Here is a 436,975-nt window from a genome sequence, read left to right on the forward strand (position 1 = left end):
GCAAAGGGTTTCTGCAGGGCTGCTCGGGTCTTGGTTCAGGTTTTTCTCTTTCCTCCACTTGCCTCACTGGAAAGGACAAAGTTCACATTAGGTTTGTTTGCGTTTTCTAGCTAGCGTGAAGGCCTGTGTATTCGCTTTGCCTGTTGATCACCTAGCAGGTATTGCAGTCTCCATAAAACATCAACGTCACATAAAATAGTTAATTATACATAGAATTGCATGTGATCCTTGCCAGAAGGAAAGCAGTTCAATCCGGCACTTTAAGGGAAGCTTTCCCACCTGAAAACACAACACAGCACGGCTCACGTCACCAGCTCCATTAGCAAAACCCATTGCCCAGGGGGGTGGCAGCCCCCCAGCCGCAGCACCAGCCGCTTAAGCCAAGTGCTCCTACTGCCCCTTTGGTGCCGCAGCACAGCCCTGCCCCACCCCAAGAGCCCACAGCTACCACCGAGCTGCCATGACTTAAAAACAGCCCCAAGTCTGGAGCACGTGATGCCGCTTCTTTTGTGAAAGAAAGCTTCCTTTCAAGTCTGACGCCTTCCTAAATTGCACGGGCGATGGATGCATCCTGTATTGCAAACAAGGCTTGCAGCTGGAGAGCCGGGGGTGGGGGGGAGCGGGGAGGAGGAAATGAGATGCAGAAACAGTAAATAGAAAATGCTTAGTCAGCAACCGATCCTGCAACGTTAAAGGTGAAATGCAAATAGGCACCGTGCCAAGATTGAGATGAATCCGATAACACCGTCAGCATCATCACCATCACCATCATCATCTCCCGGCGTGTGTGTGACTGTGTGTGTACAGCAGCACACCCGGCGCGGCCATCCGCGGCTCTGCCATCATGGAGACCTTTAAATGGGCACACAGGGCACGCGCACACTGCCTGAGCTCTGCGAACACCACCACTCGCTACTCGAGGACTATTAATATCAATTGAATTTATTACAATTTACTAAGCTCCAAGGCACATTACAGTGTTCTGTTAACTACAGAAATGTATAAAGGACAAACAGAGCATGTTTTCATGTACAGCATTTTGCTCTACTGTTCAAAAGCATCCGTGCATCAATAAAAGCAAAAACGAAAAACACATGAAAGATTAAAAACGTTCAGATCAATAGAAACAAACTGAAACATTTTCCTTACAAACTTGCAACAAAAATACGCCCTCCCCCCAGAGCCACCCCACCGGCTGCAAACAGAAAACAGAACCAGAGAAAGTAAAGTGAAGGACCAACACTCAGGGCTCGTAAAACAGAAGCTGTCACCATTTTTTTTTTTCGTAGCAATTTTTTTTTTAGGCATCAACACTGGCCTTGGCAAAAAAAAAAAAGAAAAAAAAAAAAAAGAATTAAAATTAAAATAAAAAAATTTTTTTGTTTTTTTTTGTGGTTTTTTTGTTGTTTTTTTCTTCTTTCCGTCAGAGAAGTGCATACATTTACAAAAATACACACCAGCAGCAGGTAATCGCTAAGGGCTATTAACTTGGTACCTAGCCAACACACTGCCAAAGAAATGAGAACAGGTATTATGTAGTAACCAAACAATATTATATTCTGTTTAACAAAAACCAGCTCTATCCTTCAAATGAAGAAGAGTACATACCTTTGTTTCAAAATATAGAAACATACGACGAAAATAATGTCTATACATAAGACTAACTTTTGCAGTTCGTTATATTCACAATTCTACATCTTCAGGAGCCTGAAGGGATCGGATTTCCTACTCAAGGGTCTCTCTCCTTTTTCACTTTAACGTCCCCGGCTAGGATGGTAGCGATCTCGCCCTGCATAAACGCCCAAGGCACATTGGAACCTACGAGGGGACATTTCTCTCCGCTGGGGCAGTAGACCTCGCCGGTCGCCCCCTGGGCCTTGATGCTCTCTCTGGAACAGGGGAAGCAGAACTTGTGGCTGGGCACCGAAGGGCACTGAACAAAGTGGGTGTCCTCCAAGCGTTCGTGGCAAATGGTGCAGCACAGGGGCCCGCTGTTGGCCATGGGGGAGTCCGGAATGTTTTGGGGGTGCACTTGGTCCATGGCGGGGTGGGCGCTGGGGGGAGGAGGGGCCACTTGCAGGTTCATGTCCCCGTTGCGGGAGGCCAGGCGGCGCTGGCCCGGCACGGAGGCCGGCGACACGGGGCTGCTGCTGTTCCTGCGTGTAGAAGTGGTGGAGTGCACCGAGCTGCCGTCCTTGGGCGAGTGGGCATTGCCCAGCGTGTCGGCCACCGACATGAGCGCGGCCATGGGGGACTGTCCGTTCTGGGGGGCGGACTCGGGCGGCGTGGTCCTGTTGGAGTGGGGCCCGAGGGGCGGCGGTGGCGGCGGCGGGGGGCCCCCGCCGTGCACCGCCCCGAAGCCCCCGGCCGACATGGTGAGCTTGAGGGCTTCGCTCTGACTGGCCATCCACTGCTGCCGCTGCTGCTCGTCGCTCAGCTTCAGGGCCCCCTCGGCCGAGTCCGAGGGCTCGGGGGACGCCTTCCTCTTGCGCATGGCCCCGCTCCCGCCGCCGCCGCCGCCGCCCGGGCCCCGGGAGGCTGCGGCCGCGCCCTGAGTCCCGCCGGCGCCGGCCCCCGGCCGCGGGAGGCTCACCAGCGCCGTGGGCAGCATGGGGCAGCTGGCGTCCAGGTACGGCTGCGGCAGCATGTCGGCGCCCACCAGCTCCTTGAAAAAGCGCACGGACTCGGGCAGCAGGTCCCCCAGCAACCGCCAGTCGCCGGAGCCGTGCTTCTTCTCGTACTCCAGGTACTTGAAGCCCGAGGAGAGGCCGCGGCCGAAGTCCTTCATGCAGTCCTGGTACATCTGCTTGGCCACGCCGGAGGCGCTGGAAAAGACCGTGCCGGAGCCGCTGGGGTACTCGATGAAGAGCTTCAGCTCATAGTCCATGCCCGGTTTGGAGACGGCGTCGAAGGCGAAAACGCGGCCGAGCAGGGCGTGATCCTTCTTGAAGCGCACCTCGTAGGGCGTGCAGCCGGCCAGCGTCAGCAGCGTGTCCCGCACGATCTTGGGCTTGCTGGCCCACTCCTCGGCCCGGTTCCGCAGGCTTTCGCTCAGCTCGGCCAGCGCCTCGGCGTTGCGCTGCTTCTCCTTCAGCTCGCGCTCCTGGTCGCTGCTGGACACCGAGCCCGGCCGCTTGCCGCAGCCCTCCGGGGCCGGGCCGCCGCCTCCCCCGGCGCCGCCGCCGCCGCCGCACGCACCCGCCTGGGAGGAGGCGGAGGGCGCCTGGGGGCCGCCGCCGCCGCGGCCGCTCAGGCCCCCGTGCGGCGGAGGCAGCGCCACGCCGGAGGCGGCGGGCCCGTTGAGCAGGGTCTGCGGCAGCAGGTTGGGGGGAACGTTGAGCTGCGCGCCCGCCGCCCCCGGGGGCAGGCCGGACACCAGCCCGCCGTGCGCGCCGCGGCGGGAGGAGGACGACGACGACGACGAGTTGGGGCTCTGGCGGTTGAGCTCCGGCGGGCCGTCCTCGGGCGCCTTGGGGAAGCCGTTGGGCCCCCCGAGCCCGTTGGGCAGGCGGGCGCCGTGGCCGCCGCCCAGGCTGCCCGGAGGAGGCGGGTACTCGAAGCGGCCGCGCTGCTCGGCCGCCGCCGCGCTCAGCCCGTAGCGTTCCAGGCCCGACTGGGAGAGCCCCGAAGCCGCCTTGGAGGACGCGTCCACATGGTTGAGCTGCTGCTGGGCCGCCGCGGCCGCCGCCGCCGCCTCCTTGGCCGAGAGCGGCACCGCTTTGACGCCGACGGGCGGCGGGGGGCCCGGGGAACGGCCGTCCTGGAAGCAGCCGTGCGCCCGCTTCAGCTGCCGCGCCGTCTCTATAACGAACTCGATACGGTCGGCTCCCTCGTAGTTGACGCAGCCGCGGCAGACGGGCTCCGTGAAGTCCCAAATCATGGCCCAGGGCATGCGGGGCAGGTCGCACAGGTAGCACGACTGCCGCCGGGACGACGACACCTGCGCGGCGGACATGGTGCCGCTGGCCGGGGAGTCGACGCCGCCGCTGTCGGGGCCGCCTCGCTCTTCCCCCGCGGGCCGGAGCTGGAAAGAGCGTCCGTACCCGCTCCGGGCGCCGCTCGCGGCCGAGGCTCGCCCGCTGTTAGCCGGGGACGGCCGCCGCCGCCCGCTCCCGGCGCTGCTGCCCCGGCGGGGAGGGGATCGGCGTCTGCCGCTGCCGCGGGGGGCTGGGCGGGGGTCGCCTTCTCGCCGCGTCTGTTTCCCGGCGCTCTCTGCCTCTCCGGCGCTGCTCCTCCTCCGGGAGGAGGCGGAGGTGCTCGGAGGAAGACGGGAGGGAGGGAGGGAGGGAGAAGGGGGGGGGGGAGGGGGTCACCTTCCACCCGCCGCGGCCGCCCGCCGAGCTCGCGCTCCGTTCCCTACGCGCCGATCCGAGCCGAACCGATCCGATCCGTGCCGCCGACGAGAGGCACCCGGGCGGAGCGCCGCGACTTCCTCGAGCGGCGGCGGAGCGGCAGCAGCGTGGCGAGCGGCGCCGCCTGCTCCTCACTCACATCCTCGCCGCCGTCTCGCAGTCCGAGCGCGCTACCGCGCGCCGCCGCCGTGCCCGCGCGCCCCCTCCTCCGCGCCGCGCCGCGCTCCCCCCGCGCCGCCCCTCCTCCGCGCGCCCGGCTCCGCTCAGCATGGCTCAGCCCAGCATGGCTCAGCCCTGCCCGGCTCGGCGCGGGGCGGGGCGGCTCGCCCGGGCGGGGCCCCGCGTCACGACCCGGCTCCGCGCCCCGCTCCCCCGCCGCCTTCCTCCGCCCGCGCCGCGCATCCACTTGTTGCGCGTAGCACGCATGCCCGGCGCCCTGCCCGGCCGCGGGGCACGGCGGCGGGGAGCGCCTCTCCGCGCCGCGGCCGCGTGCGTGCGCGCCGCTCCGGGGCCGCGCCTTCTCGGTTCACTCGTTTGCCGGGCGTGAGGCCGCCGGCGCCCGGCGCTCTGCCGGAGGGGTCCCGCGTGCCCCGGCGGCGCCGGGTGTGCGACCCCGCGGTGCCGTGTAAGGCGGGGCGGCGGGCGAGGGACCGCCGAGATGCTCACGCGGGGAGGACGAGGATTGCCCCCGCGCCGTCGAAACGCGCGGCCGTTTGCCCCTTTAACCGGCCGCCGATGCTCGCGTAACGCCGCCACCGGGCAGAGCGCTCGCATCGACTCCGCTCCACGCGAAGAAGCGGAACGTTAACGGCGGGGGGAAAGCGAAACACAAACGGGGCCGGCCCTTCCCCGCCGAGCTCCGTGGGCGGAGCGGCGCGGCGGACGCCGGAGTCGCGCGGAGCGGCGCCGCTCGTGCCGGGAGCGCGGTTGCGTCACGGGCGCGGCCCGCGGCTCGCGAGGGGCACGGCGCCCCCGCCGCGTCAGCGCGACCCGGGAGCCTCCGCCGCGCCGGGCGGCCGCGGAGCTGCCCCCGAACCGCGCTGCGCTGCGGGATTTGTGGGGCTGCGCCGGGGCCGGACAGCGATGCGTGCGAGCGCACGCTCCCGTACGCGCGGCCGCTGACTGGCGCCTGAGACCCGAGCACAAAGCTGCCTCGTGCCCGGCTAATAACGTTCCACGGCTCACGTGACGAAAAGTTGTTCCTTTAAATAATTCCCTTCGTATCGCCACTGCGTCTCATTTCCATTTTTAGTTATCTAAAGCGGTTTATATGCGTCCGGTTATAATATACAAAGCTGGCAAACGAATTTGAAACGTGTGTGAGGGGAGCTGTGTTAAAGGAGAAGCTTCACGAGACGCGCACACGGGGCTGGCGGCGCGGATCCGGCTCCCCGAGGAGCTGAGCTGTAACGCGTTGATCCACACGGAGCTGTGAGCCCGCAGCCCGCAGCCCCCGCACACGGGCAGGACGCGCTCCCGGCAGCCGCCGGGCTGAGCTCCCGCACGCCTCCCCCTGACCGAGCGGGTCACCTCCGCTCGCCGCAGCTCACGCGAGGTCGGCCCCCCGTCCTGCCCTCGTCCCGCCCCGTGCCGATCTTCGCACGAGAAGCGGAGCGGAGCTGCGGGAACAGCTCGGGCCCGCTGAGAACGCGGAGGTGGCCGGAGCGGCGCCGTTTTCCCTCGCCGCGCGGAGCTGGGGCCGGGCACCTCGTAGGGCCTCGCCGGCACCGGGGCCCCGCCGCCCCGAACCCTGCGAAAGGGCCCTTATTTGGCGGCGCCCACCTCCGAGGAGCGGCCCGCCCTCCCCGCTGTCTTTATGGGGGTGTAAATAATAATCGCCTTAGATATAATCTGGCCTCAGAAAACCATTTGCAGGTGCTGTCGACTCCCTCTATAGTTCGTGAACAGAAAAAGAGCGGAGATTAGCATCTGTGACCCGAGCGAACCGCCTTTACTTTTACTTGCGGGATACGAGGTCCTGGAAATATGTTTGTTTTTCCGTAATGATTAAACCCTGATTTAAACTTTGGTCACGGGCACACACCGTACCATTACGCAAGTGGCACTTAAAGATGAAGTGTCGGCGCAGCAACAATATGGCCAGCAGCGGTGGCCATCTCTGAAAGCTGATTGATGAAGAGAGCCGCAATGTGAATGCAAATAAATGGCACACAGTGACACCTTCACGGGGAACGAATTGTCTGGATCGATCTCATCTGTTAGCGGAGAATAGACTGAGCAGTGTCAATGTCACAGAGCTGCAGTGCGTGGCAGCACCATCCTGGCGAGGGCTGCACTGCGCCGCTCACCTGGTGCCCTCCACACCCTGCAGCGCTGGCGGTGGGGCCGGGGCAGCCACATGGGCCTGGCAGGATTTGTGCTGAACGTGGCTGGTGTTTGTTTAGCTCTGAAATAATCCAGGAATTAAAACTGCATTTGGAGGAGGAAAAGAGGAAGCCCAGACAATGAAGCCATTCAGGTGCTCGGTGTGCCTAAATGAAAAAAAGACGCAAGCAAACAAAAAATAGCGTAAGGGGGAAAAGGACAGTGGTGTTTAATAAAAGGGAGGGGAGCACCAGGACGGACTGAGCGGCAGTTGTGAACAACCGCTCTGCAGAAATGCAAGTCAGCACTTTGGGTGCAGTGCTGGGACTCTGCACATTGCCCATTGCTCCCGGCACATCAGCAGTCCCTGTGGACAGCAACGCTGTTGTCACTGCCAGAAGTACCATCTAACTCCTTCCTTTCAGGTTCAGATAAACGCTGCCATCCAAGGAGCCTTTTCCCTTCATTCCCCTTACCTGCTGTATTCCATACTGCACACGCAAGCACATCTGCGTAATGCCAAAACAGCAAGTGAGCCTTGGATCTGAATGAAGGAATCAAAATGATCGCTAGAAACACGAGGTGTGCAGACTGGACAACACCTTTCTTAAGGAGGCTGCTGGGAAGTAGAAGGTGCACTGCACCGTGAAGGAATAAGGGACATTCCATTTGCCCGCCTGAGCCCCAGGCCTGCCGGGCTCTGCTGCCGTGCCACCAAAGCACTGGGATCGCTATTGATTTTGGCACTGAAATATTGCTGATTATTGATCAGCAATCCAATGTTAATTATGCGGAATATAGGACAGCCCCAGCGTTTGCAAGCAGCAATAATTAGGAGCCCATGATCTCGGCAGTCTGGGAAAGAATGCTCTAAATGCTCCCAGCCTGGGAACACGCTTAACTCTTTGCTGCTCGCGGTGCAGAGCTGTGGCACTGAGTGCTGTGGCAGTTGCAGCAGCTGCTGGGGATGGAAGCGCTCAGCCGCAGAAAGGGCTCTTCCCTCCATGGTCAGAGCAGCGGCTACAGCTGGAAAAAATACAGGGACCAGAAGGAAGGAGTGCTCCCGAGAGTGTGATTTACATGGATTTACCTTCATACGGCAAATAAAATAAAATCCATCACAATCAAATTACCAGCTTCAAAACAGCATAGAGATTAGCGATGAACAGAGTGCTTGGAGGTAAAGGGAACGCGCTCAGCAAAGCAAAACACAAACACTTCAGGTAGAAGTTGCAGAATTTTGTCAAATTCCAAGTTGAACATTGTCTTCTACTAGAAGCTGCCACAAAGTGTCAAAACATCTGGTTACAAAGAACAGGGGTGTAATTACATGTTTCTGTTTATCATTTCAGTTCTCATTATAATTCTGTATTTTCCTGCCATCCTTCAGGTAGCAAGCCTTGTTGACATACACAGAGCCTCCCGCTTCCCTTCTCCCTCCCTTTTTCCCTCCCTCCTTCCTTTCATCCTTCCTGTTTTCTTCTTTCTCCCCAGCCTGCAGCGCTCAAACGTGTCCTAACAGCCGCTGCCCAAAGTGCTGCCCAGTTTGGTGCTATGTTTCCACATTTCTGCTCCCCGTGCTGCTCACACCACCCGCAGCTGCCCTGCTCTGTGCCAGCCCCTGACGCCACCTACACCCAGGCAGCTTTGCGGCCCCACGCCACCCAAATGTCCCATTTTTGCCCTGGAAAGTGGTTACAGTGCGAGACCCAGCCCAAATGGATTTTCATATGGCCGATTTTATGGTTTTTAAACCCATCTGCGAGCCCAGATTTCCATACATTAACTAACCTTTGCCAAATCTTACAGTGCAAAATAAGACACCTATAATGAATTCTGCTAACTCTGCAAGGGACTCAGCACCGGGTAGCGCATTTTATGCTTGGATACGTAGAAACTGGGTCCTCTCCACTGTTGTTATTTTTGCTTTATCTCTGGACCGTTTTCATCTTACATCCTGTGGACGTAGTAAACAATCAACAATAATGAATCAACTGAATCGGTGCATTTTTTTCAAGCTATTCCCACTGAGAGCCACTTGCACTTTCGTGACAGCTAAGAATCTGCCAAACATTAGCTTAGTTACCAGCAAGACAGCCCCCCTCCCTTCACCCCATACACAGATTGTTTATCAAAACGTTCTGCCAAGAAAAATATCCCTGCTTTTGGCCTCCGCCAGTGATTAATAACACTTGAGAACTGAACAAAACTTCACTGTGTTTTCCAAAAATGGGGGAGGTGGGAAGAAGAGAGGCAAATTAAAAAAGAAAAGAAGGGGGGGGGGGGGGGGGAGGGAGGAGGGGAGAAAGAAAAAGAAAAAGGAAGAAGGAAGAAAGTGAGAGAAAAAGAAAAAGGAAAAAAAAAAAAGGAAGAGGGAAAAAATGAAAAAAGAAGAAATAAGGAAAAGGAATTGAGGAACAGGAAGGAAGGAAGAAAGGAAGGAGAAGAAACCAGACACTCTTCAGTTATGTTACATGGCACAAGCTGCTTTTCCTCTGTAACCGTATGAAGAGACCTGAACCACTTTTTCTCTAAGACCATGTTGTAAATGCCAATTAACGCTGTTATTGAAAGAGAGATGTTGCGGGCACAGGATGAGGGTGAGAATAGAGGGGGAAGGCAGTTTCCTTTATTAGGACTTATCAAGATGAGCTTTGGGGGGAAAGGGAGGGAAAAAAAGATCATTTACTTTCTTTTCAAAGCCTGTTGGTAAAATTCCTAAGGGAGACCAAGTGCCAAAATTAACTGTCTTGGTGTATTACTTTTAGACGCTGCTGCCCGGGTGAATTAAGTCAAGACTTCAAGCAGCAGCCAAAGATAGCTGCAAGCTGAAAGGAGGCGATGCATTTCCTTGTTTTGTGGTGAAACTCACAAATTTGTGGAGATTGTCTTTGCTCCAGGGGTTTTTCTTCTCTGTCTCTCTCCCCTTCTGGGCTATTTTTACTGTTTTATATTTGGCGTTATAAATGTGCTTTGCAATGAGGAGGTAAGGTAAAAAACAAGTCTTTGTTAAGAAAAGCAAGAAGAGGTTAAAAAAATGTGTGTGCTTCCATGTGTACCATGTCTGTAGGTACGTACACACACAGGTCAGAGCACCCAGACATTCGTGTCCTGTAAGATATTTTTCACTACCTTGTACTCCAAAAGGCATTATTTAGTAAAAGATAATAAACAGCACTCGAACAGTGGGATATAGACTAGTGAAAACAGTTTACTGAAATTAATGATGCTGGATTGAACCAAACCTTCCCTTTGGAATGAGTGCCAGACATAGTTTTCCTGAACCCTGTCCAACTGCCTGAGCGACAGACAATTTTCATTCTATTTGTGCTAAAGGCTTATGACTAGTGCTGGAAAATGAAGCCCTTGCCCTTGATCTTGGTGCAGATTTAAAAAAAAAAAAAAAAAAAAAAAAAAAAAAAAAAAAAAAAAGAAAGAAAAAGGGAGAACTGTGCCAATTTGTTTCCTCTGCCAACAGAAGCCCTTGTGCTTCGGGTAATGCGAAACAATAAAAAGTTCACATGCAAACTCTCCATTGAAAGGAAACCCACCAAGAGCCATCTACTTCTGCTACATTCATCAGCCAGTTTCCGAGATTCTCACAATGTCAGCAAAATGCAGAGGCTGAGGGCAGAAAATATTTACCAGCCAGCAACACCGCCTTCTTTTTCTATTCCGTGCCTCATTGCTATGCAGCTGATGACGAGCTGCACAAAATACCCCACTGTAAATAAGCGCACTCCTCCTCCTGCTCCCGCTGATTGTGCCCAGCACTCAGGTACTGCACGCAAATCTGTTGTCGCAGCTAATTCTGTTCCTGAAGGATGAAATACACATTTGACACACGCATGGAGTTCTACACAGTGGCTATACTGTACTGCTGTCAGCCAGCTAATAGCCAATCACTTTTTCCTAGATTATTAATAAAATCAGAACCTGAAGCAGAAGGCGTTTGCTTTCATTGTACAGTCTGCACTTGTGACACAGTACATGTGGAAAATTTTGAGTGCGCTGCAGTGAATGGTCTGGGGGTTAGTTTTAGCTTCCGCTAAGTACCTGGCAGGCTGCCACAGCTGAAGGATTCTGGGAACAGAAAGGCTCCCAAGTACAAACTGCCAGCATTAAGCAGTCCTGACAGCTCTGCTCCTTCCACACTTGGCAGCAGTTCAAAGTGCTCTTTCATTTGAAAGGCTGGAAGGCTGCCATGTGCATTTGTGCATTGCAGATTTGCTGTGCCTGCTCTCATAAGGAACTGATAAATGCCGTTGCTGTTGCCATGGGGACAGGAGGCTATCAGAATGGCCTTGTGATCTGCAGCCTCTCAGCTCTGCCTCTGCAGGGCTTTTTTTTCTTTTTTTTTTTTCTTCCTTTCTTTCTTTTTTTCTTTTCTCTCTTTTTTTTTTTTTCTTTTTTTTTTTTTCTTTTTCCCCTGAGATGGCGAAATAAATGTTCTAGAAAAGGTTAACTCTTGAAGGACAGGAAGCGCTGCTTTGAAAGGACAGGGTGAGCCTCCTCCAAGGTGCTGGGAACAAGATGAACACATACCTGCCAACTGCCCCTGTGTGGGAAGCGCTGCCCTTGGGGATGTGTAAGGCTGGGAGGGAGGAGGAGGAGGGGGAGGAGGAAGAGGAGGAGGAGAAGGAGGAGAAGAGCCCTTCTCCCCACTCAGTCTCTTCAGAATTCCCTCTAGTTCAGGATCTCCCAGCATAATTAAAGGGCCGTCCCCTTTCTTCCCCTCGGCATCACCACATACAGTTCTCAGATGTTCATGGAAATGAATTAATTCACCACTGAACTTGTAACATGCCTGGTGCCTTTAGTGCTCATTACCATCACAGGACAGCTAGCGGGATTAGACCCATTATGCGGACTCCATGTGTGGTTAATGTGAGTAAAAAGAATGAGCAGTGTGATATAAAACTGCATGTTTAAAAGATCTTAGTGACAATGCATGTCCTGGGAGTGAGTCTTGGCTCGTTCTAGTTCCCAAGATTAAAATAAACACACCCTTGAGCTATGCACAGCCTGATCGTGCATAGAAATGAGTGTGCATATCTTCTTCTAAACAAGTACAGATAAAAACAGAGCTGGCAAATATTTCAGCGAGAATTTATACCCCCTTTTCCCCCGTCTCCTTCGTTACACGTTATTTCTTTCTGTCTCTGCCCAGTGATAAATGTGGGTTCCCTGAAGCCCCCTGCTGCGGTTGAGTAAACTGCGTTGTGTTTAAGCAGAGCGAAGCCTGCGCGTGACATCACAGCGGGAACAATGGGCACAGCACTGCATTGCTGCACCGCGGCCACGCAGCGTGCTCCAGGGCAGCCTCTAACGAGATCAAGATGGGCACGCAGCTGTGTTCCCAGAGAAGGCAGAGAACGGCATGGAGCAGTCAGACAGAGAGTGGCACAAATCGGGACGAATGGAGCATTTGGGGGATTCTGTGCATGTACCGGAATGTGACCGGTTCTGGGGGCCTTGGTTAAAACTGGGAAAAAAAAATCAACAGCCCTACAGACGAATGCATTGCTCCCCTTCCTTCTCTAAACGAGGATCTCCGCCTTTCAAAATTGCATGCTTTTATCTCTATATGTGACTGGCATTATGTGAAATGACACAGTACAACCGAACAAACCGAAGGAAGTGAGTCTCCACCCCACACGCTTTCAGCTCACATTGCACTGATAATCTGCTTCACCAGCCGATGGTAAAAGCCCAGGGCTTTTTGAAACGAGCACCAGAATCCTTTAAGTTTCACTCCAGTTCCACTTCTTTTTCAGTGGGTACATTGTTTGGAAGGCCTTTGGTTGTGAATGTGTTAAGCCGAGGTGAAAGAAAGCAGTTACTTGCAGAACATGACTGGGAGATTGTGTCCAAAGCAGCACAAACAGGCAGGCAGACGTGTACGCGCATGCACGCACGCACTCTTCACCTTCTCTGAATTGTCTGTTAGTTCTCGTTCTCCAACAAATTAAGGCATCTGTGATTCTGAGTTTTCTGTCTGACATCAAATCCTGCCGGCTAAGACAATCTGCATATGCAAATCTAGATCAAAGCGACCTGCACACATGCACAAAGCAACGTCAGGGCCGCACACAAGGCTGCGTTTCAGAAAGCCTCCTCAGCAGACCGAGCCAGGCCAAAGGAAAGATTTCTTCCTGGCTGCCTGGGCTTTTTCAAATAAATAAATATACACACACGAAGCTCAGTGAAATTCTACTGTAATTTCTTTACCTGATTCTCTCTGGGTTCTTGCCTATGGTTGTCATGGTAATTTGATAATTCTGGCTTGCTCGCCACACATTCTGTTTGTCTCACTGGATTTCCTGATTATTCAGGAAACTCTTCTAAAAACCCTTCCCGTCTCTCCCCCCTGCCCCCGTTCTTGGCTCAGTCCTGCTTTTTTTTTTTCATCCCCCCTGTACAGAGGAATGTGCATTATTTTGCTACAAATCCACCGAGGTGAAACCGTTCACTCCACACACCTGAAAATGGAGCCGATGAGATAAGCGCACATAGCAGAGAGCTGCTGGTATTTTCTTTCATGGTCTGTGACAGGGGAGAGAGAGGAAATGTGGAAAGATAACTACATATAGATTTCTTGTGAGGTTTCTTGGATCTTAATCCTATAGATATTATTTAGGCTTTAACTGCTGCATTTCTGACAGCAGAAACATGTATTTAACTGTTACCATTTCAAACATGACAGACACGTTTGTACCTGGAGTGAGAGAGTGAGAATCTATTCTCTCCATATGACAGGGAAGAAGCAATATTTTTATCCAGGGGTTCAGGTGACAGTTTATGCCAGAAGCAGCAAACTGATCGTGCTTGGGATGCTGCAGTGAAACCTAAAGGAAAACACATGCTGCTAAATAGTGCTTATCTTGGGTGGGTGGTTACAAAGGGTTTGTGTCATCGACACGTGCATTTGAACAGTACTCAGATCAGGTGTTTCAACTGTACACACATATACAAATATACATTATGTATGTATAGATAGATCAGAGAACATAAACCTGCTTTTATTGCGTTTGGGCTTTTTGTTGCTCCTCACCCAGACACGGTTCTTGTGATGGCAGAACACAGCTACCCTGCATATGGTTACCTTAAAAAAATGGCTGGAGTATTCAATTTCACATCATTGCCTTTGTGCAGTCCTTGTACATGTGGCCTCTATGCTCTTCAACGAAGGGTATGTACTTTACTGTGCTGGTCAGTGCCTCGTACAGCTACACCCTGACATCATTAGGATCTCAAAAGATTCTTTCAAAGCAAGCTCGTAATGTAACTGGTTTTTTTCCCCCCCAACTTAGTACAATTCAGACCTAGTAACTTCCACTATATACTGCCATGACAGAAGTATCCGTGGAATCTATAAATTTTACCATCTCTCCTTTGGTTTCTATTGCTTTCTTCTTTCTCATTCTGTTAATGGAAAGCACACTGGGGGCTTTTCTAAGTCGCATTTTGATGCAGTCGGTCATGCTGTGGAATCTGCTAAGCGCAGTGAGCTCTCGAGCTGTGACAGCCTGCAGCGCCCCAATGCCCTCCACAGCCCGGGAGATCTGTGACATCATCTGAGACAACACCCTGCGTGCTCCCCGGCCAGGAAGGCTGCTCCTCCTCCTCATGGGGATTTAGGAGGTGTCACTGGCATTATGTGGCACGTGGCTGCGATGCTCATGCTTGATTTTAACCGTGAAATTTCTGTTAAATTACGTGGAATAAAGGACCCGTACATTGGTTTAGAAATTTTTCAGCATTACAAATCTCACTTTCTTCCTACTTTGGTTTTCAAAATTTCATCTTCAGTAAGATAAAATGGACAGATTTTATCCCATTCGTAGGTAGTGCAATGAATCAGCAATGAACGCATTGTCCCTTGTGTGCGAAAACCCTCCTATCTCCCACCACCACTCAACAGAAGAAAAGGCTTCAGTAAATCACACATAGGACATCTAATGTTCAAATGGTCTTAAACTGATTCTAAACTATTTTTCATGTATTTTTACAATGCAGACACTGCATCAGCAGACCGTATGTTTCATAACTAGCAGAGAAATGGTAGCCTCTCTCCTCTCAAAAGAAAGCTGAGCAGTGGAACACTTGATTTTACATTCCGCGAGCCTCTAATTATTTTTACAAAATATATCCAGTAGCATTTATTACTTGAGTGATCATAAATATTTACAAAGAAATTACAGTCTTGAAAGCGACCTCCACAACGGATGCTTTTTTCTTTTCTTCGAACGTTGTTTACATACCTGCTAATTGGCACAGCTCACTACTCTGCACCGATCTAGCTGCTAGCAATGCACATTAGCAAAGTCTTGCCACGCAAATTACCGAGACTTTGCAACGCAAATAGAATAGGCTCAGCAATTTCTTTTAAAAGTCAGTGTGCTCTAGTCCATTTTTTTATTACTGTTATCTTTAGTTCTGTGAAGCTTTGGAACATTTCCCAGTCTGGATCTATAGAATGTTTCCTGGGAAAATGTATAAAGAGCCTGTGTTCTGCTTTACTCTGTGCTGGCACTGCCTGCCTGCGTTTGGTGAGCTGGCTCTTTGAAGACCCAGCCCATGTATGGAGTCCAGTCAGGCTGAAAAATGTAGCAGTTAAGACACTTTACAATCCCAAATCTCTTTTAAACAAAGGTGTGGTTTAGCAGGACTGGCTGCTTCTGACCTCTTTCAGCCTCTTATTATTGCAGCTGCTATGATGTAAGGCTGAGTGAGTATGGTAGAACTGAAGTAGCCGAAGCTCAGGGAGAAATGCTGAGAACAGCTGTTTTACTGTAAACATGAACAAGGGACTGACTTCATTTGCAAGCTGGAAGCATTCACAGTTTTTGCACAAATAATACTTGGAATTTAATCTAGATGTTCACAGCACAAAGCAAAATAATAATAATAATAATAAAAAATTCCTTCAGTGCATTACTGCAGCTTTGAATGAAGCAGATTCTCTGCACAGACATGCATCCCACCAAAATCAACAGGGAATTTTCCACATTAATACGCAGCTTCACACAGATGATACAAACACACACACATGAAAAGAAGGAGCAATATTCATCTGCCTTAGCAATTTCTAAAGCTGGTATCATGTTGGTATCTAAGTGCCAATTAGATACCAAAAATACTCAATTGCAGCAGACACTGCAGACCTACAAATGGAATTGCATCCAGGAGGGCACAGCGGGATTTGAATGCTTTCCCTCCAGCTTGGTGCTGCAGTTCATGGATGTCAGGAATCAGACCTCAGACTTCATTTTCCTCACTATACTCTGCAGATTTCTTTGTTCTGAAGCAAGTGAAAAGTCTCAGTCAAAGTGATCTTTGTGGCAACTGGAGACATTCATTGATATCACAAACATCTGCACATACACACACAGTCATTTGGGCCAGGCTCTCCAGACGCAACGTTCTGGGTTGTTTATTCTTGCCACATGATCAGTGCAATGCAGTCTGCAAGGCAATTCAGCCAGGTACCTGCAGATCAACCAGCGCAGATACAAAAAAGCCTCATCTAGTTGCAGTCACTGTAAGGACTTCAACAGCTCTTGATTTCTCATGACCAGTGAGAGACATATGGCTTGGAAGTGCTTAAAAGGAACCTATTTCTCACGGATCGCCAGCTACCAGCCTAGTTTCTTGGGTCCCCTAGTAGCCTGCACAACGTACAGTAGCACTGACAGACAGTGTTAGAGCTCACACTAGGGACTGTGCTGGCAGGGAGACAGCCCTGGGATGATGCAAGGGCCGCTTAAAGCTGCACTTTCACCACCCTCTTTGAGGCCTGCCAAGAACTGCTTGGCCAAAGCTTGGGGTCTGGGCAGCAGGCCCTACTTACAGACTCTTTCCAGAAACTCCCCATATTAAATATAAAGCTATATAGATCCTGACTATCTTCCCCATTTGTTATTATTATGGTTCAAAGGCTAAGTAGCATGAACTCTGGTCAGCTCCTTGATAAAAGACCAAGTAAAACTTGGGGTACAGATAGGCTTGTTAAGATGCATCACTTCCAATGAAAATCTTAAAGCTGGGCCTGTGCTGTTGCATGTGGACCCATACGAATGAGAAATAAACACAACCATTTGGATATCTGACCTTCTTAGAGTTCCCACAGCATTTCCCACAAATACAGATGTATTATAATTCCGTATCCTTTTAAAGTTCAAAGCAGGTTAATTGTATATTACATTGAGACAGTCAAAGAGTAAAATTATGATGTTAAATTTTAGGAAAGCTAAATTCCAGCTCTTCAGGGAGTTAGTCAACAAAACACCCTGGGAAACTGTCCTCATAGGCAAGGGTGCAGAGCAGAGCTGGCAGATCCTTAAGGAAGCTTTCCTCAGGGCACAAAAACTCTCCATCCTCAGGTATAGCAAGTGAGGAAAGGAAGGTAAGAGCTTGGCTGAACTGGGACCTACTGGTCAAACTGAAGAGCAAGAAGAAAATGCACAGGAAGTGGATGGACAGATACCATGGGAAGAATATTAGGAAGCCACTAGGCTATGCGGGAATGGGGTCAGGAAAGCCAAGGCCCAACCTGAACTAAACTTGGTAGGGGTGCCAAGAAGAATAAGAAAGGCTTCTACAGGTACCTCAACCAGTCAACAGTTCCATGTCTGGATGGAGATCAGTGATGAGTGATGTCCCACAGGGGTCAGCATTGGGACCGATACACTTCAATATCTTCATCACTGACATCAACAGTGGGGGTTGAGTGCACCCTCAGCAAGTCTGCTGATGACACCACGCTGTGGGGTTCAGTCAATGCATCAGAGGGACTGCCCATGCCTATAATTTCTTCTCAAGCTGAATGCTGACCAGGGTTACAGCCAACATACTGCTACATTTGGAACCGCATCTCATCCAGGAAAATGATACAAATGAACCTGGGAAATAAGCTGCAGATTGAGAAAGCAATAAAGCATGTTACGGTGCTCCTATGTAACTGGAGATGGAGGAGCTGCTTCCAGAACAGCAACTGGAAAGAACATACTGGCACCTGTGCAATTTCTGAGCTGCTGCAGTCAAATTCTTTCCTCTCTTCCTGGAAAGACTGGAGACCAGATGAGAAGCTGTAGGCTGGCAAAAAGAGATCCTACTTTGTGCCTTACAGAAAATTCCAACAGTGCTCCCTGAGACATCAGCCCCAGCCATGGTCGCCACCAGCAGAACCATTCAGTCCAACAGTGGCATCAGGTACCTCACAGCAATGTGTGAGCAAAGAGCAGCTCAGGCTGGCAGGACACATTTAGGCAGCCATATCAAGCATGGTATTTCTGAAAGGCAACAAATGCTTACCCTCAAGCTCTCTGAGAAAATCAGGAACACTGAATTAAGTTTGGATTTTGTACTGGAATTCACCATTAAGCATCCCTGTTTGATGACAGAAAAACAAATTCAGTTTAGCTTGTTCACATTATCTGAAAGTAAGTTCAGTCAAGCTTCTGTAGTGGGAAAATGGCTGTATTCTCTAGCAAGTAAAATACTGACTAAAAATAATAATAATATTTTTTTTAAAAATAGTTAAAGTCAGACCTGATTTTTGCAGCACTTAATTTTAATGGTACATGGAAGAGCTGAAGGAATAATGGGACATTTATAAGAAGGGATACAAAAAAAATTCTATGCCAAATACGGTGGGAGGGAAATGTGGTGGAGAATGTACATCTCTAAAATAGGTGACATCATAAGAGTCAGGTCCAAAGAGGGGCTAAGTAACCCAGAACTCACCTCACAGAGACAAAGTGAAAGGTATTGGGTTCCTAGGAGGAAATTCAGAACCTCTCGTCCTGTTTCTAGATTTCTTATATAGAACATGGGAAAAAAATAAGCACCTCTGAATATGGTATCCAAAACATCTGTTTCTGTATTTTATCAAGTGACTATTTATATGAAATATTTAAGAAACAGTCATGAAAGCTGGGAAGGGAATCTAAGAATCTCTCTGCCAGATGGATGCCTTAACTAGTACAGTCATGCTTTCTCTTACGTTGTCTCTGCTCTCTGTGTCTCCCATTCTCTCTTTTTGGCCCAATGAGCTTAAATTATTTTCTGCAACATGGCACGGTTTCAATAGGAAGGGTGGGGAATGCCTGCCTTCAAAACAGCCTGTGGTCTGGTGGTCAAGCCTCCCTCTTGGGATGTGTGAGTTGGAGTCTCCTCACGCACAAAACATTCTTGTCCTCACAGACAGGAAACAGTGAGGGCGCACTTGAGAACTCACCTTGTTTTTTCTAATCTCCAGCTTCTGTTATATAGATAATAAAAGGAAATATTTAACAATAACCAAGAGAATTACTGACACTTATAGACACCTTTAATCTTTGAGATTCCAAGGCAAACAACAGGATATGCTGAAGCAAGTTTGCCCTTTGGACCTAGCAGAAGCACTCAAGCATGCAGAGGTTGGTCCTGCCATACTCCTTAAAATGTTGCAATATGTGCTTGTTTGCGTGCCAGACCCATAGGCTGAATTAGAAGAAAATTCTGCTTGCACAGTATCCTTTTGTATCCACTTTTTGTACAGAGAGTAACACTGTTTCAGCTTCAACCTCATTCACCTCCTCCTGCCTTCCCAGAGTAGAAGCACAGCAGTTGTATTTACGCCCTGAGCAGGAGCTCAGGGCTGTAAGTCCTACCCACAGGTATGCACATTTGACTCACACTGCTTGCTATCAGTTTATCATCTCCCGGGGCATCTCACAAGCAACACTGCACAAGCTGATGTTAGGAGATGAATAAAACTACATGCTATTGAAAGTGCAGAGAAGAGCTTCAAGGAGGTAGAAAATAATAAAGTACGCTGGATTTTGGCCAAGACAGTAAGAATTAATAACTTGCCTTCGAACAGATACCCTGGGATCTGCTGAAACTACTGCTATTGCCAGTTGTTTGCCAGGATGTGGGTTTCACTTCCATTTCACAATTCTGCAGGTTGGTCCCTTTTGAATCTACTTTAATTCTTCCTGTATTTAAACAAAAGCAAAAGGGGAGGAATTTCTGAGTCTGCACAGCTCCTGCTGGCAAAGCTACACAGGGCTCACAGAACAGCAGGGAGGGAACTTTCCAGAATATGGATGTCTGTTTTTTCAGCCAAACCAACACTTTCTGCTCAGACTATCATGGCCAGTCACCCTCAGGCTGCCCCTGTGCTGCAGACATCCAGGAGCCCCAGCAGAGCAGATTCTGCTTCCAGGGTTACTCCATCACCCGCCTACTTGCTGCACTCATATCTCAAGTGGTTACAATGGCCCCATAGTGTACCTCCATTTGACGGCCAGTTGCTCTCTGCATTCTCAGACCTTGTATGCCGAAGGAACATGAGCCAAACCGGTCATAGTTTCTAGGCTTGTATCTTTTTTTTTTTTTTTTTTTTTTTTTTTTTTTTTTTAAATAGAGAATTTTATCCAATACAGGAAGTCATGGTTTCCCTTTATCAGCACAAAGCCTCTTGCACAGACCAGGGGAGAAAAAGAAATGCCACCTATTCCATCTCAGCCAAGATTACACTCTGCAGCCTTAGAACATGTTCTTCCTTTTGCTAAATCCACATGAATTATTATTGCTATATCCTAGTATGAAATCAATAAATTTGAGTAATTAGACGATGAATATGCCTCAGTTTGTGTCTCAAGCAAACACACAAAGTTGCACATATGCAGTAATACATTCCCATCACTTGTTATTATTGTCTTTATCTTAACATTTTCCACCTTGAAAAGGGTACAGCACACAGAGGCTACATTAACTTAGAATCTGTCATTCTCTGCTTCCATTGCCAATGACTACACTGAGAAAAATGTATTCTAATTAAATCTTTGGTAGGACTGTCAGAATGTATTTTAACCAGTTCATACAACGTGGGCCAGGTACACTAACAAACCCTGAGCACTGCTGAGCAGTCAGGCTGTGCCCGTTCTCCCTGAGCACATACTGCCTGAGCAGGTGAGAACAGCAGACCAAGAGCTTGCCTGCATCTCTTTCTCCCCAGTAACACAAAACCTTGCAGCATGCATTCCACTTTGACTCCTTGGCCTCAGAGAGCCTGTGGCGATACGAGCAGGGCTTTGGAGAGATGCTGTCCATCAGCCTCTGCTTTGCAACTTTGTCACAGAAACGTAGCTCCTCTTGCTGTGATTTCTGCTGCTGCTGCTTCTATTGTCTTGGAACATGATCAGACTTTGAAGAACTAATTTGGACACAATGGGATTGGAACAAAATGGTCCTCAATGACCAGGACAGAATTTCAGATAGCCAGCTTCTCCTTTATGCTAGATAAAGTGAGACTATTTTGTTTAGAACTGTGACTATTACAATTTTGCCAGTCATCACCCATGATTACTACTACAGCAGTCTATGAAATAGAGATCCTTCTCAGCAAATGTAGGGAGAGGGAGGGAGATGAGCATACATCAAGAGAGCTGCTTCATGTTCTGCAAAGGGGGGACAGACAGTGGTTCTATCCCTTTAGTATAAGGAGTTCCTCCTTGCAAAAAAAAAAAAAAAAATAAATGGAGCCTGCCCAATAGCATAACAATTCCTGTATTTTCTGGAATAGGGTGCTCTCTTCATCATGCTGTCCTACCAGAAGGGGAGGCATAGAGTTACTTCATCAAGCATTAAACTCTTGATGGATAGAGGATGAATCACAGAACCACCGAGCATCCTGAGTTGGAAGGGACCCATAAGGAGAACTGAGTTCAACTCCTGCCTCCACACACAACCACCCAAAAATCAGACTATATGGTTGAGATCATTGCACAGATGCTTCTTCAACTCCAAAGTTCAATGCTGTGACCACTTCCCTAGGAAGCCAGTTCCAGTGCCCAACTACCCTCATTCCCCAGCATTTCCATGGACATCGGTTTCTAAAAGGAAGCCAAAATCTAGCTAGCGTGATTTTCCAGTCATGGGGTCATATGCCTTTAGTAGGAGTTCTTCTCTACTCTGCCAGGAAAGCCATCTCTTCTCCCATGAAGTCCTGCTTCTCTCTGTCAACCAACAAAACACCAAATTTACTGGGAATATCTGGACTGGCATGGCTGGAAAGCATGTTGGGATACCCTCTGGGACAGGCAGAGTGATTAGAAAGCTAGCTATGGCACAGACTGAATTTGTACTGTGTGACTGAAGCAAGGCCTTCCTGCCCTAAAACTTCTTCAGTTTGCCCTTTTAATAAAACCTAGGCACAAATCAAGATGGTATTCTGCAAAGACAGCTGAGGAATGGGGACACCAATGTGAAACAGCTGCATGGGACAGATACACACAGAGCAGAGCAGGGCAGCTCTGTGCAGTTTTAGCACAGGTCAGGTAAACCACGATGTTACTTGAATCACGCAAACTATAAGGAAAGGTCTCGGTTTAAGCCCAGTACTCAAAAATATTTAGAAATGTCCAAATTTGCCTTTTTAGACTGAATTAACATTAATTGGCAGATGATCAGTTTCAGACTGAAGTAGTATAGAGATAATACAACCAGAAATCAAGTATCATAATCCTAATATTAGTGGGAACGTGGGCTAACTGCATACAGTTAGAACTTTGGTTCTAAGATAGAACAAAACAAGTTAGTTCTTCTGGTAAAAAAAAAAAAATGAGAACATTTAAAAATCCCACCTAATATGGGTAATAATACTGGGCACTGTAACAGTGACTCCAAACAGCTGTTTACAGAAAAAAGGGCTGAGAATATATCTATTTTTAAAATTCAGATGTTAGCATGTCCTCAAATACACTGATAATAAATGATTTGAAGATCAACGGCCCTACACAAATGCTACTAAATGACAGAAGACAGACACTGATGGAAATTGCGAGATAAAATCGCTCAATTTTATATTTGGCCTCTGTGGTTTTGCTTCCAGCCAACAACCCAAATAAGTGAATTGTTTTGTTATGGCACTATGCTTCATACCAAGGGCTTCATAACTCTCACAGTTCATACTGACTAAAAATGCTGAATGGAGATGATCAGTATATTTTTTCTGCGTGCTTTGAATCTCCCTTCCTAACAAAATCTATGATACTGAATGCAAAAGCCCATTAAAATGCTATTTTTCAACAACTAGACAGTTTTGTTTGTTTACCAATTTCCCTAAATGTTGGCGGTTAAACAAATCTGACCTGTCTGGGGGTTATTTCTAATCAGCTGCTCGTTCTGAGTCCCATGTATCTACATGTACTTCCCCTACTACAGTTTCAGATCCCACTGGCAAAGTTTTACATTCCTCAAGAGCTATTACAAGAGAGTTAAACAGCCCTCTCCCTTAGAACGCTTTGCTTTAGGTACTTGTAACTGCCAAACTTTACTCATTTGACTTGAAGTTCTCTGTGCTGTCTGCCTGAGGCTGATACTTTGTACAATGTCATCATAAAGGTCTCTGTCTTTTCTGATGATAAACTTACAGAAAAGAACACTATTTTGCAAATGACAGAAAATCCTTACATGATATTTTCAGAAGGTTCAGTACCCTAATGCTTCAGAACCACAGCAGACAGAACACCAGGGCAGCCCTGGCTGCAGAGAGAAACTTGGTTTTTTGTTCCATACATAATTCATGCTGGTAAGGAGGAAAACAACCTGAAATTACCAAGCCTACAATGGCTAGCTTGTACACTCAGGTCATATAAGAGGCTAGTAGATAAATTTGTTTATTATTTCATCCATACTGAGCACATCCTACAACAGGCTGAGCTGAGCTCACAGGGAGTTTTTTTCTTTCTATAAATATAGAAGGAGATAGACTAAAACAAGTAAGAGCAAAATATCTTCAGTCATTACTGCATGAACAGTACCAGGACAGAGCTTCCTGAGCCCCCTCATTCCTGTTGTCAGCATATAGCCATGAAATCCCCTCACAAAGTGTTTGTCTCATTTTGCCTTCAGAGGCTGGTTCACATAAAGGATAGCAGCCTGTTGTTCAGGTCTCCTAGCTCAAATGGTACAGGTTTGTACAAGCATATCAAAGTTCCAGCTCTACTAATGATCCACGTGAGAGTTAATGTGGTTTCACATGATGGAATTAACACAGAAAAATACACATAAAGAGATTACATTAAAAAAAATACTATGATCGCAAAGTCAAACATTCCAAAATTTTAAATACCAGCATTTACATTACCCTGAAATCTGAGTTCATTCTTTTCTTTACATGTGGCACACAAGATGAGCAAGATGGTTCAAACTGTAGGAGTGAAGAGATCCCAGGAGATCAGTTGCATTGCCCTTTGCTTAGCAAACAGCACATACCTGCTGCACAGAAGAAAACCCTACAGACTAAAATGAGGACAATGACATTAATATTTTATTAATTATATTTTATCTATTTGCCACTTAGATACCATGTAAATATGTGGAAAAATAAGCCTAGTTTCCAGAGCGATGCAAATCTTCTCCTCACCAAAGGTGCTTCATGTTGCGAGAGGTGAGGCCTCTTTCTTATCTGCGTCTATCTCAAAGAGATAGAAAACAAGTTTATTTGCCTAGGTGTGGTTCATCTCATCAAAGTTAGTAATGAGTTATACATAACTCTTGCATTATGTAAATAAACAGTTCCCTCCCCAGCTAGAATGACTGTGAAATACTCTATAAACTTGCAATGGAAAACAATGCAGACTCTGGGTTATAAATACGAGCATCTTAATCCCAGGGAACCCCAGCTCCAACATGCAGTGAGCTGGGTTTCATTTCAAGCATTCTTGGTGTCAGATCTCCTTGATGGAATTATAGTTTTCAATTACAGAAATGACAATGATTTTACATAAGCCCATATGCAAATAATTAAATTGATAATATTGGATTGTATATGACTAATGAGTGGAAAGCCCTGCACCTCCGGAACTTTGGATACTTTCTGTTAGTGCCATTACCATCGATCCTTAATTGGTAGTTTGAAATTGTACTCCTTCATTTCTTCAATGTTCTTTTCATCTAACTCCATTGAAAAGAACTAGTGGTTCACTGAATATCCCTGTTAATTTTCAAAAATAAAAACCCTGGGTTCTGCTTCTGATCTGAAATAAACCACAGTCTGCTGATAAAAAATGTAGGTGCTGTAACAACTCACTTTAGCTGCCTGACCCCACAGAATATTAGGCACATTGCCTTCTATGCCATGTCACAAGAAAATGAGATTCTCCAATCAAACAATTGAAGCGGATGAGTGGTGAGCTGTGCAAAGATGCATAAAGGGAGAAAAATATGAAATACTGTTGAATCCCATCTTCATGGTGAGAACTCTTGAGTACCAGGCTGGCAAGTCATGCCCCTTCTTGTCTGCTGTTCTTCCGGAACCATAAATCTTGTGCTCCTTTCAGCACAGAGGCACAGAACCAACAGGAAGAAAAATGCTGCCCCTACCTCAACCTTTGCTAACTGTTAAGACAGCCTCCTAGGGAGGAAGAAGATGGCATAATGAACCTCCTCAATCAAACTAAACTTAGGAGCACAGAATCTTCCTTGATAAGTGCTCTCAGCACTGGTTTAGAGAGTAAGGCAAGAGCTCTAACAGAAGGTAAGGCAAAAAAATGATTTCCATATGCTCATTTTAAGAAAAAAAAAAGAAGTGTATGCTTCCATACACTATTTTTTCCCCCTTGAACTACTGTGTAGTATAACAATCCATGGCTAACTAGTTGCTACATTCCTACACAGACGTGGTGGTATTTTAGCTATTTACCCATGGATAAGCAGCCAGTCGGGATATACGTAATTAGAAAAAGGGAGAGGATCTGATTATCTATGTAACTTCAGTCCTTCAGGATGAATGACAACAAAGATAGTATTTTTTTTCTGATAGTTTTATGCCTTGCTAAAAGAAAACAGATAAATCACGATATCCTACACTTCAACGTCTTCCCTGTCCTTTCCCCTGAAAGCCAGTGCACACATTTACAATGGACATATCTTTACAGTCTTGATAGGGAGTCACATGCCTAAGCAGAAAGCAAGATTAGTAGCACAGTGGATTTGCACTTGATGCTGTGATGCTTTTCATGTAAAAGTCATACGTTTTCCCTTAAAAGAGACCAGAAATAATAAATTCAACAGGTAATTAGTATTTGAGGCTTGGCTTTTTTCCTTGTAATCATCTTTTAGAGATATTTGCTTTTAAATTTACTGATAAAATGTCTGGCTGCTAACACAGACACAGTTACATTATGTTGGCTGATGCTTCTGGATACCGTATACCAATCCTTTATTTTAAATTTGAAGAGTCTGTAAAATTTTTTTTTCTTTTTCCTTTCACTTTCTTCGGTTTCCCCTGCACACCCTCTTCCTTCAGCCATAATAATCAGAGTGGATTGAGAGCTGTCGCATAGAGACAGTCTCCCTCAGTACCTGCTCTGCATAGTAATGAAGTACTTCCAGTCTGCAGGCTGGGACATGGATTCAGTCTTTCAAGTCAGCCCGAAGCTGAAAATGAAAAGCTATAAACCTCACTCAGCAGAATGCAAAACACAGGGTTGCTGGGATATTGTATTGTGCAAGTTACATTCATGAATGTGGTTAAAAGGACTAATAGAATTTGCTGTGATAGGAAATGCAACACATCAGAGGGACTTCATCGGGTATGGATTTGTATTCCAGACACTTAGTTGCTTTCATGTCATCTGCAAAATTTGTCATTTCATTGTTGACCCAATTTTTTTAGATAACTGCTCAATATATTACACTCAATAGCAGAAGATAGTAGTGGACCTTGTGGCACCCCACAATTAACCTTCTATCATGTGGAAAATCTGACAGCTCTGCCTTTTAATCAATGTCTAATTCATATGAGTATTACCACATAACTGTGACTTTGGCAAATTTAATAGCTTTTTTCTGAAGCTTTCCTTGTGAGACTAGTGATTTAGTGAAGGTGCATCTCCTTTTCCCTGTAGTACTCCTCAGTGCTTTGAGCAAACAGGGCTGATGGGAAGACTGACAACATGAAGCAACTAGGGATTTCCTGAGAGATTTCTGTACAAAGAAGCTCAGACACGGCTGCTGAAAGACGAGGATGAAGGTTCAGATGAGCAGGGTAAGAATGCAGCCATGCAGAGGTAAGGCACTACCCTCAAATCCTGTTATCTACAAGCAAGTTTGTTTCATTGTTTAGAACCTCAGAAAGTGGTGATAGGTCTCGGTTGTTTGGTCTTGAAGAATAAGCTCAACCTGCTCTGATTTGCAAGCAGAAGTTGTTTGGGATTCAGAGATTCTCTTGAAGAAAAAGTCGATTTTTATTTATTTTTTTTTTTCTTTTAGTAAGGAATGTAAAAGCTATTAATGGGAATATTTACCTCAGATCCAGAAGAAATAAATCTCTTTTGTTGACAAACCAGAGCTAGGGAAAGAACCCTCCTGCCACCTCTCCTGGAAAAGATGCTGTGGACCTCACAACTTCTAGGGGTTCTTCTTAGGGCAAATCCAGCAAGTGGACTCCATTAGAACCATGGAACCCTTCTGGACAAGCTTATTCTGATGATGCTTGACTCCTAATGGACAGGATTGGATGCACCACAAATTGTCTTCTTTAAAGATAAAAACTCCTTGTGAAAATGAGCACCTTTTACTTCGAAACTGATGCTGCAAAGAAGCCATGACTGGTACACAAAAGAGCATTACAGCATGGCTGCCAGAAAAGAGAACTGGTAAAAGTAAATGGTGGGTTATATTGAACCGACTGCAAAACAGTCTCTATGTTCACATTTGTCTCCAAAGAATGGCTCTGTTATTTGAAATGGAGGCTCCTCACCAATCCTGATTTTTGGAGCAGTCTAAGAGGGCACGTCAGCTGAAGTATATTTGGTTGATATTGGATCGAGTCTTTCATTTGATAATGGAAAATGCACCCAGTCCAAACTCCAAATGCTTATTTTATACTTTGAAGATAACAACCTGAAAAGCAGTGATCACAGCCCACCAAGAACATGATGCACTTTTCTGTCTTACTGAGATCTAGATGGAAATAATTCAAAGGCCTAGAGACTTAAATCCATCCCAAACATTGAAAAGATTGATTATTGTCTCCAAGCAAAGCATGCAGAATTTCCTTTTCCTGAAGTGCTTGTGCAAACTGCCATACCAGAAACCACTAAGTAGTGAAACTGAGCCTCTTCCTCCTGATAATATCTACTATCATTTACACTTTCCTATGGCCAAGTAATACTTTTCAATAGTTTTTTCATGAGCAAGATACCTGGAATAGAAGGGCACATGACTTAGAGATTTTGGTTATGTTTCTAGTCAAAATCACCACCATTTTGAACCCTATGATCCAAAGAAAAGGCAAGATAAAGAGTTATCATAAGGAGAGAAAGAAAGACATCTCCACTCTGTCTTTATACCTCTCAGTCAAATTAATGACTGATATCTAGATTCAACTTCAGATTTAACTTTGGATTTCAGGCGCAATTTTTATTTCCTCTTGAAGAAATTATTGAGGCAATAACGGCTCAATAATTTGGGTTTATTTTTGAAGGAGAAGGACATGTTTTTTGCCTTCTCTTTTGATTAAGACTGTCAGATTTTTCTGGTGTTGCAAGTAGCCAATTCTTAAAAAAGGATTGCTATGGGTGTCAAAGAGTTCTTGCGAGAACAGAGTTTTATTCCAGCCCTAAAAACTGCCATTGAACTCTGTGGCTTTCAGCTCTTCCAAAACCTTGTCTGCCTTGAGCTGATGAAACCTCAAAGAGTCCAGTTTCTCAGATGACCAGAAAAGGAATTCTAACCTCTCTATTTGAGTTTCTATATGAGTCCGGCCTCTGAGATATGAGTCAAGAATTTCTCCTCGGGGAAACCATCATGCCTAAAGACCGTCAGCAGAACAAAATATCAAAGAAACCTTGAGGAAATGTTTGGACACCTCCTTAGCCTTCCTTGAACAGTTCCAGATACTTCTGAACCCAAAAGCCAGCCATGAACAACACAGCATCTGCGTCTGGCCATAACTGCTCAATAATTGGCAGCCACAAGTATTGAGAGAGCCAAAGAATAAACCTTTCCTCCAAACATATTCAATTGTTTGGACACTGTCTCTAGGGGCTGATGACACTTCTCTCAGTTTTAGACTTGTAATCTTGCAGCCAAAACCACAACAAGTCAGGGTAGGATGCAGGAAATAAATCAGATGCCACCCTTTTCTGGAAATTATTTTTCTGCAGCTATTCAGCAGCATTCTTAGGTTTGTAGACCGGAAGATTGTCCGACTGAACAACTCAAGAAACAGAGAAAGGAACAAGTTTCATCATAAAAGTTGCTCTGCCTTCCTGCCCCACTTCTCCCACTCAGTTTAACATCTATTGTCTGTCCTTTAGGCTTATTTTATTGCCTCCGAAAAACTTACACAAGTGGTTGGGTGGGGAGACAGCACTGCATGATATCTGTACAACTACATTTAGTTGAATCTTTAACATCTGGAATATGAACTTAGGATTCCTATTATTTTCTCCCCCAAAGTAGTAGTGTTCTTACTTTTCCAGGAAATTATTTTCTGGTCTTCTCTATATTTCTTCTGTTTGTTTGCTGTGTTTTGGGTTGATGCAGGCTCCAAAAGTAATGCATTCTGTTCCATTATATTAGCCCATGACATAGAGGTTGAATCTTCCCACCAATATTCTGTTACTTGTTGCCATGTGACAGATGGCAGCCATGGTGTCTGACATGGAAGTGAATATGAAGCAAAGGTGTATCATTGAATTCTTCCAAGCAGAAAAATAAAAATTGTACCCATTGATATTTACTGACACTTGCTGAACTTTTATTGAGATCAAACAGGGGACACGAGCACTGTGAGGCAGTGAGTGGTGCCTTTCAGCATGACAGCGACAGTGTGTCACTTCTGTAGGTGAAGATTTTTATGAGCATGGCAAGCAGGCTGTTATTCATGGCTGGCAAAAATGCACAGCTTTTGGTGGTGATTATGATGCAAAATAGAGTTTTGTAGCTGAGAATTTGCTCCACCAAATAGTGTTTGTTGTTATGCTCTTTGTATCAGTTGTAGTTTCCATGGAAATAAATAGGAAGCATTACTTTCAGTGCAGCCTCCACATAAAGGAAATCAGGGAATAAACCAACCCAGTACTGGCATCCTACCATCAGCTTATGCCACCTAACTAATTCTCTCTACTCCTATTTTTGTTGCTTTTTTGTTCTGTTTGGACCCTCAGTACCACCATCCTGTGCCACAAAATGCCTGGAAGAAAATTCAAGACAGAGGGAAAACTCTAGAGCTACCTAAACTATCATCGAGGGATTCCAAGGGGTTCCCTTGCTTAAACATGACTTTTATAAACTGTTATTTCAAAAGAATAATGTGCAAACATATTCTAGATACAGAGAGGTTCATAACAGCAAGATGGGATCCTTAGATTTCACATATCTAGTGATATAAGGTTGTCTCCAGACCTTGGCTCCTCTTCCACTCATTTAAGCTATTTTCCTGAACTGTTGCTTAACCCAGAAATAAAAAGTCTCCTGAAGATGTTGTCTGTGGGAGTACAAAAAGGACTGTACAGAGCAGCAGCTGTGGAGCAAGATAAACAGCATGAGAACCAAGGACATGTCTAGAAGAAGAAAGAATGGCTCGTGGCTCTGATCGGATAAGCGCTCACATGAACAGTTTAAGAGTGTTTATGGAATGCTCTGTTGACATGTAAAGGTGGATGGGAAAGTTGTAGGGGTGAATGGGAAAGCTGGAAAAATAAAACTTGTGAAGGTACATAAGTGATGTGAGAACTGGTAATAAATGATTTGGATTGTTCACATCTGAGTCCGTGCATCAGATGCTGCAATTGTTGGCATTAATAACTGTTTGAATATTTGACATCCTCCTCATAAGCATCTCCAGAAATGCTGACTGACAGTATCGTGGCCAGGCAAACTTAACCAGCATGTTGCCACAGGTGAATGATCCCAATGGTCTAGATGCAAGGAGCTTTAATCTCTGAGAGAGAATCCAAGAGTGTTATAAACCCATTTGCTGTTTGATCACCTTCTCTTCCTTTCTTTGCTAATATTACAGGGGTTGCTTTCCCTCATTCATCTGACAAACATTTTCCCAGTGAAACTCACTCAGCAGTTCTGTGTCAGGGATAACACACATAAACTCCTTCCTGGTTCAATCTGTATTTAAATTCTCCCTCTGTGTCAAAACAGGAAAGTAGCTCTCAAATGCTGCTTGAACTAACAGCTGTGACTTGGTACACTGTTAGGAAGAAGAAAGGAAAGCTCTCTTCTTCATAGAGAAGGCTATAAAATAAGAAAGCAGAGGCACAGAAGAGGGAGTGTACTCCTTGCCATGGAAAGGAGAAAGATATTTAAAAAAACAACAGCCTATAAACTGAGGTGGCTACCAATTTCCCCACAGCTTCCTCTGTTCTAGCTTTATGTGAGAGTTTCCCCCTTAGAAGATCAAATGAAAAGAAGCTGTACTTAGTCACACCCAAGAGGATCTTTAAGGATGTGGTGTAGCTCTTTAGGTTTCAGTGGAAAAGTCTGAAAGTCTTAAGATCTCAGGCTGAGAACAGTGTCCCTTTTAGGACCCCATAGGGAAACGCTTTCAACACTGTATTGCATAAGCAGCTTCTCAGCAGCGATCTTTGCATCCTGGAACAACAAACACTGGGAACAAAACTGCCACCTTGGGCAAGGTACAAGGAGCCTACACATTTTCCAAATCTGCTACATATAATCTCTTTAAAATACATCACAATAGTTTAATAACAATGTAAGATGATAAATATTAATGTTGCAGCACAGTGTGTCTCAGAAATGGTTTTCTGTGATACAGCATGATGATGATTATAGATTTTAACTGCCCCATAATTTAAATGCATCTAAACCCTCAAACACACAAAAGAACTCAGCGGTACTATAGAACAGGTCAGAAAGTGATGAAGGACATCCAGCCCAGTTCAAACTTCAGAAGGAATACAGTCAGCCAGCTGGAAACTAATTACAAAGCTACAGTTAACACCTCAATTTTTAGGAAGAATGATATGGACTTGAATAAAATCAAACAGCAAAAAACTCATGTTTATGCTTCATCAATAAAGCAGGGAGCTAAATCATAATTCTAGCATCAGGATCATGCATCAGTTCAGTCCTGGATCTAAGAAGGACACTACAAGCAACAGGGTCCACAAGAACTTTCACACTTTCCTACTTTTGGAAGTCCCTCCCCACCACCTTTCAGCAATACCAAGGTACTTCATCACTCAAATCCTTGGGTTTTACAGAAAGATATCAAGGAAGTCTGTAATGCTTTGAACTCCCATAATGCCAAGGGATTTGTTAGGTGATATGAACTTAATCCTAAAATGGATCACTCTACAAGCTATGGGGAAAGGCACCCTTCCTTATCCCCATCCTCCTCAATAGATAATCCTTGCAGATTTGACCAGAAAAAATATTTCCTTTCTGAGCTGAAGTCAGAGTAATAAACCTGAAATCCCAACAGAGCTGTGGCCAATCTCATCAGTGAAAGATGGCAGGGTGAAAAACAGCACAAAAGAGAAACTATGCTGCCAAAAGGGAGAGAACAAGTAAAAACTTCTTCTCTACCCATCTTCCAAGTTTATGGCGACTCTGAGGGATGTGATACATGAAGTGAATGTGATACATTAAGTTAAATGCAACAATTACTACTCAGAGCTCATGACCCAGTAAAGGATGAAGAATCTAAACCAAGCCAGGATTGGCCAGCCCGTCTTCTCTCTGCACTTATCAGTCACAAAATCCCTCGGACACCGCACCAAAACATGTCCTTGAATGATGTGTTCTTTCGGGGGCATACCTAATAATAACAGGACAGAAACCAAGACAGTACGTCACACAGTCTTTTCCTGTATCTGTGTCATTATATCATGTTACCAGCTTTTCTGGCTTCATTGTTTTCACTTTCTAGTATTACAGCAAGCAAAACATGGCACTTGCTGATGCCGTGACACACGGAGCACAAATCTCCTTTTAGTGCTCTTCTAAGAATGGCAATATGCCACATGCCCAAAGCAAGCCTCACTCACAACCTCTACCATCCAGCTTCACAATAAGCCTTAGCCACCAACATGTCAAGCTGTAAGTCACTGACATTCCTTGCACCCACTGCTCTGTCTAGAGCTAAAAAGATCTCTAGAAGTTCTTTTATTTTTTCTTTTTTGATGGTTAGAGAATTTTACTTTCTGTCTAAATATTTTGATTAATTCATATCCATTTGACCTTATCTTTTAACTTTAATTATTCTTCTTTCTCCTTGCAATTTATGCCCAAATGTATTTCTAGAAAGCATTCATATCCTCCCTGAATCTTCATCTTGGTTAGCCATATGAATCCACATTCTTTTAATCCCCATTTGAAAGAATTTTTTACCAATCCTGTAATGACTTTTCAAGACATCTGCATTTGTTCCAGTTTAAACACATAATCTTTCCTGTGTGAGTGGTCAGACTGATATCAGTAAATCAAATGAAATCTTAAAAGTGCTTTGTCCTAATAATATCAACATTTTCCAGTATCTACAGGAAATGCATTTTTGAATAGAAAGTGATCTTCATAACTGAAACATGCTATGAGTGCATTTAGTTTAACAAACACTGAGGTCTAAATTCCTGCATCACTGCGCATCCAGCTCACAGCAGTTCTTGCCATTAGTCCCTAATTGAACGGCACTGCAGAAAAGTTTGTTTTCTTATTCGACACCTCCTGCAAACACAGGCATCTTGTTCAAGCCATCCAACGGGCAGGTTCTCCTCAATATTAGTTACACCTCCCAACTCAGTGTTATCAGTAACTTTCATAAGGATAAACAAGTCATCATCCCTATTTCCATCTAATTTTACAAATCATGAAATCCATGCTTCTTCCTTAAAAATCTCTCTGCATACATAAAAGCAATATATAAACAGAAGAATGTACAGATTCACTGTTTTGCTACATTTGCTACTTACTATTCTATATCGCTTGCTGTTTACTATTTGTAGTCCATGAGAAGAACATTCAAGTTAAGCTTAAGGTGGCATATGGAAGAAAAAGCAATCCCTATGCTATTATATGCAGTTGAGAGCAAGAAACACTAAAATTAAGTTCTTGTTTTCTTTTTTATTCAGTTAGAACATTTTTTCTATCTGCCTTCTCAGCATGCAGATATGTGAAATAAATCAGTTCTCACAGTTCTTCTGTCATAGATTTCAATGAACCATACACAAGATTTACAGAAATGATGGATCTTCGCTTTCATTCTGGCATCTCCAGACTTCCATCAAGCTCTGCTCAGCCAACATACCATGCTTGGACAAACATGGTAAGTAATCAATCTGGTAACTAGTTAAATTTCAGATTTGTCCCAGATTATCCATAGCAGCAAAAATTAAGATAAGATTTGGAAGCAAGTAATTATTTGGAAATAAGAATTACCTGTAACAGAGGTATTTTTCTTTCACAATGCATTTAAAGCACTCAGTAGCTTTCTTAGAGAGATCTGACTTCAGAATTTCCTTTTCCTATTGGAGTCTTTCTCATTCCTGTTCAATCCCACTGCTCTCATTAAAGGATCACATTAAAGGTCATTAAACACCTCATTAAAGATGTTGCAGAGACAAGTATTCACAAGCTGGTAAACACCGGCAATAGCTTTTTTGTGCATATTCATTAGAATAAGTTTAAAATCTCATGATCACATAGTATTTCCATGGTGCTAATACACTTCTGTAGCAAGATGATGATTTTTATTTGGCACCTTATCCATTTTCTACACAACCTCCAACATCTAATAACATGTAATTGAACCACATTATAATGCATGGATAAAATAGTTTGAGTCCAGTTTGGCCAGGAAAACTACATTGTATTATTCCCCTTCTTGAATTCATGACTTATGTCATGTTAAGATGTTAAAGAATTAAAAGAATGTTAAAATTCTTTTAAGATATTTTGATATGTAAATGAGCTTTTCCATAAATTCAGTAGGTCAGGAAAGGCTTTTAAATCTTTAGCAGGACATCTGGCATATAGCAGTCTATTAAATTCCACTCTATATTAAGGCTGCTAACTAATTTTTTACTACAGTATATCCAAAAAAGCCGCCTTGTTTTGATTTGAAGGTTATTCATATTTCTTCAGAGAAATTTTCAAGCCTTCATCTTGGCCAGTGAAGAATCTCCATCTTCCTCTGTAGTTTATTCCCTCTCTGTTAAAAAAACTGAGTTTTGATTCTGAAGTGAACTTATCTGGACTTACGTTCCAGCATAAAACAGAGCTGTGCTGATCTTCCCTAAAATGAACGGCCTTTTGCCATGTGTTATTTTCTCCCCATGGAAGTATTTATATATTGTAATCAAATTACCTCTGAATTATTTCTTTTATTTTTGATGAATTAAGCAGAATAGGCCCTTCAGTTTTCAACCTACGAAACACTTCTCCGTGATTATGTCTGTGACTGTATCCACTCAAAGTGCTCGTTGTTCTTTTTAAAATACAAGCCCTAGAAACATTTTCAAGATACCAGTGCCAATTTCATACCCAACATTCAAATTGCCATTTAAGTAGTCTATTTCTCACTCAAATGACACATTTTTACCAAGTCATTATGCTGGGAACTCATGTTGAATCGTTTGGCCACTGTGACCTTGAAATCTTTTCAGAACCATGGTTTTCCAGGAAACAATTCCTTTTCCAACCGAGCAACTGACAATATCTTGTTTGTCCATAAATATATGAACTTGCTGTTGGTAGTGTTAAAACTTGCTTTGAATAGGCACCTTTTAATCAAATAGTCCACAAGATGCTATAAGAATCGCAAACAAAATCACTGTTCATAATGGTGAACGGTAACAAAGGCTAGAGGGTAGAGGTAAGGAATATGCACTTTGCTACTGCATTTCAAGTATATTTTATGAGAGCAAAAGTACGATGAAACTCAGGTGTCATTCCCCTGGGGAAATAACCCCTCCTAGCAATAGGAAGACGTTTCAAGGTATAAGGAAAAAGATCTTACCAATACAGTCTCTGCTGCCATAGCACTCCAGAAGAACAATGCCTAGAAAAATCTCAGTTCATCCTGGAGTCTGCTCAGAGAGTTTTTGGAAACGCACTGTCCTTACTCCATTTAGGGAGGAGATCCATACAGGGGAAAGAAGATCAGCCAAGATGCTGATCTCTTCTAAGAATGCTGCCCAACTCTGACAAGCCGTTCCAGCATATTTTGAAATAGGATTTTCTGAGATTAACAGTTCAAATTGATCTGAATTTCCACAGAGGTATAGTAGGTGAGGGGTCTGGAGCACAGGCCTTATGAGGAGCAGCTGAGGGAGCTAGGATTGTTCAGCCTGCGGAAGAGGAGGCTCGCGGGAGACCTTATAGCTCTCTATAACTTCCTGAAGGGAGGTTGTAGTGAGCTGGGGGTCGGCCTTTTCTTTCATGTAGACAGTAATAGAACTAGAGGGAATGGTTCCAAGCTGCGGCAGGGGAGATTCAGGCTGGACATTAGGAAATTTTACTTCTCGTAAAGGGTGGTCAGGCACTGGAATGCACTGCCCAGGGAGGTGGTGGAGTCATCGACCATGGAGGTGTTCAAGAAACGTTTGGATGTTGTGTTGAGGGATATGATTTAACTGGGAAGTATTGGTGATGGTTGGACTGGATGATCTTCTAGGTATTTTCCAACCTTGATAGTTCTGTGATTCAGTGATAGCTGTGCTGAACAGAACTGCACATACTTCGTAAAACTGACATCTTACCAATTTTAAATATCTCTCTGCTACCATTCTGCTCCCAAATTTTACTACTCTGACAAACTGTGACATAACTTCCTCTCAAATTTGTCACACAGAAAACCTATAGGTGTTGAAAGAGGGAAGAAAAATAAGGGAAAAGTAAGCTTAGAGCCTACTTGCCAAGTTTCTGATACTTTTCCTTAATTTATAACAAAATCTATCATCTGTATTAATACCAGTGACGTAGGCTAAGTCACATTTCTAACAACAAAAAAAGTGTATTAAACAAGAACACTTTTCCCCTGTGTGATTATAGTTTATAATTAGAAAAGTCACTTTGTCACTGTGCCTGTAACTGTAAACTTGTATGTTTATAAACTTTCCATCCCTGAAAAATGCCTTGTGATAGCTTTGGTAAATACAAAAAGTGTACAGCAAAAGCAGTAAAGTTGTATTATGATCAGGGTTCTACTGCTTGGATGCTGTAAAACGGATTGGATTTTCAGGTGTGTTTAGATCACTTTACGCAACTAAAATCAGGAAACAAATTTCCCACCAAGTTCCTCTGAATGCTGTTGGGAAGACGGAATATCAGTTCTCTCCTTTCAATATGAGATCGATGGTTGCAGGAGAACATGTGAACTGCAGAAATGTGCCGTATAGCTGTGTTCAGTGTGATGGAATTTCTCAATTACATTTTTGAAGTATATCGAACATTCGCCACACATAAGTCTAAAGTGACTTTTAATGTAAATAGGTCCAATCTCTGTATTTCCGTAATTGTAACAAAGGAAAAGAATTGTTTCATGCTTTTCTTTCAAACCAGAGGACAATATCTAATCCAACCTGGACACAATATTCTTTGTTTTTCTTTTCAGACATAAAATCGATCGCGTTCCATAGGAACTCATTTTTCTCTATGGATACTTGTATCCATTATTGGATCATTTCTCATGTGCAACAAACCATATGCTTTAATGTCAAAGTTGATTCTTTTAGTTGTTCCTTTAATTTTTTTCTTCTGCCTCTTCACTTGCAGTATCTAATTTGAAACCACAAATTTAAATCTGTCTGAATTTGGGGCAAAGGTCTTCAATCACTTTTAAATTGCTCATTTTGTGCTACACTGAGGGTGTGATGTTTTAAGAAGAAAAGAAGGTTGCAACCTTCTATCAAGTTCAAGCCTATGCCTTCGTTTCTTTATTTTCTTCCCTTTTTCTTAAGGTGCAGTTGCCAATTGATCTGTCATATGGTGGTTTTCAAAGATGAACTGAGAATGCTCTGAAAGGAGCGTGCTGTTGAAGAGCTGCTGGAAGACCTGGAGTAGGGACTTACATTTTCACTGTGGCTAACTTCAGTGACATTGAAGATGTCTCACACAGAAGATCATCAAACCCATGTTTTCTCTTCCTCTTCAGCAGACAAAGCTCCATTCATTTGATGTGGAGAAGATGAAGAAACTAATTTTCTTCTTGAAATAAGTGTGAATTCTTTTTATCTAGTGATTTAACAACTCCTGACAATGCTTACATTTCACTTCAGAAAAATTAGCTGTTATCCTAACTTCAGTCTTTCACTAAGTCTTTTAGTATTCCCTTTCTCAACCCAGGCTGATATAGAAGGAAGTTATGTAATAGCTTCTTCAAAACAACCTATTAGTTGCATTAATTAAAAAAACAACTTTCACATTTACTGTGATTAGCATTAAAAATAAACCAAATTTCTTGAATCTAACACCGCAAAGAATGACAATAAGATGTGCCGATGGTGGTCTCCAATGCTTTATCTTCCATTTATTTCTAGCAGATCAAATCCATCCCCAATTATGCGATTCTCTTATGTGTTCTCTCCTTCACGACACCTATCATTTTAGTTCCATTTCTGCTCTGCCATGACTGAGAACATTCCCTTTAGTGCTTCCAGTCCTGTAACCATGAAAATGCTTAGTACAAAGAAAAAGCATTTTGTTCTTTTTAAATATATATATTTATAAAACACTGTATGCACACACACACACACACACACACACACACAAAGAGATGGGGATAAAAGTGAAAGGAGACTTGACTTCTGGAAGAGTATCTTATTTGCACATTTCTTTGCTAGAAAAGAAACTTGTATTTTTTCAAGTCACTGGAGCTCTGGAACTAGTCTGTATTAAACAGACCAATATTAGTTGTGTTGTGACTTAGCATCATGCTACAGGGCCATAGGAATAATGAATGACAGAATCACACAGAATTACAGAGGATAGAAGGGACCTCAAGAGATCATCGAGTCCAACCCCCAAAGCTCTGAGTTTTCCATTTTTCAGTAGAGCATTACTAAGGCCTTGTGATCTCTTTCAGTGAGAAGATGCTTTACAGTGAACTTGCAATTTCTCCACAGACTACTGATGTGATTTTCAGAAGTTTATTAGAGTGGAGCTGAGAATTTCTTACTGAATTAGAAGTCAATGTAAAGCTCTCTGTGAAGTATTTGTTAAAAGTTTGTGAAGGAAAGACATGAGGGAAAGGGAAAATGAAGATGGATTATAGATAACGGTGACTTTTACAGTGAAGATACGGAGACTGCTTCTGGTCTAAACACCCACAACTTGTAAGTCTAACAGCTTCTGCCCCCAGCTGCAGACACACAGAAAGTCCCCCTAGCATTTGCTTTATACAAATCAAAATTCCTGTTTCCTTCCTCAATTTTATTGAAGTGTGTATTGGTGAGAAGTGATTGTTTTCACTGCTGCCTGAAGCATTTGCTGCATCCACAACAATGGGGCAGCCGATGTTGGAGAAGGGCACAATTCAGGCACAGACTGACGTAAGATGCCACTGAAAAAGATGTCAAAAGCTCAACTCATTTACCCACTGTCCTATTGCAGTTCATAAATACCAAGAATCTGAGCATAAGTCATCTGAACATAAGGAATTCCAGTGATAGAGAAATGACATCACCTCCTGGCAACACCTTTCTGTGCTTCATTATTCCTACTTTTAGAAAACTCTACACCTGAATTTATCTTTCTGCATTTTAAAACTCTTTTCTTGTTCTATTCATGCTAACATGGAGGGAAAAAATTGATCTTTTTCTTTCTGAGGCAGCCCAGAAGACAAACCTGAAGACATGTTTCTTCTCAGACTTTTTTCTCATAGACTAAACAACACCAGTTTTTCAGACTTTTCTCAAAAATCATGTTTTCGGCCCTGATCACTCTCACTGTTCTCCTTCGGACTTGCTGGAGTTAACCCACTTCCTTTGTAAATTATAATGCTAAATGCTAACTACTGTAACCTAGGTGAGACCTTAATGATGCTTAGACCTTTTATTTCCCAAGTTTTACAAACTACATTTCTGATTTAGCATTGAAAGGTGTCCTACTCTATCTCCCTAACCCTCTTCTAAGGGACTAGCCATTTATTTCCTATTCCAAGCTGCTAAAGCTGCCTATTCCCACCTTGAAATTTCACCTTTCTCCATTTGGAATCTCTTCCAATTGTCCAGATTGCTTCTCCAACTGGCCAAGACCATTTTGAATTTGAATTCCATACTCCAACTTGTTGTTACCAGCCTACTGCCATCCGCAGATAGAATAAACATATTCCGCATTCCATCCTCAACTCATGACTCTTGTTTGTCTTAATTGTAAATTCTTCTGCTCCTTGGCTGGTTCTGATTTCTGACCCCATATACCTACGCATTCCCTTATACTAATCCTAGTAATCTCATATAATTTTCATTTCCTGTGTGACTCTTCTATATGCTTGAGGTCAGCCTATATGATTTAGCCAGATGACTTCTTTCTACACTTGCTGTTCTTTCCTTGCTTTTGGATCATTACATTTTAAGTACCTTGTTTTTTGTCAGGAAATGCTTTATCCCCTGCTCAAGCAGGGATACCCAGAGCAGGATGCCCAGCACCCCATCCAGGTGGCTTTTGAGACTCAACCAGTTTTCTGGGCAGCCTGTGCCAGTGCTCAGCCACACACACAGGAAAAATGTCCAGGTGGAACCTGCATTTCCAGTTTGCACCCACTGCCTCTTGTCCTAGCGCCAGATGCCACTGAAAATAGCATGGCTCCATCTTCATTGCATCGCACATCAAGACACTCTAGACACTCTGTGACCTGGTATATTTTTTTCCAGATCAAGTCTTTGTATATTTTTCTGTCTGTTGTTTGTTTTTTGTTTTTGTTTTTTTGAAGTTGTGCTTTCAAGAGAAAACTCACAACAGATATAGTATCCTCTTTCTGAACAAGCTACCATGTGTGCCTGTATACTCATATTTTATTCATATAATCCATTCTAACAAGCTGTTAATAAACTACTTGATTTGGACTTTCGTATTAAGAATTTCTGATTGTTATCATATATTTGATCTCTGTATTTGAAGAGACTTCCTACATATGGAAGGACACTTGGGCTTTTGAATGTCTGCTTAACTCACCCAGAAATTACCACATATTCTCATAGAACTGCATTTCTTCATATTCTCCAATTCAAAAAACCAGAGCTTTTCCTGATGTGCTTTCATCACTATGTTTCTTCTGGTGACCCTGTCTGAGCAGTGGTTGTTGCTGCTACATACCATGAGATGAAAGAATAGCACCTACAGTTCAAAATGAGTAACATTTGCTATACAGGGAAGATAAATGGGAGGAACAGATGAACTTCAAACTGGAATTATTGTCTCCGCTCTTCTACCTATGTGGGTATTTACAAAGAGGAGCATGTACTTTCCATGTGCATTATATAAATATGGCTATAATCCTAGAGAGCTAAAGCACGAGTCTGAATTAACAGGTTGAACTATACTCTGAGATTAAAACCTTCTTTTCTAGTCATGACAATACTCTGGTAATGTGAGCTTTGGCTATTTGTTACTCTACCCTTTAGTTTTTAGTTCACCAGCTGTAAAATGACTATGATAACAGATACCTACTTCATAAATGGAATGTTCATCTTAAAGAATATTTATAAAGCCATTAAGACCCTTGTATGATAAGCATTATGGAAAGCAAAGGAGTATTAGTAATAGTGTCCACTCAGAATGGCGCTGGTATCACGGTGATAACTTTATCCCTGAAATCACCAGAAGAAGACTTAACAGCTTACAGAAAATGCTGAAATGAGGCAAATTTTCACTCATCTCTGTAAAGCATCTTGCTGCACTGAGAGCTCCAGCACACATCTGTCATCTGGAGGCCAAGCAGGCCTTCCACAATTCCAGGAAATCAATTCCAAAGACTGTAGATTGTCAGTTGCTTGTACACTGGAGGCCATCCAGGCAGCAGATTAAATTGTATGAGAAAATTGTAGCAGGCTCTAGGCTGCACGTAATGGAGACCTCCGGTGACCCTTCCGAAGACTTGGGAAATATGCATTGAAATTACCAACAGGCCCTTTTGTAACACCAAAACTGCGTGCTGAACTTCTCTTACGTATCACACAGGGTCATTCACAACTGAGCTATTTCTGAAGAAGAAAAACAAACCAGAAAAACTAATCACAATCCTTTCTTCTTGTAGAAAATGTGCAGGGATACCAGAGCTGTATTATTTGAAGGACAAAAAGAAAGGAAAAAGAAAAAGAAGTTGGTACTTGGGAAAGCCTCAGTCTTTAGCAGTGTTTAATGGGACTACTGCTCCTGAATCTTTTACCCCTGAGAGATTTCAGCCAAATACCCAAAATTCTGGCTGCAATGAATACTGATGTAGAAGGCTAATTTAGAAATGTAGCTGTTCCAGTTTTGTTGTTTCTCTCCAACACTGTTGATTACCCTCTGGTTTTTGGTTTCATTGTTTCTAGAGTACCCTTGACACTGCCAGAGTTCAAACTGTTAATGTGACCCTTTCACTGCTGCTCACTTGGGGGTTCAGGCTGTAGTGTGTAACTCTCCTCAACAGGAACAGGAATGCTGCACGCACACAAAGAACCTAATCCCTTTTGAAAATAAAGCTTTGCTACGCCAGTGAATAATGAGCTTCATAAAATTCTGTTTATTACTTCTGATCAGTCTCAGGTTTCAAAAACTGGGAGGTTGGTGACACTGAATTCTACTTTCCAATTCATCAGTACTTAGGTAGGTCCCTTCATCCCACCCCTTAATAGTACTACTACTCTTTAGAAAAACTGCATAGCTCAACATGTATGTGTGAGCTTGTTTGCTTGTTTTAAATAGATTAGAAAAGATTTACAGAGCATTTTAAGCAGATGGAATGAGTACACAGTGGAATTGGGGGGGGGGGGTTCTGAAACATTCTCCATGACAGAAAAACTGTGTTTTTTCCTTTGATCGTACAGAATCATATCCCAGGCTTCCCACAGCTTCAGACCTTTGCCTATAGCTCCAAAGCAGCTTTTAGGGCATACCGTTAAGCAAGTCGTTAGCCTTCAGCAAGGCTCTACAACCTCTACACGGCTCGTGATTGGAGAGGGTGACCAGGAACTGCCCTTTTCTTCCTCACACTTTTTTTTTTTAACAACCTCACTGACTTTCTATGTGACCTTGACCAAGTTTTTCAATCTATTTTCTAATTCCCCACATGCTATTTTGAGTTTAATAATTCTTTATGTCAGAATTGAGTATAAATTAATTGCTAGAGGTTTTTATGCTAAGATTTGGAGTAATACGGTCTCTCAAAGAAAATCTCCTTTCTTCTAAAGCGGCAATTGCTCTATTGATTATAAACGAACCTTGTTTTCATTTTCATCTTTCTGTTTTATCAGAGATATGTCCACAGTATGTACCTTTTGCATTTGTTTATACAGCAGGAATTTTATTGCACCTATATTTGATACTTTTACACACGTTTTGATCAGCTATAGGTTACTATTTTGGGTGATAAGCATTGAAAAATCAGACCTCCTGTGTTCTGGGAGGAAAGACGGAAAGAAAGGTAGAAAAGAAAGGAAGAAGCAGCAATCCTCACCACACACAGAAAGAATATCTCTGGGCTGAATGAAGGATGGAATGAAAGGCGTATGAATATGAAGAGGCGACTTGCAAAGACTGTTTTAGCCACAGGCCTTTTCATGTCAAGAATCTGGTACATCCAAGCCGTAAAAAGCAAAGAAGGAATTTCTAGGATCAGTTTCACCCCTTTGACTCATCCCCTTCCTTTTTGCTCTCACAAGACAAGTCCAGAGTGTGCAACAGGAAACCAAGCAAAAACAATACAAGAAAAACACATTTTAATTTTAGCCACACAGCTGCCTCTGGGTTCTTTAAATACACTCCCCTCTAAGTGCTTCCATACACCAAGCCATCCAAGTGCTCTAGACAGGCTGAGTCTCAACTGCAAGCTCATTCCACAACTAATCTCTGTCTGGCACTGTAACAGCAATCAAACCAAGCTGGTCAAATGCCCAACTGGGGTAAACTGGGTCTTTATCCAAGTGCCCTCTACCAGCCTCTGTTTTGTGGCTTTAAGTGACAAACTACAGTCTCCATATTCTTTGGGAAGGACAGATTTTCAGTCAGGGTTTATAAACAACCTCTTTCCTCCTTATCCTCTCCCCCTTCACACTAATACAGAGAGTAAGCATCTAAAAATATCTTCTGAAGTCGTGCCTGAGAGTGACACTGTGCCCTAGTACGACGCGATAGGTGACCTGTTCTCCTTGTGCCAGAAAGCCTGTAGCCTTGCTGTCTGGAAAACCATCTGGGGGATTTAAGGACTACCAACAGAAAATAAGAAATCTAAAAGCCCAGTCACATACTCAGTTCTTCATCTAGGGTTGTTTTTCCCTTTGGGTTTTGAAAGTGAAACATAAGGCACCTCTGAATTCTGGAGGTATTTTACTGCCATCGTGTGGAGAACTTGCTGCAAAAATGAAAAGCCATCTTCCCTGATTGGAGATCATTTTCTCTGCCCTTGGCAAACTGAACAATCTAATTCAATCTTACATCTATAAAGCGCTAGCCCTGGAGCCACGAATGCCCAAATGCCATAAGCATCTGCAAAATGTTCTACTGTCCTTAGTACCCTTTGCTCTTGCCCTGCTGAAGCAAAGTATGTGTTGGCACAGCACAGCTGGTCATGTGTGACAGCCTGGCTATGTTTGCCATTTCACGTATTTCATTGCAGGTTTCTCTCTATGGTCTGCAGGAACATACAAACATTTAGTTTCAGTGCTATTTCATTCCACGAAGCAATGAAACAAATGAAAACATTACAGAAGGGCAAATCAAATAAAATCACACAAATTATCTTAGAATCAGAGATTTGTGTTTTTCACTCATTACCACACCCACTCCGCAAGGCTCCACACACAAATAAATGGCCTCATTTTTAAAGGTGGACATTCCCCTACAGCACCTCCCGAGTTCAGCACAACAGCACAAATCAGCCTTGCACATGACTTAGAAATTGAATTGCTATCTCCTGCCCATTCTGCTAACTCACTTGAAATCAGAACTGTTTCTTATTTTCTTGCTCCCTAAACAGAAGCTGGCAAAGATACTCATTAGGATCAGTTAGGTTCAGAAATGATTCCAAACTAAAAGCACGTTCCAGTTGATACAGACCTCCTGTGAGGTACAGGGCCTCTTCAGAGGAGCTGCTACACTTGATTACTACTGAAAGCTGGCCTGAAGATCTGTGAAGTACTGCAATCAAGGCACTACCTTCTTCTAGTCTCATAAAAATTCATTCAGATTTGGCTATACTATTGATATGGCGTTGGAAAAAACAGCACTCAGCAGTTTTAGCTTCATCTGCTCTTACAGATTTGCTTTCCGTAGTCTCGGACACAAACGGTTCAGTGTTTCACTTTGGCAGTCCTGTGCAGTACAGATTTTTAAGCTAAAGGTAAAATGGATTCCCGACCACAAGGAAACATATTTTACCCTGGGAATCAGGAGCCAGTTCTACATTCGTCTTTTAAATGTCTATAGTAAATTCACACACTTTACAAGCAGTCACAGCATTACTAAACAAACCCATGCATAACAACTGCATTCAGTCATCTAACATAAAGGCTCTACAGGGAGCTGAGTCACAAAAGGCACAAAGCTGAGCTCCTTGGGAAGCACATGTCCAGTCTATATCTTTGGTTCATCTACCTGCACTATGAGGCACAACACATGGCTACATCAGTGTTACTGCATCGCATGGTCTCGTTGCTGACTAGATGAAGCTTCAGAGCATCTAATTCTTCTATGTGCAAAAAATCTTCCCTTACTCTGCAGTGGCAAACACCATTATATACTGGATGATCATGTTCAAAATTCTCATCTGCATGAGGAACATTTGTTTTCCTTGCACATAAAATAATGAGTTCTTGCCTTTTCATTTGCTTTTAAAGATGACAGGAAGTAACAGGCCAAAATCCTTATCAAAATAATATTCTCAAATATAGTTACATGCTCTTCTCATCCATTATGAAATTACAGATTTGATGTAGCACTAATTCTGCTACATTACATTTACATTACCAGATTATCTTTAATTTCCTAGTGACATCTTAGGCTTTTTTCCACCAATGCCATTCATTGGACAGGGTAAAAGGTATTGGGAATAAATCAAAGCCAAGTCGAGAATTAGGCTGCTGTATTTGTTGTCCTTGCTGTATAAACACTGTTTTAAAGTAAGATTTAGAAATATTGACTGTTATTCTATGTCAATTAAGAAAGCTCTTTTCATCCTGAAGAAAATAATAAGTCCACACTCCTTGAATGGACGGAGTTTGACCTTTCCTGTCTACTGGAATCCAGAGACCCACGACACCCAGTGGTTACTAGAAATAATGCAGCAATGCAGAAAGCCATTAAGAATGTGAAGATGCTTAGCACCGTTCTCTGGTTCGCAACATTAAGATGCAGCTGGAAAAATGAAGACATTGAACTATTTACAGTCCGAGTTGAAGAGTCAGTAAAGATGAGCTCAACAGGATCTACGTTAGTGAACACTCACACCACAACAACCCAACCCAAAGCAACATCACCACTCAAAACTCAATAACTTTTATTGGCAGGCAATTATGGCAGCCACCCTTCCATGGAGTAGCAGTACTTCTTTTATGGCAATAGTGCAAATCCCGTATATTCTTTCCTCAGAAGATAACAATATAATGAGGAAATCTCACTGCTTGCAATGTAAAACTGACAAAAACTTACATGCAGCATTTCGACAATATTCTTCATTTAATCTGTTAAAATTAAAGAAACTAACAGTAAAAGCAACCAAGATATCTGCATCAAATACTGAAGTTAGCTTTGGTTCAATCGAATAGACGTATTGAGCTATTTATTTGCAAGCTATTTTAATGCAATGCCTATTGAAGTGTATTTTGCCAGTGACAGCAAAATAAATCAGTGAGCGTATAAAGAAAAAAACCTGAGTATCTGTTGCTTTCAAACAAACACCTCCTGGCCTCTCCAGTTCACACAATGCATTACAAAACCATGTTCCTCCTCCGACCTGGCTATGCTTCACTTTCAGAGTCTGCCAACCATTTCTTTCTACCGTGTTAGGACAAAAGATTATTCCTTACGTAAGCATATATGAAGTCCACATATCACCACCTATAACTGCTCAGCAACCACACAAGACCTATTAATTGCTTCATTGGATAAATACTTGCTTTAGTCATCAAAGACTAATTCTACATCTTTTCCTGGAAAAAGAGATTAAAATTAAATGCTGAAATACCTAAACTGAGCAAACACGCAGTCATACTTTACCCATACTCTTTCCACTCTTTTCCTGTTGCATGACCAAACTAAACAAGGTAGTGAATGAAAAGCTAACACTCACTTGCCAACATGTTCACCTTGAGAAGAAACAAACAAACCACAGTGCAGCATAATGGAAAAGGAAAACATCCTGTTGTCGCTGACAGTGATCACTGAAAGCACCCAGCAAATGAGACTTTGGATCAATGAAAGACCAGGAGATAAGAAAGGGAAAATTCTATAAATTATTAAAAACACACAGATTAAATAGAATACAGAGAATTCAGGTGATAATGCTCAACTTATATCTAAGGTATAATTCAACTGAATGCAGGGAAAATCCAAGTGATGAGATATAATTCATTCAAAACAGAGGTTTACATTGACTATGCAATAAAACTTCTCTATGAACAGGACAGTAGTTCAGTTCTCCTACCTGTTGTTTCTTGGATGAAGGACTGGTGTCAGACAGTACAAATGTTCTGAATCAGGGCAACTGAAGGGCAGGTTTCTCCCCCACATACAGGTCTGTTGCTCTCTGATGAGCTGCTTTCAGAGACAACCCATGGACAATCCACACTCTGAAAAATCTGGTTTGTGCGGAGATCAGGAGGGCTGTTCCTGGGAATACGGCAATCAGCACCATGCCTAAGCAAATATCATGATGTAACAGCATTCTTAGCATGCTTTTCTTCAGAATCCAAAATGGTAAGGGATCCAAATCCACAGCCCAGACATCACACATCTCACAGTACTGTTTAGATGTACTCAGAGACTGATCTGGCATTTAAATACTCAAAAACGCATTCTAGCAGTATGTGTAACTACAGTTCTTTCACAGCACTCTGAATTGGTGGGAATGAAATCCCATTCTGTGTCAGGTTTTCAGCATGACAGTGTCATTTCACACAGCCCCAGACATTCTGACTTGCTTTGTACGTGACAGGTTATTTGCAAGAGAGGGGTGAGATTAAAGATTCCTTTATTTTCCATTCAGGAACTTATTAGATCACGTTGATCTTTTTAATAACTGTGTATCAGGTTCAAGACCACCATTGCAATGGAAGAATTTCTTTTACGTACTACTATGCAGGGAAATCATGGTCATTGCTCAGTCCTTCCATATATCTTTTTTGTTTTCTCTCATGAAATTGATTTCATCTCCAAACGCAAAATGTCCTCATAGAGTTCTGTGTGCTGGCAGCATTTACGGAGTTCTTAAAGAAAGAACCTCTATTCTTGCTGTAGTCACTGATGTAGAAGACCCACCTCCTCCTCCTCATTTGCTCTCGGTTCTCTGCAGTTCATGGAAAGCAAATCCACACGTTCCTTTCCACATTTTCCCTCTCTGAGACTCCACTTTCAGCCCTCCGGTGCTGCCTTGTTTGCTGTGCGGCTGTGCATACACTACCTCTCTTCCTCAGAGCACAACAGGCACTAGAAAAGCCTGAATTTAAGTGAATTAATGAATTATACTGTTCACAGCACTTGGGAACTTCAGCAGCACTCCAGATTCCTGCCTGACCACCTCAAGCACCCAGGCCAGGCAGCTTCTCCTACTCACACACCTGCTGTGTGAAGCAAAAGTACTCATGCTTTATTTAGTGAAGATTTTCTCCTCCAGCATTTCCCTCATAGCAGCAGGGTGTGTTTTTTTCCCTGGCAAGCCCCATGTTTACTCACAACTGCTCACCTACAGCCCCTTACCCCCCACACCCCAACCTGTGCTTGACGGCCCGTGACCGTCACTCCTCAGTCACAGCACGAAGCACCCGCCGCTTTTCCCGCCCAAAAGGCCGAGCATGCGCACTGAACCCGCCCCACCGGCAGGGGGCGCAATCAGCCGGCCGTGCGCATGCGCACCGAGCAGCCGGGTCACTTTCCCTTTCCGGGGCGGGCCCAGCTGTGCCGGCGGGGAGCGTCGTGCTTCGAGGCGGTGGTACCGCGCATGCGCGGAGCGGGTGGCGCCGGGGCTGCGGGCAGCCAGGTGAGCGCGGTTACGGCCCGGTGTCAGCGCTGTGCTCGGGGCGGCCCCATCTCGGCTACGAACGGCCCCGCCTGGCCCTGCCCGCGGGAGGCAGGCGGCAGGGAGAGCACGGCGGGGCGAGGAGCCCCGGGAGCCGGCGGGACCTGAGGGAACGGCCTGGAGCTGCGTCTAGCGGGGGGACAGGGATTGGATACCAGAAAAAGGTTCTGCCCCGGAGAGTGGTCGGGCGTGGGGTGGGCTCCGTGTAATGGACACGGCTACGGGCGCCTGGAGTTGGAGTGTTGGGGCGGCGCTGTCAGTGCAGGGTTTGGATTTTGGATGGTGTTGTGAGCAGCCAGGAGCTGGGCTGTGTGAGCCTTGTGGGTCCCTTCCATCTCAGGGGGCCTGGCTGACAGAAGGGATGCTTGTGTTTCTCATGTTTCTGGCTCTCCTTCTGTGTCCAGTTCTGATTTCTGGAGACTAGCATCTATACACAATGCTTTCTTAACTAATGTCTGCTTTGGAGAAGGATGAGTAACAGAAGCTTGGATTCAGTTCCTTCATTTAAGATTTGTCTGTGCCATGAACAGTTGTGCTGTTCTGTTAAGTGACAGTGAAGCAGGGTTGTATTCATAGCTTTTAATCCAGTTAACATTCGTAGAGATTGCAATTTGTATACTGATAACTAATTTAAAACACCAGTAATTACTGGATTTCCTGACTGTGATTCCTCAATAAGACCTACCAGATGATTCTAGGAGTGAGACACAGAGCAGGGGTAGCACCTAGGTTGCTGTTCCATAGTTCTGACAGCAGGTCAGTGGGTGTGACTGAAGGCAGAAGTAGAAAAGAGGCAGAGACAAAAGTCTGACAAAGTTTTCTTCTGTTGAGCATTTTTCCTACCTGTGCAGGCAACCACTCTGCTATCTCAGCACTGTTATTTAATGCACAGTTTTAGCTAAGTTTGTTGTGTGGGCTTCACCAAGCATGGCTGATTTATTTGCAGTCCAGCTTCTAGAACAGCTGTTTGGGAGACAGATGTCGCCTGAGAAACTTTAATTCTTGAGGGGGGAAAAAAACTTATGAATAGCTTTTAGCTTGTTTTGCCTTTGTAGGTAGAGAAGTGGCTCTGATATGTTCGTTGTCTGTTTTCATTTCATTCTTTGAGTCATTTGAGCTGCTTCTGAAAGTCTCCAATTAATTTACTGGCAGTGCTGAAAGAGATAAGCGACTTCCATTTCACTTGGAGGAGCCTCGATTTAATTACAGATAACAACTGTATGCTATATGTCTGCTTTTTATCTTGGTTAACCATGGTGCTGATCTTCAGAGCCATCCAGTAGAGCTGGGCTCTTTTGCCAGTTCAAGAAATTACATTCATCTATAGGGATGTGGCTTGGTGGGCATGGTGCTGATATCAGGATGGTGGAACTAGATAGGGACTAGACAGTATTAGTGACTTTTTCCAGCCTTAATGATTCTATTATGATATTTACTAATACAGTAATGTGTTATTGCCTCATCTATCAGAATTCTTAGCAAAGTTAGAAATATGTTCTGTGCTCTCAAAATGAATCTACCATGTACCAGTGGTTTTAAGTATGGAATGATTCTACTTCAGGTCATACAGTAAGTCTGGCAGACCTGTGCTCTTTGATAACAAGATTTCTGTGAGGACATGCATAGCTGCTTTTGACTCACACTGTTAGATGTTTTGTTAGACTCAAAAGAAGTCTCTGTTCTTTTCTTAATGGTTTTTGCAGTTCCTCAATGGAAAAGGTGTTGAAGACGGCCACCAGCACTGTGGAAGCATGGAGACAGAATAGACGTGTATTGACACCCTTAAGAATATATTGGGCAAACTGAGGGAAATGAAGAGCTTGAACCATCACTTCAGCATGGCAGCAACTGAATCCGACAAGGACTCCGGATACTCAGGTTTACAAAAAGACTGTGCTACTTTCATGTTTTTTCTTCTTCCTGTTTTCAGACTGCTGGTGATGTTACATAAAGCTGACTCCAGCCCCTTGCAGTTTTTCTGGTTGTTACATGGTAGGGTCTTTATATCTAAGGCAGGCTGAAAAGTTATCCTAGAATGAAAATTTTTGGAGTGGAGTGTTCTGTAGCTTATCCATGTGAATTTTAGTGCCATGGGAACATAGAAATGTGCCTAACAAAGAACTGAATGGAGAAATCCTTTATTCTTCACAGTCTAGAAATGGGAATGGGAAGATTGTTCTTTGCAGCGAACAATGAACTATTGGACATGTATGTCATGTAATGCCTTGCAGTTTGACTGGATTGTCATTAGAACCTGATAAAACAGTAATTCTCGTGACAGCAGCAAAATTTAGACAGGATGTTCTGTTTTAATAATCAACAACACCATATAAAGTTTGCCTTTAAAGTTACCATTGTTTTTATGGGAGCTACTGTGCATACCTGGTTTGTAGAGGGAAGATTTAAAAATGCACAAGACTGCAGCAGGGACCTGAATCTGGTAGTTCTTTTGTGTAACAGTCTTCAGAGCTGACTCTGTGGTAGCCTGTCATCCCTTGGAAACTAAATACAGACAAACAGATATAAAGAGATATTTGTGGAGCCGGTGTCTGCATGAGGACTATCCTGAAATACAAAGTCTTGTAATAAATAGAGGTCATTTGATAGCTGTCACAAAAGATCTAATTTAATTGGTATTCTAGAATTAAACTATTATCCACTATGACTTGATTAAAAGGGAACAGAATAGTAGAACAGGAAGGAAACAACAAGCGTTCTACATGTGAAACAATTAACAGCTGAATTCTACATTTGGCAGATGGCAGTTCAGAGTGCCTAAGTGCTATGGAGCATACTGACTCTGAGGATGTCCTGAATGCATTGTGTTGGAATGCAGAAGATGGGCCTTGGTCATGCCCCGTGACCACGAGCAGCTCTTTTCCTGCACTTTCTCCTATGGTTGTAATGAAAAATGTTCTAGTAAAGCAGGTAAGGAAAAAATAATATATTGGAAAATACTGCAATTTTTTTTTTTTTAATATATACATTTTCCTTTCAAAACGGATTGTATGAAGTTGTTGCAGTCCAGAAAGTAAGCAGGAATTTGTAAAGTTTTGTTAGTAACAATCCCTTCTTTTGAGGGACATCTAAAACCACTAGGGGGAAAACAATGAAATACAGAAGCTGTGTCGCATCTGCTCTTTGTCTCAAAGGGATCTACAAAAATAGATCTTTATAATGTTACTCAAATGACACCAAAGATCAAACCTAAATAAATATTTTTCCATTCAAATGCTGATAATTTCTTTTTTGTTCAATTTAGACAGAGGAGTAGGATGATTGCTTTTGCTTTCCACTTCTTAGATTCTAGAAGTGCTTTATATGCAATGTGTGTTTCATCTAGAAAATTATAAATGAACAGATTAAATCTGAATCTAAAATTAGTTTCACTATATTTATTTGAGCAGCTTTTTTCTTAATTACATAACATGTCTCACATTTCAACAATTATATTCCATGTTTGTGTCTTCCAATATCATATTATGTGTTATTCCTCTAGCACTTCTGTGTGACACTGAAAAATTCTGTATTGTGATAGAAGGTGCAAGAGCTAGAAGTTTGAAGTATTGCTATGCTGTTAGGCTTCTTCTGCTTGTGTTCTTAAACAAGGCATAAGTACTTCAGCCTTTCTTATTATTAGAATATTTACGAGCATACAGTGAGAGTGAAGAAAAAAGAATGTAGAACTTGATTCTTTTATACTGAATCTGCTTTGAATAGGAGCAAAATCTGTTAAATACTGTGTGTCAGAGCTAGCATAGGGGTGGGCTTTTGCTAATACTTCATAGAATCGTTAAGGTTGGAAAAGATCTCCAAGACCTTCTAGTCCAGCTGTCCATCCATCACCACCGTGCCCACTAAACTGTGTCCCTAAGTGCCACATTTGCATCTTTCTGAAACACCTCTGGGGACAATAACTCCAACAGTTCCTTGGGTATCCTGTTCCATTAATTTGGCAGGTTATGTATTTGTAGGGGGATGTGGTTCTCATGTGAGCATTGTGCTTTATCTTGACAAGAAGCACCTATATATATATATTTTATAGCCATGTTCTTAGATGTGCGGACAAAACGCATGTGATGCAGAACACAAACAAATGTCCAGGTTTTCTTGTAGCAGGGAAGAGTCAAGCTGGGAGCTGTTGGTCTGAGGCTCAAAAATTAAGCATGTTAGACTCTAGATTTTGTTACAAATAGGTAGGATAAGTAGCCATGTAATACACATAACTTGAATGTTGATAGTATAGCAAAAGGAAAACAAAAGCAAGGAGGAAGACGTAGATGAAATTACCAGACTCTGTTAACTTAAGCTGTTCATAACATTTAAATCTAATTATTTATGGCTAAGGACATTCATGTTAAATTGAAAATTGTTCATTTAAATAAGTAAAAGCATCCAGCAAGGTCAGAATGATGGAGTGTCTTTCTAGCTCTTCCACAGGGTATGGTTACCTCAGGGTAGTCATGCTGGACATCTTATTAATGTGCTCTTTTCATCACAGTTCTCAGTTAGGCTCCCTGGACCAAAACAAACCATAAAAAAAATGCAGCGTTCCCAGTTACCACAGTTTATCTGTTTCAGTCTCAGTCAGCATCAACCCTCTGTCTTAGAACCTCTGTGTTCCTGCTTAGTGATGTTTACCTGCTGACCTCATTTCAGGGTATAAACAGCTAACAATGTTACTAAAAAAAACAAAGCAGGAATTAATTATCCAGAATACAGTAGTGCTGAGGTAAAGTTTGTAGAAGTTCATAATGAGTGGGAAGCTTTTTAGGTAACACTGGTATCTGCAGAAGGTTATCTTTCATTAAAAATTGACTGCGGAATGTGTAAAATTAAATGTCTTCTTCTCTAATAAAAATTAGATTTTTAGGGTATGAGAATAAGAGCAGAACACAATCTGAGTGGAAAGGTCAAGGGAGTGAATAGTGGAGATGTGAGTAGGGGATAAAAACAAGAGCATGGTAGACTATTATCACAGTTCTTTAGGCCTCAATGAATTTGGGGCTCCAGTGTGCTAGGTACTGTACAAGCATACAGTAAATTGCAATCTCTGATTCCAAAGCCTTGCTCTTTAAGGTTTCATGTTCTGTCTAATGTTTATATTGCCATGGTATTTATATACTTCCCCACTCTTAATTTCTCTGGGTACCTTTTTTATGAATATGTTATTTTGTCTGTGAAATAGGGAAATAATGTCAACTACTACAGGGCATCTTGCCCACTGAACTCAGTGTCAGAGTTTGTAACTGAATCTCATTGCTGAGTCTCAATATCTGAATCAGTGGATGATGCCCACCTTTGTCAAGTCCTCTGCTGACAGGAGTGGACTTAAGCAAAACATGTTAGCATTTGCCTGTTTAAGTGTTCTGAGACTGGAGAGAAGAGGTTGGATTTCAGATGAGTCAGGGTGGCACAAAAAAGGATGAAATCCTGTAGTGCTACTAAAACCAGTGCCCCCTCAGCAGGCCTGCAGTAGCATTCCAAATAGCTGACCATAGAAATTGAAAAAACAGCTGAGAGTACGTTGTATTAGAAGAAGTGAAGGTTTTTTTGGCTTTTGTTTTTTGCCTGAAAGAAATACTACTTTTTACTAGACCATTTGATATGTCAAGAGAAAGCAGGTGTGCTTTCTGAACAGGAGATCTCATGAAGTTCCTTCTTAGTGTATTTGTGAAAGAAGAGGTGATGTCTTGTAGAAATCGATGTATTACCCTATCTATACTGCAGAATGCAACTTGTGGAAAGATGTAAAAACTTGAATGCTTTTCTTGAAATATAATGCTTTTAAGGCATATCAGTACACAGAATTTCATCAAAGATGTGAAAATAAACGCTCTGGGGCTTAGAACAGGCAGTTTTCCTTGACTTGATTGATAGTCATTATTTTTTCTTCTTTTCCAACTTCATGGTTTTAAATTTATTGCAGCCATACATTGTACTTATGATTGCAAGACTTACTGAGCAGCTATGTTAAATAATGTCTGTGTTAAATAACCATTTCAAAAGCTTGCTATAAGAATAGAAATGACAGGATTAGAGTTGCTGCATTACAACAGAGTGGGAGTCTAAATTGCTCCTGAAATGTCTGTGCTGTCTTTGACTCTTCCGGAATATTTCATAATCAGAGTTTTTCAAGTATGTTTTTCAAGTTTTCTGTATATGTTTATATATGTTTATATATGTTCTGTATATGTTTAGCCTCAAGTGCAGTAATAATTTTACACTAGCACTGTATGATGTGTAATTTTACAGCATGCACTGTAATTCTTATTAGGGAAGGTGTGTATAAATTGAATTTTTTTAAAATGTATTCTCTATATGTGGTTTTCAGCTTTGATTCTAGTGTGTGGTTCTGTTGTCAGAGAAGAGAACAATGAGTTTGATAATAAGCTGTTCACAATGTGTTATATTGTGTAGCATGCATCAGTTATGAAGAAATGATGTAATCCACCTGTTTTGCTTAAGATTTTTTTAATCCTTATCAATAGCACTGCTGTAAGAATTGTGTTTTTCCCCATTTATGCTTCTCAGGGGAGTTCATCCCAGCTCCAGTCTTGGACTGTCCAGCCATCCTTTGAAGTGATTCCAGCTCAGCCACAGCTGGTATTTCTTCACCCATCAATCCCACCTCCCATTAACCCTCACCCTGCTGGGAAAAAGAGAAACGATTCCACTAACTACTTGCCCATCCTGAACTCTTACCCCAAAATAGCACCACAGCCCTGCAAAAGAGATCACTCCTTCGATCTAGAGGAACGTCAGGAAACCAGTTGCCGTAAACGACTCTGCACAGAAGCATCTAAAATGGATACTTCTCCTGTATCAAGGAGCACAGGTTTGTCTACTAGTCCTTTTTCCCACCTACCAGTAAGCTTTAAGGCTCCTCAGGATTCTAACCAGCAAAGTTCTTCAAGTTTGATGACAACTGGAAAATTATCAACTCTTCCTGGTTTCCACTGTGTTTCTGCTGACACTCCAAAAGTTCCAGGCTTGGCTTCTCTGTTGCCTTTTGGAACTCTACAGACGGCAAAGTGCACTCCTCATGAGAATGAGAGTGAAGCACAAACTACAATGCAGTCTGCGGTGTGGAGCCTGCCATTGATACCAGAAGAGACTTGCACTACCCCTGAGCTGCTTTTGCAACAGCAAAGTAAGTGCAGACGTTTTCAGAATACACTCGTTGTGCTACGCAGGTCAGGATTGCTGGAGATCACTTTAAAAACCAAGGAGCTCATTCATCAGAACCAGGTGACTCAAGCTGAGCTGGACAGGCTGAAGCACCAAACACAACTTTTCATAGAGGCAATAAAGAACAATGCTCCACAGTCATGGGCAGAGCTAGAAGCATCTCTAACAGGTTCAGATAAAGCTAATAGCAACCTTGAAGATTCCACTTATCCAAACATGTAGTAAAATGGTACATAGCTGTTAAGTTATTCCTGTGCCTCCTATTTCCTTTGTCAAGCTTTTATTTGAACGTTCTGAGTCCAAGATGTGTAAGGTGGCATGACATTTACAACTTGTCTTTACAGCCAGTCATGGGACTGGGACAGCACAGTGGGATTTTGACAAGATGAATACTCACTACTCCAGTGTGACCTTGAACTTCATACTAACTCTATACTTTCTTGAACTTCAGAAGCTTGGATGTGCTCTGCTGGCATGTTCCCATTCTTGCTGTGAGAAGACAGTCATTTGCAGAATTATGCAAGCAAGTTTCTTCCTATTTCCATCTTCAGATAGTCAGTTCTGAGAGTGGCATAGCAAAACAGTCCTCAGTATTGGGCTATCACCAGTTGCAAGTAGATGATAAAGAGAGTAGGTGTGAGGAGAAGAAGCTTAGCTTGGTGGGGTGATATCAGACTGCTGACTGTTGACAGAAGTCTTGCTTTTGGGGTTACAGTTGTTCTGAATTAGTGGAGATCTGCTTGTGGTGAAGCAGCATTCTGTATTTATTGCAATCTTTGACCAAAGTGATGAGTCTTAGGAGCCCAGTGACTTGATTTTTGATGAGCATACGTTGGATTGTGATCTGTAAAGATGAGTGAATGAGAATTGCAAGGCTTGCACTGCAAGTGTTTGTTTCAAAGCTGTATTTATTTGCACTACCCATTAGTGACTAAAAAGTGTACAGGGAAAGTGGCTTTGGATTTTCTTGGTAGAATGCAGAGGTGTTTTTTAACATGGTGCAAGGAAGATACTTGTTTACCAGGGTTAATTTGGCAAGACTAGTTAAAGGTTATTTTATGTGTAAATCTTTTGTTTGTAAGGCTGAACTCCTCCTTTTTTTTTTTTCTTTTTTTTTTTTTTTTTGCTGTGAAATTGTTCCGATCTTGTTCAGTATCTTCATCAGTGATGCTGATGAGGGGATAACGTCCACGCTCTGCAAGTTTGCTGACGATACGAAGCTAGGAGGAATGGCTGATACACCAGAAGGTTGTGCCAGCGAGACCTGAACAGGCTGAAGAGTTTGGCAGAGAGGAACCAGGTTAGGTTTAACAAGAGCAAGTGATGAGTCTTGCACCTAGGGAGGAATAACTGCATGTACCAGTACAGGTTGAGGGTGACCTGCTGGAAAGGAGATCTGCAGAGAGGGACCTGGGTGTCCTGCTGTACAGCTGGTTGTCCATGAGCCAGCAGTGTGCCCTGGTGGCCAAGAATGCCAATGGCATTCTCAGATGCCTTAAAAAGAGCATGGCCAGCAGGTCAAGGGTGATGATCTTCCCCCTCTACTCTGCCCTGGTGAGTCCTCACCTGGAGTACTGTGTCCAGTTCTGGGCTCCCCAGTACAGAAAAGACAGGGATCTTCTGGAAAGAGTCCAGTAGAGGGCCACAAAGATGACAAAGGGCCTGGAGCACCCCTCTTTTGAGGAAACGCTGAGCGACCTATTCCTGTTCAGCCTTGAAAAAAGAAGACTGAGAGGGGATTTGATCAGTGTTCATGAACATCTAAGGTGCAGGAGGCAAAGGGATGAGGCCAGACTCTTTTCAGCAGTGGTAACAGGACAAGGGGGAATGGCCACAAACTGAAGCATAGGAAGTTTTGCTTCATGTGCTTCATGCACATTTGCAAATGTGCATAGAGATTTCTTCATGGTAACAGTGACAGAGCACTGGAATGGGCTGCTCAGAGAGATGTGAAGACACCTTCTCTGGAGTTAAGACCCACATGGATGCCTACCTGTGTAACCTGGTCTAGTTAGCCTACTTTGGCAGGGAGTTGGACTAGATGATCCTTAGAGGTCACTTCCAGCCCTTACAATTCTGTGAATCTGTGAGATCAATTGCTAAGAATGGAAAAAAAGGAGAGAAGTGAGAGGAAAAGGGGCATATTGGCTCACGGTAAAACAAGTCCTACCATCTCCCTTCCCTCCTTTTTGAGGGAAATTTAGTAAATGTGTGTACTTAAAAATAACTATATAAAAAGATGTCAACTTGGAAAATCTTACTATAAGTTTTATCTGCTTGAATTTGAAATTAAAATTATTTTCTTCCACATAAATGTATCTCATCCCTAACCTGCTTGACATGAAATGTAGTTAAGGCCTAACATCTTATTCAGTGTTATTAGCAGACATCTGCAGTAGTCAGTTGCAAAAGCTATTCTACAGATGTCAGTTTATCTGGACACTTGTGTCAGTCCCTTCAATAAAAAGGGTTTGTATGTTTTTTACCAGAGGCAGTCTATGTAAAAGAACTAAGAGTGTCTCTCCCTATGAAGGCTAAGAAATATAGATTGCTTATAGTGTGTTCATTTCCACTTTAAAATGCTTTCCAAAAATTGGTGCCATGTAGATCACTCGGTATTTTGATGCTCTGATCACTTCACTTCAGATTCTTAAAAAAGGTACTTGAAATTATAATAGAACTCTTGCTAGTTTGTGGTTACACCCCTTCATTTTCTGACGCCTTTGGGAATCAAGATTAGAGAATGCTGTGGAGAATGCTGTTGTAGACTTCCTAAAATACACCTGGTAGAAAAGGTGCAAGGGATTTCCCTCTAGCAAGAAGTTTCCCCCTTTTTAGGGGAACAATTGATGAAAAGAAATGCCGTGGATATCTCATGCGGAGGAGAAAGGGAAGTCACGTTTTTCCCTAGCCAGAAGCCTAGAGGTAAGTTTTGTGGCAGGATTCCCCATTATGCCCTTTATGATCTGTAACAAACAAATAGCAATGCATTTCATAATATCCTGCCCTCCTGTTGAACTGCTACTCCTGTAGCAGTACATGGCAATATATTAAGAGAGAAATTTTTGAAGACTGTGTTGTATTTTCAATATAATTGTGCATAATAGGATATCTCCCAACCTGCAGCACAGCAGTATCAAAATTCAACCAGAGAAACCAGAAGGCAGAAAGGCGGCATAATACAATGTAATAATGCAGGACATAACTAGCTCTTCTAGAACTACATGTGGTATGTGCATTAAATGACAATTGTTGGGTGGATAGATATGGTGGGACCTCGTGCCATTTGTGTAAGAATCCCAGAAGAGCTTCTGAGAGGAAGGAGTAGGAGGCGGTTCCATTGATCTGATACCTTGAATAGGCTTAGAGGTGTGGGAAAGTGCATAGGATATCTTTTCGATTTTTCTTAGCATTCTTATTCTATCTATCAATTATAGAGGGGAATAGAGAGGAAGCACTTGGCAACATAAATAGGAAGTTCGGAATGCGTTAATAGGAAGTGATTGTTATCCTAGAAAACACAATGGTGGATTTAGGCTTTTTCTAGAGATGAAAGGAGGTAAGAAAAAAGAAGTTGAATTCTAGCTGTTTATGATGAATGAGTACACCAATGACTTCTTAAGCAATTCTGTGTTATTACTCTGAAGGGACCTTCAGAGGTCGTAGAGTCAAACTGCCTAACTGCTTGAGGGCTAAGTGAAAGCTAAAGCATGTTGATGAGGGTGTTATCCAAATACCTTTTTTAGTATTCCAAGCATGGTGCATCAGCCCCGTCGTAGAGATTTTCTCTGGAGAACCTGTTCCACTGTTTGACCAACCTTACAGTAAAGAATTTATTTTTTTACTGTTTTATCTCCATCATATTTCTACTGCTCTGTTGGAGTAAAGGGAATGGAAAAACTGGCCTCACAGAACACTTTGACTTAGGGAACCTCGAGCTGCTAGAACTCTCTCATAGTCCTTCCAGCACCATGTATGTCTTTTCCTGACAACACCAAGAATGAGCCGAAGTGTGTACGCTTACTGCTGATGGGCATTTCAAATGGTTGATTTGAATAAATATATATTTGATAAATCTGGGAATAATGTCCAGCAGCTGGTTAGGAATCTACTGGGTGTCAGTCCAGATTTAAACAGTTTTTGCTGAACTAGAAAAATCACTCCAGAACTCTTAAGATAGGTAAGGCCCCATAGGAACTGTATCACTGACAAATTTTGCTTCAAGGTTTGTGGTTATGAGAAAGGATTTTGAAGGCCCCTAATGACAGATACATTGTCAACTATCTTTCTGTTCAGTTTCTCTTAGCTGCCTTTATTCCTAGATGTTATAGTAAAGCTTTAAACAATAAGGACTTGCCTTTCTTGGCTGCAATTTAATAAAACAGTGTAGCTCTGGTGCTCTTTTGAGGAAAATCAGTTGACCGTGTTAGGACCAGAAAGATGTTGATTCTGGGCAGGGGTCTGGAAGTGGTCCAGTGGAGCAGAAACATTAGCCTCTTTAATTGGAAACAAGTAACAGTGAACTTAGAGGGTTCTTTCACTTTAAAAGTGGCAAGACAAGTCAGGCTAAAGACACCTGGCACAGCTTAAGAAGTCAACTAGATGGTCTGTTGGGACCTAGTTGCTGCAGACAATTAGCGAGCAGGGTATCTTCGTGGCTCAGACAGACTGCTATTTTTCTATTGAGGTTAAATAAACATCATTATTTTTTGACTACTCTTGCTACATATTTTTGAAGTTCTGCTGCTCTAGTTGGAATGTAAACCTTTTCTGTACCTTTCAAGTTTATTGTCAGCTTTGAATACAGTAGCCTAAGAGCCCTGTTATAAAACATGACCTTTTTATTAAATCTTAACACAAACAGACTGTGAAATATGAATCAAATAAAGTATATAGCTGAAAAGTATATGGCTTGGTCTAATGCTGTTGAACTGCCAAGTCCTTGATTCCAAATCATGCTTTGCTTATTTCCACTAGGCCATGTTCTCCATGTGGGAAAGTGCAGATCCAGAAGTGATACTATGATTTCTTACTAAAGAGTGATACATGAGCTTTAACAGTATATATGAATTAAAGGATTTCTGGGAGGAGCCTGACACAGAGTGACCTGTGCAGGACTCTAAAAATATATTGCAGTGTGTGACCATTGCCATAGATCTGTCATAAAAACTTGGAAGAATTTTTCAGTTTCTTAACTGTTACTTCTATGTGATGACTGTACATTATGCTCACCGTCTGTGCAGGGTGAACTCCTACACTTGCTTAATCTGCCAGCCAGATATGCGTAAGGTCTGAATTGTGAAGGGTATGGATAGTTTGTTACCGAAAGGATTACTTGAGTGAAAAAATCTAGTCCCTCTCTTGGAGGTGAATGCTCATCAACTAAATCTGTATTGCAGATTTTCAATAAAACATGTTTTTTTTCAAAATGTGGTTGTCTTTTCTTCAAAGGTCAAACTTATAGCGAGAGCTGGGCAGTCATTCCCAAAACACCCAGCAGTGTCATGGCTTGGGGTGCTGTCACAAAGTAAGGTACTGGAGATTCTGTTTCAGGTTTTCTCTTTGAACTGGGCAGAACAATGGCTTGAACTGTATTGCTTTACATCCAAAGGGGAGTGCCATCAATGGAGGTCTTTTTATTCCCTGAGAGTGCAAACTCACTGTTTGCAACCCATGTTCTCGTAATGGGTGTAGATGCAACTAAAGCGGTACATTTTTCCACCAACACTGTGTTTCTGTCTCTTCTGGCTCAATTTTTTACTTACACTGTGAAGTCTATCTACAGGATATCAGGCTTGCGCATCTTTGTTTCACTGAGGACAAAAAGGTGAATTGCTTCTTTATCTTTCTGATAACACAAAAGTCTGAAAGGAGCAGAGTCCCCAGCAGACCTGAGCTGAGGATTCTCAAAATGTAAAATTCCTGGCATGCGATAGGCTTTAGCTCGCTGTTACTGCTTGCTTTCTCTCCATTCTTGGGACAGAAATAGGGGCTCCTGCCTACATGGTTTTACACTTTCTTTATCTGTGTGTTAATTCCTTGCAGGCAGCTGTACAGTGTAGCCATACAGTTCCCAACTGTATCATGTGTTCCAAAGTGTCCAAAATGCATGAGGCTTCTGTCTGTGAGACAAATTTAACTGCTCGAGTGTAAATTCCTCTAGTCTGACTCAGAAGACAGACGAAGACAGTGTTTTGGCCTCCTCCATTGTGGAGTGCAGTTTCCAAGACTTCCTCAAATTCTTGTTTAAACTAAAGTGTATCTTTAGAAGAAGCAACCAGCCCTCATTTGAAAGCTCCAAGCAATGAAGAATCCACCCAAGTTGTTCACAAGGTAATTACTTAGTGTTAAAAATGTGCCTTTTATCTTGAATGTCATCTTTCAGTATCCAGCTGTCAGAACTTTTACCTTTTGTCTGCTAAACTGAAATGCATGCTGTGATATTGCTCTTTTCACTATAGGTATTTATAAACCGAACAAGTCATTCCTCCGCTTGCATTGTTAAAGTAACTGATTAAGCTCTCAATTTTTTCCCATCCTTTGTTCATCTCTGGTGCTCTTCTTCATATCCCTTAAAATTACTCAAATGCATTTTTAAGTGGAGCACTTAAAGCATAACAGGATTGCAAAGAGTTCTGCCATATCAATTTTCCCTGCTGCTACTCTCTCTCATTTTAGTAGCAACGATGGTCTGAAGTCTAAATCTTCTTTGGACCTGCTAAGGTTAGTGATCTCCTGTCCTTTAAGTGTATTTCCTCAGTCCTCTGAATTCACTTTGCATCCAGAAAGCAGGTCAAACTGATTTTGGTAAGTCACCAGCCTCTTAACATTACTAACTTCTCCTTTCCTCCTAAACTTTTTCATCTTTAGTTATAAATAATTCTAATGTTGCATTCAAATTTAAAATAATATTAAATAATGTAGACAGGAACAGATTTTAGGCTGTTTTTATTTCAGTGGAATAAGGCAGTGTTGGACAAGTTGCTATATACAATTAAGGGACCATACTTTACTACATTTCACACCATCTAGTTCATTTTATATAATTCTGACATCAGAGTGTGTCACATGGCACATTTCAATTACCCATCAGAATTATAAATTTATCCTTGATTTTTGTCCTCCCATCAATCTTCAATTCCATTTAATCAAAGTAAGCTCTCAATTTTCTGTTTCTTTTAAGGTTCCTTAATATCGGTTATTTTTGCTTTATACTTGCTTAATCAAAAATTGCAGGTTATTCTGAGGTTTTTTCCATGTTCTGCAGCCTATGTTCATTCAAATCCGTTTTTCTATCTTCTGAAAAGCTGAAGCTATGTTAGATTTTTCCTCCTCTCAGTCCACTGAAATCTTGCCTAGCAGTCGGAAATTCACTGAAATCGCATTGATGGTCCGTAGAGCTTTTTGGTTAATTTCTGTTAAATTTTCAATCCTGATTTCTTCAAACCTGCTGACTGAAAAATATTTAGCAATTGTTGTTTAAAGTACTCATTAATTTACTTTGTAAAGTTTAAGTCAAGCTGTTGTCATGATATGAGAAGAATACATCTGGCCTTTTTCTAATCACTCATTTCCTGAGATGTTTCTGAAATGCTTTTGCTATTCTGCACTTCAGCAATGATTTCCATCTTGAAATGCAGCAGTGCCAGCTTAAAGATTCCTCCTACTTTTTGTATGTTTCAAGAAATGGAGGAAGTAGCGCTTTTCAGGGCTTAAAGGGGAGTTTCATCAAATTCTTCACTGTTTTCTTCTTATTGTGATCAAATTAATTGGATTAGTTTAATGGAACTGGAATGCTTCCTATTATGCCCACTTAGGCAATTTCACTTTTTTTCTGTAACAGTAGTAATAGGATTTTTTTAGGCCTCCCAGGACTAAGAAATCCAATAACAGACAGAAAACCAATGCTTATTGTTTCTTAATATATTATTTCTTAATAGATGCTTGAAAAATTCATGTGCTTTGAGTGGAAAACTCACATGTTTTTATTGGAAATGAAAATGCATTTTGTCTGGAAGCTCAGTGTATTGCAGCATTGGTCTTAGCGTTCATTTTACAGCGAATCTTAAGCAGTGTGGAAATGCTCTGGGCAGTGTGGGTGGGCAAAGATATTATTTCCCTTTACCTTCATCGCCTTTTGAATTGTTATGGGTTTCCTGTACAGGAAATGGGACCCTAGCTTTGAAGAATTGTTCCATCACCTCGTGCTGAAGAAGCAGAATCTCCTGTAGCAGATCTCCTGAGTAGGTGAGGATAAAACTGCACCACCTGAAGAAATTCTTAGCTCAGTAAATACAAATACCATTTTTTCTGCTATGCCCCTAATATGTCTAATTTTAAAAAATGAAAATAAAGTAAAGGGTTTTATTGAGAACAAAACACTGCCATATCAGATAGACCTTGTGCAATATTTCACAGAGGCGGAATTTAATGCAATGAGAATTTTGTGAGTTTTTCTGCTTAGTGTGTAGTGTGAATTATGAGTAAATACTCGGATTTTTTCTTTAACCAGAATAAATGTTGATAATGCTTATTATGTTGTGCTACAATTGCTTCCCACCCAGAAGTTATCAGCAATATCATGAGCAGCGCTTCAAAAAGTGAGTCTTGTGTGCTACGAAATATAATGTCAAATCTGTTTTGATGTGGTCAGAGTATCCTCAAGGCTGGTGATGTTTTGTCAGGGCAGCAGCATCTCAACTGGAAGGGGGGCTGTTTAGGTCATGACACGCGAAAACAGCCCACAAGAATTATTGTATTTCTTGTCACTGAGAAGATGGTTATGACTGTCCTAGGGTACCCAGGCAGCAGTCAGACTGATACCAGTAGGCTATCAGCATTACCTGCTGGACGTGCATGTAATAACACATGAAATACTACAAAGTTATAAAATCTCAGTTTTATCCAAGGTACCCAGTAGCATCCCAGTTCTTAGAAGTATGTGATCCTTTGAAACCATGTGTTTTTGCCGAAAGTTGTCTCCCATGCAAATGCTAGTGCTATGCAGCATGTCCAAACATGCTCAGAGTTCAGCAGAGGATAGCTTTCGTCACACTGAGCTTGGCTTTCCCATCTCATTATTCAGTATTCTACCCCTGACCACGCTTGCAACAGTTCTTGCACAATAATGCTTTCTGAGTTCACTCTGAAGTGGGTGGCTGTCATCAGTTGCATGAGAAAGGGCCAAGATGAATTCCCAAACATTTGTTTCTACGCTAGTTGCACAAGAAAGGCAAGTCTGAACTTGAAGATAATCATCTGAATACTAAAAAGCCTCCAAATGGATCATGGGAGCTGCAGACAGTCCAAACTGGAAGAAAAACAGAGCAATGACTGTGCTTGAGGCTTTGTTGCTGCAGCATTTGTGGTCTGCAATGGTGGCAGGCTGCTGTTGTTAGAGAAGCGATGCTGTTCAGCATGACGGGTTGGTGTGTGGTTGCACCAATGGCTCTGACAAGCTTATAGCAGTTAAAAATGATGCTGAGCATTCAGGAGATGCCCCTTCTGGCCACAGCCATGTGGTCTACTTCTATGAAAATCTGTGAGATGTGAACATGAGGCTTGCCTGCACGTGAAAAATGCTTCCCCGCTCATTTTCTTCTGCTGCCAAACTTAAAGCGGTGATATCAGGCAAAGCAGAATGATGCACTGCTTCTGTCTGATCCTGGAGCCAGCAAAGTTACAGGAATCATCTCTGCAGTTTCTAAGGCTTTCTTCTTTCAAATTCCATTGCTTCTTCAGCACAGTAACACCTTCCAACCAGAGATACTGCAGCCATCTGATGTAAAAGTGGTGAGTTTATTGGTGTGCTTGGCTGGGTGACTGGGAGCAGATGAATCCCAATAAAATAAAGACCTTGAATTCCCAGGAGCGAGATTACTCCTTGATAGCACTTTTCCTGTTCTGTGTCATTATAACAATGGTTCATGCATGGATGAGCACCTCGGGAAGTATCTGTGTGATGAGTTCATCTAGCCATAGTGGCAGTTAGTTCAAGCACTCAGCGGTCCTGTGAAGGATCACTATTACCTCTTAAAAAATAATGACAATAACAGCAATAGGCCACTGCCTGCGTCTTGTATTAGTATGGAGAAGGGAGGAAAACAGTTTGTTGTTCCCCAAAGTCTAACTTAACTTTGGGGAGCATTTCCATAATGCCATTATTGCTCCTTGTTGTGATGTGAGATCAGTTCTTGGCACTTCATTTTTCAGTAAATGGGATAAAGCATTTAAAATATAAATGTGACTCAAAAGAAGTCTCTGTTTGCCTGGAATTGTTTCTGCTTGGAATGAAACCAAATATAGCAGCACTCAATTCTTGAACTCCTTCATGCATTTCCATGGCACTCAAGCTGTGGGTCAGAACTGCTTTAACCCAAGCATTCATAGCATTCATAACAACATGAAATTGATACCAGCAATTATGTGCATACTTACTGTCCAACAGTTTGCACCATTAGCACTGACATATCTGATGTATACTGTTGAGGTTTTTACTTTTTTGAGATTTCCCTGATCTCTATCTCAAAGAAGATCTTGGTGCAGAGGTGATATTTATGATGTGTAATATCAGCTCTCAATCTTGTTTTAATGATTGAAATAATGATGCTCTCGATGCACAGTAATTTTCCATTTCTTTTTCCATAGTCTAAAAAATCACATCAGGTAGAAGATAAAGTAAGAGAACTGGTCGCCATATGGCTGACGCCCAGAATCTCAGCAATTTGAGGGGTTGGAAGTGGAAAAAGATGAAGTAAATTCTACAGAATTTGTACCATAAGTAGGTGGCAGCTGCTAGAAAAGCAAAACAAAAGCAGAAAGGAAAAAAACACCGATAAGCAATATTATGAGGATGCATGAGAACAGATCTTAAGGTAACCATCAACACACAGCATCCTCATCTTTTTACCAGATTTCTTATTAAAAAATCGGGTCTCTGTATTTTTAACTGTGAAGATTACTTTTTTTCCCGTTTGATCTGAATTTTAGTGGAAATGAACTCACTTGCTGCCATTGCTGGCTGCTAGTTGTTCTCCCCTCCTCTTTTCTCTGGCCAAAGAGAATGCTGTAGGCTTTGGTTCATGGCTTAATACTTTTGATTCACACCCAGCTCTAAAACACCTGGCACTGCCACCACTACTGCTGCATGAAATAATTTAAACAATAATATATGATTGGAATTGAGATGGTCTGAGGCTCTGTTCTTTTTATCACCATGGACAAAGCACTTGGATCTTCTCAACTATAACGTAAGTATATAACTAAAAAAAGCAATACTTACTGCTTATTATAAAACCTTTGAACTTCTCTTGTAAGAAATACAATATTGGTATTTTCTCCAAGTCTTGTCTGTGGGCTGCTATGGTTCTGCTGCTGGATTTTCTAGAGGTTGAACATCTATGTAGTTATACTAACCTATAATTGGTTTCATTTTAGTAAACTAAACTATATGGCCACTGGGTTAATTCCCCCTGATGTGATTCCACCAGTGAGTATAGAAACTTACTCCTTATGCTTTGGAAATCTGAATTGAAGTAATATGGAGACAAACATCTCTTTTTGTATGCCTTACAAGGGGAAAAAAAATATCTCCAGGTTGACAAGGCTATGGGTGCAAAGAGAACAATGGCTGGCTGTGTTGCATACAAACCCTCTCCAGCTTTTGTGGTGTGAGCAGACATCTATCTTGCCCACACACATATATTAATTTATGCCTACTCATGTTTTTTTTCCTCCCCAGTGTGTATACTTCTTCAATAAACTGTAGTAATGCAACATGTGAAATGGGAGTCAAAAGCCTGGAAGCTTATCAGATGTTACATTATCTTATCTTAAAAAGTTACAATATTTTAAATCAGAGAAACATGTTGATCTCAGTCCTGGAAGACACTGGGTTCTGCAGCCTTAACAAAGGAACTTAGAAACAAATGAAATTAAAGATGTAAATAGTTCAGCTGTAGTTGTGGGACTATGACTGTGTTTGAAATTAAGCATTTAAATCTTTTTTCCTACACTGTGTTGCTCTACAGCTGGTAGGACAGAGAGTATTTTCATTATTGTCTTTTCATCTGACAACCTTCTGCCCTAATTGTTTATGCCTGTTGATACTGTCAGTACAGTTTAGTTGGAGAGGCACTGAGAAAAAGATCAGGGCATAGGGTTTATTTTTATAAGGATCTGAATTGTGAGACAGTTAAAATATTTCTAATTCAGATTATGCTGTAATGTAGTGATACACTAATGAAGGGAAGTTCTGTATGCTTTGAAGGAACATTAGAGACACAGTCTTGCTATTTGTACAACTACATTGCCCAAGTTATGGAGCATTTCTCCCCAAAATTCACATTTATTAAAAAACTTGACATTTGGATAGTTAACTGTGAAATAGTTGTGCTTTTGGTTTTGATTTATTTTTTTCTCTGTAGTAGTACTGGAGACTTCTGACTACCAGAGTAACACATCTAATGCCTCAGGGTCTTCCAACAGAGCCTCTTTGATTTCAGTGTAAACCTTTCTGGGGGGATGAAATATAAATTATGTATTGGCTACATTTCCACTGAGGTTTTATTGAGCAAATTTTATCAGATGAGCATAAAAGGTCATCCTAGTGGCTTCACAAATAGTAATACCTGAGATAATGAAACGTCTGCTTTCTCCTCTTTGATATTTCTCAAACACTGTTTTGATCTCCCAATTCTTCTATGCAAGTCATTTCCAATGAGCTGCTATGTTTTATCAAAAATATTTTCCTGTATTAGAGGGAAGGTAAAGAAAGAAAGAAAAGAAAGAACATCCTAAAATGATGTTAAAATTCAACAATGATCTTAAATCTGTTATGACATCACACCTTTCATGTATTTATGTAGCTGCTCTGTTTAAGGATCATGTTATTTCCTGTGGTTCTTAACTGGCAAAGTTTCTTACCTGAAAGCTGCATTATAGGAAATTAACATACCTAACACCTCATTTCATAATTTAAAAAAATGAAATAGAAATGTAGTAATGTTTGTTTCATTTCATACAGATTGAGAGTTACTGCTCTGTTGGGGCTTGGAAAGTATGAAGGATTAAAAACAAGCAATTTGGGTTTTTCTTAGTCCTGTTGAAATGCTGAGGAGGATCATCATTACTTGTCATTGCACAGAGAACTACTATAGGGATAAAACTGGGAACTTCTCTGCTGTCTGTCAATATTGCAGTAACATTTACAAGTAGAAGCCACGTGTGCTCTAATCTCATGCTTATGAGAAGGCAACCAAAACCCTGTTTTGTGCCTCTTTCAACACACACCACTTATATGTGTTTATTTTATTTGCACAACTGTTTGCATTTCCTGTAACTTCTGTTATGTTGAATAAAACATTATGATACTAAAACTTTTTTTAATTGAGATGTCAGGAAGTGCCACCCAGAGTAGAAAAGGGTCATAATAAAATCAACAAATCCGAGGTGCCTATAATCAGTATCTAATCTCTCTCAACTTAAGCTTGAAGTAGTGAACTACACTTTAGGTAAAAAGTGGAAGTTTCTCTAGTTCACTTTTCTCCACTGTTTTCCGGTAACGAGTTGTTCCCTATTTGCTATGCCTTATAAAACCCCTTTCAGTATTGTAGCCTCCTAGATGTGAAGACTCCAGCTTCTCCAACAGAAGCTTCCTCTAATGGTTGACAGTGGAAAAACTGTCTTTTGGAATTGCTTCCTGAAATTTTAATGTCACTTCCTCTTATTAAGTTGGACTCTGTTTTTAGACATTGCTTATTCATCCCACCAGAATTATTTATCCAACCCTTCAGTATGTATGGATGGCTGCCACATTTTCTTCACCTCCACTTTGGCCTCACTTACCCAAGGCCAGGTAAATACAATCATTTTTTCCACATGCAAATCCATTTCTCAGTTTCTTAATCTTTTATGGCTTTCTTTGAACTCCGTATTGTTTGAATAATGAGGGCAGAGCTGAATACAATATCTCACATCTTTATTGCATCAGAGTGTGATGGAAAAGGTTCGCTGTATTTTTTTTATTTTTTTTTTTTGTTGTTGTTGTTTTTTCAAGCTAATTTGCATTCTGAAATGCTTTCATCTTATTCTGCAGGCTCATACTTTGTCCATCATACTGTAATTTGTAGTCTGGATTGGCATACTCCTTCGTGTATTTCACACTTTCCTACTCTTTCTGTCAACATAATACATACCCCAATGAGCACCCATCCCTCCCCCAAATGTATCATTTCCCAGAGGACGCTAATAGCTGACTGGTTTTGACAGTTTTCACCAAATTAGTTCAACAGGAGTGGTCAGTACACAGAGCCAAAGACAGACTGTCATGGGAAGGGATGTGTTTGCCTCCAGCCTGATTACAGAAGTTCTTGTATCCCAGACCCACACCTGGCAGAAGGCTTCCCTGATACATGGAAGATTTTTATCTGAGCTAAAGGGTTTTTCTGTGCGTCTGAGGCGGTAGAATTTCTGAGCTGATGGTATCTCTTGCTGCAGGCCATCAGCTCTGCCCAGCTGACAGTGCCTGCCAGCTGCAATGATTGTGTGGGCAAATTTCTGAAACCCCCTACAGACTGCATGACTTCCCTGAAGCAATGGGGTGATATGAGGTGGTGTTTGGTTGAATTCATACACACTGAATGTGCTCCAGTTCTGGGAACCAGAAACTGAGTCATCTTATTTGCTTTGAAGTTCCAGATCTCCTTCTGGCATTAGAAACACATGAGCTTTTATTGTTTGTTTTTATTTAGAAGTTAATGGAGATCTGTTTCCAGAAGCTCTAAAAGATATTTTAGATCTCCTTAAACAATATATCTAATAGTTAAGTGGAGTTTCATTACCACCTTTTGCTTCCTGCAGTCAGCCACTTTATTTCCATATCCACAGAGAACATCTAAGAGTCTAAAATATCAGCCTCTACATGGAAAGTAATAAGCTGACACTTGAAAGCTGTTGGTAGGAGGGACTGTTTTCTCAAGACTGGAAGGAACTTCCATTGCTCAAAACATTGATCATAGCACTGAGTACTTGGTAGTCTTTATCTACTGAAACACTTTCTCCTTTAGGTAGTGCTATTTTGAGTTTTCTGTAAATGAAATGCAGTTTTCTTGCATCTGGAGTCAGGACCTGCTTGATTTTGGCAGCTCATATTTAGACCTACAAGGACTGATTATGTTGTACTCATCAACAGTTTCCTCCCAGCAATCATAAGCCACTGGGAGTCCTGACTGATGATGCTGGACCTGTCCCTTGTTTTTGTGTCCTAAGGCTCACCTGCGGTCTCCAGCAGTCATAGAGGATAACATCCTTCCCTGAAAACAGCCTCTGTGACAAGGCTGCATCCAGCAGTTGCTTGTTATCTCTCAGGACATTCTCAATTGGGTCCAGTGTGTAAGCTCCTTTGCTATTGCAGGTGTAAGATTTTTAAGGGTACAGTGTTGGAAAACCCTATTTATTGCATTTTCAGCAATCTTATGTCACATAAATACAAGTCTTCAATTCTTCTTATCTAATATAAGCAGCTGAGAGACCGACCTGACGTCTAATGGGATCCTTCCAGTCAGGCATGATAAAAACCTGAATCTGGGAATGATTGGTGACAAAAACAGGTGGAGAAGAACAACTGAAAAACATACCAGAGACTAGACATCCCCTTAAGCCTGAGGATATATAGCAATAGTAGGAAATTCAAGTTGCTAACTATTCAAGATCAAGATAGATTAACAGCAGTGCAGGAGGCCAGAAGCACTAACTAGTCCATATTTGCTGACATTTGGTGTAAGCTCCAAGAGCAGTTTATTTCCCAGGCTTTCTGGAAAAGAACTGGAAAAGCAGAGAACCAATATTTGGACACATTGTTATTAGAGACCACCTTACTGTTTGTTAGTGTATGTTGCTTGATGTTATGTTTCTATCAATGCAAACATCAAGAAGAGCAGAGTCCTCTTAGATTCTTTAAATTTTCTTCTTCATTTATTTATTCATTTTGAACAAGTTCGTTGCTTTATTCCAATCAGGATGGCTTTGGCTGGTCTCTAAGTAACTTGAAGAGAACTGTTTCATAGATTCTGCTCTTGCAACTTAGGCCTTCTACTCATTGGGCACCTGCTTGTAGCATTATTTGTTATTCAGCTGAGAAAAGCCCTTTCAGTTCTGCTGAAGGGTTTTGATGGGTTTTGTGCAGAAAATTATCAAAAATGTGTTTTCTCAGGCTGGGCTTTCTCCATGTCTCTTCAGTCAACAATCAAGAAAGATAACTTGAATTGTGCTGTCACACCTCCTACCGCCTGCTGGATGTTGGTGCATCATCCCTACCAACACAAAAACCACTTCTGCTCTTACTGGGGATGCTTTCTCTGATTGCTCTCCACTGACTGTTATAAAGATAGCTGCCCTCATCCCTGACCTTGGCTTTTCTTTTCCTCACTACAGGACTGCCTGTCCTCCTCCAGCTATCTTCTTGCAGCTAATGAGTCCACTCATTCATTTGTTCTGTCTCCTTGCAAGTATTTTTAGACTGCGATCATCTCCCTTGAGTTGGTTGTTTCTTAAAGAAGATAAATGCTATTTCACATCATCTTCTCTCATAACTTCCCCGTGCCTTATTACTTCAGACTCTTCATGTTTCAACTCTGTATCCTTTGAATATATCCAGTGAAGACCTTTTGCACGCAGACCTGAATGATCACCCTATAGAGTAATATGAAAACAAACACCACCCACTTCTTATTTGTATAAGAATTTCACTAGCTGTAAGAACAGACCTCTACTGATTTACTTCACATTTACATTCCTCAGTTTGTTTTCCGTTATCACTGCAAAGGCTTCTGAGGCCTTAGAGATGGCACTGTTTTTTTCAGGAAGCCATACTGAAAATAGACAAGTCACTCAGCAAAAGCCTGTGGTTTCTGTGGCAAGGAGTTGGGCATCAGGGAGCTTTTCCCCTCAGCCATTATTACCAGAGAAGAAATTATGGTCATCTGATTTTCCAAAGCCCAGAGAAGCCCTAAATATTTTATATCTTAAATTGTGAGAAATACTTAGACATTGTCACAAGAAATCATGTTCTGAAATGTTTTTGCTATTGTGGCTGCTACTTAATAAAATGCAAATGGTAAGCAATGGCTCTCTAAGCACAGAAATTGGGAAGTTTTATCATTTACCCCTATAAAACATTAGAGCCATCAAACAGATTTAGCTGAGAATTTGTGACGTTACCATTGAGCTAAGCCCTCATTTACTAGTTCATAGCTAAGAGTAAAGGCTCTATTCAGAGCTGTTGAGCGCTGTTACATTTTCTGCCCAAGTATTTCTACAAGTGAATGCACAGGTATGACTGGGACAGCTGGATAATCAAAGTGCTGCTTTCAGCTGTTCCTGCAGAACTACTGCTCTGCTCCAAATAGGGCAGTCCACGCAACTGGGAATGAGGAGAGAAATAAGCCAATACATGGGGTCACTGTAATGTTACATTTTTATAGCTCTTTTCATCCCATAGGATCATAACTGAAAAGACTGCATACATCTGAGAGTCCCACCACTTCTGCTGACCTCCAGCTGTTTTCTGCAGGGGAAGCATTTAGCTGAACAAAATGACGACACGGTGGTTTGCAGTCAGAACACAGGTGTCTAAGTAAGTCACAGGGAAGAACAATTGGGTGAAGGATAATTGTGCGGAGCCATGCTCTGGTTGCTCAAATTGAGATCCTCCTGGACTGCAACATGGAGTGAGACCTTGCAGCAAGGGCAGACAGCTCTGACTCTGGTAAAGGGCTGGCATGGCCCAGCACCAGTGTGCAGAGGTAGCAAGCTCTGGGGGTAATTAACACCACTGCCTGCACAGGACTGTCCCTTACAGGTGGCCCACCCAAGCTGTGAGCTGTCTGTGCCCTTTTCACCATGCCACCCCCAAAAAGCTCATGGCCTGGCAGCTGGCCCTGAATGCCACGAGCTACACAAACCACAGCATCCAAGTGCCAGCAGCAGAGGGCAAGAACATAATTTCTGCTTCTGTAAAACCTTGGGAGCCCTTTGCCTGTAGAGATATCTGAAAAAGAAGTTGTTGCATCAACTGATTGGTGGAACAAGAATAATGTTGGAGCCTGTCCAAGATGAGGTGTGTGGCTCCAAGTGCTGCCTCAGCTTCTGGCGACAAGGTGACTGTCTGCTCACCTTGGTGCCACCTGACCAGTGGGGAGTAATTTACTTTGAAATGTCGTTTGTGGGCAATGATAACACTTTCCTGTAGCTTTCCACTGAGGTTTGTAGTGTAATTCATAAATTGTGATTAGAAAGTGTCTCCAAGTTGCCTGCTAGATGCATTTTTAGATTGTTCATTACATTAAAGTAGAAAGGGTGAGAAGTCTTATCCAAAATGTTACATTCAATTACTGACAAACCAATGGACACATCCTGACTTTATCCATCAGGTTGTCTGTATGCATGAGGTAACAAACAACACTTCTGTCACATACAAAAACAGCTAATGAACTGTTAGAAAGCACAATGCAGCCACCATAAAAAGTCAAAACACTTTTTATTGTTCACTGTTAGTGCAAATACAGATTATTACACATTGCAACAGTGGTGCATTCATGCGTATACACGCAGTGTGGAAGGGTTTGTATGCTACAAGTTTTAATTATCCGGTTAGGGTTTTTTCAGTATATTTTCATGGTTGCTCTGCTCATCACAATAGACTTTATTATTGATCCAAACGTGTGTACAGCTGTGGGGGATGGCTACCTACAGGACTGCATGCCTCTGCTTTGGCTCATGAGGAATGCAAGGATGCGAGCACATGTGCTTCTCTGCCTGGGATGCATAGAAAGCATTTCTGAGGAAGGAAAGCACACTTTTCACAGCTTGTCAGCATACTGTCCAGCTTACTAAAGAGAAGCAATGGATTTCTACCCAGCCCACATAAGCTGATGTAGTTTGCCAAAACAACAGCTTCTTGTTGCAGATGCTGAGAAGCCCAGCACTGTAATCCTGGTCAGCACTGCTCATTCTTTCTTAAGGCACCTATTAGCATAGCATCTCAGCACTGATCTCAAGGGCTGTTGCTGCAGCTGAAAAACAACTGACACGTTAGGCTGATTAATCCCTGTAGTAATTCCATTAACCTCCTTAATGGAGTTATAACATGGATGAATGTACCCCTCTGCAGCAACTCGAGAAGGAATTGCCCTGGAGAACCTATAAACACGGTGTGGCAGGGATGTCTGAGGTAAACATCTTGGTTTTAGTGCAAAGTGAAGTGTCCTGATCCACTGGAACTGCTCCTGTTCCTCGGATTCAGAGCCCCTCACAGCACCAACAGCATCTGTGCCCTCTGCAAAGTGTGGTGCAGGGGGATGTGGACGCATCCTTGGACGTGCTCTTTCCCCTCTCTCTCACCCAGACTGACAGTACATTTCCTTGGACACAGCTTTTCATTCACCTCTGCATTGTCTCTGCCTGTGCTCTGCCTGGTGCTGATTTATCTGCTTGCTGCAGCATTGCCTGTGCTGCATTCCTGGGCAAAAGGCTGCTGAAAGCAAGTGGCAAAGCTGCAGTGTTGGCATGTCATTGCTCTCCATTGCAAATGGAGAAATACTGAATTTCTCTTTGTATCCTTCCTGGCTTTTCTAGCCTTTTGAGAGCAGATTTATCTGCTGCCATAGCCATGTTCACAGCCTGCTCCTATGGAGGTTTGATTGCACTGCAGGTCTGCCAGGGAGGGCTTCTCAGTGCTGTGAAGTTGCCTCTAGAACAAAAGGGCCAAAGGCACCTTGGAGGCTCCCGATGAGCAGATATCAGTTTTGCAGCCTACCACAACAACCCAAGCTGTCAGGGAGCTCCTGCTGTAGTTTGTTTGGGGACATACAGGTGGCCAAGGGCAGGGAGCTGAGATCAGACTAATCCTGCTGCTAGTTCAAAGCCTGTTGCCATGTATGCAGGTGCAGTGATGCGACTACTAAGCTGCAGTATCTCTTCCTCTACATGGTTTGTGATCTCTGCTTTAACAAACTAAATTGATTCTCTTGGATAGCCAGTCCCATCCTCCTGCAGAGGCTGCAGTCTCAAGGGATGGAGTGGCCCAGCTCCTCACGGTCCAGGAGCTGGGGAGTGCTGCCTGCAATGGATGCACACGCAGGGGTTTTATTTCACTTTCTGCCTGCGGCAGTCACTTCCCACATTCAGCATAGGGATGAGAAGCCCCAGCAGCCATCTCTTGCCGAAGACCTCACGCAGATTCTCCCTCCAGGGACGGGCTCTCACCACTATCCCCTTCCGCACCTGGTACCGTGTCTGCCCACGCAGGATCAGCAGCATCTGGTGGCAGCAGAACCCCGCACAGGCCAGCCCGATCCCAAGCCAGAGGTAGAGCATGAGGATGACAAACATCTCAGAGCTGAGCAGAGCCCCTGCACAATGACAGTCAGGGGAGGGGAACAGCAAAAGAAAGAGTTTAGGCACCTCTCATGTGTCAGCATCACATGTTGCCCTGAGGGCCTGGCTGGCCACACTGAGCAGCCATACAAGGGGTGAGTGAAGGGAAAGGCTGGGTGGTGACTAAGGACATAAAATTGCCTTCCTTGTAGTGCCCCAGGCAGTGCATCCCACTGGGGAGGTGCTAAAATGGCAACAGTCTCTGCAGAGTTTTCCCTTTGCTGTTAATGTGAGGACCTGGATTTCAGGGGCAGCCTCAGCCAGAAGTGAAAGGCATTTGTAACACCGCAGCTCTATTTTGAAGTGTGGGAGCACAAGCTTGGCACAGGCCCATACCATGCGCTCAGGCCTAGGCTCTGCCTGCAGGCCACTCTGAGAACTATTGGTGAGGGTGCTGCTTGCAGCTCTGAACTGTTGGATCATCCTGCTAGGAAAGTGCACCAGAGTTGTTCATCTTTCTCTTTAAATGCAGCATCGTCTTTCCTTTCTCATTAGATCCCAGTGGGCTTCATATGCCATGCAGAAAAGGGAGAACAGCATCTAGGATGGTAACAAACCCTCAGACCAGCTCTATCAGAATAACCTAAGAGACCAAATGGGAAGTGCAGAACCAAAACAGGTTTCTTTGCTCTTCTTCTACTGGACCCGTGTGACAGATGTGTGTTCCCTTCCATAGCTGATTTCACATGGGAAAGTGAAAGAGGGGAGGAAAGTGACTTTCTTCTGAGCCTTGGGAAGACAGCTGTAAGCTTTACTTCTATGAGCTACTGAAATTCAGCATCAGATAAGTAATTATTATACTTGTTTCCCTTTGCATTTATTCAGCATCTCTCAGCCATATTTTCCAGATGTGTGCATTTTTTAACCTTATTTTCAGGCTGCCCACAAAAAGCATTTTCTGTCCTTCCTTTCCTGATCTGGCCTGACCTATATTTACAGAAGTGCTCTTCTTTTGCCCCTCATCACTGCAGTCTCGGGTTCATTTTGCTCTGACTGACCTGACGTGGTCTCAAGCTTGTTTCCATACATTTCCCATGCCAGAAAAACTGAATCACAGCCTGAAATTCCAGGCTCTGGGTCAGACTCTAATGCACATGTCTGGGCAAAACAAGCCAAACAAAAATTTTCCCAGCATGGAAGCAGGAAACACTGAGTTGACCCAAGATCAGCAGATTCAATTTCTGTCCTCTCCCTCCTCCCCAGTGCCAAGGGCATGCTGGAGATGAAGGGTAAAGTTGTTGGTTTTTTTCCTGTTACAGCCATGCTCTATTCAGATCCCACCTAGGATAGCTGCACAGGAACATTGGGTGGACAATCCTTCTAGTAGCTATTCCAGGTCATGTTTCTCTTTCCTGCACCGGAGGTAAATGTTACTGATGGAAGCTCTGAAGGCCCTTCTTCCTGAGCAACTGAAGCACTTGCAAGTTACTGTGTGCTGCCAACCTAGCTAAGGCAGAAATCCCATGGGATCATATTTCTATGATTCTGTTGGCTCCTGAAGGTGCCCAAGCCCCCAGCCCTGCTCCAACCCCCTTCACATCCCATTCACACACTGCTGCATGCCCACTTTGACACTGTGGGTGCTGACACCAGGACTGAGGCTCTCCAGCATCTCTCTTCAAACATGTTCCTGGACCCAGCTTGGTGCAGATGAGCCCACAGAATCAGGGAGAAAACTAATTCCTGGGTAATCTTTTCCCACAGCCCTACTTTCCCTTCCAGGCTGATGTGCTGAGCAGAGCTTAAGCACCAGGGAAAATCATGCCAAGTGTTTTTAATGCTAGTGAAGCTTGTGCAACACTATTTACAAAAATTCTTCTACATGGAAAAATGACTCCATAAAAATGTCATGGCAGGATTTCATGTTTATAGTCTCTCAGTGATTACCATGACGAATCTGTTCATTTGCCAAGTAGAGATATTTGTTTGTTTTCAGATGGCAACCCTGCAAACCCAGCCTGGAATCCGAAAGCAATCTGGGGCCTTTCTGGCTCTTGTATCATCAGCAATGGAGATCCCCCAATTAGATAATGATCAACAATTCTGGTGATAGTGCATGAGCCAAAACGGACTCCAGGCCCTTCTCACTGAGCTCAGCTGAACCTTCAAAGCTAAAATATGTGGAATACCTATTTTAGTCCGATGAAAACTGATCTAAATGTGCTCAGCATGAGCTGCATGTAGGGAAAATGGCATTTTTCTGCTGTCACTTTCAGAGCAGACTCTGCTGTTCACAGAGTAACTTGTCCCAGATCAGGTTTTATCTAGCTCTCAGGTTTGGACAGAGAAAGGAAGGAGCTTGGAGAGCTTGAGAGCATAGTGAAAGATGAAGAGACAGGGCTGGCAGAGCAGAGGAAAAGGCACAGCAACAGAATGAATGGGAGGAAGGGAGAAATCCTGGGGACATATACAGGAGGATGGGAAGGGAAAGGAAGTCAGGATAAGCAGATGGACAAATAAGGGATGGTGAAAGGAAGATAGAGAGGTTTGCTTTGGGTGCAGAGCTCTTCCAGAGGGCAAGAGTGGATAATTTGTCCTGGCTTTATGTGGAGCTGCAACCCAGACCATACTCCAGAGAGAGGTGTTTGATCACATTATATTAACAAACTCCTTGCTTGATTTCTGAAACATGAACCCAAATTCTCCTGTGCTATAATCAGGAAGTTTGCTCTGCCAGGAGGCAGGAGGTGGAGTGGGTACATGACCTGAATGGTCACATCTCTGGGAGACTCCCCACATTTGCATGTAAGACTCCCCTTGCCTGTAGTACAATGAACAAAATCTCCCACCTCTGTCTTAATGCCTCACGCACAACTGTAGCCCTAGTCCATCTCTGGCAATCTGGTTACAGTGCTTTCCAGAGTATAACACATTATGAATAGGGCTATAGCTGTAACCTGGAGAAGGTCCCAGTCCCTGAAGCCTTTGCCCTTAAAGGGGGCTTTACCAAATACAGACAATTCTCCCCATGCCCGCATCCACCTTCCACCCATCCTCACACACAGCCAAACAGCAAAGAGCACGGCCACAATCCCAGAGCCCTGGAGGAAGAATGGACTCCTCATGGCCAAGGAAGGATCCTTACCTGAGAAGAACTGGCTGATAGAGTGAGGCAGAAGTGTGAGGAAGGCGAGTGGGTTTGCAAAGGACATGGAGAGTGAAGCAGAAATGTAAGCCATGCCTGCCACCAGGGAGTCGAGGCAAGCCAAGGAGGTGTAGAGGCAGAACATGATGAAGTTCCGCATGTTCCTGCTCCCAATGCAGTTCCCTGTGAAGAAACAGTGGTGGTCATGCCTCTGGGTGACTCTGGCACACAGTCTACAGTAGTGAGTGCTGGGCAAGGCTGAGCCAGGGGACCTGCTTCCATCCAGCCAGTCCGCCACCATTTCAGCTCCTTCGCCCAAGTTTAAGCCCTTGCCCAGTTCCTCAGGGGAGTTCTGGATCACGAGGATGTAGTTGCCCAGGGCATTAGCTGAGAGGAAGAGGAAGAGGGCCCCATGCAGCAGAGCAGGAGAGAAAAGTGAGGTGGTGGAGGGGTCTCTGAACATGCTGGGGATGAAGAGAAAGATCTGGAGGACGAAGGTCACTAGGGAGATGCACAAGAAGTAGGCTGGAGCAACAACATTGAGCAACCTGAGAACTAGCATTGCGGATTACGTTCCTGCAGGGGAGAGCAAGGAGAGGACGAACATCACCGCTCCGGCTGCACACTTCATCCTTCCATTTCCTGCCGGGTCCCCGGCCCCGCTCTGCTCCTTGAGTGCCCCGAGGCGGGGAAGCTCTCTTTCGCCGCCGCCCCACGGCCCCGGCGGGGTTCGGCAAAGGGGAGCCCACGGGCAGCGCCCGCTCCCCGGCGCCCGGAGGAGGCAGCCCGGCCCCGGCGTCTGCCTCCGGGGAATTCGCAGCGGCGGTGCCCCGGAGGGGCTGCGGAGGCTGAAGGGGAAGAGCTGGCTCCCGCGGTGTGCCGGCGGTATAGGCACCGCTCCGCTCTCCTAGCAGAGTCCCTCTGCTAGGCAGGGTCAGTTTTGGTACTGCATGAGTGGAAAAAAGGTGGTGCTGGAGGAGGGGGGAGTGAATTGGAAGGGAAGGGGGGAGGAGAAGGGGAGGGGGGAGAGGTTGCTCTAATCCACTGCAATACGGATCAAATCCAATGCTCTAATTTATCCTTTAAAGCCACGGATCTACAGATTACCTCTCTGACCGCTGCCCTGCTCTGCACGAAATTAGAAAATGCACAAAACAGCTGGTCAAGTGCTGTCCGGATGCAACCTGCGGCGCTGGTCTACCAAGCCGGGCGGCCTCGCAGACGCAGACGCGGCTCTGGCCGATCACAGCGCATCGGCACCGGCCGGGCGGGCTCCCCCGGCTCTCTTTGTGCCTCCCTCGGCCTCGGGGCTCAGCCCGTACCGGGGGGACGCGGGGAGCCCGGAGGATCGAAGGCAGCTTGGAGCCCGCCCGGTCGCGGCGTGGCCGCCCCGGCACCCCGAGCACCCCTCGCCGGCAGCTCCAGAGAGCTCCCCAGAGCCTGCAGAGCCCCGGCGGCTGTGGGGGTTCTGCCCAATGCACGCCGCCGCCCTGCAGCCACCTTGTCCCTGCTGCCCTGGAACCGTCTGTCTGGCACCTCGGAGCCGCCGTTACCGCCTCCAGTCAATCCCAGACCCCCGCGGCTGTCGCTTCGTAGAGCAGTTCGACCCCGTGCTCCTTGCCTCCCTCTGTCTCCTTTTCCGTCTTTCCCTCCCATTCTGTTCTGTTGTCCCACGGTGTTCGGCCCTGTTCCCTTTCTCTGTCTGCGACCCTGCCCTGTCTCTGCCCTTGTCCTGCCTTGTTGCTCTTTCTGTCTTTCTCCCCAACCCGTCTCTGTTTCAGTTTTTGTCCTGTTTTTCTTCTTCCTCTTCCCTTCCCCTGTACGGTTCTCTCCCTCCCCCGATTCCACACCCGTCTCCCCGTCCCCTCCCTATCCCCCACCGTCGCTCGGACACGGAGCTGTCCGTTCAGCACCACCGCAGGTCCGCCACCTCCCTCCGCCCCCTCCCAGAGGCTGTGAGGGGAGACAAGCTGTGCTCGGGGCCTTGAGGCGCCGCCGTCCCACGAGACACGTCCTGCTCGAACCAGCATCTGAAGCAAGGGGAAACCGGGGAACAGCCTCTGCCAGGGTGCTTAGTACCGCCCTGTACAACAGCAGGTGTATAGGAGAGGGTTTGGTACGAGCAGCGGTTCTTGGGCAGCATGGCAGGCTGGTAGAAACTGTGCTGACATGTACTCCCCTCCGACAGCTGCACGACCTCAGCCCCACTGCCCACCTACACAGCCCTCACACTGTCTGCACAGGCGCTGTGCACAGCCTCTCATTCTCCCACACACCTACATGCTGCACCCACTCAGCTCTGATGAGAAGCATCCCTTCTCCCTCCACAGACAAACCACCCATGGCAGAGAAAGGGGAAAGAAGAGGACTGCTGGGCTGTAGGCAGCTTTCCTGGGTCAGGATTCACAGAAAGATGACTTTAGCCTAATCACAGGTCCAAGGCTTAGTAGCCCACCTCAGCACACCCATACAGATTGCCTCTCCCTTTGTCTGAATACACAGATCAAGATTAAAATGTGTTTCATGTCTTCTAGGGAGAGAGATCTGGAGCAGAATGTGGCTGTTCTTATCTCTTACACTTGCACTAGCATGGAGGTTAGTGACAGCAAACAAGTTCAAGGGTTCTTTATCAGAAATGTTTTTTTTTTCTACCAGATAACTTTCATGATTCAACATTTCTGAGAAAAATGGAGGCAATGATACTTGTAAAAGAAAGTGCAAATTAAGCCTGTAGGCACTGGGTCTGCTGTGACAAACAACTAAGAGACACCTTCGGCAGAACGGGAAGGAGAGCTGCTCAGAACCAATCTAGCTTTCACTCTCACCTCCCTCATTCTCCTGTCATGACTACTGAGAATAAAAATCTTCCAATATTCCCTCAACTCATCAATTTAAAGTAGACTGAGCCTTGCCATAAAGATACACGACCTAGGGAGAATTTTATCTTTAAATAATCAGTTTTCTCCATATTTTAACAGCTTACATCAAAACAATAAAAATTAAAAAAAAAAAAACAAAAAAAAACAAAAAAAAAAAAACCACAAAAAAACACCAAAAATTCTTTTCATGTAATAAGATACTCTTAGATTGAAGGGACCGTATCTCATGAAAGCTATTAATTCTGCCTGTACAGGGAATGTAATAAGCTGCAGCCAAAGTGGAGGAAAGGGAAGTAGAGAAGAAAGGAGAAGAGGAGAAGAAGAGGAGAGGAAGAGAAGAGGAAAGAAAGAGAAGAGGAGAGGAGAGGAGAGGAGAGGAGAGGAGAGGAGAGGAGAGGAGAGGAGAGGAGAGGAGAGGAGAGGAGAGGAGAGGAGAGGAGAGGAGAGGAGAGGAGAGGAGAGGAGAGGAGAGGAGAGGAGAGGAGAGGAGAGGAGAAATGGTAGGGCAGTTTATCCCACACATTCTCATTAAAATGTTCCTGCAAATTGCTGCTTATGATTTGTCACTGTCAAAATACTGGCTTCATATTTTAGAATATAGTAAAAAAAAATCTGCTTTCAATGCCATTGTGTCGATGTGATGAGATGTTGACAGGATGAGGAAGCAGTTATCTATGGATGAATTTGCCTATTCATGTGCATGTGTATGCATAAGAGAGAGGTCAGTAAATAAGGAAATTAACACAACGAGTAAGTGAATAGTGAGAGCAGCAGCTAATCTGGAGCAAGTGGCAAGATTTGCTTCAGGAATTTGAGTTTTTTCATTGTAAGATCATCAACATGAGAGAACTTGAATGTGTGGCATAACCTTACTCCTCTGATGAGATAGTTTCCCTGCTTGAGACCCAGGAGATGGATCAGTTCTCCATCCTGCTTTCAATTGTAGATAAATTATTTAATCCATGTATTAGAATTTTCCTGTCTTTCGAATAGGGCAGGTTTCAAGCTACATGTCTGTCTCTGGAAAACCTTGACAAGTGAACACGAGGAACACCAGCGGGAGCGATTTATTGTTGTTATTACCTACCGTGTAGATTTTTCCAGAAATGAGCATAGCACATTGAAATAATACTCTCACCCCACCATTAACATATCCGAGTCTCATCATGTCACTTTCCCCTGCTCCCTGTGTGTATGTGAGGGGGGCACAGTGTGTGTGAGGGAGAACATTTCCCAATATTTCCCAAGCAAAGGGGGTGGCATAAACTACACAGCTGTCAGCCAGCTGGCGTTTTCATTTTCTAGCTCAATAACATAGGCTACACTTGGTCACAATGACTGGCAGACAAACATCTTGGTAGCTCGTTCCCTGGATCCCTTTGTTCCCTACGCTCAGCCATTTTAAGCAAAATAAAATGCAGTTCTAGTCAATTCCATGCTCTGATACACCCTGCTCAACCTCTTTCAAGATCTTGCTTTAAATTGCATCACAAATTATGTATCATTTCTTCCAGCTCAAAATGTGCATTACTTCATTCAGAGCCATTAGTTTAGCATTCAAGATACATCCTGATGGTGATTTTTTTTCTGAAATGAGTGAGTTAATATCTGCTGTTTACTGTGATAGCTTGGGAGAAATGAATGCTCTCTGTGGTAAACAGAGCTGCTTGTCTTAAATCATCATTGAAGTACAAACGTTATGAAGTTTTTGTGAGATTTTTTTCTTTTTCCAGCTAGTTAAATTTCAAAATGAGAACACCCACAATGTGGGTTAACCTGTTTGGTTTGGTGAAGTTGAACAGAGCAGGTGAGACCCAATGTCTTCAATTTAGCAACAAAAATTATATAGCATGGCTGGCACTAGAGCTGCAGGCTTTTATGCTGTCCAGCTTCAGATCTGCATAGGTGGAGAGTTGAACACTGAGGGGAAAAGAGAGCTCAGTCCCTTTCTTACATTTGGCTGTTATCAAGGGACAGATCTGAACATCCCGAAATAGGATACTAATACAAAGTTCCTACTCAAACTGATAGATGATCTTCAGAGGCCAACTCAACCACCTTTCCCAGTGCCTCTATCTCCTTGACCCAGAAATTTCCACGTTTTGCAGAAGGGGGTCCAACTAGGTCCTGAATATCTCTGGCAATGGACATTCTCCACTACCCCAAGGCAATTCATCCAGTTCTTTTTTACCTTTTCAGGTTTTCCTCCAATCTAACTTGAAATTCTTTTGCAGCAATTAGTCCTTAGTCCTTATTTCATGTCCAGTTACAGAAAAATTAAATCCTTATCTCTTGTGTATTTGAAAATGGTTACCGTGTCTTCTCCAGATGAAGTCACCCCATTCTCTCAGTCTTGTGTTATGTTTTGGAAACCTCTGATGAAAAGCCTGAAGGACCTGGAGTACCTGAGTGGAGGGACTGAGCACTGAGCTCAGGCAGTTGTCACTGTAGATTTCCATAGCCAGGTTTTAATCATTTTGATTTAGATTGCCCATTGTGCTGTGTCAGTCATGCCAGGGGTTTCAGTGAGGAGGACACTTATTAACAAAGTAAGAGGTGGGAACTAAACAGCTGAAAGGTAGTCATGACTTTAACACACTGTCAAGTATCTGAAATTATGACTTAAGCATTTCTATGTCTTTTTCAGCTCCCATTTGGTCAGTCTTCACCTGCTCTCACTTTCTCCTTCCTTCAAGGACAATTTTGGGAAAGGGTTTTTCCTTTCTGTCTCAGCATGATGAATTTTCTGAAGGTTAATTTGGCTGCTGTTTTCTCACTGCAAACCTCCCAGCTTATCACTCAGTGTAAGAATAAGGTAGGAGATAATTTGAATTGTGCAATGTATTTAGACGGGGACATGTTATGATTCAGATAGTGTCATACACTGAAAAGTAATCCCGACAGCTCTAAAATAAATGAGTAAATAATCTGCCGCCTAAAACATATCCATGGCTTGCTGTGTCTTTGTGTTTGAAAGAGACATTTTTGGGTCAATAATCCGCATAAATGAAGAGGAGAAATGGAAATGAATAAAAAATGTACCTAGAACTCGACTCAAAAGCGCTTGATCTCTGGCTTCCCCTGTGACAGCATCCCATAGCAAATGGGTTTCCAGCACAGGAAGACAGAGGAGCTGTTTACTGACAAAGGGTCAATTGCCTCCAAGGATGAGCTACTGAATAGACTTCAACAGATGTTTTGTGTCTTTTGAGCAAAACCCACCATCAGAACATCTGAACAGCATCCCACTGCACATTTGCTGTCACTTGTGCCACAGAGTCCATGACTCAGGCAGCCCAAGCAGTGTAAGTACCAAGGATATATTTAGACAAGGAAAAAAAATGGCTGCTTTCTAAGATGTGTCAGCTGGTGTCTTCTAACCCGCAAGATTTAAAGCAAGACATGGTGCCTTAAGTACAAGGGCAAGGCATTCTTCAAAACATTAGCTGATTTGCTTTGTTAATGCTCTGCATAGATTGGTGCTGGCTACCTGAGACTGTTTGTCCTCCCAGCCAAGGAACTGCCAGGATGGCCATATTCCTCCAATATCAGATGTGATGACAGGGAGTCCTGTGAGTGCAGGATACAGGCTGCCTACAGGCACTTAGCAAGGAATACAGAGCTCTTTCCCCAAAACATCAGGGCAGTCACTAACACTGCCTTCTCCTGTATGAAACTCCTTACAATTCTTCCTGTCTTTCCAAGATTATCTCCCTCATTCCTGGAGTCACATCAGTATATAAACATCTTTTTGGGGAAGTAGGGGAAGAATAATGTACAGCCAGCGATGTTCCTGCAAAGGTTTGAGCACCTTCTGAATGTGCCCGGGTGCTCTCCAATCCCCATTATCCTTAGCACTCTTCAGTACCTGACATTGTACTCTGACAACATGGTGTCACCCTGGGCCTCCACGGGAATCCTTTTCTTGCTTTCCTTTCTAGCAGGCTAACAGGAGAAGTGCACAGTAATGTCTCCTGCTTAAGCTGACTGACTTGAAGCTCCTGAGCAATAAAGCCCAAGTCGAGCCATAGACTCCCTCACCCCCAGGTGAATACCACAGCAAGTAAAGGCAGTTAGACCAGCTGTGCCATGCTGGGTCATTCCCAGACAGTGCACTGGAGGAGCACATCTTTTAAGGAATAGAGAATTCAAATAATAAATGTAAATTGAGGGAATTCAAACCCAAATTCACTGACACAAGTTTGGTGGCAATCTGCTGTCAGCAGGAGCAGTTGCTGCTCCAGAAGAGGGGCTGTTTCCCTTTTTACAGGGGCAGCATCCTTCTCCCCAGCCCTGAGCCAGCTGCCTGGGCTTCCTCTGCTTCCTCTGGGTCAAATCTGCACACCTAGGGAATCCTATAAATAATAACAACATCGCATGCACATATTCATAACCAAGTCACTGTTTACATAGTGAATATTCAGCACCCACCAGATGGCTCTTCTTTCACTACCTCCAAAATGGAAATGACCAGTTACTAAAGATAAAATATTCCTTCCCTGTTGCTGCTTCCCTAGGGCTCCTACTTGTTGTTCTCTTGCAGAACTGCTGTTCCCCAGAGAAGCAAGCCTTTCAGCCTTGGAAACAGTGAAATCAGATCTGAAATATGAAATGCTTCAGCAAGAGCTGCAGATAAATGAACACAGTGTTAAATCAATTCCAGAAAATAGACTTGGATTAATTCTGCTGCCTGCTGCAGTAGTGTTCTGGGAGGAGAGATCTTGCTCCCTGCTGTCACATGGCTGCTGTCCTGCCATGAAGATGCTCCTCTGATGCATCTGTGAGAGCAAACCCTAAATTACTTAGGCTCTGCAAAAATGCTATCAACTGGGGCACTACATGCACTGTACATAACTGCAGTCATATTTCTAAGAACTACCCCAGATACAGCGCAGGTGGTGATGATTTTAAATGAACGCTTCTTTGCTACATGGAAGGCCAGAATTTTCTCTGCTTAATTTCTACCAGCTCCAGTGTGTGCCTTTTCCTTTTGGGATTCATTATGTAGAATGTTCTAACAAGCACTGGAAGCAGAGACCAGCCCTCCAGCCACATACCTACCAGGTCAAATGCTGTCTTGCTTATTGCAGTGCTCTGTCCCCACGTGCCTCAGTGCACAACCACCTGAGCCCAGTGAAGGGCCTATTTCACCCCAGGCCATTGGTGCTTTTGCATGAAATACAAGCCTCTGGCAGGTTCAGGAGAAGCTGAATCCCAGGCATTTGGCCTTCTGCATGAATTGGTGCTGGCTACCTGGGAAGTTTGCTGTAGAAGAAATGATAGAGTGATTCAAATTGGAAAAGACCACTGCAGTCATCCAGTCCAACCATCCGCCCACCACCATCTTTGCTCATGTTCCTCTGTACCACATCTACACATTTCTTAAACACCTCTAGGGATGGTGACTCCACCACTTCCCTGGGCAGCCTGTTCCAGTGCCCAAAGAAGAAGGGCCACTACCCTGTCATTTTGGTGCCCACTCAGAAGGGGTTCCTACAGCAACCCCTGAGTAGGTGGAGGTATTCCACTGCTCATTCCCATCACCAGACAAGGCTCCCTTTGTGCACCTCTGCAGCTATAACTGATGAACAGCATATTTTCCTGGAGTAGATCTGGCTTGATACGAGGAGCCACTTGATACACCTGGTATCAGATGAAGCCCTTGGTGCTGCTTTGACAAAGCCCAAGGTCAAGCTGACGGTGGCACACCAAGGGCAGCCACACACCAGGCTGCCTGAAGCAAGGGCAGGCTCCTGCCAGCTGAAGTCTGCCCTGTCAGGAAGCAGTCCCTGCTGCAGCGGCACTTGTGCTTTCTCCAGGCGTTTCCACCTTCCTCCCTCCGGCTCCTGCCTGGTGTGGTTGGAGTATGGCCGCGGCCCCAGATGCCCCCATTGGGCCTCCCAGCTCCCCGAGGCGCACCGGTGCGGGGCCGCCAGTAGGTGGCGCTTGGGGCCCGCCGAGCCCTCTTAAGCCCCGGGAGCTGCTAATAGGGTTTGTTACATCACATGTATCTCCCGTACCGGCTCTCCTGGCTCGGGCTGTCAGCTCACATCTGTCCCCCACTATCTGCTGACATTATCATTAAAACTACTATCACTTTTCCCTGCTGTCTGTGCAATCAATCTCTCATTGCTTGAAGCATCATCACGAATGCCATTTCCTGATTCAGAAGGTCAAGGACTCAAGACTGGATCTTCTTATCCACCGGGAATTACTGCTTGCAGCTCTCAGTGCAGGGGATGTTTCCCTTAAATTTGTAGGAAAGATCTGGCTCTGATCGACAAATTACAGCATCATTAAAGCTGTAGTACAGCCACCACCCCATCCCCGCCATCAACACCAGAACGTGTCCATAAGTGCCACATCTACACTTTTCTTGAATGACCTCCATTTCAGGGAATCTCTCACCTCTCTGTGAGCTGCGTGTAACCAAGTGTTTAATCTGTTTCTCTCTCAGATACTTGTGCCTAAGAGAGGAAGATGGATTGGTGAGTGGCTGGATGCTGGACAGGAACTGCACAAGCTGCTTGTAGGGACAGAGGAGCAGGTGGGACCCCCCAGTGGCACTGCTGGAGGCAGGGATGGCTGCAAGCAGAGTGGCATTCATTAGGAGGAGCAGTGGTGCTGGGACCATAGCAGTGGTTTGGACAGCTTGAGCCACCCATGCTGCTGTGCTGCCTGTTGGTGTGGGGCTGTGGTGGTGGGGCAGCACCTCACTGCTGAGGGCAGCTGAAAAAAGGAGGTTGATGGCTGGGGAGAAATGCCACACTTGTAAGCACTGAGGCACACTGTCCCATCAGACCAGCACCAACTGAGAAGAGCCAATTAGCATATTTTAATGTAACTGATTAGTGTCTGGTCACACAGCCCAGTCAGTGGGTGATGCTTGAAGCAAATCTGAAATTACAAGCATGCACATAGCAACCCGCGAGGGAGCTGGTGGTAGGAGAGATGATTTCTCGTCCTACCAGCTGTGGTCCCCATTTCTCTGTTATTACCCATGGAAAGCTGCCTTCAGAGAGCCCTGCCACGGTCCGGGGTGAGCACTTGAAAATTAAGAAATTAACTTTCTTAATTAACCCAGAGGAGGTGGCTGGTGTGACCGCCGGGAGGTACAAGTGTGGGCTGCTGTGCTGTGTTCAGGCTTTGGGATCAGCACGGGGCAGACACAGGCTCTGTGCAGCTGTGTGTGGGGCTGGCACTGCCATGGCCTTGGGTGCACATCTCGGCTCCCTGGAAGCCCTCGAGGCTGCAGTGCTGGTACCCAATGAAAGAAGCCGTTGCCTGCAGGAGCCCTGTTTCCTTAGCTACCGCAGCTGGGAGGTGTTTCTGGAAGGTGACAGGCAGCACTAGGAAGGGGAAAGGCTGGAGAGAATCAGGGAGTAGCCTCCTGCCTCCATCCAAGGGGCTGCCTCAGGTGGGATTCAACAGCCCCTGCCTTGTGTGGTTAATGAACTGTCGGGGCAACATTTGTTGGGTGTCTGCTCAGAGTCCTGGAGCCCAGCTTGAAATGCTGAGCACTCGTGGCTGTGATGAGAGTGAGTGCTGCAGGGCTGTGTAATGTCAGCCTCAGAAGAGGACCACCCAGCAGTGAGTGATCACACAGTTAATTCCCTCAGGTGTGAGCTTCCTTCTTTATCTGGGGAATAACCTCCTCTTGGTCACCATGGTACAAATAAACTCACTTCTGTTTATAAAGGACATCATGTAATGAGAAGAAATCCCTCCAGGAACAGGTAACTCTGTCCTTGAAACAGTTTGCAGGCAAGGAAGCATGGGGCTGCACCCAGGGCCGTGCAAAGGATGCTCTAACCTAGCACTGTGTGCACAGCTTCTCTGTCTGAACCATGGTATGGTGAGACTGCACTGCAGTTCACCCATGCAGGGTGCTTCACAGGGGATGTCTACCTCTTTCCCTGCTCTAATTTCCTTGGGCTCCAAATTTAACTCTGCTTTCTCTCCTTCCACCATCTGCCTCCAGGCAAGGCCCCGTCAACCCTGCTGGGCCAACCTGGCAGGGAACAGCCAGCACAGGGATGTCCCAGTCCTTGCAAGATCATACCTGTAGCACTTCATGGGCCAGGGTCAAGGAGGTCAGCTCTGCTCAGGAGTCAGTGCTACACCATGACATTTGCCAATTTAAATGATGGAGCATCTTGTTTTCCAGCTCAATGGGTCAGAGAAGCCTTGGCTTATGAATAATATAGTCTGTACTCCCTGAGAAATGGGAATCTTGCACTGGTGAACCAGAAGCAATCCACTGTCACGAATAGTTTCAGAAAACTCCATAAATTTGTCTTTCTCACAGCCGCTGTAGCTCAGTGGTTGCAGCCTGCAGAATCCTGACAGCCCATGTCACCTGCCGTGAGGAGCCATCACAGCCTCAGAGCCTGAGTGATGCTGTAGGACTGGTACTGGCTTGCTGGGAGTAAGTGGGCAGCTGAGCAACTTCTCCACATCACAGCTGCTGCTGGGGCTGAGGGAGATGGAGAGAGAGGGATGGAAGTCCTTGTCTGTTCCAGTGCTCCCTGATGTTAGTCATGTTGCTTTAGCTATGGGAGCTTCTCAAAGCCACTGGCTGGGGACAATTGTTTCATTAACAGTAACATTTTATCAATGGATATCCAGTTGTACCCCACTTCGCCCTGCACCATCAGCAGTGCTATGCTAGGGCCACAGCCATAAGGAGGTTAAAGGAAGGGCACTGTGGGAGACAACGGGTTCTTTCTCTTTCCTTGGATCCTCACGGCCCAGGAGCAGTGCTGTCTATTCCCAGCACAAAGGGAGGCTCCTGGCTGCCGGCTTATTGTGTTCTTTCTTTCCCTCGCGTAGCGTACCTTCATGGCTGTGCCCCCCTAACGGGCAAGGGCTCTGCACTGGGCTGTACTTTCCCAGCCCGGAAGAGACCCAATGAGCCTAAACGATCTTTCAGAGGTTGTCTCAGGTGCTGTTTATTCAGCAATGCAGCCACGTGTGTGAGACCGGGACACCCCCATGGGATGGCAGCAACGAAGCTCTCTGAACGTCAGTGGGACCTCCCCGGGGTCACCCTTTGGTGGCTGCTCCCCGTTTGCTCCCGACTACCAGCTGGGATGGAGACTGGGGAGGCCAGGAGCACTCCGCAACCTACCGCACTGCTGCACCTTCGCCTTTTATTGCACGGTCAGAAAGAGCGTGGTGGGTGCTTGGTGGATAACGGGCTCTCGAAGCCCCTTTTAGCCCCGGAGATTCAGGCCCTCCTGCCACCCTGCGGCCGCTCGGCAGCCGGTAGGATCCCCGCCAAGTCTCTCAGCTGCCACGCAACCGGGCGACGCCGCATCCGCAGCTGAGATTCAGCGAACGCCGCTGCGCTCCGCAACGCGCCCCCCGCGCATCGCCGTGCCGTGCAGTGCCGTGCCGCAGAGGCCGCTCCGCGCAGCCCGGCCCGCAGCCCTCCCCCGAGCCGGAGCACGTTGGAGAGCAGACGGCCCCGGCAGCGCAGGCCCCGGCTTCGAGCAGCGCTCAGGCGGGGAGGGGGTGCGCCGCAGCGGGGCGGGCGGCGGGGCGGGGCGGCCCCGGCCCCCTCCTCTTCCCGTACCCGTGCCGGGGCCGGGCACCCCGCGGCCGGGCGGCGGGCCTCGAACGGAGCGAGCTGCGGTCAGGTCGGTGTCGGGCGCGGGGCTGCGGCTCGGGGGAGGCCGGCGCGACTGCGGGAGGGGCTGCGCTGCTGCGCTGGGCCCTTGGGAGGAGAGGGGAGGGTGCCCCGCCGGTGTTCGGCTCGCAGCGGACCCGCCCGTAGGATCCGTCGGGAATGCCGGCGGCGGGCGGCAGAGGGATGCCGGAGGGGGCTGTGTGGGTCGGGGATGCGGGGATGGGGCCGGTTTGCTGCCGGAGGAGGTTTCTGGGTACTTCTTGCAGGTGAGGTGCCGTTTGCCCGTCCTCGTGCTGCGGCGCGTATCGGTGCGGCTCTACGTAGCTCTCGTCTGCACCTGGCGGGTGGGCGGCGGGGCCCAGCGAGCGGGGCTGCCTTGGGCTTCTGGAGCCGCTCGGAGCAACGGGCAGGAAGGGAGGGAGCCCCAGGGCCGGGCTCTCTGGGTGCCTGTGCTGCTGCCTCTGTGCCAGCCGAAATGTCATAGCGCCGCTGTGTCATGCCACAGCTGTGCTCGGTCCCCACGTCATCCCGGCCGCACAGCCTGCCCGGGGACCACATCTGGAGGGGTGCCGGAGGTGCCTCCCCTCCCTTCTTGCCCCAGCTTCGGGCAGTGATGACTGCAGCAGAAGGGTTTGTAGGGTCGAGGTTGTGTCACTGTCTCAGCTGCTCTCCCCCACTGTGCTTCACTCGGGTCTGTGTGCAGACCTGGGGCCATGCTGTCCCCACTCCGCACTTCATGTCCTCCCGCGTGGTAGCGGTGCTGCATAGGGGTGTGCAATGCAGAGATCTCTCTGACACAGAGCGTGCGATCCAGCAGAAAGAGGCACCTTTGTTTGGCTGAGGTTTATGGTGTTGGATTATTGTGTGTGTGATTCTGTGTGTGGGTCTTGGTTTGGGGTTTTTTATTGTTGTTTTTTTAAATGAACACACACACGCACGTATATATTCCTTTAACTGCTTTTCTGTCATCTTCAACACCGATCTGTGCTCCTGCTTTCTTCCCTTTGTGAGAATTCAGTGGGGAGACGGATGTGGAGGCAGGAGGGGAGGGGAAGGCTGGGTGGGCAGGTGGGTGGGAGCAATCACCTTGCTCCATGGAACCCTGCCTTGTGTTGCACCGGGCTTTACAATGCTGGTGCAGGGCAGGCCTGTCTGAGCAGAGGAGGAGGCAGGATGTACTGCTGGGTATGGAGGGGGCACGCTGTGCTGTTTAAAGGGGAGCTTGGGGAAGGTGTGGGAGAAGCAGGAGGGAGCAGGACCAGGTGCTTCAGGGGCAGGGCTGAGCCTATTGTGCTGGCCCCGCTGCCTTCAAAGCGGTGCTGGAGCTGAGCAGATGGAGAGGGAAGCAGGGGCAGCTCTGTCAGGAAGGATTTGTCTTCAGTAGGCTGGCAAACAGCCCTCTGCAAACAAATGAGTAATAAATAAAGGGATGGAGGCTGCCTGACCCCTGCAGCCTCTGACTCCATAGCACATATGGGCTTTTCCGGCTTCCCTGTAAGCCTAAACCTCTGCCTGCTTGCCATGGCAGCATGTTAGCTCTGCTCTCCTTGTAGCTGTGTCTCAGTGCATTTTGGTGCTTTTTTATTTTCTTTTTTTATTATTTTCTTTTTCTTTTTTTCTTTTTGTGACATCTTCCCACTCCCTCTGTCCCTGCTCTCCAAAACACTCCATGAATTGGCAGGCTCACACCTCAGCTACTGTAGCCTGTAGGAAGCATGAGGCCTGCTGCTGGGCCACAGCCCCGCTGCCATTCAAGGCTGTGGCCCCAGGCACAGGAATTGGGGTTCAGCACAGCTCCAGAGCCAGAATTTGTGGAGCTGCAGAAAGAGGAGTGTCTGCTTTAAGTATTCCTCGCAGGAAATACCCCTGTCTTCACAGCCTGCGATCACGTCACCAAAGTGGCAGTGAGAAGGAGAAATGTTTCTGACACCCACCAGTGAATTCAGTTGTTATTAAACTAATCAATCACCTAAACTCGTACGAAAACATCGCTGTGCTTGCTGTGCAAGTGCTGACTCCTCCATGAGTCCTGCGAACACCAAAGCCTTTTGCAGTCATCACTCCTGTGCCTGGTGAAACAGCCATTCTTACCTACATAGCTTAATTGCTGTAAATATATTTAGCGTACTTAGCCAAAAGTTTGAAGAAAACATTGCATTGCTTGTGTACTGAGCTCAGATCAAAAGCTGTTTGTGTGAGATCATTTCTGGAGAAGCAGTGGAGTGCATTTGTCCTCTCTGGTTGGTTTCTGTGCAGCAGCTCCAGACCCAGTTTGCCTCAGCTGTGGCCTGATTGCGCTCAGCCCCTACGCAGCTGTGAGACCTCCAACAATGAGATGCCCTGGTGCTTTGGATGACCACTCTGGTATCTACCTTTAAGGTGTCTGAATGTCTTTTTAAAAGTGCCTTAAGTTACTGCTTCAAATGCAGCTCAGCCTGGTAATTTGATTGCTATCACTCCTGTTATTAGGTGATAACAATAGCATGAGTTTACTCACACCATTATGACAACAATGCGATGAACTGGGGCCAGGTAGCTGTGCACAGTTCTTTCCACACCCAGGACATGATTGTTGGTGCTTAATGGATGAAACAGGGCCAGGCAGATCACACAGGATGCCTCCACACTGGTGGCAGGAGGTGGGATAGAGAGGCCTCATTCGTGGGTTCCTCTCTCTCATCCCTCTGCCCCTATTTTGCCTTCCCCTCTCTGGCACTTCCTGCACCTCCTTGTTGGGTTTAGTTTTTGTGGCTGTCTGGTGGTTACAGAAGCTTCAGCACGGTCCCGCTCTGCCTGCCCCGTATGGTGTTCTCGGTGGATGGCTGTACAGGCTTAAGTGCTGTATCCATGCTGAGGGCTGCAGAGCAAGCCTCTTTGGCTGGGAAATCACATTCCTAATTGAAATTACTGTAATGTTGCTCAGTCTCCAGGGAGTTTAAATGCCACTGTACGGAAGCATTTCAGCACCAGGATCATTTGTGCAGCTCCCAGTGCTGTCTCCCTGAGTCCTGCTTTGGCCAAGGAGGGGCTTCTAGAGCTGTTGTAGTTTGATCTCAAGTGATGGTATTTTTAAATTGAAGAACCAGAGAGGATATGTTGGCTTTAGCTGACCTGATTCCTCAGCATTCATGTCTTGGGTCTTGCTATCTACAGTTATCTACAGGTTGGGCAAGCCATGGGGAAGGCTGAGTCGGAATGAGCCAAGCTCCTCTACACTCCCAAGTGCTAAAAAGTAGGGTGTGAGAGGTGGGAAAAACATCTTCAGGTAATTCTGAGTTCTTCCTAAGAGAGAGTAGAAAGGGCTCTGCCAGGGGCTGCTTCATTCTGTGCTAGAAGGTGGTGGTAGGAGACTGAAGGTGCTGAGAGGTTGCATGGAGGCTGGCAAGCTGGGGGACTTGGAATTGGCTGGCCAAAGATCACAGGGTATCAGTGCAGCTGGGATCCCAACTCCCAGTGACCCTGGGCTTTAGAACTGCTGGGCTGGAGGATCTGGCTGCAGCAGGCCAGTGTGAGCTCAACATAGTTCTGGGTTAGAGCTGGGTCTCTGTCATTAGACACATTCAGAGCTTTTTGGACATGGCCCTGAGCAACCTCCTGTAGGTCATCTGCCTTGAGCAGGGAGGTTGAGCAGGATGGTCTCCAGAGGTGCCTTCCAGCCTCAGCATTTCTGTGATTGTTTTTCACATCTTCCGAGAAATCTGGTTGCCATGGTGCGATCCCCAAAGTGTCAGAGAAACAACCAGAAATGGGGTGGTTATCTGCTTCCCTTGAGCCTGCAAGCAGCAGTCTCTACATCAGTAAGAGATTTCCAGGGCTTACAGGTTCTGGGCTGGAAACATACACAGTTCCTTGTGTTTCCAGGCTGCTTTCCTCAAGGAGAAGACACAACTGGCAGAATTACATAGAAGTGGCAAAAAAAGGCAGAAGAATGAGCCGTGCTTCTTAGACTCAAGAGTAAGTTTATTCCTGCCTTGTTCGCTTGGCTCTCAGCCTGCTGCTGAATAGGATGGAGGGGTCAAAGTCACGATTTAAATGAATGATCAGAAAACGATGGTGTAATTGCCTATCTGTAATCTTGCTGTGTTTATGGATTGCTGCTGTTTCCTAAGGACAAGCTGATTCTTGGTGATGAGTATAAGCTGTGGTACTTCTGACTGAGCAGGGTGCTGTGCTGTGCTTAAGTGAGTGAGGTTATAGTGTGACAGTTCCTAGTTAGCTGAATGAAACTGCTTAAATTCTGTGTCCATTAGAAAAAACTATCATGAAAGCATTGTTTGTAAATACAGGGAATTTAACTATAGCATGTAGGTTGTTCTGACTTCAAGTTTTAAATTGGTTTTCGGTTTGGGCAACGTTTGATTACTTTTTTTCTTTTTTTTTGTCAGATATGTGTTTCAGAAAGTCATAATTCTTTTATTTGTTCTGCTTCCAAGTCCTCTTTATTGCTTTTTTCCTTTCATATTGTGCTGCTATTAATCTGATCGGGCACTTTCATTGGATTTTTCTGTCGGGAGCTTTTCATAAAGTTTTTAATTCTTTCATCCAAGTTTTTAATTTCTTCTGTTTGCTTTCGTGACATTTCATCAAATTCTTCCTTTTTCAGAAGAAAAACAAAGTGAATTACACTGATAGAAGCTCAGCTGCTTGTGCCACCTCCTGAGAATGTCATATTTTAAGGACTTGCAGGTTAGCTTTGTTGTGGCAGGGAGGTCAGGGCTTATGTGTGTCTGTGCAGAGTTAAACCAAGATGTACAAAAGCCCAGTAATGGGACTTATAAAGGAAACTGCTGAATGTTGCCATGCCATAATTACCATGCCATAATTGCCATGCCATCTCTAGTGTGTGTACCGTTATTGCCAACAACTGTCCTAGTGTTCCAGGGTAATAGTTAGGTTTCAGGGTTAGCTCATCCCAGCAGCTACGTGTGAGAGGAGTTCCTCTAACTCCCGATTTATTTAGACAGCTCCTGTAGCTGAATTTCCATGGTTTATTTCCATCTAAAGCAACAAGTTAAATTTATGGCCCTGGTGAAAGGAGAATTGCTACTGGTTTCAGCAGGGAGAGGATTTCACCCTGTGTGTGGTGGGGCTTAGTGTTTTTTGTCTCTGTTTGGCCTGACCAGAGAACACCCCAGTGACAGGGGACATTTCCACATGTCCATCAACTTCATCTCCCTGGTCCCACGTAGCCTTTTTCCAAGGGTGAACTGTGCTCAAAGCATCACCGATCCTGGCTTTGTGCTGCCTCTGTTGGCCCACCCTTTCTCTTCCTCCCCATGCCTTGTCCTTTCCCTAGCCTTTGTACAGGTCCAGATGTGACACTTCCTTCTTTGCCATAAGGGAAATGAGCCATTTCTTGTGTTTTTGTCTGTCACATGCAACCTCTGTGCTGGCTGTGTGGCACTGCTGGGTGGTGGACATGGCTGGAGCAGGCATCTCATCCCCCTCCCAGTGCCTGGGGTTTATTTCTGATGTTCTGGGGCTGCTCAGCTCCCCATGTCCACTCTGGGAGGAGGTGGGGCCAGTGAATCAGGCTGGGGAGGTGAAGGGCTGCCTGCCCTGCCATACCCTGCAGGGGGTACGTGGCTATGGAAGGGAGACGTGGCAAGGATGAACTATCTCACCATTGCAGCCATCACAGCAGGAGGAGGCTGGAACAGTGTGTGCCTTGCAGAGCCTGCAGCTTGCCTGGGGAGCTGCCTCCCTCCACAGAAGCTGCTTCCCGCTTCTCCCTCTGCGGGCTGCGTGGGCTGCACAAGACTGGGGGATGAGGCCGGGAGCCTGGCTCAGCATCCACTCTCTTCCCATTCAAGGACCAGATTTGCTTGCATGCTGGGGAGGGGTGTGGGGGGTGGCTGTGTGGTGGGTCCCCACAGGGTTGAGGAGCTTTGGGGAGTACTTTCTGTCCCTGTCCTCCTTTCCTAGGCTGCTGTGCTCACAACCAGAGGCTTCTCCTTCCCTTTGCTATGTGCTGACCCAAGGCTGTAGGCTGAGGCTGGGCCACAGCCTTGTTATGTAACCCTCTGGGTGAAGCCTCCGCAGTGCTGCCAGCTCCCACATGCCGGGTGGTGTGATTCATCCCGGTCATCTGGTGTTACCCAGTGCTGCTGGAAGCCTGGCAGAGGTGGGAGGAGAGCTGTGTTGGGGCCACATTTGGTAAGTGGTGTGTGTCTGTGGGCTCCCACTGCAGCCCGATCCTCGCTCTGTGTTCCTGGCGCTGAGCTCAGGCGATGGAAAGTGTTCTAGCTCTGCAAATGCTCTAAAATTACATCTTGTGTGTGTGTATATATAGTGTTATAACCTACTGCTTGCAGGAAGAATCTTTTGTGCTAACCAAGAGGTGAGGTGGGCAGGGCAGGAGGATTCCTTTGCTCCAGGAGCTGAGCCAGATGCAGGGGTACTGTGGATGCTTGAGCCTCAGGGGCAAAGCAAAGGGAGATGTCCAGAAGAAGCTGAGGGAAAGACTCAGAGGGCAGGAGTAAGGTGGGAGGCTGAGGAGAAGGGGCTGCACGTGGTGGCAGCAGGGCCTGGAAACTGGAGGGAAGCCCCAGCCCAGTGGCTGATGCTCAGCTGCAGCATGGTGGGATTTGGGCATTTGGGTCCAGACTGGGGTGGCTCCCCAGCTCCTGGCTTGCAGGACTGGGCACAAGCACAACTCTGGCCTGATCCCTCCCATAGGGAGGCTGGGTTGGGCAGAGCTGTGCCGTGCTGCAGATAGAGAGGAACTTCTACAGCAGGTGGCTTTAGGAAAGACAGCACACCAAACTCCTACTCTCCTTGCCACCTCCCACTGCTCCTGAGTAGTGAGAGGGACCTGGGGAGGGAGGAGCTGCTCTCTTACCTTCCCTTTTCCTCATTTCTGGAGCCCACAGTGTTTCTGGCACCTTCTGCTGGTATGAACAGCAGCTGTGACCTGCAGTAGGCTCGTGCAGAAACTGCAAGCAGCCATGCCCATGTTTCCAAGAGGTAGGAGTTATACCAGAGGAGGCAGTGCTTTTCTCTGTGTTAGTATGACACCCTGCTCTGTGTAGACATGGTCACCCCACAGGGGAAGCAGCCATCTGCCCCCAGGTGCTTTCCTCAGCCTCTGATGCCAAACAGGAGAAGCACTTGTCAGCCTTGCAAGTGTTGGTGGGTGTTGGAGATGAGGTGATGCCTGTTGGTGGGACAGCTGGTTAGCAGTGGTTGAGGAGGGGACCACCACTGCAGGGATGTACAGGGACAAGGGACATCAGCTGCTGGGTCCTTGCCACCTCTCTGTGTAGTCATGTCTTGTTTGGTGATGACAAAATGAGTCTCTGAGCAAGTGGTAATACTGATAGGAGTCATCAGCTGCTGCCAGGTAGTGCTTTGTCTCAGATTTCAGTGACTCCAGGGTCTGATCAGCAGGGCAGGTTGCTGTTCCTGGCATGTTTTGCTCTGTTTGCAGGGTGCCTTTTTTCTGGCAAGTTAATGGGATGGGGCTGGTACATGTTCTCTGACCCAGCATCTGTCTCGCTGGTGATTGGACAGGGGCTTTCCGCTGGGGATTTGCCTGTACCATGGCCATAGCAGAGCAAAATGCTTTGGGCTTGGCATAAGTAACACCTCCTTCAATTGCACTGCTGAGAGCTGTGTCCTGGGGGCAGTGCCCTTGGTTTAGCGTCCTCAGTATCATGCCCCATTCAGGGCTGGATGTGGCATGCAGCACGGCTGTTCTGTTGTACACCAAACTGTGAGGAGAGAGAGGTCACCGTGCCCTTTGGTGCTGCTACTGACTTGGCCAGGCCGTGCTGAGCTCAGTGCGGGGCTTGGATCAGACAGACTTCCCAGCCCCAGCTTTGTGCTGTGTTGAGTCATTGGCAATGGCTTTTGGTTCCTACACTGCCCCATTCACTGCTGGCCAAGGCCAAGTGCTGGAGGTGCATGGCTGGGGACACAGAAGGGCATGGACCTGAATTTTCTGTTACATTGGTCCTCATTTTCCCCTCCTGCAGCATGGGCTTGGCTCCTTGTGAAGGAAGAAAGGCACTCGTAGCAGGGTGACAGGTTTCCAGGAGACATTAGGGAAGCAAAAATCTGGCTTTATAGTTTGGCTTCTCTGCTGGCCAGAAGCAAGTCCTTTACAATTCCATGCCACAGCTACTCACCTGCCAGAAAAACTGATGACCTCATCCTGCTCAAGCAGCACTGAATGAGCACTGGCACTTGGAGAAGCCCAGCTTAGTTATCTGAGCTCTCCCAAAGCTTTGGTGTGGTGTTTTGCTACTCCAGCTTTCCCTGAATGCCTGAACAAATGAATGTCTGTCAGAATGTTTAAAGGGAAAGACAAATTGTATAAAATTGTTTTTGTGTAAAATAAATGCTTGATTTTTAATTGGAAATCTGATTTTCTGGATTAGTGCCCACCCAACCAGAGAGGAGAAGCAGATGCTGGTGTATAAACAAAGCAATCAGGGCACTGATTATTTAAGGCAAACCTCACACACTGCAAATGGTTCATAGAAATCATCCAATAAATCATTTTGAACAGCCAGTCTGATAAATGTGCTGCCCATTAACAGCCATTGCAAGAGGAGGAGCGAGGATTGCTTTTCTGTCTCTCTGCACATTTCCTAACCCTGTATTAGCATATCTCCTGTAAGCCCTTGATGGGCTGGGGCATGTATGGTGATTCCTGCTTGTCTGTTACTGCTTAATTTTCCCAGCTGCAGCCCTGCCTGCTCTGCATTTCCTCACGTGGCTGGCACTGTCACTGCTGGGGACCATGCCTGCCTAGAGGGATGCCTGGCTGTGACTGACACTGGCCACGCACTGCTAACAGAGAGCTCTTGCAACATCCCTGGATGTGAATGCACCCACCTGGCTCTGTTGTTCACAACAGCATTTCCTCTGCTGCCCCATAAAGGTCAGGAAAAACACAATGGCAGGAAGCTTCCCTGCAGTGGTATGGCAGCAGATAGGAACTGCTCTGCTGATTCTGTGCACTTGGTTGGACTTCTCTGTGCCATTACCAGAGTATTGCAAAATACTGCATTATCTCATAAACTGATGTGAAAATGTGAGGTCTTTTGGCAGCAACTGTCTGTCTGACTTAATGTGCCCATGCAACTTCTTGCTATGGGGACCTCTGCTCTGAAGGGAAGTTGCCCATGTCCTTACAGAACTGGGCTCAGGCTGTGCACAGGAGCAGAAATCTTCTCTTGCTGTTTGCTGCATGTGCTTTTCCTATGTGATTTACTTATCTGGTTGTTTCCAGCAGTTTTTGTAATGGCAGTGCTGCTGCTATGCAATTTGCAGAAATTCTCCTAAGAGCAGCACCATAAGAGCTGGGATTAACTGGAAAAAGTGGGCCAAAAAGGCATTGGTTTGGAAAGCAGAGGCTGAGGGAACTGGTGAAAAGGCAGGAAAATGAGCTTGAGATCATCTTCAGAGATGTGATTTACTACAAGCACTGTGTTACAGGACTGAGCACGATAGGATGGCTTCTTTGGAGCAGAAGGTACTCAAGAGAGGGTGAACAGAGCTGCCCAGGTGGCTTTACTCCTCTCCTGCTCCTTAATTGTCTCTGTGCAGGAAGACTGGCATTGATAAAGTACTGCTCGGTGGAGAGACAGGGACTGGCAGTACTGGGTAGGTGAAGGCTTGCATTTGGGAAGCCTGCAGACAGGAAAGCTTGGAGTGGCAGCAAATACAGCTTGCTCTTAGTGAAAGAGGGCAGCAAGAAGGACTTGACAGGGGAAGCCAACCCACGCTGATCCTCTCTCCAGTCCTCTCACCCTGTCATCTTGCAGCAGTGTGTTCCTCCTACGGACGTGAGCACAGAGCCTAGAAACAAACTGCAGTGTGGTGGGAGAAGGGACTCAGAGGTTGCTAAGAGTCTCCTTGATTATTTGCTGAAGGTCCAACAGCTCCCTCGGCCAGAGACAATCTCTCTGTGTTAACAAAAAGGCAATGAATTATTTAGCAGCTGAAAATGCCAGATGGTGATGGCTCTGCTGTTTACATGGGAAGGGGAGGGAGGAAGACGTGCACATGGAAAGAACAGATTGAGAACATCTCTGTAGGAAAGGGCTGACCCCAGACATAGGCCCTGGTGGTCTCACAGTGAGCAGGAGGCAGCCAGGCTGGAACAAATGGCTGCTGCTTGTTTGTCCCCTCACGCCCCCAGCTGGGGCTGAGGTGTCTCCAGATGCCATGGACTGGGACTGGCCAGGTCAGTGCATGTATGGTCAGTACCTCCAAGGAGAGCTAAAGCTGACTGGTCTAAGAGGGAGGGACTGAGGCTACAGCAGTGCACATAGATGCACATGCTGCTGTAGTCTCCCATCTGTCACTCTGACACATCTGACATAAATGTTTCCCAACAAAAGTAAATCCTTGTAGAGCTCAGGAAGATCCCCTTTCTAAGCTGAGGTATTTTGTGTGCGCTTTCTGTGATCCCCGAGGACCTCTCAATCAGATTTCCTTTGATGTTGAAGCAGACTTTGTCCTGTTTGGTTTTGATGGGAAAAAAATGCTATAAACACTTTGTATACCCAGGTCCCTTGAGGTCCTGGCTGTCTTTACATTCTTTGACACTGCTTAATCAGTTTGTGGCTCCTGCTCTTCATCTGTCCTGTCCGTGTGGGTGAGGAGCATCCTGCAGCAGTGATCAGCTGGGGCTGAGTGGCTGCAGGGGCTGCAACAGGGATCTCTGTCTGCAATGTAGGCAAAAATACAAAGCTCACAGAGTCCATGTTAGTGGGTGCAGTGAGGTTTTACACGGCCTCACAGACTGTGGTCACTCTGCTCAGTGTGTCTGCAGGACAAGGAACTCATTTAACTCCTTAGAAATTCCAGGCAGGCCAGAAGGTCACTTTGTCAGGAGCATAAGTCCCCAAGAGTAGAGATGCAAAATGGGCTGAGGTTGGAAGGGACCCCTTGGACACCATCTGATAAGAGCAACTGCCCCCCCCAGGGCAGGATCAACTTCAGAATTACTTTTGGTTGCTCAAGGCCTCCAAATACAATGTTTTGTCTGTCTGTTCCCCCTCATGTCAGTAACCCGTCTGTCCCTAAAGATGGTTTTCGACCCTTTCCGCCTGTGCTTCATCAGCCATTTGGCACCATCCTGGTGCACAGGTCTGTGGCATCCCTGTTAATAATGATCATGCTATTTTATGCTGGCTTCTGTAGAGTGTTTGTTCACAGGGTTCTCAAATGCTGAGGGTTTGAAGAGGATCCTCTCCTCCAAAGTGTGGTAGTAGAGAAGGTTTGGAAGTAAGACACAATCCTGACTGTTAATGGCCTTTAAGCCTTTCTTACTGGCAGTGACTGTAGCCTGCACCATCAGCTCCCAGAGGAAGTGGAGAAAGTTTTGGAAGGAGTAATCCTGCTCTGTTGGGAAGATGGAAGGGAAGATGGAAGGGTGGTCCCTTGGCACTCAAATCATGCAGACCTTAATGCTGGAGAAGGGAGGCCTGGACAATGTCCCGCAGGCAGTAGCTTTGGCTGACAGGAGTTAATGAAGGGCAGCCCCCTTGCTAACATTGTCATTTCTCTTTCTCAGAAACTCAAGCAAATGCTTTGAGTCCTCGTTTTTACCTGCTGACTGCAACAGGGTGGCCATGGCAGAACTCAGCTTCCAAGACTGAGTGGAGAGGTGGTGAGAGACCTGTCTCAGGTATGATGGAGGCAACCAAATAGCACGGGCTTTAATGTGGGTAAGGAAAGAATATGAGGTAGATGTGAGACATCCTCAACCCCCCTCTGCCCTGTCTGTCACAGTCCTTCCCTGGTAGCTAGTAGGTCTGGGGAAACAGCTCTCCCTGGAGGTGTTCAAGAACTGTGGAGATGTGGCATTGAGTTACATGGTTTAGTGGTCATGCTAGTAAAGGTTGGAGTAGATAATCTTTTCCAGTCTTAATGATTCTATGAAATTATGAGATCAGCACCTATCTTCATCCCCTCCCTGCCCTTAGCAAGCTCCCAGCCCCTGTGAAGGACCCAGGGGAGCCATGACCCTTTTTCAAGCAGAAGCTGCTTTATTCTCACCTTGGCCCTGTGTTGCAGGGTGAGGCCTCGTGACAGCACCAATGGAGAGTGTGTACTCAGTGGAACCAGCTCTGGACGGGGCTGGCCCCACCTCGCTGGACATACTCAGCTTCCTGGACACCCTGGTGAACAGCACGGAGGAGCAATGCTTCAGTGCCCACTCACGCAGTAGCGTCCTGCAAGGGCTGCCATTTGGTGGTGTGCCCACTGTGCTTGCCATCAACTTCATCCTCTGGCTGGTGAGCAGGCCAGGAGGGTGCTGTGTCCACGGACCTCTTGAGAGAAAATGGGGTTCAGGGCTGGAAGTTTAGTTTGCTGTGTCCCAGCCTCTGAAAGGATGCCCCCCTGGGAGACCAGGAATAGCTGTATCCTAAAAGAAGCCCTCTTGACATGTCTCTCCCATGCTGAAGACAATCTCCTTGAGAAAGGAGGTCAACCAGAAGGTGTTTGGGTCTCTGTAGTGCCCTGTTACTGTGAGGGCCAAGTAGCTGTGAGGTCCTTCTAGCCATTTCCTCTGATTCTGTGGGACAGTGCTTGCTGTGTTGGTATTTGGATAACCAAAGGTACATCTGGTAAATGTCCTCCCATGGTGCTGCAGGTTGATGCTTTGCAAACGTGGTGGGAATGGGGCTAGGGCTGAAACCCTGTGGACATGAGTATGATTTCTGCCTGTCCAACTTAAGATGCTCAGGCAATGACCACAGTGAGCTTCACCTGGGGCTATAAGGAAGGCTGTGGATGTGGTGTCAGAGGGTGGCTGTGAGCATGGGTGTGTGTTACAGGTGTGGTGACAGCCATATGTGTGTGTAAGTGTGTGCTGGTGCACCCTGCTGCTCTGGTCATGTAGTGCTGGTGGCCAAGAGCCTTGCCCACTTTGTGGTAGGTAGCAGATGATGCTTGAGCAGATGCAGAAGTGGTGGTCACCAGCACCTTGGGGACTGCTGCCACAGTGGGAAATGATCCAGATTCAGAAGTCCCTTGTGGTGCAGGTACGCTCAAGATATGTGAGGCTTCAGGGGCCACTTGTGCAGTGTCAGTGTCCACACTGTTACCTGCAGCAGCAGTGGTGAGGCCATAGAGCAAGAGCACTCTGGCTTGAGGAGAGTTTCATGTTAGCCCATCAGCAAGAAAACAGGAAGGAGGGAGATGGTAAGATCCTGTGGCAAAACCCTTCACTGTCCCTTCCTTCCTTCTCCAGCTCCTTCTCCTGATATTCTCCTGCCTTCGGAAAGCAGCTTGGGACTATGGGCGCCTGGCACTGCTGATGGACAATGATAGGTGAGCAGGCCACAAAGCTATTGCATGTGTTTGGCTCCAGCCTCTCTAATGGGGCAGTGGTGCAGCCCACAGAGGAGTCCTGAGAGTGCAGCTGTTTCATCCAGGCCAAAGCTGATGGCCTGGCTACCTGTACCCATCAAGGCGAGCATTCCTGGACAGGGGGAACTGCAGTGAAAGTGACATGGGGCATGTGGTGACATGGCTCTTGGTGCTATTTGGGCATGATGTGCTGCCTGAACAGTTCATCAGCTGGGCTGCTGAGGAAAATCTGTGTGGTTTCCCTGTGATGCTCTCCCTCTCCTTTCTGCTGCCTCTCCCATACCTCACTCACTTCTTTCTTTTGTTCCCTCTGAAGTTTGACGTCACTTTTCTACGGGGAGCAGAGTGAGAAGGAAAAGTCCCCATCAGAGAGCAGCCCTCTGGATGTTGACAATAAGGATGTGGTAAGTATACAGCGGTTATGGCAGAGACAGCCTGCAGCTATTCTTGGCATTCTCAGAAGAGCTATTTTGAGGTGCCCAGGGCATTCACTGCCAGTGATACCATGAGGGCACCCAGAGCTACCCCAGTGCTGCCAAATGTGCCTTTTTCTCCTCTTGGTGGCACAAAACAGGCTACACTAGAAAAAAGGACCCTTCCATCAGGGTCTTACATGTTTTGCTGTCTCTTTCTCTCTTTTGATAACAAAAGCTCAAAAATCAGTTACTGTTGTAGCTATTAAAAAAGGTAAAAAGACAGAACTTATTTAAAAAAATAAGTAGGCAGGGAAAGGAAAGGAGCAAAGTAATTGCAGGTGGTAGGATAACTATTTAAAGTCATCATACTGGATATTGCGTGCAGGCGTATATTATTCCTGAAAAATAACAGAAAAAAAACAAAGGGAAGGCAGGCCAGCATGGCTAAAAACCAGATTAAGGGAGATTTATCATAGAATCATAGAATTACCCAGGTTGGAAAAGACCTCGAATTCATCAAGTCCAACCGCAGAGGGAGATGACCCTTTGGTTATCCAAGGTCCGTTCCATATTGGGGCTTGGGGTGTGGTGGGCCTTACCTCATCTTGTCTCTCTCCCCTTCCAGGGATTCTGCTCCTGGCTCCTTTCTATCTACCAGATGAAGTAAGTGTGTACTGACAGTGTTGTGGCCATGCCGTAGGGAGCTGGTCCCTGTGGGTGGTGGTCCAAGAGTTAGACCCTTGGAGGAAAGCTCTGCTGAAGTGTCCCCCAGGGGAGTGTGGAGGGGTTCCCCTCTTTCTGTCCTCCACTGCTGTGCTGACCCCAGGCTTCTGCCCCAAAGGATGGGGCTTCAGTGTCTCCCAGCAGGAGCCAGTTTTATAATGGGATGTCAGCCTGATGGCCCATTGCCTCTGTGCCCAAATCCCACATACTGCAAGTGGAATGCTGTGAGTTTTCAAGAACTCTGTGGGGCTAGAGCAGCTCCACTGTGGGCCCTAGTGTCCCCAGTTTGGGAGGCAGTGACAGTGTGGTGGTGGTGTCACCCTCAGTGCTCACCCCCACTGCTCTCTCCCAGGGATGAGGAAATTCAGAGCAAGTGTGGGATCGACGCCACCACCTACCTCTCCTTCCAGCGGCACCTCCTGGTCCTGCTGATGCTGGTCTGTGTGCTCTCTGTGGCTGTCATCTTGCCTGTCAACTTCTCGGGGGACCTCCTAGGTAGGTGCATCCCAGCTTCAGGGTGTCACAAGCACTGCACTGGGGGCTGGAGGATGAAAGGACCCTTCCATCAGTTATAGTTCCTCAGGGAGGTGGGGGCTTGCTGGGGACCTGGGAGATGGGAGGATAGGAGCAAAGAGGGCCCACAGGTATCATTTGCCCTGCAAGTATGAAGAAGCGCTCTGCACCAGATTCTCATAAACTCCTGCTTGTCCTCTTCTCCTGCAGGACACAACCCCACTCACTTTGGCCGGACCACCATCGCCAACATCCCAACACAGTACGTAGCACTGGCATTGGGCAGCTGCATGTGCAGCTGCAGTGCTGCAAGCACCCAGATGTGGTGCTTGCATCAGTGCATTGTGCTGGGGCCTAGCCTATGTGAGCAGCACAGCACATGTGGGAGGCTGTGTCTGTCTGCACCACATGTGTCCTTGGCTTAGGTCTCCAGCACTGGCAGCAGGCTCAGAGGGTTCTGCTGATTGGCTGGGGTGGCTATGGCAAGGACCTAAACACCAGGCTGGTCCCTGTGCTGCAACGTGAGCTGATGCAGTTCTCTCCTTCTCCAGAGATCGTCTCCTGTGGCTGCACAGCATCTTTGCCCTCATCTATTTCATCCTCACCATCCTCTGCATGGCTCACCACTCCATCCACCTGGAATACAGAGAGAATGAGAAGGTGAGCTGTGTCCTCCCCACAACCACCATCCCTGCCTTTCTCTGCTCACATGGACAGCTCTGTATGTGCTCTGCTGTACGTAAAGGGAGCTTTAGAAGCAGCTCAGACCTGGGTAGATATGGAAAGACAAGGTCATTTTTCTCCTGCTTCTGGACAATGTCTGGCAGCCTGGAGACAAATGTTCTGCTGCCTTGTCACCAAGACTGGAGCTCAGCTGTGTCTGGCTGTCACAAGGTGGCTGTCCAGCTGTACCCAGAAGCTGAGGCCCTGGGGCTGGGCAACAGGAGGCCAGCAAGGGAGGAAGGCCATGGGTTTTGCACCTCGCTGTCCTCCCACCTTAGTGCACAATGATGTCTGAGCCCTTTCCGCTAGTGCACATCCTTTCCCCTTCTTCTACTGCAGAAGATATGGCCACAAACTGCAATCTGGGCTGAACAGGATAGCAAATGAATGGTCCACAGGCTCCAGCCCCATCCTCTGCCTCTTCTCCTTCCCTAGGTTGCCCGGACACTGATGGTTACTCACATTCCCATGGAGATCACAGACCCTTCACTTATCATTAAGCACTTCCAGTGAGTAACCTCATCTCAACAGGATGTCCCCATCCTACCTGGGCTTCCCTGGGGAGGAGGGGGAAGGTTGTCTCAATCCCTGTCACTATACCCTGGTGCCACCATGTCCATGTACCCACAGCGAGGCCTATCCCAGCTGCACTGTCACCAACATACAGTTCTGCTTCGACGTGCGCAAGCTGATGAAGCTGGATGCAGAGAGGTGAGTACGTGGGGATCCTGTACCTGTCTGTCGAATGGAGGCAGAAGAACCGTCCTCTCTGTTTCCTGGCAGGCGTAAGGCAATGAAAGGCCGGCTTTACTTCACCACTAAGGCACAGAAGGAAGGAAAGATCATGATCAAAACCCACCCTTGTGCCCGGATCTTCTGCTGCCGCTTCTGTGGCTTTGAGCAGGTAGGAAGCTGAGGGTAAGGCTTCAGGCAACGTGGTCCCAGTGCAGGCAGGACTGCAGGTAGCATGGTGGCTTGCCCATGCCCCAGCTGTGGCTGTTCCCACAGGTGGACGCTGAGCAGTACTATGGGGAACTGGAGGAGAAGCTCACAGATGAGTTCAACGCTGAACGCAACCGCATCACGCTGAAGCGGCTCGACATGGCCTTTGTCACCTTCCAGGATGAGCGTATGACAGCAGTGTGAGTGTCCCTTGCGCCTGCTCGTGCGAGCATGGTCCATAGCCTGGTGGTGGTATGGGATGGGGCCACCACTTCTGGGGATGGCAGGGGGCACTTTGACTGCTCCTCCAGCCAAATCCAGGCAACCAGACTGTCTCTGTCTGCCTGAAACTACGGGGAGGGTCTCATGAAAAGCAGGGGGGATCCTGAGCCCTTGGTTCAGACCTGACCCTGGGCTTCCTCCTGCAGGATTTTGAAGGATTACAGCCACATTCACTGCCGGAAGCACCCCCAGCAGTCCTCCGTGACCACTGTGGTCAAGTCGCACCAGTGGGGCGTGCGCTACGCTCCAGCACCCAGTGATATCATCTGGTGAGCCCCTATGGCAGGAGGAATGGAGAGAGGAAAGGCCAGCAGTTGGGAAGGGGAAACCATATCCAGAGATATAGAGCACCTTCCCAGGGTGAAAGGGGCTGAAGAACCTTTCTGTGGTCGTAGCTGAAGTTACCAATGGTAACTAGAACAATCACTCCTTAGGTCACAGGATCAGACAGGATTTGGTCTGATTGCCAGGCTGTGACTTCTCTAGCCTTACTCCAAGGCATCCTTGTAGTACAGTACCCGCTGTGGTCATACTAAGGTCCTGGGAGCTCTGTAGCTGTGTTTTAGCAGCATAGGAGGGAAAGCGACAGTTAGCTTAGAGTAAGGGCTATGGAATGGTTGGTGTGGGGAGCAGGCCCGAAGCACTGGAGGACTGAGACAGAAGACTCAAGACACACAGTGTTTCCTCTGCACAGCATCTAAGTTATATTTTCCTCTCACAGGGAGAACTTGTCAGTCCGTGGCACATCCTGGTGGGTGCGGTTCATTCTCCTTAATATTTGCCTCTTCATCCTCCTCTTCTTCCTCACCACGCCAGCCATCATCGTCAACACAATGGACATGTTCAATGTCACACGACCTGTGGAGAGCCTCAAGGTAGTCCCTGGAATACAGTCCTAGGCCCTGAGCATGCCTGAGCTTTTGTACCTGTGTCCATGGGGAAGGGCAAGCTGGTGTCCATGCAGGAGAAAAAGGGTGGGAGAAGTTCCAGGAGATACCAGAAGCTGCTGGCAGCACATTGTCTTCCTGCTTATTGACCTGGGAGCTGTTGGGAGGACACTTGAACTTAGCATATTTTCATGGTGCTTTTGGCTGTCCTTAAGCTCTTGCCTCCTAGAACATGTCCCCGCCCACGGAAGGGTTGCTCCATGTACACCTGCCCAGGGAGCTGCCTGTACACCATGTACACCTTCCTGGAGCTGTCAGAGTCCTAAGAGGGTGTCCACCATCTCTCCTCCTGCAGAACCCAATTGTTACCCAGTTCTTCCCCACACTGCTTCTCTGGGCCTTCTCTGTCTTCCTACCCTTCCTCGTCTACTACTCAGCATTCTTTGAGTCACACTGGACAAGGTAAGGAATCCCCATGCTCCTCTAGGGCCATTAGGGGCCATGCTGAGTAGGAGTGCAACATTTTTTTTTTTTCCCCTTTCCCCAGGTCAAGTGAGAATCAGCTCACCATGCACAAGTGTTTCTTCTTCCTGGTGTTCATGGTCATCATCCTGCCCTCTCTGGGGCTAACCAGGTACAGACCAACTTGCAGTCTGGGCATCATACAGGGGCTGACTTCTCCCTGCAAGTGAGCCTGAGAGGGCTGAGGGACAGGAGATGCTTCCGTCACAGATGACACATGCCTGTCTCTGGGAAGGAAAAGGCTCATGCATTAGTGATGCCAAGTTGCTCCTAGACAGGTACAGACTGAAAATACCCCATAGATTAGGTGGGGATCTGTCCCAGGCTGCCAAAGCTAGCCTGAGGTGCTGTTGGTGCCTGGCTTGTGGTGTGCCCGTTCGCAGATCCCAGAAGGACCAGGTCAGATATTTGCATAGTCTTGGCTCCAGTGAGTGTGATCTGAGCCCAAGGAAGGGAAAGACACATGCAGGCTGTATGTCCCCCACATTGCTCTGTGTCCCCCTCCTGAGCTGCCCCTTTGTTTCACCCAGCTTGGACCTCTTCTTCCGCTGGCTCTTTGACACCCACTTCCTGGACCAGGCTGACATCAAGTTCCAGTGAGTAAAGGCCTTCTCCCCAAAATCTGGGAACCTACAGGGCAGAGCCCAGCACCAACTCCACTGCCTTCTCACCCTTCCTGTCCATGGGGCAGGTGTGTTTTCCTCCCAGACAATGGCGCTTTCTTTGTCAACTACGTTGTCACCTCCAGCCTGATTGGGACAGCCATGGAGCTGCTGCGCATCCCTGGCCTCCTTGTCTATACTGCCCGGCTCTGCCTTGCCAAGTCAGAGCCTGAGCGGCTCCACATCAAGCGGGTACATGACCCCAGCTTGTTCTGAATACACAGGTGACCCTGTGCACCTGGGAAGGCAAAGGCAATAACAGTGTTGTTGGTTGTGTCTCAGAGCCAAGCTTACCAGTTCCAGTTTGGGTTAGAGTACGCGTGGACTTGCTGCATCTTCTCTGTCGTCATGACCTACAGCATCACCTGCCCCATCATTGTCCCCTTTGGTGAGTATGGCCATGCTGTGTCCCCCTCCATGCTGAGAGCAGCTTATCCTAGCTACCAGGAGCAGTGTGGAGGCTTCCCATGAAATATGGAAGGAACAGCCACTAAAGATCTCCTGTCTTCCCAACAGGTTTGCTCTACATGCTGCTCAAGCACATGGTGGACCGATACAACATCTACTATGTGTACATCCCCACCAAGCTGAACCAACGGCTCCATGTTGCTGCCATCAGCCAGGTCGTGGTGGCCCCCATCCTCTGCATGTTCTGGCTGCTCTTCTTCTCCGTCTTACGCCTTGGTAGGGACAGCTTGGGACTGCCCCTTGCCACTGCTTGGGGTCACCAGTCTGAAGTTCTGGGGGATGAGCTACATCCTTGAGGGTCGATGGTGTCACCCTTGAGTTAGACAGTGTAAGAGGTGGGAGGGGGATGGTAAGACTTGATGAAGATCTGAAAGATGCAGGGATGTCAGTTAGTGTTTGGAAGAGGGGAGTGAGGGCTCAGAGCACCCCCAGCACACCCCAGCCTGAGGTTCAGCTAAGTGTGCAGAAGGTCCTTGGAGGCTCACGTGTTGACCCTGTGTCTCTGCCCTAGGTCCCACCCGCCCAGTCACCCTCTTTACCTTTGTGATCCTCCTGTCCTGCATTGTCTTCTCCTTCTTTGGCCTCTGCCTGAAGAAGCTACAGCCACGGAAACCATCCAGCTATCAGGTGAGTGTGGGCAGCTGCTTCCCATCTCCCACTTTGTGCCTTGCTTGGGTGCATTTGCAGTGCAGCCAGAGGGTTTGGCTTCACCTGGATCAGAACAGGGGCAGTGACTGGTCCTGTCCCCAGCAATCAGCTCTGTTGGTACTCATGCAGGAGCTCCCCATCTCCAACATTAGCACTGTGCTGCTGTGTTTAGAAGGGTCATAGCCAGCTTTTCTAGCCCCCTTGGGTGAACCCTATTTTGGCTGGGATTTGGACCAAGCCCCCAGTGGGGGATGTTGCTCTGGATGGAGCATTCCAAAGCTTTTCCCTTTGCCCCTGTGTGACTTCCTCCTGTTTCCTCTCCACAGATGTCTGATCAGTCTGAGGGTACCTTCACTGACGCTGAGCGGAGCAGCGTCTCCTCCACACCCAACTCCAATGTAAGTACCTCTCCCTAGACCTGCTGTAGGCCCCCATCTCACTCCCAGCCTGGGGCAACATCCCCTTGCACCCAGCCTCTGATCCCTGACCTCACTGCCCCTGGGGCAGCTCTTTGTGGCCACAGTGTTGCAGGAGCCCGAGCTGAGCCTGACACCGGCAGCTTCCCCGGCACACCAGTCTTATGGCACCATGGGCAACCACCTGGAGCTGGCAGAGGATGGGGAGGACTGTGGTCTGCAAAACTTTGAGACAGAGCTGGAGACAGTGGAAGGCGAGTACAGGACCGGCCCTGTGATGGAGAGCCAGCCCCGCTACCAGTGAGTGTCCTTGCTCCCAGGGTGAGAGCCAGCACCAGTGGGTGCCCACTTCACTGATGGACCCACACACAGGTGATTTTGGGGCAGGGGGACATCAGGACTGATGTGAGGGAGGGACCTAAGCCCATGCAAGCCAGCGTGGCCCTACCACTGCAGACAAGCTTGGCCACCCTGCACCCCCACATCCCCATCTGCCTCCTCCTGTCTGGGATGAGAAAGAGAGGTTGCAGGGGTTTGGGTTGAGGTCACCCTGAAACACTGTACTGCAAGGGGAGGAGGAAGGTTCTGCCTATGGCCACATGTCCCCTCAGCCATGCCAAAACTTTGCTTGCCCACCCGCTGCTGCAGTCATCCTGCTGTCCCCAGCCCATGCAGTGCTGAGAGCATTGTCCTGGCAGGGCTCACCCTTCTTGTGCCCTCCCTCTGCTGCTGCAGTGTACTTTGTGCCCTCGGTTCTTCAGGGACAAGTGTACTTTGTGGCCGTGACAGCAGCTGCCTTTCACTGGTGGTTCCCATTCTCCCACTCCTGCTGCCCATGCTCTGCTTGGGGCTGCCTCTGGGGACCCACACAGCTCCATCCCATTGCAATAGCAGCAGGGGGCTGGCAGCACTCCCTGACTTGTTCAGGAGCCTCTGGAGCACAAATCCTGCTGCACTGGATGTGTGCACACCTGCTCCTGCACCGGCAGCATCTCTGGGCTTTTTGGACCCTGGATGCAGAAGCAGGTACTGTGCCCCCAGCCCTGCTTCTACAGGATGAGCACACACAGCTCTGCTGTGCCTGGGTGGTTTCCTGCTGGGGTAAATCCACAGCAGGCAGCTGATAGCAGAATGGTGGTGGTGCCAATGGGGGCTCAGGCTGCTGCCTCCTGGAAATGCAGAGGTGGGGCTCTTGAAATCCTGCTTCTTCCCGTGGCTCAGTCATCCTCCCATATTGCCAGCTGCCCAGGAATGGGGCAGGGCTCAGGCACTTTCTCCTTGCTCTGGTGCAGTGCTGCAGAGGTAGGGCTTGAACTGGTGCCTGCCCATGGGTGGTGCCTAAGATCTTATGTGGGAGTTGAGAGAGCTGATCTGGGTCTTTCCCCTGCTGGGGGAATCACATTTGCGTTGCACTTCTGGGAGGGTGCCCTTCTCCAATCATTGCTATCCCCAGGGGTGGTGGAGGGGTCTGACCCCAGGGAACAGCATTGCAGGGGTGCCCTGTGCCACTTCCTCTGCCCAGCATTACTGAAGCTGTTGGGAGTGGGAACACAGTGTGTAAATCCAGAAGTGAGCTGGAGGTCTAAGCTCTCAAGGCTGGCAGCCCTGTTGCCCCCTGGCTTCTACATGCCCAAGTGGTGGCTGTGGCTTCCAGAAGGGACCTTGGAGGGCTCCCAACTCCCTGCACTGGTGTCCTGCAGCTGCTTATCTTGGGGCTGGAAAGATGCTGGTGGCCCCATCCAATGACCTGATGCTCTCTTTCTGAGGGGGATGCAAGTGCCTGTGAGTGGCACTGAGTCCGGGGGAGCTCAGGCTTGGATTGCCCTTGGCTGCCACACTGTAGGAATGTGCCAGAGGTCTGTACCTTCTTGTTATTTATCGCTATGACCGTGCCTTGAATAAAATGACTTCACCCACCTGCTGCCTGCAGTCATCACCTCTGCGCGCTACTCCAGCCCAGTGCTGACAGCCATTGTCACCTTTTGTCTAGCTACAGACCCTCTCTAAAGGCAAGAGCTGGCTGTCCCCTTTATGTCCAGCCCATGGCATTGTGGCAGCAGCACAACAGGTCCAGAAAAGGCAGAAACTGAAAGAGCTATCTGGGCTGGAAGCACTTTGGGGGTAAAGGGCAAGGTGCAGGAGCAAGAGGAGCACCCAGTGGTGTTAACTGAGCAAGGCTGGTACAGGGCAGATTAGGTGAAAAACTGGAAAATTTAAGTCTACCCCAGCAAACCCTTCTGCCATCCTTTGTTAAGTTTGCTTAGGCCTCTCAAAATAAACAGGCAGCTGAAAGGGCAGAGACTCTCAATTGTTCTTTATTAAACAGCACAGATGGGTATAAGAGAGGCACACAGACAATTTGTTTCCCCCAGGAATCACACAAAGTATGGCACAAAAGAAGAAGGAAAGCTAAAGGACAAGGGGACCATTTCTTGCAGTAGCACACACTCCATCTCTCACACACCCATCTACCTGCCACGTAGGTTCAGAGTGTTCCTGCCCATGGTGCTGATGCTACAGATCAGGGCTGCAACAGGAGCTGCCCCATTTCCCTCCCCTCCTGCCCTGTACTAGACTGCAGGAGCACAGCCTGCTATCATGGGGAGGACAGCATGCGTGGCACATATGGCTCTGCCCTGACACCAGTCCCCTCACAATCAGGGTCCTTGCTTTGTGCTCAGCACCCCCACCAGCACCACAGGGCAGGGGACAGGGAGGTAGTGACATGTCTCGTGGAGTGCCCTCCTGCCCAGAGGGAGGATAGGTCAGCACAGGAGGGATGTGTCACAAGAGGGACAATCACAACCCCAAACACTGGGCTCCTCCTGCCCTGAAGGAGCAGTGAAAAAGGGCACTGGCTGTAGATGAGCACTTGCTCCTTGTCCTTACCCTGTGATGACTTCCCCATAGACATCAAGTTCAGCTCCCTTGGAGTATGCAGGTGCTGCTTCCCAGCCATGTCCTCAGATGCTTTCTGGCAGGTGCCCTAACATGGCCCTGCTGCTCTGTGCTAACCGTGTGCCTTCTCCCCTCCTTGGTGGCTGTGTCTCAGGTATGGTGGAGTTATTTCTGCAGGGTGAAGAAGCTCTGCAGATGGGCACTGTGTGCAGATGGGAAGCACTCCAGGTCCTGCCAGCATGAGCAGAGAAATTCCAGCCATGCTTCCCCTGGCCAAGAGCCAGAATCATTTCTAGAAGCTGTTGCCATGACATGATTGCAACCTTCACTGTTATTTTAAGACATCATTTCTTGTATTTGCCTTATTCTTCTTAATACAAAACATTAAATAAGCACTGCTGCTGGTGCACTTCAGCCAGCTCTCTCAATAAAATTGACTGGCCAAGTCAACAGGAACCCTTCTGGGCAGCAGCCTATATCACTGAAAGCAGCCTTACCTTGGCATTAATGCCATCTCCCACCACTGGAAATGCTCTCAGGGAACACACTACACTGCAACCAGCCTCACACAGGAAAAGGCTCTCAACAGGGCAGAGGAGCACAAGATCACTGCCCAGGGTGATGCCAGGTAAGTAGTAGAGCAGGATGAGAGCTCGCTGTGGGGCTTGAGAGGTCATCACCAGTGGTCATCTTATGGGGATGGGCAGCAAAAGGAGGGCAGGGAGCCAGCAGAAGGCCAAAGCACAGCTACAGATGCTGGCCCACAGGAACCTGACACTGGGTGGTGGTGCTGTGCTGGACACTCTGGGCTACAGGGAAATACCCTGTGGCCACCAGGAACAGCAGGGACATGGCAGCGTCAAAGCAAGGTGAGATCACAAAGAGAACCTGGCACATGTGGCTGGAGGAGGTGGGCTGGTGTGCAGAGACAGAATGAGATGGAGAGAGGCAGAGAGGACTAGAGCTCACCCTGTGCAGGGTCAGGTCTGGGGCTAGTCTCCCTCTGGGAGGACCTCCCAGCCACCCTGCATGGCTTTCACCACTGCACTGTAGAGTTTGATCCAGGCCTCCTTCACATCCGGGCTGAAGGCAGCACCCAGGCACTTCTCCAGCATGTACAGCAAAGACTCGCCAACTGTCTGCAATCCAAACAGGGAATAGTCAACTCAGTGCTGGGGGACAACAGGCAGACTCCTTCCCTCATTCCTGCACCACTTGGGGTGAGAGACAGCAGCACACCAAGCCATCACCCTCTCCAGATGGGAAATCATAGAATCACAGAATCATTAAGGTTAGAAAAGACCACTAAGATCACCTAGTCCAGCCATCAATACCACCATAACCCTAAGTGTGACACCTACATGCTTCTTGAACACTGCCAGGGACAGTGACTCCACCACTGCCCACCTGCAGTGGGCCCATTCCAGTGCCCAACCAATTGTGCCTCCCCTGGCACAATATGAGGCCAGTCCCTCTTATCCTATCACTGTAACCTGGCAGATGAGGTTGACCTCTGCCTTGCCACAACCCCCATTTCAGGGAGCTGTAGAGAGCAATAAGAGCCTCCTCTTCCACAGACCAAATAGCCTCAGAAACACTTTGCTCCCCTCTGCCCTCACCCTCCAGGCAGGAACAAGGGGAGCACAGGGGCTTCCCTGACCAAGCCAACATCACCAGCAGCTCAGGGCTGTGCTGAGCCATCAGCCTTCTCCCCAGCCAGCTGCACCCAGTACCGGGCATGGGAGGATTGGGACCATCAAGGGTTGCACAAAAAGCCACAGTGGGATGGGAGAATACACCTCACCGAGAAGGACTCAACCTTCACACCGACTGCCTGATGCTTCTTGCCGAGGTTGCAGAGATATTCTTCCAGGCAGGACAAGTCCTCCAGGTGGCTGACAGCTGCATCGATCACCAGCATCACCTGGGGGAGCACAGCAGCTGCACTGCATTAGTACAAGGCCAGCACCTCTGCTCCACCCTGCCCAGCCCAGCAGCCACCACCACCTCCCAGCACAGGAGAGGAGCTGCTGCAAGCAGTGCTGTTGGCCTCCCATCCTGGAGGAGAGAGTGGAACCTCTGGAAGTTGCCAGGATGGTGCAACAGTGTAGGAACCAATTCTAAGGTAGGCCAAAGTATTTTGATGGGGGAGGGGGAGATAGCCCAGCCAGGAGATGTGGTCTGGCAATGCACAAATGGCAGTGGGCTCCCAGAGGGATGAAGAGTCACGTGGAAGCAAGACAGAGTTAATGAAGGATGAAGGGAGCAGACAGAGCAAGTTAGGAGAGCTTAAAGCCAAGGCACAGTTAGCCCAGCAAAGGCAAGAGGTGATAGAATTGTACTCCGTAATTTCAAGAGGGAAATTATCTCCAATTAGAGCAAAGAGCGATTTCAGCTTAAGGCAGTAAGAGCAGAAATAAAGATGGACATTGCTTGTCCAATAATCAGTGGCAGGGAAACAGCAGAAAGCCTGCAGCAATCAGAGGAAATGAGCCTCTCACAAGGAACGAGGCCAGGCTAGCAGGCGTTCCACTGCTTTAAAGATGGAGGCTATAAAGGCTGGTTTGAAGATGGAGGTTATGGGGTTACGAAGGCAGCAGAGGTTGCGCTCTGACCCAGCAGGGCTGCTCCTCCGGGCTCACCAAAGGGCTGTGCCGAGTTGTTCCCAGTTCTTCCTGTGCGTGAGCTCCTGCGAGGCAGCCTCAGTACCGCTTTCTCCCCATCCCGGGGGCATAACAGCCTTCCCGTGCACTGCCCCCAACACCCTGCAGTCCCGAACACACTCGCGGATCGCCCCGACCCCTCTCACCTTCCGGATGTGATCCAGGAACTCGGGAGCGGCCAGGCACTCCTGGGGGCTGGCGAACCGCTTGCAGTTGTACTGGAAAAGGGGCAACAGGTCAGGGTCCAGATCGAACAACCTGCAACGGCGGGAGAGAGGCCTCATCTTCTCTCTTCGTCGGCTCCATCCGGAGTCCCGCTCACCCGCCGTGCCGCGTCACAGCCCGTAGGGAAGACGTTGAGATGCGCTCGGCAGAGTTCGGCGCGGCTCCGCGAGCTCCCGCCCGGCCGCAACGCGGGGCACCGAGCGGGGCAGCCCCGCAGCGCTCGCCATCCCGGGGCTCCGCTGAACGCCCCGGGTGCGGAGCCGCGCTGCTCACCGAGCCCCCGCTCACCTGGAGAAGAGGACGACGCCGTTCTGCACAGGGCTGCAGCTCACCCGCCGCCAGCTCTCCCGGATCAGCGCCTGCTGCGTGCGAGACAGCATCCCGCTTTCCATGGCGGGGCGGGGAAGAGCCCTCCCGGGGAACCTGCCCCTGTCCCCGCCGCCCAAGGTCCGCTCCGCACGCAGCGGGGTCGGCAACGAAGCGAAGCCCGAAACGGAGTGGAGCCGCCCGCCCTCCGCCCCCCGCACCCCCCCGGCCGGGCGGTACCGCGCCGAGCTGCCCCTCGGCTACCGCTGTCCCCGTGGGCAGATGCCTGCCCAGCGCCGCTAAGAGTCTCCGTCATTTCAGGGTAATTAACTGCTGGACACGGCGAAGGTGTTGGTACGCGTAGCGGAAAGCAGCCTCGTCAGCCACGTTCAGGACTCCCAACTTCTCTTTGGAGAAGACAAAGATCTTCTCCGGGAAGACCTGAGAGCAGCCTATCAGCAGCTGAAGGGGGCTATAAGAAAGAGAGGGACAGACTGTTCAGAAGGGTCTGTGGTGATAGGACAAGGGGAAATGGTTTCAAACTAAAAGGGGACATTTAGTTTGGGTATAAGGAAAAAGTTTTTTACAGTAATGGTAGAGAAGGATACAGAACAGGTTGCCCAAAGATGTGATTGGTGCTGCATCTCTGGAGACAGTCAAGGAGAGGCTGGATGAGACTCTGAGCAAACTGGTCAGCCATAGGTATCCCTGTTCAATGCAGAGTTGTGCTAGATGGCCTTTTAGAATCTCCTCCAACTCAAATGTTTCCATGATGCAATGAACGTCTCTTTACTTCTCAGATAAAGGTAAACAGTGCATTTAATTTAGCACAAGTTAGCAAAAAGGAAACTTATAAGAGTATAAGCAAGTAAGGGCTCAAGGAGCATGGCAGAACCCAGGAAAGCAGAGCAGCCCCATGGACAGGAGTTGCAGAAGGATGCAAGCACCACAGAAGCACCAGTGTCACTGTCACACCTTGCTCTGCTCTGGAATAACTGTGCCAATCTCATCCCATACCCTACTGCTGATTTCTTCTAATAGGTAGTGCAGATAGAGGCCTGAACCCCAACCCAGATTCACCCTGACTCAATGTGAGTAGATTGGAGACTTTCTGCTTCAGAACATCACCATCCATCCTTGGCAGGAGGTGCAGCACCTTGCCTCAGCTCAGCTGCAACCCCCAGGCCTCTTTCTATCCATGAGGCTGCCTACCAGTGTGGCCACAGGAGGCAGCTCTGGCAGCACCCAAACCCCTGCCCTGCTCACATGAGCTCCTGGAGCCCTGCAGCCTTGAGGATGCAGTGCTGGGAATGGAAAGCTCTACTCTGGATCCATACTCTTGAGTCCAGCAAACTCACAAGGGAACTGAACTTCTTGAGGAGGCTCCAGCTCTCTGTCTGAGAAGCCAGAAGAAAGGACCTCAATTCTGCTTCGAAGGTCACTGCTGGTATAGCAATTAGGCAGGCCAATACAATGGCAAAAGCATTGCAACAGTGGTGTGATGATGGAAGGACCAGCACAACAGAAAGGTGCTATACAGGAAGAGAAGAAGATTCCTCACCTGTATCAGAAGATTCCAGGTTCACAGAGGAAAACTACACCAAGGAAGGATCTCCAGAAAAAGATCCTTCCCCAATGAGGATAAGCCCTGAAATGCAGTCTAGGAGAGATGCAGCCAGGCTCCACCCCTTCTACACAGCTGAATTGCCTTCACCTGTGCTCCCAGGGCTGACTGGGTCCTTTCCCCAGGTGTTCAATCAGTGGTTCAGGCCAGGACTCAGCAGTTCCCACACAGAAGGGAAGCACCAAAGGCAGCCTGATGGAGTTGAGGGATGAGCCAATGAGTGTGAGTGAGAAAGGCACAGGGAGTACAAGGCAGGAGATGAGCATGGTGAAATAGGGAGACAGCACGGGGCTGCTGCATCAGGTTTGGCTGGGACATAGGACACCTTTCCCTGGGTCCATGAAGGCTCTGTACAGCTCACACCCCAGGGTGATAGTTCCTAGTGGAAGGGATATCTCCTGTGGCAGCACTAAATGTATGACCACAATGACAATGGGAAATGGCAGCTCACTCTCCCTCCCTGCCACAGATGGTGGCCACTTGCTGCTGGCACAGAGCAGACTCTTGTGGCAGCAGCCCCTGCCCAGTGTGCCCAGCCCACTCCCCTGGGGAGGGAGGTGCCCCAGGAGGTAGTGAGTTGGTGGGGCTATAATATCCCATGCAGGTATTGCTCAGTGAGGGCTAAGAATGAAAAGGAACTAACTAATTCCATATCTCTCAGTACTGGCTCCTTTAGGATGGTGTGGGGGCACATTCAGGAGCTGTTCCCTGCCCTCCACCCAGCAAAACCAATTCCCCAACACTCACTGTCCCTGTTGAGGGGTCTTATGAAGTACTTTTCCTCTACCAGCACACAAACTCCAGCACAGGAGCAGGGAGCTGTCAGGAGGGGTGTGAGGTGGGAGACAGGGGAGACTTCAAGGCTCAGAAACATCCAAACACCATTAGCATGATTTAAAGTGCAGTTCTGGGGCTGTCAGAGGCATTGCTGAAGCTGCTGTGGCACCACAGGCTGAGTCCTGGAGGATCCAAAGAATAGAGGCTGAGCACTATAAACACTGCCATGGTCTGTGGGTTTCCTGCTGTGGTCACAGCTCCCTGGGCTCTGTGCAACCAGCCCAGAGCTCAGCTCTTTCCTGAAGTGCTCTTCAATTCCTGCAAGACCTCCCCTGAAGCTGCAATGAGTGAAGAAGAACCAGTTCAACAGCACAGGCTGCTCCAGTCACCATCAGGGTACCTGCAAAACAGTGAGACAGATGGCTGATAAAGTGCTTTGGCCTTCAATAGAGCTTTGTTGTGCTTTGGAATAATGCTTGTTTAAATCTTTTTTAAAATTTGCAATGGGTCTCTATCTAATTTACAGCCCCTCCAAAGTACAGTGCCATCACTTGCCTTGCCAAGTGTCGTTTCCTCAGTTTACCCACAGGGCTGCTGTGACATGACTGAGATTTGCCCCCTGTTGCTGTTCTAACACCTCCCTCCCCCCTTTTAGGTTCCTGCTCATTTCCAATTCCTCATCCGTGGCGTCCTCATGAATAATGCTGCTCTGATCTCACTGCTCTGGGCTCCCTGCTCACCTTGCAGACAGATTCTTGGGCCTGATTAATCCCGTATGCTATTCCTCTCTCCCATCTCAGGACCACAGAGTCCATTGCCTCCTCCTCACCCAACCCTCAGGTGGGAGCAGGAGGCATGCAATGTTTCCAGCCATCTTAAACCACCCCTCAGGCCATGCATCTCTGTAGCAAAGCAAACCACAAAACACAGTTGCATAACAAGAAGCAAAAAAAGACACAGGAGAGAATAATCTTCCCTATAAAATGATTAAGGCAACAGCTGCAGAGCTGGCAGGCAGTGCTATGCCTGCAGGGAGAACAGGGCCACGCCACTGGCCTTGGAGATTTGGGGTAAAGGGAAAGGCAGAGGGGAAGAACAATGTGTGGGAGAGAATTCTAGAGCAGAACAAAACAAAATCATGCTTCCTGATGTTCTTTTGATACTGGGCATCCTCAGGTTCACCCCAGATTTCCCACGGCCTGGCTGAGAAGAATAGTATGCAGATAGGTGAAACCAGGCTGGAATCTCACCGGAAACAAGCCTGGGGACCTCACAAGCACAAAAGTGCCAGCAGCCACCTGGCTCCTGTCCACCAAGGGACAGCCACACGGGCTTGGGCCTCCCCCAGCACCCTCCCACCTGCTCTGGAACACCTTTCATTTGCTGACACATTATGGCTCAAGCTCGGTGCAGTGAGCTGTTCTCCCTTCCAAACCCCCTGCTGGGCTCACCTCCTCTCAGAAGTGCTGTTGGTGTCAATACCTGAAACATTTGTTGATCGTCTCCAATCTCTGTTCTCAGTTCTTTCTTCTTGCATCTCACATGGACACCACTGAACGGGGCATCTCCTGCCCCCCTCAGTCCCACAGCAGTCTTCCCTGAGCACAGCGCTTTTTGCTCTGATTTATTGAAGCAGACGTTGTGCATTAATTGCATCCTGCCTTCAAGCAGGCCTGTGTGAGCATCACCACCTTTCAGATCTGTGCTCAGCCATCTGCTTTCAACACAAACCCCATGTGTTGAGGCTTCTGTGTGTGCCACCAATCTCCTGCTGAGCCTTGGGGCCTTTCCTTCCCAACCTACCTCAGCCATTCCAATTTTAGTCCCTGTCACAAATACTCTCTCATTCAGTGAGAAACTTTGCACCTGCAAACCTCAGAGTCAAAATGTTCAAGTACTGATGCAATACTTTGGTTCTGTCGTTAATGGAACGATGTACTTGTGCCACATCATGAAGCACTTTCCAACCCACTGGGAACTAAGTTGGATATTGAACGGCCACCATTAGCAATCCAGACTCGAGCCCAGCTTTAGGTGAAATCTGGGGCTAAGACAACAGCTGCAGGAATGGTAAACATGGAAAAAACAATTTCCAGCGATCATAGCACATGGTAGACAGTGTCCATTTAAAGCACAAACTTCTTCTTCCAGATGATGCACTACATGGGCCAGAACTACATTCAGAAATGGCATATTAGAAAACAGCTCATAAGTATATATACATGCCAGTCCTTGGATGTAAACCAGGAAGATGGGGTAGGAGTCATGAAGATTTATTTCAGCATATGGAATTTGGGAGAGCGATGTTGGAAGGCATTGTACAGCTTGGGAAACCATATGGGTAACATGAAGAAAATGAGAGAAGAGGTACAGGAGATTAGAAGGACACAGGAAGCAAGTTATAGTTTGCAGTAAAAGTCTCTATATTTGGTTAGCAAAAATATTAAGCAGTAGCTTGAAGATCTAAATGAAGAGAAAACACCAATTTATGGAAGGAAAAAAAATGCCTTGTTCATGCTGAGGACCAGGTAATGGGAAAATGGCTGTAGTTTAGAAACCCAACAGACTCCAAACATGGTGTAATAAAAACTACATACAGGGCATTATACAAATGCCATCAACCTTCAGTGCCACCCCCGTGAGCTCACTCACCTGAGGACAGAAGCCGTTCTTTTGGAGGACTGGGAAGTAAAGTTCTAACTCAGATGTCATCAGCAGTTTCTGAATGCTGCTGCGTTTCTCTTCCTCATTCATCTCCCTGCAGCCCAGAACAGCTCCTTTATCAGCATCCCTTCCTTCCAGGACGAGAGCTCACAACCAGCTTGAGCTTTCTGAAGCAGCACAAAATACCACTAGGCTGTCCAGGTGCTCTGTTTGCCTGTTCCATCACCTGTACAGGACTGTGCACCAGTCTGATGGTAGGGACGATACACACACAAAATAGGAATGACTCATAGAAAAACATTGATTTCTTGGAAAAAGTGCCCAGTCTGTCAAGTGAGATGTCTGAAGGAACCTACCAGAACCCTGATGAACATACCCATTAAACAGGACGTATTACATGTAGGTACAATTTAACACAATTTTAACACAGAGAAATAAATCCATGTCAACAGATAGTACTTTATCCTCAGCCAAACCAGCTCCACTTCTGCTGTGCTTATCAGTGCATTGCTTGGACTGCATCAGGACCCAACCTCCTGGAACTATAGCCCAGCAGCATTTGTGTGCTCAAAGCTGATAAAGCTGATGCTGGCAATGTTTTCTGTTGTGTAGATTACAGCTGTCATAAGTCAGACTTTCCAGGGGTTCAGTTTCAAGTCCACGTTGCCAATTCAGTTGTGTGTTGGAGGGGCAGGGAGGAAAAAGAAATAAAAAACAACACACCACAGAAGAATGCTTGAAAGAGGCATTTATTACAAAATTGAATTAAAAATTCTACCACATTTTTCATGTTCCCCTGTACAAAATATATTCACAGCTCAAGGAACCATTCTCCTACATTCTCTCTGCACACTGTACAGTGCAGAAACCCCATCCCAAAAAAATCAGAAGACAGTCAGATCATGGATGGGTGCACACGTGTGCATGTGTGCACACACGTACAGCAGCATTAGTAAGAAAGGCCCAGAATATAGGACAGAATCACTTAAGAGCCCCTCCTAACGTCCTAACAGTCCACATGTTTTTGATTTCATAACTGGTACTTGACCAATGTGGGGGGGGGCCCACCTGGCTCCAAGTGCAGTCCCTTTGCTGAAAAGGAGAATGCTCTCCATGCACCAAGAACATTCAATCAAGATACAAAAATGAAGCTGCAAATGAGAGCGGTGCTGGCTGTCCCACTCACACAACTGAGAACGACACCAACAGGCAGAACACAACACAAGTCCTCCACTTGAACCAAGATTAATACTGGCAGAGGAATCTCCATTCAAACCCTTCCCGCAGTCACAGCTCTGCCTTGTAGCGTGTGCAGCCAACCTCCTGAAAACGGGGCAGTCCCTCCTGCTGGAATAGGTGTGTGCAGAGGTGTCTGGAGGGAGCTGCATGTTTTAAGATGAATGGCACGTCTAGAATGAGCCAAATGAGTCAAGAGGCCTTTTATTGTTTGTCCTCCAAGGACTGAAGAGGTGAAAAACAGGTTTTAGAATTAAAAGTAACAGGGAACCTGAAGACGCACAGCTTTTTGTAGTCTGACTTTACAGACAACGTTTGACGAAACACTTCACCAGGGATAAAAGCAGCCCTGCCAAGTGAACTTCAAAGAAACAGCTGCTCCAGAGAACAGCATCTCCTGGCCCTGGAAAGCACCGCGAGCTATTTTCCATGTGGCTGAGGAAGAGGACCGTGATAATCAGCCTGCAGGATGAGCCTGAACTCATTCCACAAACACGAAAAGAAGAACGGAACTGAAGCAGCCCAGGTTGTGTCCAGAACGCAGGGTGCCCTGTAACCTTTGCCTTATGGCTGCACCACATCAGTCTTTTTATGTCAATGTCAGTAAGAGAACCCAAATACAATTTTACTCACGAAATGTTGGTTACTATGACCAGAGTTCCAGCTATGACCAGAGCAGGCAGGTTTCTGTTTACATGTTAGTTCTTGAGAAGTAAATATTGAATCAAATACTACCGTTTCACTTTTCTTCTGCAGAAAGAATACACCAGCATCATTTCAGTTACATGAAAACCCAACCCATGGAGCCCAGAAGTGGCAGATGCAACATGTTCCGTTTTCATACCTGCCCTCTAGTCTTCAAACATCAACCTTTTCATGTTTTTAACTCCAGATTCAAAAATAAGAATCATTAAAAAATGCAGCTGGAGGTTGCTCCCCCTGGTGGAATATCTGCATTTTTTCACTGTACATCTCCACGCCGCTACCAGCACACAGTGCCTCACAAACAGGCCAGTCTCAATTCCAGCCAACTGTCTGCAAGAAACTATTTCTGAATTGGCCATCCCAAAGAAAAGAAAAGAAACCCAGCACACCCTTTGTCTGCACTGAGCCACCAATGCCCACCCACTGCTATCAGCAACAGAGGACTGAAGTACTCTGACCAAGAAACACGCTGGCTCACCTTCCTCAGGTAGTTCTTACAATGCAGACACCTTCAACGTTAGCAAAATAGCTGAGGTCACTGAACTGATTTGTGCCTTCTATCGGATGAATGACAGATAAAGAATGTTAGAATCTATCATCCCATAACACAAATTTTCTAGTTTTGTTTGCTTCTTGTTGTTTTTTGATGTTAAATGCAAATTAAAGGCTGGAAAAAAACCCTACCCTGCAGATCACAGCTTTTCTCAGCACTTAGGAAATCCTTCCCCCTGACAATAGCACTACCCTAGGAAAAACTCATACTCGGGACAGCCAGGTATTACACTGATAGTCTCACCCTGAGCAAAGATGCTGAATCACACTGCTACAAAGGCAGCACTGCACTGTCTGCCATATTGTCAACAGTTTACAATTCACAGCTGCTGTGAAATAATGCAGGACAGCTCTTCTGCAGCCTCTTCCACATCCTTCTCTCCTATGTATCATCTCTTTGAACCCCTGGCTCACACAGGTGGGAGCACTGCTTGCAACAGGCAAGTAGAAAAGAATCATTAAATCCAGTAGCTAATTAGTGTAACAACTTCCCACCACGAACTACCAGCAGGTGATAAACTCAAAACCTTTAGAATCAAAATCACAGGCCATCTGTGTGAGTTTCTATAGGAGTCGGCTTCTGCAGAAAGCTGTGGCACTCTGAGCCAGAAGCTTACAACAGCAAGCAGCTGCCTATGGCTCCTCTACTGAAAAGGAATGAAAGGCAGCCTGACTGGAGTCCCAGACACTCACAGAAAACTGTCCTGTGGATGCTAATGCAGCCCTTCTGTGCTGTAGGAGTTGCATTAGAATTCAAGGCTTGATAAATGAATGCACAACTGATGTTTCAGCAGACACACAAACCTGTACCCGAGCTTTAATGCAAGGCTGAAAAGCAGAGCAAGAAATCTGAAACAAGAAGCCTGAGTTCCTTGAGACATACATAAAAGAGTTCTGCAAATATTAGTTCTTGACACAAGAACACAGCTGGAGTCTAAGTAGCAACCAAGAATTGTGACAAGAAACTCAAACTGGGGAAAGAACTGGAGATGGAATACAAAGAACATTAACAAAAACAGACCCAATAGAGGAGAAAGGCACCTGATAGATTACATTCCACTTACACAGAAGGGGGGGATTCAACATCCAAGGGCTTTGGACACTTAAAGACTTTTAGCCTGCCCTCACATTTTCTCCTATATAGTAATCGGATGGACATCTATTTACAGGAGGGAACATGCTCAATACTGGGATACAGTGCGCAGATGCCAATGGCCATTTCTGCAGCTGCTATGTTCCTTAAGATGAAGCCTTTTTCCTAAGAACATAGATAGTGGCACCAAGCTGGGATCAAAAGACAAATGGCAGCTATCTAAAATTTTCACCCAATGATTTTAGTCCCAAAGCACACCCCCCAAACATCAGCCTTCACAGCACACTGGGCAGAAAATAAATCACCTGCTGTTCCCACTGTAATTTCCTCAGCAGCATCAGACAGCAAAGAAGCTACAAAGTGCAGTGCTGGAACAGTCTGGCTCTGAGCACAGGCCTGCAAGGTGACTGTTATAAATGATTAAAGGTGACCAGAAAGCAATGCAGTATAAGGGGGTAAACAATCTCCATCTCTGTCAGCAAAGGGCCTGGGAGACAGACGAGGCACGGTGGTTCAGGAGTGGTTCAAACAGACCCTTTCAGTCAAATTCTAAAAACTCAGGCTTGAAGCTAAAAATGCAGACAGCCAAGGCTGAGCAGTAAGGAGATCCCCACACGCTTATTTGAAGGTTTAAGAAAAACCTGACCATAAGAAAGGTCATGAAGCATGATTCATGTTCCAATATCTGGAAATTATCTGGCTCTCAAACTGCAATGGCAAGAAGGAAGACGGAAAAACACATGTGAACATTCAACTACATACAACCCCCAACCTGTACTGGTATGACTGCTGGAATGCCACTGCTGTTTGCTTGTGAAGAGTCCCAATGTACTGCTCAGAGGAACTGAGATCTAACCAACCAGTTGTTTGGGAATATCACCTTAAGATTCATAACATGAGTCTTTCTAAGAGGATCAGGTTCTGATTCTCCTAATGCAGGCAGTGCAAACAAATGCCAGAGCAACAGAGTTACTACACCCAGAATTCACCAGAGAGGACACTTTACACGTCATCCAAAGTGCCAGAACCAGCTTGCTGTGCAGCAGTTCTCATGCTTCTTACTCTCTGTCTCCAGATGGTCTTTTGGTGGCTCTAGAACTCCCAGGAGTCCATCCACCGGAGTCCTGCCATGGGGCTGCTGGGGTCAGACGCCATGGGTCCTATCATCCCATAGGACAGAGGATGGAAGAGGTAGAAGCTGTGGGAAGAATTAAAATATCCATCAAGGACTGCACAGTTTTCTGTCTCAAGAACAATGTAGCATATTAGCTCATATGGGTATCCTATGGAACCTTTTTAGGATGGCTCTAAGCCCCACTAGGGACATTTTAACCTCCACTGAACACAATACATACATAATCCACACTTTTATCACCGGTGTCGTCTTCTTTTAGAAAGTAACAGTTTTGGAGAAAAGCCAGCTAAGAAGATCTACAGCAATGAGGAATCTGCCTGTATTTGAGAGATCTGACATCACTTAGCATAGGGAGTAAAATCAGAAACACTGAACCATGAGTTCAGAAGGAAATGGAGCATTCACACTGCGTAGTAAAATGAAAGAAAGATTCCCTGCAATTAAAGGATGTTTTAAAACATATTGCTGAGAGCTTAGGATTGGACTTGATGTCTTAAAGTCAAGATCAGCAGAAATGAGTGGCAGAGACAAACATAGAGGGCAATTAATAGGCACAAAGTCTCTACTGAGACTGTGGCTGCTAGGCATTGACAAAGAGCTGAGCTTCAGCCCTCACCTGTACATGATGAGCAGAATCAGTGCCAGGATCCCCCCTCCATAAACTCTTCTACCTGTAGCGGCGGGTGACAAGAACTGAGAAAAAAACTTCAGTAGTGTGTCCCAGGTGATTCCTAGGAGAATAATGAGACAGAAGTCAGGATCAGCACAGATGCCAAAGATGACAGTTGCTACATTCAGTCACACTGTGCTGACAAAGCTCTGTTAACACCAGAGCACCTCATCAATTCTTAAATTCATTTCCCTTGCTAACCATCAGAACTACAGAGATTGTTTTCTATCAGCAGAAAGTTCTCTTTTCCTTCCCTCCCACCTGAATAAATGGGCAAGACATGCAGGCTCCAGCTTGCTAACTAAGGCAACACAAAAGCACAGGAAAAACTACCAAGAATGAATTACAAATGAACCTGACAGAAAAGCGGTGACAACAAACAGTGGGAAGTAACATGTATAAAAGACTATAAAAGAGCAATGATATCGCAGAGAATAGGGATGACATCTCAGTTTAAATGCCCTAACCACCAGACATGGCTGCCCCCTGGAGGTGGCTACAAAGAGACAGTTTGGCAACACAAGTTGCTTTGTGAAGAACATTTTCAGTAAGTCAGTGTTTTCAAGCAATTTGCACAAGCAGAACATGTAAAACTGCTTAGTCTGAAAATGTTTCATCTAACAGAATAACAGAATTTCACCCGTGTTTCTGTCTCACCTTCTCTCAGCATCCAATATATTTACCTGTCAACATGCTGGAAAAAAGCATGGCAGGAAAGTAGTGGTGAAAGTAGAGAACTCGGCCCATCATGAAGAAAGGTAGGTAATGAAGGAGCCAGCCCAGAGCAACCTGCCCTCCGCCACAGAGCACAACTCGAGACAGCTCTGGAACACAAACATGCTTCAGCAGAAAATAATTTAACATACAATTCCTCTTAACAAGCCCTGTCACAGTAAGTAGTATGCTGTACATTTACAGTATTACATTTTCCTACTAAATAGTACCTTGCATGCTGTAATATATGGTTACATGCTGTATTATATTACTGTATTACATAGGAATTATCAAAAAAGTCTCAATGGACTAGCAGCAGATTGACCAGGCTCTATCTTAAGACCAAATTTTCAGTCTCTCAGCATATACATGGGTCATTCCAATTTCTGATGCCTTTGGTTCCCTCTGCAACGAGACTACAGGCCACCTAGATGATCACTTTGCCAGCCTTTCCCTGAAGGAAACGCTGCCACCTTTCAGAGCCTGGGGAAGGGACTGAGAGCCCAGGTTTGTGCAGATGGCTTAGCCAATAGCTAATCACTGTGTGACTGAATAGCATCACATCACATCCGAGATTTCACTTCCAACACAGAGACCTACAGCATGAAGTAGCCACTGATGTAAACTGTGAAGTTTAATGTATGATGTACTCAGATCTTTGAAAAGCTCTACAACCCTGGCATCAGACGCAGTAAGAGACCCTTAACCATTTATTTTGCATAAAATATCAGGAAACATTTATCATTTCAAAACCACGTGCATATTATAATGGTACACTATGCTTGCAAAGCTTGAGAGTAGACAATTTGGATCAATACATGATCTCCATTACAGCCAACTCAGGTAGCTCCTTGAGGTATTTCTATTAAAGATTGGTCCTGTTCACAGTTAAACTACTTGAGGCATGAATCTCACACTCTTTCCCTTGTGAACACCACTCCATAACCTAACCTCAGCGGTCTTCAACCCTGGTACACAGTCCTGCCTTTCACACACTTCCAGGGCATCTGCAAACGGAATTTATGAAAAGGAAGCTGGGTATCAGTAACTTGTGTGACATCAGCAGCAGTGTTAAAAAAGAGACTGTAGGCATCTGCAGAGCAAAAGAAGGTAAGACCATGGGACCAGTGGATGTTTGCATCAGGAAGTGTACATCCCTGGTGTACATTTTATCACTTTCCTATTGGTACGTCCAGATCAAAAACAGTCTTTCCAACAAATATCCATCAGTGTTTAGGCAGGGATAGAGTTGAATCTCTTTGGAGAGGCTCACTGATGCCATTCTGGATTTTTGATGAAAATAGAGGTGATAACACACACTGATGTTTTGATTGTTGCAGAGCAGCGTTTACACTAAATCAAGGACTTTTTGGCTTCTTGTTCATAGAATCATAGAATCACAAGGTTGGAAAGTACCTACGAGATCATCTAGTCCAACCATCCTCCCGCTACCATTGCTACCACAAGCCACTAAACCAGATCTCGTAGCTCCTCATCCAGACACTTCTTGAACACTGCCAGGGATGGCGACTCCACCACCTCCCTGGGCAGCCATTCCAGTGTCTGACCACTCTTTTTACTTACGCCTATTCTAAATCTCCTCTGGTACAACTTGTGGCCACCTCCTCAGGTCCTGTTCATTGCATGAGGGAAGAGGACAAGCCCCTCCTCATTACAACCCAACCTCCCTTCAGGAAGTTGTTGAGTGCAATGAAGTCTTCCCTGGGCCTCCTCTTCTCCAGACTAAACAATCCCAGTTCTGCCATGCTACTGAGGAGTCTGGAGGCACAAGAAGCTGGGAGGAAACACAGCTAGGACAGCTGATCTGAACTAGCCAAGGGGATATTCCATACCATATGGTGTCACACTAAACAATAAAAACTGAGGAGGAGGAGGAGTCCTTCAAGTGATGACATCTGTCATCCTAAGAAACCATTATGTGTGATAAGCCCTGTTTTCCTGGAAGTGGCTGTACATCTGCCTACTGATTAATGAACTCATTGTTTTGCTTTAAATGCGCATGCAGCTTTTGCTGTACTTAGTACACCATCTTTATCTCAATCCATAAGTTCTCACACTTTTACCATTCTGATTCTATGCCCTGTGTGACTTGGGGAGAGTGAGCAAATGTGTTGCTTAGGTCCCTGCTTGGGTTAAACCACAACAAGCAATCAATGTAACTGATAGCAATTGTGGCCAGCATCTCAGCTCTCAAACAGTTCCTAAGCAACTGTCACGCTAGGCTGGGCAATCACCTGGCAGAGCACAGCTGGCATATGAGTTACTAACTAATCTGAGCCTCTGTCTCCTAGAAAATAACCTAGCAAAAACCTACTGTGCTTCGAACCTTTGGATCGCCTTCAGATGCCAACCTCTATCCAGTTCAGCTCTGTACTCTCCAGCAAAGGAGCTGATTATACCTCCCTTCCTGTGAATTACTTACAGAGTGATTTTCCTCATGGTTACAAAACCATGACAGCTGTCTATGTATGTTTTTCAGGATCTTGGTGATTTCAGGATTTCTGATCAAGGTTTACCTTAGGAAATTTGGCAACTCACTGTGCAAGGTCTGCCAGGCAGAAAGACAGATTTTACTCAGATTTTACTCAAAGCCAGATTTTACATACGGCATCTTCTGTGAGCAGTCTCATCATTCAGTAGTACACTTTCAAAGCACTGTGTAGCTTAGAGTTCAGTACATACAGCTCCCTTGAGTTTAATGCATTAAATTCCCAGAGGCTTTAATACAACATATGGGAAGATTTTTAGCATACGATTCCCAGTATGAGCTTTCATGTATCAGCAAACCAGGATGTTATGAGAGTGATTCTCTTGTATAAGAGGCATAGGAAAACTGACCTCACCTTTGTGTTCAGAAGTCAGTTGGACACCTCTCTTCAGTGCCACTGCAGTAGAAATTGCTATCAGAAGATATAGCCCAATAGTGAACAGATTCAGCCACCATACCACCTATGTAGGAAAAGAGAAAGATTTAGGACTTAGGGCTGGAAATAGGAACGAATGTGAGAGGAAATGAAAAGCTACACACAAGTATAAGAATACTACAGGAGAAAAAATCCAAAAGAAGGATGGAAAGATTGGTTGTCACTGGAAACAGTAAAATTTACTAAAGACAGTGACTTGGAACCTCCTGATCGAACTTACCGGGTTTCCCAGCAAATAAACTCGATAATCTGTCTCATTGACACCGGAAAAACGCAGACCCTAAGGAAACAGACCAGAAGTAAGAAATATGAATTTTCATCAGTCCAGTTTACACATATTTTCTAGTGTCAAAGATAAGACAAATTCCCTTCCATGCAGCTCAGGTGCTACAAAATAAAGTTAACATAATCTTCAATGTGGTTAAGAACTCCTCTACTTCAAGAAGCACAGTAAAGTACTTTAAAACAGAAAGGAAAGTGGGTTGATCAATATACCTGGTAGTTGATGGGCCAGTGCCAGGGTTTGGATGTAACTTCATTGTCCTTTGGTTTCAGGCCACTGTTTCCCTACAGATAAGTCAAGATAAAATTGAAATAAGTGGGCAGTGTGCTGCAAAAAATGCCCCAAAAACATTGTTGTTTACAAATATATTCCAAGTAAAGGCTGTTTTCTGTTTACATGCACACATCACCTTCTGGAAATAGCTACAAGGACAATGAATGTTTTAATATTATTGAGCAGACAAAAATGTTCTTTGAGTATCCTTAAAGGCAGGATTCTCTCATTTCTCTTCATCGGGTTTTCTGTCACTGAGTACACATGTTGCATAAGCAAGACCTTTGTTCATTAACAAACTGCTTCAACAGGCTTCCTTCCACTCTGAAATAAAATCCTCAGAAAGATTATTTCCATGGAAACCCATGCAGGTGCTTTCTTACCTGAGACAATGTTATCAAGGGTTGTCATGGAAATGCTTACTGTTAATAATAATTTGATGACCTTCTTTCTTATGGGAATTTGAGAAGACCTTTGCAAACAAAAAAGTGAACTCTCTTCCCAAAATGGTAGATTCCCATTCTTATGGGCAACAAAGCTGGTGGAAGAGCTGGAAGGCATGTCCTGTGAGGACACCTGGGTTGTCTGCTCTGGAGAAAAGAAGGCTGAGAGGTGACCTCAGTGCTTTCTGCAGCCTCCTAAGGCAGGGAAGTGGAGAGGGATGTGCCACACTCTTTCCCCTGTGAACTGATGACACATGGGAACAGCACAAAGCTGTACCAGGAGAGGTTCAGACTGGATATCAGGAAAAAATCCTTTAATGTGAGGGTAGTGAAATGATAGAATAAGCTTCCTAGAGAGATGCTTGATGCCACAACTGTCAATATAAAAAAGGCATTTGAATAATGCCCTCATTAAATGTCCTTTAACCTTCAGTCAGCCCTGAAGTGGTCAGAGAGTTGGACTTGATGATCTCTAAAGCCCCCTTCCTACTGAACTTCTCTATTCAGATGAAGGAACGAGTAGCTGAAAGCAGAAGGGATGTGGCCAAAATCAAAGAACAATCACAGAGAAAGACCACCTTGAAAATATTAAGTCTAGTCCTTTTGTGAGTATCTGTGGGGATAAAGAGGGAAGAGAAAGGCCGAAAACACAGCATCTCAATGAGCCTGAAGAAATTAACAGGAATTTTTCATTTCCAGTTCAAACATTTATTGCCCTTTTAGCATCTATTAAGCTAAATTTCCTGAGTCTGACCACAGTAATATCCTCCTGCCTCATAACTACTAATTTAACTTTAAAACTTCCCAGCAGCATAGGAAAAATATTAAACTCTCCTTCACGGAACAGAATTTCAGCAGCAAAGCAATTACAGAACTAGACTGTAGCTATATTACATCAACAGCAGAGCCCATGGCTTCCAAACTTTTGGAAATACTAACCTCAAGACCACCCCTCTTACTAAGCAAGAATGCAAGCAGGTGGTTGGAGTGTGCAAATTTTGCCCTAGTTTGCAGCTATCACCTACAAATTTCAGGAAAAAAAGCTATTTCTTTTTTTTGATGAAAAACAAAGGAGGAAGAAAATGACCATCTAGAACTAATAATACCCTACCCGGATCATAACCATGTGGGATTCTAGCAGAATTTCCACAAAAGAAGGCTTCAAAACATCCAGGCTGATGTTAGGCACTACAGGAAGAAAAAAAATAGATTAGAATTCTGTGTGTTTTGCATTTATTTGCCTCTTGCATAAGAAATTAAATCCTCTCCACTTGTGACAAGTCTGCTTCTAACATTTCTGTTCATTCCCTGTGCAATTAATTCAAATTCTAAACACAGAGGCTTGCAGTCCAAAGTATCCTCCGGTGAATTTCACAACTGATCCATTCCTAGATTTCCTCCTTTACTTCCAGGAGCAAGAAAAATATAAATAAGTGCCGAAATAGATCTCTATTTCTAGCTGAAATTAGAGACACTGTTCGTAAGCTGTTGCCTACCTGTGAGTGAGATATGAGCATGATAATACACAAGGTATTATAACAAAAGAGGAAAACGCCACATCAATTGCATTCTCCTCTGATTTGCACAGCTGCTCTGTGAGGGTGAAGAACACCAGTTTTTTGGCAATTCAGACACCAGCCCAAGTCATCTGCAATTCTAGGGAAGAAAACTATAACAAATAATTCAGGCTAGGTGAGGCTGTGACGCATATCTAACTCATAAATGAGGCTGCAAGGCTCACCTCTCATTATTGGCACAGTCAGGTCTCCTCTCAGTCTTTGTTATACCTCTACAATCTATTACTTGATTGCACCACAATGTCATTATAAGAGAAAAGACTAGAAAACAGAGTGGTGGTTTTGTTGTTTGTTTGTTTTAAATAGATCATTAAAATATATAGAACAAACTTGTATCTATGACAGTAATTCCTAACTGAACCGATCATATTAAATGTAATAGCTTGTACTGCACTCCCTACAAAACTCCACACTTTTGCCATCCAGGATGATTACAAAATCCTTCAATAAATTAATGTATTTCCCACTATACTTGAAGCATTATCTCCAGTTTACTGTACAAACAGTGAACATAGAATCATAAAATATCCCGAGTTGGAAGAGACAACAACGATCATCAAGTCAACTCTATGCTACCTAAAAATGACATGATTTGCCTGAAAGTGTCGTCCAAGCACTTCTTAAACTCCTCTAAGCCTGGTGGTATGATTACTTCCCTGGGGAAGTGCCTGACCACCCACTCAATAAAGAACCTTTCCCTAATATCCAGCTGAATCAGCCCTGAAGCAGAAAATAGCTATGCACCTCTAAACAGTTGGCCCAAGTTCAACAAGTTAACATCTGAGCTGAGGAAGAACAGACAAATCCCAAACGCTGACTGCCAGTTCTTGACATCTGATAGCTCATCCATATCCTAAACAGCAAGCCAAGATGAACCCTCAAAGGAAAGGAAAATAAATGACTTACACTTAGGGTTTATATGATCTTCAAAGTTCCAGAGGGAATTGGGAGTCTCTTTCACGTATGGTGTGCAGGTGACTTCCACTTGTTCCCAACCCCTGAAGAACAACACAACAGTCATCTCTTATAGCAGGCTTACTTCCACTCATTAATTAATTAATTCCATTAATTAATCACTAGCCTTGGAAGGACAGCGACTGTTCCCCTTTTAAGTCTTAAAAAATAGATATCTATTTGTAATTACCAGGTTTCCTCCCTCCTCTCAGTTCTTAATGTCATCAGTATTTTGCAGCACTGGATTCCATTCACAGGGTGAGCCTGTGTTAGTGGAAAAAGACATACCTCCTTTCTTCAATGTTGTTGTCAGTGGTAGCAATTTTTTTTTCATTATTATTATTTTAAACCAGTTATGTTATTTACCCACAAACCCAGTCTTACCAGAAAATATAAATGCCATTTGCATTCCTGACCCGGCAGTCATCAGCAGAAGTATCTGCCTGCACTCACTATGTATGATTCAGCATCCACCAGATTTATTAGAAATCCTCTTTACTGTAAAAGAGCTAATGGAAGCCTAAGCTAGCAGTAACAGAGGCAGCTCTGGAAACAGAAGCACCATGACTACACAGCCTGCTGCGTCAGGATCCGTATTAGCATCCCACACAGTACAGCTTTGCAGCTACAGTATCTTGGTTGGCATAAATCTCTGCATATCCTTTATTTTATGATGAAGATACATAACCTCAGAACTCCCTGGTCACATCAGCTTGCTACTGCTGCCCTCACATCACATGTTGCACACAAAAATGGCAGTACTGCCAACTACAAAAGAAGTTGATGCCAACAAAAAAGTTCAGAGGAATACGGCATGGAAGAGCATCAACTGCTCCAGTTCTTTACTTACTGTGAACTTTAAGGCTAGAATGGGCCTTGAAGAATATGGCTGTTATCCATTCCCAGACTTCCTGCACAACAAAATCTATGCCCATGCCACTCTTAGATCTCTTGGTGTGGGATGTGGATTGTTATGGGATTTTTCAGAGCTGCTGCCCACCAGGCACCTTCACTGTAACAAACTGCATAACTCTAACCCAGATTTTCTCCTCTGGTTGTATTTTTAGTACTTGCTGATTACTTTTTTATTCTCATGGTAGTTCAGAGTCTCGTGGAGTCAGGCAGAGAGAGCGTACAAGCTACTTACCACTTTGGCAGAGTCTTTCCAGAAGAGCCCAGAATACACCCTGTGGCCACATGTGTGAGCCGGATTTTACTCCGTAGGACTTTGATAAGCTTTCCAGCCCTTCTGCCCACCACTTCGATCCGCCAAAAGTCATTGGAATCTCCTGTTCCATTCTATCATGCAAACCAACCACAACAGAGAAAAACAAAGAAACAAAAATCAATCAGAAGACATACAAACTGAAGCACTGCAAATAGGAAATTCTGAAACTCTAATGGTGGTGAGGCAAAGGAACCCACACTACTCTTGCTCAGACTTCACCAAAGAGATTTCCATAAGGAAGAGATGATTCTTCATATGAGCAACTATCCACAAATACATTTTTATCTTGCCAAACTTAATATTTTTTGATTCAAATTCACACTTGAGTGTGCCTTAGAGTTACATTTTAAAAGGGGCTAACTTGGCTGCTTCACAGAAGGGGTTTGGGCAACCCTGCCTTGCCTTTGGAAATTCATCCCTCAAAGCAGATTTTGTTTTCATGATGCAAAATTCTGTCAACATCTTGTCAACAAAAGCCAGTTGTCTACATGACGAGGCCAAATACATAAAATAATACTTGTCAGAGAAACTTCAAGGTTAGTCAGTTTGGCATTCATGGAACTGAAAGCTGCCAAAGCAAGACTGACAGTAAAAGCTTAAGTTATTTCCTTTTCTGTGTTCACATCAAATAGACCTTAAATGAGATACACTATTTTATACTATATCATCTTTTACTCCAACCTGGTAGATCCACATTTATCACCATGAATAACAAACTAAAAGCAGAAATAAATCCCCTTGGCACAGTATGAATTCTGCCCCCCAAAAAAGGAATCTTGTTGAATCTTGCCATTCACTTACTATGCCATAGCCAGTGACCTGAAAGTGCTTCCTTGTCAGGGGAGCCTCATGCTGGTGACTGTGAAGATTTCTAGAAGTTCTGGAATGAAATCAGAAGTCAAGCCTTGTTTTGTTTTTATGCCTCAGACAATCTGTGACAAGAACTTTGGTTTGAGCCATTCAGAGAGAGCTGTCAGCACTTGGAGCTGCTTCCCCCAGCATGACTCCAAGCTTATGACATACTGGGCAGTGCTGGCAAAGGAGAACAGCATGAGTAAATCTAACCTTCAGGCTATAGGCACCATCTACAAATGGTAGATTGACATTGATTATTGCTCATTATAGCTTGTAAATCACACACATTTGCTGAAACTGCACAGATTTTCCTTTTTTTAATCCCCTTCTTACAAACAGCAAAGGTGTGGCTGAAAGTCTTGCTCTTGCAAGAAACAAAATAAGATCCTGACTTCTCTGACTATTAGTTTGTTTTTGAGTTGATGACTGTATCATTCAGTCAGATGCACTGAGGTAGAGGACCAGCGGCCCCTATTAGCACAGTGCTGTCAACACCCCCCTCCAGTGGTGGCTGCTAGTTGAGGTAATCAGAGAAGCCTGGTCATATCCCTGTCCTTACTAAATCCACCCACACCAGGAGCCTTCATCTCCCACAGCAGAGCTGCTCCCAGCCCTGCCTGCCTGCACACAAAACTCCTACACAAAGAGCTGAGAGCCACCTACTGGATCTTTCCCCCTACAATTCCAGGAGCCTATCCCCCTCCAGCATCTGAGTTAAGTGAGCCTAGCACTACTAAATCCACATTCTACCACCTTTATTATCACAGATTTAGTAGCAAAATCCAAAATTGAAGGCCTTTCTATTTTATTTTTAAGTCTTAAAATCATTTTGGAAGGTTTAAGCAATGACTTGTGAACATGTAATACTGAACACAGTATGATGTGATTTCCAGGCTCACAAATACAGAGCTTCCATTAAGAAATAAAAACTGTGACAGCACAGAGCATTGTGGCACAGTGATGCTAGATTACATAAGATGAAATAACAAGTCATTAGGGCACTCTGTGTCTCTTGGGTTTCCATCACAGAGAGGAAAGGCACAAGTCATCATTTTTGCTCACAGTTTCAGGGGGTGTACACTGCCTGTACATACAGAAACAGTTACCTTCATACTGCACCTCACATAGCTGAGCAGATTTCTATGCTGCTTACTGATGAAGCTGTGTGGTTCTGCCAAAGGTTTCCCATTTTACAGACAGCCATCAAAACACAAACCACAGAAGAAAAACACACAAACTCCATTTGCAAATGCAGACATAAATACACCTCCATCACATGATCCACTTGCACTGGCCTACCCACGCAGCCTTCAGCAGGTCAAACCCCCCATCAGCTCTATCTAATCAGTCAGACTCTCCAAATCCCAGCAATCAGCCTTACTCTTTGTGTTCCAGGCGAATGATGTCTCCGTGCCTCACAAACTCCACAGGGCTGGAGGAATCCAACAGATCTGCTGGAGGAAAAAAAAATAATCATGCCTGTGTGTGAACCTGCAAACAGTTACCTCAGAAAGTTCTCAGGGAACATTCAGGCCTCAAGCAAAGAACACAAGGCAAACTCATTTGTGTAGACTGAAAGTCTGGTGTAAATCACTGCCCTAGTTTAAAGACCAGCCCGGAAACTACTCCATACAACTGGGCGTGAGTGTGGCCCAAAGCAGCATATACTGCCCTTCAGTAAAAGGGATGCTAGGCCAGGCTAACTGAACACCATAACTAGATATCTGCATTTTAATTTCATGCACTATAAAATGACATTTGCAAGACTGTTCATGTCATCATATCTTCATTATTTGAATTTTTTTGTTGTTTAGACTGTTCCTTGTCAATTTTTATGTATACTGGCAGCAAAAATAGAAAGGAAACTACCCTAGCCCAATCATGCGTCAGCTGCACTACTGAAGGATGACACCTTCAATAGACCCAAGCAAGCATGCATGCAAGCCACCTGGATATCACATATCAGAGCAAACTGGGAACCCACTCCCCTGGGACCCACAGCCACAACAATGGATTCCTCAAAATATGGACTGAGCTCACATAAATTTCCTCTCTGCTATTTGCAACCCTACTTAGTGACCTTCAGCTGAGAAAAGCTGATTTACTTTAACTGTACAACACAGAGAACAAAAACAAACAACACGGCAGACACAAACACAGAGTCGGATTGCCCTTGTTCTCGCTCCCACCACATCTCATATCTATGAAATACACTTTGCCCTGGAGGGAACTTAAAATATTTATGTTAAAAAATGAAGCAGCAGTTATAAAAGACTTCTTATCAGTACTTGTTACCTGTATCTGAATCATGCTTCTTTATAATCCACAGGTTATTCAAATCCTTATGTAAGTAGGCTGTGACCTGAAAGCAGAAAAACTATTTTACTAAGCAAAAACATAAGCTGGTAATAGTGAAGATACAATCAGCAGCAAATTGAAGGCCCAAATGAATGCATTACCAACACAGAAAAACTTGACATGACTTTTATGATATTCCACCACACAGGGCCAATTGCTGGCCACTGCTTAATCCAGATCACACCCTTTCATCAGGATACAGCACATCTGCTCTGGAGAATTATACTTCACAGCAGTTCACTTGCCCTATGAATAACAGCTTCCAACCAAACAGCTTGCCCTCCACCTACACTAACTCAGAGGTTCCTTCTAAAACAATAGGATATCTGAACCTGAACTTCTTGAATTATCACTGACCAGTATAAGTAGATGGAAATAGCATTGGCATTATAAACTGGCATCTTTGGTAGAGATTTATAACAACAGGCTGATTAAGATAACTGTTATACTAGTGCCAAAATCTCCAAATTAAGGTTCCAGGGACCAACTCATAAAGCAGTATGTGCTAATCTTCACTAACTTGCTCGGCTTCACACAGAGTAACTGCTCTTACTGCTACCAAGAGCAGGGGAGGGTGCTGCTACAGAAGGCCACATTTCCAGGCAGGAGGAACTGTGCCCTCTGTGCTCTCTCTCCTCTCCCAGCTGCAGAAGCAGCAAGCCCTGCTCTTCAGGACCCCAGCCCAGTCCCACACCTGTGCCTTCCACTTAGACACAAGCAGACCACCCAGTGAGTGGGTGAGTGAGGCAGAACATCCGGAAGCTTCTGAGGGTGGGAACATGGGTGAATAGGAACCTCATACACCTTGAGGTCATATAATTAGGAGAGAAGACAGAGAGACCACCATCTGCATCTCTTGCTCCCCAAGTTGTAAATACCTTTCCTTCTGCATACCCCTCCAAGGTTGGGATTGCAGTGGCAAGAAAGGGGATATCCATCCTCTCCCACCTACCGTAAAGGAAACTCCCATCAGCACCCTGCAATTCCCCTTTGTTTGCTTTTACTGTCATAAAGCATATTCTGCACTTAAATTTGGCTTGTTCTTGAGTGAGTTTTGGTATTATAGCTCCATCTACAGTAATAAACATCACTGTTGCCTGACAGCATTGGAAGTATTTTTGGCTGGGAAGAACAGCAAGAAAAGATTAATTAAAGTTTATTTTTGAAATCCTCTTCCTCATAACAGAGACTGAGTTAAAAATAAACACTTGTTTGTCTCCAGAAACTTTCTGTCAAACAGTTGAGAACAATTTTTAGACACCGACATATACGTTGGGAAAGCCACAGAAGCAGCAAAGATTTATGAAGCTTGATCATGATGGACAAAAACAAGAAAAGCCCTTAATTTCTGTAATAATTAATTAGTGATACTTACATGGTTTCACTTTCTTTCTTTCTTTTTTTTTTAATTTACTGGTTAATCACTTAAACATAAGCCCTTTGAGAGTTCAGCTAAGTACCTTTCATTATGGGCGGCTTACAAACGTACAGATATCCAATTTAATGAACAAAGCCTTACAATTTCCCTGGTGACAGATAAGGAAAATAAGGCACAAATGAGGAAGTAATTCACAAAACATCACAGGGGCCTGTGGCACAAATGGAAACAACACTCAGCACTTCTATTCTGTGGCTTTTAACACAAGCAATAGGTTTGTTTTTAATAGTTTCCCATTCTTCCCTGAGGTAACAACAGCATTTTCATTACAGAACATTACTTTTCTTTATGTTTAAGTCATAGTGGCCTCCATCTATGGATATGGGTCTTGCTACTGCAGTGAAGCTTTGTTACTCTCTGTCACCTCCCTGGTGCAAACTGGTGGGCTCTTTATATTCAAGATTCCAAGTCAGATGCACAACAGAGGCATGCTGAGAAGATAACACAGCTCCTGCCACAATGACACCTAACACTAAGTGCAATGGGAGTAAGTAGATGACTGCAGTTAGAGGCAGGACTGCAGGACACCAACCTGCTGCTGGCGAGCCCCAACGCCCTCTGGGTAGAGGTGCCAGTGGGAGTGAAGGTAACCTCCTGCCATCCGAAGGTTCTTCATTGTGACCACAGACCCATAGGCCAAATCTAAATGGGAAGGAACAAAAGAAAAAAAAGCATAAGGCAGCTCTCCTATAAATACCTCCCTCAGCCAGCCTGCAGTGCTCCAATTAGGCTTGCATGTTCCTGCTTTGTTTTGATGAAAGCACATTTCCTGATTGAAACATTAATCCAAATAGCTCACTGCAAGCTTTCCCTCTGTCACCATCCACTATTCAATGAAACTGTTCTAAAAGTTTCAACCAAATATTATATAACTCTCCCACATTATTTTAACACAAAGAGAAGCTCTAGGTTCTGTGCTGAACAGGTGAAATCCCTTTTTGTTATCTGAAATAAAATAAAGGCCAAAAAAAAAATGAAGATGCATACTCACATAACTGTCTTATCTACCCTGTGGTGCTTCACAGGACATGTGGTTTTTATCTAAAGTCCCACATACTTTGACAGCTCAGAACAGTTTACTCCTTTGGACACTCACGCTCTGGAATGGAGACATTATGAAGATTGTTCCCAATCAGCTGGGACTGAAAGGCAGAACTGAAGAAACCATCCCCAGGACCACTAAAACACAGAGCAAAGAATGTGATAATTCAAAGAATGGCAAAACAAGTATACAAAGTTCTATTGAGATTGCTTTTACCAAAAGAAAAACAGATGAAAACAAAATAACAGACTTGGTCTCAGGAGAAGAATGATTGGGTTTCCCTTAATTGCATCTCTAATGCTGTGAATAACAGCCGACATGCACACTTTTGCAAGAAATGGACAAGAGAACATAAAAATGTGTTCCTTCTGGCACTGAACAAAGCATCATCAATTGTCTTTGTGGGTGCTGTTATAACAAACAAAGCTCAGTGCCAACTAACATCTAACAAAGCCTCTCCTTGAGGTTTCTAAAGTCTCATTTCTGCTAAGTAGTGAGTGGCAAAACCACCTGACTTGAACTGAACAAATAACAGATTTTACATTTTTGTTAATGGTTAAATGCTTTTTTCACATCATCACTTATGGCAGCATGTAATAAATCATTATTGGACTATTTTACTGCTGCTTTCTAAATAAAGAGCCCTCCTTACCAGAAGGCATTTAGACTACAGTTCTCTCTATAGGAACACCTACCAGACATTTTTCATCACAGGTCAGAATGTCTCAAGCTCAAATTCTGTTTCACTGCCAGCCTGGACAAAGCCCTTCTCTAAGAACAATGCAGGAGTCTGGGAAGGGAATTAAACAAAGACACAGCTCATGGCTGTGCTTTTGGTGCCATAAACGGAGAAATCCATAATCAATGGTGTTTAATTCAAAGATGACAGATGATTTTTCATCTGTAGGAAAAAAATAAAAGTGAAATACCTTTTATTTAATACTTCAAAATGAACAGCAAACATTGCCACGTAGAGGGTGAGTGGAAGCAAGATGAGGCAGAGCACTCGAGCCAGGAAATGCTTCCCAAACATGACCTGGAACAAACACAACCTCGATCAAACCGTGAAATGAAAACATGAGTGCACAAGCTACTAGATACACTGTCTCACTATGCAGATTGAATGTAACAAGGGCTAAGTATGTTTCTTCCACATAAACCAGCTGGCTTAGCAAGGATACTCTGACACTCCAACTTCTTTTGCTACTCCTCAGCCAGAAGTTACAAAGAGTCAGCAGCAAATGCTTGGTGTTTCGGCTGCCTTGACACAAAAGCAGAGCAATCCATGTAAACCACTGAGAGAAGCAGCTTGTACGCAGCTGCGCCAGATCGCGATTGTGTGATCACATCCTGCTAACTCTGCTGGTCATAGAACAAATCATCTAAATACATGATGGGCAATAAACAGTTGTGCGACAAGAAAATATCAGTGTTCATTCACAAATAACTACAAAGCTGATTAAGGCAAATGTACTTTTCTCCCCCTCCCCAATCATTAAGCAAAACATTTTCTACCCCTTAATAACAGATGCAGAGAATTCAGACTTAATGGAAAAAGTAACATAAGGGAAAGGTTTTTTTTATGATAAGGGTGGTGAGGTTGCCCAGCAAGGTGGTGGATGCCTCATTCCTGGCAACAGTCAAGGTCAGGCTGGATGGGGCTCTTAGCAACCTGATCTGGCTGCAGGTGTCCCTGTTCAGCACAGGGAGCTGGACCAGGTGGCCTTTCAGGGACCCTTCCAACTCAAACAACTCTATGATTCCACGAAAAAGAGCTGAACATATTAAAGAAATAAGAATTTACTGAAGCCAACAGGAGAAGCAGCTGCTCAACACAGGTATGTGAGCAGAACACTTAACAACTACTGGACACTTGGAGAAATGTTGATTGCTGGCACATAACCAAATTCATGCAGCAGTGGCACATAAGATAACCTCCAGTCCACTGGGCTAAATGACTGAGATAGAAATCTTTTTCACAAAGATCAACGCCTACAACTACAGACTTCAATGCAAAGTCAAAAGAGAAAACACACTTGAAGGACAGAATCAAGCAAGCTAGAATAGAAAACCAAGATAAGCTGAGAATTCTAGGAATCAAACTAGTCCCTGAAACACTGCATGTAAATAACCACGAGTAGTTTTCTAACAAATGCAGAGATAAGTTATTCAAACTTCATGGGTTTCATCCTTGTTGGTTTTTTTTGGGTTTTTTTTTTTTTTCCCTCCTCAAGCACCACAGTTGCCAAATATTTAGGTATTCAGAAAGAAGCATCTACCTTCTGGAGTAAATTTCTTTACATATTCTAACACCCAGGGGCTTGCTGCTTTTGCTGCCAGCAGCACAAATGAAATCACTGTGCAGCCGTCTGCTGGCAGAAAGCTAAGACATGATGGATTTGTTCCATTTCAAATGCAATTAACTGACTTTGCTCAAGAAGTGCTTCTCTGGAGCTGGAACATTGCATCTTTGCAGCCCATATTGATTCACATTAATCAGAGAAAACAAATCACACAGCAGGAACAGAAAAAGCCCCTTATGTCCCCCACCGTTTATAAGACAGGACAAAAACAGTAAGTGAAAGAAATAGAATTTTCAAGCTTCATGAGAGGCTGAGACAAGGAGAGAACTGCACGCCTCTCAGCAGACGTGCTAGAAGAATTCTTTTTTATCCTGCTGGTTGCAAAACAGTAAATGGTCTATCAATATATTTCTCCCAGTAGCAGATTCCACAGTTGCCAGCATGCAATATATTGGAACAGGGCACCCAAATACTAAAACTAAAATAAAAAAACTAAAATTACATAGGTAAAAGAAAACAAAGCAAAATAAGGAAATCCTTAACATAAGTAAGTTTTTGACAGTCACCAGTGACACGTTGAGGTTCCCCAGCAAGTCCCAAAGGTCATAGATTGTGTTCAGACCAACCAGCAGGACTACAAAGAGGCCAACAAACTTCACCCCCATTGCTCCAGCAAGGTTCACCCCAGTCAGACTCAGCCAGAGCCACCAGGAGGCAGAGAATGGCCTGCAGGACACAGAGATGAAAGCAGAGAATAAATGATGGCTACATGAATCAGCAGCTGTAATCAGAAAAACAAACAGCAAATCACTGCCCCACAAAATTAGATTCCATCTTCTTCTCATGAAAAGAAAAAAAAAAAAAAAAAAAAGAAAAAAGAAAGAGTAAAAGAAAAAACACACACACACAAAAAAAACATGTTTCTTTCATTCTGTAGATGATTCTCATGATGCAAGGATGCCCTTGATGCAGGGTTCAGTGGAGCCCATCACATCAGAATAGGCAGCCCTGTATTACCCCTTTCAAAAAGGGAGAACAGACATCATGTATAAGCTGAAATATCATTTGAAAGAAATTTCACATGTAAAAGGTCTGAAATCAGAATTAAGACTTCATCAATGAGTTCCATAAAAAAGCAAGCTTACATCACTCAGAAAGCTAAGACAGGGAGAAGGGCATCAGAAAAAGAGCAGCCACTTTCAAAAAAGCGGAAAGGCTGCAGAGAAGAACATTTATTCAAAGAAAAGCTGTAGCAAAAAGCAATGAAATTACAAACTAGACTAAAACTGAAGCAAAAAGCTGAATAAGGATGACAGGAAATCTAAAAGCCTTTTCCTCCTGATGCCTCAATACCTGTGCCTTGATTAGAAATCCCTCCACCCTGCTACACAACACAAGAGATAGAGCTGGCTTTTAATCTACATAAGATCGACCAGGTAAAGCTAATCCTGTTTTCAAAGACTTGAGGAAAAAAGTTCAGGTCATGGCACATACAGCTGCACCACGAGCTGATCAACCACTGCCCTGTATCTTGGTGCTTGTACTCCCTGGGGCAAGTGCTATCGATTGGAATGGCCTCACAGAGCCTTATATGATTCTGCAGGCTGTGTTTCAGCCATGCTTGCTGCAATCATGCTAAGACTTAATGGATCCATTCTTGAACACCATATGAAACAAAAAACGCTTATATAGCATTCTGAGATTTTATGCCTTCAAATTCTGCATACATTGTGTGCTAATTGTTCTGTATAGCTCGGCCACAAAGAAACCCTCTGGCATATCCGAACAGCTATAAATCACCACTCCCCTTGGATAAGTCTGCAGCAAATATCCTAACCATCATCCTTACTGTATTTCTTAAGTTTTGAACCTCTTTAAATCTAACAAATTATACTCTCTAGCTCAGCTAGCAGGATTTAGAAATATTTGTAGTATTACAGTTATGGTAAAGCTCTGTTAATGTGGCCTGGAGACAAAGTGACTGAGCCAAGACAGAATATTAATATTTTTGCCATTAAGGAGTAAAGCATTGGCAAACTACAATCACCATTCATCCTCTGTCTCCGCCAACAACGTCCCATGCCACATTCTTTCCAGTCAAGGAGTTTTTAAAAACTTTAAACTTCATTTTAAAGATTTACCATTTCATAACCACCATTTCTGCTGAAATTCTTCTTCCTGAAAAATAATGCATTTAAGCCTCCCTCCCAGTTTACTTCTGTCATAATCCTTTCTCCCTTGTTTTACAAACCCTTATACTGAAGATTTTATCTCCTCTACCATGCACCATTTTCACCTCCAGGTTCCCTGGAACAGTCTAGTCTTGGCCATTCATACAGACTACCAAGTTTCAGATGTGTTCAAGCACTTAACCCATGCAAAGGTTGAGTATCTATGATTTAAAAATATATATATCTTTATCTTACCTATCTGCACAGGAGTTACACTTCACCATACTCAGAACAGCTCCCATAAGGAAGAACATCAGAATGGGGTCAAGCAGGATATACTGAGACAAAGTAATACAGCCTGTATCTGCAGACACACAACAATGGCAGAAATGTTTGCTGTTACAAAGTGAATCTAACATGGCAGGAAGGCAGCTTATTTGGTGTAGCTGAGTCAAAAGAACAAGGGCAATTTCAGTACCTGAAGCAGGTCAGAACAACTCAATGTCTAATTGGATAAAAAATAAACTTTCACTCACAGAAACCAGGCAGCAGAGCAGTACCTGTAGAAAGCACTCATGGTGTGCTATTAACATTTTCAAATGGAGAGTGCTGCAGACAGCAATGATTAATCTACTAAAGCACCAGAATGCTGCCTGAGGACGATGCAGAGGAAAAAGTCGTCTTTCAGATATCATCTGTAACAAATGAATATGACTGGGGAATTTTAAGTCCCTGTGCATCAATATCTGCATCTCCCAGTAATGCTCTGATTTGATCACCTTCATCTGAAATGCTCATTGCTCCACTGTTGGCTCAGTTCCACAAAGAACATCACTTATTTCTTACTGTGAACTCTTCCATAGTAGTGCAGCTGGTTATTAAATATCTTTGCAGTTCATACGGGAGACATCAATATTTCACCAGTGGGCAAAATTATTCCTGACTGTGCGTGTTGTAAAAATTCTTAAGAGTGATGTGAAATGTAGCCTGACACTGGGGTCACACACATAACAGAGATACCAATAAACATTTGAATGTAAAATCCTCTAGAGGACTGCCAATTAAAAAGCCTCATATAAAACAGAATGACTTGGCTTTTGGGAACCTCTCTCAGTAGGCGTAATAACCTGCTAGGTAACACATGGTAAGCCAGAAATGACATTCTCTGAATTCTTTTATTCCACTTCACTGTAGCATGAACACCTACCAAAAATAAGGATGAAAGCTGTGAGTAAGGCTGCTGGCAGAGACTTGGACAGCTCCAGCACTGTGAGGTAGGCAAAGGGTACCAGGCAGGAGCCAAGGAATGCACAGAACTGTAGGAAAAGAAGATAATGGGAGGAGTTATACCCTTCCCCAAGGTGAAGGCACACAAATCCCTTTCCTTCCTTCATACTGTATACCCATCAACAACAGAAGGTGCTGAAGTTGCTGAACTGACTCACTGATATCAGCAGACAAAAGCCAAGTGAGCAAAGATACTGCTCAGAGAACAACGGTTGCTTACGTTGTTCTGTCTCTAAAGGTGTCAGGAACAATAGTTCATCATTCTTCTTCTGGACAGTATCAGATATTCATAAAAGCAAATGTCAAGTAGACACATTACACGTCCATCATACTCAACTTATTTCAACGAGATATTAGAATATAAAATCTAAGAACAAAGTATATCACTATCTTATATCTTCAGCAGATCAACTTCACCTTCTCTAGACAAATGAGAGCGAGGGTAGCTGAAGGACAAAGAACAGAAAACTCGGCTCCGGGAAATGTAGAACCATGAGTAGCTAAAGACTGGATAAGTAAACCAAGGAAATACACCTTCCAGTTTTCATTCTTTTTTCTATGCACCAGCAACTGGCAGCTCTTTTGACTGGAGTTATCTACTGCCATGCTTATGGCTCTAAGCCTCCCTCGGTAACAGAACAGTCAGGGTTTCAGGCAGAATACCAGTCTGAATAGATTACTACTCACTTTGTCTCATTAAGCTTGGTGTCACTGGAGGCAGACTGATCCTAGTTTTCTTGAGAACCTCAGCTCCCAGCCGTCAGGGACTCCAGCAAAGCACAGTGGGGTGAGCAGAAGCCCAGACTCAGCACCGTTCCCTTTGTACAATAGGGAATACACCTGTCCCACTCAAAACTATAGTCCCTTTAAATTCACAGTAAGAGACACCCTCTAGAATTGACTCACTTTTCACAAAGCCTCTCACAACCAGACATGAGGATTTACTCACTATACAACTACCAGCAATCTTTTAGGGAGCTTAGAGACAAGGCCAAACAGATCTCTGATCTAATCCAGTAAAGCTTCTCTTATGACATAATACTTAGTACTGAAAAGCACAGGAAAGTTAAAAATCTTGATACTAGCCTTTCATGCCTTACCCCTCTCATTCCCATGTAGTTGTGCTGTTCATATCTGTCCCCTGGCTTCTGGAAAGGAAATGTTCCATCATATCCACTCAGGTAGCCAGCAAGTCCAATCAGCATCTGAGAAGAAAGAGGTGAAAGAACTGGTCAGGAAAACCCAAAGAGAACCCAGAACAGCATCAGGTAAGATTTTCATACATGCCAAATCCAATTCACAGCATAATAACTTAATTCAGGCACGCCATCCAAACAATGGTTTCTGCACAGAATTCACATGCATCCACATTGCCCTTGTCCAAAATCAACATCAGAAGGGATCAAAACTTTAGCTGCTGACTGCAACAACAACTGCAGGCTTGTAGCCCCATGTATGGGGCTTAGCACATTGAATGCTGGCCCTGCAGACGCTCCCACAGCTCCCTACTCCCACATTTTAAGGAGGCTCAGTCTGAAAGGAAGACAATCTGAGGTGGAAGAGTCGTAGCCTTATCAACACTGTGCAAACCTTCTGTTACTACTAGGGCAAGTTCATTTACAGCACAGCAAGCCATAGCTTTGTGTCAGGCATCTGAGCTGCAGCAGAGCCATAAAAAGCATTTGCTTCCTTTAATCTGTAAGCCTCAATTAAACATCCCCTCTGGACAACACAGTCCATTTCTCATCTACCATGTGCTCAAACTTTCTCAGTATCCAGCAGCAGCACTGATTTGTTTCCTCATACTCAGTGTTTCCACAAAGAGGAAAAGAAGCTGAGCCTGGGGATGCAGAACACATGGGATGACACCCATGGCTTCTGAAACACACGGAGCAGTGCCATTTACCTTCCCCAAGGGAGGATGGACATCAAAGAAGAAGGTCCGGTTAATGTAGTAACTTCCCATCTTCCCAAAGTGGGTTTCATCCCAACTGGAAAAAAAAAACAAACAGAACAACCTATTGCAAAGCTGACAACTATCAAAAATCCAGGACGGTTTTTTTCCTCCCATTTTTCATCGTGTGAAGGGTTACTGCCACACGCTCAATAAAGGACAATGCATACATTCACTGGGACGACAACGTGGCGCATACTGCAGCCTTAACGGGCAGGGTGTTTGCTAAGATCCTGACCCCCGACCCGTACCAGACGTGCGGCGGCTCGGGCAGGCGGTGGAAGCGGGAGGCGAAGCTGAGGAGTGTGACGAGGCCCAGCGCGGCCCTGCAGCCCGCAGGAGGACGAGCAGACAGCGCGGAGGCGGCCGGCGCTCCCTGCGGCCGCCGTGATCCCCGCTGCCGGAGCGGGCCCGGCCCGGCCCTGTCTCCCCCCGCCGCCGGCATGGACGGCGCTCCGCCGCGCGGCAGCAGGCCGGGAGCGGGGCGAGCCGGGAGGCGGAGTGCGGGGCACGCCGGGAGCCGTAGTCCTGTCGGGGCGCCGCGGCCGCTGCCGGGATGAGCCGTGCCGCAGCCAAGGTACCGGCGGTTCGGGAGCGGGGCGGGCGGCAGCGGGGCGCAGAGCCGATGGAAGGCGGCGGAGCCACGTCCCCATCGCTCAGCCGGCTCCGGCCGCTTGCTGCCTTTGTGTCCGCCTCATTGCCTTCCGCTGCCCGTGGGATTGCAGGGGGGCGGAAATGGTGGTTAATGAAGACAGATCCGCAGCTCTGCTCCTTGAGATGATAGGGGGAAGCAATTGGTTTAACGCGATTTAGTTACAAATGATAGTGCAGGCTGCAAAGGGACGAGGAGCTGTAGAGAGGGGTCGAGAGGAACGGCTCTGCCAGCTGAGGGACGAGAGTCTGCAACAGGTGAAAGGACATTGCAAGCCGAAATGCTGTCAGCCAGGTGCCCGGGGAAAACGAGGCAGAGTATTTCATAGACACTGTGTGCTTTTATATTTATGTGTGTATATTTAGAAGTCACAGTTCTTGTTTCTTTCCCTGCAGCCCAGCCTGAGATTGAGCTGGTACTGATGGCAGGAAGGCAGCAGGAGCCCCAGGACCTCCTACAAGGAGCTGGCAGCTGCTGCCCAATGAGACAGAAGCACTGCACACAGCTTTGGTTCCATCGGTGTGTTTCCCTGAGTTGTGTTTCTGCACTGGCAGCTGCAGAGAGCCGGACAGTCTCTCCAGCTGCCTTATTTATGCAGGACAAAAAGCTAGAGAAAGAAATATGACCCCTCAAGTTTTGCACAGAATGGCTTAGGTTGGAAGGGACTTTAAAGATCAGCAAGCACTGAGCTCGAATCTGAGTAATATGTTCTGATAGCGGGGCTGGGGCTGCAGCACAGCACATGGGGATGCATGTGCAGCTGGCTGCAGTTCCCAGGACTGAATCCAACTGGCTGGTGACTTGTGTACTGAGCATAGATTTGGGGGCGTGGTGCTTTACTCATTGGTTCCCAAATCCTTCCCCCATCCCAGCTGAGTTAAAGGGGAAAAAGAAGCAGCAGTTCTTTTATTTCCTGGGCTGAACTGCACTGCTGAACATGGCTTCAGAAAAGGTGAGAGCTTGGTTGGGGTGAAAGCATGCAGGAAAGCTGCCTTGGTGCTGGAGTTCAGATGAAGATGAGCTTTCTGCCCTCTTAGTATTCATACTGAACAGCAGTAGCTCATCTCAATTGGAAAGATGCTGGTTGTGTCTTCCTTGGCTTGAAAAGGCTGTTTTGTGGTACTGAAATACCCAGTGCTGGTGCTTGGCACAATCACTGAGGAGTTAGCTTCAAAAATATGTGACAGGAGAGAAGTTAGCAGTATCTGATAGGGACAAAGAGGGAAACCTGGTAAGGGATAATTTTAATATCACTTGTATGTTGCTGAAAAGAGATACAACTGAACATCCAGAGGGTCAGAATGAAAAAGAGGAGCACTACCTGTGCAGCCAGAAGAAGAGCAGACACTTCCAGAAAGAAGCTCTCTCCCCTGGCAAACCTTGCTCTGCTGTATCTTACAGCTCCTGAAACACCTTCTGGTCATGCACTGCCCTCCTTTAAAATACTCTGGTATTCCCACCACATAACCACTTCATCTGTATTTCTTTTCTCAGCCAATACTTTACAGCTATTTCCGAAGCTCCTGTTCATGGAGAGTGAGAATCGGTAAGAACTAGTTTTACTGTCTTGGTGTTGCTATGGTATCCTCACCTTTCATTGACAAGATTAGTCACTTAATAGAGATCAGCAAACATGAACCTGGGACAGTGACTTAGCATTTACCTCACTCTGCTATGGAGTGGGAGGGAACACCACAGGCTCTCTGGAGCTGCAGGATGAGAGAGAAGCAGACAGGAGGTTTTTCCACTTAGCAGGGAATCTGAGGGTATCTTCTGTAGTCATCCAGCATTCAAGCAGTAAGTAGGGTGTACATGGCTGGTGCAAGCTTCTCCCCAGCTTTCCATACTGGAGGGCAGAAGCAGCAGCTCATTGCTCAACTGTGGACAAGCCTTGCTCAATAGGCTTTGGAAAAGTTTTCTGTTCTCTTAGTATTTTGTGCAGATTTGTGTCTGCAGCTTGTTACAAGAAACTGCTTTTGTAAAGCTAACATGATGCAAATGGCTATTTGTTCCACACTATTTCAAGGGACGCTAGTCTTTTTTACACATATACAGTGTCACATCACCCTAAGAGCCAAAAGGGGCTGGAAATGGACCCTATTTAAACTGAGACAGTCTTGAACACAGTTTGGAAAGTGAGCATAGGATCCCCTGCCATGCTATCTTCTCAATGGACTCAGGCTGCCTTTCTTGAAGGATAGGGTCTTTTTCAGCTTTCAAGCTTTCTTTTTTCCTTTTTTTTCCCCAAATTGAGATATTAATTTTCCATGAGACCACTACCAATGAAACTGGTCTCAATGTGCCTGTCTGAAGCTGTGTACTATCTTTTCCCTAGCACTGGCTCTTAAAGGGATTGCCTATGACCAGATACCAGTGAACCTCCTGAAGGATGGGGGGCAGCAGGTAAGGATACAGCTACCATTGGTCCCTCCAAGGGTGCTGAACTTGGGAATCACAAGGAGAACTGGGATGAGCACTAAGGAACGTTACTGAATTCCTCAGTTACTCTGTAGTAGTTGTTTTCAATCAGTATTCCCTGGGATTGAGAGCAAAGGAGATCATTGCAGGTGGCTAAAGATTTTCACCTCTGCCATAAAGATCTGTGATTGAGTTTCATAAGTCTTAAGATCTTTTGCTCCTGTTTAGCATGATATAACCAAACATATCGAGCATCAGGAAGGGAGGGCAGAACAGGGGGGGGGCATCCAAAAGATGCCAAATGATACAGCACAAGATTTCATATGGCCTGCCAAAGGAAGGGCTATGTTGCCGAAAGAGATCTCCAATTAGAATGGTGATAGCAATACTGTTGTACTGCCACCGATCCTGGGCTTGGCACTGATGGATTATAAAGAGGTAAGGCAATCTCACCTTGGGTGAAGCAATTTCTGAGCCTCGGCAGGAACCTGCTGTAGTATAGCACAACTTACTGTGAACGTTAGCACTTAGGCAGAGGGAAAAGCCAGGCTTAGGAAAAACAAAAACAAACAAACAACCCTGTGGGAGCCTGAGGAAGAAAACAAGAAAAGATTCTGGTTGCAATAATCTTGGGTTCATTTCCACAGTTTTCTGCTGAATTCAAGGCAGTGAATCCAATGCAGCAAGTCCCAGCCTTGAAAATTGATGGTATCACCATCTCTCAGTCGGTGAGTTAACAGCCGCATCCCTGCTAACCATTGAATCAAGCTGCTGACCAGAAGGAAGGGGGAAAGTTTTTTCTTTGTGTTCCCTCAGACCTCTTGTCTGTGTGTTACAGAACAAATGACATTTGTTATAAATAATCCCCCTTATGGGGAAAAAAAAATGTAACCCATACTGGGAGACTCCTGTCAACTCAGCTTTGGTTCATAATCCCACCTTTTACTGAGCAGTCTGTAGTCTGGCTTAGAGTGTGGTGCCGTGGTTTGTCTGAAACTACAGCAGGTCTAAGTCAGAAGGTCTTAACCAGGCATCTAAGGGGATATGCTGTTCCTCAGACTTGGAACACATTCTATTTGAAAACTATTGTATTCTGTTGAGCTAGCTAGAAATCTCCCTTTCCTAAGCGTTCTGGATGCATACTTTTCTACTATTCTCCCACTCTCCAATAACCTTCCCTTATCTCTTTGTTCATTACAGCTGGCTATAATTCAGTACTTAGAAGACACTCGTCCTAACCCGAGGCTCTTGCCCCAAGATCCAAAGAAGAGAGCTCAAGTCAGAATGATTTCAGATCACATTGCTTCTGGCATTCAGCCACTCCAGGTATTGCCTGGTCATATCCATGTAAATGAGAAAAACAGGGTGGATTTCCATGAGTTTGTAACTTTTCAAAACTCAGAGTCTTTATGCTGCTGTTGGCCAATAGAGTGGCAGATTTTAAGACTCTGTTAGCAGGTGAGATCTATGCTTAGTCTCTACCTGATCTGCCAATGGCAACAGAATTTCATACAAAGAAAATACTGTAGCACCCCTCCAGAAACAACTGAACCCATATGGTTTCAGTGCAGGGTATACAATGTTTCAGGAAGGGGGAGTGAGCCCGAGACCTTGGGCAGAAGAATACCCTGGCAGCTTCTGTTACAGAAGAACAGGTCTAGGAGAGAGCAGAGCACGTGGTTTGGCAAGAGGGAGGTCAGGGCTGACTCAGCAGGCCGAGTTCAGGCAGGGCACCCAAGCTTGGCACCTCTTAATCGTCCCTCCCTAGGCAAGGTCCAGCCAACAGCAGTCCTTCTAATCTAGACATTGCTTGCCTTCACAGAATTTGAGCATCCTTAACAAAATGGGGGAGAGAAAAATGGAATGGGCTCAGCAGTGCATCACATCTGGATTCCAAGGTACATCCTGCTTGTCACTTTCACTACCCTTCAAAAATGTGAGGAAGCTTCACCACTGGAACCCTACTTTCTCCTCAACTGAGAGACACAGTGTTCTTCTTGCTCAGAGTTCCTTGTCCAGGACAGAATTTGGCATGTAATAATATTTGTTTACTTCCCTATGAGAAATAGAGAGCTTCTTGTTTCCTCCAGACTTTCTCCTATATACTAGAATGGCTGGCCTGTCTTCACTTCTGGATAGTTAACCTTCCTACATTTTTCTCTTCCTATTCTCACGTATCTCCACACTGTGCTTTTAGGACCTCATTTGCATTGCCTGAAACAGCTGAAATTACCTGACTCTTAAAAGGCTGAGGGAAAATTAAAGTCTCCTGAAACTGTTATTGTAGGATTTCTGTTCTTTCTAGATTCTGTCCTGTACTGCACCTTTTTCATCCTCTTGTTCATAATTCTCAGTTAAAAAGGTCTCTGGGCTTCCTTTCAAATGAGCTTCCAATGCCTTACTCCAGTATACCACCTCTCTTGGCAGCACTAGAACAGATTCTGCAGCACACTGCTGGACGCTACTGTGTGGGAGATGAGGTAAGTATCAGAGACTTATGCATCATGTAATATGTCCCAATGTGTTCCATTAAAAGAGAAAGGGAATTAATTGTAGAGACACAGCACAACCATAACCTGTGCTTTGCACTACATGCAGTGTCTATACAATAAGAAAAATAGCTGTATGAATCCTACTTAGGACCCCAGCTCAAGAAAGACTTGGAGCTCTTGGAATGGGTCCAAACAAGGCTCACTAAGATGATCAGATGGCTGGAGCACCTCTCCTATTAAGAAAGGTTGAGGGAACTGGGAGTGTTTAGCTTGGACAAGATAAGGTTCTGGGGAGACCTCGCTGTGGCCTTCCAGTACTTGAAAGGAGAGTATGAACAGGAGGGGGAATGGCTGTTTGCATAGGTTCATAGTGATAGGACAAGGGGGAATGGTTTTAAACAAAGACAGGGGAGATTTAGGCTAGATATTAGGAGGAAATTTTTTACTCAGAGAGTGGTGATGCACTGGAACAGGATATCCAAGGAGACTGTGAATGGCCCATCCTTAGAGGTATTCAAGGTCAGGCTGGATGAGGCTCTGGGCAGCCTGGTCTGGTGGTTGGTGACCCTGCCCACGTTGGGGAGGAGTGAAACTAGATGACCTTTGAGGTCCTTTCCCAACCCAGGCCATTCTATGATTCTATGATGATTCTTTTTGAACTCTAGATCTAGAAAGAATGAAGTGTCCTGCCTTAGGGGTGAAGCACAGTTCAAGAAATGCAGGTTCTTCTCTTGGCTCTGTCCTGTGTAAACTTTAACCAAGTTGTATCATTTTGCTGCTGTTTCTCCAATTTAAACATGGGCAGACTGCAGAAAGAGATTGCCTACAGGTTGTTCTGACCCTTTCCAAGCTAGAGGCAACCTCTTTCATTTAGCAGTTCTGTTTGGTAGACGTTGAGATCATTCCTATAAAAGGTGGGAAAATATTAGTAATGAGATCTCACGCTGGAAAGTAATGTGTGCCCTGAAAGGTGCCCACAGCTTTGTGACTTGGGTAATAGTGTGGAAACAGTTGCCTTTTGTGCAGTTAAGCACCTAACTGTATTATATATGAGGAGTGTTCTTTTCAGATTGCAAGTCTCTGAGCCTGCATACAAAGGTCTTATCACTCAGCAGTTCCTGATCTTGGTGAAGCTCTTTGATGCTCCTGCAGTGCAAACAAGCAAAATTTACACATCCATTCCCAGCCATGCAACACCTATACCCATCCCCCCAGATTCTCCTTCTGCAGTTTGCCAGCACTTGTTTGCAGTTGCTTTAGAAGCACTGTATGTTTGAGGTCACCATGATCAGCTGATAATTACAAAGCTCCCTAAGGGCTGATAGCTTTTGTGCTAGTGACTGCTGTAAGGATCCTTTCCTATCACTGTTGTGGCATTATTAAGGCTCGATTCAATAATGGGATTGTTGTGACAGCTCTTCTGTTCATCATGAACCTATCTATGAAACAATATCAGATACTACCAGCTGAAAAAGTAATACTCTGGTCTCTTTTCTGTGCTCCATTTGCAGGTAACCATGGCTGATCTGTGCTTGGTGCCTCAAGTTGGCAATGCTGAAAGGTAATTAAGGCTAAGCTTGAAGTGTTCTTCAAGGGCACCTACTCCTTATGTCAGACTGGCAGAATTTAACTTCTGCTTCTCCTTGTGTTAGGAAAGATCCACAACTTGCTCTGTCCAATTATTCTCTGCATGAGTTTCTGTCACAAGTTATTTGTCTTTTGGAGGCTTTTAGAAATGAGGAGCTGGTCTTCCTTCCCAGAGGCCCCTGGAGGAAGCTCAATCTGTGTCCTTATAAAAAAATTAAGATTGCCTGCCTCTCCCTCTGCCCTGTATCTGCATTGTACGAGGCGGAGGAAAGTGTAACCTGACTGTGTTTGTTGAAAGTCCTAAACCTATGCAAGTAGTGTCTGCAAGATTCCCAAGGAACCCATACTGCCTTCCTACCATTAGCTGAACACTATGTAAAAACCTAGTGAAAAGGGAAGAACTAACTAGCTTTTCCATTAGCGTTTAGTTTTAAAACTGCAAGAATGAACTTCTTTTAATGTGTGAGATTTGCTGACACTGGGCAGGCACAGAACACTGCTCTGTCCTTCTGCTGTCTGACTGAACCTCACAAATCTTTTTCCTTTTGCAGATATGGTGTGAACCTGGGTCCATATCCTACAATAACTAGAATAAACAAAGCTCTCCTGGAGTTAGAGGCATTCAAAGTAAGCCACCCATCCCGGCAGCCAGACACTCCTGCAGAGCTGCGATCTTGAGGCCCTTCTACCCATTAAATCAAGTAGCTGGAGTGGCGAGGATGACATCAGCTACAGCTCAAGTAGAATTTGAGTGCCAGCAGGAATCCCTGTGCTAACATCTCACTATGTGGGACAGCTGATTTGACCTCTTCCCTATGTCCAGCAGCAATCTTGCAGAATTAATAAAGGTCTGTTCAGAACAGAGCTATAATCAGAAATATATAACCAGCTTACTCTCATATGCTGAAAATTATGTCAATTTATTCCTTCTCCTATTCACAGACAATGCCCTGTGAATTTTCCCAGTCCTCAGCTGCAAACTATTTCCTAAAGGAATAAATCTCACATTACATGCTTTCCTTCTATGTCAGAATTGTGTAGGTACTCTGATGATGAGGAACTTTCAAGCTGCAGCAGCAAATCTCATTCTGCTCATCTGAAAAGAAACCAAACACCTGAATCATCTTCAGAAATTCCAACCCTGTAAGTCAAAAAGGGAAACCTGTAGGTCAAGAAAGGAAACAAGAAGCCTGTAACTGTGTTCCTGTGCAGGTTTTTCTCAAGTCCCGCTGAAAGTTCTGGCACCCAAGCCAGGGTTTTTCTTTTTTTTTTTTTATTTTTTTTCCTGTGTATCAACTGCCCTAAAAGGGCAATGCCAAGAGCATAGAGAAAGAAATTGCAAGTCTTGTGCTAAGGTAGCATTCACTTGCATGTAGAAACTTGGATTGCCACATGCTGGGACATATTTATTAACCCTCTTTATGCTGGCAAAGAAGGGACAGACTCATTCAGGTTATCTTACATTATCCTAGGTCCAGCTGAATCTTCTTTGTGCTGTTGTAAAAAGTCCCGGCACAGTCGGAGCCCCCAAAGACCAGCACTGTGTGCAGGTTATGCTTATTCTTGTTCTCCTTGTCGACATCAGTTGTGTGGGCAGGAGTCAGATCAAGCAATGTGTGGCCAGCTCGTGGCACAGAGCAGAGGTCAGGGTGGATCACTGTGCTCCATGAAAGAGTATCTGAAGTAGAAATGGGCTGTAAGTAACGGGGGGGGGGAGAGGGGGGGGAAACAACAACAAAAAACAATAACACAAAACCAACCACCGACGTTCCTGAAGCAAGGAGTGAAACAAACACACCAGACTGTGCATTCAGAAACACCACTACAGTCCACCGTCACCAAAAGCTATAGAAATATGGAAGGAGATTCACTCACCTAGGTGAAAAACAAAGGCATCCTGCAGGGCTCCCTCAGCACTGCAGCCTCCACTGATCAAAACTTTCCAGTCTGACACAGCCAGAGCTGCATGAAAACTGGGACCAGAGCAAAGGTGGGGTTGCGTCAGCCAGCAATGGGCAGAAGTGAGCAGACTTTTATGAGCAGAATGGGGGATTAAGCTGAAGAATAGAAGTTAACTTCTCTTCTGTCCTGACTTGCTGAATGACCCTGGAAGTTAGTTTCTCTCTTCAGGTCATGACAAATCAGGGCTGAAAAGCACCTCATTACCTCAAGAGCTAACAAAACTTCTGTGTTTTGCTATATGGAATAAGATAGCAGAGACTTAAGCCACTGGTCTAATGGGAGATAGCATCCCTTTCAGATTTCCACTTAGGTACCTAAGCGGTCTGTACTCCCCACAGCTTAGGAGGACCTGAGCATGGAAATATCTGGTCCCACAGCAGAGGGGTCACCCACAGTGTTTTGACTAGTGAGACAAAGGTACGCAACTGGGTCTGATCACAAGCACCTTTTGAACCAGCTTCACAGAGAAAGGACAAGGGAAGAAAATGCTTCTAGATCTGCAACAAGATCTTACCAACGTGCAGAAGGCTGTCCACAGAGTGCAACTGGGGTATATTCCATGAAACCTGACAGCCAGGAGAAAGGTCAGTTAAATGACCAAAAAGCACTCCTAGCAATATTTATCAGCCTTATAACCAGACAAAAGCTTCTAAATACTGTCATATCAGCCATCTGTATATCCTGTAGCCTAGCTTCTCCCAGAAAAGGAATGTCTTGTTTTTTCCCATTACCTGTCCCCCTATGCCCCCACTAACCCAGAATTTTCCACCTCCACTGCCTAGTCAGGACTTATTTCTGCCTTTCCATTCTTCAGGCCTAATTCCCAGTTCTTTCCTTAAAAATAGCCTCCAAAGATTTCTTACCCAGATCCAAGACGTGCATGTCACTGAGGTAGAGACAAGACCTCCGACCCCCAAAGATCAACAGCTTGTTCTTCAGCAGAGTAGCTGAATGCCTGAGAAGAAAAGCAGCAAATAAGCAAAGCATCTTCAGCACACTCCCTGATGTGTTAACCTTTGTTGAGCCTGCCTTGGCTTCTGTTAATGAGTTGTAATAGCTTCTGCCTGCACCCCTTTCTATCCTCAGCCACTGCAGCCCAAGGACAGAGCCCTGCCAGAATATTATTCAAAACATTGCCTTGTCTTAATGGGGGAAATTGTGGAGAAAGTCACCTAATATTTAGGAATCTGCACTGAGGTGGAAGGGAAGGTTTCTTGCTCTATTTTGGAGCTCCAGAGCAAGAGCACTCTCACCCAAGCCTAGGCAGAGGCTTCTCCCCTTCTGAGATGGGCTGGTACCAAATTTCATGTTCTGGATTGAAGACGTAGAGTATGTTGCTGCAGGGTCCAACTGCCATTGGTGCCACTTTGGGGAAAGCCCCTCCAAAAACAAAGAGCTCCTTGTGATAGATAGTTGCACTGTGGTAGGTCAGCGATGGTATTCTTCCTTTAGCCTAGGAACACAATATCTGTTATAAGAAGCATGTTATTTTACTGCATGACCCATAATAAAGGGTTTCGCATCATGCCATGAGTTCATCAAGTCTCAATTTTCATTTTATTGGCACCCCCATCAGATCTTTGCCATTCAGGCAGACAGTAAATCCTTTGCAGACTCTGCACCACCAGAATGCTATGATAAGAGTAGGAAGTTAACCTCCCACTCCAATTGTCTCAAAACAAGACAGGGAACAGAAAGATCTCATCCCAGTATTATTCTGTGACAGCAGTCTTTTGCTTTAGTCAGGAAATAGACAGTCTTTAGCTGACAGGGCCTGCTGCAAGAACAGGACACGCAATCCAAAGAGTTGAGACCTGACAGGCTCAAGAACAACCCTCTGACTTCAAAAGACCAGTTCCTTAGCATCCAGCATAGCTCTCAACAGCACCATGCAGAATGAGACATCATTTCCCTTTGCTACTTGTGCAGTACCTCCCACCCACCACCTTGATCAGACACAGCACTCTTGCATCAACTGTTTTTTTCATTCACTTTAGGCATGCCCTCTGTTTTCTGCCAAGCTTATGGCCCTTCAGCATAGTTGAGTTTGACAGATACAAGAAGGTTAAGCAGTTCAGGCAACCTGCATCAACAACAGACCAAGACTTCTGGAGTACAGACATCAATACATCAATTCATCAACTGCTACATTCAGGCAGGACCTGTCACACTTTATGTGCTTTTATCTTAGAAAAGCTGCAGTACTTACATCCACAAGAAGCCATTTCCAGGTGACTGTGTCCAGAATGTAAATGCCACTGTAGTCTTCATCCTCCTTAATGCCCCCAAAAATATAGATTCGCTTGGTGTCTGGGTCATAGGTAGCTGTGTGACCACGTAAGCATGATGGCATAGTATTTTGTTCCTGGAGACTCACTGGAAACCAGAAATTGCTGTCTGTAGGAGCAACACCAGGCAGATGGTAGGTGAGTTTGAACATGGGGACATCATTACAGCATAAGCATAGATCTTAATTAGAGGTTCTTTGTTTGCTTTCTCCAGTCTGCTTTTCCGGAGCAACATAATCCTTTACTGAAGTGCAGACTTCCTGCCAGGCACAGCACAGCAGCAGGCAGCATGAAAATTCTGCTGTGCATCCTGCAGTTACCTTCCCAGCACACTGGGAAATTGCCTGGAGTGGCACCAGCACCAACCACTACCTAGAACTGACAGTGACTGTGTTAGGAGTTGTGACCCCTCTGCTGTTTCCTCCCCATGCACAGACCCCAGAGGACACTTTCCCACACAATTCATCCTTTATTTCCACCCACCCCATTGCTTTTGACAGCCTTAAACTCCTCACCAATTTCCAGTTTCCAAAGAGCATCCTTGCAGGGCTGCTGATCAGCACCTTCTCCGCCAACCAGAACAGCTGTTCCCAGGTCGATGAGGCACATGGCATGGCACCACCGTGGGCTGGGGCTGCCTGGGGAGGGGAGAGCACAGTGCTGGGAGCAGTCAGAAGACAATCCTCAGTTCCCTTAACTGGAGAGAATAAAGCAGCTGAGGGCTCAGCGGGAGGGAAATGGGAAAGCAAAGACTGCAGGTCTCTTATCATTGGAGTGGCAAAAATATGCACTATTTTCTGTTGGCCTTGGGGAAAAAGTACTGTATTGGGAACATCATCGTGAGGAGTCAGCAGAGAAGGCTCTGGCTGGATGCAGAGAGACAGAGGAAGGCTTGGATCCCATTAAGCACCTATTCCTAGAAAGAAATCCCAGTTGTGCTCTCTCCTCACATCACTGCTTGTGATAACATGCGGGAGGTCTACCAGTAAGAACTTCTTGATGCCTAAGACACACCAACACAAAGCCTGGAGCTGCTTCCAGAGATATTCCTCCTACTGCTCTACTCTTCCTCCTTTCCTTGCTCCCAGCCCCTGCATTTGGCTGAGGAGGCTAAAAAATCCTTTTTATCAAAGCTTATTCCACATCTTATTCTATGTCTCAAATGGTTACACACCCAGAAGTGTCCCTGAGATTCAAAGGGGTTACAGAAGCACGTTAGAGAGCCTGACAGTACTGGAAGCACTTACACAATTGCATACAATATATATAGACAACATGCTTGCTATTCCTGATCGCTGGGGAGATAAAGGATAGAACACAAGCAGCCTGTGATGTCAAAGGGAATGGCATCACTGGCTGGGTGAAAAGACAAACCAGGGTCTAGAAGCCAGATCTTCACCTTGCAACTCCTCCACTGCCAGATCTGCAGAAGAAACACAGAGATTGCCCTGTAACGAAAGCAGATTAACCTGGGAAATGCTCAGCTCTGTGGTTTAAGATTTTTGTAAGATAAGGCTAATGGTACTTGCCCTCATTTACAACACTTTTATTCATATGAAGCAATAAAGTATATTATGTTACAGTACAGAGTATTGGCACTAAGGAGTGCATCATGTTCTATATCCTTTCCCCAATGGACAAAAACTGCTCAAGCAATTTATCCAGGCCTACGGAGCAGTTCTCAGTACTTTGCCAGGCACAGACAAGCCCAACACTGCCTTGGAGGCACATCAAGAAATACTCTGGAATCTGTTGCCATCAGCAGTGGGAAACAGTGCAGATAAGACCCATAAATACACCCAGAAGCTGCCAGAGTTACCTTCTACATCGAGCTCTCTCTCAGATTCTCTGGGTTCAAATAAAATTTTTCTGGGCTTCTTGGGGCAGACAGGGCTCTCCTTCCAGTTGTCACTGGGCTCCACCTCATGAGGTGCAGGCTTCAGGGCATAGGGTACCACTAGGCTCCTTAGTGGTGTGTGGAAGTCCTTCCTGACAGGCCAGGAAGCTCTTGCAATCATCTCAGAGTTCTGACCCTTAACCTGTGAAGAGCTCCAGTCAAAGCACTTACAAAGAGAAAGACCTGAGGCTACTGCAAAGTTATCTATAACAGGGACAAAGACAAGTTCAGTGCTTGGGACCAGTGATCCCACAAGGGGCTGTTAAATTCAACTCCTTCAAAGATATTAATCAACTTCTGTAGCATAAATGAATCTTTGACTCCAAAACCTGCTTAGCCAGGTATTTTCTATGAGAAAGGCAGCAAGTGCTGCTGCTAGATACAGACTGAGCAGTTTCAGGTGACAGAGCACATACCAAGGAGAAGTGAACCGATGAGAGGAAGGACTCAGCGCACACTTACAGCAGAAGGATCCTCCACATCCTGATCAAGGGGCCTATCAGCAGCAGGAAGCACTGGGGACTGGGTGGCCTCTGGGACCAGAAATGAGTGGGCAGGCGTACTGCTGGAGACTCCACGGAGCAGCTGCGACAGGAGCAACAACGGGCAGTGTTAGAACAGAAGTCCACGCAAGCTGTCAGCCACAGAAGGTGAACATAAATATGTTCTGCAAGGGACAGGTTCCCTGCAAGGGAATAGTCCAGATCTTTTGGGAGTAATCCAACAAAATAAATAAAGACAGGAAAACAAAGCCAGACAGGGAAAAACAGTAAATCCAAGGCCATTCACACACTGTAAAGCAATCATTCCTGTACCACACATCCAGGAGAATAGAATTAGAAGTGAGACATTCTCTGCGGCATATTTGCTGCAATACGTGAGGTGTTTTAGCAAAGTTGTGTTTAGTGAGTAGGACTGGAATATTAAGGAAGGCTGAGGTTCAGACCAGATGCATTAACAGATCTATGCAATGTGGCCCTGCCTTGGAGTAGCAAAGAGAAGAAACACAAGAGGATGAGAAAGGAAGTTTAAAGTTCAGAGCTGGCAAAGGTGAAGTGGTTTGGAATCCAGGACAGGAAGAGAGAGGGGTTACTGCTTCTTTCACCTGTCCATGGACAGTCAGGACAAGCTTCACAGGGTTGCTTTCACGTGTTTCTTTCAATGAGGCCATGAAAACATCTGTCCTCCAGTCACCTTCCCACACCAGCGACCTGCACAGAGCATCATGGGTTTTCAGCCCACAGATTGCACCAACCTTTGAGGAATTCTTGCTCCTAAACTTTCCTGTAGCACCTCAAAGCCAAAAAATACCAACTCTGAAAGTAGCTGAAAGTTGGAAACATCACAGGAAGCTCTAGACAGTAGCTTTTGTTTGGGGGTACAAATGTAACCTCATGAAACAGAGCAAGGCAGGGGCTGTCTCCAATTCTCTTTCATATTATGACCAATGACATGTGAGACAGGTCTGGAGAACTAACACAATCTCTAGGAGGTAAAGGGGTATTCTTTCTTATCCAAATAACCATTATACTACACAGTTAAGACTTCCTATTCTAAACAGATTCTTCCACTGGATCTGTGATAGTTGTAGTGTAAACAACACACTTGGTTATGCCTGTGCTATATTCACCCTTCCCAGAGTCATCCCAGGAGATTCTGGTATCTGCCAAAAGGAAGGAAGGGAAAATCAGGGCCAAGCACAGGGCAGCCCAGCAACACCCACGGGCACCGTGTCGTACCGCTACCTGCAGGCAGGCCCCAGTGTGCCGAGCTGCTGCACCCCGATGCCCGGTGCCACCAACACGTCCACTGTGATGCTGGTGTCTGGGGAGTAGCAGCTCCAGTCCCCTAGGCTGAACACCACCAGCTGCCTGGGCAGCGGCAGGGGCAGCCAGGCCTGGTAGCCCATCTTGCTGGACTGGCTGGGAGGGAGAGCAAACAAGAAGACGTAAAATAAGAGAAATACCAGGAAGGCTTAAAAAAAAAAAACAAAAAAACAAAAACAAAAAACCAACACCATGAAAGTGTCGAATGAGAAGGCTCGTTTTGCTCAAGAGCATTTTGCATGGGGATGCTCTGTTGCCCTCAGAAGGGAGAGCTGCCACACGGGTAACACCGCATGTCATCCACCCTCATCCACAGAGCCTTGCCCAGGGCCGGCCCGGCGCCGCCGCCCTTTCTCTGCCCGTGGAGGAGCAGCGCCGGGCCGGGACACGCCGCACCTGCTCAGCCGCCGCGGCGGCTCCTGCAGCGCCCACAGCACGTAGAAGGCGAGCTCATTCTCGCAGGCGGCACCGCCCGCTCCCTGGGCAGCGGGGCCGCGGCGGACAGCATGGCTGGCAGGGGAGAAAGAAAAGAGGCCGTGGGTGGCCGCCATAAAGGTACCGGAGGGCGGTGCGGCTGTGGGCGGCCGCCGGGCATCAACCGCCCCCAACCGCCTCCTCGCTGCCCAACGAGCCGACGGGACCGCGTGGCCCATAAGCAGCACGAGCGTGCCGGGGTCAGCCTCATTGCAAGCACTGCCGGGCAGGGAAGCAGAAATTATTCATTGTTTGTTTTTTTTTTTTGCTAAGTCTGTATTCATAAGAGAAACACTCTCTTTAAACAGAAGACAAAGGTAGTGATTGCATAGTGAAAAGTTTATTTAAAGGGAATAACTTGCAATATAATATTACAAATCAGCCACAACACATTGAATATAAACTATACAAACCAAGCCCAGAAGGAAAGCAAACAATATAAATATTCACACGTGCCCTTCAGCAAGAGATTCAGTGCCACGTCTTGTTGAAGTAACCTCCCTTTAAAACTGATTTATTCAGAGGAGATGAAAAGCAACAGGTTGGCACAAACAAATGAATCATGAGGTTCCAGGACAACAAATGTATTCACATCACATAAAGACTTAGAGACAGCTCTCACAGTTTATAAGAATATACGTCTGGGAATAAAAAGAAAGGATATGATCACCTACAAGGCAGTCCACTGAAAGACTGTGCTAACAGCTTGGAACAGGGACTTGACAGCAGATTGCTTCACTCTAAGGAGAGCAGTTAGTCACCCAGGCATTCAGGAGTCACAGGGAGATCACCTCCAACTATTTACTTTCCAAGAACAGCCTCTAAACTTAAAAGTCAGGCAAAGCCTCTTTAGCTCTGAGCTTAATGGTTGGCATCCAGCTTCATGCCTAAGAGACTTCATTCACCAGCCCAGATGGGCTTAAACCCTTAATGACAAACCACAGATCCATCCATTCCACCTGATGGTCTTCATCTGCAACAGTTTGAGTGTTTCAGAATAAAATGCCAGAGACTCTTAGGAGGCAAGTGTGGAATAGTTACACAGGAAATTCTCTTCCCTGCAAGATGTGTTTGGACCCTGCCATTTAATGTTCACTCTAAAACTTCAGTTAGGGTTTACTAACTTATTTAGATAAGTGACTTCACACTTGGACTCCTGATAAACTTGTGGCTTCTAATTAGATTAATTAGAATTAAGCCTGATTAGCTTATGTATTTAACAAGATCAGTTCACAGTTTTCCCTTTTTTCATTTCAGATATTCCATTATTATCTCTAGGTAAAAGAAATGGAGAAAGCCACGTCTCTCTCATTTGCAGATCAAAAACACCTTTGCTGCTTTGGTCTCTCATCCAATCTCAATACATATAAGCACACACCACTCAACACTGTGGTAAAACAATGAATGGCCATGAGGAATGCTATTCATGTCTGTCTGCTGTTTCTCTGGCCCTCAGGCTTACCACCAGAATATCACTAATAGTCCTTTGGTGTTCCAGAATATTTTGCAGCATCTTATAATTTCTTTCTGAAGGTAAAGATCCTGTGGTGCCAGGAAACTCTAACAATTCTACTACTCATCTTAAAGCAACAAGGCAGATTAATGTACAGCTTAAATCCCCAGGACAGCCAACCAGGACTCTCTCCTTGCTTGATCTTAGTGCCTCTTCTCTACTCAAACAGGCAGAGAAACAAGGAGAAGAAAACCCTGGGATTAATGACATCTGTGGCTCTCTTCAGACATGCTCCTTGCTCCTAAGGCACCTTGTGATAAATCCTCTGCAAAGTGTACTGGGGTAGTGAGAAAAGAAGGGTATAAGCAGTGGGGACAACGTGAACTCATGCAAAGATTCTCTACCCATAGTTTCCAACTCACAAGATCAAGTACCTCTTTCAGCAACTAGACACGTGACAAGGGTCACCTCCAGTCTTCCCCACCAAGTCCAGCAGCACAGCTGGCCCTACTGCACGCCATACATGGCTACATGCACATAGTTACAAGGAGATTCTCCACAAGATAGGACCAAAAAGAAAGGAGTGTGGCAAGATTTCAGACTGTTGCATAATAACTCAACTTTCATCTCAGTACCTCAAAGTCATTCAGTTAAGCTCTTTCTCTCCTTAAGCACACATTTTCATCTTACAGTTCATGTAAGTGGCTCTGTGGTAGTATTAATGTACATAACTACTAAATAAGTTCCAAATATTACTTTGGGAATAGCCTCTCTCTGACACCAATACCTTAAACATGGGCCTCCAGAGTTGGTTAGCAAATTAAATCAGAACAAACGGTGCCAATGTTAACTCTCAGTCCTCAGTGAAATGCCTACACTTTCAACTCCTGCTGCTACACTACTGCTAAGGGAGAAGGGTAAGATAAAACAATGGGTAGCTTATTACCTGATTTGACATTAAAAAACATCCAACAGATTGTTACCATTATCATAAACAGACAATTATACAGCCTAATTTTTATGCAAATCCTACGCTACATGATTGTTTTATGTCTCAGTCTGAACATGAAAATCTTATTATTAGATCTAAGTCATATTCAAAACAAACTGGAAAACAGTTCTGTGCTTTTACAAAAGCCAACAAAGACTTTGCAAAGTGTAGAAGCAGGTTATTCCTTAATTGATCTGAGTTTTTAGATACAGATCCTTCCTAAAAGAAGTCGTCACTTAGATAATGAATGATACTTTAACACCTGAGAAACATCTCTGTGATGTGGAAATTAAAGAACAAACAAAGGGTAATTATCTTGTACAACTGTAAAGCTTCTGTTTCCTGCAGATGAAATATTCTATGCAAAAAACTGTTTTGTGTTCATAAGAGATACCGCGTGCTTCCAGGAAGCATAAGTAGTGAAATAATACACACTAGATACTTTCAGTTCCACCACAGCAAGTCTGTTTATGGGCATCACGTTTTTGCAGGGCAGGAACATAAAGATTGGGTTAACAGGCCAGAATCAATGTTTTTATTAAGCTTAAGTCAATGAGACTAGAAGATGGGGACAGTTCCAAACAAATGACCTGAGCCTCATTAAAAGGTTGGTCCACATTTCAGAAAGCTAGAACTGAGCAACAGGATCACCACCTACAAAGCAGCTTATCTTCACTAAAACCACTAACAAGTTACCTTGACAACTTGCACATACTATTTGTTTCGGTAAGTGACCAGAACTGGTAGTCAGGCAGGCCTTATTCACACCTGACAAGATGAAAAAAAATGTGCGTTGAATGAGGATATGATCAAAATACAGACAGTGAGAGAGGGAGTGGCTGTGAATTAGAAATAGGGAGGACACATTATAGGAAAAACATATATTCAGTGGCAATAACAGCATCCCATAGTGTGCTGTGAGACTGAGGATCAGCAATTATAGAAAATTTATCCTATTCATAGGTCAAAATTCCCTTCATCATAAATAAATCCTAATTAGAAAGTGGATCAGGTGCCCCACAGTGACTCATACATTAACCAGCAATGTAAGGCTGCCTTATGCTTCCCTCTGCTTGAGGGACAGCTCTGCACCTCCCCTACGGCCAGATTCTCTCCCTCCTTTGAGGAAGGCTTCCAACTCAGGGCCCAGAGTAGCACCAGCTCACTCTTACCCTGACCAGCTCTGCTCCCTGCCTGCCCATCCAGGGAGCAACTAGTTTTCTGGTTTTCCTCTTTCCTGCTCCAAGCTTGGGCTGCTCTACTATAAACATCTCTCTCTTTCTCTCTCCCCCTCTCACATACACCTTTTTGACCTACTAAGTGCTCTGGGGCAGTGAACAAGTAATCAGAGATAGCTAAACAAGGAGCTTGAACACAAGGAAAATTCCACAGCATTATAATACAACCTTAAGAGAAAATATGCAGCCCTCCTAGGACAGTAAAATCTTTGGCTTTAACTACCTCAAAAACATTTTCTTCATCAATCCCTCTCAATAAAGGGAATGGACCAAATAGAGGTGCTTTACCTGGAGGATTTAAAAATAAAACTCAGAATTCTACTAGCATCACCGTGCAAATAGCCATTCTGTGTCTCTGCAAAGAGGTATCAAAGTGTAAACACATTACTATTCTTAAAAAGAGCATGATTTTAAGTTATAAGTATTAAAATAAACAACAGTTGCTGATAAAAATGATTTAAAACTCATCTCTGAAGGATTAACGTAATCCTTGTTCAACTCTGCCAATACTCACGCAGAAGTGCCATCACTAGCCACTAAAACATGCCAAGGAACTCTATCCTTCACCACATGATCAGGGCTAGCAATGGCCTTGCTCATTCTAGTTTACAGAAAGGATTGGGTAAATTCTGTCCCTTTTGAGTTTCTGCTCTTTTGCAACAGTACCTTTGTAACAACAATAGCAGCTGAGAAACTATGCTTCCCTGGGGAACATCTTCCTTCCTATATATGCTATTATATATGCTATTATCCAGCAACACCAGTGAATCAACATGCTGCTACAAAGAAACATTTCTCATATACTCCTTGGTTGTATCCCAGCCTTCTCATATTTATTCAATACAGCAGTAAACCATTTCTTCTGTTTTACAACTGGACTACAGGAAAAAAAAAATGTGGTCACTGGAGTTTTAATAATAATTTTTATATCTCTATAATCTACAGATGTAACATCTGATTCTTGATCCACAGGAAAATCTTCCTATCAACTTCTATTTGTGCACTCCCCTCCTCAGCCCCGCACTCTGTTCTAACACATGGTAACTGAAGGTTAGAGCAGGCTGTTGTAGCATGGCCATGCCACCTGCACTGGCTGCCACTGGCCATGCTGCATCCCCACATATAGCAACAAAGGAAGTGCTGGCAGCTGGTGACACACAGTGGTGGTAAGTGATAAGATTATCAGTGGTTTGGTGAAAAGCCAGACGTGTTTTCATCTCACTGCAGCCGACAGCTGCCCTCTAGTGATCCAAGTCACAGCAGAAGAGCCTGAAGATTTACAGAACAGCAACAGATGAAGAATACTTCGACTTCATTTTGTACCACTGCAACAGAAAGAAACCAAGACCAACTGCACCTGGCCTCTGGGCATTTACTGGCTGCGATGAAGGCCCAGCACTATACCTACAGAGAGCAGGACTCCCAAAGTTTTACAGAAATAACAGCTGCCTGTGGACAACCAGTCACAACCACCCTTCTCCACCAGGACAGCTGGGAAGGAGGGTGTGGGAAGAAACCAAGTTGTGTCTGAAGAGTTGCTAGCAGAGTTGTGCCTTTGTTCTGTCACACAGAAGTGCCCATCAGGGAGTACCAGGGCTGGGTGGCAGCCTGCTGCGCTCACCACCTCCTGTCTGCCATCCCTGCCCCTTCCCATTCCTTCAGCTAGTGTAAAAGACATGAAAGAACAGAGTCTTATTGCGGAGGAGAGAGTACGAATTATCAAATTTCAGCAGGTAGATGCCCTCGCCTGGGTAGTCGTGGCTGCCTGCCTGCACCTCCCGATGGCTGTCCCTTCGATACACAGGCATGATTTCTCCATAGCGGTTCCGCAGATAGCTTTTGGCGCCCCTTTCCACATCACCAACAGGGGCAAGTCCTGAATGGGAAAGAGGAAGAAAGTATGAAAGCATCGGTTAAGCTATTAGATAGCCCATAAAAAGCTAAACAAGACCAGAACATAGGGGCATGTAAACATAAGGAGGGCTACCTACGATAGCATTACATGTAGCATCTGCCTTGACCTCTGCTAATACAACCTACTAAGCCCAGCTTTTCTTAATGTGATAAAAAGGACACATTAAGGATCAGCTCTCTTCGTAATACTAATGAAACAGTATTATTTGCTTGCCAGCCTGGCCTACACTTCTAGACAGTTCACTCCTCTTACATATGCCACAATCAGGCCTCCTTAAGGAGGCCCAGTGCTACTGACATGGAGTAAAGGAAAGGTGGAAAAGGTCTTCACTATAATTTTACTGTGTTCGTACATCCTCAATTCACTCCAACAGTAAATTCCTTATATGTGAGGATACACATTTTGGAGAACTTGCAAGATTGATTTCAGACACCAAAACCCCCAGCTGCACTGGTCACAAATATACTGAAAACAACAGAACTGATAATATATGTTTCCACAGATACAAAGACACAAAATAGCAGTCAGCACAAATTAATGATACACTGGGATAATGTATAAACAAACAAAAAAAAAGAACCTTTTGGTTATCACCTACCACCAAAAATTTCTCAGCTAGAAAAGCTTGTTATCAGCTGGAAAAGGGGTTTCTCCTTTATTTTTCAATGTATTAGGTTTCAAAAATGCTCTTGGAGGATGCCACTGACAAGTGCTGAAGCAGGAAGGGCTAACAGCTCTGTCATTTTTGCCTAATCAAACCCCAACAGGCTGCAGAGATAACAAGTGGATTAAGTATGCAGAGTAGATGTAAATTACAGCATCTGACAAACATTCTGAGCAGTGTGGTAACAAGCACCACAAAATAAGTCTCAAAGTGTGCACCAACCTTCAATTTCCTCTTCCTCCTCTTCATCCTCCTCGTCACTGGATTCGCTGACCTGAACAGTAATGGCAGTGCTAGTGACAGTGGTCCAGTCAAAATAGACTCCAAATCCAATGTCATAATCGTCTGTAGCAAACTCCCAGCAAACACGTTTCCCATCAGGATGGGTTGGCACACGGACTGTCACCACCTCGCCTCGTTTCACCACCATCCTAGCACTCTTCTCCTTTCCCATCTTGGCTTTGAATTCCTTCATCTTCCCTGTGGTCCATGTAGTAGGTGGAGCCAGAGGGGGAGGCTGAGCTGGAACAAGGGGAAAAAGATCATCAGCTCATCTTACGACTGGCCAAACCACCATAAATAGCTGCACTGTTTTCAGATAAGGCTCTTGTATTCTGGAGTCAGATATGAAGTTTTCTACCAACACCAGCAAGGAACCCACACGTCCAGCAGGAACCAGCAGTGCCTCTAAGACAGACTCTACTGTTCTCTGGCCAAGGCAGACACTGGCACTTAAAAAAAGTGGCCACAGAGTAATTAACAAATTGGGTCCTTTCAGGCCTCACCTTTTCTCTGCTCCCCGAGGAGGTCTGCAGTTTCCAGCTCAGCTGAAAGAATATCCACAGCACCAGTGTGATCTGACTGAATCATGACTATATCCCCTGCTCCTTGATGTATGTGGTACTTGGTCATTTGAGCAAGAGCTTCCTGCACAGAACACATATACCCAGTCACAAAGACCATGATGGTAAGAAAGTCCTCAGATGGATTTACAACTCAGTAGTAACTTACACTGAAATCAAGTCAGATCCTGCAGTAGCTTCTGTTAGAACTAGAAAAAAATATCTTGATCTAAGGCTCTTCACTACATTACTTTCCCCACAGCAGACACTCTGTTGTGTGGGGGACACTCTGCAGTCACACGCTGCATCCATGTCACAAACCACACATCCCTTGCCTCCCCAAGAGTCTCTGGGCAGGCACGTTTGCATCTTACTGAGATTTAATTGTCATCTTTCAGCAAAGCAATAGCCTCGCAGACACAGCTGACTGCTCCCAGAAAGCACTCCCAAAGCGCTGCTTCTCTAGGGACAGCCTTTCAGCTCTGACTGCATCAACACTGCAGCACAATCACACTGACATCAACTGCATCCTGAGAAAAGGTCCATCCGGTTTATTGTGGCCAGCTCTCTTTCCATTTATGAAAATACAAAGCTCCTGAGCTGTGTGACACCTGCACAAGTTTTTCCTGCTGTATTTGTAATACAAGCAAATGGGCTGCTCAACAAAAGATGGCAGATTGCCTTCCACTGCCTATTCCATAAACATGCACGAAGTGAACCCCCAGAAGAATCAAACAAGAGGCAGAAGGTGAAAATAAACCCTGAAACTTTGGCAAGCCAGAAACCACAAGGAAGTAAGGACTAGCAGAGTACACAAGAGAGATTTTGCAAAGCAAGTCAGTAACTTTTACCATAAGTGAATCAACATTATTACTTTCACCTTAACACAACCCTTAAAGCCTGTCCCACAGCCCTTAAGCACAGCAGTAGGGCAGAAGAAATGCTGCTTTACCTCCCTCCTTAGATGTCAGAAATAACCACCTACCTCTTTGGTGGATTGGATTTGGTCAGGCAGCTTCTCTTCTGCATCAGCAACTTTCTGGTCCTCCACAGTGCAACAGTCTTCCGTTGAATCCTCTGCTACATCTGCACTCAAAGGTGACCCTATCTGCAACCTCTCAGAGGAAGAAAGCACCACAATTCAGCACTTACACTCAGGTCACAAGCAGCAGAGCTCAGCTGTGAGAAGGATCACCCCAAGGCAGCCAGAATTCAGGACAGAGGCATTGAGCATCCTGCAGTTAGTGCCCAACACCTGTGCAGAGAGCCCTTTGCACCCCCAGTTCTGCCCTTGTCTTCCATACCAGATAGAGGGAGCAACTTCAGAGAGATATTCCATATTTAATGTTCTTTAGACAGTAACTAATTCACTGCACGCACTCAGTGCGGTGTTTGCAAACATAGAAATCAGCAGCAATTTTCTGCTCAAGAAAGGATGCCTCCTGTTTTGTTAGCTACTGCATGGCATCAGGGGCCAACCAGAGCAGTGAAAGGATTCAGAACAGTTTTCAGATCCAGCCTGGAAATGTCCTACCACAACCTTCCCCATCAGCAATCCCAAGGAATACAGAGAACATACAGATCCCTCTGCCATATTCAGGCATGCTGCACAGCAACAGTAAAGAAGCCCAAGATCTGCACTGTGATGAGCGGGACATACACAAATTCATCAGGTAACACCCATGAGTACCCAGCTTTGGCCATTCTGCTCACAGCCCGTGTTGCTCATTCCTTGAATAAAACTGGGTGGCATAATAAAGAGTGATATAAGAAAACACCTGGACTTGAGAAGGCTGATGTCAGGGTAATTCGCATCAAACTAAGATGACATCAAACAGCCGTTTTAACAGCATAAGGAATATGTTTGCTCAGCCTCCACACAGTGCAAGTGCCTCAGTACTGCAATACCCTGAACACGTCCTGAAAGCTCAGTAGTTCTTACTGGTTATGGACTACAAAACCTTCTGGGGTTGACTCCAACCTGATCGATTCCAGGTGAGCCGTGAGCCACACTTTGTTATCTAATAGGCTTTAAAACGTAGGTCCGCAGGGACAGCTCCTCGTACACCGACCCCACGGCTCACAGCTCGGTGTGCAGCCCGTTCTCCCCAGCGGCACCGAGCCCGGCAGAGCCCAGCAGAGCCCAGCAGAGCCCAGCAGGCCGCGCGGTGCCGAGCACACGAACGCGTTCCTACCCGCTCTGCGAGGCGCTGCTCCCCGAGCCATCACCCCGCTGCTCCGCAGGCTCCGTCCGCTGGGCTGCGGCTTCGTTTCCTAACGACAAACAGAAGGAGGATGTCATCAACTCACTTTCCGTCCTTGAGAACACGCAGACAGCACAGCAAGACCCCCGCGTTCCCCGTCTGCCGCCCGCACCGCGGAGCCCACACAGCAGCCCACGCCGCGTCCCCGGCCCCAGAGCCCGGCCCGTACCCGAGGTCAGCTCGGTGCCGCTGAAGCCGCCCGGCGCTCCGGCGGCCGGGGGCTCGAACCGGGAGCCGACGGCGGCGGCCAGCACGTCCGACATGGCACGGCCGGCGGGCGGTGAGCCCGGGGCGACAGCCGGCCAAGGCGGAAACAGCCGACGGGATCCGAAGCGCTGCGCCCGACGGCGGCGGAAACAGCCGAGCGGGGAGGGAGGCGGAAAGAGCCGAGCGGGGCGTGCGGGAAGGGGGCGGTGCGGGGCGCTGAGCGGTTTGTGTGTCCCCCCCACAACGGAGCCAATCGAGATCGGGTTCCGCCGAGCCGCCCGAGAGTCGCCAGCGGGGCGGGGGGAGATGGGGGGAGATGGGGGAAGGGAAAGCGGGGTGAGCTGCAGGAAGTGGCGGTTACCGGAGCGATGGGGCGCGGGGGGACGCGCGACCGGCGATGGAGCCGAACCCGGGGCAGGGCAGCGTTAACACAGTGCTGGGCTGGGGAACAGACGAGGTGGCACAGTGGGTGTCGGGGCTCGGCTTCCCACAGTACCAGGTGTGGGTCAGAGGCCCGGGACACCGCGATGGAAAAAGGGGGAATGGATTTAACCGGAAAGAGGGGAGGCTTAGGTTAGATGGTGGGGGATTCTTTACTCAGAGGGGTGAGGGGCTGAAGGCCAGGCTGCATGGGGCCATCGGCAGTGTGAGCTGGTGGGGGCAGCCCAGCACACCGCACGGGTTGGGGCAGGGTGGGTTTGAGGTCCTCCAGCCCAAGGCTTTCTGTGGTTTTATGATGCTACAGCGCTGGTGGGGGATGGTCGAGGGCTGCGGATGTCCCATTGCCTTCCCTTGTGCTTCTCTGCCCAGGAGTGCTTCAGAGCCAACGGCATCACCGGCCGCCGCCTCGTCCTGGTGAACTGCTCCAACCTGCCGGCCCTGGGCGTCACAGACTTCGGACACATGCAGGTGCACATGTGTGCTGTGGTGCTGTGGTGCTGTGGCTGCCTCGGCTGGTCAGAGCCCAGCTCCAGCTCCAGCCCCTCCTGCTCGCCACGGTGCAGGGCTGTCAGCCATTTGCACGGGCAGGTTTTGTGTGAGCAGTGAGCCTGAAACCAGTTTTACTCAACCCAATGATTGTGTTGTTCAAGTCTTCAGGTGTAACTGTATCTGACTGGGGACTGCAAGCTGCCTTTCCAGGGCAACACTGGTGCATCAGAACTGCTGTACCTTTCTTTTAGCCTGTGTCGCTCCTCTGACCCCAGAAAATTGCTTAGCAAGATGCAAATGTCTTTCATAGGCAATCCCTCGGAATTTCCTTTCAGTAATTTTCCACTTAACCATCTCTTTGATTTAATTTGTAGAACATCTGCAAATCTGGGCAGCTTTAACCTGCAACAGTCAAACCACAGTTCTCAAGCAGCAGAAGGGCAACTCGTTATTACTTCCTTGTTTTATACTCTGCTGAACACAAATGTCTCTGCTTCTTCCCCATTTTATAAACATGTAATTTGCTGGTAATTTTCCTCTCAAGACCTTGTTTCTTTAAAACCACCAACAGATAAGCTAAGGTTAAGGCTGCGCCTTGGCCTTCCAAAGATTCCTGAATGTGCAGAGATGCAGCATTTCGTACTTGCAATATATGTAGGTAATTTTTGTATTTTTTTAAATACATTTAGTTTTAACTATGATCACAATGGAATAGAGTTTATTGATCTTCCATTTACCCCTCATTTTATTTCTTTATCCCTTGTGTAGGGATGGCAATAGGAAACACAAGAAACCTCACCCAAATGACTTGTTGCACAAGTATTTTAGGTCAGTATTTGAAACACACTCAGGTTTACTCTTCATTAGATCACACTTCTTTTCTATGGTATGCTGTAGTTGTATTGAAACCAGCAGCTGTACAGTGGTGTGAGATACCAGAGACACTGGCTGTGAATTTTGGGTTAACATCAAAATAGTAAAGGACCCAACAGCATGTACCCTGTGTAACAGTAATCATAGCTAGAGAAGCATGAGCTTAGATTTGTTTGAACAGTTCCAAGAGATATTTCAGTCAGGAATGGATCTGCTGTCTAAATCATGGTCATTCACTATTGACTGTGATTTCAGTTCTCCTAATCACATGCTTCCCCTTAAATGCATCCTCCCCTTTGACAGTCAAATCCAGTCTCTTGCAAAGTCAAACTTCTGTATCTTGAATCCAAACAAAAGATAATACAGACTTTTGCCATTGAAAAACATATTTATGTACCAAAAAGAGCCTTTAAATAACACGTAGGAGGAAACATAGATAAAACTGCTTTCCACTGATGTCAGTTATTTGTATAAAGAACCACATCAGAGATGCAGCCAATGCTGAAAGAACAGGAGGAGGTCTGATTTGGGATCAAAAGGTATTAGGTTTTTGCACAACCCTCAGTTCAAAGCAGGTACATGTATACCTGGTGATCAGAAGCTTCTGAGCCTACAAAGCATAGACATGCAGAGACCTGGCATGAGAAACCAGAGGACAGCAGAGCTCAAACTGGAACAACAGAGTGACTGTAGTTGCATGTCAGCGTCCCTGTGAGGTCCTTATAGCAGTGTGAAAGGAGAAAACAACAACTCAAAATCAGGTAGTAGATCTAAGACGAGCCTAGGAATAAAACTGAGGTTTTGCTTTAGTTGCAGACTGACTTGGCTTTAGTTACTGGCCTGTTTTTTCTCTCTAGTTTCAGTATGTGTCTGAGAAATTGAGACAGACCACACAAGTAATCCTTAGAGAGAAATGTAACAGAAAGTTGAACTGATAAAACACATCCAAAATACTTGCAGCTCTTTCCTAGGAGAGCAAAGCTCTTTGGGGAATAAGGACAAGACTTTTGGATCACAGATGGAAAAAGGCATCTAGTTTTAAAGGAAGGTGATACCTAGTTGCATTTGTTTTCAGGATTTAGATGGGATAATTTGCCCAGTTGTAATACTGCTAGAATTGATTCATTGATCCCTTTCATCATCAGAGTTAGCTGACTTAAATTTCATTTCCCTCTTTCTACTCCATAATGGAAACAGAGGGATTTGAGGCACTTACTGAGCCAAGCCAATTGTTTCACATTTGATTTACAGTTGCTTTCCCCAGAGGACACAAGGTAGAAGTTCAAGTAACCAGAGAGAGAGCAAATCTTTGTGCTCCAGTGAATAGCATACGAACACTGCTTTTTTATTCTGGAGTACCAAAAAGCAATTTCACCTCTAAGCTTCCCTCTGGCCGAGCAGTCTTAACTGCTTGTTTGAAATGGAATATGCCACCAAAAAATATTGGTTAGTACCATGAGTAATAGTGTTGATTGCAGAGGTGAAGGCATCACACTGCCCTGCTGGCTTTGTTCATACAGAAACCTTTCAAGAGTATGTCTAGGGCAAGAGGAGACAGCCTCTGCAGTTACCAAAGGTGACAAGTTCTTTGTATGATTTTTAATCCCCAGCTCCTCATTGGGATATAGGGATTTTGTATGGTAGTTGTTTAACAGCTAAGAAAAACTAAGCTACAGGCTAGAGAAAACAACTGCAAAAACTGCTTTTTCTCTTGTAGAAACTGAAGGAGAAACTAACCAGGCCAGGATAGTGTTAGCTGTCTTACTCCAGCAAGCTTACAAATTAGACTATGTAATGTTTTCCAAAGCTTGTAAGTGAGTGAGGATCATCTCAGACTTCGGCAGAACCTCAATGTTCTTGAAAATCATGCTCCATCCGGCTTCTTGCTTGTGTCTTCTACCTCACCCCTACTCAGGTGGGATCCAGGATCACAGGGGTCCGAGCTGACTGTGGCCCACCTGGGGCCCTCAGTAAGAGTGTACTGGAGCAGGTGCAAAGGTAACATCATAGTGCTGCTCACAGGGGCACGCAAGCTCCCCAACCAGAAATATCAGGGAAAGGCTGATAGCAGTCAAAACCTGATAGTTACTATAGAAATGAGCACGATAGCATCAATTCAGTGGCACAGAAACATTTTGCAATATAGGGGAAATGGCAGTTTGATAAAAAAAAAAAAAACACAACTATGCATTAAATTTTCTGAGAGCTTCTGGAACGGTCAAATGAAGTTTCTGCTGATTTTAATTCCACTGTACTGGTATTTTAAAGTATATCAAAGCCACTGAAAATAGCAGTCTAGTGTTGTTCTGCTGACAGATACAGTAGTGTACTGCTCTTCAGGCTCAAGCCAAGGTTGGAGGGAGGTTCTGAGGAAAGATCAGTAAAACCTTGTGAACTGCATTTCAGCTCTTTGGTGAAATCAGAAGGTGACATCCTTGGAAGTGACTTCAAGAATAATGAGAAGCCTCCACATCGACAGTCCCAGCCCGGCTGGCTCAGCCAGCCAGTCTCCTCTGATTTTCTTAATGAGCAATATAGCTTATTGGTTTAATTCGTTTTTCCAGCTCTTCTATGTATAGAGTCGGTTACTAACAATATAACTTTGCAAACAGCAGTGTTTTTGCATTAGGCAGACTCCAACTCATTTACCCATAACTTGTTTGTTCTGCAAGTGCAAACAGGAAAGCCAGGCTGTTTCTGCACTAAAGAAAGCAGCTGTGGGGCTGTCACCCACAGTAAATCTGGAGAACATGCGGTCTCCTCTCCTTTTACAATGTCATACCAGGCTCATACTTTCAGATCCTTCCTGAGTTGCAACTTCAAGTGTGATAATGTTCCAAAATTCATAAACTCTGTTTCCTTTTTTGCTGCTTTGGCACCAAATAGTATTAGCTGATGTCCTGTGAGGTGAGAATTTCTGATGTTTTTGTCTGATATATTTGTGTTTCAGGAGATCTCACGATGTGTGCGGGAGCTGCTGGGGTTTGAGGAGCCTGTCTTCAGCAGATCCATTGCCCTCCCATACAGAGACAACATGGGTCTCTTCCTGGAACGAAAGTCTCGAACAGGACAGAAAGCAGATGCCCTCACTTTCTCACAGTTTGTCCAGGAAGAAGGTCTAGAGCCCTACTCTACATTTCCTCCTGTGCAGCAGACACAGATGGGTAGAAACTGATGCTCTCCTTTTATCACAGAGCACACAGACTCAGGATCAGAGTCACACTGCAGTTCCACCTGTGTAAGAAGCCCATCTGGGAAAGCAGTATACATCCTTATTAGCTTGCAATTTGTCCAGGGTGGTATAGTTTCACATTGTTCACACTGCATGAAAGGCTATTGCAGCTCTTGGCCATTTGATGACAACAAACACATCCCCGCATTGGCTCTTTACTGTAAGAATTCTTTACAATTCATTTGCTTCCAGGAACTAAATGAAACAAAACACATAAATCAGGTGTGACTTTACCACTGACTGTCTGTCTTCAAATTCTGCTTCACAGTTGATTAAAAAGACCAAATAAAACCAATCAATCCTAGACATATTTCAATTTCCAGTGACTGGCAATGGTTTCCCTGCTGTTCAAGTGAAGAGATTTCTCCTAGGTTTCAGTCTGCAGACTGGAAATGCTGCTAGCCACAAGGCTAAGACAAACGGCACACACAGTGGTGCACATTTGTGTTGCCTGCTGCTATCAGCAGCCTGGGGATGCCAAGTTACAATGTAAACAACCAACCCCTGTCCTAACCACAGAACTGATTTCATGTGAAACAGAACTAAGGTGTCCACTATGTCCAGGTGGAGGCCGGTAACGAGCGGCGTCCCTCAAGGGTCTGTCTTGGGACCGGTGCTCTTTAACATCTTTATTAATGACATCGATGAGGGAATGGAGTGCACCCTCAGCAAGTTTGCTGATGACACCAAGCTGAGTGGTGCAGTCGATACGGTGGAGGGAACAGATGCCATTCAGAGGGACCTTGACAGGCTGGAAAGCTGGGCTCGGGTGAACCTAATGAGGTTCAACACGGCAAAGTGCAAGGTTTTGCACTTGGGCCGGAAGAACCCCAGGCACCTGTACAGGCTGGGAGGAGTTGTCCTTGAGAGCAGCTCGGCTGAAAAAGACCTAGGGGTCCTGATAGATGAGAAACTTAACATGAGCCAGCAGTGCGCTCTGGCAGCCCGGAAAGCAAACGGGATCCTGGGCTCCATCAGGAGAGGGGTGGTCAGCAGGGATAGGGAGGTGATCATCCCTCTCTACTCTGCTCTTGTGAGGCCCCATCTGGAGTACTGTGTCCAGGTGTGGAGTCCTCAGTACAAAAAAGATATGGAGATTTTGGAAAGGGTCCAGAGGAGGGCCACAAAGATGATCAGGGGGCTGGAGCACCTCCCCTATGAGGACAGGCTGAGGGAGTTGGGTTTGTTCAGCCTGGAGAAGAGAAGGTTGCGAGGTGACCTCATTGCAGCCTTTCAATACCTGAAGGGAACTTACTCCCAGGAGGGGAGTAAACTCTTCGAAAGGGCTGATAATAGCAGGACTAGGGGAAATGGTTTTAAGTTGAAGGAGGGAAGATTTAGGTTGGATGTTAGGGGAAAGTTCTTTACTAGAAGGGTGGTTAGGTCCTGGAACAGGCTGCCCAGTGAGGTTGTGGATGCCCCGTCCTTGGAGGTGTTCAAGACCAGGTTGGACAGGGCCCTGGGCAACCTGATCTAGTAAATGTGTATGTTTGGTGGCCCTGCTAGGCAGGGGGGTTGGAACTACATGATCCTTGAGGTCCCTTCCAACCCGGGTAATTCTGTGATTCTGTGTGATTCTGTGATTCTGTAAGGTGCTTTATCATAGTAAGCAGGACTGCATCACAAGGCAGGAAGTGTGAGAGAATACCATGAGCTAAAGTAGAGAAGTTGGGAAATGAGTGGATTTGGACAAAAATCAGGGAAAAACAAATATGTATATTCTTGTCTCAAAATGTGAAAATGAAGAGGTCTCAGCGCTGATACATTAGTAAGGGGACTGCTTTTATGTTTGGCAAGGCTGCAGATGGATGCAAAATGGAGTTTCTCAATGGTGGAAACAGAGTGGAAAGAAAGACAATGTAATTCTATTGTATAATCTTTTACCTACTTCCATCAGTGGTTTGCGTTACGACTAAGAAATTGATAAGTAAAGGTTTATTTGCTTTTTGGAGTTATTCTTCCCTGGCAATACAAAGTCCTTACAGTGGGTTCTTCCACTAGATACTGCTGAGACCAGCAAGGGAAACTGATGGAAGGGAGTTATCAGCATCTGGAACTGGGGACCAGGACAAAACAATCCAGTGATGACAGTTCAGGTCTTTTATTTCTAGCAGATCTAAAGCAATCTTTCCTGACAGGAATATGGTTCCTAAGGGCAACACACATTTCAGCACCTTCCAACCCAGCAAGACAACCCCATGTTTCAGCTGTGGGACATGGCGAGTTTTAGAACACAGAGCCTGGGAGAGCAGTACCTCAGCATCTAACACTTTACTTACTTTTCCTGAGTCATTGAAGAGGCAAAACTTTTGCTGACAAAACTCTTGCATGTAAACTGTGTGCAGGAAGCTTTCTGCTCTGCACAGATGTGGCAGTATTCAGAGGTCACTGAGCAATGCCAGTGCCTCCTGGTGAGGCAGGCTCTGCCACATGCTGCTGTTCAGTGCTGCATAGAAAATGCCCACCAGCCATTTGCCATTGACTTTTATTTTTGCTGCACAACAAAGAGAATCAAATGTCAGTAATCAATGTGCACACAGGTGTGAAGAGAGATCTTCAGCCCTCTCTCCTGTAGCAATTGCATTAGCAGTGAAAGCAAGCTGATCTGAAATCTCTGTTTTGGGATCATTTTAGGTGAGGGTGCTCAAATTAATCTTTGCTATCAAGTTTAACCAAAAAGAGAGGCTGTACCTTGGGAGTTGAGGGGCACATTGCCTGCACAACAGCAAGGTCTTGCAGTGCCTCTGTGACCGTCCCCTTCGTCCCCCACTCCTTTGTAGGCTCCTTGCCAGGACACTGGTACTGTGGCCTCACGATGGCATTGTAGCAAAGGAGTTGCTTCAACTTGAAAGCAAAGGCAGCCAAAGAGGAGGAGGGTGTCTAGGCTCACCTTGCTTCAGAGTCCCATCCCACTCCTTCAGTGACCAACATCTGGGGAGTGACTGACTACGGCCAGGTTTGAAGCAATGTTTTGCAAGATAATGAGATGCTGTAACAGCTGTGCTCCCATGCAGCAATGGCTGTGCCAGCACTGTGCTGCATTCGCCCCGTGAGCCTCGGGATGAATGGTAGAACGTGCAAGAGCATTTTACCTGGGCAGAGGGACAACAGTGATGAGGCTGTATGTGATGCAGGGTTTCCGGATGGCTGGCTGCACTGCAGAGCAGATGGACAGCAGGTGCGATGGCAGGCAGCAGAGGAACAGGACGTCTGCCCAGGCTGCCAGCTGTGCGTTGTCATAGAAGCAGGTGAGCCCTAGTTTCTGCAGGTCTGCTGCAGTGAGGTACAAAGGGCTCAGAGCCTGTGGACACAGTACTGGCAAAGGACACCCCAGGGTCTAGCAAGGGTCTCACCCTGCAGTGGTGGCACAATGAGTGGGATACTTTTGGTGGGCTGCCTTCTCTGCTGGATGACCATGTAGCAGCCTGGGGGCACAGTCACCCACCCAGCCCTTGGCAAATGACAAGGAGAGCTTCAAAAAGATCAGTAAAATGTGTGTGTGTGTGGGGGGGAAGGCTAAACTAAAGTGGGCCTGAAACTAGCTAGCTCTGTTCTATAAGCCACCACTACACTCCAAGGAGGAGGGGGTTGAAAAGGAGCCCTGAGGTCAAGGACCAGGCAAGCTGTTGTGACATCTGTGGCACTGGTGTGATTTGCTGCAAAGCAGCTCAGCAAATTAAGAGCTGATTCCCAGCATATCAAGCCCCACAATGACACCAAGCTCAGGGAAAAGTCAGCATGAGGATGAGGAAGCACTGCATTCTACACACTGGGCTTGGGATTAGTAGGCACAGCCTGCTGTACTTTGCTCCTAACCTACCACAGGTGAGGTATCCAGGACCCAAGCTTGGGGAATGCAGGTGAGATTTATTCTTGGGCTTAATCATATTCCTCCAAGGACATGTTCAGCTTTGCCTGCTGCTCCGTTGTATAAAACACAACCAGCAACAACCCAGCAATTCCTGGCCTGGGGCACATGGATAAGCCCGGCAGAAAGCACTGCCCTAACCAGCAGCATCCTGGCTGTGTTAGGAAGAAAGGCACCAACAAGACAAAGATGGTCCATCCTCTGCACCCAGAGCTGTGTGTCCCATTCTGGACACTTCAGTGCAAGAGAGGCACAAACATATTAGAGTCTAGCAAAGGGACTAAGGGACTGTAGCAACTTTCATTTGAGAGGCTGAGAGCCACGACTGGTCAGCCTGAAAAGGCTCAGGGCAAGACTCATCAAGGCATGAAAAGAAACTTAGATGCTCATTAATGGTGCCCTGTGACAGAACGAGACAGTGGGCTCAAATTAAAACATGTGAGATTCTATATGAGCACAATACTTTTTTATTTATTGTTTTCAACAGTGAGGATGGTCAAATACAGGAACAGATTAAATTAGGCTGAGGAGCCAGTATCTCCAACTGTGAGACACTGAAACTGGAGACAGTCCTAGTCCTGGTCCACCTGCTTCAGATGACTATTCCTAAGCAGAGGGAGCAGACAGATGATCATGAAATCCCTTCCAACCTAAACACGCCTATGATTCTGTGGGGAAAAAAAGCCAACAAAAAACAAGAGTGACTATAGAAACTGAGAGCGCACTTGGTGCACAGTGCAGCAGGGATGCTGGAGCCACACCTGCCCTCAGGTGTACATGGCTGTACATGGCCTTCAGCTCTGTGTGAGCACCTCCAAGGCAGCAAATGGTCTTGAAACACTGAAATGAGTTAATCTGTAGCGTGTAGGTGTAAAATAACACACTGCTGCAGGCAAGGCTTCTTCACAGTGATACTGTGCATTTCAGGGTATGATAAAACACCCTGCATACTCACTTTGATGGAGGTGCGACAAATTACTCAAGATCAGCACAGAGCTGCAAAGTGCATAATGTGGGAAGGAAATAAACAGCCTGAGGAGAAAGAGAGAGCTTTATTTAAGGAATTGAAGAGAAGTCTGGAAGGATGACACCAGCAGTTGCCTGAGGAGCTTTATCTCTGAGAAAGTGCAATTCAGTCCTTCCTGGGATCATCAGGTTTGTGCTGAGAATGGTCCCTTCTTGCTCTCTATCCAACCTAGTGCAGCTCTGACCAGCTCCATACATCATGCCCACTCTTCTCTGATGAAGGGATCTGCCGAGAGCTGCCAAGTGCCAGCATAGGGATACTGGCAGATGCTGCTGCCCCAGCTCTCTGTGGGAGCTCATAAAACACCTCTTTCTCTGGTGTGAGCCACAACAATCCAAGAAAGGCTTCAAGGTGCAGCTGACCCTTTCCCCCTCCATTCTCTGATACAGGGAGAACGCAGTCCAGTAGGCCTTGTCACCCACAGCCATGACTGGTGATGCCCAAGCCAGCCTGAATGTTACAGGGACTGGTCAGTCAGCATTGTCTACTGGAGATCCATCAGTGACTGATCTGTTCCTCTTACTAGAATGAGCCCAGACACCACAATAAGCAAACATAACTTTGCCTGGTCCAGCAACTTCCCTCTGTAAACAAAAGCCATGACTGTCCTACAAACAGGTCAAAGAGAATCAGATTCCAAAAAGAATCAACCCTCATTGATTGATACCATGGTTTCACTGGCTGCATCAGAGCAGTTGCCTTCAACCAGCCTGAATACTTCAGTGCCACGAGCACCCAGTGTCACTGACAAACACTGATCATGCAATGAGTAGTAACAGAGTTGCTCTGTTGATGCTGGACCAGCTTTTACAGTTTCCTTTTGTACTGGCAAGGTAACGGCCAAGCAGGTTGCTTCACTGGTGCTCAGTTCTTCCACCGGATTTGCTGAAAGAGAGAATAAAGTATGACTAACATCAGACTGATCACAGTTCACTTCAGGCTGAATTAGCAAGGCCCAGACCATGAAAAGGGCAACCATGGCAATAAGCTGCTACTTCTATCAGCGTCACCCTTCGTTCTTGGACTGAATGCAACCCCAAACATAACATTAACTTCCCAGCAGAGAGAAAAGGATGTAGTAGTCATGTCCTTACTGCACTCCCAGCCTACGGCTGCCTTCGATAAGATCCTAAAAAAAGTAGGTGCTTCTTACCATGTTATTGAGTAGGCTGTTTATCTTCTCTTCTTCTGCAGAGCCCCGCTCCACCTTGCATTTATATGCCATCAGCTGGATGCGATCCTTTAGATCCCTGTACGTCTAGACAAACAACAAAACCAGCATCCAGTGAGGAAGACACTTCATCACAGTTAGATGGTGCCCTGTAGATGAGTAGGTGTCAACCTCTCAACCTCCCTTCAAGTTCCAATCAATAGCTTAGGTCTGCAGAGTCCATTTGCACAAGCAGACAGGCCTGGGCACAGCACAAACTCTAGCAGTCATGCTCCTGGCTCACTTAGCTTTCACTAAGAACAATATGCTGTTCCCAAGCCACAGGAATAAGAAAACTCCTCAAGGTGCATGACAGAAGAGTGACATGGGAAAGTTAGGGAGAAAAAACAGGCTTTTGTCTCCTTTCTTCATACACACAGCAAAGACTTACATCAATCACAACATCATGGCACTTGTATTTGGTGGCAAGGTTCAACCGTGTTTCCACATCCTCTACTAAGCGCACATATTCTTGCAACACCTGCAAGGGAAAGAAGACAGTCAGTTCCCTTTTGCAGGTACTTCCTGCCTCATTCTTTCACACCAATCACAAAATCTTTCTAGGGCACTGCTTACACAGACTTGATCCTTTCCATCCTAAGGCAAGGAGCAGCCAGGTCAAGTCTGCTAAGAACCCTCAAAAAGTATTTCTCTCCTCAGGAAGTCCCAAATCCTGCACTATCTCATCCCTATGGATCAGGTTAGCCATCCCCATAGATGAAACACAAGGAAAGTTAACGTAGCAAAAGCAGCTGGTAATACACTGTGGAGAGTAATTACTCTGGAGTAATGTTCCAAACCTCAGTGAGGAGCAGGAGGAGACACAGGCAGTTGCTCCTTGCTCACCTGGACAGGTGCATTGTTCCTCTGCAAGATCTCTACCACCCGGTGGAAGCCAATAGGTGCCTTCTTCTTGGTGTAGCCCAGCCAGTTCTGAAATGAGAGCCAAACCCTGTGTTAATCCTGAAGAGCAACCCTTCCAGCCATTGTCAGAGGAGGCTGGAGTCAAAGGACATGGCTGCCACAGATTGAATCTGAAAGCAAGAAATGTTTTTCTCCAGAGGAGAGAGAGGAAACATTTCTCTTCATGCCAGCCACCACATGTACCACTGGCAGAGCCCTTTATTCGGCAGCTAAGCTAAGGCTGGCTGCAAACCATCTGGTAATAGGGCATGAGAGCAGCCCCCTTCTCTGGCCCAGAAGTTGCAGCCAATTCAGGCCCAGCAGAGCTCTGGGAAAGGAGGAGCATGTAACACCCTGCACCAGAGATGCTAGGCCCTATATAATAAATAAACAAGTCTGACTGGTAACCCAGAACAAGCCAGCTATCAGTGCTAAATAACATTACTTGGAACTGAGTCCCCAGTTAAGGCTTTCCCCAGCTCACCTTGGTGGTTAAGAGTGCATCCACATCCTCCCAGGCTCGTAGCTTTGCACGGGCAGCCAGGGCAGTCAGCACATATTGCTTATCAGGAATCTGCAAGGCAGAGAGCTGCACTCAGAGCACTAACACAGCTTAGCAGGACTGTGCGGCATGGAGGAGAATGGTATCTGCCTCTATCTTGTCAAAACTCATAACAGCCAGGCAAAAAGTTGAGACAATGCCTGAGGTCATGGCCACAAAGCAGGAGGTGGGGATTTACAGGTGATGTTGCAGCTAGTTGGCCCCTATTCAGTGTATGGTTCTGAGCTTTGAAATGGCCCTAGTCAAGAAGAATGCAGTGTTCCCTACATTGCCCCAGTGCAGACACCCTCAAGTTCCAAGCCAGTCCCCTTGCTAAACACAATTTGGCTGACTACATTTTCAGCTGGTGCTGCCACACTAGCCAGAAACGCACATACCTTAAATGTCTTCTTCAGATTGGATGGGCTGCTGAACGTTCCCTAGAGAGAGCAAACAGTCATTGTAAACCAAGCAGAAGACACCAAGGAAGAGGTTAAGACACTTTCATATTGTACCTGCTTTGCACATGAAGAATGTCCCTGCTATTGAAGTCTTTAAGCTTTTTGCTCATGACAGTGACAAAGGAGCAAAGAACTGACAGAAAAGAGCAGTTAACCCAACCAAATAGCTCCCTGAAGCTGGTACACTTTCAGCACTTCAGAGACCAATAGCCTTATATGACTGTGGGCTAATTCTGTCTGCTTGGAAGCTGCACCACAAGACAGTGATTTCTTTCAGGAAGCAACTCCCTGATGTGCAACTCCAGGTTGAATGTCCTGTCTTAAGGAAGAATAGAAATCTCCAAACTGGCCCTGAAAGCCCAAGAGGTGATAAATTCCTCTCAGTCTCTCTTAAAGATGAAATATGACCTCCCTCTCATTCTTTCCTTCATATGCCCAGCTCAACCATTCCACATATTGAAGGCTACAGGGGTGAGACATAGCCCTTGTATTCTAATTTATTCTCACCTCAGCCTCTGTGTAGTGGTAAAAACAGGAATAGAAGAGAGTGGTCACTAGTGGCATGTTGAGAATTGAGGCCTTGCGAGGGTATTTCCGAAATATCTCTGACTGCCCAGCCATCTCCAAGTGTCGATCATTGGTCTGAGGAAACAAAAAGAGTCAGGGCAGCCATCTGACCCAGTATAGAGTATAGACCTGATAAGTGTTGTGAAAGCACAGCACCAGCACAGCCTCCATGTGCCCTCAAGTCTGAGGTTTGGTACTTCCCACATGGGCCTGGGACAGCAGCATGGTTAGCAATTAAACTACACTAGCCAGATAGGCTGTTTGGATCCAGCATGGTATGAGTTAGGGACAGATAGGGTTCTCATAGTCACCTTCTGACCAGCAAAATAAAGGTTTCATACCTCAATGATTATCTGTCTCTCCAGCAGGGTATAATGGTCTTGGATGTGGGAGATATCCTCAGCTGAAAATGGCAGCCTGACCATCCATGCAGAAAGAAAACACTGTCAGCAGCTCTTAATCCAGTATGCTTCTCTGCCGAATGTTCCCTACACATGCAGGGATGTGGGGAACACCTCCTGCTCTTCCCAATCTTAGTGTCTCAAGCTCCTGCCCCACCAACTCTGTATTTGCTGCCTTCTCTGACTAGACAGGCTCTAGATAAAGAAAAACTATGTGGCATCCCTCATAGAACAACCTAAAGCTGACGCTATCTATTTCCTTAAGTGCTCAAGCACCCAAACATTTACTCTTCACACCCTTCAGAATATCTCTGAATGCATTTCTAGCCCCAGGTAAGCAGCAAAAGATGCTAAACTAGTGATCACCACTAATTGTTCCTCTCTGGTCTACATTATGTCCACAATACTGCACTGCCACTGAGGTAAAACTAGCATCAGTTCTGAAACTACATAAGAGCAGTGCTAGGACAAGGGTCTAATTGTCTTTATTACCAGCTTTTATGAGGCACTCCCATCTAGTCCATTCTCTTGCATCTTTTCTTACCCAATGCAGCCTTTCAGAAATTCCCTCTTCTTTTCTACATCCTGGATGTTCAGATGCTCCCGGTACTGTGAGAGCTGGAGAGAGACAGAAAAAAAACAGTCTGTTCTTATGGATTTAGGACATCCAGGACCTCAGGGGGCAAAGCACTCATCTAAACAACCAGATACTTCGCAGCCAGCCACTCCCTGCCCTTCCCATGCTCTGCACTCCTTTGCCAAGGAGAGGGAGCTTCAGCTCCATGGAATACTCACAGCAACTTCCTCGGTCCTGTCTAGGAACCTGAAAAACAGAAGCAGCAGCATTAACTTGGAGGCAGGTTCCTAGCAGGGTGCTCAGCCCTGCCACATGGCTGGGCAAGCCCTCACCTGAGCAGATCCAGAAGCAGCTTCTGCTCACCCGTTTCTTTGAGGAAATGGATGAGATGACACAAAGCCACCTGCCGCACCTCCAGTTCTCGAAACAAGACCTCTGCAGGAAAGAGAGATACACATATGGGGGTAAAGCAAGTTAACATGACCAAGACTGTTGAGGCTAAGTGTAGTGCATGGAACTGCAAGTCTTTTGTATGCTTCAGCAGTATTAACCCAACTGTAGCCTGGAGAGCACAGGAGAAAGCTGTTCACTAGGCTGCAAAGTGGATTCACAGTGGAGTGCTACCTCTACAGATTCATTTTCATTTACCCAATCATCACCACCACTGACCAGTGCTTGAAGTTCTTCTTTGGGACTCTTCACTTGCATCACCAACCCCCACATCTCACCCACCACAAAAATATTTCACGCTCAGCAAAGCAGTGATACTTCAGCTGCTGGCTCTGTGCACCCAGTAGAAGAACTGGCCCCTTCATTCTTAACTGAAACACATGACAGAAACTGTGGCCCCAGCCACACTTACCTCTCCTTAGGGTCCGTTTCAGGAATATCAGGACCTGTGAGCATAGAGAAGAAGCTTTCAGCTGAACATAACAATCTTCACCATAATTAAGACAGACAAAAAACTGCCAACCTGGGCCAAGATGTGGGGAAGCTTATGCAAAGGGTCTCTGAAGGCACAGCTTCTACAACACTCAGGTGAATTCTGCTACCCATAGACACTGGACAAGCAGTGAGTCAGGGCCACAGTTGCCAGTTTATCTGGAGCTTAGCTAAGTGACATTGAGGTTTACAAAGAAAAACCTTTCCCTGAAGGAGTTAAGGGCTTAGAAGACCTGGATCAGGGAAGCTCTGACACTGCAACTGCTGCCTGATGTTTTGGAAACCAGAAAAACTGGAGAGGCCCCTCAAGCCTTCTGTGCTGCAGTAAGCAGATTAAACCTTGGCCTTCAAGAAATCACTGCAAAAAAGTTTCTGGCTGACTCGGTTGTTAGTGCTCAACATAAACTCTGTAGACTGTCAGGAAAGCCAGCAGCAATACAGAACTTTTCAGCCATAGGCTTTGACAATTTTCAGTAAGTTCTTGTTTTGAATTAAAGAAAAACCACAGCCTAGCAAGATTATGTTGCCCAGTGACTGTATTCACACAAGCACCCTCTGTGGGACCATCCAGGAAGTTTCAGCTCTACATGGACACAGTAGGACTCACAGCTGTAATGACATTTCCATCATGTCTGGCCACAGCTTCATCCAAGAGCACCAGCTTGTCTTGCAGGGAGCGAAACCTCTCTAGAGAACAGACCTGGAGATAAAAAGAGATTTAAGTAGCTATACAGGACACCAGCAAATCTGCAGACTGAACCAAGTCCAAAGGTGTTACCTATTCTTCCCATATGAGCCCTTCAGCAACACAAATAACTGCTCCACCAACCACCAAAGAAGTATTCCTTTGGCTGGAACCACGTGCTGCATGATCCCTGGCAATTTGTCAGCTGGGCACATACAGATAGCCCTTATTACTGCCTGGATTAAAACAGCAGACGTGCATTCAGCACAAGCACACTTGCAACAAGCAAAACTTCTCTGCATGCTATAAGCCACCAACTCTGACAGGAGGAAAACTCTGAAGCAATGTTTCCATGAAAGAAAGCAGAAAAATAGAGTTGCACAACTCTTCCTTCTTACTTCATAACTGTAGCCTCTGTCAGCCTTTTGTCCATCTGTCCCCCTTTGAGGAGACACATGCAAAGCAAAACCACATTAAGAACAAGTAGATTCAAAAGCACTTTAAGGACGATCCCCTGCACACAGTTCTTGTGGGCTTACTGCAAACTGAGGCAGTCGAGACCAACAATCCAGCTCCACTGTAATCAATATTGCTTCTGTCTTCTTCCATCCTTTTACCAATGAGGAAGGGAACTAAGGCCTCATTATCTCAAACCTCTTCCAAAAAACCCAGCACCAGGGAATAGAAAGGGTATAGGGAGGCACAGCAGTGCAGTGAAAGTGCAGACACTTTCTGTCTATCTGAAGGGATGACTCAAGCAACAACCCAACAAAACCCTGCAGCTCTCCTGAAGTGCCACTTGGCAAAGCAACAGACAAGCACAGCACACCGTTCCGGTCAGATGCTGCAAACAACACAGATTCTGCTCCTGCTCCTGGCATAGTCAGAAGCACAGGAGAGTGTAAAGCAGTTTGTGAGCAGTCACCAGCAAGCAGACAGAAGAGGGATGCCCTTACCTTGCCCCTCTGCATTCGCCGGACTGTATCTCTGGGGCTCCAGTCATTGCTGTAATCCTGCCACAAGAGAAACAGAGCTTAGGAGACAAGCCTTTAGACAAGCCAATTTCCATTTGTGCTGGATTAGTGACGGCCCAGCCGTAACTTCTCAGTCATTCAGATGCTCCAGGATGGTTAGCAGTACATGTCCTCAGTCTTCTGGTATAGATGCTGGGCATTCAGAGTCTATATGCTGGCTGGGGAGAAAGGTAGAGGCTCAGAGGTTAACAGAAAGTCTTTTTATTGCTTTGGTAAAAGGACCATCACCACATCCTTTACAAGAAGTGCTATTCAACATGTTGTCTTCCTTGCACATAAAAGCTCCAATGTTGCTTACAGAAGGACAAACAAAATACATACAAAAGTAAGAAATCCAGAACTGAGGCTAAAGGAATCACTTCCTTACTACAGTTCAGACTTCTAGGGGGCCTTCCACAACAGTGTGGAGAACCCAGCAGCTTCAGGCAAGTGCATGGAGATTTGCACAGGACTAATACAGTGCAAGAAGACTAAAACCTGCAGTTAGACTGTCTTCAGGTAATACACCACAGGTGCTGCAGTGACCAAAACTCCTCCCCCTGAGCTTGCAGACACTACAATCTGGAAGCATCATATAACAGGTGGTATGAGCCCCTCCTCAGAACTCAAGACTCCAAGAATGCATCTATGATTTTGTGAGCCAGTGACTGTAACGCAGTCTTCTGCCCCAAAAGAGACAAAGAAAGGGAGCAACCAGAACAAGCTCAGGGGACAACAAATGAGAATTAATCAAAAGCTTATTGAAACACCAGATAGAAAGGGGGTTGGGGGCAAAGGTGCAGTCCCTTCCCATATTAGGGGACCACTGCACACGAGTCTGAGATGTTCCAAGCATAAACAGCTCAGAACAGCTATGGAAACACCCATAGAGAACTTTCAAGTTGCACCAGTGAAATTCAATCCTTCTTGGGGTCTGTGTTAATCTGTGTGGCCAGCTGTGCTACTAGCATGCATGCCTGTATCTGTTGGGAACACATGCTCAGCTTTGGTACTGGTTGAACCTGGGGACATGGAATTACAACTTCACATCTACTAGGTTGGCACAGGAAGAATTCACCTGGCCCCCAAACCCCCTAGATTCTGTAACACATAAAACTGCCTCTCTGGAAGAAGAACATTCCTGACAATCGTACCTCACCTCTCTGCTCCCTAATCAGGGTGAGGCATTACAGTGATTCATGAATTAGGATTACAAACCTTTACATTTCATTTCAAAAGCCTAAGTGATGCCAATTCATCAGATCGAGAATTAAAGAGGTAATCATTTTCACAGAGATTGCTGAGCAAGAAGGAAAAACTAATATCCCCCAACAAAATTCCTTATTTCTGGGAAGAAACAGAAAACACTTAAATTACTATGAAGCTGACTCCACATTTCGCAGCTCCTTTTTCTAATCCCTGCATTATTCTCTGGTGTCTGAAACAGCAATCAATTGCTTTTTATGAAACCCTTAGAGTACTGTCATATGAGCTGCTCACCTTGTATTCAGCTTTTGGTCTGCGCAGTTCTGGGGCATAGTTTTTAACTCCTGTGTCTGAGAAGGCTGGGAAAAAAAACAAAGGACAAAACCAAGTAACACATCAAAATCCTGACTAATACCCACTTCAAAACTGCCCTTTTCTTGTTTTCTGTGGTCGAAGATGCAAGGTCGAGCATCAAATGGCAGTGTAAAGTTGCTCTTAACCCGAAGGTCATCGCTACATAATCAGACTCCCTCAAATCATCATGGTGACACTTCTGGTTTGCTGGACAACTTTCAGACAACAGATTTCTGCAGTGCTATGAAAATGACACTGCCCTCCATTGGAGATACTTTGGTTTATGTAAACCTGCACTCTCCCAAAGAGAGATAGGGATTAGAAACTTACCATCTGAAAGGGATGGCAAACTTGGAAGTCTGTTTCGTCCTGCAATCAAAACAAAAGTCATGAAAGACTCTTTGCTGGCACATCTCTTGCAGAGGGAACGCAAGTTTAGGCTGCCACCTGGTGAGCTGCCGCTATGCCAGTGTAGCACGAGCCATTCTCATAAAGTGATTCACGCTACTGGCATAGCTGGGGTTCACCTACTTTGCAGTCTAAGTCTTTGAAATAGTCTGTGGCATCACAAACCATAATGCGTCCTAGCCCTATCTCTCTCCTCATTGCCACAGCTAGGAAAGGTTATAGAGCCTTAATTTGCTCATCTACCTGCAAAGCAGAGGCTCCAGCATGCAGTATTGCTTAGGCCAATGCAACACCACCACTAGGGCTGCAATTTTGATGCCTTTAGTTATCACATTATTATTATTAAACACGTTAGTAGAAAAACACCAAAAAGTGACAAAGTAAAAATTGGCTTGCTGTCCTTTGAAGTAACAGAGCTGAACTTTTACAAGCTGTTTAATTCCCTTCAGTGACCTGCTGCACAATCCCCAGCCAGTAGCTACACTACCACTGCTGCTACCTGGTGTCTTTTGAAACAACCAACAGCAGCCAGTTGAGCTCCAACTAAAGGACAATCAAGCCATTTTCTCTACAGTGCTGAGGGTCAAATGAGGCCTACATGGATCAAGCAAGTCCTTTTGTAGCCTGTTCTTTTCCATTATGAAAACAGATTGCAGTCATCATCCATGCTCTACCTTCCTATTCTTGTTAAGCTTGGTTCTACAGAAGCCAAAATCTTCAAAGCCATGTCCCTTAATGAAAGAGCTGGGTACCTCTGCACAAGACAGGCAAGTCACCAACTTCTGAGCAATAACACTACCATAGAGAAAAAGAATTCAAGCTTCCCTGTTTTATAACACACTGAAATGATTTACACAAGGTAATGCAATTTCTCCTTGAAACCCCTGAGGGAAAAGCCACACGTGGCACCTCACCTTTGAACAAGCTGCTCAGGGAATATGAAGAAACCTGCTTGGGAAGAGCAGCATAGGAGGAAGAACCCTTCTGTAGGCTGGTGTCTCGACCCTCCAGGGAGCTGCTGCTGCTGCTGGACGCTGTCTCTTTGATTGACCAGGAGATGCCTATGCACACACAAAGGTAATTTAGAACCTAAAGGTAATTTAGAGAATGAGAAAACCACTCTGTAAATAAAGATCTAGTGCCAGGGCAGGAATATTACCAAGAGTGCCCTGGTCAGCTCTGCACCAGCACATCAGCAAAGCTAGACCCCCAGCAAAGAATTTCAATCCCATCTCATACTACTTATTAAACAGTTGCCTACTGCCCTCCACAAATGGAGGTCCCAAAGCCAGTGAAGTAACTGGGCATGGCTTGTGAACTCACACCCATCATCCCTAGAAACACACTTACGGTGTTCTTTCAGACTTTAACCACAGCTTATCAACACTGAAACATGGAATGTCTCCTTAAAGCGCTGCAGGGACAAAGCAGGGTAAACTTTAAATGGTGACAGACAACAGTGTGAAAGAGAATTCTGCAGGTCAGTAGAGCCTGGTGTGTATGAGGCCATAACATCCAAAATATCTGCTCTGTGCTCAGATATATGCTGGGGAACCAAAACGAACTCCATCCACTCATCTGTGCTCCATCTTTATACTCTTTGGGCCTCAGCAGACCCACGTGGGGACCCCAGGATCATAGAGCTCGGCCTCGGAGGGCTGACAGGGCAAGGTGATGTGGGACAGCCTCATTATGTGATGGGAGAAGCCAGTCCCAGGGCCAGTCTGCAACACCCCGCACTTACTTCCCACGGGCTCCCCGCTCCAGCTGACCTTCTCCAGGTCATCATCGTCATCATCAACGATGTCCCGAAGGCTGTTCACTGCCCGCTTAGACTCCTTCAGCTGCGGGAGGGAGACAGTTTGCACACACACCACAGTGCGGGGTGGGGTGAGGCGGGTCGGGGGCTGGGCTCCTACCTGGGACAGCTCGTCATCCTCATCGTCGAAGGTGAAGGCCCTGAACTTAGAGCTGTGCCAGTACTCCTCCTCGTCCGCCCGCGCTCTGCTCATCTGCAACGGCACCACAAGGCACCATGAGGCACCACGAGGCCTCAGCCCCGTCCCATCCCACCCCGCCAGGCTCAGCCCCGCACCGCCGCTCACCTCCCCGCCGCAGGCAGCAGCTGGCACCGGACACAGGGCGGCCCGCCCGCCGCCTCCCACCCGGCCTGTACGCAGTCGGACCGCGAGCCCCGCTGCGCAGCGCTCGATAGTGCTGGGCCGGAGCTGCTGCTGGGGGCCGCGCTGTGACAGCGGGACTCGGGGCGGCCCAGGGAGGCCCGGTTGATCCGGGAGCCGCGGGTCAGGGGTGGAGCGTGCGGCGGAACGGAGATAGCAGGCCCGGGGCCGGGGGAGGCACCGGAAGGGACCTTGCCGGTGCCGGAAGCCGGGAGGTGGCGCGGGGCCGGCGGTTCTAGCAGTTTCCACGGGCGGTCGGAGCGGCGGCGGCGGGACCCATGGCCAAGTGGGGGGAGGGAGACCCGCGGTGGATCGTGGAGCAGCGGGCGGACGCCACCAACGTCAACAACTGGCACTGGTGAGCGGCAGCGCCCGGACGGCGCGGGGATGGGAGCGGCGGGGGGGGTCGGGGCCCGGCACGGGGCGTCACGGCGGCCGCTGTTCCCTTAGGACGGAGCGGGATGCGTCCAACTGGTCCACGGAGCGGCTGAAGGCGCTGCTGCTGCCCGTCAGGGTGGAGGGCGAGGAGGGCGCCTGCGAGGTGACCGAGGTGAGCAAGCTGGACGGGGAGGCCTCCATCAACAACCGCAAGGGAAAGCTCATCTTCTTCTACGAGTGGGCCATCAAACTGGCCTGGACGGGTGAGTGGTGGCGGCCGGTCCAAGTGCGAGATGACTGATGCTTACAAAGTGCTGCGATACCATACGGGGCTGCGTGTGGAGCAGCTGGAGTAGGAAGCGTTAATCTGAACAAAACCATTGTCGTTGTAGGCACCTCGACCACAGGAGTGAAGTACAAAGGTTACGTGGAGATTCCTAATCTCTCGGATGAGAATGACATTGATGAAGTGGAGGTAAGCCCAGCTGCAGGCCGGTGCTTCTGGGTGCCCCTCTGGTTTAGGAGGAATCCACAGAACATGAGTATCCCTCTTCTGTAGAAACTTTGAACGTTAAAGATACAACATAACTTTAGCAGTCTGTCTGTTGAATTTCAGTTTTCTAGTTGTATGGAATCCATCAGATATGAAAGTTTTTAGGTAGATGTGTATGTAAATATAGGCTGACAGTAGGTGAAGCAAAAGATTTCAAAGATGTGCTGCCTATGTCTGAAGGCATAGCTAAAGTCCCTCTGTGGTGTTGTATCAAGCATTGAAAGGGTTGTATAGGTATTGGTTTGTTAACAAGCATCTATCCTTCTTGTTTAGATCCTTGTCAGCCTTGCTAAAGATGAGCCTGACACTGACTTGAAGACCCTGATGAAGGAAGAAGGTGCAAAAAAAATCAGAGAAGCAATAAAAACTTACATTAGCACTCTTAAAACAGGTATGTAAGAAGAAAAGGCCTTATGAGACCTGGGTGGGTTAGTGTTGAATGTGAAGGGAGGAGGGAGTACCAGTTCCTCGTGCCATCTATTCAAGAAGGTGTCTGTGCAACAAGACACCTCTGTGTCTCTTGGAAATGGTTAGTAGTTGGCAAGAACTGGTGTTATCTCTGGGCACTGTAGCACAACCCAGAAATACTGCCTTCAGTGGTGATCCAATCATTAACAGTGTTTCATGGCTGTCCTTTGCGTAGTGAAGCTCAGTGATAGAGGGAAACAAAGCCAGTAAGATGTTTTTATTACCACACCAGTGCAGAACATCACGTACTACACATGGTACAATCTGAGCTTCATCTTGCTCTCTCCCACCAAAGATGGCTTTTCTCTCTTGTTACGCTGCTAAAGGCATGTAGTGCTGTTTGGGTTTGAGAGCAACTGACAACCTGAAATAGCTCTGCAGATTTTGCTGTTGTCAGTGAGTGAACTGTCTCAGCATCTGGAACAAAACGTTTACTTAGAATATAAACTGATTCCAGCAGTGTGCCTTGGTTGAGTTCAGCTGTGCGCTGTTGTATGGGATGGAAATGTTAAAGTTACTTTTATATCTGTTTTACTGTATTATGCCATTTGTCGTTCAAGTTATGTTCAAACCACTGCTGGTTGCTCATCTTGGCTCATATTTTGGTTTCCTTGGGTGTTAAGTTTGTGTGCAAGTTGGAAGGTGCAGTCACCCAAAAGAAGATGAGAATGCTGTTTGAACAGGTTCACGTGATCTTGTGGGCTGGAATAAAGAGTAGTTGGTGGGAAATAAATATTGCAGCATGCAAGGTTATACAGTTTTTAATAAAGCTCTGATGTATGATGGAATTTTGCTAATGTGAACAGATGAAGAGGAAGGAGTGAGCCAACCGTTCTTTAATTGGTAAAGGCAGAAGTGAAAGAGCTAGATAAAAAGCAAACATAAAGACAAAAGAGGCTTGAAACTTCTAGTGGAGCTGCACAAGTACTGCTGGACAGGGCACTGGTAGGAACTCCCCTGGGCTCCAGGTTTTATTACTGCTATGTTGCTTAAGAAGATAAATTGAAAATGGAGTTGGAAGTAACTTGATTCTGTGCTACAGTGGTCTGAAAAAGGGACAGACAGCTTGGTCTGTAAAGGAATGGAAAAGTATGATTGATGTAGATCAAGATAAAAGTACTTGGAATCTGGTTGCTATTTGTATTGGAGAGTGAGAGGAAAAAAGCAATGTGAGTGCAAGGCAAACCTTGATGTGAAAGTGCCAAGAGTAAGATGGTGTATATTTGGGCTAGGCATAGAAAAGAAGCTCCTAACTCTTACTGTGGACAAGATTTGTTACAGCCTTTGGTAGGGAGTAGTGGGTGTGACATGAGACCTGTTTGCTTCTTCTTTATTTTGATTTCTTTTAGCTGGTTTCAAGATGTGGGTGATAGCAAAAGCGGGGCAGAAATCAGGAAGGCCTTTTCAGTTGTGTGTTTCAGAGAACAGATAAAAGGCTCGCTTGATCTTTTATTAGTTTCATGAGCACATTTCTGTCTTTCCAGAATTCACCCAGGGCATGATACTGCCCACAGTGAATGGTGAACATACGGACACAGCACCTCAGGTGGCACCTAAAGCGAAAGACAACAAGGTAAATAAAACTATACACGTGCATTTGGAACTCTGACAGAGAGCATGGCTTATTAGATACTGGGGCTTACAAGAGCAGCTTCTGCTCATAGGATATGTGCTTACTAAGTAGCAGTCTGTGGTGCAGGCCTTTTGCCGTTTGTGGCACATGATATTTCTTCATTCAAGCAGACTGATAAATCTGCTCTTTGTACTCAAAGTATTGCGTCTTTTCCCAAGGGCTTTGTTTTTTCTGTTGGATACGTGACTGCTTGTTGAGGTTTTGGAGCAAGAAATGGGTGTGTTCCAGTTTTGTTTGTTGTTTTGCTAGACGGCTGCTAGCAGCAGTACTGCCACAGCACAGTCCAAGTCCATAGGAGTCAAGATCCCTACGTGTAAGATCAGCTTGAAGGACACGTTCTTAACATCTCCTGAAGAGCTCTACCGGGTGTTCGTTACTCAAGAGGTAACTCCAGGCTCATTCTGAGAACTGTTGTTTGCTGCACATAGGGGGTTGTTCCTAAGAAGCTTTTAAAGGCATTCTCTTGGACACTCATAATCCATGTGAATGGAATAAGAAAGCTGGTCTGTAGAACAGTTGCTAGTGAGAGCTAGTGGTTCTTTTCCCTTGGTAAGCAAAATGCTGCCGTATCAGCTGTAGCCTTGCTTTTCTGGCCAGGGCAGTGTTTTTGTCTTTCCTTGGTGAAGAACTTATTCTTACCTCCTCCTCCAGAAGTTTTGTAGCTGGATGGAAGGTATTAGGCAACAATTCTGCAAGCAGATAATGTCAAGTAACCCAGGTCTCTTCCTGAATTCTTTTCAGATGGTCCAAGCTTTCACCCACGCAAACGCAGCCCTGGAGGCTGAAAAAGGAGGCAAGTTTCAGTTGCTGGATGGCAGTGTCACAGGAGAGTTTGTTGACCTAGTAAGTATTAACTAATGCAGCTGCAGCTTGCTTTGGGGCAGCCTTTTTGCTTTTGAAAAAGCAGTTTTTCAATAGTCCTTCAATTTGCTAGTCACAATTCCCTAAGCTGTGTCCCACTAGTTAATTGCTGTGGCTACTGAAGAGCTTCTTGTTGTATGAGTCTGTGTATGGGGACTTAGGTCTGGGGAAAAAAGCTGTCGTCTAGTCCTGCATCTGTCCTGCATCTGTGCTATCTTATTATTTATTGAGTATGGGAGAGGTGTTAATTGTAGTAACTGACCCTTTTCATCTTTATACCTCCTGTCATTTTATTCTTCTGGGCTGAGTTCCTTATCTGCTTCAGCCTGGCCTATTTTCCAGGAAGATGGGTGGAAAGAAAAGGCCATTTAAAATCAGTCTGTGGTGTTCTCAGGAGACTCTTTTAAGGACTTCAGATAAGCACAGTTACAGTTGTTTTCAATTAGATGGCAAAATTTGCAAAAATAAAGATTGATTCTCACTCTCTTTGTTTTTAAGGTCCCTGAGAAGCAACTTGTTATGAAATGGAGATTTAAGTCTTGGCCAGCTGGTAAGTTGTCCAAATAGGCCTGTGGTATTACAGCTCTAGCCTGTGTTTGAAGAATTCCAGCCCTGCTTGCCACTCTTCACTCTGGGGAGTCACCAGAGTGTCTTAGCCAGGCTCATACATTACACAGTCAAGTCACAGTCATGAGCTACCACCAATGCAGCAGGTAGGGATTAGGAATGAAGTAGCAGCTTCCGTTTGCTTGGCTGTGGCTGCAACTGCAGCTGCTTTGAACCCCATGGAAATGGAGCTCTCTCCAACCTCTCTTTGTAAGGAAGGCCTGCAGCTGTGGTAAATAAATCCTTCTTGGAAGGATCCTGAGAAGTCTTTGTAAATGGTGCTCTGTAAGAGAAGGAGCTCCTCAGGACATGAAGTGCTGTACTGCACCCTGCTGACAGGTTTGTTTTGTTTCCTTTAGGGCACTTTGCAACAATTACCTTGAATTTCACTGACAAAGGTGGTGAGACAGAGGTGTGCTTGGAAGGCAAGGGAATTCCTGCCAGTGAGGAGGAGAGAACAAAGCAAGGCTGGCAGCGCTACTACTTTGAGGGTATTAAACAGACATTTGGCTATGGTGCCCGCTTGTTTTAATAATGGTTGTTAAGAAGATGATGCCTGAAGATCTCTGCCACGTGGACTGATAAATTTCTCACCTCTCCCTTTCTAATCTTGGCCCTGCTGCTGGGTAGAGTGGGATGACAGGTGATGAGGAAAGCCATTGAGCAGCACCACTTTCAGTCCCTCGCTGCTTCATGCATGTCTCGTGCTGCAGGGGATTCTCTTACATGTACATACTTCTATTGCTAAATAAACCTAACTTAAAAAAAAAAAACACCGCGTACTTGTGTCCTCAGATGGGCTTAAGTTCAAAGGTTTAGTGGCCAGACTGAGGAAGGGATCTGTCTGGAAATACGCTGATCAACGAGGATTGTTGATCCCAATGTGATTTACTTCTCATTTCTGGATGCACAGAGGGCATGAGCTTGGTGCAGTTTTTAGTTTGAGCAGCTGCTTGTTTTCTTTCTGCTTTTGATCTGCTAATAAATGTTTCAAACCCTTGCCATTTTTGAAGGGATCTAAGATCCTGTTAAAGCCGTGCCTCTCCTCCCTTGCATATCCCTCTCTTTACTCAGTCCTTTCATGTACTTACAGCAGCCCGCACTATGGGAATGCCAATCATTTAGTCACCCAGTGTCCAAGAAAATCATCTGACCACTGCTGGGGAAACTCCCACCACCTACACGATGGTTTCAGCAAGGGTCAGCTACCTCCAAGAGCTTCAGGCCAAAACAAACTGTAGTCTCTCAGCGGGGGTGGGATTTGTTCCCCTAAAATAAACAAGGTGCAATTCTTCTGGCTGACCCCACTTCAGCTGTTGCTTCTGTGGGGGAGGAAGAGACAACTGCTCATCTGCTGGTGCAGTTTGTTCTCAGAGGTGTCTTCTGAAGCCCTTTAAGTGTCTTGCAGGGTGCAGGAGGCTGACATGGTATACATGTACTGACATTACTGCACAGCATGTATTTGATTTTAGACAATCCCAGGCTGAAACGTGGGCATTGTGAAACATCTGGGCTAGCATATATGCTCACAGAGAACATAAGAGCTCTGATAAGAGAAGAGCCAAATTATCTGAAAACAGAAGATAAGCTCATTCTAAGTTAACTTGAACCAACCCAGTACCTGAACTGCACTGTACCGGCAGTGCTTGGGCTGCTGACCACACTGTGGCAGCAGTGCTGCTGTCTGCACGGCCTCGCTGGCACAGCTGAGCAAGGGCAGCAGAAGGCAGGCTGAGCTAATCACCTGCTGCTGGAAAACTAGGAAGTGGGACAGGAAGGCAGCTGAAGTGGAATTTTAATTGCCTTCCTTTCATCACAAATTGAGTTTACATTGGGCATCCTGCTGCTACTCTAATAGGACACGCTTTGGCCTCAGCCAGCAGCCTCAGGCTCTGGGTTTTGCTCAAAGGCTGAGGGCTCATCTTCCAGCAGAACTGACAGCTGTGAGTTATGCCAGTGCTGCCCCAGCTGGCTCCATGCCCCTTGGGCTGGCAGCCCCCACAGGACTGGTAGGCAGGCTGGGGCTGCTCTTTGCAACAGTGCATGAAATTCAACCCCCCCTGAAGAAGGAGAGCTTGTGCTGAAACACCAGGCTCAGAGCTAGCACTTTGGCCAAGGGACAGAAGGTACCAGGATATACTCATTGCGCTGGGGCACAGGAGTGGCAATACCTTCCATTACTGCTGCTGAGCATCACTTTATGCTGGTGAAAGTCTGCTTGTTCTCAGCAAAGTATCCACCTGTTCATCTAAAGGTGACATCTGGTGCAGTCATACAGATGCTAATGAGGTGCCCTAGACCTTTGCTTTGCTTGGAAGCATTAGGAGATCCAAACACAGTATGCAGAACCTCAGCTATCTGGGGCAGGGAGAGAGGGGTAGGTAAGATGAGAAAGAAGAAGAAGAAGTAAAAAAAACAGCCAACGGCTATTAAACAAAACATCCACCACATCTGGCCTGAGAGGTCTCCTGGCCACCAGCTGCTGGCAGCAGAGAAAACACGTCAGGGAAGCAGCAACACACCTGCCTTTCTCTTTGCTCTTTCTTTCTTGTCAATGTCTGTTGGCTGCCACCAGAGGCTGGATGCTGCTTTTGGCAGATGTGTTACTAGCAAGAGCCAAGTGGACCAGGAAAGGCCTAGTAGAGCTCTAATGACCCCAGTACATTTCAGTCCTGAATAACTGATAAAAGCCTGAAATAATTTAAAGCACCACTGGTGCCATGAAGTCCTCACAGATCAAGATGAGAGTTGAAAATATTCTTGACTAAATTGGAAAGTGATTCAGGAGAAAACAAACAAACAGACACACATTTGACCTTGTTGAATTGCAAAGCTTTGCACTGGGACAGGAACAACCAGTAACGTGCACACAGGGGGAAAAGACAGGCTTGGAGCATGGCTGTGAATGACATTTAAGCTGGGTGGGTTATGGTGAATTCTCAAAAGAGTGTAGATTTAAATAATGACAGAAGAGAACAAAAGCTGCTCAAGCGGGTCACTGTTTGTAGGCTCTGTGAAGAAATCTTTCCACAGAGCATTAAGACAGCTCCACAGCTTTGTTCTGAGCCTGCATGCATCAAGCAAGACATGGCTTATGTGGAGAAAGTCCAGCAGTGGGCAACAAGAATGAGTGCAGCTTCTGAGGAAAACCTGACAGACAGCATTTGTTTAGTCTGGAGATGAGAAGATAGAGGAGCAAGGCAGGGGAAGAGGGATTGCAGCAATAAAAGTCTGCAAATATGTGAGAGGTAGGAGCAAATAAGGAAATAATATGCTCTCTGTGACCGCTGCAGATAAGATGCACCAGGCTTAAAACCTAAAGGATTTAGGCTGGCTGCTAGGAAAATGTGACTCCCTGCAAGAACAGTAAAGATGAGGAATAATGTGACCCTTCCATCTCTGAAAAGCATTAAGACCAGAAGAAGGACCCATTGGTGAGGGATGATTTACTCACACCCCACAGCAGGGCTACGCAATTTCAGAACGCTCCATATAAATCCATTATCTGTGATCCACCACTCTGGATGCAAAGGCCATGATGTCTGGGGGATGCCTTTCTCCTGGCACCTCAGAGGCCCCATGCTGGTCCCACCAAGTGCTTGCTCAGCTCCCAGAGCCAGTGCCTGCAGGACAGCCCAGCAGGGCCTGCTGGGGATCAGACCATCTGGGGTCCTTGCGTGGGGCCTGGCAAGGCAGAGCTGTGGTCCCTACTGCCAGGCCCCATGCTGGGTGAGGAGAATAGCTGACATACCTTCAAGGATCTGGAACAAAGCAGAGGCCAGGCCCCGCCAGCTGGGCTCATCCCCGGCATTTCTGAGGGGCAGCTGGCTGCTGCCTGGCAGAGGAAGGAGGGCGAGAAATTCCTTTCCTGATTGTGAACATGGGGGCCCATCCTCTGTGGCATGATGTGTTGCTACAGTGAGGACCCTTTGCAGGCTAGAATGCTCTATTTCTGCCTGGAAGGGTATTTTTCTCATCTCTGGAGGCTCAGGTTTAAGTCAAGGCACAAGGGCTGTCATCACAACCACACTTTGCTGTGTTTCAGGCTAAGGCCAGACCTTGTGCCCCAGGCTGCTCCACTCTGCTGCACATTAGGTGCCAGAGAAGCAGTGTGTCCAGCAATGGCACCAGGCAGCTGTGGAGCATTGCCACCCGCTGCTGTCCCGGATAGACTTCGACAGATGAGCAGCCAGAACAAGGCAAAAGGAGTAAGAAAAAGGGAGGGAAAACAGCTGAAAATAACAAGAGCTTGCTTGGAAGTGGTCACAATTTATGCAGCAAATTAACAGCCACAAAAAGCTGTGATTCCCTGGAAAGCTTTGCTAATCCTTCTGCTATCATTAGCTTTTGGCTATGGAGCTTGTTTGCCAAGTCAGTTTTCCAGCTGAGAAGATGTTGGGTTTTCCTCATCTGCTCTCATGCACAACACCTGTTAGAAGCAGAGTGCTCCTGTGAGGGCTGAGTATGGAATAAATCCTGTCATCAGGGCGAAGGCACAGGCAGTGTACCTTCCAGCAGACCCCAATGATACTGTAGGGGATTTCCATCCTGAGCAGGATTTCAATTCCTGTAGCCCTCCCCTGGCATTCCTTTGCTTCCCATTCCATGTTCCTTTCCTTCTTTGTTATTGCTGTTAGTTGAACCTCATCAGTATCTTACAGCTCCTTTGTACTCATGGCATGACAGAGAAAGGCTGTGTCACACACAATCCACATGAAAGAACCATCTACCATAACACACTGGGGGGTTGGACAAAGCTTGGAAACTACATGAGACCTGAACCTTCTGCACCATTACACAGTTCAAGCTGTCAGGATTTGAATCACAGTTATGAAAGCAATCCAAAGTGTCCTGGTGTGCGTCCTTCTGCCTTGCCACCTTCTTATGGGAAATGGGGTCAGGAAAATCAGATTCCTTTGAGCATTTGTGATCAACTGGAAACTGCTGTTCACAACACTCAGAAGCATCTGCACACAGCTCTGCTATTGAAACATGCTCAACACTACCACATACGATAGAAAAGCAAAGCCACAAGGTTCCTGCAGCACAGCAGTGAAGGGACCCAGGGCACTCAGCACTTGTAAGGTGGAATGATACAAAGATGGTAACAGATATTCAGAAGGTTATTTATAGGGAAAAACTCACCAGTATGGATGTCTTCACTGGGAAACACTGAAGCAATCTCCAAGAGATGCTGCCTTAGTGGTGGTCAGCCCTTAAATGAGGTCTAGAGGAGGTGGAGTCAAGCTCCACCCCTTCCAGGAGCACAGCTAGATTACTCTCACCTGTGCTCCCACAGCTGACCTGACACTTGCCTCAGCTGATCAATCAGAGGTTCAAGCTGTGATTACCAGTTTCCCATACAGCACTCAATGCAGCATCATCCTGAACAGATGGAACAGAAGGTTCCAAGGATGTGTGCTTTGGTCCCAACTGAATGACATCAGCAACACACATGTACATAAAGTGCTTTATTGCAGTGTCAGAATAAAGAATTCTCTATGAAATCTTGTAGAAATAAATTTCATATATATTATATATTAAAAACAACAACAACAACAAAAACAACCCAACACAATGAACTTATGGAGTGGAAGGTAAGAGATTCATCACTTAAATAGCCGTGGGACGGACAGAATCTTTGATGGCATATAAAAATAAACACTTGCTTAATGTCTACTTGTGATGCTCTGCAGAGCCTCCCGGTGTGTAAGGTGCTAGTGCAAGGGAGGAACAGCACTGCTGCATTTTTTCCTGTTCCAGTTCATGCCCGTATCCTTCCAATCCACAGGGGCAGACAGGCAGAACAGCCACTTGGCTTTCAATCAGATTTTTGTAGGGGCCCAATGCAACAAACGTTGCTTTCTGCCCTTGGGTGGTAAGCACATTTATTGCAGAAATCATATAGTTTCCTTTTTGTGGGGGTTAGACTGGCTGATATCCCCAGCATAAACATGGGAGGGTGCAATACCTGGGTAACGGTCCTTACTAGGACTGCTGCATTTGAGAACAGTGAAACAAACTGGCTGAGTTACTGAAAGTCTCTTTCTAGATAACTATTTGCAGAAGTCTGCCTTCCATGCGCAGGTCCAGTACTGTCCACCAGAAACATGTGGTTAACATGTCTTATGGGAATTAAGTTCTTCTTAAATAGAAGACAACAAGCTCATTCTCCCACAGCTCAGCACATGATTTATTTGCTTCCATTACTAACGCTTCCATACCTGTCACTGAGCCTCCTCGCACACATCTCAGGATCCCAGAACCAATACTGCAGATCACTGTCATCCCCTCTGGACCATCTCCTTATGTATTATCTCTTCATGGGAAGTTAGGGAGCAAACAACCGCTTCAGCTAGGGAGCATGTAGTAGTGATGAAAGTTTACCATAGTCCGGGTCTCTATCCACACCTTTTGGTTGCATCTTTCTCCTTACATGATGCCTGCCATCTTAAAACCACACACCTTTTGGAAAATGGACTGCACCTGCCTATATTTTGATGGCACCTACAACTGGGGTCTGTGGATCTAAGTGTGAAAATACAGCTAAATAATTCAGCAATAATTTCACTAATATTTGTGTGTTACCAGCAATGAAGTTCTATCTACCGATGTCTATGGATACAATATTCCACTAGTAACTGAGGCAAGAGGATTGAGAGATACTCAGCTTATATGAGATAGTCCTCGAAAGACTCCCCAAAGAGCTACTTGACTATGGATGTTCACTCATTCTGAAGAAGGCTCTTGGAATTAGGACAGAACTAGCACAGGATGGCCAACTCAGGGCCAGCCAAACCTAGACAGACATCTTTTGGTCTGACAGTGTTCTGCAGAAGAACATGGAGTAACCAACTAGTTCAGACATGACTCCAGTCTTCTTCCTGTTTGCTTGAATTGCTCTTTAATTTCCTCTGATGTGTAACATATGCTAAATTAAAGTTGAGAACAGCTTCAGCCAATTTCAACTACTGGATGTCCAGAAATCAAGGTGCTCAGCCTAGTTTTCCTGTGGGAAGTTCGGGAGCTCTGGAGTTCCCAAAATTATGATGGGAGAAACTGCCAAGAACCTGTGTAAAACTGAAAAAATGAATAAAAAAAGGCAAGACCAGAGTGGCGATGGGGACTGTCAGGATTTGCAGACACCATGTACTGACACTACTAGCATGTTTCTTCCTCATCTGGAACAGTGTTTGCTTGTTCAGCAAAGCAGCAAGCTCTGAAAGTAGCAGGGTGCACCCAGGACATGCTTCTCTGGTTTGTCTCTTAGTGAGGGTCTAGGCAAACACCACATAGAGAATGCATTCAGAAGGACAAGAGATGAGCAGCAAACTAGAAAGGGCAACACTTCATGCTCCCAGCAGTGATTTATCATTTCATTTATCCTCATCACTGTAAGAAATTCGGCTCTGAACTTTTAGCTCCTCTTTCAGTAACAGCACCAAATGGTGGCTTGGCTGCTGTGGGTAGGAAATGTAGGACTTTCTATGCTGGGCCATATTACACTGGCTTCCAAGCACTGAAGCCTGCAGGGGAGCCACCAAGGATCTGAGTCAGAGCAGGGCTGGTGATGGAATCTGCACAGGTGCAGACAGCTTGCTCTCCCAAGCACTGAGGCAGAGGCTGCAATGCAGACCTGTGTGGTTCTCCTGTGAAGAACTATTTCAAAGGTTCATGTCTCTCACACTTTGGCACCATGTGCTACCTTTAGCAGCCAAAACTACAGAGATAAGGTGATCTTGCCACAGAAGCCTATGTGGCCATTCACCCCCCTGCCTCATATACACTCACCAATCCACAAAACCTTGTCAAGCCTCCACCTTTTTCTTCCCATTTGTAAATGCAAATAGCCAAGGAGAGGGGAGGCTCCATTCCACATACAGTGCTGGGACAGCCCTGTCCCTTCAAGAAGGATGATCCCCTCTTGTAGAAGAGGCCAGCATGTGCCAGGGCAGGTGCACCAACAGGACCAGGCAGCTCTGCCTGCAACCAGCCAGCTCCTCAGATGCAGCACGACACCAATAGGAACTGAGGCCACTCTACACTGCAGATGCACACTCACAGCTTGCATTGCAAGACCCTAGAAAAAGTACAAGGGAGCAGACCCTTTCCCCCTGATACCAGCCCCTGCCTCTCATCCCCTGCACCCCAGCTCTGCAATGCCCAAAAATGTGCAGTGTTGGTGGTCTACCCCAGGTGGCACAGCTGGGGTTACACAGTAACAACCTCCTGCACCCTAGCAAACCTGCTGGGAGCTGAGATGCCCCACTGAGGTGATGAGACCCTGCTCCACTGGGCCCCATGAGGAGCCCGCCAACAGGGCTGGGTCTCAGTTGTGCCCCAAGGGAGGGCAGCATGAGGGATGGCTCCAGCCCTCGCAGCATGGGTAAGGGCAGGATGTGTCAGCAGCCAGATGCATGGTGGTCCTCTATCTCCTCTCAGCATGGCTGTGGCTAGTATTCCTTGGCCTCCTGCAGCTGGGAGAGGTACTCCTCCTCGGCCGGGTTGTCTGCACACTGCTGCCCATTGTTGGGTGGTCGCACGGCATGGTAACGGCTCCAGTCACCCTTGCAGAGGATCCAGGGCAACATGTCCACCTTGTAGTGCAGCTCTGGGGAGAACTCAGTGCTGATGAGGTTGGGGACGCCGGCACCCTTTCCCCGGGTGATGAGGCGAGTGTGCTCATCATAGCAGCAGTGCTGGGCTGCCAGCGTCGTGCTGTCAAGGGAGAGCATGGAGCGCAGGCAGAAGCGCGCTGTTGGCTTGTAGATGTCCAGGCGCTCCTTGGGGCCACTGGCATCTCTCCAGCGGAAGCTCTTGCCCTGTCGCTCATCCCGCAGGTTGACAGCACTGTAAACAGCCTCCAGCGGGTAGGAACAGGGACAGCTGGGCAGGTCTGTCAGCACCTTGCTGAGATACTTAGTGAGGAAGTCGCTCTTGCAGTTCAGCCACTTCTCACAGCTGTCCACGTCTAGGAGAGAAGGCAGCAAAAGGGTGAGGGCACAAGCACCCCTCCTTGCCCTGCCACTGCTTGTCTGCAGCCTTGCCAGCTCCACCAGGAGACCCCACAAAACTTGGCAGAAGCCACCAGGCCCCTTGGAGGGGAAGGCCAGCAGCATCCCACCATGGCAGAGCTGCAGGAGGGTAGGCTGCAAGCTGGCTTCAACCACTGCAAGCCGTGGAGTAGGATAACTTTCATCACATCCTACCTGGCTGCGGGAGACACCGGGTGTCCCAGCATTGCTGACAATACAACATAGCTAAGCCTGCACATGACAATGTAAGGAGCAAGGTTTGGACACCAGACCAGGGAACCTTTGGGACAGCCCTCCCCACCAGCTGCATCTTCCCACAGGGTTTTGTACAACTAGGACCCCAGCATGAGAACAAGGCAGAAGCTGACCTGAGTTGAACAGCTCTGTGGTGTTGTTGCTTCTGAAGGGAGTCTCTTCTGTAGGGAAGACTATTTCTCCCTCTGCTCCTTGAGAAGGGGAAAAAAAAACAACAAAGAATCACAGAATGGCTTAGATTGGAGGGGACCTTAAAGATCATCTACTTCTAACCCCCTGCTGTGGGCAGGGTAGCCATCCACTAGATCAGTATGCCCAGGATCCCATCCAACCTCGCCTTGAACATCTCCAGAGATGGAGCTCACCAGGGCAGCGTGGCAGGTCACAGGTTCTTGACTCTGTTGCTGTGCAGGCATAGCCACAGGACCGGGTCCTCTTCTGGTTGCCACTGCCACAAGTGATGCTGCAAGGGGACCAAGGGCTCCATTCCTCCTCATCTTCATAGTCTGCATGTGGCACAGGACAGGCAGAGATGGATGAACCTTACAGAAAGCTTCAGCAGGAAGGAGCCAGCAGCCACCCCAGATATTCCTCAGCTCCACCTTGTTCCTGAGATGCCATTTGCAGGGACATGGGGCCACCTGCAGTGTCTGGACACATGATGCCCAGAGCAAACCCAGCCCTCACTGGCAGCCCTCAAGCCAAAGCTCTCATTCTCACAGCTTTGCTTATGGCCACAGAGACCCAGCCAGGCATCACTGCCCATTCCCAACCTCCGTGGTGTTCAGGGTCCCCTGTGCATGGGTGCTCACACTACAGTGAGACAGGGCTGTGTGTGGGCTGGGCAGGGGAGGACAGTGCTGGTCTGCAGTAACCGCGCTAAAGAGGACTCACCATAATTATATTTTTCCTTAAAGATCCAGTTCTTCTGACTAGGCCATCGCCGCTCCCAGTCATCTCCTACGCCACTGAGCATGGACTCCTCCTCCTCATATTCCGCAGTGTAATCTTCTTCCTCTTCTTCATCCTCATCCTCCTCATCTTCTTCTTCCTCCCTGTCCCCTACATCCATATTGTCATCCTCTTCTTCCTCCTCTTCCTGGTCAGTGTATTCCCAGAAAAGAGGCCAGAAGAGGTCTTTGTGGGACAGCCACTCAGAGGATGTCAAAGACCAGTCATTGCTTGTTTCCTTCAACAAGTCCATCTCCATTTCAGCCTGAGGATCATCCACCACTTCAATGGTTACCTGGAAGCCAGATACAAGGCAGAGTGGTGAGTTAGGGCATGGCTGATGGCCTAGCTGTGGGATGTCCTCTGGCATAAGGACTGCCTGAGGCCATAGCTGCTTTGGTCTACAGGACTATGAGCACAAGAGATCTCACTGTTGGAGGGACTAAGCAGGATCAGAGTGAAAGGCACTGTCTGTGGCAACACTGCAGGCTGGCCAATGGAGCCCATCAGAAGCCGAGGTGCTATTTGCACCTGAGAGAGTTGCCAAGATACCAAGACACACAATCACATAAAGCCATAGAAAGCTGCTCTTGAAAGTTTTTCTGTTAGGGAATCACTCAACCCACATCCCACCCAGCCCCTTGTCTCACCTGAATGTTGGGATTCTGGGCGCTCAGGTCAACGTTGGCCAGCCCTGGCAAGCTCTGCAGGTCCAGCACAAAGGGCACGCTTTCCTCCTGGCCAGCACCACTGGGCTGGGGCTGCACCGGGCTCCTCACTGTTTGCTGAGTGGCCCCGCGACGCCGGTGCCGCCTCGGGCCTGCCTGCCCGCTGCGCCGAAGGCCTCGTGCCCTGCCTGATGGTGGCAGCTCCTCGTCCCTGGCTGCACGGGGGTCTGATGAGGCAGAGACCTGCAGGGGGAAGAGGCAGTGAGGATGGCCTCTCGCTCACCCAGCCATCTCCTGAGGGTGGCCACTGCCCAGCAAAGCAGGATCTGCTCCTCTGTGCTGAACAGCTCCCCTGCCTCATCTCACTGCAGCATGGAGCAGAACAATGATTAACAATTAATTAACACCAAGAGGTCTGCGCTGTGCTGGGACCTCACTGCACTCAGGCAGCCTACAGGTCATCAGTCACCCTCTCATAGCATGTCTCTGCTGTCCCAGTCCCGGTGCCACCTGTCTTTCCACTTTGTTCTCCCTTTTTGGTTGTTTCTTGGTACCTGGCAATGGGTAACAGCAACTGTCGCTCATGAGCACACAGCTGCCACAAAGATTTCCCACGTAGAGAAATCACTCTGTGTATCAATACTAGTGCAGATGACTTAAAACTAAACCTGTGTTGCTTTAAGTAACTGAGATTTAAGATGCTGTCCCAAAGAGTATTGCAAGGAGGAAACAGAACTGTTGATACAACCAAACTGCCTTTATTTTCTTGGGAAGAATGCCCAGGCAAATACAACAAAGCAAACGACTTGTATGTAGTGCCAGTGACTGTCGCTGCCACCTCAGTGACACACGGAGCCCTGCCGCCCAGCCCCAAGTGGCCTGGCAGGAGTGGGCAGGGACCCCTGGCTGCTGCACAGCCGGGCTGACCCTGCATCCCCACAGCCCTCACCTCCGCACCAGCATGGAAGGGTGTGAATCAGAGGGATGAAATTGGAGATGGGAACAAATGGCAAAGCCCTGTCATGGCATGGGTTTCTCTGGGAATTTCCCTGGGGCCCTGCAGCTCCATACTGGGTGCAGAGGTGCCCAAAGCCCTGGCAGCTCTGCCAGCGGCATCTATTTTTGGCTGCCTGGATGAAACCTCCTTTTGTTCCCAAGCTCTGGGCTCTCCGCACCAGTCCAGACGAGAGTGGCGGGATTAACCAAGAGAGCGGCGTGCCCCTCCCCATGGGGGATGCAGAGAGGCATTTCTACCTGCAATTAGAGCCAGATGGTTTGGAGAAGGACTCCCCTCCCTTTCATCCTGATCACTGGAGCACTTCAAAGGCAGCTGGAGCCCGGCCAGGCTCTCATGAGCACACACAGCCTGTCCCCAGTCCTGTGCCCGCACATCAAAGCCCGCATCCCCCTCCCCATCCCCGGGGGAGGGAAAAGAGCAGCGGGGACACTGCTGGTCCCTTGGCTGCTGACCAGAGAAGGCTGGGTGCAGGGAAGAGCCTGTGACAGACTTCACCAGATGGGTTCAGAAGAGCAGCCTTGCTGCCCCTCCTCGAGGCCTCCAGCTCCTTCCAGCGAGATGGGGAAGGCTGACCATGGCCTCGTGTGCTCGGCAAGCACTGGCCACAAAGCACTGCCTGCAGCACCAGGCCTGCTCCCAGCTGTGTGTGCTGAATGCAGCCCCCGGGCACTGCACAGCCGGCAACCCTGAGTCGCTGGAGCTCGTGCATAATCTGCAACAAACTTAACAGGGCTGGGTAAGCTCCTTTCACAGAGGACCCAAACATAATACACGTGGAAACGAAAGTCTCTAGCAATGAGATCCGAGCTCACCCAAGGACATCACAGTGACTGAGCCAGGAGCAGACTCCAAGTCTCTAAACTTACACCCAGTGCCTAATTCAGATTTTACGCCCAAACAAGCTCAAGAAATTCAGAGTCCTGTTCCCACAGGGAAAATGTAGAAGTGTCACAGAAGAGCAGGCTGGGGGAGTGTTACTGGGCAGACAGAACTCCCTCTGCTCCCAGACCCTATAGGGACACAAAGGCACCTGCAGGTATCTGCCTGGGTGGCCCCACAGGTGACTCACAGAAAAGAAGACCTTGCCTGTTTGCAGCTAAAACAATCCTGTTTACAGAGCGTTTGCGTGGGATTTGTGCATGAGGTCATACCCAGCTTGTCCTCTCTAGCCCAAACCTGGCCATCTTGCAGCAAACCCAGCTGTCGGCAGCTCCCATCTCCTACCATTCAAGAGAGCAAGTTTGCCACCACACTTCAGAAATAGAGAGCACAGTGCCTGGAAGTCATCAGTGTCTCCTGGCCATTGCCCAGCTCTAGCCTTCCTCAGTGACCAGCTTGTACTAGCAAAGGAAAAACCAAACCAGGAACTGCCACAGCCCAGCTCCAGCTCCAGCTCCTCCCTTGTCCACATGACACCCAGTGATGTCTTACCTGGCTGGGAAAGAAACAGCATGTGGTTCCATTTCTAAACACCATGCTTAGGCTGAAGGCTATAAAAACCAAGAGGCAGGATCACATTTGCCTTCCTATCAGCCCAGGAGCTCTTCCCAAGTAATCCCAGCTCTCCCACGTTTAGGGTCACCTGAACACCTTGGGGCACAAACTCAGCACAGACATCAGGAAGTGAAAGGAACCTGTCAGCAATTCAACCCAGTGCCATGTGCATCTTGTACCTAACAGCGGTGACAGGGTATATGGAAAAGGTGTGGGGAAGGCCAAATGTTTTTAACAGAGATTAAAAGCCGATATGTACCCGTTTCTAGTCCAAACACCTCTATTGAAGTTGCTTGGAAATCTGAAAATGATGAAGAGAACAGCTGCAAAACAGTTCCAGGGGACAGAAAGATTTTTCCAGTGAAAGACTTGTACAATTCATTTGTCGGGTTAAAAAGATAGAGAGATCATTTGATTTCCTTGTTCCTTAAGGAAACAACCATTCAGGTACCAGGGACTCTAATCCAGAACAGAAACACATAATAGGAACCGATGTTTGTGAGTCAAAGCCAGACAAATGTAGCTGAAAAATAAGGATCATGTTTTGATGCTGTAGGTGACTAACCACAGGAACAAGCTAACAAGGAAAGAGGCTGTACCTCTTGTGACAGCCCAGCACAAGGTACTGGCTCAAACATACACAAGGCATCTATGTTGGGGAGAAACTCAGCATCCTGACTGTTTCTTCTGATCTTAAAATCTGCAACTTGGCTAAAAACCCTCTGAGTCTCTGAACTAACCCCGTGTTAAAAAAGCAGAGTAAAACCTGAAAGCATCAGATCAGTCCTTGTGCAAGGCTGCCCTAGGACAAAACTTTGCTGCTACCCATATCACCAAATATGTGCTCCCCCAACAGCATCTCTATAGGTGACAAAGGCTTCCAGAGTTCTTCATATGAACCCAGTGGTAGCACTCCTCGCACCTCTGCTGAGCAGAGCTGGTCTTTATTACCAGGATAAACCAAAGCCAAGAACACTCCAGTCAGTTCCCAGGGGGCAAAACACCGATGGAACCTGTACATGGATGCTATTTCTGCCTGCCCCCATCCCAAGCTGGTCAGTGGGAACATAAACTCATCTAGTTTGAAATCTGTGCAAGTGAGAGTCAGCTGAGAGGCAACATTCAGGTTATGCATGGGAGTGCTCCTGCACTCCTTCCATTCTGGCTACGGTCCTGCCTGCACGGAGGCTGTGATGCAAGTAAAAGATGGGACCAAGATCTCACAACTGCTCTACTCACCTGTCTGCCCAAGGATCAACTTGTGAGCTCTTTTATTTGTTTTGTTTTGTTAAATAATGACACAAGCAGCTCCCTTTATGTTCCGGGAGAGCTCCGTAAGTGCTCGTGGAACAGATGAGGCGCTTGGTTATCACTCTGGAGTGGGAAGATCCTGTTTTTAATGGACCAGTAGGAGCTGGCAGCAAACAGAGCCAAGCAGACAATTATTACACCCTCACGTCCATAATTTTCACAGTTATCAAAATACTTCAGATCATAAGGAAACATTCTCATTCTAAATGGCCATCTCCCAGTTGTCCCTAGGAGGGAGCTGCAGGAGGCAGCATCAAAGGCTGCCTCACGTCCCCCATTTATTGTCACAACTGTGGCAACTGCAGTCTCAGAACTCTTCCAAGGTCCGGGACTATAGTGTCTCTGATGCAGAGCCAGACCCAGCAGGGCAGACATAGAAACATGGCTGTGGGGAGCCAGGACAGCATGTGGCTGTGTGCAGGACCAAATGGGGCCAGCAGGATGTCCAGCTGGCACAGCCAAGGTGTCCCTGCAGCATCTGAAGCCTCGAGCCTTCCTTGCACCGAGGGACTGAGCTCACAGGCCAGCCCTGGCAGGCCATGCTGCAGGCGGGGGCACCTCACCCACAAGGCCCCCCCAGATCCTGCAGCCGCCCAGCTGGTCGGATGCAGGACAGAGTGCAATGGGAGCAGGACCAGGGCCTCTAAGGGACCAGGCAGAGGGGGACAGACAGAGCCACAGAGCCATACCCTCTGGTCCTCTCAGGTAAACCCCTTGCTCGGGCACGTGTTTTCTGTTAACATAGCTGAGCCGTAATACGCATAAGCTCTTAATGCATCTGACTGAGTTGCCATTAACTTGTTGCAGCTCTAAACCCCACGTGCTCCAGTATCCATTAACTTGTTCCAGCTAATGACATACATTTGTCAGCCTGGGTACTGCAGCCCTCTGACCGCTCCAGCTGCTGCCTCCTCCACCACTGCAACTCAGGCAGAGCCCCGAGACCAAAACCCCCAAACAGAGCAGAGCAAGTGTCCCCATCCCCCCTCCCCACAGCCGACGCAATGCAATGCAGATCCTGACAAGTAGCTGGGAGTTCCTTTTCCCAAGAAGAGAATGGTCCTGCGTAATGATGGCTGCCACAGCTCAGGACATATTCCTGGCCCAGCTGGGAGCACCAGGGTTCAGCAAAAGCAGCAATAACTGGGAGGAATGTACATTGTTTTGTCCCTTTGAAGCCATGTCCTTCCCTGGGAGACAAATGCAATCCACAGCCAAGAGCTACTCGGGGCTGCTGGGCAGGTGGGTCACCACCCTTCCAGTGTCTTCATCTCTGAGGTTCTGTACAGCTCCTCAGATCGACCCATCCTGCTGCACAAGGGACAGCCTAATGAATGTTTCCCTCAGAAATGATCTATTAATAAAGAAATCCTCGCACTTTTACAAACTTCTGTCTGAAATGGAAGTTTTTTTACACAGAAGCTTTGCCGCCTGTCCTGCCTCTTGGCTTTGGTGTTTTCATTGAGCACCGAGACTGCAGCTGCCACGTGCTTGGGAACACGGAGTGACCCAGCCTGCCTCACCCTGCCCACGGGGAAGTGCCAGGTGGGCGGTTTGGGAATTATCCTGAGTGGAAAAACATTTACTGATTCCATGGAAAGCAAAAGGCTCCTTCCTCCTTCCTAAGGCACCAGCTTGAAATCCTAGGTGCGTGCCCTACACCAGCACGCTCACGTGTCACAGCTGGGATGGAGGGGACTGAGGCTGGAGGCACAGCTGCCATCACCAGTCCTTAAGGTGTGCAGGAGCCCAACGCCATCCCCAGCGCTCAGCCCCAGCTCCAGCTGCTGGGGGGCAGTGGGGACTTTTGGCTCAAGCCAGCAGGAGCGGAGATGGGGGTGCTCTCCAGGAACAGCCGCTGTGCCAGGACAGGCCGGGCGGTGACCGGCAGAGGGGTTGCACCTAATCCCTTCCCCTCCATGTGCCTTTTGCAGGAACCCCTTTGATTCTGGCTGTGGGGCCGCGCAGCCCCGTTTGCACAGTGAGAAGGAAGGAGCCCCCGGTGGCGCAGCTCCCTTGCACCCAGCTCCCATTGTTTGTGCCCGACTCAGCCCCGGGGCGGGAGGGTTTTCAACTGTGTTGACTAAGATAATTTGGCACTTCTCAAAAGGAAATTTGCTACAAAGGGTAAAGTACCTCCCCGCGCACAAAGAGTCCCTTTCAGGGCGGAAGGATGCTTCAGTGCACGTTTTGTGCCCGCAAATCCGACCTCCGCCAAGGACAAAGCCAGGGACAAGAACGCTTAATTGCTGAAGAAATGAAAAGGTAAAAAGCACATCCGCAGGCAGTGACTGCCACTGATGCAGCCGGGCTGTCCGCGCAGTGACAGCTGCGAGGCTCCGGGGCTGCGGTGCCACCCAGACCCCTCCTGTCCCTGCAGTGTCCCAATGCAGTGTGCCTGCACTGCCAGCTGCTGAGGGACCTGGTCCATGGCCCTGCAGCTCCAGATCCAGCCGCCTCCTTCCAGCACAGCCGACCCACCTGGCTTGGGAGCCTTCTCTCTACTTGCAGTGCCAGGCACACACCCCCTGATGCCGCACTTAATTCCATGTGCTCCTCCAGCCTGGGCTCCCAGCTGCCTGTGATATTGATCAGAGCTGCCACAACGACTTTATTCAGCAAGCAGAACATCTCAGAGCACAACTTTCATCCCAAACTGTTCCCCTCTGCTTCTCTCACTGCTGGATGCAACCGATAAACACCAAGCACTGTTCTTGTTTCCTTACTTTCACGAGCTGTTACACCAGGAGCTTCACAAGCCCACGATCTACAACCAGCACAGCCCTGACGCTGTTTGGCATTTCTTCTGTCACCACCTTTTACCTCTCATTGGAACAGCTTTGCTTGCGGCCTAAAACAGGGGAGCTCCAACAGCACACTGCTGGATCCCATGGCACAGCGGCACTGCAGGAGACACTGCCAGCACAGTGCTGGTGCTGCTGCTGTTACGGGCACCCTGTGCACAGCTACACACAGTGGCTGTATCAGTGAACACAAGTTTGCTCACTCCTAAAGCTTGCTTTCCCCTTGCGTTGGAGCATCGCTCATTGCATGCTTCCTAGAAGAGCACTGGAACTGATTTGTATCAGTCGGAAAGAATCCAAACATCCACCAACAATGCTCAAAGCCAATATTTGGGAATCCAGGGAGTTTATCAAAACATATTTTGCATTTAAACCCCCTGACTTCAGAAACAAACAAGGCATTAAGCAAAGTGACGAGCTGTCCCCACAGGGACACCAGCTCTTCCGACCACTGTTACCCAAACCTGGAGCGTTACACGTGAGCTGGGGACAACACCGTGAGCTGCTGCGGAGCCGCCCGTGCCCGTAAATCACGCTTTGCTTGTTCTTCCTGCAGCTAAAAGACTCTCTAGCTCAAAAATGTGACAAGGGCCTTTTAATTCTTCTACATCGCTTTAGTCCAGAAGGGCGACTCGGGCTCAGCAGAGATTATAAAAAATCCCATTTAAATTTAAACGGAGGAAAAAATGTTTGCTTTATTTAAAGACGTTTAATTAGAATAAGTCATCGCTCGGTAATTGTTCCATGGCTGTGGCCGTCCATCTGCCCCACTCCATCACTTCTGTTTTTCTCCTGCGGGCCCCTCCGTCCTGCCCACATCTGCAGGGCATTACCCACAGTGTAACCAATACTCCAGATGTGGCGGCCCCGCTGCCATAGAGACCGGACCTATCGGCTCTGCAACACGAACCATCTGTGCCTATGACCCAAAATCACTCCGGCTCTCCTTAACCACCGCACTACTGCGCTCGTGCCGTCTGCCGCGGCTCAGACCGGGCAGGACCGCTCTCAATTCATCACGGAATCATCACAGAACCGTCTGAGTTGGAAGGGACTCTGAAAGGTCACCCAGCGACGAACGCTTTTCCCCACGTGCACCAGGAGCGGCGGACTCCGTCTCCAAACGCATCCCTCGCACATTAGATCCTCGGCACAGCGCTCCCCGTTCCCGACCATCGCACGCCGTACCTGGGAGCCGCTCTGCTCGCATTACGCCGCTGCTATGAGGGATACCCGCGAGCAGCCGCCGGCAGCAGCGGCTCTGCCCCGCAGCGGCTCTGCCCCGCAGCGGCTCTGCCCCGCAGCGGCTCTGCCCCGCAGCGGCTCTGCCCCGCAGCGGCTCTGCCCCGCAGCGGCTCTGCCCCGCAGCGGCTCTGCCCCGCAGCGGCTCTGCCCCGCAGCGGCTCTGCCCCGCAGCGGCTCTGCCCCGCAGCGGCTCTGCCCCGCTGCCTCCCGAACACGCAGCCGGGAGGGACCGGCAGAGCCGCAGCTCCGCGTGCCGGGCCGGGCTCCCCGCTTCCCACCTGGGCCCCCGCCCGTCAGCCCCGCTCACCTCGGCCAGCTTGGAGCTCCTCTCCCGGGGCCCGCCGCGCTGCCTGCTGACGGGCAGCCCCCGCACGGCGGCCACGAGCGCTGTCAGGAGGACGAAGCCGAGGACGAGCACCACCCTCCCGCCCGGCAGCGGCAGCGGCATCGCTCCGTGACTGCCCGGCAACGGGCACGGCGGCCCTCGGAGGGAGCGGGGAAATCAACCGGGAGGGAAACAAAAACTAGAAAGAAAAAATTAAAACAAAAAAAAGGGCAGAAAAAAAGGAAAAAAAAAAAAGAAAAAAAAAAGCAGAAGTGCAGCCGGGTCACGCCGGGCTCCGCCGCCGCCGGGTTCGCCTCCCGGTGCCGCCGATGCTGAAGGGCAACTCCGAGAGCTCCGCAAGTGCGTGCGGGAGGGGGGAGGAGAGGGCTTCGCCTCCCCACCCCCTCCGTGCCCGCGGCACTCTGATTTCTTCCTCTTCTCCTCCTCCCCCACCGGAGTCACTCCCCGGGGCCGCCGCTCCTCTGCCGACGCCGCGGGACGGCTCCGGGACGGGCCCCGCCGCGCCTCCGCCCCGCTCGGGGGCGCCGGGCTCCCCCCGGGCCGCCCCCCCTCGCTCCCTCCGAGCGCGGCCCCCTCCGGGGCTCCGCCGGCCGCTCCTCCCCTCCTCCCGGCGGCGGCACGGCACGGCATGGCCGCGGGGCCGCCGACGGGCTCTTTTCCCCGGCGCTGCCTCGCCGCCGGGCCCGGCCCGGGGCCCCTTTGTTCCGCGGCGCTCCCCGCCGCCGGCTCGACTCCTCGGCGCCGGCCCCGCGGCACCGGGCCCTGCCCCGCGGGGGAGCCCCCGCACGGCGCTGGGCCGGCCGCGGGTCGATGGGGCCCGGCCCGGCCGCGTGACGCGAGGAGGGGCGGGAGCGGCGCGGAGGGGACACGGAGCGGGGCACAGTGCGGGGCACGGAGCGTCCGCCGGGTTCGGGACGGGATCGTGCACAGAACGGACGGTGCGAACGGCGCCGCTCCATCCGAGCGCACAGCTCGGCCAGCGCTGCAGCCCGCGTTAAGGAAGAGCACGGCAGAGCTTTTCTTTTTAAACTCTTTATTATGCAGAACATAGAATATAGTTCAATGGAGTTTTCTTTTTCCAAGCGGTATTTTTTTTCCCCTCCAGTTTTCTTTTTAAAACATGCATTTGTTACCTTTTTAAAGCTAATGTACCATCCATTTATCCTTCCCCTGCCCACACAGCATCCAACCTCACGTTAATCCCCGGTGTAAAAAAAACTAGACATCTGGCATAAAATATTTGGGGGGTGGGGAGCCCGTTTAAAAATTTTATCTAAAATGTCTTATCTACAAAAAGAATCCGATCGATATGTACATTATAGCAACACGGAGGCATAAGAACACAGTGCAATTCAGGATTAAGTGCCGTGACTCGGTAATGCTGCCCAGGGGCTCGTGGAAACGTGGGCCACCATTGGCTCCGGGCTGACGGCCCAAAGCCTCAGGCTCCAAGTGCTGCTCACCTCTCGCTGCTCTGATAGCAGAAGGCTGGGGCTGCAGTTAGCTCAGCACACCGTTAGGGGGTAGCAGAAACGCTGTCTGGACAGCATGAGATTTGGCAAATTAAAGTAAAAACCAGCTGCTTTGGTGCACGTTTTACATCACCGAGGGTATTTCTGAAACTACACCAACCTGTGACATAACTCAGGTGAGACCCGGTCCCCTCCTACTGAAATCTCCGCTGGCTGCCATTGCTGCTGGCACCCCCCACCCTCTCAGCAGCCCAGGGTCAGTCACCCATGTTTGCTACATAGGAACATCAGTGCAGAGCTGCACTGTTTTTGGCCTTCAATACACACCTCCCTGCTCCTTAACAGCTGCTGGCTGGGCTCAGAAAGTAGAGCTAGACCTTCCCCTCACAAGGAAACAGGAGCACATATTGCTTAGCTAAGAGCACAGAGTATTCTTATCTGGGTTAAAATCCACTGCATCTTCCAAGGTCGGTTTTAATTCTTCATACCAAGAGTCACAGTTTAAGGCCTTCAACACACACCACAGTCGTCAACTCCTACACCCACCCCTTATGGGGATGTAAACAGCGTCTGCACCAAGCACCTCTCCTCAGTCACAGCACTCACACAAACATGGCTGTGCTCTAAATTCACACCCCAACCCTTGAACAGACAACTTGTGAGACAGGGAATGCTTGCAGGAACACAAGCCATCACAATGACACATGAGGTTCTGGGTCTTGTTTTTGCCCTCTTAAAGCTACTTTGGAGTGACACAGGCCATACAACTGGTGCTTCCCCAACTGGTGTCCAACACCAGGTGCAGCACCAAAGCCAGCAATTCCCCTGCTGAGGGATGAATACGAGTCATTCGCTGACAGCTCAGTGCTTCACCACCACTAGAACATTTCACAACTACCTCTGAGCTCCAGACAGAAGCTGTGAGCCACACAGACCCCCCTGAGCTTGGCTTTCACAGGCTGGGTATGAACTGCAGCCATTTTTCACTAAACAGATTATTCAGCACAGAGTAAATGTGCACAAGTTCCATTCTGTGATGAACTGAGGGAGGTCATGCACCCCAAATACAACGCTGCAAGATGTTCTCTCAGATGAAGCAGACAGCTCATGCCCACAGCTTTCCTTTAACCTCTCCTATGGTCTGTCTGAATAGATAATATGGCTTCTGGTGAGAAGATAGGAATAAGTAAAGGACATTTTGGAGGTAAAGACATATTTGCACAGAAGTATTTGATTACTTGGCATGGAAAAGTTGGACAGAAGTATCCCTTCGGGGCACTGAAGCTGCATTCCTACCTTAAGGATCCTTGTTCCAGTACTCATGAAAGATCCCCGTACACTGACAATTACTGATGACCGACCACCCCCTTCTCCAACCCCGACGTATCAGGAAGTCAGATTTCCTTCATCCACACAGCACAGGGCTGGATCACCGATTTCACTGGAACACTCCCCTTTCCTGTTCTATGTGAAGGTACAGCAGGTTCCACTTCTACATTCTTCAAAGAGACAGAAAAAGTGGACAGATGATGCAATTCCTTCACTAAATGACTTCATCACCTTAAGATGCTTGGTTGGTTCACTCCTGAGACTTTGCCTAAAGCAGAAGCATACTACACCACCAAACCAAGAACCAGAATAGTTCTAGAGATGCTACTTCAAAGGGGAAAAAAAAACAACACAGAAACTGAAAGAGTTAAATACACCGTATACACATATTATACATAAGTACACATCTTGTGTAAAAAAACAAAAGCAATTTAAAAAAGCAGCCCTGAATACTTGGTTACAAACACAAACAGGAAAAAAAACAAACACCCACCCGACTTTGTTTCCACTCTGCTAAAGAACTAAGGAAAAAAATTAGAGAATGTATGAATCAGGCTCCTCAAGACAAAGGTCTCTCTGATTTGCAAAGGCCAGATTTAACAAGCAGCAGATCTCTCACTCTTCACTGATGCTGGGTACTAAGAGCCCCTATTTTCTTACAAGAATAGGATCAGCAGCTTCTGAACTCTTCACTCAGCTCAGCAGAGGCAAAATCTTTCTGGCTAAGTTCTCTAGAAAGGTACAGGGAAGGTAACTATTGTGTATTTGTGAATAAGTTCAGACAACGTACAGTACAGGGCAACATCCTTTGTTCAAAAGCAGCCTTCATTTTCTTTTGAATTTTGTCCCTCTTAAGAAATACCAGGAGTCATTTTCAATTAGAATGTCTCAGAGAAGTTGGCAGGGACTGGAGTCTATTTCTCAAGTAGCCTTTTTTCCTTTGTGATCTCTCAAGATTGGATCTTTCCTTTTGTCCTAACAGTAGAAATGAATGGAGACAGATTTCTAGTCAGTACATAAATATCAGACCAGCAGTCCTCCCTGTACACCACAGTGACAGTGTGCATGCTGTAGGCTTGCCTACCACAAACCAGTAGTGGTCTGCTCCTTCACCCTTAGGAGCAGAGTGTTTCAATAGGTGTGAAATGATTTTCCTGGCTTTCAAGCTTGGTGAATTTTTTAACACAGAAATGCTGTATGTTAGACTTACTAATTTTCAGGAGGGGTTTTATCAGGTACCAGAGTTTGGCAAAACAGGTTCCCCTGAATAACCGCCTCCTGGGGATGTTAGGGTGGGAAATGTTGCTCTCCCAGAAGGATGTGGCAATGAAATGTAACCGAGCAGTTTGCAAATGCGACTGACTGCCTAATGATTTCTGAAATGTCTTTGAAACCTGGAATTCCAAGTCCTACGCAGACAGCACAACACAGCAGAAAAATACTGAAGGGCTGAAGTTTAACATGAACACAGCCTCCTCAAACAAGTGCAACTGGACAAGCACAACTGGAATCCCAACACGGCGACTTATAATTTTAGAACGCGGACAGTTCCAGATGCATTACATAGGAGTTATTGGAATTATTGAGATTTACTCAGCCATTTTCCTCCTATCCAAAAATAAGCTGCACTAAAACTGTATTTCAGGAACAAGATTAAGACTAGAGACTCATAGGATCTGCTGTAACCCATCTCTAACTTAACGCATCATGAGGTTCAAGTTGGCTGACCACGCTGCAGATACAAGCATGCTGTAAATCTCAGAAGGCTCAAAACAGTTCCCAAACTGGCTTATGTCTGAGTCAGCTGGTTTTGTCAGCTCAAGCTGTTCCAGGATTGAATCAACAGTATCAGGAATGGAGCCTGGAAGGAGGATTCATTTACTGACCTCCTCTTGTTCCCTGCTACAACCAAGAAAGGAAAAGAACAATTCTTTGAGGTAAAACTGCTTCAAGTCAGAAAGCAGGTCATCTGCTGGAATGTTAGAGCTTGTCCTGGGCAGAATGCAGGTGAGAAAGGCCCAATGTTTAAGTAAGCTCACGTAACTGCAGTTTACTCTGTGGCTGAGCAAACGAGATTACTTCATAGCTAGCAAGGCTGCACATGCACGTTACAGACTTCTTGGGCTGCACACACACCTTGCTCCAAAGGCCAGCAAATCAGCATTAGGGGACTGAAACAGAAATGGTTAACCCAAACCTATTCTGAAACAGTTTTAATTCTCATCTAATTAAACTTCTGAAATGCAACAAGTCAAAACAGTGTTTCTAATTTCAGCTATATTGACACATGAAAAGATCTATAAAAGTGTGAAGATACTGGGTAAAAGGGAAACCAGTTCTGCTTTAATCAACAAGATGTCTTTGCAGAACTACTTGTTTCCAGTGACCAAAGAGCTCTTTTCCCTGTTACTTGCAAGAATGAACATAAAATAAACTTATATAAACACCACATTACTTTGAACTGCAGCCTGCTTTAAGATGAAGAATTTGTTTAAAAACCTCTGCAACTATCTGCAAACCCATTCTAACCAAACCCAAATTACGCAATGCTGAAGCATTACTATTTTTGCAGATAATCTGTATATCTGGAATGGGGAAGGAAAAACAAAACACACCAGGAGCTATACTGCAACTGATCTCAGTCGTAATAATTCTGGTATCACTCAAACAACCCGTTTTGCTCACTGAAAGAACTCAGGACGCTATGACTACGTTAAAGACCATCTCCAAGGTGCGCTAAAGCAAAGGTGGCTATTCACAACTTTGATCAGAGCAGGACAGCGTGGAATTTGGAGAAACAAAAAAAAGAGATTCTCAACAGCTACTGCCTCAATGAACATTGATTTGGCCTCAGTAACAGAAACGTAAAAAAGTAGCGATCCCAAACTAATTGCAATTGTGAAGACATTTGCTTTTCAGGGAAGGCCTACATAGACATGATATGCAGTTACCTGCTGAGACTTTGCTGACTAGCTGAAGCATGTGATACAGATCCAAGCTGTTCATACTTTCCGCATAAAAGCCTCGCACAACAAGAACATCTCATACATGACAAGAAACAGTGAATTAGTGTGGCAGAGGGTAGCAATCACTCTCACAGATCTGCATGAGATAAGTAGTTCTAAGCCATCGTGCAGAAGTCCTAGACTTAACAGGAAGCAGAACGCTTGCTATAGTTCACTTAATTCCAAGAACATCTTTCCAGAACCTAGCAGCTACTAGATATGCTTATTTGTGGTTTTACACTAGTTCTAAGGCAAAGTAATGTGAAGATGAGAAACCAAGAAAGCAATACACATTTAAACCTCTTTAAAAAAAAAAAAAACAACCCAAAAAACAGAAATATGTCAGACAAAAGACAAATCATCCCCATTTTAAAATTCACTAACAACAACATCGCTCCATCACTTACCCTATATGAAGAGGACAATTACTGTCAAAACCAGGAGGCAATCTGGTATCCATACCAGGAAGGAAAAGAAGTTAGAGTCCCAGAAGTCTTACTGCCTGTGGCTTGTAAAACTGAATAATGTTTGGGAACAATGGTCCTGTCAGTGCCATGTCAGCAACACATTTATTTTAAAAAAGCTATATTCAAGTTTTAAACAAGTAACTGCAAAAGAAAAAAGCTTTGGTTGATTATCAATCTTGTTAAATATGTCAAAGTTAGCAATCAACAGTTTCTCTAGGAAGTCTCCAATCAACAGACAGGTCAGCTCACCCCTCACTACAAGTTCAGACACCTAGCAGTGACACTGGAAATGCTGCCATGCCAGCGTCACACATGCTCACAACATCTCAGCTAGCATCTGGGAGGCTACTGGTGCATAACAAAATCTGAGCTGATCAGCCACAGCCAACGTGGATAGCTATGAACTTACTGAGATAAATAAATAAAAAAGCAACATGAAGAAATAAAGCCAAGCACCTCTAGGGCCAGACCCTGAAGACACATGAATCAAAGGTTTTCTGTTGTTTTGTTTTTTTAGCTTCTCCTCTCTCTATTTACAAAATGCCATTTAGAATTGATGTGGCCACTTCAGTATTGTGAGGAAATGTCTTTTACACTAAGCAGTCATAAGTGTGTTGTTCACAGACTGTGGCCTGCATGCCACAGAGTGTCCCATGGGGTGTGTCCCTCCCACCAAGGCATACGGAGAGTGCTCAGTCTTCTGTTTCTTCATATGTAGTCTCATCAAATGGCCGGTCCAAGAGAGGTACCAAACGGTGACGGGAATATTTCAATTGCAAAAGGTCCCCAACTTCATTGATTTCTTTTAAAGCCTGAGAAAGAGACCACAGTGTATCAGCAGGGGAAACAGATGCAAGAAAGCTATCAGCACATCTTCCTTTTTACATGCCCACAGACAAAGTGGAAATTAACCGGACTAGGATTATGTAGCTTCAGGTATGCACAACATTTTTGTTTGTTGTTTTAATATTTGTCAGCCTCCAGACCAAGCGAGTGGCACAAGTAATTTCACCAAGAGTGACTGCACATACCTGACTATTCCAACTCCAAAGCATGAATATAGCAGACAGCAATACTACCCTTATTTTCACTGTCAGCCCAATTAAAGCCATGCCTGTCCATACACAGATCAATTGAGAAAAGCATTCCTCTCTTTTTGGGACAGAGGGTGTGGGGGGGAAGGGGTTAATATAGCTGAAACAAGAAAATGTACTTGGAGGTTTGATGCACCTTTTTTTACAGTATGAAAATACTGTATGTGTTGGTACTACTGAAATACCATACCTTTTTATATTACAAGACAGTGAAAAAAAAAAACCTATTTTATGCTAGCAGCTTTCCTTGATGCATTTTAAAATATCTGTATTTGATTAGATTGAGTTGCCCAAGTACAACTAGAGATGGAATAAGTATTGTACAGAATGGTTTTTGTCAAGGAATGAAAAGTCATTCTGGTAGGATCCTAAGCATTTTTCTCCACCTGGAAAGAAGCTCTCTCTAACTGTGGCCATAGAGGAACACCTAGCCTACTGGTGGTCATGAGCACTGATAACGAGCTCGCAAAACCTTTCACCGTATGATCCGAATGCTAATTATATGAAGTTCTCCAGAAATCAAGCACCTGCTAGCATAAGAAATGAGGAAAGTCCCTGCTCAGATAATCATGCAATCTCTTTGATAAGATGCTGGCTCACAGTAGAATCTGTTAGAAGTCAGACCTTAAGCTTCTACCTCTCTGGAGACCACCCCTGGAACAAGGTGCTAAAAATAAGCCAGTTGCTGCAGACAAATGTGCAACAGTATGTCATGCTAATTATCTATCTCATCCATGGTGAGTGACAAATATACATATAGAAGACGACTTTCAACTTAAGTGAGATTTTTGAACTCCAAGGTTGGCAGTCTGCACTCCCTTACGTTTCAGATTTGTTCAGATAGAAACTTTCAGCATTCCTTCAGATTGCCACTAATTCAACAACAACACTCCAGTTTTAACATGTTCTGGGTCAAATGCCTGTCTCTTGAGAATAGCTGGCAGATGGAGGCTAATATCCCTACATGCTTTTCCTTCCTGAATGAACGGTCCAAGTTCCTATTTCTTTAAACAACAGCCCCTCATGCTTGTTATATCTGGCAGCAAGAACCTCTCCATTCTAAAATCTGGGGGAATGACAAGACCAGAAGTTGGACCTCAATAAAAACAAAACCAAACAAGAGCGTGGGCACAGTTTGCCAGAGCTTAAAGTAAAGACCCCATATGGAAACAATTTAAGGTTAATTTCTGTTGAAAGAGTCTGTTAACTGTTATTCTTGAATGCAGATTTAGGATTTTATTAATTTAAAACAAAAAGAACCATGTGACTAACAAAGACTACAAAGGAAATGGCATTGGTGAACTCCAATTTCAAGAGAGTGTGATACATATTTTTCATCACTAAGAAGAAAGCACCAACCCACAGGGATGCAGGTTATGAGGGACCACACTCTGATCCTGAGCCAAATATTCTTAGGCAAGGAAGTTTTATTTACATAAAATGGTTAAAATTGTAACTGAGAACTGTTCCCCATCACATGGTTTTATTTAATAAGAACAAGGAAGCATTACAAATATCAGTATTCATAAGACAAACTTCTCTTCCCCATGCTCTGTACTCAGATTAATTTTGTTTACAAAAAATGCCATAACAGCATTGGTTAGTATCCATGCACACACGCAATGGCTACCAAGTTCTCTGTACCACTGACTTGTGGAAACTGTGCCAGCTCTCTCCACTTCTGCTCACTTCATTTTTTTTTCCTCTTGGATATTGTTGCCACAGTTCAGCAGGGGGAACCGATCTGACCGTTGTCTTAATTACTGGCTGCCTGAAACTGATTCTGTTTCACTGTGTCAGCAGAAAAGCAGAACACAGTCACTGACACAAAGACTCGCTACTTATTAACTCCACTTGCCAGTGTTCTGGGTTCAGGGCATGCAGTCACTTCAAACTTTAAAGCAGTTTATGCCAACTTGGAACAAAGCCTTCACATTCCAAGCGAAAAATCAACATTTCTTCATTCACTTCAAAATTCATACACTTTGTCCTGGATTAATTTTCTTAGGCAGACAAACCCTAGTATATTAAACAAGCATTTCTCTTGGTTTGGAGCCTTTAGCATCTAGAGATATACTCTAGAAGTGAGTCAGTCCACAGAGCTAAACACACAAAACTTTCAGGTAGTTCTACTGATACAGAGCTGCACCTGATATACATACCAAACTGTACACATAACTGCCACACTACCCTTCCTAGCAAACATGAAATCAAGAAGGGTCATTTCCTGCTACTGATGTAGAAATTGTGTGGAAACTAAGGATTAAAGGCTTAAAACTACATTTTTGCTGTTGCTGTTGATCTGCTGGTAAGCGTTTGCTTAAACTACAACTCCTATTTGCTGTTCACGTTACGAAGTGTCTCCACCTGATCATACCTGGGCACAATTTCTCCTTCATAATTCTACAATAACTACTCCCAACCACCTTCTTGTCTGTAACTAGCTTAGAAATAGTTTCAAGGAATGATTCTTCTTCATCATCCTCCCAAGGATCAAGGTGAGGTTGTCCAGCCTGCAGTTCCCCTGATCATGCTCTTGTCCTTCCTTGAGCACCTCTTTCAATCAACCATGATCTTTCACAGAGCTAATTGAGAATGTCACTATGTTCCTATTTAACAAGGGAAAAAAACAGTGTCTTAAGGGAACAAAACCACCCCACCTGCATATCTGAAATGGGAAAAAGCCCCTGGAATTTACTGAAGACGACTGTTCTGATTTGTTGGAGATGGCATCCACACTACTACAGACAACTCTGAACATTAGGTTTAATTAATTTGCATACCAAGCACTGAACCATTCTAAAAAAAACAACAAAAAACCCACAAAAGAACCCATAAAAACTAGAATTATCTCTGCTTACAGAAGACACAAGCTAGAAAGAGATGAGACACTTACCGTATCAAGCATCTCTTTGGTATGAGCTGCAGACAAACAGAACCTGGCTCTGGACTCAATGATGGGAGTTGCAGGGAAGCCCACAACCACAACACCAATGTTCCGCTTCAGCATCTCACGCCCAAATGCACTGCCAAAAAAAAACCCAACATCAAAAACATTATCCGGGAAAACTGGTCAAAATCATACCTGTAGAGAAAGAGCAGTGACAGCACAAAGGTCTTAGTATGTTTACCTATACACGCCTTTGTTAAACAAGCCTGTAACACCACAAGTTGGAGCTTCCAGTTCTTTCTCATGGAGGCAGAACGTTTAATTACAAAGGCTCTCTTTAATTCAACCCCAAGGTGGTCTTCCTCAAAAGCTCTCACTGTATTAAGTTCTAGCAAAGCTGAAAGATTATATGTGGCAGAGGCTGGTCTTTTGGCAAGCTCTTTCTAAATGGATTTGTAACCTAAGCTTGAAAATCCTTCTGATAGGAAACAGGAACTAAGGCTCAGAAGTTTGACTCAATGAGGAATGCCCCCTGCTGTAATATCCCAAAGCAAATGTTTCTGCTATTTCAAAATTGTTTATTTCTACCAATTAAATTCAATTGAGGCACATTACAGAGCCACAGGATGTACCACTTTTTTAAGTGCTTATCAAGGGAACATTCAAATGCAAAAAAAAAAACACAAACAAAACCAAACCTCATCTAATGCCAAAAATTTTTAAGAAAGATGCAAAAATCTCTTTGTATGTGAATAAGAACAAGCTTTGCCACTACACACCATGTTTCAAAACAAAAATCTTCCTTTACATTTAGAGAAGTCTTAGTATTCTTATAGCATACTAACTTTAAAGTAGATGGACCTACCCAATTTTTGCTGGCATGTACAGCATCAGAGGCACAACAGGGGAATCTTCATTTCCATAGATGATAAAGCCCATCTCTTTCAGTCGTCTCCTGAAATACCTTGTGTTCTCTGCTAACTGCTGAACACACTCTCTCCCTAGAAGAGAAATTAAGACAATAGACACAATGGTCATAAACCACACGTGTAACTGCAGCAGTAGATCTCTTCTCACTTAGGTGCAGACCAAAAATGTGCAACTTGTGCTAACAGAACAGTTAAAATTCAAGCTAGAATTCAGTTTCTTCTTTCTCTTTTAATCAAGATTAATCAAGATTAATTACTCACTTTCTGATAAGGCTGTTGCTGGACGGAGAAGGACAAGCTTAATTGTCAAATCAACTCCCCCTAATTTTTCCATGTCTGAATTTATAATCAAGAGATACAAAGCTGGCCAAACAGTACAGTAGGCTGCTTTTAAACAAACTGCAAAATTTGCTCAAAATTAATTGACACCCATATGTTAAAGAATGGTTTGCTTGCAGTTTGAATAGCTAATAAATATCAGTCAGCTGAAGCTTCTCACCATCTATTTTTCCTGCCTGTCTGTATTGATGGAATTACCACGCTCCTCTCAGACTTGCCAGCTGAACTGATCAAGCAGCTGTTCCATAACCTTTCTCACCGAAAGTGAGCTGGGCTTAAATTAAACAGATTACCTCTGATAATCCAGCTCATTATGCACAAACAGCAGCAGCCGATTTATCATGCGATCAGCTAATTCTGAACTCATTCTTTGGACATTCGGTAAAATACATACACAAGACATTAGACCACAAGTAAAATTCAAATATTCCAGCTACTCAGATTTGCATGGAACAACCTGTTTATCAGCTGAATTCTAACCCAGCACAATGTAGCAGTTGACAATAATGCATTTCTGATTAACAAGTATTCCAACGTGCTTAAGAGATTAAACACTATGCCACTGACGAGACAACAATAGGTAACACTTATAATTGCTTGTCTCAGGTCTGCACAGTATACTTTTGGACAACTGATCATCCAGACACCACCTTCACCAAATGAGTAATTCATATACTTTAGCACTAAATCTACAGCAGTGCTGATGTATGCCACGGTGAAGTTGGCTGCTAGATATTAATAGCTCCCCTTTAAAGCAGCAGATAACATAAGGTGATTACTCAAAAGGAACACCAACCCTCAAAGAAACATTCACACCCACATAGCTATGCTCCAAGCCAGAACAAATGTAGTTTTAAGAACCTATACAGTTTTTGTAGCCAAGAGTATCAGACATTCCACCCACCACCACGCAATCAAAGGCAAAATCCCATCAAAGAAGTGTAAGAAAAAGGAATGAAACCTGTTAAGTTTGCAGAACTCGGTCTGTCATTTGTGGGCAGGAGCTGGTATTTTTAGTTGTACTTGCTGCCATTTAAGACCATCCTTTCTCCTCCATTAACAGCTTGCTTCCTTAATCTTTTATCCCCAAGAGTTTCTAGAGAAGCTTAATTTTTCTTATTCACCCCAAACCAGCAAGACTTCATTAAAATGCATTTTGTGTATGAAGCTTACTTTATAACTGGCTCACATTAGATCAGACCCTCTAGCTGAGATTAAGCCTATGTTTCCTGAACTTATGACTTGGTTATTCAAATACCCCAGCTTGCAAAGTGAGGTTTAACAAACCCAACAAAACAAAAGCCTAAAACAAAAAAATCCCATGAACAAAGAATCAAACTAGGCCTAGTCCAGAAGGCAAGAGACAGCGGGCTAAATGGCATTACTTTCATTTCTAACGTTCAAGCAATCAATACAACCACAAATGGCTAAGGACAGCTTAGAAGAGCAACCTATATACAAGGGGGAAAAAAAATGCTACCACAGTTTCTGTGAAAGCTGAATCTGCTCATCCCTGTATAGAAATGAACAACTTTTTACAACGTTTCATGTCAGTGATTCATAATTCTATCAAAATAAACATGAAATTTCATGGCTGCAGGAACACTGAGATAACACGAGCTGCTGGATGCAATTGCTGTGATCTGCCCCTCTTCCACAGCCAAGAACGCAGATTCTCCCATACAACACAGCAGAGTTTACAATACACCTAAGCAGGAGATGAAACTTCCTCACCTTCATAGTTTTCTAAATTGCCAGGAACCCTCTGGGCTAAAGGCGAAAGAGCAACCTTAATTTGTAGTTGGCAACCACTTCACAGTCTTCCATAAACTCTTTATGATAAAATGAGTTAACGATTCTAGATTTGTCCTTACAGATTGAAGAGTGCTGAAATATGAGTTTTATGCACAGTTCTCTGCAGACACACAAGCAAATACTAAAGCAACAGAAAGATTTGGAAGACAGCTGCATTCTTCAAAGGCTTGTGGTCTGAGCAGCTCATCACCTTTTACTCTGCTCCAGAGCCATCAGTTTAATTAACGATTCTCTTTCTAAAAACTTGTCACAATGACAACAAAATCACTGAGGTCATAAAAGCATATCCAGTGTTGACTACTCAGTACCAACCATGAATCGCTCGCTACCACCATCTGAGAAAGAATGACAGTTGTGGTGAATGAAGTCAAGCATGCAGATAGCGTGAACAAGAACCTGGCAAAGGTTCCTTGTCCTCTAGCTTCCCTTCTTCCTACACAGTATGCAGCTCTTCTCCTCTGCACATCATCACACTTAGTCTTCTACACCAACACAAAATCCTGCACTTGAAGTCTTTTACAGTGAGGGTGGTGAGGCACTGGAACAGGTTTGCCCAGAGATGCAGTAGATGCCCTGTGTCGCTGAAGATTTTCAAGGCAAGGCTGGACCAGGCCATGGGCAACTTGATCTAGTTGTGCACATCCCCATTCGTGACAGAATAGTTGAACTATTAAAGGTCCCTTCCAACTCTATGGATTCTATGATTCTAAGAAGGATATCAAATGCTATTTCGAGTATGGTTTAACAATATAAAGCAAAAAGCACACACCCAAGTCTTAATCTTTGTCAATATGTGCTGGAGTTCAGCCCCACTGGTGTAGCAGCGTGTTACCTGCTCCTACAGTTTTTCCGTGAGCACAAATCTGAAGCGCGCATTGCTTGGAGACAGCAGTGACCAGGTGCCAGCATTGCTAATCCCACTCCTACCCAAACCACATTCAGGCATTCAGACAGGCCTTCAAAAATCCCTTCCCAACCCAGATGTTTTCTGGAGCTAAGAGCTCTGTCCGTATCTACTCATCTGAAGGCCTAGAAAGACTGCCAGGCCTGCAACACTCCTCCAGCAGCTGGCTTTCCTGGCAGAGAGCAGCTTCATTTTAAGATCACACAGGGAAGGCCTCCTCAGACACCACCCTTGCCAATTGTTCTTGCACAGGAGTTGTGCAACAGTTCTGGTAACATCCTTTAATCTAGGAAAGTGGAATGTGATGACCTTCAGGGGAGGGAAGAAAGAGAGGATTACTGGAATTGAATTCTTCAAAAAGGCTGGAAAACTAGAACCCCTTATCACAGCAACTGATCTCATGTCCCTTATGGGCCTTGTAAATAGCTTAAACTAGCTACTGACAGACCTATGTTAGAATTAGGAGTAGTTGCTAATAACTTGTCCTTTGCTTTTGTACAGCTTTACTACAGTCCTAACAGTATTGCTCTTGCCACTTAGTAAAACACTTACAGCAGTCAGGACATTATTTAACTTAAACACTATATCTATCCCCCTAAAGAACACGCTACCATGTACTAAAGGTCACACACCATCAAAGGAGGAGAAGCACACCCCCTTTACAGCCCTCAGCTCAGAGCTGTAGTTGTGTGGATTCAGCAGAGAAAGAAAAAAGAACAGGGAAAAGAAGTGCAATAACCGCCTTTGCTCACATGCTTAAAACAAGCTCAACATTTATTGCTGACAGAGAAGAGGAATGTACTTTTTTTCTTGACACGATCTGATACGAGTTCATGACAGCATCAGTCACTTTAAACATACTCTGCTCATTTCCATACTGACAGTCAGCTTGCTGTACACACTGAGCTCAGAATATGCAGTAGAGCTGCAGCCCCCCATCCCAATCATTACTAACCACATGTGAACTCCCATAGCGGCAGGACTGAGAGTTAATAAAATCTCCTCTCATGCCTTTGTGTTGCCCATAGTACTGTCAGTGCTATCAACTCTACACAGCCAAGAACGCCAGATGCATGCTTTTATATTTTAAACTCTAAGCAAATTATTTGTCTGTTCCATCAAGTGCAGAAACTCTGAAGCCTGATTTAACTGCAACAGGAATGATTTGTACCACAGGCCGAACCAATACACATAAGATGGGTATCTACCATAACACTGGTGGGAAGTAAATCAGAGCGTCTTTGCCAGGGGAGAGGGATGCTACATCATCATGGTGACTACCTCTGTTTTATGGGTCACGTTACTCAAACAAACTTTAGCTACAGTGAAAACAACATAAGAGATACTAAAGCAAGTATTAATTCAAGGATTTCAAAACAGAAGTTAATGCTCACCTTAGTTATCTGCAGAATAAAAAGTAACAACGAAAAAGGTCTGCACATTACAGCACACCAAATCTAAACTCTTGCAGTAAGTTGGCTAAATACAAATAGTGACAATCATTTATCCATGTTGCTCTTTAAACCACAGAAGCTCATGCTTAAACAAGATGTTTAAACACTGCAAGGATTCTTGGACAACTCTTTATTTAGTGAAAAAGCAGATTAATAAAAATCACCCAAGAATTTTTGCATGGGCAGGCTGAATATATTAAAAAAATAAAGTAAATGATTGATCTCTTTTATATCTGAGTAATTCCACAATTCCAAGTTAAAAATAGTTTCTACAAAGATGACCTAGAATTCACAGTAAAAGCCCCACTACAAATACCTAATATTTGTAATACTTCTCTCATCTGTTAAGGCTAACGAATAAGTTATCATAGATGGTACTGGACTCGAGGGAAAATTAAGTTCAACTAGGACACATTTGTTTTCCACTCCCCTTATGATCTCAAGGCAGCAATTGGAAAACGGTCACAAATCTGCCCATCCAAACAATGCAACACTTCATCAGCGGGGCTTCATGAGAAATAAAAGGCATGTTGCATTGTACACAAACTGTCTACTGACCAACACTGCACTCCTAGAGAAGGAAACCAACTATAGGGAGTGGGTGAGCAGCACTCAGTCCCTCCAACAACAAAAAACAAAACCAATACAAACAAAACAAACAAAAAACCCACCCCACAAGCAGGATTTAATTTGCTTGTTACACTAGGGATCGCTGTCACCTGGATCTGTAACAAAAATGTGTGGAACAGTAACAAAGGAGGCTAAATGATAAAGTTTTCAATTAGTTCTTATATAGAGGCTTCAAAGCAACACAGCAAGACACACCTATAAACAGTTAAACTTATCAGTATGCTAAAGCTCCAGTCCAATTCTAATTGATCAAGAGATATCAGTCAATGGAAAATACATCACATCAGACAGCTATAAGGTAATTACTATAAACTTGTTCAGTAACTAACTTTACAGCTGCTCAACACACCTTTAATCCCACATTCTTAATTCAACATATATTCTGTTGCCAACATGAACAAAGTTAAGCTGAGCAATTTCATATCACAATCTTCCACATCAGGTGAAGGTTAACACCTTCAGTTCTAATGATTAAATGAAAGACTTATGGGGGAGAAAAAAAAAAAAAGAGATCACTGGATGTGAACAAATTGCTGTTCAGTACACACAGAATTATTCCACTCTAAACAGACATCTGCTGCTACAAATACTCAGTCCCATTGAAACAGCTCAAGCTGTAACAAAATGGAACATCCTCAGTCCCACCTTTTATGTGATGCACAGAACTCAAACACTTATTAGTATGTGTTTGTAAGAATTCTTTGAGAACCTGTGATGATACTTTCTAATAAGAGCATGCTGCCTCTGCTAGAAACAGCATGTATCTAATAAAAAGTGGATTTTGAAGATTGGCTGCAGCATATTAAGTACATATTTCAAGTTACCAGAACTAAGTAAAGATCAGGGCACGTTACTCTTAGCACAAGATGGAAATTCTCCATTAATCTTGTGCAGATGAGATCACTAATACAATCTGTTTTGCACTTCTCAGGTGTATCCCACCTTACAAACTCTTGATAGTGGGCACCTGGGCAGGTCTCTTCCTTCTCCTCTCCTGATGGCCATGATCTATCTAGAGAATTTATTCAACAATTTTCTTCTCCCGTATTAATGCTTTCTCGTGACTAAAGTTCATTTTCTGATGTCTTAGGAAAAAAGTTCTCAGTCAAATAAAAGTGCTCTTGCAGATTACGGAAACTGGGGAGTAAAAACATGTGCGTACAAAAAACAAAGAAGCAGATCTCAACCTCCTTCTTTGGAGAACAACACAGAAAAGTATTTTATACACAAACAGTAATGCTTACTGATTGCTGTTGGTAACAACTGAGCCTCCATATCCCCACATGGAATAAAAATGAAATTGGACAGACTGTGTTCTAAAGTATTAACCATCATTCCATAAGGACATGGCTAACCTACAACCAATTTTATGGAAATTCCTGACCACACACAGCTTAGAAGTTTTTATTTCTTTATTTTTAAAAAAAAGTATGTGCAAACCTGCACATACTAAAAGATCCTAAAAATAGTAGAATATCCATCTACTACTGGAAGCACACTAAGAAACCAAAACAAAACCATCAGCCACAATCCATTATGAAGATGGAACAGTAATGCCATCGTGTCCTGCTCCCTAAACAGAAATTAAAGTGGTTTAAATACACGCTACATGGAAAGAATACGGATCAGGACGCAATATTCCTTGTTTGTTTTTCTGAGAGCATCAGCATCAACAACTGAAGATAGAACATTGTTTCATTAGCATGGAAAGAAACCCTTTCTCCACATCTGTTTCTATCAAAAAGCCAGGCAGCAATAATTTCTACTTCAGAAAACCTGTAGTTTGACATTTTGAAGTTCTTAACTGCATAAACTGGTGATGAAAACCTGGTTACATATATCATCCTCCAGAACTTTGCTTTTTCAGGCCTGAGTGATGCTATAATATATTCATGCTTGTAAATTTTTCCACATTAAAACCCCCTTGTTTTTGCAAAGGCTCACACTTCTATTCTGTTTATTATTCCTACATTTTTGTCTTTTGGTTGGCTGTTTCAATGGAAGACATAATTCAACATACTCTGTTTTGGAAACAAGCATTTTTCAAATCTCAACCAGGAACTCAATATTCTTTTGCTGATTTAACAGATTCTCCACTAAGCTTTCAGAAGCTCAGCTGCCTCCTGAGGGCTTCTGAAGATCTTTTGCAATGCTTACGTTCTAACTCAAATTGCTTTCTGGACACTATACTTGTAAATATCTCAACATTAAAAAACACAGACAACTTCTTATAGATGCATAACAGGCATAAAGGTACCTTTTTTCTTTTCTTTTCTTTTTTTTTTTTTTTTAAACTAACATGAAAGCATTTTTCATATACAGTATAGAAAACTCCCTTTTCAACATTTATCCTAAAGAGCAGGAAGTCAAACACAATTTGTGGTTACTTTGCAGAATGAAACAAAAGTGTAACAGCTTTTCTAGATTTGCCAAATGGCAGAAAGGACAAATATGAGTTAAGAACATCTGAGTGGAAACATGGGGCAGATTCAAAGTCAGATAGTACCCATCTGTGGGCCATAGTCAGCACGGTGAAAACTAGGGAAGAGATTTTAAAGTAAAAGAATATCAGAACATCAAGCAAAATTCCATTTCAGTACTGATTAAATACTGGTTAAATCTTCCAAGGAAAAGTTACAGACAGAGAGAGTGTGTTATTATGGCACTTGAGCATCACCAGTGTTAATGACTCAGGAACAAAATCAACTCTAGGAGATATTATAAGAAGTTTGTAACACTGTTTGTCAGAAAGATGACAAGAGCTCATGTCCCAAGGCAGAAAGGGAAGAATCAAGACTGACTGACATGATCAATCTTGCCAAAGACCCTCATCTGCACAAGGCCAGAATGGTCACTCCCTTATAGCAATCTTTTCTTTTTTCAGTCCCCACAGAGGCAATCCCAAACCAGAATTACAATAGATCAGAAAAAAGACAAAGGTTTACAATAAAGCATTCCTGATTTGTACTGAGATTATACTATAAAAGCTAACAATAAGGAATGAGAGTAAATACTTTAACACACACAACATACAGGTCTTGTCTCCTTTAACAGGTTTTTCTTATGTCAGTGTTTCAGTTCTAAGAACCGACTGTCTTCACACAGATCAAACCATCCCCTTTGAATTGGCACTCATGAATGCTGCACTGGTGCCAGTACGTGCAGCAAGAATTTTACATCCTTCATTTCATAAATTGTCTGCAGACATTACAAGTCTTCAGTTAAGTATTATATACAATTACACTACGTGATCTGAGATGGTAGACAGACATGTTAAAAAATACAAGGTGAAATACTATACTCCCACGTTACTTCATTAAAGCAACAGTTTATGCATGCAAACACCAAGAGAACCTGCCAAAGCAATGAGAAACTTTAAAAAAAGAAAGTAATTAGTATCATCCTTTAATTCAGTGCTACTGATGTGCACTGCTGCTTAACAACTCAAATGCCAGTATTTAGCAAAATGGTCAGAAGAGAGCAGCAACAGCTCTTCTGGGTTATTTGGGTTTAAAAGCAACCTGGAAATGGGAAGCAGGCTTTAATGGTGAACCTCCAGGTGACCTCAGGGTCCAGAAACTTCCACTAGGGGCCAGTGCTACACAGGGGAGACCTGGAACCCTCCACTCCCACAGCCGTACCCCAGGCAGCACTCTCTGAAGCCCAGACAGTGCTGGGCCAGAGCCCTGCTGGGTGCAGCCAGGAGACAGCCCAACATTGCAGAGCCACTAACTGGGGTGGACAGCTGAATCAAGTTATTTATTCTTCTGACACACTTACATGCTTCCTGAGTTCACCACTCAGGAGATAAACTACAAATAATGTGGGAGGAGAAGCCTTGTTTAAGAGCCAACACACTTGAAAGCATGAGCTAGAAAATCAAAAGACTGCTGAGAGCTCATGTTTGTCAGCCATATGGCAGCAGCATTAGCAGCAATTTATTTTAGGAGCCACAGTGGAGGGCTTGGCTCACAACCACTCTGAGTTAACCTTGTGCCTATGGTTTTGTAACACAGTCGTATGCAGGGGATTTGCCTGGATTACATGAGTGTGCTGACAGTGGAGCCAGTGCAGCAGAGAGCAAAATGCTCAGATCTGTAAATGAGAGAAGAAAGCAGTTAAATCTGATTAAAATAAAAAATAATTAAAAAAAAAAATAACAACAGCAAAGCCAGGGATTCAGAAATGGAAAAATGAGAAAAGAAAAATTATGGCTAATGTTCCTGGCATTGAAAGGTCCCAGAGAAATAAGACTTATGCTAATACTAAGTATCTGTCATTGCATTTGCTGTTAAGCTAAACAGTTCCAGTGTAGTTTAAATGCATGACAAAAAACAGCTGGGTGCATGTATCGTGTACTCACTGAGTTTACATATACTGGTGAGATTGAAGCCTTTGGCATATTTCAAAGCCCAGATGGATGTTTTTATATTTGAGCTTTCTGATTTTGTTTGCAACTCCCATCTGCATTCAGAGAACTCCAGGACAGACTGTTAGCACCACAAGCTTCATCATAAAGAGATATAGCTCTCACCACAAAGAGATCATGTGAATCTGTTGATGTGAATGGAAAAATACAATCTGCTAAAGAAATTCCATTTAAAACACACTAACTTAAAAGGGACTTCAAAAACTTTGGTGACGTGTAACAGAGGCACTGCCCTGTTTTCACAGAAAGTCTATGCTGGTGATCACAAAGTACCTGACTGAGCACGTTACACGTGCATTCAAAACACTGGAAGGAAATACTTTCTGTACTCCCCTGATCTGTGCATCATTTAAACTGTAATTTCTTGACACAAGGAAACACATCTAAGGTTTTTGGAGAAATTGTGACAAAAAAGATGCTGCATAACACATCAATAAAATCAACTAAAATGGTCACTCATGCAAGCACAGCTTTGACAGTATTACAGTTATCTGATAAGGCACCTTTTGCCACAAACAGCAGGCTTCATGACGTGAGCACTCTGACATACAGCACAGGCTTAAAGACCAACATGAATAAATATTTTAGGGAGTTAAATAAAAGTAGTATTACAAAGCAACAGACTTGACTGAAGTCAGTGTTTGCCAAGCTACAAGAGAGAGCTTATCTACGAGAAAATACCTGTTCTAACTGTCTGAAAACTCAAGTTTTAAAGAGATGGGAGTAAATCTGTACAATGCTACAGATGCAACAGTCACAAAAATACGATGGGTTTAAAGACCCTCCAGCCTCAAACCTGGCTAGTGTTGGTTCCTAAATTCACCAGCTTAAAACCAGCATAAACAAAATATATAGATATAAATACACAAAAGGAGTAAGTTCCATTAGAAATAAGCTTTCCATTAAAGACGCTTAGTAAGCAATGAAAATTTGAAATTATTAACCCTTAGCCATTAAAGAAGGACTACAAACGTTACCTCTTTGCCTAGACTCAGCACCATTTTATACAAATGAACACCTATCAAAACCAGCAGTGTCTAACAGCAGGATTCTGGGACTAGAAAAGTAACATACAGACATACTCCAGCTGTTAACTTCTACCTCTTTACCTCAGATGAAGATTTAAGAACTTACTCCACACTTAAGGGCTGTCTACCACCCTCAACACCAAATATTTCTGCATGCAGTTGAACTAGTCACTCCAGTCATTAGAAGTATATTCTAGCTGCTTTGTAACTATTCACAGAACTGGCTGAGGAAGCATCTCATACATCAGTGTTCACTTATGCACATACACTGTGAGTAATCAACTATTGTATGTTCTGCCTTTTTTTATTTTTTATTTTATTTATTTATTTTTAAATCCACCTGCATCTTTCCCAGCATAACTGAAACAAGGTCAGCCTAATACACATCCTGTATAGTCTTAACATCTTATCAAATTCTACATTTAAGGACTCAGAGGGAGGTTACTATGCACATCCTCCAATATTTGCATTCCTTACGAATGGTACGTCAAAAAATCCACAGGGGAGAATGACTCCCTGTCATTACAATTAGCCAAAAGTGGGTCCAAGTCATTAAGAAGTATGTGAATGAAGGGCTGCTTTAACAAACATACCATCATTACCAGATGCCTCAGTGACAGATTTTGATTAAGCTGCAACTGAAACATGAGGTGACTGACCTACAAGCGCCAGAAAGACAGCTTTATTTAGCTCAGGCTATGTCAGAATGTTTCACCAGAGTATGGTTCCACTCCTATAGGAGAATCTTCAGTAGCTGGTCCCAACAGTCTGTACAGAGACAGTCTGTATAGACACTAGTGAACTGATATATTGGACAGAACTTCCTTGTTCTCTATTATTGGAAGAAAAGGTTCAGTCCTGAAGTAGAAGGCTTAAACAAAAAAATGCAAGAAGATAATATCCTGACTTGGTTGAAAGTCAAAGGAAGGGATGTCCTCCAGAGGGATGTGAATGGGCTTGAGAAGCAGGCCCATCAATAAGGTCAAGCATAAAGTGTCGTAACTGCATTGGGGCAACTTCAGGCATGAATACAGGCTGGGTAATGAATGGATTGAGAGCAACTCTGACAAGAATCAACCTGAGGCTTGCAGCCCAGAAGGCTGGTCATATCCTGGACTACATAAAAAGTGTGGCCAGCAGCTTGAGGGAGGTGATGCTTTCCCTCTGCTCCACTCTTTGTAGACCTCACCTGGAATACTGTGTTCAGTTTTGTGGTGTCTATGACTTAGTCTTGTTCCAGTGTTTGAACAACCTCAAATTTCAGTTTTCAGGAACTCCTTTCTCTTAACAAAATCTCAAAGTTATCCAAAACTTAGCATTTACTTGAAAACATCTGAAGTTACCTAAGTTAACTCCTTTCCATCTTGTACTCTTAGCCACTTCCAACAATAGATGAAGACATTTCAAGTCTTTCTTTGTGACAGACTAATAATAATGAGTATGCTGCAACTTTTTATTCATCAACATGCCACACACAAGTGACATGAGGCATCTAGCCCAAAGGGATTTAAGCTGCTGAGGTATTTTGCCCACAAAAGATGCAGACCTAAGCTGCCAAACCCCCAAATAGCACACATCCGCTTCTTATATATCCTGGCAGCCAAGAAGCAAGTCAAATTTGCCAGGGCACTTTGCTCATTATGAATAAAATGCTTGGCTGAATTTTAGTTACGACTTAACATGGCTTCAGTTATTTTAACCTGCGGCCAATCCCCCCATGAATGTCCAAACTGCTTAGCCACAGAAATAACAAGCATAGCAAAGCAAGGTTCAAAGCGTTTTCTCTTTACATCTAAATCTAAAATAAATGTTATTCATGCTACCCTGTGCAAACATAACTGCAAGGATTCCAGTTCTAAGAATAGAAGTGGTAGGAAAGTAAGAACTAGTAATGAGCGTTACTAATACTACCTTTGCCAAGAGAAGGAAACAGGAAAATGCTTTATAGAACTAGCTGGTAACACTTATCTCTGCAGCATCTAGCCTCACAAAAGGCACCAACATACCCTGGTAAGAAAAGGCTTCAGCACAGTGTTAATGTGATTATTATTTAAAGCAAATACAAACAGCAAACAGAGGAAGTTTCTGAAGCAGAAGTTATGATCTGTGGCAAAAGAATCATCATGTTCTGAACTAAGATTAAAGTTCTGAAATGGAGACCATCCAACATCCTCAACAAACCAGTCAGTACAGTAAGTCTCACATTCAATGTGCTCCATTTGCAAGCATCCCCATCTTAGAAGGAAGCTGTAATTGAGATATGAGGACCAAAGCTGCTTCTCTTCCCCAAGATCCAGGATACATTTGTTTAACAACCAAAATTGGCTCAGACTTTTTTTTTGCCAGAGTACAGAACTGAGCTTGAGCATATCATGTAATTAGGCAGATTAGAAGAAATAACACTGGCTGGGACAGCAAGAAGCAGTTGTAGCCAGGAGGAGCAATTAGCTAACAAGCTGTCTAATATCACTCTTAACTTTTACTTATAGATGCAAACTCACTACTTGGCAAGCTTTTAGAAAAGGAACCTACCTCCCTGAAGCTACAGCAACCAAAAAGTTTAAATACTACCACTCCTTGAGGAAAAACCCTTTAACAACATGCACTTTCCTTACTATGTTAATAGTCCTAGTGCGGTAAAGGACAATAAACGTGCCAATTACAGGTGAAGCACACAAGATTCTCACTACCAGTTATTCCAGCTCTATCTCAGTAGATTAAAGGAACTGAACCTGCAGCAAGAATTAGCTGCTGGAAAATCCCATGCACTATCTTGCTTTCTATTTCCTCCCCCCCCATAAAGGTATGTTTAACAGACACTAAAAGAAGCAAAAAGCTTTGTGCCCAACAACAGGAGAATAAATAATTTCCATAAACAATATTCATTTATTTTCCAACAATCCTGACATGAAGCATTTAAGTCACCCACTGCTACCAAAAAGCTGCAGCCTTGCCAGGGTAATATAATTTATCACAACCAGATGGGATGCTGTCAATAAAAAGAGGGGCTACTATCATTCCAGGGCAGGATAATTACCTTCCCTTTGAACCAAGGACAGTGTTTTCAATAAAAACCCAAAACCATTTAATGCAACTTCTAGTCTGTCAGGCTCCTACTGTGCAGCACCAGGGTTCACTAGACTCACAGAAGTGAAGATCACTTCTTCAAAAGCATAAATCAATTCTCTCATGAAGGACACTAATGATATACAATTACAAATAATAAAAAATAGAGAGACATTTTGAATTATCCTTAAAAGCTGTTTACCTTGACTTCCTCCATAACAAGTTTTACAGAAAGTTAGATGTACTCCATTAAATGGTCCATGACATAGATTGCAGTTTAAATAAACCACAGTGCCCTGGTTATGTACCTCTTCTGGCTCCACATTTTCACATTTTGAAAGCAGGAATAGCAACCTGTATTCTCTGGGAACTAAAAAACAAGGGTCCTGAAACAGAGAACTAAAGGCTAGCTAGTAAAAGACATTAGAGAAGGACCAACAGCTGCTTTTTTGGATGAAAACACCACTAGTTGGCATTCCACTGACACATCTGGAAACACACCCCAACTATATTCAAGTAATTCAGAGAACTGGAACTTGAAGAATAATTAAACAAGTAATAATACAAATATTATCTTCACTTTGAACAAAGCAAAAGACGGGATGATTTTCATTACATATTCTATCACCCTAGAACTTCAATATCTTCCAAATAAAAAGTAGTAATTAGTTCAACAAAACATTTCTAAATCTGCTTCTAAGCCAAATTTTGACTGTTGTCCTCCCCTTCTTTCAATAGTATATATTTAATGAAGTGATTAAGTAACACATCCTTTTTTCAGAACAGCAGAACGTTTTGTTCATCTTGGAAAGCTGAGTGAGTGTCAGGCCTGGGAAAATAAAGGAGAACCACAAGCCCAAGTTTAACCATTTCCAGGAAATGCATAAAACAAAATAGAATGGAAACATTCATGTAGTTTTAATTCTAGAATGGCAACAAAGTCTGTTGAAAGCCTTATTAAAAGATGGCTTAGCTCAATCTACTCTGAAGTGATACTCTAACCAGGATCAAATTAACACATGAATTACAGCCTTCAAAGAAAAATATGCACCAAACAAACAAAAAAAGACAGAGGAGGAAAAATCCCAAAATCAAAGAGATGACTTTGCACACAACTGATGTTTATTTCTGCTTATTACCTCCACCTGCAGTCTGTAGCTAATGGCTATCCACTCAGAAGACTACAACTCAAAATAATGGGGGAAAAGGGGAGGGAATAAAACACAACATCTCTCAATCTTCTAAAAAGCAATTATGCACACAAACAAAAAATTCTGCATGGAAAAAAGAAACTGTCTCCTCTGTGCCTGTGCTACAGGCAAGGGTAGCTCTCAGCCTTAGGGACAGTGAGGTCTCCACAGTTCTTCCTTAATGAATGTGCTGTGAGGGCATAAGACATCATAGGCAACAAATAAGCTTCCCTAGAAATAGATGTATACTTCTGTTTCTATTATGACAAACTTTCCTTAAGAGTTTGAGCATTGTTTGCACCTTTTCAGTAGCTTTCAATGAAGATTTTGCAGTCTATCCCTAAGAACACACAAGATCTCCAAGATCATCCAATGTCAAATTTCAAAATATTTCTTTGTTCTAAGGCACCACCACACAGTCCTCTGAAGTTCACATCTAAAGGGACAGCAACTGCCTATTCCAGCTGTGAAGAATTCAACAGAAGACATTTTTAAGTCTTTCAAAAAAGATCAAACCAACATTAAGTGCCATTGATTTTGTAGCAGTAACCTTCATAGGACTTCATACTTGAGCTACAGAGCTTTTTTTCCCCCCCCTTTCCTGATTTCAAAAAGCTGCCTCTTATTTCTGTATAGGTAAGAAAGTGACACAGAACAGGGATTTGAAGTGATTACCATCTCAGACTCCCTGTGTGATAATGAAAGGAGATATCTGGTGACCTCAAACTGTCTTTGAAGTCTGCAGGAGTACCTAGAGAATAAGGAAGGATTATTCAGTAGGACAAACATTCCCTTAGATTTGATTTTTCTGTCAAAACTTGGAAATGCTTGGGCCAGCACAAAACGTGATGCTATAGACAATGTTTAGGGACAGCAGCTAAACAGACTCTACATATCAGTGTTTGACCTTAACCTAACAAAAACTACCATGAGGTATTCATTGCTTTGCAAGAGACTGAATTACTCATCAGATTTAGCATTAAGAAAAAAAAGACAAAGCAAAATGCATAGCTCTTCTGTTTAGGCAGCCCAGAACAATCCCATGTTTACATGAGTTTTTATCTCACATAAGAGAGGATACAAACTAAAATACATTGTTTATTGTCCACAGCACACTGATTTTTAGAAGTATAGAAACTGCCAAATAGTAGATACATATCAACGTAAGTAATCTATTTGAGTTAACTCAAATAAAGAACCATTACATCCTCAAAGCCAATGACTTGTATTTATTCCAAGAACTCATTCTCAATAGATAGCAGAGCATAACGTAGTCTTGACTTATCTCTGTCACAACACTGTTCATTTGTTTAAGACTCAGGAAAGGACTTTCTGCTGACAAAGTTACTGTTACCACTGGTTATTTAATAGCTAGTAGAAATAAGTTTAGCCTGTATGTGCTAATTAATTTCAATAGCAACTACAAAGTTATATCAGATCAAAGACAGGTACACCCTAGAAATAGCAGCTGTCTCCTCACTTTCATACAGGTTTTTCAAGTTTTATTGAAATTTACACACTGAAGAAAAAACATCTTCTCTAAGACTGAACACAAAGCTATTTCATATGTAAAGGACGGCATGAGCAGACAACTCAGCTTCATGACCACACACGTGATTACACTTCTCTCCTTTGGTACATTTAAAGCCCTGCAGGAGACTACAGACCTCCATCACTATAAGACATCACACAGCATTCAATCAGATGGATCAATAATTTTAAATAATGAGATTATCACTCCAGAACAAACAGATTAAGTCTGTATTGCCTGAGTACACATACTACCTAACTCTGCATGTTAACTTCTGAAAGGATTTGTGAGATTGGTGGTACTGCTACTGACTTGAGTTATGCATTCTCACAAATGCGGAGTCCTGAGAATAGCATTCACAGCCATTGCTAAGACAGTTGTAAATATCCTACCTGACAGCTATTTCTTGTGCTTTGATGGGGAAAGGAGAAAGGGAGAAGAAATGTGTGCTAATCAGACTGTTCTTCTGAACTAATCGTTATGCCTCCACTGCAAAGAGGAGGAAGAAAATGAAAAATACAGTTTCAGTAAAACTTAACCTCCCAAAGGAAAAATAAAAGAATAGAGCTCAATTTTGTTTTTACTATGGTACACTGGAACTTACAATGAATATCTTTGCTCTTAAACCTGAAAATAAGACAAAGCACCAGTGGAGAGAGAAGTAAACATACTCAAACCTTAGTACAATACAAGTAAGTTGGCAGGCCAATTGGAAGTTACCAGAGAGAAAGAACATCAGGAACACATAAAGACACCACACTTCTTTACAAGTAAAGGAATGTGCAAGCTTTGACATAGCAAGTTATAGGAAGGATGTTTATAATAGACTTCCATGGAGACAGTTCAGTAGCGTTACAACATAGCTACGAGTGCAAGCTGTATCTACCATCTGTTTTGTGCATACTGTTTTTCTATAATGGAAACTAATATCAAAGCTAATTATGCTTTGGGATTTTAAACACCAACATAAGAAGCGTGACATTAAAGCGCAAGAGAAGATGATCAAAGATATGGTCTCTTCATGTTTTGCTTTAAAAACAAACAAAAAACAAAACAGCATGAGTTGCAAATAACTTTGCTAGTTTAAACTAACACACTCACTTCTTTTATTCATCAACAAAGGTCACAAAATGCTACACAGAAATACATGGACAATCACCTCCAGCTGAATATCAGCCATAAGATCAGCCAATAAGCTCGCTTCCATATTTTAAAAGACAGTTATAGTCAAAAAGTAAGGGTATATTCAGTGTAGAACACGTATTCAAGTTCACCTTAAGTTTGAGAAAAACAAAAACAGCAGCATTCTAAGAAATAATTTCATCTCTAAAGCCCATTTGCATTATCAGTAAAAAAAATCTCTTCTGAAGCCATCCTCGTCAAAGAGAAAAAACAAACAATAGCTACATGTTGTTTGCATTACTGCTGCCATGCTGGATCTTACCCTATATTACAAAGCATAGATGTTCTCTACATACATTACAGCACCAGAAACAGTGTAGTAAGCCACATTTTTCATCCAGGAATATATATATAAAAAAATTGTACTACACACCACCTTCTCAAAGAATTGCACAGTGCTAATGTTTAACAGACCTGATCCACATAGATAATATCATAAAGAAAATGGCACTCTGCATCAGACACTACTATAGGGAAAAACAAAAATACCTATGAACTACAAAGGCCTCATATTTGCATGTTAACTTACCCTCAGACCAGAAGGGAAGTAATCGAGCATTTACAACCTTAGGAGAAACCCTATGATAATAAGATCTTTCCAAAGTCCCCCACGCCAGCCTTCAAACAATCCTTCAATTTCACTAATACATCAAAAAACCATTGTTAATTTATCTATTTTCTCCCTGTAATCTCCAAACTGAAATGGCCTTATATGTACTTCATAGAACGAAGTTTTGCCACACGCCTGTAATTACAGACACTATAATACTAGTATTAACTTTCTATGAAAAAAATTGCTGCAGTTGCCAGGGCTGATGATAAGAAACTGTATTTATGCAGGTCATTCAGGTATTTAAAACAAAAACAAACTCTTTTGTAAACTACTGTGAATCAAGAAATCAACTTCTCCTTAGCCAGAAGGGTGCATGACCTTATTTGTGATTGCTTCCGTTCAAATGCTTTACTTTGACATTCACAGACTAACAAAACTTTTAGTTACCACTGCTGCTGACAATATATGCTAGCAAGCTGCTGCCTAGTACTTTTCTCCTTTCCCAGGAGGAACAGCACTCTACAAACATACTGTAGAAACGTAACACTGAGTGTTGAGAGGAAAAAGACAGGTATACATTTCAACTCACAGTAGACAAACTGAAAGAAAATGAAAATACTTCAGCAAAGCCATGTTCCTAATCCTATTTCTGCTACAATGGATCAATATTTAGGCTATGTAGATAGAGGAACATAAATAGCATGTACTGGGGTGTTATGAGAACAAAGCAAGTGTACAGTTATCAAGCTTTATGAGCTCTTGCACAAACATCACAATACTGACTGAAGTTCAAAAGAAGAGGTACTGAAGAACTCTCACATTCCAATGCAGAAAACAATGGGTAGTGGTCTGTTAATGCCTCTAAACAATCTTCAAAGCACCAACAGCTGAAGGATTTCTCCCCAGCTCAGGTTAAAACATTTTTTCTAGGTTTGCCATGCACAGTGGGAGGGAGGTAAGGATGCAGCAACAAGCTGGATTTAAAAGATCCCCAGCTGGAAGCACAAATACAGAGAGTGATGTTTAAAGCTGTCAGTCCCCTGGAGAGAAGCAGGAAATTCTCTTTATAACCCCCAGAGTATTTGTTTTTCCAACCGTTTCCCAGCTCAGCTTGAGATTCTCAAGGGGAGAAACAAAAAAAGTTTTCACTTTGCTCAAATTAGTTTTGACTGGAACCTGGGTTCTCAAGGTGATAATTTAACACCTCATTAACAAGTGCATTATTGGAGGAAACTCAAATGAAACGATTTTAATGCTAATTGAACATTTTCAACCTCAGCCTGTACAAGGAGTATTGATTCCCCCTTCAAGCAGATGGGCTTCCATTTGGTCATCTACTGCTACTAATGACAAGAGACACTTTATTTACAAATTTGCCATATGTTATTTAGAATTCTATATCAACTAATACAATGTGAGCCATTTCTTCGCTCCTGCTCACATTTTATAACTGCAGATATTTCTGGATCATTTTTTGCAAGGAAAAGAGGAATTTTTACAGAATGCCTGAATTGAAGCCTACTGATAAGGCAGCTGATGTAGCTGTTTAAGTCATATATTCCCACTCAAGGGCCTAATTAAACATACGGAGGTTAATATACTAATTCCAGTCTCTTCTCTCCTAGAATTTCCAGGGATCAGGCTTAGTTTTGTTTCCAGCATGGTTCCTCCTGTGCATATCAACAATACAGCAATGATCCAGCCTTCTGAACTGTTGAGTTAGGCTCACGGTTCCCTGCCAACACAGCTGTACATCCTAATTGCTGTTGGCAATAATTGGTTTAACACTACTTTTTTTTGATCCAGCTCAAGTTCACTGCATACAACAACAGCAAGATTAGAAATCTTTTTTTTTTTTTTAAATAAAATTGACCAGATACACTAATAATTCCTTTCATACGAGGTGCTAAGATGACAAACACCTATCAAACTACATGCAGCTAATTGGCTACAGTTCAGACAAACTGCACTACTTCCACCTCCATTGTCTACACCTTTAGAGTTATGTAGGATAGTAAACTTGGTTTTCTATACAGTGCTGAAGCCAACATTCACGCAAATTTGAAATGCCATCTTGTCCAAGGTGTCTCCAGAACTTATTCTACAAATGCTATTTTAGTATGGCACTGATTTACCTCCTGAAAATGAAATGGATGACAGTAAACTTGTATGCAGGTTAACCAGTCTCTAGCCTAGCTTCATATTGCATGTTTGAATTTGTCTGTGCATTTATGCTTTACTTTATGTTCTTTTTTTCCCCAATTCGTCCCCATGCAACATTATCAGGGCAACAAAGAGGTTGGGCCTTGAAAACCAGCAATGCTAGCAGAACCCCAGTTGCACAGGATACATTACTATCTCATACACAAAAAGAAGATAACTGAATTCCTAGCCCTAGTGAGCTTGTAACAGTGGAAAGTCTAGCTTTCAACTCAAATAGATCAAGTCCAAAAAATTCACCAAAGCAGGTTAAGTACTTAATAGCATAAAAGCTAACGATATCTAATGTACTGGGATAAGCACCAGGTGACTCATTTTCCCCAGTCTATTTAAATAACCCAAATGCCATGGGAATGGCAAGAACTTAGTGGCCCTACAAGTTCCCAGAGCCCCATTCCAGGAATCACTTTGTCAGTTAGTGTATAATGACTGTGAACCCCCCAAAAGCTGCTTATGTTTTTGGTTTTTTTTTCCCCTAGTTACTATCATTATTATGAGAATGTCTCTGCCTATAAAACCAGCTATAGCTTATTCACCTTTGTGATTTGAACAGAGAGAAAGAGAAGCACCCCTTGAGCCACTGACAAGTTTCTGCAACGCTTGCCTGTTCATGGCTCAGTCATAAAGACTTGAAATTGGAACACCAGCACCAAAAATTCACTCATGGAAAGAGGTCTTCTCCATCCCTTCTCCTCGCTCTACTTAACTATATATCAGAGTCAAATGTAATGATTGTGACACAACCACAGGTTTCCACAAAGGTTTGATGTCACAGAGAATGGCTACTTTTACAAGTAGCATGTGATGAACAGAAGCAGGCAGATAAAGAAGCCATGAAGACTTATGAAGTCCTATGCACCAAACTAGGACATAGCTCAATGTGCATATTAATCAACACAGTAAAAAAAGTATTTTGAGTTTAAGGTTATTTTTTATCTGACTGGTTCCTGATTTGGTTCTATTTTCAGCATGGATGGGTCTTGCTGGCATCATGGCAGGAGAAAGGCATAGTGTGGACATTGCTTCCCTTCTCACAGCTTGAATCAGTACTATACTGCAGCCTCAGAAAGGGGCAAAAATGCTATAGTTTGTAACTGATTTTTCTGTTTCACATTTGTTTTTTCCAATTCATTAAGCCAAACAGATACTGGAAGAAAACCAAATCAATCAACACTTGAGCAGATCATTAACTAAGAAGAGCTCAGTCATTTATAAGATGGCAAGATGAAGCACTGTTTAGGTAGCTTGACACTAGGTTAATATCTATTCTGAGGGCATTAACAGGGAATTCTAAAGTTATTTAACAAGCATACTAATTCACTGTTAGGAGCTACCAGCTAAGTTAACTGACCAGGTTATCCAAGTCCAAAAGCAAATACAGCTCATCAGTGTATACCACCACCTTGTGGCCAGATGCCTGAAACTTCTGTAACTGAGAATTCAAATGCTTGAATGTATTAAGAGTATCTGAATTGAAAGGCACAGAGATTCTCAGTGAGCTACACTGACATCCTGCGTGAGCTGCTCACAACATTTTAAGAACCAACGAAGATGGAAAAGTATTCTACATTGCTGTGCAATTTCCATTTCAAGGCAGCCTGCACTTGTGATGTGTAAGTCACTTATTCCATTCCTGAAAAAAACTTCTACTTATCAGGCAAATAAGTTGCATAAATTTGGCTGTAGGACTTCACATGAATTAAGAGTTCTCTTTCTTATCTATCATGAAAAAAAAGTTGAATCAAGGAAGCTGAATATGCCTTCCTTGGTGTATTAAATCCATTGATCTTGAATTCTGCCTCTAGCTTCTCAAGTGAAAAAAAAGATCTTTCAAATGTTCTCATTTACTTTAACCAAGGTGAAAACATCAAGCTATACTAAGGAAGAAAAATCAAAACCACTGTCCCTTCCAGTAACCAAGTAAGAGTGTAAAATATAAAACAAAATAAAAGTATTAGGAAAATAACAATAGACAGAAGAACAGGAAGAAAGAGGAAGACTAGAAATGCTGGATATAGAACAAGCAAAAAATCAATACAAAACAATATTGTCCTGTGTAATCCTAGGATGACTTACCTTGAGCTGGAAACGCTTTACACCTTTATTAGGCTGATATGCCAAATAGTATAGTAAATCTACATGAGCTAACAGGCAACCATGAATGGGTTCTCTAAGTAAGTTTTGTTTAGCCTTTTCCACATGTTTAAATGTTGCAAAGACTCACCAAAAGTTGTACCATCTTCACCCATAATGCACTTCATGGAGGTGATGATTTGCTCCACAACAGGAGGTGATAGTGATGTTGCATACACAGCACTGTGAGAGTGAGTCCTGAGGTAATCAATCAGCTCCTAGCAAAACACAAGAGGCCATCAGACACTGCTTTATCAGCACTCCAGAGAAATGCTTTAATGACACAGTAAGCTAGGCCAGTACAACAACCCTTTTCTAGAACATCCTTGAAGAGAACAGGTAGCTCAAGGACTTATTTTACAGTATAAGTAATGAACAGTCGAGTGTCAACAGCAGAGACACGACCACCTTAGGGTAGTTAAACACTGGAATAGGCTCCCCAGGGAAGAGGTTGAGTCACCGTCCCTGGATGTGTTTAAGAGCTATTTGGATGCAGTGCTCAGAGATATGATTTAGCAGAGGGTTGTTAGTTAGGGTACTATAGTTAGGCTGAGGTTGGACTTGATGATCTTTGAGGCCTTATACAACCTGTGTAATTCTATGATTCTAATTATGTCCCAGGGCAAGAATATCCATTAATAAAGACAAGCAACTATGACAGATTTGCTTAACAACAGCATTAGATTATAACAAGGTGTTTGCATTACTCAAATTGTATGCAAACCGTTGTTTTGAGAGTATTTATTATAACCATAGGAGCATAAAAAAAGTGAAATAGTGGGAAGCAGGATCTATTGGGGCATCATGCTCAATATAATCGCTTATCCATAAAAAAAATAAAATAAAATGAAAATCACCAAAAAGGGCACAGGTCACAAAACACTAATTTCTCCCATTTACCAGCACAACATGAATTACATGTTTTGCTTTATTTAAGACTGAAAGAATCAAGGCTACCACTCCTGCACAAATTCTAGATTTGTTAGAGAGTAAAGACAGGTCGTATGGGAACAAAAGACCACCAGACCATAGATCTAGGCTGCTTGTTGTTTAGCTGTAACAAAATCCTTCATAATAATGAGACAACTCCAGTAAAATATCACAAAAACCAGAACAAATTCCAGGACAGAATCCATCATCAAATTGTTAAGATTGCCCTGTCCACAGCACAAGCAGGGAACATATTATAAAACTGAACAATTCTACACCTTTATATGATTGTCTGCCCAGAGTCAGAGTTAAATTAAAGTTGTAAAAGGATTTTGAAATAACCCAGGCAGGAGCATTTAAGGCCTCTTACTTCTGAAGCAATCCCTCAGAGTACCTAAAATACAACCATGAAGGACTCCTGGCTGCTTCACCTTACAAGGGAGTTAATTCCAATACCTTGAAAAAAGAATAGGATGGTGCTTTGTTTTTGTTAAGTTCTGTCATACTCATTACAACTGCAGTAAAATCTCAGAAGGGAACTTATGTAAGTCCCATCCCCATTCAGATGGAGTGAAGTATGTCACTATTTGCATCTAAACAGCTATTGTATTGACAGGAAAATTAGTAGAGTTTTACTCTGAAGTAATGGTTTACTATAAGTCTCCTCTGGAATAAACATGCAAGGATACAAGAAGGGACACATGTATCTGTCCACACCATCCCTGCCAAAAGGTAGTTAGACAAAGAGATTGACAAACGCCAGTATGTTAAAGTAGTACCCTCCAATAGAAAAGAATCAGTACCCATACATACAAAGAAGTCTTTTTCAAAAGCAAACTGCTCAAATCCAAAAGAAATCATCTCCATTAGGCTAAGCTTAATAAAGTACTATAACACCAGCCTGAAACAACCATAAGATTTTCAGCTTTTTACCTTCTTGCCCCCAATGTATCCTCCAGCAGCTCCAAAGCTTTTGGTAAATGTTCCCATCATAACATCCACATCTTCAGGATTGAGTCCAAAATACTCCACTACACCCCGACCAGTAGGACCCAGAGCCCCTATACTATGAGCCTCATCAAGGTACAGATAGGATTTATACTTCTTCTTAAGGGCAATCACTTCAGGCAAACGGACTATGGATCCCTCCATACTGTTGAGAAACAGAAATTAATTGTGAGTTGACTTAATGGTTGGGGTTCTCTTTGCAGAGCCAGAAATCACTAAAATTCCTATTCTTTACTCTTAGTAATTGTGACCACATAGAACTTCCTACATGAATTTCTATTTTGCAGAGTTGAAAAATACATCCTCTTTGTACGTAGTGCTCAAGTAACTATATTCTGCCCGTTTAACCACTTTGGGATGCTGACATACCGAAAAAGTAGTAGCAGTAAGAGGCAAAGGAACATCATCACTGATGATTTAATAAATGAATTATCCCTTTTCTACTTCCCCTCTAACATAAGTATTTTGATCTGACATCCTACTTGCTTATTGCTTTTAGGGCTAAGAACAGACTTGAACTTTTTTGTGCTGAAAGTCACATTAATGACTTTAATGCCAATCAGCTAAACCTACTACATACTCCTACACACTTACAAAAAACCTTCACATTGCATAATTCCATTCACACTAGCATCATCCACTGAGCTCAGAAAGAATGGAATAGACAAGCAATTTAAGACCTCATTAAGACCTCAGCTCTGATATGAATATCAATTTAGTTTAACTTCTAAAACCTGATCTAGATGTGGTGAACACAGTGATAATACCAGGTGCAGCTACCATTCTAGCAACAGAAAGTTTAGGATGTGAGGCATACATACTTGGATTTAATCTCAGATAAGAGACCCGTGAAATAACTGAAGTGATAATATTCAGTTTGATTTGACAAAGGAACCTGAACACTAAGCAGCTAGATCTTATGCAGAGGGTCTTAGGAATATAAAGAATAGTTTGTACCTGTATATTCCTTCCACCAAGATAAGAATTTTTTTCCAGGGCCTCCGTGTACGAGGTTGCCCATGTACAATAGCATCTTTGAGCAGCTTCTCCAGGCTTTGCATATCTGCACCAGAAATTACTGTTAAATGGTACCGAAACAGCTACTGGCTTGAGCTCTAACATGACAAAAGATAGCAACACTCCAAAAACACACAAATTGCTTAGGTACGGAAGAGAGATCATACATAGGTCAGTAAGCATAGGCTTCATCTAGCTGTAGGCCCATAGAGGAAATCAAAGGGACAGAGTGATTATATGAACTCCAGTGAAGAATTTGACCACCCTAAATTAAAAGTACAAGTGGTAGCACAAGTTGCAAAGAAGGAGTAAGAAGTCAGGGGAAGAATGAATGTGCACTGGAGGAAGGCATCTCTGCTAGGAGAAGAGAAAGGAATCTAAGGGGCAACAGTGTTTTTAGGTATAGAAATAAGTCAATAAGGAACAAGCTCAAAGATAATCAGCCAAAGTACAAGATTGGCCAAAGTGCAGAACAAGGATTTTCTGTTCAAAAGACAAAGAGACAAAAGGTGTGGAATGGGAAGCTACAAAAACAAACAGGGAGGAAAAAGGGTGAGTCAGTGTAGGAAAGATGACAATGCTAAGCATACCAGAAGCTAAATAGATGATGATGTTAGTAGATGTGTAATCTGAAACCTTACTAGGTTTGGCTAAAAACACTTGACATAATCCAAGTAGACCTAACAGCATGAGCAAATGCATACATGTGAAATCAGTCCTGAAGAAAAAAAAAATAATAGTGAGGAAGGAACAGAGATGGCAGTAATCCAATCACAAAAACTAAAACGATGAGCAAGAAACAAGGAAATACAAGGGCACAAAAAAAGAGCATAAATTATGAAAAGACGACTGATAGACTAAAACAGTTTTAGCAGCAAGCGGAGCTTACGAACCAGAACTAAACTAGAATGTAGAGAGTAAAATAGGTCAATTTAACTGTTAGAAACTGTTAGTAATCGGAATAAGACATATCAAATAACCAGTGGAGTAATCTGTCTCCAATATCTCTCCCATGGAAGAAAGGATGAATCTAACACAGTTATGGAAAATACTAGAATAAAAGTCGTCTGCTCTAATCTTTAACAGAAGAGAAGGACTGCAAAATAGGCCTAACCTTAATGAAAAGGACAAACTGCACAATGAGGCAGGGAAAAAATGAAAATAATTTCTAAAAATAATGAGTGTCTTGGAAAAAATGAGATTAGTTAAAGCAACAGAGACCATAACAAGACAGTACTGAGAACACATGCAGTTTATAATCTGCTATTCCATTCTCTTCCATGGATCCTCAATACGCAGAAAGTTTCTAGAGTAACCCATAGTGTCACCACTGCTAGTTTGTACAATATAATTCCACATCTGTTCTTCCTTGTAGTGACAGAACTTTAAAGTCCTTCTCACATAATACCCAGGACTATATTTCCATGAGCGCTCCCTAAAATTCTGGAACATGGGACAATATTCAGAGGTATGCTTATATAAATACAGAAGATGAATGCAAAGCTTTTGTGATCTTGCCCAGCAACCAAACTGTGCTGTAATCAAGACTGATGAAGAAAAATAACAAAAAAAAATAATGAAATGTTACCAGTACACTCTGTACTTCTTTAAGGAAACGTACTCAAACAATAGAGAATAAGAGCAAAAAAGACTAAAGAAACAAGAAACAGAGTAAAGGATCTACCACCAAGTAGGACAAGGAAAGAAAATGAAATAGAGTCACCCAAGCTTTGCTGTCACCACCAGAGATTTCAAAGGAAGAAGAGTCAACATGATCTCAGAGAATGATAATATAAAAAGTGCACTACGAGTTACGAGTAACTGAAGAATGAAGGTAATGACTTCATGGATTAGGAAGATGCTACGTCTTTCACTGAGACTTAGAGGAAGGAAGTCTTTTTTTAGTTTGAAAAAATACAGTGCCTCCTTTGGAGGAGGAGGCTGAAACCAGCAAAACAACAATTCTAAGTATCTGTTTCCAAAATGCACACAGCAAGTAACAGTTAACAAATGCTTCATGTCCTGAAATCCCCCTTGTACAACACTATATGAACACATAGTTGTCAAGTTTAGTCATGACATCTGTATAGTTAAGGTTTTGTTGATGTAGGACCATGCTGGCACCTGGTCCTAAAGTTAAAAACTTTCCTATTCTGTCAAATCATAGCCCAGACTACTACAAGACTAAATTAATATGCTACAGGGACTACTAGACGAGTTTAACAGTGCTGAGCTATCCAGGTAACAAAAAGCTACATTACAACACTACTGCCTGTAAGCCTGCCAGAGAGCAATGTGGTTTCTTCATTCGCAGAGGAGCAAGTCAGCCCAGCTTAATGATCTAAGCACTACTATTTGAGACTGAATACATCAAATAACTTCCAACTCACATGGACTAAATAGTAGCAGCAGACTTCTGACCTTTCAAGGTAACCAGCGACTGATTTCTTACATGAAAGGGGATTTCCAACTATTAGAAAATTTAGAAAAGTTTCCATCTGATCTGAAGACCCAGCAGAAAGGCAAGGTCCACCATTTGATACTTACTGTTGTGCTTAAAGATTCGAATAGCTGCTCCCGATAGTCTTGCCCCAAGCACTAGAGACGCATGGTTCAATTCATCACTCAAAATTAGACAGCCCTAATTCAGAAGGGGAAAGAAAAAGATATTGAAAAAGTTTCACAGGCAAGCACACAACACCTCTCAACTCTTAACTGCTCGGAGATAATTCAAGAACAAACAAACAAAAAAAACCCAAAACCTAACAACCAAAGGAAAAAAAAAAAAAAGATCAACATAAATGCAGCTGGTTCAGGCAAGACTGGCTAAGAAATGATTTGCAGCCTCAGTGTGGTAAATAAAGATACACAACTGCCATTAGCTTAAATAATTGCTTGTTTCACCACCCACTGAAGTCTTGCAGAATGACAGTTAATTCTTAGTATCTCAAGAGCATCAAAATACCTTTAAGGCAATCAACCATCATTTAGTATACTAACAAGTAGCCTGAGGAAGCAAGCCATAACATGCTAAGCCATTCTTTCAAGATCTGGAGTGCTATTGGTCTCTAGGATGCTGCTGCCCAAAGGTTTTTGCAAAGCCAGTGATCCTTCCTGCGACCTACAATTTCCACAGAGAATAACTGCAGGTGCTAACACTGAAGAAAAAGAATTAGACAAGTACATCTGGTGGGTCCAGTTAGAAAACTGGACCCACTCAGTCTTTGTTAGATGTGCTCTTACCAGTAGCTTGAGCCATACCTTGCCTACTAAAGCTGGAATGTTCATAGAATTGGTTGCAAATCCCATGCCATATGCCATTGCAGATTCCACACCTAGAAATCTGGCAACTAGCTTTTCCAGCTCCTCATGTTTGTCCAAGTTTCCTGCACGTAAAATAGAAGAAACTCAAAGTGAAAAATTTTCACCGTTGCTGTATTCTGCAACAAACATCTCCATCAACCAGTACAGCCTTTAATCAAAATCCTAAAGAGAAACACTGTAAACATTAGCAAATCAACAGCTGGGCTGTATAAACTAAACCTAGAAGGTCAATTTATCTTCACAAAAATAATGGTTTCTTTTTTGCTTATAGCCTAAAGTTCCAGCTTTGGAACAAGTCATGTTTAAAAGATCTGAGATCAAATTAAATACTTTGAAACAAACACTGAAGGAACATCCTATCTTCTTCCAACTTACCCATCTCTTGCCTACTGCTGCACACCCCAGCTCCATACTGGGACAAAACTTTAGCTGCTGCCTGCTGGCAAGTTCCATTATTTTGTGCAAATCCAAGGTAGTTATAGGAGCCCATATTAATAACACCTTTTATTACTCTCCCTGTGTACCTGTGTTTAAAAAACATTAAAAATTAGGACACACAAAATTGTAGAACTAAGCCAGAAGACTCTTTGAGTTTCATAGAATATGAACTGAAACATTATTAAAAAGTCCATAGAATCAGCAATCAATTTTTTTTTCAGCACTGATTCTCATTATCAAACTCAAGCAATGAAAAACATATTCTCCCTCTTCCATAGTCACAAACTAAAAATGGAAGTCCCCACAACAGTCTATACAAAGAGGCAGTTATGCTATTATATCAAATATTACTTCAGGATTTTCAAACACTTTGTTTCTGACACGGTTCCTCCTCCAACTCAGGAACATACTATTTGCTTTCCAATTAGAAAATAAGATATCTAGATCAGTTAACTTGGCAGTTCCTCAAGCAGGATATCCTCTGACCATGGAAAGGAAACACATCTGGCACTGTTGTGTTAATGCTACGTGACAAGGAGATTAAAGAAGTTTAGCGGAAAAAGAAGTTTTAATTATTTTGCCCTTGAAAGTCAAGGAAATAAATGACAAATTTCACCAAATACCATGCTGCAGACCTCTTAATGTCAAGCTTTGTGTTAAGTCTTTTCCGATTTAAAAATAGAAACAAAACCAGAAGACAACAAAACACATTTATCCTTAAATTTCTGGTTTTGTTTCATCAAATGTCTAGATTGATTATAAACCAGCACAAAAAAAATCAAGTAATGCAATCCAAAGGACCTGCTCCGGGTTCTGTGCATCACACACAAAAGCGTAAGTTTTACTATTGGAATAGACCTATGAAATCTTAATGCAGAATCATCAGTAAGTGTTAACACCGAAGATTATATAATCATCTCAGTGGTCAGATGTAAAATAAACATAATTCACTGCTCCTTTAACTGCAAAGCCTTCAATGTGCTTTTAAAGACCATACTTAGAAGTAGCTGTTGGAAGCCTTTTCTTCAATGTGACTCACGTGAACGTCCAGTTATAGTCATGTGAAACTCTTTCCATCATGTCCACTTTGGCCCCTGGCACACTGCAAATTGGACGGTTCCAGGTGTCTCGAATGCGCATGTAGAGGTTTCTGGTATAGAAGTTTTCAAAGTCCTGATACAATGGCACAAAATCCTGAAACACACCAAAAATGAAAGGAAATAATACAATACAGCAAACTGGTAATAAGGGGAATAAGGTGTTTTCTGAATCAATGAGTGTAATTTGTGAAATAAAATAAATCAAGAAAAATGCAGGAAAAAGTTGAGAACTCTTCATTCTTAAGTCCTGAAAAAAAATCCCAACTGCAGTTTGTTAAACACAGTATTATTACTTCTCAAAACACATACCAGTGCAGAATTACCTGAAAGCAAGAAAGCACTGAGAAAGCTGAGGTACTCTGTTCTATTTTCTGTTTGTAAGAAATGCACATAATAAAGCAGCATTACTATTATTACAGAGCTATTGTTGGAACTTATCACATCTTTTTATTCAGAAGCCAAACAATTAAACTCCATTACGGCACCTCTGTTCTCCACAGCTTATCATGACTTAAGTCCCATAGGATTTCTGTGCACGAGTTTCCCGAATTCTAGCTTCCCTTCCAATGTTCTTCAGGAAAACTGAACGACACACAAGAATGTCAAACTAAGTGTGAGAGCAAGGACATCTGAGCACTCAAGAACATGTTTTTCAGGCCTACTTAAAATACTTGAAAGTCATGAGATTCCATTACTACTCTTACATTTAAAGGAAGTTTGACATTCAGTGGTGATAAGAATACATAATTCATTTGCTACTGTCACAAAAGCAAGCCTTTGTAAAACTCAACAAAAGGAACATGCAGATTTATGAGAAGGGTAAGAGCCAGTATCACATTTCTTCCTGTTTTTCACAACATGAATGAAAATACAGAGAGAGACATTTTATTTTAGGTGGAGGGATAAGACAGAATATGTCTGACCAGATATCAGTGCCTGATATTTCTAACACAGAAGCAAAACTAGGAGCATTTACACCAGTGTCTTTAATACCAATTCACACAAATAAGAACTGAGAAGTTTCTACTTGCAATGCTCAACTGAATGAAGGGTATGTTTTCCTTTACCTTCCCCATTTCGTTGTTTCACAACTTTCAGCTTAAATTAAACAAATCTAAATTCACCTTTTTACATCCTCCTACCTGAAGATGCACAGGAAAGTCAGCTTCTAGGCAGATGTTGCTGCACCTTCTTTGCCTTCTGATTTGCCTACACATAATGACATGCCACAAAGGCACAAAAACAGTATTTTCATCATTACAACAATGGAAAAACAAAATTTAGCCTGTGATCTCTCCTTCACAAAATAAACAAAAAGAAACTTTTTATAAAGTCCAGAAGTGATAGGACAAGGGGGAATGGTTTTAAACTAGAAGAGGGAAGATTTAGATTAGATGTTAGGGAGACAATTCTTTACTCAGAAGATGACGATGATAACTGGCACAGGCTGTCCAGAGAAGCTGTAGATCCTCATCCTGGAGGAGTTCAAGGCCAGGTTGGATGGGGTCTAATGGCCCCAATACCTGACAGCAGGAGTGTCAGAACTAGATGACCTTCTAACCCAAGTCATTCTATGCCCTTCTTCAGCAAAGGAAGGCAATGGGAATGAGATTTCAAAGAGTTACAATGCACTGAAGGTAATTATTTCTTCCACTCAAGTACAGTTTGGCACTCATTTTTGCCATGTCTTCTCTGAAGGCCTTCTGTCAAACTGGATTAATAAGGTAGAAAGTAAATAATGTTGTAATCCTCCAGAAAATCATTAGTTTTCTGAAGAAGTAACACAACTCTAACCTGCTTCACCTTCAGTATCTCCTTGTCCTAAAAGGATGGTAGGTTTCAGGCTTGAAGCCCTAACAAACTCGCCCCTTTTGCAATGGAAAAAACAAACAAAAACAAAACAAAACAAAAAACACATCCAAAAGCTTACTTCATATATGAAAAGTTACATAGTTACTTTACTCTAACAAAGTGGTGATGAGCACAACAGTACTTGGAGCAATACACTAAGATCCCAATTCATGACTTAGATTCCAGATAGTTAATTGGTAAGTGTCTGAAAGCCTCCATTACACCATCTTCCATAGGGGTGAATGAAGCAAGGAGGTAAAAAAAATAAAAAATCAAAATTCAAGAGATTTGAACTTAAGTTTAGTTGTAATCTTAGATATTTTTAACCACTTCCAGCTTTTCTTAACCACTTTGCATAAGAATTTGGCTTTACAATAGTTATGGAAGCACATTAACTATGTGACCCAGGAAGTCAACTGCAGCAAGGTCCTTGGCTAGGAGTGGAGGCTGTGAATTAGTCATTGCTTTAACTCAAGCAGATATGCCTGGGCTGATACAGCCCAATCTTACCTCATGTTTCTAATCAGATAAAGCATTTTTATTTTGAAACACAAGGTGACAAAGCAGGAAGACTAACAAGCTCAACTGGTGAGAGAAAGATATGCACCCACCACAAGCTGACACCACCAAGATATAACACAAGTACGATCTTACAAGACAGCAGCACAGCTTTTAGATTCTGAAGAGACCTTATTGTGAAGTTCTTTAAACCTTGCAGATTATCATAAGATTAAAAAAAAAAAAAAAGCATGCTTCAAGAATTAACAGAAATTCAAGGAACAAATTATGAGTAAAAGCACTCATATCCAATGCAGGACATCAGCCTTACTTTTTAGGGGTACTATGGAAGCATTAAAAACCTAGAAACATTACTAGTAAAACAATTCTAGATGTAGAAACTTAAGAAATCTTCCAGAAGCCTGAAAAATATAGCAATTTCAATAAGGAACTGAAGCAAGGGAAGAATAAAACTGCCCCTTGGGGTGCAGCACCTTAGCACAGGCAACTTGGAAATCCAAGATTTCACCATATTATAAATTAGTAATACAAGTGAAGGTCATAACAAGAGCTTTGTAACCATTATCTTGGAGCATGGTAACATGCAAACACAGCAATTATGTTGCTTTTAGAGCCAAGTTTTTACAGCACTGCACCTAAGCTAACAGATGGTGCCTTGAGCACCAACAAGGCTTACCTGCAATTCACCTAACACATTCCCTAATAACACACACACACAAAAAAGAGACTGATTCCATCCCACTGCTATGCGAGTCGTGAAAAAGTGCAGCAGCAACTGTGGGTTACTTTTACATTCTCAACAGGTCTACAGTGTTACGCAGATGCTATGACAACCCTGAGCCGAAGTCTTCAGTTTACCTCCCCAAACATACTTGCTCACACAAATCCAACTGTAGGAATGTTTGAAGGCTTTAGATACCAGAAATACTTTTGACACAGGGAAGCTACCAAGCACAGGGAAGTACAATAAAGGAGTTAGCACCCGTATTCAGTTGCTTCCATGTACAAAGTAGACAATGCAATTAGTAGGGAAATCAGATCAGGATAAGTGTAAAAGCAGTTTTACCTATGAAATACCACAAGTATAACTATTGAGAAAGTAACAACTGAGCATTCGATTAAACTGAGCACACACACACTGATTGCAGGGTGACAGTTTTTAGCCTTTCCACTCACCCATGCCTAAAACAGACCACTGTTCCTGCCAGGATATGCTACATATACTGGTTTCCAGGAAAAGCTCAGATGGATGGATATATTTTAACTGCTGCCAAAATAGAAAGACTGCTCCCTCCTGGTAATCTGCACCAGTAAAGCCTTTACATTTTTGCGTAGTACTGGTGAATGAATATTAGTTTTTCCTAAAATCATTCATGGCTTTGTGCTGCTCTCCAATAAGTTACAAGATATTTACCTACTGTCAGAGACAGTCCCGATATAAACGCATTGGAAATCCTATTCTTCCAGTTATCTTCATCCACTTTCATTTTCTAGTTCTGGTGTGCACAGTATTATGTAACAGTTTCAGGAAAAGCTCTCACTGCTTAAATAAAGTGCTCTCCAAAACAACAGAAATAGGGAGGCTTCCCTTCCTTCCCCCCATCCCTCTTTTTTTTCTTTCCTAAAACTGCATTGCAGACTGAAGGTTGCTCAGCACTATTAACTACAACCATTTTCAGAAACACACCACGAAAAATATCTATATGCTTCAATTCCACGACTTCAGGACACATACATTCAGCCCTGTATGGGAACATTTCCTTATACTATGTAATTTAGTTCTGCTCACACAGAACATCTTCATACTGGACATCTACACAGTTACTTTCAATGCTTTTGCTTTGAGCTATTCACCTACAAAGTGCTTTATAAACTTGCAAAAAACTAAAGCTAATCATTTTTCTCGTTTGCTAAGAAAATTATAATACATTCATGTAAAGATTCATGTAATAAAAATAGTCCTTTGCATAAGGAGGTTACAGAAATCTGCTAGAAGCTAATCCGGGGCTTCTCTGATTTAATATATTAATTTTTAAAAACAACAGTTTTAAGCTTTTCCTGCATGGTGGTTTCTGTACTTTTTTACTAAAAGACAGTGGGGCTGTCAGCCAGTTGCTTGACAGATTCAAGTATGTGAAAATGAGAATATGTCTCTAAATAAGTCATTGAGCATCCCCTTGTACCAAACTAAAACCTGGCTCCTACACTGGATGCACCGCAACATGCTGCCATCGATTCATTTGGAGACAAAAAAAGCTCAGAGCACCAAAACGTGAGGTCAAGTACTGTATATTCTAGACCTGACATGATCACTTTTCTATTTGCCCAGTGTCAGAAATAGCTGTTCCAACCTTAGCACTAAAAAAGTGATTGAGAGAAGTATGCTACACTGGCATTTCTTTCACACCAAAACCTTTTTAAATAGGATTTCCTATTTTTCATTCATATGCAGTATTCACTGGCCTATTCATGACATGATACACAGCAAATAGAGCCTTCAGATAAAGGAGCTTCTCACTAGAACCATCCACGGAAATCTTGTGCACAAAACAAAAACACAGCACATGCAGCTTTCCCTGAAAACCAAGGTCAACATACAGGGAGTTTCAATTCATCTGTCTGGGAAGTTTACCTGTTAAAGCAGAAGCCTTTCAGGGGAAGATGCAATGCTAGAATTAATTTATTTAAAAAAATAATTTAAAAGTGGTTAAATTTATTTTTGACATGACATAATCAGTTGCTAACAAACTCTCTACTTGTGTTATCTGTGACTCTCTTTATTGAGTATCTAATATCAATAATTTACCCACAGAGCAGAACTGCTGCCTGAGGTCTTCTGTACATTCATTTGTTACAGTTATCACCACCCTCATAGGCTACTGTAAGCGGGTACCTTTCCCACTTGGTGAGGGAACAAGAGTTTTACAGAAATACAGTAATCAATCTTTCAATTACCTCTTTCTAATGTATCAAGTATTCAAGTATCATGAGTACAAATATTTAAACATCTAATATATGGCACTGTTATATTTTTTGCAGCTGTTTGCTTTTTCCTGCATCTTTCCTGCATTTCCAGGATATAAGTAGAAAAATACAATGGTATCATATTCTCAGGTGATATAAACTGAAGTAGCTCAAATTAAACAACACATTAAGTTATACATGGAGATTTAGCTTGCAAAATTCATTCAGATATTGGATATTGAAAGGCAATAGAAGTTTTACTTCTGGATTCCAGAAATCAGTTTTGGAAATAGTATAAATTTAGCTTCCTGCACTGTTCACAAAGATTAAGTATCTATTCCTCATTAAATTCCTGAAATAATATTTCTGTTTTGGAATTATGTGCCTTACCATGAATCAGCTTAAACCTACCACATGCTACTTATACGAAGAAGCAACCACGAAATCATTTTAGGTACTGACGCTGCATCTTCACTCATCTACCACAGCATGATACAAACTTTGCCCTAATGCTGCCTCTAAAATAAATCTTATTTTGTCTTCCCCCCTTACATTATCTTAGCAATTTGTTCACATTCTTGAGCTGCTTCCCCCCAATCCTCATTTTCTGCTAGCCAATTCCAACTGCCAGCGTGGCTGCCCAGAGAACCAGAAACCAGCAAGGGGAAAACAAACTGCCCTGGGGTATCGTAAGCTGGATGTGTTCCCCAAGGTGACTGAGAAAAGCAGAACCTCGGTCAGCAAGAGTAAACCAATCTACTTTGACTTTTGGAGAAAAGCTCACTGGTATTCACACTATGCTACGACAGCTCACACAGAGTTAGCAGGAAATAGCTTACAAACTGACAGTTTAAGTGGCAGCTCCTTAGCAGTAACTTGAGTGGGGACTAAAGGCTTCTAAAAATCTTTTAAAACAATTTAAGATTATCTGTATTAGATATAACTGCTGGAGATGGCAAGACTTTTTAACTGGTAACAACCTTTCACTAATAGGTTTTTAAAATTCTTTTAAACTGCTATCAGTGAGTCAGTGCCTCAAATTACTTACTAGCTAACCCACTGCTGTTTTGAATCTCATATTAAATCATCCATTACGCTCTGGTTCTTACTGCAAGCTTCTCTTTGCAGCTACTTAGGCTGGAGAGAATGTTTCCACATCAAAACGCAGCCACCAGAACAGCATCAGAAAGCATATAGCTGCTGCAAAACTCCAGACAGATCCTTCAAGAAGTATTTCTCTTGCTGCTTGTGCTGGCATATGAGGTGTCTCTTACCTTGTTTCTGCAGCTGAGGCATTGCTCAATATGTTGATTGAATTGTTGACGTATTTTCCAGTAAACTAGACCACATAACATCAAAAAATAACCCAAATAAAGAAAACACTGTTTTGTTGAACCACACCACAGTACTAGCATAACACACAGAGCCTTTAGGATATAAGAACAGTAGAAAACTTTGAACAATATTGCTCTGCAAATAAATTCTTAAACTATAACCCCAGCCACATAATTTCCCACATTGAAATTTCCCAGTCTTTACCTTTTGTTCTTCTCTTTCTATTGCATTTTGACACTTCTCAATCTTCCACTGCCGCATGAAATCTCGCAGATACCCAAAGAGAGTGAGAACACCATAGCCTACATAGGTCAGCACAGCAACCAGCATTGGTGTTTCTTCAAAAGCTTCATTGAAAGGCCTCTTGTATAATCCTCCATTGTGCACGATGTGATTTATCTGAAGCAAAAATTTAAAGAGAGGCAGCTGTAAGATACTAATTCAAGGAACATCAAATGGGCATTTCTGAGTAATCCCTCTGATCCTGTAACTGATTCTGCCCTCCCTAGCCCAAGTCCAAGTTCCTCCAGCTATGCTCATTCATGACAAATACTGCTAGTCTCCATATACAAGGTCTGAAAATGCCTCCTCGTCCATCAAGACTTTCACATAACCAAAGTCACGGAGGAGAGAGACCTACTACAGAGGGGAAAAAACAACAACAACAAAAATAAACCAAACACACAATAAAAACCCAACCAAACAGAAAACACACAGAAATCCAGAAACAAACAGTTCTATAAAATAAATAACATATTCTCAGGATTATGAAATCCAAAAAACCAGACAATACTCAAATGAGATTCTGCTACTGGAAGCCTACATTGCAATAAGAAAACAAGTATCCTCTGTGTTTCACCATAGCCTTAAGCCTAATGATGCTGACATAACCACTGTACTCATCCATGTGGCGGACATGGCATCACAGACAAACAACTCCTTGTATATGTAGCCTCAACGTTGCATATATGTCAGAACACAGAACAAAGCAAAGCTTTCTGCATGAAATCTACACAGCACGTCATTTTGTTACCTAAAAGCTATCTCCTGAAGAATAATATGTGCACATCTCAAGTATGGTTGATGTATTGTGTTGGTGACGATTACAGAAAATATTTGAAATAACAAGGCAAATTCTCATCCAACGTAACACTGCATTTGTAAAAATGTCATAGTTTTAACTAGGCTACTTATTGGTATGTAATTCTGGAACTTTCTGAGCTCCAAACCTACTATATGTAGGGTGTTGCCTGATGTGCAGGGGAGTGGCTAGAAGACAAGAAGGAAACCAAGATAAGCTTCAATAAATTGCTATATTAATAATAACAGCACAGTGAAAAAAGGGCTGGGTCAACGATGATGTTTGAATTTCTCTGGACTGTACTCAAATTTTAGTTTAGAGTCAAACATAATAAGGACTCTATTTTAAAATATTCTAACCAAAGAAACATCAACACTTATGGGAAAGGATGATCCTAAATACATCAAGGAAGGATAACAATAGCCAGCAGAACACCACAGGTCATTTCAGTATAGCATCCATAAAATCACATGGGAAGGGAAGCCATAGATGAAGTAACTTCTGTGACAGTTAACAAATCAACTAAAGCACACGTGCTTTCCATACAATACTTTCTTTGGAAACCAACATCTGTTCATTCCAGATGCTGTAGCAAGTCCGTATTTCAGGCCTGGTACTATTAACCTGAGCTTATTTTTTAGAAGCAAGCTCCATAAGATACAATCAGGCTATAGCTATGCAGTCAATAACTGAGCGTCACCTTCAACACTACCTTTCCCCCACTACCAATTTCTACCTCCTTCCTTTGCCAACACACATCCAGCTGGTTGCAGAGCAATATAGAATTTCTCAATGTAGTGACTGTGGTTGAGAAGACTTGAGAACTGGTACATGCACAGAACCAAAATAAATATATTGTAGAAATGTATTTTAGCAGCTGCACTTGCACCAGATGTAAATAACAGAATTGCAACGCTTTGAGGCAAGGTTTAATACTGAAGTAGTTTTAAAACATACTGCCTACAGTGATGGCTTAAGTTAGAAAATTTTGGACAAGTGCAGAAATCCCCCCAGGCTTACTACACTGCAGCTAAGATGAAGGCAATTTCAAAGTTTTATCAAGGCCAGAGTTTCACAGTATGTTTTCTTCAGGAGCAGCGCCAACCAAAGCATCTCCGTTTGTCCCACTCACTCCCACTTTGAGCCATCTGCACCACCTCTAGCTTGCACAATGAAAGCCAACCTGACTTTCAGCACAGCATCTCACCAGCAACAAGGAATTGATGCAGGCTGGAAACACAATGATTTGCAGAAAGTTATTTATTAGACTCTAACAATCCTTACCCTGCTGTTCCACAAACTCATTTGAGAGATCTCAACAAACAAGAATGAGCAGCTGCAGGGGAGGGGTAGAAGCAAATGACAACTAACAGACTCCATAAGCCAACCCTGCAAAGGAAAAAATTCACAAGCGCCTTCTCTTCCTTAACACTCTCAAAGCCTCTCAACTTTATTACAGTAGCTCTAATTCAAGAAACCATACAATTTTACCGCATCATGCAGCAAAGCCCCCAAGTTACTACAACTTCAAAACTTGATGAATTACAGTTGAATTTGGTGTCCTCAGGCTGACAGCCTGGGCTGTGAATAGCAGCTACTCCGAAGATGTGTAACATCTACTACTTGTAGCTGTCTATAAGTTGTTCATTTCTGGAGGAGCAGACAGATGGCAGAGACAACTCAAATGGCTTAGCATCTAATAAACGGAGATCATATCAAAGCTTCTAATACCTTTCTCAGGTTACTGGATTGGATACTCATCTGGAAGAGACGAAAGGTTACAACCTAACAGTAGTAACTGGTTAATCACCAATAGCTACTGATGAATGAATAAATAAATAAATCAGTTCTAATCAGAAACAGCATGTAACACTTTTTCTCTCCTTAGAGATGCCCCTGCTTGTGAAAAATGCTAAAACTAAGGTTGCCTCTCATTGTCAAAAGTAACATTGCATCCAGAAAGACTCTTTCAGGATTTCAAGCATCCATTCAAGACAAATCAATTTCACCTCCTGCTATTCTTCTACCACTGTGCTCATACAGAGCAGGAGGACAGCCTGACAAAACAGTGTTTGACATGGGAGTGAGGATAAAGCAAAAGTGTGCCACTGAATTCCTCCATGTAGAATAAGTGGCACCCATTGATATTCATCAGGGCTTGTTGAATGCTTACAGAGACCAAACAGTGGATGTGAGCACAGTGAGGCAGTGAGTGATGTGTTTCAGCTGCAGCAACAGCAGGTCGCCCTCCACTGGTACAGATTTTGATGAGTGCAGGCTTTTGTTCATGGCTGGTGAAAATGCAACAAATAGCTGATGGTGGTGACTAGGTTAAAAAAGCCTGTAGCTGAGAATTTCCTCTATCAAGTAGTGCTACTGTATTCTTTGTAACTGTTGTGATTTCCATGGAAATAAATAGGAGGCATTACTTTAGGAGTGACCTACATAGAGTCCCTACAATTATCATGATACTGTCACTGTACAGAGGATGGGATTATGGACGTATACATGCACAGTGTGAGCGTGCCTTAGCTTACATTTTTACCCAAGTGCAGTGCAAAGTTGTGCTTTAAAAAAAACACTCTGTCCTATGGATAACATCACTTATTGCAGTGCCTTAAGCTCAGGGACCACCTGAACCAGACTCCAGCTCCACAAAGGAAAGGTTTTCCTTCTTGTCTCAATTTAGGCACATTCTTCAATGACAAGTACAAAACAAATTCTCACATAACACATCAGTATCTCTTAGCATGATGACATGCCATCTGACATCAGGGACAGAACAGTGTCTTCTACACATAGTTCTCATTTAAGGAACTTCACTAAGCATAAATTCACAACTAGATACATAGTTAATTGCATGCTTCACCAGCAGAGACCTCAGCTATCTGAGTTACCAAAATAAGGGAAAAACGCAATAGATAAAAGTCGTTAACAGTAAACTTGTTTTACTTGCACCCTCCACAACGGTTCTTTTTCTAAGTTTGGACAGGTCTTCGGAGAAGGACCTCCATACATCACCCTGTCATGGATTTGCTAAAGGGAGAAAAAGAATCAAGCAAATAGAAACAGATTTCAGTATTAAGTTCCCACTGCCAGCAGCCAAAACAGGTCACACATCAAGCTAACGTTATTCTGAACCCATATATCTGTTCACAAAAAACTTATTTCTCAAGGTCAATAGGAGAATAGGTTTTCAGTGTATCTGCTACACCTATGGCAGCAGCCAGTTTGTCTAAGGGCTCCCTCTCATCAAAGGCAGCATGATAGAAACAGGCGGATACAGAGAAGCACAAGAAGCCAAACTCAGACTGCAGGGCAGGACAGCACGTAAACTTCCAAAAGCATTAGAGAAGTTTTGCAAGAAGACAAAAGCCATGTGTAAGCACAGGAACATGCACAGACACTACTGCAGACAGCACAAACAGGATTTAATCAATGAATCTTGTGAAGTTGTTTATTATATTTGCCATGGTAAATATCCTGCACAAGCAGCATATGCTTCAGGCAGAGAAGATGCTACAGAAGCACAGCACACACAACACACTTAACAGTGAACACCATAAGCAGTTATACTGCTACGCTAGGAAAACCACAACATGCTAATATTAAAGAGACTGCTCTACTTCTTGCCGTAAGGAAAAACAAAAGTCAGATAAGCCCAGCTGACTTTATGTAAACACCTTAAAAGTTGCTGGAAGACATCTTTGCAAGATTCCTATTAAAATGTAGCAGCTTCTCATGACACGTACCACGCATACTGCAGGCGTTTCACTAGGAGACGAGCAGCTCCTGGTTTTAGATGTATAGTAAAAAGCTACTTCCCAGAGTTACTTGCTTTCTTATTTTTGTCAGAGATTCCTGTCAACTAAAGGTAACAGATGGAAAGACCTCAAAAAGCAGTCACGTTTGTTATAAGGAAACAAGAGAATCAGAACAAAAGAAACGACAGCACTGAATGGTAACTTCCCAGAGGCAGCTTCATTTGAGCTATAACTTATTCTGCACTAACTTCTCCCTGTCACCTCCAGACTTTCTTCTTGTGCTGCTTTGTTCTTTGCCTTCACATCTCAAGCCGCCGCTATGGTAAAAAACACTAAGATTCACTACCAAAATTAGAAGGCACTGGTTTGGTTTGAGTCTCATTTTAATCTTTCACAAAGAAAAAAAACCACCAAAAAGCCCATCACAGGAGATAAAGTTGTTTTTCATGGCAGACTTTATCACTCCAGTGCATTCCCACTTAAATATTTGCTCTTGTAGGTACGGATTATCAAACATTCGAATCCGCAAACATTACTTCCCAACAAATGTGACACTCCTTTGATAACCAGGATGCCCTCATCACATCCACACAAAAAGTATAAATCCCTCATACATGTTCACAGCTTAAATGCATACTTCCTTTTTCTAAATGAGTGAATGATACAATTCAGGCTCTCTTACTTTGTGATTAGTACTGAGCTATATATGTAACTGACCATTTGAACTCTCCTGAGAATACACTTTTCCCTGAGAGTTTATCTTGCTACCTTAGATCCAGTACGTTATCTTATCTAATATGTTCAATGGGGCTGACATATACAGCATTTTGATAAAACATGCCCTAAATACATTCAGCTCAGTGTGTAATGAAGAATTTCAAAGACAGAGCAAGTGAGTGGATCACTAACACACCAAACCACAGGCTCTCAAGTTTTTACAAACACTAACACCTACCACTTAGTACATATCTCAGCTCCTGCCTTTTCAACTATAAGCAGCCATCAAGGCTGCATTTTTCAAGGCAGAACAGTTCTTTCTCAAGGAATGATGTTTCTAATGAGGGCCGGTAGTTTTGCCCCCATCTTCATCATGGCTCCCAATTTATGCTCCTTGTACAGAAACTGAAGCCAATAGAAAAAAAAAAATGAAGATAAAGCTTTAGTTCTCTAACCAAGAGATTGGAAGTATGACATTTATTTAAGAAAAACAGCTTTTGCTGTACATTTAAGACAGTAAAACAACTTGTTGCAAAATGACACCACTCACGTAGTTGCACTAACAAAAAGTGATGTTACATGTAGTTATAAAATGTTATTAGAGCATTTAAGGAACGAAGTAGCTTAATTTGAAATGGTAGTGCCAGCATAATTTCAGTATTTTATTCAAACTGGCCTGGTACCACACATGGATTTAATGGAAGCCAGTTACATTAGCAGTGGGTTTGTTCTTACATTAGTAGGGACAAATAGATTTTCAGACAAGCCTGACGCTGATGTTACATTCACCCATTTAATATAACAGCTTCTAATACTCATTTAGCCAGAAAGATGTTGTCTAGCTATTCCTTCCACAAAGACTTTTGTAATTACATTTGGTATTAGGAAAGTATCCTCATGCACAGAGGATCCACATGCTTTTTCAGAAATACTTCTGTCAGTTAAAACACCTGAAGGAGATCACAGTCTTTTCTAGGTCAGCCAATTTTCTATTCAGTTCAGTTTTACGTTACTGACGCAACACGTAGTTAATCAAAAAGCCAAACTAGAGACTGAACGTAATAAATTTCTTCATGTCTGACACAAGTCTCAGAATATACACTGAAAACCCTAAAATCTACATTTTTATCAGGGTTCAAGAATTAAACATTCATATCTAACCCAGGGCACATTCGTGCAGTCCATGAGTTTATCTGTGCAACTGTGACTCAGGTCAAAAGAAACCTCCAGTGGCCATCATGTCCACCCTCAGCTCAGAGGAGGTCTGAGCGCAGCAGGGTTTTGAGGGCCACGTTCAACCTGGACTTGAACACTTCCAAGGACAGACTACAGCTCTTGGGGAACTCCTTCCTTTTACTGTTCTCATGGAAAAAGAATAATAAAAAATCCTTAACATCTAGTCTACATTTCCTATTCTTCCAAATAACGTCCGCTGCTTCTCATCCTACTGCCACATAGTTCCAAGAGCCTGGAACCACCTTCTCTGCAACCTCCAACCAACTAGTTGGACCTCCTCCCCCTTATGCTAAGAAATCCAGCTCTCAGCCTCTCCTCATACCTCATGTCCTTCAGTCTCCTCAGCCTCTTGATTCTTGTTTTTGATCTTCCTTTGATTCCAGCAAAAGCATCTATAAAATGAAGACGGAGCCAGCATTCAACTGCACCCTGAATCTGTGAGATGATTTTGTGCAATCTGACTAATTGGAAGCTCACAGGACAACAAAGGCTGTGTTCAACATGTACACGCCAAACTCACTAGACAAAAGCTTTTGGTGCCGTTAATGCTGTGAGACTTCAGAACTTGTAACAGTTTTAAAGGAATTCAACTTTCTCAGTCATCCCCCTCTCTTTAATTGAAGTATTCCTCCCCTTCCTGAGGAAGTCATGTGAAACCCTGTTTACTAAAGGATGTATACAATACGCTATCTGGAGATCACTGGCACAGTATACGAAAACCTAAAATCATCCAGAAATTTAGAAGTTCTCTGAATCATTCCAACTCCTATGTAACTGACTTTGAAGAACTACTAGCAGACAGATTACAATAAGTCGACATGGAAAATAAGGGCATCTTGTCTTACTAACAGACCCCCAGCTCCCTGTTCTAAGCAAGAATTTATTTATTCTAACACAATCTTTAAAAAAATCATTAGTTGTTTGTTTTAGGGAAGGTCACTGCATTGGAGAAACACATTCCAGTCTAAGACTGTACCACAGAACTCTGCATTATTCCCAAAGTGCCTTGATAGAACGTCAGTACTATTTTATCTACTGAACCCACATAGCTCCCTCGCCAATAGACCAGAAGAACAGAAAAAGCAGAATCACACTCAACTTGGAGAGCTAATTTCACTATTATTTTACTTGACTTCCTTTCTTTCTTTCTTTCAGCTGTGTTCATTTCCTCAATTCAAGACAATACTCTGTGGGATGTCAGACCTTCATCTTACCTAGCGTGGTATTACAATAAAGCATAAGAAGTCAAAGATCAGTCTGTTTTAATCACACACTCTTAACTGTGCACAGGGTCAGCAGTTACTCGCTTTTTTCACTAACTTTCCGCAGCTTTTAATTGCTGGATGGTTCTTCAACCATTTCTACTGTTCCTGTTTTAACAAAAAAAAAAGCTTACAGTGAGATTGTTGCACTCACTGAATCTGAATCTCTAAAAAGATCAATTGTTTGCAGAATCAAAGTACTTTGAACACAGGACTTCCTAGGAAAGCAAAATAACAGCTCTTTCTTTATCTTGGTACTTCAACAGAATGATTTTCTTTATATGCTGAAATCCTAATTTCAAATTACTCCTTTCTGAGCCACTGATAATGTTTCATTATCTCCAAGGCAGCCAAAGCCAGCTCCCACAGTTTCAGTGGGCAGCTTCTCCTTTCAGTGGTTTCTTCTCCTCTTAGCAAGAAAAAGGATGAGCAGTTCAGACCCCAGCAGGAGAAAAGGTAATATTAAAAATTTAAGGAGAGCATCCCCACTCTCTTCAGTTCAGGCTGGAATGGCAGTAGAGTACATTAAATTTTAAATATCAGTCTCTCATTGCGGTGAGAACTGTAAGCACAACCTGAAGTCTGTGTTGAAAAGATATTACCCTTTAACCTGAACCTTTTAATAGGGGAAAAATTGAAAAAAATAAAGCTTACTCAAGTAACTTACAGCACAGACATCTCAGGTACAGTTAATCTTACTACTTTTCTACACTGCTAAAAAGACATAAAGCCTGCCTGTCCTATGTAGCCCTACAGGAAGGTGTGGTGATGTATCTGTGCATCTCTCACAAGCTCTAGGTTTTTCCAGATAAATCATCAGCACTTGCAACACTTCCTTATACCAAAGGCTTTCCTTCCCCTTCCTCTTTCCATCAACATATTCATTTTCTCTAGACCTTACCTCTCTTCTTGCCTCTTACTTCTCTCGGGCACCAAACAGGCATTCTTGCAAAAGAATCTCTTCCCTTCTTTTACTTTTCTGATCCTTTCTATTACCCAGTTACTGCACTTATAAGCTATCTCCTTTTTGGTACTCAATTACTTGCATTCCACAGATCTCGCCACTTCCATAAGCTCAAGTGTTATACATGGTATGTATACATATGTAAACATTTACCTACACAGGCAAACACATTGAACACACCACAAGCATTAACACGTCCCCCTGTGGACAGAGAGCAATGAAGATTAAAAACGCCAAACAGCCAAATCTGTGCTGTTTCCATGACCATATCTTTGTTGGTCTGAAGCTGGCACAGGTGATATTTGAAAACAAACCTCTAAACTATGAGTAGCCCTGAGCAGTCCCAAGCCTCAGTTACGGTCTTAACACATTACACCACTAGACTTCAGCTTTTTGCTAAGATGTCTCATGATCATCAGCACTGCAGCAAGCTTTCCTCCCTTTAGAACTTCTAAAGCCTCTGGTTTGCAAGACATACTCAAATACCCTACCATACACAAGGCAACAACTGAGCAGAAATTCTCATAACACACTGAACTTCTTCAGCTTGACATCAGCAGCTTTTCCATTCACATGCTCCATCTTTCATGTTTTCCAGACATGCAGCTGTGTGGAATGGTCTGGGGAAGGGGGTGGGAGGGAAGAACATCAGAACACTCACCACCTCTACTTGTGCTCAGTACAAAGACTCAAATTTTTTATAGTGAGCAATTTTTGGTGTCTGCAAAGCAAGACAGCCACCACCATGACTTCCTTCAACAATAAACCTGAATAAGCTGATACTGATGCCAAGAAAAGGTGTTGTAACCTCCCCCAATTGTTCACTCCCAACAGCGTGCTATTCACTCCCAAGTCCAGGGTGAGACCACGGGTGCCCATACAGGGAAGGAAATAACCTGGGTTAAACTCAAGTCAAGGAAGAAAAACACAAAGTGTGCCTTTAGCCTGCATCAGTTTTCAACCTGGTTCACTCAGTGACAGCACAAGCTTTCCCTGAGAATCTGGAGAGGAAAATAGGGAGCAATACAAAGCACACAAGTGGGGGAAGGCTTTTCTCCAGCAGCAGTCCCAGGTGTAGGCCTCCAATACAAGAAGATCCTCACTGCTGGGTCTGCCTTAGAGAACCACTAACAGTATCACACCAAAGTCTGGTGCTCTGCAGGAAAACAAGTAGAACTCTGAAGGTGCAAACACACAGCAATACATCCGTAACACAGCAAGATGACAAGTGCCGCGCTCAACCCTCCAATCTACTGGATCAGGAAGTTCCTGCTCAAAGGACACACTGCACCCGTAGCAACAGAGCAACGTTAGGGAATTAATTGCTGCTTTATGCTATAGCACGGACCTGTTACACGGGAGCGGGGCTGGACTTTAAAGACACACAAGTCCAGCAGCACAGGCATCCCAGACGGGGGGAGCAGCCCGGTGCCGTCACCCACCGTGCCCCGCAGACTCAGGGCCACCCGAACTTTGCGGGGCTGGGCCGCATCACCCCGCCGTTCCCTCCGAGGCCGCCGCGCTCACCTGCGTGTCCGTAGCGCTCAGGCCTCGCACGTATCCGTTGCGGAGCGCTCCGTGTGCCGCGCCGCTGCAGCCGTTGGCTCGGGGCTGAGCGCCCATCGCCGCCGCAGCCCGCTCGGGCCGCTCCATCCCGCTGCCGCCGCCGGACACGATCCCGCCGAGCCTCACCCGGCCCACACCCGGCCGCGACGCACCGGAAGCGCCAGCCGCCGCTTCCCCCAATGGGCGGCGGAAACGTCACGAGAAGGGAAGAGACGAGCCCGGAGCGGGCGGCGTGCTGAGCAGCGAGAGGGACGGGCGGGGCCTGCAGCGACGGCCAATGGGAGCGCGGCACTGCCGGCAGCCAGCGGGGAACCGAGGGGAGGGGAGAGGATCGGCCTGAGGCGGCGGCCAATGGGACAGCAGGGCGGGATGGCCCAGCGATGGTCGGCGGTGTGGGCACCTGCTCCAGTTGGTGCCTGCAGTTCTAAGCGGTGCCATGATCGATGCAGGGGGGGCGGGCTGTGCCCGGTGAGCGCTGTGCACAGCTCTTATCGTTCAAAGTGAGAGAGATAATGAGGGAATGGGCTCCCTCGGGACCTGCGGGCTGCCCTGCTGAGCGGGACTCGGGCTGGGGCACAGCGGCCTTCCTGAAGGACAAACGAAGGCGTCAGTGAGCGCTGTGGTGGGAGAGCTCCGGGCTGAGATCCACCAAGCAGTGACTGAGGAGCAGGTTGGACGGGGCCCTGGGCAACCTGATCTAGTAGAGGTGTATGTTTGGTGGCCCTGCCAGGCAGGGGGTTGGAACTACATGATCCTTGAGGTCCCTTCCAACCCGGGTCATTCTGTGATTCTGTGAGGAGGTCTGATGTGATATGTACGGCGACTCCATTAATAGGCAGGTGCTTTATAGAAATTGAATGGACATTCCCATGTTAAAATGTATAACATCTCTGTGCTTTGGATCACAGCTATGCACACTAGGTGTGGGAGTGCTTGCCAATGAGCCCAGCACTGCAATGAAGCGGTGTTGGCTTTCTACCTGTCATCTGTGTTGGCAGCTTTGATTCCCAGATTTCACTGGTGTCACCAACAAAAACAAACTCCCACGAAAATAAAAGCACACCACTGAACAGCTGGTGGGAGGAGGGCAATGACACTAACGTGCCTAAGTAAATACTGGAAAGGTAGAAGAGTCTGACCTTTGGTTTCTTCTGAGTAATTGAGAGGGAAGGGCCGTGGTATTTACTAGAATGTAATTGGAAAGAACCGCAGTAAATCTCAGCACAACACAAAACCAGCAGGGAGGTGGATTTGAGCAAACAGTCTCATCCTCTTCTCTCAAATTTGCTATTTTTGATAGTGGTTGTGTTCTTTGTTCCTCCTGTGTTATAGTTGCATCCTGGGGCCCCTGTCATGAATCTCACTGCAAGCTGGATATGAACATAGGGTTCTTAGCAAAAGTTAATTTGTTTCTGTGGAACTCATTTTTCTTTCCCTAGGAAGGCTTGGGAGAGCTTTACAGCTTCTTTCAGCCCATTTATGGGCGGAGCAACGTGTCCAACATGCTTCATATCTCTGAGTCACCTGTGGACACGAGAGGTTTTCATAATGAGGATACAAACACCAGCTCAGGGATAGCAAGTACAGGCTGGGTGTGGGTCCACAAAGGGTTAGCTCTGCGTGAGGCCATCTTCCTATTGTTGCAGGCTGTGGCTGCCACTGGAGCGGGTACAGACTTGTCCGAGAAACATCCTTTCTTCAGCCGGTTTCAGTAAGCAGTGACAAAGCCAGCAGCCAGGATGGGATGGGCCATGTCCCTTCTCTCATATTACAAGGCAGGACTGCAAAGCTGGTGCTGCTAGGAAGGTTCTAGTGATCAAAACAACAATCACCTATGTTCAGCTTTTGGCTGCTTGTGGCAAGTGGAGTTTCTTCATTGCATGTGCAGTTAGTGCTGTTGGTGAAGCTCATGGACCGCTCTTGCTGCTGAGACTTTTCTGGAGAAGGAGCAGAGAGCTGCGCTTGGGCCTCAGACGCACGCTGACTTCAGCAATGAACCAGGCTAGCGTGGTGCTTGAAGGACACCTTTCCCCTTCTGGTACAGAGCAGGGTGAGGGAAAGCCACACTCACCCTGGGGTTGTTGTGACAAAAGGGCCCAGGATGTCCATGAGGACAGGTCCCAGCATGGGGATGCCTCACAGGGCACAGCTGATGCCATAGACAGCATCAAGTACATCCCATAGAGCTCCTGGTGTTATGCCTGTGGGCAGCTCTGATCAGGCTCAGTGTGACGTGTGAGGTTTCTGTGTTTACAGATGACTGCAGCTTGTGTCTGTTGTCTACATGGCTGCACAGAAGATGATCCAAATAAACTCAGAACAAATTCAAGTTCTGAACTTCCTTTTAGGTCCAAACAGGAAAAGACCAGTCTGCTTGAACAGGAAGCTTCTGCTGAGGCTCCAGGAAAAAAAAAAGAAGTGATTACCATCCTGAGAGTACTCAGTCCCCTGAGCTGGAAGACGATGATGAGGAATTGAATAACACCTCCATAATTTAGGAGGAAACAGCAGCTCACTACTCAAGGTAGGCTGTCACAAGTCCATAGAATCAGATGGAATACACCTGGGGGTACTGAGGGAGGTAGCGGAAGTGATTGCTAAGCTACTTTCCATCATTAATCAGCAGTCCTGGTCAACTGTGGGTGTCTCAAATGACTGGAAATTTGCTAATGTGATGCCCATCTATAAGGAGAGGCAGAAGGATCTGGGGAACTACAGGGTAACTGTCAGCCAGACCTTGGTACTAGGGAAGGTCGTGGAGCAGATTGTCTTGAGTACAATTACTTGGCGTGTTCAGGACAGCCAGGGGATCAGATCTGGCCAGTATGAGTACATGAAAGGCAGGTCCTGCTTGACCAACCTGAATTCCTTCTGTGACCAGGCAACCTGCCTAGTGAATGAAGGAAAGGATATAGATGTAGTCTAGCTAGACCTTTGTAAAGCCCTTGGCTGTCTCCCACCACATTCTCCTGACTGTCTGACAGCCTATGGCTTATAAACAGTTATATTCTTAGCTGAGTAAAAATTGTCTGGAGAGCTGCTCCCAAAGAGTGGTGGTGAATGGAGCTAAATCCATTGGCAAATGGTCATGAGTGCTGTTCTTTGGGGGTCAGTACTGAGGCTGGCCCTGTCTAATATCTTGATTGGTAATGAAGGGATGGAGTGCACCCTCAGTAAGTTTGCAGATGACAACAAGTTGGGAGGTATTATTGATCTGCCTAAGAGTAGGAAGGCCCTGCAGAGGGGTCTGGATAGGCTGGTTTGATGGACTGAGTCCAATTTCTAAGCTTCAACAAGACCAAGTGGCACTTTGGTCACAACAACTCTATGCGTTGCTACAGGTTTGAAGCAGAGTGGCTGGAAATCTGAATGGATGAAAAGGATCTGAGGGTGTTAGTTGACAACTGGCTGAACGTGAGCCAGAAGTGTACCCAAGTGGCCACGAAAGCCAATGGCATCCTGGCTTGTATCAGAAATAGTGCAGTTGGCAGGACAAGGGAGATGATCATCCCTCTGTATGTGGCACTGGTGTGGTCACACCTCAAGTACTGTGTTGTTTTGGGCCCCTCACTACAAGAAAGACATTGAGGTCCTGGAGTGTGTCCAGAGAAGGGCAATGAAACTGGCAAGGGGTCTGGAGCACAGGCCTTGAGAGGAATGGCTGAAGGAATTAGGATTGTTTAGTCTGGAGATGAGGAGGCTCAGGGGAGACTATTGCTCTCTACAACTCCCTGACAGGAGGGTGTAGTGAGGTGGGGGCTGGTCTTTTTTCCCAGGTAACAGGGATAGGATGAGGGTTAATGGCCTTAAACTGCACCAGTGGAGGTTCAAGTTGAATATTAGAAAAATAATTATTCTCAGAAAGAGTGTTGGGGTATTGGAACAGGCTGCCAAGAGTGGTGGAGTCACTGTCTCTGGTGGTTTTCAAGGGAAGTGTAGATGTGACACTTAGGGGCATGGTTTAGTGGGCATGATGGTGATGGGCTGATGGTTGAATTAGATGATCTATGTTGTCTTTTCCAACCTTAATGATTCTGTGATTCCCCTCCTGTGGGCTGGCACTGCAAACAGTCTTACTAAGCCATCTGAATGAAGCAAGAAACTGTATGAGAAAAATGAAATGAGTCAAATGGAAGAGTACACCACAAGTAACAAGTCAGTCAGGGATTGCTGCACTCCAAGCTCATATCGACAGAGAGCTTACATCACTGGCATGAGTCAATGCATACAGTTGCGAATCATCTGTAGGTTTGGGGATCACAGGGCAGAGTTGTGAAGTTTGGAGACAGCATAAAACAAACTCAGGAAGGAGCAGTTGGGTAACCAGTGGGACACTGTAAGGTAGCAGGAAAATTTTGGTGTATCAGTGTCCCAAACAGAACTTGGGGCTTCCTTCTACAATAATTAGAGATTATCAGAACTTATGTCTGAGGGCTGTACTTTCATTAGACAAAGGAGTTGACAGCTGAGACAAAACTAGTTATGTGAATCAAGTCAGCTCTATGGGGAATCTCAACTGAACGTCTTGAGGTGGCTGTAGTCAGAAATGAGCCTAATTCTTCAGTTTTCACATTTGCAATTCGGACAGAATAAGTAGTTAGTCAAGGCAGTTAGTAGCAGGTAGGTTGCTTTGGAAAGGGACAGTCCCCAGTCTCCAAGTGTCTCTCCTTCATCTTCAGTCTCCAGGCACAAACTGAACTGAACATGAACTCACTGCTGAAGGTGTAATTGAAAAGGCTACAGTTTGGGCAGACCTATGTAGTGCTGTGTTTGTATGGTAAGTATTGGTTTTGTTTCTTGGTTTTCTTTTACAGTTTCAGTAACTTAGCACTGAATCTTACACTGAACTGTGTAAGGAAATAACTACGGGGAGGCACCAAATTTTAGCTTGAGTCTGAATGGCAGAACGTGTGTCTGAAGTTTAGGGAAAGAATCAGAAGGAGCATGGAAAAGTCTTTGGGGATCTCATAGCTAATTAAATAGCAGTTTAAGAAAACACACAGCAATAAGAGTGTCCCAGGAGAATCTGTCAAGACAATAGCTAAATTTCATGGAAAGCTGGAGGGGCCTTGGAGTAGGCCTTAAGAAGGAACAATACTTGTTTGGGAGATTGGCTGGTCTGGTGTGTGAGTGACCATTCTTCTGTCCTCAGCTTAGAAAAATGTTGAGTTCTCACAATGGTTTGCTTCCTTCTGCTGAGGCAGGCAAGTGCAGGTAAGTACAGCTCTTTTTCTTCCATCCTTCCTTTATTTCTTTATTTATTTATTTTAGCAGTGTTTAAATTAGCTGGTTTAAATTTAGCTTAGCTGACAGTTATGTTTCTGCTTCTGGAAAGATTCTCTCACTCCCTAAGGCCTTCTGTGGTGAATGCCACAGTTCTAAGATCACCACAGGTTTTCTTTCACCTTTTCACCTCTTCACACGCTGGTTTGGATCAGAATTTGTAAATGTGGATTGTTTGCTACCCAGTAGGTTTGTCCGGAGAAATTAGCCAGGCTTGCATTGAAATGGGAAAGATGTCACGGTGGGAGATTTGTGACTGGAGATGCAAGAGGACTGAGAGGATGTAGGTACTGAAATATGTATATGAATATGAGTCTGATAAGCTGTAATAAAACTAATGTAGGATGGGGTAGATGACGTGTGTAGGATCAGGCTGCTGGCCAGCAAAACTAGGCATGGGAGGGAATCCAGTATATTAGAAGAGATTAATAACTTTAACCACCTACTTAACCACCTACAGTTATTATTCCTTTTACGTACAGCTTTAATCCTTCAGTTAAGAAAGAAGTAGGCAACTAACTATACCAAAGGTGTGTTATTCTGCAAGTTTCAATTGGGGCTGACTGCCAAGATCATCCTAGCCTTGTTTGGAGCTTTCCTTGTGATTTATCTGTTTTTCTTTGCATCCCCAATTTTCAAGACTCCAGTGCAAAATAGCATTCATAACTTTGTTCTTTCATCCACCCTGTTCAGACTTGTGGGTGTTTGCCTTTCATTTGGTCAGTGACTTGTGTAGTGCTGTAGAGTGGAGAATGACATTTCTCCGTAGCAGAGCTGAACTGTAGGTTGCAGCTGACTTAAGGTCAGCAATAACATTCACATACATTCACTGTTTTGTCCAGTTCTTGGCAACACCTGCTTTTTTTCTGGAGCCTTAAGTCTGAATCTTTTCTTATGCCATCACAGCAGAATTACGTGGAGATGTGTCCTCTCTCAGGTCTCTCTCTAGCACTATAGCACCAACAAAGGCTGTAGTTCCTGGAACTCTTGCATTTACCACTGAGAAGAGTTGATATGAGTTAAAACTATCCCAGCAAAAACAGTGAGCTGTGTTAAAAGAGCAGGAGTGGCAGGTTTGGGAATGGACAGTTGAGGTGGAACCCATTATTTTATCATCATTCTTGTCATGTTTTGTTAACGGCAGTATGGTCTGACAAAGTCTGTGGTCAAGGTGCAGGAGTACTGGCAGAATGGGGGTGAAATAAGCGTGTTTATACTCAAAACAATGGTTGGAAGTGTGGTAATTACAGCAGCTTCTGGTCTTCTATGTGGTTCCTGTGGTACACTGTTAGTCACCTGTATTGCCCCAGCTTTCATATTCTTCCATGGACATTCATTGTCACTTGTGCTGATGGCTGCTCAGTTTGATGAGTGGTAAAGCAGTGTGATAGAAACTGTCCTTAGGTCTCGGATTCATTTCCTTGTTGATAGTGCTTCTTGCATCTAAATAGGCCTCAGTCTCTTTTCAGTTTTGGGGTTCCCTAGAGCATTCACTATTAGCTCCCCCACCTCATACACAGGATTTGATCCTGCATATTTGATGTGATGTGGGCTCCTTTTTAATGGCATGCTCACTTATCTCCCCAGCTCTAGCACTAAGTTAGGTCCTGTTCCTGTAGGCAGTGACCAGGTTCTGTGCTTTTTCAGCTGTCACTGAGCCAATGAGTTGATTTTTATCTTTTATTTTTTGTGCCTTGCTTTCTTAGTCCATGAAATGAGTTTAGTGAGACCATTACCCTCTCCATGGAAGATGAAATGAAAGGCTGCATCTGTGCTGTATAATAAACAAAGCCCTAATTTACATGTAAATGCGTGTGATATCGCTGTAGCAGCAGAGTTGTACCAGTGAAGCCCTCCTTATGTGCAGGCAGCTTATGTCAGCAGAATAGGGTGCTTTTTTTTTTTAGCAGAACTTTTCCAAGCACTGTCAGCCAAATCAGCAAAAACCATTCAATACCAATATAACTGTGTCCTCATTAGGACCCAGAGCCTCATCATAGTTTAATTCCTAACTTCTTTTTAGGCACTTAAATGCTTTTGATAGTCTGGGCCTAAGACTTAGCTGTATGGAAGAGAAGCCAAACGCTCCTCCCACTGATACGCTGGCAAACAAGTTCAGAACAGATGTGGCCTTTCCTTATCAGTAGCTGCAAGCGCTTTGAGAAACGGGTAAAAGCACTGAGCCTGGCACAGGGTGCTGTGGCTGACTTATAGGAGAACTGCAGCTGTTTCTCCTTGTTCTGACAATATTGTTGGTACCACAGAAAACTGGTCAAGTTCCTGTGAAGAGCAGAACTAAAAGCCCTTGTAGGCCACTGACACTACTGGTAGGGGAGTGGAAGTGGCAGTGTCACTTGGGAGGGTGTCTATGCTTGTTCCTGTTGTGAAAGGCTGTGCCAGCCCCTGACTTTTGCAGCCCCTTGGTTGTAGCATGTATGAGAGGATGCTTCTCCTTTGCTGAAGCCTTCTCCTTTGCAGCCACTGTCCCTGGTCCCATGGCTCAGCCTTTTTGCTTCAACTCCACGTCCCTGTAGCCCCCAGTTTCTGACTGTGAAGATTGTGGTATAATGTAATTCTCATCAGCTGGGAGCACTTTGAGCACTTGGTACAAGTCTGTAGAGGAATGTGACCTTTGAACATGCCTTAACTTAAGGGAAGTAAATCACAGCTCCTCACCTAGGCATTTTGCATTGAAGAGGTGCCATAAAGAAAGTCATAGAAGAAGGGTGGATACATAAGGCTGTGAGGAACACTGTGGGATCCAGCTAAGTCAGTCAGGCTGGCAGAGAGCTTGATCAGCTGGGGAATTAGTGGCAACAAGCATTACATGTTTATTATCTAGGAGTCAGGACTGGGCATTTTGTCCTCTGACTGAAATAGGAGGCTGCAGTTCCTGAAGTGCAGAAGAGAGATGTGCATGTGGCAAGTGTAAGAAGCAACTATAGGAAACGTTGATATTAATGGGAAGGTCACAAGCCTGGTGAAGGTTCTGCAGGTCTGAGCGGTTGCTATATCAGACATAGCCATAAGGGGGAAGTGTGTGCTCAGGCATTAGATGCCTTTCTCTGTACCAGAGCAGTCCCAGCTTGGTTGGCTGTAGGTTCTGCAGGCAGCAGGGACCCTTCCCGTGTTCTGCCTCCTGTGTGGGGCTGCAATAAGGGGCCTCTGCTTCCTGAGAGGTACCCGAGGTCAGGCATAGTCAGGCATACAGGTAGTGAAGATGCAAGTGGACAGAGAAAGGAGATGCATGGGCATGTGAATTATGTGCTTATCACTTCTTGTAGAGAGGGGAGGATTTGCTGTGTAATCCTGACCAGTACTACAATAACTGGGGACACCTGAGCAGCCAGGTAGGGAAATCTGCTTCAGCCATGTGCTAGAACAGGTACATCAGATCACTCTTCCATTAGCTGGATCACACTCGATTAGGGCCTTATGGCTTGAGGATGTTCATGTTGGAGTGCTTTTGGGAGGAGCAGGGAATCTCAAGAGTAAGCTGAAGTAAGCACGGGGAGCTTGAGATGATTACAAAGAACAGGATAGATCCAACAGGCTATGGGCAGGCATCCTGCCTGCAGTCCAAGGAGATGTTACCTGAGGCGGTTTACTGAGCATTTTAGAGGCCTTGTGTAGAGCACATGAGCTAAGTAGCGGCAAGTGGAACATGGTTGTTAGCAACTGCTTGGACCCTAGTAGATGTCACAGTATGAGCTACTTCACATTTGCTAGGTGCTCATCATTTGCCAAGTGCTGGTTAAAACTCTTCAACATAAGGCAGAAAAGGACACTTGTACTGTGGGATACGGAAACTTCAAGCTCCAGCAAGTTGATGCCTGCTGGGGCCAACAGGCCCTGTTAGCTGGAGCTGTCACCTAGGTATGTTTGAGGAGTTTCCACTTGCTGTCTGAACTCAGTGAGGGCTGCTTTGTGTCCACCACAGTGGTACTGCCCAAGCTCTAGCTATGCTGGCACCTTCTTGAAGAACACATGGAATATGCTGTGACTGGTATCTGTGGATATGTCTCCAGGCTGCCTGGTGGTGTAAATGAAAGCTGAGTTGGAGTGATTTGTTATGGCTGTTACCTGAAATCAATACCTTGACCGCTGCATGGCAGGGGGTTTAGGGATGCAGCTCACAGTTTCTACCTACTTTGTTCCTGCTGTGTTATGAAATCAGTTGCTGCTGTGCTCCTGCTTCCCTGCTATCAACAGGGAGTTGGACTTTCCTTCAGGGACCCATGGGGTACATTGAGGAGAAACAGGATTAATGTTGATTTCCTGTAGTTAACTGCCAAGAAATGTGAGCAGCGTGGTCCAGTCAGGAGCACCAAGTGACCTGACCACCAGCTTCCCTTGGGTTTTGTACTGCACAGAGGCATATGGCTTTGTGTCTTGATCAGTGTCTTGGGGCCTTTTTTCTCTCAGGGAGAAACAGAGGAAAGCAAAGAATACAAAGTTCAATTTATTCTGTGCTCATGCCGTGGAATTGAAACAAAATGCATCCAAGAATAAACTGCACAAGATCTATAGGCAGGTGTTGTGCCAGCTTTTGGTGGCTGGCAGGCTGTGCATTGATTTTGTGCTTATAAAGCATCTTACACCTACGCAGCAGAGGGACCTATAGCTGTAGGAACTGAGACCGAAAGCCTGTCTGGTTCTCTTGAGACACAGAGCACATGAATGGGAGAGAGCTGAGAGAATGTGTATGGCTCAGCAAGTGTATGTTGTCTGCGTCATTCAGGAGGGGTAGCGGAGGTGTTACAATGTATCCGTGCCCTCCCTGTGTGGGGTGGCCAGGGGCAGAGAAACAATGTGTGTGTTTGGTTACATGTGCTGTCTGCTGCCTGTGCTACACACAGGGCAGATGTGCAGGAATGGCTGCGTGTAAGGACACAAGAGGTTGCTTTGCAGTTAAATGAGGCACAGCATTACCATGGCGACCGCACTCTCCTCTCCTTTCCATGCCAGACACCAGGCTCCCAGGCAATAATGTTTGCATGTTGTTCTGGAAGGCCTGGACTCACTCCTGCTCTTATAAGAATGTTTGAGGGCTGTGTTACTCTCTCTCTAGACTGGAGAAGTGGTGAACATGGGGGTGTAGTAAAAGAGGGTCACTATTTGGGCACCTTCCACACCAGTTGCTGGTGCAGCACAGAAATGTAAGGACTGTAGTTTGAACTGCTATGATACATCATCATCCACACAGTGTTCTCAGGAGCAGTGAAGTGAGCCAGCTGGCAGTTTTTCAGTACATAGTGTGTGTGTGTGCAGAGAGCTGTCTGTTGGAGGACCCTGCACCCATGGTGCAAGAGAGGTGCTCACAGTGAACAGCTTCAACCACAGCAGCAGTAGGAGCTTGAAGCTCTCCGGTGATAGGTACTGGAAGACTTTAAGGTAGACACAAGGTAACTGTGCACCAGAAGACAATGCTTCCTTGAACCTACTGTATTCATTTTCGCTGTGATGCTTATACAGACTGTGTTGTCTGCACTTACTGAGTTGAATCAGACCATGTCCTGTGCTACAGGTCCTGGCAAAGAAAGTAGAGCTGCATCTTCCAGGGAATAGATATCCCAAGATGCATTCCTTGGAGACCTTATTCCTTTCATCTTCAGAGGACTTTACTCTTTCATCAGCTCTCCAGGTTTAGTATTCACATGTCTGTGAGGCTTTGTAGCCTAAGATGTCTGGAAATGATTGGGCTGGAGAGGAGCACTGATGCATCTTCTGCAGACTTGTATGCAAATTTTGGAAAGAATAAAGCAAGTAGGTGGTCCCGCCAGCCTGAAGGTTGAAGTGGCACAGGATACCAGAGAGGTGCTGTAGAACATCACATTCCTTCTGTTGCACTGTAACATTACAGATGTGCAGAGCACTACTAGAGGGAATGGTTCAGTTCTCTTCCTCACAGATGTGCCTGTTGTAGCACATGCCAATTGAGTGTCCACCTTTTCCCTTTAAGGGTTTTTGTTTCAAGCACAGAAAACCGTGCTGGACTCAGATAAACAGGCACTGTCATCTTGCAGAGGTCTGGCAGAAGAACATATAGCTGCAGTTCTGCAAGGTGAAACAATTTCTCTACTCAGCAGAGACTTGCTAATTCACACAGTCATGAGGTCTCATTAGAAACATATTTTTAAATGAAAAAGCAAGGAAATAATGCAAAATAGATTTGAATATATTCCAGGTAATAGCTAAATTTTTCATAGTAAAAACCAATAATAGATCAGTCTGTGTGCTACGAACATGTAATCATAAAAATATATCATGGGAGGCTTCTGCTATCTGTTCTTGGCTTAGCACTGACCTTGTCTATTAGATCTCAATTAAATAACTCTGACTAATGTTGTTCTTTCTCTCTCTCCTGCTTTTCTGTTGCAGAAAATAATATCCAGTGATAAAAACACCGAGTACCTGGACACTTAATCAAAGGATGGGATGCAGAGTTACTTGGTAGGCTCCGTGTCACCTGAAAAAATAGCATTTCCTGGGTGAATAATATGGAAAGGAGGCATTAGAGGTCTGTGGAGCCAGGGATTGCAGCCTTCAGTATTAAGCAGCCTCTGCTGCTCCCTAAAAAGCATGCAGTGATCATTGCAGCTACAGGAAAGGGGTAAGTAGGCCAGAGGGATCAGGAGCATGCTGTATCTTCACTTCCTATGTTTACTCACCTGGAATCCTCCTTTCCTGTAACTTCTCTCTTATTGTTTTGTCCTAGAAGAACTGACAGAGAATTAGGCAGCGGTAGTGATAAGACTATATAAGACTTGCCCTGCTGCATAAAACTCCTGTGATGATAAGGGAGATATCTGCAGACTGATTCCACTTTTGGCCAAGGTAAGTATCAAAGCATCCAAGCACTGTGCCAAATCCAGATTTCTCCTAGAGCACAATGACAGCCAGGAAGGGCTTAGAAACATCTGTCCTGCACTTCAGTTTGATATCCAGGAGCAGCTCTTTCCAGAATTTAAACTCTGTTTGAAAACAAAGCTAGCGTTAAAGTTTCAACAACAACCAGCACCGCTGCTTGGACTGATTGTTTTTATGCAAGAACAGCACTTGAAAGATGAGTCTCCTTTCCAGTCTGTGTGCTATCCCCTGGCCTCCTCCATCATTTCAGAATCAATAGCTGTTTCTGATTGCACCCCTCCCCTGCAGACCCTGCTCTTTGCTACCTCATTTTGGTTTTAATTTACCACTGCAAAATTGCAGTCATTTTTCCCCTATTGTAATTAAGAAACCTATCCATTAAGGAGAATGAAAACAAAAACAAAGCCTTCTTATCTGAGCCCTTAGCACAGAACAGAGACAGAAATGATTGGTGAGAAGATCAGGTCTAGAAAGCCGAGCCCTTTATTGATTCTTCTGGCTTTTCTCAGTAAATACAGAATGAGTTTTAAATTCACCTAGAAGGAAGCTAAAAGCCAGTGTGAAGCACTGACTTCCCAGCACGAAAGAATAAAGAAACAGCGTCTTCTTACCTGATTCACTCCTTATTCTGTCTAGTTTGAACAGAAACATCTGGCAAATGTTTCATTGTACCTTGCTTTAATTCTATTTCAGTTTTAGCACATTCTGCTATAAATTGGCCTTGCTCGTGACTTTCCAAAGAGTAATGGTCTTGACCATAGTCAGAGCCTCCTAAGATGGGTCTTACACTTAAAATAGCAAGAACTGGATTGGGATAGAGGTAACTGGGCTAGAATTACTCTGACCCTTCAGATTGTTCCTTTGCTCATGGGCACTCCAAAAGCAAAACACCCTAGGATCCAATGGATTTAAGTGAATCTAGTGGGTTTGGGAACTAGGATTCAGTCATTCATTTGTTGTTGGCACCTTGTTTGTAACAGAAATCAGCACTACCTGAGAGGCTGGTCTACCACCTGAAACTGGAAAAGGTGTAGAGAAGGGTTACTAAGGAGCCAGGGACACAGGGCACATGATGTACAAATAAATGTGGGTTCTGAGTCCTTCTTCTGTGTGGCACAGAGGAGGCTAAGGCTGAGGAGCTACAAAGCGGTGGAGCCAAATTCTTAGTGGTAGTAGTAGACGGTAAGAAAAAAGCAAGGGAATTGTGCTTTGCGAAACTCAGGCAGGACATAAGACAACACTTCTTCATAAGGTGAAGAGGACAGTGCTGATACAGGTTACTGAAAGAAATGGCAGTCATCATAGTGGGAGGTTTCAAAGTCTAGCATGGATCATCTGTTGGCAGCAGCACTCTTTCTAGTGGGAGGTTGGACTAGACAATTCTAGAGGTGCCTTGAGACCACTGTTTCTGTGGTCCATGGACTACAGACATCAATTGATGCAAGGAAAGAGTCTGTATGATTTAGGCTGTAATTTGCACAATGGCAACTTTGATCTCAACTCCATTATAGCATATGTAGCATTATTAGGCAGTCTTCCATTATTTGCATAGGAAAATTATTTTGTTACGGTACTTGTGATTGTCATTTGCTAAGTATAAATAGCTAAACTTATTTTGTACAGTGTTATAATTGTGTCAACAGCATCTTGTGCTACTTGTACCAGATTTGGTTATTAGGATGAATAGAGGCACTGGCAGAGTGTGAGTGAATGTCACCAGTCTTCTATCAAGGCTTTCTTAATGTAGTGGTCTTTTGAGGCCTCCAGCAACTTACTTTTCTGGATCATTAATTCCCACACTCTGTGTACATCTGTTGACTTTTTGAGGTAACATGTTCAGATGTAGGCAAGTCTTCTGATTTCATCAGAACTACAGCAAGCTTAGAGCACACTGTGTTTTAACTCAATTTTTTATCCTAATTAAATAGAAATAATTCTTGTCACTAATTACTTTCTTCTTTGTGTTAAATCCGTCCTGCTTGAGCTGTGATGCAGGGAATGGCAGTGGCCTATGTAAGTGAATATAAATCCAAGCTCTTGTCCGAAGTTGGTAAAATGCAACCTGGACTTACAGGCATGGCAGTAAGACTGAGATACTGTGCTGCTATGTGGGTATTTCCTACCAACTAGCTTATTCCCATTCTACCAGCTTCTCCCATATACTAGCTCAGCAGAGCACAAACAGCAGGGGTTAGATCCATTTTACTCCTTAGGTCCATCTTTTATCTGCTGAATTATCTGATGTGGAACAGTGAGGGGAAGAAAATGTCAACAAGCTCTCAAAGGAAAAATACCTAGGAGCAGAATCTTTAAGGCAGCAGGCACAGCTCTAGGGACTGCATTGTCAGTAAGTTACTGCCTGGTTGCCAAGAAAAGGACATGTAGTAAATCTGTCTTGGGCACTGTGCAGCCCAGTTTATAACAGTGGATTTTTCTAGCACGGTACTACCAGGAGGACTGAAATGCCAAGTTTGTACAGGCCGTTACCTCTTCACTGCAGATTTTATTTTTCCTTTACTGTAGAATACTAAAAAAATATGCATCACTAGTTGTTTTTATCTTTTGGACAGATAGTTTATCTATAGATCACACATAAACAGAGTACATATGCTAAACAAGGTGCTTCATTTCAGGTGGCTTTGAGTTAAACACATCATTATCATGTGGTAATCAGCTCATTACACTCATTTTCTTGCAGAACTAGCCCAGATGACCTCTTCTCTCCTTTCCCTCAACTTCACATAGCAGGTCATCCTAGAAGACAGATACCTATGGTACTGAAGCATTGGAGCTTGTGGCACTTGGGCAGTGCTCCTTTCTAAGAACTACAGAGGTTATCTCAGCATGTACTCCTATGAACAGAGGCAAATATCTGCGGTATTGATACATATAAAAATCTGGGCTATGAAAAATCCTGTTGGGTCATTGCAAACCTTAACAGATAAAGTGCAAATGCTACAACCTGTTGTTGGTGTTGACCTGGCCACTGGTTTCTAATCATTATGCCCTGAAGAAAAAAAATAGTGGAGTACTTATAGATAGAGCCTCATTACTCCAACATCCAAGGGATGCTTCCTTTTCAGAACCATGCTCAGGATTATAATGTGTAGAAGTTCTGTGGTTTGCCCATCTGTACTCTGCTGTGAGTTGCCAACTTAATGCTGCTATTTACAGCTATTCAGGAAGTTCTCTCGCCTCATATTCCTCGTCTTCACACATGGATGACTTTAATTCTTTGGGGTCATTTCTATATGCCCACTTTTGGGTTCTTTTTTGGGTGTTTGATACAAAATTATACCAAGTACATTTCTCAATAGCATTAGATAATAAGCTTGACTGCAAGTCCGTAACTCATGTTTTCAGCACAGCCACATCTCAATAAAAAGACATCAATAATTGCTATTGCTGTTTTCCAGCATTTACTACTGTTTCAAACAGTATGGATTCTTGTTCTTCAATCAAAGATGGATGGCGCCCTGGGCAGCCTGGTGTAGTATTAGATATGAGGTTGGTGGTCCTGCCTGCAGCAGGGGGGTTGGAGCTTGATGATTCTTGAGGTCCCAAGCCATCTATGTTTGTAGGGAATTGAAGACATTTAAGAAATGAAAATATAAAGATAGTTCAACCTCAGCCTGCTACAGTCGTTTGGTTTTTAACTGCCCAGATCTTAGATCTAAGCTTTGGTGATAAGGGTATAGGTAGATTTTTTGCTTTTTTTCCTGAGTTAAGAACACAGTTTGCCTTCTCACTGTAAGGGAGATGAGCATTCCTTTCCCTGTGCCCACCTACAGGAGCCACTAAAGGAGTTCCGCTGCTCTCTGAGACCTACCCAGACAGTTAACATTTATCTTCTGGTCATATTGTAACCTGTCTCCGTAACAGTATGCACTCTTCTAGGGCTTAACTGTAACTACACCAAACCCACAGGAAAAGACACCCTTCTGGCACAGAACTTGTGAGATAATAAACACTGTATCTGATTATTTTGATCATTAAATTACTGGAATTCACTGCAGTATTGTATATGGAATTAACTGCACAGATGCACACACAAATAATTACCTGCAGTGAAATAAGCAGATCAAACACACTTACCCCTGTGAGGAAAAGATGCCATATACACACTAAATTGGACTTGGGTACCACAGGCCGCACCCCTCAGATACTACCCGACATGCCCAAAAGAGCTTTTAAGCAAAGAGGCCTTGCAGACATACACGTAGGGCTTCTCTGCCAGAGCTGGCAGATGGCAGAGCAATAGATCTAATAGATGCCTGGAGGAAACAGTACAAGGGATGCAGCAGCATGAACAATACATTGAAATAACTAACAGGGAGAAAAAGAAAAGGAAAAAGAAAAAAGCCCCAAACTGATAGAGATCTTTAATTTAAAAGCTGAGTAAGTTTATTCATTGGAAAGTGCAACAAAATACCCTACAGACAGAGCATTCCACTCCGACAATTAAAACCGCATTAAAAAGCCGATAGGAAGGTCTGAGTCTTAAGGAGAGGGAGAACAAAAGCCAGTACTTTTCTTTGTTTCAGTGTATTTATCTTTGGCAACAGAGATACTCACTGATAATTTTCTTTTTTATGTACTCAGTCTACAACTTCATTGCTTTTACTTGAAAGACATTCTGTAACTTACAGAAGCCAGCTTGAGGCTGCAGGACCCTCAGCTGCAGGCACTTAAAGGAGGCAGTTGTGAAAGAATGGGGGTTTAGGACATACTCAGCTGGTATTCTAATATCGCCCCATGTCGTTTCCCTTTAAAAGCTGAGGTATGCAAGAAGTCCAGATCCACTCCAGATCATTTTCTGTTGCAGCTGAGGGGCTGCAAGCAGGCAGGAGAGCACAAGGCTAGAACAAGCTTACCACGTGTTGCTCAAGGGAGCTGCTAGTTTCTGATCACTGAACCAGTTTTTGCAGTAGAAGTAATTCTCTTGGAAATGCTGCAGGTAGGTTTCATAGCAACCTACTTTTCCTCGCATTTGTTATTGCACTCCAGCTGAGCTTTACTAGCCTGATTAGCTTCTTTAATAAACAGCAGTGGTATCATTTTCCAGCACTTTCTGCCCAATTATTTCAAAATAATTTACAAACATAACTGAACCCAGCTTATGGTTCTGATAAACAGGTCAGAAAGTTGCAGGGAATACATCATAAAAGGAACCAAGTATAATAAATGCCCACAATGAAGTTCATCTTCTGAGTCTCAGTCCTATATTTATCCTTCTTTCCTGTTTTATTTCTTCATCCCAACCCCAACCTCTTCCTTAAAGCAGCAAGGACTGCTTTTATTCTGCAGTTGTTTCTTAATGCCTGTACAGACAAAGACTTCTAGTGCAACTGAGGTTGTCCATTCAGTCCACGTTACCACAATCTTCAGGTCTCAGCTGTCAAAATCTGGTTTATGTCTCTTGGCTCTGCTGTTCTCCTGATGGTGACTGTCTTCAGATGGTGTCCGACTCTCTGTCCCAGACTCCTCTGGAAATTTCTGACCCTCAGCCAACACCTGTCGAATAGTCATGTTGATACGGGAAGACTGCAAGTACTTAGCACAGACTTGCCAATCCTCATCAGAGCTTTGCTCAATGACTGAGCCAACAGGAAGGTCTGAAGAAAGTGCTTGGTCGAGGCATGAAGGCAAAGCTGTCCCTTCAGGGTTGGGAAGGACACGGGGGACAGCATGGTACAGCAGACGGCTGAAGCCAGACATCACCATGATATCCCCGCTGTGCATGAACATCGCTGTTGGGGCCTCTTCCCGCTTCAGGCCCCCAAGTAAAAATATAGAAGACTGTCCAAAACTAAAGATGGTATAAAGATAAAAAAGAGAAAAGAAAACAAATCAAGGTAGAGAAAATTATATGTACTATAGGCAAATATTAGCAGCAACTGTATTTCTTTGGAAAACTACAACAAAAACAAATTAAACCAAAAATGCCAATGACTCCTTGTTAGAACATGGAAAACAGATGAAGAGGACTAATTTACTTTAGACACAGTGTGAGCAGTTGCTCTGCCCAGTTCTGATGTTCTGCTGAGGTATTTCATGCTTTCTGCTTAGTACTCAAGTTGCCACTGCTGCCTTAGAACAAAACTGTGCCCTGTACTGAGAGCAATTCCACTGAGATGCCACATCTGTACCATTCAAGCAGTTTTCAAGAAATCTCTGTCCCTGAGCTACACCTTCCTAATGTTCGGGTCTTCAGAGAATAAAGATTATATGCTCAATTAGCTAAATACATCATACTAACTTCCTATAACCATATGTGATCATGGTGAATATAAATAAATAAATCCATCACACCTTCAATAACACTTAAATGGACTCACCTGAATGATAAAAGGGGACGAGAATGGTCTAATTCAGACTCATCCACATGAATTCCCAGTGAAGAATCAAAGTGATAATAGTTCAAGATCCCTGCTTGGGCTTGGAAACCCCGGAATCCACAGGCTGCAGCCACTTGTTCTGACAAGAATGCAAGGTCTGAGGGGAAAGGAGTGTGGTGATTTGCTGAGTATTTCTGGAGGAAGGAAAGTGAAAAAAAACAAAACAAAAACAGAAAAAGAGCAAACCTAGAACATCAGAACAGCAAATGCAACCAGAAACAAACAATGAAGTGTATCTCAGAAGTCTGGCTGATAGTCATAAAGAAGGACTACAACATAGGCATAATGAATGAAGTTTTCCTCAAATCCTATGCTAAACTTGCCTGAATTAACAGTTTTTCATTTTAATCACGGAGTTGAACATTATAATTAAACTTTAAGTTGGTATATTAATACCAACATCCTGAGGATCTACCTCAGGTCATTCAGTCACCACCTAATTCTGCTAATGGAGAGATCTGTATCTTGCCAACAGAGCTCATTTCAGAGCTCTGAAACAAACATCTTTGCTCCTTCTTTGAAGGATAAGACAGACAGGCATCAATAGCAAACCCACTTTTTCCTCTCTTCCTCAAGTGATTTTGACTGACAAGAGTGAAAGGGAGTAATCAAGTTTTCTTAAGGCCTCAAAATAATATGCTGATCCGGTAAATACAAGGCTGCAAACTGATTTGGTTAAGTATCTGTAATATACTGATAGATTATACATAATCACCCTGCTGTCCTTTCTCTGCCTCTATCTGACTCAATCTGCTGAACAAGTTTATTCATGTCTCCATGATTTTGAGGAGCCCCAAAATAGCTGTTATTTGGTGAGACTGTGCTATACTGGTTCAGATTCTAAGTTCAAAGTCACATCCTAAGCAGACTCTTCCTGCTCTCACCCCTCCATTGAGGAGCAGCCTCTCTCAGGAGTACCTGTCTTTGAGCACGAAAGGTCAATCTTGCTCTAAGTGCTCTTGATACTGTCCCTTTTAGAAAAATGCTCACTTATCCTGAAATGGAGTCACAGGTCTAGAGCAAAGCATACACTCCTGCGTCACATTTTGAAGCAAAGAAGGCAGCAATGGGCTTTTGCTGTCAATTCATCCTTAGTGAATCCAAAAAGATTAAAATGTTCTTAGGAGTACAGTGTGTTACAGCCCTTCCTTGAGACTGTTGCGTAGGATCCTATGAACCTTACTGAACTTTGTTCCATAATACCCTCTTTGTGTCTGCCATTCTGAGTACTTACATTGGAGAAAAGGAAAAGAATTAAATTGCAATACCTTGGTATCCCAATTGTAATGGTAACCCAGGGTCACCCAGCGCAGCTTCTCCAGTAAGCTTCTGGGCTCACATTTACTGGAACCTTTCCTTCTGCAAAGACAAAATTGAAAGAAATGGGATACACTCTTAATTTCTGAGAGATTTCATGGCACTATAGCATGCAGTAATGAGATTCATTCATCCACACGAGCCTCTTAAAACCATCAATGCTAAACTTTTATTTTACTTTTGTGTCACTGTTTGTTGTTGAAATTTCTGTTTCCAAACTGAATTTCAGAACTGAAAATTCTGTTCATGCATCTGCACAAGTTGTGGAGTCTGCTGCCAATTGCTGTTGTATTTGTTCTCTGGTACCTATGCTGGGATATCAGACAGAGATGATGCAGTGAACTGGCACAGACTTATAAGTCAGAATTAAGCACGTACTATTTGTGCAGCTGAATCTGTAAAGAGGTAAAAAACAAGAATGAACTATTCCAGGCACTTAGTGGAAAACTACAAGAAAGAAAAATGTGTAAGCTGACAGTGAAACACATGAAGCTGTTAAACACCCTCCTAAGCAAAAAGCCGTGAGTTCTACTGCTTGGTACTTTTACATGAAGTGCTTAGGATGAATTAGCTCTGTAAGGTGGCTTTAGATATGAATATATGCATCTTGTAATGTCAAGGAATCTTGACTATGGGTGTTTTCTATTCAGGATGTCACACAGGATAGAAAGTACACTGGATTTATTATTATTATTTTTAAGGAAAGAGCAGCATAATGCATACCAGAACTGTTTTCCTCAAGTGACAACCTTAATGCAGTGACCTCACAACAATTTACCCTTCTTGCTTGGAGACATGGAAGGCAGGGAGAGACCTCGGGGATGGGCTTTTACTATGGCTTAAAGATAAATCCTAACAAACTTACATCCAAGAGTACTACTGTAGTAAGTCAGACAGAAGCATGCTAGTGATAAATACAAAAAAGAAGGTACACATATATCTTCTAGTCCACTTTTGCCAGCAATTTCAGTTTCTTTTCTCATGTTTAGTCATGAGATACAGTAAAGAAGGTAGGGAAAAGGAGACAGAACAGAACAGTAGCACCAGATGGTTGGCTCTCATTTATAGCCTCATTAGTTCAGCAAGGCATGATCTCCTTTACCAAAGTGAATTAATAGTATCTGTGCTGCCATGGTCAAGTGTCAGCCAAGCATGTGCATTCAATGTGCATTTCATCTGGATGCACAGCTTGTTTCTGCCCTCACTTTACTGATCTTCAGTATTAGTAGCTCATAAGCTAAACCATGAACAAGAGCTAAAAGCCAGTTTCTTTACCTGTAGTGATGTTTTCATAGCTCACTGAATATTGAAAGAAAGTCACTTTCCAGTTTCTTTGTCACAGGTTAATAGCAACTGTAATTGCCATAATGCAGCCACACAGTAAGTATCAACTACATGTTGCTTGGAACCATTTATGGAGCCTACTAACAAGTAACAACATTTAGAAAATTGAGAGGCCACAACTTATTCCTCTGCATCTCCCAAACAATAAGTTAATGCTCATAATTAAACACTTTTAGCACCTGCCTTTTGAAAGTGCCCTTCATCTCCTTTAGCTATTGCGTTAACACTCACACAGAACAGGAACACTAGCTCAGAAGGCATGGGTTCCCAGAATTTATTATTTTACATGTGATTTCATACGTGGTTGTTTAGAAGGGGAAAGTCAGGAGCATTACGTATTTGGAAACAATGAGTTCCTAAGCTTGTAGCACAGGTGCTCCTGCAAGAAGACACTGAGAAGTTCAGGTTAAGCTACGTTAGAAACAGAGCAAGACTGAAGATTATGTGGGGAGATGCTCTGAATCATTCTTTTCTTTTCTTTTTTTTTTCCTTTATTTGCTGATGAATGATTCCATCTGTAAAATCCCCCCAACCTTTTTCTTGCATATACACACATATATATCCCTCACAGGGACTCGTGTCCTTTGCACTTCAAGAAAATACTCCACTTTGCAGGGTGAGCACAGCATATGTTTCTAGGAACTGTATGAACCCTCCCTACTTTATGATTCCTGCAAGCAGCAGATATATCATCATAAGCTTAGGTATCTATCTGCCTGAAGATTAAAAAGCCTTAAAGAAGAAGATGGAAAGATAAAAAGCATGAAAGCCGTATCCAGCCTTGGAAGCAGACCTCCTTCTAGCTAAGCATGCTGTTTCCCCACTCTCTGAAAAGCTCTCACTCCTAATACCAGACAAATTGGCTGCTTTGATCTGCTTCCTCCTAGGTAAGCACAGACACAGCAGTTTGCAGATGTGAAGACCAAGCCAAATGCTTAATAAAACTGGTGGTGCTTCTGCCAGCCATTGCTCTTCCAAATGCTGTTTTCAACTGAACTGGATTCAGCTGCAAATTAACCTCTGTTCTAATCATCCCATGTATGCAGGACGTACTGCTGGGAAAGGTCTGTCAAGCTGGAACAGTACCCAACTTTTTTCCAACTAAGTCTGGAAAACTCAAGTGCAGTCTAACATCTCTCCCAGGTATGAATATTTAGAAGTTCAAACTTTGCTTTGGCATGGATGTTAAGAATATTTTGTTAAGAAAAATCTCAGCACATCCATTTTCCTGACAGGCTGTAGAGGAAGATGAGAGCTGCAGGGAAATCCGGTCACTCCAGAACATGACACAACCTTATTGAAAATGAGCAATTAACAATGGAAAATAATGTTGTTAATGTAAAAGAAGAGATTTCACAAGAAATCTTCTGCACATCATACAAATACATCTTTAACTTGACATGTCTGACACAACCTGTATACTGCCAACACGTACACAATCTTTTTCAGCTTCCTCTCCTTGCCATTTTTAATTCAGCCTTCTCAGAGCTGAGCACTTCTGGCTCTATTAGTTTTGACCAAAGGTTGTTCTGGAGACTCACCTCAGCTTTTCCTTGCTTTGCCCCCACAGATCAGCAGTCTTCTCAGGAGCCATGTGCAGGTCCAAGTTGCAGACATTGGGTTTCTGGGTGTAAAGCTTGAGACACTGTTTCACCCAGTGACGCTGGCAGCCCGGAAGGAAAGGGTTTTGTATGAAAATAAACCCTGACCACAAAGAAAAAGTAAGGGGGAATGGGAGGGGAGATAGAAAGTATGGTTAGGCATATTCCTATTTTTAATAAAATCAGAGAGGAGAAGGGTTGGAGGTACTGAAAGAACACCTTAGAAATCTATTAACAGGTCTGAAAAGTTAAGACCTGCACAATGGCTGTGAAATTTATCAACAAAACAAAGCAAATAGGGAGCTAGTGAGCACAGTGATTTAGCCAAGCATTTCAGGCAGATTTCAAGCAACAGCCCAAATAAGAGGGTTAGCATGGATGTAATAGATCTGTTTGGTCCATATCTTAACAGAAAGGAGTCCTTGCCATAAGATATGCCATTATTAGAACAGGTAACAGGATTCTTTACTGGATTTTTTCCCCAGCACCCCAGGGGTGTTTCCTTCCAAGACAAGATTGATAGTGTTGATGAATGAGTGTGCTGAGGAGATGTTATTAATCTGTATTGTACTGATTTTGAGAATCAAGGCTTTCTTACAAAGACTGTCAGTGCAGTGAGGCTCACCAACACATTCACATACAAAGAAAGATAAGGATGCAGCAGGAATGAAGGAAAAGGAGGTTTCAAGGTTTTGCCCTATTCTGTCTTTTTGAACTTCTCGGTCATATCAAGATAAACAGATAAAAACAGATGAAAAGTCTAGGTGTCTCAGTAGGACACAGGTTTGCCTTGTGGCCTTTATAAAGCGATAATAAAAGCATGGAAAAATCTTCCTGCCAGCATATCTCACAGACCTCAGAAGATTAAATTAAGTGGTTAGAAAATGAGCCTTCAGTGTAGCAGTAAGACACTATTGTTCACTTTGGTCTGTTCCCTGCACCTTCAGTCTACAGGCAGCTTCCTTACAGGTCTGATTATAACAAGTTTCTTTGCCAGACACATTAAATTTACTTTCTGTTGGCCTCTGTATAGAACAGAGTAATAACGTTGCCCTTCCTGACTACAGCTTTTGATGTGCAGTTTTCAAAACACTTTTCTACCTATATGAATTACACTGTAATAGGGGTGTATCGCCTCCAAGTACTAGTGAAGGAATTAAAGCATGGAGGGATAATTACACAGAAGTGAGAACAAAAATCCAAGCATGGAAGGCAATATTTTTGGCCTTGAAAGGGTTAATCCAAGTGAAAAAAGCAAAAGAGGAATTCCTTGGGGATAATACAATCTGCCTTGAGGATGCAGATGCAGTTTTCATACAGCAGCAGAATCCTGCAGCACACTAAGTATGAACTTATGCTTAGCACAAGTGGTCTCCAGCCTCAATCTCAATAAGACAAGCTGATGTCAACAAGAACAACCAGTCATAAAACCAGTTTGTCCTGTAGGATAAATTGAGCTTGAGTCAGTAGTGCACCCTTGTGGCAATTAAGGCTGATTGCACATTGGCCTATGTGACTAAAAGCTACTTTAAGGGGCTTGCAAAGAAAGGAGCCAGACTCTTCTCCAGGGTGCATAGCAAGATTATGGGAAGCAAGTTACAACTTACAGCAATGCAGATTGTGATTAGATAAAAGGCAAAAAAAAATAACCCACAATCACAATCAGAACAGCTGAGCACTGGATCCAGTGCACAAAGTAATCTCAGTCCTTGGAGATTCACTGAACTCACCCAAAGCTCTCAGCAACCTGATCTAACTGTCAAACTGGCCCTGCTTTAAAGCACAGAGGATGGAGCAGAGAACTCCAAAAGTCCCATCCAACCTGACATCTTTCTGTGACTCTACTAAGTGACCTGAAAGTCTAATATCAATTTCAGTTTTTGAAATAATCGGCCTAATGAAATTACTCTATTCCTTGCATAGGACAAGAGGTCAATACTCAGTGTCTGTACACTAGTAAACAGAGGCCACACTTCAGGCCTGAAGTGGCCGTATTTCAGTCCCTTATCTAATGCTTATGATATATGTTGAGGAGGAGCTGATGCTGCAGAACTATAGCATTTCTATCAAAGGCTACAGCAACATGGATTCTTTCGTACAAGGGATGGTCTGCTCCTACCTGGGTACCCACTGAGGCCATAGGCTTTCCAGCGGCTCACTGGCTGCAGCCCTGCCCTGCGGGCATCTTGGTCACTGACTGAAGAAATGCTGAGCTGTGATCTGAACACCTGGCAAAAGAAAGCAGATCTGTTAAAGGGAGGTGAAAAAGAAACAGATGCAAAACTCATTCAAAAGCAGCACCGCCACTCCCCAACCCCCCTCGCGTCGCCCCGGCACGAGGCGCTGGGCCGAGGCAGCGTCCGGTCCCGGGCCGCTCCGCACCATCGGGGGGCGCCACCCTCAATAAAGCTCCCACGCCCGGCCCCGTCCGGCCCTTCGACTCTACGACGAGGCTGGCAAAGCCCAAGGGCTGCGTCCAGACCCTCCGGCGGGCGGGGACAGGCCGACGGGGCCCCACCGCGCCACCCAGCGACCCCGGCCCCGCACACGCCGTTACCTGCCCCCCCGGCGCGGAGAAGTCCAGCACCCCCCGCAGGTCCTTGGCGTCGCGCTGCCGGTAGAAGCGGAACAGCCGCCTGAACGCGTCCTCCCCGCCCTCCCGGCCCAGCGCCGCCGCTGCCGCCCCCGCCGCCATTTTGGCTGCGCCGCCGCGTTCGGACGGCGCGCGCTACCGACGCTCCCGGGGCGGGGCGGGGCTGAGCGGCTCACAAGATGGCGGCGGCGCGCGGGGCCGTGCGGCAGGGACGGCGGATCTTCGACATCTTCGTGGCCGAGATTCCATGGACCGTGTCGAGCAGTGAGTGTGCACCGGCTCCGTCCTTCCCTCCCTCCATCCCTCCCTCCCTCCCCACCAGCGCTTGGAGCTGCTGCGGCTCCATCCCCTACAGCCTGAGGCTGCGGGCCGCTCACCAGGTTTGTTTGTCCCGCAGAGGAGCTGAAGGAATACTTCTCGCAGTTCGGCTCGGTGCAGAGGTGCCAGCTGCCCTTCGTGAGTATCCCACAGCCCCTTCCCACACCCCCCTGCCGCGCTCGGCTCGCACGTTCTCACCTCCCCGGGCACCGGTTCTCCCGCCCCCCCGGGACTCTCAAGGTTAATGTTGGCCATCGGCTGTGAAAGCCGGGTGGGTTGTTGTGGCTCCACCTGGCAGGCACTGAGCTATCGGTGCCATCAGCACACGCTGCGTTAACCTGCAGGTAGTCGGGCAGGATCCTTTTCATAATCAAGCAGCCATTTAAATGATGCTTCTGGTGTGACTGACTTAATAGTAGGTAGCCACGATTTGAGGCTACCAGCCCTCCATTATTCTAGTCTTACAGCTATATCTTAGAGTCAGCTTGAGAGAAGGGGATTCACAACAGGCTCTGAGAGCCCACTGCCCCTCCCAGCAGTCAATGGAAATACCTGTTTTAACATACAAAGCAGACTTCAGAAATGGTTGTACTTATTCCTGATTGTGTCCCATTTAAGCATCCAGAAATAGAGTTTAGCAGCCTGTGTAAATGCTTCCTACAGTAACCAGCTTCTTGCTTTAACCCGTAACTAGGACAAAGACACAGGCTTTCACAAACGTTACTGCTGGATTAAATTCTCATCTCCAGAAGAGGTTCAGAATGTGCTTCAGAAGGATTCCCACATACTGGAAGGCACCAAGGTAACACTGCAGCTCCTTTAATGAAGCAGCTTATGGAGTTGGGTCTTTAACTCTGCTCCCTATTGGATGCGGTAAACATCGAATTAATGCCAAATTTATTCAAGTGAGATGAAGCATTTTAGCACTTCAGGATACTTTCAGGGTGTTCCTAAACTAAAGGAACTCAAACATGTTAAAACTCTTGAGGCACTGCTGTGCATCCCTCTGTCTGTCTGTAATAAAGCTTTCTGCAGGCAGACTGCAACACAGAATTTGTATTCTAGGAGGGAAGGGGGAATATGACAGAATACAAAGCTTTAAACCAGCAAAACCAAGTGACAGTGCAGTGACAGCTGGAAGCTCACCTCTGGTATAGGCTCTAAATAAGGTGAATTACTAAGGGGATATTACTGTAGACTTGGATGCACTTCATCTGACCTAAAGAGCAACCCTGGGGGCTGCTGGAGCATCATCAGTTCATGACTTCAGATACTCAGTATGGATTTGGCCATATTGTTCTAATAAGCAATGCTAAGAGTACAGCCGATTTGCAAGAGACAGCAGGGGGTCTTGTCTTTATGTTGATTATGGTAAAGCCTTTTGTTTAAATAATTCATACTACAGATGCCTTTGCTTGTTGTGGTTAATTCATGGTGTCTCACAGTTGACCTGTGAGTTAACAAGTTGACCTGAGATGCAAAACTTCAGTAGTAGTTTACTGAACTCTTAAGATGCAATGAGCCAGGCAATAATACTGAGTAAATTGAGTTGAAAATAGCATGGGATGTTACCTGTAGGCAATTACCAAAATAAGTGCTGTGATACCATAGATGAGGCTTTAGTTTCTCAATTTCTTGGAAACTGCTGCATTTCATTCTTGAAGTTGCAAGATATCCCTGCTCACCTACCAGTGAAACCAAGGACTGTTAACAAGAGATGTAAGAATTAAGCTCCTTCTTTTTAATGAAACAGAAGGCAGAATATGAGCACTGCTGTTAATTCCACCTGGAATTCCAAGCTTCTGAGACGTGTTGTGCATGAGCACAGCTAGTCCTATCAGTACATCTTATTTAACATTCCCTCCAGGACTCAGCTGCGGTTCTCACACATTAACGCCCACCTTCCATACAGATGTTTCAGAAATAAGAAGTCAAAGCTTCTTGCCTAACGTGAACAATTTCCATTGCTTTCAGCTAACGCTCAGACAGCAGCAAAATAGAAGACACCTTCAACCAAAGAGAGAATCAATGTGAATGAACTGTGGAAAGAGGCTTTATTTCACTAAATGTAAAGAAACTGAAATAAAGATTATGGAGAAACTGTGAGTATTGGATTTTAAACAGAGTCCAGCTGCTTCCCTTCCTTGTTCAAATTAACTATGGAACAACACAGAAACACAGGTAGAAGCTCTCTGGCATCTATTACAGCATGAGACAGTTATTATTTACAGTGGGAGAGCTCGTAACAAATGAAATAAAAGCTTCAGCTACTTAATAAAACTATGGTGGTGGGAAGGGGCTACATTCTTACCCTGAGATGCTGGGCAACAGGGAATTAGCAACATCAGAGTACTTGCTGTACAACAGTTCCCCTGTGAAATGTTTCCAAGTGGTCTCCATTCTTTCACTCATTATAGGTAGCTGTCCTTTGTAGAGGAACTAGTGTGTATATGCATCTCCACACAGCACAAGAGTTCTGAACTGCTTCTTTACATGACATCACCCTATATACCTCTGTGATATTAAGAACACCTTTCTTTATGAAGTCCAAGCTTGTAGTCCATTTCTTTGTTACTCAAGGTACGGAGGCATTCACTCCTTCCTCCTCTTTTTGCTCTCATGCTCATGTTCCTTAGGGCGGCTGCTATCAGATGGCCGTTTAGAACCACCGTGTTGCTTAGCTTCTTCCAAGAACTTGTCCAAACCAAAAGGATCCTCCTCAAATTGAACTGGTCCATCTCTGCCTCTTCCTCTGGCGTTACGATCAGAGTTAGAAAACTCTTTGTCAGGAACAAACCTGTGGGAGAAGACATTATACTCAGGTGTTCAGGACTTCAGAGCACTAACTAAAAGTATCCTGTTTTTATTTTCTTACCTGTTGGTCTTTATTCGAGCTTCCAGATCATCACCATACATATCCTTATCAACATTTTTACTTGGTCTGTAAATGTTTTGAGCCATATCTTTGCCACTTCTCCAAGGCTGGTCATAAACATTATAAATCTCATCCTCTCCTCCAGCAAAGCCACTGTCCATGCCCTGTGAAGGAGAAAGATGCACAGCTGTATAATACAAATGAGTACCAAACTCAATTTATTTTAACATCAGGATCTTGCTGTCACGCAGATATAAAAACATGCTGTGATATGATTTACTACTATTTCTATCAAGTTCAAGCTCTTCATATGCTATGAGTAGTTTTGGGTTTGAGATTAAGTGCAGGCAACATAACACCATGTTTACAAGCCTTCAGGACCACTTCTATGCTGCCAGAAAGCAGCAGGAAGGACTGCAGGTTATTCATATATTGGAATAATGCACTATTTCAGCCTGCCCTGCAGGTACAGCTGGCTACAACAGCCAAGTGCAACCTTATATAAATGCATATTAAACAGAATTTCTGGCAAATGTGATTTAAGCTGACTCATCTAAATCACACACTAATTTATGTACGCTGCGGAAGCAGGAGAGATGCCTGCTTGTTCTATTTTGATTTGTCAGCTTTCCTTTCTGCCCACAAGTCTTTTGTTAGAGGCATGAAAAAGAATTGAATGATAAACTGCAGGACTATCTTGGGACTTTTAAAAGCCTAATCTCTCTTTTTAATCTCTCAACAGTAAGAACTTCAGAGACAAATGTTTCTGTTAACTATTTGTATATTCCGTTTTTTTCTAATATAAACAGTAATGAGAACAGCAAGTATTTACTTGCTTCTCTTTCAGAGCACGTTTTCTTTATTCAATCAGTACATTTACACAAAAGAAAGCAAAGTCACCACAGCTTGAAGGCAAATCAGCTTTTTTCTCCTACTTCTCTCCCTACTGACCCAACCCACTTTAAACCAGCTATGCTTTCTGGATATCCCAATGATTGTTGCATCAGCTATGGATTTTGGAAATCAGCAGTTTGCTACCCATCAGGTAGAGATTTCTCTGAGCTCATCCACACTATCCATTAAAACAAGGTCCCTCTTGGACCCTAGCTGTGCCCTCTGGAACACGTTTGCTTCTTCTCACAGAAAACTACTCAATAGTGACCATGTATTTTTACCTTGCTCTGGTTGAACAGCCTCTGGTCATACTGGACTTCATTAGATGGCCTGGGGTTGGGTACGCCCAGCGCAATAACTTCACTGATATCTCTGTTTTCATTTCTCTGCAGCTTTGACCTGAAATGAAAATTCTGAGTTTTATTACGTCAGATAAACCTTTTTAAAAATTATTTTTAATATATATATATTTTATATGCTCAATTGCAACCTGATTCTCTATTAGCTGCTCTCTATTTGCCCCAGATACCATATTTTAACTGGTACTGTTTCTCAGTAGGTAACATTTTCCTGGCAAAGGCAACATCTGGGAAACTTAAATTCAGGCTAAGCATGACATTTTAAATTCACTTTCCACTATCTGCAATTTATATCAAGCTGATTCGGTCTAAAATGTCATAGTTATTTTTTTGCACAAACCAGTGTAATTACATTCTTGAAAGGCTGGGCAATCTCATTTTAAGATATTAGAGATTTTAAGCTTCCAGAAACCATTTGTCCTCAAGAAATCTCACCAGCTTGGGCAAACAAGTTGCTTCAGCTCACGTTCATAAATCTAAAGTCACTTTAGATGAACAGTTTCAAGAAAATCCACTGATTGTATTTTGGTCTCACTAAAGGTGCAGGTACCAACCTCTGTGCTGTGAACACAGTCATCAAGCCCAAATACGCTGCAGATGTGCAAACCAAGCAACCCTTTCCTCCCTCTAAAAGAACACAAAAAACCCCACCCAAAACAACAAAAATGACAATAAATAACTAAAACCTTTTCTCTTATCTGGAAAATTCACAACATTTGAGTCAGACACATCTGACTGACTGCATATAGCCTTAAGTTTAAGTTTCCAAAGACATGGATTCTACAAACAAGTGCTATATCAATGACTAACACTTACTGCAGGGTAGCCCCACACTTCCTTTCAACTTAAAATACTATACATTCATTAAATATGATTGCAATCTATTTCCTGCATATAGCCAGCAAAGTTAACAGGGAGAGCTTTAAACCCTAATCACAGGAACACCACCATATTCTAACACAATAACACCATTTCACACCAGTGAGTATCTCCACAAGGTAAAATTCAGGCACTGATGTCAAGGAAATGGAGAAAGCTGTATGTAATAGCTTCTATAGTGGGGAATCCTGAACTAGTACAGTAATGAAGCAGCTTCTTTGCTTGTGACTCACCTTTTATCAGGAGCTGCTCTGGAGAGATTTCTGTCGTGCTGTCTCTCTTTGCGCCGGTCATGTCTTATTTCATCTCTTTCTCGAGCTTCTCCATCCTCTGAACACATGCAAGATTGCTTATTACAGACAGCTACTCAAGTCTGAATTAAACTACAGCACAGACATTGGCACAGTGATTCAATATTCATTTCCAAACGAGAAGGGATCCTTAGCACCATATGTTACTTTTTAAATAAATTAGACATAAGGAGAACAGTAACTTTCTCACGCCACAAGCAATTAAACGTCCTTGACAAGAGAGTTACAGCACACATACACAACAACTATGTTTTCTGAACTTTAAAGAGCTCAGAATTCTTGTCCACCTACAAATTAACATCCCCAACAGCAGCAGATGATTGTGTCATACCCTCTTCTCTGTTACATGTTAGTATAAAAATGTCATTCTAATACAAGGCATCTTCCAAGCACCTGGACAACCTGTTCCACTGTTTTTTGTCCTCATGATGAAATCTGTTTCTCTGCATACACTGGTGGAAGCACACACTTCAGCTTTTAACCACTATGTCATTCTTCCACAGCGTAGTTGTTGATTTCTCCATAGGAAGTCTGACATTAGGTTACTATCAAGCTCTCTCTTCTGCAGGCAGAGCATGCTTCATTCTCTCAGCATCTCACCACGCAGATGCTCTGGCCACCTGGCCATTTTGGTGACCCTCCACTGAACTCATTCCTGTTCATCAATGTCTGTCTTGAACTGAGAGTCCCTTAAGCGGGCACTATTCCAGATGCAGTCTAGCAGATGACCAGTAAAGGAAAAACAACTATTTCCCTTGTCCTTCTGGCTGCACTCCTGCTGATGCAGCTTAGCATACCCCTAGGAATACTGCTGCCAGGGCGTGCTGCTATAGCTTTTCTTCAGCACATCGTCCGCTAGGACTCCCAGAGGTGCTTCTGAATACAACTGCTCTGCAGCCTGCTAGTTCTCAGCCTGTAATGCTGGAAACAGATTAGTCCATCCCAGCTGCAGTATATGACCACATTCTCCACCTTTAAGTGACATTAAGAGAACTGCTTTGTAAGTTCAGCACCCTGATCTCTGAAATGTCATTTCAATCAAGACATAACACACCACAATGGCTATGATTTAGTTAGGTTATTAGATTCTGAGCCTGGTAGCCAAAGCTACTTCTCTTTAAGACCAATTATAACAACATCAGAGACAGAATACTGCGTTTACCATCTTTGAAAACTTAAAGATCATTTAGTGCTCACAGATGAAGTCAAAACAAGCCTTTTCTGAAAAAGAAATCAAATTACAGCAGTCCATGAAAGCCATTACGTTGTACTGATCCATCCACTGTACTGATACAGTGGATCAATTTCTCAACAATCTCCAACCTGACACTGAAATTCAGATCCCCATGAATTAAGCAAACACATTTGGATATTTTAATTTCTCAGGTTATTTCTGCAAACCTACACTTCAGAGAATGCAAAAAAAACAAACGACTCCACAGAACCTCAGCAACAAAATGTACCTTTTTCAACGTGGGTTTTAATCCCTGCTCTCCTTTCTCTTGCTTTCTGGGCCATTTCTCGGAGCTTTTCCTCATGTTTCTCTTTTTCTTTCTGAGCCATTTTCCTCTCCACCTGGGCACGCATCTCCACAGCCTCACGAGCCTGCACACATAAGACCCCTAGTTAGCACCTGGGATGCAGATCTTCTGTCCCGGAGTTACACGGTAAATGGGAAGAATTGAGTCCTATAGTTAAAGTTCAAAACCAGAAAAATACCAAAATTCAAGCTGAGGAACAACAGACATGACCTGCAATAATTTAATCCACACTGAGCCGCTGATTCAAACACACTGGGGATAAAAACGTTACAGTAGCCTAGAAGCAAGACAGCCCAAAAAGCTATAGCACTCTCCCAGCTGATTTTCCCAAGGAATTAAGCACATAATAAAGGTACAACCACATGAAACAGAATAGCTTAGGCAACCACCTGACCTTTCTGTCTGCTATATAGAGAGCCTCAGCAAGCTTGGCAAAGTTTTCATTGATGTGAACAGTCTGCAGTCCTCTTCCATCTGCAGCCAGACGCTTGTCTAATGGGATGGTGTAACCCTAAAGAGGAGATGAGCAGTTACAGAAATTAGTAAGGCTTTTAATAGCAAACTTGTATTGCATTTATTGGGTAAGAAAACAACAACAACAAAAATACACTATCACAGAAGTCAGCCAATCATTCATTGTATCATCAGGCCCCCCTCCATGGGCCTTCTTTAGACGTACTCCAAATTCATACCAGGCAATAATAAGCAATTCCACCCCCACCTCAAATCTAGATCACATTTTTTGTTCAAGTATGAATGAGAATGAATTTGTGATTAATAAGCTCCACCTTTTGCTTTAAGAATTCCAGATGACAGCTCTCCTACTCTCTAAGTAGTTTTACCATTTGTATTTAAAACTCGACTCCCCTGAACTGTTTTTAAACCTATTAAGAGACTGGCTGACTCAAAAATGAGAAATTAAGGGCCAAGGCTGTAAGCAAAAGCAAGAGACTCTAGATGCTGCCTGCTGAAATCTGCAAATATCTATAGATATTTTAAGATCCCTTAGATAACTCTACAACATTTTTGCTTTGGTTTTAGCATCTGTAACCTAAAATTTGATCTACTAATTAGTGTCAGTCCCAGTGATGCAGCTGTGTTGGGGTAGGAAAAATAACATCAGTGCATGCAGCTTCCTTCCTCCATTTGAAGAGGCAGCCTCACAACAAAAGCTAAAGTTCTAGAACTAGATTGGTCACTGCAGCATGTTCTAAGTTTTCCCTTCTCTCTGAACATAAACTTACCTGCTGATACAACCAAAGGTACAAGACACATCTACTCAAACAAGAACTAGCTAAGCTAGCCTGTGGTGAAAATGAGTATAGGAAGGCAAGAAGGATAACTTGCTGAAGATTCAGACTGTAGTATTAAAAGAAACCTGCTTGGTTCTCTAACAACTTCCCTTTCCTTTTTTCAGATCAGATGGCTTTACTGTATTAGCTCCAGAGACTTTGGTTTTAGGATTCATATACAGCACTATTACGGGGATTTTAAGTAATACTTTTTCCTTTCAAAGTGTATAATCTCAGCCATATATTCTCAGTTCTGTACTGTTGTCATTTTGACAACTCTAATGTGCCAAAGAGAAAAAAACTGAGCTGTACAGCCTGTATTCTCTAAGCTGGAAGAAACCAGTTTATCTAACTCTAGGTGTTTAAAACCAGTATATAAACGAATAACATGTCTACCAGCAAGGTCTAATACTTGAAAGGGAATTTTATGACAGCTTGATTACCTTTGCATTTTTCCAGTTTGAAATGCAAGGAGGAATTTTCCACTCTTGTTGCTCTTTCACCGTCATCTGATTTAAGTGAGAAAACAAAGTAATTTTAGATTTACAGCAAAAGGAAATACTGTTTTCTTTCTCAAATGCAACTGTAGTACCATAAACTTTAATGAGCTTCAGAGCACTCACTGCAACAGTAGCCAAAAAACCCCCAAACCAACAACCCTTCTTAGGAGCAATGAAACATTTCTGCAAGGTTCCTTGGCTAACATAGAAAAAAATTATGGTATAGCCATTTAGCCATAGTCCTAAACTTTCATCACACAGACTGGAACTTACAGTCAGGTTGATAACATTTAAACATTAAATGGCAGTTCAAGTGCAGGAAACTGAAGAATGTCTACTCTTACCTCTGAGAGCAGATAATCCCTCTCAATACAAGAAATGCCCCATTGCTTTTCTAAGAGTAAAACAAGCACACAAAGGCTCTTCTCGCCCATGCCACAGGCAACTGCAATGTAAACCTGTGAATGGGAAATCTACTCTACCCTTGATGAGTTACGTAGGAGAACAAGTAGTTTCAGAAATGTCCAAATTGAAAAAGTTAAAACAAAGTAAAAGAGGCTGTACCAGGCACCAGATTTATCACTCAAAATATCACAAGACAAAGAAGAAAAGGTGCACAGAAATGAACTAGATCAACACAGAACTTAGGATTCCACCTAGAAGTGAGAAGGCAGCTATGGTATGTTGTACCTTTCTACTAGGAGAGTGCATCACAGGTGCTGGAGGAGAAGGCGGTCCACGTGGAATCTTCTTATTAATTCTGAACAATTAACAAAACAAATGCAATCAGAATGTTGTATGGAAATACACTTCAGAATCTTTTATTTGCTATGAAGAAGCTCTGAATACCTACTTGAATCTTGGAGGCTCCATGGGGTCTTTCTGCATTTCCACCATGCGAATAACTCTCTGTTTAGCTCCAGAGTTGAAGGCAACACCTTGCTGAGACGGAGTGTACCTGAATAAAACAAAGTGCTTCAGCTTTTTGCAGGTAGCCAAATATTCGCTTCCTACCTCAGTTTTCCGCTCTAGCTGCATTTCAACTTTATCCATGCTAGCCAGCAGAAGACATTTCCACTGTAAATACCAGGAACAAGTAACCTCCCAGAGAACACTTGTCTATATGCAGGTAATCAACTGTGCTACATAGAATGCATCTCCCCAGGGCTCTATTCTCTGTTTAAATGTGGATTCACAAGGCTATCACAAGTACTAGCTTCCTGGCTTTCACAAATTGCTTCAGCTGTGCTTCTTATTTACAGGATGAATCTTGCAACAAACTTTGTTTTAGCTTGACTCTCCCAGTAAGGAATCTATTTCCAGGACTGCATCATCCATTGTCCTCCTTGACAAATCTGCTTTTATCACTAAAGCAATAAGCCATTAAAGTGCTGCCACTTATGATACACTCAGACATACTTCAACACACTTCAGACCAAGTTACCATCAGCAGGTTTATTCATAACACAAACCAGCTTCGCAGCACCTCCAGAAGGATAGACTTGAATGTCAGGGAATATCCTAATTTTGTACCTAACAACCTAGGCATGCACACTGCATACTACACACCGTATGTACTGTGCAGGAGCCAGTTTGTCCGCTGCTCGTACTGGCATAGCGGCCGCGATCTTCTGGGACACTGATTTCTCCAAGGCTGCCCTTGTCTTCTCTGTTATCTGAAGAAGAAAACACCAAAGTCTGCATCTCACTGAAACACACGAGATGTACAATATAGTTCTGGTGAATCAGGCACATCAGTGCATACAACACCTCTCTAATTGTCTCCTCATCTGGTCTTTGCAGTTCAGGATCATCCACGTTCATAACTTCTTTTGGCACAAGGTCCGTGTACTTGCTGTAAATAATCTAAAAGACAACATATGTTATTAGTGTTGGAAAACAAGAATAAATAACAGTATTAAAAAAAGATACATATATACATATTAATATTTCAGCCCCAGATTAAAGGTTAGGTACTAATGAAAGCTCACATACAAAACAAATAACTTACAATTACACATTCTCCAGTGACGTCCCCAGAACAAGGATATGCTCCTCATCCACATTTACAGATGAGAATCACAGAAAACCAATCTAACTGAATACAGTTAGGGAAATCACTCTCAGAGCTGGGATTAGGCACAAACTTCTGCTTCCTTTCCCCACATTTTTCCTTTTTCAGGACCCAAAGTGGGCAGAAAATTTGCATTTTTATTTGTTTTCAAGGCTTGCTTCATTCCATATATGCATTTTTTTAGCATTTAGATTCTTTTCATTTCATTTGTTCATTCCTGGAAAATCTGAGAAACACTCTCAATGCTTCCCTTACACAGATACTTCAGTCTTCATACAATGTGCAACTGGTTATCAATAGCTTTGAAGGCCCAATTTGAAAAACAATGAAAGAAGGTAACTAAAGTACAGGGAAAAAGCTCCATTCTATTGCATTGATGTCTCACATTTATCCACTACAATACCATCAGGAAGTCTTCAATGAGTTTTACACCTATTATTTGAAGCTTATACAGAAGTGCACATCTAACTAGGAAGCTGACCTTCCGCCTCAGTATTAATTTGGCACACAAAAACCATTTACCGCTTCTCATCCAACAGTGCTAACATGTTAATCCTCTAGATTAGTAACAATAGTACTGCAGCACCCCAAAACGAAGGACACCTGAAGAGCAGTGTTTCTCTATCCTGACTCCATCAGTCACATTCAGAGTTCCAAAAGACAACGTATAGAGGCAAGGATCTTAACAGCAATTTCTTAATTTAACACTCAGAACATCTCTCCTCAATACATTTTATTCTATCTATCCAGAGCAGCCCTGTGTAGTTCTCATCAATCCCACATATTGTCAAGAAGCTACTATTAAGCGTGGCAGATTGAATGCCTTCTTCATCAAAGAATGACTTCTCCATACAGAGTACAGACTATTTGAGAAGCCATTACAGTTATCTGGTTGGAAGCCTGGCTAACATACCATAGGAAAACTAGCAACAAGCTCTCAAACCAAACCCCACCAAAAAAGCAAATATGTTCTGAGTAACGAATACTTCTGAGATTATTTTAGTTCAATTCATGGTCTCTTAACCTGTCCTATTGCTGTGACAGGAATTCCTACAAGCACGTGAATGCTTCAACTGAATTCACAATAATGAGAGTAAACCGATAAGATTCATCACTCTTTTCTTCTCCATTAACAGCTAAGCCACAGCCTTGGGCCACAATGATGGAATCCATTTCCTGCACAGAAAAACCATTCTTGCCATTAAAAAATTAACAGACCTAATAGTTCAGTTCCTTTACTGACCTAATAAGAACATGGTAAGCAATTACAACCCTTTTTCCCCCCCAGTAAGGAGATGGTGTACCAGTCTCACTGGTGTATATGTCAATTATCAATGCCCCAAGCACTACTTCGGCTTGACTTTCATCAAGAGCGCAGGAAGTGCTGGAAGAACTCAGGAACAAATGACACAGCTAGTGCTGACAGTCCTTCCTATGGATAACAGCCTGGAACTTCATCCTCAGATATGTAAGGTCACACATCCAGATCCATCAACGTTATTCACATTTCGTATCTAGCAGAATTTCAGACTGACAAGCCTTCTGTTTGGGGAAGGCAATCTCAATCATGTCAGCATTTTACAAGGAAAATTCTCTGAAGCAACTATTTTTTAAATATGTAAAGGAACAGATGCAAAAGAGATGAACCAGTGCAACAGTACAAACTGCTGACAAGCCACCGAGATACGGGGTCTGGATGGTGGAACTGCTGCCTCTACAAGAAGGCAGAATACTAAATTCAACCTCATACAAGCCATAAATTGTCACAAAAGCAAAACCTGCTTCTTAACTCAGTCCAACCAAGTCAGTCAAAGAACAGTATCAGAAAATCCTTCTCATTCCTGGTAGTCTGTTGAGGATCTGCTTCTCTTAACTCTAAGTGTTAGGATTGAAGAAAGATCTGAATTACAGCTGCTGCTCTCAGGATAATAAGATGTCTGTATGTAATCCTGCTGATACGCACTATCCAAAGTCCTACCATATAGAAAACACATTATTCAGCTTCCCCCAGATCACTGAAGAACAGCTCTCTATGACATGCTTACTAATACTTTATCAGGTCTCCTGCAATACCAGTCAAGCAATAAACTTCCAGTGAAACCATTCCAAATATTGCACTCTCCTGCAACTTCACTCCTCCCTGAATCACAACATCTCACCTTTAATCTCAGCATTTACATCCAGTGGGTGCAGTTAGAATTAAAAGTGCTCCAGAGCTGAAGGAAAGAAGCAAGAAAACCCTGATTCTAGTTCAACTGCTAACAGAGCCCAGTCTTGGAAAAGCTACTCAGCTATGCCACACTGATAAGTATGGCCACAAAATGAGAACATGCCTGCTTCTTTATACAAGTCTAACATGAGTTATTTCATGAATGCTGGTGCAGATCTTCATGGAACTCATATGACAGACATTAACAGCATGAAGATAAACTTAATACAACTAACTGATTGGAATTTTTTTCTTCTTCCAAAAGGTGCAGCAGTAAGTTCAGATGCACGAGATGAGGATATACCACTTGTAACGCTTTTACACCCAACTGAATATTAGTTAAACGTGAAATCCTATTGGCATTAACTCTCTGCAACTTCAGCAACTGCAGGATCAACTGAAAACAACAAAAGCCCATTCTAATAAAAGAATTCCACTGATGTTCTTCAAATGCTTGCCCTATTTTGTTTGTGAGACAATGCTCACCTTCTGTGTTTCTGTTCAGCTAATTTCCTCTCCTTTCATTAAGAGGCACATTACAGACCCATAAGCTTTTCAAGACAATCTAAATTAAAGGATGAGAAACTCTAATATTATCTTGAGAACAACTATCCACATCTATCAGCTACAATAATCACTATGTTTTTGTTTGTTTGAGCTGCCCTATTCCTTGCAGGCGATGCTCTCTATAACAAGGAGCTCATCAAACATTTGGTCATGCCTCAGTTCCAGCCACCAACACTTACCAGAAGAAATTAAAACAAAATTAAAGCTTTAATGTAGTCCACTTTGTTATATATGAAAAAGTAGAAATAAGATACTCCACAATAGGAACTTGGGGACCCAAACAAATTGTTTCACAGAATCACAGAATTATCAAGGTTGGAAAAGACCTAGAAGATCATCCAGTCCAACCATCACCAATACTTCCCGGCTAAATCATATCCCTCAGCGCAACATCCAAATGTTTCTTGAACACTCCCATGGTTGGTGACTCCACCACCTCCCTGGGCAGTGCATTCCAATGCCTCACCACCCTTTCCAAAAAGTAATGTTTCCTAATGTCCAGCCTGAATCTCCCCTGCTGCAGCTTGAAACCATTCCCTCTAATTCTATCACTGTCTACACGAGAGAAGAGGCCAACCCCCAGATCAATACAACCTCCCTTCAGGAAGTTATAGAGAGCTATAAGGTCTCCCCTGAGCCTCCTCTTCTCCAGGCTGAACAATCCCAGCACCCTCAGCCGCTCATCAATGCTAGTTTGAATTGCACAAGACAAAATATAACCTCTTTGTTTTTAGAAAGAGCTGCAGATAGGGAATGAAAGTTGAATCCCATTAAACTCAGTGAAACTGCTGAACTTAACAAAAGATTTCCACTATATAAACACTAGCAATACTTTTTGCTGCAACTTATTTAAAAAAAAAACAATAGATGAAGAGGAAGGAGTCCCAAATACTAAAGTAGGAAACCACAAGATGCATTTCAGTATTCTGAAAGCTAAACCTGTGTTTTCTGACTTCTTAGCCCCTTTTCTTTCTGTATTGAAATAGCATTATCTGTGACCAGGCCCGCTTTCAACTTCTTGCTTTCACAGGAAAGCCCTCTAATGAAAGCTGTTATGCCATCAATTACGTTTTCCTTAGAGACTCTCATCATCTCTATCTCATCTTTTTAATTGCAAAACAGGAACACACGCGTGGCAACAAAATTCTTGCTCATCCTATGCTACTAGTCTAAATGCTCACATCTGTCTGACATCATTTCAGCTCTTAACTTTAAGGAAAACGGGAATATATTTCAAGGAGGTAATTCATTTAATTTTTCTAACACCAAAGCAATGACCACAAGTACATGCAACATGCGACTTCTCCAGGTCTGTGTCACAATCCACATCTTAGAAAAAAAAAAAGCATTACCTTGTCCTTTGATTGTCCTTGTCGAGCAATTGCGTCGTATTTTATTTTTCCTTCTGCATCCACTTGAACAGCCAAAGCATTGGACATTTTCTTCTTTCGGCCCATATCCAATGGATATTGGGCCACGTGAATTTCTGGAAAAGCACCTCCATCTCCAAAATCCTACACACACACAAAAAGGTAGAGAACGACTGAAAGACAAAAACATGGTATAACCAAAGAATCATATAATGGCTTAGGTTGGGAGGGACCCTATGGATCATCAAGCTCCAACCCACAGGTAGGGCCCACCACCCTCCAGATCTGGTACTAGACCAGGCCATAACATTTGCACAGGTGGAAAAGGAACAAAAGAGTGGACTGGTTTTAACAAAATGAAACACTGCTAGAAATGCTCTAGCAGCATTACTGTTCTGGCTTGTAAGAGAACAGCTGACTACAGCTTACACTTGTGAAATGGAAATACAAAGACATCCTGCAGGAAACTCTCTGCAATTATTCCTTTCACAGAGAAACTGCTTTTATCACTGGCTGGATGTGCAGGCACTACAGCATGACAGGCGGTAAATGATCAAGTATTTAATTCACATGCAGGTTATTAATTACAACTTCTAGAATTTATCTGCTTCAATAAAGCAACTGCTGAAATACACAAAAATTAACCACTAGAGATTTTCATCACAAAACTGCTATTCTTGTAATTTTAGTTATCCTACCATAATTAGGTGAAGAAATTTATAAAGCTTTCCAGCCCTCTCAAGCCTGCAGCTCACAGCTTTACAATGGTACAAACGCCAAGATATCGATTTCCTTATTTTGACACAACTTGAAAACAGGACAAGCAACCAATAGCTTCATGTTCCTAACAGTTTACTTTTTCTCTTGTTCAATTTCTTGCTTTAAAACTATTTAAGGAGCAGAATAAATGGAAGACCTCTTTAAGCAGACCATTGTGACTCAGTAATACTGAAGATGCAAACAGAACTGGCACACAATCGCTAAACCAATTTCAGGCTGTGGTTTTAAAACCCCAGGGGAAGCATTTTCTCTAATCAACACTACTGTGCCGTTTCACCATGCTGCAATGGCTTTGATTTTGCCCGACAGCAAACCAGGTGACTCGGGTAGCTGTCTTGGGTAGCTTGATCCCCACGTATTCACCATGAGACCAAACAGTTAACACCACTACAACGGACAGCATGGGCTGAGACTGGAATCATTGGGCAGAACACTTCTTTCCAGAGCAGCACATGCTCACGCTAGCCTCAAGTGCACACTGAAATTCAACTTCAGTTGTTTAAAGTCTTCCATTGGATGCCCCGCATCCAGTTCAACAGTTAGATACAGAATCAGTGCTGAAATATAATGCAGAACTAAATTCAGCCATCTCTCAGGTTTTTCTACATGACCAAATCTATTAAGAATAGATGCTGTTTTTCAGTTATGAGTGGATAAGCAGATGAAGTCTATACTTGCAAGCAATTACTATTCTTTGGTTTTGTCTATGAGGCAAAAAGGGAATCCTCTAGAAGTCTTTGAGATGTGCTGCATTTTCTGGCCCAGTGATGCTGGAAACCGATGGAACTAAGTTAAGTCAGGTTTCTTTCCCCCCCTTACATTTAGAACAAGCACTCAAACAGTAGCTTTAGTAATGAGCAGTGTAAGGAGAAAACTGAACTGTACATTTTAATACCACATCCTTTATTAAGTGCTGAAATTCCATAAAAGTATTTTACTTTAGAGAGCCACTGGAACTACTGCTTGAAGTCATTTTATCTAGCACTCCCACATCTAACAAGTTTCTATCACTTAACACCCCCCAAGAGCAGTTACCTTTTTATACCTTAAGAACACAGTACACATGAGAAGTATTCTCTTCTCTGCTATACACCCATCTACTTATTCCACCTCTAATCCAGATATGTATTTAACAAATAATGACAGAGGGTTGGTATGGGTGTCATTCTCAGAGGGTCACTACATTCAGACCTTAAACAGAAAGGACCACAGACGTATTCCCACGTTACCATTACAAGAAACTTGGAAATTCTGCATGTAAACCTGCACGATTCTCTGTGATTATCTCAAGAAACTTAATAGTTTGACTCTACTCTGGAAAGACACACGTTTACCCACTAACACAGACGTACTAATATAATATGGTGAGTTTAAACACCTACCTCTAACGTCCGTGGTATCCATCCTTTCCGGTAGCCGTATGGGGGAGGCTCCCTTCGTGATGAGACCAGAGCAGTCTGCCTGGATCTCTGCGCCCTCGCTCTTTCTTCTAGCTCGAGCTGGTCTTGGGACAACTGGGTTGGAGCTGGCAAAAAACTGCACGTTCCCAGACAGGCACCAAAAAGACACATAAAAAAACAGCTCTTAAAAAGGCGAATTCCCACAGACGAACCCGTGAGCGGTTCTCCCCAGCCGGACACCCCCGATCTAAAGCCACACACTCCAACTCCCCCGTCCCGACCCGGCGCACTGCACACCGCCACCCCCGCGCTGCCGGGCGGCGTTCAGGTCCCCGCTCGGTACAGCCGGGCAGGCCGCGGAGCCGCGCTCTCGGAGCAGCAGCTCGTAACAAAGACGTCCCTCACGGGAAGGAAAAGCCGGAAAGCGACCAGGTATCCCACCAGCACCAATCCTTCCCCTCACAAAACCCGCGTTAGCTCCCCGCAGCACGCAGCGGTGCGGAGGCCCCATCGCGCTCTAGGCCGCACAAAGCGAGCAGCGCAGGCAGCTCCCGCAGGCCCGGCCCTCAGCACCCCGCATCCCGGGCTGCTCAGCGACCGTGGGCCCGCACCCAGGAGGGGCCGCTCGGCAGGCCGAGCACCCAGCGCTTCCCCAGACACCAACAGCGACGAGGACGGAGCGGGAGGACGGAGGGACGCACCTGGTGAGCGCCATCTTGCCGCTGCCGACTCGGAGTTAGGCCGCGGGATGGGGGGGGGCACAGGGGAAGGACGAGCGCCTCGATGCGCGTGCGCCGCAGCGGGCAGCTGGGAGTTGTAGGCACAGCGTCACAGCGATGGGCGATGGCCTTGGTGACTGAAATGTCACCTTGTGTCCAGGGCAACTGGGAGCTCTGCAGACAAAGCCGAGGATACGAGACTTTGACATGTATCGCTTATCAATAATTGTCACGAGCAGAGCTCATCTGCCATCTCTCCTACCGTTTCCTGTCAGTCATTTCGCAGCAGACTTGCTGTTGTGTGACAGCACTGCTCCTGGTCAGGAGCCCTGTTACTATCTGGAGCTGAGGAATGACTTGTTCTCCCTGCAGTTCCTACGTCTTCCTGTGCTGTGATGTATCATCTACTGCTGTGTGGGAAACACACAGCTTTGGGGTCTGTTTTGCAACACAACCTGTAAGGCAGACACAAACTCAAACAGACCATGATCTGGAATACTGTGTCCAGTTCTGGGCTCCCCAGTACAAAAAAGACAGGGATCTCTTGGGAAGAGTCCAGCGGAGGGCCACAAAGATGGTGAAGGGCCTGGAGCATCTCCCCGATGAGGAGAGACTAAGCAAACTGTCTGTTTAGCCTTGAGAAAAGAAGACTGAGAGGGGACTTGATCCAGGTCTATAAATACCTGAGGTGTGGGAGGCAAAGCGGCGAGGCCAGACTCTTTTCAGCAGTGTGTGGAAACAGGACAAGGGGAAACGGCCAGAAACTGGAGCATAGGAAGTTACACACGAATGGGCACAAGAACTTTATAGTGCAGGTTTATAGTGCAGGTGACGGAGCACTGGAACAGGCTGCCCAGGGAGGTGGTGGAGTCTCCTTCTCTGGAGATATTCAAGACCCGCCTGGATACCTACTTGTGTGACCTGGTGTAGGGAACCTGCTTTGGCAGGGGGTTGGACTTGATGATCTCTGGAGGTTTCTTCCAGCCCCTACGATTCTGTGATGCTGTGATTCTGTGAAGTGGGAGCGGAGGTTAAGTGCAGAATGTGTTGTCCTGGAAAACTCCCAGCTCTGTGAGCTGATAATTTCCATGTATCTTCATGTATCCCCTAGTTTGTTCTGGGCTTTGTGTGCACCAGACTTAGTAATAATTCAGATATACCAGCTCTGGTGAATTCTTCTTTGATAAGAAGAAACAATAAGCAAGGGATGGATTTGAGATCCTTAAACCCGTTTTTTCCCAAGGATATGTATCCCGATATGTATCCCTAGGAAAGAAAGATTCATTCATTTTTCTTTTACCATTATCTTTTTCTGCTTAGCATTCCTGGGCAGGAATGCTGTCAGATCTCCATGTGCATCAATTTCTACAAGTTGACCAAAATAATCTGGATGGTGAGTAAAGTGTTGAGGCACTTCATCCTTGGCTTTGCCTTTTTTTGTCAGTGGGGACATTTTTAGTTTCATGTGAATACCACAGCTGGTTTTGAGAACACTTCCTTTAATGTGTATTTCTGGTGCATTCCAAGGAGTCTTTTGGGGTAGATTTAGGCTATTAAATCCTCTCCATCTTTTTTTTTTTTTTTTTTTAATCTACTTCAGCACTTTCCACATTTGCAAATGCAGAATTAAATGGCTCATGAAATATCTTGTAACAAATGAAGATGACAATACAAAGTAATGGAATAAGCTATTGCTAATATCGGATACCTGTATGCCTAATAGTCACTGCGCACTGTGGAATAAAAATGATCAAAATAAATGACACTTCTTAACTCAAGGGATAAATTATGCCACAGGTAAGATGCTAAACAGTGAAAAAGAAAGAGATTTATCTAGATGGAAAAGTTCAGCAACATCAGCAACCCCTGCTCTTCACATTCTGTTTGGGGTTACAGGCAGTATTCAGAAGGAATAATTATAGCTGGGGGAAAAAGCTCAGAAGGTCTATTTAGATTAGTGCTTTTGGAGGAATCTTCAAGCCGTGTCTGTATTATCTGGAATGACTTAAAGGGAGACTGGTTTAATTTCTAATACTCATTATAATTTTTAGAAGAGTACAATTTTGCAGATAGGCAAAAATCATCTCAGATGCTTCTATAACACCTTTCTGTTACTATGGCGCTTTGTAAACCTTGTTATGCATTCCATTCACAGCTAATAAACATCCTCTTTGGACAGAGGACGTGGTGGCCTGCTGAGACTTTCTAGCATCTTTAGAAAGCAAAGTCAAGGGAATTTTTTTGCCTGCAGAAATTATAAGAGAGGGGTATGGAAGTGGAGTGCAATCGTCTAAACTGATCTGGGCAACGGTGCTGAGCAAAGGCTTTGATTCTTGCAGAGAGGGGTAAAAAAGTAGTACAAGTGGGTTTTGCAGCTTGTATTAAGCACTGCTTTCCAAGCAGCACATCTCTTTCTGGTGTCACATTTAGACAACCTTCATTACTGACTTGCATGAGCTGCATGACCTGGGGTAAGGGGCATTTTTAACAAGAGATGTCTCATCCAAATATTGGCCTTGTACAACGTAATCTGAAAGAAGACTGTAACCTAAAATTGGATGGCTCCCAGAGTCAGCTCTGTGCATTCCATTGCTGAGACCAAGGCAAAATCTGTCAGTGTCCATTTAAAACTGGACCAAGGATGTGGGTGGATTTGGCCCTGCAGGAGACTTGTGGGAGTATATTATGTTATTTTCTGGAGTTAGCTTTAGGTAGGTCATTCTGCTTTCTGTCTTGTAGCTTTGTACATCTATCAAGCTTTATACAGGGGTATTTGTTGTTTATCTTCTGGTAATCTGAACTAACCAGAAAAGGTTCAGAAAATGTTTCAGAAGTAGAGATCTCTAGCAACAGGATTGGTTCAGTCTCTCCCTGTTCCTTCTTCCCTCTCCCACATATGATAAATGTTGGGTGTCGGTGAGACTTTCCATAGAGCTTTCTGTATTTCTCATCATAGGAAATCTAAAATAGAGGTTGATTCTCAGCAGTGAAGGCCGATCCTCTGATCACACTTCCCATCCTGTGTTTGGACAGAGAGGCCCGAGGCTTTGTGTCTGGTTCAGCATTTCATGAGATGCACACCTGGGATGTAAGAAAAAAGAGAAGGAAACGCTATTCACTTTTCATCTTCCACAGCAATTTGGGGTAATCTGAGATTTAATTTATTCACCGGTTGAAAGGGAAGCGGAAATCAAGCCAGCATCTTTCTTTTGAGCCAGCCTCTTTCTTGAGTACCCTGTGGAGGCTCACACAAAAGAGCTCTGATCACTCATAACTACGTGCTTGTTCTAATTATGGAAAGATTGAGCATTGCTTACAAAATTGCCCACTGCACTTCAGCGCACCGCATTGTTAGACTACAAAAGCTTTTCTTTGTCTTCTTTTTTTTCCCTTCCCCAGCAGACCCAGCATCAGCCTGTTTAATGGAGAGCTGCATGGTCAGAATTAATGTGGAGGAACCTCACGCAGATTATACAGGAGGGGCTGGCAAAGCCAGGTGCTGACCTGCTCCCTGTGTTGGGAATGGGGCAGATGTCAGTGATGTAGTGGTCAGAGCGGGACATTGGCAGGGCCGTATTCTTGTACATCCTAATCACAGGTAGTGCTGGGGACACAGCCCCTGTTTCACATCTTTTCGATGCAGAAAGGTGAGAGCTTCTCAATGGGTGCTTCACCACTATGTATCAGCCTCAGCCATGGAGGTGGTGAATGAGCTAACACACACGTAGTTCTGCCTTTCTTTAGTTACAGATGCTTTGTTTCTTAGGAGGATGTTTAGCAGTACGCCCACATTGTGCAGGCGTTATCTTCATGGGGACAGCTCTGTCCCTCGGGCTGTCTCACCCCGAGCTCCCCCGCCCGGGAGCTGGGAACTACTCGTCCCGTCATGCCGTGCAGGGAGCGCCGCGACACGTGCGAGGCGCGGGGGTTGCGGGCGCCGGGTGCGGCGGTGCGGTAAGTGCGCGCTGTGTGCGCTGTGTGCGCTGTGTGCTGCCGGCCCCTCCTGCGGGAGCCGAGCGGGAGGAGCGGCGGGGCCGTTCTCCGAGCCCCTTGGTGCAGCTCCTCCCGCTCGGTCGCCCTCCGGATCCTTTCAGTGCCAGGCCCGGCGGTTCGGGGTTAGTGCTGGGCCTGAAGGACGCGAGCTTGGTTTTATAGCGGATGATCCTTTGGAAGTAGTGACCTGTGTCGCTGCATGCGTGTTTTGGTTACCAGGTTTCTGAGACGAACCGTGCTAAAGGGGCACAGTGAGAAGCAGGAAACTTTCTGCAGTGAAGGGAATTAGTGCAGTCCATCTCCACGGGGTAAAAGTCCTGCACTCTGTCAGAGGTGCTCTTGAGAGCTTGCGGTGTGAGGCAGCCATCCGTGCTGCCTGATTCATGGTGTAAGCAGAGGGACCTATCAGTCGTGTTCTCTATCTAAGAGGAAGGAGAAGAAAATACTGCTGATCTGTAGTTTTCCTCTTAGGCTTAAATCCTGTAAAGCGACAGAGACAAAAAAAGTAATATTTTTAATAAACAACATGTCTATACTACCTTATGCACTGTAAGTAAGGAGTATAGTGCTGTGAAAGTGGTTAGTGTGGTTGACAGCTTCATCCCTGCCCCCATCTTCTAGCAGAAGGGGATCTGAGGATAACAGCGATGCATTCCAGGCCTGCAGTTGAGCCAGACCTGAGCTGTTGTTACCTGCAGCTGTCTGTTCTGCCAGGGCGTTCCTAGGCTGACGTTTGGATGAGTTGATGAAAAAGCAAGTTTCACTTACTTGGTCACTGATCAGGACCCCATCCCCTGCGCTGGATGCAACTGTCTGGAGCCACAGGCAGGAAAGCATCACGTCTTCTTTCCAGTGTTCATCACTACTGAGGAGTTTTCACAAGCAGCCCAGCAGTTTCCAATAAGTTTTGGGCTCCTTTAATATTGTTATAACTTTCTTTAAACTCTGCTTTTTAAATTCTAGTATACCCTTACAATTTCACTATGCTATGGTACCTTCAAAATATTTGCAATGCGGAGGCAGCCTATCCTGTAATAGAGAACTGACTTATGGTGAGCATATGCTGCCTTTTCTCTGCCCACCTGTTGCTTCTTGTAATAAAACGTTTGGGATCATGAATAAATATTTTTGTGGTGGATGTGCAAAGTGTAGCACATTTCTGATCTAGGGGCCTGTAGACACTGTGGAGTTAGAAAAGCAATGAAGTCAGAGCAGAGCAGCTTGCATTCTGCTTCTGTGTGATTGCGTGAGTTCTTAACTGGGGGCAGCGCATCATTAGCAAAGGAGCAATTAAAACTTGAATTATCAGATCCCTCCAGGCATCGCTATGTCTTTCTCTGATGTAACTGTTTTGTGTCTCAGCAGGGTTCACCAATCATGGCAAGAAGGGCCTTGAAACTTGCCTCGCTGGCAACAGCTGCTTCTGGCATCTACCTGTATGGCAACAAGTTCATGGATCCCAATGATTTTGGAGTTGTTCGTGTGGGCCGAGCCATTGCCACAGTAAGTTTCATAGTAGCGCCGTACAGAAGGATTCCTAGAGGGGGTTCAGAGATTTGGAGCTCACAAATACAGAATCACAAGTATTTGTGAACTCCAGGAGTCAACAAGTCAGCTGGGAGCTCCTCAAGTTGTTGACCTCATTGCAACCTTTCAATACCTGAAGGGAACTTACTCCCAGGAGGGGAGTAAACTCTTCGAAAAGGCTGATAATAGCAGGACTAGGGGAAATGGTTTTAAGTTAAAAGAAGGAATGTTTAGCTTGGATGTTAGGGGGAAGTTCTTTACTAAGAGAGTGGTTAGGTCCTGGAACAGGCTGCCCAGTGAGGTTGTGGATGCCCCGTCCTTGGAGGTGTTCAAGACCAGGTTGGACAGGGCTCACAAAAAAGTGAGGGCTGAAATACAAACTTTAATCTTTTCTTCTTAAAATAAGTTTTAGGCTTTGTGCTCTGTCCCTGACTATAAGGAAGTATTGCCTGGTAGTATGGAGCAGCTCTCTTACTGCCTATGAAGCTGAGACCTGAAGAGGCTGAATCTAGTAGAATAATTATACATGTTCATTTATTGGGCTTGCTTATTTTGTAAATGAAAACTGAGGTTTTGTAGCAAGCAACTTTAGATATTGGTGGAATCTATGTGGACCTAACCTGTCTGTCCTTTGATTTAGCTCTGGCCAGGTTTCTTAATGATTGGACCATATCCAACCCAAAAGCAGGCTGTAATTGAAAGGCTGTAATTCATAGAATGATAAAATAGCTTAGGTTGGAAGGGACCTTAAAAACCATCCCGTTCCAAATCCCTGCTGTGGTCAGGGTTGTCATCCACTAGATCAGGCTGCCGAGGGCCCCATCCAGCCTGGCCTTGAATGCCTCAAGGGATGGGGCATTCACACCACCCTCTGAGTGAGGAATTTTTTCCTAACAGCTAACCTAAAACTCCCTTCTTTTAGTTTTGAGCCATTCCCCCTGGTCCTGTCACTGTCAGATATTGTAAAATGTCTCTCCTACATACAGGCTCCCCTTGAGTACTTTAAGGCTGCAATGAGATCTTCCTGCAGCATTCTCTTCTCCAAGCTAAACAAGCTCAGCTGTCAGCCTTTCCTCATCAGAGAGGTGTTGCAGCCCTCCAAGTGTCTTCATTGCCTCCTGTGGACCTACTGCAACAACTCTGGATCATTCTTGAGATGGGGGCCCCAGACTTGGACGCAGAACTCCAGATGGGATCTCATGAGGGCAAAGTAGATATGGATAGCCCCCTTCCTGATATTTAGGAAGAGAGTTTTGCAAGAATCTAAGATAGGGTATGATGTAACAAAAAAAATCCTGGAAGAAAGAATGAGTGGAGTTCAGGAAAGCTGAGTTAGAACTATGAGACTTCAGACCAATTTCATTTGAATTGGAATAGAAAGATTTGAATTTGCTAGTACTTAAAACAGAGTGATTCTGTTGTCCTTTGCAGACTTCAGAAAGTTGTTGCAGTTCCCAGTAGCTGGGAGAACTGGCTTTTGTTTGTATGTCGATAGACAACTGAGGGAACATTGTGCCATGACTAGGTGGGATCTGAGGATTGTTTTAGGAGTGGTGGGAAGAATGTAAGGAATTGAGAGTTAATCGAATCTAAATGGGAGGCCAAGACTTTGGGACATTTAACACTGGACTGGATACAAGATCAGTTAAAGAAAAGTTATCTGGCATTGGAGAGGAGAGGGACCAGTTGATCTTGTTGGTCTTATTGTGTCTCTGAGATTCAGTCTCACTTTGTAGTGTGAATGATGGCACTATTCTTGGGTCAGAATGAATTTAGTAGCCTGGACAGCATCATGTTTCAGGCAGTTTTCTGTGTTCTGATAAAGTCAGGGGCCTGGCAGAGCTTTGCACATTTGCCATATTTCTTTGAGGGTAGCCCAAGTTGTTTTGGGTATGTGAAATGAACGCTATGTACTGTAGCTGGAATATTTCTCACACAGTAACAGGGTTTTGGCAATGTCAGTGTTGTCTATCAGGATCATCATAATACTAATTTAGTGTTTAAGGTTATGATGTAATTAGCAAATACTTAATTAATTCCCTCGTCCTCTAATACAGGCCAATCTGTTAGCCTCTTCTCTTCAAGTTGGAGGTGATAATTACCCTCATGGACTAGAGATAAAATACGAACCAACTCAGGCATTCATGCAAGACTGATTTGAACATCCTTTCACTTCGCAGTTGTTGTTTGAGGCTGGAAAGATACTTTGAAAAGTTTTTCTTTAGAGTGTGTGTCTGTGTAGCTGTGCACCTTCTGAATTCATTAGGGGCAAGAGAGCCTGAAAAGCCAGAAGAAAAAATTGGGTTTGTTCAGTTTCTGGTCTGGAAAACAGGAAACCTGAACTCCACAAGGAAAAAATATATCCACTTATGTCTCGTTCCTAGCTGGATTTACTTGTGTATGCATCTCCAAGCCTTTGACTGTTGCTCCTTTGTCAACTCCAGTCACTCTGTTTCAAAACAGATTTAATCTCCCTTTCTGTCTGACTCTTCTGATACACTGATTGTACTTCAGGTGTTTCATCTGTGCCTTTCCTAGGCACATGTGCAGTGAAAGAAGGCCTCGTATCCCATTCTACATTGAGATGCTACCCCTTTGTTAGGGAGGTTTTAGGAAAGCTTTAGATCTGTTATATGCAAATAGTTCTAAATATTTACAGTTTAAGTGACATTCCTTTCTCTCCCTCCAAGTAAATTTTAGGTCATGAGCTGTGTTTTTCTGCTCCATTTGCTGGCCTTCTGACTGTGGAAAGAGAGGAACTTTAGTCAAAGGTTAAAACTGTGAAATACCCAATATTCATTTGCAGAAATTAAGGCATTTAGGAATTTCATTCTATTGCCTATGGCTATGTCTAGCTAATAATCTTCAGCTGGTTCACCATGTTGTACATTTGCAATTGGGTATCTGACCCTCTTGCCCTCTAGTCCTTCATGAAGTTGAGTATCTCAGCAAGCACTACTGCTTGTGGTTATCAGTGAGCCTGTGTTAAGCCACTCAGTGTCCCTTCTGAGCCAGAAGTCTTTCCAGACTGAGTTCCCAGTGCACCAGTGTGCAGTTAGACAAGCTGGACGTGAGAAGATCAGGTATAGGATAATGGGCATTGGCTGTTTTTGATAGGTGTGTGCCTCTGAGATCCCTGCACTGCTTTCTCTAAATGTTTAATGAATTTTTAATTTTTTTTTTGTTTTCACGGTTTATTAATGTAAACTCTGCTGTGGAGCTTAAACTTTGGAACCTGAACTACATACATCCACCTAAACAGATGGTTTGTTGTTTTTTAGCCTAAGATAACTGCAGAGCTTGACCAACTTTTCTGTTTTTGTTTGCAGACGGCAGTTATCACCTATGACTACCTCACCTCCCTTCGCAATGTCCCATATGGATCAGAAGAATATGACGTCCTCAAATCACAGGTAGGTTATACTGCTGAATTGTGTTCCTCAGAAGCTCTTTGAGGCACAGGTATGTTTCCAGGGCCATTGCTATAAAACAAGCTGTCAAGCTGCCAGCTTAATGATTCAGTATATCTTCTACCAAACTGTTGATAACCAGAGGGGCAAACTGTGGAGCATTCTGGATAAGAATCAGGCAATACCTGCATTGCTGAATGGAGAAGTTCCTTTGTCAAGAATTGGCATGTGCAACCAGTGCTTGCTTATACCCATTAGAGATTCAAGTTCTTATTGAATGGGGTAAGATGTGTTTGGGCCCTGTTACCAGTTCCCTGCTGCCTGGAGTGGTTGTGTGGAGGTCAGGGGCAGAGAATGGTCTGTCAGTGGTTTCTTATACTGTTTATCCAAGCAGGGTAATGCTTGAAGGCTGAGAGATATAAGTAAAAGCAGAGTCTTGGACAGGAAGTAATAGGGATGAATTAGGTCTGTCAGTCTTTCAAGAAATCAGAAGTAATTGGGCAATGATACATCTTGCTGTAAGGCTGTTTTGTGTTGTGTTTTGGTATGACCAACTGGAGTGAATAGAAAATGCATTTGTAGTGAGAAGTATAAGCATCCCCGTTGCTCCTCTGAGACCTGTGCTACACTTTTCCCTCTGTCCTGCAGCCCTACAATATCTTGATCTGTGACTGATGCCAAGTTTTACTTCATTGTATATCATGTAGCCACCGTCTCTCTTCTATTCAAGCTCAGGGCTGAGTTGGAGTGAGAAATGTGGTCTATGCCAAATTAGACAAATCTGTGCAGTACTTTTAAAATAAGATAGTTAACTTCCTTTTTCTTCTTAGTACACACAGAATGTGGTCAGCTGATGTGGACGGAATGCATGAGGGTAGTGATCTTCAGGCAGCCTCAGACCAGAGGGAGCTCTAAAGCAGGACACAGCAATAGGCCTGGCTTGTGGTTGAGCATTGGACTCCATTTCCTGCATTTTACCAAGGCATGTGCCATCCATACTGGTTCAGACCTCATCCAGAGTTAGAAATCAATGGCATTTGGATTAAGCATGCTTTGGGTTCCTCTGGCAGAAAAGCAGCACCAACAGCATGGTCCTAAAGTGTTTTCAGGATAGTTCACTTTGCAGCTTTTCTAGGCTTGTTCTCATCCTCTCCTATGTAAAGATGCTAAGCTGCTCTGTTGTAGTGTCTCATCCCAAGTAAGCAGCAGTGATACCCTGACATAAAGTAGGGATAGGCTTGTTGGACTCCTGAGTTCTGCTTTCCGTCTGCTCGTGTCTCTGACTTTTGCTTTTGAAACCTGGCTTGCAGAAGGGCTGCCTGTTGCTTTCTTGGGCAATAACCAAGTTATGGAGTCATCAGTACTGTGGACAACTTATTTGGCAGCTTTTTGTAGCAGCCCTTGCAAATTCTTGACCTTTTGCTGTATGTCTCCATGACTTCATTAACCTCTGTCATGCAGGCTTCAATGGTTTGTCAATTCATGCCCTTGCAGCCAGTCCAGGCCCTGTTTGCTGGTGCTGCTCAGAGCTGTGCTCTCCCTGTGTGGCTGCCAAGACTAGCTGAGTCAGTGTCTGTCTGTGGCAGCGTGAGTGGCTCAGTGGTGTGGCCAACACTAGCCTTTGGCTGCATGAAGTAGAATGAGCAGGGAGATGAAGAGGAGAGAGTACTTGCAGAAATAGTGTGAATTAGCAAAACCCTTTGACCTGTGAAGGCCTGTCCTCCTGTTGGCAAATGTTAAAGAAGTTTGTTGGTGTAGAACCAGCTCAGAAGAGGATGATAAATGTTTAAGAAGTTGATTCTAAAGGTTAGATGCTGGATGAGACTAAGAGAACACGAATACTCTTCTCAAGTGTTCTGTGTGTAACTTGTTACTTGTCTCTGTCCTTGATAGGTCTTTGGTGCTCTTGGCCATAAATTGCATTCTTTTGCCCTTCTGTCCTTCTAGTGAAGCCAGGCTAATTTCCTCTCTATACGCTGAGTTTGGTCTTTCAAACATATGCATGAGTTAGTTAATGATTTCCAGCTTCTTTTTTTGTGCTGTGCGTAGAACAGAGTTTCTGCGAGGCATGGGCTTAGTGACCCTGGGGCTGTGGATAGTACCAACAGGTCTGAGTGGAGCTGCTGTGCCTCTCCTCTGGTGAGGGCATCCATGCAGTTGCATACGTGTCTGAGATGGGGAGATAGCTGTGAATTGAAAAGGACTATCTTCTGTGTAGCTTCTCCTGGTACTCAGTATACTGGTGGGTGCTGCTTGAGTGCAAATGATAATACTTGACTATCCTCAGATTCCCAGTCAGCCATTAAACCGGGGCCTCTAAATTACCCACAGGGTAATTTAGATGGGAGATGAGAAGCTTCAGTGGCAGCACCAGTCCCTGAGCCTGTTGGGGTGAAACAGGGGCATAGTCATTAGGAAGCAATTAAATGCAAATCAGATTAAGAAGGAAGTGGGTTCCCCAGGGGCTTTTAGCCAGGTTCCCGCTTAGCTCCAAGGAAACCTCTTCAATCTTACTCTATTTTTCTGTCCCTCACGGGCCACTTTGATGCTAATGTTCTCAGCTAGTCAGTTCTAAGCATCTTTTTATGGTCAGTAGATTGGTGAAGTATTTGCTACTTTCTACAGGGTGAGAAGCAGTAGCTGGAATTTCACTGTGTGTCCCTGGGGTTGGTTCTATCATTTATGCATCTGTGTGTTTCCCAGCAGCCATGAGATATGAGGAGCCACCTTCCTGAAGGCACTCATAGCCCTTCTTCAACAGCAGTGAAAAGAAGTCTTATCTTTTCCACTGCTGCTGCTTCCTGTAGTGGGGTGAACGTGCTCAAGTAGTCAGACTTCACATCCATAACATTGTGTGCTTCGCCTCATCCCTGATGTCTTCAGCCTGAGATAGAAGTCCTTTTCTGGCCTGTCTGCCCCTGATCTGAATGTGAAGGTATTGCCAGGATACTGATACCAAAGCCAGTGGTAGCCAGGGTTAAACTCAAGACACAGGATGTCTGTAGGTCTAGTGCCAGAAGAATTTTGGGAAAGTACAAGCTTTTTTCAGTATATGGCTTTTCCTTTAAATGATTCCAACCATCTTTGCATGTATGAGCTTGGGCATTTCTTTCTCTTCCTGCTTCTGGTTGTATGGAGAATCAGAGGAAGCATGTTGGCACAGTGCCCTTTCCCAGGTGGGAAGTTTCTTACCTATTCCCTTCTCAACAAATAATTTTGTTATGTGAAGGGCTACATTTCTTTTGATGTTCCCCTGCCTCCTTGTGCAGTTGTTTCATCAGTCCTGAGTCAGCCTACCCTTTGACGTTTCCATTGTGCTTCTCATCATAGCACCTGGATGCCTTGTTAGATGCTCCTTATATTGCTGGCATCAATTTCTGTTGATCCTGCTGTCAGGCGGTATCTCACAACATGTTTGTTTAAGAGGACTTAAACATCAGTGGACTTCTAAGTTATCCTCATCAAAGTAAGAGGATTGCAGTGGGTCATTCAGCTTGCAAATTTCTACACTAGTGATCATCGGTGAAAATCTTGAGCAGGGCATTTATTTTGTCATTTTATTATGTAAGACAGAAGTTACTGCTGCAATTGTGGATACAATGTTTTTTTTTTAAACAAAGAGGAGATAGGAAGGAGAGAGAAGATCTCTGGTCAAGGTGTCTCTGGAGACAGTGAGAATCCATTCTTGAATTAACTTTGTTGGCAATAGAATCGCTTTGTCAGGGAAAAGCCATTTGGGGAGGTTAATTAACTTCCTCCTTCTGAGAACAGAATGTGGATGTTCTCATCAGGCTCTTGGTTATTGGGCTTTCAGTATCTGGACAAATATTTTGAAGGTGAAACCCTAGTGACCTTGTGCCATCATTACACAGGATGGTATTTCTTGTTCCTTCAGAGTTATTATGGTCATATGTCATGTTTGTTTCTCATGGCAAGGTATTTTGGAAAAAAATAGTCTCGCAGTGTTGTTACCTAACTGAAGGACCCTGCCAGCCAGGAAAGAAAACAAATTAGTGTACCTGTGTATGTTTGGTTGGTTTCTTTTTAAGCATTGTACATTTCCTGATAGCTCAGACCAGCTTCCACCAGGATTCAGTAATACTGTGTGTCGTTATAGGAAGGGAGATACTAAAATAGTTTCTTCACGGTGGATCTAGACTGTGCCTGCAGAGAAATTCCTGGGAGGTCTCCACAGCAGTCCTTCAAACTGACAGCTCAGAATGAGGACCAGGGGTTGTTCTGCACCGCAGCTGGTGCATGTGCTGGTGGTTCTCTTTGCCTTCAAATTGTGGTGAGCATGCTCAGAAGATTGAACTTCCATAGGGGTAGCTGTTAGGTGGCAGTGACTTTCTGTCACCAAACTAAACGGGAACCAGTGAGAGCGGTAAAGAACTTCACATTTCGTCTGCAGTACCTGAGCTGATTGTTTTAGGTTGCCTCATGCTTGTAGATATATCTTCATCTATATGGAATGATGGACAGTAATGTAGTCTAAAGAAGCTACTAATAGGGCCAGCTCTTGCCTTCATGACTCTACTTAGAAGTGTTGCTGTCTAGCAGACTTTCTGCTGGCACATAAAGCATGAAAGCTTTGCAGCAAAAACACGTAACAAGCTCTTAAAATTTTAAGACATTTCCTTTTCCTCCTTCTGCTTAGAAAGCAGAGTATGGTCAGTTGCATGTTATGGTCACAGCATCTCAAGGGTTTAATTCTGTAGTGTGGAAGGTCCATTTTGGGATGTGTGCCTAGAAAGAAGGGTGTCTTTTTGTCCTCTGCAGAGATTTATTTGAAGAAATAGGCCATCTCACTGTGGTGTTTTTGGAGGAGAGGGAAGGAGAGAAGTGAGGGGAAATAATACCTAATTTAGTGCAGTGTTCTTGCTGGCTCAGCACTCTCATCCCTGAAGTGTCTCACAAGGAGCATGAGTGTCCAGTATCAGGTATGTCACTGATCTACTAGGTTTGCCTAAGCAGTCATGTCTTTCGGGCACCTCCCCAGCTGGAGTGAAACTGTGGGCCTTGGGAGTGTTCTGCCTTCTCTCCTCCAGGTGGGGCTATCCCTTTGCATTTGAATCCCCGAGGACCTCATTTGATTTTTTTTTTTATAGCCGCTGAGGTGTGCATAATAGCCAGAGGAACATCTGAAGAACATTTCAGCTGGTGCAGGGAGGAACCTACTGGAAGCTCTTGAGGGATGTGGGTTACAAGGAGTTTGCATCATGAGGAGCGCCATGAAAGGAGCAACTGGAACATGGAGAAATAGTTCTATATAGTGTTTAGACTACATCTTGAGTCTTGGTGTGAAATAGACACTCACTGGGGCAAAGTCAGAGACTTAGAAAGAGATGGTGTTGGCTTTGAAGAACTCAGGGTTTGGAATGACTTGTTTGCCTGGATTTTCACCCTGGATGTGAAAGGTGCAAATAGATATGCATGCAGGATTTCTCAGAGGACTGAAGAGGGAAGGAAGCAGAAAGAAAGTGAGATCTCTTAGGGTGCTACTGTATGTAACTTAAGACTGTTCTAATTGACTTTGGATCAGTACCTATGTAGGGATGTTTTCTTAGTGAGGGACTGGGTAGTGTCCAGCTACTACTGATCAGTTTGTAGAACTTAACAGAATCCTAGAACAGCCCAGGTTAGAAAGGACCTTGGAAGACCACCAGGTCTGGCCCTTCATGGGAACTGGCAGAAGCTAAAACAACTCGGTTGTTGTAGGTTGCCTGTAAAATCAGAAGGGATAACAAGTAACTAGAGCTTTACCTATTTTGAAAATAGGAAGACAATTGGCTTGAGTGTTGAAATAATCTTATGTGAGACTGGTCAAAATAGATATTTATTCATGTGAGGATAGAGTATGGGGATATAAAAACAGAGGTAAGAAGGCTGGTGTTGCATGTGGAAGATACTTCATATATCAGGCCAGGTTGGAATTTCAGAGCAGGGCTGAAAACTGTAGATTTGATATGCCAAACTAGTGACCTTAACAGCACTATCTCCAAAGTGTACCTGATAAGAGTGTGCTGAAGGGTAGCATGCAATGATCTTACCTGTCGAGTCAGTGTCTTCCTTTATTCTCTTAAGTGAGTGCTGAGGGAATTGCTGTGGTGGTTGATGTCTTGCAAACATTTCCCTGAAGTTCTTAGCAATATTGAAGGCATCTTAGTGGGTTTCAGGCAAATCCTACATGTGTGGGAGATACCCAGTTTGCACATTAAGGTTACAGTGCCTCTATTGGGAACTGTTTGGTGTTCCTCCATCTCAGGGCCAGGCAGGAGTGTGTGAGGCTGGGGAAGACTTGTGGACTAGAAAAAAGGGAGCAGTATGTTTCTGAGCTGGAGCAGCTGCTGATGTGGTCTAGAAACAAAACAAAATGTAGAGTTCACTTCCAAGTATAAAAGCAACCCCTTCATTTATTGACTAGAGTGTTTAGATGCTCTGCCTAGAAATCTGCTGATATGAGTACGTCTGCATTTTAGTGCATCTGGCTGGGCATGTCTGTCCACCTGTAGGTATGTGCCTTTGTGTCCGGGATTTATTTGTGTTGAAATAGCCACTTCCAAGGCAGAATCAAAGGTGGTTTTGGTGGAGCAAATCTTGACATCCTGCCTAGTTAAGCATACTTTGGTCTCATAGAATTGGCTTGGGGTTTCTCCCCAGATTTATTATCATTATTATTATTGAGAGAGAGAGTCCAGCCCCAGTGAACACAAATTCTGCTGATGGTGCACCGTTCAGAATAGCTTGCTGCTCCTTCCTCTGCAGCAGCATCATCTTGGCAGGTCTGACACCAGCAACAACTTGTTTTTGTCAGTGTACTGAGCTGATGTGACTTGTAAGGGGCCCACAGGGAGCAGATAAACATAGTGACAGGGGTCATCTTTATACAGCCTCAATTCTGTTCCTAGTTCCACTTTAACAGTGAATTTGAGTATAAGCCCATGCATAAACACAGGTGCACAGTACTTTATGAAATGCCTCCTGCTGAGCCTGGATTCATTTACTACCGTGCCAACTTTGCTGAATTTAGAGGAAATTTCACTGAAAAGGTCACTAGCAGAATTGCTTTAAAAAGAAAAAACAACCCACAAAACAACAACAAACCAGATCCTAAAATGTCTTTACTGCCCCTGCAGTTTCTGTTTGAAAACGTATTGGTTTTGAGCTGCCTGTGAACTGTGTAACTGCGCATCCAGTTTGTTATCATAGGGCTGCTCTGAACACAAGCCTTTTTGAGGATTGCTGAAGGGCAGCAGGCTTTGCACTCCCACTTGTTTATTGTGGAATTGTTGCGTGAAGAAGGGAAGATACGGTTTCTTCCCTGGAGCCCTTTCCGTTGTATTCACAGTCAGGCAGCACAGCTGGGCATTTCCAGAGCCTAGCAGGAGGTTTTTCATCTCTGAAATGCCCTGGTAGTGCCTGTTCTGTATCTCTTCCTTACTTTTATTTCTTGAAGTAAGCCGAGGTTTTGCTGTTGTAGTCTGAATGTTCACTGCCAGTGATGGTTTCTATGCGGTGAAGAGTTAGCAACAGCAGGGGTGTTAGCAGGGACCACGCTTTCCTTACTTTGTGTTAATGCTTGTGCTGAGCTGTTTGCTTGAAGATGAGATGTTTGCAGACTAAAGCTTGTGAAAAGGTCCTAAGTCTATACCTGCTTCTGACTGGCAGGTCATAGATTCACTGCAGCTTCCCTTCATCTCTATTGGCCCTGGAGGTGTCAGGTTAGGGACAGGCCTGGATTTACCTCCTGCTCTTCTGCTTCAAACTCCAATCTACTGCAGCTCTGCCCTTACCTCCCACCATTAATGCTCTAGCACTGGCTGTCACTTCCTTTGCTCTCTGCTTTCCTGCAGATGGGATGCAGACTTACTTCACCTAGTGTTGCACTATTTGTTTACTCACAGGGCAAAGGGTTGCCACAACATTAATTTTCAGAGAAAATCGAGACCCAGGCCCAGGGTGGTTTCATTGCCAGGCCCAGGTAGGACTTACATGCTGCAGCTTTGCATGTTTCTGTCAAAGGCAGCTGAGCCAGGACTTCTCCCCTTCCCAGTTCCCTTCTGGAGTAGTGATCTGAGCAGTGGCAGTGCTTGGTCCTCACCTGGAGTTATGAGCGCTTATGTTTTCCTTACCTTCTTTCCTGGAAATCTCACTCCTGAAACAGTTCAGTGTGAGGTTCCATAATGTGCTGAAATCTGATGAGCTCACAGCACGAGAAACTCTTCCAATTACAAACAGTCTACAGAAGCCATTACGCTGCATATTAGTAATGAAAGACCAATACAGACATGTGGCTTTTATTTGAAAAATATTAAATTTAGATAAGGAAACAACAAAAAAAAGACAGACTCTGTCCTTTTGCAAAATTCCTTAAATGGTGGGACATATGTGTGGCTAATGAAGGAAGGTTGCTTAAAATATCTCAAAAAAAAAATGTTCACTGCTTATAATTGTTGGACATATGTGTAGTTAATTAAAGAAATAATGTGTAGATAAGTCACACAACCACCATCCCAGTAACAGATGCCCCTCCTCCTACCCACATTGCTCAAGAAATTTCATCGCAAGAAGGGAAATGAATTCTCAATTGCAACATACCTAGTAATTAACCGCACTGTAATTCTGATGTGCAGTGCTGTCACCCGCCATCGGATGGGAGTGGAAAAGGCACTGCATTTTGTTGATGGTTGAACATTTGTTTTCCTCATCATTTTGACACCAGAGGTAATTGCCATTCCTGAAATATTCTCTTGCTATCATTACAAAGCAACTGTTAGGGACAAATTAATTATGAAGAGTCTCGTTATGACAGATTAATAGGCCAATAGAGATTTCTTTTCCTTCTTTCAAGCAACTGAATAGTAAAGTCTAACAGCTCCCATATAACTGTTAGGATCATGTGCTTTTCTGTAAACCAAAACGTACTTTGCTGGTGATGAGGGATTTACAAAACTGGAAATAGAGTGTGTTTCCAAGCTTACTTTAATTGAGCTTTTGGTTTTCCAGTATCATGTGCCAAAGTAAGCATGAGATGAGGCACTGCCATATGGAGGGGAGGTCTTTGTGATTGGTATTGAACCAGTAGGATCTTGGTTCAGCAGCATCATGAAGGCTTAGAAGTGAGAAATGATAGACTTGTGGATTTGATGGGTTTTAGAGAGAGGCACTAAGTCATTATTTGAACTGCTTTGTTCACTAAAGGTTCTTGTTGTGAAGGACATAAGATCTGTGTTGTTCAAGCCCAAGAGAGTAGAGTTAGAAATAATTGAATGACTCATGGCTGTGTTTAGAAGTTCACGCAACTTAAGTGTAGCAGCTTGTATGAACTTATTATTTGTGCTTTCAAAGGGTCAGTTAGATGCGTATCATTGACTGCATACTACAGGATGTTAGTAGATCACATGTGCTGATGAACACACAATTAAAAATGAATCTGCGTTAGGCTTTGGAACAGGCATAATGTAGATTTCAAGAAGCCCTGTTCATATCTGCCAGCTTTGCTTTGTCTGAAGTCTCACTCAAGTTACTAGGCAGCGGTGACTTAGCAAAATCTATCTCATTGGGACCAGCATCCCCTCTCTTGAGTTTTTCAATGCTAGCCAAGTGTTTGTACATCCAGTACTCTCTCCCTTCCTTCAAAAGGATCAAATCCTCAGTGGCAAAGTCCCCTTTCATGCCACGATCTCCTTAATGGGAGAAGACAGAAGCTCCTCTCTTTTATAGAGACAAAACCAAGACAATATCACATTTTCCGTGCTAACCTGTTTTCTGGAGTAAACTTCATGTTTAATTTTAACTTCCTCCTTTTTTTTTTTTAATAGGATTTCCATATCAAGTATGCAAATGTCCTTGTATTAAATATACAAGGAATAATAGATATCAGATGCTGATAATCCATAAGTAATGCTTTCATTGCTTACTTCACAACCATGTTACGCAGTGCTTAATTTTCTGTGGTCCTTTTCGTTGCTCAGATTTTGTCTTTTGTTCTTATTCACAGTGATTTGCATTTCACCAGATTCATTTGAGATCTTGTTAGTATTTATTTTTCTGTCAGGTCTCACACTGACTAACTCTGTAATAGGCCTTTTACCTGAAATTTATTATTTACCTTTTAGTCAACATTAGAAAGTGCCTGGTTATAACTTGCCTGCCTCCACTGCAGTATCAGTTTTTCCTTGTCCAGTGTTAGCCTCCTATACCAGATTCTTCTCCTTTTGACAAAGGAAAACCTTGACTTTTGCTCATGTGAGATTCAGACTGAAGCCTCTGGGTGTCTAGATGGTGATTTGTTTTTTAAATTGTGACAAGTTTCAAATCTCTCAACAACTTCCTGAAGGGAGGTTGTAGTGAGCTGGGGGTCGGCCTCTTCTCTCATGTCATTAGTGATAGGACCAGAGGGAATGGTTTCAAGCTACGGCAGGGGAGATTCAGGCTGGAATGAATTAGGAAATGTTACTTCTCGGAAAGGGTGGTCAGGCACAAGAATGGGCTGCCCAGGGAGGTGGTGGAGTCACTGACCCTGGGGGTGCTCAAGGAAAGACTGGATGTTGTGTTGAGGGATATGGTTTAGTGGGAGCTATTGGTAATAGGTGAACGGTTGGACTGGATGATCTTTTAGGTCTTTTCCAACCTTGGTGATTCTATGATTCTATGAAGTTTGCCAGTTTTGCAGTATTCTCCACTGAGGAGTTCCAACTGTGTAATGAAGGAACAAGCTTTTCTTACCCTGCTTCTTCAGCTACCTGCAAAAGTTATCTGTAGTAACCGACATCTCTTATATAAAGAAAAGACCTGTCTTAGATTTCCACTGTTTAAAGCCCATTTCTTGCTATTTGTAGTTGCTTCCCTGGGAGAGTGGGAAGTAAGGATGGTGATATTTTTCCACAGGCAATTAAGAAAAGATGTGTTTTAGAATGTCCTAGTTTGAACCAGTCTTAATGAGTATTGACCAAACATTTTGCTCCAGGATAGGGTAGGTAATCTGAAAATGAAGAAATGAAGTCTTTCTGTACCTTTTCTTGTTGAATGTGTACCCACCTCCAAGTGCGCTGATACTATTTCATGTTGTACCCAGTTCCTCATAAGTAAAATATTGGCTGACAGTGAGTCTGCAGTGGGATGGGGCGCTTCATTTTATTAAAATTATAATGAAACAAGACATCCATCAGCTTTGCTAACTTTTTCACTCTTGTTTCTTATAATATATTTGACATTTGAAGTGCAACATCTCTGCCTTGTGGATGCTCATTCATCTCCTGGGTGAGAGGTAAAACTCAACAGCTGGGCAATGGAGAGGACAAAATGTTGAATATATAGGTGTACATTAAGATGATCTCAGTTTCACTGCCTTCATAACCTAGGTGAGCCATAGCTACGTGCAGGGTTAACACGTGCTGTGCTTTCTGTTGTGATACTACATACAATAAAGATCATTGCCTCTGGCACTGCTGAGAGTAATTCCTTCTGCCTGTTGTGGGAGCAAAAATAATGTGCTCTGGGTAGTGACTAAACATCATACAGGTTCACTTGGGCCGTCCTTTTGTTCATCTCAGTGTGATGCCATGTCTAATATTGGTACATTTTACTTCTTTAAACTGCTACCATATGCTATTTTTAAGTGGCACCCTCAAAGTCAGTGTAAATTCTCACTGTTTCTTGCCTTCTTACCATCCATGAAGATTCAGCAGACTGAACACTGCTTTCAGGGGCACCCACATGAGTGTGTTTTTTCCAAATTCTGCTTCCGTTGGCAACTACGTAGACCAGCTGTTTCCAGTGTGAAAGCAGAGGAGTGGCTATGGGGAAAGATCTGACCTTCTAATTGCAGCTTAGCAAGACTGTTGTTTGTACATGAATCTTAAGAGGCACCAGCTCAGTCTCCATAGTGGTGTCACTGCTGGGATGCTAATAGACACAGCAGTCTTTCTTGGTGTGGAGCTGTGTGCTCTTAACTAGAGGAAAAAAGCTGGAGATATTTATGTATTTTTCACTGAAGATAGCAACTCTGACTGATGCCCACAGGGGATCAGATCTGCTGAGTAACAAGGGGACTTTTTTTTTCTTTTCCCAACATAGGCCCTTTTAAAATTAGAACTGTGCTTTACTATTGGTGATGACTTAGTGCCACCACAGCCATTCTCTGTGGGTTGGATGTAGTGCTGTGACAGTTGTTGCAGTTTTTTTTGAATCGACAGCATAATCTCATGGTTGTTATCTTTCCTGAGTCGTTAGTGAATCTAATCTAATCACTTCTAGGTATTTCATGTACTGCAGTCTTTCTCCTCTTCAGGCACCCTTTTCCTATGGGAAGAGGGCTGTACTTCAAAGGTCAGGGCATCTCAGATTAAAGAAGGGGAGAAGAAGCTGCCTGTGTTCATTTGGTAAGGGAACAGTTTCTTTAGATCTCCAGAGAAACTGCAATGGAAATTCTTCTTTCTGGATTCTGTCACCATACCAAATGCTGGTATGTGTTTGTCACTCAGGAATTGAGCCTGTTTTCTGTGCTTTCCTGGCCATTGTGGTGACCTGCCAGGAGTGAAGCTGCATATGTAGAAGGGGAGAAGCTGCTGTCACATGGCTTAATTGCCTGACTTTGACTGAGATAGGTCCTGACTGGAGGTCAGCTGTGACATGCAGCTGGTAGGGTGGGATTCGACTGTCGGGAAGAAAAAAATGTCAGCCCAGATTCTTCGGCGTTGACAAAGTGGATGTGATGATTTCTCCCCTCCAGCAGCAACGCCTGCCTCTGCTCTTCCTTCTTCCTGCACACCCACACTAGGAGAGCAGACTGTGTGAAGCTACCCTGTCTTGTGCCACTGCTGCTGAACTAGGTGGGGGCTTAGCTGAGCTTTCCTCATCTTTCCTTCTCTGTATAGGACATCCATCTTTATAAATATCATCTGTCACCGTATCTTAGAGGTTCCCCTAGACTCTGTATCTTTTCCAGCTGCCTTTTACTGCAGGAAGAGGTAAGGAGACTAAGGAAAGAGGCAATCGAGTGTCCATCTTCGTGTTTGCTACTGAGATCTGTCACTTTTCTTTGACGGTCAGGAACATTCAACATTGGACAGATTAACTTGATATTCATTTCATCTCATTTTCCATCTCTTCACTGCCCCCATTAATACTCTGTATGTTTCCCTTCCCGTTTACAGTGTCTGGTTACTCTTTTTTTTTTTTTTTTTCAGTGAAAAGACCATCTCTGCACCCCTGTCCCTATTGTGAAACCTCCCTGTGCATAACCATTAAAGATGGCAACTAAATCCTACTGTGGCCTTTGGTTTGAGCTAATTTTCCCTCTCTTTCCATTGCCCAGGACCTGCACTCACTTCCCATACTAATTCCTACCCAGTGTTTTCTTGCATGGGTATGGCTTTCTGGAGAGTGTTCTCCCCCTGGAGCATTTTTGCTGCAAAAATAATCTCTTGCTGTCAGGTTATTAATAATGTCCAGTTTCTGTAGGGTGTGCCAGCAATTCTTGTTTGGGGAACACTTCGAAGTGTAACGCGTTTCAGTTGATCACCAACTAAAAGCACTTAAAGAAGGGCTTAATAGAAGTGATGGCTAGGAGCCCCCCACCACTAGTAAAGGCAAGACCATTTTAGATAGTGTCTTCACAACCTTCAACTTGTTTTTACTGTCACTCCACGTGATTTGATACAAGCCGAGCTGAATTAATTTTGCTAGCAAGAATTTGAGAGGCACTGTGTCAAATTTATTATCGTTTCACCTGCCTCTGTAACAGGAGCTGCAGGCACTGTGATCAATGGATTGAGACACGTGCCTAATTTCACTGCAGCTTCTGTAAATGTCTCTGCTTTCTGCAGCCACGCTGTTGAGTGACTTTCTGTCCTTTGTGGGTGCTCTGTAGTTTGGCACGTGACAGCTTGTGCACCCACTGTCCTCAGCAGGCTGAGATGAAGGCATGAGCACAGAGCTGCCCAGAACTATGAGAAAGTTTCACTCATGTGAGAAATATGAAGTCAGGTTTGGCATGTGGAATGGCAACTAGCCTTCATTTTGCCTTCCAAGTTTCCCGTGAAGTAGTCTAGGCTTTGACATATATGCTCACCATTCTACCCAGAGGCTTTAGAACATACTTCTGTTGTAAATTCTTCCTTACTTACCTTCTGAAGTTTCACTTCCATATCTTTAGTGATTCAATGCTCTGGTGTTACTTTGTGTCAATTTACAGTAAATCATCAACTTATTTAATTGTGAAGGAGAGATCATTTCAATCGGCCATAGAAACCAGAATAAAAAAGTATCTTTGAGAATTCTAACCAGTAACAGAAGGTCTTTTATTGTCCAGTTCCGCCTGTCTTCTTGCTTTTGGTGTGTTAGGTAGATAATCTAGCACAGAGAACAGAACAGGGAGCTGATTTTTATTCCCAGTCCTGACAGTACTAGGGGACCCACTCAAATTTTGGCTGGCAGAATATGTCTCTGAATCGATACTGAATGAATGCTCACTTGAAGCTTGTTCTGGAACTAAAGTGTATTTCTGCCAATGGTGCGTAACTGTTCTTGCCTCCACTGGCTCCCTGGATATATCTGAATCAGATCTGCTGTGTTAAATTTCTGTGGATTTTACTCCTGCTAAGCTTGCAGAACCCAGTGTGGCTATGAACTGGTGAACTGGACACTCTGGTTTGTGTGCTGACAGCTGCTTTTATGGCTTTTGCCCAGTACCTAGCACAGGAAATACACCTCACAGTATTACAACTGATTTTATTTCCTCCTTGTGGTTAAGTAACTCAAGTGACCAGGGACTCTACCGCTGATCTGTGCTAAAGTGTGTCTTAGCTGTTCCTTGCAGCAGAGATTTAGTTTTTTGAATGTTTATACTCTCAAGCCCTCAAGATTGTGTCTGAGGTATGGGCCTCTTGTCTGCAGCATCGAATCAATAATCTTTCTGGCACAACTGTCACACACCCACTGGAAGTGATGTCTGCAGATAAAGAGCTTGACTTGACATCAGTCTCAGATTACCATACTCAAGAGTTTGATCTGGAACCATTAGTGGGCGAGAACAGGCAGGTAATGCTGGAGCAGTACAAGTGCTACGTCCCAGTTATTTTAGCTGGTCATCCCTTCCCTATGCTGCTTATTGTATCTGCTAAGGAATCTTAGAAAGAACAGTGTCTTATATCACAGAGATGTTTAGAGGGGAATCAACTGCTCCCTTCTGATTTTTCTCCTGGACTGCCCCACAGATAACTAATTGCTGCTCAGTTGCTTCTATTAGCTATTTACCTAAAATTGAGCTGGCTAATGAAAATGTTTCTAATTAATATGAGGCAGATTAAAACTCATTACAGCAAGGTCGTCAGTAATGAGGGATAATCAGAGCACAAATGACCGAGCTTGGATCAAAATGAAGATGGAACATGAGCAGATGATCAGCACTGGCTGTGAGTGCACCAGTCAGCAAGGGTAGAGTTCAGCAAGGTGACTGTGGCTGAGCAGCACTGCTTCCTCCTCTCCAGTGACTGCTGGAAGAGATGTACCTTCAGTCTGAGGTGTCATTTCTGTCCTTAATCCTTTGCAAGCTAGGTGGGTAGCTCCAAAAGTAATGCCTCCTATTTATTTACACAGAAACTAAAATGGATAACAAAGAGCACAGTAACACTATTTGGTAGAGCAAGTTTTCAGCTACAGAATACGATTTTGCAACATAGTCAGCACTATCAGCATTTTCGCCAGCAATTAACAAGGGCCTTGTAAAAAATTTGTACCAGAGGAGGTCTTGCAGCTGCTGAAACACACCACTCACGTCTCAGTGTGCTCATATCCGCTGTTTGGTCTCCATAAATGTTCAGCGATCATTGATGGATGTTAGTAGGTGCCATTTTTTTTTCACATGGAGGGATTCAGTGATGCACCTTCTCATCATCCGTACTTCCATATCAGATGCCATTCAGTCAGACTGCCCCTTTGCTGCCATCTTTTATGTGGCAGCAAAATGTAACAGAGTATCAGTGGGAAAGTTCAACCTTTACTGCCATACCGCTGCCATTATCTGCCTTTGATGTCATGGGCAAATGTAAAATAGGAGGCATTATTTTCAGAGCAGTCCTTGTATAACTCTCTCTCAGTTTTTGGCTGTTCCACTGGCTACCTATGTTTGTGCTGGAATTTCTGAAGGATTTTGGTTTCTGCTAGGGCTCTTATGAGGTGTGGCAGTCCAAACTGGGATTTGGGGAAAGCTCTTTTACCGCTGAAGAGAGCTGACTGAAAAGTACAGGACTGAAAAGGTACCAACCTGCTTGCTTAAGTGAGAACGTGTAGAATGCCCTCATCTCTTATGGGCAGACAAAAACCCACAGAGAAATCTTCGTGAGTGTTGTACAAGACTTACACAAATAATGAATTATTGGATTGTGGGCTGCATTGTACCAGGAGTATTCCAGTTCCAAAGATACACGTTCAGCTTGCAATCAGCAGTGCGATCAGTTAGTATTAATGGAAGGAAGCATTTGAGTGGGAAGTCTCTGGTGTGCATAAGAATGAGCTTTTGTAAATAGTAGGAATAAAAGGTAGTATATAAAAGAGGCAATAAGAATTCCATTTTGAATTGTGTCTCAGTGCCTCATCCCTGCTGTCAGTCAATTTGATTACTAGGCTGATAGTGTTAGGAAAGGCTGTAGTAGTTTATATTAACTGGATGCTATTCATGCTTATTGAAAAAGGAGATAACAGCCCCTTGGACGGAACTACACTGTTTAAATGGGTTCTGGGTTTTCTGTTGTTTTTAAAGCACAGAAGTACAAAAATATTTGGTATAGCACGTGATTTCAGTCACTCACTGTGTTAAACTGAGGTGGATTTCCTTCTGTTCCTTTCCAGTTTGTGCTGCCTTGGGTTATTCAGAGCTGCTCTATAGTTCTACTAGTCGTGTGCATACAGCACCACCGTTATCAAGATTTCCAAGCCCTTGCAATGGCAGAGAATTCAATAAATATAGAAAATCCTTGGGAACCCATTGAGCCTCAGCAAAAAGGTTGCCCAGCATTATTGGAATATGGGAGCTGCATGCACTAGATGGGTTCTTCAGAGATTTTAATGACGATGGGAGCCATCAGTGTGCCCTGTTTGCATCCTGTCTTTTACTGTGGCTGATCGATTTTGGTCTTGATGCCTTTAACAAGAGTTTTTACAGCCCTTTACACATTTTATTACAGGTGATGTTCTTATGAGTCTGTAACATGGGGGACAGCAATTCTGAGTTTTGTAAAGAGCTTTGTAAAAGCACTTTTAGGGATTAAAAGCTCCATATTAAATCAGGTATGGTTGTTTTATCATGAATGTCTGAGCTTTTGTGAATACTATTAAGCTCTTGGCTTTTCTGTCCTCTGACGGCGAGCACCCCTGGTTAATGCTGTACAAAATGGTATTTAGAAAAAAACGTCTAAAAAGATTGTTATTTTGTGGAATACCATATTATTTACTGTGTAGTGAAAGCTGGAAATAGGGATGGTAGATTTGCCTTTTATTATTTCATATAACCCCTTTCTCTCTTGAACAGCAGCTCTCTCTAATCAAAACAGCCCCTTAACATTACAGATCTCTTTTTTATGGTTACTTCTCAAATATGTGTTAATTTTTTTCTTGCCTTTCTCTGTCCTGTTTGCTTTTTCTCCTCTACCTCATTCTGTGATGGAATGTCCAGAATCTAAGGTTAGGTTTGTGCTTCCAGTTTATACAGCGGCATTTTGATAACTTTTCTCTTTCGTTACATAGTTACACAGCTTGTTTGGTTTGTTTCTTTTCTGAGGCCCACACAGTGCACTGAGCAGGTGCCTTCGCTTAGCCATCCACAGCAACATGATGCAAGTGCTCAATGTTTGCAAATAATTTAGAGCCCACCAGAGTGTGTGGATAGGATAAATTGCTCCTTCCGGTACGTGTAACCTTGCAGCCATAGGTGCTGAGGTGATCTGCTAGTCTATTGATTGCTTACCTCTCTTTGGGAGGGATCTGGCAGGGCTTCATTTTCCGTAGTGTTGAATACTTTCTTTTGTATCTTCTGCAAGTTATGTCACTGAGCTGTTTTCCCTCTTTCCTTCCTACTGTTTGCAGGGAAATTAAACCTTAGCATATGAGGGGATTAACAGGACACTACTGTTAGTTTTCATCAGTGATGAAGGACATCCCACTGTAGCCCATTCTGTCTTATGGGTGCTATCTGTACCCATTTCCCTTTTCAGCATATTTTTTGGTGTTTTTGCTGCTAGGTCAGCCTGTATGGGAGTAACAATATTGCAGGTGCTAAAGTGGACAGGACTTCTGCAGTATCACCTTGCTGAAAACTGCTCAGAGCAGTTAGGGATAGAGCTGTGATGAAAACAACACTATGTGTTGCACCCTTGTCCTATCCAGAGAGTCTCCCACTGTTACCATCTGTAGTGCTCTGGGCTTGGTGTTGTGAAAAGGGAATTCTGAGCAGGGAATGGGATAACTGAGCAACTGATGTAAAAAAAAAAAAAAAAAAAAGTTCTCTTACATCTTGTCCAATAATTTCTTGTTTTTCCTTTCACTTTTAGTGGGGGAATTTATTGAAAGGCGCTAGAAAGCCCTGATGAATATCTCCCCTTTCTCTTGTATTGACTATTGCATTAATGTGCTCAGAGTATTTTAGTGGACTGGTGAAGAATGATTTCTTTTTTTATCCTCTCCAAATTCCTGTTGGCTTTTTTTCATCTATATCACAGATAGCAAGGTGATTTTTAGTACTCTTTGTAATTATTGTCTCAGCTAATTTAGTTGATACAGAATAAACGCTAACAGGATTATAATTTCCCAGGTTATTCTGGACATTTCTTAAAAGCAAAGGAACATTTGTTCCCCTTCAGTTCTCTGGAAACTAACAATTTTAATGCACAGTCCTTTTTTTTCATTATTATTAGCGTTGCAGCTACCTTTTGAAATCATGTGCAATTTTTACAGGATTGATGTGTTCAGCTTTTTAAAAATATTGATGTGGGGAGTGTGTCCCCACTGTTAGCAATGATGGGCAGGTTTATGGCAGACTTCTCAGCATCTGGCAGTGGCAAGAGAAGGTATGTCCATCCCCCTCCCTTGCTCAGGTTGAGTATAGGTCGGATTGTAGAATGGCTTATGTTGGAAGGGACCTTAAAGATCAATTTCCAGCCTCCTGCTGTGGGCAGACTTGCCACCCACTAGACTAGGCTTCCTAGAGTCTCACCAAACCTGGCGCTGAAGTGAAAGTAAATGGGCAGGAAGCAATTTAAGAACTGCTCCTGCTCATCTATCCAAGTGTGCTGCCCTGTGTGGAGGTAAGAGGAAGAAACAGCTGTTCTAGACCCATCTTCTCATCAAAATCCAGCCTGAAGGCCTTTCTGAGGAATTTATGTTTGCAGTGTTCCTGGGGGCAGCTCTCATCACCAGGAATTTCTGGTGACTTGTTTGTTGTGTCTTTGACTAATTGCATTTCAGATTTTTCTCTCTGCATCCCTAATCCCCGTTTCAGGTTTTGCCAGCTATGAGTGTGCCCCTCAGGGTTGGAATGACTTTTCTAAAGGATTTTTTCATATGAAGAATGCTCCCACCACTTACCTTACTGTCCTAATTGGCCTTTCGGAGCTCTTTTGTTGCCAGATCAATCACTAAATAAAGTACTCAAGTTGGCACCAGGGTTTCTTAGCTTTGTTGTTTATTATCTTCTAAATCAGTTCCTTTGTTTGAAGGCCATATTCATGTTTGCTCATTTGTGATACCTGCATGTCTGTTGCTTTGCCAGGGTCTCTGTGAGCAAAGACTTCTTCAAAATCATCAAAATGACTTGAGTAGCCATATCTGCTTCTACATCAAAGATAAATTAACAGATGTCCTCATGCACTTCTGCCTGCAGGGTATGTGCTTCATCCCAGAGGTGTCTCCACTCCACATCTGAGAATTTCTGCTTTCATTATGGCCTACATGGAACCATTTTAGTAATCAGTGTTAATCCCAGTCTAGTCAGGATTTTAGGCAAGCCACATAGGTCCGATAGCCATGCTGTAGGCTAATGGAGAATTGATCCTTCTGAAATTTGGGGAGAGTGTAGAGTGAGAAAGAGATGCCCATGTGGGTTGGGGAAAGTGTCATCTGCACATTCAGACAGCATTTGTGATCTGAAGTGCTTCCAGAGGGAGGCTTATTCTTCGTAATCCTCTGTATGTGAAGTGCTTCCTTACTTTGCAGCATGCTCCTAGGCAGGGTGCATACAAGCAGGTCTATGTCTAGCTGTTGTTCCTAGCTCTTTCCCTGATAAGAACAATTTTCAAGGTATTGCTTATATAGCAAAGCAATATCTTACGAGGTTTCTTGAAGAAAGCTCTGAGCCATTCTGGGGGATTTCCATTCACTGTGCAGTTTCTTTGAGATAGGACAGAAACGTGGGTCAGTGGAGACAGACATTAGGAGGAGTATGGCCCTCTTACTTTGCTTATGGCTAGGAGAAGATTGTGCATGAAAGAAACAAATGCTATGTCTGGACAATGACCTGGCTTGTGGTGATCAAGACAATTAATAACATGAAGAATGTTTTTCTGCTGAACACCTTATCCTGTCTGATAAGTACCTTGACAGTGAAGTTCACAGTCCTGCTTCGTTCTCACCTTTACCTTTAATGAAGACTGAAGTTTTGTTAAGTTGAAGGCTACAGGTAGGTTTTCTTCTTACAAAATATGATGTACAGTCAACACTCTGTCTAATGGGCAGGTGCTGCTGTCCCCTGGTTCTGACAGCATCCAGGGCAGCTGTCTCTCAGACTGTCAGGCAGGCCGGTCATAAGTGTGCTGCAGAGAATGCTGGGTGTGGGGTTTTTGATCTGTTCATCTCTTCTGTCAGAGTGCCGTTGTCTCTGTTGCTGAGGATTGCTGTGGTCACAAGGCAAACTAGGTTCTCTGCAGGATGGATAAGTTTGGGAGGGCTAAAATTTCCTCTCATGTTTGCAGCGATGGGCATGAAGATATACCTTGCATCCAAGTGTGTCTCCATCAATTGTATATGCAGTTACTTGAGTTTTCCATCCTCCCAGCTGCCTTTGGTCATTTACCCACCTAGCCATTCCCCAGTGATCCTTACAAGGTGGCAAAATGCACTGGGGCCAGTGCCTCTGGTCCCAGCTGGCCACCCAGGCTTCATGCCCAGCCCTGTCTTACAGCTCTGACATTCATCTCTGGTGCTTTGCCCTGAGCCATGCAGCAGCCCAGAGCCTTTAGATGGCTCCTGCTGCATCCTGTAGGGATCACAGTCCATGTGCCGGCCCTCACTTGGTGCTGGAGGTTTTTGAGTGTCTGCAAGGAGCCAAGCCTGGTGCTGTATCCTGCATGTGCCCTGGGCTGCAACTGGTCCAGCATCTGTGGGGAGCCAGCCCCACTCAGCCTTCAGCGGGAGTTCCTCTGCTGCTGGGGGGCTGTGCAGAGGGCAGTTATCGGAGCTGCAGTAAGGCTGCTTCCCTGTAATGGACTGAGTTCCCTGTGCTGTGACGAAATACCCAGCTGCTCTGGCTTTCTCCTTCCCACTGCTTTCCTCTTTCATCCAATTACTCCTTCTGTGTTCTTCTTTGCTTTCTTGTCCTTTTCACAGCTTCTTTCCCTTATTCCTTCCTGGCTTGCTTTTTCCTCTGCACATGGAAGGAGAGAGCAGAAATCAACCAGGACAGAGCCCTGCTTGTTACAGCAGGAGCTTTAAAGCAGGTGTGTAAGATGTGGCGCAGGAATATGGGAGTCTTCAGAGCTGCTAGTGGAGGTGATTTTCTACTTATGCATCTGTGAGAGCTTTTGAGCAGGCGGTATGCTGAGAGAAGCGTGCTTTTTGTGCAATTATGCTCGCCTGCGTGTGGCCACCTAGGAAAGTGTGCGTGTGTGCGTGCATGTGTGCATCAAGCTGTCAGATCTCACGTACAGAGTGTGAGACTCTCACATTAGGCTTCCTCCTCACACTCCCCCTGGCCCGTATTTCGTGCACTTGCAGCTCAGCACCCAGCTTGTCCCCTGACACGTTCCCAGAAGCAAGACATTCGCCCTGCCTTGTGATGTGGCATAGCACTGCTTTGTGTGGAGGGTAGAAGTGTCCATTGAATGGAGGCTGTGCATGTGGATGTGTGTGTGGTGGTATTTCTGCGTTTTTGTGATAGTGTTCATCTCTGCCACATACTTTAAGGCTTTCAGTAGAGTCCCTCACCTCAGTATCTTGGTGTTTCCTGGACAGATGAGGTCTGCACATGCAGGATTTGACCTTCAGTGACTTACAACATGGAAGCCATAGGAATTAGGGGCCTCTATTAAGACAGATGCTGAGCATTGCCAGGAGATGGGTGCACTATTGCTTTTTGTCATTGATTTGCTTAGATTTTATTAATGTATTGGGTAAGCTTATCTGAAGTTTATGAAAGAATATTGAGTGTAGCTCTGTCCTTGGCAGGAGGCTTTCCTACTGAGAGTAATAAAAGCAGAAAAAATTATTGTCAGTAAAAGATGTGGTGGCTGGTTGGCTCTTGAGAGGCAGAGTAAACCTCAGTAATGGGCAAGTGGTAGGTGATAGCTTTTGTCATTTGCATGCTTTTTGGTTAGCATGAGCAAAACCAGTAAGTCTCCTAAATCCTAGATTATAAAACTACTGTCACTTTGTTGGTGATGTGAGCAGTAAGACTATGATGTCTGAACTTGAGTGGTGCCATTTCCCCTTTTGATATGTTGAAGTGAGGAGTGTGAAGAACTTCCTGCATATTGCCCTTCCTCACTACCAGAGATATCTGTAGTTTTAATTATTTTTAATAATATTTTTTTAAACAGACTCTTCTTCCAGGTTTCTGAGTAATCCTGGGTTGGTATCTGGTTTTCTTCTCACTTTAATTCTTTGTTCTCTCAGAGAGGGTCCAGTATTGTTTGCAGTACTGACATTTGTCTTTTGACAAGGGTTCCCTGTGTTATGGTGCCTGTACACATACATATGGAAGCCCCTTGTGCTCTGGAGCATCGTGTCCTGGTCTGCTTCAGTTCCACTAAATCAAGGTGGAGTCCTAATAGCTAATTTTTCAAAATCAATAAAGGAAATTCCTAGAGTGTTTCAGTTGCAGATAAATAGAAGGTGTAAATGTGGTTCTGTGCATGTAATAGGTAGCAAGAGGGCTTGGCTGATGTTCTGTCTCTCTGCAGGTTCACCTGCGCTCTGCTGAGCGCCTCCGAGAGCTGTGCTGTGCCAACCGAGGCACCTTCATCAAGGTGGGCCAGCACCTGGGAGCACTTGACTACCTGCTGCCAGAGGAGTACACCCGCACGCTCAAGGTGCTGCACAGCCAGGCCCCGCAGAGCACCAGGCAAGAGATCGAGCAAGTCATCCGTGAGGATCTGGGCAAAGAGGTAGGGGCTGCTCAGGACAAAGGTGCATTATCAGGGCTCTGTGAGGAATGACTGCTTTCCCCTGGCTGCAGTAGACCAATTCCAGCTGGTGCTGACAACCCCTTTACATTTTTGAGCCCCTAATTAACCTTCAAAGAAAATAATAGCGTAAATCACTTTTGGTTCTTGTGGTCAGGTAGCATAATATCCAAGGAATTTGTCACCATTAACACCCAGCAGGCCACAGCACTGAGATCAGAGGTGGGTGTCTGTGTTCATCAGATATAAGGAAAGTAACTGTGATATTTAGAGAGAGCATTCTGCTGCTTTGTGTTTTGCCCTGTATGATATGAGGTCCCCTTACAACTCCCAGGCTGATGAGAGGCATTTCAAGGAGCACAGCTGATGTGGGAGGGAGGGGAGGAGGGATGAGGAAACTGTGCAAGGGCAAAAGCAGAAAAGGTGGAATTGCTGGGGGAGAGATGGGCTATTGAAGAATGGAAGCTGTGTGTACACGTAGAGCTGCTGATAAAAAGAGGTTTATGGGGCTCTTTGGGGGTGTTTCAGGAAGTCTGTCTGTGTGGTGAGGAGGGAGGTGTGGGGAGAACCAGGGGTGAAGTATTTGCACCTTCCTAGTGGATATATTGTGTATGGATTTGGATGTGGTGGGTGTAGTTAATAACAGTTTGTATCTCCCGGCAATTTAATGGCTGGATTAGTGTCATCCCCGGGCCTGCATTCCCTGTGCCTTCTTGCAAGCTAGATGCTTCCTTCTCAGCACTGTGTCCTCAGAGCATGGCCAGTACCAGCTGTGTTTCATAGCTCAGTGGACAGATGGAGCAGGACAGGCTGTCTGCTCCCTGCAAAGCCCTGCTGCTCCATGAGGCTCCACCCAGCAATCTCACTTCTGCAGATGTGGAAAACCACCTTGAGGTTAGCTGTTACTAAATGAGCAAAACAGCCACCTCTGTCTGCCTGTCTCTCAGAAGCAGAGCCACGTACTAAAATGTGGGCCACTTTCTTTATTCTCAAATGCATATTCAGCTGCCACAGATATACCCTGGTTTCTTTCAGCATTTTGGGAGCTAGACAAGCCCTCTATGCCTCATTGATTCCCACAGAGACAGCTTGAATCCATTCTCCACAGCAGCCCTTCCCTCTTAGTATTCATGGCACCCACATGGGCAGTGCTGGGCGATATTTAATTTTAAAGAGACAGAGGGGAAAAAAAAGGTAGGAATGGGAAGAGAAAGAGGAAATGCTAGTGAGAGAAAGATAACAGTGATTGAAAGAAAAGAGAAATGAAGAGAATGGAATGTATGAAAATAAAACACCTGGTGAAACTGTGTCCATGGCTATTAGTTTCAAGGTGGTAAATTAAGGATTTTGTTTGTTTGTTTTTGTAATGATTTAGGGAACCTAATGCATCAAAGTTGTCTTTACTCAGGCTGAGAGAATTTAATATGGATACTTCAGGTGTAATTTAATTTCAGTCTGGCTACATCCTCGGTACATTTTAAATACAAAGCACTTAGCTGAAATATAGATGGCAAAAGGGCAAGTTGGAGTATCAGAGCAGTGGAGGGTACAAAGATTGCTACAGAAACCTTCCCCCAGGGGCCATGCATTGCATCTTGGAACTTGCAGATGAATTCAGAAAGAGAAACTGAGGGTGAGGGAATCTTCCCAGAGGTCTAGACCTAACCCTCTCCAATTCAGTGGTAAAATTTCCAGTTGTCCCTAACAGGCACAAGAGCAAGCTCCTCTGATGCAGTCTTATTGTACACAGTTTGGATCAGTGCAGAATAAATGTGGGAAATAGCAACTAGAAATACAGGTATACCTAGGGAGGAATGTGACAAGCTGACAGATTAGGCAAGAGTTTGCAAAAGGGCATGAAAATAAATAAAACCCCACTATTATCACATGTAGAAGCATTGTATCTTCAGTCTGCTAGAAGCAGTCTGTTTTTTGATGCAACCTATTCCTGATAATCTTATCAGAGACTTGAATGATTGAAAAGGGGGTTGATTTATGGGAAAGATGGTCTAAATGGAGAGTATGCTGATGGGACTGATTTTTGAGCAAAGGTGGAAGGCTTGTGAGGTGGATTTACAGCCATTTGACACAGTGGTGTTGTCACCATGCAGAATTGCAGTGTCCTTTCTAGCAACTGAGCTCCTGCTCTGTACCATCAGCATGCTGGAGACTGTGAGCTGGAACATGGCAGCTGGGGAGGCTGTGGAGACATCACAGGTTGGACTTGTTCTGGATAAATTCCCTGGATGAGTTTGAAAAAATGGAGTGCATAAAAATGGGTGATAAGATATGAATGAAAGATTCTGTCTTACCTCTACTTCCATCTCCCTTGTTCTCTGAAAGTAAAAAGATACCAGCTGTGGAAAGTGAGTGAGAAAGGAATATGTTCCCTGCCCCACAGCTGTCATTTTCTCAATGTGTCATTAGTAGCAATAGGACTAATGACACCAAGAAGCTGTTGCTCAGTGCCAGGCAGTGTCCTGGCCTGCAAGGTAGGGATATGACCTCACCTGGCTATGGGAATAAGGATCTTTCCTGCCTCTTGACTTATCCTTGCTTCTCTGACCTCTCACTAGCAGCTACTGAAGATGTTGGAGAGCTGAGTGAAAATAGCTGAAATGGAAGCAGTCTCAGTTGCTATTAAGCTAAATGCCTGTAGAAATTTTGACCATCTTTCTGTTTGGATCAGGTAGCCACATCAGCACACACACTATTGCTGGAGAGTTTGTTATGCTTCAGGGAAGACTGAGAGGCAAAACAGGCCCTTACTGAGAACTTGACAGGGACTGAGTTTGTTGCTTCCACTGCTCAGTTAGTTCAAAGCTGGGAGAAAGGGCTGGGGTGAGCCCAGAGGTTGAAGGCAAATCATATAAGAGGCTTGAATAGAGGTAAAGCTGTATGTTAAGAATGATGTCAGTTCAGCCCTGCTTTGTGCGAGCACAGGTAATGGGAAGTAGTTTCTAATGGCATGATTAGCCTGTGCCTCCAAGGAGACCACCCACAGTTATTTAACGGTGGCTTTTACACCAGCGCAAGGACGAGTTTGCCATTTGCAAGAATCCTTCTGCTGCCATGCGGTCATGGAGCTTGCTGCTTGAACAGGGCTGGATACACTGATGGTTTTAATATGATTAGTAAACAAAGCATGTGAGGCAGAGGAACCTCCTGTGCTGTGGTTTCTGAATCAGGTTGTATTTTTACCGACAGTGGTGTTTGGTAGACCCAGCCTTTAGTCAAAGGGCTTTGCTCTGTTTGTATCCTATCCATGTGTTAGCATGGTTCTAGTGCTGTGCAAGAGGAAAGAGATACTACTTGTCTGAGCAATTGCTATTCCAGCACAAAAACTGTTGCCAGGAGGGAGGCTGTCTTTTGTCCCTCTATTTTAAATTGCTCACAGAGATCCCAACAGTTTCTCTGTTGAGTACATAAACCTTATTCATCCCCTGCTTAAATATAAGCATATACACCTGGGAAGCATCATCACTGCAGTGATGCACAGCAATGCCACATGGCCATGTGAACCTACCAGGGAAAGGAGCTGGGATGCAGCAAGGTACTAATGGCCTGGCTTTTGCCATGACAGCCTCAAATCACTACAGCAAGAAACTTCCCTGCCCCTGAGCTGCTACAGTCTGAGAAAGGACAGCAGGAATAGGAAAATCTTTTTTCACAATTATTTCTGTAGGAAGTCTTGGCACATCATGGCAGTCTTTGCTGTGCCAGCAGTGGCAGAGAGGACAGTCTAATTCCTTTATTTCACAAATTGTTTATCTGCTCTTTAAGCGCTGCAAGACATGCTTAGTTCTGATCTGCAGAACCACTGAAGCAGTGCTTGACACTGTGGGAGAGTAGTAAAGACTTCATTATGCTGTTGGGTATTACACTGCATGTCCTACAGCATCTAAGTTGTTCTCAAGGGAATGTAAAACACTTACTTTAGCTGGCTCCATATGTTATCCTGGAAAAGATTCACTTACCCTACTGGATGACAAGGTCTTCAGATTATGATGTTGAAGATCCTGATATGCCTCCAGAAAGCCACCTCTCAGGCTGGTAGTGTTATTAAACCAGACCAGGATGCCAGAAGAGCTGCCTGCTTACCCCAAGTTTGCACTGCACAGAGTGGTAAAGTGATCTGCCTGAATCTGCTGCTGTGGCTCAGTTAGTGCACAGCTGCTCTTGTTCTTGATGCTGTGCATCTGATGCCAGACGGTTCTCACAAACATGCTGCATATGCCAAGGCAAAACCTCTGAGTCCAGGTCTTCTGTTGCTTGTGATTCTGATTCTAATACTACACCTTAAGCACCCTCTAGTAATGCTGTCCTATGTGTGCACTTTGAAGTTGGCCCTCATGTACGTAACTACCAGACATGGGGAAATTACAATTAGGTCAGCAAGAGTCTCTTATGCTTGCTGTGGGTTTTGTGTCCAGCACAGGAATCCCCTGTTTCTCTGTGCCTTTGCCAGCCTTTTGTTACCCCGCAGAGTGGGGCTGTGATGTCAATGACTCTGCATGCTGCTGTGGTGAACATAGGGCTGGCTGTGGGACAGGAGGATCTGGCCCTTCTCCCACCCCTCCTCTAGTCTGTCTGAGTAGGTCTTTCAGGGCTTTCAAGCAGCTGTCAATAAAAAACACATTTGCATTAAAATTATAATGAGGAATAAAAATCTTCACTTTTTTCAATAACTAGAGTTATAAAAAAGAGATTTTTATCAATTATGAAAAGGATTTGGGTCATAAATAGGTAATTTAAAGAGTCTCTAGATGGATGGTGAATAGCATTAGTGTCACCCAGAACAAATGGGCCTGCATTACTCAACTGGAAGGCAGGAACAGCCACTGTATGGGCCCTACTGCTGTGACAGCCTCCACTGTGCCCCATCTCTGCCATTCTGTGGGTATCAGCCTCTTGGTGCTGGTGGAGCTCAGTACACCTGCCCCTGCACTGGGACCATGCAGGTGCCAGCTGCCCGAAACTAGGGCCCCAGTGCTAAATGCAGAGGGAAAGCAAACAGGGAACTCTGTGTGGGTTAGGTGGTTCTCCTTGCTCTGTCACTCATGTTCCTGCATGCTCTGTTTTCAGGCTTCAGAGTTATTGATCCTTAGTGCCACACTAGTGACAAGCTGGTGTTCTTATTCCTAGGGAGCTCTGGGACAGAGTGCTTCCTTCTGCCCTGGGTGATGAGACTGTTTTCTTTTCCCAGATGCTCTAAGCCCCATTGCCCATAAAAAGGAAGGTTTTGGTGCATAAATGCATATGTTAATCTTCTTTGGCTTCCTTTAACTTTACTGATTTACAATACAAGAAGTTGGACAGTGGATTTTCTGAGGGATTACTTTCTTTTTAATCTTCTGCAAGAAACTGAAATATTTGAGATCAGAAAATGCAGTGAAGAATGGCGTAGTAAGGAGTAATTCTGGTTTGCATGCTCAGTGACCTTCATTTCTTTAATTTACAGATTAGTTCGGTGCACAGGGGTTAATATATAGCTTACCTGAATGGAATTTATTGTCTCAGTGTGTCTTGTGTGCAGATGGTAGGCTCTCTTCAATATAGTTTTCTGAGAGATTTGATGACACCTGAAGTGTTGCCCTGGTGCAAGTCTTGGCTGGCAGTGCGCAGCACATCTGTGCCAGGTTGTGCTCCATGCTTTCATCCTGTGAAAGTGGTGGATGTGCTCAGCAGTGCTACATCCATAGGCAGAAACCTCATCAGCACATGGGTCGCCATTCCAGTTCCAGGCTTCTATATCTGCTGATACACTCAGAAGTACTCCTGCTCGATGCTCTGATACAGGCATGGGCTGGGTATAGCAAACTTGATTTTTCTCTGAGGGAGCAGGGGATCCTGCCATTTGTCCACCCACTAATCTTCTGATTTCCTACTTGATTCTGCCTATTTGCATCTCCTGTTTTCTTTCTGAATTTTAGGTCTGTCCAGTTATTTAGCTCTTGACCCATCAGGAACATAAAAACGTGACATGGTGAATCTGGCATCTTTTGGTAAAAGGTTGTTTGCAGGTAAAACAAAGGACATATATGAATTATATAGTAATAGATACATATAAATATATATATAATATATATGAGCTATATTAAAATGAGTTATGGGGCCCCAGCTTGGTTTATCTGTGTTTTGCTAACATGTAGAATAGACATCGCATTTTTATGAATTTTTGAGGTGTGCAGGCAATCTAGTGAGCTGTTTGCTGGTACTATGGAATCAGTCTGAGAGTTTATGATTCTATGAAGTGATGCTGAGCTATAGAAGGGACTTTAATCTTGCCTGAAGATTTTCTTTCTTGTAAAAGAGTTGCTGAGGGTGAGAACATGGGAAATCCTCCACATGGGAAGCCTTACTTTCAAAAGTGTTATGAAGATTGAAGCAGGAATTGGGATCTCGAGGGTTTCAAAGTTCTTTCCGCCATTAGCGAGCCAAGTGTTTCAGTCTGCACTAAGCAGGCCAGACAGAAAAGGGAAAGTTTTCTAATGTTCTCTGTGGAAATCAGGTTACGTTTGTGAGCATTATGCACTTTGTGCACTTATTTTATGTAAGATTTGCAGCGCTTTGGTTTTACAAGATGCATGGTTCAGAGCCAAACGTATGAAGCTGTCCGTGACAAGTGAAGCAATAAAATCACGACCTACAGCTTGTGCCAGGAGAGCTCAGCTGAAGCAAACCAATGCTTTTTTCCCTTATAGACCTCACGTAACCACTCCATCTCAAATTGGCAAATTCTTGGAAGAGGCTGTTCAGCACCAACCCTTCCAAATTCCCAAAAATTAGTAGAAGATACACATTAGTTGTCTCATTTCTGATAATGGATGAAACCATAGTGGTGTATCAGTTGTGAGTGGAGAACAAAGCTAATTTTTGCCAAACGTTTTGTTGGATGTAATGGATTGGTTCAGGTCTATTAACTGTTATTCTCATTTATCAGGAAAGGGCAGAAAGAAGCTAGAGCAATTAAAATTACCAGGGCTTGCTAAAGGGGGTTATACTGAAGAAGTCTCTCCATGTAACTCCTGCTGTCCTGTCCTTTGTGGCTTGCTGGTGTCTTTGACCCTGCTGGCAAGGGGGGTACCTAAGTCTCTGAGGGGCTCTTGTATGCCACACCACCTGTCACAGGCTGGGTTTTGCCCTTTGGGCCTTAACCTAACATCTTACTCTTATTTCTCTCTTTTTTATTTTTGTTTTAAAGTGCTGTGAGACCAGTTCTTAAGAGCATGTCCTGTTAAAGATGCTCAGCATCATCAGGACCAGCTCAGAAATTTCAGGTTGGCTTTTTCAAGCTAACTTTTCGGGACACTGAGTGGTTCTTAGTGTGTGAGCAGGGTGGAAAGGAATGATACTGGCTACACTGGCGCTGTGGGTCTTATCCTCTCCACTGGCTACACAACCACATCATGTGTGGTTGACTGAACAGCTCCAGTGACTTGGTGTCCATTACCTGGTGAAGGAAGAAGTGCAGCTTGGTCAGTTGCTGACACTGGTCCATTCTTTTGGCCCTACTGACAACAGGGCACATCTGGAGTAAATCTCAGTCCTTGGCCCTTTGATTAGATGATTCCCTCAGTTAATTTTGAGGGGTTTTTTTTGGAATGGGTGTCCCTGCTTACATTAGATAGAATGCTTTGCCTCAGCTACAAGGGCACCATGATTTTGAGCTATAGAAAACAGAGCTAGATACCAATCACTCCTTAGAGGCTTCTCTGTTCTGTTTCTCTTCCAGGAGTTGACTCTGTTGCTCCATCTGTTTTTGTGCTGCATCAGCCCTAGGGAGGAATGTAGGGCAATTGGATTTTGGCCTTAGAATTGTGGGTTGCTGGATTGTTCAGTAAATGCGCGTGAATTAATAAAAATTAACCCCCTGCCTTTGTTTCCCTAGCCATCTTTTCTCCTTGTAACAACCTCTGGCAGTGCACCCTTGGGGTGTCAGATGAGAACTTATCAAGGTGGAAGACAGATGAGCTGTTCACCACTGCACCCTGGACTGGCAGCCTTTCCCTTTGCAATGCCTGTCACCTTGCAGTGAAAGCAGCAATGCTAGATCTGTAAGTGCAGTTGATTTATGTTAACTGTTGAAACGATAATGTTTAATCTGTAAAGTGCTAATCTATTTTTTATGTTGATTATGAATAGGCCAGCTGTGCCTACTTTCCTATTCATAGAGTTTAGTGAACAAGCCCATTTCACAGGCGGGTTTTGGAGGGTGATTTACATGAGAGTAGACACTGCTTTAAGGAGGGTAAATCAGCTGAATTATGTCATTGAACTAGAGACCTGGCAGCCCAACAAGATCTGAGGGCAAGGGAAGAAACATGGAAGGAACAGGAGGAAGGGATGGAGAATAAACAAACTGTAAAAAGAGCGGATGGATCAGAGTAGAGCCATGAATAGTAGTGGAAATATGGACAGGAGTGGAAAGGAGAGGTTGATATTCAAAGCGTGGTTTGACAAGAAGGAAGCAGGAAATGATGTAGCTGGCTTAGCACAGGACTTTCTTCCCTGGATCAGTGCAGAGAACTCTGGGCTCATAGGTTCATATACCTCATCATTAGGGGAAGCATTGCTGCCCTTCCCTAGCAGGGTGTCAGTGATGCTCTTGGCAGAGAATCAGTTGTGGATTTCATTTGCTGTGTTCCAGGGTCCCATACAGTTATCCTACCTCTGCTTCCCTTCAGTCACTGCACTCTTTTTTAATGTGGGGTGGACTAAACAGCTGTGCCTTTTTTCAGGTGTTTCAGTATCTCATTAAAGCATAATCAGTATCAGTAACTGACTCACTAAAAGAGATCAGATTTTTGGTTAGATGTTGGGAAGAAACTCTTTACTATGAGAGTAGTAACACACTAGAACAGATTGTCCAGAGAAGATGTGGATCCCCCATTCATGGAAGCATTCAAGACCAGAGTGGATGGGACTTTGAACAGTGTAGTCTAGAGGCAAGTGTTTCTGTCCCTTCCAAATAAAGTCATTCCATGATGAGTTCAACGTTTCCAGCAGGGCTTTACTACCTTTTAGCATCTTTCTTCTAATGTTGTGACTTCAATATATCCACTTCTTGAAATGCATGCCGTGCAAACTGATAACCATATCTACCGGGCTACATCTACTTCCATGTTTACTTCAAAGCTGCTCTTTTAAAACGCTTTAATATTTTTCTGGGTAATGTTGTACATCAGTAACACTTCATCACACTTGCATTGATGTAATTATGGCCAAAACCCAACAAAGGAACATAGCTGGGCAGAATCTAGCTTAGACTTTGGCTTTGTCCTCTGCCTGTTTTCATCGTGTCATACCTCTGTCTACCTTGGTGACAGGCTGCTGGGCAGTGCAATGCAGCTTCTGCCATTCCTGCTTTTTGTCTTAGGCACAGAAGCGTATTTACTTTATTTCTTTCTCAAGAAACACATAGAAGTGATCCTTGTAGTACTCACAGGAGCACTGATCTCTCTCCACCCCCCTTTCCTGTCAGTTTTAGGAGGTGGAGTAGATGGGTCTGTTGTAGCATACACTCATGTAAGCAGTGCTGTCCTCCCTGTGTATGATATGTACCCTGCAGCACAGCACTCTTCTTCTCCTGCACACTCTACTTCTTCAGAGATACTCCAACACCCATCTTGGCTCTCTTCTTTACTTAACTTTCTGTGGATTTTGCCTACCACTCCTCACACAAACTGCATGTAAATGCACTTTGCTGTGCCATCTCCTTTTTTGTGTGCAGATTTGCATGTTGCTAAGATGCTTGTAACTCATCTCTCTCAACTGTGTATATCCCTAGATACCTCCTCACCACTCTGCATAGTCGCATAAACCTGCCCATAAACTTGATTTCCTCCCAGCCCCTTCTCTCTTATGCTTCTCAAAGCCCCCAGGTATTAAAAACTGAATCAGAGGTGTTTAAGATGAGGCACAGGTGATGTCTGCTCCCAAAGGTCCCTGTATATCCTCAGGCCCTGGCAGCTGGTTATTTCTCACAGGACTGCTGCTGTTGTTCAGGCTTACTGCTGACAGGGCCCTTGGGGCATCTTTGCAGTCAGCAGAGCCTTACCTCTTCCTGCCTGTGACTTAGCCAAGCCTGTTGTTGTGGGTCCATTGACCCTTTCCTACTCTACTTTCAGCCAATTTGTGGCAGGGATGTATTTATGCCAGGAGTCAGAATGGTCTTGAATGTTCATTTGCTTCTGTGTGTTTGCTTAAATCTCACTTTCTTGCTTAATGTGCCAGCTTAGTCCCATCTCTGTGGCATTTCCTTCCAAATGTGCAGCAGACCACTGATATCTGTAGGAGAGATATGCTGCTTGGAATATGGATTTGGAAATGTGATCAAGGGGTTATGAGAGCATTGGAGACCTGAATGCATCTTGTTGCGTGTGTGGCTTCAGAAGGATGGGAGCTTTGAGTGGCAAGGGGCAGAACGGTTGGATTGCTGTCACCTATGAGCACTAGTACTCCTTACAATGACTACAATGCTGTAGTGTGGAATAAACGCTGTAGTCATTGTAAGGAGTCTACTGTGCCAGTCACTATACAGGTGTGAGTGAAAATCAGCTTCTGTCCTTTAAAGTTTGTAGACTCGATGTAAGATAGAATGCAGCAGATCAACACAATCAGAGCATCAAAGGCAAGAACCATCCTAGACTACCAGATTAAGTCATGAAGACTTGAAGGTGAAGGAGAACAGACAGGTTTGGTCAGTGGGTAGAAGGCGTTATTGGAAGATTATAAACAGATCTTGATGAGGCCAAAGGTATAAGACAGAGTGAGTTGAGGAAGTTTTTTGGTTTTTTTTTTTGTCTTGGAATAGGTATAGTTCAGGCCGGACCTATGTGTGTATGTTAAACCCCAGGGAAAAAGGTGTTTCGCTATCCAAATGTGACAGGATAAAAACTGGGCTGATAGGCAGAAATTTTCTCATGTTCATATGGAACTACTTGTGTTCTGGTTTGTGCTCATTGCTACTTGTTCTGCTCCTGGACACTGCTGGAAAGAGCCTGTCTCTTGATGCACAGCCGATAGGAATTTATGGGTGTTAGTGTTGAAAAGACCACTGGGGAAGGGAGGGGTTGTTCTTAAGAAACATGCAAGGTTTAGACTTAGCCTGGAGATGAGGTCTAGAAGGAGGTCAGTGTTGAAGAAAAGGCCAAGATTGCAGGCATGCTTGACAGGTTGGTGGTGTTGCCTATTGCAGTGTGAAAGGAAACAGGAGTGAAAGGATTAGGAAGCTTACTCTTGCTGTGTTGTCTGTGAACAAAGAGATAAACATCTGTAAGATGTCTGAGAGACTGAAAATTTTAGTTTGGCCAGTAGCAGGCTGATCTAGGCTACAGAGGTAGAACTAAAAGCCATCAGAAAGGAGATGAGACTTTTGTGTGAGCTATGATCCAGAAGTGTTGGTGAGGGTAGTGTCTGTGGGCAGAGCTTGGTGGAATGTTTCTAGAAAGCCAGGAAAGAGAAGAGGATGCTGCTCAGACATGCTGACAGATCTGTTAGAAAAGCAGAAGACCATTGATGTCTTCCTTAGGAGCCAGAGGAGTGTTCCTGCTGTTAGCACTTTCTGCTCTATTGGTTGGGAGCAGAAGAGGGACGTACAGGGAACGCAGTAGAAAGGGATCCCTCTCCTTAATCAGAGAGTAAGAGAATCCCTTTGAGAAGACATGATGCAAAAGAACATTTATTGCCAGCAGAAAGTTGTCTTCTGCCCTGCTTTCACTGCTCGCTAGTTTAACAAGGATGGGGAGCCTCATTAGCAGGGGAAAAAAAAGAAAGAGAGTCTTTTCAATTAAAACACAAAAAATGGCACGGAGTGGACAAGTTTCATGCTCGTGAAGAACTGTGCTTCCAATCTATCTCAAAGATTGACAGGTGTGGCTCCATCCTCACTGACAGGAAGGATGCAAGAGAGGTTTCTCAAAAACGACAGAGATAAAAGAGTGGATTTAATGAATACTGTTCAATCCAAGTGGGAGACAGCTCAAGATGAAAGAGCAAATTAAGAAAAAAGGTATTGTTTATATGTGCAAAGGGAGGGCATGAAACATGGGGCAAATTGGGGCATCTTTCTGCTTGCACCATTTGAGAGAGAGAAAGGCTCACAGATTGCTTTCTTATCCAGTGTGATGAAATGGAGGGATGTGAACAGGAATATATAAGCATACATATGCTTTGTTCTGTGCATTTTGCATATGCTAAGATGCTTATATTGTGCAAAACAGTGTGCAGTGATGCTGTTTAGAGTATGTCTTCTACCTTCTGTTCCCCAGAAGCACAGGTGCTGGTGGACTAGCTTGGCTCTGGATTGGAAAACACTGGCTGCTATTGAAGGCAAGTTACAGAGTAGGTTGTGGAAGTAGTTTAAGTTAGCAGACAGGGGACTAGCTGTACCAGGTGTGTTTTCTGAGGTGGAATAAAGTGGGATGCTGAAGGAGCCTGGTCATTGTTCTGATTAACTGCATCTGGAAAGAGATCCATATCAAGGTATTAGAAGGGACAGCAATTTGTTACTATTCAGAGGTATCCTGAGGAAATAATTCATTTAAATTCTGTCAGTTTCTTCTGCCTTCCAAGGAAGGGAGGTGGACTTGTAGCTTCTGACTGGTTTAGTCATGGGTGTCCAGACTTTTGGCTTCCCTGGGCTACATTGAATAAAGAGGAATTGTCCAGCTGTTAAATGTTTACTTTTGGGTGTCTGAGCTGTGTTAATCTTGTCATTCTGTGTCTCAGGAAGGTAAGAGGACACCTGATAGCTTCATCAATAAATTAAAAAAGCATTTATCTCCTTATCAGGAAGATGCTTCTGAGACAGCTGGATTCCAATCTGGCCATGACAGTCCTTGCCTTTACTGGATTGAATACTGCAATTTCCTTTATTTAGAACAAATGCCAGTATTTACCATCTTACCTCCTCAGCAGCATAGGTTGGTGGAACCAGGTGATTTGATTTGTTACGATCTGACCTCACTTTTCATTGAATGTGCTTGTTTGATGCTCTATAACGTGGTGTAGCCTAGCATCCCATAGGAGCATATCAGGGAGAACCAATGTTAGAGCTCAGCTCTGCTGAATTCTAGGAAGGCATCATAATGCATATCAGATCTCTCCTTGAAAGGGACTGCATTGCTTTCCCTCCTGTGCACTGAAAGACATAGGAATTTTGTGTAATAAGCCTTATGTTGTTGTTTTGGTGCATGAGAATACACACGCTCATTTTACCTGGATTCATTTGGTGCACAGTATATACCTTTATATACGTGGACACTTTTGTATGTATGTAATATGGACACGATGGAATCCATTCAGAAGAGAAGTGCTGTCCAGTGTATATCTGCAATATTATTAAATATATTGAGTTAATAAATACATATTCTTGACAGATGCATTTAGGAACCATCAATTAAGCTTGGCATTCGTTAGGTGGGGAGAAGCCCAATCAGATTTCACTGACTCAACAAAGCCTCCTATAAATTGTAGGCTGTTTGTTCTGACGTTTGATAAATTATTCTTCATAATCCACTGTCTGCTGCGATAAATCTAATCTTTCAGTTTTTGCTGTCTTAATAATTCTTGGAGCAACGCTGTCACATTTTGTTTTCATAGAGGGGATAAAGAGGCTGGGGCAATAGGAAAAAAACCCTCATCTGCTGTCTGAGAAGTAGCTTACTCTACCCCAGTGTAATATTTTCTTATGTCTGGAACTATGGATTTGCACTCTTGCAGGGGTCGGTGGTTTCTTGGTGCTATGGACAGTTATGTCTACATTCTTGAGAAGGTGACCAGTCAGCAGTGAGGTTCACATCCCTTGGACCTACTTTAGGAGAGGCATCCAGACTTTTGAAAGCAGTAGGGTCCCATTATTGATAAGGAGAATTCCAGAAGTTCTAGGAGCCATAATTCTTCAAAATGCTGTGTCAGGCCTAGAGCTGAATAACTCTTCAGCCTCAAGAAATCAGGGGGACCCTGTGCTAAGCTGTGTAAAGATGGCAACCGCAACCCCCAAAACTTCCCTGGGAAATGTGCTCTTTTCCCATGTGTGGTTCTATCTTCCAGCAAACCCACAGATCTCATTATCCCTGTGCTCCACGCTGTCCCATCTGGGAGGCTGTGGACAGCACAATCCGTGTGTAAACCTCAGAAGGTTCCTGGGGACCAAGCTTGCTCACTTTTGCAAATTGCTTTCCATGGAGCTGTAATTTAGAAGGGAGTGTTCAGTGCCATTGAAAGGCTATGAAAGCTTAGCTGGCATACAGTTAAGCTTTACCTGATATGATCTTCCACCTTCTGTAATCTGATGGTTAGCTATTTCTTGGGCCAGAGGTTGTATCTTAGTGTTTTTGCAACCGTTTGTGTTGGATTTTCTACACTGACTTCTCTGCTCACCAGGAATTCTGGAATTTGTAACCCCCTGTGGTAATGAGTTCCATAACATTCCATTCAGCAATATGGGGGAAAATACTTCCCCCTCTTCCCCCCACCCAGCTTGTTTTTAATGCTGCTGTCAGCTCATCTTGTGTGTTAACTGACAGTTTGCTGCTACTGATTTTTTCCGCAGAACGAATGAATGGTGTCTATCCCATTCTCTATGACTGAAGTGCTCTGTGACATTCCCTCCCCATTAAAAAAATTGAAGGTTGTCTTGAAGTGCTTTGGTGGAGGGCTCCCTTCCCCAGGGAAATGCTGAGCATTTAGTCTACTGAGTCACCCACCTGTACCATATTGGTTTGGCTCTGGTGGAGCTGGGAAGGGTTCTTCTGTAAACAGATGTGGAAAACCAGCATTCTCAGTGCTGGGTCAGGAAGGGGTTCCATGACTTAGATCTTACTCCAGGGTAGCTTGTTGGCAGCCCTTCTGGAGAGTGAAAGAAGGGTATCTCAGCATTGAGTGGGCAGGTTGGAACCAGGCAGCAATATTTGATCATTTGCTGCAGCACATGGATATAAAAAGGTTGGGATTAAGAAGCAGTATATTTCAAAAGAAATTAGCTAGCAAGACATGCACATTTAACATTTATGGTTTGAAGATTAAGACACTGGGCTGTAACTCAGGATATCTGGTTTAAATCCCAGCTCTGCCAAAGACTTCTCAGAACATGCTGGGCAGGTCACGTAAGGCAATGCTTTCAGAAAAGACTTAGGATTTAGGATCTTAAATCCAATTGACTTCCAGTAACTTCCTAAGTGTTTAAGGACAAGATTCACAAAAAACACTGAGGCATTCTGGTGCTCAGCATTGCAGCATCAGCTGACGTGTCCCATGGAACTCAAGCAGAGCAGTGTGTGCTTTGGGAAGGTGCTTCAGTGCAAGAGGAGGATTGTAGGGACACTTAGAATGTGGGAGCTTGTGTGGGGCCTGTGTGGCTCTGCACCTTGTACAGTGGCGCTCTGAGCTTAATGACAGTGTTTAGGTGCATGCTAAGAAGCATCTGAGTAGATGGGTCCTTCAAGAGCTCCTTAAGGTGTGAATACTAATACCAACAATCACGAAAAGATTTTGCATATTTTAAACAAGCTTCATTCTTTAGAACTAAGCAGTCAGGGCTGTGTTTACAACCAGAGAAGTACAATGACATATTCATTTGCTGGTTGAACACATGCCCTGTGTGAAGTGGGATGCACATAAAGCTAATGAAGGAAACCACTATGTGCAGGGATGCTGCCCACCTCTGCAGCTGTAAACCTGCAGCTGGCTGTCATGCTCATTTGGAAGAGTAACACTAAAGTTCCTTTTCTCTTTATTTAAACCTTTATTAAGCCTGCCTGGAAACTATGTTTGTTTAATCTCCTGCTAGGACTGCAGATGGTTACAACCAGTTTGATAAAGCCCTTTGAGATGAGCTGTGGCCTGGAAGAAAATTTTTAAGTATCACATCAGGTGGGCTCCAAAACTGCCCCAGACCTTTGCTTGCTAATTACTCACTGCAGAAATGGTGCGTAGAGTTTTTCTTAAGGGTCACTGGATGCTTGTGAGCAGTAAGAGCACACAGCCTGCTCCAAGAACTGGGTGCACCCATTTCCTTGGGAAGGACCTCTGTGACAGACAGCATAGGAGCCTGGCTCACCCCTTCTCTGCTTCCATAGCATGCTCACTTTTGCCTCTCTGGGACATGCAGCTCTCTTCAGAGGCACTGGTTGCCTCCAGCATGCTGCAAAAGGACAATTTCGTAATGAATGAGGGCAGTTTGCTAAGTGGGGTCTTGGAGCCAGCCGTAATTGTGCTTCTGCTTTATCTCAGCCTCACACCTGCTCATGTAATGGTCTGGCTGTGATTTGCTCCCTCCCCCATGTTCACGCGTTCCCATTCTGCTCCTGTAGGAGCCATCAATTTTCTGACCCCAATGTGGTCCTTCCCCTTGGTGCCTTGGCATGGAGCCTGTGGGCGTGCACAGATTTCCCTTGAATTGCAGCAGGGCCACTGGGCTGGCTCTAGTGGACAGGAATGCTAACCTGGCTTTCCTGTCCTTAATAAAAAGATTTTAAACTAAGTCCTTCTGCCCAAAAGAATTTCTCGAGACAGCTTTATTCAAATGACATTTCCTTGGAAAACTTGGTCACACAAGAACATTGTATATATTATTCCTGCCAGAAGGAATATGTGCAGCTTTTTTTTCCCCTGCATGCATTCAGTAGTGGTGAAAATGATTGGACTGACAGTGTAGGCAATTAAAAGCTTTTGAGATCCAGAGCAGCTGGAATTTTATGCAGTTTATGTGCAGTTTTTCTATAAATGTATCTTACAGCAGATTCAGGCCAGTGAACTCCCAGTTCTGTGCTTTAACCTCTAGAGGATGTTACTGTCTTTGTGACAGGTGGACAGGTAATCTTGGCTGGGATCCTGAAAAGGGTGTTTTCCTTTAATGTGAGGATGTAGAGTAGTGGAAGAGGTGAAGAAAGTCCCAGTTTGACCTCAAGTAGCAAATTCTCTGTTGGTGGTTTTTCTTTCCTTAAGAATATTGTAGTCTCCAACGTGTTCCTCCTGGCACTTTAAGTCTTTTCTCCTTAACAGGCTGCCTCTTCGTCTGATAGACATACTTCACACAAAGGTAGAAGTCTGTGTCTCAGCACATCCCTTGAGCCATCTGTCATCCTGTAGGTGTTTCTTTATACTAATCTGAAACAAGAATCTCAAAATCCAGCAAAGTGAGAGAGAAAAGAAAGGGAGGTGGAAGAGAGAAAAACGTTTTCTCTCACGAGACAGGAATGTCAATAGGTTTGAATTATGGACCTGCTGTAATTAAAAAGCACATTACTAGTTGTTTTTAAATGCAGTTGTTTTACTTAATTGGTTTTGCCGCCAGGACCAAACAGAATTAAATAAATAAATGAAAGACACCTTCCTCGTGAATTGCTGGAGGCAGCTGAGCCTCTGCTGGAATCTAATTGCTGCAAACACTCCAGCTCATTGCTACCAATAGATTTCTGTGGAAGGGGCTGGAAGAGAAGGGGTAGGGTGGTGTGGGAGGGGGCTCGTTCTCTGGCAGCTGCAGAAGGGAACAAGCTGCTCCTTGTGTAGTATTTTTTTCTCCTTGTCAGCAAAAAGAATATTCATTTAACACTTTGCATGAAGACTTTGCTCAGAAAGTCTTTATTCATACTTAATTACTAGCTCACTGCAGCTCCCATCTTTAATTACCTTTTAAAAAGCAGGTTATAAAAATGCACTGACGTTCTTTCTATCTTTTTTTATTTTTTCTGCATAAATTACAGACTTCTCAACTGCTCATCCGAAATCAGTCCAGCTCAGGGAAAAGATGGGAAGCGTTCCCTTCATTGACTCTTATGGATACCTTAGAGCTTGTGTACACCTTGCTCTGCAGAGCAGGACAAGAATTCCTGGACAGCACTACACACAGACTAGCTCTGTCAAAAGCAACATAACCATGTTGGCACTCCTCTTAGCTTAACTGTGCAGAGGAGCCTGCTTAGTCTGCCAGGACAATATCACACTTCTGTGCTAATAATGGCCACCGCAGCCCTTGGTAGCCAGGGATGCTGACCATAATTGCTTCAAATTGCTTTCAAGACTGCCTGAAGTGGTTCCTCACACATTGCCTGGCCATTCCATGTCCTAGATGAAACGTGCTGCTGGCTCTCTGACACAGGTTTCCATAAACAGACCATCTCTGAGAGCATTCCCTTGCTTGGCAGGCTTCATTGGGAGGCCAAGTGATGAAAAGGGTAGGCAGGGAGCACAGGAATGATGAATGAACTGAGCTTGCTCAGATTTGGTGCATACTGTCTCTGACTGGCAGTCCAGACTTTCTTAATGAGTAGTTTCTGGCACCCCAAGCTAATGCCTCTTTCCCTTTTCCTTACAGATAAAAGAACTCTTTGTGAGTTTTGAGGACACGCCTCTGGGAGCAGCATCACTAGCCCAGGTGCACAAGGCAGTGCTGCAGGATGGGAGAACAGTGGCCGTGAAAATCCAGCATCCAAAGGTTCAAGCTCAAAGCTCCAAGGATATTTTCCTCATGGAGGTAAAGATGCCTCATGATTTTGACTTACTGAGCAACTGTCATGCAAATGTGAGGGGTCCAAATTCAACCAAGGTGCGAGCAGGTGTAACAACAGTCAGTTCTGTAGCTTTGGAACTTCCACAGACATAAATGCTGTCATATGGGAATAATACAGAAAGTTTGTGAAGATTGCTGTGAGGATGACTGTGTGAATGGAAAGACTGAACAAAAATGTCATAGTGAAGGAAGAGAGCAGGATAAACAGGTAAAACATGAATCAGAACTGAGCAAGTCCTTATGAGATTTGGACGTTAATCGAAAAGTCTCTCTAATGTCTGTGCCCATTACCTGGTAGATTATACTGGTCACAGTTCCCCTTGCATTCTGGTCTGTGTAACCAAAGAGTAATCATTTGTCAATGTCAGCGTGGTTTTTTTTGGTTAATGCTGCTGTGATTCAGTTCTATTTCTTGATCGGCTCCTTAATGTTGACCTGATTCATGATGGAAATAAAAACATTGAAATATGGAGAATGTAACGTAACAGGAGCAGACACACAAAGGAGGGTTCAGCTAGAAAGAAGCTCCTTTCCTGAGTGGTAGGCACTGCTCATGCTTCCAGTACAATGCTGTGGCTTCTCTCAATCTCCTGAAGTCTAGTGTGACCAAGAGAGAAACTGGAGAAAAGCTGTGCCACTGTTCTTGCATTGTAATAATCAAAGATGCCAGTGGTGTGGTATGGAAATGAAGCTCAGATGTAGGAGAGGTGAAAGATTAGATTTGTAAGTGGTAATACTAATGCTTTTAGCTCTTCAATAAGTATGTATCTGTACGTACAACAGAAATGCAGAGTAATACATCTATTGGTGGACATTATGTCCTTGGGACTAAAGAGGGGAGGTTGAAGCTCAGGAAGTCTGATAAGAGTTTTAAGGATACTGCTGATGCAATGACACACTTCTCCATCACAGCAGTTTAGGAAACAAAGATCCAGCATTCTCTCAGAGGGGAGTGCATAACTAGAACTTTTTAGGCAAATAAAACACTGTGCTCTGAGCAGTGTTGGGTAGTCTGCAAAGCAACACAGCTGGTTCCAGTTAGAGCACATCAAATTGTAGCATCATTTATTTTGAATTAGTAGTAGCATAAATTTTGGAGTTCAAGAAATACATTCTGTTAACATGGAATATGTTTGATTCTGTACTTGTTTGAGAACAGTTTGAACTGGCTTCGGTGCCTGTTGCAGCTTTGGATTTGATTCAGATTTTCTGCAGGACTGATTGCAGTGGTCTTCCCCATGACTTTGCTTTTGTGAGATGTCATATGCACAGCAGTTCTCAGTGGGTGTATGGCATCCTTCATTCCTGCTCAGGACAGCATAGCAGAAACTGAGCAGTCAAGATAAAGAAAGACTGGGATCAGTGCAGTAAGACAACTGTGTATGAATGAGCCAAGACCCAGGTTCACCTTGAGATATTTGTGCTGTTAACAGTGGATGCCACAAAAAAAAAAATAAAAAATCCCCCCTCACCTGTATGAGACTGTGATAGTTAATTATGCTAAGAGACATTCAGACAAAATAATTCAATGATTCCTGTCTTTTTCTGCTTGGAAACATAAAACTAAAACAGTGTACATCCTTCTGTCAGTTTGGTATTGTCTTTCTTGCAGGCAGTCTAGTTTGTTATAATGGAACTCTGTGTACGTGCGTTTTTGGGAAAATAGCTCACAACTTGATACATTCAGTCTTTTTTTTTAATAGTTCTCCACTGGAATGTTGGTTTACATGCACATCACATGTGGAACTGTGTTCGACAAGGTTGTGCACAAAGCTAGATTATATCCGCTGAGGTTCTGGTCCTTTAAGAATCGGGCAGCCACTGCAGTTAGATAGGAGGTTAATTTGAATGTTGTTGGAGAGTGTCTTCTTTAGAGACTGATGGGAAGGAATCTGAATATAGATGGAACATTCCTGAATTCACTTGTGGTTTCATAACATGATTTTCTGACTCTTTAAAAATCAGGACACGATCTGATAAATCCAGAGAGGGATCCCTCTGCTCTTATATCAATACTTATTTCAGAACAATATGTTAGACAGATGTCAGAAAAGTGACAAGCCAAATATTTTTAAAGTATGTCACTGCTGATGGTCAAGTTGGCAAATTGATTCTAAAAAGCATTCAAAGAAAGCAAAAACAATGTCTGAATTTTCTCACATCAAACATCATTAGCTCCTATGAAGTTTATGTACATGTTCACGAAGATTATTGGTTACATTTCATTTTGGATGACATAAATTTGTAAGGATTTATGCGTTTAGATATAACAGTAAAAAAATCATTCAGTAGTGTCTGGAACCTGGTGATTACACTTTAAAGGAACACTGAGTTTGGAACTGACATTTAGATAAGAGAGGTAGAGAGAGAGGTGGAGAATAAATGTTTTCACACAACTGAACAGTGGCAGTGATGGTTCATGAATTTATTTCTTGCCACACATTTCAATGATCACAGCTTTCTGTGCATGTTTTCATGTTTCTCCTGCAGCACAGGAATCCCCACCTTGTTGGTGGAAATCTAGGAAAGAAAACTGTCCAGGAACACAACGGCATGCTTGTTTTCATTTTCAGGTGGACATACAGAATGAGTGAGATAAAGTTAGTAAATTAAGATTTATTTTTGTTTTATGACTCAGTAGTTAAAAAAAAAAAACACAAAGATTTATTTTTTGTTTTCCTTAATGTATGGTGCAAATTGTCAGCTTTTGTAGATTTGTGACACTGGCTGAGAAACTGGTCCTTCATCTGAATAGAAAGCATTTTTGGCTGCTGTGCAGCTGTGATTATGCCATCCAGACACATAATCTTGATTTGCTTCAGGAAGGACTGCCTTTCATTGGCTTCTTTGGTACACATTGCCCTAAACAAATGTTTCCAGAGTCATTTCAACTGGTCTTTTCAAAGCCATGTGAAGCTGCCTAGTTCCCTTAAGAAGAGGATGCTATCTTCAAGTTGCTGTCTCTGAGAGGCAACTCACTTCCCACCAAAGTGTCAAAGGCATGTTGCTTACTCCCTGTATCTGAATTTCACTGTCTTCTCTGAATTGCCAGATGGATTTTCTGTATTAGCAAAAATTTTGCTAGTAGTAACATAGAGGTGAAAAATCTTAGTTTTACATATTCCTCTTCTGCGTTATCTGAGAACTGTTCCAATGAAGCCAAACAATGACTTCTAGAATTAAAAGAGTTAAAGATTCAGCTGAAAGTAATTGCTGGGCTATTCTCTTGGAAAGATGTGGTTTTGTCCTCACTTTTCCAGGGCTTTGCTCACTCAGTTCTAGGCAGCAGCAGATGGGTTCCGGCTGCTGCTCTTTTGTGTCTGTTCAATTATTTCACTCCTAGATGTGCCTATGTGGAAGGGCAAGCCAAAATTTGTATTGCAGAATCAAGGCATGAAGCCATATATTGTGTTATAACGCTGCAGAAACCCTACAAGTACGTAGGGTGGATTTCTTTATTTTTAGTTTTTGTAAGTCACATGGAATAATCCTGTCAAAACAACATCTGCTTTGTGTAGCTGCCAGTTCAGCACTGTGGTAGTTGTGTGGCTTTGGAGCTGGAGTGTGGCTGACTATCTGTTTTGTTGTTCTCAGGTTCTTCTCTTAGTTGTGAAGCAGATCTTCCCAGATTTTGAGTTCATGTGGCTGGTGGAAGAAGCAAAAAAGAATCTGCCTTTGGAATTGGATTTCCTCAATGAGGGCAGAAACGCTGAAAAGGTTGCGCAGATGCTCAAGAACTTTGACTTCCTGAAGGTGAGGGAATATGTGTTCCCATTTATGTATGTGCATTAGTAGTCTCACTTTACATCCCTCATGCACCTCGTTCATCACCTGGAGGAACTGTATGGAGGGAGAATGGTGTTCAGTCCTTTCGTGTTCTTCCTAGATTGCTCTGCTGATATGGACCACAAAACTAGAATGAAGCTGAGGATGTCAAGAGGAGTTGAGTGTACTGTGTGTATATTTCAGGCGGAAACATGTTTGCGTGTATCTTTCCTCCTTCAAAACAGTATATTCTTTCTCTGGAAGTAGGCATACACTGTGCATATGCATCCATGGCTAATGCGTTCCTGTTACCTTCATTCACAAACAAAGCTGCACTCATAGTGCTTCTGCTGCGTGCATCCTGGAAATACCCAGGTATGCTCAAGTGCTTGTAGTCCTGTGGCCACAGTCACTGACGTAACTGCATTTGCACATACCCAGTGACTGCAAAAAGACCCTATTCTTTTGGACCCTCCTGCATACAGACATTAACACAAGGTTTTGATCTCCTGTTTATGCAGAAGTCCTAAGGTGGAAGTGGTAGATGTCTGAATTGAACTGAGTTTTTGTTAGCCTCTACAGACCTATGTGTTTATTTTCTCCTTGCTTCCTCCATGCAAAGGCTACAATTCCTTGTCACCAGCTTTGGGGCAGCCCTTTTGAAGCTCGGTGGCAGCAAGTGGCTTTTCCGGAAACACAGATAGCTAAAAGCTGCCAGGGCTACAGAGGGCCAAAGGCCAATGATTTTGCTGGGTGGGCACTTACCAGAAGTGATGTACCTTGGTGAGCTGTATCCGTTGCAGCTGTAACTAGGAGACTGTGAAGTAAATCCCCATGGAGACGGCCAATCACTTTCGTGCTGGGTTAAGGAGCTATCATGATATCAATATGTGTAACAATAACAAATGGCTCGAGATTGCTAAATAATGGATCCTCCCGTCTGACCTGCCAATTCAGAGACGTGTTCATCACCCAAAGGCAACAGAAGAATCGGGCTCTTGTATCATTAATTTTCCTAAACACGCAAGGAAGCCAAGAAGTGGATTTTGTGCTGTGAACCTGGTTGAGCTTTTAAAGCCAGAGATAAATTGTTTCCATGTGCTAGCATTACACCCCAGCATCTGTGAGTAATTAAAAAAAATCACTGAAGAATTCACCTGTGAGTGAGAGAGGTATTTCCAAGAACATAGATGGTTCTTTATAAGCCCTTTGTCTTGCTCCTGTAAATCTTGAGACAAGAATGAGTGTCATCTGAAATGATCTAAAGCAGTGAGGATTTGTGAGCCTAGGAGGCAGACCACAGCATCTAGAGGGACTCAGGGACTTCTTGTTTGGGAGTTTGTTTGCTTTCTCGTGAATCTAACTCTGCAAAGAGTGGACATCCAGATAAGCTGGGCAGCTTGCTGTATGGGACTTATGTGGTAGGATTTTGGTCTGAAGAGAGCCACAGTGTTTGGGTTGGAAGGGACCTTTATGATCACCTATTTCCAACCCTCTTATAGGCAGGGACACCTCCCTCTAGACCATGTTTCTCAAAGCCCTGTTCAGCCTGGCCTTGAATGCTTCCAGGGAACAGTCATCCACAACCTTGCTGGGCAGGAGGTCATGTGGGTAAAGAGAGGGAGATGCGTAACTATCTTTCTCTTTGCAGGATCCAAAGTGTGTATCTGCTTTATCTGTATCCTAGGCTGCATTGATAGATGCATGGGCAGCAGGTAAAGGGAGGTGATCCTATTCTGTGTTGGTGAGACATTACCTGGGATACTGCATCCAGATGTGGAGTCCTCAGTACAGGAGAGATGTGGACCTGCTAGAGTATGTCCAGTGGAGGGCCACAAAAATGATTCAGGGATGGAGCACCTCCTTTACAAGGACAGGCTGAGAGTGCTGGGACTCCTCATCGTGGGGAAGAAGAGGCTGTGGGAAGACCTTAGAACAACCTTTCAGTATCTAAAGGGGGATATAAGAATTAAAGGGACAGACTCTTCAGCAGGGTTTGTTGTGACAGAACAAGTGGAAATGATTTTAATCTAAATGAGGGGACGTAAGGAAAAGATTTTTTGTGCTAAGGGTAGTGAAGCACTGGAATGGGATGCCCAGAGAGGTGGTGAATGCCCCATCCCCAGAGACATTTCAGGGTCAGGCTGGACATGGTGCTGAACAACCTGATCTGGCTGTAGGTGTCCCTGTTTGTTGCAGAGGAATTGGACTTGATGACCCTTAAAGATCCCTTCCATCTCAAACAATTCTATCATTCTATGAATCGGGGGCACAGTAATGGGAATAGATGGAGCTCTCTTATGTCCATGATAGAATGTACCCCTCTGATTTCTCCTGTGTGTGAAGATAAATACGGACAGCTTGAGACACTGGAAGTGCAACGATGTGAGGAATATCTGAAGGGGACTTCAGTAATATCACTCTTTTGACAGCGGAAGCCTCAGCACAGAAAGCATTTGTCATAGAGACTGGAAATGGGGGAGCCTGCCTGAGTTAAGACTTCTGTTATACTACGTCACTACATCCCTGTATGACACAGAGCCTCCTACTTAGACCTCACTCAGTCTGATTTACTGTAGATTGAATGAAAAGTGCTTTGACATTTTACACTTGTTACTGTGTCACACTGGCAATAAGATAGTTACGGGCATCCCAGGGTTTCTATGACAAGCCCTTTATTTGTGACACTTGATTTTTCTCCCAGTTTGATTGCAGATGGCCTAAGTATGTGGGGTTTGTCAGCTCAAATGCATTCATGTTCCAAGGAGCACTGCTGAGATGCAATTTATGACGATGGCTTATCCTTTCTAGAACTGCATAAGTGAGCCCTGTGTGTAGTGAAGGAGATCCTGTTTAAAGTCACCGAGTGATTTAGAAACTTGCAATTGGCACTGAGCAAACCAGTTGTAGGAGCTGTAAAACAGATAAAGAAGAGATATCAGACAGTAGTGGGTGTGGGAAGAGGTCAAAATCTCATAGAGTGGTGCCTGAAATGTTCCACAGGCAGGCTCTTCTACTGTTGTATTGGTGTGTTGTTCTTGCACACATTACAGCTGTCCTAGGGAGGAAGAGACCTGCAGTGCCATTAGATGGGATTTACCTCTGTTGTGCTCGGGAAAAAAGAAGTCCTTATTTCAACTTCCTGCTTTTTCACTCCTTTTCTGAACTGTATGTGATATGTTCTCCTTCCAAAGGAAGCCTGTTGTCTGACCAAAGCCTATTCCCATTTCAGGTCCCCAGAATCTATTGGGAGCTCTCAACAAGGCGTGTTCTTCTCATGGAGTTCATGGAAGGGGGACAGGTGAATGACAAGGCGTACATGGAGAAGAATGGCATTGATGTCAATGAGGTATTTTTTCAGCTGCCTCTGAACTGGGCATGTGGGCAATGTTAGACCAATGCTGATAGGCCAGGAAGGGGAAGTAAAGGGAACATATACACGTATGAAGAGAGTAATCAATCTGAAAGATCTCAGTCCTTCTGCTTTTGGAAATGTATATAATCTCTTTTGGGAACAGTATTCTACTGCTTCTACAGCTAGAGAGATCTTCAGAGTAATAACCATGCTTTTACATTTTGAACACTAAAGTTTTGTTCCAACATGATGGTTCCTGTTATCCTAATATAGAGCAGCTTCAGCTTCTGATCTTTTTGTCTCTTTTCTTCCTTGCTCTTTCTTCAGCATTAACTTTCTCTTGGGTAAATGCATGGGATGTAGCTTTTGTAACCCATTAGGAGGCACAAATTCTAGGTCTTGTGTGATCATAGTTACTAGAGTGGCTTGACCCATGGTGTTTTGCATAATATTCTGCTGTGTGTTGTTCAGTTCTGCTTTCCAAAATCTTCCTCTTTCTTTTGGATATAACTCAATACAGTTTTCTTTTTGTTTCTTGGTCTTATACTGCTGTGTAATTTTCCTGCCTCTCATTATTGTGCTCATCTGGAGCACAAGTCTTGTGAGGAGCATCTCAGGGAGCTGGGATTGTTTAGCCTGGAGAAGAGGAGGCTCAGGGAAGACCTTATTGCACTTTACAACTTCCTGAAGGGAGGTTGTGATGAGGAGGCGCTTGGCCTCTTCTGCCAGGCAACAAACAGGACCCGAGGAAATGACCACAAGTTGTATCAGATGAGGTTTAGACTGGACATAAGAAGGAACCTTTTCTCTCAGAGAGTGGTCAGGCACTGGAATGGCTGCCCAGGGAGGTGGTGGAGTTGCCATCCCTGGCAGTGTTCAAGAAGTGTCTGGATAGGGAGCTAGGAGATATGGTTTAGTGATTTTCTGTAGGTATGGTAAAGGGAGGATGGTTGGACTAGATGATCTTGTAGGTCCTTTCCAACCTTGTGATTCTATGAGTCTATGATTAGACAGCTGCTAGATTTCATACCTGAGGAAGCCACATTTCTCGGATGGATATGATAATTTGTGTAGCATTAAGTTGGAAGATTTGGATTCTCTGTGGCTAAGAGATTCTTGAGGAAACAAAGCATTACTTGCAAGAAAGCTAAGGTGCCTGTGGAAACAGTTTTGGGCCAGTCAACAATGTGGAACACCACCTCTCTTGGTCAGTGAATGCTGACTGAGTGAGGCAGTGTTTCTTGCCTTCCTCATTGTGCCGTATTCATGAACCTCAAAGCTACACTTGGTTGATTGGCTATTAAAGGGCTAACAAAATCAATTCTACTTAATCTGTCCATCCACTTAATTCTCACATCTGAATGCTTCCTCTCTCTCTACTCTTCTTCCTTTCTGCTTCCTCTTTCTGTCTATGGCAAAGTTCTTGTGACATTGGTTAAGATATACCAAAGATGTTTCAGGAGAAGGGAAAAGTGAGTTTGGTATGCCTCACAAAGAGAGAATGTTATATGTATCTTCTCAGTTGCTTCTCTGAGTCACCATGATATCAGAAAGATTTCTGGTGGAGGACTAAGCAACCTGCCTTTTTCTCTGTATAGAACACTTGTTTCTCTGCTCTTGCACCCAGCAGAAGCCGATAAAATATTTTCTAGTAACTGCTGCACGAAAAGACAGGCACCTTTTCTTGTTTTTCCACTGAAATACAGGAAAGAAAATTCAAAGGTTAAAGTAGACTCTGAGTTTCTCTTTCCATTCTACTTATGATGAACAAGTCAAGGTCAATGGACAATAGTGAATGACTTTATCTTCTCTGAAAGATGTCTGATCAATTTTCATTAAAGAGGCTTCTTGAATGACTTACTTGTATATAATGCAGTCTGTCTTCTTTCACATCTCCTTCAGGAAGCATTTGGAACATTTTGGTCATTAGTTTTTCTCCTCTCTCCCATCAGGGAGTCATAGAAATGATTGTCAGCTGATCAGAGGTAGACACGATTCTCTGTATCTATTTTGTGCTGATAATCTTCCTTTATATTTACTGAGGTAGGTTCCTGTATGATGCATCTGGTCTGCAGAGCATCATTGTATGACTCAGAAGAACATGATAGCTGGTGGACTTCTCCGTCATCTGAAATTTAAAAAGCCTGGTTTGACTGCAGAACAACCAGTTAGCTCCATTCTCCCAGACAAAACAACTGGTCAAAAGTGAGTTGTTTCTTTGAGAAAATATATCTTACATAAGTCCTTTTTTTCTGCTATATGGGCAAAGGTCAAATCTAGCCCACAGCACTTAGATACAAAACTAAGTATTTCTCAATATCCAGCCTCACAGTAGTCAGAAAGGCTCATTTTGATGCCTTAGCAGGAGGACTCTTGAACAATATTTACATTCACATTATGAGCAGGGCTTCCTCAAAGTTCTTGGACAGCAGATCCATTCTGAGACTGAGGTCACCAGCCCAGCAGATCTCCTTGAGACTTTGGATGCTTGAATTTTATCAAACTTCTGGAGGTAGCGGAGTTCTCTGGAGAAGCCCAGGGAAGTGCATTCTTGGCAGTCTTCTGGGGTTTCTCCAGCCAGCCAGGGTGGAAAACTCAATGGCTTCAGCTTTTCAATGGGGTGTTTTGCTGGAAGTATATGTCAAAATCAAGTACAGAAGAAGCTGTTTTCACTTCTTTTCTAACTTTCAGGAGCCTTTGCTTTAATAGAAGAGATTTAGAGTGAAAATTGAGCTCTTGTTTTTGTTCACCCACCCCGCTGGAAAGGTTGTTTTGTGATGTCTTGGCAGAATAGGTTCCATGCAGCAATGAAACCACATATTTTACTGTGCTGTAAAAAATGTAATTATAAAAAAAAAGTTGTCAACAGGTTTTTACTGTGGCAAAGTTTAGGCCACAGAGGTTTCTGGTAGTCTGTCAGGTGTGTGATGTTACTCATCTCAGCGGTAGAATCACAGTTTTTCTGCGAACTGTTTCAGTACCTGTCCTGAGCTGTTCTTCCTTTCTTTTTCACCCCACCTCTCCAAATTAATGATTATCTGATTGCAAATAAAGTAACAGCACAAAAGAGAGGGCACCATCCCTGTCCGAAACGTATGATGAGGTATAAGGTCTGTTACCATGGCCACAAGAAGATGAGGTAGGAACTGTGTGAGGTGCAACAGCTGGGGACAGATTTGACCAAAATCCAGTATTGGCTGCTGCTGTTGATGCGTTGGGTAAGGAACTTCATGGCATGGTGGCAAAATGAGCAAAAGGCAGCAAGCACTGAAAGGAACATGAGGAGGGAAGGCAACAAAAGTTCCAAAACTATGGAAAACTTAAACACCAGTTTTTGCTTTCAAAAGATGCATTAGTTCCCCATATATCATTTCAATCTATTTATCAACTCTTCTATCATCTTACTCCATTTTGTTTTACTGAGCAGAGAAAGAGGAGTCTTCAGTAAGCAGGATTTCTCTTTTGTGACAGTGCAGCCTTGAAATCAAGCTGAGCTTCTCTTCTCTAAATGGAAAAGATCCCTGAGGTGAAAGCTCCCTTCAAACCAGGTTACTGACATTTACTTAATACCGTCTGTAGCAGGATTATCATTAAAGCTGCCCAAGAGCACATTAATCTCTCTGGATCCATCCAAGCGCTGGACTGTAATGGCATTTAATCAGAGAAGGCTTTGATTTCTAAAGACAAGTGCAAACACTGAAATATCTGCCTGTGTAACAGTTACTTATTCATGTGCAAGTGTAGCAGAGGATGAGAATGCAGGATATTGACAGTGGAATGGAAGGCTGAAGAGGGAAGTTACAAAGAAATAAGCTGGTATGAATTTGAGAGAAGTCTAGGCCATAGCAGGGTTGAAAAAGGCATCACTTGGAAACTGAGTCATTCTTTTCTCAAGACATTATTTACATTCTTGCTTGGGAAGATACATTTTGAGGATTTTAGTAGAGCGGAGAAGGATAAATGGTCTGTGGAGCTCTCTCTGCATATTTGTAGCATACTGTATACAAGAGAGGAAGGGAGCAGAGCACAAACTTCTAAAGATCCAAGTGGCACAAATGCCTCTTTTGCACCCATTCTGATTTTATCTGATCAATTTGAGAGATTTTGTCCATGTACAAATCTTGATGTTATCTTTGTTCTGCTGCATAGGTGTCCACCCTGTCCATTCTTTTAGATACCTGAGTATCTAAAAGCCTATTTTAGCAGAGGCGGCTGGGTCAGAAGGTTGTTAATGAAGATGCTGAACAAGATCGGACTAAGCACCAGCCCCTGGGGAACATCACTAGTTATAGGCCTCCAGACAGACTCTGCTCTGCTGATGAGATGTGCCAATCAGCCGGTTGTCAATCTACCTCACCATGCACTCATATGTCCCACACTTTTTAAGTCTGATTACAAGCATGTTGTGGGAGATGATGTCGGACACCTTGGTGAAGTCAAGGTACACAACATCCACAACCCCCACCTACCCAGTCGGTGATGACATCATAGAAGGCAAACAAGTTTGTCAGACATGATTTCCCCTTGGTGAATCCATGTTGACTACTCCTGGTAACCTTCTCTTCTGATTGCTTGGAGGAGGTGTTCCCTATGATGGCTGTGGCTTACATTTGAGTCAGGGAAAGGAAATGATGTTGTGTGTTTCAGCTTGCTAAGAGCTTGTTCACGGTCTGTGGATGATTCAGAAGTCAGTGTTTTGTCCAGCTGAGAAGTGAAAGCAAACAGCTAAAGTACTTAAGATGAGCTACAGTGTGCAATTATTGCCATCTGTCACCCCATCCTTTGTGGATTTCTGCTTCCTTCCATTACTTAATAGAATCCTTTCTGCAACAGTATCTATTAGTCTGATACAGAGCCCAACCACCTTCAGATAGTTAACAGCTTTGCAACTTAAAATGTGCTTTTAGTGTGGAGTTTACCCTTCTGACAGGGCCAGGGTTTACCCTCTGACAGGGCCAGAGCTGCTGTCTGGAAGCTGCCAAAATTTAAGTGGGATTTCCTAGACTGGAATCCCTTTGTCAATGCAAGTGTGGGAAACTCTTATGTCTCAAGTACTTGTGCTTATAAAACTCAGGGGTTAGATGAAATGGAGCATGGAGTTCCTGGGGAAAATGGTTATTCTTGCGTCTGCTGATTTAATCCAGGGAGATGCAGAAGACACCACATAAAGAGTTAAATTACATGCAACCCTTTCTGTCATTGAAAGTCAGTCTCAATCATCAGTGTAAATCAAGTGTATATGGCTCAAGAATCTCAGCAAGATGCTTTACATTAAATCCAAGGAAACACGACTACATTTGAAGCCAAGTCAGTGAACCCCCTAGCCATTTGAGGTCTGGCAAATATGCAAGTAACAATTAGATAAACACCAACCAATCTTTTTTGTAGAAACTTTCCAAGTTAATCCCTCAGTTTCCTGGCCAGGTAAGTCTGAATAATTCTCTCCACTTATGTGCTATGGAAGATGGCACAAGAGTGAGGAAGATGGTCAAGAGAGAGGTTAGAGCATGCTTCCATGTCTTAATGACAACTTATATGTCCAGCAGTGCATAGTGATGGTATTGCATTACAGAGCACCGTGTTTAGATCATCACAACTGCATCATGAAAGACAAAGTGTGAAATAGGATCTCTTCTGTGTGAGCATCCTAATCTTCTGTGGAAAGGAGCCATTTCAGAGCAGAGACAAAAAGCAGGCTCCAAATTGTAGCTATTCTCCATCCACACCCTTTGCTAATTTGACACCAGTTTAATTGGGCAGGATTGTCCTGGCAGGATTAAGCAAACCTGTAGATGATGGCCGTAATAACAACAGCAAAAGAAAGCAAAAACCCAATACACACTTCAATCCAATTAACCTTCGATTAAGGTTCCAAAATCAATGCTATTCTTTTGGCCTGAGGAGGTAATATTGAGCCCTGAGAAATGAGCTGCACAACGACCTTTACTTTTAATGAGATCAATAGAAGTTAGTGTCGCCATCTCTTAAAATAATTGGCAAATATTACAGCCAAATTAAGGCCAGAGACTAGTATCTGCTCCTGATCTAAAGAGACAGTCACAAATGGAGGTGGGACAGGAAAGGACAATGCCCTATGAGGCAGTGTGGGTCTTATCAGGGCAGGCACTGCTCTGCAGTGACCATGTCACAAGATTTTTTTTCTTTGCCCTTCATCTTCGTGTCAGTTGGTGCCGTGGAGCCAGGACCTCTGCAGCTTGGTCAGGAGGCCAGGAGACTGTCAGTGACTCCTGCTGGGTGCCACTAGCCAGTTGGTTGCATTGCCGCTACCAGTGAACATGATGTATGTGCCGTCTTGTTACTAGGGGGGATATACATAGGCTTAAATTTGCACTCACTTGTCTTTTTTTTTTCTTTTTTTTTTTTTTTTCTTGATAGTTATGCATATTGCCCTAATATTTGTAAGGGTATTTATTTGTGATGAGCTTTCCAGTGTTGTTGTGGTTCTGTCAGCTGGGTGTGCTGTTTTGCTAAGATGTAGGTTACTTACAGGGGCTGGTGTGTGACTGGAGTTTTGCTGCTATGGAGCTGATGCAAGGGGATATAATGCAAGTTCATCAAGTAGTGGGAAACATGAGGATAGAATGCTGTCTATGCTTTCCAAATTGTCACCTGTAGTCCAGCAGTGCTGGTTAATTCTGATGGCAGCAAAGCTTCAAAGCTATGTATATGTACAAGAAGAAATACATCGCTGCTGCTATATGTGCAGTCGTGCAGCTTGAGGTCCTCTGAATTAGGTGACAGAAATGCAGTAGGTGTACTTGCTAAAGCACTTGGTGTGCTACGTATGAGTCAGATAACTAGGTAAGGTGGGGAAGCCATAGAGTCAGTAGGGAATGGATAGAGGCAGTTGTGGAAAAATATTACAATAGCTGAGCTTTGTGAAGTTTGCCCTTCATGCTGATTTTGTTAGTAATTTCAGTAATGACCTTGACATGTGCAGAACTTTCTGAAGGAGGTTGCAGATGGCGCTAATTTGGGAGGTTCTGTCACTATAGAAAAGGATTAAAGTAGCAATAGCACTTGGAGGCCTTGAGGACTGAAGTGATAGAAAGGGATAAAAATGAGAAATACCCAGTGAAAAGCCATACTCTTAAAACTAATGAGAAGAGTTTCTTAAAAATGTTGAGAGTTCATCAAAGGAAAGTGACATATTAGAATTAAATTCGGGATATTACTCAGTTGGCAGAGTGCGTATTTCCAGTATGGTGTGACTGTGTTAAAGGTAGGTTGACTCCTTCAACACATCAGATAAAGGGACATTCTGCAGAAATGGGGCTGTATTCATGCTGTACATATGCTAATAATTATTGTTTTGGTAAACACACTGTAGGGAGAGAGGACAAGTTAAACTCAAGGAATTTGATAGGAAGGGAAGCAGTGGACATAAACTGGACATGATTGAAATTAGTCTCACATTTTGGGGAAATCCTTGATGTCTGCACTGCATTCTTATTTTCTTCTGTATTGGCTTGTAACTCAAGCAGGACAGTTTGTGACACTTGGCATCCTTGTTATATTGTGCCCATAAAATGAACATTCCATGCACATGTATCTGTCACTCCATCCTTTTTGATGGAGGTTCGGACTCTCCTTTTTGTCATCTGCATAGGTCACTTTCCATGGAAAGCACAACAAATACAACGAACACATTCGCACTGTTTCATAGAACAAATTCTCAGTAGCAAATCAAGTTTTTTTCAGCACAGTCACCACTATTAGCAATACATTTTTGCCAATGATGAAGAGGAGTGTGCATGCTGTGCTTGTAAAAATCTGCACCATCTTCCACATCACTATGCTCACATCCACTGTTTCAGCTCCATAAATGTTAGGCGAGTGTCAATGAATGTCACTTTTGCTTCATAAACTTTCCTTTCTGGCACCATTTTGTCAGACTGCCCCTCTGCTGCCATCTGTTGCCCAGCAGAAACACGTAACAGAATATTGGTAGGAAGGTTCAACTTCCTACTGCCATACCACCGACATCTGCCTCTGACATCATAGGCCAGCATAACAAAACCAGAGGCATTATTTTTGGAGCAACCCTCATTCAATTTACTTATTCCTTAGCTACATTTTCTTTTTAATAAAAGAAAGCAATGGATTGAAAACGTGCAGCTTGCCTGACACAGTGTAATGGTCACATCACGTAATGTGGTGATGGGAGGTTGCATTTTGTGTTGGCTGGTGAATACGCAGGCTCAGTTGGTGCCTGTAGTCATCATGTTCTGCTGTGGCACAGGTGAACAAGTTGACCTTCTTTTAAGCAGAAACATGCCTTATGGCAATAGGCGAGGACATGCTTCTGGCCAGAGTCTGGTGTTATCTTGATGTATCAAGCTCAGCTCTGCTTGCTGACAAGCATAGTTGTTTTTCTTATATGTTATGTCTGAATTTTCCCATTCTTAATAACACCCCATTTTTTTTAACCTGATTATATTTCTTGTAGCACATTCAGCACTACAAGTGCCTCTGTTTCTTTGGTATTCAAACCTTTTAAAATTGTTCTGTTGAGTGCTTCTCCTCTGCTATTCCTTAGCCAACTTCAGAATCTTCAGTTATTTTAATCCTTTTCCTAAGTAAATTCCTCCTGCATGCATGCTGCTCATTTATTTGCTTTCTGTAAACTCATTCCGTGTTGTCTGAATCTCTGTTAATGAGATGTCTTGAAGTGAATGCAGGAATCCAAGGGTGATTTTATTTATTTATTTATTTTACTACACAGTAGAGCAAAGCTGGGAGACCCTGGTAATCATAAGGACCTCATGCTGCATGACAATCACGGAGAGGAATGATGACCTCTCCTGTCATAACAAAATGTCTCTGTGTGTTTACTTTGGTTTTGCTACTGTAAATCATTGCAACCTTTTGTCTAATTTGCTCTGTACCTTCACCCCAAGGTCTCACACAGCCTAAATGCATGCTGAATTCCTCTCTTCACCAGAGTAGAGGTTTTCATGTGTTTGTTTTCTCATTTCACCTGACTGCATTCTTCCAGAATGAATTCCCTATAGGTTATTTATCCGGTTGTGTTTTCAGTCAGAGTGCACTGAAGGCCAATAGTGATGGAGTACTGTACTAGAGAAAGCAAAACAGGGGTCAGCATGTATGGGAAATATGATGGCTTAGATGACAGATTCTTCCAACTGTTTTTCCACAAGTGTTTTAAGTACCTTATTCCCATGTATATTCAAAAATTACACCTTGCCCAGGTCCCCTTTCACCGCTTCTTTGGGGATGTAGAAATAGAAAGCTGGGGAACTGGGAAAAACAAAATTCAGGGTTTTTTTAAGTTATTTTTTTTTCCACTTAGAATGGATTAAGTCTAGGAATCCTGTCAGAATATCTGCATTTCAGTCCTTCAGCAAGCGTGTATTAGATAAATATGTACAGAAAATGAAGCTATGTAGGTAAAATCTTACAGAACTGGACACATGAAACCTCTGTGCCAGAGGTCATATATAGCATGTGTAAAACATGCTTTGAAAACTTAAGGGGCTATATTGCAATTAATGTATGCAAAGGGGTTGCAGTTACTTCTTCTTCCTCTATAAATGAGTACTTTTTGCCTGAGTTGTAATGACAGGTTGCTATTCACATTTTGCATTCTAAACACTAGAAATATAGACTTTTTTTTTTAATTTTTTTTTTATTTTTAGAATTCAAAAGCATTCATGTCTTCTATCTTACATTAATTTTTCTTCAGTTTTAGAGGTATGTCAGCAAACACAAATAGACTGAAGTACTTTAATGGGCTGCTCCATCTCTTACTGTATTTTTTTTCCTTTTTTTGAATTAAAGACTGTTTTATATGTCTATGTTACAATTCCCTGTAACATATCTCATGTATGTTAACTAAATTCTGCAGAATGCTTTCCTCTCTCTTGAAGAAGTCATAAAGTTTATTTTCAGTGAATTAATTACTGCAAATATTCAAGGCTGTGCTATAGGGAAGAAGTAAATATAAGTATGGTAGAGAAGGGAGAGGGAAGTTTGTCTTGTACTTATCACCTAGTCTGTGGATATGAGCAGGGCTGTGACCCCTCTAAGGTGACCCATGCTTAAGGTCACCTCAAGGTGGGGTCCCCGAGCTTCTGTTGTGTTGTTTTATGGACTGCAAAAGGCTATGACCCCAGAAATGTAGCCTGTCTGCTGATGGTGACTTAAGAGGGGACATCTTCCCTGCATCTTTATGCAGTCATGATGTCTGAGTCCACTTTACCTGGTTTGCAGGTCTCTTGGAGTCTGTGTGAATAAATGACTGGCTGAAGGCTGGCACATCCTTGGTAATTCAGAAAGGGAAACATTTTCCCCTCCATCAGAACTTACAGTTCTATGTGGAAGTAGGGAACTGCGTGACTGTGATTTACCACCTGGTTATCCGATTTGTGTGAGGGCAGCATTTGCCATGATCCTCTAATGCCTTCAGCTCCCACCTGAGGTGTGGAGGGGCTCTCCAGCCTGTCTCTACAGCTGTTCCTGTTGGTGTGCTGCAGGAACAGTTTTTATTCTTCTGTATCATTTGTAGTTACTAGAGCGTTCCTCATAAAGATGGTGTTTTAGCTTGATGGCTGGTGGTCTTCCAGTTTCTTCTCCAGGCTGTAGCATGGAGTTTCACATACTTTGTCCTGATGCAATAGTGTGGCATTGTTCTGTGGCTATCTAAAGAGGAAGTCACTGTGCTCCTCTCAGAGGCTGCTGCATGTTGTAGGTGGTAAAACAAGACCTTCCCTGGCTGCCAAGCATTCTGCAGGGCACACTGTTGTTAGTATAACATTTCCTCTGCTGATGGGGACAGCTGTCTGTAAGCTGCTTACACTGTGTGTCTAGTGCCATGGTTGAAATCATTTATAATGATTGTCTTTTAATTGTCTTTTAATTGCTTGTTCAGCACTTGGTTGTGGAGCATTATGCCATTTTCTGGTGGCAGGGAGGCCTGGCAGTGGAATGTCAGGGTTGAGAGGCTTCTTTTGAGAGGTGTGACCATGGTGAGGGATTGATCTGAGGCCCTAGTGATGTTTGTTTGCTTCTAGGAGGTTGTTAGCTTGAATAACATCTCAGGGTGGTGAGGAGCAGTGGCATGGAAGCACACAGCAATGGTAGGATGATTTAAACAGGTTTTCTGTGCTGCTTCATCTGCGCAGACATCATAAATCCATTTAGTGTAGGACAGAAGAAAGGAAGAGGGTAAGTGGGGAATGGTGTGATGGAGAGAGGGCAGAGGGAGCCCACGTTTGCTCTAGTAAGCAGATAGGCTGAGTCTCCTTCCACCCATTTACTTTTGGTTCCTGCTATCATCCATGGGTGGAAACATGAGTCTTCCTACAACCCCTCTCGGCAGCTTCTTCCATGCCTTTACTGTTGATGTTCATCCACCTGTGTCTTCCATCTCATTTTCCTCCTCCTTACCAGAAGCCTTATTCATACCCATAGATGTTTTATCTTTTTTTTCTTATGCCAAAATAACCTCTGATTCCACAAACATCTTCATGTTACCCCCTTGTGTGGATCCTTCCCTAAACCCCCTTGATCACTTTGCAGTTGACGACAGCATAAGGACATTGGCTTGTGCCAACCCTTTAGTCCTGCAGAGTCATACAGGGACTGCTCCTGTCCTTGGCAGGCACCCTGCTGTGAGTGGCACTGTGTGATCAGCTCCTCTTTCATCACAGATCTCTCGCAACCTGGGGAAACTCTACAGTGAAATGATCTTTGTGAATGGCTTTGTCCATTGTGACCCACACCCAGGCAATGTGCTGGTGAAGAAGTGCTCAGACTCTGGCAAGGCCTACATTATCCTCCTGGACCATGGGCTCTACCAGGTATGTAACTGAGGGGTTTCCAGGGCTCTGCAGGTCTCCCTTGAATATCAGGCTGGAAGATCATAACCATCTACACTGTTGCTCCTTGAAGCCTGTATGAATTATTTTTTCCTATTTCTCCTGTAACTCTCCAAGGAAACTTCCTGTCTCTTACACACCCGGTAAGGCATGGCTGGGAAACAGTTTTCTTCCTCCTCCATCCTTCTCTATGGACTTCTGAGGGGCTATGTCTTTCTCCTCAGGTGCTGAGCGAATCATTCCGCATGGACTACTGTCGCCTTTGGCAGGCCCTTATCAAGGCTGACATGAAGAGGGTGCAGAAGTACAGCCGGCGGCTCGGGGCAGGGGATTTGTACCCTCTGTTTGCCTGCATGCTCACTGCCAGGTCCTGGGAGTCTGTCAACAGGGGAATTGGCCAGTCACCAGTCTCAGCCAGCGAGGTAGGACCCATGGGCCCTTCCATACTGGGAGTCCTTCCTTCTTCTTGGGTACCTTCCCTTGTTCTAACCACTTTCAGTGCTGGTACCACAGTGGTACTGGAAAACCCTTGGCAGCTCTATGGCAAATTCTGCATTGACAGCTGAGCTGGAAAAAGCAAGGAATCTTTCTGCAGTGTGTTATAGTGGCTGAACTTAATTTCCCGGTTTTGCTTATCATGGGCTGCTTAAATTTTGTGTAATATTTTAATGGGTAAGTGTTCACCAGTTCTGGGAAGGCAAATCAGCCTTTTCTTGAAAAGAAAAGAAATGTTTAATGCAGCTGTGCAGGCAACCAGCAAGGAGGGGATAGGATGAGGCAGAGGAGACATAAAGGCTTAGTGGGAAGAAGACATGAGAAGGATAATGCATTATCACTATTCATGTAAATGACTATCAGCACTGATACAAACTCCTAAAAACCCTTGGAAATTACCTCCCAATCAGAAAACCTATTAACTTGAAGTCAAGGTTGCTTAACTGCAGGTTCTGTCAACTCAATCACTACAAATCTCAGAAATTGCCACTTACATTCTCCCCCCCTTTCCTTTCTGCACATGCTGGGATCCTTCTCACACCTCCTAGCACTCGTTACATGCACACAATGCCTTAAGAATAGTAGCAGCCCCTGCCAGCTGTGCTTTTTTTAGAGGTGAGCATATACTGATGTGATTTCCGTGTTTGAAGGGAGAAACATGCTGCATTCTATGGTTTGCTCTTATCTGCATGCATTTGTTGTAGATAGGATGAAAATAATTTAAGTAGCATTAAAATATTGTTCTCTTAAATTCTCTTCTGGAAAGTCCTTTGGGTTGGCATTTCATTTTGATGGATGTGGCTGAATTTGCTCTATTGGTTGCTGTTACGCACAGTAATGAGTAGGCCAGATACCTTGGGTAAAGGGGCGCCCCTGGTAACTTGATTGCTTCCTAACTAAGTTAGTTTTGTGCATATTAGAAATAATTTAATGACTGTTTAGCAGATCTGCGCTTAGTCTGCTGAGTTCTAGAGCTGGTAGCTCCAGAAAAAAATGTAGATGCACCAAAGTGAGCCAACACAGTACTTACTTCAAGACCAGTGTTGAATCTGAGCTAGTAAGCATTGTTTATCCTAAACTGGCTTATGTAAGTTATGCTATAGATATAACCATGGCCACATGGTGCCTTGTGGGCTAACTAACTTCGTCAGAACTGGATTGCTTGTACGGAGCCAGCTCTCTTGCTTCTGCCTAGATGACACAATTAATGCTGAAACTGGATAATCCTGTAGCAGATAATGGGGAGCTGAGCAGATTTACTGTGGCATTAGGAAATGAGCTGCTGTTTGCCTTAGTTCAGAGGTTAATTTGAAAGTTTGTATCAGCAGGGAAAACCAATTGGCTCTTATTGGCAGGTGCCATCAGCTTGTGAGAGTGTGCATGAGGATGGATTGACAGGAGAGCAACCTGTGAGACTAGTAAAACCTTCTGATACAAAATCTTAGTTGCAGTGCTATGTCCAGTCTGGGGCACTGCCCCTGGGGGAAGATTTGATGGAGCTTGAGAGAGGCCAGTGGGAAGCTATTGGGACTGGTGGTCAAGCAGATTTAATTCAGGAGATAAGTAAGTCAGGGTAGAAGCAGTCTAGAAAAGTGCAGGCTGAGAATATATGTGTGTGATTTCAGCCTGTTAAAGACTGCTGCAAACAGGACAGGAAGTAATGAGCATAACATTCAGCTAAGAAGATTTGGGTAAGAACATAAGAAAAGCCAGATCTAATGGGAAGGGTAGTGAGATATTGTGCAATGGTCTGCGGAGGGTGCTGGTCACATCACTGGCGAGCTTTAAGGGCAGGCTGAGCAAATGTGTGAGGATAGCTATAGGTGTAGTTGTTCATGCCTTAAGCTAAGGCAGGCAGCTGACTGCTCAGGGTGGCTGCTAGCTCTATCTCATCAGATTTTATGATTGTCTTTTGCTGCATCCCGCAGCCGTCTCTGTGTTTGCAGCCAAGGGGCTTTTCTCAGGTCCTGTGGCACAGCTCATTTCTTCCTCCATGCACAGACTTCACTCCTGACAGAAAATGACAGTTCTGATGACAGATCATGTGGCTGCTTTGTGATGTGTACAAACAGCTGGAGCTAAAAATAAAAAGAAAAGAAAGAGAAAACAAAACCTCTTTGTGGAAGATAAAGTACCCTCTGCTGTGGTGCTGGCGAGGATAATGAATATCAGCAGAGAATTTTCTGCCAACAAATAGTGGAATGAAACTTTCAACATTTAGGAGAACTAAGCATCTTCTTGCTGAAGCTTTGTGTGTTGGTCAGTGATAGAGTCAGGACATCATTTACAATTTATTTGTCAACACCTAAGCAAAGCAACCATGGTGGTGCTTGAGCTAGATACACCTCTGACCATCATGGCCTGCATACTGCTTTTGTGTGGGCTTTTTCTTCTGTATTGAGTCTGAAGTTTGCATAAGTTGAGTATGAGGTTCCATATCATGAAGTACGTACACACCATCGCTCATTTGACAGGAAATAGTGTTTTTTAGCAATCCTTTCCCTTCCTTACAAAGGATCCTCTCTCTCTTTAAGATGTCATTTACTACTCTCTGCATCTGTCCTGTTGGATTCTGGCTATTTCAGGTATTTCAGGGACTTTTCTGGGGGTTTGCCGATTCATTTCATGGCCTCTCTAGGAAGAGGTAAGAGCACAGTGTATGTAGAATCAGATCTACCATTCTGCCCTATATTTACTGGAGTGATGGTGGAGCTCTTAGATGTAGGAAGAAGCACACCCTAAGCAGAGGGCTGACTGTCTTACATGCTGCAATAGAAGCTACCTTATAGAGTTCAAGCCTGTCAGTAATTGCTGGACTGTGCCATCCTAGGTAGGGATCTTACTTTGGGATTACATCTACAATGTATTTGTAGGCTGGGGAGCCAAAGAACATGAAAGATTTCTCTGTGTGTGCCTTGATTTTTGTACTTCTTTCAGTATCTGATCATGTCTGCTGCGAGACAAGATGTAGGTGTGTCAGACCAAGGGTCCTACAGATGACAGTTTTATGATATTTTGGGTTAGTATGAAGGTATGCATAATGCTTTCTCACCTTCACTCAGTGAAGGATATTGAGAACAGGGACTAAATTAGGCCTTGGAAATAGCTTTGCCAGTAAGTCACAAAGCCTTCAGTTTCATGGGACAGCAAAACGCATGTGAAATGGACCAGCCTGGTTGTTCTTGCAGTACGTCCACCTTCCCAGGTGGTCTTGTGGTACCTGGAGCTCTGCCAGCATTGGGTCTATTGGAGTGAGGCTCGGTGAGAAAGCTGTAAGGCTGATAATCAGACATGATTGCTGTGGGCTGCTTGGGTGAAGAACTGAGCAGCAAATTCTTTGTTCTCCTGAGAGTCTGGTAATGCTGCCAGTGAGGGGAAGGGGCCTTATCGCACTGAAGGGCAGGTGGGATATAGCAAGAGTGATTTGTGCCTATGCCATGTGTGCTTGGGACAGCCAGATGTCTGCAGCTAAACAGCAGGAAGAGCTCCTTAGTACCTGGCCTAGAGTCATAGTCTAGTAAAATGCTGCCTCCTTCTTCCAAAAATCAGCTATGTCTGGACATGGATTTCCTATGCACTCTCAACTTTTCTATCCTTTCTCCCTGCCATGACCTGGCTGTGTATGCAGGATGTGGAGATCCGGTCCAACGCTGCTGCTTACCTACCCCAGATCACCCAACTCCTCAACAATGTCCCCCGCCAGATGCTGCTGCTGCTAAAGACCAATGACTTGTTAAGGGGAATTGAGTCAGCTCTGCACACACGGGCCAGTGCCAGTTCCTTCCTCAACATGTCTCGCTGCTGCATCAGAGCTGTGTCCACGTAAGTCTCTTCTCCAGACACCAGAGTCCAGGCACAGAGCAGCCTCCAGAAATGGAGGGCTGGCTGCTCTCTGTGGCCCAAGGGGGATCCCAGGGTCAGCAGGCCAAGGGACCGGTCTCATACAAAGTATGTGAGCAAATAATGTGTCAGGATTGCTGGACTGCTATGAATGTGCAGCCAGCGAAGGCTGCAGGGTTACACACCTGTCCTGTTGAAGTGAAGCTGGGCATGGAGGATGCCATGGCCTGGGCTCACTGTGTGCAGCACAAAGGAAACTGAGCCTTTTCAGAAGCACGCTGTCTCTTCTGCCAGATTTGTGCAAGAAAACAAGATTCCAATTCCTCAGGAACTTGTGTTTGGAGAAAATTTGTACTCCTAGGAGATGTGACAGCTGGTGATTATCTAGGAGTGGGACAGTTGACTCCCCTGGGGAAGGGTTGATTGTACAGAAGGAAATGGCAGGATAGGCCATCTTCCTTTTGGGCTGTGTCTTGCTGGATCTAATGCAGCTGTTTCTCTCATTTTAGGTATCAGAGGAGCAAAAGTCACTCGCTTTACAGGAGGATCCACATCTCACTCACAGAAGCACTGAGCCTGTGGCAAATCAACTTGTATGAACTCTTCCTGTGGCTGAAAGGGTCTCGTCTGGGGAACTGGGTTGTTGTTTTCCTGAGTCGGATGCACCATTTCACGTAACTGATATGAACTGGTGGGAGAGGCTTAAGTGTTCCCGCCGTCACTTCTACTCTCCACGGCGCATTTGCCCTTATGACTGTTTCTGTCTGTTCTGTGGGCTATTCTTGGGTCTTGCTCCTTGTGACATGCTGCACTGTCTTTGCTTACAGCATTAGCTTTCTCTGTGGCAGCAAGAGCTGGAGTAGGTATGAGGGTACTGCTGCTTTATAGTTTAGGAAAGGAAGGTGTGGTATACTGTGTGTCAGGAAAGGCATAGTACTTTCTATCCCCATTTGAGCTGGGGAAATTCCACATAGATTCCAGTGGTACTGCACTGGAAGCAAAAGACTTTTGTAGTCTCTTTCTTAAACAGTCTTACGAAATCTGAGAGAATCACTGCCCTGCCTAAAATACCCCAAAACATTTGTTTGACCCTCAAAAAGAGAGGTTCCATCGCTTTCAATTCCGTTATGATTTATTTTAATTATTGCAGAATCTCCCTAGTCAAACTCCTGCTCAAATGTGCAGAGAGTTTCACAGAGAGAAGTGAGATCTTGTGCCACTATGGCTTTTACTTCCAGCACTAAGACACCATGATTGTGAGAGCAATGGACTGGAACCCTGGCTTCCTGAGGTTCATCTCTTGTTTTGTCAGCAAGTGACTGTGTGGTTTTGGACTTTTCCAGTCCTGTTTCCATGCTTTTGGAATGAAGAAAGAGACAGTGCTACTACCTTTTTTTCTAAATTCAGGGAAAGCAAGAGGAAGGACAACTCAGGACTCTGAAGCTGCTGGTAATGTATGTGTACTGTACAGATGCTGCCACACAACAAAATAAATGTGTTGCATCAAAAACATTTGTAGGAAGGATGCTATGCTCTGCACTCAGGGTGATATTGTGACCTCTAACCTCAGACCTGTCTGCATTTCTCCATGAAGTGAGCGATGCAAGGCAGTGCTTGTTAACTGCAAGGTGAATGAAATGCCATCTTGGTCCTTCCTCTGCTCAATAGATTTGTTCCATGTCCAGATCTTCTGCTGTTGCATCAGGTATGTTGGGATGGAGTGGAGGAGTGGGTACAATCCCCCTGGTAGGACACGCCACTCCTGACCACCCAGATCCATACCATGTCTGCCTCGTCCCTGTCTGCAGAAGTGTGGTGCAGCACATCTGTTAGACGTCACCATCCCCATGGTGCACATTGAGCATTTTGCCTTGTCATTGCCTGTGACATTTCTCTGCTCTTGCCTCAGATGAAAACCTGCCACTTGCTCGGTGGTGCAAGTGACAGGTCTGATGGCTCTCACTACAGCTGTGGGATGGTTACCAAGAAGTCTTGCCCAGAGGTATCTCTTTAGTCGATCCTAGGAGATGTCCTCACTGCTTGCAAGGATTCCTCTAGCCAGCAAGATGGAGGTGGATGGTGAGGTCATTTCAGCTATTTCATCAGCTGTCTTAGTGAAAAAGGGGCTCCATTCTGAGTACCAAAGATGGAATGGGAATCTTCCTTCGCTGCCAGCAAGCTTGTTCAGGTTCAGCTGAGGTTTACTTTATCATTAAGGCTATGCCTGAGAGTAAGGCACAAGAAAGGCATGTAGTCCTCCTATCTGCATACTGCTTTCCAGTTTGCACAGTTGTGAAACGTCACCTTGCAATGTGTCCTCTCATGTGTGAAGGGAAGCATGGGGCAGAAGTGATGGGTGAGTACCTGTGTGAGTCCTCAGTGAACCGACTCTCTTGCTGGCTGTGCAGGAGAGGGAAGGGATTTATTCACAAAAGGTACCTTACTGGGTGTGCACTTGGGCATGTTGAGTTAGTGACTGTGGAAATGTGGCTTACGACACTGACTGTGTGTGCTGTGTGCGTGCACAGCCAGCTGGCTCAGAGCTGTGAAGGGGTGTGTGATTGGCAGAGTCATTGATGGAGAATTACTGAATTTGGGATTTTGCTTTCCTATGCAGTCAGTTGCCTAAGCCCTCCTTATGATGGGGACAAGCAGGAGTGATGTGCTTTCCCATATTTGCTAAGAGCAAAAACAGAAAGCAAACTAAGACCAAATGTCCTCACAAAGCTTGTCCCCTGCCTGTGCAGTGACAGGTCAGAGATTCTTCCTGCTTCTGAGTTGTGTAATAGCATCAGGGAGTAGAATGGAAGCAACTGCAGTGACGAGACTCCTGAGTCGACACGAAGTCACAGGGATCCCAAGGTATTGATCCTGCAGTCTGGATGTGAGTAAACTGCTCATGTGAGCAGTCTTGCTGAATCAGTACCTTTCTTGGGCAGTTAAAGCTGGTAGGCTGGCCTCTGGGGGGTATGCCTGTCTCATTCTCTTCACGAACGGAACCCTGCTCAAAAAATTGGTGAAGTGCACTCTGTGAAGTTCAGGAGACTCTCTAATGATTGGTCGCCCACTGTGCAGTCACTTCTTTTAGCTGCCTCTGCAAAAACTGTTGCTTAACCCTGTCTGGATATGCTGACCAGGGCACTGTTTGGATCTCTCTAAGATCCATGAAAGCTCATCCCTCAGTGGGATCCTAGTCATATCCCTCATTTCCCGAGGATCCTGCAGCTGACATCTGCACTGATTGCTGAACCACAACCTGCTCCCAGCCAAGCCTGTTATTTCATCCCACCAAAACCCAGCCACACAACTGCTAACAGTGCTGCTTGAGGAAGGAGTGAACTGTAAAAGTGGAAGGGAGTCATCAGCCCCCTTAGACTCATTTTTGGCAGCACGCAGCAGTCAGGCAGCAGGGTATATTTGAAAGAGCTTTGTCTATTGACAGTTTCTGCCGGGAGGCTGCGTGCGGCAGAATTCGCAGTGGGACTCCTCAGTCAGTTTTGCTCAGCTCTCACCCTTCCTACAGTCAATCAATGAGAGTTTGCCTGAGGAAAGAACAAGCAAACACCCAGCATTTGACCCTTTAACATTTTTGCCTTGTCTTTTTGCTGAATGCTCTCAAAGGTGAATGTGTTAAAAGGGTTTTGAAAAGACACCTCCTCATCACAACAGTACTTGTCAAACATGGGTAACCTGTATCAGCTCTGTGCACTTGGCTTCTCCTTCCAACCTGAATTTATTGGTGTTCTCAGTGCCAGCAAATGCAGTCTCTGCTGTTCTGCTTGCAGTTGACACTCTGCCTGGGTTCAGCTGTGAATGAACTGAAATTTCACAATGCTCTCTGCTTAGTGCAGGCATTGAGCATTTGCTTTAAAGCAGACTCCTGAACCCACAAACTCTTTCTCAGGGCAGACAACTGGGGTAGTTGAGCTGAGGCCGGAGATGCAAAACTAATGTGCCACTTTCTGCTCCCACAGTATAAAATACTGCACTATAGCCTGCTAATGTCTCCCCTCCTAACAGCTCTCAGTGCTTTCAGATGCGCTGAGAAGGCAAAAAACCTTTCAGCTGGTATTTAAATGTGCATCACTGGGTTGGCTTGAGGTGGAAAATGGGGGTAGTCAGTGAGAATGATGTTGCCCTGCAAAGCTCTGCAGGAAGTGAACAGGCTTCTTTCATAACCAGATCAAGAAAAAGTGAGAGGGTATTAGTCCAGGCTAAACACCAGAGCTTTAGAGAACACATCCTGTGAGCTTTAACTATGATGGGCTGGTTGCATACAGATTTACAGATTTAGGCTGCATTGTGCCCTCTGCCGTCTTGGAGGACCTGCTAACCTGGTGCAGTCAGAGCGTGCAGGCTTTCCAAATGAGCCACTGTCTGCATCTCATAGCAACTAAACTGCAACCGGCGCTCAGCCTGGCCACCACTGAAGTTGTTCACAAATAGGGCTACTGGGGCTATGGACCTCTTGGCAGAGTTCTTCCCCTCTTCTGTCCTTTTCCCCTCTACAAATGTCTCTGGAGGCAACAGCTGCTCCACACTCACTGACTCACACTATGCTACATGTGGTCAACGTGCAAAGCCCAAAGGCTTTCTGCTTCTGGTTGCTGGTCCTCATGCACTCCTGTCTGGGCAGGCAACGGCTATTCTGCCCCACTGTCTGCAAGGGGGACCAGCTTTGTCTGCTTATACTGGTGGAAACCACATCCTTGGCCATATCAGGAGCATGGCTGGCTTGTCCTCTTCCGTTTGGTGCTGGTGAGTCCACCTGAACCAGTGCTTCACCTTTGGGTCTCTCATGTCAAGAGGACATTGATAAATTGGGCAGGGTCTGGGGGAGGCCTATCAGCATGGCCAGGACCTGCTTCCTACAGCCTGAGAAGGAGATGGGCTTATTTAGTCTGGCAAAGGTGAAGTAGAAGGATGTCATGGGTAGCAACTGAGAAGGAGTTAGAGAGATAACAGAGCCAAACTCATCTTGGCAGTGCCAGATAATTTAATGTGGGCCAATGGCCACAAGTTATGCTTTGGACAATTGAACTGGAAGCAAGGAAAAAGCTCCCCACCCTGTGCTTGTCCTTCCTCTGAAGTAATGCCTTGGCCAGTGCATGCCAGCCATTTCTTTGGTTCTGTTGCATACTGTGACGGTGAGCCTGGGTGCCCTTGGCTTGAAGCCAGGCTGGGTAGCTCACCTTGCAGCTTGAATTGGCCAGGCATTTCTTGGTTCCTTCTTAGATGAAACTCACATATTTAGGTGCATTCGTGTGAGGGGGTGTGTGCTCTTCTCCAGGATCCTGCTGGGAGCCTATTTGTTTACACCAAGGCTGCCTCAAGCTTTAAAACAGGAGTAAATTCTGCTTGCATCCAGATGAAGTCTTCTTGAGTGACCTGAAGGGAGGCTAAGTGACTTTTGTGTGATAGGAATTGGGGCCCGTGGAGGAAACACTCATCATTTCTCTGTCTGAGGGTGTTTGAGCCTTTTCTTGCAGGAGCTGCACACAACTGAGTCCTTCCCTTCATCTCCTTGGGAGGCTGCAGCCAGTTCTTCAAAGGGTAGAGATCCAAGTCTCTGTCATCTCCAGGAATCAATGCAGTGTGTTCACCCTTGGCTAAGCTTGAAGGAGCCCTGAAAGTTGCAACTCAGGCAAGAGGTGACTGTGCACTTCTCTGTGCAGCTTCCACTGAACCTGCAACACATTTAGGAGCACCAACCTCCTGCGGGAGCCTCAGTGCAGCTCGAGATGTTGTTCTCAAATGGGAACTGCCTTTCTGGGTTGTCTTATGTGACACGGAGAGCTTCCCTCTGCTTGGAGTCCTCTGTGGCACTTCAGATCAGTGACAGTGTCAGATCAGTGGCGGCAGCTTTGCATCGCTTCCTTCTTGACCCAACTTACTGTATTCCAGGTATTTTCACTTTTAGTGTTCTGGTAAAAATTGCTCATTCAGCCATTCAGCTGATATGGAAGCAATATGGAATAGGGAGAAGGGTGTTTTGTTTTTTTTCCTTTTTTTCCCCTCTGTGTGTGTGTTTGTGTGCATGCAAAATGCAGGTTAGCTGCTAGTTTGCAGCCCTGCAGCTGTAGGCTTAGTGTGGATGTAAGTGACCAAGCAAATGTCTGTCCAGAGGAGCTGTCCCTGCAGGCTCTGTTCTGTGGTGCTTGGACTGCAGGTTCTTGTGGCCTTTCAGCTGACTGCCTCATAGTGCCTCTGATTTTAATAAACCAATGACAGAAGGGGTTGCTAAATGGTAGTTAATAAACAAAGTGACATGCACTGTCTGGTAATATAATACTGCTCCTAAAGAAAAATATGAAAAATAGTAATCATAGCCATTGTTATTACTATCTTGTCCTTCATCAGGCTTAAACTATCCATCATGCTGATAAGGCTGAAAGGAATGCCCAGCAATATAAGATGCATACATCACAGAAGATGCACTGGAGATCAGTAGTGAAATAGCTGCTCTGCACAGAAAGTATGGAAGGCTGATCAATGTGGTGGCATGGGCTGGGGGTTTGCTTTGGTGTTTCAGCACACCTAGAACACACAGGTGTGAACCGGGGCCACGGGAGGATTGTTTTGTGTGGTGAAGGGCTGCAAAAGGCTGCTGAGGCAGTTTCCTGTCAGCCCTGCTATGGAGACAGGCTGCTGGGCTGGGCAGTGCTGCACTGTGCCTCTGCAGCCTATATGGCAGCCATGTGAGGGCTCTGCCTGTCCTTGCAGCTGCAGGACACCCATCCTTGCACCCCTAGGACACCCATCCCATCCCCCAGGCAGTGACTGGGGCAATTACCCATCCATGTTGGTCAATTAGCACTGCTGGCCATCCCCTCTGGATGGATGCCCAAAATGAGCTGTCTTCGGTGGGATGAAGAGGTGAATGTGGCTGCCATTGTGAATGCGCTTCTTGTTTGTCTTTTCAGTGCCGAAATCCTGTCAGTGAGGAGAAGCGATAATAACATGCTATTAAGTTCTTTCTGGATAATGTAATTCAGGAGTCAGGAGGCAGTTTGGTCATTTGTGCCTTTGAAAAGCTCAGAATAATTTCCAGTGTCATTATCTTCCCTTTTAAAGAGCCCGTCTCAAACATCAATACACAGAGCCCCTCTCCTCAGTGCCTCGTATTGCTTTTGTAGTTTTCTCCCACCTTTTGTTCTTTCCTCTGAGTTTTCAAGGATTTTGTTTTTGTTTCCAGTCAGCCACATACCCTGAAACACACACCGTGCCCAAACTTTCTGGTTTTTGTGGCTCTTTTTTTCCCTTTGTTTGCCATTTGGGAGCTCATTCCTATTTCATTTCACATCTCCAGGCATGGGATGATGATTGTCTGCTGCACAGCCCCATGTTACCACCCAGACCTCTGGGCAGTGGTGAGGGGTGGGCACAGCATCTCCAGGCCTCATTGCCACATGTAGACACGGCCTTTGGCAGGTGAGTTGCATGTAGAGTGTGATGCATCATTACCTACTTTGCTCATGATTTTGTTGAGCGTGTGCTTCTGTGTAAGCAGTTAATAGGCATTTTTGCCCTGAAATAGCCCCCAGGATAATGGAGTACAGCAGCTCCTCTGCAGATGCAGCTTACACTGTGGGCATGAAAACAGGCAGATGTCTCCTAGTGAATGCAACAAAAATTGCTACCCAGAACTGGGGCAGGAAAAAAACCTGGCTCTTCTGCAAACAGAGGGCACAACTGAAGGAGAGAATTTTATTCATTAAATTAATTGGCAGCAGTCTCTGAAATATCAGCCTTGGCCTTAAGTTTGCTTGTAGTCTTGGAAAGCATCCTAGCTCTTCTGGTTTCAGAAGACAGTATACAACTCCTATTTTCAGTGTGCTGGCACTGCTGGGGTTTCAGTGCAAATGGGAGGGCTAATACCCTTCTGTGGGCTGTCTTCTCCTTTCAGAAGGGAAATGAATTCTCCGAAGCTGAGTATGAAAGATCTGCAGGGAGCTGGACACAGTCATAGACTCATAGAATATACTGAGTTGGAAGGGACCTGTGAGTATCACTGAGTCCAACAGCTTCTGAAGGAGCTGGCTGGCACTCACATACCAGCACAGCCATTGCTGGAGTCAGGGTGTGACCTGGCATGAGCTTATTTGCAGAGATGGTGTGGGAAGTCTTGCACAGGAAGTGGGAGCATTAGAAGCAACATGTGGCCTCATTAGGGGGTTGGCCCAGCATTGCCAGTGTGGAGTTTAAATTCTCCTTGGGTGTCAAGACGAATGAGGATTCTCTTTCTCTTATGAGGGATGAATAGACCTTTTAAATACTTGTGGCGGTCTCAGACTTCAATGCACAGTTCAGTGCTAATAATGCCAAGAAGGGAAACCACACAAGCAAATGGTATATCAAATACACCTGATCATAGACAGCCATGCACTCCATTCACCCAAAGGACATGGAGCAGGAACCTGCTGCTGACCCAGCTGTGACAGGCTGTGCCAGCCTCCATTGCCTGCTCCTTGTCCAATCCAAGTGACCCTGTGAGCATGGAAGTAGATGAAATAGTTGCTGTAGCCTGGCATATTCACCTGGCTTCTTCCAGGAGCACGTTTGAGTGTGGACAATGGTCAGAGAAGGACAGAGTGGTGAGGTCTAAGAGAGAACACCACAGTCTGGAGAGCAAAAGGAAACAAAGGGTGTATAGGAAATTGGTAATCACAGCCTGAACCTCTGATTAATCAGCTGAGGCAAGTGTTAGGTCAGCTGTGGGAGCACAGGTGAGAGTAATTTAGCTGTGCTCCCAGAAGGAGCTTGACTCCACCTCCTCTAGACCCCATTTAAGGGCTGACCACCACTAAGGCAGAATCTCTTGGAGTTTGCTCCTCGGTGGAGATTGCCTCAGTGGTTCCCAGCAGACCAAAGGCTTCCATACAGGTGGGTTTTTCCTATGAATAACCTTTTGGGTATTTACCACCATCTTTTCATTATTGTCACTGTACGCTGGGGAAAAAAGAAACAACGCAGAGGAGAAAATCAAGGCCTCTTGTTTGCTAGGATGGTCAGAACAGGGCTGGTGTATTGCAGCAGGATGGACTCAGCCTCCATCACCACCCTCCTTTTGTCATTGATTTCTCACATGTTCAGCGGGAAAGAGCTGCTCAGGATATCTTTGCAGTGGGACGTGACATTTCTGTGCAGCCTTTGCACTGAAAGCCATGCCATGTGCTTACATCACTGAGAGCACTGAGTGCTGTTTAATCTCTCTACCCATCGCCTCTATTTGACTGGCAGTAAGATGTGTTCAGATAGCTATTCTATACCTTACAGGTTCAAACAGCAAGTTCTGCAGGAGATTATACACAAAGTCAGGGGAATTTAACTTATTAAGGCATCTCTATGTTACTACTGTATTCACATAAAAATGTTTTTGAACTCCACACTGCATTACTCCGGGGAAGCCATTTTGGGCTTCTCACCAAACAAACTGTGTGCTGGATAGAGAATGTTGTCCCTTTTGTGTGCATCTTCAACTGGGTCAATGAGTGTATTAGCCACTGTTACCAAATCTGGATGGGTTATCTCTGAGCTCCTACCAGCCTATTCAATATCTGTCTTTCCACAGAAATTCTTTGAAATATATGGATTAAAGGCATTACAAGTGCTGAGTTACATAAGTGTCTCAGTTGAAAACATGCAGCCAGTGACAAGAGATAGAGTATGTTTATATTGTTAAGGCATGTGCCAGTGGATGTTCCCGCTGTGTACAGACTTACAAGTTATTTTTCTTGTTTGGCTGTGGGAGGATGTTAAGTGGCACAGAGATTTTGGAAGGTTTGGGGCAGAGCCAGAAGCCCTAAGAGGAAGAGTCTTGTAAAGTACTTCTGTTCTACTTTGGTCTTCTATTAGCTGAGGTCTTCAGCAGAGCCCTTGGACACTCTTCACCACCAGCTCTAGGGCTGCATAAAGAGAAAAATTGTTTTGAATACTCCTGGCTACAAATATTCTGGTTCTTTGCTGGAAGGGCATGCTACATACCCTGAGTATCTGCCATTATTTATAGCCACAGTGATGTGTCTGAGTGGTGTAAAGTCATTAAAATATTAATACTACATGTAATTAATAGCTACCATTTAAAAAATGGAGCCTTACTCTTTCTGGCAGTATAAGACCAATGCTCTATATAGCCTAGGCTGCAGGCTCCACAAGTAGTTCATTCTGGTTGGTCCCAAGAAAAGTGGAAAAGCCTGGTGAATGGACAAAACTAAATAGTTGCCAGCTAGAGAAGTTTCCTTCTATGCCGTACTTCTGTTTGTAGCAAACCTGAACTTTTAACAAGAAAAGTTGTTTCTTTTGCTAATATACATAAATATATATGCTTTTACATATAATGCAGCTGTGACTGTTTTCAGTGATTACTGAGTACTTTGTAATCTTTATAATCAGTACTGAGCAATGACTAACCAATTGACTGTGTCTGTCTGGGCCTGGGCACCTCTTATGACACAACAGTGGCAAACACTGACTCAGAGTGGTCACCAGAACGTCCTGTCCAGGCCCTCCTAGTATTATGAGTCACTCGGCTCACTCACATCACCAGATCATCTTGGGTGCTTGAGGTATGTGGGCTGGGGTTGAATCACCGAGTCTCCTTGAGGCATCTCCTTTCCCAAGATAAGATCAGTCGCTTCAGTAAAGTGCAGGTAAACTCAAAAGATGGCCTTTAAAACTACAATAAGTTGTTCTCCACCTTTAATGTTTAATCAGAACAATCAGTGTTTTGTTTCCTTCCACCCAAATTGGTGCAGCCTGTGACTGTTGCATCCCTGGACTGTAGTATGAGTATGTGTTACAAAGTAAGTTGGACTTGGAGAGCCTTTCCTGTCACCTCGCATGCCTTCCCTTGGGTTACTTCTGGCTGTAGAAAGGCCTGTTGGAAAGCTGGAGAAAAGTCATTGCTCCTTGTGAGGAAAGGAAAAGCTTAGTAAGAGGAGCAGGTGGCTGTCATGGCACTTGGAGAAGGTGTCAAAAAAGAAGGCAACAAGGGAATTCTTGATTGAAGAATTTGGAGGAGATAGAGCAAAGGGCCTTGAGGTGGAGGCAAATGGACAGATCTGAAGGTGGAGGATTCTTCCACGGCATAAAGCTTCAGTTTAGTTATGAGGTGGAGAGGGGCTGGCTTGTTCCGTTCTACCTGTGTGGACTGTGGTGGCTGCCAAGGGACAGGGTTTCATGGGGATGTCTGCATCCCAGGCTGAAAGAGGACAAAAACCAGAAGACTTTTGATGTGATTGCAGATATGCCACAAACCTGCCTTACGGGGGATCCTCCTTAGGATGGTGGGACATTCCCTATCTCTGGACTCCCTGCCCTGAAGCTGCCAATGGGGAGGACATCTTGGGGGATGCATGGCAGTGTCTTACAAGACCCGTGCCCATGTTTACCACACAGGCCAGTATTGACTGAATACTTTTGTTGTAAATACATGTTGTGCAATTTTCCTCTGTTTGTGAGATTGCTCAATGGAAGGTGGGTTTTGTGTTTTGTTTTTTTAATAGGTAAAATATAAAAGAAGAGCAGCATTAAGGTTTTAAGCACCTGCTAAGAGATCTTAAAACTCCAATCCCAACAATCTCTGGGATGCAGCATGATTCAGTGTTGTCTTTGGTGACATTGCTAGTGACTAAAAGCTCTTTCTCAAGCAGCTGGAAAGCTTAACCCTTGATTTACAGCGAGGGCCAGTGTGTTAATACCTGCAGTATTTCTCTTTTGCCTCTTTCAAAGTGTAATGCAGATCGGTGAGGACTGAGCGTATCTCTTTCTGCTAGGCTGAGAGGAAGAGATTCAGAAGGGATGCTGGAAGCTGTCCTGCCATTGCAGGTGGGACAAAACACAGGGCCAGCCAACTTGCACTCATAATAATCTGGAGCTCATTAAGCATTCTAATTGGGCAGAAATATTTTCCCATCAGCTCATTGCAAACTGTAATGAGGCTGAAGCTCGGTTTATTGCTGCTGCCTCTTTCTCTGGAGAAGAGTGTCTGAAGGCTTCAGTATCTCCTTTATTAAGACATCGGTGTGATGTGGAGAAAGAAGAGAAAAAGGGGCAGGTGCAGAGCCAGGAGCTGTGGGGCTGTCCCAAGGAGAAGGCTGGTTTTGTCTGTTGATCTGGAGGAAGGAAGTGTTTCTTTGCTTCTCTGTCTGGCAAAAAGTCAAGGGAAGGGTGGCTGGGGAAAGTCCTGCTCCTGGAGACAGTGTTTACTTTTGAACACATGGTAGCATATCTCTCTTTGGAGTTGCAAGTCTGATAATGAATATGTGAAGGGAGCTTCATACTGTCTTGGGCATGGGGTGGTGTGTGATGGCAATTGAGGACAGGCAGGAGAAAGTATGCAGAAAGCAAAGCAGTGTTTTTGCTTCAGGAGGGTGCCATGTTTTGTGTTGATTTCCACTTTCCTTTTCTTTTTCTCCCCCCATATGGCTGAGGGGAGTTTGTTTTTGTACTTCAGCTCATTACTCAGACTCAAAACACCACTGTCTGTGTCACACCAGCACCTCTCCTCTCTCCCTGGACTCTGCAGGGATTTGGCCATGTGTTGCAGCTTGCAGTACAAAAGTCTCTGGGAGACTTAAAAGCATAAACCATGTTGTAATAAGCAAGAGTTGACACTTTTTCTGAGTCTAATATTAGGTCTTATTGACTGACCCAAAACTACTGAGCCAACTGACCCTGAGAAGCTTCTCTTAATATGGAGATCCATGGCAGGCTGTATTTATTACCAAGATAACACATGCTCTAGTTTATCCTCTCGTGTCAGCTACTCAATAACCTCATGGATTCCTTTGTATCTGCGAAGCTGTGTATTTGCTGTCATGTTTTTCCACCATTTTTCTGTCTTTCTTCCAAGTTCACAATTCATAAGACAAAAGCCACATAGGAGCTAGAAGAATGGTGTTGTAGAGTGATGGCTAGGTACCAGCCAGCAGGAAATACTTTCAAGGAAAAAGACAATTGGAGACTGTTTGTGTTGGGGCATTAAATTAGATTAACTTGGACAGAAGAATGTTAAGTAGGAAAATTAAACTAAACAAGTAATTAGCGTCTGAAGTTGCAGGAAGTAATTAATTTAAGTAATCCCACATTGAGCTTGCTGAGTTTAAGGTTCTTGGGTGTGTTCTTAGAATTTTTTGCCTCTGTCAGGCTTCCACCTGCTATCTCTGTGCGACATTGCTTTACACTTGGATTGACCTGCCTTGATAATGGGTACTTGACATCCAGTCAAGGTGGTTATAAAGCAGGAACTCTTCTCTTAAAATGCTACTGGGAAGTCCAGGGCTCTCTTTCTAGTCCTAATAAAAGTCAGTTTGTAACCTCCGCTAAAGTGCCCTTTGTGCTCCCAGTCACCCTTTACTAAGTCCCTGGATGTGCCTGCTCTCATTCGCAATAGTGGGTGATTGTGTTTGAGCAAATGCAGAGAAAGGGCATTAACGGGGTTGGTGTCCAGGGCAGGTCTAGTGAAGTGCCTGAAGAATAAGAACCAAAGCGGCCTTCCTAGTAGCAGTCCTGCTGCTTGCCCTTGTTTGGATGAGCAGACTATATTTTCCTGTGAATGAGAAGGCTGAGAACCTGGTTTGGAGACTATGGAAGCCTTATGCGAGTTGTAGGATTTACCAGGAAACTTCTTGGTGCCCATTAATTCCCCTCTGTTTGATCTGAAGGGTGTCCAAGAAGCTGTGCTGAGCTGGCTGTGCAGTACAGCTCTTCCAGCAGGCAGGCTGTGGAAAGGAGTGTGATGAGTAATTATGTGCTGTGTTACAACACAGATACACAGGGAGATTTAAATGGCTCTTTCCAGCTATTGCCTGATTGCTGCTGTGTTAACAGGAGTGAGGATCCACTCTTGGAATTCAAACTCACTTCCCCCACGTGTGTTCTATAGCATCTGTATCGGAGACCTAAGCTATGAACTAATTTTACTGCTGTTTTTGCCACCTTCTACCTTCACTGTGGTCTCTGTTTTTCCTTTCCAAAGCTGTGTCAAGCCTGCTGTCCATCCATCACAGCCCCTTCCCAGCTGCTCAAGATGCTGGCAACAGGGCATTGAAAAGGGAAATGCGTTGCTTGGCAGACAGTTCATATAGCAGCAGATCAACAAGAGAAAACCATAAGAAAGGCACACTGGCTAAGTTTCGTTAATGCACTTGGCTTTAGGAAAGATGAGACTTTTCTTGGAGCAAACGGCACAAATCAGGCTACAGAAACACACTGAAACAAAGAAATGTTCATGCTTTTGATTTTGGAAAACCTCTGATACAGTCTTTTACATACGAGTAACTTGGGGCTGATCTTTCTATCCAAAACAAGACTCCAGATCAGGAAGGAAAGGTAGGATTGATAATATAAAACTTGCAAGAACATCCATGGTTAGCATTGAGCCTGGAGTTGGGCACTGATCAGGAACAGGGCAGGGAAGTATTGGTGTAATTCTGAAACTGGTAAACTCACCTCAAGTCTATTGAAGCGAATATAGGGTGAGATTTTTTTTTTTTTCCTGGAGAACTAACAGAGAACACACAGCCTTGATACATATGGTGTGGAAGTAAACACCTATTTTTGTCACAAAAAGGTTGAACAATTCATCCCAGCCTTCTAGTCTCCTGGCAACTGTGAAGAACAGTCCATACTAGGACCACTATTTTAATTAATCTAATTGCAGGTCCTTTCTGTCCTCCTCCTTCAGTCAGCCTCCTGGGAGGATGGAAAAGCCTTTTGAGCACGTCATCTGCAGGATTTGGAAACTCAGCTTTGCTGTGCTGCAGTTACATCTTGCTTGGGGCTGTGCAGGACTTTTGCTTTACATTACTTGCCCAGAAACAAGGCATTGCTTTGGAGGTTTTTTTCTGTTGTTGTTTGTTTGCTTTTTAGAGGGAGGGTGGTTATGTTAAAATGAATTTGTTGCATTCACTTCACAATTAAGAAAAAAAAGGTCCAGTTGTGTGTTACCTCAAAATAGGAAAGCTTTATAGTTCAGACCTCTTTCCTTGTCTACCTGTCTGCTTGCCCACAGTGTTTAGGTTTCCCTAAAGGTCTCTGCTCCTATCTATTCACTAGAAGTTCCTTCTTGCCTATGTGGATACACAATATGTATCAATTCATTGCAATTAAACTGCAGTGCACAGGGAGTCTCTTCCTTGCTCTCTTTCACTCTGTCTGTCTTTTGGCTCTAGAAAATGAGAACAACTCTGTTTTGTACTTTTCTCCTGGAAATTGATATACCCTGTATACACAGTATTGGGTAAATGAACCACCTGCTCTGCCTTACTGACCTATGGCAGTGATACAGGATTGTAAAAGGAAGGGCCCCAGAGTCCGGCTGGCAGGGCACCCCGCAGAGTGGCCTGAAAATAATTTGGATACTGTTTCTAACCCTTCCCCTCCCCTTATTCTTTGTTCAAGTTACACTTTTTTTACTACTTTGTTCAAAGTATTAACCTCAGAGCTTTTCTTATCAGATGGCTGACCTGAACTGCATGCTCACCTCACAGGGTGACTTCTGGAAAGCCTTTGCTCGTAGGCGTGGGGCCAGACATCTGATACTGCAGCACCCAATGCCCTAGGAAACCTACTTAAGAAATATGTTGGGCCAAGCTCTGAGAAGAGCAGTTGCTGGAGGTGTGTGGGTTTCTTAGGAAGCATTCCTGCCCTCTGCAAGTGTATTCATGAAAGGACTGGGCAGCATACTGAGCTGTGAGCCCTAATGGAAGCAATTTGGTAGGCACTGGGGGAGGGTGATGCAGTTCTTTCTTTCTTCCCACTCAGATGCAGTGCCTGGAGCCCAGCTCTTTTTGTCAGATCAGGGAGCAGCATGCAGCCATCCCAGGGACACTAAATAAAACACCAGGTGCTGTTCAATGGCTCCTCAATTCCCGTTGTTGCTACAGGAATTGTAGTTTCTTTTTTCATTTGTATCTTTGCCCTCCATACCCTTTTTTCTTTTTAACAAATCCGTGGAGCGATTAGATTTGCAAATGAAGGGGCAGGGAAATGACAACAAAAGGGAGTTGGAGCAGAGGAGCGCAGGTATAATTACTGTAATTAACTCAAGCAGCAGGGGCACAGCCAGCACTGGGAACATCGCATGGAGATGCTGTGGGCGAGAGATGGGAGAGGAAAGATAGCCAGTTGCAAGGAGTGCCCCTGCCCTTCTGGGTTCCTACTGCCCACCTGAGCATGGCAATAAGGAAAGCTCGGTTCTGAGCCAGCCCTGAAGTCGAGGAAAGTAAACCAGCTACAGTGACCTCCATCTCCCCAGATGGAATGTCATGGGTTGCCCACAGCCTCCATTTCCCCTTGATCTCAGGAGCAGAGGATGCTATGCGTATGTGGGATCAGCCCCTTGCATGATAGACAGAGCCCTTCCACATGCCTCCCTGTGGCAGCTGAGGCCTCACGGCAGTACCTGACACCAATACTGGTTTTAGGATTCTAGTATCGTTTCAGATGTGAACCTCACTTACTGGGTGTGTATTCCAGATTTAATGGATGAGGAATTTGCAAACTGGTGCCTTGGGATGCCAGTACATTTCCCAGCTAGAGCTACTGAGGAGAAAGTGTGTACAGGGCTGTGCAGCTGTATGGTCACTGCTCAGAAGAGTTACACAGGCTTGTTAGAAGAGGCTCATGTTTTTGCTGCTGTAAGATTTGTGTCCCAAGCTCTGTTCTGTTATAGACTTGAGAGCACCTAAATATGTGGCTGGTATATTTAGAAACTGCTATGACTACAGCCCATAGATTTGCTGAATCTGTGTAGTTACTGAGTATTGTACTGTTCTGTAAGAACTTAAAAACCATTGTGAAAAATATCTGATATGCAGGAAGGGGAATGGAGAGTTCTGTGAACTGCTTCTGCTTAAACTTACTTCCAAGGATCAAAAAAACCCTATAGGAAGTGGGATTGGAAGGGGCTTTGAGAAATCATCTAGACCATCTCCTTGCTCCGGGCACATACAGCTGCCCTTCTGTTGCCCCTGACAACATTTTGACCAAATTCTGTGCATCTATTCCAGTGCTTCCCTTTTCTAAACAGATTAATGTACATCTTCCATGCTCAAGTTTAACTATCATCTCTCTTACCATGGGCATGAAAAGCAGATTATTCTTTTCCTTGTAGAAGCTCTTTGGACATTTGAGAACAGTGGCCTCTCAGGCATCTTTCCTTTACCTAAACATGTTCTTTCTGCTCTGTCTGCTCTTGTTGGCCAGGGACCCTAAGCTTTTGGCCTTCCCCCTTCTTCTCTCCTGGACTATCTCCACCTGGCCTCTGTCTTGGAGTCAGTTGCCCAACACTGGACATAATCCTCCATGGAAAAACCTACATCACAGGTCTGGCAGACTAACTTCAACAACCCAATATGATACTTCCATCCTGTGAAAGCAAGACACAGTTCTTTCTCCTTTCCAGCTTGTGATACATGATAACATCCAAACTCTTTTTTGCAGAATTGGCACCTTAGCCAACTGTTCCTTTTTCTGTATTTATGAAGTTGATTATTTCTGCTTAAGTTTAATTACATGAATACGTCCAGTTGAATTTCAGCTTCTGTTCTGAGATCATTTATCCAATTTGCTGTGATTGTTTCATATTCTATTTCTGTCCTCTAGTGAATTTAATCCTTCCCAGCTTGATGTCGTCTGCAGATTTAATAAGTGTACTCTTCATTCCATTATCCAAGTCATTAAATGAAACACTGACTTGTGTTGGACTCACCAACAAACACCTGTAGAATCCACTCAATACATCTTTAATCTGGCAATGAAATAATGATAACCATTTTCAAGAAATCGTTTTCTAACTAGAAGTTATTATCCCACATTAGGTTCACGTAGACAATCTTTTCTTGATTAGTGTGAGTCAGATGTCAAAATGTCAAAAGCTTCACTAGAGTAGAGACACAGCACCTGCTACTTCCCAAAACCTGTTATTCTACTGGGAAGGGAAAGTAGATCACTGCAACTGGAGTTACTTTTGCAAATCCATATTGGCTGTTAAACTGCTTCATAAGAATAACTTTACAGTAGCTTCCTATTCCTGTCCTATTGAAAAGGGTAAGCACTTTAGACCAATAACTTCTCAGCAGCTTTGTGTATAGTGTCTGTTGTATAGTGATACAATCCACTTTATACTTGGAAGTAGTTACTTGCTAAAATTTCTAATATTATTCATACTGATGGGAAGTCTGTGTCCCAGGGAGCCTTAGTGTCTTGATCAGTTACACACACAGGAAGCTGAACCTAAAAGCTGGCCCTTGAAGTCTTGTTCCTTGATCTGGGTCCAAAATGTAACACAGGTGAGCAAGGACACATGCTCTAAAGCATGTGGGCAGCACAGTCCCACAGCAGCTTTCTCCAGAGATGCAGTCACCAGATGGGACTGACTGTGGTTACCAAAACCCCTTTGGCTAAAGAGGCTGGCAGCTCAGGTCTGCAGCTCTCAGCCTGCTGCATGAGGTGCTGGGCACCTAGCAGATGCCATAAGGGGTGGTGCTTGAAAGAAACAAAGTCCTGTATTCCCTGAAGAAATGATTTACATCTTAACCCAGCAATGGGGATCAGGTTGTGAATCCCAAGCATCAAAGCAAGCCTGCTTCCTGGGTTCCTCATCTGCAGCACAGACATGGAAGTTCTTCAGACAGCCGCCAAGGAATCTTAGATTGTGGTTGCTTACCTCTCTTTTTGCTGTAATAATTGGATGGTAAAATGATGAAATGCTGATCTGCCCAATAAGTATATTTAGGAGTTTCTAGCAAATAGATGAAGAAACTGCTAACATGGAAAGTCTAACAATTTCTTCAAGTCTTATCGATTAGAACTTGGCCTCATGTACTTAGGAAAGAAATGAAGCAATTCAACAGCAGTACATATTCTTTCTGGTTTGGGGAAAACTTTTTGTTCTGTCCCATTAATTCCCAGCTGTATTCCAACATCACTCTGGGCAGTGTTAGCATGACTGAAGGGACTCTTCCATCTTAATGTTAAAGTTTTTATTTTCTCAGCTCTGCCAAGTAAAATCTCACCTGTCACTGCACTACATTGCAAGTAGGTGAGATCTTGATGGAAAATTCAGGAGAAAAGGAAGAAAAAAAATCGTAACCACCAGCATGTAGAGCTCCCCCGGTTGTCCTGGATTTCATCCCAGTCCTATTCTTTGTCAGCTTTTGTACATGAAGCCTGGATGTTGAAAGCAAGCCTCTGTGTATTTATGTAGGATCAAGGGGCTCAAACTGGAGGTTTTCAGAGGTGATGATTCCATAACCAGCTTCTTGAAAAACTCATAGCACACTTTTAGAAATGATTAGAAAAATAAGAGCTGATGCAAATTTGTGATAAAATAGTGTGACTCATCAAAATGTCATCAAATTACATCCCTGTTTTGTTACATCTTAAAGTGTCTTTAAGTATTGTAAATATGCTGTAAGCTACAAGTGCTATTGGAGCATATAATAATATCAGCAGAATTGGGATGAATGTTTACTGTTACAATAGATCAGCCAGCCTCAACAGATCTAGTTTTCTTGTGCCTTATGCTGTTAGAAGTTGGGAGTGATTGTGATGTAGAAAACAGGTGCTGTGTTGTAAGGAGACAAGTGGCTGGCCGTACATTCTAGAGCCTTGCTTCCTTCCAGCTTACATTTTTCCCCCCCAGGTGTTTATGATGTTGACATGTTCAAACTGGTAACAGAGCAAGTATTAGCATAGAATAGTTTCTGGAAGTCCAGTATCCTCAAATCAGAACAATTTTCCCAATGACTGGCTAAAAATCTACCTTTCTGAGTTGGAATTTGAACTTTGTTTTAACACTTTTTCATAACAGCGCTCCCCTGTTGGGATTCTCTGCTCTGTGATAAGTGTTGAATTCACAGTTCAGCGTGTTGCTTCATAGTAACTTGGCTTCTTTCTGCTGTCCATTTGCCTATTTTCACAAAACTGGCCTCCCGAGGAAGCCTTGTTGTATTTAGCACACTGGGGATGGAGTCCTCTCACTCTCATGATGACAGCCCATACAGGGACTTCTCTCACCACTTATTTCCATGTTTTGCACATGCGCATTCCTCGGACATCATGTCCTCCTCCCTGCCCTACATCACTCCTTCTTCCCTCCTTCCAGCAGCCCCTTGTTCTTCTTTCCCTCTTTCCCTCTTCTTCCCTTCCCCCACCTCTTACAAACATCTGCCTTGGGGAGCAGCAGAGAGGGTTAAGCCTGCAAGGTCTTCTGTCTGCAGAAGCATTGGTGGCCCTATGCATGGTAAAGTGCCTTTTTGGCATGCAGAGCTGCTAACAACCTCCTTTTCCTCCTCAGGCTCAATGCCAGTGGGCAAGCATTTGCAAACCAAAATTACAGAGCTCTCTGGATAATGATCTGCCCGTTCCATACAGCAGGTGTCTAGAAGCTGAATCCATACCACTCCCTCCCAGCTCTATTCCCATGCATGTCAGGAAGAGAGGGCTATTCCTCTTCCCAGCTGCTCCCAGCCCTGAGATGCCAAGGGAGTCACCCTGCCAGTGGGAGGGCACAATGGGCCTGATCCTCTTTGCAATAGCTGCAATGGGCTCTGATCAGAAAGCCTTGAATCAAATCCCAGCTATCTGCATGGGCAGAGAGGAGATGGCATTTTTTGTCTGATTGATATGATGGATATACAGAAAAGCAGTGCCAGTTCCCACATCCTCTCCAGGCATTAGGAAACAAGAGGGGGAATTGGGATGGCAGTTAGGTCACTCCTGTAGGGCAGATCCTGTGAGTTTTAGGCTGCAGGCACCCACCAAACTATCCCTGGGTGGAGTTTGTAAGTTGTTGTGATTTCCCAGTAAAGCTTCAGGATAGCCTGCAATGTTGACTTCTAATCACAAATGCTTAACCTGTTACATTTATCTGTATTTCCTCTGTTCACTTATTCACAACTCAGAGATACTGAAGAAAGGCTCAGCAAGTGTGTAGGCTGCCCTCAGCCTCACTGGTGAGCGGAGTAATACTAGCTGTATTCCATCCATGAGATTCTTACTCTCTCCTTCCCTCATTCCCACTTCTGAAGGCTTCCTATACCAATGCAATCTTGCTTTCCCTCCCTGCCCCCACCTGCCTGCCAAACCTTTATCAGCAGCAGAGATATGGCAACCTGCAGGATTCCCTTTTAGAGTTCTAGGAAGTATCTAATAATCCAATGGTTACCTGGTGGCATGACTATCTTGAGCTCTGTCTGTGTCACCGTGTTCATTGCCTCTTGCATCCTTTTCATTTGGCCCTTGTTACCTGTTGTGTCCTTTTTGCCTGGGTCTACGCTGTCCCATGGTTCATGAACTGTAGAATTTGGGGCACTGGCTTTCACTCTAGGAGAACCAGAATCCTGCCCTCCCTATTGCTAAAGGCTTGAGTTGGGATGCATTTAGGACTTTGAGGTCAGCCCTTAGGAACAGACACCCAAGAAGACTTCTCCAAGGAGCTGAGAGAGAAACAATAGGGAGAGAAGAGGAGGAAGGATTCTGTAGATCTCTATGAAACTTGAACAGAATTACAGGGGTTGGAAGGGACATCTAGAGATCATTGAGCCCAACTCCCTGCTAAAACAAGTTCCCCACAGCAGTGAACGTAGGTAGGTGTCTAGATGGGTCTCGAACATTTCCAGAGGAGACTCCACAACCTCTCTAGGCAGCTTGATCCAGTGCTCTGTCTCTCTGACAGTGAGGAAGTTCATCCTTGCATCAGTATGGAACTTCTTGTGCTCCAGTTTCTGCTTGGTGCCTCTTATTCTATTGTTGCTCACCACTGAAAAGAGTCTGCCCCCATCAACTTACCGCTATGTAGGGAACTGAAAGGTGCTGAGAATGGCCAGACCAACTATTTTAGGAAAACTTACTTGGTTAAGTCTGGCATTTGGATGCTAAAGATCCCTAGGCACCATGTCAGTTGTGGCCCTGAGAGCAGTGCAGATTTCTCTCAGAGTATAGTGGGGGAAGGGGAAGTGTTGACAGAACAGGATAGCAGCACGCACTGCAGCTGCATCCCTTGAATCAGGAGCTTCTTTTCTTTTTTTTTTTCCCCTACCCACATGCATTTCGCACCCACATATTATGACCTGGCTCCCTTCTGCCTTGCATGATTCCAAGTTGCCTGGAGTAAGGGGTCATTCTAGGTGAGGGGAAAAGAAATAATTTCACATCACTGACAGCAGGGAAGAATATCAGTCCTCAGGCAGAGAAAAGCACAATGCCCACAAGCGTGTGAGATCAACTTTCTTTTGGCTATTGGGGATAAACTGAGAATTAGGAAGATGAAGCTGTTTATCTTTTACATTAATATAAAGGATGGATGATTGTTGCCATTTAAGCCAGCAGGTAGCTCAGCACCATGCAGTCATTCATTCGCTTCCCTCCTTCCCAGTGGGATGGGGGAGAAAATGGAAAAAAAAAAACCAAAGTAGAACTCATGGGTTGAAATGAAACTATTTATTAAGACAGAGAAATGGAAAAGAATGATAGTTAGGACAATATATATGTTATATATTTATATATATATATATCACTTGTTATATACATGCATAAATATATCCACAAGCAGTTGCTCACCACTCCCTAATCGATGCCCAGGTAGGTTCCTGAGCAACAGAAGAGAGAGATGAAGTCTCACCTCCTTCATATCTCTCCTGAATGCTGTCATACAATATAGAATATCCCTTTGGCCGGTTTAAGTCGTCTGTTCTCACTCTGTCCCCTCCCAGCCCTTTGCTGGTACTGCCTGGGAAACTGGAATGGCTTTGGCTTTGTACAACATTGCTTAGCATTATTTTTCTCCTAGAACCAAAACATAGCATCATACAGACATTTTATACAGAAACTCTGAGACTCCTTCCAGAAGGAATCCCAACAGGAACTCCTTATCCACATTTATCTTGCAAAATAAATATTTAATAAACAAAGCCAAATAGTTAAAGGGCATTCCGACACATTAACTTATTCCCCTAAGCAACAGAACAAACAAATCAACTTCATTAGCAGTAATATATATTATAGTGTCTAAGTACCTCCCGTTGGGTGGAATTACTGGGCTTGTTCAGATATACCTGAGCAGCTGGGGACTGGCATGGACCACAATACACTCACAAGGATGGAGGCTCCCCCATGGCACAAAGGTGAACATTTCCTTGGGGGGGATATCAGCCTGGTTCCTTCAGAAACCTGCGTGCCCACAGCACTTGTAGAGACCCAGATTCATAGCTATATCTCTTTTTCAAAGGGCAATCTGTGTGTCTGGAGGATAAGATTCAAATGCTGCTGTCATGGTGGTGTTGCCTCCGTGTCTCCTTGTTACTTTTGTTGGCTCCTTCATGAAAGCAAAACCCAGTGAGCAATTGCTTCACAGCAACGGAAGGAAAACGAAAGGGTGAAATGGAGTGTGACAAAACTGTGCAGTGAAAGAGGAAGAGAGAAGGGAAAAGAAGACCATGTGGAATGAATCAGTCTTGCAATAGAAATCTGTGAGTTGTGCTTTCTTCCTAGCTTCCTTTTCAAAGTTTTGCTCTTTTTGGAGAGTTGTGGGTCCCTTAAGAAACAATGTATGGTAACGCTCATCTTTATGGGATAGGGGCATGAATTAATTTATAATTTGTTATAGTCTGGTAAGTGTTATGTGTATAATATATATACTATATAATATATATAATAAGGGATCAAGGCAGGGCCTGGGGAATGGCTGAGCAAGAAGAGGTTTACGGTGCTCACTGCTAGCAAATGCTACTGCTCTCTATTTGTGCAAGCACCTTGTGGGGGAGCTTCCTTCATTGTACGGCCCAGCTGTATGAGTGGTGCCCAGAGGGAGTTGTTCATTGCTGAGGACATGGCTCCCCTGCACTCTGTGGCTGTGCTCAGGGCAAGTTCCTCCTCACTGAACCCCTCTGAGCTGGCACAGACTCCCCCAGCCCCTCTCCAGCCCATTCGCTACTGTCAATTCTGCATCCCTCAGCCCAGAAATGCACACTGCCAGGGAGCGGGATGTGCTGTGCTGTGCTGCCTTACTGGTGGCAGCAAGGCAAGGAGGCCTCCACCAGTGCTCATTTTGCTCTTATTGCAATCACCTGCAGAGAAAAAAAGCAGCAGTGGGGTAGAGAGCTCTGTTTCCATTGATATATGGTGTATATATGGCAGGTGAAAATCTGGTACTTGGACAAAAGAAAAGCTGAAGCCAGAGCCGGGTAATCCATCAGACCCCTCCTCTCTGTTTCTTTTTCAAGAGCAGTGGCTTTGCTGCTGCTCCTTGCTGCTGGACAGCCCTGTCACAGCCAGTTAAGTCAACCGCATCTCGCAGCGCTGCCCTGGTGCTCCCCACGCTCCCTCCCTCATGCCGGCGGAGGTTGTGTGTGTGTGTGCACAGTGAGAGGCTGAGGTCTGTGAGCTGCTTGTGCATCCTGGGAGGTGGCACCCAGGCAGCTGGGCCAGGCTGACAGCAGTGGTATCAGGTGGAGAGCCCTGGGGCAGTGAGGGGGTCCTCTGCAGTCCTGTTCCCAGGTGACTTCATCTCAGGTGCCTGCACTGCTCCCCTCATGACCAGTCTGCAATGTGGGATTCACTGCAAAGGCTCTGCTGTGGTCCCAGAGCTGGCTGGTAGCCTTCCTGATCCCTAGGGAACTTCTAGCGCTGAATGGGGGCTTGGATCTTTTTGATGATTGAAGAGAAAGGCAGGATTGCATTTTGATCTCAGATACAACTGTACTGAGCCAGAATTATCTCTTGTTGGTGAAACAGGGCTGTCTCAGGTCCTCCAGGTTATCAAAACAATGCAATTTTACCAATAGCAAATTCTCCTCAAACAAAGATGTTCCCACCCCTGGGAGGAAGCACTGCAGGGCCAGGTCAGTCTGGCTTGGATATGTGTACTTAGTCCTGATCCTGGCCCTTTTCTTCCACTGCTCTGCTCCACGCACTCCCCAGAGTGATTCTTTTCAATGTCCTGCACATGTGCCAGTGCATAAGGAACAGAAGATGCTGCCAAAGTTCACAGTGAGTGCCACCGAGATCTAGAATAAATACTGCCATGTAATAGATTTTTATCCACTGCCTTGCCGTAATCCCCATCTGAATCCCTTCCAAATTGCAGTCAGGAGGCTGTTTGTACAAGTCAAACATTGATTCAGCTGCTCTCGAAAGGGATTCGGGAAATGCAGGCTGGAGGGAGTGCTAGCCAGGGAGCTGGAATAATGGGATTTATTTGTTACAAGCTGAAGGGTTAAACTGTGTTTACAGTGTCCAGTGCCAGAGTATCTCTCCTTTCCACACACAAGGAGGTATTCACAAAAAGGATAATTGCTTAAGCAGTGAGCCTGGCACCTCAAGCAGCTTTCGTGTCCCTGTTTATTGGGGCATGGAGGGCAGGGCTGCAGCCTGGGGCCGTGTGTGTGGCTGGCTTGTGGGGTCTGTGGGCTGGGACCTCCTCTCTGTGTGTGAAGCAATCACCTGCTTAGCGTGGATCACAGCTAACCATGTACTCAGCATCCCTGCTGGTGTCCAAGGGAGTTTACTTTCTGGATTATACCTGGACCTTCAAGCAGTCTCTATGGAGGACCTTGGGATTGCTCTGCTGCATTACAGGTCATGGCCTGGTACCCAGAACATGGGGCTTTTTCCAGGTGCCTCTGGCCCATCCCAGAGCACCACTGTGAAGGTGAGCAGTTTAGAAAAGTCCCAAAGCCCTGAGCAGCAGTTACTGATAACCCTCTGGTCATGATATCTGTCTTTTTTAGCATCTGCAAAGATTTTCTCAGGAAGGACCTTTCCACCACCCACTGTGTTTTATTTCTAATTCAGTTTGTGCCTCCTCAGTGGGTTTTGGCATCATGTTTTCTCTTTGCTTACCTCTTCCCTGTCATTGGCACTGGGCTGAGAGGCCTTTCCCTTGGGACTGAGATGGTTTTGAGCAGCTTGTGCAGGGGTGCACATCTCTGCCGGTGCTATAGCTGCTCACATCAGACTCCAGGCTGGCGGAAGGCCACATCAAACATGGAACAGGCAGGACCAGGATGGTTTTGCTCAATCAGCAGTGACCTCTGTAGGGGTCTAACCTAATCCAGATCTGGACAAAAACTCAACCTACCTGACCCTTCCAGGAGTGGTGAGCAATCAGGGAAATCACTGCAGAGTTTCCATGTGGAGTTTTTAGGCTCATTTCCACACCTGCAACAAACAATTGGGATCATGGTGCCAGTGAAATTGGTTGCAGCTCAAAGGCTGGGGCAGCCATGGGTGAGGAAACAAGGGGTGTGCTTGCAGCGTTTGGCTCCTGCTTGGCTTCAGCTTCACAGATCAAGTCAAAATTCACAGAAAGAGAGGAAACAAATTAAATCACTTGATTTAGATAGAATCTATTGCAATAGACTGTTCACAGACTCAGGGTCATCTCAGGATGGGGAGGGAGAGGAATGAAGCTGTCCACTCTCCAGGAGAGTGAGAGCAAGAGGCTTAGGGCTCCTCAGTGGTAGAGAAAGTAACTGAGTGCCCTGGAGCTCACAGCCCTGCTTGAAAATGATGGAGGCTGACAGATCTGGGATTAATCTAAAGGTTTCAGCTCTCTGAGCACCGAGTGGAAATTCGCCTGGAAACCACAGCGCAGGAGCTTGGCGTGACGAAAGCACTAAGTGGAACGGGGGGAGGCATGCGTGGGTCAGATAGCTTGCCCTGCCTGATTATGCACAAAGGAGAGAGCCCTTGTCTTCTGCTTTCCCAGTGATGTATCTGTGTAAGGAGGGAAGGTATTTGATGCTAATAAGAGCATTAGAAAATAGGACACTTCTTTGGTGCATTAGGTCTAAATGCAGACTCTGCTCTGGGTGCAGCTTTGCATTGTTAATTAGATATAGAGGCGAAGCTGTGCAGGCACCACAAGAAGTGGTTTTACCTTTGCAGGTATTTGTAGGTTGGATTGCTTGTGTGAGATGGAAAGGGGGATCAGGAGCCAGCTAAGAGCTAGAGTGAGGGTGTGCATTTGTGATGCAGACTTGGACTGCTCCTGTTTGGTTTGTCTAACAGCATAAGAGAAAGGCTGTCTCCTACAGTGGTTGTAGCTCTCCTGTGAGGCTAGGTTGCTGATGGTGTTCAGTCCAGAATGTGGAAGACCAGGGCACACTTTCTGTCTGATTTTGCATCCACTAAAACTGCTGCTGTATCCCATAGAATTACGGTCACATATCAAACTTCATACTACGTTCAGCTGAAGTCTACAAGGAAGGATGTCATACATGGGCATACATATGCTCCCCTGCCCTCAGATACCAATGGGCTAGAGCTGAGGATGCAGAAAGTATTTTCACAGTGAAAGAAAATTACAGATTCTTGTACATCCTGCACTGCACAAAAAATTCATTATTAGCACAACTGACATGATAACCAGCCATATCTGCATATTCGTGCCTTCATCTCCAATTTTAGTACAACAGCGGCATCACCTCTGTTGTTCACATTAAAGGACAGGGTGCATCACAGTGCACGCTCTTCACTCTTTACACACTGAGTTTGCCTTATAAATACACAGCCCACGATGACCAGGTATATATGTGATATATACCAGTGTATGGCTCTGCTAAGTGCTGTGGATGAGTTTGCTGATCTGGTTATTTGAATGTCACTAGACTCCATCTTCCGCAGTACATCTGAACTGGTACAGTTCAGGTGTTCATCTGATGATCAACTGTATGATCACATACAGTTCAGGTGTTGCCAGTTTATACTGGGTTGGGATTTGGTCCATAACATTAATCTACAGCAGACACTTGTTTGTGTTTCTGAAAAGCAGAGATATTCTGAGTGCACAGTCAAATTGGCATTCTTATCCAGGCTCCTGCTTGGTATAATTGTAATTTCCAGTTGATAATTGTTATTAAATTATTAAATAATGTAGCAGTAGAAGGCAGGTTTAAGGTTGTGGTGTGATTTTTACTTCTCTGATGTGATAGTCAAATGGCAATCAGCATAATGATATGTGCTGGTACACAAACTGAGTATGCAGCAGAGACGAACGCAGGCACAGTTTCAGACAAACCAGCCAAATCTGAACACATGTCCTCTTCTAAGAAAGGAGTTTAGGAGAAATAATTTTCAGCTCCCTGTTCCTCACGCCCAGTCATTATGACAGACATTATGATGGTCTCTCCCTTCTTGTGTTTTAGAAAAGCTCAAGGGCTGAATTGCAATACAGTCGTTGCTAATTCAGAATAAGTGGGCGACGCTGCAGCTGCTGTCTGTTTCCCTATCTAATATGTGAATAGCAATCAATCTGGATTTTTTCTCTAAACGTGATGTGATATAGAGTATGAGATCATTGCCAAATCTTCATGAGGATTTATGCTTGGATTCTCTCAGAGGCCAAAGCAGCTTTGTTGCCTTTTGCATGGGTGAAGCACAGAGTCCCCTCCAGCCTGGAGAATTGTTTCCCAATGGGTATCTTCCTCTATATTTTGTTTCAGAAGCCGTTTTTGTGATCAAATTGACAGCAAGACTGCTACCTTGACATCTTAGGAGAAAAAGCACCACATAAGTGGTACATACTGTTGGGAATACCTGAGAAGTCACTGCAAAATAACGCTGTGCATTGTGCTTATTCTCCCTCAGTGATGCCTGCATTAAAGGCCTTTGATTACAAGTGGTGACAAAGTTGTTCCCTGCTGCAAGCTGAGCCTGAAGGCAGGAGGCCAGTGTGTGATGGAAGGCACTGAGTTTCTCAGAAAGATACATTGCCTTTGCTTTCTCACATCAAGTGGTTCTGAGGAGGAAATTCTTTGGCTTGATGTTTAAGTACCAGAGACAGAGTCAGTGATGTTCGGAAGAATTTGGGTGTGGGAAGGAGGATGGGACTTCTGGTGCTACCTTTTCCAGATGGAGCTGGAGATACTACTTATTAGTTATTCTAGTTATTCGTTGTTGGTGATGGAAACTTCCTCTGAAGCATCTGGTACCTAAAACATGGAAGATACAAGCAAGATAAGCCAATGGACTCATTATGTATGAAGTTTCCTGTGTTTGTCTTTAGTACATAGGTACTGCCTATCTCGTGGTCCTTTTTGACACATAATAGATTGCCATGACTTTGGTCACTCTGTATGCTACAGTCTTGAAGCTTATACTCCTATATTACAGGTGAGAACTCTTGCTTATGGTTCATTTTATAGATTTGTGTGCTGTCCTGAGCCAGAGTTGCAGCCTTGCAGTGGCGTAAGTATAGTTGGTCTTGCCTTGGAGCAGCAGGATGGATTGCATAACCCTCAAAGTCTCCCTTCCTAACCGATTTTCTGTGATTGCAATGCACACACACATTGAAAGAATACCTGGCCTGTAGCTTTCTGCTTCCCTGTAAGAGGCTTCCATGTAAGCAAAACTGCTGCCTGGGGACACCCAGGCTCTCTGCCTGTTCCCCAAGAGGCACTGTGGCTGTATCCCTGGCCCTGCAGTGGGACATCAGGGGAAGACACTCCAGAAGCAACGTCAGCTTTTTCTGCTGCTGAGCTATGCTCTGGCCCCCCTTCCTCAGCTGCTGCCAGCAAGGTAGCAATTACACTCTCATCGATCCTATTCTCTTGGAATTGCCCCGCACACACCAGCACAGTGTTACAATCAATAGCCCAGCCCTTGCTCAGAGATGGCAGGGGGACCAAAGAGGCAATTTGCTCACTGGACAGGTTACGATGAAATAATATTGTGTTATGACAGGAAGTGGCGGAGCGGCTGGCACTACAGATTTCCCTCTGTGGCCACAGGGAAAGGCAAGGCTGGATGAAATTTAGAGGCTGGCTGATTGCTGCTGCTTAGATCCTGCTGGAGATAAAGTGTGACTGAAAGAATGTGAGGAAAAGATTGGGAAACAAAAGGTGGCGTGAGTCTTTAAATCACCACTTAAAAATTGTTCTGGCTGGGAAGAAAAGAGAGAGAGAAAATGGCTTTGTTTTTTGACTTCTAGCTGATAGGCATTAGTATTTGCAGGGTTCAAAGAGGACAAAACTCAGCTTTCAACTGCCAAGCTCAATCAATTAGTTTATTAGTAAGCAGCAAATACTGCATTCAAACAAGGGAGGCACTTGCCTTGCCAGTCACTGCTGTCATCCTGTGTCAGAGTAATACTACAAAGCAGGTAATGAGAGGTACAATTTCAGGTTTCTGCCAATTTCTGACAGACAAACCAGAGGGAGTTTCGAGACCTCTGAAATGCTTTTATCTTTTCTTGAGTAGCCCCTTAACTTTGTATTCCAAATGAAACGAGTAAATATCTTCATGCCTGTTAGTCTTCAATGCAAAGCTCATGCTGTGTAAAGTCATCTCTCCCATGTAAAGTATATTACAGTCTTCAGCCTTGCTTAGTATAAGCAGAAAGAGGACTGTACATGCAGCTTAGCTGAAGGGCATTTGTGCTCTCAGTGCATATTTGCACCCACTGTCCTCTTCCTAACATACTTCAAATACTTAGAACACTTAAATACATAATACTTAAATACATACAACTATTTAGAAACCTAGGACTGATCTCCAACATGGAATAAATGTTAATATATTAAATCAGGTTCCAGTGAGTATGGTAAGATCTCCAGTCAAATGTTGGCTCACATGAGGGGAAGGCATGGTGGTTATACCAGGGCCATGCCTTGCTCATAATCTGCCACCTCAGCCATATCATTTGGATTTTTCAAAACTGCCTAGTTACTTGGAGTGCCTCATTAGTGGTAACCCAGGAGGCCTGCAGGTCAAACAGCTCTGCCCACCCAGTCCATTGGGCCTGCCATGAGGCATCTCACAGTTGGAATGAAGGCTTTCTGCTTTCAGTGACTCTCGGTTTCCACTCTTTGAAACAGAGGCAACACTGCATGAGTTGAGCAGCTCAGTGGGAAGCCACTAATTCTGGCCTGGAGGCCAGAATAGCTTGTTCACACAGCGTGGCAGCAAGGAAACCATGGTTGACTCAGTGCTCCTGAGGAAACCTGTCTCTTGGGTTCCACCACAGGCTGTGCACCCTGCTTGTGGGGCTAGACCCTTGCAGCTTCCTGCAGCCTCCAGCTGCCCCACGGTTGACCAGTGTTTCTGGGCAATGTTCTCAGGCCAAGTGCAATGCAGAGATGAATTCTGGTGCTTCCATCAAGGAACTCTTTGGTCACTAGATTGCCTGTGATCAGGCTGCTCCCAGGGCCCCTAAATATCTTTTGGCAGCTCTTCAGCTTCCACATTAAAATACTGCTCCCCAGATCATCCTGGGTAAATGCAGTGCAAAGCTTCCTGTCCCTTAGTGAATGGAGAACAGCACATTTCAGCTGAGACCAGCAAAGCAGGGAGCATCTCCCTAGTGAGCAGGAGACCCTGGCTCCCTGATGCTGCAGGAGAAGATGCTGAAGTGCCGGCTGCACTTTGCACGGCTCTGCTCCCACCTCTACCAGTTTGATGGTGCTTATTTGTCACCTCAGAGAGGAAAACCCAGCCATGTGCAAGCATGGCATCTGCTCGACAGGCTGCCTCTGCTTGGCACTAAACATGATGCTGCAGAACACTGTGGGTCCTATGCAGCTTGTCCTGGAGGCTTTGTGGCGGTGCTGGCCACAGTGGGTCCCAGTGCAACAAGGGTCAGGGAACAAGGGCCTCCCACATCTGAGCTGCTGCAGCTGAGCCTAAAGCAGGGTGGCTGCGTAGTGATGTGAGGAGAGACCCAGGCCAGCAGGCTGTGCCAGGTGTGTTGCCTCCCTGTCCTTAGGGGTGAGTAAGCGTCAGCAGAGTAGGCTGGCAGGTGATGGTTGTCCAGCTGTGGAAATTGGGATGAAGTCTCTTTCCTTCTTTCAGGCTCCTACCTGGAAATGCATTTAAGCAGGCATTTGAAGATTTCTCAATTATTGTTCTTCTTCACAATGCAAATGGATCTGGTTCAAATCTCTAAGTGCCAACAATTTTTGAGTAATGATTTAGTTCTGGGTATGACATCAAAGTCTCCCTCCCTCCCTCCAAAATACTGTGGTTATGTTATGCCATGGCATAGTCCTGACTTGGAGCAAGGGGAAAAATGAGTGGGTTCCTGTGCAAGAAAGGAGAGCTCTGACCCAGGCATGCAGCAGCATCAACCCTCGAGATGTCCCTGGGGAGCAGGTCTCCCCTGAGTGAACTGAAGATCCCACGCGTTATCTGTACTTGTGCAGTGATGAGGGCTTTCCACTAGAGAGAGACATGAGTACACACAGAAAACCTGTTTGCTATTTGTATCACTCATTCCACCTGGCCAACATGGTTCAAAAGGGAATGGCTGGAGCCGACCATAAAATGAGCTTTTTCCAAGACAAAATTTTTACTGATATTTTCTTCAAGTCCTCAAGGCTTTTGGGTTTTGGCAATGAAAATCCTCATTTTTTCTCATTCTTGCTTTTAATTTTGTTTTGTTTTTCTTTTACTATTTTAAGTACTCTTAATAGAGGCCAAAATATTTTCATATGCTGGACAATCTTGAAAAAATTGTCAAGAAACTTGTCAAAATATTTTTATCAGAAATGTATTTGCAGAGAAAATTTTCAGCTGATTGCTGCTTATCTGACAGGGAAAGGAATATTATTACCCAGGCAAGAAGTGGCAATTCCCAAGGACCTCTTTTTCTCTTTAGACAAAAACCTGCTTCAGTGATCCCTAAAGCATGAAGTTTTGTAGGAGGACCACGGCAGGTATCAAACAGCACAGCAACACCTTTAAGGAGTCAAAGTGAAGAATAACCTTCTCCATTGAAAATCTCAGGGAAATAGAAGTGTGGCTGAGGACAACGGTGTTAATATTACTGTATTTATGTCATGCTTTCATTCTTGAATGCAACCGGGACTGAACTTCACTCACCAAAGGGAGCTGGTCCTCTCAGCTATTTCTTACCAGAGATATGGTGTAGCCAGCAGAACCAAACCTCCAGAGTGCACTGCTGGACCATTTGGAGGTAAGAGTGCTGTTGGGTGAGGTGCCTTTAGCACACAATGCATTGTTTTATCCATTTAGGGTAGACTTTTCTTTGTGATCTCTTGCTGATATGAGTGTGGGGTCTGTATAGCACCTAACACTGCTTTGCCTGGGATTTCTGATGAGTTTGTAACTCAGGGGCAGGGCTGTGAGTCACACAATTTGTTCTATTTTGAGTCCTCTTTTTAATTCTCTCCCTTGTGGTATATGGGTAGTTGAAGGAAACACACAGATGCACACTCCACGTACTGCAAATAGAAAGTCTGCATTTAAAGGCCACCTATTGCTTACTCACAGACCCTGCAAAGCTTGAATCTGCCTATCTTAGTAAACATACCTTCCTGTAGTGCTTCTCACCAGGAACAGATGGTCCCCTGGGGGACAGATGGCCCTGGAGCTGGGAATTTCCAGAGGCTTTTGGTGGGAGATGGGATACCACACTTTACAGATCTCTTCTAAAGGCATTCTCCTTTGGTACTTTTCTAATACCATGAAAAATCTCTTTTCATTGTCAGCAGGTGTAGTTAGGTAGATTCCTGTCCTAACCTATGGCAAAGCAGTGTGTTCTGACATACATGCAGAGTCCTCCTTTCTACTGAACATACAAGAAATCAGAGGAATGAACATGGAAATGAATGTAATACATAGACTTGAAGAGCATGAAATTTGAACCTTTTCCTATGGTCCCTACAAAACACCCTCTTGCCCTCAGATATGCTTCCTGTACTACCCAGGGTAAGACCATAGAAGATCTCTGTCATGACTGCGGAGTAAATCTATGGCTTTAAGAGCTTGTTGTGAGTTCACGTAGATTTGAAAGAATCTCTTTCAATATCTGCTCTTCAGTTACATTCACAACTTTTTTCTCTTATTTATATTCTGGGGCAAGAGAGATGTGAGATTGGAATGACCCTTTCAACTATCAGCATCCGTTCCTGGAAATGAATCCCTACCTCTGAGATTGTTCCCTAGACATTTTCTAGAGAACATCTGATATCTCTCAGAGATGTCTTCTCCTTTTCTATTAATATGGACTGGAACCATTAGGACCACAGCAGCTGCTGCATTCACTACAGCAGGGGTCAAACTGAGGGATAAGAACAAAATGTACAGGCAGTGAAGGCAGGGATGTGCAGCTTGGGAAGAATATAGGAATGCTGTCTGGACATGCAGAGATAGGGTCAGGAAAGCAGGTGGAACTGAGCTTGGCAAAGGATGTGAAAATTAACAAGTATTCTTTAGATATGTTGGGTAGAAGAGGCAGGCAAGGGAGAGTGTAAACTCTCCAACTAATGGGGATAACTCTCCTCAGACATGGAGAAGATTGAGATACTTATGAAGTTCTTTACCTTGGTTTTCACCAGCAGTCAGGTTTCCCATGCCTCTCCTCACTGAATTTCTAAGCAGGAGCTGGGGGAGCAAAATTCCTCCCACTGTAGGAACAGGGCAAGTCCAAGACTGCACCATGAGGCTAAATGTGTGTTAAATCTATGGGGCCCAATGGTGTGCATCCCAGGGTCCTGAGGGAGCTGGCTGGTGTGGTTGCCAAGGTGCTCTCTATCATATTTGAAAAATCCTGGCTGTCAGGTTAAGTCCCTGGTGACTGGAAGAAAGGAAACATCACTCCCATTTTTAAGAAGAAAGAAAAACCTGGGAAACTACAGGCTGGTGAGCCTCACATCCATGCCTAGGGATATAGAGTTGATCCTCCTGGAAGAGATGTTAAGGTCCATATGAAACGAGGGAGTGATCTGAGATATCCAGATGATCTTTAAGGTACCTTCCTACCTAAGCCGTTCTGTGACTCTATGATTCTAGGAAGCACAGCCTTCCCATGAGGAGATAAATACCTTGTGTAAAGGGACTTGCAGTGGAGGGGTAATAAAGTTGGGAATTTTTACCTCACAGTTATATTTTATTGTAGATCACTTTCTCCCTTTGTAAACCCCCTTCGGGCCTCCTAATAAACCTCTTTCTCCACTTTTTTATGGACTCTCATTCTGTTTCAAAAATCAGGTAAATACAGAAGCATTTAGACAGAAAATGTAGACTAAAAGCTGCTCTAAACTAATGTTTCTTCCCTCTTCTTTGTAAGCCCAGCTCACATTAAATGAAACTTATATGCTTCTTGAAGCTGCCTGTGTTATTATTGGAACTGATGCACATTCACTCCAACCAGTCTATTTTTATTTGAACCACTTACACTGTATGAAACCAAGCATAATAACTATAGTCAATATAGATACATTTGTTTTTATTTAAACTCCAAAGTGTGCTAAAAGCAATAAATGTTTTTTTCCCCTGAAAACCAATATGTACATCTAATAGATGGAAAATGTATGCATCAGTCAACACTGGAGTGACCAGTGGCCCACTGGGCTGCTCCTAAAATCCATCGTGCACTGCAGATGACTGCAGGGGAAGAGGGCAGCAGGAGCTGTACACTCCTTTGGGGATGACCCCAGCCTGTTTCACCCAGGATGGCTGGTTACTGCCAATCACAGACACTTACAGATGCAGCTGATTCTGGCCAGCCCCACCGTGAGACAGTCCTTCAAGGGCACATGTGGGGCCTTTAACGCAGTCAGGGCAGGTGTGGAAAGTGAGGTGTGGGGAAAACAGAGTAGGGGAAGAGGAGTTTGGCACAGGTGAGAACTGCTTTCCTGAGGTGTTTGTTTGCTTCTTTCAGTGCCAGAATCGGTAATTAGAACTGCCTGAAATCGAATCAATTGAAAATCTCCCCAATATCAGTAACATTTTCTGCCTGCAACACTAAAGTCCCTTTCTCAGTGGTATGCATTAACTGCTCTGGGAATGGGCTTTCCCAGAGACATGGGCAGCAGGCCTTGTGCAGGCAGCAGTCACTCTTCTGCTTTGATGGAAGCTGCTCTTTTGCTTTTGTTTCTCAGGAAGCCTGTCAGTTTTCATCATGAAGGTGCTACTACACAGGAGAAGGAAAACTTCAAGGGTGATCAAAATGGCTCATCAAGGTTGGAAGGGCGGCTCAAGGTAAAATCCAAAGTGGTCATACCCCTCCTGGTTGTATTTAAAATGTAAGGTATTGGTTTGTAGCCTGACCACAAACACAAGAAGCAGCTACTACATTTTGTATCCTTTCTGCACAAACATATAGTGTGTAAAAGCTAAGAAATGCTATGAACTGATGATCACAGATAGCCACACTACTTCTTCTCTATTCTGTAACTCCTCCTACAGCCCACATACCATCACCCCTGTTCTCTTGTTCTGGCATATATTTCCTGTTAACATAGTATCCTCTTCTTGTTACAGCTTTGTTAAGCTCTTCTACAAGAAGGATTGAAAACCTCTAGTTTGGTTATTCTATTCCAATACCCTTAGGCAGCATCAGTGTTCATTACCAAGCTCTCATTAAACATATTGAGTTGGGAATGGCATGTTTCCAACTGTGGCCTTTGTTGGGCTTTTAAATAGTTGTAGAAAGAAAGGTTTCAGGGCATTTCAGTTGGCCAGCAGGTGTGGTATGTCTATATCCTGAATACCACATGTTTTCAGTTTGTTAATATGACTTCTATATTACCTTTAACTACTTTCTATATGTGCAGTGGGTTAGTCTGGGCAGTTGTGTACAGATGGTTCACACTAGTTGGTCACGGTACCAAGTGATGCACCAGTAGTTTTCATTCAGTGCAGTTGCTAGCTTTTTAGTACCTACCAGTCTTTCAGAGGCAAGAGTGCATGTTCAGCTACTGGATTAAAAAGCAAGATAAATACTACTGGGTGAGACTGGAGATAGCATTTATGAGCAATATTACTGTAAGCACTGAATTTACACTTTGCCTAATTCATATATGTTTTAGGAAACAGTGTGCAGTGGACTGTCTTTCCTTGAAGTTTGGGTTCCTGGAGTGTGTAGCTTGTGCCATGTTCTGACTTACATAAAGTTGCTTGTTAGCTTTAAAAAGTAAAACAGATTCACGTTCATGTAAGACAGGTTGTTGCATAACTAGTGTTCAGTAGTAATCAGAGACCTCAAGAATATCAACATTAATGTTGTTTTGTTTTGGGTGAAACCTTTTGTTTAGAGAGTAGGTTTGTTTAGTACCTGTGCTGGCTTTCCACTTCATCATTGACCCTTTGTTTGGCTGTTAAGTAGTATTAGTGCAGGTGTACTTTCTGGTGGTGAGCTGTTTTATTCTCTGTCATTAACTTCTTCCTTTTTTCAGCTGGGGCTGATACCATAATATGTGGGAACTTGGAGTGTAAAATATGCTGCTACCAGTGGTATCTGAATTGACAACCATGGTGCTGAGCAAACCAGAGACACTGTGCCAAGAAAAACCTTATTTCTGATCTGTTACTCATCTTAGCACAAAGTGAGACCTTATGTTTATCCTACTGGCCCTGGTGAGAGGTTTACATCCTTACTTTGTCCCTACAAGAAGTATAAGTATTATGTGCTAAGGCAAGCTCAGCTGTTCTTGTAGACTCTGTCAGAATTACTGACTGATTGAGAAGTCAGCTGATGTAGCAGCATCTCATCCTGTTTTCTATGTGCCAGAACCCTCAGAAACCACAGCATACTGTAGTAACCTCCTTGTTCAGAAGAGATCAAGGGCTGGATTAACTTTTTTGCTCATTTTGGAAAGAGTTATCCTTGCCATGAAGGAAATAACACTCTCATAGTTCATAGGTAGGGTTTCAAGTGGCACAGGTAAGCACACCACCCAGCTTCGGTCCTGTAATCACAATGCCTCCCTTCCTCTGCAGTTTGCTGCCAGCATTTAGAGGAATCTCTGAGGGCAGTTCTCTGATGTGTAGGGTGCACTGCACAGAGCTGTCAAAAGCAGGGACTGGCTGGGTTGCTTGCTCTGAGGCAGTTCGATAGCAAGGTACCGCAGATCTTCTCAGAAGCCCTTCCAGCCAGCTGGACATACAGACCTGTGCTCAGTGTCTGCATGGATACAGACTTTTTGGGATATGCATGGTGCTGCGCCTTAGTCCCCTTTCTCTGTCAGATGTCTCAGTTTTAGAATGAATTACATACTAAAATAAGTGGTAGAAGATAGATGGACAGTATGGCAATAACAGCCACAAGACGTTTGCAGACTAACTTATCTGTTTTGTTAGGACCAAAAGATGGAGGGACATTATTGATATTATTGATACTGCAGTAACATCTTTGAGGCCTCATTTTGGAACTTGACTGGCACTGCGCTGAGCTTTTTGCATGCCTGCAAGAGAAAGATAGTCCCTACCACGAACAGCTTCCAAAAGAACAAAATGACAGTTTCTGTAGCATATGGTGGTTAACCAGAAAACGGGGGAGAGAACAAGGTAAAAGTGAGATGATCAAATTTGGCATAATAATCTGTAGTCGTGACACACCCACTCCTTTGCCATTGCTGCGTGTTGAAATCCTGCAGTGGTTTATAGTGTTACAGAATAACTAGCTCCTTCTTGCAGACTAGATATTCTTCCTCTCTTCTGCCTCTCCTGGAACGAAAAAGTTACACCCACCTCATCACCGGACCTGTGCTAAACTGCCAAAAAGATCAAGAGGAGCTCAGACTGTTGGTGTTGGTATGCAAAGCTGATTGATACAGGAGCATCTGTTCAAGCACACTTCAGACCCCAGTACCTCCCAGTTAATCCATTTAGCATTGCCTTTTCATGTTTGCTGAGGTATTTGAGGGGGCTCTATGAAAAGGAGTTCTCTGTAATGAATGGAAACAAACAAGATAAAAAGGTAGAGATAAGCAAAGAGACAGGATTTCAATCCTAACCTCCATTTAAACTGACTGGCTGTCAATACTAATAACATAAAGACAGCAGTGAAGTGTGGCTGACACACGCCAGGTAGAGAATGCTCAGAGACATCTGAAAATCCCATCAGAAACTGCAATGGCAAATGTAATCAGCATGTCTGGAATTGTCTAATTCATTGGTTTTATACTGTCTTGAGAAGCTGGCAGAAATCCTCTGCACATAGCTTGTGCAGGCACAACCGTGTCCTTTTACAGTCCTCTTACCCCTTCTTGATAGACTGTAAATGCAAGTAGAGGGTGATGATGATGCAAGGTGTTCCCACCCATAGAGACACTGGATGTTACTGCCGTGGGAGACGCTTTGGTGGGTTCAGGGGGCACCAGTGGTCAAAATTGTGGAGCTGGCATGTCAGTTCTATGTACTAGGAGAATTTGACCTTCGTCTGACTAAAGATGGTGTGATGCAGGTCAGGGGAGAGAGGCACTCTCAGGGTGGTGTGTGGGTTTGTGGCTGGAAAAGCTGGTGTG

The 436,975-nt window shown here is 44.5% G+C and overlaps 19 protein-coding genes and 3 long non-coding RNA genes across 53 annotated transcripts; 10 read left to right on the forward strand and 12 right to left on the reverse strand.

The window, feature by feature from the left end:
* Positions 1–924: 924 nt before the first annotated feature.
* Positions 925–4,611, reverse strand: IRF2BPL (interferon regulatory factor 2 binding protein like). The gene has a single exon (XM_015865102.2). The coding sequence runs from the start codon at positions 3,953–3,955 to the stop codon at positions 1,730–1,732; it is 2,226 nt and encodes a 741-aa protein (XP_015720588.1). The 5' UTR covers positions 3,956–4,611; the 3' UTR covers positions 925–1,729.
* A 6,465-nt stretch (positions 4,612–11,076) lies between these two features.
* On the forward strand, positions 11,077–12,883 carry LOC146760766 (uncharacterized). Its single transcript, XR_014946730.1, has 2 exons — positions 11,077–11,564; positions 11,848–12,883. It is a non-coding gene; the product is annotated as an uncharacterized LOC146760766 (long non-coding RNA).
* A 36,023-nt stretch (positions 12,884–48,906) lies between these two features.
* Positions 48,907–61,703, forward strand: CIPC (CLOCK interacting pacemaker). Of its 4 annotated transcripts, none has more exons than XM_085549248.1 (5): positions 48,907–49,044; positions 50,787–50,961; positions 51,842–52,011; positions 55,618–56,236; positions 57,440–61,703. In XM_085549248.1, the coding sequence occupies exons 2-5, from the start codon at positions 50,895–50,897 to the stop codon at positions 57,457–57,459; spliced, it is 876 nt and encodes a 291-aa protein (XP_085405374.1). In that variant the 5' UTR covers positions 48,907–49,044; positions 50,787–50,894; the 3' UTR covers positions 57,460–61,703. The 4 variants fall into 4 exon arrangements, with proteins under 4 accessions (XP_085405374.1, XP_085405375.1, XP_015720685.2 ...); XM_085549249.1 differs by having other exon boundaries at positions 55,618–55,689; positions 55,799–61,703; XM_015865199.2 differs by having other exon boundaries at positions 55,618–61,703.
* A 13,089-nt stretch (positions 61,704–74,792) lies between these two features.
* ZDHHC22 (zDHHC palmitoyltransferase 22) lies at positions 74,793–80,354 on the reverse strand. The gene is made up of 2 exons (XM_015865201.3): positions 79,793–80,354; positions 74,793–76,682 (listed from the first exon to the last, which is right to left on the reverse strand). The coding sequence occupies exons 1-2, from the start codon at positions 80,352–80,354 to the stop codon at positions 76,417–76,419; spliced, it is 828 nt and encodes a 275-aa protein (XP_015720687.2). The 3' UTR covers positions 74,793–76,416.
* An 11,360-nt stretch (positions 80,355–91,714) lies between these two features.
* Positions 91,715–114,752, forward strand: TMEM63C (transmembrane protein 63C). 7 transcript variants are annotated; one of them, XM_015865218.3, is made up of 25 exons: positions 92,107–92,312; positions 96,164–96,256; positions 103,833–103,946; positions 104,336–104,556; positions 105,516–105,595; positions 105,951–106,038; positions 106,676–106,713; positions 107,126–107,268; positions 107,497–107,548; positions 107,838–107,946; positions 108,445–108,518; positions 108,640–108,720; positions 108,793–108,913; positions 109,018–109,151; positions 109,380–109,502; positions 109,955–110,108; positions 110,476–110,582; positions 110,668–110,754; positions 111,173–111,238; positions 111,334–111,496; positions 111,587–111,692; positions 111,821–111,988; positions 112,284–112,399; positions 112,747–112,818; positions 112,928–114,752. In XM_015865218.3, exons 4-25 carry the CDS (start codon positions 104,359–104,361, stop codon positions 113,138–113,140), a joined length of 2,493 nt encoding a protein of 830 aa, XP_015720704.1. In that variant the 5' UTR covers positions 92,107–92,312; positions 96,164–96,256; positions 103,833–103,946; positions 104,336–104,358; the 3' UTR covers positions 113,141–114,752. The 7 variants fall into 7 exon arrangements, with proteins under 7 accessions (XP_015720705.1, XP_015720704.1, XP_015720707.1 ...); XM_085549283.1 differs by having other exon boundaries at positions 92,180–92,312; positions 107,184–107,268; XM_015865219.3 differs by lacking the exon at positions 96,164–96,256 and having other exon boundaries at positions 91,715–92,312.
* Positions 114,753–115,135: 383 nt separating this feature from the next.
* NGB (neuroglobin) lies at positions 115,136–119,121 on the reverse strand. Of its 2 annotated transcripts, XM_015865224.3 has the most exons (5): positions 118,911–119,121; positions 118,544–118,655; positions 117,539–117,658; positions 116,704–116,873; positions 115,136–115,965 (listed from the first exon to the last, which is right to left on the reverse strand). In XM_015865224.3, exons 1-4 carry the CDS (start codon positions 119,012–119,014, stop codon positions 116,727–116,729), a joined length of 483 nt encoding a protein of 160 aa, XP_015720710.1. In that variant the 5' UTR covers positions 119,015–119,121; the 3' UTR covers positions 115,136–115,965; positions 116,704–116,726. The 2 variants fall into 2 exon arrangements, with proteins under 2 accessions (XP_015720710.1, XP_015720709.1); XM_015865223.3 differs by having other exon boundaries at positions 115,136–116,873.
* A 5,603-nt stretch (positions 119,122–124,724) lies between these two features.
* Positions 124,725–151,657, reverse strand: POMT2 (protein O-mannosyltransferase 2). 6 transcript variants are annotated; one of them, XM_085549286.1, is made up of 21 exons: positions 151,461–151,657; positions 151,162–151,246; positions 150,342–150,460; positions 149,176–149,284; positions 148,224–148,332; positions 146,364–146,523; positions 144,424–144,530; positions 143,549–143,631; positions 142,985–143,094; positions 140,952–141,018; positions 140,038–140,107; positions 138,603–138,681; positions 137,721–137,872; positions 136,526–136,617; positions 135,154–135,230; positions 133,539–133,610; positions 133,264–133,323; positions 132,963–133,068; positions 130,068–130,208; positions 129,331–129,445; positions 124,725–128,777 (listed from the first exon to the last, which is right to left on the reverse strand). In XM_085549286.1, the coding sequence occupies exons 5-21, from the start codon at positions 148,280–148,282 to the stop codon at positions 128,672–128,674; spliced, it is 1,656 nt and encodes a 551-aa protein (XP_085405412.1). In that variant the 5' UTR covers positions 148,283–148,332; positions 149,176–149,284; positions 150,342–150,460; positions 151,162–151,246; positions 151,461–151,657; the 3' UTR covers positions 124,725–128,671. The 6 variants fall into 6 exon arrangements, with proteins under 6 accessions (XP_085405412.1, XP_015720667.2, XP_015720666.2 ...); XM_015865181.3 differs by having other exon boundaries at positions 150,356–150,460; positions 151,461–151,654; XM_015865180.3 differs by having other exon boundaries at positions 140,038–140,110; positions 150,356–150,460; positions 151,461–151,654.
* Positions 151,658–151,731: 74 nt separating this feature from the next.
* On the forward strand, positions 151,732–159,257 carry GSTZ1 (glutathione S-transferase zeta 1). Of its 3 annotated transcripts, XM_085549297.1 has the most exons (10): positions 151,732–151,786; positions 152,257–152,380; positions 153,356–153,407; positions 154,197–154,264; positions 154,927–155,007; positions 155,480–155,605; positions 156,102–156,177; positions 156,707–156,759; positions 158,283–158,332; positions 158,910–159,257. In XM_085549297.1, exons 5-10 carry the CDS (start codon positions 154,957–154,959, stop codon positions 159,034–159,036), a joined length of 483 nt encoding a protein of 160 aa, XP_085405423.1. In that variant the 5' UTR covers positions 151,732–151,786; positions 152,257–152,380; positions 153,356–153,407; positions 154,197–154,264; positions 154,927–154,956; the 3' UTR covers positions 159,037–159,257. The 3 variants fall into 3 exon arrangements, with proteins under 3 accessions (XP_085405423.1, XP_015720675.1, XP_015720676.1); XM_015865189.3 differs by lacking the exon at positions 152,257–152,380; XM_015865190.3 differs by lacking the exons at positions 151,732–151,786; positions 152,257–152,380 and adding an exon at positions 152,768–152,813.
* A 2-nt stretch (positions 159,258–159,259) lies between these two features.
* LOC107315137 (uncharacterized) lies at positions 159,260–166,947 on the reverse strand. 3 transcript variants are annotated; one of them, XM_015865186.3, is made up of 14 exons: positions 166,728–166,947; positions 166,251–166,427; positions 165,611–165,716; positions 164,968–165,090; positions 164,428–164,647; positions 164,008–164,031; positions 163,124–163,246; positions 162,530–162,717; positions 161,574–161,773; positions 161,184–161,275; positions 160,835–160,886; positions 160,234–160,331; positions 159,821–160,036; positions 159,260–159,454 (listed from the first exon to the last, which is right to left on the reverse strand). In XM_015865186.3, exons 1-13 carry the CDS (start codon positions 166,880–166,882, stop codon positions 159,822–159,824), a joined length of 1,773 nt encoding a protein of 590 aa, XP_015720672.2. In that variant the 5' UTR covers positions 166,883–166,947; the 3' UTR covers positions 159,260–159,454; position 159,821. The 3 variants fall into 3 exon arrangements, with proteins under 3 accessions (XP_015720672.2, XP_015720673.2, XP_015720674.2); XM_015865187.3 differs by having other exon boundaries at positions 159,260–159,499; XM_015865188.3 differs by having other exon boundaries at positions 166,891–166,937.
* On the forward strand, positions 159,388–161,853 carry LOC146760767 (uncharacterized). Its single transcript, XR_014946748.1, has 2 exons — positions 159,388–159,501; positions 161,166–161,853. It is a non-coding gene; the product is annotated as an uncharacterized LOC146760767 (long non-coding RNA).
* A 176-nt stretch (positions 166,948–167,123) lies between the features above and the next one.
* TMED8 (transmembrane p24 trafficking protein family member 8) lies at positions 167,124–176,555 on the reverse strand. The gene is made up of 6 exons (XM_015865196.2): positions 176,342–176,555; positions 176,104–176,182; positions 174,894–175,023; positions 173,852–173,993; positions 173,289–173,588; positions 167,124–172,363 (listed from the first exon to the last, which is right to left on the reverse strand). The coding sequence occupies exons 1-6, from the start codon at positions 176,433–176,435 to the stop codon at positions 172,146–172,148; spliced, it is 963 nt and encodes a 320-aa protein (XP_015720682.2). The 5' UTR covers positions 176,436–176,555; the 3' UTR covers positions 167,124–172,145.
* A 157-nt stretch (positions 176,556–176,712) lies between these two features.
* SAMD15 (sterile alpha motif domain containing 15) lies at positions 176,713–181,666 on the forward strand. The gene is given in 4 exon segments (XM_015865197.2): positions 176,713–176,878; positions 177,190–177,288; positions 181,133–181,344; positions 181,346–181,666. Coding segments are annotated over 4 exon segments (492 nt in total). The 5' UTR covers positions 176,713–176,776; the 3' UTR covers positions 181,425–181,666.
* Positions 181,667–183,661: 1,995 nt separating this feature from the next.
* Positions 183,662–185,392, reverse strand: NOXRED1 (NADP dependent oxidoreductase domain containing 1). Its single transcript, XM_085549825.1, has 3 exons — positions 185,330–185,392; positions 184,507–184,751; positions 183,662–183,940 (listed from the first exon to the last, which is right to left on the reverse strand). Exons 1-3 carry the CDS (start codon positions 185,390–185,392, stop codon positions 183,793–183,795), a joined length of 456 nt encoding a protein of 151 aa, XP_085405951.1. The 3' UTR covers positions 183,662–183,792.
* A 923-nt stretch (positions 185,393–186,315) lies between these two features.
* VIPAS39 (VPS33B interacting protein, apical-basolateral polarity regulator, spe-39 homolog) lies at positions 186,316–197,965 on the reverse strand. Its single transcript, XM_015865194.3, has 20 exons — positions 197,683–197,965; positions 197,497–197,589; positions 197,322–197,421; positions 196,492–196,638; positions 195,500–195,538; positions 195,110–195,174; positions 193,553–193,609; positions 192,519–192,611; positions 191,832–191,865; positions 191,302–191,404; positions 191,188–191,215; positions 190,937–191,010; positions 190,333–190,408; positions 189,932–190,066; positions 189,362–189,403; positions 188,907–188,996; positions 188,366–188,452; positions 187,911–188,000; positions 187,463–187,567; positions 186,316–187,194 (listed from the first exon to the last, which is right to left on the reverse strand). Exons 2-20 carry the CDS (start codon positions 197,587–197,589, stop codon positions 187,174–187,176), a joined length of 1,479 nt encoding a protein of 492 aa, XP_015720680.1. The 5' UTR covers positions 197,683–197,965; the 3' UTR covers positions 186,316–187,173.
* Positions 197,966–197,974: 9 nt separating this feature from the next.
* Positions 197,975–203,029, forward strand: AHSA1 (activator of HSP90 ATPase activity 1). The gene is made up of 9 exons (XM_015865195.3): positions 197,975–198,115; positions 198,208–198,398; positions 198,528–198,610; positions 198,962–199,079; positions 200,641–200,729; positions 201,039–201,173; positions 201,531–201,632; positions 202,149–202,200; positions 202,616–203,029. The coding sequence occupies exons 1-9, from the start codon at positions 198,036–198,038 to the stop codon at positions 202,786–202,788; spliced, it is 1,023 nt and encodes a 340-aa protein (XP_015720681.2). The 5' UTR covers positions 197,975–198,035; the 3' UTR covers positions 202,789–203,029.
* Positions 203,030–207,712: 4,683 nt separating this feature from the next.
* Positions 207,713–222,193, reverse strand: ISM2 (isthmin 2). 2 transcript variants are annotated; one of them, XM_015865229.3, is made up of 6 exons: positions 221,345–222,193; positions 213,148–213,408; positions 212,441–212,792; positions 211,912–212,052; positions 211,660–211,737; positions 207,713–211,227 (listed from the first exon to the last, which is right to left on the reverse strand). In XM_015865229.3, exons 1-6 carry the CDS (start codon positions 221,483–221,485, stop codon positions 210,710–210,712), a joined length of 1,491 nt encoding a protein of 496 aa, XP_015720715.2. In that variant the 5' UTR covers positions 221,486–222,193; the 3' UTR covers positions 207,713–210,709. The 2 variants fall into 2 exon arrangements, with proteins under 2 accessions (XP_015720715.2, XP_015720716.2); XM_015865230.3 differs by having other exon boundaries at positions 210,563–211,227; positions 211,660–211,731; positions 221,345–221,968.
* A 206-nt stretch (positions 222,194–222,399) lies between these two features.
* Positions 222,400–280,269, reverse strand: SPTLC2 (serine palmitoyltransferase long chain base subunit 2). Its single transcript, XM_015865192.3, has 12 exons — positions 280,081–280,269; positions 269,734–269,928; positions 262,800–262,954; positions 261,698–261,846; positions 261,260–261,384; positions 260,546–260,639; positions 257,939–258,044; positions 256,907–257,126; positions 255,135–255,261; positions 232,506–232,641; positions 231,647–231,776; positions 222,400–228,468 (listed from the first exon to the last, which is right to left on the reverse strand). Exons 1-12 carry the CDS (start codon positions 280,204–280,206, stop codon positions 228,349–228,351), a joined length of 1,683 nt encoding a protein of 560 aa, XP_015720678.2. The 5' UTR covers positions 280,207–280,269; the 3' UTR covers positions 222,400–228,348.
* A 211-nt stretch (positions 280,270–280,480) lies between these two features.
* LOC107315135 (uncharacterized) lies at positions 280,481–295,673 on the forward strand. Of its 3 annotated transcripts, XR_014946745.1 has the most exons (5): positions 280,491–280,789; positions 282,468–282,643; positions 291,784–292,015; positions 292,124–292,239; positions 294,971–295,673. It is a non-coding gene; the product is annotated as an uncharacterized LOC107315135 (long non-coding RNA). The 3 variants fall into 3 exon arrangements; XR_014946747.1 differs by lacking the exons at positions 292,124–292,239; positions 294,971–295,673 and adding an exon at positions 284,799–284,896 and having other exon boundaries at positions 280,481–280,789; XR_014946746.1 differs by lacking the exon at positions 294,971–295,673 and having other exon boundaries at positions 292,124–292,887.
* Positions 295,674–296,653: 980 nt separating this feature from the next.
* ALKBH1 (alkB homolog 1, histone H2A dioxygenase) lies at positions 296,654–305,636 on the reverse strand. Of its 6 annotated transcripts, none has more exons than XR_014946740.1 (6): positions 305,490–305,636; positions 305,052–305,160; positions 302,873–303,035; positions 299,939–300,029; positions 298,611–298,767; positions 296,654–298,081 (listed from the first exon to the last, which is right to left on the reverse strand). XR_014946740.1 is itself a non-coding variant. In XM_085549292.1 (6 exons), exons 2-6 carry the CDS (start codon positions 305,070–305,072, stop codon positions 297,664–297,666), a joined length of 846 nt encoding a protein of 281 aa, XP_085405418.1. In that variant the 5' UTR covers positions 305,073–305,160; positions 305,490–305,636; the 3' UTR covers positions 296,654–297,663. The 6 variants fall into 6 exon arrangements, 5 of the variants coding, with proteins under 5 accessions (XP_085405418.1, XP_015720663.1, XP_085405420.1 ...); XM_085549292.1 differs by having other exon boundaries at positions 298,611–298,804; positions 302,873–302,994; XM_015865177.3 differs by having other exon boundaries at positions 298,611–298,804.
* Positions 305,637–305,679: 43 nt separating this feature from the next.
* On the forward strand, positions 305,680–307,964 carry SLIRP (SRA stem-loop interacting RNA binding protein). Its single transcript, XM_015865179.3, has 4 exons — positions 305,680–305,789; positions 305,923–305,981; positions 306,538–306,645; positions 307,818–307,964. Exons 1-4 carry the CDS (start codon positions 305,705–305,707, stop codon positions 307,875–307,877), a joined length of 312 nt encoding a protein of 103 aa, XP_015720665.3. The 5' UTR covers positions 305,680–305,704; the 3' UTR covers positions 307,878–307,964.
* Positions 307,879–323,626, reverse strand: SNW1 (SNW domain containing 1). Its single transcript, XM_015865175.3, has 14 exons — positions 323,596–323,626; positions 322,877–323,030; positions 320,697–320,858; positions 316,265–316,360; positions 316,064–316,170; positions 315,348–315,452; positions 315,185–315,254; positions 314,438–314,503; positions 313,097–313,213; positions 312,625–312,766; positions 311,084–311,180; positions 309,894–310,011; positions 308,719–308,882; positions 307,879–308,640 (listed from the first exon to the last, which is right to left on the reverse strand). Exons 1-14 carry the CDS (start codon positions 323,607–323,609, stop codon positions 308,436–308,438), a joined length of 1,617 nt encoding a protein of 538 aa, XP_015720661.1. The 5' UTR covers positions 323,610–323,626; the 3' UTR covers positions 307,879–308,435.
* Positions 323,054–399,273, forward strand: ADCK1 (aarF domain containing kinase 1). Of its 5 annotated transcripts, none has more exons than XM_085549289.1 (11): positions 323,054–323,326; positions 328,969–329,109; positions 332,463–332,546; positions 355,712–355,915; positions 374,253–374,411; positions 378,042–378,200; positions 381,445–381,561; positions 393,261–393,410; positions 393,653–393,850; positions 397,552–397,745; positions 398,273–399,273. In XM_085549289.1, exons 2-11 carry the CDS (start codon positions 328,984–328,986, stop codon positions 398,439–398,441), a joined length of 1,560 nt encoding a protein of 519 aa, XP_085405415.1. In that variant the 5' UTR covers positions 323,054–323,326; positions 328,969–328,983; the 3' UTR covers positions 398,442–399,273. The 5 variants fall into 5 exon arrangements, with proteins under 5 accessions (XP_085405415.1, XP_085405414.1, XP_015720711.2 ...); XM_085549288.1 differs by having other exon boundaries at positions 323,224–323,326; positions 328,972–329,109; XM_015865225.3 differs by lacking the exon at positions 323,054–323,326 and adding an exon at positions 327,516–327,567.
* The last annotated feature ends 37,702 nt before the right edge of the window (positions 399,274–436,975 follow it).

The sequence above is a fragment of the Coturnix japonica genome, chromosome 5 (genome assembly GCF_054131305.1).
Source record: "Coturnix japonica strain WE chromosome 5, WE-NBRP24, whole genome shotgun sequence".
Taxonomy (NCBI): Eukaryota; Metazoa; Chordata; class Aves; order Galliformes; family Phasianidae; genus Coturnix; species Coturnix japonica.

Excerpts from the sequence above, each read along its gene's own strand:
- IRF2BPL (XM_015865102.2), bottom strand. The coding sequence starts at position 3,955 with ATGTCCGCCGCGCAGGTGTCGTCGTCCCGGCGGCAGTCGTGCTACCTG.
- CIPC (XM_015865199.2), top strand. The coding sequence starts at position 50,895 with ATGAAGAGCTTGAACCATCACTTCAGCATGGCAGCAACTGAATCCGAC. Across the intron at positions 50,962-51,841 it reads CAAGGACTCCGGATACTCAG|ATGGCAGTTCAGAGTGCCTA; the intron begins GTTTACAAAAAG and ends TACATTTGGCAG. Across the intron at positions 52,012-55,617 it reads AAAATGTTCTAGTAAAGCAG|GGGAGTTCATCCCAGCTCCA; the intron begins GTAAGGAAAAAA and ends TATGCTTCTCAG.
- ZDHHC22 (XM_015865201.3), bottom strand. The coding sequence starts at position 80,354 with ATGCTAGTTCTCAGGTTGCTCAATGTTGTTGCTCCAGCCTACTTCTTG. Across the intron at positions 76,683-79,792 it reads TATCAGCCAGTTCTTCTCAG|GGGCTCTGCTCAGCTCTGAG; the intron begins GTAAGGATCCTT and ends GTCATTGTGCAG.
- TMEM63C (XM_015865219.3), top strand. The coding sequence starts at position 104,359 with ATGGAGAGTGTGTACTCAGTGGAACCAGCTCTGGACGGGGCTGGCCCC. Across the intron at positions 108,519-108,639 it reads CTTATCATTAAGCACTTCCA|CGAGGCCTATCCCAGCTGCA; the intron begins GTGAGTAACCTC and ends ATGTACCCACAG. Across the intron at positions 110,583-110,667 it reads TTTGAGTCACACTGGACAAG|GTCAAGTGAGAATCAGCTCA; the intron begins GTAAGGAATCCC and ends CCCTTTCCCCAG.
- NGB (XM_015865224.3), bottom strand. The coding sequence starts at position 119,014 with ATGGAAAGCGGGATGCTGTCTCGCACGCAGCAGGCGCTGATCCGGGAG. Across the intron at positions 117,659-118,543 it reads TCCTGGATCACATCCGGAAG|GTGATGCTGGTGATCGATGC; the intron begins GTGAGAGGGGTC and ends GTGCTCCCCCAG. Across the intron at positions 116,874-117,538 it reads TGAAGGTTGAGTCCTTCTCG|ACAGTTGGCGAGTCTTTGCT; the intron begins GTGAGGTGTATT and ends TTTGGATTGCAG.
- POMT2 (XM_015865180.3), bottom strand. The coding sequence starts at position 151,654 with ATGCCGGCGGCGGGGGGAGACAGGGCCGGGCCGGGCCCGCTCCGGCAG. Across the intron at positions 149,285-150,355 it reads ACTACATGGGAATGAGAGGG|TTCTGTGCATTCCTTGGCTC; the intron begins GTAAGGCATGAA and ends CTTTTCCTACAG. Across the intron at positions 143,632-144,423 it reads TTTGAAGTATTAAATAAAAG|TGGTCCTGGGGATGGTTTCT; the intron begins GTATTTCACTTT and ends TCTGTGTTTTAG.
- GSTZ1 (XM_015865189.3), top strand. The coding sequence starts at position 151,766 with ATGAGCCGTGCCGCAGCCAAG. Across the intron at positions 155,606-156,101 it reads CTGGCATTCAGCCACTCCAG|AATTTGAGCATCCTTAACAA; the intron begins GTATTGCCTGGT and ends TTGCCTTCACAG. Across the intron at positions 158,333-158,909 it reads CAAGTTGGCAATGCTGAAAG|ATATGGTGTGAACCTGGGTC; the intron begins GTAATTAAGGCT and ends TTCCTTTTGCAG.
- LOC107315137 (XM_015865186.3), bottom strand. The coding sequence starts at position 166,882 with ATGGCGGCCACCCACGGCCTCTTTTCTTTCTCCCCTGCCAGCCATGCT. Across the intron at positions 162,718-163,123 it reads TCTTTGGAAACTGGAAATTG|ACAGCAATTTCTGGTTTCCA; the intron begins GTGAGGAGTTTA and ends TTGCTCCTACAG. Across the intron at positions 160,332-160,834 it reads GGACAGCCTTCTGCACGTTG|TTTTCATGCAGCTCTGGCTG; the intron begins GTAAGATCTTGT and ends CTCTGGTCCCAG.
- TMED8 (XM_015865196.2), bottom strand. The coding sequence starts at position 176,435 with ATGTCGGACGTGCTGGCCGCCGCCGTCGGCTCCCGGTTCGAGCCCCCG. Across the intron at positions 175,024-176,103 it reads AGCAGCGCCTCGCAGAGCGG|GTTGCAGATAGGGTCACCTT; the intron begins GTAGGAACGCGT and ends TTCCTCTGAGAG. Across the intron at positions 173,589-173,851 it reads CCTCGGGGAGCAGAGAAAAG|CTCAGCCTCCCCCTCTGGCT; the intron begins GTGAGGCCTGAA and ends CCCTTGTTCCAG.
- NOXRED1 (XM_085549825.1), bottom strand. The coding sequence starts at position 185,392 with ATGTGCCCCAGGCCAGGAATTGCTGGGTTGTTGCTGGTTGTGTTTTAT. Across the intron at positions 184,752-185,329 it reads TTTATACAACGGAGCAGCAG|ACCCTGGGGTGTCCTTTGCC; the intron begins GCAAAGCTGAAC and ends GACCCTTGCTAG. Across the intron at positions 183,941-184,506 it reads ACTGTTGTCCCTCTGCCCAG|ATTACTGACATTTGATTCTC; the intron begins GTAAAATGCTCT and ends GTGTGCACATTG.
- VIPAS39 (XM_015865194.3), bottom strand. The coding sequence starts at position 197,589 with ATGAGCAGAGCGCGGGCGGACGAGGAGGAGTACTGGCACAGCTCTAAG. Across the intron at positions 195,539-196,491 it reads CCTGAGCAGCTTGTTCAAAG|GACGAAACAGACTTCCAAGT; the intron begins GTGAGGTGCCAC and ends TTTTGATTGCAG. Across the intron at positions 187,568-187,910 it reads GCCATGATGTTGTGATTGAT|ACGTACAGGGATCTAAAGGA; the intron begins GTAAGTCTTTGC and ends TTGTTTGTCTAG.
- AHSA1 (XM_015865195.3), top strand. The coding sequence starts at position 198,036 with ATGGCCAAGTGGGGGGAGGGAGACCCGCGGTGGATCGTGGAGCAGCGG. Across the intron at positions 198,116-198,207 it reads AACGTCAACAACTGGCACTG|GACGGAGCGGGATGCGTCCA; the intron begins GTGAGCGGCAGC and ends CTGTTCCCTTAG. Across the intron at positions 198,399-198,527 it reads CATCAAACTGGCCTGGACGG|GCACCTCGACCACAGGAGTG; the intron begins GTGAGTGGTGGC and ends TTGTCGTTGTAG.
- ISM2 (XM_015865229.3), bottom strand. The coding sequence starts at position 221,485 with ATGCCGCTGCCGCTGCCGGGCGGGAGGGTGGTGCTCGTCCTCGGCTTC. Across the intron at positions 213,409-221,344 it reads GGAGCTCCAAGCTGGCCGAG|GTCTCTGCCTCATCAGACCC; the intron begins GTGAGCGGGGCT and ends TTCCCCCTGCAG. Across the intron at positions 211,228-211,659 it reads CACAGAGCTGTTCAACTCAG|ACGTGGACAGCTGTGAGAAG; the intron begins GTCAGCTTCTGC and ends CTTCTCTCCTAG.
- SPTLC2 (XM_015865192.3), bottom strand. The coding sequence starts at position 280,206 with ATGGAGCGGCCCGAGCGGGCTGCGGCGGCGATGGGCGCTCAGCCCCGA. Across the intron at positions 261,385-261,697 it reads CAGCAGTAGGCAAGAGATGG|GAAACTTGGACAAACATGAG; the intron begins GTAAGTTGGAAG and ends TTTTACGTGCAG. Across the intron at positions 232,642-255,134 it reads TGAAGATGGTACAACTTTTG|GGAGAGAGTGTGTTCAGCAG; the intron begins GTGAGTCTTTGC and ends TTTCTCTTCTAG.
- ALKBH1 (XM_085549294.1), bottom strand. The coding sequence starts at position 305,627 with ATGGCGGCGGGGGCGGCAGCGGCGGCGCTGGGCCGGGAGGGCGGGGAG. Across the intron at positions 303,036-305,051 it reads TGGCCTCAGTGGGTACCCAG|GGTTTATTTTCATACAAAAC; the intron begins GTAGGAGCAGAC and ends CTTTGTGGTCAG. Across the intron at positions 300,030-302,872 it reads CAAAGCAAGGAAAAGCTGAG|AAGGAAAGGTTCCAGTAAAT; the intron begins GTGAGTCTCCAG and ends TTGTCTTTGCAG.
- SLIRP (XM_015865179.3), top strand. The coding sequence starts at position 305,705 with ATGGCGGCGGCGCGCGGGGCCGTGCGGCAGGGACGGCGGATCTTCGAC. Across the intron at positions 305,982-306,537 it reads AGAGGTGCCAGCTGCCCTTC|GACAAAGACACAGGCTTTCA; the intron begins GTGAGTATCCCA and ends ACCCGTAACTAG. Across the intron at positions 306,646-307,817 it reads ACATACTGGAAGGCACCAAG|CTAACGCTCAGACAGCAGCA; the intron begins GTAACACTGCAG and ends CATTGCTTTCAG.
- SNW1 (XM_015865175.3), bottom strand. Across the intron at positions 320,859-322,876 it reads GGATACCACGGACGTTAGAG|GATTTTGGAGATGGAGGTGC; the intron begins GTAGGTGTTTAA and ends GTGTGTGTGTAG. Across the intron at positions 315,453-316,063 it reads GCTCCTGCACAGTACATACG|GTACACTCCGTCTCAGCAAG; the intron begins GTGTGTAGTATG and ends TGTTTTATTCAG.
- ADCK1 (XM_085549289.1), top strand. The coding sequence starts at position 328,984 with ATGGCAAGAAGGGCCTTGAAACTTGCCTCGCTGGCAACAGCTGCTTCT. Across the intron at positions 355,916-374,252 it reads GTGAGGATCTGGGCAAAGAG|ATAAAAGAACTCTTTGTGAG; the intron begins GTAGGGGCTGCT and ends TTTTCCTTACAG. Across the intron at positions 374,412-378,041 it reads AGGATATTTTCCTCATGGAG|GTTCTTCTCTTAGTTGTGAA; the intron begins GTAAAGATGCCT and ends TGTTGTTCTCAG.